Consider the following 545,993-nt stretch of genomic DNA (forward strand, 5'->3'; position numbering starts at 1 on the left):
AGTCTTCCCTTCTATGTGTTTCTTTCCTATGTGTCTCCCTTACTATTCATAAAACACTTCGGGTCATCAAACACGTGGAGGTCTTTCCCCGCACGAAGCAATTGTCTGCCACACCAGTTGGGGCTCCTACAATTTAATTCAATTCTGAACCATCTACCTGGAGGTAGTATAGATCTCACTGGTTAAGGGCTCAGCCTGACAACACTACACCCCCACCCCCCACCCACACACACTTCAGATAATGCCTGTGCTTTTGGCCAACTGGGTATGGACCAGAGGTTCCAATGACTCACTCTTGGAACTGGAAAATTAAGACCTATGCATTTCACTGTGTGGTAAATTATACCGCAATTAAAGAAAAAGAAAAAATCTTTAGATCACATAGTAGGTCAGATATCCCCCCTCACCTCTATTATCTTGAGTTTTGCTCAACTGCACCGACCAACAGAGTCCGGATGGAATCGAGCATTGTGGGGTGGATTTGGACCCTGTCCCTAAACTAAAAGAACAACAATCTAAGTTGCTTACATTTTTCATCATCTGATACGTTTTTAGGCAGAGTGAATCAACTCATCCTTTGACTCCCTCTGATTACTTTGGAGAAATGAAAGTTACAAGACGTGTACAAAGCTTTTCCTCTCTCATATTTTCCTTTTGCTCAGCCCTGGCCAATGGACCCCATTCTAAGTTCTGGTGCTACCTGGGGTCTCTGGCTCAGTGGCTGAAGTTTGGGTCAGCTTCTGCTCAAATCTATCCGGTTCCTTTCAGGCCTTCAGAGATAGAATAAGCCAATGATAACAGAATTACATGTCCATGGTTCCGGTTTCGGGAGCTCAGTGGACACTGCTGTGGATGGAAGCCACCATCCACTATATCTGTCTACAAGATGTCAGAAGCTCCGAATCCCAGAGCCTGATGGGACCTCCTCTATAGCCGCCGTTCAACGTGCTTGAAAGAACCTTATATAGTAGTGCCTCCCCAGAAAAGGGCTATTCCTGGAAGCCAAACGATGCTGCCTTCTAGAGCTCTGTGGCGTGGTTAGCTGTAGAGGAGAACGGAGGCAGTGTTACTAGGAGGAGGTGCATAGCGAAAAAGCAGAGAGAAAAAGAGAAAGGCTTTTTCCTTTCTGTTTATGTCAGTTATCAAGACTCTCTCACCAGCGAATTTAAAATGCATTTGGGGGAAGTGTCCCATAAATAGGTTAACTGCAAAAATATTCCCACAACTGTGCCGACTGCCTCATCTGAGGAGAGTGTCTTCAGAAACACTGTGTTTCTGACAAACTTTAGAAATTTTCAACGCAGGCAACACTGGCCCTCAGGTCTTCCCCAAGGCCTTCTTATTCTCCTTAGCATCCTTAATAAATATTGAAATAAGACTTTTTTTCACCTCTGTCTTTAGCTTCGGCATTCCTGATACCTTAATCCTGCCTTGGAAAAGACCTCTGGTCTAGGACATTCTTCCTTTCTGTGAGCGTTGGTGACAAAAAGCTCTCCAAAACACACCAGGCATGGCTTTGCATTTCCTGGGAAAGGAGACAGAAAGGAAAAGCAAATGCGATTTCATTCACCAGTGTCCAAAAGGCCCAGTTGGAGCCTCTCCTCAGGATCTCCTATTCTTTTTTTTTTTAATGTTTATTTATTTTTGAGAGAGAAAGAGCGTGAGTGAGCAGGGGAGGGGCAGAGAGAGAGAGAGAGAGAGAGAGAGAGAGGGAGAGATTGAATCCCAAGCAGGCTCCCAGCTGTCAGCTCAGAGCCCGATGTGGGGCTCGAACCCAGGAACAGTGAAATTAGGACCTGAGCGGAAATCAAGAGCCTGGCGTTTAACGGGCTGAGCCACCCAGGTGGCCCAGGATCTCCTATTCTGAGGCAAGCCTGCCTGGCCCGGACAGACCCCTCTCTCTCCCGCAACTAGATGGGATGTGCGGATCACGTGGTCCACCAGGCTGCAACTTGCGGTACCTAGAGTGAGGCCGGCTTAGCCGACCTGTGAACAAGCCTCTCCCCCAAGGCTTTCCTCTCCTGAATAAAACTGTGCCAATTAGTCGTGCAGCTGCCTTTGCAGCTTGGGGCTCCCAAGGGACCCGCCCTCCGTTGAACACGCTGAACTTCGATTTGCTGAATGATGCCAGATTTGTCATTCTAAAGGAAAGGGATTTGGGAAGAAGGCGGCATCCCAAATCCTGGCTGGGCCAACGTCGCCCCAGCGCAACGCGTTCGTAGGGAAAATTAACACATTAGGGCGGTGAAGGCAGAAGGGTATGCTCTATTATTAAACTACAGCTTTGGCCTCAAATTTCTACCTGGACGCTTACCCTGGTGAGCCTGGTGGTATCTAACTAGATCAGGGAGGGCAAATTCATGGTCGGTATGCTCTGCTGCCCCACGAGACACCCACTGCCAAGATCATGGCCTCAGAATCCTTCTCTGTGCAACACTGTGCACAGTGGAAAAGGCGAGGAAAGCTGTTCACACTCTCGCACTGGATTAAAAGTACATCTAAGAAGCCTGTTCCCTAGGCTCTTTTTCCCAGTTCCTTCTTGTCCTAAAAATGGGCAAGGAGTGGTAATGAAAGAGATCTCTTCTCTCCAAATGAGAGGCATGCCAAACCCCTTTATAATCCTAGAAGAGAATTATTAAATTTTTTTTTTTTAATTAGAGACACCAAAGGCTTGGGACCCACCAAACAGGTTTTCAAGTAGAAACGAGACTTTCTCTTGTTTTATCTCAAACTGTGGCCTCGTAGGTCCTGACCCTTATCAGACCTCTGACAATGGATGGTGGTGGGAGAGGGGCGGGGATTAGAACTTCCACTCCTGTGAGAATGTGTAACTAATATATTTGCACTGTCATCGCTATGTTAAAAACGATTGTTGTTATCTTCAACTTACAGATTAGGAAACTGAGGCTGGGGAGACAAACTTACCATCTTGAGGTCAAAGAGCCAATGACAGTTGGAGCTTAATTGGAAAGTGCCCATTACAGCAGTCCCTTGCGTCACCCCATTCCTAGATAATTCCCCTCACAAGAGGCTAGGAGTCAACAATGTCTGTGGATCCCAGTGGGGCTGGGCTTCATAGCAGACCAAGATGGTATGATTTATGGACTAATGGAGAACCCTACCTCCTCGCCACCCCCTGAACCCTAAGAACCAGGTGCTTGAAGCTCTACGATAAAAGACTCATTGTTTTGGAACAATCATTACTCACAATAGACATTTTTGTTTTAATCAAAACACGCCTGAAAAGAATAAACATCCTCTATCATTCGTGTCTGAGCACTGTACCTGTCTGACGGGTGGCTCTTCTCTGGCACAAGTGACCCAGCTTTAAGAGAGCACAAGCAGGGCGCCTGGGTGGCTCAGTCGGTTGGGTGTCTGACTTCGGCTCAGGTCATGATCTCACAGTTCATGGGTTCGAGCCCCTCATGGGGCTCTGTGCTGACAGCTGGGAGCCTGGAGCCTGCTTTGGCTTCTGTGTCTCTCTCTCTCTGTGCCCCTCCCCTGCTCCTGCTCATGCTCTGTCTCTCTCTGTCTCTCAAAAAAAAATTTAATAAAAAAGAGGGAGAGAGAGAGCACAAGCTACCAAGGGAGCTGGCTTTACAGTTAGGCAGGAAAAGCTTCCCCCTCACAACCATGTACAGAGAGCCTGCCTTCTGCTTAGGTGAACATGAATCAGCATAGGGCAAAGGTGACTCATGGGTTCTACTAAGTCAAGAAGACCAAGTTTAAGCTCTCTTCCCCATGGTAGGGGAGTGGTTAGTCCTAGAAAGACAGGGGGCTTTCAGTAGGCACATTTTCTAGCATATTACCTGAGCTTAACCTGTTTTTCTGATGCTTCCTAGCTAAAGTGCTAACAAATCTTATGTTTACATTGATTTACTTGTCAGAAAGTTCATTATGAACACTGAAATGCCTGAAATTCAAGAAAAAAAAAATCTCAGTTTCCTCCATTATTGATAAAAATGCGGAGCTGGCTCTGGTACTGAAATCGTCCTTAACTCCCAGGAGGCAAAAGACCTGGACGCAGTGTGACTGAGTATGAAATTGAAGTATATTAGTATATTAGTATATTAGTATACTAATAATTAGTATATTAGTGGTGCTAAAGGTACAGGAAGCGGCGACTATCTGGGAAAGGAGCGTATTTGAACCTCCGCGTGTCCCTGGTCTCAGGACCATTCAGACCCCGTGAAAGACCAAAGATGAATGTTGGTTAAGTTCGTCATATTACATAAATTAGCCTTATGCGCACAGACACCATCATTCTCTTCGTTTTTGGATTTAAAGGAAATCTTTGTAATGCTTGGTATTTATGTCAGCTACTTTTTTTTTCCTTTTTTAAGAAACCGGGTATTGACTACTGAAGCAGCTACCTGAGTCTAGGGAAAAGAGCAGGCCGGGTAAAAGGACAAAGTTTGGACTGGCAAGTTAGGTATTGTGGTGGTGGAGAGAGTTAACACTGGTCCTTTTGAGTTAATCGTTCGGATCTTTTAACATCTGCTCTAGTGACACCAGTCCCGTTCGGTCCTTAATTCCCATGCTATTGCTGTGATAGTCACACAGGTCTGTGAGAAGTTCCTGGGGCTTTCTTCTTGGTTTCTCTCCCAATCATCTTGCTAATCCGTTCCCCAAGCCTTCAAGATTTTACTCCCTGTCAAGCAATGTTGACTGTGACAACCACATTTGAAGCCTCTATCTTCCAAAATAGATTGTGAAGGAAGGCTAGTGCAGGGCTTTCCACCCCGCTAAAGATACGTTTAAATGTCAAAACTCCAGTGGACAAACCATTGGAAGGCTGGGAAGGAACATAAGGAACATGGCAGGTGGTAGATGGAGGCCAGGGAAGAGCCAGAGAGTTGACCCTTTGCCCTACTGCGTTGTATTAATACGATCCATTGTATTAATTATTATTATTAGGACAGCCTATGGAATCCTGCTTCCTTTTTCTTGTCGGTATGTTTATAGTACTCTAGAAGAAAGATTTTAATTTGAAATTCATTGCCATCCTTTTATTATCCAACTGTGAGAAGCCATCTCACACTTTCAGACTGAAAAGGGGGAGGAGTTTGAGCAACCTGACAAAATGCAAAGCACTTATTCTATTTTATCCTTTCTGGTCACCTGTCTTTCTGTGTTCCCAGGGCAACACTAATAAAAAGTAAACTGTCTGAGTATGTTGGATATTTTCTTAAACTGTGGTTCCAACTGTGTCCCTTTCTGGCTCAAAACCCTTCAAACTCAAATCCAGATCCCTTTATATAGGGTTCTGTCTTCCCTTTTCGCTTTTTCTTTTATATCCAAACTAGACGATTCTATGGCTTCCCAAGTTGATTCCAACCCCATGCTATCCCTGACGTTCCTCTGTCAAAATCCTGCTAATTCTTTAAGGTCTTCCTCCAAGACACTTGGTGATTCCTTCTCCCGGGTGTAAACTCTTCCTCTTTTTGTCCCCTTAGAACACGTGCAGGTGTGTGTGTGTGTGTGTGTGTGTGTGTGTGTGCGCCCTTAATCTACTCTGCCTTCCTGCCTTCTATTATACATTATTTGTGTAGCAGTTATGCCCATGTCTGAGTGTAAATACATTCCGGTGGGAAAGGTGTGTGTCTTTATTACCCGGTACCCTCTGCAGGCCCTAACACTGCAGGCTGTACAACTTTGGTGGCCCAAAGCCTGTTTGTTGACCTCCTTTGTCAAACCATGACTGGGTGGGGGGACCACATCCCTCTATAGACCCCATTTCGAAGTTAAGATGTGCCAGTTGACAAGTTGGAAAGTGGACTCCTCATGTTTAAAGAAGAGAATATTAATTCTGAAAGAAGACACGAAACATCCTGGCATCCATTTATTTGGTGCAGTCACAAACCTGAACCAGCCGAGACCTCAACTTTTAATGCTCTGACTTTTATTTAAAAAAAAAATCTAAGTTTATTTCTTTATTTCAAGAGATACAGAGACAGCATGAGTGGGGGAAGGGCAGAGAGAGAAGGAGACAGAGAATCCCAAGCAGTGTCAGCACAGAGCTGGATATGGGGCTCGAACTCATGAAACCGTGAGATCGTGACCTGAGCTGAAACCAAGAGTCGGGCGCTTAACCGACTGAGCCACCCAGGGGCCCCTGACTTCTCTGTCTTTTAATACCCCCACCTCTTTGTCTTTTGAAGGCTGAGATAGTCCACATTAAAACAAAAACAAAACAAAACAAGAAAACTGGGACAACTCCAGAGTACTGAGTTTGGGCATAACAGAAAAGGACTTGGTAAGTTCTCCTTAAGGAAAATGTAACTGAACTGGAGCTATCCCAGATATCTACCAGTGTCTTTTCTAGTCAAAGATACTGCCGCTGACTATGTTGCTATATATGTGCACGAGGAAGGCTGAAAAGACCAATGTGAGCAGCTGTCCTCTCTACAGTGCATTTGAATTAAGGCTGTTCTTTCCTTAGCAGCTGTAGATGCTGTTTGCTGAGCGTGTTGCTAATTTTGGTCCTGCCTTCCTCAAAAGAGAAGACAAAGAAAAGAAAGAGAGGAAAAGTCACACCATCCCTGGTCGGTCTCATGTTCAGCCGCTCTTCGTCCATCTTCCTGAGGCTCAGGACTATAAAGCAGCATATATTCTTATGGTTTCTGTGCCCCATTTTCAATTCATCTTACTGTGAGTCCTATGTACTGAATCCGCAGCCGAACATGAGCCTCACATCTGGAACATCAGAGAACTTGCAAATAATGTTTCAGCAGAGCCAGCTCACTGGCTGCATTCCAGGATTCCAGGTTTTTGTTTGCATCTAGCGATTGATGAATGGGTATTGGCTCCCTAGTAACACCGGTTAAACCACCAAGAGTGAGGCATGTGAGATTTGAGGGGAATCCGAGCCCCCACACCACATGGCTTTAAATCCCCTTGTCCCATCAGCATTTAAACCTCCCGTACTTTGACACCTCACTTTACCCGTCAACCCCTCCACCGGCATGGCCATCACCTTGATCGGTGCCCTGAGATTTGCTTATTGGACATGTTGCCCCATCTGTCCCCTAGAGCAGAGTGTGCTGACTGCTTCCGGATCTTAATTGGTGAAGAAAAAAAATCTCTCGGTTTATGCGGATGAATATGTAACATCTATTTCCCACGGGCTTTCTCTCCCTCATTATGACTGACCAACAGAACACAATTTCTTGCATAATCTCTAGGCTCTAGACATGGATGCCTCCAGCTTATATTCACTGACATTAAAAACCCCACACTCCTACCACCAGGGTTCTCCTGTGTCACTAGAATACTTTGTTCATTTGAGCCCACGGCCCCGTAGCCAGGCAGCTCAAATCTTTCCTGCTGCGACCTCCTCTGAACACAGCTTCAATGTTCTTTCCATCCACCAGGGACGTCCTCGGGGAAAACAAAGATTCTCTGATATTTCCGTCTATCCAGCACTCAGTGGAAACCATTCTAAAATATTCATATACAACTTACACACTGTGGTCCTCCAAAGTCAATCCTAATTCTCCTCCTCGTGGCGAGAGGCACTGTGGCCTCCAGGTCACCAGCGTGGTGCTAAAACTTTGCGACCTGGGTTCATCATCACACTCTGTACCTTGGAGCTTGTGACTTTTGAAAGCTGTTTTCTCCTTCAGTTATCTGTACAATAAGAACAATAATAGCATTTACATCATGTGGTTCCTATGAGAAATAACTATATACGCAATTTATACAAATAAATATAAATTAACGAAGCTGTGGAAAATTCTCATTCCCATACACGGTGTTGTGTACAATTTGTAAAACTCTATAGAATCTACAGAAATCCATTGTTTGCAGGGTGGTTTAACTGGTCAGGATTTTGCCAGAACTGAAGTGTTGACAGATGATTTGCTTTATTTAGCTTTTTATTACCCACCCTCCCCTTTCTGGTTGCGATCTCAAAGAAATCCTCATCTTTCTTCAGCAGCTTAAAGGTCACGGGAGAAAAATATGTAGACTATGTAGACATCGTCTTCTCCTCGTGATTTCAAAATATTAGAGCAGACTGTCTTAACTTTGAAAACCAGTATCTGTATATATAATAGTGTTTACTAAAATCTTAGCATGCAGAAAGCCATACATTTCAATCAAATTTCACTGAACGTTTATAAATGCACTTAAATATGCTTGAGTCTACTGTTTTCCTCATGTGTTTTGTCATAAGTCAAATCAATGAATTACATGTCAGCATTTCTCCTTGGAATGGTGGTAGAATATATTTCTTACATTTCATGAACACAAATCAACCAGCCTGTCATGATCACTTAGGCCAAGAAAACAACCACTCATGTTTATGAAATGCCAGAACCATGCTGAAATGTTAATGAAGAATGAGCTGGCCCTGTACAAGTGAGAGGAATAAAAAGTATCGTTCTTTGGGATTACGATTAGGACTTGTATTCCCAGAAAGCGAGTTTAGTAAAACTGTGCAGGTGACCTAACAACAATCGTATAATTTTGTCACTGAAATAAGTGAAGACCAACGAGGGGACCAAATTCATTGACCTCCCTAGACACCTGCCTAAGTCAGCAAAGAAGCCCCTGAGGATAGAAAATACAGTCAGTGCTAAGGATTCAAAATGGAAATCTGGAACTGTCACATGCCTCCCAAAATCTCAAATACGTTTGAGGAGTAAATGCAGCGCAAAGCCCAAAGGTGATGGAGTGAGTGTTCTTCTTTAAATCTGATCTACTCCAAAATCTCTGGTTTTCTCAGAAAAAGTCAAATCTCTCATGACTTGCTGTCTTACCTGGCCAGAGCATCAAGAGCTGCATCATTAGGCTCTAACAGCATTCTTTAACAGCATTTCACAGTGGGAGAAGAAGACAAAATTAAAACGTACAAATTGGTGTTGTGTTGCCTCGTGCGGCTAATTTGACGTGATTCACTAAGCTGCTGTTTGGACTATACTTTAAATGAGATCAAAACTCACCTTCAGAGTTTTGAGACTTGCCCTCATAACCCCCACGATCACCGCTAAATAACTTTCTAAAATGGTCTGTAAGCTTTATGTTAGGACTTCTGGTATGGGGTGTGGGGATAATGATAACTACCCCTTAAGCAGGATTTCTCTACAAGCCTCAGGCTGCTGGTAAGAATATCTTTATCTGTATCTGAATGTTCAGCATATTAAAATATTTTATCACTTGAGTATTTTTCCCTTATAGCTTACGGCTGTTTTTTTTTTCTTTGTTTTTTGTTTTTTAAATAGCAATTGCAGAAGTCCAGGGAGAAAATACAGTCCCTTCTTCACAATAGGTCTGTACACAAATTTGTGTTTTGTCTTGGAGTGGAAATATCTTATAATTGTACATTCTTTTTTTATTAAGTTTTTAATTTTAATTCCAGGACAGTTAGCATCATATTAGTTATATCAGTTTCAGGTGTACAATATAGTGATTCAACAATTCCATACATCACAACAAGTGCACTCCTTAATCCCAATCAACCCCTTCCCTGACCTCCCCTCTGGTAACCCTCAGTTTGTTCTCTGTAGCTAAGAGTCTGGATTTTTTTTTTTTTTTTTTTGGTTTCTCTCTCTCTCTCTTTCTCTCTCTCTCTCTCTCTTGCTTCTTTGTTTCTTAAATTCCACATATGAGTGACATCGTATGATATTTGTCTTTCTCTGACTTGTTTTGCTTAGCATTATACTCTCTAGCTCAATCCATGCCCTTGCAAATGGCAATATTCCATTCTTTTTATGGCTGAATAATATTCCATCTTCTTTATCCATTCTTCATGGTCTGCTTTGATAATTTGTATATTCTTAATCTATTGATATATTCCTTGTTTTCCTCTAGACCTTCTAACTTTCTTCACTCTGTTAAGCTATCTAGGTCAAGATTCTTCTGATTGCAAGAGATAGACCCTCAACTCAAATTAACACAACCCTAAAAAAAGAAATTTGTTGGTTTGGGTTCCTCAGAAGCCGAGAGGTAGATTTGGCCTCAGGCAAGACTGACTCTAGAAACTCAAATGATACTGTCAGCTTTTCTCTCTTTCTGTCTCTTTCCTCTTTCCCATAATTTCTTCTGATTCTCCCTTACCAAAGATGCGCTTGCTCTATTTTGGCAAGGAGAAAGGCAAGTCAACCTCAGATTTACAACTTTTCAACATCACTCGGTATCTTTCGTGTAAAGAGACTTCATCTGTCCTCAGCCCAAATGTGGTTCCAGGAAATGGACTCTGATTGGTCAGGTCCCCAGTCATGGATTAGTAACTGCGTCCAAAAGGAGAGGTTCCTGTTACAGAGCCAGCCTGGGTCACGTGGGCACACTGCAGGTGGAGGTTGAGATCAGGACGCTGTGCTTGATAGCTCCGTTAGAACCTTGAGAAATGGGAAGGAGCTCTGCAAACAGAAAGAGATGCTTTCAGAAGAAAAGGTATTGGAAAATGTGATAAGGGGACCAAAAAAGGCAGCTACCCTAGTTTGGCACACTTGCCTTCGCTTTCTCAGCAGGGATAGCTTAAAGACAAGACACATGGTTCCAAAAGACACGATGAGCTAGTACCAGTGATTACCCCCATCCCTGTCTGTGCAGACACCCCCACTTCTTCAGAACAGGGGTGTTCTTTAGTCATTGTCCTTTATAGGAGACTCCCACTCTCCTCTCTGCATGAAGAAGGGTGGGTGCAGCTTTCCTGCCAAAGGACAGAAGTAGATCTCAGAAGTGCAGCCGGGAGAAAGGGAACCAGGTTACATACACGGTTATGAGAACATAGGCTTTGGTGTCAGAGAGGATGCAGGGCCAAATCTCAGGTTGACAATACACTGGCTTTGTGACCCTAACGTTTCTGAGACTCAGCTTCACCTCACTGGATTCTGGTGAAGATTTACTGAAATAATACAAGTAAAATATAGGGCATACATGTGGTGACAAGTAAGCTCTTCAAAAGCAGTATCCACCATCATTATCAAGGATATTATTATTATTATTATCATTACTTCCTCTGCTTCTCAAACTGGAAATGAAGAGTAATAATTAGGGATGGGGGGACCCGTTAAGGGCCTGATGTTATAATGAAATACACATTGTTACGTAGGTGTGCAAATGCTCTCACACAAGAACTCTGTATTCTCTCCTTTAGTCGTCAAAGCCCCCACTGAGTTAGATGTCATTAGTATCCAGTTTTCAGAGGAGGAAGATGAAACTTAGTGGGATTGTGATTTTATCAGGTCTCGTAACTGGTAAAGTCACAGGGACAGGATTGAAACATAGGTGTTCTCTTCTCTCTTAATTAGACCACACTGTAGAGACCTACTTTTCTGAGAGCCCAGCATGTGCCAGAGTATGGTCCGGCTAATCAGATGGCACAATGGGTATGGGCAGAGGCCTGAGAACGCCCAGAGAATTCTCGTTAAGTTACCAAGGATCGGACTGTTTTTGCCAGAGACCGTCTCAGAAGGTGATAATAGCTGGCAAGCTGTGACTTGCTTGAGAGAAAGGAGGTAAGAAAAGTTCAGAAGAAGGAGGAGAAGCAGAGTGAAAGAAAGAACAGGCTGGAGACTGGGATGAGAAAAATCAAAATCTACCTGATTAGGACTTGTAGGAAATAAATGTTATTTTTTATTTAAAATTTTTGCGCCTTTCGGTGAAAGAAAACAACTTGTCCTTGCCCAAAGGCAACACTTATTAGAAAGTTTAAGAAAGGGGGAAAAGAAATAATAATATCGATTTTAAGAATAAATTGGATTAACTTTTATCTTTGATCTTTAAGATTTTTAACCTTTGAGAAGTGATGCCCTAAGGGATTTCTGTAAATGCTGACTCATTTTTGCTCATTTAGTTTATTGTTATTAAGTTTATTCCCCTTCCCTTTCAAAACCCCTACATTTTAACTTACACATCCTATTGCTCAAAATATCACCCTGTAAAACACTTTATCCAATACTGACACAGGGATTTAATTTTTAATTATTATTATAAATCTAATTTTCATCTTCCTCCAGTTTTCTTAGATATTCTCACATTCTTTTAGAGATGAGTTTTGGAAGTATCTGGAAGAGAGCAGCATATATATATATAAAGAATACAGTATACACTTGAGCTTTGAAAAATATCAAAGAGGGCAGCCATGAGATAAAATCACAGACCTGTCCTCTGGGCTCTTTATTTGTATTTATTTAATTTTTACCTTTTGGGTCTCTGACATTTTCTTTCCTACATACACAGACAAAAGCCAGAATATAAATGTATGACCAAGAAAAATATTCTTTAGATTTCAGTTATTCATTGCACCCCAAAATATTGTGCTCCGAAGAAGCAAACGAGGTTGAGTATATGGTCTCCAAGGTGAGATAATTTCAGTCTGATATGGACAGGAGAGCTTGCATACATAGTTTTAAAACATATATAAACATAAAAATGAATGTCTGATTTTGTTATCAGGGTAATACTGACCACAAGAATGAGTTAGAGATTGTTCTTTCTATTTTTTAGAAGAGTTTGAGAAATATTAGTATTAACTCTTCTTTAAGTGTTTGATAGAATTCACCTGTAAAGCCATTAGTCTGGGGTTTTTTTTTTGTATGTTTGTTTGTTTTGTTTTTTAACATTTTTTGATTACTGACTCAATCTGTTGATTTTTTATGACTTTATTTTAGATATTCTATTTCTTTTTGAGTCAGTTTTGGTGGCTTGTATCTTTCTAGAAATTTGTCCATTTCATTTCTTTCCCATCCACAGAAGAAAAAGAGCTGAAGAAACTGGAAATCAACTACTTTTCTTAGATCTGCCAGAGAACTGAGGTTACAGGGCAAACCGATACCCTGTGCCCCTAGAGACAGACTAGAAATACAGAGAATCACAACTTAGTGGACCAGGATCATGGGAGCAGAAACCTCCAGGACCAACCAGTGCCAGGGTAGGAAATCTAAGCTATAAGTAAGAGATTACCAACGGCTCCGAGTGAGAGTTAAGAATTCTGGGAGGACCTAGTCATAAGGGAACCCCCCACACACACTTTTTTGAGTTTTATCTCCAGGAGCCCTACCAGCTTGTCACAGTAGAGATTGGAGAAAAACTCCCCCATGCTTCTGGCAAGGAGAGGAATAAAGGAAATGTTTTGAAATACGCCAGAGCCTTCTATTTTTGAAAACACCTGCCCTCAGGAGAAACCTTCTCTAGAGCCTAAACAGTTGGGGTTTTATCAGAGCCTAACTCTCCATAGAATGGGAAACACCCAACTCCAGCCCCATCTAGACTTCCTGTTTTATGGCGGGGAGGGGGGGGGCGGGGAACCAAACAAAGCTGAGAAACACTGGTGAAGATCATACCTGAGGGACACAAGGTCACGAAAAGACTGAGACCAAATCTTAGGACAATAGAAACTGAAAAATGCCTCAAGAGATATCAAGGGATAATCTCTTTTCTTTCGAGGATCCAAACTCCATTCAAGTCTGTTCAATTAAAACAAGAAAATCTCCTTTTGAAAGCAGCAGACAGGTCTTACAAGATCCCGGGGTCACAGGGAGAAACCAAAGCAGACTCTGAGGGCGCAGGAAGACTCCATCTGACCCCACACGGACCATGATTTCTCTCTCCTCTCTGACTCCAGCCCTCCCTCCGTCTGACCCTCGTCATCCTCCTGGCCGTAATGCCAAAATGCTAGGAGCCCTCTTGCCTCAAAGCATTGAAGTAAGGGAATGTTCCTTCCCAGATATCACAGCTCAGTGCTTCCCCATTTGGGCTTTTGTTCAGTGTCACTTGTCATGTCCGTGTCAGACGCCTTCCTTGAAACCTGCTGGAAAATAACACTTACCTGTTCCTTGTTTCTATCTGCCTCGCCCTGCTTGATCTTTGCTGGTAGCACTTATCAGCACCTCAACTTCTATATGCCTTCATATTTGTTTATTTTCTCTTTCCCTCTAGACTTGCCCATGGTGGGCTCTTAGTAAATATTTGTAGAGTAATTGGATAAATAAACGGATGAGTGAAGAACAGACACCAAGTTGGCTTTAGGGACCAGCCTCTCTGCCTTGCCTATCTCTTGGTTTCTCAGCTTCTCTTTCTGCATTTGCTTCATTCTCCTTGTTTTGCCAATCAGCTTCTGACTCTCTGCTCCCTTATTACCTTGGGGACACATGACCCCGTCATAGACACCCTGCCCTGTTCGGCTGGTACTTCTACTCAGCTGTTTATCTCCACCCTTTATTTTCTTCCCTTTCTGTCTCTTAGTTCAGGGACAATATTTGTCCAGCAGATCTCCTTGATTTGTCTTGTTTTTCTGGTTTTGTTTTGTTTTGTTTGGGTTTGGTTTGGGTTTTTTGGCAGGTGGTGGTGAGAATGGAGTTAAGTATCACAGATGCTGCTATCTACTCTTTGTACATCGGCATTCTTCTAAGGAGGAGTTTAGGAAGTGGGAAGTAAGCACTCAAACTATGTTTTTTTCAAGGCAAGACTTCAGGGGGAAAAAAAACAAAGAAAAGCATTATATTTATTCTGAGCCCCTGCTAATTGCCAAATGCTGTGTTCAACCCAAGGCATGAGCATCACTCAACCTTTTTCAAGCTACATACACCTTTTTTTTCACTGAAAGATTAACCTATCATCATGGAACATTAGACTAGAAAAGGTAGACTGGAGATGCCAACCCCAAATGGTTGACTCCAAAATCAGTGTTCATTCCCTTCTGACATTTTACCTTCGGGTGGGGGCTACTTTCTCATGGAAAAGGATATAAGGAAGGGCTTTATGAAGGAAAGAGCTTTTGCAAGGAGGTAGGCGTGGCATTGCCAGATATGAGAGAAAGGCACTACTGATGGAGAACAGAAGAAGCAAGGGGACACGGGACATGCCACAGGAAAGGGAGGAGGAGCAGCCTGGTTTGCCTGGAACACAGTGGGGAGGGAGGGAGAAATGGGGCTAGAAAGTCATTCGGGATGGGATCAGGTCAGGCTAAAGACTTTGGCTATCATTGACCTTGAACAACTGGTGGTTTTGCATTTCTACGAGACAGAACAGTTCAAATTTTATAGCATATATTTTAGAAAGTGAGATTTTCTGTTAGCGTAGCTCTCCAAGTAAGTAGGCCATATTAGTTTTCCTGAGTTGCTATAACAAAATACCACAGACTGATGGCTTAGACAAGAGAAAATTCTTTTTCACGGTGCTGGAGGCTGGGAAGTCCAAGATCAAAGTGCCAGCTGATTCAAGTTTTGGTGAGGGCTCTCTTTGGGCTTGTAGACAGCTGCCTTCTTGTTGTGCCCTTTCATGGCTTTTCCTCAGTGCACATGCACGGAGAAAGAAAGAGAGGGATGGGGGTGGGGTGAAGAGAAGGGGCAGTTAGGTGGGGGGTGGAGAGGGAATGAACACTCTCTGGAGTCTCTTCTTATGAGGGCACTAATCCCATCAAATCAGGTCGCTACTCTTGTGACCACCCCTCACTACCTCCCAAGACTCTGTCTCCAAATATCATCACATTGGGGGCTTGGCGTTCAAGAGAATGAATTTTGAGGGAACACATTTAGTCTGTAGCCTAGGCCAATCCAAATAATATATGCAATTAATATATAAGATAGTTTTAGACTTCCTGACGAATATCTGTTTCTGCATGAATCAAAATGCCCTTTGGAGGGACCTGGCACCAGACGAGGCAGATTCAGGAATTTTTACTAAGAATCCAACACTGAAGGGGCCTTCTTTATAGTGATGATCAGTTTTAACTTTTCTAGGAGTGCTCTCTGCCTTACAAAGTATGAACCACTGCTCAAACCTGAAATGTTCCTCTTTAGCTGTCCTCCTTGCCTCGATGTGGCCCTCAAATCCTCGCTGATCGCCTCTTCTGACTGTCATCCACGAGGTTTATGATCCAGGAAGAAAGCCTATAGCTCAAGAACTCTCTCATTTATAGGAGACATAAAGCAGGGATTTTCTCTTGTCTTCAAATATCCAAATAATCCATCCCCCCCCCAAAATGAAATAATAAATCTCTCCCCTAGGCTCTTTGCTTTGCTTTATCTTCAGCTTTACTTCTCAATCATCTCGTCCCAGCACAAGTGGCTCAAAAATCAGAAAATAATCTGTGTTTGAATGAAATACAGGAGGAAAGGGAAGAGCATGAGCATTTTCCAAACAACCCTGCACTAGATATCCCATCAGATACTTTATATGCATTTCATTTAAAAGCTCGAAAACCCTGCAGACAGTGTACTGACATCCTTACCGTACAGACAGAAAACCTGAGGCTCAGAAAGGTTTCATTGTGGAACTCACTGGCCAGTCCAGGAGCCAGCTGAGAAGCCAGGGTCTCCTGTGCTGGCACTGATGTTACCTGTGCTGTTGCCCATAAGACTGTAACATTGAAATCTGCACCCACTTGAAATAGGGTGAAGTCTCTTAGGAAGCCTTAACAAAGCTTTAAATCCCTCCTGGGTCGGAAGGCCAAAACCCTGCTTAATAGCTATCCCTCATCTAGAGGAGGAACAGGATTGTTGTGGGGCTTAGCCAGGTCTACTCCTCGTCACTCATTATCACCGACGTGTACCCAACGCTCATGAGCACACGTGAGCTCCTCCAGGGACCCTAAGCTTCTCCCTTTCTCTGGCATAATGCTTCCGTGTGTTCTTTTGGCATTCTGCCACCATGCAGTTCAAGCCTTTCTCAGTTTCCTGAACCACGTGTTCAAAGGAAGGTATACATTGTCCCTGGAATTTAAACACGATTCCCATAGCCCTCAGTCAGTACCTGCCATTCTCCTCCATAATGAGACCGACTAATACCTTCAAGGAGCCAGGTATTTATTTCCGCTGTAGAATTTTATGCCAGACATATAATATTTGTAAAAAAAATAAAATAAAGCTCTTCGCACGTTTAGCTCTTTCTCTTAGACTGTCTCATGACACCTAATAAAACTGGGAGCAAAAGACAGGTTTTCAGCAGGCATCTATTGCTTGCGTGGTCTGGATGAAGTCTTAGCAACTGGTTATTTTTTTCCCGTGTGACTAAAAGTAGCAATTGAGTTCATCTTCAGGGCACGAGCAGGCTGATTGGGCTTCGGATAAAGTGGGGATTAGTCCTTACAATTAGGGTGCGTTTTTGCTAGCTGCCTCTTGGATTGACGTTGGGCTCTACCTGAGGCAGCCATGTTTTCTCTCTCCCCCAACCGGGTGATGGACGGAGTGTGTGGGTAATGAGCTTCTTGTTAGGAAGCTCTGCCAGTGAGTCCACTGTTGTGTTTCCCCAGCATTTATTCCCCATGTACTTCTCTCTTTTTTTCCAAGTAAATGCTAATTTTATTCCCCGGATTTCTTCACATGGAATTATGAAGGTCCTCTAATTAATTATTTATGAAGCATTAACAAAACCATGCATTGGTTTCAAACATTGTAAGTTGAAACCTCTTTAAGGTGTAACCCATCCGCGTGCAATACTAAGTACTTTGCTAGGATGATGTGTAAATAAAGACTTGTGCTGTGAGTTTGCGCTCTGTGTGCATTTTTGATACAAGTTAGCTCCTATTCAGTTCTTTGAACTGAGATCCTGTCCTTGCACTCAATAGCTCACGGCCCGTGTGGCTTTGAATCAGATGACGTGAAGGAGTAATGATCGATCATCTGTCTATTTTTTTCTCCAAAAAATCTTTCACTTGATCTGTATGGAGAAACATAGCAATGCATGAAATTAATAGTGTCAATCGCTGACTGGACTTTGGTCGGAAGGCCTTTTTTTCTTCTCTTTCTGTAAATTCCTAGCTGTGTCCTTTGGGTGGGATTGCCCTCATGCCCCCGCTGAAGGAGTGAGACTTGCCTTAGCTCCGTGGCTGTGTTCCATCCCCCGGGGATTTGTTATGGATGAACCGCGTGTTACAGTTTGGGTCAAGAAGACCGAGATGCTTCTTGAGGGGCCTCTGGAAGATGCCTCTTTCTTCCTTGGAGGCTACCAGAGGAGAGGTAGTTTCCTTCCCTGCATAGCGTGCTCTAGATTTAAGGTCCGAACTGTAGCTACGATACTACCAGGAAGAGAGCTGGTCCAGAGATAGTGAGCTCACACACAGAAAGCCAATGCTGAGGAACTGCAGAGAGAGAAAGCCCGAGATTAATAACCTGGAGACCCCTGGATGAAGAGCTCTCTTGAAGCTGGCTCTGCAACAGTTTAGTTACATTAACCAATATATCACTCAGTTTGCTCACATCAGTTGGCATCATGCTTCTGTTTCTGGCAACCGAAGCATGGCAATGGATGAAAACTTCTAGTTATCTAAGAAAGATCATACAGCTACTTCACTTTAGTGGTAATTTCCCCAAGTTTCCCTTCTCTTCGTTGATGTTTCTAGATCAGAAAGGCCTTAACTCCTGATTCAAATTTTCAAAAATAATTGAGCCGCGATACTCTGTGGACTTCCTCACTTTTGCCTCCTAAAGGAGTTTGAGGGCCAATCATTCAAGCAGTACCTATGGAACACGTACTATGTGACAACTGTCCTCTCTTCAAAGAGTGCTTCCATTTTGATGGAAGTTTTTCCTCTTTGATGTCCACATAATATTCATTGTGAATAAAGTAGGCATCATACGCAGTCGAGTATATGAACTACTGGTTACTCCTCATCTTAAAGATCACAAAAGGGAACCAGAAAGAAGTTAAATGGTTTGTCCAAGATCTCATGGCAAATTTCAGTCTTAGAAGGAAACCCCAGTTTCTTAATCCACGGTCCAGTGGTGTTTCATTACACTTCCCTGCCTCCTCACGTTGATTAGCGCTACCTTTGCTAATAATTATGATGTTATTGTTTTATTCCAGGCCGTAATTACCCAAATCACTTTGGCCTGCACAAATTGAATCAGAGAGCTAACAAGAACTGACTTCCTTATGAAATTTCTAGCACTTCCTATTTTCAGACAGGCTAGAAATACCCTGCGAACAGCCTTTCTTATAAGATTTGGCATCTGCCTCTTGCTATGATCAGAAATAAGAAGTATAGAGGTTGGAGAAAATTAACTAAAAAAATGAACCTGAAAAGTCTCAGTTCTACATACCCACGGGAGCTTTTCAAATGTCAGATCTGGACCCTGATATTGCCGAGGTCTCTTGTTGTTTCCTTATACAGCAAATGTTTGTCCTGACTTGTCTTGTCTTCACAGCAGTTATTTGCTTAATACAAAGTCTGTGTGCTGTAAGACACTAATTTCAGAATTGAAACAAAAACTTTTTGTTTGTAAAAATCAGATTCAGTACTGATTATTGACTGACCGCGTTCCCGAGGCTCTCCCATATTTCCCCACAGAAAACCATACGGTCCTCTCAGCAGTTTATCTTTGTTCCCTGAAAAGTAATAATTCCAGTGATTCCTGAGAGAATCCAAGTAGCCAAATCACGACATCATATTAGCTCTTCAGAAATATAATTTCCTCGCTTACTGTTACAGTAGCACCTGGAATGGATTTTAACTCCAGTCCTGGGAGTGTAGTCTGGCTATTTGGTACCAATATTCATCATCCTAAACCACTTCGTTGTGACTAGCTATGTGCTCTGTTTCATTACCATGCCTTTCCATTAATTGTACAGACCATTAATTCTCTTCAATACCGTATTTGATTTTCATGTGTAAATATGGCCAAGCAAATCTTCTTGTTTTCTACTGGGGGTAAAGAATGCTTTCCTTTTGTGGCTCAATTACTTCTGGAGGCAGAGGAGCCAGCCTTCCCACACCTGTCTGTCTCATCAGGGTGCTCATCCCCTGTGGGTCAACAACATGGGGAGTGTATTTTGACCTCTAAACTTCATTCAAGCACCTTGTTTCGATTGTGACCAAGGAGTGACGGAGGCAACTGCCCTCTCTAATTTTAGAGATTGTGCTTGGGAATTACAGTTCTAGGCTTCTCAAGGGGAGAGTAATTCCCGAGTTGCCTGTGTAAGTGGAGCACTGGGAAGAACAATTGAATGAATAACTAGAAAGGATTTATTTGAAAAGGGAACAGAAGGCACACATTGAAGAATGGGGTATCCAATTTTAACAAAGGAAAAGGACGTTTTTCTTTCTGCTTTCTAAAATGTCTGACACTTCAGGAGCGTCCAGGGGGCTCAGTCAGTTAAGCATCCAACTCTCGATTTCGGCTCAGGTCATGATCTCATGGTTCGTGGGTTGGAGTCCCACCCACATTGGGCTCTGGGCTGGGCAGGGAGCCTGCTTGGGATTCTCTCTCTCTCCCTCTCTCTCTGCCCCTCCTCTGCTTGTTATTTCTCTCTCTCTCTCTCTCAAAATAAGTAAAATAAACATTAAAAAATGTCTAGCACTTGGGGCGCCTGGGTGGCTCCATCATTAAGTGTCTGACTTCGGCTCAGGTCATGATCTCACTGTTGGTGGGTTCGAGCCCCGTGTCAGGCTCTATGCTGATGGCTCAGAGCCTGAAGCCTGCTTCTGATTCTGTGTCTCCCTCTCTCTCTGCCCCTCCCCTGCTCACGCTCTCTCAAAAATAAATAAATGTAAAAAAAATGTCTAACACTTCATACGGGTATTTAATCCAGGAGATTCTAGATAGGTAGGTAGATAGATACATAGTCACGTATGTGTATACATATTTAACTGAGGTATTTTTAGTAAATAAATCACTCCAAAAAATCCATAAACGTCAGGAAACAACTAGGATATTTTAAAATTCATTGGGGTAAAAAGATCTACAGAGGAATAAAAAAGTATTTTTATACTGACCAGTATTCATCGAGTTAACTCTGATGACTTTTATCCTGTCTCCTTTGGCCATCGTAACTCTAGAAGAAAGTTGTTACCTCAGTTGCCTGTAACATTCAGATGATGGGTAGGATGCTGCAAGGTATTGAGTTTTGTTCAACTGAGCCTTTTCTAACAATACACACTTGAATACCTCCACTTTGAATATATTACAGCTGTTACTGGCATAATAAAAAATGAACACTACTCAAGGTTTCTTAACGGTGAAATTTTGTCAATAATTTGTTGTATGGTATGGGCACCTTCAATGATTTTTACAGTGTGCTTTCAGCACAAGCTAAGTAGTGAGTGTACTTGAGTTTGTTGTTCTTAAACATTTCAAAATACAAGTCCATTTCACTCGTGGTTTCATTTGACTTATTTACTTGTTTGGAAAACACAACCACAGCCGAATCCTATTTTAAGAGTTAACACGCCCTTTCGTTGGTGGCCAAGAGCAAGAAATTCTGCCCTGATTCCCCAGAGGACTCTGATCTGTGGCTGGCTTCCTGGTACTCGATACTGTATTCCCGAGTGAAGATTGTTGTCCTCTTTTTCACATTCCTAGTCTCTTACAGGCCTTTATACCTATGTTTCTGACACGCTAGAAATATGACATCCCCAAAGAACACTTTGGCGTGAGCAGGTAGCTCCAGAGCGTTAGCTACTCGATTATTAACGCGGTTGTTTTCAGGGTTCAAGTGCAGCACAAGATTCAGGAGTCTAGAGCTTATCTTCTGTTCCCTCTGTTGATTTTAGAACCATGGCAGTAACAATTCTTGACTTCCTTCACTCCCACCCTGGCCAGGTCCCCTTCCTCCCCATGAAGAATTTCTGGTACCTGTCCCTCTCATCTATGAAAAAAAGCTGTAGGCGACCTATTTTCTTGATTCAGAGTAGTCATTTGACTCCCCCCCCCCACTCCCAACCCAAGCAGGAAACCTAATCCTATCTTGTGAAAAACAAAGTCCAACTGACCTCTGTGCCCTCAGACTCAATGACATCTGGGTCTCAACCAGAACCCGAACCCGTGTGAATAAAGCACATGCCAATTTTGTTTAGAACTTGCCTTTTCAAAAACATACTCTGTGTCAAATTCATGAGGTGACACTCGATCAGTAATTAAGTCCAGGAACTTTTAGAGGTCTTGGGGAGGCTTCAATATTCATTGTGTGTCACTTGCATGGTTAAGTGAAGCAAGTGTCCCATCGGAGTCTGCCTTCTGTGAAGGGAGACTACAATTCTCTTTGTTCTTGTTCCTACGTGAAGCAGACAGTTAGATCTCACCTTTCTAAGTTTAGAAAATAAAAACTGCATTGGAATAGAGAACTTACTTTGCTAGGCTTTTTGTGCTTGTTAGTTTAGTTATTCACACCAATCTTCTGTACGTTTTGAACATATTTCTGCAACTCCTAAAGATCTGTCCATTGTCCAAAATAATATCTGTATGTTGTGGATGTTTTACTAACTAAGGTCTGTTTATCATCACCTTAAAAAAAAAATTTGTCGTGCTTCAATTTAAGCCAATTCAATTCAAATTCTTCTAAGTTTATGTAAACAATTGTCACATCTTTATTTTTCCTGACAAGTGGTTTATTATGCTTCCAGAATTTATCTATAACATACACTAGAGCATTTTGGAAGCAGCAGAACCATGAAAACATTAAATACCTATTATAATTCTAGAAGAGTGTTGGGTGTTTTTGTTTACTTGGGGGTTTGGGTATTCTTTTTTTTTTTTTTTTTTTTAATTTTTTTTTCAATGTTTATTTATTTTTGGGACAGAGAGAGACAGAGCATGAACGGGGGAGGGGCAGAGAGAGAGGGAGACACAGAATCGGAAACAGGCTCCAGGCTCTGAGCCATCAGCCCAGAGCCCGACGCGGGGCTCGAACTCACGGACCGCGAGATCGTGACCTGGCTGAAGTCGGACGCTTAACCGACTGCGCCACCCAGGCGCCCCTGGGTATTCTTTTTTAATGTAGTATAACTTGAGTATGAGAGAAAGGAGAACTATCCCAGCATTACCCATTTTAATTTTTGTATGTAGTCATACCTTTTTATCAGACTAATTGAGAACATTTTAAGTCTACATACGATTTATCAAGAAGTGACGTTGAAGTGTAAAGCCAGTGGGTTTTCCAATTACTTCCAGTTCTATCAGACAAACAATAGAGAGTTCCCATTTCCACTGCCTTCCACCCCTTCATATTTTCTGAGGCATGCACGAATCACCTCGGTTTGCTATCATACTCTTTTTCAATGAGCTTGGAAACTTAATTAGGAAAAAGGAAATCAGCAGCCGCTGGAACAGGGCCCAGTTACCCTCTCAGACTTCAAAGGGAGCTCCCGACGCCAGAGTGATTCAGGAGAGGAGACAAGAGGTGAGCATGGGGTCTCTGGGCGCTTCAGGATATCTGCTTTCTATGTTCTCTTTGAATGGCAGAAGCCCAGGGATCCAATCCAGAGGACGATTAAGGGTAGCGGGGAGCAAGTGCTATGGAACAGAATTTTTCTTGCATATCAATCCCAGAAACATGTGTATTACAATGATTAAGATCTTAGTGGACCCATTTTGCATTGGCCATCTTGACTTTATTCCGTTCAGTTGCATGGTTTTGAAAATTCTCTTATATATCCCTATCTACTTATCTTCTTGTGAAATTTAATTGCACGTAGTTAAGTAAACATGGCATACGATTCATGCCTCTTTACTCTTAGAAATTCTACGTGCTCTGCGTGGCATGCACTTCCCCGCTCTGCGGGCCTGATGAATTCCTAGTGATTCTTTAGGAACCCTCCTCAAACATCACCTCTGCAAAGCCATCCCTGACTCCAGAGGGCTAATTATATACTGCTATGAATCCTTATTCTATCTTATATGTATCACGTAATAAACTTTTCATCCTATGTTACTGGTATTTATGTGTTTGCCCTGCTGGATTTAAAGCTTTTTGAAGGAATGATTCATATATCCTCCACTTTTTATCCTCATCTACTAAAGTCCAGGTTAATGTGTGTGTGTGTGTGTGTGTGTGTGTATCAAGTTAGTGTCCATTACTGGCTCCAATTTTTATAACAATTTCATAGCCATCACACAGTGAAGCTGTAATATTTCCAATTCGTTTTCAGGTGAGGAAACTGAGCTCAGAGAATGTTGCTCACAGAAGCAACATTCCCAAGGGAAAGCACCCAGAATTCCCGCCCAGAATGAAATCGTGGTCAGCTGGACCCTAAACTCTGGGCTCACTTAAGGTACCACTATGCACACTTCCGGCAGACTTCTATACAGTTCACATTTGCAGACAATCAGAAAGTATGCGTTCAGTGTTTGTTGAATTCATGACGTCACTGACCACTCTTGGTGGTGATTTGTACTACACGCGTGATGATCAGCTCCTGATCAACAGGATAGATGCCTGCTTCTAGAAAGAATAGATCCCACAAGACAGAGCTACTGCATCATTTCTGATTCCCCAGAAAACTCCCCTCAAGTAGGTGCTGCATGAATACGAGGCACGGATATGCAAAATACAGCGAGGGCACCTCCTTCATGGTTACATAAATGGAGAAAAACCGACAAGGTTGGAGGACATGGCTCAAGTTAACCGGATAATAAGTGGCAGAAAAGGGGCTAGTAAGGAAGGAGCTCTGGCCAGCGTTGGTGGTGATCTGGACTTTATGATGTGGAGCCAGCATGTGCCTGGTTAGTACTTACTCCTCTGTTCTTTAACACCAGGCTTGCTTTAGCATTTAATTTAATTTTAAATTTAATTAATTTAAATTTAACTTAATTAATTTAATTTAATTTTTCTGTAGTTCCTCCTTTATTAAATACCTGTACCTTGCTTTGCTGTACATCATTGTGACTTCACCTTTTTTATGTTTGGGCTTTGTATGACTCCTAGATTCTGAGTACGGGGGAATCCAGGGCTAAGATAACTAGGGTTAACCTCCCTTGGTTCCAAAGCATGAGATAAACCCTGAGCCACTGTAAACATTTCTGCTCTGGGCACTGATGACAAGAACTCATGAGAAGAATATGGGATGAGATATCCAAAGCGGAGTCAGAAGGATAAGCTACACTGCGGTTTCTCGAGTTGCTGGTTATTGGGTGTGGGCTGTCGTGGCAATGAGAGGCCACTGCGGGGAAGGCAAAGAAAGAGTCAGTCTAGACCAGGAAAGGATGAGGAAGTATGGTGGGTGAATGTGTCTCTGGCATATAAGCCTTGGCCAAACTATTCACTTGGCTGAGGGCGGAGACCCTTAAAATCTCTTCCCCATGATGCTGGCTAGAATAAGTCACATCACAGAAATCTCCTGTATTTCTGTAATCCAGACCTCTTTCTCCATTAGCCAAGATCCTCTAATGCTACAGAGACACAAAGGGGCATCCTGGTCTAAACAGTGTTTAGAACCCATCTTTCCTGGCTCCCAGGGCAGGCACTCTTTGGTCTCATTAGACTATCTTTTGATCGTTAGCCCTATTTAAACTTCTGTGTGTTCAGAACCGTGCAGAACAGTGGCTCAAAAAGCAGAAAGCATTTTCAGGAGATTGATTTTGTTGAATTTGAATTCAATTGATCTCTATTTTGGCTTAATCATGAATCAAGAGTTAGATTCAGCCTAGTGACTTATTTCAAAGTCAGAATTCTTTTTAAAGGCCATCGATGTTACTTCCTCATTAAAATTCCAGTTTTGTATTTATATTAAAAAGACTCTCTTGGCGAACCAAGAAGCAGACTCTTAGCTTTAGAGAACAAACCGCTGAGTACCAGGGGGGAGGACAGTGGAGGGGACGAGGGATGGGGATTAAGGAGGGCACTCATTGTGATGAGCACCAGGTGATGTACGGAATCGTTGAATCACTAAACTGTACACTTGAAATCACTGTTACACTGTATGTCAACTAACTGGAATCTAAACGAAGACTTTAAAAAATGCTCTCAATACATACAAAGGACGTCTGTATGTTCAAGGACCACCCTACCCCCTTTTCAGTTGACCAGCAAAGTCTATCTTGCACGTTACTTTTTTATACAAAATGACTGCCAATACAGGTAAGATTTCTCACCATTCTGTAAAACATAGATCGGGATTACTTCACGTAAAACCATTTTTCCCAACCTTAAAGGACCTGCAAAATAGATCTGAGAAAGGTTGTTACTATAAAACAAGGATACCGCGTCTCATAATACGGTTGGCTCTGAAAGCGTATGTTGCGTGTAGAAATTTACGCAACCAGGAAGTCGCTTTATTTCCAGTTTGTTTCATGGCTCTGCTTTGAGCACAATGACGTGCACTGCGTCCATTTACATTCATGAGCCGGCACACAGCCACTTGGCGCTCCTCCTTCCGTTAAAATGATAGTTTTCTTTTCATCTTTAATGTGCTCTCTCCTTTCCTTTTTTTTTTTTTTTTCAACTTCCTTTTCTTTTCCTTTGCAAACACGCAAAACCCTATTTGGCCAAATGTGCATCACACTGTGTGGACCAGTAAGTGCAAGAGGCTAAAAGGAAATGAATTCCGGGTTTTGACGCCTGGAATGAGGGAAACAAAAACAAATGCACGATGAATCCGAAAAGGCAGGTGGTAATATAATTCTGTTATTATGACCTCAACCCTGCATCTTTTTGATAGATATGTGTGTTACTTCCATAGCAATAACAATGTATCACAGAGTGGCTGGCTTAAAATAACAGAAATGGATCCTCATGGCTGTGGAGGACAGAAGTCTGAAATCAAAGGGTCAGCAGGGCTATGTCCCCTCAGATGTCTCCACAGGAGGTGAAGCTTCTTCCAGCTTCTGGTGGCTCCTGACGATCTTTGGCTTGTGGCCCCATCACTCCAACATCTGTCTTCCCATGTTGCCTTTCCCTTTGTGTTTCTGTGTGTCCCTTCTGTCTCATGTAAGGAAGGGCACGCTCACTGGGGAAAAAAAAATTATATACATATGTTAACGCTTTAATACAAAGTATGAAAATTGATGTTCATTTAAAATTATGCTTTTCTGGGAGTGTTTGGGTGGCTCTGTGGGTTAAGCCTCTGACTCTTGACTTTGGCTCAGATCAGGATCTCACCGTTCATGAGATAGAACCCAGTGTTGGGCTCTACGCCGACGGCATGGAGTCTGCTTGGGATTCTCTCTCTCCTTCTCTTTCTGCCCCTCCCCTGTGCTCTCTTTCTCTAAAAATTAAAAAAAAAAATCTTATGTTTTTCTATATCATTTACTTTTGGTTACATTCATGCTATTATGTAAACAAAGCAATAGGACTAGGTAACAGTATTTTAAAAAAAATTTTTAATGTTTACTTATTTTTGAGAGAGAAAGAGAGAGAGACAGAGTGCAGATGGGGGAGGGGCAGAGAGAAGGGGAGATACAGAACCCGAAGCAGGCTCCAGGCTCTGAGCTGTCAGCATAGAGCCTGATGCAGCCTCCAACTCATGAATCACAAGATCATGACCTGAGCCGAAATCGGATGCTTAATCAACTGAGCCACCCAGGTGCCCCAAGTAGTAGTATTTAACAGTAGGATTAATTAAATGACATATGTGAGGAAATATAAAAATATTTTCATATTTCTGTTCTTATTCACAGAAATTTATTTTAGACCTTGGGCATTTAAATTTTCATACCTCATATCATATGTTCTTAATATAAATAAATGTAAGACTTTTAAGCAAGGAAAAAGTAAAGACAATAAGACGATTAAGCAATTATTGTTTATCACCTATATTTCGTAGAAATAAAAATGAAATGTTTCTTTGGGCTCCATAGTTACACCAGGATAGTTGTACTCTATTTCTTTTGTAATAATACTTTTCTGAACTGCCTGCAGCTTTTAAGACCTCCTTCTTTTCTTTTGTGCAATGATAAAACTAAAGGTGGTCAGACGTAATATTCACTTTGATATGTATCTGTGCTCTTATCAAGCCCACATTAGACTGACTCCTGGTGTCAGTCCAGCGTGATGACACCAAGCTAAAAAAGTGTTCGTGTATGGAACACTGTTAAATACTACATTCTAGAAACAACGGTTTTTTGACTTGCAGGAATTTGTTCTCAGCTCCCCAAGAATGCCTATTCACTTAGTATTGGAGACTTGTCTTGGTAGAACAGCTATTTGTCGCTCAATAAGGCCCTCTACATCTATACATGCACCGTATAGGCTCCTCATGACTCACATGACCGCCGATTTTTTAACTTTCCGAAGCACATTAGATACCATCATAAACTAAATCTTTCATTCTCAAGGAGCCAGTGTGGCTCAGTGTGTTAAGCATCTGACTCTTGATTTTGGCTCAGGTCATGATCTCACAGCTCTGGAGTTCGAGCCCCACATCGGGCTCTATGCTGATAACGTGGAGCTTGCTCGGGATCGGGTCTCCCTGTCTCTCTGCCCCTCTCTGCCCCCCAGGTAAATAGACATTAAAAAAAGAAATGAAAAAAAAAACCTTTCTCAGGGAAAAAGACTTCAAAGTGAAGAGGTAAGCTGAACTCATGCAATGGAAGTAGGATTCCAAATATGTTAAAATTTTAGTAAAGAAATGAGAGAGTCCTGTTTAATTCAGGTGGTTTTCTGGTGACATTTTTTGTTTGCTTGTTTTGTTTTGTTTTGTTTGTTTGTTTGTTTGTTTATTATTTATTTATTTATTTTGAGTTCTGAGGTAGCCTTGTTTTCAAAATCTGAGGGTCTTTTTTTTCCTGTATGAGGTTTTGTCACAGCCCACGAATGGTATTGAACGTGGCACAGTTAGTAAATCCTTTGGCCTCTTTATGGCCTCTTCAAAGACCATCAAGAAATTTTATTATTTTCTTATTTTTACTCTTTTATTGAGACGTAATTGAAATACATCATATGGTTTTAGATGTACAACATAGTTATTTGACATGATCGTCACAATGATTGTAGTTACCATCTGTCACCATACAAAGTTAGTACAATATTATTGACTACGTTCTCCATGCAATACATTACATTCCCATTCCTTATTTATTTTATAAGTGGAAGTTTGTACTTCTTGATTCACTTCACCCATTCCCCACCCTCAAACCCCAACACCTGTGGTAACCACCAATCTAGTCTTTGTATCTGTGAGTCTAGGTTTTGTTTGTTTGTTTTGTTTTTTAGGTTCCACATATAAGTGAGATCTTACAGTATTTGTCATTGTCTGACTTATTTTACTTACCATAATTCCTTCAAGGTCCATCCATGCTGTTACAAATGTCTAGATTTGTTTCATTATTTTATGGTTGATTTGGGTGTGTGTGTGTGAGTGTGTGTGTGTGTGTGTGTGTGTGTGTTTCATCTATTGATGGAAACTTAAGTTGCTTCCATGTCCCCTACTATTGTCATCAATTAATATTTGCTTTACATATTTTGGTTATTCTATGTTAGGTGCATGTATATTTATAAATGTTACTTGTTTTTGTAGGACTGGACCCTTTATCATTATATAGTGCCCCCTCCTTATCTTTTATTACAGTCTTTTAAGTCTATTTTGTCTGGTATGAATATAACTACTCCAGATCTCTTTTTGTTTCCATTCACATGAAATATTTTTTTTTCATCCCTTCACTTCCAATCTGTGTGTGTCCTTACCTCCAAGAGAGTCCCTTATAGGCAGTATGTGGATGTGCCTTGTTTTTTAAAAAAAAATTTTTTTCCATTCAGCCAATCTATGTGTTTTGATTGGAGAATTTAGTCCATTTACATTTAAAGTGATGACTGATAGGTATGTACTTATTGCCATTTTATGAATTGTCTTCTTGATGTTTTTGTAGTTCCTCTTTTTTCCTTTATTCTTTTTCTCTCTTTCCTTGTGGTTTGATGACTTTCCCTAGTGTTATGTTTAGATTCCTTTCTCATTTTCATTTGTGTATTTTATAAGTCTGTTTTGTGCTTCCCATGAGGTTCACATATATCATCCTATGTATACAGCAGTCTATTTTAAGTTGATAGCAATTTAAATTTTAACACATTCCAAGACTTTACTTTTTTACTCCCTTCACCATGTTTTATTTTTTTGATGTCAGATTTTACATTTTTTTAATTTCGGGTAATCCTTTACCATTGCAGTTTTTGTTGATTTTACTACTTTGTCTTTTAACCATATTTATACTTTATGCTTTTTAAGTGATTAATCCATTTCCTTTAGTATATATTTACCTTTACCAGAGAGGTTTTTACTTTCATATGTTTTCTTTTATTAATTAGTGCTGTTTCTATTCAGCTTTAAAAAAATCTCTTTAACATTTCTTGTAAGGCAAATTTAGTAGTAATGAACTCCTTTAGCTTTTGCTTATCTGGAAAACTCTATATCTCTCTTTCAATGTTGAATGATAATTTTTCCAGATAGCGTGTTCTTGGTTGGAAGGGTTTTTTTTTTTTTTCCCTTCACTTTGCCTATGTAATGCCACTCCCTTCTGGTCTGCAAATTTTCTGGTGAGAAATCTGTTGATGACTTTATGGGGTTTCCCTTATATGTTACAATTTGTTTTTCTCTTACTGATTTTAAAATTCTCTTACTATCTTTGACTTTTGAGATTTTAACTATAATGTCTTGTCTTGATGTGGATATCTTGGTGTTCATCTTACTTGGAAAGCTCTGGGCCTCCTGCACTTGGATGTCTGTTTCCTTTCTCAGGTTAGGGAAATTTTCAACCATTATTTCTTCAAATAAATTGTCTGCCCCTTTCTTTCTCTCTTCTCCTTGTGGGAGCCCCATAATTCAAATATTATTCCACTTGATGTTATCCTATAGGTCCCTTCAATTATCTTCATTTTTAAAAATTCTTTTTTTCTTTTTGCTGCTCTAGCTGGGTGAGTTCCATTGCTTTGGCTTCCAGTTTGCTGATTCACTATTCTGTTTCATCTAGTCTGCTGTTGAGCCCCTGTCGTGTATTTTCAGTTTGGCTATTTATTCTTCAGCTCTGTGATCTCTGTTTGGTTCTTTCTTATGTTTTCTATCTCTTTGTTGAAATTCTTGCCGTGTTTACCCATTCTTCTCCCAAGCCTGGTAAGCATCTTTATGACCATTACTTTGAATCTATATGAGGTAGATTACTTATCTCCACATCATTAAAGCCTTTCTTCGGCTTTGTTCTTATTCTTTCATTTGGAACATTGTTCTCTGTTCCCTCATTTTGCTTGATTCTCTGTGTTTGTTTCTATGTGTGAGGTGAAATGGCTACGTCCCTCAGGCTTGAAGGAGTCACCTTGTGCAGATGATGATCCTTCTCATTCAATCTTGCCCTCACCCTCATTTGTCTCTCAAACCTTTGTGCTTGTCTCAGCCACCTGATTTATTCTTGATATGTCCCTGTTGTTGAAGCTGGGCCAAGACCCGCCAGGGCTCCAAGGGGGGAGGAGGAGGATCTCATTTAGTGCTGAGTTTCAGGCTGATGGCAAGCCAGCCCCTCAGGTTGTGGCTTTTAAAGTATGCAAATATATATAGTTTTGTGGAGCTATGATCATCATTTCTGCTGGCCTACAGACCAGGAGGTCAGGAGATGTCCCTTGGGTGACAGTTGTAAAAAATTGGGGGTCTAAGCAAGTGTATAAGTGCCTTTCTTGGAGGTCTCATTGAGCTGTAGCGAGGTCAAAGGGGTGTTCAGGGAGAGGGCCTCCCTGCCTATGCTCCCCGGGGAGAGGCTTTTTAGCCTCTAGATGTGTGGGAAACCTGAAGCCTGTCCCTCAGGCTGAAACTTCAGGCTAATATGCCTTTTTCACAAGAATATTGGGGTTGCGTTTTAGTTTGCTGTCCGCATGGTGCCCTGGGGGTGGCAGCCTCTTAAGAATGGTCTTTCTCATTGTTACATTCCCACGGAACTCAGGGATGCCAGCCCCTTGGCCACCAGGGCCAGGCAATCAAGGGGCACCCCCTGTGTGGGTTGTGCACACCCACTGGCTTTGGAGCTGGAGAGTATAGGCAGCAGGGCAAGCTCACTGGTTTGAGAAAGGTAGGGTGATTGTGCCGTGACTGCTCACCCTGCCTGTCTCAGTAAGGCACCAGGAGGACAGCTTGCTCACCTGTGCTAGCTGGCCAGGTGAAAAGTGCAAAAGTAGCGTCCACCAGTGCCTCTGTCTCCAATAAGTCAACTATCCCCTGCCCCTCCCGCAATGCTTTTAGAGTAGCTAATAAATCTCATAGTCTAGGTCCTTTGCAAACTTCTGGTTTTGGGGGGTCCCCCCCACCCCCCGCCTAGGTCTCAGGGTGAGCGGGACTCCACGTGAATTTTTAAAAGCAGAATCTCACTTTCCTCTATCACTTGGGAGCCCAAGTGACTGGGTCCCACTCTGCACTCAAGGTAGTCCCGGTCTGGCTGTCCCACACTATGGTGACTCCACTGTTTGGCCCCGTCTTGTTCAGCCTTGCAATTGCATCTGTTTGTTGTAACATTCTTGTTCTTTTCGTGTCTCTTAGCTCTCTTCCAAATCCCAACCGAGCCCTCACAGAAATCTTGTCCCTCTCCTTTCTCATGTACTCCCCTGGTCTTACATGAGTTTTGTTTTTATCCTCTATATCCCTAAAGTCCTATATTAAGAAAAATGCTAGTGATGTATCTGCATCACAGAAGCGGATAGTAGAATAAAGAATCCTTGCTGACATCTTCTAACGCTCTTGAGAGTGGGAGGGTCTGCTTCAACATTTTTATAACTCTCTTTTTATACCTTGTATGGGAGACTATGTACTTTTTCGGGTCTAGTGTTAGATTTACAGAAAAGTTACAAAGATGTCATCGAGACTTCCTTTATATACCTCTCACTCGGTTACCCCGTTAACACCTTACTTACATTGGTGCGTTACCTTCGTTCACAACTAAGACACCAACACTGATACATTCCTACTAGCCAAACTTTGAACTTTATTTGAATTGCACTGATTTATCCACTTATGCCTCTTCCAGGATCCTACCCAGGACACCCTTACTCCTCATTTCCTTAGCTTCCTCTCGGCTGTGACAGTTTCTCAAACTTTGCTTATTTTTGATATGTACTCGTTGGGCATGTTGTAGAATGTCCCTCTACTAGGATCTGTCTGATGATTTCCTCATGATTACATTCGAGTTGTAGCTTTGGGGGAAGACCACAGAGGAGAAGTGCCCTCATCCCCTGTTTTAGGGGTACCTGCTATTAACATGACTTATCACTGTGGATTTTGATCTAGATCACCTGGCCAAGAGAATGTCTACCAGATTTCTCCACTGGAAAATGGCTCCCCAACCTTCCCAGGGTAGAAGGTAGGGCAGGAGCGGGGTTGGATTAAGCCCTTTCTTCTCAAGGGGTTCATGTGCTTTTTGATTCTGCTACTTTCCTCTCAAGCACCAGAATCCAATATAAATAAAACTCTTTCTTAGTCAAGACTATAATACTTCTAAAATTTGTCTAAGTGCTAGAGTGGAAACTACATGTTTTCTGCTTTTTTATTGCAAATGTGCATTTTAACTATGTCAGAGTTAAACAGAATCTTATTGGCTAGCTTGGGGACTTAATCACCTAAGCACCATTTTTGTTTTTGTTTTTGTTTTTTTTTTTTTCTTATGGGAAAATGCACTTTAAGACTTAAATGACTCACTAAGATACTTCAGAAACAAAACTCACTTGGCCAGTCAGAGGCTATTATGAAGTATAGAAAGAAAGCCAGGGCTCCCTCTTTCTTTCTGCATCAAATCTAACCCTTTGCCCCCAGCAATTAAGATATTTCATTTTAGGAGTGCCTGGGTGGCTCAGTCGGTTGAGTGTCCAACTCTTGATTTCAGCTCAGGACATGACCCCAGGGTGTAAGGCTGGGCTCCCAGTGCTGAACGCAGAGCCTGTTTAAGATTCTCTCTCTCTCTCTCTCTCTCTCTCTCTCTCTCTCTCTCTCTTTCTTTCTCTCTCTCTCTGCCTGTCTCAAAATAAATAAACAAACAAAAAAAGGACACTTCATTTTAGACCCTAAATTGCATCCCATTGTATTTGCTTTTCATCAGCTTGTGTTGCTCTGCCCATTTGGAAATTAGAATATTGGGGCAATTCAACCCTCCAGATTCCTCTAATGATCATTTTTGGTGCTTGTATCCCTTAACACTAACCTGTTCCTTCCCCAGCTTCCTTCTAAACTTTAAATTCCATGGTACTGCTCTAATTTTTTTTTGGATTTTGAGCATTTTAGATGACTTTATGCTTTTGGAGTTTTAGTTTTTGGAAAGTCATGGGCATAGTTCTCCTGGACTTCAGAAGAGGTGCAGATTATTTGTCTAGGAAACCTTTTCCAGAATATTTACCAAATGCCTGTTAATATGGCAGACACTGTGTTAGGCTCTGGGCACAGAGTCTATACATGGAAGATTAGTGGTATCTCATAAATCATAAAGGGTCTTATATAAGATCTCTCTTTAATTCTCAACTCTGCTACTAGATGGTTCATTCTAAAATGCAAAATTAGCCATGCTACTCTTTTACTTTAAATGGTTCAAGAGTCCCTATAGTTTTGAGGGGCAAATACATCTTATTAACTTATCCCATAAGAACTGTGATATCGAGTAGTCTTTCCAACTCTCAAGGTCTCATTTTTCTCAAATAGTAGTAAAATGCCTGTCTGCATTCTTTTTAAAATGTGTCATGAGGTCTTAATAAGGCAATAGTGTTTGAAAAGCGTAGGGTATGAGGTAATTTTATTTCCTCTTGGTTGTAAACTTTTTATTTCTTTTCTTTTCTTTTCTTTTTTACATTAACTATGTGTTATTCTATTCATTTAAATGGAAGCCTGAAGAATGGACAAGAGTTAGGAAAATGGGTCTTGTGGTGGCACAAGGGTGTGGCCCAGATGTCTGGAGAAGAGAGGAGATCTCTCCACATCTGGGATGGTACAGTGAAGGGTGTGCCGGAACATAAGACGGGGGTCTCTGGCTGGCCAACAAGGAAGAGCAAAATAGCTCCATTATGATGGGTTCCACCAACTCTTAGAATACCCCCAGAGGGTATTTCTTCACTCATTTGAAATGACTGGATGTGAAGCCCTACAGTCTTCTCAGAATTACGGTTGATAGTGTAAGTGAAGAATCTTCAATTTGGTAGTTTCCCGGATGGACTCCAGAGAGGGGTTCTAGGACATATGCCACTGGTTTATTCATCAAGACACCTGTCTCAGTAGCATTCAGTTGCTTCGGTAATACAAGATTAGCTTTTTGTTTTTCCCAAATGAAGCTCTTATTGGTAAACAAAAACACAAGGGAGGAATATAAGTATGGATAGTCACCCTGTCTTAGTTTACTCAGGCTGTGCTAACAAAACACCATAGACTAGTGGTGACATATATTCAGTCCATACCACACCCCAAGTGGAATCCTTAATTTGGTTGGGGTTGAACGACTGACTTTTCTGGCTGACCACAGGGGACGGCTGGGTCTTCTTTAATTCACCTCTATCTTTTCAAGGTCAAACACGTTGAATCAAAATATTTAATACTGACTATGTTTTACTAACTATCTTTCTCCCGAGTCCGAATATTCCCTCTCTGAAGTTGGATTATATATTAAAAAAATAGGGGTGCCTGGGTGGCTCAGTTGGTTAAACGTCTGACTCGCTCTCCACTCAGGTCATGACCTCACAATTTGTGAGACAGATCTCCATGTCAGGCTCTGCAGACAGTGCGGAACTTGCTTGGGATTCTCTCTCTTTCTCTCTCTCTCTGAAAATAAATAAAGAGACCTTTAAAAAAATAGAAACATACTAACAAAGACCCAAACAAAATATGCTTTCCACCCTCACCTAATATGAATCTTTGGGGCAAATGTTAACATTAATGCCTATTCTGGTAGAGCTTCTACACTGGAACCTATAGGATAAGCTCAGTACCTACTGGTAAGTGTGTGGGCTCTCTGCAGAATGGGAGATCATCCCGTGCCCCACGCTACCTCCCATAGAACAAGGTAGAACCTTAAGTACACAGGCAAAGAGTCAGGCCTCTTTCTCTTGGCCTAGATGAAGGGACTAAGCACGTAAGTACAATGAAGAGAGGACTTGTATAAAAAATGGGGTTGCCCGAACTGGTGGTGAAGGGTCTCATCAATGAGGATTTGAAGTGCAGATTTAAAGAAAATGAAACAAACCTTATGGATACTTGGAGAAAAGCATCCCGGAAAGAACGGACAGCATATGCAAAGAATCTGGGAAGTGGCCTTACAAGTGTATCTGAGGTATCATCATAAGGAGAACTGTGTAGATGGAGTGGAGGGAGGGAATGGATGAGTAGGGTCAGAAGGAAACTGGCCGCCCGGGAGTCAGATTATGTAGGGCTTTGCATGCCAATATGAAAATGTTTCTTTTTATATGGTGAAAGACGGGAAGATGTTGGACAAATACGACTCAGGGCTGACTTCGTGAGTGTGTGACCAGTGCAGGTGTACAGGGCTCCATGCTTAGAAGGACACTTTAATGCGTCACATTTGCCACCTTTTGTTCTTTGAATCTGTGTTTTGTAAGTGAATTCTGATCCGATAATGAAGCATGTGCCAAAGACTTGGAACCTCAGCTCACAAGTGGCCTCCCTGCTTCCCTAGGATGGACTCTCTGCCACCCACTCACCACCTCCTGGTGCTCTGGCCCTGCCTGACCTCCCAGTCCACACTTTCACCTGTGTCCCAGTACCATTGCTATCCTCCACCTTTAGTGGAACCCCGGGTATGAAGTGGGGGGTGTTGCAGTCAGGTGTATGCTCCATGGCATTTCAGGGTGAGGCAAGGTGGTAGCCCTCCCCTTCTCGGGCTGGCAGCTTTAGGAGCCTTCAGCAGGGGTCTCTTGCCCACCGAGGATCCAGGTATTCAGCATGTCCCAGTGTGAAGGCTGCAATCTCTTAAGGATTGTTTAGCCATTATGGGTTGAAGCAGAGGTTCACGGGGAAGGAGACTGGCTTCCTTGCCCCTGACCAGGGTCCTGCATTATCATTTTGTACTGGGCCCCACAAGTTATGTAGCCGACACTGATGTGAATCAATGAATAGCATGACCCAGCTTGCTCATCCGAAGGATCCCTCTGACTGCCATGTTGACCGTAGGGGAAGCAAGGGAGGACACAGAAAGACCAGGAGGGAGACAGGAATCCAGGAGGGAGATAACTGTGAATCTAATCAAAGTGGCGTCAGGGAAGATGGCAAGGAATGGTCAAATAAAAATAGATTTTGAATGTGGAGCCAACAGTATTTTCTGGTGGATTAGATACAGGGTCTAAGAGAAGGAAGTGGCCAAGAATGACTCTACAATTCTTTGGTTTGAGAAACAAAAGGAAAGAGTTTCCATTAACTGAAATAAGGAAGGAGGAACAGATTTTGAGGGGTGTGGGAGGACTCGAAGTGCAATTTCAGACTATTTAAATTTGAGACGTCCATTAGGCATCCAAGTACAGACGTTGAGAAAGCTGTTTGATGTATTCTGGGGTCCAGGGCATATCCAGCCTGGAGAAATAAATAGGGGAGTCATCACCATATAGATGGTATTTTAAAACATAAGATTTCGTGAAATTATCGAGGGAGCAAGAGTACACAGAGAAAGATTTGAGGACTGAGCCTATTTAAAGATAGAGGAAATGAGAAAGAATTAGCAAAGGACCCAGAATTAGCAGAGAGGCAGGCTTTGAGAAAGAAAAAACCAAGAGTGTGTGGTACAGTGAAAGCCTAGTGAATAATATATTTCAGTGAGCAGGGAGGGAGTGGTCAACTAGGTCAAGGCTGCCGAAAGGTCCGAGTGAGATAAGAAGTGGGATGTTTAATAAAGTAGAGAGAGATGGGGTGCACTTGGTGAGAACAGTTTCTCTGGAGCTGTCCTGGGTTCATCTGAGAGTGTGCCAGAGGTTAGGAGAAGAGGAACTGAAGAGTGCCAGGTTAGGTAACTCTAGAGGAACTCTGTGTGAAAGGTTTTGGGGAGATTTAGTGGTACCTAAAAGGGTACTGGAATTAAAAAATTGGGGGTGTATGTTTTGCGTTTTTTTGGGGGGGGGTTGCTTTGTTTTCTAACTCGTGGATACATGAGAGCATGCTTGTGTGCCAACTGGAATGACCCAGCAGAGGGAGAACCAATGATTGTTGAAATTATCCTTGAGCTGTGCTCGTGAGCATTGAGAAGGGTGAGAAAGCGGGGTCTCCTTGTGCAGGCAGGAGGCTGAGTATGTTGGTACCAATGCCGGTAGGTAGGCTGGGAGGTACTGAGAGTTTTGTGCGTTCTGTTCTGATTGCTTCGTTTTTCTCAATTAAATGGGAAGCATCAGCTGAGATTAAGGATGAGGAAGGAGGTAAAGTTGGAGAAGGGAAAATTAAAAAAAAAGAAAATGCTTTAGAAGAGTAGAAAAGAAAAGGGACAAGTAAGGCACAGTGTGAGGCTGAGCAGGACTGGGGGGGTCCCTGCAGGCTTTTTGTGACCCAAAAGGAGCTCAGTCAGCCTGGCTGCACCCTTCCTCTGACTGCAGCTGGTTGGAGGGACCTAGGCTTCCAGTTGGTGGAGAGCGGGGTTTGGACAGGCTCGGTGTTTTGTCGAGTGGGAGGGACAACAGGGATGAGGACGTGTTTGAGAAAGAGCTGATGATGGCTGACCATGGAAGTTCTGCTACGTAAGGAGAAAAGTGAGGGCGAGATCAGGTTAAAGGGCATGAGAATGAAGCAGAAAGGAATCCAAGGGTACTTGAGGGAATGGGTGAACCATTTGGGAGGGAGTAGCCGCAGTGGGATGCCTGCCGTTGAGTAATGTCACGGTTTAGATTACAGTGGAGGTGAACTTCTGAGATACAGTAGAAGATCAGATCATTGAAGGAGAGATTATAGTACAGACAGGCCAGGAACCTGCATCAAAAACCAATGAATTCTGATGCAGTTGGTCCAAGGACAGTATTTTGAGGAAACCTGATTTTAGGGAGAGTTGACAAGCTGAACATTAAATTTTAGAGTTAAGCCAGGAAACACGAGGGAGTGGAAGGGGCGCCTGGGTGGCTCAGTCAGTTGAGTGTCTGACTTATGCTCAGGTCATGATTTCATGGTTTTGTGAGTTCGAGCCCCGCGTCGGGCTCTGTGCTGACAGCTCAGAGCCTGGAGCCTGCTTCGGATTCTGTGTCTCCTTTTCTCTCTGCCCCTTCCCTGCTCATGCTCATGCTCATGCTCTGTCTCTCTTTCAAAAATAAATAAACATTAAAAGAAAAAAAAAAAGGAAAACATGAGGGGGTGGAAGAAACATGAAGAATATTAACAGAGTGTTGTGTATTTAGTGTTTGAATGTTCCGGACACTGGATGTGGTGTTAGTTTACACGTATCATTTAATTTATTCCTGGCGACAACATTGGATACTAGAGACTATTATCATCCCTATTTTACGAGTGATAAACATGAGAGCCAGAGAGGTTAAATAACATGCCCAAGGGCGCCTCTGTCTGAGTCTAAACCCTGAGCGCTTAACCATTATGTCCGTCAGTCTTGACAAGTGCCATGATTATGATAGAGCAGGTGATATTAAAATCCGCGTCCTGAGATGTGAATAATAGACTTATGGGATTAGAGACTCTCGGGAACAATATGGTATACAAAGCCCAGTAATATGCATTATCTCATCTAATCCTCCTCTTATTCCTGTGTATTAAGCAATTTGCCCAGATCCTGGGGCCAGTAAGCAGCAGAACCAGGATGGGCCGGAATGTTCATCTTCTGATCACCTACTTGTACACTCCCTCCACCAACTTCCACTAACATTTCCAGAGATGGTCCAGACAGAAACTTTCAAAAGGGTCTAGACAGTTTCGAGCAAATGTATTATTAAGGAAACCATCACTAGTTATTTCTTTCTTAGAACCTAACAGGGTAAGTCTCATAATTCCTATGTTGCCATGGGAACATAGTGAGTACAGAATGTAGTTATGGAATGTTCTTTCTATAAACTCATGCATTCATTCAACTGTAATTTTCTGAGCAAATAGTCTGTGCAGGTGCTGTGCTAGGTGCACAGGATACAACTGAGTAAGAAACATCCCTGCTCTAAAGGAACCTTCAGTCAGCTCCAGGCCTTTAGAAGCTCAGATGCTCTGCAGGCTCTTTTCCCTGGAACAATTTTAAGGCACTGCATTTGACCTAGAATACACTCCATCCCTTAGGACCCGGTCACCTAAGAGATCATACCTCTCCCCAGTGGTTTGGCACACAGTAAGATGAGCTGTAGTGCCCTGGAGATGGAATCTTAGATTTGGACCTTGGGGAAATAGTACCAGAGTGTTATTCTAGAAAGGATTTTCTCACTCCAGGAGGATCCGAGTTGAAAGTTAGATTTAAAAATACGCCCTTTGCCTGGCGTTCTGTCTGGCTCCGTGATACTGCATTGACCTTTATTCACCACTTGGCCATGACTTTTGCTAGACATAATGGATTTGTACATGCCATGTAAGGGGCAGGGGCTCTGTGGCCCTACAGGCTCCTGCCACACAGTCAGGAAAGGCCAAGTAAGGCGGCGCCCAGGGCGGCCACCTGTAAGAATAAAGGAGGCCGCATCCAGGGCTGGGGCGAATTCCACTTTGTCCAGGTTGGTGCTAAAACAGCTGATGAGCCCTAGCACCACCAGATGTCCGGCGTGGCTATTTCTACCGCAGAGAATTTTTTCCCCTGCATTTCTACTTCATGATGCTACTAACTAAGAATGGCGCACAGGGGCGCCTGGGTGGCGCAGTCGGTTAAGCGTCCGACTTCAGCCAGGTCACGATCTCGCGCTCTGTGAGTTCGAGCCCCGCGTCGGGCTCTGGGCTGATGGCTCAGAGCCTGGAGCCTGTTTCCGATTCTGTGTCTCCCTCTCTCTCTCTGCCCCTCCCCCGTTCATGCTCTGTCTCTCTCTATCCCAAAAATAAATAAACGTTGAAAAAAAAATTAAAAAAAAAAAAAAAAAAGAATGGCGCACACACTAGTTCAAATGGAGCCTGGTGTCTACAACGGGGAAGGAGAGGAGGGTGCTGTGTTTTGCCTCCAGACTTAGAAGACCACAAGTGGCGCTCTTAATGGCAGTGTAACACGTGTTGCCTCACTTCCCTCTGGTCTTAAAACATGTGAGTCACAGTGTAATTAAAGAATTACACTCTCTGTCACTTACACTGCAAAAGTTAAGCGAGACAAATCAGACTAAGTTTTCTGGCTTTAAAAACAAAATGAGGATCCTACGTGCGTTGGGTTTTTAAGGATTTTTTTTTTTTTTTCAAGCCCCCAAATATCCTATATTCTCGTCGTTTCTCATTTGGCGAACCACTCCCATGACAGATTTGATTCACTCGAGTCATTTCTGGAGTTGGGGGACCACACCTCAAGTCCGTAACTCCTACAGCTTTAAGAGAAGGTAATTCTCCTTTTGGAGTAGGGGAGGTGGCGCCCGCTCGCGGCTCCGCCGCTGCCTACCTGCCGGCGGGGCCACAGTTTCCCGGGGTTGCCGACCCCGCCCCGCTTCCCCGCGGCGCCGGGAGCCGCCGCCAGGGGTGCTGCGCTTCCCTCCCGAGGGAGGAGTGGGTGGAGGGCAGCCGCCAGGCCCGCCGCTCCCCCTGGCTCGGCTGCTGCCCGGCGGCGGAGAGCGCGTGGGGCGTGCTGGCCGGGCGACGTGGGCTTGGGTCGCAGAGGGGGCCTGGGCCACCTCCCCACCTCCCGGCTCCTGGCGCCGGGGCCCACCGGAGAAGCCCGGCCCGCACCCTCCCCCGAGGGCGCCGGCTGGGGCTCCCCGCGGACCCGCCCCCTCGCCGCGGCACTCCAGGCCGGCGGTTCTGCGCTGCGCTCCGCGCCTCTGCGGGCCCCGCACGCCCTCTCCCTTCTCAGCTCTCCCGAGGCCGGGCACACCCACCGCCGCTGCCAGCATTCGGGGCCCTCGTGTCCGAGTTAAACCCCGTCTCCCAAACCGTCGCCAGCCCCAGCTGCACACCCAGCCCTGGTCCAGGTACCCGCAGATCAGAGCGGCACACAAAGAGGCCTGCGCCCCCGGAGCCCCCGCCGCCGCCCCGCCCGCCCCTGCCCGCTCTTCCTCGACCTCCGCGAGGGCTGGACGCCGAGACCCCTCCTCTCGGCGCCCTCCTGCCCCTCCCCCTGTGTCTTTCAAATCCACCCAGCGTTCCCCCGAAATCCTGTGAGCTGGGGGCCCTCGACCGTCCCTCGTCGACCTCTCGGCCGCTGCCCCCGGCCCCCGGGACCGGCCGGCCGCCCACCCCCACCGCAGCCGCGAGTCTCGGGCCCGGCCCCTCCTCCGGGGCCCTCCTCCTCCCTCGCCCCTCCCGAGCCGGGGTGGGAGCGGCGGCAGCTGGAAGAGAAGGGATGAGGTCATCCTCTCCCTCGGAGTCAGCTGGTGGAGGAGAGGAAGCGGGAGGAGGGAGCGCGCGCGAGGGGAGGAGAGGAATGTGCAGGTCCGAGGAGCGCCGCGGCGGCCGCTGCTGCTCCTGCTGCTGGCGGCGGCGGCGGCTCGGGCGGCAGCCGCGGGGCCGGGACGGCGAGGAGCGCGGGCGGCTGGCAGGGGCGCGCGCGGGGCGCCGCGAGCAGCTTGGCTCCGCGCAGGCAGCCAGGCGGCGCTCCTGCCGGCCCCAGGCGCGCCGCTAGCCCGGCCCAGCGCCCAGCCCGGCGGGCGGCGGGCGGCGGCGGGCGAGCCGGCGCAGGAGCAGGAGGAGGGGGAGCCGCGCCGCCAGGGAGGGAAGCCGGGGCGAGGCGAGGAGGTGGCGGGAGGAGGAGACAGCGGGGAAAGGTGTCAGATAAAGGAGGGCTCTCCTCCGGTTTGGAGGCATCATGGCCGCTAAGTCAGACGGGAGGCTGAAAATGAAGAAGAGCAGCGACGTGGCGTTCACCCCGCTGCAGAACTCGGACCACTCGGGCTCGGTGCAGGGATTGGCTCCGGGCTTGCCGTCGGGGTCGGGAGCCGAGGACGAGGAGGCGGCCGGGGGCGGCTGCTGCCCGGACGGCGGCGGCTGCTCGCGCTGCTGCTGCTGCTGTGCCGGGAGCGGCGGCTCGGGCGGCGGCTCCGGGGGCTTGGGCGGCCCGGGCGGCGGCGTTGGCGGCCCGGGCGGCAGCGGGGCGGGCTCGGCGGCGCTGTGCCTGCGCCTGGGCAGGGAGCAGCGGCGCTACTCGCTGTGGGACTGCCTCTGGATCCTGGCCGCCGTGGCCGTGTACTTCGCGGACGTGGGCACGGACATCTGGCTCGCCGTGGACTACTACTTGCGCGGCCAGCGCTGGTGGTTCGGGCTCACGCTCTTCTTCGTGGTGCTCGGCTCGCTCTCGGTGCAAGTGTTCAGCTTCCGCTGGTTCGTGCACGATTTCAGCACCGAGGACAGCGCCACGACCGCAGCCGCCTCCAGCTGCCCGCAGCCTGGAGCCGATTGCAAGACTGTGGCCAGCAGTGGGTCTGCAGCCGCGGAAGGCGAGGCTCGTCCTTCCACGCCGCAAAGGCAAGCGTCCAACGCCAGCAAGAGCAACATCGCCGCCGCCAACAGCGGCAGCAACAGTAGCGGGGCCACCCGGGCCAGCGGCAAACACAGGTCTGCGTCCTGCTCCTTCTGCATCTGGCTCCTGCAGTCACTGATCCACATCTTGCAGCTCGGGCAGATCTGGAGGTACCGTATCAGGGGTGGGGACGGGGGAGAACTGCTATTGCTGACCACATAACATCCTCACTGCTTTGCTTTTGCACGAAAATCCTTTAGGGTTGCTGTGGTAGTAACCCTAGTCACACTCTTTCAGTTTGTGGGTTTTTTTTTTTTTCTTTTTCTTATACCGGGTTTTGCATTTTTAAGATTTGTGATCACAACCTAAGGTGGGAGGGAAGTGAGAAGCAAGAGACAGGCAGCAAAGTGGTTTTGATCAACCCATCCCTCCCCTCTGTGTCCCCACGCTGCTTCACCAGCTTCTCTCTGTTTATATGCTACCCCCTCCCCATTTTTAGTGATAACTGTTTCAGTGGCCGGGAGAGGATTCCTGTCACATCTTCTAAAAATCCTTTTTTATTATGTTGAATTTGCGGGGTATATTGCCATTTGGATGGCTTCTTTTGTTCCCTGTTGCTAATTCTAGTTATATGGGAATTCTTACTGCTCAGAAGTACCCACATTGGAATGCTCACTGGTAGGAGAAGTACTGTGCTCCAAGTAAAAAGCTTAGTGGGCAGACGGCTTGTCCCTTTTTGGAGAATACCGACACCTATATCTATAATCTATATTTATATCTATCTCCAACCACGAGTAGGTTCACTTTTATGATGTCTTTTCTGCTTAGCTTGCAATAACCCCACATTCTGATTTCTCACATAAGTAAGAAACCTTAGAAAAGGGGCGGCGCGTCTTGTAAACTTTAATCGGACTTGGCATCTTCATTGGTCGCTCTGCTACTTGTCATCTGATGTACCAAGTCTTTTTACACAGATATCACTTCCACTTAGACACTGGAATACAAAGCTAAACTCTCTGGGCAGAGGGAGGCGTCATTTGAGCGGTCACTGCCTAGATTTAGGAATATCATGAAACAGAGTGCTCAGAAGTATGCAGTGTAAGTGTAATGAGGAAACTTCCTAGCAAGTGCACCAATGTGGGGCTTACGTGCTGGTATGCCAGTGTCCTTTTCCGTTTCATTTGTAGTTATCTTTGTGATAAAGGCTTTATAAATCATTAAGTGTGCCGAGGACATGTTTCCCATGTGGAAACAACTCAGAGGATGTGTCGAATGGGACGAAAAACTTGTTTTCTTTGCGGCGAACGATAGTGTTTTCGTGGAGAAGAGCAAGGGTGCTTTGTGAAGCAGGACGAACATTGCCATAGACGGCAAACTTTCAAGTTGCGAAACTTTTTTTTTTTTTCCCAAACGGATACTTTCTGGAAAAGTGGTATATGAGAGGCAGTCAGACCCGTCGGTGTTGGAAAGCTCCATAGTTTGGACCCAAAGGACTTTGAAATGTCAGTTAAATGTGATAGCTGTATGTTCCATGAATGACCATTATGAAGCCTTATATGCAGCCATTATTATATGAAGCCATTCAGATTTGATGAAGAACTCAAATGTTCACATTGATCGCTGAAATTGTTTAGTGGTGAGGTGCCTATGATTAGTAGTTTCCATCTGATAATGTGGAAAATGAAGCTTACACGCTTACCATTCCATTTGGTGACTTTTGCAAACTTTGTGCCGGATTTGGAAATCACTTACTTTTCGATCACCTTTGAAATGTCTAGATGTATGTAAATAATGCAGCCACTTCTCTTATTAGCTGCAGAACTGCCCGTGCTTCCTCCAGATTGATAGTTTATGAAAAATATATTATCAAATTCTGTGACTTGAAAGATAATTTTCATTATCATTATGTTTACTAGACTGCCGAAACCAAACATTTTCCCGGTTGAAAATTGACATTTAGTTATCTCAGGAGATAAAATGCAGAAAGTGAGAAATAATTAGGAAAAGAAAAGGACCCACATACATCTCAGTGAGACCACAGCCACTGGGTCAACTGGCCATACAGAAAAGCTGATCTAGGAGGCGGAGGGAAAGAAGGGTAAGGTCAAATGCACAAGGAAAGTCACAGGCTGTCTGAAAAATGCAGTGACCCGCCCAACTCTTAGAGAAACTGGTTACACAAGACTCCTTTTGTTAAGTATTTCTACAGGGTTTTGAGGTTTTTTCTGCTACTGCATGGTTCCCTGGGAGGAAGTATTGTTGAAAATGTTTTCAGATATTTGCCCACATTTTCAGAATATTGTGTTTAACATGTAAGTCTGAATGATCTAATCCACCTGTTCTTGGATTCTAGTTACGATATTCGGGGGGTAGTGGGGTAACTTGATGGAAGTATGGTCTAAGACTCAACCTCGTTTTCTCCTTATAAAGTATGTTTAGGGGCGCCTGGGTGGCGCAGTCGGTTAAGCGTCCGACTTCAGCCAGGTCACGATCTCGCGGTCCGTGAGTTCGAGCCCCGCGTCGGGCTCTGGGCTGATGGCTCAGAGCCTGGAGCCTGTTTCCGATTCTGTGTCTCCCTCTCTCTCTGCCCCTCCCCCGTTCATGCTCTGTCTCTCTCTGTCCCAAAAATAAATAAACATTAAAAAAAATTTAAAAAAAAAAAAATAAAAATAAAAAAATAAAGTATGTTTAAACAAACTTTAGCCTAATGTAGGAAACTGGAAAGGGATCGGAAAATTCATGGAGTTTAACACTCAGATGCATTCTAAATTGTTTCAGCTTCTCCGAGTGTAGAGTATTGGAATGCAACTTCGGGCAGTAGGTCCATCTTTGAAAATAAGCTGGTGAAAGGCAGTTCATCACAGATTGTTGTATTAGATCATTATCTTAGACCATTAGGATTCTTTAAATTAGGAACACCCCTCTGCTTCTTCTAGCTTTTCTTTTCAATGCATTATGCACAAATGTTGCAGAAACACCGAGGTACTGAATGGTTCAAAGCTCAGGGGCCATCATTCATGTTTTAACATGCTACTTTCTGAGATCAATAAAATAGATTTTAGCTAGGTTGGTAACTGTCCCTTGTATTTCCATGAAATTTTAGTTATTTTAGGTAAGGGCAAGGTTCTAAAAGCTTTCTGTAGATACAGTCCTTTGAAATAACATCAAAGTGTTTGCTTGTTCAGAAATAGCTATCTGAAACATTTTGGGCAAGATTTGAATGTATTTATACATTTATTACAAATGCAACTGCTGAAAGCAATGATACATATTCATTTTAATTAAAGTTTACTAATGGGAAATTAATGGCGGCTTTTAAAGTCACAAGAGTTGATTCTGAGAAAGAGCCATTTGAAATAACAAAGTGAGCTTTTGCTACCATGTGAAAAGAGCAATCATGACTTTCAAGGAAATGTGTGTGCAAATGAACAAGTATTTTTTTTCCTGTTCATTTCATACGAGTACAGAAGTTACTAAGAGTGCAGTCTAGCCAGTGGGAATCACAAATGCCCAGCTGGAACAGTTTTTAAGTCTTCGCACCCATAATCAATTGTATCTGGATGCCTTCTTCCTTCAGAATTCATGACTTCCTCTCAAAATTCTAACTCGGTTTTTCCCGTGTATGCGTGTATATACTTTTTTGGTTGTCTTCTAGCAAGGAGGCATATTGCATACAATAAGTGAGTAGATGGTAGAATGGGGAGTGTTTTTAGTCTTTGACTATTTTGGTTTTTGTTTCCGAATGTCTATCATGAGAGTCATGTGGTGACGACCTGGTGAAAGAACATTTCTACTCTTCTCATGCTTGCTGTTCCACCAGGTATGACATGTGTTCCATATTCAAATACATTGGAAAAGGGCAATTGGAAAAGGGCAGCTTAAATGGGATTAAACAGATCTCTCTACAGTAGGACTTCTCAGAGCCTTTAATAAGCTGATATGCAAAAAAAAAAAAAAAAAAAAAAAAAAAGAAAGCTAATGTGTAGTTACCCATAACTTTGCAAAGGTATACTTATTAAACACTCTTGTGGCACACAGGGAACTTTGAGTAATGCTGTTCTAAGTCATTCTTAAACCTGGCCAACCATGAATAATAATAATTTCATATAGCACTTGAAAAATTTACAAATGTCTTTATATTCTTTATCTCAACTACGCTTTACAAGAACCTAAGAGAAAAATCATTAGTATCTCTATAATATGAGAAAGGTGGCTCAGAGAATTACCCAGCTGTTATGTGACATAGCTAGGAGTCAAAGCCTGGCCCACCTACCCAAAGTCTGTGCTCTTTCTGGATCAGTTCGCTGCCTCCAAATGCCAGCTTGGATAATAATGACAACATTGTGTAACAATGACACTTGACCTTCACTAAGGATGGCAGAGTGGGAGAGGGAGCTGCGGTTTAGATGGGGTAAGAGATGTGTCCAATAACACACCAGTAGTCAACCCGCCGAATAGGGCCTGGGGCTCAGCTTGTCTGACTCTAAGTCCAGTGCTCCTCATGCTGAGCTTGCCGCATTAAATCCCAGTTGGGTAACAGGGTCTTGCAGTGGCATTAATGATTAAATGGCGCGATGCAGGTGAATGTGTGGAAAATGCCTTGCAAATGATAAAAGAGGTTCTAGCAATCAAGAATGGGTAGGGAAATAGCATACAGGTTACACCTCCGACCACTGAAAAAGTACTTTATCAATTTGGAGTTAGTTCTGAATTCTGATATAGGTCAGGCAAGATTGATGCCCTTTCCTCAGTTCATTGAATGGTTACTTTTCTGTATATTTGTGTTTCCCTCTACTGCATATTAATTAACTGATTCATTCTGCATATAGTGAGGACTTACTCTATGCAAGGCACTGTTCTAGTTACTAATTACCCCCAAATGAATAAAATACACATCATCTTTTAAGGATTCCATCGTCTGGCGAGGAAGACAGAAAAACAAACAAACAATTTCAAGACAAGGAAATAAGTACTAGGAAAGAAACAGGAACCTCAAACCATCTTAGTGATTCAGATGAGACTCCGGAGGAGGGGATGTTTGAGCAAAGGTTTGAATGAGGAGAAAATCTGCTGTCTGAATAAAGCTGGGCAATGGCTGCAGAGCCTTGGCTATGACTTTGTGTAAAGGCATGGGGTAGGGGTGGGGCGGGGAAGAGAGAACAAGGAAGGTAAAGTGTGTCCTTTGAATAGAGAGTGAATGAGCGATAGTAGCTAGAGAGGAGGAAGGAGAATTCCTTGGGTAGACAATGAAGGGGATTTAGATTTTATTCTGAAAGCATGGAGGAATCCTGGATTATAAGAGCCAGGGAGGGGAGGGATTGTTACAAAAGCGTTAAAACATTGTTTTAGCCGAAGGAATGGCGCGTAGTTCAGTTTCAGAGGATACGTCATCAGTTCCTTTCGGATTCAGTCATGTCTTTTTCATTTGTTAAAATTCGTTGATTTTAAAAGGCTCAAGTTTGGATGTAATTGGAGTGCCTAAATAGGCTCAACAAGTTGGGGAGTGCTTTTTCAGAAAAACAGATCGGTTGAAATTGTTCCTGGATTTATGCCAAAGTAAACTCTTTTTTTAAAAAAAATTTTAAATGTTTATTAAGTTTTGAGAGAGAGACCGAGAAAGAGAGTGGGAGCAGGGGAGAGGCAGAGAGAGAGAGAGAGGGAGACACAGAATCCAAAGCAGGCTCCAGGCTCCAAGCTGTCAGCACAGAGCCCGATGCGGGGCTTGAACTCACAAACCGTGAGATCATGACCAGAGCTGAAGTCCACCACTTAACTGACTGAGCCACCCAGGTGCCCCTATGCTAAAGTAAACCCTTGACAAAAGTTTATTTCTGGCTACCTTTGGAAGAGATTTTCCTTAGGATACGGTGGTCTTTGTGTTATTCAAATTTACGTTTCCTTGTCCTTGGAAACTTGTTCTTTTTGTTTTTGTTACACTTTTTCAATTTTCTGAAGGCTTTGATCCTCAGAGTAATCTCTGAGGTAGCCCTTTCATTTTGCAAATGTGGAAATTGAGACAGAGTGTGTTAAGTGTGTTTTCTGTCCAGGTCATATAGTTCTGCACCGATTCTAGGTTAGAATTCGGTACCGATGTGGGAGGGGAAAAAAGGCCACGTGAGAAAATTGTTGATGAGATTGAGGGTCCTTAGGTAGAAGAGAAGGCTGAGAAGTTAAGAGCTCCCTGGTAAGTACTGAAGGGTTGTAATGAGGGCCAGGCACTGGACTTGGGTGTGGGCCCTCTGGGGTAAGATGGACAGATTTTGAGTCAATGTAAGGAAGCAGTTTTTAGCTAGTCAAAGGCATCCAGAGATCAAGTATGATTCCTTATCAGCAGCGAGTTCCCCACCATTGGAGTGTCTAAGCATCATTTAGAAAACTGGTAGCAGAGTTGTAACAGAAAAAACTTTTAAGTATCATGCAGAGGGTTGAACTAAAAGATCATCCTCCAGCCCTGAGATTTCATGACAGTTTCCATCGTTAATTACATGCTGCTCCAAACATAGTAGACTGATCTTTGCTTTCTCGTGGACGGAAGAAGCAGGAGTTTGCTTGGAACACTGCAGTTATGTTACTTTGAGATCTGTTCATTGGTTTATGGACCCGCTATCTTCCCTAGAGCACCACAAGTCTCTGTAACATCCTTGAGTGCTGGCCTTGCTATTTAAATCTCTGAGTTACCTAACAGGTATAAATCCACACACAACCAGACAGTCCTCTGTGCACGTACTGTGGCTTCTCTATGTGTTGGAATAATTTATGCATAAATCTATGTGATAGATATACTTATTTCAGTATCTTTGCAATAACTAGTGCAAAAATTGTATTTTTTTCCCCACTCACTTGAACCATATACTGTTTACTTATAAGGGTGAAAACGGATTTCATGGTTATTACATTCTGATGGAATCTGCCGACTTCCTGCATAGCGTAGTTAAAAGTATCTATACAAATGGATGCTATCATTTTTGAACAGTATCCACAACTCCTTGGCTCAGTAGCTTTGAGGGTCTTTGCTCAGTCACTTGCAAAAAATTCTTTAATGTTTGCGTATCCAAGTACACATCTGGCTGTTAAACGTGTTCTATACTTTACAGCTTGAGCGAAATCATTTACCTGTGATATTAAATAACACCAACCACTGGGTAACCGGTACAGAAAGATTCCCCTTTGTATGAACTCACTGGCTAATCAAATTAGCACATTGCTTGACTTGCTATAGAATTTGAATGACACCCTAACTAGGCCCATGGAAGCAAGATCAGGAATTAGAAGTTTTAGTCTTAGGTGTTATCAGACACAAGGTGCAGTGTGGTGCCAGTCATGAGAAAGTGCTTGTCAGGTGTAATCTTATAAAATAGTCGTAATGTGTTGAAGGATGTCAGGGAAGAACAAATTCTGTTGAATGGCGTTGCACAATTCTGACCACCACCGAGTGACTTCCTTCCGGCTATATGCCGGTGTCGTTGGTAATTGGTGGCATGGCCGGTCAGGAAGGAAGACCACGGGTCCGTCCTTGGGAAGTTACTCCAATGGTTGTGGAGGTTCCATGCTCAGTGAATATTTACTGACCTGTGAATGAAGCCCAGGCATTATTCTTTCTTCTCTGTGAGAAGGGGGCTGTTTGCTTCTTGAGTTTCTAAGGGTGCAGCGAATCAGAAGGGGTGTTGTTATCTAGAAACGATATCCCTCCTTGCCCCAGCTCTTTTTTTTTTTTTTTTCCAGATCGCCAGCATTAAGGAAGTGGGGATAAATTCCATAAAGTGCTAGTTCTGCTCAGAGAAAGATGCATCCAGAAGCCCAGCTTGGCATTTCTGTGCTTGCTGATGGAAAAGGCAGCCTGGGAAAGCTTTGGGATAAAACTTTTTCACTTTCTTCTTCCCTACACCTGACTGCCTGAGGGTATATTTGTGTATGGAATGATTTTGCTCTTTCTGGTGCTTCTATTTGTCTATGCAAAGAAGGTTTGTAGCTTCTGCTATTACTCGTGCCACTCCCGTGTCTGCCATACTTCTTACCGCCGTAAACCAGTAATTTCACGTCTAGTATATCCACAGAACTAATATAGATTACCGGTTGCCAAGGAAACTAAAGAAGGGTTCAAGTGGAAATAAATCAGTCCAGAGGTGTTCTAGAGGCAGTGATCTGAAGGACAGCATTACTTCCTTTCCAACCCTAAGATGATGGGTCCCAGTAGAATATCGGTGACGGATCTTCTTTCCAGAGGCAGCTCCTTTGGGGGCAGTGGACTAGGTGAGGAGTCAGAAGAGATGAACTGGCTGCTTGATAGCCCAGACCCCAGGCAGGTCGCCTCAGTGCTCTGGGCTACGTGTGTCAGCACGATGGCAGAGTGCATCTCCCTGGGTCCCCGCAAAGTTTAAATCTTCATTTGGTTTCCTCCTCCCGAGCCTTAATTTTCTATCTATATGATGTGATCCGTCAAAAGATAATATTCAAGGTTCCTTTCCAGGTCCAAAATTCTGGTCTTGCTTTTACTATAAATTCTTCCTGCTTACCCAGTCCCCAGAGTAGCAGCACCACAAAGTCTGTATGTGTTCTTCCAAGGACATCATCGTTAATGGCGTTTCTCTGGTTACCTACAAGGGACTTTCCAGAGTTGACAACATTAGCGTCTAACATCTAGGAACTGGTATGATCCATACACGTAGACAGAATCTTAAGCGTGTTTGTGTAATGTAACTTACTTTGTGTCATTTCTGAATTTTACTTACAATCAAATAACACCGTATTCATAAAAACCCGTATCTAAGTATTTGACGCTGATGTGGGAAGTGTTCCCATATCACTAAACCTAAGGTATCTATCATATAGACCTGGGAAGCCAAAATTACCGTTTCCATTTCATGTAGCGAGGTAGGCACAGTTGGGGTGCTATGATTAGCAAATAAAAACAATGCTTCACTGGCTTATAAAGAACTATACGTTATGTCAACGAAAAGGCTGTTGTCAGAGCTAGGTGGGCTTTTAAATTAAAAGCCTGTCCTGGGTTACACTGTCCCTGATTTAATATAGTAGAAATTGAATTTAAACTCTAAACAAAGACACTATATCCAGGCCTGTCCTCATTAAAGAATAGGGGTCTGTCACTCAGAGAGCAATGCATTAACCTTTCTTGGATAGGAATTGCCTGAATCTCTAGGATGTTAGCTCTCTGTCATGAAGCTGAACAATTTTCAACCCCATGACAACATTTCAGATATTTAATTTTTAAAAAAAAATTTTAAGCATCTATTTTAAAATGATCCGAAGTGTGTCAAACTATTTTTTCTTCTTCATGATTCATAAGTAGGCTGTTTGAATCAGTTCTACTTCTTTTGTTTAATTTATGCACATGCCCTGTTTTCCTGCCAGGGGAATCCTTTTATATAAACAGAGCAGTGGGCAGTGTGTGGGGCGGGTGAGGATTAGTCAAACAGAAAATCATGCATATATAGAAAAAATAGGATCTACAGTGAATACGGGTCTAAAAAGACTTGGGATGACTTTGATTTGGCTTCTTACCAAGTACACTCGGACAAAGTCACCTTTCTGAACCACCAGTCTGAGAGATTTCATCCATATAAAGAGCAGTAGGACTTCGGATGACAGTTGTGAATAAAGATATGGGGATTCTTTACAGTTCAGGTCTTTTTTCAGTAACAGAGAGCCAATAATCAAAACAAAGGTAGCCCCTCTAGCTGTAACAGTAACAAAGTGATCCTCCATTATTTCTACCGTTGGTTTATGGCCCGGCCACTGGATCGATGAAATGGTAACACTGAAGAAATAAATGATTCTTTAGCAAAGCGGGGGAAAGGATTTGCAGAGGTTTCTTTATTTTGGTACCTTTTCAGCTCATTAATTAATTTCCTGCTTTACAAAAGTAAAATTAATACCAATTATTTTTGTAAATGTAGGTCAGTTTCAGAAGACTCTCCAAAGAGATTTACAGCACTTGGATCCATTATTCTACTCTAAATTAGGAAGTACGTCCCATAGGGTTTCATATTTCCAGGGGACATATTACTATTAAGAGTAGCAGTCACAGATATATCCTATAGGATTTTTCTTGATTTGGTGATGGCTGGGTTGGAAAAATTGAGTTCTATACAGCAGCAGGTAATGTAACACTATTCTAATGAAAGCATAAATATTATCTGTGTTCATATTTCTGAAAAGTAGTCAATAGTTATTAGTTACTTAAGGGCATAATATCTACCTACTTTATTTTTTTAATGTTTATTTATTTATTTTGAGAGAGAGAAAGAGGGGGAGAAGGAGAGAGAGAGAGAGGGGGGGGGGGAGAATCCCAGGCAGGCTCCATGCTGTCAGCACAGAGCCTGATGCGAGGCTCGAACCCATGAACTGCAAGATCATGACCTGTGCCAAAATCAGGAGTGGGACACTTAACCGACTGAGCCACACAGATGCCTCTCTATCTACTTTAAAATAAGGCTGGAATCAAATGAGTAAGAGGGAGGAGACCTGAAGTTTCTGTCAAGGAAGCATGACCAAATACCCTGGACTCTATCATTGAGATCCACTCTCTCATCTGCTCATAGGAGATGAGGGTATTGTAGATCAGGCATGCATTTATGAGCCCTGAGAGAAATTTGGCCACGAGAGAAATGAACAAAAATGGAAAATTTTGTTCCAAAACCAGAGGCTGAAATTTCGATCCCTGGTAGTGTGAGTGGGAAAATTGTACTGACAACCATTTTAAAACTCATCACAGCAAAGCTTAAAGCAACACTTCACTAGGCAGACCAGACAAGATCCATTAGAGGAGTTTGTTCTAGGAACAAAGGGGCAAAACTCCAGTTGTGAAAATAGTCAGGTTTAGGTTAACTGGATATTGAGGGCACCAGTGGGATCTGTAGTCTGAAGGTGTTTGACCCGAGAGTCCTGGCTTAAAACACAAATCAGAAGTAGGTATGAAATCAGTGGACAAGGCACATCACCACTCATGGTAACATAAGAGAAACCTGGGAATCCAAGTGAGGTGCGGAAACAAACTTGTTAATAGTAAAGGTAGGTGAGAATCTGAAATCAAGGGCATCACAAAGGCAAACTATAACTGCTTCAAAAAACTAAAGGGAAATTTGCTTCATTTATGTTCTCATTATACAATTTCTGCCTGGTCAGATGTTGAGAGTAAGGGTACAGACTGGACGTCTAGTTCTTTTTTTTTTTTTTTAATGTTTATTTATTTGTTTTGAGAGAGGGATGGGGAGAGGCAGAGAGAGAGGGAGGAGAGAGAGAATCCCAAGCCGGCTCCGTGCTGACATGGGGCTTGACCTCAAGAACTTGGGCTCCCATGAGATCAGGACCTGAGCTGAAATCAAGAGTCTGATGCTCAACTGACTGAGCCACCCAGGCATCCCATGGAGGTCTAGTTCTGATGGCAATGAGGGGAGGTCGCAGAGCTGGGATGACAGGTTCTCACTCAACTGCTGTTGATATGTGCAAATTCATTAGCAGTCTATCAACTAAATCACGACTTGGTCACTGTAATCAGTTGCTGAGAATAGGACGATAAAAATAAGTGACCACAGTGATAGCCTCTCGATCGTGGATTCCACAAACATCTGTTTGAAATCATCGCAAGGAAGACATTTTAAAAAAGAAGATGCTCTCCTAGGGAAGGAGGCAAGTCATGTTCGTAGCACCAAATCTGTCTGTGATGCTGTGCTAAGAGCGGAGCTATCACCTTACAATACAAGGTAGGATCTGCAGCCAGTGCAGCCACATCACTTGGAAGTGTGTCAGCAATGCAGAATCTCAGGCTCACCTAGACCCACCTAGTGAATCACGACCCATAGCTGAACAGGATCCCCCGGGGATTAGTATGCACATTGAAGTTTGAGAAGCAGACAGGGGAGGAATCCCCTTCAACTGAAGTGGTGAAGGAAGATTAATCTGTGCTGGATATCAACGGAAAATATGGTCGATCCAGATGTGTTAACGGGCTTTCTCGCCAAAGTCAGCTCACCCACTAGGAAAGCAAGGGCTGGTACTTGGAAATGGTAACAGTGGGATCTCCTTATAAGCAATACTATAAACAAAGATGTGAAATCTCCCATTGGCAAAGAAAGTGAAAGGTTTTAATAAAATCTTTATGAAAAATCCATTACTTTATAGTTTTATTGTTCACAACCAAACTCTAGGAAATTAAGTCAGCACATTGGCCACCCATCTCTCACAGTTCTGTAAGTCCTCATGCCCTTGGGATGGAATGGACAAGGCGTGGTGAGAGGGGGAAATAGGTAGACACTAAGGAAGGCAGTGCCATCCGAGTAAGCAGACAGAGGGGAGGGATGCAGGGTGGCTCTTCCTGCCAAGGTGTAATGATTGCTGTCTGTGCTCAGACAGGTGGAGCTGAGCTGTTTGTGCTGTTCCTTCCTGTTCCGAAGTTTCTGAAAAAGCAGCAGCCCCGAGGGTGAGCAAAGGACATCACCCTCCCTGGCTGTCCGGACAGTGGGGAGGGAGTTCAGGTTGTGGGCATCTCTCACCCCCAGCTTTTAGTCTGATAGACCAAGGAGCCTCTGCCTCTGCAAAGGGAAGGAAGAACGAAGGGAGGAAGAGAAGAAAATGGAACTAGGCCTCCAGGCCCGCAAGGCTAAGCCCTGGCCAGGAGTTAGCAGGATATTTTTATAAAATAATACGAGAGATGTCTGATGGCCAATCTGCTTCGTGCAGTTCAGTCCCTCCCAGTGACCCCAAGACCGACAAGGCCAGCGAGATCATGGGAGGATTTCATGCTTTGCTGTTTGTCATTCTAAGTGAGAAATAGGACGTTCAACTTGAGGACAAAATACGTCCGTGTCTGTGGTGTAGAATGAAAAGAGAACGAGAGCTGCGCCTTATCAAATGCATGGTTGTGTAAAGGTATTGCCAGTTGCTTTAGTTCATACCACACAAAATAGAGAAAGGCGGACCTTCCCAGAAATGCTTCTCTTCAGAGTAGTAGTTTTCTAATTTCCCTTTCGTACAACAGCTGGTGTTGCTATGCTGTCGCTTATGTTGCTAGGGCTCCTTCCCCCATCTATGTGCTAGAATGTGATTGTTTCCATCAGTGTTCTTTAAGGGTTTCCATGGAGAGTGACTAAGTTAATTTTTCTAGGTTTGTGCCATCAGTAGGTGTGGTCACCTGCCAGGCTCGAGACCTGCATAGCTTTTCAATATGGTGGCCCTGAGCTGCACGTCGCACGTTGAGCATGTGAAATGTGTGTTGCAAGGGCCAAATTCCCTGGGGACTTTGAGGACTTGGTGGGGGTGGGGGCAAAAAAGGGGATCTCACTAATAATTTTCATATTGATTACGTGTTGAGCCGATAACATTTTGGGTATATTGGGTTCAATAAAATATGTTGTTTAAATTAATTTCACCTGTTGCTTTTTATACTTTATAAATGTGACCACCAGAAAACTAAAAGTACGTGTGTGGCTCGCATGATATTTCTGTTGGGCAGGGCTGCTCTAGGTAATGTCAGGACTCAGTTGTTGAGAAGTGGGAAGAGGAAAATCCTAAGTGAAATGGCTCAAAATACTAACTAAGAATTTACTAGAAGTTACCATAGAAAGGGCAGTGAGTTGTGTCACCGCAGAAGCGGGCTGACTTAATGGATTTTGCAAATAAGATTACCTGCTGGTAAAAACTTGACTCTTTGGGAGATAAAACCCCTAATGTGAATAAAGCCCATTGTCTTCCCTGCTTCCTGCTTTGCTTAAGGCCTAGTGACATGCTGTGCTTATTTGGTGGTTTAATAAATAGTATTTGATCATGACAATAAGGACTAAATCTTTGTTAAGTGCTTTTCCAGCTTGCAAAGCACATTTACTCATATTAAATCATCCAGTCTTCTCGCCAGCCTCTCAAGGTAGGTGTTACCCTTGTTCTCATTTGAAGATGAACTCACTGAGGTTCAGGGAGGTAGCAGACTTGCCCAAGTGCACGCAGCTGCTAAATAGCAAGTATCAGCAGTCTAGAATCATGACTTTGGCTTCCCTATCTTGTACTTTTGCCGCTACGTCTTACTACTCTTCGTGGGGCATATCAGCTCCTTTCATAGACCTGACTGAATATACACGTGGGAAACAATATTCATGCTTTATTGACCTGGGCTAGGTTTCTGATAAACTACTCCCGAGATTGATATTTCACACCAAACTTCAAACACAGAGACCGTGGATCAATTTTATCCATAATATGTCACTTTGATTTGATAACCTCCTAGTAAAATACATATTCTTTCCATTGGGAAATGCATGACACTAAAGAATACTAAGTAGGCTCCAGCCCCGTGTGAATAGTATGTAATTAACCTGTATTTATATCCTCATTTTGTACGCAGTCATGCTTTGCGTATACTAGAGTTCTCCTCCACATATGTTCACGAATTATGAATTCAGCTACAAGTATGCAAGGCAGAACCTCTCTGTCAGTCACATCACTTTCTCTGAGACCAGCAAGATTTACGCCTATGTGACACAACTTCAAATTCAAGTCCTAAACCTTGTCTCAGAGGACCAACTCTATACAAGTCTAGCATGTGCAAGTGCTAGAAAATTCATTCTCAAGTGCACACAATTCAAAATTTTCAGAATCAGACCCAACTAGCTTTTATAAAGGCGTTTCCAAATGTTTATTTCTAAAAAAAAAAAAAAAAAATTCCCCTCTGCCTATTTAAAAAATGCACCCCCCCTTCCCCCCTTCCCCACCAAGTAGATACAATTTGCTTTGGAACGGCTTGCCAACTTCCGTCTGTTTTTTTTTTAAATAGTTTTTTTTTGGGGGGAGTGGTGGTGAGGGTAGGCATTCAATGAAAAATATGCACTATGGTTTTTCTTTTTAGTTCAGTGGTATCTCTACAAAACGTAGTTTTTCCAGAGAGACCGAGTGATTTCCAAATGTGTTTTTAAGGCTCATGACATTCAATGGGTTCTGATCTACTGGGTTTTTTTTATCCCAAGTATTAAGTTCTAAGAATCATGTATATCTATAGCATGGTTATTTTTCTCATGATTTGCTTCTATGTGTGCCCCTGATCATGTGATTATATAGCTTAGGACATGCTGGAAAGCGCAGAAATAGTTTAATGAAACCAAGATGGTCTGGAGTAAAAATGCTTTCGTTCATTTAATATATGTTTGTGAAATACTCACTGAGTGCAGGCTCTGGGCGCACCAAGAGTCGCGAAAGGCACTCCCTGACTTAAGGGAGTTCACCGCCCTGCAAGGGTTATATTTGTTTATACCTCGAAGGGTGATACATCATCAACAATGGCGGGAGGAGAAATGTTTAGGGATTGAAGACAGAGGATTTCTTTCCCGGAAGCTTTCACGTGGGAGTAACCTTTGAGTAAAGACGTCAGAGGATTCCAAGCAGAAAGAAAAGAAGGGACAAAGGTGGTTCATGATGGGTTCTGTAAAGGACTGACGTGGAAGGTGTCAGGGAAAGAATATCAACAGATGAATTTCGAGTTTAGGACCAAACTGACCAGGACTGCGGTGCTTCCCTGGGGAATCTGGACTTGATTCCGTCGGTAAGTGTCAGCTCAGGGAGCAGGTTCAAGGCTGTATTTCCAAATGGTCGTCTTTTGTAAAATAGTATAAATATGGGGACTATTGGAGAAGGAAGTCTCCACTCTTCAGAGGCAGGGAAAAGATATGAATGAGGGTAGACTTGAAATATATTTGGAACTTGCAAATATTCTATAATGAGGAAATGCACGGAAAGCACTTAAGTAGACTTGGACGGTTCTCACTGAGGATTCTGATAGTACTGGTAAGAACTCTATTTAATGAGCTATTGGAAAAGGCATAAACATAAACAGAGTTGGAAGCGTGTTAAATAAAGATGCTCTGTAAATACGGACTGGGCAATTAAAAAAGATTTACCAGAGGAAAGCTAAATACAGTATAGGGGATAATTAATGGGCCTTTGACAGCTCAGTAATAAGTACCCTGAACTTTTAAAATAGCGCATTAACATGTGTGCGTGTTGGAAGGAGGGTTGGCTTTTACAGTCAACGCCAGCTAGCTGGGAAGTTCCCCCACAGAAGTTAATTAGGGATTCCCAGTGAAGGAGCCTGCTGGTTAACCTCCTGAGCCAAGGGTGACCCCACTGCTATTCATTCATGGGTTTCTCACTGAGCCTAAGAGGGCTTTGGTTATAAATTCCCTAGGCCCTAGATGCTATTTTAGCTTTTAGTAGGATTTACCTTTCTTAGTTTAGGAAATGAGCTTCGCTTTGTAGGTGGGAGAACTCCGACCTGGAAAGACCTCTGTAGGTGAGCATTCCCTGAATGGACCGGGCCATTCGCCATTAGGACATGGTGAACCTTTGGTACTTGGCTCAGTAAAGATTACTCGGAGGAAGGTGCTTTTGAGATGCAGCCAACTTCTTTTATTTCTTTGTATCTTCATTTAACAAATTTAAGCAATGTTTTTTTTAATTTTGTTTAGTTAGTAGATTTTTTTCAAGCAGTTTTAGGTTTACAGAAAAATTAGATGGGAAGTACAGAGTTCTCAGATGCTTCTCACCTCCGGTTTTCCTGACATTGACATTGGATATTACTATGGTACATTTTTCTTTTTCTTTTTTTTTTTTTAAAGTTTATTTTTGAGAGAGTGAGAGACAGAGCCTGAGTGGGGGAGGGGCAGAGAGAGAGGGAGACACAGAATTTAAAGCAGGCTCCAGGCTCTGAGCTGTCAGCACAGAGCCCCAGGCGGGGCTGGAACTCACAGACTGCGAGATCATGACCTGAGCCGAAGTCAGACGCTCAACCTACTGAGCCACCCAGGTGCCCCATACTATGGTACATTTGATATAATTTGTGGACCAATAGTAATACATTATCATTAGTGAAAGTCCATACTTTACATTAGAGTTTACTCTTTATCTAGTAAATTCTACGGATTTTGGCAAATGTATAATGATAGCTAACCGCCATTACAGTATGTTACAAAATAGTTTCACTGCCCTGAAAATCCCCTGTGGTCCGCCTCTTCATCCCTGCCTACACCCAACCCCTGGCAACCACTGCTCTTTTTTCTTTATCCTTAGTTTTGTCTTTTCCAGAATGTCATGTATTTGAAATCATGCAGTATGTAGCCTTTTCAGACTGGCTTCTTTCACTTACAGTATGCATTTAGGGTTCCTCCCTATGTTTCTATGACTTGATGGCTCATTTTTTTTCAATACTGAGTAATAATTGTGCTACGGATTCACCACGATTATTCATTCACTTACTAAAGGCCATCTCAGTTGCTTCCAAGGTTTGACAGTTATGAATAAAGCTGCTACAAACATTTGTGTGCAGGTTTAGTGTAGATATGTTTGCAACTCATTTGGATAAATACCAAGGAGGACAATTTCTGGGTGTTTTGGAAAGAGTATGTTTAATTTTATAAGAAACTGCCAAACTGTTTTCTAAGTGGTTGTATCACTTTACATTCCCACACTTAACAACTTTTGAGTACCTACCAGGTGCCCAAATCCCCTCAGCTGAGAAACAAAGTTAGTGAACCAGGACACAAAATATTATTCTATTTTTTTTAATGTTTATTTATTTTTGAGACAGAGAGAGACAGAGCATGAACAGGGGAGGGTCAGAGAGAGAGGGAGACACAGAATCTGAAACAGGCTCCAGGCTCTGAGCTGTCCGCACAGAGCCCCACGCGGGGCTCAAACTCACGGACTGCGAGATCATGATCTGAGCCGAAGTCGGACGCCCAACCGACTGAGCCACCCAGGCGCCCCTCAAATGTTATTCTAGATGGAGTGAAGGTACCATGCACTTGTCCAGGTGACAGATCAACTAAAATTTTGGAGTGGTTTCCTGATTAAGATCTATGCTGTCTAGACCTTTATAGATTAAGATCTATACACACTACATGATAATTCTTAAATGAGAAATGGATACAATAATAGAAGATTTGTTACAGTAAAATACTACAATTAATCCAAGGATGCGCTTAAGTAGTTTTATAAAATTAGTCTGCTCTACATCTAGATGCTGAGTTTGGTTTCATATGGATGAAAAAAAAAACTATTGGAACAATATTTGTCTTTAAAATTTTTTTTTAATGTTTATTTTTGAGAGAGAGAGAGAGAGAGAGAGAGAGAGAGAGAGCAGGGGAGGGGCAGAGAGAGAGGAAGACACAGAATCCAAAGCAGGCTCCAGGCTCTGAGCTGTCAGCACAGAGCCCAAAGCAGGGCCCCAACTCAGGAACCGTGAGATCGTGACCTGAGCTGAAATGATACACTTAACCTACAGAGCCACCCAGGCACCCCTATACTAGTCTTTTTTTAAATGTACCTTTGGGATTAGTGATTTTCATGAATTTATAAGCTTGCTCAATAATTAATTATTTCTTGAAAACAGAAAAAAAATGCACAGCTTGTGTGCATACACACACACACACACACACACACACACACACACACAAGCCTTCTGAAATACTTTGGAGTCCTGCCAGAGACTTGAACAATTACCCTGGGGTAGTAGCATCCTGATTTACTTACTCCTGCTCAGTTTGGCTTTTGCCTCCAATGGACTTGAATGAAAATTGTATACAACAAGTGGTGAAAAATTGATTTCTCTACCTTTTAAAAGGCCTTGTCAAAATATTTATTTGAACTGTGATACTGTTAACTAAGATTGAGCGGAATTATTTTTGTAATTTTTCTTTATTTTTATTTTTGTACTCTTTTAAAGTTTACTTATTTATTTTGAGAGAGAGGGAGAGTGTGAGCAGGGGAGAGGCAGAGAGGGAGAGAGAGGGAATCCCAAGCAGGCTGCACACTGTCAGCGCAGAGCTCAATATGGGGCTCGAACCCACAAACCGAGATCATGACCTGAGTCTAAATCAAGAGTCTGGAGGCTTAACTGACTGAGTCACTCACCCCTATTTTTGTAATTCTTAAAAGCAGATAATGAATTGAAATTTTTGTTCTCATCGGTTCATCAGTTCAACTAGAGCAACAAAGAAGATGAATGTGTTAATTTTAGCCTAAATTATATAATCAGATATTTTTCTTTATTCCTTTGTCTAATATATACTATATAAAAGTACGTGGATGTCAGTATCAAATGTCTTTGCATTATGTATAAACGTTCATTTCAGTACAGGTTCCCAAATTTGTCTCCATATCTCCACCTTTCTGGGTTTTAAAATTGTATACAAACATTTGAGAAACGGAACATTTTACATGCTATGTAAAGACAGTTCTAGTAAGACTGGCTGAGGACACTAAAACTTCACGAAGTTCATCAAACAGCATCAGTCATTCTCTCTGTTGAGACCTCTTAGCTTGGAAAAGCATTGAGGTGTTTGCTTCTCTGTCCTGAGCATAAATGCATGTCTGTTGTTTAAAATGGGATAATTAGTGAGCGGGCAGGGTGTGCCCCCTTCCCCCACCCCCCGCCTGGTTTTTTTTTTGTAATTAACAGAGAAATGCTGAAGAATCACTTTTCCCTGTGCTTGAAAGGAAGAACAAAGTTTTAATCCGATACAGATATGAAGGCTCTGAAATCTACCAAATTAAAAATAAGGATAAGATACAAAAACAATAGAAAAAGGAATGTGGTTCACCTGAACTCGACTCTAAATTCCCTGACTTGCAGGAAAGTGCTGTCTCCCTTTCCTTCTGTGTAAGAAATAATTAAACCTGCAGTCCTCTGAGGCTTTTCCTGTGGTCACCTGAGGGCCTCCTGGAGAAGGGAGAGGAAGAGGAACTGTCAGGATGGCAGAGGACCGGAAAGGCAGGGTGTGGGGCAGGCCTGTGTAAAAACCCCTGGCTCCATTTAGGGGATCTCCCTGGATGTTACTTTGCAAGCTTCTGGAGCTTCCCAGATGAAATTCACCATTGGCCCCTGGAAAATGGAGGGCAGGGAGGAATGGGAAAGAAAGAGGCAGACCCCACTGGTTGTTTTCATAAGCAAAGGGAACTGACATATGCAAGGCTTGTCTTGGGCCGTAGCAAAATAACTGGGTCTCTGCACCCGCCGCGGAAGAGGCCTTCACTGGGTTCAGTTAAGTACACACTGTGAAGGCATTCCAAACACCACACCATTATCTCAAGGCTGTGTCCTTGGAACAGCCTCTGGGAGCCGGAAAGGCAAGCAGAACCCATGTTCCCAGGAGAGGGGTCGGGTGGGGTGAGGGGTCTCCAGAGCCCCGGTTGGGCTCACGGGTCAATGGGTCAATCGGTGGTCATGTCTTTTCCATGACCTTCCCCAACACTTGTGTATTTCAGAGGGTAGTTATTCAGATTGCTTGGTTTTATCAGCCTCAGTTAGCTTCGTTTGTAAGTTCTGCCCTTTCTGGAATGTGCACTTTGCGGGAGCAGAAACTGATGTGTTCTCTGCAGTGTCCCCAGTATATAATATGGGTGTCGGGCACATTGTCATTTAATACATATTTGTTGATTAGATGCATACAATGGAAGTCAGCAGATTATTAGAGGATTTTATGTTCATTCCAATGAAAGGTATAGTCCTTATTTCTCTATGTTCTGTTTTACTTGTGAATGTAATCCGTGGATTAAAAAAGCATTTGATGCCCAAGGTACCCCTTTTAGCATGCCTGACGCCCTCTCTATTGAATTTGGCAGCTGACATCAGGCTTGTGGAAGGACGGATGGACGGGACGGGATTTCTGCAGAGTCAGGGCTGACTTTGACCCCAGAAGGTCGGCACCAGAACACAAGAGCCTACCAGTCTGCAAAGACACTGTGGAGTTAAGTTTGCCTGTAGGTTCCCTTTGGGAACATCTAGGAATGACTGCCCATGGAGAAAACTGTGCTGTCTCCCACTGCAGACCCAGGATGAGCCTGGCCCTTTAAGAAAGTAGAAGCTTTGGTCCTGCTGGTTGCTACGCCGCCCCTTTCCACAAACCCCCTGAGAAACCTTGGTCTCTGCATAATTGGCTCCTGCAGTGCCCCTCCCACAGGGGAGATCCCCTGGGGCTTCCTAGTGACAGCCCAGGTTTCCTACTCCAGGTGGTCCCCTTCTTATTTTGTCTTGTGGAGCCGGAGTGAGCAAGAGATACAATTGGCACCATTTTCTTAGACCCTAACCTGCATTTTACATTTAACAGCTCTGATTGAACAAAAACAAACGGCAAGAGTAATCATGGCACCGCGTCTTTTGTACCTGCTTGTGTTTATTTATAGCAATCCCTCAAAGCCCCCCCCCCCCCTTTTTGCCACTATCAGATGAATTCTCATGTTTTAATGGGGCCCCATCTTCCCTCCCCCCTCCCTCCGCAGGGCTACTATCCTCTGTTGGGCATGGTTCCCAAATGCTTCCCCTGACTTACTCCGAGTGGCTTGGGAGGCCGGGTCCACTTCCCCACACCGGCCACCGCGCTTTCTCTGGATGTGAACCCTTCTCCTGTCTCCTTGGTTACTTGCTTGCTGTTACTGCCTGTCCCACCGCTGTCCCTTCTCCTTATCTCTTAAGACTCGAGCACAGGCTGCACCTCTGTTCTTTCTCCCCAGCCTCTGGTTCCTGCAGAGCAGAAGGCATCCCTCCCAAGGCAGGACCAAGAGGCTCCCTCCTCCAGGTGGCTCTCAGTTGGGTTCTCAACCCCAGGGCTGCAACCTGACTTAAAAACCCACCGCTGCTAATGACATTGGTGATGTGGTGGTATCCGTGATACGAGATACGATGTTGTAGGTTGGTTTAGCTTTTATCCTTTTCGAAGCATTCCCACAAACTTTCAAAGCTAAATGCGTTTTCGTGACCGTTTCTTCTAGCACATCCTAGTGTTGAAACTCTTGAGAAGAGTTTTCAGCATCTGGAGAACAAGGAAATTTGTGGTTTTACTGTGTTCTTCTCAGAGACAAACACTACCCAACCTATTTTCCTTATCCTTATTTTTAACTGGAAAGCTAAGTGACGTTTCTAAATGTAATGCAAGACCACCATCATTTTCTTCAGTAATAATGAATCTACCCATGCTTGAAATATTACAGTCATTAGAAGTATTTACTAAGGTCCCACCTCATGTTAGCGGCCATTCATGGCCGCACTGGCCTTCTCTGCTAATCCCGTGAAGATACTTTTCCTTCACAAATTATACATTTTAGCATGAAGCCATTTCCCTGGAAAGTGGTGTTGCTGGGAGAAATAAGTATACCTGACGTCACCCAATAAAGAAATCCAGTTCAAGTGTTTTTCAAAGGGCCAGAGATGGTGTGTGGAAACTGAGAAATACTATTTGCTTACCGATATTAATTTGCTGGTTTTCATTTCTTTACAATGTATTGATATGCCCGATAATATGGTAAAATATCCTTACACACACATACACACACACCCTAATGTGGTAAAACATCCTTTTACACACACACACACACACACACACACACACACACACACACGCACCCTAATGTGGTAAAATATTCTTTCACATACAGACACACACAGCGTAATGTGGTATGAGATCCTTAACACACACATACACACACACCCTAATGTGGTAAAACATCCTTTCACACACACACACACACACACACACACACACACACACACACCCTAATGTGGTAAAACATCCTTTTACACACACACACACACACACACACACACACACACCTTAATGTGGTAAAATGTCCTTTCACACACACATGCACACACATGCCACAAACTGTCAAAAGACATATGACAAACTGTATAAATACCTTTGCAACATACAGTACATATTTTGGACAGAGTTTTGTTTCTCCTAACAAAAGTTGTCATCAATCAATAAGAAAAAGTGGCCAGTAACCACTCAAAAATGGACAAAGGACACGTGTAGATGGGTCACAGGAAAGAAATGTTTTTAGCACACAGAAAGATGAACAGCTTCACTTACAATTAAAGACATTCATCTTTATTTTCGAGCTCTGTTTGCATTTGTTCAATATATAAAATCTGCTGTGTGTCTCTTGAATGCAAGTGCAGGGCCTTGTATTTATAGCACAGGTTCCATATCCATGAAGCAGACCCTGAGGTTGAGATTCCTTTTTTTTTCTCAAAGTTTATTTATTTATTTTGAGAGAGAGGAAAAGGGATAGCATGAGCTGGAGAGGGGCGGAGGGAGAGAGAATCTCAAGCAGGCTCCGTGCTATCAGCACAGAGCCCAAGACGGAGCTTGATCTCAGGAACTGAGAGATTACGACCTGACCCGAGATCAAGACTCAGAGGCTCAACCCACTGAGCCACCCAGGGGCCCTGGGGTTGAGACTCTTTTTATCCCTTTGTTTACATAGCAGGTAATTATAGATTGGGTCACCAGACACCCATTCCAGCTCCCTTCCTACAGTGTCGTATGTGATAGAAACTGGAAAGCTTTGAAAAAAAAATTAAAAAGAAGGAAAGAAAGGAGGGAGGGAGGAGGAAAAATGTTCAGCCTTTCCTGCAGCTAAAGAACCCAGGTATTTGTAGTACTTTGGAATGGTGAAGCCCAACCACAGGTCAGGCGCAGGCTGTGTGCGGGGACGTGGTTTGTTCTTCTGGGGAGTGACAGAGATCCGGAGGTTCTGTTCCTTTCGTCCTAAATGCTGAGCAGCAGGTGGCCGCCAGGGCAAGGTTGCTGGAAGAAAGGTCTCAGGATGTGGTAAGGTCTCCAGCTGCCCTGCTCCTGGCCCCCAGACCATCGGGGTTCCTTGACGGCCCGACACCCTTCAGGTGATCTAATACCTTGTAACAGATCTTTCTCCACTTAAACCGTCTGGCATCCTTTCAACAGATGCATTTCAAAAGTCAAATTGTGTTTTGCTAAGGAGAGAGGGGAGGCGGAAGACGGAAGGGAGAACAGGTACATAAATAAACAAGCCAAATATTTTCAAAACCAAGAAAATCCCGTGGTAAGTTTCCATTAGATTTTCACTTCCACCTACTTCACTGCTGAAAAACACTGTAAATTAAAGCTAAACTTGCTTCTGGTTCTCCCCCTTGAAATCTCATAAAATGTTATTCTCTAGACATTTACTCATTCACTTAGTCAGATAACATACATCCATCAATTAGCCACAATTACAGAATTCAGGCATACTTTGATTTATACGATCTATTTTCTCCTTGAAACGTATAAACCCAAGCAGTAACTTGCTGTTTTCAAAAAATCTTGACAGGAATCCTTTAAAAAAAAGAGAGAGGATTCAAAGATGACCGGGACTTGGTTTCTCTGCCTCAGGAAAATGTCATCCAGTTGGGTAAACCGGTTAGAAAACCAGTCACAACAGTGCAACATGGGAAGTCCTCTATTAGTAGGTTGTGGAGAATGCTGTGGGAACACAGAAGAATGTCAGAAACCAGTTGAGAAACCCAGGATTTCTCCACTTTTATTTTTTTTTTTTAATTTTTAAAAAACGCTGACTTACTTATTTTTGAGGGAATGGGGAGGGGCAGAGAGAGAGAGAGAGAGAGAGAGAGAGAGAGAGAGGGAGAGAGAATCCCAAGCAGCCTCCATACTGCCAGTACAGAGCCTGATGCAGGGGGCTAGTGGGCTCAAACTCACAAACCCTGAGATCATGACCTGAGCTGAAATCAAGAGTTGGACCCTTAACTGACTGAGCCACCCAGGTGCCCCGGGATTTGTCCACTTTTAAACCATTCGAGGGGTGCCTGGGTGGCTCAGTCCGTTAAGCATCCAACTTCGGCTCAGGTCATGATCTCGCATATGTGGGTTCGAGCCCCGTGTCAGGCTCCGTGCTGACCGCTGGGAGCCTGGGGCCTGCTTCTTGTCACCAAGGAAGAGCAAAAGTGATTGAGCTTGTCTTGGATGACTGTGTATACTTTCGGCTCACTTAAAACTTATCAAATTAAAAGTTGATGTGGCCCGGGGAGGTTTTCTCTGGTTGACAGTTGAACCAAAGGTACAGTTCGTGGCATTTCAACTCTTGATGTTCGAACGGCACAACCAGTAGATTCCCGATTTCTCTTTTGGGGGAAATATTATGGAAAAGAATCTGTCCAAAAAATGAGTAACACAGGTAATCAGAGTGCAAAAGGCATCACATGTTATTCACGCAGAAACACCTTTATTTTCAGGATATGGGAACACCGGTGCTTGGTCACGAGGGTGGATTAAGGACTGGAATTAGGGAGATATGTACGCTAAGCTTTTATTTCGGGGATCATCTCAGCAACGGTGATGGGCTCTGAAGCCTTCATCAACCACACTGAATCAACTGAAAGCTTCTACAAACCTTCTTATATTCCAGCTGAGCTCAGGAGATTTTTTAATTTGAGTGGGGAAATCTCGACTTTGTGACAAAACAGTTTTTTTTTTTTTCCTGAAAAATCCCAAGAAGGAATGAATATCTGTTGGGTTTTGAAAATGGAGAGAGTACCCAAAAATCTCAGAAAAAAATGTTTTTCTTTCCAGTTCCAAGGCTGGCTACTCACGTTATATTCTGAGAGCCTATATTCTAAATCAAGAAAAGAATTTTCCAAGATAAAAGAGGGATGCCCTCGAGGGACCTACCCCCTCTGGGCAAATTCCAATAGAAGAATTTTTGTATCCTCTCAAACACTGTAGTAGGTCTGGTGCCAGGGGGGCAGAACCGCCATATTCCCAGAACTGCACCTCCTTTTGAAGTGAGGCGAAGTTAAAGGAAGATTTCAGTTTTCACTAACTACAATAGTTTGACTTCAATTACTTGGATCTTAACTCATTGCTTCCCTGCAGAATGTTCCCTGGATTTAGCAACAGTTTGATTGATCATTGCTGGCTGGGTAAGAGCGGTTTTGCCCCAGCCTGGTGGGCAGAAACGGGTTGTCTGTGGATGTGGGTCTGAATCCGCAGGGTGAGTGTGGGCAACTCTGGACAGAATTGACCCTGAGGCCCGGAAGAGGGGCTGGACCCAGGGCCTAGGAAGGGAGAAACTTTAAGGTTTTTTCTCCTGTTCCTGTTCTTTCCTTTTCTTTTTTTTTTGCCTCTTTGATGTCACATTTTAAATAGGAGAATCTGAAACATATTTGCATATGGTTGAGAAAGATCTGAGAGAGGATGTGGGGGGGGGGCGGCGGTATTGGAAGGAAGAGGAGAGGAAAAGTGAGATGGTCCTGCACTGCCACACCTCGTGACCTTGAGGGACGTTTTCCTGGATGGTATTTGAGGAAGTCACCTGGAAAACCAGGCAGTGCAGGGATGGACTGCGTTCTTGTGGCATACTGTAGTACTGTGGGCCAGGACCCAGCGAGGCGGGCAGTCGGTGGTGAAGGAGGCCAATGAACTCCAGGACGTGAGAGGGACACCCCCTCCCCAGGCTGAGCCACCTGGAGTGGCAGGAACGGGACGGGGCAGCCCGGCCCAGGGGTCCCGCACATTCTCTGGAACCGTCTTTCATGAGCCTGTTTGGAACTGAGCCTTGGTTTACGATGTCTATGCACCCTGCTTCCGCCTTTACCCTGGAGAGTGTTTCTAGACTCCGGTCCCACGGTATGGATCGCCTGATGACCGGACCCCAAATCGGCTGTGAGGGAGTTCACGGAACTCCTCCTGCGTGCTTGTGTGCAAGTGTGAGTACACAGGTCCCCTTGGTAAAGGGAGGTTGGAGTCAGCCCCTGACGGTGTGCATCTGAGTTGACTTTGCGGTGCCCCTGGTGCACTGCAGGTTCCATACCCAGGTTGTTTTTTTTTAACATTATTTATTTTTGAGAGACAGAGAGAGACAGAGCATGAGCAGGGGAGGGGGCAGAGAGAGAGGGAGACACAGATTCCGAAACAGGCTCCAGGCTCCAAGCTGTCAGCACAGGGCCCGATGCGGGGCTGGAACCCACAGACCTGTGAGATCATGACCTGAGCCGAAGTCGGACACTTAACCCACTGAGCCACCCAGGCGCCCCTATAGCCAGGTTTTGATCCTCACTTGCTTGTCAGAAATGCAGACCTTTGGGCCACACCTGAAATCTAGCGGATTAGAACCGAATTTGTGTATGAACAAGATCTCCGGGTGTTTTGTATGTGTACGAAACTTGAGAAGTCCTGCTTTAGAGAGCCTTGAAAAAAGTAAGCAAACAAAAAAGCTGGAAGGTTTTCATTTTCTCTACTTCAGATCATTTTTCTGCGATCCTTCTAAGCACAGTCTAACAGGCCTTCTCTACTGTCTTGGAGCACAGTAGAAACATTTGTGTCATTACTTTGTTACAAAGCGGAGCCCCCATCATCTAATTACATGTGTAATGGGAAGCCATTCCTTTTTTGCATCTTACCTTTTCTTTTAAGATCCAGATCCTTTTATCTTTCTAGACAAGAGTTCCCTTCCCTTGAAGCTTGGACCACTTCAGCTATGTCCAATGTCTCACTTGCGCTTCCCCTGAATTGAGTTGAGTTGAGTAAGTCACATTGCACGACTGGTATGCTTTTCTTTTTTTTTTTTTTAATTTTTTTTTTTTAACCTTTATTCATTTTTGAGACAGAGAGAGACAGAGCATGAATGGGGGAAGGTCAGAGAGAGAGGGAGACACAGAATCGGAAACAGGCTCCAGGCTCTGAGCTGTCAGCACAGAGCCCGACGTGGGGCTCGAACTCACGGACCGAGAGGTCATGACCTGAGCCGAAGTCAGACGCCCAACTGACTGAGCCACCCAGGCGCCCCACTAGTATGCTTTTCAAAAGCGTATTTGTAAAGGTTTTCCAACATCTTCCTGATGTTAGTTTCGGGACAAAGGCTACTAATGCTTGGCGTTGTGCGTGGCTTCCTGAAAATCATTCTAGGGATGAAACGATCATGTGTCTGTCTCCGCAGAGCAGTTTCAGTGGGTAGAGAAGCAGGGGGCCTGAAGCGTGTGACAACACCGGGTCATCAGTTGAGCCGGGGCGTGTCCAAGCAGCTGGACATCCTCGCAGGTGGGCAGAGCACTGTGGCAGGGACTAGTAACAGGGACTTCAGGGTGTTGAGTTCCTCCTGTCGCCGGGCCCTCTGCTTTGCTCACATGACCCCCTTTGGGTCTCATAACCTGCCCAATCAAAACTGTGATTTGCCTGCTTCACAAAGAGGTTGACAGAGAAGTTCGTGGCTTGTCCAAGATCATATAATTAACAGGCAAAGTCGAACTGCACATCCAGATGTACCTGACTCTAGGAGCGTATTGTTAACCTCTGTGTTAGAACCACTTCTCAGAAATGGAGGTGGCAGATTATTAATGTCAAGGAGGTGTGGCTACTGGGAGTGGAGAGAGCCTACCTGCCTCATGAGGGGCCCCGAGTGGGAAAACTCCGGTGGAAGGTGGGAGTGGTACATCCAGGATGTTATCAAAATAGAATCGTAGTCAGAGGAACCCGGGAGAGGTCGAGGTCTAGGAAGAAGGCAGAAGTTCAGTTACTCTAACTGGCTGCCCCAGCAGCACCCAGCATGTCATGAAGTATAACGACTTTATGTGGAGCCACTGATGGTGGTGAGGGTGGCTGGGAGCCTATGCTGGTCAGTCGGGCTGGGTCCTGGCTGGGGTGGGTTCAGGTCTGTGGGTGGGAAGTGACTAAGTGACCTGGCTGGTCCTGGAAAGGTGAAAAGGTCTCATTGCACGACCAGTATGCTTTTCAAAAGCGTATTTGTAAAGGTTTTCCAAATACATGGAAAGAGAAAAATGTGGGAGGAAAGAGAAAAATGCATGGTTGCCTGAGCGAAAAGGGTTTGTCAGCCCTGCTCCTTCCATTTCTCCAAGTTCATAGTCATAAAGATGGGAACGGTTGTTGGAAAACAGCCACAGATTTATGGGAAAGTTGATGATGGAATAGGGGAGAGAGAAATGTTAGAGATCTACCATGAAGGCTAAGTACAGGGGTGAAAGTAATTTAAAAATATTTTTTAAGCATTTGTTTTTTAATTTTTAAAAATTTTATTTATATCTGAGAGAGAGAGAGAGAGTGCGTGGGGGGAAGGAGGGGCAGAGAGAGAGAGGGAGACACGGAATCTGAAACAGGCTCCAGACTGACTTGTCAGCACAGACTCCAACGTGGGGCTCGAACTCAGGAGCCATGAGATCATGACCTGAGCGGAAGTCGGGCACTCAACCGACTGAGCCACCCAGGCGCCCCTAAAAGTATTTGTTTATTTATTTTGAGGCTGAGAGAGCGAGCGAGCAGGGGAGGGGCAGAGAGAGGGAGAGAGAGAATCTCAAGGAGGCTCCATGCCCGTCAGTGCAGAGCCTGAGGTGGGGCTCGATCTTACGAAGTGTGAGATCGTGACCTGAGCCAAAATCAAGACTCGGATGCTTGACCAATAAACTCAAGAGTGGCAGATTCTTGTAACGGCTGCTCCTGAAGATTACTGAATAATAAGTTAACACTCCGGGGCGCAGGAAAACTGAGAATGTGTTTACGAGTCGAAGTTGTCAAGGTCTTGGATTAGGTATTTTGATACATAGTGGATATAGTTTGCTCCCCTCGGTAACTGTCGTCAATTAAAAAGAAGAGATGGATAGGGAGAATTATGTTGCACTTAGTTTTGTCTGAATATTTAATCACAAATAATGGAGATGAAGATTTATAAGAGATATTTTGACATTCTGGGAGATGCAGCAAAGTTAATATTGTGGGAGCCTTTTCAGTTATGGATGGCCTAGCATGTGAGCAAGTCTGCAATAGCTACAGAGATTTGAGACTCGCAAATTCAACCCTTTAGATGCTTTGGAAAAGTTTTTCTCCTAGAGAGAAGTTTATTTTTTCATAAGTTTCCTCAATTACTGAATTTGAAAGGCAAGTAAAAGACTACTTATAACAACTGATTAGGGAGAGAGAGAAAAAAAAGAAAAACCCTTTTCCCCCAGTACTCAAATACATTGATATCTGTTATGCATTAAGATTGTCTCCAAATGGGAGCTGCCGGATCAGTTCATATGAATTCTAGAAGAGAACGCAGGTGAACAGTAGATTGCTGGATGGTACTTGGTGCTGGATGTTTTCCAAAACAAGTTGGGTTGGTCTAAAAATATTTCTGCTGTTTGGGGAAACCGTTGTGTACGTTTATGGAGATGGCAAGAGCCAGAATCTTCTCTGTGGAGGTAAAGAGAGCAAAATTTAAAAAGAGAAAAGGTCTCCGCTGCCGTCATCTTTCACGTAAAGCCTAGGAAAGGGCAAAAGGAAGGCAGAAAAAAAGGGAGCCCACCAGTGTTATCCACATTTGTTCCTTCCTTCCCTCATCCATTCTGTGTTCATCCCTCCCGGATGCTGGCATGGGCCATTTGCCTGGGCATCTCTTAGCTCGGTGGCCGCCAGGCAATGAGGTGGAAGAGAATGTCACAGACCTGGCTTCTGGCTTTCCCACCGCTGTTTCCTAGCTGCGTGATTCGGAGGCAGTTACGGTCTCTCAGCTGTAGTTTCTTCATTTGTAAGGGGGTGATAATATCTGTGACCCTGTCTTGGCAGTCTCTTGCAGCAGATGAAGCAAATCTCGTGAAATTAGTTCCTACTTTTTGTTAAAATAGCATATTCATGTGCAGCACGCTGAGTACGTCAGGTCCTTTATCTCATATAATTCTTACACTCTAAGCCCTAATTAGGAGACAAAGAATATGAGGTGCAGAGAACTTAGAAGTCACAGGACTAGTAGGTAGAGAAACTGGTATTTAAACCCTAGCGGCAGGGGTCTAGAACACGTTTTTGTTTTTTTCTTAAATGGCCCGCACAGCAAGAAATACGTTGTACATTATGAATCAGTACAGATAGACATGATAAATACGGACACACACATATATAGGGCCATGTGTCCAACAAATATGTATGTAGGTATGCATACATAATTTGTTCCATGTCTTATGAATAATGAATAGGAATAATGAAGTCTGCAGATCCTCTAAAACTCTTCTCTGAACCAGTAGCTTCAATCTTCAATCCCTTGTAATGTTAGCTCTCGTACATCAGTTGAGAACAAGAAACACAATCGAATGAAACCAGGACTTTCTGCACCACCATAATGTAAGCAAGCTGGGCAGAGGAAGCCCAGGGCAGGTGTATTAGCCAGACAGCTGAGTTTTCAAAGGACACGAAAGTAAGGTCACAACTAAGGTTTTGCCGTTTGTCCCATCATAGTCCATAATACCAGTTTTCAGTTCTTCGGCAACTCCTTTTGACAACCTCATAGTCGAGAAGAAGAAGTGGGATGGTTGAGCCAGAGAAGGGAGCCTAACCTCATACTCTTCTTTGAGTACCTCCTGGACCCCAGACCTACCAGGCAGGTCTGCTCATGTCCCTGCTGTTGGCTGCTTCTTCTCACCTGTCTTAGGAGGTGGGAAGGCTCCTCACAGAAGAGATTGGACATAAATCTTTTATTTTACTATTCTTCCGGATTTTCTTTGAATGTGCTCAATCAAGAGTTGCCATTACTGCAAACAAATCACAATGTAATTACGGACTGTTATTTTATAACTGGGGTATATTATTGGCTGTGCCTGAAGTGAGGAAGGCATTGTTTTGGGAGCAGCAGGCATATGTTACTTTCTTCGGAGCGAGCAGTCTAAAATTTGCGAATATTCACTTGCCTATCCCTTATGGGGATTGAAGCTGAATGAATTACCCTTCAAATATCTCCTTAGTTTAATGCTTTGAGGCTTTCTGTAAATATATACATTTAAAATAAAGATTCTATGGGTTGCCTGGGTGGCTCAGTCGGTAAAGCGTCTGACTTCAGCTCAGGTCATGACCTCACGGTTTGTGGGTTCGAGCCCTACATCGGGCTGTCTGTGCTGACAGCTTGGAGCCTGCAACTTGCTTCAGATTCTGTGTCTCCCTCTCTCTCTGCCCCTCCCACACTCATGTGCACGCATGCGAGTGCTCTCTCTCTCTCTCTCTAACAATAAATGAACATTTAAAAATTTTTAAAAAAATGAAATATTTTATACCTTAATTTTCTTTCTCACACCAGCAAAGTGTTATGCATATGAGAGTTTCTAGTAAGTGGTAGTATGTAGGGTAATAGTGTATTTAATATAAAAGGCACGCTCCCAAGAACAGTGTAAGAGCTTTTGCTGGTTGTATTATCAGAAATATTGGCCAATAATCAAACAACAATAATAATTGGAGTAATTCATATCTATAGGCCTGGATAATTTTTATTCATTGATAATAAATGGATTACAAGTTCTCCTTTACTGTGAATACATCTGATGTGTTTTAATGAACTGATAATATTTCTTTAATTGCTGGTGGGATTTTAAAATAGTAGTTGCACAAAGAAATAAGAAAACCTATTAAATCACTTTAGCTTAGTTTTGAGCAATTTTGACTCCTAGAATAGTTTTTCAAAAATGCCCTTTTGCTTCTCCCATGTATCATAGCTTTAAATTCATAACAACTGGTATTTCCAAGGAAGAATACAAGAAAGAAAACATTGAAAAGACACCAGTCTTTGAGGAATAGAGAGCTAATTACGATATAGCCTGATTAAGTGTCTGTCGTTTCTACTGAGGACAGAACTGGAATCTGCAGCCTTAACCACAGAAGAAAAGATAATGCTAGACAATTGCGAGAACAGGTTTTTAGGTCCTGCAGCTGAACTTACAGTGTGAGCATTTTATGTCGATAATCTTTAAGGCTAGACTCTCATGTCAACATCTGGGAAGATATCCAGAGAATCTTCTAGGAAAAAGGTTGGAAGGATTTATACAAGGTCCAAAGACAGTTGGGGGGTTGGCTAGGGGATGGATAGGTTGGAAGAGAAGGGGGGAGGAGAGGGGAGAAGGAAGAGATAAACAAGAGAACTTCTGAAATTTCTTCCAGGCCTTTGAACTTCTGCCTAGAGATCTTAAAATGTACTTTTTAGGTGATTATCCAGTTGTCCATTATTATCCAATCAACTGGTATTTTGAGCACCTAGTCTGATCAAGGCATTTAGTTAAATTAAAGAGGAATGTGAAGAAAGAAGGTTTCTCAAGCCCTTTAAGGGATGATTATGTAATTGAAGAGAGAAAATATAAAGTACCTGAAATAATCTGAATAGCTAATAATCCAAAGCTAAGAGTAATAAGAGGCAGAGACACTTCAGAGGAAATTATAGAAGATCAAAGAATATTTGGGGGAGGGGGGTGGGGACACAGATTTCTATATTTGCAAAGATGGGAAGAAGGAGGCTGACTCACTGCTTTTAAAACCCAGCCCTTGCTTGTGCCTTAAAATGGGTACAAAGGGGGTGGGGCTGATTCCAAAGCAAGTTTCTGTTTATGGCTTCTCAGTTCAAAAGATGCTTTCTTGTTTGTTTGTATTAGGGTTGTCTCACCAATTATTTCTTTGCTGACATCTAGCTCATTGAGGCAAGTTTGCTAGCTCTCAGTAAGTTAGTTAAAAAGGTACCATGGGTGAGGAGTTTGAAGCCAATGAATTCTTCAACAGGTCTTTTAGATAACCGTTCTATGCTTATCCCCCCCATAAGGGGTATCCCAGAGTGTGTGCTTGGAGGGAGGGTGAGAAAGAGAAGGAATCTGGGCCACGTGGAGAGAAGAGAAAAGTTTTGAATGTTAAATCACAGGAAAGTATTCAGAGAATATTCCAGAGCAAAGTATAAGAAAGAAAAATGAAGTCTTCTTTTTTAGATGCTCTAACTGGTAGAGAGTTCCTAGATATTTCTAAAACACGACGTCTAAGAATCGGGGCCACGTTCCATAATGCAAGGGCGGTGCATCTAATAAAAGATAACTGTCAATTAGTGTTTTCTCTTATGAAATGAGGCTCGCATTCAGCTCATCCATTTATTCAACAAGTGGTGTTGAGAGTCTATAATGTGCTAGGCACTGTGCTGAAGGAAACGATAGGAAAGTTTTCCGGTGGGGATCTAGGGTTGAGGGAGGTGATTCCTTTGTTTAGCTTTTGTACACGCTTGAATAAGAAAGGAGGAAGCTCTTCTGACTGAAGTCTTCAAATTCTATACTTTAAAAAATATGTTCCTTTATTTATTTTTGAGAGAGAGAGAGACAGAGACAGAGACAGAGACAGAGAGTATGAGTGGGGATGGGCAGAGAGAGAGACAGGGAGGCAGAGAATCCCAAGAGTCTCCATGCTGTCAGCACAGAACCCGATGTGGGGCTTGAACTCAGGAACCATGATATCCTGACCTGAGCCAACATCACAAGTTGGAGGCTTAATCTACTGAGCCACCCAGGCACCCCCAAATTCTGTACTTAATCACTGCATTGTAGACAGTGAAAGTGTAAATGGTGCCCATATGTATATTTTTTTGTATTGAGACAGGATTCTGGAAACCCACATTCTAATCCCCACATGGCCGTCTGGTTTTACACTGCGTTCCATCTTCTGTGAGAAGACAACAGTAATGTTGACCGCATGTCTGTCTCAGGAGGGTCTACTGTGCCAACGAGAAAGAACTTGGAGAAGAAGGAAATGCTGTTTAAGTATGTTTGAGCCCTAATTCTTATTCCATGTTACTCGGAGGAAAATATACTCAGTACCAGTGCTGTGTTTACAAAATAAAGATCCTAGAACACATAAATCTCATATTAAAGAGAAAATAATCTTTTAGTACAATTATCTTCTTTGAGAAAATACCAAACTAAAACATCCAGTTTCTCAAAAGATTTGTTGGAGCATTTTATGAGCTAATAAATTTAAAGTGTGCCTGGTATAGTAAGAGTACTCAGAAATGGTTAGCTATTATTTCTATCATCCTCATCAATAAAAAACAATAATGAAACCTTTTTACTTAATTGAATATGTACACCATTAAGCCATGGCCTTAATTTACCAAATTATGCATAATTAAAGTTAATGTATTTACAAATCATTGATTCCTTTCCATTTCAGTTAGCTAACAGTTGGTTTTTAAGCTAGCAAAAATTGGGAAAGCCTTGACTGAAGAAGTTCACGTTCTATTTTATTTATTAAATTGAAAAATATTACTTTTTTAGACCATTTTACAAGGTGGGGTCTTTCCTGACAGTGAATGTTCTCTCGGTTATTCTGGGTCGGTACCCTCTTGACAGAGTATCTTTTCCAATGTAATTGTCTCAAAGTCGAGTTCCATCGGCAGACTCTAATAAACATCAGTTGCAGATTCTGGAGTCCATTTCAACTCTTAGGAAGAAAAGGGTGAAAATGTAGGGATGTGGCCTTCGTGGAAGTCCGTAAAAATATTTGCATTTGAGGCCATTCACAGACCGTTATGAAAACTTCAGATTATGATGCCTCCTGTCACAGAGAAATGTGTTCACTTATTAAGGGATGTCCTCGTTGCTGGGGCCCCATGTGCCCGCACCTGAAGATCTCAGTTCAACAAGGGGCTTCATCTCAAGGATGAGGGCAGAGGTTCCCAATCTCCCCACCCAACGCTCTGTGCTGGTGGCTGTCCTCTGCCCGTGCTCATCAGGGCGCTCATCAGGGCGCTGAGGGTTACCTCTATTTTGGCAACATAGGTGCACTAGAAAATACATCCATCCGGGTGTTTTCAGCTCTTCAGTTTCCTCTCGTTTTTTCTCTCTTTCTCTCTTCTTTCCATGAAGTGGGCGTGAAAGTGTGTAGCAGGGGACAGATCTATCACATATCCGTTTGAGTGTTGCTGCAATGGCTCTCTGGTGGCACAGGGTGCTTGTCCTTTGGCCCCAGGTCGAGTGCCATCCTGCGTGACGCTTGAGGTGGGACCTTGGCCACCTTGGCCGGCGGACTTCGGCCCGTTCCTGAGAGAATAATCTCCATCAGGTGGAGAAATAAAGTTAAAACCATAAGGCCATCTTGAGAGAACTTTCAGATGAACTACAGATATTCATTTGTGAATTTTCATGCTGTGCTATGGTGAGTATTGCATTTTGACTCAGCAGTACGGACCGCCCTGCCAGGCAGCCCAGCTGTTCCTGGATTTGTCCCTCCCTCCTCCCTTCTGCCTCCACTCCCCTTTCTCTGCCTTCCGGCGGGGTCTCCCCCCACCCCCCCGCCCGGAATCCCTTCCTCCCTGTTGTCAGGAAGGATAACGCTTTGGCCTGAGGTCCCTGCTCAAGAGTGGAGATGTCTGATTTCTCCCTTGCTCCCCTTCTCCTGACCCTCCCATCCTCAGTGGGGCCCAAAACGCATGTGCCCGAAGGAATGTTGGGACTCACCAATCTGCACCCTACTGAAACGCACAGAATGGAAGGAGAGGGATGCTGGGGAAGGACTGGGGGACCCCGGGCTTGGGGACCCGGGCAGCTGAGGGCGATGGTTCTGATTATTCTCTGTGTCTGGATAGACTGGGGCTCTCTTTCCGCCCCTCTCACTGCTGCTTTTGCTTCATTCTCTTCTTTCCGCGGGGGGACGGCCACCTCTGGGCCCTTTCCTCCTGATCGATCAGGAACAGTCCCCAAAACAACTTGCCAGAGATTCGAATCCCCGAGTCTCAATTACGGGCTCCCAGAAAGGAAAATAGGTTGGACTCAATTCGGTTGTTGGTCAATCAGCTATGAGGAGAGCATGTGGGGTGGGGGTCTCAAGCCTTTACACACTCAGCAGGGGCTGGCCTCGGAGGAGGGGAGCCAGCAAGGCTAGGAGAACAGGCAGGCTGGCCCAGCACCCCTTTCTTAGCTCAACGCTCCTCAAAGATGCTTCCCTGGCTCCACCCTTCCATCAGAGATGGTAGGCGGGAGCCTGAGCCCGGCTGTCTGGAAAGGCGTGTTTCCTTTCTCTTCCTCTGGCATCCCCCTGCTGACTCTTCCTGCTTCCGGGGAGCTGTTACCCAGTTATCCTCTCCTCCCTGTGGCCATTCTGCCATCCCAGGGGACCCAGGGCAGGGACTCACGGTTGCTCACCCGAGCACTTGTTCTCATCCTGCCCGTTTGCTGCTCTACTTAGAGAATTTCACGGTATTAAAACTGACTCTCTGCCCTCTCCTTTCTTTCTCCATCTTTCTCAAAAGCAGAAGTTGTCACCATTCTCCTAAAAACGGAAGGGGTGGAGTGCACAACGCCCTCTTCACACTGGGGACTGATTGCACCTTTCCTACTAAGGGCTCGTTCCCCCTGCTCCCAACCCTCCCTGCCCTGGGCCCCACTTACACTCCTGAGGTTGTCAGACGGCTAGCTGATCCTCCTGGGTCCTCGTAGAAGGCCAAGAGCTTATTCGAAATGGGAAGTTTTCTGTATTTTAAAATATCAATTAAAAAGTTTATGCTCAAGTATATTCTAAAAGTTCTTGTTTCAAGTGCATCACAGGTGGATTTTTTTTTTCACAACTTAGATTTGGAGAGTTGGTGGGGCACCTGGGTGGCTCATCCGGTTGAGCGTCTAACTTTGGCTCAGGTCATGATCTCACGGCTTGTGAGTCCGAGCCCCGAGTCAGGCTCTGTGCTGACAGCTCAGAGCCTGGAGCTGCTTTGGATTCTGTGTCTCCCTCTCTCTCTGCCCCTCCCCCCGCTCATGGGCTTGCTCTCTCTCTCTCCCCTTCAAAAATAAATAAACATTAAACAAACAAACAAACAAACAAAAAGTTTTGGAGAGTTGACCTCCAGAGATTTAAATAAAGAGAACTTTTTAAAACGTGGTGGGACCTCTAAGTATATTAATTCTTGGTATTCAGTAAACTTCTTTTTTGTCTCATAGTTCCCAATTTGAGTGAGTAAACCTACCAACCCTCTGAACTTGGAAGCTAGTGACTTTGGGTTGACGCCTTGTGTTATTTTTTTAGCAAGCATTCCCTGCGTGGATGTATGAAGTCTAACATGCGTGCACACACATGTGCCGTGACATGCAGCTCAGAGAGTGCTCACCGCACGAGCCCACGCATGTAACCAGCACCCCAGTGGAGAAGCAGAGCATCACAGCCCCGTTCACACCTCCTCTTGGCCAGCAGCCCTTCAGGGGCGACCACTAGCATTCCTTCTAACACTCCTCATTAGTTTTGCCTGTTTTGGTTTTGGTTTTGGTTTTCGTTTTGGAGAGCGGGGCGAGCCGAGAGGGAGGGGGACAGAGGATCTCAAGCGGGGTCTTGCGCTGACTGCAGACAGCCCCATGCGGGGCTTGAACTCACGAACCGTGAGATCATGACCTGAGCTGGAGTTGGACACTTAACCGCCAGAGCCCCCCAGGCGCCCCCGTTTCGCCTGTCTTTTAAAGTCACACAGATGCATGCTCCTTTTTGTCTGACTTCTTTCACTCAACCTTAAACTCGGAACACTCACCCCTGCCATTGTGTGGTGCCATGGTTCATTTATTCTCATTGCCATGTGCTATTCTGTCCATGTGCTATTCGGTAGGCACTGCCCAATAGTCTTCCAGGTTGTTTTACCTTTTAACGATGATTTAAAATGTAAAAAAAAAAAAAAAAAAAAAAAAAAAATCTGATAAAATTTTGATTTTTTTTCTCAAAAGACCTAGTATATTTTGGATCTTTCTCAAAAGAGTTAATATCTTTATAATGTAGAAACCCCCTTTTGTTCACTTTCGGGAAGAGTAGGAATCATTATTCATAGAAGGGCACAGCACAGAAGAGGTTAGAATTTTCCACTAAAAGAGACTGTCGGGGTCGTCGGGGGCATTTTGAAATATAAAACACATTCCCTAGAATTTGGTGATACCGTAGTCAAACTGTGAAGGAGTGACAAGGAAGAATGTGCTTGGGGTCCCTTCCTTATAGGACTCATGTGCTTTTCATTGTCATTCATTTCTACAAACAAGTTTGACCTCCTTCTGCAAGCAGGTCAGTACACTAAGCGGTATGGGAATTTCGAGCAAAGGCAGAAAAGAGCATCATAGTGTAGGAGCTTAACCTTCAGTGGAAAAGCAAATCCCTATAGTATTTTTCTACAGCGATTTTGACTCTGTTCTGACTTTGGTCTTCAATAGCCAACCTGTCATTTATACCAAATTGACCCTTTTCCTTTGGCTTTTTATTACTTTCCCCCTAATTCAGACCCTCATCATTCCAGGACTGAATTATCGCGAAGACCTCTTGGCTGGTTTCCGCAACTGCACCTTCTGTCGTCTCTAATATTTCTGATCATGTTACCGATCGGATTAGTCTTTGTAAAACAACACATTAATTTTGTGTCTCTTCCGGTCAGTGTTCTTCAAGACGAGTTACACACCCAAACACCTATGGGGCCAGGTAATGCGTGTGTATAAACAAGACCAAATAATAGCCTTTGCATATTATGCGTCTAGTAATACTCTTTAAGCCCCCTGGGAATTATGCTTTGTTCCATATCCCTTGGAATCCAGAGACCTCTTGGTCTCTCATTTTCATGATTTGATAGAAACGCATCAAATAAAAAAAATCACTTCCCTGTTAACCCTATGATGAGAAAACGAACAGCACAAGCCCAACTAAAAAGAATGCTGGGATCCCCAATTATAGATGGCCGTCTGCTACTACTCAGCTCTAGGCAGCTGTCGCCATGATGGATTTTAGCCTAGTGTTTCTACATCTTCCAGTTTTTCAAAAGAATGGGGAAACCCAGATTTTTCTGTGAAACCTCCTTAAGTTTAGATGTTGACGTGTGACATGTGACAACACATGTGCTTAACTTCAGCCCCTCCCCTGCCTTCTTCAGAGAATATACCCACTCATTCCTGTGGCTGTCCCTTTGGCATTTTTGAATTTTAAGTCTACTCATATGCTGCCCGCCATCATCCATTCTACTTCCTTCTTCCTTTAAAGCTCCCTTGAAAGTTAGAGAGGGAGGGAGGAAAACCATAAGAGACTCTTAAAAACTGAGAATAAACTGAGGGTTAATGGGGGGTGGGTGATGGGTATTGAGGAGGGCACCTTTTGGGATGAGCACTGGGTGTTGTCTGGAAACCAATTTGACAAAAAATTTCATATTTAAAAAAATAAATAAACTTGATAGGAAAAAAAAAAAGAAGCAACAGCTCCCTTGACATCTGACTTTGTCCAGGAAGCCATTCTTGTAACTTCAGGATACATTGATTGCTCCTTTTTCTGAAAAAATTTTAAATCTGTGCCTTTGAAATCACTGACACCATAATTGCCATAAACAGTTTTTTAAATTTAATTTTCCTAACGAGACTATTTGTTCTCAGGTTTTAGTTTCGTGTTGTAGTACCCCTCCCCCCAGGAATATCTGGTATTATTTGAGGGCACATAGAGAGTATTTAATAGCTGTTTTGTGTGGCTGATTGATTACATAAAATGTAAGCTGCCACCTCCAGCCCTTTAAAATGATCATAATATTTTAGCAACTATTCAGTTGGTGGTGATGCATACACACTTTAACTCAAGATATTTTGTTTGCTATCTAAAAACGTGAAATAGGGGTGCCTGGGTGGCTCAGTGGATTAAGCCTCCGACTTTTGGCTCAGGTCATGATCTCATGGTTCGTGGGTTCGAGCCCCGCATCGGGCTCTGTCCTGACAGCTCAGACCCAGGAACCTGCTTTGGATTCTGTGTCCCCCCTTCTCTCTGCACCTTCCCCACGCACACACTGTCTCTGTCTCTGTCTCTCTCAAAAATAAATAAACATTAAAAAAATATATAAACAGGGGCACCTGGGTGGCTCAGTTGGTTAAGTGCCTGACTTCGGCTCAAGTCATGATCTCATGGTCTATGAGTTTGAGCCTCGCGTCAGGCTCTGTGCTGACAGCTCAGAGCCTGGAGCCTGCTTCCGATTCTGTGTCTCCTTCTTGCTCTGTCCCTTCCCCGCTTGTGCTCTGTCTCTCTCTGTCAAAAATAAATAACCATTAAGATGTGTGTGTGTGTGTGTGTGTGTGTGTGTGTGTGAAATAGATTTAAATAGTCTGGATTTTGAAATAAACTCACTTAATTATGTGTATGCTCATGAAGGTGCATTTCCCTTGTGAAGTCCTGAAGAATAAGGCCATCTATTTGTGTTTGCATCACATAAACTTCTTTTTTTTTCTTTTCAGCTATTTTTTTGTTTCAATTTTTTTAATATGAAATTTTTTGTCAAATCGGTTTCCATACAACACCCAGTGCTCATCCCAACGGATGCCCTCCTCGATGCCCATCACCCACTTCCCCCTCCCTCCCTCCCACCCCCCCCATCAACCCTCAGTTTAGTCTCAGTTTGTAAGTTTGTGCAGAATGAATACATGTTGGCTGGATAGTTCGTTCCTGCAGCCTGATGAAGAGATTTGAAGAGAGTCTCATTATCACAAGCAGATGATTTGTGAAACAAAGACATTATCACTCATTTAGGTTTGGAAAAAAATATTTTCAGCTTAGTTGGCAATGTAGATATTATCTTGGATTTATTTTTATGAGTTGGCTAAGCTGTGAAGTAATGTCATGCTTTGCAAAGGTGAACAATGAAACGACACTGTAACCCAAGTCACCGCAGGGCATGAAATGCGATGTAAGGCTATGCTGGTTTTTGCTCTGCCTTTTGCGTTCTACAAAGCGACTTGACCACTAGTGTTCTAGGAGGTCTGGAAGATGCATTCCTTAGCTACTCTGAAAACAAGGTTGCCAGGTTTTTCCCTGGGTGCCCTCCGAAACAACCACCGTGAGCTGAGCAGAGACAACTGCCAGGGAGAATAGCTGGGAGCTGGGGATGAGAAGTAGGAGCCTCTGGTTTCCAAGAGGATTATGAAGGAGACTTTCTGAAACAGTGTTAATAACATGCAGTAATTATAATGAGGTGCAAATGAGTTTCCAATATGATAAATACCATTCTGTTACAAAGTATCGTATTTTCTAGAGTAGCACTTCCCAATCGCAGATAGAAATGTTTCTTTCTTTTTTTATTTATTTATTTATTTTGAGAGAAAGAGAGAGAGCAGGAGAAGGGCAGAGAGAGAGAGAGGGTGGGAGAGAACCCCAAGCAGGCTCCACACTCAGCGCAGAGCCCGATGCAGGGCTCGAACCCATGAACCTTGAGATCATGACCTGAGCGGAAATCAGGAGTCGGACGCTTAGCCAACTGAGCCCCCCAGGCACCCCTCTATCTGTGCTTTCTAACATGTGGCCGTTGAGCCCTTGGAATGTGGCAAAGGTGGCAATTGTGACTGAGAAATGGAATTTTTAATTTTGACTAAGTATATATAGCTACTCGTGGCTACTGTATTCGACACAATAGTTCTGGGGAGAAATATGTCTTTTTTATGTCTTTTAGAAAGGGCTTAAAATAATTTTCGGTCTTCTATCCAGGTCAGGAACCCTGAATATCTTCAACGCAGGTCTTTGCTTTTTAATTTCTCAAGGTGAAGTCTTCAGGCAGAGATAGGATGTGGGCAGTGTGAATGGCAGCCACGGCCGACACTTGGCAGGGGACAAAAGCCACCACTTCCACTGTTGCTTTGAAACAGCTGCCCTCTGGGTGAGGGGACGTCCACGCCAGCCTCCCTTCTACGGCGGCAGAGGTTGGGGTTGAGCGATAGATAGCCATTCCAGAGAAGGATCGGCTACGCGTGATCCAATACACTGAAATGCGGGTTTTGAAAATAAGTTGGGCATCTTATTAAAGTCGAGGGCAATCTAATTTGATGGGTCTCAGAATTAAGCGTGGTCATGCTTATCGTTAAGGTAGGTTCGAGGAATCTTTCAAGTCACACGTCGACTTTTCAGCATATGTGCCCCGGTGAGTGGGAGGAGCAGGTACATAAGAAAGCCAGTTCGTATCTGCCTCGTTTCCCGTCTTTACGGCTTCAATTAACATCTGTGCTCGTTTAAAAAGAGACTGAAGCTTCATTTGGAAAAATTACTGATCATAAAATAACCAAACAAAACAGCTTATCAAATGGTACAATATCATAAGTAAGAGACTGGGAAAGCCCTAGCGTGGTTGGTGACATCAGCTTCAAGAGCAGGCAGGGAACTGAAAGGGAGGAATATCTCTCCTGTTTTTAGCGACCGTTGGAGAGGAGATCTAATAACCTCTTTCGTCTTTTAATTATGAGGAACATCCTATTTTCTGTTGATCCTCACGATCCAGAGTCTAACGTATGGACTTTGCAGATTCCCCAAACTCTTGAACGACAAACTAAATTGTTTCCAATACATCAGGAGCAGAATATGTGGCTTCTTCAAGTCCTGGACGTCGTGATTCAAAATGGAGGGGCTTTGCCTGTTGCTGAGAGACTCCTGTTGAGACGAGGTGGGAGGCGCATTGATCGCCCGCCCCTTTCCCCTTTGACCTGTGCATTTGGTCTTGAAGTGTCGTGTTTAGTAGAGCATTGACGTCTAGGCCCTGAAAGAATCTCTGTCAACACGGGATGACGCCGGACAAATTATCAGCCTTTGGTACTTCGGTTGTATTTTGTGTTTTTTATAGTTTCCTGTCGTAAATAAGAAATTGTGCCCAAAGGGGGAAATATAGCCTAATGAACGACCTGAATCAAGAAAACTAAAGCCACTACATTTTTTAAATGTTTCTTTCTTTTTGAGAGAGAGAGAGAGAGAGAGAGAGAGAGAGAGAGCAAGCAGGGGAGAGGCACAGGCAGGGAGACCCAGAATCCGAAGCAGGCTCCAGGCTCCGAGCTGTCAGCGCAGAGCCCGGCGCGAGGCTCAGACTCATAGACCACGAGATCATGACCTGAGCCGAAGTCGGACGCTTAACCGACTGAGCCACCCAGGAGCCCCATGCCACTACATTTCTGAGTCAAGACTTTTGCCCTTTGTAGAGTCATAGCTCTCGTTGACTCTAGAGGACAGGGCTGTAGATGTTCTGTAGGGAAGGTGCTGGGGCTGGAACTTCTAGTGGCCTTGGGATCTCATTTCTCATTTCTCTAACCTGCTAAAAAAAAGGAGGGGGGGTGGAGTAGGCCGCTTTTCAAGCACCCTGGTTCGCGTTATAGCATTAAGACATGAACACTGAACATTCCGCATAGGAGAGTTCTGATATATGAATTTTAAGAGGTTTGGATTTCAGAAGGAAATCTGTCACAGAGGCATAGCTTCCTTTTCCTAAGAATTATCATAGCTTTGGTTGACCCAGGAACCGATGACTCCTATCTCCTTTATCAGAAGTGTCTCTCATATCCGGACCTAGGATGCAGTGTGGACCTTTCTCTTCTACGTCAGTGTGATTTAAAAAATAAAACAAAAAAACACCATGTCTATTTATTTTGAGAGAGAGAGTGTGAGTGTGAATGGGGGAGGAGTAAAGAGACAGGGAGAGTGAGAATCCCAAGCACACTTTGCACTGTCAGCACAGAGCCCAACGTGGGGCTCGATCTCACAGAAATCAAGAGTCGGACGCTTCGCCGACCGAGCCACCCAGGCGCTCTTTTTTATGCCACTGTTCAATAATCAGGTCAGATAATGTAAATTACATAAAATACTTATCTTCTGGCCTCTCCTGCCCCCACCAAACCATGTCAAATTTTATCCAGTGTAATTATCGAGAAGATTATAATTTACGATTTGCCCTTGAAACAATTAAATGTTTTTCTTTTCTTCTTTCTTCCTTTCACAATTAAAACCCAAAGCTAGACCCTTGAAGTGGCCAATTAACTTAAGGACAAATTAAAATGATGTGCAGCTACATTAAAATTGGTGATTTATGTTGCACAGCTGGGTTCTAGACTTGCTTGACTCACAGAAGGAGTTCTTCGTAGAGAATGGACTTTGCTTCTTAATGATTTGCTTTCCTCCTATTAACCCCTTAATTCTTGGAAAGGAAGGTAATATCGAAGCCACACGTACAGATAAGACAAAGGCTCGCATGGCTTAATTAGATGGCACTCAAAAAATCCTGCTCTGGAAACATATGAGCTTTTTTTTTTTTTTTTTTTTTTTTTTTGACTTCTAAGACATAGCCCTATTTAGATTTTGTCCAGGAGCAGTGGTTAATTTATTTGGCTAACGGGCATGTACTTCACCCTGGGTCTCAGGTTTGCTGGCTATCTATGTCTTTCGAATTTCTGAGACTTCTTTATAACACGCTTGACCCATTCAAGAATTCTAATTGCCACCGAACCATCTGATAGTTTCTTTCACGTACCTCAGTCAACGAGTTCTCTTTTCCAATTGAACTTCCTTTGTCCAAGTGCTAGCGAGGGGGAAAGGCTATAATATCGTCAGAGAGAGCCGCCCCAAAGCTATGTGGAGTCGGAGAAAACGCAGGGAGGTGGGAGCTGGGGGCAGGTGCACAGAGACGATGCGTCTGAAAAAGTAGGAGAATGGGAGAAAGGAAGAGAAGACGTAGGCCTGGATGGGGCGGTGGGGAGCCTTTGGGATTGGAAGTTTAAATTTAGGCATTACATCCTGTTCCTCAAGGTTTCTTGGCAACATGGGGGTCGTTTTTTGGTAACTAACAGCATGACGAGAGAACATGGTGGTCAACAGGCAAGAGCATTTCAGCAGAGGCCACAAGGTCTGCCCTTTGGAATATTTACAGCTCGGTTGGGGCCATAGCTCGGCAGCAGCCGGCAGACTGGGATCGGGAAGGATGTGAGCCTGGTTCCGTGTGACCTACTGCAGACACACGCACTGCCTGCAGCACAACAAACGAGCACCTGTCATAGCATGCGGGGCTCGCTCTGGGGACGCTTGCCTATCAAAACTCTTACTGGGAACCTTGGCTATTTATTGGTAACAATCTCATACAAGGGGAAACCGAATTGACCTGTTATTTATCTTGGAAGTGCCTGCCTTCCAGCGGTGCACCGTGGTGGGCAGTAGGAAGAACCCGCATCGTGAACCTGGGGACTCAGGTCCGGTATCGGCCGTTCTGCCACTGGCCATGTATTCTTGGATGAGTCAGCATATAAAGCCTCAGCTTTTTCATCTGTGAAATGCGGATTGATTGCACTTCACCTCGATGGTGCTTTACAACTCGAAGATGATAGGGGCACCATTTCGTGGGTTGCTTGGTGAAATTGTCATTGGTTTATGTAACCGAGTCGTGAAATTAATCAGAGCAATAGTTGCATCATCAAACACTTTTTGTGACTGTACCCAAACACTCTGGGTAACTGTAGCTGAGACTGCATTTTTCTGCCATTTCTTTCTCTTCTTGTTTTGGTTCAGTTTATATTCAAATCTGTGCTTATAAGTTAAACACAGCAGATTTATTGCAGACTGATGCTGGTATGTTTTCGTATACTGTATGAGTTGCTGAAGAAGGAAGTAGGAGGGAGAAAGTTGCTAATAGAGGGTTAGATTTAGCTATTCCAGACTATGTAGATGAAACATAATTTTAGCATCCAACAATTATGGAATAATCTTAGTAAGGATATCACTCATACTGAGCAAGTCATGTATGATCCTTCATAACTCCCCCACTCCTCAGGCCAACTCATGCTCCCTCTACCCTATCCCACGTCCTACCCTGACAGCCACAGGTCAGCAGTAGGCCACGCGTCTTCACATCACCTAACCCTGCCCTTGACGTGCTCTCTGCGCTCTCTTCCCTTTCCTTTGTCCTGCTCAGGAAGCGCCTCCTCAGAAAACATTTCATCCTGGAAATCCCAGTCTAGACGTTACCAGACGATGAAATGTTGTCGGTGGTTGTTTTTTTTTTTTTTTTTTTCCTTCACGACTTGCACAGCCCATTGTAACTATCTCTCATATGATATTTATCACGTGTCCCAACTACCTGAGTGTTTTTGTACTCCAGTAGACGGTGGGTTCCCCATTGCATTTCAGCTCTTGAAGGAACAGAAGCTTTGCCAACTTATACCTGGTTGAAAATAACAGTGTTTGATTTAGTGATTACTAAACTTGCCTTCGGTATTTAAAGGAAGTTAATAATAGTAACACCTTAGTACTTTTTGTCTGTGCGAGGATGTCTTTGATTGATTTGTTTGTTTTTTGCTTATCACCTCTCAAGCTATAATGTACCCAAACCCAGCTCGGATGGCCTATTGACAGCCCATCTCACAAAGCAGCATATGAATCGTTAACGAACAAAACTAGGCACTGTCTTATTAAATCTCAGATTTATACCTAAATTTCTGGTTTGCAAAATGAAATTCACAAGTCCTTTCAAAAGACAGTGTCCGACCTTAAAAACTTATCTGGACGAATACCAGATCTGACAGTGAGAGAAGAAGCAGAGAATGAGGGATGAGCCACAGGAATGAATGCAAGGTGAATTTCGATCACCCCCTTCATCTGCAAAAGACATGCTGGCCATTGTGCGGCAAGCTGGTGTCCCTCCTTGTCGTCTAGTTCATGACATGACCGCAAAGCAATCAGTGAATGCCACACTGATAAAAGTTCAGGTGTTATCCTCTTTCCTAAGTGTACATATTGCTACATGATAAAAAAAAATAGGTAATTATCATGGGAATACACTCAACAAACATTTAGATGTTGCTTTTCATAAGTATAAGAATAATAACGTGCTTCCTGGAAAGACTTAGAAAGGTGTAAAAAAAGAAAATTTAAGTCACTCTCTGCCCTCTACTCACTTTCGATATTTTTGTTGAGCTGCGAAGAGAGAGCGATCGATACATAGATAGAATTGGAACCAAGATGTAAATGGTTTTTTTGTATCCTGTTTTCCCCTAACATTTCATTATGAGCATTTCCTCATATCATTAGATGGCTCTCAAAAACATGATTTTAATGCCTTATTAATATTCAGTGAATGCATTTATCATAATTTATTTAACCATTTCCCTAATGTCTCAACTATTGCTATTGTCAAAATACAATGAAGAGTCTTGTGAGTAATTTTATGGGGAAATCTATGTTTCTTTAAATTAAATTCCTGGAAGTGTAATTGCTGGGTCAAAATACGAAGGATTTCAAGGCTCCTGCCATGATGGCAAATTGCCCATCTTATCGTATAGGTCTTCTAACAACAGCAAAGCCTACTTAAGTGAAAATAATTCCCACCCTTACGATGGGGGGGGAAAAGGTAGTTTTGCATTAACCTTAGCTAGAAAACTTCCCAAGAAAAGGGAATATTAATAGAATAAGGTGATTTTAACATCAACTATCTTTATGAAAGAGGGCCCTAGATCTCAGATTCACCAGAGGCTAATGGGGTAGTAGCTCTGACAGTTTTGTTCTCTTTTACATCTCCGTATTCTGTTCAAAGCTAGGTAATAAATATTATGTACTTTTAGAAGACTCTCCAGAAGGTTTTAGGGCCTGATTTGAAATCCAGTAAGATCTCTCTGTTAGGTACAATTTATCTCTCCTCACAGAAAAAATGGCAGGTTTTGTACAGAACCTTCAGTGAGACACAAATTGAGAAACTTTACACAGGCTTTGAAAATTCTGTTTTGTCTCCAAGCCATGATAAATGAATGGTCAGTCACCTGGATTCCTAAATCCTTAATACTTAGAAAGTGTAGACCCCTGCTTCATGGAATGTCTCCAACTTTCATGTGACTTACATTATATACTAAATCCAGCCCTGGTCCTCCTCGAAGCAAAGAGTGAAAATAGTTGTTAATATTGGTGAGTTGTAAAGTCGGACACATCTAGATCATTGATGACAGGGTGAAGGGGGAAGTCAACTGATTTATTTTGCAGGAAGCTCAGTGCATTCAGGGATCGAAATGTGGTACGTGCTCTTTGTAAGTATCAACCCAAGGCTTTGGGATTGACCTGCTGAAGAAATAGAGGCTTCTATTCCAGGGGGTGTATTTTGACCGGCATTTTTCTGGTGCACCCTTGGGAGAGTCCAGGGTCACCCGGGGTTGAACTCAGTGTGCTTCCTTGGCTTAGAATGATCAACGCTCAAAGTCCACGCTTGAGTTGACTTTAATGGCGACATAAATTGTAGCATCAGATTGGCCTTTCAAGGGTCTTCGGATTTTAGAATGAGGTGGGTTATCTGTGCTTGCTCAGCTTGCATGTGAATTTTGGTCCAAGTGTGCTACAGAAAAATTTTTTACTGGAACAAACATAGAAAAATGAACACTTTCAGTGCTTTTCAGTGCAACAACCAGAAGGTTGTTGCCCCAAGGGAAGATGTAAGGGAGAAAGACCCAGTTATTTTTGAAAGCATTGGACCCTTAATGGGAGAAAATATTCAAAGACTATTCTATGACCTGTCGACCTTCAAAGAGTGTATGTACCAACACTTTAGCCTTCCAGAGAGAAGACTAAGAGGAAATTATCACTGCTGTTGCTAGGAGAGGAGCCACCTTCACCGCGGAGTATCCACTTTAATGATAAAAATAAAACACCTGAGATGTGGGGCAGGCCGAATCACTGATTTCTTCATACGTTATTGCACATGGTGAATCCCGAGAATGTTCCGCTGAGTTGCGATACAAGGACAACAGGCTCAAATTAATAACGGCTTCTCTCTTCGAAGGGATTGTTTTAATGCCAAATCCCTACTGTTCGGGGCCCAGTTCTGCTCCCCTTCTGAGCTTGGAAACAGAGATCAAGGCCAGGGTGTAGACAGATCAGCTATGTCCTCCGCCACTAACCGTTAGGTTTGGTGCTATCTGGAGTTCGTGCAAATCCACTTGGGAAAGGGGAAACCAGCCTCGTTACTTCATGAAGATATTAGACATATGGACACTTCAGAGGTTTTGGGGAATTGACAAAGTATGTTGGTTTAGAGTATCTTCCAACATGGTTTCTATTGACATTTCTTATAGTCCTGGGCACAGATGAGAGAGTATATGGCCCATTGATTGCACTTAGGGCTGTTAATGACAGGAAAGAACATTGAATTCCTCTCCCTGTGTACACAGGGAAGGACAGCAACATTTCCGTTCAGGTCTCCACACACTTTTGAACGTCTAAATCTATTTTCACGCCCTGTTACTAATTTAGCAACTATTTCCAGAGATGTTTTTTTAATTGTAATTCTTAAAATATTTTAACAATATTCTTCTACATGTGACAGTTCAAGTTGTGGGTTTTGAGTCTCTCCACCAATGAGATTTTGAGAAAATTGTATGAAAAAGGTTTATTCATTCTTGTGTTGTGACGCTTTGTATGTATGAGATCTATCACACGGATTGCAATCTTAAAACCGGACAAAAGCTGATATTTCTAAGTACTTGGGAACCTTTTCCTATTTAAAAATATTAAAGATTCCTGAGAAAAACATGCTTAACATCAGTGACATCGGATATCACATTTCACCAAGCCTTGTAAGATGTTGGATAGTAAATGGCTAACCAGTTCCCGTCGCCTTGCCTTAGACCACAGACCTCACGGCATCCTTTGCATATTCGCGGCACGAGGCAAAATGCTCTGAAAATCTTTCCACTGGAGGTACACTGCGGCCAAAGTCTTCTCCATAAGGACACTGCATGTCAATAGAGATAAGAAACTCGTTCCCACCATTAGGTTATTCGCAGCTGCAAACAACCTAAACTCACTTAAAATGTTTTAGTAGAAAGGAGTTATAATTAATTAAAAGCGGCTTATTTACTGAGGAGGAAAATAGGTCAATTAAATGGAGATTTGGGGGTATGTATTGACTGGGAGGGATCACTTGGAAATTTATATTCACACGGTCAGAAAACGTTAGTAGTGTCCCATGTGACGATTAGGCAAAGAAGACTTTTGTTCACACGTGGCAGGTTAAACACGTGGGTGTCCTGAGCTCCCTTCTCTACCCCATAGAGAGGAGTTTCCTTGCTTACTCTGTCTGCAGACCAGAAATTGATTCTCTAGAGAAATCGATCCAGAGAGTCTTTGACTTGGGTCAACAGGTCCAGGAAGAGTAGAGTTGAGATGTAAGAATGAAAGCAGAGATCAAATGTCGTGCTGCCCACTGATCTGCGAGATCCCCACCCCTCCCAGTGTGCTCCCCAAGAGTCTACAACCAGCTGTGCAGTCCTCAGAATTCTTCTCAGAAGAAAGTGAACACTCCCAGAGAAATCAAAATCACAAATGCTCTTTTTTTTTTAACGTTTATTTATTTTTGAGAGAGAGAGAGCGTGCGCGTGCACACGCACAAGTTGGGGAGGGGCAGAGAGAGAGGGAGACACAGAATCCGAAGCAGGATTCAGGCTCTGAGCTGTCGGCACAGAGTTGGAAGCGGGGCTTGAACCCATGAACCTTGAGATCATGACCTGAGCCGAAGTTGGCCTCTTAACCGACTGAGCCACCCAGGTGCCCCCAAATCACAAATGCTCTTCATGTGAGCAGATTGCAAAACCCAGCAGACATTAGAAGAACATTCCCATTGTGAAAAACTGGAACCAAAACAATTAAAAAGGATTCTTTTTTTTTTTTTTCAGTTTTATAGATACGTAATTAACATACACACTGTGTGAGTTTAAGGTGTAGAGCATAATGACTTGACATACATATACTGTGAAATGATTACCACCATAAGTTCAGTTAACAGCCATCACCTCATATAGTTATCAAAAAGGGTTGTTGTTTTTTCTCTTGTGGTGAGAACATTTAGGAATTTTTCTCTTAGCAACCTTCAAATGTAGCATATATAGTTTTAACTGTAGTCATTATGTTGTACATTATGTCCCCGGTACTTAATTTATTTTATAACTAGAGGCTTGTACCTTTTTACCACCTTCACCAAATTTCCCCACCCCCATCCCACACTTCTGGGAACCACAAATCAGGTCTTACTCTATGAGTTTTGTTTTTCTTTTCATTATTTTTCTTTAGTCTCTTTCTCTCTCTCCCCCCCTTCCTTCCTTCCTTCCTTCCTTCCTTCCTTCCTTCCTTCCTTCCCTCCTTCCTCTCTCTCTTCCCTCCTTCCTTCCTTCCTCCCTCCCTCCCTCCCTCCCTTCCTTCCTTCTCTTTTTAAAATTCTGCTTGTAAATGAGATCATTTTTCTCTCTCTGACTTATTTCATTTAGTCAAATGTCTTCAGGGACCATCCATGTTGTGGCAAATAGCAGAATTTCCTTCTTTTTTTATAGTTGAGTAATATTCAACTGTATGTATGTATGTATGTGTGTGTATACGCCGCATTTTCTTTATCCATTCATCCACTGATGGGCTTTTAGGTTGTTTTTATGTCTTGGCTATTTTAAGTAGTGCTGCAATGAACATGGGGGTGCAGGTATCTTTGCAGTTAGTGTTTTCTTTGTCTTTGGATAAATATCCATAGGTGGAATTGCTGGATCTATTGCTGGTAGTTCTATTTTTAATTTTTGGGGCTACTTCTGCGTTGTTTTCCACAGGAGCTATACCAATTTGCATTCCCACCAACAGTAAATCTCATAGAAAGTAAAGGCCTTAAGAGAAAAAAGATAGAAATCTTGAATGATTGCTCCAGGGGCGCCTGGGTGGCGCAGTCGGTTAAGCGTCCAACTTCAGCCAGGTCACGATCTCGCGGTCCGGGAGTTCGAGCCCCGCGTCGGGCTCTGGGCTGATGGCTCGGAGCCTGGAGCCTGTTTCCGATTCTGTGTCTCCCTCTCTCTCTGCCCCTCCCCCATTCGTGCTCTGTCTCTCTCTCCCAAAAAAATAAATAAACGTTGAAAAAAAAATTAAAAAAAAAATGATTGCTCCAAAAAGTTTAACATAACTAACTGCCATTCCAAAAAAAAAAAAAGACAAGCAAACGAAAAAGAACAGATTAAAAACTTAAGTGAAAATATTATGTATTTCTTAAATGATTACAAAGAAAAATTATGTATTTCTTAAATAAAGACAAAATTACAAAGAATAATATAAACTTCTAAATTAAGAGACTATCAAACACCTAGTCTAATTAAAAAGAAACCACGCACACACCCATGCTAACCATTGTAAAATAGTAGAAAAAGAGGGACAACGTGTAAATCCTAAAAGTGTTAAAAATGGGACCACCCACAGGAAAGATCAGTTAACCTTCAAGTCAACATTAGCTTTTAGGGAACAGTGGAGATAGACGCTAAAATCCTGAGAGGAATATGATTTACCGTATAAAATTCTACATTCAGCCATTTATTCATTAAGTGTAAGAGTTAAGATAAAGACACTTTCAGACACACACACAAAAGTACCTCTCAAGCAACCGATCTTGAGAAGCTGCTGGAAAATGTGGTTCAGCAAACAAACTTATTCCAGAATGAGTAAGACCCAAGATATGAGAGACTGGGTGTTGGACATAGGCAGGTGGCCTCCAGGAGCAGCCAGTTTTGGCTGGAGCTGAGAAGCATGATTGTGGGAGGGAATCCTTGTTTTCGTATTGTTTTTGTGCATTTGGAAAAATACCTTGCTACACTTTGGCAAATCTGTTGGAATGCTTAGGAAGCAATTAGCAATAGATATATAAGAAGACAAATAAACTTAAACTCATTGTTGGGTAAATATTTGTAAGGATATGCAGTCAAGTTCACTGAACACCATGGGGCGCCTGGGTGGCTCAGTGGGTTAAGTGTCCAACTTTGGCTCAGATCATGATCTCGTGGTTCATGGGTTCGAGCCCCATGTCAAAAATTAAAAAAAAAAAAAAAAGTTCACTGAACAGCAGACGATGCTTACATCATCACAAAGTGAGATGCTAAGGGGAGACAGACGTAGAGTGGGAGAGAAAGGTTAAATCTTTCCCTTAATGGGTAGTTAATTCTGTAATCATGTCTAAAATTCACAGGGCAACAAATAGAAACAGAAAGAGATGGGAGACAAGCGTTTGAAGAAATACCTAAAAGGATTGAAACTGTTTGTCTCCGGGATATGGGATTAGGCATCCACACTAAAAAAGAAGACAGCACGTGTTACCTTTTCCCCAACGTAAATCTCTTACTATTTGATTTTTTTAAAAGGATACAGGTTTACAATTGAATGAAAGTTTAAAAAGCCTTTAAAAAAAATGAAAAGACAGGAAACGGACTGCACACTAGAAGTGTTCAGCGAGTCGAAATCTTGGTACATCTGCCTTAGACTGGGATGCGGCCCATCCATAAGAGGGCCCGCATCATGGAGTTCAGGGCTACACCAATGGAGTTCACCATGGCTACACCATGGAGTTCAGGGCATGTCTCTGTAAACTTCCCTGGGAAACTGGCCTCTAACAAGAGTGCTACCAATGGAGCTGAACAGAATATCCGGCATTCTGAATGTAGTATCAGACCATAAAATGCCGAGCAGATTTTCACCGGGGAACATCACATCCTCTTCTAAATTGGCGCTCGGCGAATATATGTAATCATTTTTCATTGTGTTTGAAAGTGCATGCTGTTCCTGCAGATAATTCATTGTTCTGTCGTCTTAACTCATACCTCCTGCTAGGGGCCCTGGAAAATTAAATCATCCCTCTACCAGTTAGCCAAGTGACCTGTTGTTGGCTTGTTTATTGCTCTCCGACTGGAAGGTTTTAGGTTTTTTGCTGGCTCAACCTGAACTTGCAGCGTGTTAGAATGTGGCGCAAGATCCATTTTTCAGGCTCTTTGCCTACATTTGGTCTTTTGCTCGGTGGTCTTTCTTCGCAAGCCTTCACGCACACGCCACGTAAAGTACACGTTCTGCCCAATTTGCAGGGAAACAAAGGCAAGTAGAATTAAGGTCACTTACCACCTCATCCATCAAGGATGACTTGGTTCTTACTCTTGCAACTATCCCATTCCATCTGATGCCATACTGGCTTCTTTCTGTTGATAATATCCAGATTTATGCTGACTCACCAGGATCCCAAATTTCCTTTCCTGTTATATGTACCCTGCGGAATCTTTCCCACTCTGGCTTCTTGTTTCCTGTCTGGTCAGAATTGATGCTGTTACCACCACATTCCTATTGAACATTCCATCATTGATCACCCCTCCCAGCCCTACTCTGGATGTTAGTGTCTGTTCTTGTACCTTCTACAGCATGGCCCAGTCATCCTATGGAATTCTAGAGCAAACCACCGTCTACACTTGGTGACTTTGGGCAAGTCATGAGCTTTACTGGCTTTATTTTTAATCCATCAAGCAAACATTGATTCACATCCTACATAATTTATAGAGATATTTATGAATAGGTTTAACAATAGAAGTAGTAAGAAGCAAGTCGAACTTATGCAGTCACGGTGAAGTTGGAATAATACAGAAAACCAGTATGATCCAGACAAAAGGGAAAGGTAATTGGGAAATTCTTAACATTCCTTGCTTTTATTCATCTGAGATTTAGATATATCAGATAGCTCTCGTGCGGGATTTGGGTTTACCAACCCAGGGTTCGTGCCCTTTCTGTTTTCCTTTTTCCTGTTGGTCACCAAGATGCCTACAGCTTTTGAGTTTGACAGCACACCTGGTGCTATGCCAAGGTCTCGGCTAGATGGACCGTGATCATCAGTCTAACAAGGGAGGGGGCTGTGTCAGGATTCCCACAGGCAGAGATCATATATAAGGGACAAAGTTGGAGTTATGTCACCCAGAAATGTCTCCTGGGCATCGCTGTCCTTGTACCCATTGGATAATAGTGAACCAAATTCAGGGCCAGACTGGGGACTGCTGGGACCAGTGAGCTAAGAGTATTAAAGAGGAGAACATAATCTGTAAGACTGGGCAAGAATATCTGCTTTGAGGGCTTTAAGTCTATTTAAGAGCCATTCCTTTCTTTCATGGAGGGGCCAAGATCAGACTTGCAACAGATTTTTGTGGGGAGTAGGCAGGGGAGGAAGAAGCTTTCACGTAACAGAGGGTAGAGACAAACTTGGCCTAATCTGACCTGAAGTTTTCTGTAAATATTTCTTAGCTGACAGAGAGCACTCCAGTCCCAGAATGACCCTTCAGGTTATCCTTTTTGTAAGTGCTTATGTAAGGGACTGCCAAAAATGCTTATCTAGTGCATGCATGAGTAGCAGGGAAATTGTTAATTGCTTTTAAATGGCATAAAAGTCAAACCAAACATAGGGAAGTATAAGAAAATGTAAACTGTATCTCTTCTATTTCAATCTCCCATACACTTATTGTAAGCAAATTTCAACATCAAGAAAAGTGAAAATAAAGTTTAAAAATCATCCATAGCTATACCACCTAAAGCCAACCTCGCTTTTTTTTTTTTTGCATTTATTATATGATTTGGATCCCACTGTGCCTAGAGCTTCGCGTCCTCTTCTTCTTCATTTAGCAAAATAAATGCCATTTTCCCAATTTTGTGAGCTCCTTAGCAAATATTTATGATGTCGGCTCATGGTGCAATTGTATGGCATTATTATAACTTATATAACCATTCGTGTGAGAGATTGGGATTCACCTTTGTTTATGGTTAGTAAACAGAACCTATATGAATTAGAACCTATTGCTTTATATGTTCAAATGAACCCTTATAATTTATTTTCCGGAACGGGCTTACGTAGCTGTGACTTCTTGGGAACGTTTGTCTATAAATAGGCCATGAGTTTACTTAGTTATGGGACGATACCCGTACATAACTTGACTCGTGAAGTTTCTTGCACTGAAGGACTCTTTTTCTCTTAGGATTAAAAGAATAATGATGAGGGGCACCTGGGGGGCTCAGCTGAGCACCTGACTCTTGACGTCAGCTCCAGTTGTGGTCCCGGTGTCGTGGGATCGAGCCCCGTGTCGGGCTCTGTGCTGAGTGTGGAGCCTGCTTGGGATTCTCTCTCGCCCTCTTGCGTTCTCTCTCTCTCTCTCTCTCTCTAAAATAAAATGAAAAAAAATTAATTTAAAAAAGAATAATGATAAAGAAATGCAGTGTCTTCTATAGAGGACGACATGGGATGTGGTCTGTTTTAGTAGCTGAGAACATTATTTTAACTCCTTAATAGCATGCTTATCTTCCTAAAACTAGGAGGAAAACATATGCCTCAGAGTTTTTTTGGAAGTACTCTTTCCACCCATGAATATGTACCAAATGCCTAGTATATGCCATGCATTTCAAAGCACTGAGAAGTGTTAGTGAACCAAGCAACGATCCCGGTCCCTGTAGAGCTGAAATCCTAGTGGGCAAGACGAGAGACAATAAACAAAATAAATGATTTGTGTTTATGTGTATATACACACATGCGCACACATTTCATGCTATGAGGCAATATATGTTAGAAAAACGAATGAAGAGAAGAGTCACGAGGAGGTTTTGGGGGAGCATGCAGTTTTAATACTGTGAGGATGTATCTTTTGAGCAAAGATCGAAGAAGTCATGTCGTCCTTGATATGAGCAGTTTAGCAAGGAGGAAAGCCTGTGACTAAGAGGGGAGGAGAGGAACGAATTAGAAGCATCAAATATATGTGACCCTTCAGAACAATTTTGATGCAAACTTGAGCGTCAAAAGAAGGCAAGATAAGATTCTGTTTGTTTAAGGCATGAGAAATGACAGCTGATGGGGATGATCCAGAAGAGGGGAAACTGATGCCGTTGGAGAGGGGATGAATCTAGGGCACAAGTCGGGAGTTGGCTCGAGCTACGTGAAGGTCATCTGTGGTAGCAGACTGGGTAACATTGCCAATGGATTCCGGTGGCGAGGTGATATGTGCGTAGGTACGTTTCTTTCTCCGATTGCTTCTTTATTTATTTATTTTTTTTAATGTTTATTTATTTTGGGGACAGAGAGAGACAGAGCATGAACGGGGGAGGAGCAGAGAGAGAGGGAGACACAGAATCGGAAACAGGCTCCAGGCTCTGAGCCATCAGCCCAGAGCCCGACGCGGGGCTCGAACTCACGGACCGCGAGATCGTGACCTGGCTGAAGTCGGACGCTTAACAGACTGCGCCACCCAGGCGCCCCAACCCGATTGCTCTTTAAACGACCTAATTGAGTCAGAGTAAGGATGATAAGGAGGTGCTATGGATCTGAGTGAAAAGGAGAAGTTGTAACAGCCATCTAGGAACGCAGAGGGTAGGTGCACAAGGGAGCTACGGTATTGGCTAGAAGCAGCAGGGGTGTGGTCATGGCTGTAAAATGAAGCCAGCTCTGTGGTTATCTTTCCACTCCAGCTACGGGTGCAGACCTGAAGTCGCGGAAAGTTTGATTTCATCAGGATGTGGTGTTTTCTTCAAGTGAGGACGATGCAGCAAACGTGTGCGGTGCAAGGCATGTTTCAATTGGTTGACATGCAGGAGAACTGGGAAAGATGGGGAGAAAGGGGGAGGGACAGTGAGGAAGTGGCAGGTTCCGTGGCTCAAAAGCGCCAGAAGGGTTGGAGCTGGCATTCTCCAGGTGTGAACTGGGAGGAAAAGAGAGAACGGCGAGTTAGCGGGGTGCTCGGGGCTGAGATTTCAGGATGGTTGCTGGCTGCAGCTCTTGGCAATGACAAGGCCTAGGGCCGGTCCCAAGGTGAGAGTGCACAGGGTGTGCTCATCTTGCGACACACAGCTCCTGGCAGAGCCTTCCCTCACCTTCTCATGGAAGTTCTTGTGCCTCACTCTGCGTTTCTCGAATTCCCTGTAAATATGCGTTCTGCATTATCATCACCGTCACCAACGGTATATTAGGTTGAGCCGCATGAAATCACCAGTGTTTGACTGCATTTGCCAACAAAAAGGGCAATTTCATGGGGTCCAACCCAATATTTTTCATGACCCTGCACTTCTTGAGGGAAGGAACCGTGTTCCATTCAGCTCTATATTTCTAGCGCTTATCACAGTAGCTCTCTTATAATTGGATCTATTAAATGTTTCTGAATAAATAAATAAAATTCTGAAAATAAGACCGCACACAACAGCTTGCAGGTACCATATGCTGTATTCCATTGGGTGGATTTTTTTCAACAGCCTATGGGTGATTTAACGGAAAGGCAGGGGTGTTTTCTGGGCCCATGTCAGCAACCAGCAAAGCAGTGGGATGGCTCCGTGGTTCAAGCAGGACTCGTGTCCCATACTTTTCCTTTAGTGGTGACTCTCTTTCATGGGATCTTGCCAGCACCTGGGGCTGGTTACGGCGGTTGCTTCCGTGTTGGTTGGGCCCACACGCTGGACAGAAGATTCGTGAACGCAGAGCAGCGGCGATGCTCTTTCTTATAGTCATAAGTATGTCGCAGACGCCATAAAACTGGATGCACATGTCTCTGCTTTACAGACACATTTGTTTCATCTGCAGACATGGTTTTTTGTTTTTTTTTTTTTTTTTTTTTTTGAGACATAAGACACAGGTTTGGACTCCTTCAAATCCACGAAGTACGTTTTTCAACGCAGCGGATTTGATTGGTTCCCTCCTCACGTCATGGCAGATATTCTGACTCCCAGATTCTCCCTGAGGGCCTGAGGGGACTTGGTGGCCCTGATAACCTGCTGTGGGCTGGGCAGCGATGGGCCTTTCACAGCCACCGTCTTGAGGGGCAGGAAAGGACAGAGAAGCGGCGCTCGACCCTCCCATCACCTGTCTCCATTGGCTAAAGTTGGATGAAGAGCAGTTCCCTTCCCTCAGGATGGAGGGCAGATCAGATGGGTTAACACCTGGGCAGTGTTTGCAAGCACCTGGTTCCTCTCTCCTTGTCACTGAGCAACTACTCTGGGGAGGTGTCACCTGCTGCTTTGTACGTACTCACCCGTGTCATTGCTGCTAAATCCTCTTGTCCGTTTTCCAGGTGACAAAAGGGAGCCTGGCAAAGGTAAATATCCAAGATCTCAAAAGCCAACGTGTTCCTGCCAGCCTCCTTAAAACCCTGCTCACATTTTCAGATAAATTCTTCAATAATCTGTCCTCTGATCTCCCTCCAGTCTCTCCCTCTGCTCTCCCAGCCACCACACACCTTTGATCTGACCGTGCTTTCAAGACTCTAGAAAGATCTCTTCTCACGATCTCCTTACCAATTGGCCATCCTTGTCTAAATCATTTCTACTTGTCTCTTGGAGGTCGTCTTGAGCAACACCCCCTCCAGGAAACCCTCCTTAACCTAATTTGAAGTCTTCCAGCATTCTCCTCAAAGTCCTGGATAACCTTGTTTCTCATCCTCCCATGACATTTATCACAGCCTCCTGTGGTCACAGGAGTGCAGGACCAGGTCCCCATTGAGGCTGGAAGGGCTTTAAGGATACACAGCAAGCCTTATTTGTCTTTGCACTAAGCTGTGCACTGGGCATGGGAGCAAGAAGTACCTTTTGAAGTCAGTGCGTTCACTTACTCACATCCGTCACTTAGTAGCTGAAGGAACTGTGCTTCTTGAGCTCTTAAAATCACAACTTCCTCTGTAAAATGAAGGTAATAATATCTTCTTTCAAAATTTTTTTTTAATGTTTTTATTTATTTTTGAGAGAGAGAGACAGAGAAAATGGGAGAGGGGCAGAGAGAGAGAGAGAGAGGGAGACACAGAATCCGAAGCAGGCTCCAGGCTCTGAGCTGTCAGCACAGAGCCCGATGTGAGGCTCAAACTCACGAACCGTGAGATCATGACTTGAGCTGCAGTCGGATGCCCAACCGACTGAGCCACCCAGATGCCCTGGTAGTAATATTTTCTTAATACAAATGTTGTAAAGAGTAAATAAGACAATGTATTTAAACACTTTACTCCAAGCTTGGTGTACAATAAACACTGAATAAATGACATTACTGTTATGATCATCACTTTTTAAATTATTTATTTTATTCTTTTATTTTAGACAGAGAGAGAGCATGAATGGAGGAGAGGGGCAAAGGGAGAGAGAGAGGATCTTAAGCAGGTTCCACGCTCAGTGCAGAGCCTGGTTCAGGGCTGGACCCCACAACCCTGGAATCATGACCTGAGCCGAAATCAAGAGTCAGATGCTCAACCAACTGAGCCACCCAGGCGCCCCATGATCATCATTTTTAAAGTCAGGATTCAAACCCAAGTCTGATTCCAGAAGCATCATTCTTTCCACCTGCTATCCAAAATCCCTGCCTTGAAAGCAAGCTAGATGCATAGAAAGCACATTCACCAGTCGGGTCTCAAGAGCACCGTGTGGACGTTACCATGTAAAATTAGACTTCTTGTGCCCTTTTAAAATTCTAATTATTCAGTTAGAAATGTCCCAAATCCACATTAGAAGGTTTTTTTTTTTTTCCTGATACAACTGTATTATATCTGTCCATAGAAATGGTTATTCTGAACCAAATTCCAGAATATCTGAACTTAATAGCGTGTAGTAACACGGGCCCAATTTAAAAAATGTAATCACCCAAAGTGTGAAATACATATTATACAAATATATAATGTTGTGTAATGCTTTATCTTTTCCACTCGTCTCACAGTGTACAAAAGGGTTAGAATTCATATGCATTCCTCGGCCCGGCCTTCCCTGTCACCAGGCAAGAGCATCTATGTGGTCATTTGAGCAATACGGGAATGCGCCTTCCTGAACGTAAATCCACTCTCCCCCCAGTACCTATGTAGCTGGTAGAACTTCTAAAACTTAATTCTTTAAACTTAACTCCTGGAAGAGCAGACTTTGCACTAATTGTTAGCTGTTTGTAACTTAAGTGTGAATGACCTTCAGATTCTTCCATTAAAATAGGTTATGTTTAGGTAGGGGCCTCAGGAAGAGACAGTCAAGACCCAATGGCCCCAAGAGAGAAAACAGAGAAACAAAGGAACAAGTAAATGTCCAAAGGGACAGCTCAGGTTTTGTAGATGCCCCACGTGGTTCCAATTAGAACTTCACTTCGATGTAACCTTCCAACTCATCCCTCGTGTGTCCCCGTGGATTCTGTGTCTCGATTCCGTGGCTCAGGTAACCATGTTAAACAATTAGCATTATTATAAATACAGTGGACCCTTGAACCACGTGGGTTTGAACTATGTGGATCCACTTATACACAGCGTTTTGGGTTTTCTTCAATAAATACGGTACAGTACTACGAATGTATTTTCTCTTCCTTATGATTTCCTTAAGAACGTTTTCTTTACTCTAGCTTACTTTACTGCTTCGTTATAAGAATACAGTCTATTACATACAATATATGTGTTGATCAACTATTTATGTTACTTGTAAGGCTTCTGGTTAACAGTAGACTATGAGTAGTTAAGTTACGGCGGGGGTGGGGGGAGCCAAAAGTTAATATGCAGATTTTTGATTGCATGGGGTGGGGGGGGTGGGGAGGGTCAGTGCCCCAAACCCCTGGGTTGTTCAAGGGTCAACTGTAATTACACATACTCTATAAAGGCTCACTATTTATTTATTTATTTATTTATTTTTAACATTTATTTATTGTTGAGAAACAGAGAGAAACAGAGCACGAGCAGGGGAGGGGCAGAGAGAGAGAGGGAGACCCAGAACCCAAAGCAGGCTCCAGACTCTCGGCCGTCAGCACAGAGCCCGATATGGGGCTCGAACTTACCAACCGTGAGATCATGACCTGAGCTAAAGTCAGACGCTTACCCTACTGAGCCACCCAGGCTCCTCCCCTAAATGCCCTTTAAAATAGAATGAGAAAGCCAGCTAAGAAGTGCCCAGACACTGACACCTGCATGAATATTCATACGTGCGTGTGGGCATACGCATGCACACATCTCACACGCTCACAACTGCTTCGGGGGGCTCCTTCGCCCTCTTCTGCGATCTACGCTGAGACCTCTGTCCACTCTTCTATCCAAGCCACAGCTTAGACCAGCCCCACAGGAACCCACCCTGAGGATGGAACACCGATGACCCTCTCTGGCAGAGCACACAAGCATCCTCTCCTGGGGCCCCCACCCCTCAGCACCCTCCTGCCGTCCACAGACATTGGGACCTACCCCGCTTTCTCCAGCTGTCTTCCCCTGACCCTCTTTCACTTTCCTGGTGGGCAGGACACTTTTAGCCCTTGCAGCTTGGTGGGGCAGATGCCCAGGAATAGAGATAACTTCCTTACGTTCAGAGATCCGGCTCTGACAAGCTACTATGCACATTTTACTGGTGGACCCCTAAACCAATAAAGCACCTTGAGGGCAGAGGTTGAACCTTCTTCTCTGCGTCTTTTCCACAGCTGCTAGCACAATACCCTGAACAGAGAAGTTCTCAGAATATGTTCAGGAATTGTTTTTGCCCTGAGGGTAGTGCCAGTGGGCAAAACAGATCCTTCCAGAACCAGCTCCTGTGATGGCCGGACTCTGAGGAAGAGGGAAGGAGACGATGGGTCATGTGCTAACACACGTTTTTATTTAAAGATTACAGAGAGAGGGAGAGGAAGGGAATGAGACTGAGTCCAATCTGATCCATGTATAAGCAGCATGGCCAGTTTTTTTAAGTTACTTTGTGTTTTATTCCAAGTCCTCCTAACACAAGTTAATATATAGTCATTCTTCCACACCAAAAAGTGCTGTGGTCTGCTTTCCAATTCCCCGGAGGTGACTCCCTGACTCACCCCTGCCCCTCCAGTGTCCTTCAGGCCTGGTGTTCAGGATCTGTCCTTTGAATTCTCAGGAAGGCCTGGTGTTCATTTCTTGTCAAAAGACAAAATCTGTGAACTTATGGGCTCGTAGCACAGAGGAAGTAAGATGGCCCTTGGGAGGAAGATGGTCAGCTCCCATAGAAGGTGAGACAATGAGAATTCAACATGCTTGTTTTCCCCAATAGTTCCTTTTTGGATGAAGAGACAAAGTTGCTTAACTGGTCTTTATTTGAAATTAAAGTGCTGATTTGTAAGAACGTCTCAATGTGAGGCTAATGACATGTTAGAGGTGTATTAATGAACCCATGTACAGGAAGACAAAAAAGGAATCAGGGCTAATCAAAATGCCAGCTATTTTAAGATCTTTCCTTGACCGTGTAATGACCTTCATACATATTATGCACCATTAGTATTCATGACAATTATATATTTTTAATTTCCCCAATGTTATAAAACATTAATCATCAGTACCAGCAAATAAGATATTTTTGCCTGAATAGTTCATATAAAATTTTGGCAGTATTAAACTTGCAAATACCGTGAAATATGTCAAGAAAGAGATAAGGAAGGGAAAGAAAGAAAGAAAGAAAGAAAGAAAGAAAGAAAAGAAGAAAGAAAGAAAGAAAGAAAGAAGAAAGGAAGAAGGAAGGGAAAGAAAGAAAGAAAGAAAGAAAGAAAGAAAGAAAGAAAGAAGAAAGAAAGAAAGAGAAAGAAAGAAAGAAAATGAAAATAATCTACAAAACACTCACTAAATTCTAAATGTCTACAATTAATTTTGGCGTCATATTTAATGTCAGGGAAGAGGCGTTTCAAATTCGAAGTGATCTAAATTTTCATCTCTTCATCTGAAAGCTCATAAAATATGGTAGTTGAGAGTCAAACAAATCTGTGGAAAAATAGAATGTCAATGCTTATAATGTCCTGAGAGAAAGTAACTATGCAAGTACAAATAAAATGAGTTGGGATACTTTTTACCTTTGCTCTTTTAAAAAAAATTTTTTTTAACGTTTATTTATTTTTGAGACAGAGACAGAGCATGAATGGGGGAGGGGCAGAGAGAGAGGGAGACAGAATCTGAAACAGGCTCCAGGCTCTGAGCTGTCAGCACAGAGCCCGACGTGGGGCTCGAACTCACGGACCGCGAGATCATGACCTGAGCCAAAGTTGAACGCTTAACCGACTGAGCCACCCAGGCGCCCCTGCCTTTGCTCTTTTTATATCTTTCCCACTCAGAGTCAAGTGTGGTGTATTCAGAAATGACCTCGGGCATTACTTTAAACAAAATTAATGGGGTGTAGGGAAAACATTTACCTGCAGCAAAATGTAGATTTGACTACCTCTATCAAGCAAATGAGTTGGGAAAGGTAGGGAGTAATAGTGCTCGTGTGGTCTAAACCGTGGCCCAATATATGCGGTATTGCAACAATTGATGAATCAGTCCAAATGTTTCTGTTGTGTTTGGCCACAGAAGGTATCTTCCTGTCTTTTGCCGTGGTGCACAGTGCTCTGGTAATGCTTAGGGACAGTTGGACCCTGAATCTGTAGAGAAGTTCCAGCTGTGTTTGATAATGTGATGACAGAGCATGAGGAGGCTGGCCAGTTGGTGGAGGAACAGGCATCTAGCCTGAGTCTTTAAAGATATTTCAAGATATTTCAAGATAGATATTTCATTTATTCGCTTAAAACTGTAAGAATGAGCAGAGTGCGCTAATGTCCCCTTAAACTACAGCTTAAGGGGCTCCTGCATGGCTCAGTCGGTTGAGCGTCCGACTTCGGCTCAGGTCACGATATCACTGTTCACGAGTTCAAGCCCCGCGTCGGGCCCTGTGCTGACAGCTCGGAGCCTGGAGGCTGTTTCGGACTCTATGTCTCCCTCTCTCTCTCTGCTCCTGCCTGGCCCGCTCTCTGTATATCTCTCCTTCTCAAAAATAAATAAACATTAAAATATATATGTGTGTGTGTGTGTGTGTGTGTGTGTGTGTGTCTTAAGCACCTATCATGTGCCAAACACTACCCAGTGTTGTGGCTACAGCAGCAAAAGCTAACAAACGAAAAATACACAGAAGTCTCTGCCTTAAAGCACATAATATGTACGATGATGGTAAGTGCCGTGCAGAAGAAAATAAAGCAGAGAATAGCATGGGGAGTCCTCAATGACGTGGGGGAATGATGTAAATCTGCCCGAGAAGGTGGTGTTTAGCGAACTATATGACATCTGGGGGATATGCGGTTGGAGGGATCAAAGAGAGGTCTCACACAGCTTGTCCAAAGGCAGCAAGAAGGTCTGAATCGGGTGGAAATGGGGAGATGATGAACCTCTCGATCGGTTTCCTTCTCGATTACGTGACGGGAGGATGGGTTATGACTTTATAGTGATTTTTAAATGCATCCATTTTTCGACTTCTCTATGCTCCCTCCTTTTCTGTGCTTTACTTGATAGAGTCAGGAAAGTCACTCTGGCGGTATTGCTCTGAGGTCATTAGAGCCACGGGAAGATGCGACGCCCTGTTGTCTCCTCCCCTGTCCCATGTCATCTATTTGCTTTAAATCACGTGCCTTCACAAACGTTTTTTGATCGACTTTTTCTTCTTTCAAGGCACGAGTTGCATACTAAACCCTGAAGAGGAAGCAGTCGGGTTTTTAACATGTGTTTGTTGAAATAATCGACACGATCCACAGTTTTTACACCTGCTGCCATTTGCTAATGTTTTATCTGTAGTTTAAAATCTCAAACTCATCTTCTTTCCCACGACCTTGGTGCCGGGGAAGGCTCCGTGGCTCTTGGTGCCTTTCTGCTGCTGGTGGATCCTAACAAGCTCGCCTTGACTGGACGCTAGAAGGAGGAAGATGGGAGGGTGGATAAAACGGCCATCAGGCCCATCAGTGGTTTCATCCCCTTGTGAGGATTGAATCTGAACAGGAAATGCCAAAGCGGGTATGAAAGTTATCAGTTCGGGGTTACAGAAGGGCACCAACTCATTAGTTTCTCAAGGTCTTTGGTGTTTCACGTCCCATAATGACTGAATGGGCGCTCGGGATCGGGAATCCTCCCTCCTCTGTGCCCAGGAGCGCTGGTGTGCAAAAACAATTCATTTCTCTCTGTTCCATCCAACTAAACTTTATTGAGTTCAGATCAAGTGATGGCAGGCTGTTTCTCCAATCACATAAAAACTTAAGATTGTAGAACCACAATGGGAATGTCTACTATTCCAGAGTTAAGTATTGGACCTTGAATAGGGATATTTACACGGCCACGAACTCCTGAATAAAAAGGGGCCATTGGATGGAAGGAGTTCTTACGCTCCTCCTAACCGATACGGATTCTTGTAAGAAGTATCAGAGTGAGCCAACATCCCCTTAAACTTAGTCTAACTTTTATTAGTCTGCCATTTAATGATGTCGCATGTATCTTGAGTTCTGAAAGTAACCTATTGTCTCACACTATCACAAAACACACAGTACTTACCTTCCTCCCAATACATCTTCATATTCGCATTCTTCATATTCATGTACAGCAGCCGAAGTTTACAGCATATTCCTAATCATACTGGTTTGGCTTATGCCTGGTGAATAGGAACAGTAAAATACCACAGGCGGCTGAATAATGGCCCCTAAAGATGTCCACATCCTAATCCCTGGAACCTGTGAATACGTCAGGCTACAAAGCAAAGAGGATTTACCGATGAGGGTGGAATTAAGGTTGCCAAGCAGCTGACTTTAAAGTAGGCGGGTATCCTAGATTATCCAGATAGGCACAGTGTCATCACAAGAGTCCAGGCTCCAGGCTCTGAGCTGTCAGCGCAGAGCCCGACGCGGGACTCGAACTCACTGACCGCGAGATCATGACCTGAGTTGAAGTCAGACGCTTAACTGAGTGAGCCACCCAGGCGCCCTTAGGCCGCCCTATTCTTTATTCCCGGACCTGACATGCACCTCTGCACACTTGCCTAATGTGACTGAAATCTTCATCTGAATGTTGCTTTGCTTTCCCTGCCTCTCCTGGGGATCCTACCATCCATTCTGTGTTCAGCCACAGCCCCTGGAATTGCTGTGTACTCTCCCTTCCTGCACCTGTCAATCAGACGGCCAGTTCCTTTTATGTGGCCTTCTCCTGTCCCTAAGCTACTTGCTCCGTTCTCCACCTATACCTCCTGAGTTCAGACCCTCGCCGCCCCTCAGCTGAACTGCTCTTTGCTCCCTGGCTGGCCTCCCGGTGTCCATGTCAGCCCCTCTGTCCCGACAGAGATCTTTGTAACAGGCACATGGCCGTCGTGGAAATGCTTGAAGGGTTCCCTTCACTTGCAGGACAAGGGTCGTGGGTGGTTACTCGTTTTTTCTCTGCCACAGTTACCTCATCTCTAAAATGGAGATGATGATAATAATAGGCAACCTTATAACAGTTTAAAAATTTACTCTAGTTTTAAATAGGCAATACATTTCCGAGGCTCAGAAGTCAGACCAAGGGCGAAAAGTCTTACTTCTATTCTTGGCCTACCTAAAGGGTTGCTCATGTGCTCCGAATGGGCAATGACATTTTCTAGTATTTTCTTTCGTATTTTCTTCATATGAATACAATGCATACATATATGTGTGTGTGTATATATGTGATTTTTAAAAAAATTCCTCTCTTTTTACACTAAAAAAGAGAGTTGGAGCCAAAAGCATATAGAAAAGGAAAGAAACTAACTTGTACAGCATTACAGGTGGGCTAGCCAAATTTAAAACAGCACAGGTAGGGGCGCCTGGGTGACTCAGTCAGTTAAGCATCTGACTGTGGCTCAGGTCACGATCTCACAGTTCGTGAATTCAAGCCCTGTGTCGGGCTCTGTGCTGACAGCTTGGAGCCTGGAGCCTGCTTCGGATTCTGTGTCTCCCTCTCTGCCCCTTCCTCGCTTGTGCTCTGTCTCTCATAAATAAATAAACATTAAAACAATTAAAATAAAATAAAATAGCACAGGTATTTGGGATGCCTGGGTGGCTCACTTGGTTAAGCGTTTGACTCTTGATTTCTGCTCAGGTCATGATCTCACAGTCGTGAGATCGAACCCCACATCAGGCTCCACATTCACAGTGAGAAGCTTGCTTGGGATTCTTTCTCTCTCTCTCCCTTCTGTCCCTCCCCTCCTCATTCTCTCTCTCTCTCTCTCTCTCTCTCTCTCTCTCAAAATAAATAAACTTTTAAAGAAATAAAATAAATTAGCACAGGTATTTAAAACACACACACAGTTATCAAATTTATCAAGATGGCAGTTTTTCTGTTCATAAAAAAAAATAGTTTCATGCATGATTAGCATATCCACAAAGTCTGGAACACATTTCCAGGCATCAGCAATGGAAAAGCCAGAAATAAAATGGCTTCTGTTAGGGCATTGGCAATTTATGGGAATATTCAAGGTTTCATTTATTTGGGAAGCTAGTGCTAGATGAGTTGACCCCGTTTTTGTGTGTTTGTTGGGCGATTTGATTTGGTTTCAACGTGCAGTCTGATTGTTTTTCTCTTCTTCTGATGGCGGAAGATGCTTATTCATCATGGCAGCAGGGAAAGATACCCGTGTTGCCTCTGCGCAGTTTTGCAGCCGGAGCAAATACTTTTGTTGCTTGGGTACTGTGGCTGCTCACTTCATAACTTCTCCTGGACTTCGGGCTTTGGGTTGGTGCAAATTCTGACCCCCGCGGTTGTCCTGCGTTGCTGCCCCTGTGCGCTCAGCTGATAGCTTAACCCCCTACCCCATGTGCCGCAGTGGTGGATTACAAGGGTTAATGCATGCGTGCTGAGGGCCATTCCCGGCATGTCCCATGGGCTCGATAAATGTGTGGGGTTGCTGTTGCTGTTTTCTCAATATGGCCTGGCCCTTCCTGACTTCTCCAGCCTTGTTTCCAAGTATTCCCCTTCTCCATTGTCTCGTACATCATGCCACCCCAATATAAAAATATATACAGCTTTAGAACATGTGATATCGTGTCGTGCTTTAGGCCTTTAACTGTGCGGTCCTCTCTTCCTGGACTGTCTCCACCGTTCTTCGAATGCTTTTTCTGCTTTCCTCGCAGAGGAGGTGACTTCTATGCCCATAGTTTCCCTCATCCCTGCAACGCACTGCGTAGCACAGTTCCAAGCGCATTGTGAAAACAAAATGTTTGTTGCACGAACACGGTCATGGGGCCCGACACAATCGCCTTTCCCGAACGTGCTTGCCTTGTGAGGGAATACGACCGATTACGAATACAGATGTTGAATCCAATGAGAAGTTTCATTGCCCATGTCAGAAAAATGTCTGAAAAAAATGTCTCCTGGATTTCTTGTGTCAACCCATCGTGCTAAGATGTCAAGCTACCTGGCTTTTATAGGTCACTTGCTGTTCACAGTAAAAGCAGCACTGCACGTGGAATTTGTGTCCACCTAAAAAAAGGGGTAAATCCGACTTTTTTTCGCACCCTGCATTGAACTCTTTCCAAAGAACAAAAGAATGTTGCTTGCACAAGAGAAGTAGGATGGAGACCATATCTATATGGCTCTGAGGGCCAGTGCCCTCCATGATGCTTGGAATACAACAGTAATGCTTGTTGAATTGAAGAGCTTCCTCCGAAAAAATAATACAACACTCATCCTGTGATTTTAGGTGAATTCCTACTACCCTCCATCTATGACTGACTGGTTCCCTGTCATATTAGGCAGTACGTAGGGAAAGACTCAAAGACCTAGGGCTTTGATCCAACTCTGTTTTGTCAACTAGTTGGAGTGGAGACTGAGAGTTAGATTTCCTAGTTGACAAGAGAATCGTACACCAGTTAAAGATAATTCAGGGAGGGGCGCCTGGGTGGCTCAGTTGGTTAAGCGTCTGACTTCGTCTCGGGTCATGATCTCATGGCCCTTGGGTTCAAGCCCCGCTTTGGGCTCTGTGCTGACAGCTCAGAGCCTGGAGCCTGCCTCGAGTTCTGTGTCTCCCTCTCTCTCTATGGCCCTCCCCTGCTCGTGCTCTGTCTCTGTCTCTCTCAAAAATAAATAAATGTTAAAAAAAAAAAAAAAAGGTAATTGAGGGATTGTCTATTATTTAAGAGGTTTGAGATGGGAAGTGATTCAGCAGTGCCAGAAACATCTCCCACCGAGTGTCCTGTGACAGGGCCTGCTTGTCTCAGGTTGTTCTCCAGGATCTCATTGAGAGTATTAAGTTCCTCTTCAGATGAGAAGACAGTCAGACAGGTGACCAAGAGAACGTTTCTTTCAGTAGAAGCAGGAAAGAAATTAATTTCATTAATTTCATTTCACTTCAGAATTTTATACTGCATACACACTAATGCTAAAGAATATAATTCAAAGTAACGAGTAATAGATTGGTGTTGCGTTGGCTCAGAATACACCCAAAGATAACACAATGTCTTGAACATTATTACCATCTATATGAGAGTCGTCGGGAAACCCAGGAGATGGTAGTCTGTTGCGAGTAATTAGGAGATTTAAAGCCATAATTTCACCTGATGGTTGAAGAGGCTTTTAAGACCTTTTTTATGAGAAGCTTAGGTTTTGTAACTCAAAGCTATAATAAAAATTGGCTTTGCCAGAAAGCAGTTTTGTATTCAATATTTTTGTTGCTATGGAGTCAATTTGGCAGATTATGAATAATACAAGAATAATGTAAGCTTGAGTTTCCAGAGGCTTGGAACCATGGTTAAGAGATGCCGCTCCTTGACCAGCAATGAATGTTGACTCATGTTTTTCAATCTCCAGTTGTGTAATTGCAAATACTTGCTAAAATAATCACGATTTATGTTTGGCCATTTAATGACTCAAGGAGTCTTTAAGCACTATACTACATGTTCAGAGTTCTGTCAGGATGCTAGGGCCAGGAAGAGAGCATCCTATTCAGAACTTCTTCATGGCTAGGCCTTTGTCGTGGAAATAGCATCAGCAGTGCCTGAATAGAAATAAAGCATTATGCCTGATTAAGCTTTATTTTAGCGTCTGTTTATAAAAAAAAAAAAAATGATCTGCCTTTGAGTCACTTGTACATAGGAAAGAACATAGCAGTGTGTACAAATATTTAAGCCAAATGGTGAGTAAACAGACAATAAAATAAGCAAATATCAATTATGTGAGCCATCCACACGTCTTAGGGGATGCACACACTTAGATGTTTGGGGGTGTAGGACCCCTTCCTCCTAACCAGGGGAGGTAGGTTAAGTGATGTAATAGCCCCTTTCATCTGTAGGATGAAATTCTTAATATCTATACAAATACGAGATATTTTTTCTGTGTGTACTCGACAGAGCAGGAGTTGAGACTCCTTTCCAAAACTTGATAAGCACACATCCTCTTTCTAAGTTACCTAATAAAGTAAATCATAGATGCAGGTGGCCTGTGACAAAACACAGATCTGTATTGTCAGAACCTAAGAACGGATTGTGCACAGCCACTAATATTTATCTCTCCTAGATAAAGCTTGCACTGCATCATTTTTCAAGGAGCTCAGAAGTGTGTTTTCTATAAATTTAGTAGCCTGAGATGGAGATTAACACTGCAACGTGGACAGATGAGGTCCCTTCACGACTGGCAGGGCCTGCAATGCAAAGGGCTCTGCGAGCTCTGCGTTCTGTGCGCCGACCCTTAACCAGTGCCTCAAGAGACACCTGTTTAAATGCAGAGTCCTGTGCTCCACGGAGTGCCTAGGGACTCCTCCTCGTGGGCTGGGGGGCTGGTGCAGGAGATCGGGTATGTGCACATAGGTAGGAAAGCCTCCCAGCTAATTCTGATTGTCAGGTTTTAGAAGCACTGCACAAGGCCATTCTTTCTGAAAGAAAGCTATTCGATTTATGGCGGACCCCAGACATTCACAAGGGTTGTCTCTCTAAACCTTTGTCAATGTCCAGATTCCCAAATATGGGCGGGCTTCTGACGTTGATCCGACTTTCTTGTGATTGGCGATCATGTGTTTCCTCTTCATAAGGCTCACGGCACACCTGGATATACTTTTCACATTTGTGGAAATTTTCTCCCGCTGGATGGCCGTTTTACTTCTTTGTTTTGTCACAAGGAAATAATGGCGAGCCGTGGTTTCATGAGAATCAGGAGCCAAGGATGATGGTAACGGGTTGAGCCCTGGAAGTGTTGATCAGTTATCTCAGTCCCTACTAATTCACTTTTTTTTTAAGTTTATTTATTTATTTGAGAGAGGGAGAGAGTGCACACGCGTGAGAAGGGCAGAGGGAGAAGGAGAGAGAGAATCACAAAGAGGCTCCGTGCTGTCAGCGTGGAGCCAGATGTGAGGCTTGATCTCACAAACTGTGAGATCGTGACCTGAGCAGAATACGAGAGTTGATGCTTAACCGACTGGGCCACCCAGGTGCTCCTGGCTAACTCACTTCTACACACCAACATCCACCTCGGTGTATCCAAGGCATCATTTGTGCTCAGCCAAATTCTAAAATCACAGATGTAATTGCCTAATAGTTTTTCAAATAACCGCGGTAGAAATGTTCAATTCATAAATGTCAATGGTCTACCCTTCTTAACTAGAAGACACCATACTGCTCCTTGATTGACTCTTCCATTGAGGACATCTAGTACGTATTGGGTTCCCACCCAGGGGCCCATCTCAAGCCCATTCCATCTTGCAGGCAGAACCTGAGCACATGCCCGCTTTGGAATATCCTTCCCACTAGGCATGCTCCTCGTACAGCTAACCCATGCCTGGCTCTCCTGTTGGCTTTGAAAGTTATTCTCCCTGACTTGTGTTGGCTCTGTGGATCACAGGGAACTGGCCGTGAGTCCTGGCAAATTCCCTCCTGCTGGGGAGAGATGTGTTCTCTTTGTCATTCCTCGTAGGTACCGTTCACCGACATCAACCGAAGAGATGTCATTGTTCTGAAGTTATAAATGTCACGTTGCTTTTTTTTCCCGGAGGATTTCGCTTTAGAGCATGGCAGTTGTGGACTTTGAGATGGTCCTGATTTGCCTTGCCTATCTCGTTATTGTTCTTTATACCCAGAGAGCCAGTTTTTTAAAAGGATGATTCCACAGCTACCCTGGCCAGAGGTACATAGGCAGCCACGGACCAGTGCCCTGCCAGGATCAGCCTTGGCTCATCTAGGGATACCCACTGCCCCATGAAGGTGCTCTAAAATATGTCCTATCAAGGATTAAAACAAACCCCCTTTAATAGCAGTGATTTCTCAGAAGGAAAAACACCGTTGGCAATTTTTGCATCGCCCCTTGGTTTTACTGAGGTTGTACACATTCTCATGCCTGTGGGCATACAAATGGAGACGGAGGTAAGAGGCATTGGAGCCTCCCAGGAAAAGTGCTACAAGGTGGAGAATGTTATTCTTTACATCCATTTCTGAAACTCTGTGGCCTTAGAGTGCAATCCCTCATTGTCTTCACTAATATTAATAGCTGAGAGATGTTAAATAACCTCGTTGAGTCAGTTTCATGCCAGCAACTATGTGATCTTGGGATAACAGCTTAAATTCGGTGCCTCAGTTTCCTCATCAGTAACATGGAAATGGTGCTATCACCTAATTCACTGAGTTGCTGTGCAGGTTAAAAAAGATATTGAACATCAGGCGGATAGTGCAGTCCCTATCACGTGGCAAACAGTGTTTTCTACAATAATAACTATTAGTATTATTACTGAAACAGATCTCCTCACCCCCAGCCAGCAGAGACTTCTTCTATGACCCTGCCGTGTGTTCTCTCGATAAAATATCCTACTGTGGTAGAGGACAGAGCCCTGCTAACCATCAGAAAACCTGTAGTATAAACGCATCTGGACACTAGTCACGTGACCTTAGTCAACCCATCCAACTCCTTTGACTCCCATTTCTTGATATATAACATAAGGACTAGGAAATACACAAAAACCTTCATGCACCCTGTTATCTCTAACAGTTCTGTGTCTACAAAGATGAAAATAGCCACCCCAATGTACCCTCTCTTGCTTTAGGCTGCTGGCTATTACCATGGCCCCAACTGCCTCAGTTTCCCCCAATGAGTAATCCAATCTTACTCTTCTGAGCAGCAGCTCAGAGTGTTCATTTATTTGCTTCTGTTAGTGGAATGTGGTGCGGTAAAGTGGATTTATCTGAACGCTGGGGAAATATGCGTGATAATGAGAGCCTGTTCTTTATCTTCCCCGAAAGAGTAGACAAGGGAAAGTGAGCTTAAGTGTAGCAGAATGAGCTAGAAATCAAGGAATCAGAGTCTTCTATAATAGAATAGAATATTAGAGTTTGTCAGTAGAAAAAAATCCTGACAATAATAGCCTTAAATGCAATTACCAAGCAATATTTGAAATATCTACCTTAGAAACTTGAAAATATGATAGGTTAATTTTTCTGAGATGATTCAAGAACGACGCTGTCGAATGGCAGGAGCATGAGGACACTCCACCTCCCATTCACTCATTCAGCGTGCATTGAGTGAGTGCCTGCTGTATGCTGGGGCTGATATGCATGACTTCTCAAAGTCCTTTCAGTTCTAAGATTCTTCAGTGTTAGCGAGAGAGGTACTGTTTTGACCCCGAACAGATCATCTCTCACATTTTCAGACTGATATGCCTCTGTGGATTTCTACCAATTAATTACTGTTTTTTTTAAATTTTTTTTTCTTTTTTTCAACGTTTTATTTTTTATTTTTGGGACAGAGAGAGACAGAGCATGAACGGGAGTGGGGCAGAGAGAGAGGGAGACACAGAATCGGAAACAGGCTCCAGGCTCTGAGCCATCAGCCCAGAGCCTGACGTGGGGCTCGAACTCACGGACCGCGAGATCGTGACCTGGCTGAAGCCAGACGCTTAACCAACTGCGCCACCCAGGCGCCCCAATTAATTACTGTTTTTGTGCTGTGCTCTGATCATTAGAAAATAATCTAGAGCCTACAACTTACTGAATTTTAAAATCGCTTTATTAATCAACTTTTCGTAAAGATCGAGGGAGTAAGTTTCAGCTTTGCATTCAGATCTGCAAATGTCAAAGGCACAGCTAGCTTGCGGTAGGGTATTCTCCACATTTTTCACTAGAAAATGTGTGAATCTATTTTCGTTGCCTAGGTAATAACACAGCTTTGCTTCAGCTTCCCGGATGCCCAGCAATAGTACAGAATGGATTGTGATAAACAGCAAAGTGTGGCTGGTGTAATGGAATATTGTAGGAAGTCGCCCGGCTCTACCCTTTTTTAAAATTTGTCTCCTGTGCCATTTCCATTAATATCATATTATAATGAAAACTACTAACACCTTACTTAAATATGATCATGTTTCCTTTTCAGTGAAAATTAGACATTTTTTTCAGAAGCCTTTATGGAAGAGTTTCTTCCTCTTCTAGCACAGAGTAGAACTATACGGTGGTCTCTTAGAAGACCTTGATTATAGTTTTTCTTTTTGTGCAGTGATGTTTAAACACAATATGATTATAATTATATGCAGCATGAGCTATATCTTGATGTCAACACATGGATTATAAACCTGTCTATGTGAATTAAACACTGGTTCTAATGAACCAAATCATCTTAGATTGGGCCGTTGAAAAGGTTCACGAGTCAGAAGGTTCTTTATAAAGACCATCGATGGCATGATGTCTTCAGCGTCTGTTGATCATTAATCCATCAGAGGTTATCTGTGTAGGCAACGGCTGCGTGGAGTGATGGATGTGTGCATACACCTGTATGTGAATGAGCATGAATTGGATGGATATGCGCCTGTCGTATCTAAGTCTTCGGTAGAGAACATGACTATTCAGAGTTCATAGCTCTAATGAGACTACCTGCCTACTCTCTTGAAGAGATCACTCATTCCTTATGCTCAGGAAAGACAATGTGGCCAAAGGAATTTGGGAGTCATTTTTTTTTTTTAAAGATGACTGTGGAAAAATACCCTGTTTCAGTAGAATTATTTCTCCCTCTCCAGACTTCCTTGTCTCCAAAAGAGAGATTCACTGTGTTGTCATGTGATGAGAAGCTACCTGCCACAGACCATGACAAACTTACTAAAGGGTAATATGGATGGATGATGCTGATACTTGATGTTATCAGCGCAAATTCATTGAGGAAACCATGGAATAAAGACCTTAAAGTAAATTTGGACTTAGAGTCCTATTGGCAAGTCTTCTATGAATAGAGTCAAGCACCTACTATGTCTAAAAAAAGAGCAAATTTGCAATTCTGAGGAAATGGACCAAGTCTTACTTACCATCCTTACTCTGCCTTCGGATGTTGTTGTTCTTCTAGGGTTCAGGCTTCGTTGCCAAGTAAGCATCTGTACTCTTCACATCCTTCTTTGTGAGCGTTAATTAGCTGGGTTTAAAGGGATTGTTTCTTTCTCTCCATCCATCTCGTTCTGGCCCTGACCTCTTCCGCAGCGTCATCTCCTGGCCCCTGACGTGTCTCCTGTACATGGGTCACTCCGATGACCATTCCACAAGCCTCTTTCCTCCTTCCCCGCATGTCTGCCTTTTACACTCCTCCTTCGGATCATCTTTTCCGTCACTCCCTTCCCTTCTTCTCTGCCTACCTTCATTTTATCCTTCTAGGAACACTTATTGGGAACTTTTATTGAAATGTTTTAAGCGAGCTGAGGGCCCACTACTGACAGGGGGCAGGCATCAGGTAAAGGTGTGTGCAATGAATAAGGAATCTTCATATTAGGAAGGTCACCTGGGCGCCAGCATGAAGGAATCCAGGGGCCTGCTGGATTCGTGCCAGTGGGAGATGAGGACTTGACTTTGCGGAGGCGGGAGAGGAGACACTTGAAATGAGAGGCAGTTGGGTGGTAGAAAGAAGAGGACTTGGAGACTGATTTGCTAAGGGAGGGGAGGTGTACATGAAAGCAAGGAGGGCAGAGAAGCAACGAGAAATCCCATATTCATTGGGTAGTTTGAGACCCAGCCAGCTTGAAAGTCCCGTCCTCTCCTCCAGGCGTCTTTTTTGATCTCCCGCAGCTTGGATTCCTTCCTTCCTTCTCTTGATTTCCACCACTCTATAGTGAATTGAAATTTTTTTGGTTTTGTTGATTTTAAATATCTACATTTTATTATTTCCTTGGGACTGAGGCTGTACATGGTTCGCTGTTGTATCTTATACCCAGCATGACCGCTGACAGGTCACAAGTCCTCAGCACATGCCTGGGGACCAAAGCCCTATGTGATGCTGCGTGCACTGGTTATTCTTCTTAGGTTTTCTTACAACTAACTAAAAATCCACTTCTGTGAATTTTTCAGTCTACCGTGCAGTATAGATCAGAATTCCTTGAGTAACGTACAAATATATTTAAAATTTTTTGTTAAAAGAGATTTTCGGGGCTCCTGGGTGGCTCAGTCGATTAAGCATCCGGCTTCTGCTCAGGTCTCGTGGTTCATGAGGTCGAGCCCCATGTCAGGCTCTGTGGTGACAGCTCAGAGCCTGGAGCCTGCTTCAGATTCTGTGTCTCCGTCTCTCTGTCCCTTCCCTGCTCACATTCTGTCTCTCTCTCAAAACAAACAAACAAAAAGATTAAAAAGAGACTTTAGACATAACAATTACAAAGACAGTAGAATGAGTTCTGGTATATTCCACCTACCTAGAGTCTCCTAACATCTCATGTAACCATGATACAATTATAAAAATTTAAAAATTGATATTAATATAGTATAATTATGTAATATAGTATAATAAACAGTATAGTAAGTTGACATTAACATAGTATGGTTAATATACTATAGTTAATAGTATAAGTATGGTATAATTCATATTTATATTAATTTATATATAATCTAGTATAATTAATCTAGCATAATAATATAGTATAGTATATAATACTATATATAATATAGTATAATTATAATGTACTGTAATATAGTATAATAATGTAGCAGACATGATTTAATGCAATATAATCAATAATTAATGTGAATGCTATTGAGTCAGCTACAAATTTAATTCAGATTTTCCATGTTTTTCTGTTAATGTCCTTTTTCTATTCCAGGATCCAATGTAGGTATGACAACTTGTTTTCTTTTTTTTTAGTCTTCTCTCACTGCTTAAAGTTCTTCCCTTTATCTTTACTTTGTTTTATGATCTTGAGGCTGCTGAAGGGTGTAGGCCACGTATTTTGTAGAATGCACCTCACTTTGGCTTCATCTGATATTTTCTCATGATTGACCTGACGTGATGGATTTGGGGAGACAATGTCCCCTTCTCGCGACATCATCTCGGGAGTACTTGCTATCAATATGTCCTATTACCAGTGATCCCTTGATCCCTTGATCCCTTGATCCCTTGATTAAGATGGCATCTATCAGGTTTCTTTTTCCATCATAAGTTACCGTTTTCCCCTTTGTGTACTATATTCCTTGTAAGCAAGTTGTTACGTCCAGCCCATTCTCAAGAGAAGGGGATTTAGCTTTTGCCTCCTGGAGGAAGGAATGTCAAAGAGTTTGCAGACATATGTTGAAACCACTGCAGTAACGAATACGTTGGAGGACATATTTTGAGGTTATGCAGATGTCCTGTTTTTCCTTCAGGTCACTGGTTTTAATGTATATCAATGGATTCTTTTTTCTTGCAGCAATTATTGCCATCGTGATAGGTGGCAATTTTCTGGCTTTCTAGTTTTTTCTACATGTACTGATGGGAATTCTTCTGAAAGGAGGACATGTCTCTGCTTCCACATTTGCTTCTCTGTTCCATCACTTACTTATATCTGCATGGACTTGTGGATATTTCTTTTATTCTTTGTGTTAGAATCCAGAACTATCATTATTTGCTTTACTGCTAAAACTGTTCCAGCTTTAGCCACTGGGAACATCTTTCATTTAGCGTCTGGGTTCTTTTCATATGACCCATGGCTTTCTTTTGTTGTTGTTGTTGTTGTTGTTGTTGTTGTTGTTGTTTTGGTGGGGAGCAGTGAGAGTGGTAGGTCTGCCCTCTTTTACTTTTTGGCACAGCAAGATGCTACAGGCCTATCTAGCGTTTCCTCTGCCGCAGTCCTAAAATTAGCATTATCTCTAAGGAGCCCTGATGCCTTTTACTGGAGAATGTTGTTTAGAATCCAGGATTCGGACCAAAAAATGTGCTGGTTGCTACCTGGGAGACTGCTTCTAGTCCCTTTCAGCAGACAGGAAATTCATGGATATGTACTAATGCATGTTTATACACTTTATGTTTCTCTATCCATCTTTGTATATAATCTATCTATATCATTTATCATCTATTTACCTGTCCAAATAAACATGAGTTCATAATGATGATTGGACTCCAATGCAGCCCCACCGGTTCATTCTAGCGTTTCCTTATTTGTGGCTTTATTTGCAAAGTTGAGACCCGGACTGACATTACGTACGATATATTTCCTTATGTGTTCAACCCTTGTGTGCATGTGAAGTTGTCTTAGAGTTGGTAGGAAGTAGAATGTGGTGTCTGTGTATTGTTCGTTTGTCTTTAGCCTCACAATATTGGTCAAAAGTCTGTTTAATTCAGTGTTTGCATATGTGCTATCATTGCATCACACAAGATGCTCTGTATATCCCCAAATTCCTTCATGCTGCCCCTTTGTAGTCAACGACTCACTCCACCCCCAATCCGGTGACAAGGGATTGCTTTTCTGTCCCTATAGTCTTGCCTTTTTCAGGAGAATGGAATCATTTGATATATAGCTGCTTGGGTCTAACTTCTTTCACCTAGAAGAATACATTTCAGATTCATTTCTGTTGGGGCAACCGGGTGGCTCAGTCAGTCAAGTGCGGCACTCTTGATTTCAGGTTCATGAGTTTGAGCCCTGCTTCGGGCTCTGCCCTGACAGCGTGGAGCCTGCTTGGGATTCTCTGTCTCCCACTCTCTCTGCCCCTCTACCCCTCGCATGCTCTCTCTTAAAAAATAAATAACAACAACAACAACAACAAAAAGATTCATTCCTGTTGGTGCACGGATCAATTGTTCATTCTGTTTTATTGCCAAGTGATATTCCATTGTATGTGTGGGTATACCACAGTTTACCCATTCACTTCCTGAAGGACACGGGAGTTGTTTTCCAGTTTGGGGAGATGGTGAATAAAGTTACAATTATTGATAAAGATGCTAATCGGTTTTTGCACAAACATAAGTTGTCAATTAATTTGGGTAAATACCTAGGTTTTGCTGAGTTGTATGATGAATGAATGATTGAGTGTTTAACTTTATAAGAGACTCCAGATGAGTTTCCAGTGTGGCTGGCTGCAACATTCTCATACACTCATCTGCATTTGCCATTGCCAGTTCTTTTGTTCATCTGTTCTAATGGGTGTATAATGGTGTCTCACTGTGGTTTTAACTTGCATTGACTAAATGGCTAACGATGTTGATCTTTTTCGCGTATGCTCACCTGCCATCCTTAATTCTTTTTTGATGAGATGTCTACTCAGATCTTTTGCCAACTTTCTGTCAACTTTCTTGTTGCGTTCTTATTGCTTAAGTTTAAGAGTTCCTTATATATTTTGGAAAGGAGGGTTTGTTTGTTTTTTAAATCAGATATGTGATTGGCAAATATTTTCTTCTAGTCTGTGGCTTGTCTTTTCATTCTCTTTAACACAGACACCACGTAAATTGCCAAATTTATGAGGATACGATTGTTTGTTTGTAGTACCCCATCATTCTCCTCTTAATGTCTCTGGGGTCAATACCGATATTCCCTCTTACATTCACAATATTGGTAATTTGCATTTTCTTTCTTTTTTCTTGTTCAATCCGACTAGAGTTTTATCAATTTTATTAATCTTTTCTAGGAACCAGCTTTTGGTTTCATAGATTTTTTTTTAATTTATTTTTATTTTTGAAAAAAAAGTGAGAGAGAGCATGGGGGAGGCAGACCAGAGAGAGAGAGAGAGAGAGAGAGAGAGAGAGACAGAATCCCAAGCAGGCTCTGTGCTGCCGGTGGTTTCCATGTCACAAACCATTAGATTGTAAATTGAGCCAAAACCAAGAGTCAGATGCTTAACCCATTGAGCCACCCAGGCACCCTGGTTTCATGGATTTTCTTATTATTTTTTTCTATTTTCAGTTTCACTGATTTCCACTGTAATAAAATTTAATAAATAATAAATATTATTGCCTTTCTTTTGCTTGCTTTGGATTTGAACTGATGTTTGTTTGTTTTTTGTTTTTTCTGGTTTCTTTTGGTGGAAGCTTAGGTGAATGATTTGAGAACTTCCTTCTTATTAATATAAGCATTAATGCTACAAACGTACCTGTAAGTGCTGCTTTGGCTGTGCCCCACAAATTTTGTAAGATATATTTTCATTTTTTTATCAATTCAAACTATCTAAAATATTTCCTCAACACTTCTTTTATCATGGATTATTTTACAGGTGTGCTGTTTAATTTTTGAATGCTTGGGGATTTTCCATACATCTTTTTGTTATTGATTTAGAGTTTAATCCCCTTATGATATGAGAACATACTTGGTATGATTTCTATTCTTCTAAAATTGTCAGCCTCTTTTATGCCCCAGAATAGGCACTTGAAAAGACTGTCATCATGCAGTAGTTGGGTGGAATGTTCTATAAATGTCATTTAAGTCAAATTGGAAGATAGTGTTGTTCAGGTCATCTGTGTCCCTGCTTATTTTCTGCCCATTTGTTCTGTCAATCATGAGAGAGGAAAGAAGTCTCAACTACAGTTGTGGATTTGTCTATCTCTCTTTTCAGTTCCATTAATAGTTTTTGCCTCACATAATTTGACTCTTTGTTAGGGATACACACACTCAGGACAGTTATTCTTCTCTCCCCCCATCACCTCTCTCAAGGAAACTTTCTTGGGCTTCTTACCAAATTTGTCTGACTGTCTGCTGGGTTCATGGAGAGACACCACTTATTCTCATTCCTTATTCTGCATCCCTAGGAACCTGACCCCTCTTGATAGTCCATACTTAGCCTTTAGTGATTTGTTACAAACATTTTCAGCTTAAGCTTCTTATCAGCTTCCACGGTGTCCAGAAGTCTGCCCCAGGTTAAGCAAAGGCTTGGGTTCTGTTGCTCCCTGTAAATACCTTTCTTCTTCCAGATCTCATCATGGTCGGTTGCTCTCCAACCTCAGTTTGCCCATAGGTTTGCAGTTTCTTCAATCTTTTCCTGGTTGCAAAGGTAGGAGCAACAGTCTCCAGGTTTCCAAGCTGAAACCAGACGCCTCTCAAATATTTTTGAGAATTGAAAATCTGTTTTTGTTAGTGCTGCCATCTCGCTGATGGAAATTTGTGCTATTTTGCCCTTTGACTTCCCGTGTTGATAGGAATCATGGTCCACTGAAGCTGTCCGCTGGCAGAATATTACTTCTCTCTTTCCGGACATTTCCAAGCATTGATGTTCACAATGGAAATTGTGTACAGTTGACCCTTGAACAAACACACAAGTCCACCTATATGTGGGGTTTTTTTTCCCAAGAAATACAATGCAGTACTTTAAGTGTATTTTCTCTTCCTTATGACTTAATAACATTTTCTCTTCTCTAACTTGTTATGAGAATACAGTGTATAAAACATATAACATATAAACTATGGGTTAATTAACTATGTATGATACTGGGAAAGCATCCAGTCAACAGTAGGCTATTAGTAGTTAAGTTTTGGGGCGTCCAAAGTTGTAAGTGGATTTTCAACTGCGTGGGGTGTCAGCACCCCGCACCTCTGCTTTGTTTGAGGGTCCACTGTATTTTTCTGCTGTGTTTTCCTATAGTTAGGTGTATCTGTTCTGTGTATCTATATAATTACATTGGTGCTTTTTTGGAAACAAACTACATATGAATGTCTGTGGCATGTGGGGTGGGCTCACTGCTGAGTACATGTTAAATAAGGGAAAGATCATCTCAGTGATAATTGTAGTAAACGTCACTCACGTTCATGGTCCCCAAAACCATATTTCTCCAGCGTTAGCCTCAGCTCTTCTGTCTTCTAATCAGCTAATTTGTTCGTGTTTTTCCTAAAGGGCAGAGAAGTAACGGTTTCGATTTCAAAGCTCCGCTCTTCTGATTTGTGCAGATACGTGGACCCCGCTCATGTTAACACAGTGCTTCATGAAGTCAGAGAGATGACAATGTCAGTAAGAATTTGAAAACAAAAGCATGTGTGTTGTGTTGAGGTCATAGAAGTCATTCTTCTCAGGAGTATTTTCTGTTTTCCCTTTTTTTAGGGCTAGATGATCATTAGTCACGGCATAGTAATACGCAACTGAAGAATTACTTAACTCCAGAAAGGTATAGATATCAATATCTAAATATTGAATAATGAATGCCAGTCATGAATTCTCATTCATTAACCTGATACCATTTGAGATTCCATTTAAAATTGTAAAAAAATAAAATAAAAAATAAGAAACACGGCAGTTTGGGTACATAAGCCAATCTGGGACATTGCGTTGTTAAGCAGTGACACAAAGCAAATTTCTTTTCTAATAGCTTGGCTTGATGAAAAGGGGTTAGAGAAACATGGGGATCCGGTTTTTACTGCTTGAGGCAACCTCATTTGCAAAACCATTTCAAAACCAAAGCCCATCTATCACTACGTAACTGGAATCCGGAATAATTTTTTCTTTTCAGTATTGGTATGTTTGGATTCAGAAACCCACTGTTACCTAGTGGCACTGAGACAATAATTCCTATTGAAAGGTCACCTTCTGGGGCACCTGGGTGGCTCAGTCGGTTGAGTGTCCGACTTCGGCTCAGGTTATGATCTCACGGTTCATGGGTTCAAGCCCCGCGTCGGGCTCTGTGCTGACAGCTCGGAGCCTGGAACCTGCTTCGGAATCTGTGTCTCCTTCTCTCCGCCCCTCCCGCACTCATGCTCTGTCCCTCTCTGTCTCTCAAAAAATATAAATAAATGTAAAAAGAAAGAAAGAAAGAAAGAAAGAAAGAAAGAAAGAAAGAAAGAAAGAAATGTCACCTTCCATTGCTTTATCCGTCCTTACACATGCATTGTACACACATCTCCCTTCATGCGGCTGTTTTTCATATCCGCTGGATTTTCTGACAGACACATAGAAAGTCACCACAGTGGAACGACCTTTTAATAACTATTAAGACAATTGAGAAGCTGATGAAAGGCCTTCTTGCTGCCATAGCCATTGGTCTCATATTTAGAGTAATAAGAATGGAACTAGGTGAACTTCTGATGAAAAACAGTTGTATGTATTTAATCATTATTTGGAATTCAAGAACCCTGGCTCTTAAGGGTTTGCTATCACTGTCTGTAGTTAGGGAAAACGTGCCTGCTTAGAATATGTAGTTCTAGTTGGAGAACTATACGCATGAAGGCTGTCGCTGAAATGACAGTCTATTAGTGTATTAGCGGACGGGTAGACATTTTCCAGAAGAAAGTATAAGAGTTTGATTCCACCTAGAAGCTAATCAAATGTTGAGTACCCTGGCATCTTTGCCAAGTTATCGTGAAGTTCTGCAAACTCTTTAGGCACAAGAAAGCCAATGGGGGTGATAAAAGAGCCAAAGCATGAAACTGGTCATCCAAAACGGTTGGCGCTTGCTAAACCATTTATATTTCTTTTGGGGAAGCGCTTCATATTTACATCAGGAAGAGTCTTTCTAAGGTTCCAGACGTTCATTGTACCCCCCGAAGACTGTAATAAAAGAAAATTGCAAACCCAGTAATCTAAGTTCTTCATTCTCACTGGCGCTGGACTATTTCACCTCTGAAAATAATGTAAAATATCAGTATGAGCACAAGCTTGACCCTCGTAACAAAATTGCTGATTCGTGTTTTTCCTAAAGGGCAGAGAAGTAACGGTTTCGATTTCAAAGCTCCGCTCTTCTGATTTGTGCAGATACGTGGACCCCGCTCATGTTAACACAGTGCTTCATGAAGTCAGAGAGATGACAATGTCAGTAAGAATTTGAAAACAAGATTTGGCTTTAAAAATCCAAATAGGGGTGATCTGTCCGAGATAATCAACGGTAATTCTGTCACACAGTATATATACTGTTTTCACCCTCAAATGTGCTTCATAATATATCCTACTTCTCTTGAAGGAAATTACTTATGCTCCCTAGGTTCAGATAATAATAGTAATGAAATAATAGACTGTTATATTTATAATCAGTAATTATGTAGTCACCAAATAAGTGGCCAGTGTCTAGGGAAGAAGCAATTAGATGAGCTATGATTATACTAAAGAAGTAATTATGATGAAAGATAAACCCGTCTTAGTTGTGCTTTTTTTTTTTTCCTTCTCTTAAGACCGGCATTTATATAACACAGTCCCTAATCTGTAGAGAGTGTTTGTTTAGGTCTGAGAGAATGTGCATCTGTCCTGCACAATTTAATTCAGGAAGCCTTGGTGTTCATGGATTTGACATTCTCGATTTCAGCCTAGTGACTGACAGTTTGAAGGACAGTGGCTTACTGTTACTAGTCTACAGCAAGGATCTGAATCATTTACTCAAGGTTTCTGTTAAGGGTTCTAGAGTGCCTGGCATTGCACTCTGGTGTCATGACTGGGGCGGGGGGGGGGGGTCTCTCGTCTAGTGAGAGAAGCTATCTGTCCAGGACCAAAAAAAATAAAAAGAGCTGCTATTGATAGTGATGGAACTAAAGAAACATGGTTGGTATGGTCTGAATATTTGTGTTCCCCCCCCACCCCCCGATTCATACGTTGAAACCCAAACTCCCAAAGGTGATGGTATTAGTAACTAGGGCCCTTGGGAGATGTTTAAGTCACAAGGGTGGAAGCTTCGTAAGTGGGATTAGTGCCTTATTAAAAGGCTCCACAGAGCAAAGGGCAAAGTCTGAAGACACAGGGCAAAGTCTGCATGCGACCCAGAAGGGAGCCCTCAGCCGACCATGCTGGCCCCTGATCTTGGACTTCCGGACCCCAGAGCTGGCAGAGACAACCTTCTGCTGTGTATAAGCTATCCGGCCTGTGATATTTTGTTACAGCAGCCGGAAGGGACTAAGACAGTAATAAACACATGGGAAAACTGAACCGTGGGGGAAATTACATACTGAAGGTGTTTGATCGAATTGGGGAATTCTCAGTTCTCAGAGCACGGGCCTGTGAGTAGTAAGGAACTTTGGTGACCTTGCTAGATGGGGTTAGTGCTGTGTTTGTTTGTTTGTTTGTTTGTTTTTGAGCTATTAAGGTCTTACTTTAACTGGTACAATGGGATGCAAGAATTTTACTTAAGAGATAATGGCATTAAAAAAAGTCTATATTTAGCAAGAACACCTGCATTTCCAATGGACCCCAAGGCTGTCATTTTCTCTCTATCTGTGTTTGGGGGACGTTTTATGTTTTCTCAGATCCTGGATAATTCTGTCTGTTTATCCATTCTGCACATATACAGAGAGAGAGCTACGGTAGGCACAGAGAAACGGAGATAGGTAAGACCAGATCACTAACTGTTGGAAATGATACGATGGGTCAGAATTTGTAGGGAGTTCCCATGAAACATGGTCAGTAGGTTTGTTTCCTTTTACTGGTAAAAGTTCCCTTTCTCTTTAAATCCAAATTAATTATAAGAACTGTCTCTCTGACAAACTTGTAAAGATTGAATTTTCTCTGTTTACTTGGAAACTTGAGAGCTTTCTTCAGCGTGTGTATGTTTTTTACCTTTTCCAATGAAGACAAAATTCAAAACAACTTCTTCCTGGTGCTGATACAATTTTCTTAAAAGTCTGAAAACAATTTGTGAAAGGAATGCTATTAATTTTGTTTCAGCAATACAGATATTGAAGTAGATATGCGAGTGTGGATTCATAGATATGTACAGGACTGTATATTTAAGGTACAACCAGAATTAAATTTGTAGAACATCTCCTGCAACTAACCTTTTGTAATTGTTTAGTGGTGCTTCATGAGACATAGTCACGTGATTGTCTTCTGGCCTTAACCATGAAATCAGTCTGATTTAATTTATTCCTAATTTTACTTGGTAACAGTAGGAATTGAATTTATCAAGAAGTTAATTACTCATTCCCCTTAAAAAAAAAAAAAAGACAAACAACTTCACCAGTCTTCAAAACCTCTTAATAGTTCACAGTTTGTCCAAAGCAATCCTTAGTGATTAAAAGAAGCCAAATAATAAAAAGAAGAAGAGAGCAGATAGTAAGAATAAGGCCCCATGCTAAGTGCACCAGTAGTCCAACAGATCTGGTCATTAATCCTCTAAGTTTAAAAGGGGGAGCGTTTTTTGAAGTTATTATCATTATTATTTTTAATACTGAATTACTCATATTGCCAGGTGAGTTGGTATCTACAAAAGAGTGTTGAGAAATGCTGAAGAATTATAGGTCTAGGGTCAAGTTGCTAGGGTTTAAAGCCTTATTCTGCCATTTCCCAGATAGGTGACAAGCTGAGTGGCAATACTTAGTGATTGTGGGAGGCGGGCATGTTACCTAACTTTGCAAGGCCTCAGTTTCCCCATCTGTGAAATGATAATAATAATAATAATAATAGTACCTCCTTCGCAGTAGGGAGGTTGAATGAAATAATGCAAGTTGAAGTCCTTAAAGTAAGTGTTCAGTTAATGTCAGTTATTATTTATTCAACATACGTATATGGAGTACCAGCTCTATGCTAAGCGATAGGATACACAGATCTCTTCTGGTATGTTTATTGGTAGCTGGAAATCTAAACACACAATTATACTTCAAAGTACAAGTTTAGACACGAAGGACTGGAACCTTGAACTACTCCCTCTGCTCTACTAAGCCTTCGACTCCTACACTGATGAGTTAACTTGTGATTTAATGGAATGGTGACTCCGGGTTAACTTAGGTTATTTCAGCAGTTTTCCCCCAGAATGTGTTTATCTAGATATACACCCTAGTAAAAGAGGTTGGCATAATCTGAAAAAGATGGCATTTTGCCCGTCAGCTAATGATCTTCTTTTGAAAACTTTTTTCAAAGATGCAAATGTTCTGAGGCTTCTTAGGAAATTATCTGCCAAGTCACAGCTGACATATGAGTATTCGTATTTGTCAGGATTTGGGTTTCCTGTTCATTATGAAGTCTCTTTTCTGCCCCCACTTGACTGTGGTGTAGTCAGTCTGTGCTGAGTTTGTATGAGTTTGAATCTCATATTAGGAAAAGGTGAGCAGCCAATGGGTATCCATACAGTCTGAAAATCTACACGGCAGGCGCTTCTGTCCCATTTCAATTCATTAAAACTAGATTTCTCATTTCTTAAAGACCTTGGGTTCTGTTAGTCAGAAGGATATTCCTGAACCAAGATCAAAATTCCAGCTCTGGAGAGAATCGCGGACTCCCTTGTCTCCCTGGACAAGGGAGGTGTATCGCTAGGCTAATACATTCCCAGTCTACCTAAAACAGATCGGCTTTGCCCTGTATCTGTATTGGGAAGCTTTTGAAATCAACTCTTTTCCGGGACCATGTTCATGCATGGAGCCCGGGAAGGTTGGCTGTCTGTGGCTCTCCCGTTCTTGTCACAAGTATTTGTGAAAAGGCTCCGATGAGCTCGTGTGCAAGCAAACCACTGTTGGTGCGGGCATGCCTCGTTCTATCGTGGTTCGGTTTATTGCATGCGCAGATACTGCCACTTTTACGGATTGAAGGTTTGTAGCAACCCTGTACGGGCGAGTGGGCTGGTGCCCTCTTTCCGACAGCAGTCGCTCACTCCGTGCTCCTGTGCCACATTTTGGTAATTCTCACGATACTTTAAACTTACTCATTATTATATTTGTCATCCTGGTCTGTGATCAGTGATTACGCCTCGCTGAAAGCTCAGATGACGGTTGGCTTTTTTTTTTTTTTTTTTTTTTTACCAATAAAGTCTTCTTATTTTTTTTTTAATTTTTTTTTAACGTTTATTTATTTTTGAGACAGAGAGAGACAGAGCGTGAACGGGGGAGGGGCAGAGAGAGAGGGAGACACAGAATCGGAAGCAGGCTCCAGGCTCTGAGCCATCAGCACAGAGCCCAATGCGGGGCTCGAACTCACAGACGGTGAGATCGTGACCTGAGCTGAAGTCGGAGGCTTAACCGACTGAGCCACCCAGGCGTCCCCCAATAAAGTCTTTTAAATTAAGGTAGGTACCTTGGTTTTGGGGGGACCTAATGCTGTTGCACACTTAACAGACTACAGTAGAGTGTCAACGTCGCTTTTACATGCAATGGGAAACCAAACATCTATTTCACTCTATCACGACATGTGCTTCATTGCCACGGTCGGGCTCAAGACTGCAGCGTCCTGGGGACGCCCGGAACTCACTCAACCTGTCCACGAACCACACACTGTGACAGGATTTGGCCATGCTTTCATGTCGTTTCTTTTCTTTTCTTTCTTATTTTTTTTAAATCCGGTTCCTGCAAGGTCCTTGATTTGAGGTCTTAAGACGAAAAGAATCTGAATATATATATTGGACTGGTTTAGAACTGCAACCCCGCCCCACAAGCCATCACACTTGGTTGCCTGAGGCAGGTACCTTGATTTATTTATGTTCCTTTTGCTCCTTTTTAACTCCAACCTTTCTGTAGTGATTAAGCTTACGGATTTTTTTTTTCCACACTTCTTCTTCCCCTTTCACGTCGTCCATCCAGGGTTTCTCTGTTGTTAGCTTCCTCCCATCCCCCTTTCCTCCCCAGGTCTTTCTGTCAACCCCACATTTCCTCCCTTCTTCCTTCTTACAGAGCTCCTAGGTCGCTCGCCACAGATCGCAGACCCGCTGTGCCCTAACCTCTACCCCATCGAGGACTGGGTTCTCCAACCACAGCTGCTGTCTGGGGTGGCCCAGGTCCCATTGTGGGCCCCTGAGCCACATTTTGGGGGGCCATGCTCCTGTACCCCCTTCCTTGCACCCCCCCAGAAGCAAGTTGCAAGAGTTCTCTCCTGTAGTGACTGCCTGTTTGCAGAAAAAAACAGCCCCCAGGCAAGAAAAGACCAGAAGCATTGCAGAGCCCTTCTGTCATTTTTCTTAGAAACCCTGTGGCAGTCCCCTCAGGCCACTGGAGCAGGTGCAGAGCTGTGTCCCCTGCTGGCATCTGGGGACTCTGGGTATGAGCTAGCTGAAGTACAGACACTGTGCTTCTGGTCAGGAACGCTGGCCACCCCACCAGGCACTCTCCCAAGTTTTCAGGTGATATTAAGTATTATATTTCCTGACGGATGGCTGTGATTTGGAACATATAACTTGAAAAGAATACAGAGAATTGAGGAGGCCACTACTAGGAAGCTCTTTCCATCCCTACTCATTAATGTGAACAAAGCTTTTAGTACTTCGTTCTGAAAAAAGGGGAAAAGAGGAACGGAGTTGATACTGACCCTTGTCCATCCCAGCAATAAATAATTTTCACATACAAGTACATGATCTAATTTAAAAAAGTATTATCTGTCTCATTACTAGATGCGTTTACCATCAAGTTTGACTTTTAATTATTCTCTCTCAAAAGTCTCCCCCCTCTATATTTTTGACTAATTATACACTAATAATAATGTAATTAAAACAAACAAGTTTTTCTAACACTTTAGGGATCTACAGTTACACCAAATATTTTTCATTCGCACTTAAAATGTGATATTTGTTTCACAAAAGTCTAACAGCAAGATCCATTAAATTTTCAAAGTGAAAATATATTATGTTAGCCTAAAAGACAATAACATAAGTGAAATGGAAATAAAAATTCAAGGGGAAAAGGGAATTATCAAAAATGTCCAGTGGTTTAAAAAACAATGTTTGCATTTTTTTATTGAGATACAGTTGACATAAAACGTTATATTAGGTGCAGGTATACAATGATTTGACTTTTGTTAGTCTTATGAAATGATCACCACAATAATTCTAGTTAACATCCATCACATACATAGTTATGAATTTCTTTTTCTTGTGAGGACAACTTTTAATATCTCTACATACATAGTTATGAATTTCTTTTTCTTGTGAAGAGAACATTTAAGATCTTTTCGCAACTTTCAAACATGTACTACAGTATTACCAACTAAGTCAACATGTTATGTGTTTTATCTCTATTTATTTTAAAACTGGAAGTTTATACTTTTTGACGCTTTCCCCCCATTTAGCACCACCTCCTGGCCTCTGGCAACCACACATCTCTTCTCTGTATCTGTGAGTTTGCTTTTCTTAAGCCCACGTAGAAGTGACGTCACATAGGATTTGTCTTTCTCTGTCTGACTCATTTCGCTTAGCATAATGCCTTCAAGATCCCTCTCTGTTGTCACAAGTGGCAAGATTTCTTTCCTTTTTATGGTTGAATAGTATTCCAGTGTGTGTGTGTGTGTGTGTGTGTGTGTGTGTGTGTGTCCCATTTTCTTTGTCCATTTGTTTATCAGTGGGATTTGGACTGCCTCCATGTCTTGGCTGTTGTAAATAATGCTGCAATGAACCCGGGGGTGTGTATATTTCTTCAAGGTAGTTTTTTTTTTTTTCATTTTCTCCAGATAAATACTCAGAAGTAGAACTACTGGGTCATATAGTGGTTTTATTTTTAATTTTATGAGTTACCTCCATACTGTTTTCTATAGTGGCTGAACCAATTTACGTTCCCACCAGTGGTGCACAGGCTTTCTTGAGAAAAAGAACATCTTCACCAACACTCCTTGTTTCTTGTCTTTGTGATAAAAGCCATTCTGCAAGTATGAGGTGATATCTCAGTGTGGTTTGATTTGCGTTTCTCTGATGATTAGTGGTGTTGAACACCTTTTCATGTACCTGTTGGCCATCTGTAAGTCTTCTTTGGAAAAATGTTTATTCAGATCCTGTGCCCATTTATTAATCAGATTGTTAGCTTATTTGGTTTTTGCTGTTGATTTGTATGAGTTCTTTATATACTGTGGATACTAACCCCTTATTGGATTTATTATTTGCAAATATTTTCTCCTATTCAGTAGGTCACCTTTTCCTTTTGTTGGTGGTTCCTTTTGCTGTGCAGAAGCTTTTTAGTTTGATGTAGTCTCTCTTGTTTATTTTTGCTTGTATTGCCTTTGCTTTTGGTGTCAAATCCAAAAAGTCATCACCTAGACTGATGCCAAGGAGCTTATTTCCTATGCTTTCTTCTAGAAGTTTTATGGTTTCAGGTATTACATTCAAGTCTTTAATCTATTTTGAGTTACCTTTTGTGTATTGTATAAGATAGGGGTCCAATTTCATTCTTTGGCATGTGTCTGTCCAGTTTTCCTAACACCATTTACTAAAGAAACTGCCCTTTTCCCACGGTATATTTTTGGCTCTTTTGTCATAAGTGAATTTGCCATATATGTGTGGCCTTATTTCTGGGTTCTTTATTCAGTTCCATTCATCTGTGTGTCTGTTTTTATGCCAGTACCACAGTGTTTTGATGATCATAGCTTTGTAATATAGTTTGAAATCAAGAAAGGTGTTGCCTCTGGTTATGTTATTTTTCAAGAGTGCTTTGGCAACTCAGGGCTTTTATGGTTCCACATTTTCCACGTATTTTTCAAGTGGATAATTTTGGCTATCAACTTGCTTGGATATTTAGCTTCTATTGCAAATATTTTTATGACATGGGAGGTAAAATTTTAAATGGCGTCAATTTTGCATCCTTTTCCGCTTTTAAAATTATAAGAAAACATTTTAGATTTTCACTAAATGTCAGGGGACGTGTCTGGTTTTTACAGTTGTTTTGAGTATGCCAACAAATCTGTAAAGACTACTTTGGAAGACACTGACCACTGACCACTAAAGGAGGTTACCCATCAAAACCACTTTGAGGCATGTTCACATCTTATCAATACTGAAGCCGCACCCCCAAACCCGCCAAATCTGTGCCAAATCTGTGGCCGTATGACTTAGGAATCTAAGGTTTTATAAATCTCTCCCAGCTAGTCAGCCGAGGGGGTGGCTTGCTCTCCACTGCTTTATGCACCAAATGACACAACCCCTAATTATCCAGACCTTGTTGCAAAGCTTCTCTTCTCCAGCTCTCGGCGCTGAGGGTGGTGTCCTCATGCTGCCATTTGAGACATCAGGGAAGCAGCAGGTGAAGCCGAAAGGGCAGTCGCTAGTTCTGGAGAGAACTGTGCTTGCCCTGGGCTCTGCCACTTGCTGAGTGTGTGGCCTGAGGCAAAGCATTCCCCATCTCTGGGTCCCAAAAGGCCTTCTTAGGCTGTTCAGAGGACAGTATGGCACCTGATACATGATGATCTTTTAATAAGAGGCAGTTTCCTCCTACTCCTTAAGAGTAAATATGCTAACCCCCACATGAAAATGCGGTGCTTTCACTAAGGATCTGAATCCATTTTTCAAAGCTCATAATTGAGCATCTTAAAAATGCTGCACTGGGGCACCTGACTGGCTCTGTCGGTAGAGCATGTGACTCTCGGTCTTGGGGTTGTGAGTTCAGGCCCCACATTGGACATAGAGCTTACCAAAAAATATATATATATATATATTGTGTTTCTTTTTTTACACTTAAAAAAAACCTCAACCAGGTTAAGGGACTATAAGGGCAAATGTCACATGGGGATAAAGACACGGTTTACTACTTAAGTAGTTACTTAAGTTACTACTACTACTACTACTCATTAGTAGTTAAGTTACTACTACTCCTCATTAATTACTTAAATGTAAGTGCTGGGAAAAAATAAGGAACAGTTGGATTTGTTGGAGAAAAGAATGAATAAGAGAAAAAGTGTTAATATCTAGATTTCTATGAAAAGAATGAGGATGAAGCCGAAAGATGAAAAATGAGTTAGAATGTCTAGGACAGCGTAAAACGGAAGGAGAGAAGGGTGGTCCTCTCTCTCTCTTTGCTGCTTCCCAGGCAGGCACATAATGAAGGCGATGGACTGGACACCACAAGAAGAGTTAGAACGTATCTGACGGGTAGAGCTAATGGAAGGCTTCTAAGCCGCCTCATCCACCGCCATTCCTGGTGTGGTTCGTGGAAGCAAGAGAGGTACCTAGTAACGCAACTCTGAAGAGAGAGATGTATGGGGAGGGGAAATAATCTGCATTTCCTTTTTATCATCTGTTTGTTATGAATGTCACTAGGGAGAGCCCTTGACCGGGTAGTTTACACTGCGGTTTCAGGTGTTCTGTGATGCCACCGAGGCCGCCACAACCCTTGATGATACACGCCAATCACTGTCTCAGTCACCTTTGTATACTTATAATCTGACTTTCTGTGACTCTTTTAATGGGGTGAGCCCTCCATGTTCCCGTTAGTAAGACATCACTATGGTATTAGTAACATTCAGGATGAAGCATCTTCAGCCACAACCACCACTGACGACCTTCTTGCAAAAATTGGATTTTTGTTACTTTACGGGCCAAAGGCGTTCAGTTTGCGATAATTTTAATGTAACTCAATGGGTAGATAGAATAAGCTCCTTATGAGCTTTGTATTTGAAACTTCAAAATGGAATCTGTGTAACACGAAAGCACTGGCTTCCGCTAAATTTTTAAAAATGCAGTTTTAAGACTAAGATCCCTGATTAAAAGTAGGAAGAAGTAAGAAATGGCACTAAAGCTCCGTCTAATTTTATGGTGGTCCTAAGAATCCCGAGACTGTCAGAACAGATGCCCCACCTAAAAGTATCTACACTGGCCAAATAAAGTGTTTTCCTGAAAACCAAAGGTCTTGCCTCATTGACTCTATCAGGCTCTAGTACTCCTTATATGTTTTCCCTGAAATACTTGAACATCTCCGTCATGGCTGCCCTTGATTCTAATACAGGAGCCAAAAATAAAGAGCGAAAATACTCTGCCTGTACATATCACCTAGGCTGATGACTCAAAATATCCGTGTTCCTTGGACACCAGAAATATCTGTGTTATCCATATAGTGATTTTTATCAGAGTAATGACTGGTCACGACAGTGATGGTAATTCTCATCTGCTTTAGCTGGACAATTTGTAGCTTGGTGTCTAATCCAAAACGCAGCTTCCTGAACATCAATCATGTTTCTATGAAGTGTAGCATAAATGATTACAAATCAATAAAAACACTAAAAAGAACACCTCAGAACTAATAAAGAGGATTAAATTATTAATATATATAAATAATATTATATAATTAATATATATTAATATATAATATAGTTAATTAGGAATTGAGGACTCCTAAAATATAATATATAATATTATATATAATATAATAATATATAATATTATATATAATATATTAACATATTATATATAATATAATATTATAATTATATTTATTATATTATATATTAATATATTATATATTATATAAATATATATATTATATATATAAATATATATTTATAATATATAATTATATTATTTATTTATATATATAAATTATATATATTTAATTATATATATTATATAATTATATAATATATATGTAATATTATATAATATATATTTATATATTTAATATATATTTATATATATTTATATATATTTTTTATATTTTATATTTTTTAATTTTATATTTATTTTATATTTATATTTATATTTATATTTTTATATTTACATTTATCTTTATTTTTATTTTATATTATATATATTTTATATTTTTTATATATTTATATATTTATATATATTTATATATGTAATATATATTATATATTATATATTATATATTATATTATATTTTAGGAGTCCTCAATTCCTAATTAACTATATTATATATTGTAATATCATAAATAATATAGATAAAGAGGATTAAATTATATATATATATTAAATTATATAGATACCACCCATGTGGGTGCCTTCACATAAATTAAGAAGTGAGTTTCATTAAAAACAATTTTTTTTTCAACGTTTATTTATTTTGAGAGATAGAGACAGAGCACAAACAGGGGAGGGGCAGGGAGAGAGGGAGACACAGAATCCCAAGCAGGCTCCAGGCTCTGAGCTGTCAGCACAGAGCCGGACCCGGGGCTCAAAACAAGGAAACCGTGAGATCTCGACCTGAGCAGGTGGGACATTGACCCGACTGAGCCACCCAGGCGCCCTGAGTTTCACTTTTGAATACACTTGTCATCAGTTAGAAAATTGAAGTAACATGCTGGTTTTGTATTTTATCGTCCTATTTTTGAAATGTTAGAAATGTTAGAAAAATATACTTATCGTAAATTTGTCATAATAAATAAATAATCCTTACAGAGTGGAGGGCACCCTTATTATATAACACACAAACTCATAAATGTGGGTAGTCCAGTGTCCTTTTATGACATTCGGGTAAATATAACAAAGGGATCTCAACCCTCTCTTTTGCACAGTGGGAGAGATTTCGTACCCTGATGTCAACCAAAAAAAAAAATAAAATTTGCCCTTAAATTTAACAGTTTGATAATCTAGCCTTTGAACCAGCTATACACAGTTGGAAAGAGGATGTAAAGCAATTTTAAAAAGAAAATGAAGAAAGTATTCAGCTCTCATATAAAGAAGCTATTAAAAACGTATCTCAATATAAGAAAGAAGACTAAGGCAATAAATGTGTTTGTAGTACTACTCCTTACATGTTAATGCCACATTATAAGATGGTCCATTGAAGAGCTAGAGGTAATCACATAATGACAGAAGGTCAAAGGCATCTCCCAAAATTACAGTGGGTTGGACTTTGAATTTTGACAATAATAACAAGGTAAAAGAAGAGAAGTTAGCAATTCACCTATTAATAGGTTGCAAAACTACAACATTCCCTTTATATAATTTCACATTACACTTAGGGACAAGAGGTAGTGTGTCTGAAGTGCTCAGCACACTGTCTGCCTCATAGTAAACACAAAATCATCGTCGGGTATCATCTTCAATTCATCATGATTTCCATTTACCTGAAACACCCATTAGTAATAACGTAACATCTCTTAGGTGCTGTACAATTTCCAAAATACTTCCACGTGTGGTTACTTTCTCTTTATCACATACCTTTCTGTGAGTTATGTCCCCATTGCACAGGGAAGGGAACAAAACTCAGAGATGTCAATGACCTGCGTGTAGTTTCAGAGTCAATAATTACAGAATCCATGCGCCAAAGTATTTGGACTCTTACTTTGATGGTCTCTACGATATGTCAACTGCCTTGATCATAGCTATGTATCACTAACATTGGAGAAATAGATAAAGACTCCTCTAATTTGATCGATGGCCAATTTAGTGTTGGATAATATACATAAAATAGTTATGTGATAGTATTAACCGCTAATGTTTATCCGAGGTTCACTATGGGACAAATATCGCACGAAGATCGTTACTTGTGTTGTTCTTTAATTCTCCCAGTATCCTTCCGAGGTAGGTGCTATCATTTCTGTCAGCCTTCAGAAGAAGATACTGAAGCTTGAAATGGTTGTTCTCCTGAGGTTGTGTAGCTGGCCAGTTGTAGAACCTCTCAAACATACTGACTGGTTGCAGAGTCCTCAATTCCTAACGACTTCGCTTCTGTCCATGCACCTCAGTTAGAGAGTGCATGTGGCTAAGCCTGGACCCTTCTTATACATCCAAGAAGACATAGCGAGGATAAAGGTAGCCAGGAGAATTATTACAAATACAATATAATATGCAGAACTTTTGGCAAACCTACCATTTATGGTTGATCTGTGTGCCGAGGAAGTTAAATGTAAAAATGGCATCGTGAAATGTTTTTTGAAATAGAAGTGATCGTAGCTCTTTCAAGCATTTTAGAAATGAGTTAAAAATCGAAACATCTAATTGTTGCATCGTTGTATCCTGCATCTGAAAGTAATACAACTGTATGTTATCTATACCTCAGTTAAAAAAAGGAATTAAAAAATGTCTTTGTAAATTGAATTCAGATTTGCAATGTGTTGACACGGTAGTTGGATTTAGTGTGATTTTTACTATCGAAAAAATGACAGCGTTTTTTTTTCAATGAAAGTTATAAGGGAGAGAAGCCGCTTGCAGCATGATTAGCTCTACACCAGGGTCACCTCCTTGACTTCTGGGGCGTATGTCAGCAGAAACAATGATGTGTTTCATGTTTTAATGATGACTAACCAGGTTAAGCATAAGGTAACAAAGTAAGACAAACTAAATGTTTGTAAACAGTTGCTCCAGACTCTTCCAGTATTGAGTCATAGTTGACAGTGTAGACATTCGAATCTAACTAAAATATCCTTTTAACTTATGTTAACTGATAATGAGGTGTGACTTATTTAACTAGCGTTTCCTTTTAGCAGAAGATCATATGAATCTCTTTAGGGATTGTGTTGCTGCTGTTGGTGTTTACTTTTTTTCTTTATTTTATTTTAGAGAGAGAGAGAGAGAGAGAGAGAGCATGCATACAAGTGGGGGAGAGGGGCCGGGAGAGATAGGACAAGTATCCACAGTGGGTTTCATGCTCAGCATGGAGTCCAGTGCAGGGCTCAATCCCACGACTTTGGGATCATGACCTGAGCGTAAATCAAGAGTCAGACGCTCAACTGACTGAACCACCCCGGCATTCCCCCTCCCTTTTTTTTTTTATAGAATAGGTACTGGCTCCAGCACAGATAATGAAACGTGAATCTAAAAGTAAATCAAGTGAATAAAGTTGACTCTATTATCTCCTAGTTGAAAATCTTAAGGAAATCAAGATTAATCAGTACTTTGTCTTTGCAGCGTATCTCTGCAGAGCCTAGGGTGGTGCAGGCAAATAAAAGGCACTCAAAAATATTTGTGGCTGCAGTTGTATTGAGGAGACGATGCATCTGAAAAATTGTCCTGTCATTGGGACATTTCTGTGCCAATAATTGGTGTGGGGACAGAGCCCATGCTGTTATAATGCAAGCTTAGTTTAACCTGAACAGTTAGGAGAATACTATGCTACATTTCTATATACCTCTCCTGTCTGAACTCCAGAGTAATTTAAAATATTTCTCATGGCACTCCTGGGAAAATTGAGACCCAGAGAATTTTTGTAATCCCCTCGGGGCACACAGATGCTGTGCAGCGGGTGGCCTCCCCGCTTCCCCCAGCTTCACCTGTTACCCTGTCTGTAGGAGAGCTTGCCAGAGAGCTGTTGGGAGCTTTGTGAGCATGAGATTCAAGGAAGGAAGCTTTAGGTCTGATTCTGGAATTTTCCAGTGTTCTGTGAAATGAGGCATCGCAAGCCAATGCTCTGATGGCCCTGGAGACGTACTGAAATTGCCCATTGAGTTTGTACAGCCTCTCGCTGCCTACATAAGTCGAGCTGTTATAGGAAGAGACGGCTTCCAATCAATATCTTGTCCAAATGAGGCCTCTATTTATGTTGTTTGGGAAATGTGTTATTAAATCAGATGACCTCTTAATATTAAAATGGAGCGTCGTTCTTTGGTTGCTAAAACGGAGAGATCATTTTTTTTTTTTTTAGTTACAAAATGGAGGCTTTGATATTAGTTTTGCTCAATATTACCTGCATTAAAGAACGGTCATTGCTCAAGAATTTTTCTCACTTAAGCAGACAGTGTGGAGAGAAAGGGACTAGTGCCAACAGCTCTTCAGATTCTCATAAGGCTGAAATCCTAACAAGGGAATCGGTTCCAAATTTGAAGGGTGCTCAATAGCTTGGACTTGCCTTTTAAAATCTAGTGAATATATAATCAGCCAAGGGCATGTGGGACCCAACGTTCGATATGTCATTACAGCCGATTGGCTCAAGGCCTTACGAGAAGGGAAATGATTTATGGCACCAGAGTAGGGTGGCCCAAGGGGCCCCTTCCCATACTTTGAATGAATCTTCCAAACGATTCCAGACCCACAATGAACATTTCAAGATTTACCAGTGATGCAATCTGCATGCTTCTCATGCATATTCTGTTCACTGCTCAACCTTTGACTTACCAGCAAGGCTCCCTAGGCATCGCTCCCCGCACCCCCCCCCCCCCACCCCGGACATTTAGTTATCACAGCTCACCTGGAAACGACCTCCAGCATTTATGGCTGGAGGCCCTTGGTCTGGGGTCTGCTCGTTCAAGGCCACGCCCAGGGATCTCGGTTTACCCGTACTGGTGTAAGAGTGCCTCCATTTGGGTATGATCTAATTCTGCTTCTAAGCAACGGACAGACTTAAATGTATCGTCGTGATGAGGATTCCAAGAGGGAAGTGAGACCTTCTCTACATTCAGATGCAAAAACTATTTTTTAAAAAGGTCCAACAGAGTGGCCACCAGAGGTGGCAGTTTCCCGAAGTTGCGGGCATTTGAGATGACAGATGAGCCCACCTCACCAGATGCTTGTTCCTTGTGTAGCAAAGTTCAGACAGTTTCAGGCTCTGCAAAATATGGGGCAAGGAGCTTGGCATAGAACAGCTACCAGGGTGTTTGATAGAAGGACAGGCATGCAGCGTGTGTGTGCGTCACAGGTGGCACCAGCGGTGACTCATTGTCTGTAATAATACAGCAGACGTGAACACCTGCCAGCCGCTGCCCCTGCTTCCAAGAGCCGTAACTTGGCTTTGGACTAATACCACGCTGTCCTCCTCCCCCGCCTCCCTTGCCGCCCAGATTGTGTCTCAGCACACCTCGTGTCTGCGTTCACCAGGGAAAGGGGACTTGAAGATGGGCGACAAATAACATAGCGCTAACAATCATAACTTAACGATGGTGCACCTCGTTACTTTCAGGGAAGCCATGTTTTATGTCTCCCCAAATGCCCAGATGACAAACATTTCTCCAGAGGAATGTTTAGGTTGCGTATGGGGAGAATCCATCTCAGACCCACTGAATGAAGTTGATAGGATAGGCATGGCCATCTGTACCGTTAATAAGTTTTCAGGTTATTCTTCTCAGGGAAGTTTGAGTAAGTGTATATCTGGAGAACTGATTCTCGGTCCTGGCTGGAGATAGATCACCCGGGGAACTGGAAGAATCCCAACGTCCAGCCCATACCCAGATTCATTAACTCGTCATCTTTGATGAGGGGACCCAGGCACTGGTAACTCTCCAAGTAACCCGAACGTGTAGCCAAGATCAAGAACCACCGAACTGGATGGAATGTCTCATCGAGGAGTTTCTAGCCGTCGGGAAAATCTGTGTCCCAACAAACATTCATTTGACATTTGCGTACAGAGCACTTCACTGTAAGATATGTGGCCTTATTTTAAGCGACAGAAAGATCCCTGCCTTTCTGGAGCCTTTGATTTGCTGGAAGACATAGGTACACAAAGTGAATTCACAGTTCTTGAGCAACAAATCACAATGGAAATGATAATTTGAAAATGAATACTGTCCATCTGAGGGAACACAAAATAGAGAAAGAGCGGGTGGAGAGGGGATGATTTCTGGAACGTAAATGTCAAACTAGAATTTCAAGTGTACAACTATTCAACCTGGAGAGCACTTTAAAAAAGTGTAAAAGCATATTCTCTGTGCTTTCTTACTTTCTAATAGTCACAGAGGTGACAAAGTGGAAGGTACAAATGATCAATGATACGTGTTAATGTTTTCAGAGGTAAATAAAATCTTCCAAGAGAACTTCCCACAGGACCACCTTAGAGATGGGCTGGAAGGCTGGTTGTGTGGACACTGGGGACCTAGCTAAACATTTCCTGGGGTCACGTGCGTTAAGTGTAATTCTCTTTCTAGTCACCCTAACTGGCTATGGAGGCAGTTCTCTGAAAGGCTTTCCAGAAGTGTTCTGATTAATGTTCACATGGCCAGAACACCCACTGGATTCTATCGTTTCTTGTATTTGACTAAAGCATAAACAGCAAGACAACAGCAACGATCATCGACTTTCTCATCTTGAATAAAAGGAGATGACTTTTAGCCCAGCCTTTCTTTTTTGTTACGTTTTGTTTTTTTAAGGAGCAAAGAGCTCTCCTGCCTGGCTGATCACATTTCAAGTTTCGTGTCATACAACATCCACGTTGCCCTTCAGGTGTTTTATTTGGTTTTGTACTTAGATTGTTGGACACACACTTGTCATACAATTAGATTCAAACTCAAAAGCAGGGAATGTTCCTTCTACCCTATTTTCACGCTGAAAGGGTCAATAAAGACTTGTGGAATAAATGAACAAATGTACTTAGGATGCCAGCAAACTGGAAATAGCAAATTCAGGAAAAAGAAACCCAGGGTTATATTGGGCAAAAGATGTGTGCTCCAACTTCTTTTGAAAGATTAATCAGTGACACATTTGACCAAGAGACATCAACACTGTTCAATTTCCTTTCTATTGCAAAATAGTGTATTCAATAATTTTGATCAAGGGGTAAGCTCACAATACAGTTTATATGTTTGATACAACACCAAATGCAAAAGTTCAAGTAAGTGATTTGTCTCTCGACCATCTCATGATGACAACACCATGTGCAATGTCCTCTTACGGCCCGTGTAACTCGCATACGAAGGATGTGAAATTTTCTTTGTCCTACAACACACAATTAGAATTCGGGGTCTCAGGTGGGGGGCACCTGGGTGGCTCAGTCGGGTGAGCAGCCAACTTCGGCTCAGGTCATGATCTCACAGTTTGTGAGTTTGAGCCCCTGCCAGGCTCTGTGCTGACAGCTCAGAGCCTGGAGGCTGCTTCAGAGTCTGTCTGTCTGTCTCTCTCTCTCTCTCTGCCCCTCCCCTGCTCATGCTCTGTCTCTCTCTCTCAAAAAATGAATAAATATTTAAAAATTAAAAAAAAAGAATTTGGGGTTTTGGGGTCATAGGTATTTACTGAGTGTCTGCTATGAGCCAGAAATGACAGTGGGGACAAACCTTACAATGATGAGAAACAAAATTCCAACCTCTGAAAAAGAGAAACCGCCCCACAAACTGTACATCTGTCACAAAAGAATCTGGATTGTCCACTCAAGGAGGCATTTGATTTTTTTATTTTTTGACATATTTACGATTTTGGAAAAAGGTCACTTTCTGGTTAAAAAAAAAAAATGCCTTTTTTGGAGACCCTTTTTTCCCCTCATGGTCCGGGGTATGGATTTAAATTGGAAGTGGTGAAGGCAATTCCATACAGTTATCACAGAAAGAAGGTAGATTATACTAGAGATACCAAGGATTAGCATGACAGACCATTTCGGCAAGAGGGGGACTGAGCTATTCAACAGAGTCACTGGCACATGTTGGGGAAGGCCGTCCAGCCCCATGGGAGCAAGTCTGCCTAATCAGGTCTGCGTAATGTGAACCTCATGGCATTGAGGCATGATATCTGCATCCTGTGAACCTCATGGCATTGCAACTAGGAGTACAGGCTTGGAAGAAAAATTTCACACTCTCCCAATTCCAAAACCATTTGTCATTCTTCTCTGGAAGTGTGCTCAGCAAGGGAGGGGAGGCCAAGCTCTAAATACATTGGTGCTTGGCTATCCCCCATTCTTGACTCTCCCTGACTCCGTAGTAAGGACAGCATCTTCCTGCAAGCTTCCAAGTGTGCTTGTTATTATTTAACGGGTAGTCACGCAGAGCTCCTAGGGGCCAGGCAGGGAGGTGGGATAGTGGCTGCCCACTTGACCTCAGCCAGGTAATATGCCCAACACCCCCATTGCTCCCACTGGGCCATTTGTGCATGGACCTCGGGACCAATGGGCACTCCCCTCCCCGACTTGAGTCTGCTCTCCTTCAGGATGCTGGTAAAATCTCACATTCTCTGTCCCCAGACTTTCCCCCAGCCATCTTCCCTGCCCTAATTATTCCAAGAACTCTGTTCCCCAGGATGAAATCATATTGTCTTTGTATAGAGGTTTCTTTTTTTTTTAATTTTTTTTTAATGTTTATCCATTATTGAGACAGAGAGAGACAGAGCATGAGGAGGAGCAGAGAGAGAGGGAAACACAGAATCCGAAACAGGCTCCAGGCTCTGAGCTGTCAGCACAGAGCCTGACACGGGGCCCGAACTCACGGACCGTGAGATCATGACCTGAGCCGAAGTCGGATGCTTAACCGACCGAGCCACCCAGGCGCCCCTGGAGGTTTCTTTTATGTGACGTTCTTGTCAACCCCATTACATTTGGAGTTCTGCCATAGCAGGTATCATTCCTCTCCTCTCGTCATCATTATCCCCATCCCTACTCCTCCCTCTGTGGCTCCCTCTATTCTCCTGCAAAACACAGATTTCACCGCCCCCAATACACACACACACACACACACACACACACACACACACACACACACACAGTGACTCTGCCCCTACAGAATGCTAAGTAAATGGGAACTTAATCCCTGCTTCTCTTCTCATCAAGTGGGTCCAGCCGCACAAGTGAAGATACCTAGGTAGAGGAAGAAGAGGAGGAAAAAAAAAGAAATAGATTTCATACCGGCAATGTGATTAGATCTGAATAAACCAGTCCTGGTGTCTACACCTCACCCCATCCCCATCCTGCCCAGGCTCTGAGTTTCACACGGAGTTGTAGAGATGTGAAGATTCCTCACGTAAATTTTTTTTTCGAAAACGCCACTTCACCACTCAAGAAAATACCATGAAGCAAAGGGAGACAATTTTTAATTATGTTATTTCAGGTGCAAGGATTGAGTGAAGCTGCTCATTGCTATGGTTTGTTTGCTTTTGTGAAAGGAACCTTAAAACCCTCCAGTATGGTGTGTGGACCCCTCCTTCCGTTCCCCCACAAGCCTGTGCTGCTATGTGCAAAGAGGCTGCTCTTTTTATCAGTCCCCCTGCTGATAAGCAGCATGAACCTTCCAGTGGACGGACACACATCGCAGATCGGAGAGAGAGGGAGCCAAGACAGTTCTTGCCCATAGCCTGTGACTTGGCACCGTCGTTGGCTTTCTCGTTCTTCCCTTTTCCCTCGCATGTTTTAAATGAACATCTCCTAAACAGGTCCACTCTCAGCTCACAGGCAACCCAGCTTTGTAGTCAGGGCTCTGCAGTAACTGGCTGGGTAACCTCAGGAAGTCAACTCACTCCAATGAGCTCCGGTGCTAAAAGCGAATGTGCCGGATCAGACGGCTGGAGGGCCATCGTCCTGATTATAAATAGTACTTATCAGCTAAATTCGTTTTCGCGGAGAGTATTTTTGGTTCGGAAGAGGGGTTCTCAGAACACCTGCTGGAGAGAGAAGCGTGGCAGGGAAAGAGAGCGGTGTTTGGGTAGGTTATCTGTCTACCCTCTCTCCTAGCGCTTTCTAGGGGCAAGGCACTGAGCTCAAGGCTTTGCCTCTGTTCGCACCCTTGAACCTCAGAGCCTCCTGCCAGGCACTGCCCTCCCCGTTCCCATTCTGCAGATGAGTAGGCTGGCCACAGGGAGGTCAGTCAATCTCCTAGTTATGTAGGGTGCCCTGCCAGCCCGTGGCCGATCTGTGAGCCCACACAGTCTGCTTTCAGAGCCTCCGCTCTTCAAAAATACCCTGTGCAGTTTCCGCCTCGTCCTGGCAGAAACAGCTCTTTTCAGGTAGGTTTGCAAGGAGGGCAGGGTGAGGAGCGGTCATCCTAACTGCAGACTTTGCAAAGTTCTCTCACGTGCCTGCCATGGGGTGCTCAGCAGGTGTGCTCCCGGGGAAAGCCAGGTTCATTGCAGAAGTGCCCAGTGCGGCCTGAAGTCCCACATGTGGGTGACCTGTGCCACCTGGGACCTGTTGCTGGACGTAGCTGCCTCTTCCACTCTGCGGACCAGGGGGCACCGCTTCACCACGCAACTCGTGGCTCCCCGGGGCCGTGCCCACCAGCCAGAGGGGCCCCTTCCTGGAGAGGGCCTGCGAGTGGCCTGGCTTCTTGCCAACCCTTCCCAGTAAGGCTTAAAGGGCAAGGTCAGTACTAAACCCCGTGTCTTTTTCTGACTTTAAGCCCACGTTTCTTTTTCTAGACACGGGCCCAAATGTTTTGGACCCAAGGGTACCGAATCTTTGGTAGCACTTGTTTTTGCCCAGCTAGTGATGGAAAGATCCACTGATTTGCCCAAAGGTTGAACAATGAACTCATCGCATTGGACACCAGGTCAAGAAACACAGATTTCACCTATTCTAGAGTCTCGTGTCTTCACTCCCTCCCTTCCAGGGTTCTGGTCTTGTCGTTGGCAGTTTCTTTGATAAATCTGCCACACGTACGGGTGATCCAGATTAACTAATGTGGTTAATTTAAGTCATTCTCTATGACAATCATCAGAGCTTTGGGATATTTTTCATCTCTCTCCCATGAATAAAATGGCAGTTTGTCAGTAATTATAAGGAAGAAAAACTGGAAATGTTTGAGAATTCAAATTGGGTTCTTAAATTATTAATTCATGAGAGACATCGTTAGAAGGCCCTAAAACATCCAAACATCAGTCACAGTGTGTCTGCATTTACTTACTCTGAAGCTTTAAATATTAACCATTTTGCTATTTATATATCTACTTTGAAGAAGATGAAAATTTGATTGTCCCTCCCCAAACTTGATTTGGGCTTGGAGGTTTGTTAATCAGCTTCTAAGCCAAGTACTTTGTCAAAATGAACGTTTCCCAGATCAAGATTTGGGATACGACCCCTTTGACAGGTACCCGCCAGGAAGGTCCCAAGAGGGAGAGTGCTAACGGTTCTGACTCAAGTTGGCCCTTTACTGTTGTATGTTACTATGTTGATTTCATTTTTTTTTTATTGTTAATTTATTTTTGAGAGAGAAAGAGACAGAGCACAAGCAGGGGAGGGGCAGAGAGAGAGGGAGACAGAATCCGAAGCAGGCTCCAGGCTCCAAGCTGTCAGCACAGAGCCTGACACGGGGCTCAAAATCACGAGCTGTGAGATCATCACCCAAGCCAAGTCAGATGCTTAACCGACTGAGCCACCCAGGCACCCCTGATTTCAGTTTTTGAAGTAACTCTGTTTCTCTCTTTTAATAATTATCAGTTATACAGTTTTATGGGATAATTCTACGTGAAAGAATTTGGACATTAGTTCTCTATCTTTAAATATGTTTGTGCTTATATGTCAATTGTATCTCAATAAAGCTGGAGAAAAATTTGTGCACCCTCTTCCCCTGAGGTCAACTAATGCCATTTATCGTTGTGTCTGGCGCCTATCATGCTCGATCAAATATTAACCTATTGGTTTCCGTTACAGACGACGGAAAACAGTTCCCCACAACCATTCCTCAATGCCATGTTGTTTTGGCCTGAAAAATCCAGAGGCTAATGTAGACACTCCTCATTCAATTCAAACAGAACTAAATCCCATTGAAGCAACATTCCGGAAGGGGCCATGCATTTCTGTTTTTGCTTTGTTTGTTTGTTTGTTTGTTTTTCCTTCTCAGCAACAGACTTTGGGTCAAATTGTTGGATGGCGCTCACCCAGTTTCTGTATCAGCTTATGGCAATAGCTGAAGCTGGCCGTTTAGTAAAAGATTAGCAAAACACCAAAATGTAATTTGCTGAAAATGACTGCACGCTGTAGGATAAGGATAATCTACTGTTTATTATACATTAAGTAAGTAGAAATGTACACGGAACACCGAGGACCATGCGGTAGAGTCACGATAGAAAATCTCTAGTTCTTTCTCAGTAGAAATTGATGAAAACTTTTTCAGGATCTGCTGATTCCTTTCTGGGTGTCTTACCCAACTCCTCGTCCTAAACTCTGACGGGTGATTTCTCATTTTCTTCTTCCAGACTCTATGTTGCTACTAGGAAAGATGCTTTATCTTTGCGTCCCTCTGGTAGTCATTGCCAAGCGATTCCTGGTGAAATTTGCTCTTTTCATCTTACTCTGCATCAGGCTGACTGCCTGCTTCGCCATCACCCCGGAATGTCTTCTGCCTGCTTGGTGGGTCTTGCAGCCTGTCGAGTGTCTGTCAGTCTTGTGCATCCTCTGATGTACTCTCTTCTCTCGTGACATTGTGTGTGCCACGTGGTGTGGCAACGATGGGGCAGTTTAAACGCACTTTGGCAGAGTCCCGTCCTGATAGAGGTCCAAACTGATTAAAGGTTATCTGTCTCTTTCAAACTTCTACCTTTCACTTAACAGTGAGCTCAAGCCACCGGAAGACTTCCCATGCAATAATGTCAAACATTTCCCCCGGCCGCAGGCTCGTTTTTATGCATGCTGCCATTACGTATGTATTCGCTGCGTTGGTAAGCAGAGCTGAATCAATGAAAGCTCATTATCAATACAGGATCAGCTCAGAAAAATAAAGTAGAAAAATCAAGTAATTAAAAATAATTCAGCCAGGTTTTAAAAAGCTTTTGTAGCATATTATGGATACAAATATTATGAATCTATCGAGGGTAATGTTTTTCCCTAAGGTCAGCCAAGACAATGACGCTGCCTTAACTTCATAATTTTTGCAGTGCTTAACACAGTGCCTTGTACTTAAAGGTACTTAATATATGCTTACTTAATGGAATATTTTATTCATGTTTCCTATGTAGTACTTCGCTCTGTACCTTGACTACAGTAAGTATTTGATACATGCTGATGGAGAGTAAATAAATGAATGAAAAAACTTAATTTGTCACAAATGCCTAGCTGTCAATGATTGGAGTCATGCCAGCACCTAGACGTTACCAAAATATATTGAGGCGTGACAGTTTTTCATTTTAAAATGCCGTGGTGTCATTCAGGCAGGTCCCTCCATTTCATTGAACTTGAGGTTTTGCATCCCTGTAATGTCTATGGTAATCTGTTGTAGACGTCTCAGGTTCAGGGAGTTAGGGGACAGGGTTTCATTGACCCTGAAGTTCCCTATTTATCGGTAGGGAGTTGGGGGAGGTCTTAGTAAGGGAAGGAGAAACTACCTTTCCATTTCACTTCATAAAGGAGGTCCATGCATGCATCTGGGACTGGTAGGAAAACAATGCATCATTTATTAAACCAGTTATCTCACTTGATGTCGAAGAGAGTTTTGATTTATCAGATGCGTGTTTTAGAGCTGTACACAGAAGAAGAAAATACACCACAAATTATTTCTCCAGGCTATGTTTCTTTAGCCAAAAAGGGATTGTAAATTGTGATTCTACTGTCAGTTAATGTTTTCTGTACTGTAAATTCTAACATCTGTATCATTGACCTCTTAAACTGGTTCAGGTTTAGAGTATACTATAAAAAGAACTCCTGAAGCCCAGGCCAAGTTTATTTGTTTTTCTCTTAACCTGCATTCAACTCCTGAGAAGTATTCCATCAACAGGGATGTGTCAGAGTTCCTCCTACATATCTTACGACATTGGAGGGAACCCTTTATGGCTTACTATTGAAGTTATAACTTGCCCAAACACTTACAGACTGTATAATTTAACCTGGTCCAATGAAGATCCTCGTATAGCATAATAAGGCTTTTTGGGGATTAAGCAGAAGGTAAGGATTATTTGAATCTTCAATTTTGTTCCCAAAGGATAAAAAAAAAAAATGGAACACCCACTAATTTATTATATGATATTAAAACTAGGCAATATCCGTGGAAAAAAGAAAAATTACTGACCAATCTCATTCATGGATACAGATGTAAAATTACTACACAAAATACTAGCAAAGTGAACCCAACCATGATCAGATTGGCTTAATCTTAAGAATGCAAGAACAATTTACCCTTAAGAAATCTACAAATGGGGGCGCCTGGGTGGCGCAGTCGGTTAAGCGTCCGACTTCAGCCAGGTCACGGTCTCGCGGTCTGCGAGTTCGAGCCCCGCGTCAGGCTCTGGGCTGATGGCTCGGAGCCTGGAGCCTGTTTCCGATTCTGTGTCTCCCTCTCTCTCTGCCCCTCCCCCGCTCATGCTCTGTCTCTCTCTGTCCCAAAAATAAATAAACGTTGAAAAAAAAAAATTAAAAAAAAAAAAAAAGAAATCTACAAATGTAATTCACCATCATAAACAAAGAGACTAAAAACTACATAATCTCTTATTAGATGCAGAAAAAATATGGATAAAATTCAATACCTAAGCATAACTTAAAAAAATGAACTCTTGGAAGCTAGGACAAGAAAATACTTCCTTAAACTGATAAAGACTGTCTACCAACAACCTACAACAAACATTATTCTTTGTGGTGAGACAGAAGTATTTCCTTTAAAACGAAGAGATGAAAATGTCCACTAACGCTCATTTTATTCAAGATTGCTTTTGAGGTATTGATTAGTGAAATCAAATAAGAAAAATAATGATTAGGAATGAAAAGGCAGAAACAAAACTGTTTTCTTGTAAATGGCATGATTGTCTGCATTGGAAATTATCTTCCTCCTCCCAAAAATATTTAGAGAAGAATGAATATATATATATACATATATATATATACGTATATATATGTATATACATACATATATATACGTATATATGTATATATATATAAATACGTATATATATGTATATATATATACATATATATACATATATATATGTATATATATATATATATATACACACACACCAAAAATAAGCAGGACCTTCGTGGAAAAATTTTATAAGTTGTTGGAACTCTTTATGGGGGAACTAATTAAGTGAAGATATATACCATGTTCATGACTAGCAAGATTAAAAAATCATGCATCATCAATTCCTCACATGTTAATCTCCATAGATTGATCAAAGAAAATCAAGTCAAAATCCATAAAGTACGTTCACGGGAACGTGACAAAGTGATTCTAAAACGTGTATGGAAGGGCACAGGAGCCAAAATTCTCCTGGAGAACTAATTATAATTAAGAGGGCATATGCTCTACCTGATATCAAGACTTACAATAATGCTATAGTAATTGAGGAAGTTTATGGTGTTGGTGCAGGGACAGATAAATAGACTATGGAAAACAGAATTGAGAGCCCAGAACCAGACCTACATATCTGTGGTCGCTTGATTATGCTACAGGTAGCATTGTAAGTACCTGTGGAGAACTAACTATTCAATAAATGGGGCTAAATCAATTGTTTATTAAGGTAGAAAAGTTGGAATTGGGTCCTACCTAGTACCATACAATAAAAAATAATTCCACAAGGATTAAAGACTTAAATATTAAAGGTGAAGCTTTTATAAGTCCATCTAAGGGAATAGCTTTAGGAACCCAGGGTAGGGAAGTATTTTTTTAAATGAGGCAATAAAAAGTGTTAGCCGTAAAAGGTTGTTGAGTTTGACAACATGAAAATGACTCCTTTCTGTTAATAAAATTACCATAAAGATAAAGGAGAACAAGACTTGATCTGGAATAACGTATTTCCCATACAAAGAAACAGGAAAGCATTAGAATTGCAAATAAATAAGTGTCTTTGACCAAAAAATATTCAAAAGAACTACGCACAAAAGACATGGATAGTCTGTGCACAGAAAAGATGAATTAATGGCTAATAAACAGATGAAACAAATAATCTAAATTAAAACTATAAAGTGATGCCATTTTATAACGTCTAGATTGGCAAAAATTAAGAAGTCCGGTGAAGCACTGGGGGAGATTTTAAGTCCAGAGACCTAAAGTTTGATGAGTTTGATGAGAGCTGCTACATACTGCCAGTGGGAGTGTACATTGGTATCACAATATTAGAAAAGAATTTGGCATTATCTCATAAGATTGAACTTGACCTAGACATTCCTTTCCTGAGTCTATAATTTAGACAGTTTTTTTAAAATGGTTATTTATTTATTTATTTATTTTTATTTTTGAGAGAAAGACAGAGAGACAGAGTCCAAGCGGGGGAGGTGCAGAGAGAGAGGGACTCACAGAATCCGAAGCAGGCTGCAGGCTCTGAGTTGTCAGCACAGAGCCCTACGCCGGTCACGAGATCATGACCTGAGCCAAAGTTGGACACTCAACTCACTGAGCCACCCGGGTGCCCCAGTCTATAATTTAGAAATATCCAGGCGCCTGGGTGGCTCGGTCGGTTAAGCGTCCGACTTCGGCTCAGGTCATGATCTCACGGTTCGTGAGTTCGAGCCCTGCGTCGGGCTCTGTGCTGACAGCTCGGAGCCTGGAGCCTGTTTCAGATTCTGTGTCTCCCTCTCTCTCTGCCCCTCCCCTGTTCATGCTCTGTCTCTCTCTGTCTCAAAAACAAATAAAACGTTAAAAAAAATTTTAGAAATATCCCTATATTTTTGTGGCACATTTAAATGATGGAATGTTACTCAGAAATAGAAATAAATCATCCACAACTGTGAACGAATGAGTTGTAGATACAAGCTAGTTGTAGAAATCTAAAGGAGCATGATAACTTTTTTAAAAATAGAGATCAGAAGAACATAGGGCAAAACGAGGTAATATGGATGGATGGATGGACGGACGGACAAATGAGAGATACATAGATATAAATACAAGTATTAGAGTCTCAGAAGACTGTTTTGCAACAACAACAAAACACAAATCTTAGGATAGTAGTTACGTTTGGTGGGGGTGGGGGAATTAATGAGAGCAGAGATAAATACACAAGACAGCTCGACTCAAAACTTGAATGACGAAAACAACATAATAGATGATATTTTGTAACGGCTCCCCATTCATTTTTCACCAGATCTTTTCAAAACATTCTCTCTCAAAAGGTAATAGGAACTGGCGAGGAGGCCCTGTGGGTCAGCCCTCAGCAAACGTTTGCATTTACTCCTCACAAGAACCAATGAGCTACATATTACATTACTTATTCTAGAGATGAGAAAACTAAAACCAAGAAAGTATACAGTTGACCCTGGAATAACATGGGGGTTAAGGGCACCAAATCTCTATACAGTCAAAAATCCCTGTAGAACTTTTGACTCCCCCCAAACATAACGACTAATAGCCTACTGTTGAGCGGGAAGCCTTACCGATAACCGTCCCTTCACACATATTTTTGTGTTAAATATATTATATGCTGTATGCTTACAATAAGTAAGCCAGAGAAAAAGAAAATGTTATGAGAAAACCATCAGGAAGAGAAAATATATTTACAGGATTGTAGTGTATTTATATGAAAAAAAAAAAAAAGAACATATGAGGGGACCGTGTTGATCGACTGTAATTATCTGCACGACGTCACCTGGCTCTAAACTTCTAGAGCTCACTTTGGAATTCACATCTGCATTTTGAAAGCCCATGTTTGTAGCAAGAGGTCCGATTATATCATGTGATGTGTGATTATTATCTTTTCAAACCGAAGGACGTTTTCCCTAGGAAGAGGAAGGCTTTCTGTCTGCTTTCATCAAGAAACTAAACTTTTTCATAAAACATAGCATGAAGTAGAATGACTTAAAGGTGGAGTGTACCTGATATTCTGAAACATATCAGAATAGACTGACATGCCATCTCGTACACACTTGTGCTGCGTAGATTCTTGAGTAATGAAAACTAACACAAATCGCCACCAGAATTCACTGTAAAGGGTAAAACCTGGTACCCAAATCATTGCACCCAGTGCCTTTTAAGTTATAAGAGACAGAAAGATTTCACATCGCTTTTGAGAACTGATGTTGAAATGGTCTCAACGTTTGTAGGTTCGCAGATCTCACTTTTCTCCATGATGCAAACCTTTACGTAGAACGTTTCAGTTTTTCGTGACGAGGGACCTTTACAACAAGTCAGCGTGGTCTTTGAAGTCAGTATAAATCTGAACAGACAACAGAGCATGATTCCGCAGCTTTTGAGAGGTTGTCACAGGTCTGCAAAAAAGAAGCATCGCTCTCATTTTTGCTTGGAATCATTCCGTGGTTTATTGAAGAGCCCTCTGTGTCCGGCAGGAATCGTTCTCACCTCTGAGACCCGAAGGCAGGCATTCCAAACACCTCCAGGTTCAGAGAGATATTCAATAGTGTTAGAGGCAGTAAGAGCCATCACACCCCAAATTCTAGAAGCGATGCCTTTTTATTTATTTTTTGTTTTGTTTTTATTTTTAGTTTTTTCTCTAGAGGCCTTTATTCCAGCACGAACCCTGCTGCGAAGGAGTGTCCTGTGTCCCTCTCAGAGCTTGGGCTTCTGGAATCCAGTCCCCAAGCGTTCAGGTGCTCGGTTCCCATTATCGTTAAGTAATTACGGGAAAAGGCAGTAATATCTGAGATCCCTGTCAAAAGCATTGCTGTTTACTGGGTAGTATCGCCCACGGAGTACATGGTAGCTGGTTCATTCGTGGTCTTGCCGTGGGTCTTTGTTCTTTTCCCATGCAGAATGGGCTCTCCTCACTTCACTCTGGAGGTTTGCAGTTCCTGGTGACAGCAGCAATTTGTCTTGGCCAGGCTCCCCCGTGGGCTTGGATTTCATAGCTCCTGCAGAGCCGTGCCCAGCACAGGAGGGTGGACTGGCGCGGAGGGGTGGAGGCCGGGCCTCAGTGGTCTGTTCAAGCTGCCTCACAACTGATCTGCTTACCCAGAGGCTCTGGAAACTAGAATATTGTGGCTGTTTTGGATGGACTCGGAAAACGGGGCTGGGTGTCTCTGCACAATGAGGGATGCTCTCCTCTGAGTCCATTTCTGGCAAATCCGGAAAATGCCCAGACCCTAGGCCTTGCAAACCAACAGCCTCTCCCCACCCCTTCTCCAAGCCAACCAGCTGAGTATTGATTCCCACTGGAATAAATGCTTCTTAGAAGGCCAAACTTGAGACCCTTCCAGAACTTTTAGATAACTTTGTAAGCTCTTCCAGAAACTTTTACCTTCTTGTAACCTTCACTAATTCTTTTGCTTCGGTGACAAGGGCATAGAAATAGGCTTGAACTTTATGTATGTATTCTGTTCTATGGGAGCTTTAAGGAAAGGGAAGAATTGAAAGTTCCTTTTTTGTTTCTCTTAAGCATTTTTTTTTTTTTGCATGTGTTTACCTTGGATCCCTACAACACCATGAACTCCCAAAGTCTGGGAGTATATTTTCTCCATTCTGTTCTCACATTGCCCCGTGGCTAGCACATGACTGGCACTTAATACATGTGTTACGAGAGGCGCCTGAGCGGCTTAGTAGGTTGAGTGTCTGACTCTTGATTTCGGCTCAGGAAATGATCTCTCAGTGGTAAGATGGAACCCCACTTTGGGCTTTGCACCAACAGCGTGGAACCTGCTTGGGATTCTCTCTCTCTCTCTCTCTCTCTCTCTCTCTCTCTCTCTCTTCTCTCTCTCTCTCTCTCTTTCACTCCCTCAAGATAAGTAAATAAACTTAGAAAAAAATACATGTGTTATGAAAGAAAAGCTTAACGATTTGATTTTTTTACCTCATTGCAGAGCAACTCTTTAAAGTAGGTCCCTATAAGTGTCCTGATAATTATAGAAACTAGAATCTTAAAGTTAACTTGCAAGCAACAAAGGGTTTTTGCTGAAATTAAGAAATCTCAGAAAAATGACTGGGAGTGCGTCCTCTTAAAAAAGGCTGGAGCACGTGCCTGTAGCAAATCCACTGATTGCTTAAAAAGGAAGTCCTAGAAAATTGTCTGAGTGTATGCATCTAATGTGACATCTATCACTCCCTCCGGATGACTGAGTTCTTAATTTGCTAGGTCAAACATTCATTATAGGCTTGAAAACTACAGATCTCAAATCTTGGCTTGTAGACACAAACGAATAGAATAAACTAGAGATTAAGCGTAGCAAAGCCAAATACTCTGGAGACGTTCAGCTACATGCCACAAGCGAAAGGAAACAACACACGAGGCTTCCTGGACATTAAACATCCCATACAAATACTACAAGGCCAGTGAAAGTGATCACGGATGTTTAATTTTCTTGAGATAGAACACCAAATTTTAAAATATGCTTAAAAGATATAGCAGTACCCATGTTCTTAGCACCAACTAGCTTCATGTACTGAAACCTATAGCCCCTGAGCCAATGCCCATCAAGATTAGCTCTTGGGGAAGTGGTGAAGGTCCTGGTGTGTCTAGAAAGAGCTCGATGGACCCACATGGCTTCCCCACTGGAATCGTCTACTGAATTCTACACACTTTTACTCCTAAACTCTAGACAGTTTGGCTTGGGCTCTGACTGCCTCCTGGGTTTCCCATCTCTTTCCCCAGGAGCTGAGACCCTTGTCCTCTATTCCCGGTATCTGGTTCTAGCCTTACCACTTACTAACTAGTTGATCTTGACCTAGTTACTTAATCTCAATGTTCATCTTTTTCAAAAATGTTTGTTTATTTATTTATTATTTTTTATTTAATTTATTTTTTAAATTTACATCCAAGTTCATTAGCATTCAGGAGTAGATTCCTTAATGCTCCTTACCCATTTAGCCCATCCCCCCCCACAATCCCTCCAGTAACCCTCTGTTTGTTCTCCATATTTAAGAGTCTCATGTTGTTGTCCCCCTCCCTGTTTGCATATTATTTTTGCTTCCCTTCCCTTATGTTCATCTGTCTTGTCTCTTAAAGTCCTCCTATGAGTGAAGTCATATCATATTTGTCTTTCTCTGACTGACTAATTTCGCTTAGCATAATACCCTCCAGTTCCATCCACATAGTAGCGTATTTATTGAGAGATAGAGACAGAGCGCAAGCAGGGGAGGGGCAGGGAGAAGAGGGAGACACCGAATCCAAAGCAGGCTCCAGGCTCTGACCTGTCAGCACAGAGCCCGACACAGGGCTCAAACCCATGAACCATGAGATCATGACCTGAGCCGAAGCTGGTTGCTTAACCAACTGAGCCACCCAGACGCCCCTCAATTTTAATCTTTAATCATGACCTTAAAATGAGGATATTAATTTAGAGGACAGTTATGAAGATTAAATGTAAAGTATTTAATACAGTGCCTTGCATATAGTACATCAATCGTAGCTATTATTGCTACTAATAATCCAATATGGACAGATCTCTCTTTATCTGTAGCCTATCTTCAATTATCACCCCTGCCAAGACATACCTGTTGTTGTTCCTTCTGTCTGGCTCATTTGGTTATCATTGCCAACCAAGATTAGATTAGATGAGCTGGCCTTTGAGCACCAGGATTTGCAAAGCTGTCCAACCAACATGAAGCCCAGCCCTGTTGTTTGGAATCTTTTAGGTTTTTTTCTTACTTTCCTTGCCTGTCGAGCCATGGATGAAATACCACACAATGACAGCAGATAAGCAGACGATGTATTTGATGAACCCGGGTTGCAGGTGAATTTTGTCAACCTAACATCTGTACAAGCGTGGTAAATTACAAAGGCATAAAATGACAATAATGACCATCTCTGGCTCTGAGAGAGCCAATGAAATAAACTCCTCTATCCTACAAAGGCCCACGGGTTCATTCCTTCCCCTTAGCACCCCCTCCCAGTCTCTTGGCAAATAATGTGTGGTAGTTTCTCTGCCTCACCCCGTGGAGGCCCTGGTTTGCTGCCTGAAGGCCAAGGTGGGCATCACTGCAGGTTTATATCTCCTTAGAGAAATTGCTTTTTTAAAATTGGTGGTGCTCACACTACTTCTCAGTGACCCTCCTTCCGTTGTCATTCACATTCTCTGACTGAGCTCAGGAAGATCCTTCTCCCACCAGCCGTAACTTTCCTCACTGGCCGCCCCCGCAATGGCACTGGTAGGCAGTGGGGAGAAGATACTCTCCTTGAGTGTGCTCATGTCCCAGTTCCTTTGTAGACATGGGACAGCCCCTTCTCCTGAGGACCTCCCAGTGACAGGTTATTCTCTGTCTGCTGGGATTTGGGGTAACACCAATGGTCATAAACTGGCCAACTGTGGCCATCACCACCAGCCTTCAGCTTCATGAAGAATATGTCAGACCACCTCTGGCTTGCCAAACACAGATGACTGGACATAGAGCAGGTTTTTCATTCTGTAATTGTTGACTGTGCGGTGAGGAGATTCTTCTCACCAACAATTAACTTGTGCCAGAAGGTTGAGTCTGTGGACCCTGCTTTTTTCCTCTCCCAGAGAGAATTCCTTGAGTACGCTAGGAACTCTGAGATGCCGGGGGCATCCTCTATCCCAGCTGCCCATCCTTGCTTAAGATTTTTGTGTTAGTACTTACAGTTGTAGTCTATGTAATCCTTGCTTTCTCAGAACGTTTCTTTCGGTCTTGTTTTTCAAACTCCTGTGAGCCCATAGAAACAAAATTTTCATTAAACACTCTTCTTTACTATGGGCAATGCTCTTTGATGTCTTCTGTTCCACTCTACTGTATTCTACCTTTAAAAAATAATGGCCATAGGGGAACCTGGGTGGCTCAGTCGGTTAACTGTCCCAACTCTTGATTTCAGCTCAGGTCATGATGTCACAGTTCGTGAGTTCGAGCCCTGCATCAGGCTCTGCATTGACTGCACAGAGCCTGCTTGGGTTGCTCTGTTTCTCCCCGTCTCTCCGCCTCTCCCCTGCTCACGTGTGCTCACTCTCTTGCTCTCTCTCCAAATAAATAAATAAATACATACATAGATGCCACAATCCACTACATTGATTTTTTTAACCCATGAATACATCAGAACCCACAGTTTGAAAATACCGTATTAAGAACTTATTCATGCCAAGCTCTTGGCATTTTGCCATGGTCTCTTTAGTGAGGACACTTTTGTCTCACAGAGGCTTCCCTGATCACTGAATCCAAAGTGGGTCATTGATATTACTTTTTTGACATAGAACTTTGTTGTTTCCCTTTGTAACATTTACAGCAATCTATGCGTATGTTATCCATTTGTTTATGTCCTGATTTTTGTTTCCTTAAAATGAAAATCCATAAAGGCTGAACTTGTCCTTGGCACCACTCGGTTCCCCACACAATGTCTGTGGCACAGCTTAGCTGAATTAATGAATGGAACCTTCACTATATACGTAGGTATAAGGAAGTCTGGTTCTTGAGGGCATTTTGATTCTCTGTCCATTTCATTTACCTCATTCTGGCTAATTATGTTTTTAAGGAAGGGGCTCCTTTTTATTTGAGGACTATAAGCTCATTTGTGCCATTGAAACAGCAGAAGCCAAAGGGCTTCAGGGATCAAGGTAGTGGATATGGGGGACTGTCATTTTAGGGCAACATTATGAGGTCAGATCATCTTTATTCAATGTTCAGATCCCTGGAAAAGAGCATCTGATTGGCTGAACTTGTATCTCATGTCCCTCTCTTGTGCAGGAGAGGACAGAGCGCCTTCCTGGGGGCGGCACTGCATACAGTGGGGTGACACTGTATACTTAGTTGCTCAAAAAAAAACGATGATTTTACCACAGATAAGATTCAACGGGCCAAACCAATGAGGTTCACTATGCACATGTCTTTATGAGTGCTATCCTTTTCAGAATTATCAATGGCAGCCCGGGTGTGATGCTGACCAAGTAACTCAGATAATATTTCTTTCTTAGTCTCCTAAACCCTTTACTTCTTCAAATCTCCATGTAACTACACAGGTCTCCACGGAGGACTCCTGTTGTACTCTGATTTTGTGTTTGTAGTATTATTAATCCACTTCTTGAGAAAGGACTTAAGATGCCATTTTGTGTTCAGTAATAAATGAGGCGCTCTGGAAATTTACAAGGCAAAATGAGGCCTCGTACTCCCCGCTAGCACTTTATAGTCCAAATGGGAGTCTCTTCTCTGAAGAGCACCCACGTAAGCGAATTAAAATATAAGCTAAATTCAGCTTCGTTCAAGTATGCCTCCACCTAGAGTCTCTACTCTGCTTCCCATCTTCCGTCCCACCCACACCCCCAGGAAGAAAGAAAGACAATTCATGCCTAAAGTTGTTTCGATTCTGTAAGTATCTGGAGTTGGTCAATATTGACCCCTGGCAAAGGCAGTATAAATAAAGGAAATTAGCTAAACATTGAAACAACAACAACAATCCATTTTGAAGGGAGGAGGTTAGGGGCTGAGTTTTCTAAGTGTGATTTAAACAGGATAAAGATCGGAACAGCAATGCTCTAGGTTCATAAAAGGTTTGCACCTCATGAACAGGAGTTCTGGAACCAAATTCTCTATCCTGGAAAACCTCTGACAAAATCCTCACCAGTCTGGATATAATTTGAGCAAATAAAATTCATCAGTGTTTTTAAAAGGAAATTTGACACTTTAAGTAATATAATACAGGACGGTAAAGCAAATGATGGCATTTATTCCATTATTTCTAGAAAGCAAATGATGGCATTTCTAGAAAGGATCTGAAATTCCTCTCCGTTCTTTGACGTAGTTGGAATGAAAAATATAGTTGTTTTCCTTCGCTCTAAACCTCCTTGGACAGTTGTGTGAGTTGTTAGTTTCCTTAATATAGTGATAAGGGAGACAAAGACATTTAGGATGAAGGCTAGATTCGTGTTGTGGGCACTTGGACAGGGACTGTGACCTTCTATTGGAACGTAATAGATTTTGCAGTGTGAGGAGAGACCAGGGGACGTGGAGTGGGACGTGGTAAGGTTAGCTACTTGACCTCCCGTCAACTTGTCTTCACTTCTTGTGCAAGGTTGCCTGTGTGCCAGGGGAAAAAGAAAGAAAGCAAAGGACCGAGGGATGCTACTAAAAGAAGTGATTGAACGAGCAGAAAGAAATTATTGAAGCTTATTTGTATTTATTTAGCGGAATCGAAAGACTGTCTCCCTTATTGCTATATTAAGTAAACTAACAACTCAAACAACTTTGTCCAAGGAGGTTTCGGGTCTAATTTAGCAAGCCTTAGAAGAATATGGATAATGTCCAAATAAACAATCATCGTACATGTGTCCTGAAAGCACGTTTATCTTTCTATGTGAAAATGTAGAAACATTTCATAGTGTCAGTTCAAGAATTTCCAAACCACTTTATTGGGCTGGAAAATTACAAGGGAAGATATTTGGCCCTTATGTAGACTATGGAACAGGCTCCATGATTTTGTCCTATGACTTCATTCACGCTCAACTGTGTGCTTGACTTTTAACTATTCTCAATGCCTCACAATTGATTTGGGCTGCAAAATCTTTTCAGGACAGCACTTCCCAAAGTGTGCTATATGGAACTGTAGCTTTTGGAAAATGCTAGATTTGAGTATTTAAATATCGCTTTGCGGTATTTTCTCATTCTCCAGAAGCATCATTTTCAAGGAATGGCATTTACTGTGTATGATTTCAGAAGCTCTGCAGGGGCTCCACACTCGCTTTTAAAAAATAAGAATTAGGGGCCTTCTGATATCGATGAGCTATCATTTATGCTATTAAGATCAATACCCATCCTGATTATGGTATAAAATATTGCCTTAATGAATTAAATGTGATAACTTAAAACCTATTAGTAGATATTAATATATAATATTAGTGTATTATAAATACTTAGACCACACATGGTGTAAAACTTACTACACCCTTCACCCTTGTTCTTGCTCTTTCCCTGTGCTGCCTTAACCTGTACAAGTGAGTGCATCTGTCTCATTTCGGACATATGCAATAGGTCATGCCGTGTGACTGTGCGTGTTCCAGATTTCATAAGCTTGATTGGCTCGCATTTCCTCATTCGGCTCTTTTTCATTTTGATATGGTATAGTGTTTCAAAACTTACATTTTTTTAAAAGACAATGACGGAGTCTACAAGTCAAACCGTTTTAATTTACAGAGAAGCCTATGAATTGAATGGCACGAGGTCATATTTAGACATTGCGCTTTAGGTGGTATAGATTCCGTAATGAACTGTATGGTGTTCTTTGCCTCTTAGCCTTGTCTGCATTTGTAGCCTAACTAGGATCATTGCTATCGTTGACCCCATTATGGTAGATTGCAACAAACGACTGTCCTGATACTCTATGCCTAGAAAGGTCTATGCGACCATTCTCTTCCTGTGGAGACAGATGTTGGGTTTAGCAGGGACCCACGACGCTAGGTCCTAGATCCATGTTTTCCTTTTGGTCATATTCTGCGAGAGCCAAAGGCTGAACTCTGCGTGAAACCATCACCTTCTTAGCAAATTCCCACATGAATATATTCACATCAAACTTGGTCTGGCACAGTGACTCATTGTTTTGAATAAATGACATCGCACTGTGTAGTGTTGACAAGTGTTGTTATTCTCTAGAGAGCATTAGAAAAAGGCACAACCAGCAGGTGAAACTAGGCACTCCAGGTGGAATATATTGTTATAATGTCTCCAGTGTTTTGGTCTATTTGCTTTTTTTGGTTTTTTGTTTGTTTGTTTTTCTTCTCTTTTTTTATTTTTTTTTTTATTTTATTTTTTAAAATTTACATCCAAGTGAGTTAGCATATAGTGCCACAATGATTTCAGGAGTAGATTCCTTAATGCCCCTTCCCCATTGAGCCCATCCCCCCTCCCACACCCCCTCCCGTAACCCTCTGTTTGTTCTCCATATTTAAGAGTCTCTTCTGTTTTGTCCCCCTTCCCTGTTGGTATATTACTTTTGCTTCCCTTCCCTCATGTTCATCTGTTTTGTCTCTTAAAGTCCTCATATGAGCGAAGTCATAATGATATTTGTCTCTCTCTGACTAATTTCGCTTAGCGTAGTCTTTTTGCTTTTTTAAAGTACGGAAGTTTGTTTTGTTTTGTCAGAAGGGAAATAAAACAGGAGGCCCATAGTAACCAGAGTTGGCAAGAGTGGAGAAGGTCAAAGTCCTAGTCCTGTGTCTCCACATAAACCAGGTAACTCTGCCCTCTGCTGTGGTTACCCACTCTGCATCTGTCAGTGACCATGGTCCACATGGATGCCGAAGTCAAAACAATCAATAAAGCAACATTAAAAAAAAAGTTCTTCGAAATACCGCCAATAACTTCAACATACCCTGATGAGTAACCCATCAGAGTGGTAACCCATCAGAGTTACCCATCAGGGTCGGTTAGCAAAATATAATTTTTTCAAGGATTCATGAAGTGAGATAGGAAAGGCAGGAAATATGGCTTAAGGAACTTCAAAATTAAGGCAAGAGTGTAAATCTTTCCCCAGACTCTATAGGAATGCTGCCTTAATTCATGGAAGAGAGAAAATGCACACCCAGTAGGGTGACCGGGTGTATAAAGGAGGCTGAAGAAGGAATTTTGTTAAGTGTGAAATTAAAAGACAAAGGGGGGGGAGGTGCGCCTGGGTGGCTCAGTTGGTTAAGCTTCGGACTTCAGCTTAGGTCATGATCTCACGGTCTGTGAGTTCGAGCCCTGCGTCGGGCTCTGTGCTGACAGCTCAGAGCCTGGAGCCTGCTTCCGATTCTGTGTCCCCCTCATCTCTCTCTGCCCCTCCCCCACTCATGCTCTGTCTCTCTCTGTCTCAGAAATAAATAAACATTAAAAAGATTAAAAAAAAAAAACAAAGGAGGGCTTTTACACAGCCCATGACCTATGAAATGATCGTCCACTCACAGAATGAAACTTTTTTACTCTGCAAGTCAGGAAGAATTGGCAGCTGTGTGGGGGATAGGGAACGAGGGATGCCTCCCGCTTGGTTGCAAACTATGTCTTCCCAACCCACGTTTGAGAGATTCCTCCTAGATTCCTTCTTCTTCCTTAGGACTCCCGATGTTCAATCAATCATCCAGGGTGACCAGTCCCACTTCCCAAATAGCTCCCAGCTCTACCTTCCTCACTGCCCCATCATTCTTGCCTGGGCGACCAAAGTCACCATTGAACGGACCTCCCCCTCTCGCCTTCTTTTCCGTGCATCTTGCTAGAAGACCCCTACTGCTGACAGTGTGAGCTCTCTAAAACACAAACGTGACTTTCGTCATGCGACTCGGCATCTTTTATTGGTGGCCCCTCACCTCCAAGATGAAAATGAAGAACGTGAGCAAGACGTGTGAGGATTTTTATCACCTTGCCCCTTCAATCCGGCTGCTTTGGAAAATGCCCCCTATACACCTGGCTCACTCTTACCCCTGCATACTCTTGGGAATCAGCTCATTATTATTATACGTTAATGATGTAATGGTCCCGCTACCCCGTGCACAGAGAGAATTTTTACTTATTCGGCACATGTTGAGATGATGTGATTTACATGTATCGTGAAATGGTTACAACACTGGGTTCAGCTAACATCCATCTTATCATATAGATACAAGAAAAGGAAACGCAAGAAGAAAAAATGTTTTTTTTTTTTAAATTTTTTTTAATGTTTATTTATTTTTGAGAGACAGAGAGAGAGAGAGAGAGAGCGTGAGTGAGGGAGGGGCAGAGAGAGAGAGAGGGAGACACAGAATCCGAAGCGGGCTCCAGGCTCTGAGCTGTCGGCACAGAGCCCAACACGGGGCTCGAACTCACAAGCCACGTGATCATGATTTGGGGGGAAGTTGAATGCTTAACCCACTGAGCCACCCAGGCGCCCCCCGAAATGTTTCTTCTTATGATAAACTCTTAGTATTTACTCTGCTAACAACTTTTCTATATATCATACGATGCTGTTAACTGTACTCATCATGTTGTATATTATATCTCAGGTATTTATCTTATAACTGAAAGGTTTGTGACTTCTAAGTACCTTCTTCCAATTCCCCTTCCTCCCGCTCCCTTCCCCCTACCTCTGGTAACCACACATCTGAGCTCTTTGTTATGCATTTAGTTGTTGTTGATGTTTTAAGATTCCATTTAGTTGTTGTTTTAAGTGAGATCATTCATATATGTGTCTTTGTCTGACTTATTTCACATAGCGTAATGCCTTCCAGATTCCAACATATTGTCAAACTGTATCACTTAGCATGATGTCTTCAAAGTTGATCCATGTTGTCAAAATGGTAGGGTTTCTTCACGTTTTAAGGCTGAATAATATTCCATTGTATATATACAAAATATATCTATACATATATATAATATTATATATATATATACACACACACACATACACACATATACATATATATACATACATACACACCATGACTTCTTTATCCATTCATCCATTGAAGGACACTTAGGTTGCTTCCAATGTCTTTGCTATTGTAAATAATGCTGTAACGAAGAAGGGGGCATGTATTTTTTTTTTTCAGATTGTGTCCTCATTTCCTTTAGATAAATACCCCAAAGTAGAATTACAGGATTATGTGGTTGCTCTATTTCTAATTTTTTGAGGATCCTCCATACTGCTTTTCACAGTGGCTGCACCAATTTGCACAACAGTGCACAAAGGGTTCCCTTCTCGCCACATCCACAGCAACATTTGTTATCTCTTGTCTTTGTGATGATGGCTATTCTAATAGGCATGAGGTGCTATCTCCCTATAGTTTTGACTTGCGTTTCCCTAATGACCAGTGATGTTCAGCTCCTTTTCTTATACCTGTTGGCCTTTCATATACCATACCTCAGAGATACTGTGGGTTGGGTTCCAGACCAATGGAATAAATTGAATATTGCAATAAGTGAGTCTTTTCCCAGTGTACGTAAAACTATATGTTTATGCTATACTGCAGTCTGTTAAATGTTCAAAACATTATGTCTAAAAATGCAATGTACATACCTTAAGTAAAAAATACTCTGTTGCTAAAAATGCTAACAATCATCTGAGCTTTCAGTGAGTGGTGATTTTTTGCTGGTGGAAGATCTTGTGTCATTGATGACTGCTGACTTGATCAGGTGATTTCTGAAGGTGGAGGTGGCTGGGACAATTTCTTTAAAGAAGACAACGTTGAAGTTTGACACGTCAATTGACTCTTCCTTTCACGAACGGTTTCTCTGTAGCGCATGACACTGTTTGACAGCATTCTAACCTCAGTAGAACTCCTTTCAAAATTGGAGTCAATCCTCTCCAACCCTACTGATGCTTTGTCAACTATGTCCATGTAATATTCTAAATCCTTGATTGTCACTTCAACCCTCCTCACAGCATCTTCACCAGGAGTAGATTCCATCTCAGGAAATAAGTTTCTTTGCCCATCCATAAGCAGCAACTCTTCATCTTTAAAGTTTTACTATGAGATTGCAACAATCCAATCACATCTTCTGGCTCCACTTCTAAGTCTAGTTCTCTTGCTATTTTAAACACATCTGCAGTTGCTTCCTCTACTGATCTTGAACCCCTCACAGTCATCAGTGACAGTTGCCATCAACTTCTTCCAAACTCCTATCAATGTTGATAGTTTGATGTCTTCCCCTGAATCAGGAATGTTCTTCATGGCATCTAGTATGGTGAATCCTTCAGAAGATTCTCAATTTATTCTGCCCAGATCCATCAGAAGAATCACTGTTCATGGCAGGTATAGCCTTACAAAATGTATTTCTTAAATCCTAAGACTTGAAAGTCAAAATTACTCCTTGATCCACGGGCTGCAGAATGTACATGAATCTCATTGCCCATGTCCATCAGAACTCTTGGGGGACCATGTGTATTGTCCACAAGCAGTAATATTTCGAAAGTAATCTTTTGGTTACCGTTGCTTGAAATGTCTTTTTCTATCCCTTCTCCTTTAGTCTATGTGTGTAAAAGGCTAAAGTGAGTCTCTAGTAGGCAGAATATCATTGGATATTATTGTTGTATCCATTCAGCTTTACAGTCTTTTGATAGGAGAATTTAATGCATTTACGTTTAAAGTAATTGTTGATAGGTAAGGCTTATTGTCATTTATTAATTATATTCTGGTTGTTTTGTAGATCCTTTGCTCCCTTTTTAAAATCCTGCTGTCTTTTTTTTGTGTTATGATGCTTTTTTGTATTAGTATGCTTTGACTTCTTTATCGTGTTCTTTTGTTTAATTGCTACAGGCTTGTCTTTTATGGTTACCACGAGGCTTTCATAAATATCTTAAAATTATAACACCCTATTTTAAGCTGATAGCAACTTCAATAGAATTTGCAAATTTGTACATTTTTGCTTGTTCTCCCCCTCACAATTTAGGTTATTGCTGTTATAATTTACACATTTTTATATATTGTGTAGTTAATAAGAGATTAGTGTAGTTGTGGGGGTTTTTTTTTCCACTATGTTCATTTTTTTTTAAGTTTCACGCTAGAGTTGCAAGTGAATTATGTAACACTATCATCAATTACAGAACCTAGCTTTGACTGTATATTCACTATTACTAATAGTTTTATGCTACCTGTTTATGTTTTTATTATGTTAATTAGAATCCTGTTACTTACACTCAAAGAACTCCCTTTAGCATTTCTTGTCAGCTCTGTCTGGTGGTAATGAACACTTTTAGGTTTTCGTTTGTTCATCTGAGAAAGTCTTCATCTATACATTTGAATAATGGGGCTCCTCTTCCAGACTCTACGGGTTTGATTTGGAACAGACACATCTTCACCAGTCAGCTTAGTTTGTGTTTCTGGGTGAGTCTGCTGGCAATGTCCTTGGGCAGGTGTTACCTGCTACTGTGGTCGATTTTGGGGTGAGGCAATTGTTTGAGCTCTGATGTTGGGGATTTGGTAATGCGCCACTGGCTGAAAACAGTTGGATAGGTTGGACTGCTTGCTTGGTTCCTACCCAAGTGAAACTGTGGGATGAGCTCTGTGGTTGCCTGGATTCCCTGTCCAGGTTTACTAAAGGGTTGGGACTGGGTACGATATTCCGTAGTAGCTGGGGCTATGAATTAATTTCCCTTTCTTGCAAGAGCAGCAGGATGGGATAGACGGCATGTACAACTTGCATGGGAACCTGGATCAGGCAAGAGTTTGCAGTGAATTCCCTGACCAGGCGAGGCTCCCGGTTTTGCTCCACAGGTCGGGGAAGCTCCAGGCTGTGCTTTTTGTTCAAGTGCCACTGTATGTAAGGGGCTGTTGAATGGGCTATGATACTTCCTTTGAGCTCTGGTTAGGTTCCCTGGTCAGTCAGGCTGGAGGCAACATTCAGCAACGAGGGGGGCCATGAATTCATTTCCCGGTGCGGGCACAGTGGGAGAAGCATCTCTAAAGAAGGTAGAGCTTTTTGTTCTTGTTGTCTTAACTGGGGCCAAGCCACACCCCAGCTTTCAGGTGTTTTCATCGGCCCTTCTGGTCAGATGGGGCCTTGGAGCCACAGCAGCTGGGCCTACGTCTTAGCCTCCTTGCCTGGGTGGGGAGGGGAAGGACTGCCTCAGGTAGATTTTCAGTTTCCTAGACAGGTGCTCCAGTTGGGAGGGACAGGGAGCTGTCCTCAGCCTTGGCTATGAGTTAACCCACCTGCCGGGGCATAGCCTTGGCACATTCCATGCTAGGTACTGGCTTTGCCCTGAGGGCAGTTGGCTCTGCTCACACGCCTCTCTGCTTCAGTGTCACTGGGCTGCACAGTTTCTGGTCAGGGGGGGATGGGAGACACTGATGGGGCTGTGACTCAGCACCTTGCCTGAGTTTGGGCAAACGAGGCTCTAGGGCTGGCCAACCTGGCTTGAGGATCCAAATCAGGTAGAACTGCACCCCACCGAGTTCCCTGGTCAGAGTGCACGACTGAATTAGCTCTGCAGAGGAGGAGAGCTTCTGGCTGGGATTATTCCTTGTGCACTGCAGGTATGAGATTGGTCTGCCCAAATTTGTATGCTTGTTGCAAACCCCCTCCCCACCTCTCTGTCACAGACACAGCCCTGGCGCTGGGCTACATAGGTTCCCCCACGATCCCTGTGGGGCAAGATCCCAGTAGGGGCTCCCACAAAGCAACCCGCAATGCTGGGGGGGGGATGCTGGTTGTTCCCCCCGGGTTCTCTTTTCCCACTGGAGGAACTAGAGGCTCTGGAGAGTCTCTCTGGCTGGTGCTGCACTGGCCTGGGCGAGGGGCAATGTGGTCAGCATGTAGCCACTTCCCTTACCTTCTGGTGTGGTCTATCTTGGTCTCTGGTACAGGGGCTGCCTCGGTCTCCACCCCTTCCCCTTCCCATGTGTTAAGATCCTCTCAGTGGTTTCTCCTTCACGATTGAATGTTAGTTGTTCCTGTGAAGGGGGGGCAAAGTCACCATGATGATGCCGCCATCTTGTCGACCTTTCTCCACTTTTGATCGAGAATATTAATGTCTCTTCCTTAAGATGGGGAAACAAAATGAGTTGCCTGAACCAATGGGCCTTGAACGGGCTCTGGCTGAGCTGCCTCACCGTTGCTGTGGGACTTCTGCACAAACAGAACCTTGAGGAGACAAGCAGTTGGAAGAGAGGGCGGAAGGACCAGGCGAGGGCCGGAGGCACAGCACCTGCCCACAGTCGGTGCTGCCCAGGCACCCTCGTGCTGTGTGGCACAATCAGAATGTGCACCCCTCTGCTGCAGACTGATGCTCCTATGCACGGCTGTCACTGGTTCCACATCCACCACCTGATACCATTACTGGTTTTAGCACACCTGTCATGTGGGAGCAGAGAGTCACCGATAGAAGGGCGAAGCCATACGTAGCTCTGAATACAGCAAATCTCACACCCTATTCAGTACAATTTGCTATAAATAGTCGATATCAAAAAGAACCGCTTAAAAAAAAACAACTACTCTTTGTTGTAAGAGGCTGGACCAACGGGAAATGGTAACCTTCAAGGAAAGGCAAATTTTAATGTAAAGTTGTGTGAGAGTGTACTTTATTTATTATGCGTTTTTCGTTTGACTTATTACCAGTAGTCTCATTTCTCAGAAGCCTTGGGCACATGTGTGAAATATAAATGGAATCATTAGACCCAACAGTTGAAATCTCCACAAAGGAAAAGAAAATCAATGTAGTGTTATTGTTTATAACTTAATTGAAGGAATCGCTTAAAACATACAGCCAATTAAAGAATTTAATAAGGCTTTCACACCCGTCTATGAAATGAGGAGTTTGAATCCACCTTATTGTAAGCTCCCTCCTGTTATATCTTGTATAGTAGCACCATATCTCTATTTCTCATAACTTAGCATAGTTGCACAGTTGTAATGATTTTATTTCTTTTCCTTCTGTGTGTCTCATTAATATTTGTTGAAATGTCTCTATGCATGCATGTGTACATATATGTATATATAATATGTGTACATGTATATGTATATGTGTGTGTTTGTATTTCCATACACACCCACTTTTCTATTTCTGTCTCTAAAATGTGATTCTGGATCCAGAAATTTATTTAAAAGAGAACACCCTGATCTTGGGGCTCCCTTCCATTTGGCTGATGTGTGGTTAAAGAGGCATCACTTCACTTCAGTCAGCAATTTCTACATCTTGCCACTGAAAGCATTTTTCTTCCCGGAGAATTGAATAAAATCTTCACAAAGGCGCAGAGCACCAGCTGCTGTCCCCAACAGGAAGCATGCTATCGGATGTCTGTGGCCAGGTTCCCAAACTGAGCCTCCCCATCCTGGATAAGGATCCTAATGGTCCTTGCTTAAATCTGTCCTGCCTGTAATGTAAGCAGCAGTGGAAGCCCGCCGTATACTCTGGACGGGTTGACCCTTGGCGTTCACTGTCCACATTTTGTTGATTTCAGCTCAGCAGTCTGACCGCGGCTTCTGGGCAGCCCAGAGGTTGTAAGCAAAAGAGCAAAGGAAAGAGAGAGCTGGGAGACACGGACATGATAGAAGTGAGGTGTATCCTTTCCTTGTGTCCTCCTCTTCCTTGGGATCTGATGGATTCTGCATACCTACACTGCAGCTGTGGCTTATTTGGAGTGTGGTTTAGGACCAGGAACAGAGTAAGTGCTCAGTAAATGAATGGATGGATGGATGGATGAATGGATGGATGGTTGAAAAGAAGGGAAAGAAAGAGGGAGGAAGGAAGGAACTGAACACTATTTCTTTCATATTGAAACTCACCTTTCTTCCTGGTTTCCTCTCTTTCTGTCTCTGTCTGTCATCATCGGCATATCTTGGTCCTCTCTGTGTCTCTATTCTCCGTTCTTGTGACTACTATATTTTTGTGGGTTTCCCATAGGAATCCCTTGACCTCTCTATAGAATCTGGGCCCTGCATTGCCAAATTCCAGTCAAACACTCTCCATATTGCATCTACTGTATCTTCATACCAAATACAGCTGTTGCCAAATTAATCTGTTTGTGTGTTTGTACCCCTAACTTCTCCAGATTTGGCTAGCCCCTGTGTAAATCATTATCCTTTTTTGTACCTGGGCTTGAAACCTCGTAGTCATCTTTGTTCTCTCTGTTTCGTCCTTTGCTGCACACCGCACCCCCCCCCCCCCCACCTCCAGGCTCCAGCTTGCTTTTTCCTCTTACTCTGTGCTGATTGTGTAGCAATTGTTTCCTAAGCAGGCTTCCCGACTCCATTTTCTTCCCACTAAAGTTGACACTATCCACTGAAGGACAATTAATTTTCCCAAATTACTTCTCCGATCATGTTACTCTCTGATTTAAAAATCTCCAGTGACTCGTTATGGCTTAAGGCAGTGGTTTCCCAGAATTTTAGATATGATAGAGCAGTAAATAAAGTAATTAGAAAAAAAAATCCAAAGTACCAAAAATTTCAGGGAGGGAAATCTCTTATTTCTCCTGGTAAAGACATTTTAAAAATCACTGCTTTTATGGTAGACATTGTTACATGTAAGGAAATATATTTTAATCCTAAAAAGTAGGAGTGACCATCCTGGAATGGAAGACAATCTTTTAAAAAGGAAACAGTGCTTTTTTGGAAAGCTCACACCATTGGTCACCTTTATCTCCTTGTTTCTTGGGCTGGTGGCAACTATCCCGCCCTGTGGGACCTTCTGTGTTCATCCCTCCTCCTGCTGGCAGCTGCCCAGTCTGATCACAGCTGAGCCTTAGCAATTTTACCCGAGAGGAACATGGCATGTTGCCTGACCTCTCGACGGCCTCAGTTTCCTCCTCTTTAAAATGAAGAAACGGGAACCCTCTTGCACTGTTGGTGGGAATGCAAACTGGTGGAGCCACTCTGGAAAACAGTGTGGAGGTTCCTCAAAAAATTAAAATAGAGCTACCCTTTGACCCAGCAAGAGCACTGCTAGGAATTTACCCAAGGGATCCAGGAGGGCTGATGCATAGGGGCACTTGTACCCCAATGTTTATAGCAGCACTCTCAACAATAGCCAAATTATGGAAAGGGCCTAAATGTCCACCAACTGATGAATGGATAAAGAAATTATGGTTTATATACACAATGGAGTACTACGTGGCAATGAGAAAGAATGAAATCTGGCCTTTTGTAGCAACGTGGATGGAACTGGAGAGTGTTATGCTAAGTGAAATAAGTCAGACAGAGAAAGATAGATAGCATATGTTTTCACTTTTATGTGGATCCTGAGAAACTTATCAGAAGACCATGGGGGAGGGGAAGGAAAAAAAAAAGTTAGAGAGGGAGGGAGCCAAACCATAAGAGACTCTTAAAAACTGAGACTAAACTGAGGGTTGATGGGGGGTGGGAGGGAGGGGAAAGTGGGTGATGGGCATTGAGGAGGGCACCTGTTGGGATGAGCACTGGGTGTTGTATGGAAACCAATTTGCCAATAAATTTCATATTAAAAAAAAATGAAGGCTTTGAAATGGAAGATAATGAGGTTTCTTCCAGTCCTAAAGTCTATATTGTTGATTGATGGATTTACCTAATCAAAGGTAATAGCTGTCTTCATTAACGCTGGCTTTCGATGTACGTAAACTTAAGATGTTGAGGATTACAGGCAAGGATTTTCTCATCAGAGATGAGGGATGAATCAGACTCTTCCTTATTCACACCTGGTTAGCTTGACATCCGTACATTGGGAAAGCAGGGGGACATGATGAGTAAAATGGGACAGGATGATGAAAATACCCATTTAATACACATGAGTTCAGTGTGTGGGGGGAACAAACAAGATGAAGACGCCGTTAGAGAATTTCTGCTCTCCCATTTCATTTAGCTGTGAAAGAACCATTGATTTAACGTACGCTGTTTTTAATCCCTTTGATTTGGCTTTGTTTACTTTCCCCGTCTGACCAAGGCAGGGTTGAAACGGAGGTAGCCATGACCAGAAAAAGGGGGGGGGGCGGGTGGTGACCGATCAATCATACCAATTCATATTTTTAGGCAGAGGAAGCACGAAGCTTGTGATTCCTACTCTTGGCAGAAGGGTGCGATCTCATGAGTCTATTTTGTGTCCTTCCAGCGCTGCCCAGGAAGACCCGAGTGAAAAATGAGTGCAGAAGAACATGGAGACAGGGCTGCACCTGCAGAACACAAATACTTAAAAACCCTGTAAATTCCGACCCAACTTATCCAATTTGGAAGATTCCCTACCACTCTACATATGTAACGAGCGGATTGCTGAGAGAGCTGGAGATACTTAACTACAGCATATTCATGTGTGGATCCCCAACCTTGAGGGCCAATTATCATTTCAGGTCCATTTAGTGTGACTGAGGGTTTCACGAACGCTTCTTTGATACTGACATCAGAATCAAACTGATGGACGGGTTCATAAAAGAAAGATGTTGTGTCCTTTCCGGTTTGCTGTCTCCCTGACAAAGGCATTGTTGGTTCACAATTGAATCCCATTTCAGACCCGTCTTTCCCAACCACAGATCGTATCTCACCTCTCAAAAGTCATTTCCTATTAGGCTGTGCATCCAAGTCCCCTGGCTTTTGTGGCTGAAAGGAGGGCCCCCTGGATGGCTCTCTTCAAATATGGAAGTGGAATTCTCACTTGTGGTGTGGACAGGCAATGTGCTGGTCATTAGCGATGCTTGACCGAGAGTCAGGAAGAGACCATTAGCTGGGTGCACTGCTGGGAAGAGGCCATTAGCACCCGGCTGCCAGCAATGGTTTGGAATGTGGAGCATGCTGTATGTTCACAGCCTGGAAACCGTGCATCTCTCAATATCCTGCAGATGGCTTGGAAAGCGGCAAAGATGAGTCATATTCCACAGTCACTTTGATACTTTATCCCTTAAATGTCAAAAAGACAGAAGATACGTGAAAACTGTGGTCAGCCCCCTAATACATTAGATATACACGGAGCTTATTTAGAAACGTCAGATGAGTGACCAAATGTTATCTTTAGGAACATACAGAGGATCCTCTGGAAGCCTGACTTTTCCCCATAAGAGGATTCTGTTAAATGCAAACCTATATTTTAAAACATTAGTCATGAGTTAAGTAAAAAAAATAACCATAATAACAACGGACCAAAATCTTCGGGTAGAGTCGCTTTCCAGAGTCTTAAGAGAGCATCTGTTTTGTCCTCTGCACCTCCCATCTCATTTTTAGGCATCTCCAGTGAGGAGCTAAGAGATTGTAGTAGTCAGGGTTCTCTTGAAAAACAGATCCAATAGGAACCTATACATATATATATATATATATATATATATATATATATATACATATATATATATTTGAAGAGATTTAGCGTGCAGAGTTGACTCACGTAATTATGGAGGTTGAGAAGTCCCACAGTCTGCGGTCTGCAAGCTGGACACTCAGGAAAGCCAGGGGTACAGTTCCATCCTGAGTCTGCGGACCTCCCAGGATTCCAGGGAGCCAAAGGTATAAATCCCCGTCCAAGAGCTGAAGACCAATCTTCCAGCTCACACAGATAAGCAGGAAGTACAAAGGAGCCAGTGTTTACTTCCTCCAACTTTGTGTTCCGTTTGGGCCCACAGCAGCTTAGGGGACGCTTACCCAAGTTGGAGAGGGCACACCACTTTATGGGTTTACTGATTCAAGTGCTAATCTCATGCAAAACACCCTCAGGCCCCCCCAGAAATCATGTTTAACCTGGGTCTCTGTTGGCCCAGTCAACTTGACACATAAAATTCCTGTCACCGGGATCCTCCAGGGTGTGTCTGTGAGCTCGCAGCCACCTGTCATGGGCCTGGTGGTCTCCACGTTGTGCATTCTGATCTCCCCCCCTTCTCTGCGTTCTGGCTCTGTGTGATCTTCGTCTCCCGCAGCCGTCTCTGTGCCTGCATCTTTTTAAACCGTGTTTGGCTGCGTCTTTGCTGCCTACGGGGAGTGGAACATGGACAGGAAGGAGGGAAAGTGCATCTGTGGGAGAGGAAGTGGGTATAGGAGGGCTGGGCAGACTGGTTTGGAGAAAGTTCTGTTCACGGGTTGCTTGTCACTCCATGTTTGGATCCAGGCAATTAATTGTAAATTAAAGTCACTCAATTGGAAAGGGAAATTCATTATAAGGGCTCAGACACTCAGAGAAAGCCACGACACCGGCCCCAGAAAGGGCAGGACATAAAATGTGTTCACTGACCTCAGCAGCCGTAGCACGTAGAGTTTTCCTCGTGGTCCGCCTCGAGTGAAATTTATCTAGATCCCTTCCCGTCTCCTGGTCTCCGTCTTGCTGCTCACTTAGTCTCTTGTTCCATTCCAATTTTCCCCCAGGAGAATCTGATCCATCCCACCATTTGTTTTCATTCGGCCAAGGTTGCTGGCCAGGCTATGGATGGCTCCTTTCTGATCAGGGGACAGTACTTGGTCTAGTCAGCTGGGCTGGGACAGAGGCGTGGCCTCGTGCTTGCTCCCCCTGGGCAGGCAGCCAGGGAAGGAAGTAGATTCTTTGAGAAGGGCTGGGCATACAAAGCACATGTGATAACATAGCCAAGAGCCACGATACCTGCCACAGTGAGGTGGGCCAGATTTCCCACTCATAGAGCTTGTGTGTGTGTGTGGGGGGGTGAGAATCGCCCCCAAAGTGTGCAATTGCCGAAACCGTGACTTTAAGAGAAACCTGCAAAAAGTCTCACACATTTTCATGGGCTTTTTTCCACAGTTGCGTTAGCCCCTTGTTTCCTGAACCCCATTGAAACACCCTCCTTTAATGTTGAACTAAAAAAATGCAATAAACTTACACCTGTTGCAAACACACTGAACAAACCATGAAAAAAGAAATTGAGGTGCAGAAGACAGTCTTTCAGAGGTTGTGATTATTACATTTCTGGACTTAGGAAAGACAAACGTGAGATAGGAAAAACGGTCCTAACTGGGAAACGCAGCAAACATGTGTCACAGCCAGAAGGAGCTTATGGGTGTGTACCAGAGCCAATGCCATTATCAACCCCCTGGAGTCGGAGTTAATACAGCACAGGATTTGGGAAACTGTGGTCAAGGATGATATTAGCAAAATGTAATTTGCACGGACCAGGAATGGAGAAGTCTTCATTACCCATATAGATGCAGCCTTCAATTTCACACTGGTGTAATTTTAATGGCTCCCGAGAACTGAAAATGCTTTCAGACTTGTGCCCATCCCCTAGGTTTGGATATTGTGCTTATTGAATGTAAAGCAGGGCAAAGTCAGATTTGTGGAACAACACTGTTTTCCATCCTTGTCCATTTACAGCTGTCTTGAAAATACTTTCCTTAAAAACAAACGTGAATTTCGAGCTAAAATGGTTCATGAAGACAGAAGAGGCATAGATTTGTTAGGTTACCTGAAGTTCTGTACCTTCAAGGCTAAGTCTGAAGGCTGCCTGTGAACTTAAATGTTTGCGGTCTGAACCAGACGTTTCTAAATGTCTTCTGCTGGAATCACCCCACATTACACATATCACAAAACCTTATTACTTCCAAATTCAAACTCTTGTTAAAATTTGTATCACTCCAGTAGTTTTATATCAGTAGGAACGCTGGTGATGTTGAGTGATTTTAAGGTAATTGAAGCATATTTATTTTAACAGGCATTGTAATCGGGCAGCCGGTGAAGCAAATACAGAGTATTGTAGCAAATGGGGATATTGAATGGCTTATCACCACGGCGGTAATAATCAAATGCATTAAAGACATACAGTGGAAAGCAGGTATGATGGCTCTGAGGAACCTCTCAGGACGCCCACACACCCCTTTGGCTCTGGAGTCTGGAGTCGGCACAGCAGAGTGATTGGAAACACCCAGACTGCTTGGCTCTGCCCTTACCACCTGAGTGTCCTTGGGCAAGGGCAAGGGCTTTCGTGGCTGTATTGGTGTCCTATGACTTCCGCGACAAACGTTGTAAACTGGGTGGCTTCCAACAACAGAAATTTATTTTCTCACGGTTCAAGGTTGGGTTGGTTCCTTCTGGGGGCTCTGAGGGAGAACCCGCTGCTGGCCTCCCTCCCAGCTTCTGGCGGTGGATGGTGTTCCTTGGCCTGTCCTTGTATCTCAACCCATCTCCGCCTCCACCTTGGCACGGTCCCACCCTAATCCAGGGTGCTGTCTTTTCCATCCTTCCTTTAGTTTATGTCCGCAAAGACCCCATTTCCAAACAGGGTGACCTTCTGAGGTTCCTGGCAGACCTGAATTCTGGGGAGAGGGGCATCACGATTCAACTCAGTACAGTTGCCTCTACTGTAAAGTGTGGCTGCTAAGAACATTTGCCTCATAGGTTGTTGTAATCGATCAGGGAATGGAGATAGAGTGCTTAGGACAGTACTTTCTACCTGGCAAACAGTGCGTGTGTGTTCAGCTTTTCATCGGAGCGCTTCACTGAATAAATGTACGTTCATTTTTATTTGTCATAGAATCCTTTGCAGGCGCTTTTATAAGAGTGCAGCCCCAAGTATCCCCCTACCTCCTTTTCCCTTTCTTTATAAACTGTCCATGTTTGAAAAAAAAAAAAAAACGCCTGGGGCACCTGGGTGGCTCAGTTGGTTAAGCGTCCCACTCTTGGTTTCAGCTCCGGTCATGATCTCCCGGTTGTGAGTTCAAGCCGTGCGTTGGGCTCTGCACTCGCAGTGTGGAGCCTGCCTGGGATTCTCTCTCTCTCCTCTCTCTGTGCCCCTCCCCCACCACTCGCCCTGTCTCTGTCTCTCTAAAAATAAATAAACTTCAAAAAGAAGAAAAAGAAAAAAAAGAACCCAAAGGCAAACTTTGGCATGAAAACACCGCCACGGCAATAGGAAGGGGAAAGGAAGTCAAACCAATCCACGGCCTGATCCTGGGTGACAGAGGACAAAGAATCCATCGAAAAAGCGCACGGCTGCTGGTTGCCAAGTGACAAATTGGCAAGCCTTGCTGGGCCTAGATCACCAACTCACTTTAATTAAATTGCCTCCGATTGAGCTTCTGGCTATGACTTTTCATATGGAGTCTGGCTCAGCGGCGAGCCAGGCTCAGGCCTTTTGGCATAAAATCGTGGTTGTCTAGTTTTCAAACCCCAAAGCTTGTCTCACGGCAGGCCGCTTGGGTAGTGTAGGCATCACACCTGGATCATAAAACACAGGTGCTGTCAGTCTGGAGGCCCAGGGTGGTCTTTGAAGGACAAGATGAGTCGGGGTGTGTACAAGATGTGGAGGGACATAGACGTCAGCTTGTACCTCCCCACGTGCAGGCCGGAGCAGAAGGGGAGCCCAAGCGAGCTACATAGAAAAGACAGGAACGCGGCGCTTTGTTATCTTTCCCTTTCTCCTTCCTTTTGCATGGGGAATATTGTTAAAGCGGGGCCCCGCAAGACTGCATGCCTTCCACCACTGGCCCCGATTTCCAGTGGTTTCTGGCCTCGTGTCTCCCGGTCTACTTGATGAGCACTTCATGTTAACCCGCACGATCATTTATGCAGCCTGCCTCCGGTGCGGTCCAGGCGAGGCTGAAGACCCTTGCAAAAGCAGGTGTGAAGGGAATCCCCTGAGCCACTGGGCCAGAGGCAAGGTGACGAAGTGGCTGGCACAGGGAGCCCGCTTTGGGTGGACCCCCCGTGAACACAAGCCGTGTGACTCACCAATCTTGTCCTCACCCTGTGGGTGACCAGCACTGATTGACTAGCATCCGGGCACTGCCCTGGATGGACCGATGGTTCACACCTGCCCTCCATCCATCCACCCATCCCGCCGTCCTTCCCCGTCTCTGGCTCCTGCTCCTCCCCACCACAGCTGCTCATCAGGTCTTTTCTCCTTCTCGATCTTTGTATCTGTCCTTCCCCGCCTCCCATTGGGCCAATTCCTATTTACCTCGAAAGCGCGAGGGCAGGTTTTCATGGAGGAGAGTAAGGGTTGTGGGGAAACCAAGCCCCCCGCTAACCATCTCTCCGCCCATCTCTCTCTCGTTCCATGCTGTTTTCAGTCACGGTGTTCCCACTGCCCCTCTGGTGATGCTGGCCTCCAGAACCTCGTGGCCACCTGTCACCTATGTATTATTGAACACTGTGTCCTCAGGGCGGAGAATGCATCCTCTCCTTCTGTCCCCTCTGTTTACCCTTCGGCTTCGAGGTCTGGTTCATATGTCACTCTGATTTGAAGCGTTCAACTCTCCAAGGCAGAGGTGTTTTTGCTTTCTTCTCTGAGTCCCTGGTGCTTTATAGAAAACTTTGTACCCTTTTCCCTCTCCTTCACTGATCTGAGTTCCTTGGATGAAGGAACAGAGGATGGATCCCAAACGCTTTCATACTTTGCTCATTAGCATAAAGCAGGTGCTCAATGATAAGGCCCAGAGGGAATGAACAGGGTACAACGCATATTATATGTATTAATTCATTTTATCCAGGTTTAGTATGTCAAAATCTGGTCAAAATTAAATGTGAAAGAAATAATCACTTTCTTTTCGATAGCTCCATACGATTTATGTCACTGACCCTGTCAGGCTTCTGGGCTGGTAGAAAATTAACTTGTCGCACTCTGTGTGGCTTTCTCAATCCCCATGGTAGTACCCTGTTCCAGTTCTAAGGCATCACCAAAGTGCTGGAGTAGGGGGATAGGGCCTCTGGTCCTGGGTAACTGTTTGACATAGAGTCAGCTTAATCTTTCCTTTCCATGGTCTGAAATATCCTTCCAGGTCCAATAGACTGTGCTGCTCATGACCATTCCTCTGGACATCGACTCTTACAGTGGTATGGGTTCTGTCTGTCTCATCTACTATGGGGTCCTATTTTCTCCCTCGAAGGCTATGAAAAACCAGGCTCTAATGTCATGATCTTGGCTGCCCGAAGTCTCCTTTTCTTCCCCCAATCCCAGGAGAAATATTTTTTAGTCTTGGCTGAGGGTGGGAAGAGGGAGTTGACAACCTTACTTTCTTGCTGCTTTCGCAAGACACCTTTTTTTTTCCTACCAAAGAATCCTTTTTATGTTATTTTTGCTTCCTCCCCAAATCCTCCAAATTCTAAGGAATTAAGCTTTGGGGGAAAAAGAAAAGACTTGGTCACAAATCTCCTCTGAGGCAATGATACGAACTGGCATGACTTGGGGGAAGAAGGATGAAAATCAGAGTTAATCAGTAGGCAAAGCACCCCCCACCCCCAAATCTAGTAGCTTAAATAAATAGAGCTTTATCTCTCTCTTTCATAAAGCAATTCAAAAATAGGTAGGTTACCCAGCCAGATATACCGCTGTGGACCAAGAGGTTAATGGTACCATCCAAAACATGTGGTTTCTGGGGCACCTGGATGGCTCAGTTGGTTAAGCGTCCAACTTCGGCTCAGGTCACGATCTCACAGTTTGTGGGTTCGAGCCCCGCGTCGGGCTCTGTGCTAACAGCTCAGAGCCTGGAGCCTGCTTTGGATTCCGAGTCTCCCTCTCTCTCTGCCCCTCCCCTGCTCATGCTCTGTCTCTCTCTGTCTTAAAAATAAATAAAACATTTAAAAAAATTGTTTTAAATGTATGGTTTCTATCTCTGGGTCCAATGCTGGTTCAGCTACGCGAAGTTCAGCGTTCAGGCCAGGAACTGCTGTTCCCTAGCAGGAAGCAGAGTTCAGGGTAAGCATGGCTAAGGTAATAACCTGGAGTTATACACACCATCTCTGCTCATTCCCTTTGCCCCGAACGGGATACGGCCACCTCTAGCTGCAAGCCAGGGATGACAGGGCTGGGAGCCAACTGCCACGAGCCTAGCTAAAACTCCTGTGGAAGGAGTTGTTCCGTTATTAAAAGGAGAAGTAGAGAATTAATTCCGGAGCCCAGTCAGCAGTCTGCCATGATACAAGAAAAAATAAAAACAACATGAATTAAAACCTCAAATATCGCCCAATTATGTTGGCAACAAAGCTATTCTGATTGCATTTTAAGGGTGAATAAATGAGATTCAGAGAACATGAATAATTTATCTAGGTTCATACGAATAGCAAATAAGTAAATGGTGGAGTTAAGACTCAATCCTAAATCTGTCCGCCTTCAAAATCTGTACATTTCCTTATACTCTACTAGTTATCGACGCATTGGTGAATAAAATGTAAGCTGATCTTTTCAATTTCCATGGTCAGCTGGCACGCTTTATTTTTTAATATTGCGCTATATGAAAAATGTAATAACTTGACCTCTGTTTTGGTGGTCTTGGTTCTTTACAATTATGTAATTTATTGTGACGGCGATGTGTGAAATGTCGACAGACTCTTAGGACGCTGAAGCCTTCAAAGCGCTGTTTGCTCCACTGCTCCGTGTTAGGTAGAGATGTCATGAATTCGTGTCACTTTATACACGAAGTATCTTGTTGTTTGGTCATGGGTGAGAGCTCAAATTGTGTTCGGATAGAAAAGGAAGGCAACAGATCAATATCAATAAACCCCAAGCTCTATACCATGTGATGCTTTTTTATATGCAAAAGACGTACTGCCTGCAGCCCAGAGCAGTTGAGAAATGCCTCTGACTCTTTGAAAACCAAGCTGCCTCTTCATGCTGACTTCCAACCCCCGCAAATTGGAGCACGTCGCTTCCTGCACTGTCCTTCCCCTGACCCTCCTCCCTGCCTTCCTGGGCCTCTGTGTGTGGATGCTCTGCTAACCTTCCTCCCTGAAACTCTTCTCTCTCTGGGTGTTCTCCTTTAGAAACTCATCCTTTCCCGTTGCTTCAATAATTTGAAAAATTGCCAAACTTATATATCCAGCCGTGACTCCTCCTGGCATATTATAATAATGACACCATATGTCATTGGGGAGATGCAAATGAAAACAATAATGAGGTGCCGCTATACATCGTTCGGAATGGCCGAAATCTAGAACACAAACACCAAATGCTGTGGGGGGAGGGATGAGTGGGAGGACTTTCAGGGCAGTGAAACTACTCTGCGTGATACAACGGTGGACACATGTCATTATACATACATCCTAGAATGTCGAACACCAAGAGTGAACCCTAAGTAACCATGGACATTTGGTAATTATAAGGTGTCAGAGTAGAGTCATTGGCTGTCACAAATGTTGATAATAGGAGAAGCTATACATACGGGGGCCCACGCGGCATATGGGAAATCTCCATACCTTCCCCTCAGCATTGCTGTGAACCCAGAACGACTGTAGACAAATAGAGTCTTAAAACGAAAAGTGGAAGGGAAGATATTGGATTGGACATCAACGCTAACATTCAAATGCTAAGTAATCTTTATGTTCCCCGATGCACAAACAATGTATTTAAAGACTTGGATGGGGCGCCTGGGTGGCTCAGTCGGTTAAGCAGCCGACTTCGGCTCAGGTCATGATCTCACGATCCGTGAGTTCGAGCCCCGCGTCGGGCTCAGTGCTGACAGCTCGGAGCCTGGAGCCTGTTTCAGATTCTGTGTCTCCCTCTCCCTGACCCTCCCCTGTTCATGCTCTGTCTCTCCCTGTCTCAAAAATAAAAAAAAAATAAGAAAAAAAAACGTTAAAGACTTGGAGCGGAAGGGCTTTTTCACTTATACTGATGAATCTTGGGCCAGTTAGTAGCATCCCAAGGGAGACGCGTACCTGGCACAGCAGAGAGATAAGGAGGACCCACCCTTGGGAGGCTGTTTGCTCTGGGGGGTTTGGAGGCTGAAAAGGGTAAGCCTGGGGCGAGGGAAAATCAAAACCAGGCGTTAAACAGCAAGAGTAAACATGATCAGGTGGAACTGGTAAAATAAACTAAAACTTTAGGTGGCTGGGACGGATGGAGTCTCATCACACTACAGAGGATGATAACAAGAAAATAAGCCCTTATTTTCCCCGTGGGGACACTGAACCCAGGAGGCAGGATTGGAGAGTTCAGGGCACACAGGCAAGGGACTAGCTTTGAGACTCTGGAAGCTGATGGCAAGAGAGAAAGAAAGAAAGAAAGAAAGAAAGAAAGAAAGAAAGAAAGAAAGAAAGAAAGAAAGAAAAGAAAGGAAGGAAGGAAGGAAGGAAGGAAGGAAGGAAGGAAGGGAGAGAGAGAGAGAAAGAAAGAAAGAAAGAAAGAAACCTTTTTATTAAATGGTCATTTCACAAGACAACACACTGACTTTCGTTTCTGACCACGACGTTTCCCAAGACTCAGACAGCTTAAAAAAGGAAGCAATAACTGAGAAAAGGAATTTATTCCAAAGTGGTGCTTTGGTTTAACCTCAGACGATGAGTATCCAGAAGATTGGAGTTTCCAATGGATTCGGGCTCGTCGTGTTTTTGCTCCTAGAACCCCCAACCTGTCCACTTATTTACGCATTCTTTCTTTCAGCAAGGATTTACTGAGTACCTTGTCATGCCCGTTTAGATTTCCTTGTATATTCCCCTATCTGTCCTCCGTGTGTGCCCTGTGCGTCCCTGCCCACGTGGTGCTTACACACCTTTCCTGGGTGTCTCTGACCCGAGCGCTGAGATTCCCACCTAGGGGCTGGTTTTCCTGCCCTGCGTCTGCCTCGTGTCCTTGTACTGCTACTGCTCTCCCTTCTCTGCAAGCAGCATGAGCACTTTAACCAGAAGTGAATAGACTTCTTTCTCTTAAGCCGTCGAACGCTAGCCTTTATGTTCACTGCAGTCCCTTCCGCCCAGGAACCCAGTTCCTTCGGGGACTGGCCCGGAGACTCCCAGGACAGCCAGTGTCCCTGAGTGTGGATTCTGTGTCATGCCTAAAGGGAATTTCTGGCCTTTTCGGAGGTTCCGTTGCCTTTATACTCTCTTCTTTTCAAAATCTTAATAACAGAATTTGGGAGTTGTGATCATTCAGCCAAGGGCTCCCTTATTTCTCATAGTTCGCTTAAGGAACTTGATGCAAATATGTCTCCATGCTGCCTACTCTGGTATTTCAGAGTTCCAGAGCTAGATTTTAATCATATGAGATGGTGTTTATAAAGTCGTTACCGTCTGACACGTAGGAGATGCTCAATAAATGATAGCCATTATAGCCGTGTATAATTATGACAACTAGGATGTAGATTAAACCCTAAAGTTGATCTCAACTTCCTAGCTTTGTATGATAACAAGAGTAGTGCTGGCATTAATAATAAATTATGGCTGTCATGCATTTGCAAATCCGTTACGTCGTAAACTTTTAGCCCTTTTCTTAAAACATTACTAATTAAATAAATAACCTCTTTTATATTCCCAACTCGTTAGTGCCAGCTTTAAGCGCCAAAAGATGAAGGCAACTTACGCGCGTTCAGTTATTCACTTATTAAACACTTGCGTTGTTCTTAGTTTCTTTCAACTTAATCCCATTTGAATCTCTTCTAAGGCCCCCACAGGCTTCTGGAGCTTTGTTCCTGTCCGGGTTGGTATGCATCCCTTCAGAGCCTCCACCTGGGAGTAGAAGTCCATATCGGCACCTCCTGGTGTCTTCTACTGTGTATGAGGTTATGAATACAAAGGGTCTGGTGGGGACCAGCCTGCAGGAGCTTTGCCTCGGTTCCATCCCAACTGTGTCCGCACTGATTGTCTTCTGAGTCTTAGAGGGAGACAGGCTGACCTCAGGACTTGGTGGATCCCCCGTGAGAGAGGAAATGAGACGAGACATTTAACAACACGGTGGAAGAAGTGAGAAGTGTGGTCTAGACTCTTAGTCACTTGGACGGTGATTCCAAAACGGAAGGGGGTTTTTGAGTAGATGAAAATGTTTTAACTGTTGATCCAAGAAATACAAATAGAATATTTGGCGAGATGCCACTATCACTTTCAAAATGGTAATAATTAAAAAAATAATAACTCAAAACGTTGGCGAGCATGCAGGAGAAGGAACATGTGCCTGCACGGCGTGAAGATTCTGAAACGGTCCCAGGGTTCTAGAGGATGGTTGGCAGAGAGCAAGCACGGGAAGCCTGCATTCAGGTTTTAGTTCTAGGAACTTATTCTGTGGACAGTACCGGAAGTTTTATCAAAACATTTCTATATAAAGGTCTCCGTTACTCGAGGAAAACTGGAATGAATGCCATAGGCCTCCCCGCCGCCATGACATGATACCACAGACTGGGCGGTCTGAACAACAAACATTTTCTTTCTCATAGTTCTAGAGGCTGGAAAGTCCAAGATCAGCGTTCCAGCAAGGTAGACTTCATTCTGAGGCCTCTTCTCTTGGCACATTCGTGGCAGCCATCTTGCTGTGTGATCACATGATCTCTTCTTTGTATGTTCACAGAGAGAGAGAGAGAGAGAGAGAGAGCAAGCTCTCTGGCATCTCTTCCCATGAGGACACTAATCCCATCACAGAGCCTCCACCCTCATGACCTCATCTAACCTTGATGACCCCCCAAAGGCCCCATCTCCAAATGCCACCACATATATGTTAAAAATAAACATAAAAGCACAGTTCAAACAGCCTAGAAGCTGAATGAAAGATATTGGACACTGCATGAGTCCACCCGTGGCCGCCTTAACAAAACACCACAGACTACACACGGCTCAAACAGCAGAAATTTCTGTCTCACAGTTATGGAAGCTGAGAAATCCAAGATCAAGGTGCAGATGACTTGATCCTTGGTGAGGACTTTTTTCCTGGCTCTCAGATCGCCACCTGCTCTCACCTTACACGGTCTTTCTTCCACACATGTGTGCACGTGTGTGCGTGTGTGCACACACACACACACACACACACACAAACACACACACACACCTCTCTGTTGTCTCTTTTAAGGACATGAGTCCTATCAGACCCTATCAGAGGCCCCACTCTAATGACCTCATTTAACCATAATTACTTCCTAGAGACCTCATCTCTCAAAACAGCCACATTGGGAATTAGCACTTCAACATACAAATTTTGAGGGAACACAAACATTGAGTCCAAAACACTCCACCCCTGACCCTCCACAATCCACATCTTTCTCACATGCACAATGCATTCATCCCGTCACGACAGCTCCCCCACCAAGTCTTTACACATTTCAACATAAAGGCTCAAGTCCAGAGTCTCATCTAAATATCATTTAAATCAGATATGGGTGAGGCTGGAGGTACGATTCATTCTGAGGGTAAATTCTTCTCCAGCTGTGAACCTGTGAAAACAGATAGCTGTGTGCTTCCAAAATACGATGGATCAAGCATAGGATGGACATTCCTATTCCAGAAGGGAGAAGTAGGAAAGAAGGAAGGGGGTTAAACCATAGTCCAGGGGCGCCTGGGTGGCTCAGTCAGTTAAGCATCTGACTTCGGCTCAGGTCATGATCTCGCGGTTCATGGGTTCAAGCCCCACATCGGGCTCTGTGCTGACAGCTCAGAGCCGGGAGCCTGCTTCGGATTCTGTATCTCCCTCTCTCTCTGCCCCTTTCCTGCTCGTGCTCTGTTTCTCTCTCTCTCCCTCCCTCTCAAAAATACACACTAAAGAAAAAATAATAATAACAATAAAAATAAAGAGCAAAAACGTAGTCCAAAACTGAGCAAGGCGAATTCCATGGATCTTGGAACTGGAAAATAATCCTCTTTGGTTCCATCCTCTCTGCCCTCCAGGCCCCCAGAGAGCTGTCTGTGAAGGCCCTGCCCATGCAGCCTTCTCACTTTTATAATCTCCGAACCCACACTGACACATCATTATCGCCCAAATCCCAGCACTTATATTAAGATTCACACTTAGCGTTCTACATTCTATAGGTTTAACAAACGTTACGGTATCATCCACAATAATTAGTATCATACAAAACCATTATAGTATCATCCAAAATAATTTCACTGCCCTAAATATTCCCTACCTTCCACCTGTTCACCCCTCCCTCTCCACAAACCGCTGGCAACCACTGTTCTCTGTACGGTCGCTAGTTTTGCCTCTCAGAACATATATTGTTGGAATCATACAATATGTAGCTTTTACAGATTGGCTCTTTTCACCTAGTAATACACATTTACACGTCTTCCTTGTCTTTTCGTTGGTCGCTTCCAAGTTTGGGCTATTATGAATAAAGCTCCTATAAACATCCACGTGCACGGACAAACGTTTTAAATTCATGTGGGTAAATGTCGAGGAAGCCGATTCCGGGATTGTATGGTAAGAGTATGTTTAGCTTTGTAAGAAACCACCCAACTGTCTTCCAGCGTGGGTGCGCCGTTTTGCATTCCCACCAGCAGTGCATGGGGGCTCCTGCTGCTTAATATGCGCCTTCTAATGGCAATTCTGTGTAGGTTGAGAATGTAGTAGGCAAAAGCCAGGCTCTGGAATCCAAAACCCCGAGTCCCAGGCACACGCACCTCTGTCACAAGAACAACTCTAGGAGGGGGGTGCTTACAGGATCTGTCGGCCACGCAGAGGTGAGAAGGAAGGGAGACAGTGCACACCAATGCACGCCCGGTGCCTGCCTGCCTGCACACGTGAGAGTCACTCAAGAAACATTCTAACAATAATTATTACATGCGCATGTGCATGCATGAACATTTAGGACAAAATAGGCGGTGGCTGGAAACTGAATATTAAATATTCTGATTCTTATCTTACCTTTTTGGGTGTTATAATTTTTAAAACCCTCATATTCTCTTTGGAGTAAGGAAAAAAAACTCTTCTCTATTAAAAAAAAATCCTACAGTGTGTACAGCAACTTAAAATAAACGGTCCACATGTCTCCCAGCTAATTAATCCCGGCTCTTCCTTGTTCTTGAGCTCACTAATTGCACCTCTCAGCTCTTTTCGCGGGCCCCGTTTCTCCTGCTCTTGATACCTAAATGGCATCTCGACTTGGGTATTGAGCAGGCACAGCAAACTTACCAAGTCCCAAAGAGAACTCTTGAATTTTCATGGAGACCTGTTGCCCCAGGAGTGCCCCCCTTTCGAGGTGGGACTGAGGATCCCTGTTGGATCAGGCCCAGAGTTACCATGCCCTCCTTAGCTCCTCCCTTCCTCTCACACTATGCACCCAACCTGTCATCAGCTCTGGTTAGCTCGATCTTAACAATGCCTCACCCAGCCTCTTCTCATGGTCTTGACCTCAAACACCCAAGTCCAAGCCCTCATCCTTTGTCTCCTGGACCACGGGACCATGACTTGTCTCCCTGGCCAGCTACCTCTTCTCCACCCAGTAGCCACAGTATTCAAGCCAGATCATTTTAATTTGTGCTTAAAACCAACGACTTGCGGGGCGGAGTAGGGGGGGGTACTTAAAACCACCTCCCAGTGGCTTTCCATTTGAAATTTGAATTTCCCAAATGGCATTCAAAATCCTCAAAGCCCTATACAAACTTCTCAGACTTCCACGCAACCAGCCTCTGACAGTTCTCTTCACCCTGCCCTCCCTCATGGTTCTCCAGCCTCGGTGTCCACCTGTTCTCTGTACCAGTGTGCTTAGAATGCACGAGTTTTCCTAGAATGTTCTTAGTACAGTTATCCACGTGGCTTACTCCCTTACTTTCTCTGGCGTCCACTCAGCTCTCATCTTTGCTGACCACATAGAGTGAGCTTGCATGTGTGCATACGTGCGTGGGCACACGCACACACACACACAGATCAGACCTTTCCACATACACACACACATGCACACACACACACACACACACACAGATCAGACCCTCACACACACACACACACACACACACACACACACACAGATCACACCTTTCCACACACACACACAGATCAGACCCTCACACACACACACACACACATACAGATCAGACCTTTCCACACACACACACGCACACACACACACACACACACAGATCTTTCCACACACACACACAGATCAGATCCTCACACACACACACACGCACACACACACAGATCAGACCTTTCCACATACACACATGCACACACACACACACAGATCAGACCCTCACACACACACACACACACACAGATCAGACCTTTCCACACACACACACGCACACACACACACAGATCAGACCTTTCCACACACACACACACACACACACACATGCACACACACACACAGATCAGACCCTCACACACACACACACACACACACACACACACACACACAGATCAGACCTTTCCACACACACACACGCACACACACACACACAGATCAGACCTTTCCACACACACACACACATGCACACACAGATCAGACCCTCACACACACACACAGATCAGACCCTCACACACACACACACACACACACACACACACACACACAGATCAGACCTTTCCACACACACACATGCACACATGCACACACACAGATCAGACCCCCCCCCACACACAGATCAGACACACACACACACACACACACACAGATCAGACCTTTCCACACACACACACACGCACACACGCACACGCACACACACACACAGATCAGACCTTTCCACACACACACACACACGCACACACACAGATCAGACCCTTCCATCCCTATCCTTTTTCCCCCTTTGACGGTCTCTACCTTTTATATTTTCATTTGGGGATTGTATATACTTTGTTCATTGTGGTGTCCTGGGCACCTGATAGCATCTGGCATATACCGTTGAAGTGAAGACACAGAGTAGGGCCTGCGGGAGGACTCAGAGCCAGGTTGGTGTGGATGAGAATCTTCTGTTGCCTGGTGCTCGGTAGCAGGGGACAAAATCTGAGGCAGGTCATTAGGGAAGCACAGAGAGCAAGGGTGAGTGTGAGAAAGAAATATGGTGGGGTTTCCCCAGTATGTCACGGCAAGAGCGTAATTTTGAAAAGGGATGAAAGAATGTGCTGGTCCCATCTATTTGTGGCCAGTTGTACCTGCAGACAGTCCAAATGGACTGATGAGCTCTCGACTTTGTGACTTCTAAAACAGAAGGCTTCCTTATCCTCATCCCTTGAAACGGTTTCTCCTACCCGCCAATCCTGGACATGTAAATTTTCCTCTATTCCTCAAACCAGGATGTACAAAGCAAATTCCTCTGAAAACCATTGAGACTGATGAAGGTTCTGGGGGGTATCTGGACCTCAAGAAGACATCGTTGAATTTTGAGTCCAGATTGAGGAGATTTGGATTCCATTTTCAGCTTCAACAATGACTCAGAGGGTGGTTCTTTGAATCGGCCACTCAATCTTTTAGCTCCAACCTTCTTCATTTGCAACATAAGAATAATGAGAGCTGCCATACCCAGTGCCCAGAGCACCATTGAGGTCCTGCTTTATTCGCTGTGTTCCAGATTTCTGGGAAGAGATTCCCTAGGGTGAGGTGAGTAGAGACCTGTAGAGGGAGAGATAAGACATCTTTGTGTCTGGAGAGGATTGCCTAAAATCCAAGCCAGGAGGGTAAGGGAAAGGCAAGGGCGTGCTGTAGAGACCAGGCCAAGAAAATTGCCCCAAGTATTGCTATTGTCTTTTTCCTCCTTCCCTGTACCCCCTCACCAATATTTTTAAGCCAAAAGGAGAAATTGGGTTAATAAGAATAACAAGGGGAGTTCTGAAAATGAAAATGTGCCTCCAAGTGGCAAATGAAGCCTGAGGTTTATTGAGTGGTCAGTGTAGGTGGCAAGATGGAGGGGCTGTGAGATAGAAGCTTCTGGAATCATCTGGGAGTGTGACCCCTTTTCCTGCCACTTAAACTACTTCCCAAATTGCTTCACCCCAAACTTGCCTTGGGACTCCTCAACGGATTTTTTACTTAATGATGGGTTTTCTGACACCCATTTTGAAAGTACTCCATTTTGAAAGTACTTTTACAAACATGGTTAGCTCTTTAGAGTTTCGGAATTCCTAACTTAGGGCAAAAGCAATTATTATTATCAGTTTTCTGATGAAGAAACCAAGCCGAGAAATTAAATGTCTTTCTTGGGCTCATACAGCCCACAAGTGATACAGTTGAGGGGAAGCCTGGGCCCTCCAACTCCAAGTCCCATATTCTCTTAACACAAAATGTTACTAACCACTCAAGGTTATGGTGCTGGAACCTCTCAGTCTCCTTTATGCCTCCATTCACCTTGCCTTTTCTGCCAGATGAAAGATCTGGTCTCCTCCGTAGTTCACAGCTACAAGCACAGTGTTTTATCCCTTCTCTTAAGGGCCACAGAGCTCTACTGGGCTACTTTGAGTAATCAGAATGGGACTACCTAACATTGGGTTGTTGTTTTTTTTTCCTTCTTATTTACCCCTACCAAAGATCCAATGGAGAGATCCTGGAAGTCTCTTCCTGGGACACTTATCATCCTTCATATGAGGGCCAGTTTCCAATAATGTTTGTAATCTTTCCTTTTCCTTGGCATGCAATACAAAATATGCTTTCTAAAAAGCTGATTCATCCCCACCAAAAAGCATCCGTCCTCTGTTCTGTAACTTAATTTCTGTTGTTTGACATCCACACATATGTGTGATTTCCACCACTAGCATCGTAGCTCAGAATAAGCAGACCTGTCAGCCAGGTTTGAAAATCAAATTGCATTGCACACAGCTTTCCCCTCCATGCCTCGCATTCAGTGATGAATATTTTATTGTGTATCAAAATAATACATAACAATAAAAGTGCCTTGTGTTTATACAGAGCCTTTTTACTTCTCAAAGTACTCATATATTTACTCTGCTTCATTTATCTTCAGGGTTTTTTTTTTTTATATATATATGTTTCACAGGGGCACCTGCATGTAAATAATTCGGATGTTCTCATACAGGTGGATATATGTATCAGCATGTTTTTAAACTTCATATTCCTTCACATAAGTTACACTTGTATTTCTTTTTTTCTCTAATTTTTCCAGACTCACTTCTGTCCATGTTAATTTGAAATATATATAAAGGGCTACAATGACCAAGACAGGCAGGCTGTAATTTCTTTTTTTTTTTTTAATTTTTTTTTCAACGTTTATTTATTTATTTTTTTGGGACAGAGAGAGACAGAGCATGAACGGGGGAGGGGCAGAGAGAGAGGGAGACACAGAATCGGAAACAGGCTCCAGGCTCCGAGCCATCAGCCCAGAGCCTGACGCAGGGCTCGAACTCACGGACCGCGAGATCGTGACCTGGCTGAAGTCGGACGCTTAACCGACTGCGCCACCCAGGCGCCCCGGCTGTAATTTCACAGTAGGTGGCCGTGAGCAAAATTATTCTATACTGATGTGTGAGCCATTCCTTCCCAGACGCCACTTTACTCTCATGTCTCAGTGGAGACATAGAGGCAGACCCTCTGGGACCCTAGAATGGCAAAGGAAGGTAAGATTTTCAAGGTGTGGTTAAGGAACGGAGGGATGAGAGCAAAGTGATCCCCTCTGTTAATTATGTCTGAAATCACTTAGCATCATTGCTGGATCATAGGTACACACTAAACGTTGGTTAAACACAAATCTGAAAAACACTTTGCTGGTGCCTCCGCATGCCTAAAAGCTTCTCTTGTCGTGTAAGTCCTACTCAATGTTGAAGGCCTTTCTCCAATTCTATCTTCACTATCTTATCCTTCACAGAATCCTTCGGCACAATTTATGTTTCTCTCCTTGTAGTCATTTCATTCAACGTCTTTGTTGGTTGCTAAGTGTGGTTCTTAAGTCATGGCCAAAACAGGCAATGCCCCCACTTTTGGGAAGCCCGTATTCTGGTCAGGAATTGTTTGGCTGTAATAAAATGATACCAACTCAAGCTAATGAAAAGGGCAAGTTATACAGTTCAAGGATGTGAATATAGTCAATACCATGAGAGAGCTAAATCTGAAATTGGGAAGTCATGGGAGATAAAGCAACAATCCTTTCCCCCTTTACAGGGGGCTTGTGCCAGAATCTCGTGGGCTTTTGTGTCTTTGGTTGTGGTTGTTCACGGCAACATCATTGTTCTTTCTGTGAACTAGCTTGGCCCACTCCAGTTACACATAGTCAAAATGGCTGCCTAGGCCTGACTTCGTGTGACCTCAACTTCAGTTGAGTCTCTCAATTCCTGGTTCTTATGATTGGCTGTCCACCCAGTGGACCATCCATTTGTGGACCAAGTGCATGATGCTACTCATGTGGCTTATAAATTGACAACTTCAAATTGCCATTTTGAGTTTTAAGCTTTGGGACTTCTCTCATGATAAGTCGTGTTCTTCCCAACCGCCTGGCATCTCTAGAAATACTCAGCATCAGTTGAAGATGCACCAGAAAATGTCCACGGAGACTTATTCAAAGTGAAATAGACTTAGTTTACAGCTAGCCAATGATGTAGCCCCATCAAACTTAGTGTTCTATTTAGATTTGGGATTCTATAGAATTGACGTGTCAACTCTTGTAATACTTGCTTTATATCCATATTGGCTGCTTTCATTTGTCCATGGAATTGCACATCGTTAAATAGCACCATTTGACTTGAGGTATTCTAATGCGTAAGAACGTGAGTGGGGAACTACGCACTCAGTAGCTAAGGAACAATTAATTACTTATTAATTTTTTCTTTACATCTTCTGGATCAGGGAAACTATCTGAAAAGTTAACTCTGACTTTTCTCTAGCATAGGCAAGTTGCATGATGCGTTTCGTATCCACTAAAATCTGAATCACATTGAAGTTCATATGAATTTTCAAGGTCATTTTAAAATTCCACAATTCTTTCAGAGAAAGTGTCTTAGGTTTCTGATGGTTTGACTAGAAAGTTCTGGATATTTTAAAAGTGTGAACTTTGGAGACAGCTTAAGGATAACTGCATGTGAATCAAAGAACCTCCTTTTTTTTTCTCCCCCAGAAAGAATGCAGCACGTTGGTTTCCACACGTAAAACCAAAATTATCTCCCTTCCAACAATAACATGACAGAATGACTCACATTTATTGTAGAGAAATCCATAGATCCTGAGGAATGTCTCCTTTTTTTATTTGCTTTTTCACACTCTGGCTCTGGATGCCCTGATTCTGTATCTTTGGATGTCTAATTTAGAACCTCATAAGAGATTTTTCTCTAAGAGCATTGGATGAGCGCCCTAACTCCTGTAAAGATACCTAGACCTGTATCTTTGCATGGACCTGACCCAGAATCATCATCTCAACTCATCTAGTACATTCTACTTGACCCAGCTGTCTATGGATTCTCCTAAATTAAAAAGATGTTTCATAGGTGTAATGGCACTATTTTTACTTTCTAATTCTAAATACATCCTTTGGTTTCTGATCGTGTTGTTTGAAATGGAAAAAAATGTAATATCAACTATGAATGTCAATTTTAGAATGCTCAATTAAAATAGAAATGAAGGCAGGACTTAGTACATACTAGGTGATCCATTATGATAAAGGATCCTTTCCCTTAAAACAATGCAAACCATGTTTTGGGCACGGTGACAGCAAATTGGTATTATGCCACTTTCCGCGGTCATCATAATTCATTCTTAATTCCGGGAGAACTGTATATTCATAGATTCCGCAATATTTATGGAGCAGACTGTGGCTGTGTTAAGGATCCTACAGATAACCAGATATATCCTCAAGAAGCTATAGGAATAAGAATAAGAATAGGTACAGGTATTAACGTAGGTATAGGTATAGGTGTGGGAATAGATATGGTCTTTTTCTGTTACTGGCTCCCACCAATGTTATCATTTTCTGGTGTCATCCAGACCTCTGGAAACGATCCACATTCATTTAAGGTCAAGATTAAGTGGAGTCAGAGACAGCTTTCAGCTGCTGAATATTAAAGAGGATTTTGAATTTCAAATTGTGTTTAAGTAGCAAGGGCTCTTCTGCAAGGTTTTCTATGGACTGTTGTCTTCGTTCCCACTGTCAACCTATTACCTCTCTTTAGACGTTAAATACCATTGAATGACATCAGTAATTATGGAGCTAGGAAAGAAAGGGTCCTATAGACGCTTACAGCTTTGGGAGAAAGTAAGTGGCTGTTTCTTATTAATGATTTGGAAGCTTGATGAGTTAAAAAAAATCCATAAAATGAGTTTAAAAAAAAATCAAGACCTAAATCTCTAAACCATGAAGGAAGTCCATTATCCTTGATTTGATTTTAATACAGTAGCCTACGAGGACCAGAATGAGCATGAATTCATTATTCTAACACTTTTGTCCCATATACTTCTTCTCAAATAAAGAGGGCAACATTTCTTTTTTTCCTTTAGAGACTTCATAGATGTTTGGCTTGGGCCACCAGTTAGAAAATATGCCATCATAGGGGGTGCCTGGGTGACTCAGTCGGTTAAGTGTTCGACTTTGGCTCGGGTCGTGATCTCATGGTTTGTGGGTTCGAGCCCTGCATTGGTCTCTGTGCTGACAGCTCGGAGCCTGGAGCCTGCTTCGGATTCTGTGTCTCCCTCTCTCTCTCTCTGCCCCTCCCCCACTCACACTCTGTCTCTCTCTCTCTCTCAAAAATAAATAAACATTAAAAAAAGTTTTTTTTTAAAAAGTGCAGATATAAAACTGTATAAACTATTTGCCTTTCATGTTCCTGGTTTCCCCAAACTGAAGGATCTCAGCCATGCATCCTGGATAGCAGGGACTATTATTGTTTTATCATTGTATTTTGACTGCCTAAGCTTGGAACAAGGTAGACATTTAAGCGCCTGCTGAATACATGAGTAGTGGGCCTGGGAGAAGGGCTATAGCATGAGAGACTGTACAAGGTGGACCAGTTTGCCACGGATGGAAAATCAGGAGTTTCTGCAAATAATCTGAAATATGTCAGATTTTTCAGTCCCCAGTCCCCAGTCTCTTGCATAAACTGCTCACCAAACTGGGCCATTCCCAGAGGGAGCTGCCTTGAGAGCCATATGTAAGTAAAGGCACGTGTTGTTTATGCCAGAAGGCGTGTTGGTTACTGATCACCGATCGTTTGGTCTATGGGAAAGCCTTCTCAGAAGGAAGAGACCCCTCTCAAAGTCTCTGAGGTGATATGAAAGCTGAGGACCCGAGACTTAGTTTGCTTATGCGTCCAGCTGCTGGATCTGAGGCAGAAGATACAGTAGAGAATGAATGTGAGTCAGAATCTGAGAGAGCAGACACCAAATGAGGTAATGTGCAAGGTATTTCTGGAGCTCATGCCTCCAGCTCGCCTTGTCTTGTACTATATTCGGGCAGGGGATTTTCAAAGACCAGAGCGAGCAGAGTCTGGTACAGAAAAGCATAGACAGTGGCAAAAACACAAGTCAAGTGAATCCACCCGATGTTAGTGACTTTCTTAAGGTTTTCGGTACAAAAATGATTGGCAAAAAATGGAGTGTTGGGGTGATCTGAAAGTTTTAGCTGTTCTTCTACATTTTTCCCTCCCTTTACAAATATTCTATTCCTTTCTCAGCTCAAAACGTTGCCATTCAACTTGTCTCCACCATGAAAGCCAAATGCAAAACCATGGCAACATGCCGCCTTGTTATTTTCCTGGGATGCTTCTTCGCAAAGACAATGGATTTATTCCATTTAATCCTATAGACGGTAGAAATACACACCTTTTTGGTAGCTGCCATGTTAGTTTTTACTGGGTTTATTTTTATAACAGCAATTAAAGTACCAATAAAATTCTATTCAACACCTTATATTTTTTTCAGACTGACCACTAAGGGAAAAAAAGGCCGGCATGGCTCTGTCATGTTTGTTCTCAGGCACTGGCTAGATTGCGTCATGTTCCGCGTGTCTTCTCTCAAAGATCTATGATGAACTTTAATGCAGGCAAAAGTCACTTTTTATTCGGAGAAGATGAAAGCCAGGAGCGGAGGGGCTACTGTCTCGGTGACACAACATCGTATTTGGCTGGGATCTCTCCAAGGTCATCTTACGTTCTTGTACAGACCTTGTCTTTCCTCTACTGCTTTCACTTGGTCGTATCTTTCTCTTCAACAAGTCAAAGTGTTTCCTGCAGTGAAGTTGTTAAGTCGATATAGATTGAAATTTTCAGTTGAGTCTTCCTTCTGTGTTGAAAGGCGGGGTGGAGTGGGGGGTGAGGGAGATAAGGTGTGATCTCTCTGCTCTCACAGCCTCTCTTCCTTTCCAAATACGAAAAATTATTTTTCTCTTGCATGGCGCCCGTAAGAATGGATCTGAACGAATTTTAAACACACTGGAACGGCTCGTTCCACCCAAATAATCAGTGTGTGTAATCCCATCACCTTTGGTAGACTGCCCTCCGTTACACACAGTTGTCACAGATCGGTTGTACGTGAGTACAGGACAAAGTACAAACTTGAAGTGCTTCTTTTCTTTTCCCAGGCAAGATCTCTAAATGGCCCCTTTTCAGGGCCTTGCAAATAATCTCATGGAACAAGTGATTCTTTCTGGAGTAGAAAAGAATGCTCACGCTTTGATAAAGACATCGGTAGCAGAAATGCTCCCGGACAGCCTTTCTCTGGTGCTGGGGCTCAGATTTTACTGGAAGCTGAGGAAGAGGTGTGCCAAACTTGTCCCCATGAGTCTGAGAACCCCATGCTACCTGAAATCAGGTGCTCCTTCCTCCTCCCAGCCCCCTGCCCTCCATCGGTCCCCATGCTGTTGTCCCTGCCCCAGGAAGTGGAGTCCAGGCTCCAAGTGACTTCCCACCACTTCCAATTGCCTTATTCAATGGTTATAAGCTTCCTGATTACCAAGGGCTCCTCCTACTGCATGTTCCCATGGGTCCTCAATATTGAAAGATTTTCTCTACCAGCAAATTGTATTTCTGAAGCACTGATACACATTCTCTAGTAGCCAGTGTCATACGCGACAGCCAAGTTGAGCTTCTGGATGCCATGAAAGAACCAGCATTGCCGTGCAGTTTGCAGAGTTTAAGCTAAAACCAAGCACATCTACTAGGTTTTTAATTATTCTGCACAACTTGCTTGAGCATAAACGTGACATTTCCATCAGGTGCCTGCACATCTCCACTGTTGCATTGATGAGCTCTTTAGAGAAAACTTTGACCCGTGCAGGTGTTTTGTAGTGTATTGTTTTGGTTTTTTTTGTTTCTCTTCTGGTTCTGGTTTTGAAATCTGATAAGACCTGGGTTTTTTTGTTTTTTTTTTTTTGTTTTTTTTTTTTTTAATTTTTTTTTTCAACGTTTATTTACCCTTGAGACAGAGTGATAAGACCTGGTTTTAAACTTTGCTAACTTAGGCAAGTTATTTTTCTTCCCAGAGCCTATAGTAAGAACTGAAGAGAAAATACATCAAGTACCTAAAACAGAGCCGGCTGCATAATGAGCATTTAATGAATGTAGCCTTTTTCAGATGATTTGCCTATCATTCATTAGCTACCACTATCATTTCCTCCACATTTCCTAGCACATGCCCCAATGATTTTTATTTTTACCAAGTTACCAAATTAATAATTAAATACTTGATTGTCATGAGGGCAGACACTGAGTCTTTCGCTTTTGGATTCTCGGCAGTCACAGTGTTGTTTAAGCATAAAGAAAACAATCAGTACATGCTTAGCGATAAACGAATGGCCCAATTTTAAGAGTGGTGTATAATAATAAACAATAATAATCACGTTAATGATAATAGTAATATTCTTACTATAGAGTAAGATTCACAATTAAACAGTAAAGTAAACCACTAAACGAAGTCTACGTGAATAGGAGATTTTAACCTTAAGAGATGAAGGAGTGGCTCTGATTTTGTGAAGCTGTGATAGTCTTATTACCTGTAGTGGGAGCCAGAGAGATAAAAATGAGTTTTATTACATGCCAGGTAAAGCCTAGGTGCTAGAGATAGAACATGCAAGATGGATGTTTTCTGCCCTTCATGAGCTTACAGGTGAATGGTAAGAGAGACATATAGGCAGATAATTGTAATAGAGAGAGAAATGCAATGATGGAGATGTGCCCAGGATGCCAAGGGTGCATGGAACAGTGGGTGGGGAAGGGGCATGGTTTCCTGGAGGTGTTGTGCCCAGGCAGAGTGTGAAAAGGTCAGTAAGTCAGGGAAGTTGGAGGGTGAAGTGGGGTTTGGGGGTAGGGAGATGGGGGGGGGGGTGTTGGGTAGGACAAGGGCAGGGTAAAGACATTTCAGGAAAAAGACAGCAAAATTAGATGGAGACTTCACAGAGTCTTACATTGCTAAAGGCATGGCCGCTCTGGATCTTATTAATGAGCTTAACTTTATTCCATAGATAGTTGGTGCACTGAAAAATTTTAAGCCAAGGAGTGTCATGGCCGGACTGCATGTTGAATGAATCCCCCTGGTGGCTGTGTAGGGAATGGATTTGAGGAAGACTGGACTGGGCCTGAGCAACCACTGGGGGACTGTGTTGACAATTACAGTTGCCCCTTGAATAATGTGGGGGTTAGGGACATGGACCCTCCATGGAGCTGAAAATCCACATATAATTTTGACTCCCCCAAAACTTAACTACTAATCGCCTGCTGTTGACCAGAAGCTTACTGATAATATAAACAGTTGATGAACACATATTTTATTCATATGTATTATATACTGCATTCTTGCAATAAAATAAGCTAGAGAAAAGAAATTATTATGAGAAAATCTTAAAGGAGAGAAAATACATTTACAGTATGTATTGTGTTTACCGACAAAAATTCACATGTAAGGGGACCAGTGCAGTTCAAACCCATGTTGTTCAATGGTCAACTGTGGTCTGAGAAACCAGAAACAAGTGCCATGGAGGTTGGGATGGACAGGAGGTAGTAATTCAGGAAATACTTAGGAAATAGTATCAGCAGAAATTGGTGATTCATGGGACGTTGGACTTTAGTTGAAGGAGGAGTTTAAGACAATTTGAGATTTGGGGCCACCTGGGTGGCTCAGTCGGTTGGGCATCCGACTTTGGCCCAGGTCATGATCTTGTAGTTCATGGGTTCAAGCCCTGCATCAGGTTCTGTGCTGACAGCTCAGAGCCTGGAGCCTGCTTCGGATTCTGTGTCTCCCTCTTTCTCTCTGCCCCTCCCCTGCTCATGCTCTGTCTCTCTCTCTGTCTCTCAAAAGTAAATAAACATTAAAAAAATTTTAAAGAAAAAGAAAATTTGAGATTTTTAGTTTGCATGGCTAGTTGCGAGATGATTTTAACCATTGGAAGAAAGAACGCCAAAGGAAGAATGGTTTTTAGTGGTAGAGGTGATGAAATGAGTCTGAGATGCCCACCAGATGCTGGCAGTGTTTGAGCCTAAGTCTCAGAGAAGACATTGGGCCAGAGAGATGGGGTCACCTGAACCAAGGAGGACAGGGATTTCACTTCGGAGATAGCCCTGTGGCATAAACAATGACTGGTTGACATGGTTACATAACATAAGTAGGACACTGACCCAATGTGGGTAGAATCAGGGCCTATATATAACTGCTTTGAGTTTCCTGGGGCTTCTTTAGAGGAGGCAGTCAACTCACAAATTTTAAAATAAAGAACGGCATCAAAAGAGTTCATTCAATAAATGTATATCCACCGTGTAATATATAAAAAAGCAGATATTTCTAAAGAGAGAGAAGAATAGGGATTTATAAAAGGAAAGAAAGAGGGAAGTAGAAGGAAAAGAAGGGGGTAGAGAGAAAGAGGTCAGAAATCTCATGGGAGAAGAAAGAATTTCTGTTCATGGGAATCTGAAGATGATCCCAGCCACTTGTCTGCAGAATGGACACTCCCTTACTTTTCTTCGTCGAGTGGGAAAACTTAAGCTTTTATGCAAATACATACAAAATCAATATTCTATGTGTATACCAAATATGCATGGGTTTCCATTTGGAACTTTTAAGGGTGTGTTCAGGTATTTATTAATATTGAATTCATACAGGGACAAGTCACTTTCACATGGAGGGCTTAGAAAGAAGGAACTACTGACTTTTGTATTCTGGTGTGGGGTGTTTTTTTTTTTGAGCCCTTTTGACTTTTAAAAAATATTTCTTAGGTCAAAAAATAAAATAAAATAAAATTAAATAAAATTAAATTAAATTAAATTAAAAAAATAAAATAAATAAAATAAAATAAAATAAAATAAAATAAAATAAAATAAAATAAAATACAAATGCAAATATTTCTTAGGTCATACTTGTCCTACGATTTCTGTTCTCTCCTCTGAGGTGCCCCTTCCATTGGCCACCAGCCTTCCCCGCCACCAGTGGGGAGGGGAGCCCTACAAGATGAAGAGTGGCCAGTACAACGAATGGTTCAGGCCACAGCCTCTGAACAGGCGTAGACCAGTCTGGTTCAAATTCCAACCCCGAGTCCTGAGCTGATGACCCTGGGCAAGGCACCTGTGCCTTGTTTGTGTCAAATCCAAAGCCAGGATATGTCATGCACTTACCTCTCTGAGCTGGGGTAGGTAAAATGAGACAGACATGGGCAAAACACTTAGCCCAATGTCTAGCCATGAGTAAACACTCCATAGTGGGCAATTATTACTATTATTTAATTAATGATCATTTGTGTTTCACCGTTGCTTGAATGATCAAACCCACCATCCTATGGGGAATGGTCCTCCAGCGTGCGTGCCACTCCCTTGCTGTCCGCTAAGAACCCCAAACTCCAAAGCTCAGGGACTGGGCAGGCTGGTGAATAAATGTGCAGCCACCAGGGAGTGGGGCAAGCTATGGTGGAATGTGTTGGTTTAGAATTGCCCGGATGGAAGACCACCACCTTCTCTTGGGCCAGACAGCGAATGAAACGCCTTCATCACCACGAGACTGAAATCTCAGTATACAGAAGAACAACGCAGTCACAACACACCAGGTGTTACCTGCCCTGCTTGACGCTCTTGCTAGAGACCTTGAGCCCCCCAGGCCTTCCCGGTGCTGGTACAGCCCCTGGGGAGCCGACCACAGGAGGGCCGCCTCACCGCAGTGTCCCCGGACAGCAGGCTCCACTGGAGCAGGACAGTTCTGCTCCCATCCCTGTTATTACTACTTGTTCTGGGGCAAGATTCAATTGTGATTTTTGCCCCCGAAGAAATCTCCTTGCAACATTCTTTGGCCTTATCTGGGAGAGAGAGAGAGAGAGAGAAGTTTCTCCCTATTCTACTTAAGGAGACATACATGCCTAACGTTTTTAAAAGGACCGTCACCCAGGGTGGGTACAGTGCACATCAGTCAGTCCCCTCCATGTAGCTGTGCCCACATCTTATGGGAAAGGCATTTGGACTGTGGTTGACAGACCCTTGCCTCAAAGCACTGATATCCTTTACATGGATTCCTGGGCACAGAAAGTGATTTGCCCGAGGGACCCATGGTTTCAGACTCTGACCGAAGACCTTCCTTGGACTGCCCCGTAACTGGAGTTACGCCCTGGGCAGAAGAAGGGTGGGCTGCTTATGTGAACTAAATACCCCAGTCCTTTCCTCCTGCAGTGTCTCTCTCCATCAACCTCTCTGTCCACCTCCTTTTTCCGTCCCCCTTCTCCACCTTATTTGATGGGAGCACATTCCCCTCATCAGACTGCCCACTTTTAGCTGAAGTTTAGAGTGATTTCAGGAAACTCAATACCTCCCCTGACCCTCTGCACAAAGGATTTAGCAGGAAGTTTTGGGTCACTCCAGACCTTTCCAGTCTTTACCTACATTATTTTTCTAGATCGTGGAGCAAAGTGTCATGCACATTGAACAAATAGAGCATTGAGTAGCTCACTGAAACCCAATTTTTTTTTAATTGGCACCTATGCCAATGAAGAGGGCTCCTCTCAGCTCCCTGGCTTGGCTATTCTGTTCCTTTTGAGTGGCAAATACTCGCCCGCCTCTGGGAATGTAAGTTCAGCAAGTGCATTATGTCTGTTCACAGGGACACTGTCACACTTGGAAATGGCTTCAGTCACCACATCCTACAGCACAGTGAATGTGGTGGGAGAAGATGATGTTAACATTGACCAAGCGCCTTCTGAGCTCCACGCCCTTTGATGGCACCCACGAGACAACACCCGGGCAGGGGATGGGCCTGGTGGTGACCCTCGGCTTCAGTTCCGGGATTCTGGGTTCGGGCCACCCTTCAGAAAAATTGTTAGCTCTTCTAACCCTTGGCTTCTGCATTCGTGAAATGGTGACAATGACACGATTTAATCACGAGCGTTGAAGTAGATCACGTATCTAAAGGGCTTAGCATTGTGTCAGGCATTTAATAAACACTACATGCATGGTAGCTACTAATATTATGCTAATTGATTTAATCCCTACTCCTCTGCTGTGGGTGGGGACGCTGGGCTTCAGTGAATTAGTGGAGTCCATCCAAGGTAATGGAGGTATTAGAGAAGTGGTGAGGTGGGGACGTTTTCAGGTTGACTCTGACACCATCCTCCTCGCTGGCCCGGAGCTCCGTAGCCACACCTGGGCACTTGAGTCGGTGAGGACCCCCTGATGTGCGTGAGGGCGAAACACATCCAGAGTTGAAGGTGGCGATTTCTTTCTTCAAGGCTCTTGGACTGTAATGGTGTAAATCATGAGCCCTGTCGATCCACCTCCGTGGTCATTCGTATGGCACATCTTAGGGTAGAATTTGGAGGCTTATACTAATTAATAGTTCTCAATTCTGACACACTATATTATTTAGAAAAGAGAAATTCTTATTAAACTTAATTGAACCTTATCCTTTTCAGATCTTTTTCAAACAGCATCCCAGGGAGGCCTGCCCGAACCATCCTGTGAACAATTTCACACGACACCCACACACACGTCCTCAACAGATGTATGAAACATCCTGAAGCATGAGTCCTTAGCACTTACCAGTGTCTGGGATTCTCTCTATTTCCTTCTTTATCTTGTTTGCTGTCTATCTCTCCTGCCAGAGTATAAGCCTCAAAAGTTGGTGCTCAGGGAATGCTTGCTGAAAAGTGGGGAAAAGCATTCATATAATTTGCCTCATGCCTGTTTCCTCTTGAGCCTGACAATTCCACAGACCCAAAATTCTCCACCTCATCGGGCATCTCCCTGCTTTTACAGTTTTCTCCCAAAATTCTTCATGAAGTTTCATTTTCTTAAAAAGCTTATTTATTTGAGAGAGAGAGAGAGCATGAGTAGGAGAGCAGCAGGGAGAGAGGGAGAGAGAGAAGCCCAAGCAGGGTCCGCACTGTCAGCACAGAGCCCGACTCGGGGCTCGATCTCATGAAGCGCGAGATCATGACCTGAGCCAAAATCAAGAGCTACTTAACCAACTGAGCCACCCAGGCGCCCCTGGAGTTTCATTTCTATTCCGCCACCTGTTATGACCTCAATTAAAATAGTCAATAAATAATACAGGTCTGTTTTGCTGTGGAAGTGTTGAATTTCTTTCTCCAAAAGGTATAGAAATATGAAAGTATTTCTCACATTATACTTAGGGAGTTGAGGCTTTAGGAAAACCAGATTATTTTTAAGGGGAAAAAGGAGAGGGAAGGGAAGAGACAGGGGAGAGGGTAGTAGACCAGGCATCAGAGTACTTAGGTTCTCATACTGACCGTTACTGGATGTGTGACTTTGGGAAAGCTTGTTTGAAATTAAGTTTCCTTCCCTTGGAAGTTCACTAAGTCTCACAGTTCTCTAAAGGTCTAACTTTCTAGGTTTTACCACATGTAGATCTAACCAGGTCTGACATTCTGTGACTCAAGATAACTCAAAGTGTGTTTTCTAATGTCAGGGACACTTCTCAGGTCTTACTTCTTTCTGTTATGGTAAAAGAATGGTCTTCCTGTACAGGTGTAAGCCTTGATCCAACAAGGTTTGGCCTAAGGATCTTCTATTTTTGAATTCCTTTGCACCTAGGGCAACCCTTTGTTTTCCAAAGAGTAATATAAACAAAACTGTCAGGATTTTCAAAATGGATGGAAGCTGGCCCTTGGCACCCTTTCAAATTTGCTCCCGAGGCTCATGCAAAACATGCAAAATAAAGACTCCCGCTTTCTTTGAAAATAAAATTGGTTGGAAACTAGGGGATTTGGAAACAGGCAGCCGAGCAGATTTCCTTCTGTAAATACTACATTGACTCTCCATGGGGGGACAGGAAATGCAAGGAATTTAAATATAGGTTTTGGTTATTAATAGGCTAAAGGGTCACTGCCGTGGAATACGAGATATTACTGGTAATATTAAGTTCTCTCTACTGCAAAAGGGAAGACTTGGTTTAGAAGTAAAACAATATATTCATACAGAGTATCTCCTTTTAGATCGTAATCAGTCCTTATCCATGTCCTGGAAGAGAGAGAGTTATTAGTTTTATTAAAATGAGAGATCGCGAGAGCACTAGTTTGGGCAACTTTGATAAACAAGGTCAAAACCAACATTTCCCAGATATCTTCTGAAAACTGCCTCAGATAAGGTTTAAAATGAGTATGATTTTGTGTAGTATTAATGGAGAACACACATGTAAATATTTTGTGAGCATTAATAAATAGGCAGGCTGTTGATAGGTAAATTAATTCATTAAGGAAGCAAACATGTTTAACAAAAGAGAATGCCACTGACATCGACTAAGCCTCTTGTCTGGGTAATTCCTTCATACAAGTTTCCAGAATTAATCCACTCAACAAGTGCATGAAGGAGATATTATTTTCCCATTAAACTAATGGCAAAAGTTTGGTAAGTTGCCTGCTACCAAGTAGTTAATGATGGTTGTTACAGACTGAAGGTTTGTGGATTTCCCCCGACTCCCACCAAATTCTTATGTGGAAGCCCTAACCCCCAGGGTGATGGTATTGGCAGGTGGGGCCTTTGGGAGGTGACTAGGTTCAGATGAGGTCACAAAGGTACACCCCCTACAATGGGATTAGTGTCCTTATAAGAAGAGGAAGACAGGGGCCCTGGGTGCCTCAGTCGGTTAAACGTCAGACTCTTGAGTTCTGCTCTGGTCATGATCTCATGATTTCATGAGATCGAGCTCCTCCTTGGGCTCTGTGTTGACAGTGTGGAGCCTGCTTGGGATTCTCTCTCTCCCCCTCTATCTGCCCCTCCCCTGTTTGCACATTCTCTCTCCCTCTCAAAATAACCAAACGTTTTTATAAAAAAAAAAAAAGAGGAGGAAGAGAGATCAGAGCTTTGTCTCTCCATGAGCACGCACAGCAAGAAGTCCGCTGTCTGTGAGCCTGGAAGAGAATCCGACCAAGAACCAAATCTGCCAACACCTTGGTCTTGGATTCCGCAGCCTCTAGAACCGTGAGAAAGAAATGCCTACTGTTGAAGTCCCCCAGACTGTGGTCTGTGGCGTGGCAGCTTGAGCTAAGACAGCGGTAGAGCTGGCATTGTAACCCAACTCTGTTAGATTTCAAAGCCCACGCAGGCAAGGACATGGGGTCAGGAAGCTGTCATGGGCAAGGGGGCACTGATGGGATAGATGGGATGCACCGAAGGACCAACCTTAGATGACTGTGGTCCAAGCAGCTGGCATCTAATGGACCCTAACTCCTTTCTTCCCAAAGTAGGAACCGTGAACGTGGGAGACACCTTCCACAGTTTCCCCTTTCCCCCGTCTGCCTGCAGAGATTCAGGCTCTGTGCCCTGCAGCATCCACATTTTATCTTACCTCGAATCTGTCCCTTCTGCTGACCCTGACCTTCCTGCCTTAGTCCAGCAACTTCTCTCCCCACTGGTCTCCCTGCCTTTCGTCCATCTTCACCCTGGAGTGCTCTCCTTAAAACTCAACATTATTTGTGTTACACTCCCGCTTTAAATGCTTCAGTGGTGCAACGTCCACTGAGGGAGTGTCAGCGTCCCACTGTAGGTGGACGACAGTGGCGATGTGGGAAATACAGCCCATCACAAGGCGACACCGTGGGCTGCGCCCTGTGCCCCGTGCCCCGTGTGTTGTGTCTCCCTTGTTTGACTGATGCCATTCTTCTCCCTCGCCCTTGTCCTTAGGATCAGCCAGATCGGGCAGGCGGGGACACTTTTCTAGCTTAAAAAAGCAGAAATAAATACAAAAATAGATCCTTAAGGTTTTGAAACTGAAATTGTATGCAAATGTAAACAATGCATATGTAAAGTAATCACTGTGATGCTATTTATATAACACCCTTTCACCCAAAGATGGGAAAGCCGTTTACAGATGGATATTGTCTTCCTAATCTTTACCATCTTCCGTTGAATCGTGTGACACATGCTGGTTCGAATCATGAATTTCGTTCCCCCTTTTACCTTCCAGACCATCACTGGGTACTTTGTTGAGTGACTTAACACAGGCAGCTCGTTGTTTGACGTAAGTTACTTAGCGGAGGAGCCACACTCAAGAATCGATGTCTTTTCTTTTTTTTTTTTTATTTTTTTTTAATGTTTATTTATTTTTGAGACAGAGAGAGACAGAGCATGAACGGGGGAGGGTCAGGGAGAGGGAGACACAGAATCTGAAATAGGCTCCAGGCTCTGAGCTGTCAGCACAGAGCCCGACGCGGGGCTCGAACTCACGGACTGCGAGATCATGACCTGAGCCGAAGTCGGACGCTTAACCGACTGAACCACCCAGGGGCCCCAAGAATCGATGTCTTTTCTATTACAGACTGAAATGCAGTGTTCAGCTGTAACAAACACCTGAGCAAGTGACGTCATTAAGCCACTCTCAGGTGTGCAGAAATGTACCAAAGGCCCATTAGGGCCGCTGGACATTTTCTCGATTGACATTGGAAGGGTAATAATTATCAGTGTGCTGAAGACCAGAGAATCCTCCATACATGAGCTGTTTTTAAAAGCATGCTACTTTTATTTTTTTTTGCCGTCCAGAACACGCACTATGGCTGAGGCATGGGACTTCTAGACTTCACATAATCGGTCTTCTGACCTTGCTTGCTATCTTTTATCTCTCTCTCTCCCTTTTTTATCTCAGTCCTATTCCTCTGGCCTCCTTCTATTTCAAGAACATACAAGGCATGATCTGACCTCAGGACCTTTGCTCTCATTATTCTGCCGGTTGGAGGCTCTTCCCCCCTATGTCATCCCAGCTCACTCCCTCACTTTATTTGGGTCGAACTCAGCGTCCCTATACCATTGATTCGCCTTACCCTATTTTATATTTCTTCTTTGCCTTTATCAGTACCTGGCAGGCTTTATGTTCAGTGGTTTATTATTCTTTTTTTTTTCCTTTCCATGATACAATCTCCATGAGAGCAGGGACTTTGTCTACTTTTTACCGTTGCATTCCCTAGTATCTAGAATGGGCCCAAAATGTAGAGGCCCTCAATAAATATTTGATGAATGAATAAATATGCGGATAAACAAATGGCCCTAACCTCTGTGGCATAATTAGAACAATCAGTACATATATGTACAGGGGTGCTTCTCTGTCTGTACTTAAGGTAAATTGTTAAAGTCAAGGTTTCAGCCTCCATTAGTACCTTAGTATAGGAAACTATGTTAGAATGCCCATGCGATTTGTAATTTTAACTAGAAACCGCATAAAGGAAAGATATTCTCATGGTCTACAAGTTGTTATCAGGGCAGAAACTTTTATACAAGCAATTAACTGGCGTGCAAATTGCAACGCACAAAAGTGATCCTTAGTTATCCCTCCTGTGTATGACGGCTTCTGTCTCTACCGAATATAGTCAGAATATAGGTATATATACACACAATATATAACATGCATGGTTTGCATTTGTTTCTGAAGGTATAATTTTGAGACCTGGTGATATACAGCCTTTCTCCCCTCCTCCCCAAAAAGTCGCTTCTGGTAGCTGCCAGATGGTTCCGGCTGTTTCCCAGAATTCCATACACCGTCTGTATTGTCTTAAATTATGTCTTTTGACCACTATGTGCTCACCACAGGACATTTGCTCATATAGTGCACTGTCAGCCAATTTCTACCCTTGGTCCATCAGGCAGTGGGTATTATACCAAGCAGGGCTTCAGTACTGACAGATGGATGATATTCCAGGACCTTAATCCTGATGGTCCTCTCCGTTCCATGAAAAAAAAAAATTTCTAGAAAAAACATTCTGAATGTAGAGATCTGTCATCATAGGGACCACTGGCACATTGTCATCTCTGCTGTTTTCCAACATGTCGGGGAATAAGGATTAGCAAATATGTGTCACAGGAGTTCTACATTTGCTTCAAAACATGCATTAGATGTGTGCCGATTTCAGGGCCAAAGGCAGTTTTGTCCCTATGCTATTTGGAGGCAGCGACGAGTTACTCCAGAGGTATAGTTCCCCACATGGCCCCAAGGCTGACCTCAAAGTGTGCCCATCCCAGCAGGACCTGCCAAAGGCCAGAGCTGGGTTTGAAGGATGGAGGGAGTTATGCAGGAAAGGAAAGAGCGAATATAATTAGAGAGGGCATAAAAAGCCTGTTCAAGCTAAGAGTAAGACATGGAAAATTACAAGTGGGATGGTCTAGTCTGATGAGGCAACTCTGGGAGCAGTTATGAGGCCAAGGTGTCAGGAGTGAAGGCAGAAGAGAGGGACGGAGCAAGCCCAGTGTTTCCAGGAGCCTGCGTTCATGAGCTGCCTCTCTACTCAGGTAGCATCACCTACTGTACTCACCACTGCATCACACAGCACCAGACAGGCCTGCCTTAAAGGTCCACAGCGAGGGTGGTCACAGATTTCGCTCACAAATAGGATAATGGAGCAGAAAGGATGCCCGTGACATTTACTAATGACAAGACATCGAGAAAGGGGGAGTGTTCAGCTCTTTCAAAAGAAGATAGAAATTCAATACACCCTTGAAAAAGTTGAAGACCAGGGTCAGTTCCAACCAGTGTCAAATACAGGGTGTCCCTGGGCGGGGGGGAAATTTGCTCAAATACAAGGTCTGAAATGAAAGGTTTTGTGACTTTTCTGGATGGTGTGGCCATATATTGCTATTAAAGGATCGGGAAACTTGAGAGTCTCTATCACCAGAACCACCCTCTACCCTGACCCCCTCTCCACTTCACCTCATCCCTCCCCACCCCGGGCCATTGGATCCTCTTAAAGAGACATGCCTTTTTCTCTGAGTTTCTCTTATTCAATCCAGGTCGGAAGCACAGAGTAAGAAGTTAATACCGTGTCTAAATATCATCAACATCCCATGCCTGTGAGATAAGTTGCATGTTCTGTGTGTGGTAGTGTCCCAGCGAGAGGAGTGAAGGGACTTACATGCGCAAACAATGATTTTCCAAATGACTTCGCTACATCTTCTCCCACCGTGCGGAGAACATATCAAAGAGGAGGTGATACGCCAGTCAGAGTGGCTAAAATGAACAAATCAGGAGACTATAGATGCTGGCGAGGATGTGGAGACACGGGAACCCTCTTGCACTGTTGGTGGGAAAGCAAACTGGTGCAGCCGTTCTGGAAAGCAGCGTGGAAGTTCCTCAAAAAATTAAAAATAGAACTACCCTTCGACCCAGCAGTAGCACTACTAGGAATTTGCCCAAGGGATACAGGAGTGCTGATGCATAAGGGCACTTGTAACCCAATGTTTATAGCAGCACTTTCAACAATAGCCAAATTAGGGAAAGAGCCTAAATAAATGCCCATCAACTGACGAATGGTTTATATATACAATGGAATACTACTTGGCAATGAGAAAGAATGAAATCTGGCCATTTGTAGCAACGTGGATGGAACTGGAGAGTGTTACGCTAAGTGAAACAAGTCATACAGAGAAAGACAGATACCACATGTTTTCACTCATATGTGGGTCCTGAGAAACTTAGCAGAAGACCAGGGCAGGAGGGGAAGGGAGAAAAAAAAAGTTACAGAGAGGGAGGTAGGCAAACCATAAGAGACTCTAAAAAATCTGAGAATAAACTGAGGGTTGATGGGGGGTGAGGGAGGGGGGAAAGTGGGTGATGGGCATCGAGGAGGGAACCTGTTGGGATGAGCACTGGGGGTTGTATGGAAACCAATTTGGCAATAAATTACATTTAAAAAAGAGGAGGTGATATTTTAATAACAGCTGGAATAGAGAAGATGAAGAACTTTGAAGGGGATGGGGAGGGAGGCCTTGTGCAGGTTTTAGCACAACCAGAGCACAAGGATGTGAGGATATGAAGTGGGCACAGGAGGGTAAGGAAGAGAAGCTGAGAACCACTGGGGCCAAATGAGTGGCTGTGACAAAAATAAATAGAATTGGGATTATTCAAACCAGAGTGTAAAAATGTGTGGGTTACTGGATAGCAGGAATCCAGTGTCGATCAGGTATTACAAATAAATACACTTTGAGCACACAGGGAGAATAATGTTAGTAACTAATATTTACATGACACGTACAGGTTACAAAGCACGTCTCTATGGAATGGCTACTTTCTTTTCCCAACAGCCCCGGTAGAAATATCCTCACTTTCCGGTTGAAATAGTGGCACCCAGAAAAAATTAAGTGACTGTCTCTAGGACACAGAACCTGTATTAGTTAGGGTCACGCACACTAGCTGTTGAAACAAACAAGTCCCAAGGTGAAGTGGCTTAATAAACAGAAACATATTCCTTGCAATAGATGATGATGATGAATGATTGATAGCTAGCTAGCTAGATAGATGATACATAGATAGATGATAGATAGATAGATAGATAGATAGATAGATAGATAGGTAGATAGATAATACATAGATAGATGATAGATAGATAGATAGATAGATAATAGATAGATGATACATAGATAGGTCATAGATAGATAGATAGATAGATAGATAGATAGATAGATAATACATAGATAGATGATAGATAGATAATAGATGATAGATAGATAGATAGATAGATAGATGATAGAGAGATACAATTAGCTGCAGTATTAACTAAGAGATTTCAGGCATTAAATTATAATTAACCCATTAACGACGTTTTTGATAGTATGATTAACTCATGAATTTTATTCTTTTTATTCACTTTTTCCTGTCTTTGTGAAATAGTTTCATCATTTTTATAATGACTATAATTTATAATTGACAAAAGGCGATCCTTTTATTGCTTTCTGAACTTGGCATGAGAGACTCATCTAAGAGTCATTTGCGTAAGACACGTTTGCATTGTCTCTTCTACCAGAACATACCTGTTGTACGGGAAGAAGAGTGGTCTCGTAAAACGTGTGTTGACCCACTGAATAGTTTGTAGTTACGTATGAACTGAGACAGCCTTATTTCTCTTGTAATGTTTATTTAATTGAGAGAGAGAGAGAGAGAGAGAGAGAAAGCACGAGTGGGGGAGGGGCAAAGAGAGAGGGAAGGAGAGTCCCAAGTCTGCACTGTCATCACAGAGCCTGCCGTGGGGCTCGAACCCACAAACCATGACACCGTGACCAGAGCTGAAATCAAGAGTCGACCGCTCAACCGACTGAGCCACCCAGGTGCCCCTCTTTTAAATGATGTTAATTTAGGAAAAAAATCCTCCCTGAGAAATAGAAGCAGAGGCAAGGCAATGAATGGAAATGAGACGGAGAGATTAATTGGAGAAAGAAAACATCGCGTTGGCTCTGCCCTATATTGGACGTTCGCTACGTCAGCGAATGGATGATATATAATTATGAAAAGACATTGTCGAAACAGTACACGAGTCTGTTGATTCTGCCATCATGGGTACATAATTCTCTTACCTTCGTGAGATTAAAATGAGTGAAGAGAGTACAAAGATGCTCCGTAAATTAGAGTCATTCGTTTTCATTTTGAGAAAAAGAAAGTATGTCATATTTTCTGCATTTTAATTGAGATCTGGCAGATAAGAACTTTGTAAAGTAATACTTTTAAAGGGAATTTACCTCTGTCATAACAGTAAATAAGCATGATGATAACCGTGGTAGCCTCAAGGTAAAGTATTGAAGAGCTTTCGCACCGTAAAGGACAGGCAGTTTGCAAGTGATGTTGATACTTTTAATTGTGCTGTCACAGATACTGTAATGTGTGCTATGTAACTTCACTGTATTATATAATTAGGGTTTTAATTCAGCAGGTATTTACTGCATACCTATAAAAAGTACGTTCCCATGGGGCACCTGGGTGGCTCAGTGGGTTAAGCGGCCCACTTCGGCTCAGGTCATGATCTCACGGTCCGTGAGTTCGAGCCCCGCGTCGGGCTCTGTGCTGACAGCTCAGAGCCTGGAGCCTGTTTCATATTCTGTGTCTCCCTCTCTCTGACCCTCCCCTGTTCATGCTCTGTCTCTCTCTATCTCAAAAATAAATAAACGTTAAAAAAAAAAGTTTAAAAAGTACATTCCTGTCCTAAGCGGTACAGAAAATAAAAAGAATGTTAGTATATGATTCTTGCCTTCAAAAAAGGAGATGACCTAATTAGGAAGGCAATACTCACACACGCAACAATCAATAACAACAACAACAACAACAGCAACAATAGTAACGGCAGCATCAACATTTGTTGAGCTCTTATTATGCACCTAACGCTGCATGACTCGTTCTTACTGGCAGAAAATCGTGAATCACAAGTCCCCACCACAACCCTGTAAGCAGGCCATTATTCTATTCCCATTTTATAGATGAAGACACGGAAGGTCAGGGAGTTTATCCAGCCCCGTCAGAGAATAAGCTGGTCTACATAAATTTCCAGATACATGAAGAAACATTCAAGGTCCCTTGCTTCATCATTTGGGATGCACTTGTGCTAACGCATGTGGTCCAACTTGTACAAGAGCAGAGGGATCTGGAACTCTTTCCTTGATGACTCAGGATTCTCACGATGCACTTCGGCAGTTTCATCTTGTTTGAATTTGGTGATTCAGGGCTACAGCCCCCGTTCTGACTGGTGTCGGACGGCCAGGAGCCACAATTGTTGCAGTTATGTGTGAAATAATGGTCAGTTCCCTCTGAATGAACCCCAGGGTGAACTTGCTCGAAACGAAGTCATACACGTTTGAAATAAATTTCCTATGTTCCGGCGGCTCTAGGGCTTTTTTAGTCATGTGTATGCGTGGTGGTCTTTCTTCTGGCTCCAGGCTGTGAACCAAATGACGGGACTGTGTAATCAACGAGATACGATTACAGGTGTTGCAAGAAGAAAAACATTAGCAATACTTCCCTTTCTGCAATTTGAAATCACTGCAGTAAACAGTAAAGAGAGAGGTGGAGAAGGGAAAGATCATAGAGATAAATGAAGACCAACGAATGAGCGAAGCACAGACTGGTTTTTGAGCTTTGCTGCGGGGAGGGGATCAGCCATGTCACCTGCGTTTTGGCAGACTCAAAGGCAGACGGGGGAGTGGGAGCTGTGCTGTGCAAACTGCAGTCTGCTGGTGTGGGAAAGCTACATCCGGGCTAGCTAGAAGTGGGGTATTCTTTCAGTGGTTGGCAGGGGAGCGTATGTGGCTTTCTTTGGTCGGTCTTAAATTCGATGCAGGGACAAAAATTAGGGAAGCCGTCAGTTTTTGATCAAGTCCTAGCCATTTCCGGCTGACTGTTACAGACATTACTGCTTCGCTTCCTGGATTGTCACTAGAGATAGCAATCTGGCTTCCTGGGAGTCTGATAGCATACTGGTATCCTGGGTGGTTTGTCGCCAGGAAAAGGTTGGTTTCCTGGGGGGGGGGGGGGGGGGGCAGTTTGCTGTGTGAGTCAAAATTCTGTTTTCGTATATGGTGTCAGGACATTGTCCAGGCGTACGTTTAGTTTCTCAAAACAGAGATGTGAACTCAGTGTGTGGTCTCATGTGAAGGCATGGACGTGGCAGGGAATGGGCAAGAGAGTTGGTTACAGAGGTGTTTCCGTAGGGACAGACCCTAAGAGAAGCAAATAACAGAGCGAGGAATAAGAAATGACGCCATTCTCTATCATACAAGCGGCCACTAAAGTGGCAGGGCCATCTTCTTACAAGAAGACATCAAGGGCTTCCACTATTAAAGCAAGTCGACAATTGATGCCTTTTGCTGTTAAAAAAAAAATATTCGGAGTGAGTTAGTAACCCAAGATTAACAAGCAACTGGATAGTGAATAAAGTTTAGAACGGTGTAAGTGGTACCTTCCAGAGGCTGCTGGGTAAAGCCGCTGAGGCATGGGACAGCCCAATCAGCCCAGCGGTGGCAAAGGGGCAGACCGTCGGCAGAATTTATGGGGCCCTCCGTTTGCCACAGAGCTCATAACAACTCTCAGTCGTAGATCAAAGCCTGCTTCCTAGATTACAGCTTTGGAACACGTTTGACAGGGTCTTAGCACTTCATTCCAGATTTCTGTTAATTGTCCATCTGTCAGCCTCCTCGCTGCCTCCAGGATCTCTCACCAAATCTGTCTTCCATGCCTGCGTGTCAAGCTGCCTCTTCCTTAGCTTCTGTCTCTACTACCCCCCGAGCTGCGCTAGATCAGCAAACCCAACAAGTACTATGTTACGCTTAAATGTCCTCCTTCTCTTCAAGTTTCCAACCGCTGACATCCCTATGCTTAGGCACCGTGATGGTGAACACTTACTCTATCCTGTCCTTTACAGAAGAATTCCAAGAATTCTGTTTCCAGGTAAATTGTACTTAGGCGTAGAATGACTTCCTTTTTTCTCCATTAATGAATCATGTCTGGAGATAGCCGAACTATGGGACATAAGCTTCTCTGATGAATAATACCGCTGCCCACGTCGGGCCAGTTAAGCGAATTGCAGCGAGGATGCCTTCGAATGCCTGACCCTGTCTCTAAGGAGGGTGCTGAGGTGATAGAATCACATTCAATGGAGGGAAGATTACATATCGGTTAGCTTAATTTTTCCCCCAAGTGTAATCGGAATAGAATAGAATGAAAGCAATAGAGGAACAGAAAAAGAGGGTTGTGTGTGTATGTGTGTGTGTGTGTGTGTGTGTGTGTGTGTGTGTGTGTGTGTTGTCACGCCTGCACTGACTAATCATGGCTTTGTTAGCAAATTTGTTGTGAGTCAGTGTCATCTAGCGAAACTCAAAGGAGAGGGTATATGCAACACTCCCTAATTCTGAATTCTTGCCCCTGAGGATGAGCCATACAGGAACAAAGTGGGTTCGCCCAGAGTCGTTTCTTTCGCTATGTTCACGCATAAGAATTTCAGACTGACACGGGGCCATTGACAAGTGCAGGTTCCTAGAAACCAGATGAAGACAAAGATGATGGTCACGGGCCTCATGAATCCAGAAACATGAAAAACAAGATAACGTCAGTGCCGCGGTCACTAATAATATGGCCAGTGCTGTGTTCGTTTCCTACCGCTGCTGTAACAACATACAGCAGACGGGTGGCTTAAACAGAAATGTGTGTTCTCAAGAGTTCTGGAGGATAAGGATCAAGACATCGGGAGGGTTGGTTTCTCCTGAGGCTTCTCTTTGGCTTGCAGATGGCTGGCTTTGCCCTGTGTCCTCCCATGGTCTTCCCTCTGTGAATGTCTGTGTCCTCATTTCCTTGCCTGATAAGGACACCAGTCATGTTGGCGTCAGCCCATCCTAATGACCTCCTTTTACCTTAATCACCTCTTTAAGGTGCTGTGTCCAAGTATGGTCACATTCTGCGATGCTGGGGGTTTCGAACTTCAACCTAAGACTTTGGGGGAGATGCAAATTTGCCTATAACAAGTGCCTGTTTGCAGGAAAAGTAGGCTCCTCCAGGGGCGCCTGGGTGGCTCAGTCGGTTGAGCGTCTGACTTCGGCTCAGGTCATGATCTCGTGGTGTGTGAGTTCGAGCCCCGCGTCGGGCTCTGTGCTGACGACTCGAAGCCTGCTTTGGATTCTGTGTCTCCTCCTCTCTCTGCCCCTCCCCTGTTCATGCTTTGTCTCTCTGTCTCTCTCTCAAAAATAAATAAACATTAAAAAATTAAACAAAAAAATAGGCTCCTCCATTGTGTGCTAGGGGTAAAAATAGGGCTCCCATATTGAAACTGATCCAGAGTTACATCTTGTTTCCCGGGGAAATATTAGAATATTGGAATCCTAAAATCTTATTTTAACTTTTATAAGTTCACATATTTTGCAGAAAATCTTATAAAGTGAAATATCTTTACAACATATTTGGAAGACTCCCATGATGTTTCAGGTTTAAAGAAAATCATTTTAATTTTGAATGTAAAAGTACTCATCATTCCATATTGCTATTTTTATAGATACTTAGAATAAAATACCTAAAAAATAGTTTTTTCAAGCATGCAATTTGAAAATAGAGCATCACATGGCTGTCTTCTATGCCACTATTTCAGAGGACAAAGTGAATAGATTTTATAGTAATCAATCTGAAAAAAAACTGTAAATGAGTAAAAACTGAATAGAGAGGAATTCAGTTTAAAGATGGGAAGATAAGAATATGATAATGAGATTCGATTTTTAATTATACAGGGAAAGAAAATTGAAATCACCCGGGTATCTTTGACTCCTCCAAAATATTGTATAATAAATATATTCATTTATATGAGTAGCATAAATAGCATTTTGGCGTGGGTGTAACCAAGCTAGAGAATGTCAGGGAAGGCTCCTTAGCAATGTTAGACCCAACGATCCTCCTGCAGAACCAGGTCAACTTAAGAAGGAATGCATCCCCCTTGACACAGAGTGAGAGCTGCAGCATTGATATTCTGTCGTGTCTTTTGGTATTTCAACAGGGTACTGCTCCAACTCCTCAGATTTGCTCAGCCCAGAAAATTCCACATGTCCATCAGTTCACGGGGTTCATCCCAAGGTGATCTAGTTTAAACTGATTCATCTAAATCACACCTGAGTGTCTGTGTCCTCGTGTCCTCTTCCGATAAGGACGCCAGTCACAGTGGGCCAGGCTGTACAGAGGCTGTAGGGTGTTCAGGGTAATCCTCAGTAAAATTGTGAAGTGCTTTCCCTTTGACAAACTCCCCTCAAAGTACGCCCTCCTCACTGGAGAGCCACCGGCTCTAACGTCCCACCCAGGCCGGCATTTCTGAGATGTCCTCCTCCTCCAGCCTCTAGGTCATCCTGTTAGAATGTCAAGGGTTGTTCGTGCTAACATTTCGATAGCTCATTTACATATTAATTCTCCCAAGCGTCCTTTAACAGTGTGGTTAATAGTAAGATTTTTAAAAATATTTTTTAATGTTTATTTCTGAGACAGGGAGAGACAGCGCATCAGTGGGGAAGGGGCAGAGAGAGAGGGAGACACAGAATCTGAAGCAGGCTCCAGGCTCTGAGCTGTCAGTCCAGAGCCCAACGTGGGGCTCGAACTCACAAGCAGTGAGATCAGGACTTGAGCTGAAGTCGGTCGCTCAACTGACTCAGCCACCTGGGCTGTTACCCTGTTAATAGTAAGATTTTTAAGGCCTCTGGCAAATTGGCAAAAGCAGTTTCCTGTAGGGGTGCCCGAGGCTCAGTCGGTTAAGTGTCTGACTGTTGGTTTTGGCACAAGTCATGATCTCACAGTTCATGAGTTTGAGCCCTGTGAGAGGCTCTGTGCTGACAGCTCAGCCTGCTTGGGAGTCTGTCTCCTGCTTTCTCTTCCCCTCCCACACTCATTCTCTCTCAAAAATAAACATTAAAACAAACAAACCAATTTCCTGTACTAGAAAGTTCAAAGTCACTCCACACCGTGCACCCCTAGTAACTGAATCATACTTCACACGGTGTTTAAAATACTTTCCTGGATTAGCTTCTTTGAAGACATCGGTTTGGTGATGAATATCAGAAAGCTGAAGGTACTTTTTACCTGGAGAAATCAGGCTTCTCAGCAATAAACTTTAGTCCCTCTAACAGAGCAGATTCGGGACAAAATTATTCCAGCGGTCTGACAAATGCACAAGAAGGTTGCTTGTCTTTCTAAGTCCTTTGCTCAAGTCGTCATAGCATAGACAGCAAGTGTAAGACTAGTAATAACCAAAACAATAGTAATAACCAGTGACTAGCTTCACATAGAAATCGAGAATCACTCCTCGTTTTCTACCTTTTTCCACTGCCTTTCTGAATGCCAGGAAACCATAGTGCAACTCTTCACATCGATTTATAAATGGAGATGTAAAGATACAGTCTCACACAATTGCTATTTCCTCTTCATTCCTGAGGACGCCACAATTTCTGTGAGTCCCACTGTGAAATAGTCAACCCTTTTTCTGAGCTGTTTTCTAAATAAGCGATTATAGACAAATTCGGTTTATACTCCTTCGGTAAATACGGGACGCATTAATTGCTGTTTTTGAAATGTCCAGGCAGAAACAAATCATTGACTCTTCTTCCATTTTGCAATAACTATTTTTAAAAAGGCAATTTTATTTTTCTCACAAATCCCAGAGAGGCATCCACAGCTAGTGTCTGAATCGGGAAAGGAAAGAACAAAAGAAATCCAGTCAGACAATAGACAAAATAAATTCTATTTTAGGCAAAGCTCTGTAAACTGCAGTATGACCATGGAACATTTGTTTTTTGTAATTATTTATGGAGGATTTAAACCCAAGGACCAGGTTTCATCTGCTGCCTCTGTGCATAGCTGAGCCTGGCAACTCTTGGAGAAGCCAATAAAAGCCAGGTTGGATTATTGAGCAATGCTCCATAGAATGACTGCGTCCCAGGATTTATGTCCAGATCCTGCCCTTGGGAACACTCACTCAGCTTCCGTGGAGGTCAATATCAGCTGTGGACAGATCATGTTCCACATGATGGTTGTTCAGTTATATACATTTCTCAGATACCATCACTTGTTTACGTCATTTATAAAGCCACGATCCTAAGGTTTGACTAATGAAATGATGCTCATGATGCGCCATTAGATAACTGTTTTGTAAGTATATATACATACTTACACACACATATCGCCTGAAACATTTCCAGGGGCTGGGGAGCAAGAATACTCATTGTATTGTATTGTCATTGTATTGTAAAGTCATTGTATTGTCATTGTATTGTAAAGTCATTAATTAATCTTACAGACTATTAAATGAAATACGTTCTGATGTGTTCATCCTCCTACCTTGGTAAATATACCCTCAGATAGCGAAACAAAAAAATTGTAAATACCGTTTCTCCTGCTTATCTATGACTGAAAGTCATCAAAACAATCAATGGTGACTCGGTTTATTTATTAATGCACACATCTGAGTATTAGGCTATGGATCAGAAGCATTTGAATAATCACATAAAGCATATGTAACTCACAGATCATTGTATATTGTTCTAAAAATACTGTTTTTCTTGACTTTTTTCAAAAAAACCACCAAATTTGTTGTGACAAGTAATATCTTGGCACAGTTTTTGTTCTAAAGGCAAGACTGTCAGATTAACAACTTTTCTTAGGTTATTGTAGTTTTTAGATTTTTTTTCACTCATTTCAGTTTGTAGAAACTTGGTTCTAGTAAAGAAGTACCAACCAGGAGTGACAATGAAATTTTTAAAGCAATGCTTAGATTCAGAAGTCATTTTCATACCAAAATATTATAATGGGTCACCTATGAGACCATTATCTTATTTGTAATAGAATATTACAAAATATTGTATTAATTGTTTTAATGTTTATTTATTTTGAAAGAAGGAAAGCACAAGTGGGGGAGGGGCAGAGAGAGGGAGAGAGAATCCCAAGCAGGCTTCCCACTGTCTTCACAGACCCCCATGCGGGGCTCGACCCCATGAACCGTGAGATCATGACCTGAGTCGAAATCAAGAGTCAGGTGCTTCACCAACTGGGCCACCCAAACATCCCTACAAAATATTTTAATTTCGCTCTATAAATTACTATCAGAAAGTATGATTTTCATCACCTCTCTAACAATAGCCGGATCTTCTCTCTATAGCTACACCTACATGCATGCATACAAATTTAATTATATAATGGCCTGTTTAATATTTCCGAATGTTCTTCAGCCTTTACGGACAATTCTTGAGATATTAGGCCACTCCATGAGTACATCAGGAACCACAAATTAGAACATGAAGAGAAGAAGGAAGAAGGGAGGAAGGAGGAAAGAAAGAAAGAAAGAAAGAAAGAAAGAAAGAAAGAAAGAAAGAAAGAAAAGGGAGAGATAGAAGGGAGGGAAGGAGGAAGGAAGGAAGGAAGGAAGGAAGGAAGGAAGGAAGGAAGGAAGGAAAGGAAGGGAGGGAGGGAGGGAGGGAGTGAGGGAGGGAGGGAGGGAGGAAGGAAGGAAGGAAGGAAGGGAGGAAGGAAGGAAGAGAAAGAAGCGAGGAAGGAAAGGGGAACAAAAGAAATTGACTTTCAGTGGTTAGTGGGAAATAATTCTCTATTATTCAAGAGCCTATTTTGTCCACGCCTTCTAAGATAAAGGACTCAACGATTATTTCATTTTTCTTTTCTCTTACCTTAGCCATTCCACTGTATCAATCCTTTCCATACACCAAAGAACATCAACTCTGGCAGCAAAATAACACAAAACGTCAAGGCATTCAGCCGTGGTCTCCTTTTGCCTAGAGAACACAGGCAAGCCACGTAGAGGAGTACCTCCCAGAAGTTTGAAAAACGTTCACCACAAATGTGTGTGTGAAATGCAGGGCCTGAACACAGTTCTCTTCCCCACTTCTAGAACGTTCTCAGGTACTGACCCTCCACCATTCATCTCCACCATTGCATGTGTGTCAATTTGGAAACGATGCTGAGGTGACGACACTTTCAGTGGCTCTGCTCCCCAGTTGGCAGAAATCACTTCAGTTGTTTCAATTGCGATGTGCCCTTTTGCTCACTGTTTAAGTGGGCCTGCTGTGTTGAGGTCAATTTTTTATCCTCTCTCCTGTGTTTTGATATATCATAAGTGATAAGGGCAACAAATTCTATAGGTTGGTTGGCCAGGTTATCATTTCAACCCAAGTGTCATGTTTCACGGGTTCGAAAGCTGCCACCGTCTGAGAGCCTTTATTTTCTGATCTGGCCATCTCTTGAAATGCTAGGAGAGGAAGCCGGGGTGCTGTGCGGGGGACCACTCTTCCTCTCAACGTCATTGCCCAGTAGCAGCCAGCCTTCGTCATGACGTCACATTCGTTTCCTCCAGAGTGGTGTCACTTTTTGAGATATTTTCCCCTGAGATACTTATCATTGGGAAGGGTACAGAGAAATGGTTTGATGCGGATGCAAATAGATGTAAGTATTTGTAAATTTTTGCAGAATAAAGCCATGCATTTGGTCTTCTCTCAAATGTGAGCCAATAGTAGAGGCCCCTGGGTGGCTCAGTCAGTTAAGTATCCAACTTCGGCTCAGGTCATGATCTCATGGCTTGTGAGTTCGAGCCCCGCATCAGGCTCTGTGCTGACAGCTCAGAGCCTGGAGCCTGCTTCGGATTCTGTGTCTCCCTCTCTGTCTGCCACTTCTCTGCTCTCTCTCTCTCTCTTTCTCAAACAAATAAACACTAAAAAAGTTTTTTTTTTTTAATGTGAGCCAATAGTAATGAAAGCATAAGTTGACAAAGCTCTCTTAACTAGTTTTGGAGAGATGCATCACATTTCTAAAAGTAACAGTATCATTAACGATGGTCCAATCATTTCCCTTTAGCTTTGTAATGTATTTTTGTTTCATTCAAATACAAACTACCTGATTAGAAGACTGACTACTTTTGAAATTAAAAAAAAAAAGGTGATTTTATTAAGGTCTGTGTCAGGAGAGTGTAGAAAAGTTTTCAATATCCCTGACCCACTGATGTATTTTGAACCTAAGAATTACCTTAAGTGTTTTTATGTTTGTTGTGGTCATTGTTTCTGTTTCCACCTGGCACAAAATAGCGTTTGCTGTGTATGGACTGAGTCACCACCCACGGAACTGGGAGTATGGTTGGCTTTTAGTAATTGTGCACATTGGCAAATCTAGTAGGTAAGCTTCTGTTAAGTCAGGGTGTCCTGTTACTTAAACACAAACAGTTGGTTGTGAGTTCCTGGCCATTAATCAGCTTGTAAATAACCACATTATTACAACAGGAGAAAATTTTCTTCCTGTAGGTCTCCTGTCGTATGTACTACGTATCCCTATTTCTCCATGACGTTGAAAATGACACCATGTTGAGGTGCCTGGGTCGCTCCATCGATTGAGCGTCCGACTTCAGTTCAGGTCATGATCTCGCAGTCTGTGAGATCAAGCCCAGCATCAGGCTCTGTGCTGACAGCTCAGAGCCTGGAGCCTGCTTCGGATTCTGTGTCTCCCTCTCCCTCTATCCTTCCCCTGCTCATGCTCTGTCTCTCTCTCTCTCTGTCAAAAATAAATAAACCTTTAAAAAATTTTTAAAAAAGAAAATAACACTCTCCTTTAGAGAGGCACAGCTTAAGGTTATACATCACTCAATTATTCTTTTTTTTAATGAGCATATGTATAAGTATCAATTCTTTACTTTAGCACGACCATTCATAATCATTTTTAAGGGCACTTGACTTAGTGAGACATTTGGGATTTTTAGGAAATATTTTATTTTAGATATGAAAATAAAAATTATTCAGAGACCATTTCACAATAATATTTCGTATCAATGGCTTTAATACGATTAATAGAAGTTTGGAAAACAGGACTCAATAATGACCATTGTATATATTAAAATATTATAATTACATATAGGTTTGAAGGCTAAAAATTCACCTGCTCTCTGTTGAACATCAAAGTAAAATCTATCTCCTAAGTTCTAGATTGGTCTAAGAAGATTTTATGCCGAGTTTTGACTAATTGTTTTGTTAAAATGTGCTATATGAAGAATTGCATTACCTGCTGCTTTGGATCTGGGAGAAATGACCAGTGTTTCATGGTGTTTCATGTTTCCACTGATAATAGATCCCAGTGGAAAAATAAAATCCTGATACTTCTCTACGATAATTATAGAAATTGGGGGGGGGGAGGTTGTTTTTCTCTCTTTATGAGTTGGGCAATGACTTTTCTAAGAGCATTTCATTATTAGCTCTTCTTAATTTGGGGGAAAAGTTATTGGGTTCATTATAAATAATCATCCTCCGATCTTAGCTGAGTTGGGTGATCAAAATGAAGTAGTACATCCAATAGGTGTGCAATACCCATTTGGTGAAGTTGATTATTTTGTTCTAGAAAAGTATTAGCTGCTCAGAGATGTGATGTCTTGTATCTTCACACAAAGGAAGGTACTGAGTAGAAGAGGGCTGAGGAGGGACTCTTGAAGTCCAGGATGGGAAGTGGGAAATCTCTAAAGTGAAAACTTGAATGAGAAAAATATTTATTTTGGATAAAAATTTAGAAACTGTACATGGCACTCCCATCAAATAGTGAGCCTCACAGCCGATGTCAAGTTTTGCTAACTAGACATCAGGTGGGAAACCCATTATGACCCATTCTGGATTTTAGGGGAGTGAGGGGTTGACGAAGAGGGAGTTTTAAAAAATCACTTCCCTTGTTTATATCCTTGGCATGCTCCATCAAAAAAAATCCTCAAATGAGCTTCCTAGTATGATTTTCTTCAAGAAAAGACTTTCAAAACTTTACATCCCGAACATCAAACACAGCTATCAGACTGCATGGTGGCAAGCAGATGTGAATCTGCTTGTTCCTGGATAACCCTGCATGATTCCCCGGAAGTAACTGTGGAACTCACTAGATACCTTCTGTGGCCAAGTACTTCTCCCCAGGGCTTGGGCAATAGACGCTACATCCCAATGTCAACTCTGCGAAGTGACCAGGCACCCAAGGGGTTCTTCTGCGAGGAAGGAGTCAGGGAGATCTATATCCCAAACTAATTCCAGTGAAAGAGTTCTAGCCACAGTTCTTTCTTAGAGCAGTGTATCATTTTGGTTCCTTGAACGATAGTCATCATTTGCTGTGCCACTGCTATATCCCTAAAATGGGGCCAAGTGCCTTGTTTTTAATGACAACTGGGTGACTTGGAGAAGTAGCTATGGAGAAGTGGGCCTGAAGTTAGATGACCCACTTCTGACTACCAGCTCTGCCACCAACCACTCCGTGGACCGAAGTGATTCCAAACTTCCCTGAGAATCAGGATCCCATCTGTCAACTTTGTACATCCACACTTCACGAGCTGTGATGTAGATGACAAATCTCTTCGTACCTCTGAAAGTGCTTTATAAACTGTAAAGTGCTATCCAAATGTCAGCTGTGACTTAGATTAAAATTATCCAGCGAACGAATGCTGGAATGGAAGCTTCCATTCCTGGCTGTATCCGCGGAAGAGAGTGCTGGTGAACTTTTCCTCAAGTTGAAAAACGCATTCCAAAACCTTCTCTTTATAAATAATCTCCCCCCAAATGATAATGAACAAAGTCCTTCTTTTTCCACACCCAAAAGCACATATTGTTCTCTAATAACAATGAAGGGAACTGTAGTTTCATCTCGTGCTTTCCCTGAAGTCCTGTGTGGAACTCCCATCCATTCTCCTCAGGTCTGATGTGAGGCCAGCCTGTTTCACAGCTGATGTGGTTGGAAAATCATCAGGAAAGAGAAAGAGGACATAGCAGGGAATTTGCCATTTGGTAATATTTTAAACAAGATACCCACATGGTAATTCTACAGAGCCCTCCCTCGATCCTACCAACTCTACCACAATTTCTCATTGAAGGCTACGTCACAGTAGATGTTGAATATGATAAACTCATGGATATAAAAGTATATATGCCTTCTCTTCTCCTTTTTCTTACTGATGACTGGAGACCTATTGAGCATTAAAAAAAAATAATACAGATATGGAGGCTTGAGTTATGCTGAGGCGATGGCCAAGGTAGCAGATTTCTTTATAGTTTCTTTTCTCATTTATTACATGAGAAAATTCAGGAATTACATCAATAAGCTTACTAAGTTATGTAACTTGAAGCCTTATTGATATTTGTGACTGTGGTTTTATTAAATTATAATGACTCATTGGTTTGTTTTTTAAACAACAAATGGTTATTTTTCTCATAATTCCACGGGTCAGAAATTCAGGAGCCATGTAGTTCTGGCTCTGAATCTCTCATGAGGTTGCTGATATCGGGTGAGCATGCTACATCATCTGAAGGCTTGACTGGGGCTGGAAGACACACTTCCAAGATGACTGAACTCATATGGCCGTTGGCAAGAAGCCTCAGTTCCTAACACATGGGTCTCTCCATAAGGCCGCTTGAGTGTCCTCATGATATAATAGCTGGCTTCCCCCAGGACGAGTGTCTGAAGGAGAGAGCAAAGAAGGAAACAACAGGACATTTTATGTCCTAGCCTTGTGAATCACGCATCCGCACTTCCATCAGTTTCCATCCATTTGAAGCACGTCACTAAGTCCAGCGGGCCCTAAAGGGGAAGATTATTCATCTACACCTTCTCAGGGGAGGATTGTTAAGGATTTGTGGCAATACTTTTAAACTATTGCATCAGCCTTAACTTTTTTTTTTTTTTTTCACTTACAGTCCACACCCAGTCCATCAGGGAGTCTTGCGGGCTGTATCTTTGTTAAAAAAAAAAAAAATTCCAGAATTCAACCCTCTGCTACTAACTCAAATGCTATTCCTATCTAACTGGCTGTAGTTTCTTGTTTTGCACCCCCTGTCCCCCCAGCCTTTATCCTATTTTCAAGGTAGCAGTCAGATGGATCCTTTTAAAACACAAGTCAGATCACAACCCATCTCCCACAGAGTGGAAGGCCAGTCCCTCACAATGGTTGGTAAGGCTGTGGTCCTCCTGCATCTTTGAACATAGCTCCCACTTTCTCTTCCTGATCCTGGCTGAGTTGGGTGGCCAAAATTAATCAGTACGTCAAATAGGCACACATGCCCATGTGTCATAGACTCTGGGTCTAAAGTTCTCTCTTGTCTAGCAAAAGAGCAGGATGCAGGATGAAAAACGAGAGATGGCTAAGGTCCAAGAAAAGACAAGAGCCCCGAATAAGGGTCCTTGCCCTGTATATTCAGGTCAGAAAGCTTACAAACATCATGGGTGTGTACAAAGAGAGAAAGAAACTGGGAACATTAACTTGGGGATGTGAGAGAAGAGGGGGTTTTGAAGATATACAGTGTTTGGGGTTTTGGTCAGTATAAAACAAAATCTGGGCGCCAGGCAGTCGGGAAGAAGGTTGTTTACAGCAGACGTGAGGCAGCACCTCTGTTTATCTTTGCTAGCCTTGGGGATGAGACAGATAGGGGGAATAACCTCAGGGTTAATAAGGCACCTTTTCTTTTGTTAACCATCTTCACTCTGGGCTGCTTTGCCTGCAGCGCAGGGGTCAATAGTCCAATTCACCAATTTACCTAACCTGGACCTATTCTCCTGTGAAAGCAGCTTTCTGCTATAGTACTAAATTGGGGGTGCTTTCACCCTGAACATCTAATCTTGTTTATTTCATATACCTGTGTATTGGGCACCTTTGCACCGTTTCTATTTTAGGCCTTTGCCTCTCCCTCTCTATTCCAGGGGCTCTGCACCCCCTTTCTATTTTGGGGTGCCTTTGCACCTCCCTATTCATGGCGCCTTCGCACCTCCCTATTCTTAGGGTGCCTTTGCCACCCCCTTATTTTTGGGGTGCAAATCTGGTTTACCCAAACTCAGTGTGAGCATTTTATGGCTCTGTATTTCTTTATGCCTTGTTAACCGATTGGTGTAAGCCCGGGGGATTCCTAAGCTTATCCCCCACACTCATGAAGTAAAGTTGAGTATCTTATTCTACAAAATTATTGGCTGCTCAGTAACATGGACATCATTCATCTTTCCAGTAAGGAAGGAGAAGGGAGAGGCTCCTGAGGTCTAAATTGGGAAGTGGAAAATCCCTAAAGTTAAAACTTATGGAGAGAAAAATTGATTTCATAAAAAAAAAAAAAGTAGTAACATACAGTTTTGAGTGAATGAATAAAGAATTGAATCAGTCTAGTAGAGAGAGGAAGAAAAGAAGGAACAGAGAGATAAATGGTATATTTAGAGCAAGACTTGCAGACTCCTTTTAGACAGGAAGGGAACCCACTCAAAGAGTTTTTCTGTCCTTTTATTCTTCATTTCTGTAGTACACTCACTGCTTCTATCTCTCCATCAGACGTGGTTCAGATCTACGCACTGACATAGTTCACTTGGCTTTGGGGAGTGTGCAGATGGCTTTGCGTAGCTCTGCCAAACCATAGCCAGGATTTATGAGCACATGGGGGCAATTGCTCTGAATCTTTTTCTCCCTTCCTCCCACTCCAACAGCTGTCCTTGATGTCGGGCTATCACCTCTCTTACCCTGTTCAAGACAGTTGACATCACGTCAGGACACTGAGAAGCAAGCATGTATTTATTTTCTAATAGAAACAAGAGGGGGCTCACAGAAATTCTACAAACATTGTTGATACTTCACCCGTTGTGTGTATGAATCTATCTTCTGGGGGGGCTGCATGGAGCCCTGCCATACCTGGCTTGGGACTAATAGTCACATTTACGTCCCATAAGAAGAAAGAATTGTCATAGGTATTGTCCAAGTGCCCCAAAGCAAATGAAAAATGATTTTTCACGGGACCTCCTGTCTCTGGATGACAATTGAAAAATGAATGATTCTAGTTCTGAGAATAGAAGCGACAGAGAAAGAGAAAGGAGGCACACCACACCACAGTGGAAGTGCCTGGAAAAGTCAGATGTTGGGGAGGCTGGAGGTGGGCTGCGAAAGGAGACATGGGAGTTATGAAACCAGGAAGAGAGAGAAGACTCCCAGGGGAAGTATTCAGTCTTCCTGGTCACCAAGGCCACTGGTGGACAGTAGGTGGCATTTATTCCTTCACATTCCTACTGTGAATGCATAGGATAGATGTCTTTCAAAGGCACCATGCCAAGTGGCAGGCTCTTTGTTTTCGTAGTCCTGGGTAGGAGGCCCTGTGTTCTGACTTCACAGGGATATGGGATTGTGAGGATGTGCTTTGAGTGGTGAGCCATGGGGAGGCAGGCGTGAGTGCCCTTGAAGAGGGAAGTCCTCCAACCACAGGGCGACACAGGTCCCTGGGCATGAGGCCAGCCGCCAGTGCCATCTAGGAAACAGATTGCTCGCCTCTCTGGCAACATGCCTTCAGTCGAAAGCTGATGACATCTGGGACGTTGTTCTCTTTTCCTCTTTTCATGGGATCACGGAGCTTTTGAGTTTATTCCTTCAGTGGATGTACATGATAGAGAACTTCCTCAGATGTGGTTAGTATCCACCTCCCTTCAAATAGGAGAGCCTTTCTTGAAAGCACCAAGGTATAAAAAGAATTAGATTCAAATTAGGTATTTATTTAGAATATTTATGTTTAGAATATCTAAATAGAAAAATATTTAGATTCTGTGTTCTAAGGAAAGCTACGTGAAATGACCTGACAGGTCATTTTTGCTTGGGACCAAATTAATGCCCTCCAGAAAAATTGTCCTTTAAACTATAGTTTAGCCAACAAAGTTGTTTAGTCTAGGGGGGGTTGATTCACTTGCAAAAATACAGCATAGTTTTGTGATACTTCTTGACTTACATTGTTTTTCACTTTTAGCATTCTTGTTTCTCCCCCCATGCTTTACATATTCTTTGTAAAGTAAGTTAGTTCTAGTTCATCCCCTTTCCATTCAATGTGAAACTAGTAGACAAAATCTGGTTGGTTATTTTTGCTTTTCTGTAGATCATTGAAGTACAGAAGAGAAAGTTATACTGGGAAACTTAAGTTTCAAAACAAGGTATTTCAAAATGTTTATTGAACAAATCTCCAATAACCCAGGAAAGATTTTAAATTAAAAAAAATATATATATTATATATATTTAATATATATATACACACACACACATATGTGTGTATGTATACACACACACACACACACACACACACACATATATATATATATATATATATATATATATATATATATACAGATCACCAAACATTTGCAGCCAATTTATATTTCCAAAAAATCAAAATATAGATAGGCACATTAAAAGTGCCAAAAGTTTGGATACCCTCCGTATACCTAGTGATCAGATACTGGTCACTGGAGATTTCAAAAGGACAATCTTGTGTTGGGCTATTAAGTTCAAGGCCATATTTAGAAAATCAGTTTAGATCCAAGCATATTTACATTTTAGAGATTTTAGGTAAATCTGTGAGGTCTGTAGGGCTCATGGGAATAGGCACCAGGAATCCCCAAATACCAGTTCTCAGCATCCAAGATGCTTCAACTTGTAAGGATTCCGGTCAGGGAACCCAGAGCTAAAGAAAATCTTTTACGTAATGGGTTGGAGAAAGGATCTTGGAAATGGATGCTAAAGGTGCTGTGGGCTCACCAGACCCTGCTATACTGACACAGCCAGATACAGTGTGCTCACCAGAAGGCTTTTCTTTGCACACTAAAAGTTGTCGACTTGCTCCAGGAGGGGAACAGACACCCCCCCCCTCCTCTCCCGCCCCTGCTCTCCGTCAGGGCCTTACACAGAATGCCATTCGTGGGGACTTTGTGGGAATTACAAGCCCTGTAGAAGCATGGTTGCTACAAGCCTGCCAAGCTAAAAGGTTCAAAGAGCCTTTCCGTGAGCGCTGCTAACCCAAATCAGTAGGAAAAAGAGTACCTGACTTACTGTTGTTAGAACCTGACCAAGTTTCCATTGCACAAGACATATTCCCCCTTCCTGTCTTCCGCTCAAGGCTCTAAGGTTTGAGGGATTCTGTCAGTATCAGGGGCAATGTGTCCCCCCCCCCCGGGGGACATGCAGGATTCAGTCACACACAAAGACTGCAACTGAGGTTTTAAGGACTCGGGGAAAGAGCCCTGTTGTTTGTGAAGGCTACTACGCACAGTGACTTAATTTCAGGCTTTGCCGTTTTCCAATAGTTAAAAAAATAATAGCTAAGGTTGTTGCCAAGAAAATTAAAGGATGCAAAACTCATTTAATTCACTGAAGAATCTTGGGCTTAAAATAAAAAGCAAACTTAAAAATAGAGGCTTCCACAATAGATCCTGAAGGTACATTCTGGCATGAAACTAGACATTATAATTCACTTGTAAAAGAACTTTCAGCCTCTTGTTCCTAGTGAACCAAATAATAATGAATTTTATACTCAGAGAATATTGAAACTCAGGACAGAGCAAAATTTTTTTCAAAGCAAATGCTCACTGTTTCCTCCAACTGCTGTTTTTCCTATTGTATTTTTAATTCAGTGTTTGTGGGTTTTTTTTTTTTTTTGGAGAAAAATCACCTACTGACATGCGGTTGTAATAAATAATATGGAAAGATAGATCCTTGTACTCTTTACCCAGTTTCCCCTAATGGGGCATCTTGCAAAACTTGAGTCCAATATCACAAGCAGGATATTAACATGGATACAATCAAGAACGTTTCCACTGCCCAGGATTCTCATATTACCCTTTATAAACTTGCTCACTTCTTTTCACTCCCACCCCCTAAGTGAAACCTGACAGCCTCGAATCTGTTCTCTTTTCAAGAAAGTAATATAAATGGAGTAAGCTTTTTGCAATGAAGTAGAGATGCAGCCAAGTTGCTCCGTGTGTCGATGGTTTGTCCTTTTTCATTGCTGAGTAGTATTTCATGGTGTGGATGTACCTACCTCACAGCTTTTTACACTTGTTTCATTCCTAGTCATGGAAATTTGTTTTTTTTTCAATATATGAAATTTATTGTCAAATTGGTTTCCATACAACGGCCAGTGCTCATCCCAAAAGGTGCCCTCCTCAATACCCATCACCCACCCTCCCCTCCCTCCCACCCCCCATCAACCCTCAGTTTGTTCTGTTTTTAAGAGTCTCTTACACTTTGGCTCTCTCCCACTCTAACCTCTTTTTTTTCCTTCCCCTCCCCCATGGGTTTCTGTTAAGTTTCTCAGGATCCACATAAGAGTGAAAACATATGGTTATCTGTCTTTCTCTGTATGGCTTATTTCACTTAGCATCACACTTTCCAGTTCCATCCACGTTGCTACAAAGGGCCATATTTCATTCTTTCTCATTGCCACGTAGTACTCCATTGTGTATATAAACCACAATTTCTTTATCCATTCATCAGTTGATGGACATTTGGGCTCTTTCCATAATTTGGCTATTGTTGAGAGTGCTGCTATAAACATTGGAGTACAAGTGCCCCTATGCATCAGCATTCCTGTATCCCTTGGGTAAATTCCTAGCAGTGCTATTGCTGGGTCATAGGGTAGATCTATTTTTAATTTTTTGAGGAACCTCCACATTGTTTTCCAGAGTGGCTGCACCAATTTGCATTCCCACCAACAGTGCAAGAGGGTTCCCGTTTCTCCACATCCTCACCAGCATCTATAGTCTCCTGATTTGTTCATTTTGGCCACTCTGACTGACGTGAGGTGATATCTGAGTGTGGTTTTGATTTGTATTTCCCTGATGAGGAGCGACGTTGAGCATCTTTTCATGTGCCTGTTGGCCATCCGATGTCTTCTTTAGAGAAGTGTCTATTCATGTTTTCTGCCCATTTCTTCACTGGGTTATTTGTTTTTCGGGTATAGAGTTTGGTGAGCACTTTATAGATTTGGATACTAGCCCTTTGTCCGATATGTCATTGGCAAATATCTTTTCCCATTCTGTTGGTTGCCTTTTAGTTTTGTTGGTTGTTTCCTTTGCTGTGCAGAAGCTTTTTATCTTCATAAAGTCCCAGTAGTTCATTTTTGCTTTTAATTCCCTTGCCTTTGGGGATGTGTCAAGAAAGAAATTGCTACGGCTGAGGTCAGAGAGGAGAACTCTAGGGTTTTGATGGTTTCCTGTCTCACATTCAGGTCCTTTATCCATTTTGAGTTTATTTTTGTGAATGGTGTGAGAAAGTGGTCTAGTTTCAACCTTCTACATGTTGCTGTCCAGTTCTCCCAGCCATCATTTGTTAAAGAGACTGTCTTTTTTCCATTGGATGTTCTTTCCTGCTTTGTCAAAGATTAGTTGGCCATACGTTTGTGGGTCTAGTTCTGGGGTTTCTATTCTATTCCATTGGTCTATGTGTCTGTTTTTGTGCCAATACCATGCTGTCTTGATGATTACAGCTTTGTAGTAGAGGCTAAAATCTGGGATTGTGATGCCTCCTGCTTTGGTCTTCTTCAAAATTACTTTGGCTATTCAGGGCCTTTTGTGGTTCCATATGAATTTTAGGATTGCTTGTTCTAGTTTCGAGAAGAATGCTGGTGCAATTTTGATTGGGATTGCATTGAATGGCTAGATAGCTTTGGGTATTATTGACCTTTTGACAATATTTATTCTTCCAATCCATGAGCACGGAATGTTTTTCCATTTCTTTATATCTTCTTCAATTTCCTTCATAAGCCTTCTATAGTTTTCAGCATACAGATCTTTTACATCTTTGGTTAGATTTATCCCTAGGTATTTTATGCTTCTTGGTGCAACTGTGAATGGGATCAGTTTCTTTATTTGTCTTTCTGTTGTTTCATTGTTAGTGTATAAGAATGCAACTGATTTCTGTACATTGATTTTGTATCCTGCAACGTTGTTGAATTCATGTATCAGTTCTAGCAGACTTTTGGTGGAGTCTATCGGATTTTCCATGTATAATGTCATGTCATCTGCAAAAAGTGAAAGCTTGACTTCATCTTTGCCAATTTTGATGCCTTTGATTTCCTTTTGTTGTCTGATTGCTGATGCTAGAACTTCCAACACTATGTTAAACAACAGCGGTGAGAGTGGACATCCCTGTCGTGTTCCTGATCTCAGGGAAAGAGCTCTCATTTTTTTTCCTGTCTGGACAGCAGCTGGTCAATGCTACGAATCTTTAAAAAAGAAAAAAACAACAACACCTTTGTTTCATTGATTTTCTTTGTTGTTTCTCTGTTTTCAATTTCACTGATTTCTTCTCTAATCTTTTTTTTTTCCTTCCTTCTGCTTGCTTTGGGCTCATTTTGCTCTTCTTTTTCTATGTTCTTGAGATGGGACATAAATTGTTGCTTCAAGACTTTTTCTTGCCTCATATGAGGATTTTAGTGCTATAAATTTCCCTCTTGGTGCTGCTTTAACTAAGCCCCACAATATTGAATTTTCATTTTTTCATTTTTTTAACATTTATTCATTTATGAGAGACAGAGAGCATGAGCAGGGTAGGGGCAGAAAGAGAGGGACACACAGAATTGAAGCAGGCTCCAGGCTCTAAGCTGTCAGCATAGAACCCACCACAAGGCTCCAACTCATGAGCTGTGAGGTCATGACCTGAGCCAAAGTTGTATGTTCAACCGACTGAGCCACCCAGGTGCCCCATCATTTTTAATCATATATATGCATATATATATATAATCATATTTATATGTATAATATATATTATCACATATATGTAATCATATTCATATACATATTATATATATGTAATCAAAAAGTATTTAATTTAATTTTTTTTCAGCATAGTTGACATACAATGTTATATTAGTTTCAGGGGTACCACATAGTGATTGGACAAGTCTATGTGCTCATGACCATCTGGCACTATACAGGGCTATAACAGTACCACTGAGTATGTTCCCTGTGCTGTGCCTTTCATCCCCATGACTTGTGCATTCTATAATGAGAAGTCTATATCTTCCACTTCCCTTCGCCCATTTTGCCCATCCTCCCACCCTCTCCCCTCTGGCAATGATCAGTTTGTTCTCTGTATTTATAGATCTTATTTATGCTTTAAAAAAATTCATTTGTTTTGGTTTTTAGATTCCACTTATGAGTTACCCTCTGAGTTCTACAATTTTTTAAAAATTTTCCTTGAAACTTCCTTTGACCCATGGATTATTCAATAGTGTGTCTGTTTTTAGTATCTATTTATTTAGAGATTTTCCTGTCTTTCTGTTGTGGGCTTCTAGTCCATTCCATTGTGATCAGAAAGTATGCCCATTAGTGTCACCAAATGCCATTTTTTTCTGTCATATTTTAAAATCCAAATGATTTAATATATATTCTTTTAGAAGAAGAAAGAACAAATGTGAAATTATAAATGTTCAGTTGTAATAGTTTTTTCAATAGTTCTTGTAAGATAAAATTACTACAAGTTCTCCTTTTTTGGACATGATGAACTGGCTACATTCTGGGAAAGAAAATGTAAAATAAATCGTAAGTTTTATCCTATTATACCTGCCTAAAATATGAGAGATGGTTTATTGGTTATTAAAACACTTTTTCTGTTTTGTTTATTAAAAATTATAGTATTTTAGTAATGCTACGGATTTTTATTTTTATCTTAGAAAGAAATTGGAAAAAATTTATCCATTTTTTAAGAGAATACCATATTTTAAGCTTTTTGTAAAGATTCTTTACATACTAAACGTGAGCTATTTTTATTTGTTTCTTTGTATAAATGGGCACTTTGCAGTGTTGCATAAGAAATCTGAGCTCAGGATATTCATTGATTCTATCATAATCAACCTGATATGGCAAATCTGGACTACTATTTGGGAAATAAAATATTCAGGGAAAAATATCAATCCGTTCTGAATTTAAGCTCTCCATTACAGTTATCATTGGGTTAACATCTTGAATGTCCCATCAACCTCTAAGCTTGATTTCTTGAAACTTTAACTCATTAAAATCTCCCAAACTCAGAACACTGGGACACAAGAATGTGAACATTTGGACCCGTACAGAATCTTCAAAGCCTTCTATCAACTTACTTCACTGCACCTTCAATTTTATTTCTTCCCATTCATCATCATGACTATTTCACACCACCAATCAGGAGTCTCCCACCTCATGATTTGCTCATTCCTGCTAGTTTACTTCCCACTTTAGGATTCCTTTCCAGGCCTTCTTTACCATCTTCATAAAGATTTAATTTAAAATTCATCTTCTCTAAGAAACTCTTGATCAGAAAAATGCATTCCCTTCTTGGCAGTAAATTTCAAACTAACTATTTTTGTGTTGGCCAAGTGCATGTTTTTGCTTTGTGCCATCGTCACTCCAAGACAACCATGCTCGCCATCCCCCCTAACACACACTAATCTCTCCATCTTGGCTCATGAGTGGTGGTCTTCCTTGGACTAGCTGGATGATGTGGGGTGGGGGGCCCTGGGAAGATCTTTGGACACAAATGAGCATCTCTCCAGCTAGAATATTGATGGGCAACATCTGGATAATTGGTAATCCTCAAAGATGGCATCGAGAGGGGCAATTTGCTGCTGACACTTGACCCCCATGACTTCCTGGTATGGTTTATGTTTGTTCCCTCGCTTCCTATTTGTTTCCAGGCCTGTTCAATCTGTTTAGCTGTAACTCAGGGATGGGCAAATGTATTCTTCTGGCATTCCTTAACATTCTCTGTCACTTGGAGTACCTGCTTTGGTGACTTAATAGCTGCGTTTTTACAGCCTTTGTTTCTGGTTCTGTCATAATGCTATAAGGGAAAGATGAAGCCCTCAGGATACCAGTGAGGATATTGATATAAAACCACTTGAAAATGTTACCCAACCACATTTCCATAATTAACGTCATTTAATCCAGTATCCCTTTGCTGCTTAAGAAGTCAAAGATTATTAAATTAATAGATCTCTCTCATCTTCTTTTGGTTCATTGCTCTCTCTCCATGCCTAGTCAACAAAACCACTTGAGATAATTCACAATAAAAATATATCTACAAAATTGGGACACCTGGGTGGCTCAGTCAGTTGAGCATCCGACTTCGGCTCAGGTCATGATCTCATGGCTGGTGGGTTTGAGCCCGGGATCAGGCTTTGTGCTGACAGCTCAGAGCCTGGAGCCTGCTTTGAATTCTGTGTCTCCCTCTCTCTCTCTATCCCTTTCCCTATCCACACTCTGTCTCTCCATCTCTCAAAAATAAATAAACATAAAAAAATACATATATCTACAAAATATATACATTTCATATTAGGTATTAATATGTGTATCACTACTCCCAATGCTAAATATAAGACACCATGGTAGCCATACAAAAAATGGAGAAGGACTGGCATGAGTTCTGTCCTTTCTCTGCCTTCAAGCTCTACACAGGAGGGGAGAGGAGATAAATATGAATTTCTGTGATAGAAAGTAGTGATACAAGACTTTCGAGAGACACAGAAAAGGTATTACGAAAATTCAGAGAAAGAGATCTTCTCCAGCTGAAGGCATTGGGGGAAATTTCTTGGAGGGGATGAGTTTTGAGGCTCCCATGTTAGGTTTGATGAGACAGAGATTTGGAAACGGGGAGGGTACTCCACAGTGGAAAACATGTTTATCCATTCTTTCTGTACACCGAAATTGAGCACCTACTATGTGCTAGTAGTGTTGACAAAGAAGTACCAGAGCGTGATGACACAGTGATTCTTGCATCGAATTGTAAGTAATTCAGTTTCGCTGGAGCAGTGACTTGCCTGAAGGCGTGGTGCGAAATAAGACGCAATAGTTGTGCATGTGTAATACAGGATCGTTCAGGTAAGAAGAGGCACTTACTGATTTAAAGCATATATTTGTTTGACCCTCACCGGGTTTCAGGCTTCTTCTTGTTAGAATTGTGTCTTCTAAGCTTATTGCCAGAAAAAAGATAATTAAAATGCTCAACAGAGTATAAATACTAATTATCTGCCTCTTCCGGAGAGCTTTTAAATGGGTAGATTTATTGGTCATATGTACTCACTTTATGTTCAATTGGTTTTGGTTAATGTTTTATTCCATTTTTATTATTTCATACTCCACAAATCTATTAAGACTTTGATAGAATAGCATTAAATGAAAATTGTATATTTCATAGGCCATCAGTTTGCCTGAGGTAATAGAGAAATTCAAAATAATGGTGACATAGGTAAGACAGAAGTTTATTTCTATCTCATGCAAGAGGAAGATAAATGGTCCAAGGCTGGAACCATCATCAGGGATCCCGGCTCCTTACATCTTCTTGCTCTGCCATTCCTGAACCTCAAGTTCAAGAGGCCAGCTCTGTCTACCACTGATGTGCCAGGATTCCAGCGGGCACACAGGGGAAGAGAGAAAGGTGGTGTAGATCCTTTCCTTTTAAGGACCTGAACCAGATAGTGCACATATCACTTCCATTTTCATTCCACTCTTTAGAAGTTAGTCATATAGGCCACCCTCAGCTGCTGTTGCTAGGGAAACTGCAAAATGGAGTCATTGGCTGAATGTCCACATGACCAGCTAAAACGTGGCATCCTATTATTAAAAGTTGGGCCGCAGTTAAAGATCTGTGTGATAATTATTTATTAAAGCTATAAGCAAGCTGTTCCGTTGATGGAGGTCTTTTACTTCTTTATCCGTCCGCCTAATTGGCCACTACTTTTCTTTTTCTCCTCCTTATGGAGAAAACAGATGCAGATACCACACAGAAACTCATCACTGGAATCCCATTCCAGAGAACATTTAGAGAGTTCATGAACAGTAATGAACCACTTATGCATACGTAAAAGGTCATAGTTGAGCTCCTAGTGAGATCAAAAGACGAAAGTAACAGTTTTAGACATAAAGAAATGGCCTACGACCAGGCAGGATCAGAGGGGACCTTAGGATGGGGGCAGTCAAACAAGAAGGCTGACATAAAATTAGCAATTTCACACTCACTACAGCTTTTCTTTTGGAGAAAAACATTTACGTGTTTATGAATATATGCAGAAGTTCAAAAGCAAAAACAGAGCTATATTGCAAAAGAAAGAGCAAAGGCTAGTCGTGAAGAAGTCCAGGTCCTTATTGTTTATAGATATTTAGCTGTGTGGTCCTGAACAAGATGCTTAAACCCCCAAGGTCTGTATTTCTTCAGCTTAAAATAAAGATGTCAAATTAGATTTATCAACAACACAAAATACTCTTTGAAAACCTATTCTGTGCCGCACAACATTCAAGACATGTGAGTAAAGCGCTTCAAGGAGCTTATGTTCTCCTGGGTTGGGCCTGGGGGCTGGTACAGACTAGTAAACAGGCCACTGCAATGCAGTCCTTCTAAATGCAGTGACAGAAAGAGGTACCAGGTGCTTGGGGGCCACACTCACAAGGGCCTCTGAATTCAGACTGGAACCATCAGATCTGATGAATGAGTAACACTGAATTATAATTTTATTAACTAAAACCAAGTGGCGGTACTAAATTAAAATTGACAATCAGATGAGAAGAAGCAGAAAATGTGCAATTAAAGCAAGCTGGTGTGATGTCCGCATAAAATATTTGTTAAAAATTAATATGTGCTGGGTTGTCAACAGAGGTTAAAACAAGTAGGGTCCCTGTCCTTACAAAGCCTACAATATACGACCTCCAATGGTAAGATCTAGAATTTAGGAGTTTAGAGATTTGGCATGAGGTATCTGTGTATAATCTGGTCATGATCTATTGTGATACAGGAGTGTGTCTGAAGGGCAAGGTTGCCATTTTGTCAGGAGAGGGACGGAAACAAGGAAAAGAGACTTGAAAATTGGTCACACATTTTAAGCCTATAAAATTTTGGTGAATAACTTTTTCTCTAAGAATGACATACTTAGACTCCTTGGGTATATACATAATTCAGTAACCCGAGATGCTCTTAAAGACAGCTCTGTCTAAATGTGCTTTGCTCCCAGAGCCTATCAGCCAAGGCCATGGGGAGAAGGCGCTTTTTCTCTTTCTTTTCTATTTTTCTGTTAAAGCACCTTAGATGTATGTTCAATTTTATTAACCAATTTACACATACTTACTGCATTCAAGTTTTACAAAAAAACAAACAATAAGAAAGAAGAAAAGAAAATCACATACAATTCCACCATTTCCATCACCCGTTGATAACGTCGTTTTGTATATTCTCACAATTTTTCCAAACGTTGCATATGATTAATTATACTTACAGTATAGTCTTCTGGCTTGTACCCAGCATTTTTTTAAATGAAATATTTTATGCTGTAAGAATTTCCATAACATCTTTTAATTTTAGCTCTCATAGGCCCAAAATAATGAGGAGAACGGAAGCTCTCACATTTGCTTGACAACAATTCAAAACTGGAAATCAAAAGTCCTGGAACTTCCTTTTTCACTTTCCTTTTCTTTTTTTTTGGTAAAATAATTTCAAGCCTACAGAAAAGTTACCAGAACAATACATGGATCTCCTAGACCCTTTGCCTAAAGTCACCAAGTTTAATATATTGCCACATTTGTTTCATCACTTTCTCTTCCCTCCGTGTATGCCTCTGTGTATCTATCTATCTATCTATCTATCTGTCTATGTATCTATCACCATGCATACACCATCATATACATATATATACACATGAATATGCGAGTATGAAATTTATTTTTCCTGAGTGATTTGAAAATAAGTTGGGTTGGGACGTCTGGATGGCCCAATGGACTAAGCATCCAACTCTGGCTCAGGTCATGACTTCAGTTCGTGAGTTCAAGCCCCTCACTGGGCTCTCTTACTGTCTCCCTCGCTCTCTGAGCCTCCCCTGCTTGCTGCATGCACGCACGCCTGCTCTCTCTCCATCTCTCTCGAAAATACATGAACGTCGAAAAACAAACAAACAAAAGAAGTTGAGTATATCGTGCTCTTTTGCCCTTTAATAGCAGTAACAATGTCACAGCGTCACATAACAATAGACGTTATAGCCAGTGTCCAGTTTTGGATTCAGAAAATGAACACTGATAGAAAACTTGAATCTAATCTACAGTCTGTGTTCCACTGTTTCCAGTTGCCCAGCCCTTATGTATGTCTTTTTCCCTCTAATTCGGGATCCAGCCCAGGACCACACGTGGCCTCCAGTTGTCTCTTTAGTTTTCTTCAGCCTTGAATAGCTTTATTTGATCTCTCACTACATTGACATCTTGGAGAACAAACAGTCGGTTATTTTCTGGGATGGCTCTCAAAATGAGTTCATCTGGCCCTGCTAACTTTAATAAGTAGGTGCTAATAAGTACCCACTAGGATAAAATGGTGAGTAAAGATATTCTTGGCAGCATGAGGTGCCGAATGCAAAGAGAGCAAGAGGGAGCCTGCATCACAGATGAGGAAATTAAAAGAGGCCCGGCGTGACCGGCTTATCATCTGTGGAATTAAAGTATAAATGGGAGAAGCAGACAGTGAGACTAGAGAGATAACCCAGAGTCAGGTGCTCGAGAAGGGCTTCGAATGTGAACTTGATTCTGAAGGCAGTGGAGATGGTCAGACAATTTCAGTCAAGGACATAATAATTTTTATTTCTTAGAAGGAGGGTGTTTTCGAGATAATTCAGTGACTCGGTCTGATTGAGAGCCCAGAAGAGGGGCTGAGATTTCTGCTGAAATGACCACGGTCTGGACTGCAGCAAAAGTGGGGAGGAAAACACACATTGGGAGCAACGGAGTAGAAAATCCCGAGAATGTGGTGATTTGAGGGCAAAGAGTGAAGACCGGGAAGGTCAACATGGCAACTCAAATTCTGTTGTGTGTGCCAAATGGTGGGTGGTATAATCTGTTAAGATGGGGAACGTAGGGGGAAACAGCTCGGTGGATGGAGGGGAGTCTGGATCCTGTTTTGGACACAGTCCGTTTGATGTGTCGGGGGGCCGTTCAAGGGGACCTGTCCTCCAGGACCCTTGGAGACAGATCGGTGCGAGAGACCCAGACTTAGGTACCATCCACTCAAAGGCACTGACACCATGGGGAGATCTCCCTGGAGAGTGAGGCCTGCCTGGAGAAGGGGGCGGAGAGGGGTTAGGGAGGACCCAGGGGAGTCTGGCAGTACAGATGACCCCACCGAGGTGGGAGAAACGGCATGTTGAATTCGCAGACAGCAATATGCTGGCAGGCTGCCTCTTCCAGCAACGCATCAGAGGTCACATGTATGAAAGGTGAGGCAAACAATTCAAACGAGCCAGGTGCGTGTGCGGCACAGAGCACTGAAGGAAGGGAGTGGGGATTATTGGCAAATGAGCAGTTGAAAAGGTAGACGACAGACCCCAAGCTGCACAGCGAGAGAAGTAAGGCTAGCTGGAGGCTGAAAGATGAGTATCAGGCTTAGAAGACGCTACAGGCCAGACGGTGGAGACCGTAGCTTTATCTGAGTGGAAACAAGAGAGCTCTCTGCATAGGAGGCAGAAATCCAGCTTACTGTTTTTAACGTGTATTTATTTATTTTGAGAGAAAGAATGAGAGCGAGGCAGGAAGGGGCCGAGGGAGAGAGAGAGGGAGAGAGAGGTGCCCAAGCAGGCTCCAAGCCATCAGCTCAGAGCCAGACACAGGGCTCAATCTGATGATCCGGGAGATCGTGACCTGAGTCAACGCCTGGCCAGCTGAGCCACCCACCCAGGCGCCCCTTAGGTATCCTATTGAATGATGAGCAGGTCAGGGATAGTTGGCAGACAGTAGCTAAGGTGAAGTGACCGTGGAAACCCTTGAGGTTAAGGGGATCGAGCAGGTAAGGCAATGGAATCTCGTGTGTTGTCCTCACAGGCGATTAAAACATCTGAACGGTGATGGATCTTGTGACAACGAGAAAGTCTGTGGACAAAGCCTTCAGTCAATAATGGGCATGGTAGAGGAGGTAAGGAGTGGCATTGTAAAGATGGTTGACGCCATTGGAGAAGGGTTTCCCGGGGAATAGGGATCAAGAAGGCGACACTTTGGTGTGGGAAGGAGGGGGCAACAGAAGGCCGAGCATCACGAGGCTAAGAGTAAAGAGCGATTCTATTTTAAGAATGTTAAATTTTAAGAATAATAGGGATCAAGTGAGGTCCAGAAGGATGTTTTTCACTTTTCTTATAAGACACTTTATTACAAGAGGCAGAAATAATAAGTTTCATAATGTCAGGAAAGATAATAAAAATGGGATATTCAACACTTCCATAAGATAATAAATATTTAAAATACTTACTTGTGTTTTTGGAAGGCTAGGGAATAGGTCAAGGTCAGAGATGGTGGGAAAAGAGGCACCCAAATTGCGCTCAGCCAATGAAGGTGGGAAGAGAGAGAGAAGCTTAGGACAGCCTAGGCAACAGCCACTAGCCATATATAGCTATTCGGGTTTCAATTCAAATTAATTAACATTAAAATTCTAGTTCCTCCTAGCATTAATCACGTTTCAATCATTCAAAAGCCACATGTGGTTTGTGGCTGCCGTGTTGGGCAGAACAGATACAGGACACTTTCTGTCATTGCAGAAAGTGGTGTTGAACAGTGTTGTTCTAGAAGGGGCATCCTGTCTTGAGGTGAGGATTCCTGGTCACTTCGTTGTTCTAAGGAATCCAGAGGAGGGGAGAAAGGAAGGCTATGGCATTTCTCGTCTCTTACTTTTAAAGTAAGAGATGCTTGTTAGACTAAAGTGAATACTGGACTTGAAGTCATAGGACTTCAATCAAGTTTATATGTACTGTGAGTATGTCCCTTACAGACTTTACCAGTCTAAACTGGGTATAATGATACCTTGCAATGACCATGGGGACTAAATTTTACATACTGTATACAATTGCTTATTAACAAACACAGCACTACGTAAACATTAGGAGTAGTACTAGAAATGTCAGAAATAAACCTGGTAAGACTCCAGGTAAGACTGCCTTTCCAATCCACCAAATTGAGTACCCCTCTCAAATCACTGAAGGGAAAAAAATCTGATTTGCTTGTTGATTCATGAAATGTCTTTAAACCTCTCCTCCCAATAAAAATAACACTACGTGAATTAGATAGCAAAAACTTGGAAGTATAGAAGAACGGCAGATATAAACATTTAAGCAAAAATGGATCTCAATGTATTTAATCCAGAAAATGCAGATAAGTAGTTTAGTTCTTTTCCGACTGCGGGAGGGGCTGATTTGGGTGAAGAGAGGACGAGAAAGACGAGATGTGGATGATGTTTGGAGAAGACAAACTTCCGATGCCACAGCTTTGTTTCAAGTAGGGCATATTTACCTACTCCTAAACAGAGACAAATAAAAGCTGTGTGCATTTTTGTCAGAAAGCTGTGCGTGTGGGCAGATAAACTTCCCATGGTTTATAAACATTGAAAAAAAATGGGAGGCTGATTTCGTCTAAAGAAATGCTTATTGAGGTAATATTGTACTCTGCTACTCAGCATCTCCTGTAGGTAGCCGTTCAACTTGCAAGCAGAAAGACACAGTGAAGAAGATCAAATATAATGGGCACTAAGAAAATCAGCTCCTTAAACAGGGCGAAAGGACATATAAGGAAACATGACATGGTATGAAGGGCAGGATTGACTCAAATGTGCTCAACCTCTTTTCAACAAAGGGTGAAAAGGCAATTCAGTGGAGGAATGATAACCTTGGAGAAGAGACAGCTGGTGCTGGTGTAACTGGGCTTCCATATGCAAGAAAGAAAAAAAGAGAAAGAGAGAAAGAAAGAGAGAAAGAAGGGCAGGAAGAAAGGAAGGAAGGAAGGAAGGAAGGAAGGAAGGAAGGAAGGAAGGAAGGGAGGAAGAGAGCAGAAGGAGGAAGGTAAAAGAAAAGGAAAAGAAACCATGAACTTCAACCTAAACCTCATACTATATACACAGATTAACTCAACATGGATCATAAACTTAAACGTAAAAACCTAAAGCTATAAAGTTTTTAGGGAAAAAAAAAGACAAAGTCTTTGGGATCTAAAACTAGATGATGAGTTCAATGAGTTTTTAGATTTGATACCAAAAACATCCAAAAAACAAAAATTGATAAACTGGGCAACATCAAATGTAAAGCTTTTGCTCTGCAGGAGACCCTATTAAAAGGGGATGAAAAGAAAAGCTACAGACTGGGAGAAGATATTTGCAAACCACATACCCAACCAAGGACTAGAATCTAGAAGAGACAACTCTCAAAACTCAAAGGTTGAAAAATCCAATTAGATATTAGACAAAAGGTATCAATCTTGAGCAATTATACCAGAGAAATGAAAACTTATAATAGCAGAAAATCCTCTGTGTGAATGTTCATGAGAGCTTTATTTGAAATAACGAAAAACTGGAATCAGCCCAAATATTCCTCAACAATTGAACAGATGACCAAACTGTGTCCACACTGCAGTCCCCAGAACCTGTGAATATATTGTTATGTGGCAAAGGTGAATGAAGGAATTAAGATTGCTAATCAACCGACCTCAAGATGGGGAGATTATCGTGGATCTTCTGGGTGGGTCCTTTTTTTTTTTTAATGTTTATTTCTGAGAGGGAGAGAGAGAGAAAGAATGCAAGCAGGGGAGGGGCAGAGAGAGAGGGAGACACAGAATCAGAAGCAGGCTGCAGGTTCTGAGCTGTCCGCACAGAGCCCAACATTGGGCCCAAACCCAGGAACTGCGAGATCATGACCAAGCCGAAGTCGGCGCTTAACCAACTGAGCCACCCAGGCACCCCTGGGTGGGTCTAATTTAATCTGAAGTGTCCTTAGCACTGGAAGAGGGAGACAAAGAGGAGGTCTGAGGCATACAATGTGAGAAGGAGTTGACAAACTCTTGCTGGCCTTGCCACTGGATGTAGGGGATCATGAACCAAGGAGAGTAGGCACACTTGAGAAGCTGGAAAAGACAACAAAATGGATTCTTCCTTAGAACGACCAGAAACAGAAAGAAGGAAAGAAAGAAAGAAAGAAAGAAAGAAAGAAAGAAAGAAAGAAAGAAACTAAGGAAGGAAGGAAGGAAGGAAGGAAGGAAGGAAGGAAGGAAGGAAAGAGAAAAGATGAAAAAGAAAAGGAGAAGAGAAGAGAAGAGAAGAGAAGAAAAGAAAAGAAAAGAAAAGAAAAGAAAAGAAAAGAAAAGGAGTTCCAGAAACTAGCACAGTGCTACCAACACCTTAACTTTCATCCAGTGGGACTCTGACCTACAGGGCCATAAGATAACATATTTGTTTCGGGTTAAGCCATGAAGTTTGTGCTAATGTGTCACAGCACCGATAGGATACTGACGCGCAGACTATGAATGCTATTCAGCAATGGAAGAATGAGCTATGGATACACCAACAACCTGGATGCGTCTCCAGAGGATGAAACCGAGTGACGAGAGCCGGCCACAAAATGTTCCATACCGTTTGATTCCATTTAGATGACATTTTTGATGTGACAACATTTTAGAAGAGGAGGACGGATTTAGTGGTTGCCAAGAGTTCAGAACGGAAAGGGGAAGGGCATATGGGAGGAAAGTGGAAGCTGTTACAAAAGAGCGGCATCGTGAGTATCTGTAGTGACGGACTCAGGAACCATCTTGACTGTCGTTGAGATATACACGAAACTACACGGATGATAAAATTAGATCGCACTTGGTACACGCACAGAAGTACGTCCAAGTGAAACTGGGGAAGTATGAATTAGATTGGGGGACTGGTCGATGTCAGTATCCTGGTTGAGATCCTATGCTTTTGCGAAAGGTTACCATTGGGGAAAAGTGGGGGAGGCCTACGAAGAATTCTCGGTGTTATTTCTGACAACTTACAATATACAGTTGTCTCGATAAACTTGCAATGAAAAAACTGTCAGAAATTGTTACCTTTGCTGCTTAGGGTGGCCCTGACTATGAACTGTCCCGTTAAAACCTAGAAGGTAGGAGCCAGGCTCTCCAATGACGTTTGTATGCTAGCTCCTTCAGCAGCATATGCCATTAATCATTTAGATGCTTTTAATTACTGATGCTATGTTCTGAATGTACCTTATATCAGGGATTGTTAACTTATTTCTGTGAATTCGGGGGGGTTCTAATTCACCTGGAAATCGTATTTAATACTCTATGTGTATGTGTGACATCTTTCAAAATAGTCTGAGTTTCAAAGGGTTCGGTTATCCCCTTAAAAAAAAAAAAAGATCAAGAATCATTGCCTCCAAACTTTGTAATCCTATAATTTCAAAATAAAGCCCTTAGAAACACAACAAGTGTGAACTTTAAAGTTATATTTCTTTGGAGCTAAAGTGATGCTATGAACAATGGCATCTTTTTTTTTTTTTTTTTTTTTTGATGTTAGAAAGCATGCACGATTTTTGGTAGAATGGGCTCTTGGGTCAGACTTCCACGTTTCAAGCCCCAGATGTGCCATTAGCAGGTGTATGACCTTAGGCAAGGTCATTATTCTTTCTAAGCCTGTAAGTTTTCTCATCTGTAAGATGGGGAAAATAATAACTCCTATTTCAAATGAAATAATGTGCATGAGTCACTTAGTGTACTTTCTAACATATGATAAGAACTCCATAAATATTAAGGGTGCCTGGGTGGCTCAGTTGCTTAAGTGGCCTGACTCTTGATTTCGGCTCAGGTCATGGTCTCACAGTTGGGAGTTCGAGCCCCGCCTCCCTGATTGGAATTCTCTGTTGCCCTCTCTCTCTGCCCCTCCCCCCCACACATAGTTTCTCAAAAAATAGATAAATAGACACTAAAAAAAAGAACTCAGTAAATATAAGCTCTTCTTAGTGTTGTTATTATTATGGTTAACATTGAAAGAACTAAAAGTGACTAGTCTTTTCAAAGGACCTTTTCCAAAGAACAGAATAAAGGGTGAATCATTTAGTGGGGAGAATGCCCATGTTGGTAGACCTGCTCTGCATCGGCTGACTGAGAAGGTTTGGACAAGTCACACTCTCTGAGCCTCAATCCATAAGATAAGAGGGTCAAAATTGTGACTTGGAGCGATTCCGGGTGGGCACCGGTTATTAAGATGCATTTATTCACTCAACAAGCATTTATGGGGAGCCCCTAGGCTCTTAGGTTGAGTTCCCCAGAAGCAGACCTTGGACTCATGGGAAGGGGTTTATTCTGGAGTGCCCAGGAAAAAAATGGAGCGGGACAGCAGCAGAGGTGGGGAGGGAAGGATGGGGTAATGTGACAGAGAAGAGAAAAAGGTCAAGCAAAGACCTACAAAGGGTAGCTTAGGGGCAATCCTGCAGAAAGTGCTAGAGGCAATGTAAATAACCCCAGCAGCTCTCCGCCAGGGGCCAAGGAAGTGGGGTATTTATACCCAACACAGTTGCTTATTATTTAAGGCAGTTCATATTTCTACAACTTCCCAGGTACTACTTGCTCTGTGTGAAAGCCAGCAAAGCAAGTTCTGACTGCTTCAGGGCAGCCCTTTGGCAAATATATATATATATATATATATATATATATATATATATATATATATAGGCAAATAAATATATATATTGGCAAATATATATATATAGGCAAATAAATATATATATATTGGCAAATATATATATATATATATATATATATATATATATATATAATTTCAAAGTAATTGGCTTTGAAAACCCACAGGCGGCTGATGTGTCTGAAATTGTGAAAGGGATGCAGGGGACCCTGAGCCCTGTATTGACAGCATCTGCAAGGTAGAGCTTTTTTCCCCTCTGCCTGGCACTTACGACGTAGTGGGGGAAAGTGACAAGTGACCACACAATCAGAAGGGGGTAGACACACCCAGGGTGTTGAAGAACACAAAGTGGATGGTCTTAATTGAGCCTCAGGTGGTGGGGAGGAGCTTGGGGAGGACTTTTAGGAGCAAGGGAAGGAGAAGAAATTAACCAAGCACAATAGGGAGGCAGTGAGAGGTGAGTGTGGGTCAACCAGCTCAAGAGAATGTGACGTTCCCAGAATTAAAATCAGCCCCGTATAACCAGATGGAAGGGGACAGGAAGGGCTGAAGGTGAGGTTGGACGGGGAGGAGAAGCTGGAGCTTGGGGTGAATCACGTGAGTTCATTTGTAGGGTCTTAAACGGTGATACACAGTTTGAGTAGAGACAAGTAGCAGCTGAAAAGAAGATTTAAATTCCTCCATTTACCATGAGAAGATAACCTGAAGTCTGGATCCTATTTCAGCATTAATATCCACGGGTTGTAGAGAAAGGATCCCTGGGGACATATAATCGTTCTTAAAGAATTGAAGCGAGGTAGGTTTAAAATTCTTCTGATATCTTTTGCATGCTGAAAGGTAACAGAAAATTTATGTAGAGGTTAAACCAACTAAAAACGTCTCTGTAATTTGGCTTAAAAAAAAAATAACCAAACACAGGGAAAGCTTCCATGGTTGATTATGTTAATAATGTCCTGGATTTTCCTCATTTTGTGGTCCAGAGTGGTCTACCGTCTACTGAATTAAATCTGTAGATTCTCGTTTAGATTTTCTCTGAAACAGCCTGTTCTAGCACAATTTAATTTCATGGTCAAATGAGGATAATTATTCCAAAAGGCTTTTAGCCGTGAGCCTCTTGTGATTTTTGGTTGCAAATACAGCCACCTCTCAACCTCTTCTTTGGTTTTTAGATGCGGATACGATAAAGTTTTTGCCCGGGTCCACTCTATGTTTTGTTGCTGTTGTTGAGAGGACAAATTATAGAGATTTTCTAGTGACAATGAGAGACCACCTCTGTATATTTCTGTTGTTACAGATTACTGAACTACTTCCTCAAGTTAGTTAAAGATAACAGCAAATCACTCATACCTGGCCAATCTACAATAAAACCTTTGTCTTTTTCAAGCTTCATTACATGAGACTTTTAAGTCGCAAATTTACATTTGTTTCATTTATTTATACGATCAATTACAACAGCGTTACAATTGCTCTGCGTATATAACAAGCTGATACACACCCCCAAACTGTGATTAAACCTGCTACCTCAGAGATCTCCATCCTAAAATCACAGTTTAGCACTTTGGGTGGGATTGGAAGAGTAAGTCTTTAAATTGTCTAAACTGCAGGCAATTTACAGGATGATGATTGGAATGTAAAGTGGATCTAAGATTACTGCTATTATATCACCAATGTAATTAATGCCCATCAGCATCTTCCTTGGAAGTATTCTCTTTTCACGAATAGCTTGAATATCTTTTTTTTATATATATAATGAAGGCAAAAAATTTTTTTTTGCTTTACTCTTCTGGAATTAATTTAAATCTTTCTGATAAAGTTTAGATCACTAGGATCGAAACCCAGCTGCAGCCCGAGATCCCTCCTATCATCTTCGGTTTGTAGATGGGGTCAAGACAAAAAGAAAGACACAAGACCTGGTTTGTCGTGGTTGTTAGATGGCAGTCTCTCAGTCTTGTCCCTTAGGATAGTTTTGCATTTAGATTCTTTAAACAAGACAGAGCGTTTGATTAGTTTTTCTTAAAGAACTTCACATGACACAGTTGTTTGGTTACATTATTCTCCTTCCTTTCTCTGGGTTTATAGCATTTTAATTGCTGTTTTAATCTTGTGCTTTATATAAAGCATACATAATTCCCTTGGTGGATAGAACCCATGGAAGTAAAAAGTGTTATTATTATGCATTTCCCAGTCTGTTAGTGCTTTGATAGATTTCCTAATTCACTCTTCGAAATAAAATTGCTATATACATTGTGTTCTTTTTACAACATTACTATCATGAGTAGGAGGAATATTTTAGGGTAGGATAAACAGTAATTGGCAAGGAGCTGTAACATTGATTTGTACAAGCTTAGTGTCCAACCCGTCCTGAGGATGCTATTAGAGTAATGGGTGAAATGAAGGGAGGGCTAATTTGCTAAAATTTACTTCGGAAAAAGATCAAAGTGGCATCAGGGCTTTGGAGGCGGAACCCTTGGCCGTTTCCTGAACACTCCGTGGCTTCAGTAGAAATAACTGCACAAGCTACAGAGCAGCAGCGTAATGTTTGGGCAGAAAATTGGCCCAAGAGGCTGAGAGAAAACATCATGCTATCGAAGCCACTAGATGGGGGTGTCTACTTAGTCGATCTGGTCAAATGCCCCATAAGCCGGCCTTCATCAAAGAAAGAAAGGTTAATACGAGGTTAAATTCCACACTTCTCAATGCCACTGCTCTACAGAAAAGCAAATGTGCTGCGTACCCCCTGCCTCCAATGATTCCAGGAAGAATCCCCGGTTGGAGCTTCTGATCCTTGGGGCACCCGACTGAGGATGCCATTCCTCTGAGGAACCAGTCAATGCGGAATGACTAATTGGAATAGAAGGCCAGCATTTTGCTCAGTTTTTCTGCACAGTTCTGAGTCATTCTGGCCTGGTCATGTCAACCCTGGATCCCCAGGGCTTTCTCTCTTTCTGGCGAACAGACTAATCCTTGTCAGCGACGGTCACCAATCATGACGTTAACTTAAGATTTGTAGGTGAGCTCCAAAGGTGGGCAGTCCTCAGATAAATGAATTGGAAAAGTAGGAGCAAGAACAGTAGTGCAGTAATTTCGGGATTCAGCCAGCACCAGATGGAAGTCCCATCCTTTGGTTAAAATCTTCCAAGGCCTTGGCCGACTGGTGAACTTGGCAGACCCAATTATTACAGCAATTAAGATTTAAAATGTGAGTCAAATTAGGAGCCAACCTTATGCCAGCAGCTTGCAGATTGAGACCCTGAATTTAGGTCAGGGATGTTATTCCCTAAACCAGAGGTCATTCAATGACATCCCAACCCCAGGCCTGCGGGTGCTGACCCCGGGAGACCTGGTGATCAGAATAGGTCCTCTTTGGGTGGAAAATACTCCGGGATGCCCTTTTGGCCTCAAGCCCACATCTCTGGGGCGCTGACCTTGAAGAAGGCCAGGTGGGCACCATTTGTTCGACATTCAGCCTCTTGGAAACCTGCCACGCTGACACAAGCACCTTCCGTGGCCAGATCTGCCTTTGCTGCGTTTATTACAAAAAGGTTAGTGGAGCATTGGTTAGTATTTCCGACAAGATCTTGAAGTGAAACTGTTTGTCTTTAAGGAGGTGCATTTGTAACCATTCTATCTACCTGTTAGCGTTGAGTATTCTGCCTTTAAAGTGCTACTATTACTACTAATTATTATTGTTGTTTAGATCCGGGGAGCATGGTAAAAATCCACATAGGGCCAAATCTCGCCACATCGATACATTAAAGGAAGGCATTTTTATATGTCAGTAAGCATGAAGCCAGGATGGTATTTAGAAACAAGCCTCCATTGTTTAATATTAAGAGTTTCTCAGCCAATTTTCCCCTGTTAGGAAAATACGCACTTTTGCAAAGTTGGCCTTTTCTATTAATCTGTGTGTTCCTATTCATTCCCTAAAAAACAGTAACGATAAAAAGGGACTTGGGAGGGAAAACACAATGGGTAACAACCTGCCGAGGTCTGGGGGCTAATCCCCTCTCCCCCCGAGCTAACTGCTGGAAGAGTCCTCTAGTATTCTGGACGTCTGTTCTCCCATCCATAGAAGGGAGGGGATAAACTACATGAAGAGGAGAAGGCAGGTTCGTCTGCGGTGCCGGCTCAGTGTGGAGAAGGCTCGGAGGTCCAAGAGGCCCACGTGGAAGAAACATTCTGGGGGACCAGCAGTAGGGATGGGAAAGACAGGAGAGGAGAGAAAGAGAACAAAATGCCGGCATTAGCCATTCCTGAACCGAGTGATTTTATGGCACAGTCTTCATTACATAATCTTTAAGACTAAAAATGCACTTCTCAAGTGTTCTCGTGACAGCCATTCCAGGTTAGAGCAATGTGCCAACATTATACCTGAGTGGAAGGGACAGGGAGACCTATTTTAAGTGACAGGTACTAATTTCATTAGCAATTAGCTTTAGCACTCATTCATGGACCAGCTGTTACGTACCCAGCTCTACGCTGGGCTCCAAGGACGCAGAGATGAGTAAGCCAGGTGCTAAATGTCAGGAGTTTACAGTCCAATGGCTCCAGTGGAATTTTTGGAGATGCCGTAAATGGTTGAGTTTCCTGTGCAGCGTTGGTCAGTGTCAGCAAGGAGCATTTTCTGGGCAATGTTGCAGAATAGACCGACGGAGCTTTGCAAGGACAAGAGACCTGCTCTCTGAGGGAGATTTGCTGCTGGGGACCCCACTCTTGGGCCGTGCCATTCCGAGGAAGAGCCTAGAACCCCTTCAAAGGGGAAGAACCACTTATTCTACAAAACCACCTCATTACGCCCTTGCAGCCCAGAAAAGCCCCAGATGAATCCTGTGTACATGAACACCCTCCCAAGGAACACTGAGATCTCATGCTAATACTTCACAATTTCTAAAGCATGTTCACGGGCATTTCTTCTTATTTTTGGAAATCTGTGGAGGGAGCTTCCCCACCCAAGCACTGAATCTTTCCTGCCCTTGCTCCTACGGCCAGCAGCCCTGAATCTCATGCTGTGAAGGAGCCGACAGTCACAGACAAGCCCCAGCCTCACCGAGTCCGCACCACACTCGTAGGCCCACGATTTCTGACACGTGGTAGGACCTAGGACACGACACCCGCCTTTGAGTCAGGATTTAAGTCGTGGCTTGTCTAGATAAACTCCCTTTTGCAAAGTTGGTTGTAGCAGAAATCTATTTAAAACTGAAACTGTCCCTAGGAGATTGATCATGTATAGACGGCCTTAAAAGAAAATCACACTGGGGGAGCCTTAGTGGCTCAATGGGTTAAGCATCCAGCTCCTGATTCCAGCTCAGGTTGGGATCTCGTGGGCATGAGATCGAGCCCCACATTGGGCCCTGTGCCTAGCATGGAGCGTGCTTAAGATTCTCTCTCCCCCTTTCTCTGCCTTTTCCCTGCTTGTGCTCTCTCTCTCTCTCTCTCTCTCTCTCCCTCTCTCTCAAAATAAATAAATAAACATTTTTTTCAAAAACTCACACTAATTTTGATTTAGAAGGATGGTTTCCAAAACTCAGCTGCCCTGTGTTGCAGCTACCCCTTTCTCTCTCTTGTGTTTTGCCCCTTCCTCTGGTCCTACTCTCCCTTCTGTCTGAACAGCAGCTAGGGTTAGCTGAAGTCCCAGGTCCTCTCTCTTCGCTTTGTTCTCCCCTCCAGTCCTGCCTCACCACGCCCATTCTCTCTCTCTCTCTCTCTCTCTCTCTCTCTCTCTCTCAACCCCCAAGCGTATCTGACGTGGCTTGGAGGCACAGTAGCTAGGACTGAATTAAAAGAATTCTCATACTCTTTGTATCTAATGAATGTCTCTGGTGCAAATTCAATATTAAGTGCAGATTGCAGCTAAAATCGTTCTTAAGGGAATAGCAGAAGGATGTAGGATCTTAAGGGGACTGCTAATTGAAAGGCGTCGCTGGCTGGAAGGCTTTTAATAAACATTTACTTTCTCTGGCTTAAAAAAATACGGCTTCTGGAAGGAGGCAGGGGAGTGGAGATGACTGTAGTCTTTGTTAAAAATACCCCGATACTGATTAGATTCGCTTGTAATAGTTAAGGCCTTAACTTTCTTCCCTGCCATGTGAGAGGTACTTGGCCAATCGAATGTGGAACCCGCACCTCCCATGAAACGATGGTTTCAGGAAGACGAGCATCAATGGTGGCTGATGCTCTGTGCACGCAGCGCATCGGAGTTCTCTGGAATCGTGTTTGTTCAAAGCATCTGCTTATTGCGTTTAAAATTTGTCCGTGTTAAGCATCGCTCACCTTCTGTCCTTCGTCACACCACTTAACATTTTTCTTCTGCTTGAACGTCCTTTCTTTTGGGGGCCGTGTTCCATAAGACAAACTGTCCTTGAAACTTCATTCACTGAGCCAGTCCTGCATAGAATGTAGGACCGGAAACATTTGATCTCCCGGAAGTACGGTGTTTTGCCAACAAACCTTGACACGATTCCCCAAAGGCACGGGGATCCAGATGCACATCTGGGTCACTAATAACATGGCGCGCAGAGAGTCCTCATAAAGCTCCGGAGACCTGAATTCCAGTGTTGGGGTGCCTTGCTCTCACTTAGCTTCTTGGTCCCCAGTTTCCCGTGTGCAGACTTGAGGAGATTGCCTGTACAGACTTCCTAAGGTTGTCCTTGGAAAAGTATCTGTGGCCTTGTTCTGTCAGCTTCTTCCACCCTAAGGTGGTTATTGTTCCCATAATATGCAGGACAGAATGGTGCAGTACCCGAAGAGAATAAACACAGTTTATTGTGCTTAAAACATTACATTAGAGTTTATTTTCTCTCCCTCTCTTCCCCTCTTCCCATCCACGTGGTCTATCGCTCCTGGCACTTTCGTGACCCCCTGAGATGACAAAAATCTCTTATGCCAGAGCATATGATGATGTCTGTTCTGGGAAGTTACAAACCAAGAAACAAAAGTGAGGTTGTCTTTATCTGGCTCATTGCTGCGAGATTTTATAGTCACTCATTTCAAATATTTATCTGAACTACTTGGCATACTATGGTAGCAACGAGTGGCCAAAACACTTACTTACATCTCAGGTAGCCTGGAATGTGTCCGTTTGTGTCTAGATGCCTTTCAAAGATTCGGTTCACAGATAAATTAAAAAAAAAACCCAAAAAACAAAAAACCCGTCCCTGCAATTGCTCTTCATTTTTCTAACCTCGAATTGTGTCTTTTTTGAGTCTGGGAATTTAAGTCTAAGTTCTCTGAGCAAGGCTTTGATCAATTAAAATACCCCCATCATTGCATTTCTCTTAGGAAAACTATTTCATACCACATCTACGGAAGCAGGCTTCCTATTACACGCAGCATTTCCATGTTGCTTGGCGGTCCCATCTTTACGGATAAGGAATAGGATGAGGTAGAACTCAGCTCAGAGTTAGTTGGGAGTCAGCCCTAGCCTTCCAGCCAGTGATCATGACAAACCTTGATCACGTCCAAGCTGGGCCCATGCAATGATGAAAGGTTCAGGGTCTGGAGGTCACTCCACGACTGTGGGTGACAGAAACTGCCGGGGACAACCTGAGCAGCAGATGGTGAGGAAAAGCATGACGTCAGGAAAGCATGGAAGTCACTTGGCACGACAGACCCGACAGGTGGCAAAGAGGGTCATTAAGAAGTAGCAGGATCCTGGCCCCGGAGACCAACAAGGCCCTGAGCCGGAAGACAATGGCTACAATCTAGAGACAGCTGAAGAATCTGGAAAAGTATCAAAACGAAACAAAACAGATAGGAAACCATTTCCTGAAAACGTAGTACCAGAATGGAATTTATTCACAAGGACCAAGTAGTAATCCCATTTAGTAGAACTAATATTAGGGTCAGACAAAAACGTGTACCAAGTTGATTTGATAGAAGTTGTTTTGATTGTTGGCTGGGGTTTATGTCTCTGCTGACAGGAGGGTTGACATTTAGGTTTGGAGTTAAAAGACAGACAGGATGATCTTCTGTTTTGTAAACATCTTCTTAAAGAATTAACCTAACTAGCCTGAATCATTGGCCCATCTCTTCCCACCTTACCTGAATCATGACAAATAGGTCCACAAAGAATAGATAATCCTGAGGCTGGTAAAGCCAAACGCACTATTATAAATATCTGATCGTCACTAAATAGTTGTTCTCACATAAACTAAAAATCCAAAGCAGTTCTTCTATTCATGTCAACAAGTGTTTACTGAGCACCTACTATCACCTGGGAAAAGTACAGAAGGCTGTGACGGCATAAACAACTCTGACTTCAGTGCCTCTCCTCTGTTCTCTTTAGCAGTTTGTTGCAAAGTCAGACAGAAACTCTCCGTTGCCTGGCCCGAAACCAGAGAGGAGGCAAAGTGCAATTTTGCCTCCTTGTGAACTGAGAAATGGCAGAATTGGGAAATGGGATTTATGCTTACCCTCTGGAAAAGGTGTTGAGAAGCTACTATGTGCCGAGCCTTGTGCGGGCCTCTCGGGATGAAAAGATGAACGTACAAAGCTTGACATAGCTTGTAGTCCAAAAAGGAGACCACACACAGTGCGCGTTTCCCTGGGAATGAACAGCTCAGCTCCCGTGTCAGACGCCTAACCTCACCACCAGCGTTGCATACCAGATCGTGCTTCCCACTTTGCAGGAAAAGAGTTGTTAGAAGTTTCTCTGATATCAGATGTGACAAATTAACAAGTAGGGCAGTATAGATGAAAGAGCATTTGGGGAAAAGAAAATTTTGTTTCACTATGAAAGTTGTAGGATAAGGGTGTTCTAGCACAGTACGTATTATCAAAACAGAACAGGAGTGTCTACCAAGAAATTGTAAATTGCCTGACTTTTGTTCATTTTCTCTTTTCGTGGCAGCTTGTTCTCTCTGCATCTGATTTTTTTTCCCACGGAAAACTCTTAAGGTCATTGTGACATCCCATGTTACAGAGGGACAGCGAAAAGACAGAAATACACTGGGAAAAAAATATCATAATCAAGTCAGATCAAAGGAACTCGCCTAGTTTTTCTGGGATTTTTTTTTCTAGGAAAAATTCAAAAGAAAAGTAAAACCTACATGCATAAAGTTTTACTTGATGCTCTGAAGTAAAGGACATTTCGCGATTTGTGATTCTTTGTTGCCTTGTAGTTTTACTACAGAAAAGCAAAAGCATTATTCCTTAGCCACTGATGTAACATATCATGAGATAGAAGTATCTAAGTTCATTTTGCATATCAAATAAACCACTCTTCTGGTGCACAGCTGGACACCAAAAGCTTAGTACCCTCAGGTCATGTACCCTGCTCCGAAAGCCTATTCTGTTGTAAGAACAAAAATGTGAAAATAATCATTCTCCAATCCACATTAATTTGTGGGCAAGAAACTGCCATGTGTACAACTGGTCTACAAAGATGAATAAGTCATGATCTTTCTCTTCAGGAGCCTACGGTCTACTGGAAGAGATAACATAAGCATAGCTAACTGAAATTCAAGGCGTATCATGGTAAATGCTATGAAACGCACATAATGCAACGTAACAAAGTATTAAGGACCTACATTGGCTAAAGTTCTTTTCATCTCTTAATCTTTTACAGTCCTAGGAAGCATGTTATTTTTATTTTAGAGATGAAGAAGAGTCCCTTGAAAAGATGGGATAATTTCCTCTAGCTTGTCCCAGTTAGGCAGTGGCAGAAATGAAATTCATGTCTATATGATGGTGGGACCCATAACCAATACCTCTCAGCAAAGCATTGTGATTAAAAGGAGGCAGCATTAATTGAGGAAGCAAACTAAAGCGAGGCTTAACACCAGATTTTGTGATTTTTTTTCCTCCAATTTCTTGCTGGGAAAGTGAAACTGACTTCTCCCTCTGCCCTGTCTCATTTCTGCACTTAATTTCCTTGTGCCATTTCTCACAGAACACACAGCCTTAAGAACCCAGGGGCCCCTGCACTGCCATGGGCTCTATCGAGCTAGGCAGGCTGGAAAATGTAATCTATTGACCCAAAAAACAGCCATCGAAAAGCAGTGAAAAGCAATAGAACTAACAGTAGGTTCAAACAATGAATATCTTTAGTGAAAAAGAAAAGCCAAACCACTTGCTTGATGTCTATCCAACCTCAGTGTCTCACCCTTTGGGCTCAGAGGTTGCCCCGATAATAGGCAGGAGTTGATGTCCTTACCTAGCCCTAAATGAACTATCCAGAATGGTTGAAGAAATATGAGGTCAGTTTAAATCAAGTCACTTACCTAATATCAAAAAATAGCCAACTGCAAAATGTGCAAATGCAGGGTCAGCAGCTCTGCATAGTAGAGGTTGGTTGTTTGGGGAAAGGACAGGAGAAGGAGGAGCACTCTGGGTTTTGTACAAGCGCTATGAAAACTTGCACTGGCTGGGGAGCACCTGGGTCAGACTTCGGCTCAGGTCCTGATCTCACGGTTCATGGGTTCGAGCCCCGCATCGGGCTCTGGGCAGACAGCTCAGAGCCTGGAGCCTGCTTCGGATTCTGTGTCTCCCTCTCTCCCTGCCCCTCTTCTACTCACACTCTCTGTCTCTCTCTCTCTCTCTCTCAAAATCAATAAATTAAAAAAAAACAACAACCTTGCACTGGTTGGGCTTCATTTCACAAAAGTAGTAATGGTTTATTTGGATTTTATTTCATTTTTAATTTTTTTATGTATTATACACTGTATTAAATTTTTTTTTCTTTAAGTAGAGTTAACACAATGTTACATTAGTTTCGGACGGACGACATAGCGATTTGACAAATGTATATGTCATGCTATGCTCACAAGTTGAGCTACCACCTGTCACCGGACGATGCTATTACAATCGTTGTGTATTGCCTATATCATTGACCATATTCCCCGTGCTGTGTCTTTTATGCCCATGACGTATTCATTCCATAACTGGAAGACTGTATCTTCCACTCCCCTTCACTCATTTTATCCACCTCCTACTTGTCTCTCCTGTGGCAGCCATCAATTTCTTCTCCATATTTATAGGTCTGATTCTGCTTTTTGTTTGTGTTTTTTACTCATTTGTTTTGTTTCTTTCAAGCCCACGTATGAATGAAATCATATGGTGTTTGTCTTTCTCTGTCTGAATTATTTAATTTAGCATAATACCCTCCATCCAGGTCCATCCATGTTCCCAAATGGCACTGTCATCCTTTATATGGCTACATAATATTCCAGTGTGTGTATGTATATATGTATACACACACACACACACACACACACACACACACACACACATACATACCACATCTTCCTTATCCATTCATTTAGTGATGGACACCTAGGTTGCTTCCATATCTTGGCTATTGTAAATAATGCTGCAATAAACATAGGGGTGCACATATTTTCAAATTAGTGGTTTTATTTTCTTTGGCTAAATACCCAGTAGTGGAATTATTAGATCCTATGGTATTTCTCTTTTTAATTTTTTGAGGAACTTTCCTACTGTTTTCCACAGTGTACTCAACGGAAACTTTTTTGTCCTCATTTTCTTGGCTTTTCAGCTGCGTTTGAGACTGTTGACAGTGACCTTGGCTTCCACAACCTCACCCTCTGTTTTTTCTCCTTTAGCTATTCTCTGAGTTCCTCGTAAACTTGTCCTTCCTTACCTAGATTTTTTACCTTGCTTGTTATTACGTGTTGAGAGGGTCACAAGAATATTTATAAAATAGATGAATGGTATAAAACATGATTCGGCTTACATTTGTGAGCCCACCACCTACTAAAAATATGTCTGTTGTCCATAATCTGAAATCCTCTCTTGACTTTCCCCATTCTCATTCTTTCTGCTCCGTTCTACTCAGTGATAATCACTATTCTAAATGTTCCGTGTTTTATTCTTTCATTCCCTATAGTTTTGCTACCTACTTTTCTCTCTGAGCAATTGATTGCCTCGTTCAGTATGTTTTTGAATTTTGTAGACATGGAACCCTATTGTAAATATTCTTTCTTAAATTGCTTTTTTCACGTAATAGGATGTTTCTAAGTCTCTTCTCTGTTCTTGCATATTGCTGTGCCCCTACATCTCCACCTCTACATAGGGGTACAATGTACATATATGCATGGATATCATCATCATCCTTTATTTATATTCTGCTGTTGCTGAAAATTTTGTCATTTCAAGTTATTTGCAACTCAAAACAACATGACCGATCGTTCACATGTATGTCATCTTTTACAGATTTGCAAAGGTTCTCTAGGACATACTTTTGCTTGAAATTGCCAGACCATAAGACATGAACATTTCCAAATTTGCCTGATATCATCAGTGTATTTTCCTAAGGTTTTTCTTAAATCAATTTGTACTCCTGCCATTAGAGAATAAGAGTTCCTTTTACTCCATAATCTTGCCAAATATGATATAGTCAGACTTTTAAAGTTTTGCCGATCAGATAAATGTAGCATAGTATCTCATTTACGTCTTAATTTGCACTTCCTTGCTACAGGACATGTTATCTTTTTATTATTATTATTTTTTAATTTTTAATGTTTATTTATTTTGAGGGAGAGAGAGACAGAGTGCGAGCAGGGGTGGGGCAGAGAGAGAGGGAGACACAGAATCCAAAGCAGGCTCCAGGCTCTGAGCTGTCAGCACAGAACCCAACACGGGCTCAAACCCAGGAACTGCGAGATCATGACCTGAGCTGAAGTTGGACGCTTAACCGCCTGAGCCACCCAGGCGCTCCTGGACATGTTATCTTTTAAAATTATGTTTACAATTGACTTTTGCACACTGATTTTATACAATGCGTGCTTACTAATACTCGAATCATTTATCTTCTATTTTTTCCTGGTAGAACGCAGGAACAATCATACCATTTATCAAAACAGCAGCTTTGTTCTTCGTTGCCGGTCTTCATATCTGATATTTTGTCTCTTCCTTCTTTCTTGTTACAACCTCCAGAGTAATATTGAAAATGAAACCATGAAAACAGTTCTCCTCTCACACTTTTCTTTCTCTTAATGTTTCAGTGTCTCACCATTCAGTATGATGTTTTCTGTAAGGGTTTTGTGCATACCATGGGAGATTAAGAACTCTCTTCCTTTTTTCTTAGAAATAATATTTTTTAAATTTTGTTTTTTCTTTAAATTCCAGTATAATTCACATGCAAAGTTTTATTAGTTTCAGGTGTACAACGTAGAGATTCAACAATTCTATACATTATTCAGTGCTCATCTTGATAAGTGTACTCTTAATCCCCATCATCTCTTTTAGCCACCTGCCACTTACCTCTCCTCTGGCAACCACCACTTTGTTCTCTAGATGCAAGAATCTTTTTTTCTGTTTGTCTTTTTTTTGTTCATTTGTTCCTTAAATTCCACATATGAGTGAAATCATATGGTATTTTTCTCTGAGTTATTTCACTTAGCATCACACCCTCTAGATGGATCCATGTTATTGCAAATGGCAAGGTTTCATTCTTCTTTATGGCTGAGTAATATTCCATGGTATATATATACCACATCTTTATTCATTCATCTATCAATGGACAGTTGGGTTGCTTTCCATATCTTGGCTATTGTAAATAATGCTGCAATAAACATAGGGCTGCATGTATCTTTTTGAATTAGTATTTTTTTTTCCTTTGGGTGACTACCTAGTAGTGGAATTGTTGGATCATATGAGAATTCCATTTCTAGTCTTTTGAGGAAACTCTATAGTGGTTTTCACAGTGGCTGCACCAGTTTGCATTCCAACCAACAGTGCACAATGGTTCCTTTTTCTCCACATCCTTACCAACACTTGTTTCTTGTGTTTTTGATGTTAGCCATTTGGACGCGTCTGAGGGGGTACCTCGTTGTGGTTTTATCTGCATTTTTCTGATGATGAGTGAAGCTAAGCATCTTTTCATGTGTCTGTTGGCCACAGGTATGTCTTCTTGAGGAAAATGCCTATTCATGTCTTCTACCCATTTTTAATTGGATTATTTGTTTTTTCATGGACTTGTATAAGTTCTTTATATATTTTGGATACTAAACCCTTTATGTATTTTGGACATGTCATTTGCAAATATCTTCTCCCGTTCAGTGAGTTGTTTTTTAAGTTTTGTTGATGATTTCCTTCACTGTGCAGAAGCTTTATATTTTGCTATGGTTCCAATAGTTTAATTTGCTTTTTTTCCCTTTGACAATGGAGACATATCTAGAAAAATGTTTCTATGGCCAGTGTCAGAGAGATTATTGCCTATGTTTTCTTCTAGGAATTTCATGGTATCAGGTATTACATTTCATCTTTTATCCATTTTGAGTTTATTTTTGTGTATGCTGTAAGAAAGTGGTCCCATTTCATTCTTTTGTATGTAGTGTCAAGGTTTCCCAACACAATTTGTTGAAGAGATTGTCTTTCCCATTGCACATTCTTGCCTCTTTGATGTAGATTAATTATGGAGTTCTGGACTCTCTATTCTATTCCACTAGTCTACATGTCCTTTTTCTGTGCCACTACCATACTGTTTTGATTACTACAGCTTTGTAGTATATCTTAAAATCTGAGATTGTGATACCTCCAAAATAGGTTTAGGGGGAATATAACTCAACATAATGAAGGCTGTATATGAAAAATTCATAGCTAACATCATGCCCAGTGGTGAAAAACAGAGATTTTCTTCCAAAATCGGGAACAAGACAAGGATGTCCATTGCCACCACTTTTGTTCAACATAGTGCTGGAATCCTAGCCACAGCAATTGGACAAGAAAAGAAAAAAAAGTCATCCCAATTAGTAAGGAAAAAATAAAACTCACTATTTACAGATGGCATGATACTATATAGAGAAAACCCTAAAGACTTTACCAAAAAGCTACTAGAACTGATAAATGAATTCAGTAAACTTGCAGGACACAATATCAATATACAAAAATCTGTTACACTTCAATACACTAATAATAAACTAGCAGAAACAGAAATTTAGAAAATAATATCACTTATAATTACACCTAAAATAATAAAATGCCAAGGAATAAACTTAACCAAGGAAATGAAAGACCTGTACTCTGAAAACTGTATGAAACATTGGTGAAAGAAATTGAAGAAAACACCAACAAATAGATACTCTATGCTCATGAATTGGGAGACTAAATGTTAAAATGTCCATACTGCCCACCAAAGTCTATAGATTTAATGCAATCCCTATCAAAATACCAACAGCATTTTTTCACAGTTAACTAGAACAAATAACCCTAAAATTTGCACAGAACCACAAAAGACCCCAAAGCAATCTTGAAAAAGAACCAAATTGAAAGAACTTTCTCTTATCATCCTAGTTTGTTAAAGTATTGTACATTAAATCATAAATGGATGTTGTGTTATAAGAAGTTATTTTTTTTTGCATTTATTGAGATAATCAGATGATCTTGCTTCTTTAATGTATTAATGTGGTGAATGCTTATTATATTATTATTCTTTTATTGCATATGGTAAAATTCATTTCTTTTGCATCCAGTTCTGTGAGTTTTGACAAATGCATACAGTCCTATACCCACCATTGCAATCAAGATATAGACCAGTTTCATCATCCCAATATTCACGAATTCGACTTCTCTGTAGTCAATGCCAATCCCAACTCCATTTGCCTATGCTTTCACCAGTTGAAGAACATTTGGGTTGTTTCCAGGTTTGGGCAATTTTGAGCCAAACCACTCTAAATGTTTACACATAGGTATTTTTCTAGGCCTAAATTTTTATTTCTCCTAATAGGATTGCCAGGTCACAGTGTTAGGCTGCTAGACATAATTTCACCCATTTCTGATACTTTGCTCATTTTTTTTTAATTTTCTTTTAACTTTGTTCTTCAAATTAAATAATCTCTGTCAATCTGGCTTCAAGTTCACTGACTCTTTCCTCTGTCACCACGGTTCCACTATTATATCTAGGAAATTATTTTTTTATTTCGGAAATTCTATTTTTCATTTCTAATATTTCCATTTAATTCATTTTTATAATTTATTTCACTGATAAAAAACCTACCTTTCCATTTATTTAAGCATACTTACCATTATCTTATAGAGCATGGTTAAAACAGCTGCTTTCATGTTTTTGTTTTAGAGTTAAAACAAAACAGTTGTCTTTGGCCTTAAGAATTGTCTTTTTTTTTTTTTTGGTTCTCAGGCGTCACGTAATTTGGGTGGGTCCTTGATCCTGTCATTATCCCCTGTAATACGTTAATGTTTGCTTCATTGTTCTTCTGAGACAGATCCAGTTTGATTCAGACCACAATTGATATATCTCAGCTTCTTAGGTTGGCAGTTCAGCTTTCAAAACCTTTGGTTTTCATCTGTCCTGCGCAGGCACCACTCAGAGATTAGTCTGATTTTGGAAGGTGGTTTAAATATTGGTTCAGTCCTCAAAACCTTCACCGTAGGCTTGGCATTTGTTCCTTTGGGTACACAGCTCAGGAGGCAACCTGGCACTTTGAGTTCATACGTAGAATTAGGGGATTTCTTCTTCAGTTTTTCTATCTTTCAAAGAACCACCAACCTTAACATTGTTGACGTTTGAGGCCAATTCTTTAGTTAGCAGTGGGGGGTGGGGGGGGCTGGGGGCTGTTTTGTGTATTGTAAGATGTGTAGCGACCTTCCCGGCCGCCGTCCTAGTAGACATTGGTAGCCCTCGTTTCCCAATTATGAAAATAAAAATGCCTCGAGACACGGACACTTCCTCCCCCTGAGGAAGGAGGGCAGCAAAATTACCCCCTGGTTAAGAACCCCTGCTCTAAGTTCAAGTCCAAGTACTAAACTGCCTACCTGACTTCTCCATTTGGATGGCTCAAACACTTCTCAGTCTCCGCGTGTAAAACTCAACCCTTGGCCTGCCGTGCCACAAGAGCTAACTTATTTCTCGTCTAGAATTCTCTCTGTCACTGAAAGACAACAACACCCCCTCCAGTTGTGTAGACACCTGGGAGTCATTCTGGATACCTCCCCCCCCCCCATCTTCCTTTATAACCAAACTATCATTTAAACATGACAGTATTTAGGGGCGCCTGGGTGGCTCAGTCGGTTGAGCGTCCAACTTCGACTCAGGTCACGATCTCACGTCTGTGGCTTCGAGCCCCGTGTCGGGCTCTGTGCTGACAGCTTAGAGCCTGGAGCCTGCTTCCGATCCTGTGTCTCCCTCTCTCTCTGCCCCTCCCCCACTCTCACTTTGCCTCACTCTCTCAAAAATAAATACATGGTAAAAAAAATTAAATAAATAAATATGACAGTATTTAAATATCTCTTGAATCTGTCTTCTTCTCTCATCAGCTTATCAGTCTATTCCATCTCCTCCTAAGGCTACAAAAGTATTTTCTTATCTTCTCTCTTTCATATTCACCCATGAATTTGCTCGGACAAATGTGTTTTCCGTTTTTGCGGCAACTCCACTCTTCCTCCGCACAAAATATAGAAGAATCTGGGAAGAACAAGCTAATCTCAAACTGAGACCAAAAACAGGAGTCAATCCCATGAGCTTTCAATTATATCTTAATGTAGAAATGTTACGGACCCTACCCAATAACCTGATACCTCCTCTGCTATTTACAAATCCAAATCCCCCAAGGTTTCCACACCACTGCTCCTATCCACCCGTCATTCTTGCCCAGGGCTCTGTAGCTCAAGTAAATATGTACTCATTGTTATAAAACAACGCCATTTTCCTCTGACCTTGAAGTTTTTTGCTCAGTGATTTACTAAACTTTAATACTTTCGCCTTCATTGCTTTATAGTCCCATTACACCTTGGCTTAACTCAATGTAGAAGGAACCTGTCATTTTTTGAATTCCTGGTATGTGTTAGATCTTGTATTACAAAGCAATGCCCCGGAGTGGATACTTTTATGCCTGATTTGCAGGAAGAGGCGGAGAGTAGGGGACAGGAGATAACTTTTCTAAGATCACATAATTGAGAAGAGTCAGCACCAGGATTCAAAGTCAACAAGGCTTCACACGAAAAGCTGTTCCTTTACCTTTCACAACCTCAAGAAGGCTTCTCGTGCGATATCAAACTTTATAAGCCTTGAATTTGGTCTCCTGTATCAATATTTTACCACCTGTCTCAGCACATGATGCCGTGGGGTCATTGACCAATGTACATCTTATTTCTGCAATGAGAATGATTCTTGGAAGTTAAAACAGAGTCTTCTATTCTTTTTATGTATCTCTCAGAATATATACCACATCTCTCATGTACCACAAGATTTATATACCACAAAATAAATGCTAAGTAAGTGCAGATTAGAGATTTGAGGGAAAATAACAACTGAATATTACCCTAGTTATAAAGAAAACATGGGGCATAATTTCAGCCATAGTTTGGTTAGCAGCCACAAAGACTAATCCATTTGCAAGATGTTAGTACTGTGCTATAATCAGAGAACAACAATAAGGGAAAACATGTTTAAAGAACATGTTTCCTATACATCTTCTTATATATCTATTTAGAGTTTGATGCATTGGGTTTGATTACATAGACTCCACTAACATTTGAATCTGGTTCTAGGGAATTCCTGACCCAAGAACTTCCTTCCATCAATCTCTGTGTTGAGTATCCAGACAGGGAGGTAGATAAATCTGATTCCGATCCCACATCTCCCACTGATTTACTGTGTAGGCGTGAGTAAAAGATTTACTCTGCGGGGCCTTCTGTTTGTTTTAAGATGAAAAATTTTCTCCTTGAATGCGAATATGAATAAAATGTGTTCAAACAAAGAATTTTGAAGGTTTTATAAGAAAAGCTTTCTATAAACCCTCTTTTATTTCAATCTTAAGTCTTATTTTTTCTTTCCTAATTAATTTCAGAAGGACTCAAGAAGAGGTGACAGGGTACAAAAGCAGCAGTTACTAAAATATTGTTCGCTTTCCTCATCGTGGTTACACATAATCACCTGTCTTCCTGGCCTGGAACCTGCTTTGGGTTCTGTGTCTCCCTCTCTCTCTCTCTGCCCCTCCCCCGCTTGCACTCTGTCTCTCCCTGTCTCTCGACAATCTTATCACTGTCAGGAACAACTTCGAGAAACTTTCCATGTAAGAGACACCCTACAAATAGCTTCTATGGGGAAATTTTTACAAAAGAGTAAGACATGGCAATTCCTCTCTAAGAAATTCACGTATAGCTGAGGAGCTAAGGCTTTTTCACAAGGAAAAAAAATATTAGGGAAGGTAGAACATGATAAATTTCAAATCGGTGGCATAAACGTGCCAAGGTTTAGAGAAGAGAAGAGGATGAAGTGTGGATTGAGTCCAATTGTGTAGCGTACGATTTTGAACACCAGACCGACCATCTGGGGCTTCGTCCTGCAGTCAACAGAAACCACCGTCTGAGTTCCAGAATGACCTGATGTGAGTGATATTTAGGAAGCTGAATACGGAAGTCAGAAAACTGGAGGCAGGCATCCCTGTCAGGGGTAGACTGCAATTGTCCAGGCAGGAAACTGATAGGCACCGGGAAGGGGATATTGGTGGTGATAGTGAGGACCACTGTTTAATAGTTACTATTCCAGGCCCTGTGATGGAAGCTTAACATACATTACTTCCAATCTCACACGAACCAAGCAAGGTCGGCCTTGTTGTCTTCTTCCTGCAGATGAAAAGAGTTTCCCAGTGATGTGATTCGTTTAATGAGAATCTAAGCCAAGTCTCTCTGGATCCTGAGATATCCGACGCGATGCTACCCTCAGCGGGTGTGGAAGTCGTGAAAATTAGGTAGATTGGGGTTACGGATGTAAGCTGCAAAATTCTGAGTTTCTGAGCTCAATCGGTTTGAATTTTCGAGGACGAGGAGGCCTAGAGAGGCCAGAAAATGAATGTGAACAACAGCCAAATGCAGGACTATTTTTTTTTAACGAAATTTATTGTCAAATTGGTTTCCAGACAACAGCCAGTGCTCATCCCAACAGGTGCCCTCCTCAATGCCCATCACCCACTTTCCCCTCCCTCCCACCCCCCATCAACCCTCAGTTTAGTTTCAGTTTTTAAGAGTCTCTTATGGTTTGGCTCCCTCCCTCTCTAACTTTTGTTTTTTCCTTCCCCTCCCCTATGGTCTTCTGTTAAGTTTCTCAGGATCCACATAGGAGTGAAAAACATATGGTATCTGTCTTTCTCTGTATGGCTTATTTCACTTAGCATCACACTCTCCCATTCCATCCACGTTGCTACAAAGGGCCATATTTCATCCTTTCTCATTGCCACGTAGTATTCCATTGTGTATATAAACCACAATTTCTTTATCCACGTGCTTTCAGAGCAAGGAGGAAGCTCATGTCACTTGCTTCTGCACACTTGAGGCCACTGTGCAAAAGGCAAGACCTACCATGGCAGCAGCCCCAGGAGAAGAAACTCACTCGGCTGAGTTCACTCCAAAGCATATATGAGACATGTCAGATCGTTTCGGGCAAGAGGGTTTTGACTGGCTTGTCCACAGGCCTAGGCCTGAGGTCAGTAGGCCCCAAGCCGAGCAATGATAGGAACCCTGACTGACTTCGCAGTTTGGCTAAAAGTGGCCTTTATATCAGGGCCCTTTTATTGATTTTGCTAGATTCCCACCCCCACCCCCCCCATTTAGAAAAATAAAATGTTTGCACAATATATGCTCAAAATCCACTCCTGGCTTTGAAGGCCTCTTTGTGCTGGAGGAAAGGGAAATCAGTACCTATAAAATACACAAACTGCCCAAGCCCTACTTGGGAAGCAGTTTCCCCTTTAATTTCTAACAATATATGATGAATGCCCTGCTAGAGACGGGCACAGAGGTCAGCCGGAGTTAAAATAGGCCTCCCCACTGCATGGTAATTAAGATCATTATAGGTTTCAATTGCTTCAAGGCTGCACGCTGCCGAAGCCATCTTTGAATGAGACCTTGCAATCAAATAGTATTTACGTCCTTTAACAAACCAATTTGACAATAAATTTCATATCAAAAAATATATATATAAATGAAGGGTATAGTATCTTTCCCATGATTGCCACAGACTTCACTAACATTCTGTAGTCATAAAGAACCATATTTGACAGGGGCGCCTGGGTGGCTCAGTCAGTTGAGCGTCCGACTTCGGCTCAGGTCATGATCTTGGTTTGTGAGTTTTCGGGCTGGAACCTGCTTTGGATTCTGTGTCTCCCTCCCTCTCTCTGCCCCTCCCCCACTTGGACTCTATCTCTCTCTGTCTCTCGACAACAAACATAAGAAAAAAAATTTTTAAAAAAAGAACCATATTTGATAGGGAGCTCAGCAAAATAACGGAGTAAATACAAAGGTTCCCTGTAATAACTTTGACTTTTGTGACATTTGAAATGGAGAAAAGTAAGTGCACCTCCCCTTAACAGCCCTAATGAATAAGACGCCAGTCGCCAAATTCACATGCTTAACTCAAGCAAGAGAAAATAAGAGTTTCGCAATCAAAATGTCGGCACAGTGTGGTGATGGTGTCCACCAAATCTTAGAAAGGTTCACATTCCAATTTTTGTGGATTGAATTTTTCACATGCAGACTTCAAGAGAGAGGCACACGGCATTAGCAGACCAGTCCACAGTAAATAAGGAAGGGACAGCCCTGGCTTTGGGCGGCCTATTTTTTCCAGAACGTGACATCAGTGTCCCAGAGAGTGCCACCAGCAATGACATAACATTTGAATAGCATCTCAAATTTTCTAAATAGCCTTACTTCTCACATCCAGCCCTAGGGAAAGTCCCACCAGCATGGCTTCCAGAATACATGTCAACCCACTTACTGCCTTCTGAGCTCACCTTCTGAGCTCTGTTCCCCGATAAGCACGGCAGTCTCCACCTGATCCGGTTTCACATGGTAGCACGGAAGTGGGTTCACGCCACCTGCTGGGACGCCTGGGTGGCCCAGTCAGTCAAGCATCCGACTTTGGCTCAGGTCATGATCTCACGGTCCATGAGTTCGAGCCCCGCATCGGGCTCTGTGCTGACAGCTCGGAGCCTGGAGCCTGCTTCGGATTCTGTGTCTCCCTCTCTCTCTCTCTCTCTCTCTGCTCCTCCCCTGCTCACATGCTGTCTCTCTCTCAAAAATAAATAAAGATTAAAAAATTAAAAAAAAAAAAAAAAGAAAAGCCACCTGCTAAGCCTGCTCAGTCTTGCCCGGCCTGACCCTCTCTAACACCATCACCTTTCACTCATGGCAGTCCCACTGCATGGCCTTCTTTCTACTCTTTGAACATGCCAAGCCCATGCTTAACTTGGGTCTCTGCACTCATGGCCCTCCTGCCTGGAGTCCCCTCCCCAGATCTTCTGGGAGCCAACATGGCCATCTCATTCAGATTTTAGCTGCAGTGACTCCCCCGAAGAGAACCCTTCGTTAACTGCTCAATCGGTTTCAGCCACCACACGTATACTCTCTTTGTTTTCTTTTCTTAGTAGAAACTGTTACCCCTGGAATTACCTCGTTCACGTATTAGTTCAAGGCCTCTCCTCTACAACAACCTTGTAGAAAAGGGTCCCAGACCCTCTCGTTCACAGCTCTGTCTCCAGTGGCCAGATCTGTGCCTATAACAAAGTCGACCCTCAATGAACATGTGCGGAATCTTTATAATAATCCTGATTTAATAGTATGCTATTTTCTCTTCCACCAGGAAAGTTGGGTTCCTAAACCCTTCTCATAGCCCTGCTCCTGCCCCAGGATGGTAGCATTCGTAGTCGATATATTTAAAAATCCACAGATTCTAAAGATTTAATTTCCATTGATTAGCCTGTGCTTCCTAGACTTTCTACCGGATCTCCTTCCCTTGCTCTTTCTCTAAGATGCAATAAGGTTTCCCAACGTTCCGTACAAAAGGTGACTATAAGATGATAAGACTTTTGTCAATCCTCTCACAAAGACAAATATTCTTATTTTGTTATCAGGAATATTGCTTTGAATTTCCACGTCTGGGCCCATTTACAACTAAAAGTGCACTCACCCCAACACACGAGGCAACATGATCTAATGGAATATACTAGAAGCACAGGACAGAGGTTTGATTTAAATATGAGCTCAACCAGTTTCTGGTTTTCATTTAACCTTACCTAGCCTCAGGCTCCATCTGGAAAATGGGAAAAATCATTCAATCACAGAGCCAGTTCCAGGAACAAGTGGCAGAACGTATATAAAAGGTTTTATATGAATTGAGTGTGGTTATAAGTGAAGGTTATACTATCATCATCATCATCATCATCATTTTTTTGAGCCAGATCAGACATTACTGGTGATTTTTTTTAATTGTCATATAATATTTTTCTTCCTGAGGAGCCTGTCACAAAGTACATGAGGCAACACAGCTGGGCGGTGGAGAGTACAAACACTGTGGTCAAACAGACTTGACTGTTACCCGATCTCACTAAGATCCGGTTTCCTGACCTGAAAAATGAGGGAAATAATTGTCTTTACCACAGAGGCAGGAGACAAGAATTAAATGAGAAAATAAGGGTTTGATAGGCATCTGTTACATGATAAGCAGTCAACTATCATTTGTGTTGGTACTGAATTCTGTCAGAGTAAACAGTGGGGAAAGACATGCTGTTCTGTGAGTATATATACCATGGTCCACAGTAAATTAAGTGCCATTTAAATCCTCTTAGTGTAATGCCCTTGAAAGGTGGCTTTTCTTCTACCCAAAGTGACTGAGTTCAGCAGTCATCATGTTATGCTTGTTCTAAGCTTTCTACTGAGATCCTAAACTTCATGAAACTTCGCCTCCATATCCCTCCGTCATCCATATCCAGGCATATTCCATTAGTCTCCATGGTCGGGTTCATCATCTTCCTCCCGGGGGGGGGGGGGGGAGGGAGGTCATGAGCAACCTCATCATGAAGTGCTTCTTCCTTCAAGCACTCGCCACTCTTGCCAACTGGAACAAGATGGCAGGGTGGGCAAAGGACGACAGTGCTAGCTCAGACACAAATGCTCAGGGACATAGGCATATTGAATAGATTTGGAGTCCATGGGAGCAACTTGCACGTTTTATAATCTTTGTTATTTCAGTAAAACATACACATCTAAAATGTACTATGTTAGCCATTTTTAAGTCTGCAGTTCTGTGGCATCGAGTATATTCATATTGTTGTGCAATCGTCACCATCATCTATCTCCAGAACAGTTTCAGCACCGCAAACCAAAACCCCATATCCATTAAATACTAACTCCCCATTCTCCCCGTCTCCCCGGTCCCTGGATGCTGGGAGACAAGTGGCCACCGTCCCACTTCTGTCTCTGTGAATTTAACTACTCCAGGTACCTTGTACAAGTAGAAAAATACAGGGGCGCCTGGGTGGCTCAGTCAGTTGGGCGTCTGACTTTGGCTCAGGTCATGATCTCACGGTTTGTGGGTTCCAGCCCCGCATCGGGCTCTGTGCTGACAGCTCGGAGCCTGGAGCCTGTCTCTGATTCTGTGTCTCCCCCTCTCGCTGCCCCTCCCCAACTCATGCTGTGTCTCTGTCTCTCAAAAGTGAATAAATGTAAAAAAGAAAAATACAGTGTCCTTTTGTGACTGGTTTATTTCACTTAGCGTAATTCGCCCATGTTGTAACACATGTCAATATTTCCCTACTTTTTTTAGTGTTTATTTATTTTGAGGGGGTAGGAGGGGCAGAGAGAGAGGGGGACAGGGATCTGGCTGAAGCTGACAGCACAGAGCCCGAGGTGGGGCTCAAACTCACAAACCGCGACATCATGACCTGAGCCAAAGTCAGATGCTTAACCCGCCGAACCACCCAGGCGCCCTAATATTTCCCTACTTTTTAATGGTTGAATACTATTCCATTGTATGCATATACTACATTTTGTTTATCTGTTCCTCCATTGATGGACACTTGGGTTACTTACAAGTTTTACTATTGTAAATAATGTTGCTATGAACATGCGTGAAAAAATATCTGTTTGAGTCTCTGCTTTCAATTATTTTGGAGATGCACCCAGAAATAGAACAAGTGGGTCATATGGTAATTATATATTTAATTTCTTGAGAAACTGCCATACTATTTTCCACACAGCACCATTTTAAATCCCCAATGGAATTTCGCAAAGATTCCAATTTTTCTATATCCTTACCAAAGTTATTTTTCAGGTTTTTTTTCCAATACTAGCCATACCAATGAGTATAGAGTGGTATCACATTGTGATTCTGACTGCATTTCCCTTATGATTAGTGATGTTGCGCATCTTTTTGTGTGTTTATTGCCCATTTGTATACTTTCTTTAGAGAAATATCTATCTGAGTCATTTGTGCATTTTTAAGTGAAATTTGTTTGTTTGTTTTTGCTGCTGAGTTTAAAAGTTCTCTATAGACTGTGGATGTTAATCTCTTATCAGATATATGATTTGCAAACATTCATTCTCATTCTGTAGGTGGCCTTTTCACTCTCTTAATAGTATCCTCTGATGTACAAAAGTTTTTATTTTTTTTATTTTTTTTTTTAATTTTTTTTTTTTCTTTTTTTAAAATTTTTTTTTCTCAACGTTTATTTATTTTGGGGACAGAGAGAGACAGAGCATGAACGGGGGAGGGGCAGAGAGAGAGGGAGACACAGAATCGGAAACAGGCTCCAGGCTCTGAGCCATCAGCCCAGAGCCCGACGTGCGGCTCGCACTCACGGACCGCGAGATCGTGACCTGGCTGAAGTCGGACGCTTAACCGACTGCGCCACCCAGGCGCCCCGTACAAAAGTTTTTAAATTGGATGAAGTCCAATTTATCTTTTTGTTGTTACCTGTGTTTTTTATAACATATCTGAGAAATCATTGCTAAATTCGATGTCCTGCAACCTTGCCTCATTGTTTTCTTCTAAGAGTATTTGAGTTTTACTTTCTTACATTTAGGTCTTTGGTCCATTTTTACTTAATTTTGCATATGGTGTAAGGTAGGAGTCTACATTCATTCTTTTTCGTACGTGGTTATTCCATTTTCCCAACACCGTTTGTTGAAAATACTCTCCTCTCACCATCAAATGGCCCTGCCACTCTTGTTGAAAATCATTTGACCGTAAATGCAAGGGTTCATTCTGGGCTCTCTGTTCTATGACATTGGTCTATATATCTGTCATATACTACGAATACATACTATACTGTTTTCATTACTGTAGCTTTGTAGCAAGCTTTAAAATTAAGACGTGCAAGACCTCTAACTTTGTTTTTCATTTGCAAGATTGTTTTGCCTATTTAGGGTCCCTTGGGATTCCATATAAATTTTAGGATGGATTTTCCTATTTCTGCAAAAAAAAAAAATCATTGGGATTTTGATAGAGATAAAATTAAATCTTTAAATTGCTCTGAGTGGTTCTGACATTTTAACAATGCTGAATCTAATAATCCATAAACACGAGATGGCTTGGCACTTGTGTCTTCTTTATTTCGCAATATTTTAGAGTTTACAGTGCACAAGTCCTTCATCTTTTTGGACAGATTCATCGCTAAGTGTTTTGTGGTTTGTGATTCTGTTATAAATGGAATTGTTTCTTAATTTCTGTATCAGGCTGTTCATTTTCAGTATATAAAAAGTCAACGAATTGTTGCATGCTGATTTTGTATCCTGTACGTATGCTGAATTTGTTTATTAGTTCTAATTTTTTTTTTTTTTGTAGAATCCTTAGGGGTTCCATCTAAAGATTTCATGCCACCTGCGAACAGAGATAATTTTATCTCTTTCTTCCTGATTTAAATGCTTGTATTTCTTTTTCTTGACTCGTTGCTCTGATGAGGACCTTCAGTACTATTTTGAATAGATATGGCACAGGCAAGCTTCCTTGTTTTGCTTCTGGTCTTAGAAGGAAACTTTCAGTCTTTCACCATTGACTATGATGTTAGCTGTGGCCTTTGTATTATGTGATTTTTATTATGTTGAGGTACTTTCCTTCTATTGCTATTTTGTTGAATGTTTGTTTATCATAAAAGGGTGTTGCCTTTTTTCAAATGATATTTATGCATCAGTTGAGATGTTCATATGATTTCTATCCTTTATTTTATTAATGCGGCATATTTCATTGACTAATTTTCGTATACTGAACGATTCATGCACGAGAGGATTAAATTCCACTTGGTCATGCCATGTAATCTTTTTCACATACTGTTGAATTCAGTTTGCTGTTATTGGGTTAGGGTTTTTTACATCAATATTCATCGGAGAAATTGATATGGTTTCCTTTTCTTATAGTGTCTCTGGCTGATTTTGATAGGAGGGTAAGGGTGGCCTCGTACAATGAATTTGAAAGTATTCCCTTCTCTTCACGTTTTTGAAAGAGATTGAGAAAGAGTGGCATAAATTCTGGAAACATTTGGTAGGATTCACCAGTGAAGCCATCTGGTCTTGGATGTTTCCTTGTTTGTGAGGTTTTTCTTTACTGACTCAATATCATTACTATTAACTGGCATGTGCAGATTTTCTGTTTTCTCATGATTTGGTCTTAGTAGGTTCTGTGACTGTAATAATTTATCCATTTCGTTTATGTTTCCCAACTGTTGGTGTGCAGTTGTTCATAGAATGGCCTTGCAATCGTTTTTATTTTTGTGAAATCAAATGTTCCTTCTTTTATTTATGATCTTAGTAATTTGAGTCTCCTCTCTTTCCTTAACTCAGTCTATCTCTGGGTTTGTCAATTTTGTCAATCTTTCCAAAACCAACTCTTGGTTTCATTGATTTTCTCTATTAGTGGTCTATTTTTTTTTAACTTATCTCTGCTCTAATCTTTATTGTGCCTCTCCTTTTGCCAACTTTGGCTTTAGTTTGTCCTTCTTTTCCTAGTTCCTTATGATGTAAATTTGGATCATTGATTTGAGATCTTCTTTTCTTAATGTAAGCATGTATAGCTACAGATTGCCTACTTAGGACCACTTTTGCTGGTTCCAATAAGCTTTGGTATGTTGTGTTTTCATTTTATTTGTCTGAAGAGATTTTCTAATTTCCCACATATCTGTGGATTTCCAAGTTTTCCTTCTGGTGATTTCGCACTTTATTCCATGATGATCAGAAAATATGCTTTATATGACTTTAATCTTTTTATCTTTATTGAGACTTGTTTTGCGGCCTAACATATGGTCTATTCTGGAGAATATGCACTTAGGAAGAATGTGTATTCTGGCTCTTTGGTGGAGTTCTGTATCTGTTAATGTAATTGAGTTATAATGTTGTTCAAGTTCTCTATTTCCTTATTAATCTTTTCTCTTATACTCTATTGTTTAAGATGGAATATTGAAGTCTCCCACTGTTGTGGGAATGTCTCTTTTTCTCTTCTGTTCTGTCAATGTTTGCTGCATGTATTTAGGAACTCTCATGTTTGGTGCATACATATCTATAATTATATATTCTTGGTGAGTTCACCCTCTTATCACTGTATAATGTGCTTCTTTGACTCTTGTAATAGTTTTTTACTTAAAGTTTGAATGTCATTAGTTTAGTTACCCCTGCTTTCTTTGGGTTACTCTTTTCAAGGGATATCTTTTCCTGTTCTTTCACTTTTAGTCTGTGTGTGTCTTTAGCTGTAAAGTGAGTCTCTTATAGACAGGATGTAGTTGGATCCGGGTGGTTTTTTTTAATTAATTAATTTTTACTTATTCACTCTGCCACTCTATGCCTTTGGCTCAGAGGATTTTAATCCACCTGCACTGAAAATAATGACTGATACGGAAGGATTCCTTTCTGCTCTTTTTGTTTTCTCCATGTCTAACCACTTTTTGTCCTTCATTAACCTCATTTCTGTCTTCTTTTGTATTTAGTTAACTTTTTGTAGGGACATGTTTTGATTCCTTTCCTATTTCCTTTTGTATATGTTCTATAGGCATTTTCTTTGTGTTTACCATGAGGGTTCCACGTAATACTGCAAAGTTATAATAATCTATTTTAAACTGATACCAACTTAACTTTGCATACAAAAACTACTCAACCGAACCTCCCACTTTATGTTATTGATATCATAAATTACATTATATATTGTGTACCCATTAACAAAGGTTATATTTATTTTTATGCTTTGGTTTTTAAATCCTGTAGAAGAATAAAAAGTAGAGTTAAAAACTAAATTACTATAATACTGGCCTTTACGTATGTCCATGTATTTTCTTTTACCAGAGGATTTTGTCTTTCTATATGGCTTCAAGTTACTGCCTAATGTTTTTTCATTTGGGTCTAGAGGCAATGAACTCCCTTATCTTTTGTTTACCTGGGGATATTGTAATTTCTCCTTGATTTTTGAAGGACAGTGTGGCTGGATACAGCTTTCCCAGATGATAGGTTATTTTCTTTCAGTACTTTAAATACACCATTCCACTGCCTGTGGCCTGCAAGGGATCTCCTGAAAACTATGCTGAAAATCTTACGAGTCAGTTTTTTGTTTGTTTGTTTCTGCTTGAGTATTCTCTTTGTCTTTGAATTTGACAGTTTTATTATATGTCAGTGTAGGTTTCTTTGTGTTTATTTAGTCGGAGGTACTTGAACCTGTCTGTGTATATACATATCCTTTCCAAAATTTTGATAGTCCCTGGCCATTATTTCTTCAAGTGTTCTCTCTGTTCCTTTCTCCTTCTGTTTCTTCGTCAATTCTCACAATGCATATGTGGGTCCACTTAGTGCCTTATAAGTGCCTCAGGCTCTGTTACTTTTCTTCAGTCTTTTTTGGTTTTGCCCTTAGACTTAATAGTTTCAAATGACCTGATTTCAAGTTTGCTCATCCTTTCTTCTACCAATATGAGTCTGTTGTCTGAATCTCTCTAGTGATTTTTTCGGTTCAGTTCTTCTACTTTTCAGCTCCAGAATTTCGGTTTCATTTTTTGGTAATTTCTGTTTCCTTGTTGACACTTTCATTTTGTTCATGTATCGTTTTTATGATTTTCTTTCCTTCATCATTTGAGCATATAGAAGACAGTTGTTTTAAAGTCTTTATCTAGCAAGCCCAATGCCTGTATGTCATCACAGATGGTCTCTGGAAATTTATTTTGTTCTCTTGAATGGGCTGTGTTTTTCTGTTTCTTTGTATGCCTTGTATTTTTGTTGGAAACTTGGCACTTGAAAAAAAACAAACCACTTCTCCCAGTCGTTGATGACAGGCTCCATGCAGGAGCCACTAATCAGAGGCCTTCACTAACCAGCCAATGTGAAGACTTAAGGTCTCAAATCTTTTCTAAGGCTGTATTTTCCTCAGACCAGAGAAAGAGACGGGGGGGGGGGTGCGGGGGGGAGAGAACTTTTGTCTGATTCTGTACGCATGACTGCTTTTACATGTCCTAATTTCCCTAGGACCCCTGCTTCTTCTCAGAGTCTTAACTCTTCTACTGTATTCCTTAATCAGTAATCTCTTGCTGCAGCATCTGTGGGTCTGTAGTCTCCTTGCAATTTTCTTGAGCCATAACCACTGCCTCCTATGGCTTCCACTGGCATGAAATTGGAGCTACCCCACTTTTAGCCATCTGTGCTCCGGGTTAGGCAACACAGACACCAAGCCTTCAGGCTTCCTGGACAGGTGAAAACATTGCAGATCTTGTCTGCTTCTGCTCTTCCTGATTCCTGGGGAAGGGACCTGGGAAGATCGGGCCACTGCTTCCCTCAAAACTTACTGTGTGGTGCTAGGCAGGGGGGTGGGGCAAGGGTAAGTAAAGACGCCATGAAATTTCCTACCATTTTTAGTATGACTTTTTCTTGACTGAGAGTTCACTTGGTTGCTGTAGATTTCCATAGCTCCTATAAAGTTGTTTTAGTCAGTCTTTATTGTTTATTTAATGTTTCCCTCAGGGAGCCAGGGCCTGGAGCTTCCTACTTGGCTGTCTTGATTACACCACTCACTGTAATATTTTAATAAAGAAAAAAAGAAAGAGACAAAAAAGAATAATATCTCCTCCTTAACCCTGAGGTGTGAGCACAGTCAGCACCACCTGAGCAGAGATGACTGGCTGAAAGGGAAGGGCCTGGAATGTTGAAACTCAAGTGTTCGATCATCGCTATGAAGTGGCCATGTAAGGGAGCAGCGGTGGCCGCACCAGAGGCTAACTATGGGGTAGATTACCTCACAGATACTTTTATGGACTCTTGGTGAGCCAGAGGATACAAATTGAATGACAAAGATGGGCACAAGCATACATATAATCAGACATAACCGCAGATCAACCCTGGATCCTTATCCCATTCCATCTACAGCAGAGATTCCCAACGTGTGGTCCCCAGACCAGCAGCATCAGCAGATTCTAGTTTCCAATCTCTGATCTACTGTGTATCAGAAACTCTGGGGTAAGTTCTCAGCACGTGCTGATTCTGATGCACATTCAAGTTTGAGCTGATCATACTTGTAGCAACCTCCCAGGCCCTTTCTCCAATCCCAACTCCCCGTAAGCACCAAAAACACTAGCTCCCTATACCTGTGTCTTCCAGAATTTTAAGTTTTTTTTTGTAATAAAGCGAGTAATGGCCTGATTACTTGAGAATGCATATGTATATATGCATATATATATATATATATACATATATATATATATATATATATGGGTGTGGATAACCCGTAGGTCCTTCCTAGAATTACCCCTTTTATAAGAAAGCTACACCAAAAAATGAACTTTTGTGTGTGTGTGCAGGACTAAGGATGTGTGACCTCTGGCCTGTGTGAAAATCATGTACTTGTGTTCCATAGTTAATTTGGGGGGCCCTTTGTTAATGATGATACCAATCCTGGATTACTTCCTATCATTTTCATGGTCCTTCAGCCATAGGCTTGGGATGAATAGATCCTGAGATCAGCTGTTTTGATCTTGATAGTAGCCTACAGAAGGAACATGGGTCTATGATGCTACTCCCTGCGTGGGTGGTTAGCTCTGTTGCTATGAACTCTGGAAAGTTCTTAGATGACATAGAGACTCTACTATATGCATAACCGGAACCCAACCTTAGACAGCTGCTATTAATACCTGATAATGTTTTCATCAATATGCAAAACCATGAAGCAAGCCCAGAGGCAATAAAGAGACACAATAAGAAAACCCAATAAGTAGAAACTTAAATTCACTGAACAAATTATTTATGGGGCATATTTGTTTCCAAAGAACCATTCGCTTTACAAAATGACGAATTATAGTATTCTTTGAGGTAGGGATCTTCCTCGCAATACCAGGCAATAATTAAAGGAAATAATCTTTATGTGAATTAGATAATCACATAGCAATACCTATGGATTTTAAAAACATGGTACTGGGTGAAAAAGAGAAGTAAACTATCTTTAGCACAATGGCACTTAATACACAGATGCATGCCAACAGAACAATTGCAAGAATAGAGGCCAGTGTCTTAGAATGTTACACATAGATTTACTATATGACTCAGCAATCCCACTTCTAGTCATTCAAGAAGGAAACTCACATTCACAATAAACCCTGTATTTTAACATTTACAGCAGGTATATTCATAATCACCAAAACCTAAAGATAATCCAAAAGTCCTTCAAAGGTTAAGTGCCCAAACAGACCATGGTACATTTATAAAATGGAGTACTACTCATCAATAAAAAGAAATGAATCGCTGACACACATAACAATTTAGATGGACGAGAAGGAATCAAAAAATGATTTCGTTTCTGTAAAGTACAGTTATGGAGGACAGATCAGTGGTTGCCAGAGTTAGGTTTGGTGTTGAGTGTAACTATAAATGGCTAACGCAAGGGAGTTTATTTAGGACGATGGTGATGGTAGTTAGATGAATCTACGCATACCATAAAATTTTATAAAATTATACGCCAAAAAAGGAAAAACAGGATGCTTGCAAAAGCTGGTAAAACCCAAAACAAGGTCTGTGGCTTAGCTAAGAGTATTACACCAATGTCAATATCAACATCCTAGTTTGATAACTATACTAACGTTATGTAAGATGTTGCCTTTTGGGGGAAACGAGGGGAAGGTCACATGGGAATTCTTTTCAACTTCTATGTGAGTCTAAAATTATTTCTGCATGAAAAGTTTTTTAAGAACAAATACCAATTAAGAGAATGAACATGAACTCGTTTTAATGATTGACTATGGGAAGAAGGGAATGGAGACCAGAGAAGAAGAGAGAGAGAGTTTCCAGAGTATATGTAAATACTTGATTTATAATTTTCAGGAGTACATTTCAGTGCTCTATTACTAAATTATAAACAGCATGAGGTCAAGAACCATTTACTAGTCATTTTCAGATCTCTCCGTGACTAGCATAGTGGTGTGTATACATCAGATTCACAATGAATATTCATTCTGTCATTAAACAAATGAACTAGTGAACATATCGATTTCATAGCTAAGCTCTATAAAGCAGCCAATCCTATATTTGCAAGTGACCACTGATGGAAATGTTGACACTTTTTTGCATACATACCAAGTATCATGCTTTATATTTAGGTCTCGAACATTCCTGTGTGATGCAGTTGCCTCACGCCCAGCTCTTACCCAAAAGCGAATGGGACCACAATCAATAAATTTGGGATTTCAGTGGGAAATAGCAGATGCAGAGTCAATGTGATCTCATCACTGAGAAGGGTCTTAGTGTCTCCTACCACCAAGGTTTGCCTTTCAACAGAAAAGAAATTATAGTTCCTAGAAATGTCAACATGGAAGTTTCTGGAACCCGAGTTGGACTCTTGAATTAGAATACCCCACTGATCAAATCATGCTTTTTGTTTCACTAGTTTTCTCATTTTCCTCATACTCCTCTTTTACCTTAAGAGGCCTGTATATAATTTGATATTTCTTTATGATATTTTATGAACCAAGGCCATGTCTCTCAATCAGTAATTGAGGTCCTTAAATGTATAATGAAGGCTGCTTAGGAATATACCATGCTGTGTTTCCTTATTCTTCTTTTTCAGTTTATTCCGGAAAGAGTGAAAACATCTAGGAAGGGCATAACCTATTTTCAATACTGACGTGAAGAAAAGACCAAAGGTAGTAAAAGGAAGAGAGGAAAGAAGGGAGGGGATAAGAAAGGGAATTTGTATGTGGTAGAAGGGATAATAGTAAAATAAATGGGTATTTCTGTAAATCAGCAGGTACAAAGGGAGTGACTGTGAAAGGGTCACATGACCTGAGACATCAATGCAATGCGTTGGATGAAGGTTTTCTAAAGGAAAACCTTTGCTAGCTTTTCTCATCTCTGAATCCAGTGATCCTTCTGAGAATTGGATAAGTTTTTCTTATTCTTGATAGAAAAATCAGGGCATTTTTGTCCCTGTGTTCTAAGAAAATCAAACAAGTGACATTCGATTACCGCCATATGCTGCCATATTCAATATGAAGTATCTTCCTTTCATAATGAACAGTATGTCTCCAGTATTGTCTCTTGCTTGAGCTGCCTAGAAAAAAAAAAAACTTGATTACAGAAATAGGCTGGTTTGGCATGGCCTTTACAATGAACTTAATGGAACAATAAGTGAAAATGCGCGACTCTCGTCAGGTGTTGTAAAAATGGAAAGTCACATGGATTTAGAAGAGATCTGGTCTTAAAAATGAAAAAAAAAAAGATGGTTTTAAAAATGCTAATTTCTTTCCCAAATTTTGTTACAAAGTTTGCATCTTTAGTCTGGACAACTGTCACTTACCTAGTCCCCAACTCCCACACAGTCCCTGATGAGAAAAATAAAGCTGTAGATTCACTTATAGTAAATATCTTCGCCTGGACCCCCAGAGAGCAGAGTCTGAGACAAGAACGAATATGCATGGGGTTTATTCGGGGAGGTGGTCCCAGAGAGCCTGAGTGGGAGACAAAAAAGCAGGGACTGCCAGCCCAGGGCACTTTGTCAAGTTGACCGCCATTGTGGGCAAGTGCACCTGGGTGCATCCAGGTGAGGGAAAAGGAGAGCTTTTATCCAGCGACTCCCCCGGTCCTCCCTCATCGAGGGTGATCCCAAGGGTGACCAAAGACTGTGGCCCCGACAAGGTGCTATTCGGTTATCCTGTGTGACACCAAGAACTCAGCCGTGGCTACAGTGCACACAGTGCATGGCCTGGAGCCATGGAAGCATGCAGAGGGTAGTGAGCGGAGGCAAACGGAATCCTCAACACTTGAAGTCTGGGAACACCTCAGCCAGGCCAAGCCCTATGGTTGGATTTTTGGATAGTTTGGATTTATACAGGCGGTTTTGAAAACAGGCTCAAGAAAACCATGCTTGTTTGTGACAAAGTCAATCAATCAATCAATCAATCAATTGAACTGTCTCATGTAGCTGTTGACAAGCAGATTGCTTAGTGTCAGGACCCATGGGAGGAATCCCAGTGCTGCCTTCTGGAAACTCACAGGCTGCTTTGAACCACACAGTATATCGGGTTCAACTCTATATTTAAAACACTAGTGAGTTTTGACCCCAATACATTTTAATATAAGAAAACCAAGTTGCAATTTAGGCATGGGTAGCTGACACATTTTTCTGGACTGGAAGCCTGAGGTTGTCTGGTGATTGTAGGATTCTATGGAAGTTGGTCTTGTTATGGCTCCATAGCATTGGGTCTTGGAGAAATAGCATCTACGGTCCGCTCAACTGCCCACCAGCTTTATGACGTTCCTAAATGACCCAAGCGTCTTATGGCAAGGATCCTTTCTGGATCAAAGGGAGTAAACAACACCGCTTCATAAAGCATCTGAGAAGACTAAGAAAACATATAAAGCATCTAACCTAATGCCTGTGTATTTTAGGCAGAAAGTTAATTCCCTTTGCTTGAGCACGTGCATTCTTTCCAGAAAATTGAGTAACAGAAGGGAACCTCGAAACTGCTCACATACACCATCGTACCTCTCTCGGACGGGTTCCATGTCCTGCCCCTCAGCTGCCAGTCAAAACCCAAGTTGCAAATTCAAGTCTGGGTGGCATGGCACCTTCCTTTTTTTTTTTTTTTTTTTTTAGGTCAGCAAGTTTAATTTTAATGCTGGGCTATGGTAAAACAACAGAAGGATGTAGGCAGTCCTTTGTTATTTATGCAGCATGCCAAAAATTATGTGATAGACAGTAAATTAAGTAAAGCTGTCCTATAAATTTCAGTTAAGCCTTACATGTGCTTTAATAGTTAATACATCATCATGAATCACGTTTCCATAAACCACAATAAAGGTCCAGGCAAGGCCTCTAAGAATGTGTTGGATTTTTGCTAACATTATTTTTTCCTCGGCTCAAGCCATCCTCTAAATAAAGTGTGACATCAGTGGGATTTTTCCCTTTGATATAAAACACAAAATTAAGTCTCACTGACCACTGATCCTGCCGAATGGAGTCCAAAGCACAATGTACAACTTCAGTTCATAAATTACCAGAACAGCTCAAATTATATTCTGAAAGAATGAGCATACACACCCATTCCCTCTGGATTTATTCTGTGATTCTAAGGAAAATTGGCTAGGAAGCATTAGTTGATAACCAAATGTGATATGGCACAGGAGGTAGGTCTGTGTCGCAGAATGCTCAAAGATGAGAAAACTGGTTTTATTTTATTATTTAAAAAAATTTTTTTAGGTTTATTTCTTTTGAGAGAGAGAGAGACACAAAGCACATGAACTGGGGAGGGGCAGAGAGCGAGGGAGACAGAGAGAATTCTAAGGAGGCTCTGTGCTATCAGCACAGAGCTCGATGTGGGGCTTGAACTCTCAGACTGTGAGATCATGACCTGAGCCGAAGTCAAGGGCATGCATATGTATGCATGTATGTATATGTATATGAATTTGAACTCCATAATTCATGTAGATTAATGAATCTACATTTAGACTGATAAGTTGGATAGGCTCAAAGGAAGAAGAATATAAATATCACAGAATAACCAGCTGGAGGGGCTTATAATTTAATGGGTCAAAACTAAACACCACAAGAAGGAATTTGAGCAAATATCGGTTGCATTAGCTATTGCTTATCGCATGGCAGATTCCACTAATTAATGCCAAGGACCTCAAAGACCAGCTCAGAATCCTTCTCAACACAGTGACCTCCAGTGGATCAGAGTTAGCACGCAAAACAAAACTTGGGCTTTCAGGCATGGATTAGGGATCATTGGGGATCGAGACTTTTGGTGCTGAGAGAATTCAGTAGAATTTCAAATCACTGTGCTAGGAACAGCAGTTGGAGAGAGCTTGGGCTAAGCCTGGGGGAGTCGCCCTCAGATTTGATTGGGCACTTCGTTCAGGGAGAACTAACGTGGGTAGACACCAAGGGAGGAAGGAAGGAGGCATGCAGGGCTGTGAAGGAAGTCCACGTGGGTCGCATGGACACTGCCATACAATGAGATGAGCTGAGAAGTTGGACCTGATCAGAGACCACGTGGAGTGTTTGGCAGAATAATTGAGACACAACAGGAAACTCGGGAGCCACTGTGGGGTTAGTGGGCATGTCACTGATATGATGCCACTAGTATATTTGGAGGACTGATGTCCAGAGGAGGTGTCTCATTGGGGGTGCCGCTCTGACGAGGTGTTGTAATTAAGAGGGGGGCTTAAGTGTGAATGGTTTATTTGAAGGCAACTTTGGGAAGTACCAATAGGAGTGGGGAAGCAGACAGGAAGGGAAGGGAAAGCAGTCATCAGAGTGTACGTGAATGAGTAGGTAACCACTGTGGGCAGCTGGGACACGAGCCACGAGGGTCTCTTTGAGGCGGTAGAGAACACACCCTTCAGAATTACATTCCACGAAGCAGCTGGGGTATTTATCCAACCAACCACTCTGCTTTGTCATTGGCAGAGAGCCGACCGTGGGCACTAACTCCTCAGTCCCTCCATGCTGCCTTGTGTATGGGTTGAGAGAAAACCCTCAGCATGTACCAGGGCAGGGGTGACAAGGGACCGTGGGCAGGACATCAACATGCCAGCGCACACTTGCCATGATGGTGCCTTGGATTCTCTGTGTTTTCTCTCTTCCCTTTCCAGTTAAGGGGAAGCCCAGCCATTTCTGGCTACTCCATAAGGAAGAACTTTCTGAATATAACTGTGTCATTTTCACCAGCATATCAATTGAAAAAAGATGACCAAAATTGCATCTAGGTTTAGACATCGTGGACAATTTATCATCACATTAATTTCAAAGCCACACTATCCAGCTTTCTTCTAGGAGTTTGAAATAACACTGTGGTCTGTTGGGTAGACAACCCTTGTGTCCCCCAAACCCTGGCTTAGGTAGACTTCTTTCCCACTCCAGGACTTGAGAAAGGAGTGACTTCCTGGGCATTCACACTTCCCTGAGAGAATCCCCTGCCCCTAGGATCACCTGAGGTATTTAGGCATGGTGCCTTTTGAAGTAAAACTCTCTCATGAGGGGCATGAAACCCATGCCTAGTGAGGAGGCATGCAGATGATTAAGGTTGGCACAACTTTACTCCAAGGGAGGACGATCTCATCTTGTAGCTTTAAATACTATAATGCCTCCCAAATCATCCTCAGACTGGGCTTGAATTCCCGACACACCCAGTGGCCTACTCAAGATCTCTGCTTGAAGGTTTAAGAAGCATTTCAGAATTAACATGTCTGAAGCTCATCATCATCTAGCAAGTCGCTTACCTCAGTTTCCTCAGCTCGGTAAATGTCAACTCCATTTGGCAGGAGCTCAGGGCAGACATCTTGGAACCAACATTGTTTCCTCTTTCTTTCACACCCATGTTTGATCAGAGCAACTCCCACTGGCCCCAACTTCTAAATGAACACCAGAGGCCACATCGTTCTCCACGGCTATTATCTAGGTCCCCACAACTATCATCACCTGCCAAGGTTGTTACAGTAACCTCCCTGATTCTACCTACTTCCCTTCATCCTGGTCTCAGCACAGCTGTCCGTAAATCCTTGTGAAATGTTGGCCAGACCACGTCTGTCACCTGTTCAGACCCTCAGATTGTTTCTCCTCTCACTTAGATGGTCTGTACAGACCCCAGCAGGCCCTTTGTGATCAGGCTGTTTCATTTCCTCTCTGATCCCATCTCCTACTACTCCCCCCTTGCTCGTTTTTATCTACCTGGTGCTCCTGGAATGGCCTAGGTATATGCCCACCGTAGCTTCTTGTACCTCCTGTCCTTTCTGCCTGGAACCTTCTTCTTCAGGTTTTAAGTGAAGAGGGCTTACCTCTCTTCCATCCTTTGAATTTTGACTCAGATTCATCTCTCTAGTAAATTTCCCTGGCTGTATTGACATTGACAAGCACCCCAACACTCCTTACCCTCCTTCCTGGCTTATTTTTTCCTCGGCACTTGGCGTGAATTGTATATTTTATCTTCTACTTGTTTATTTTGCTTATTGTCTGTCTTCCCCCACTAGAATACAAGTACATATTTCATTCCCTGCTATATTCCCAGAGCTAAAACAAGTGCCTATCTCTGAACTAGTGCTCAATAAATACTTGCTGAACGAATGAATGAATGAATGGGCCACTGAATTCATTACTATAAGCAAAGGGGACTTTGCTTTTGGAAACACCGAACTTTTTGTTTGTAGGCACAATCCCCAAGGAGCAATTTCCATAGTTACTGGCTTGTAGGTGGTCCTGGAAGCTTTGACTGCAGTATTCCTGAATGGGACTCTACGTGCCGTTAGATTATTTGGATAAAGGATCACCCCCCGCCACGTTTACCATATTGTTTCCTCATATCTTACTTGCCAAATTCTTACTGCCAATTGTCCTATGACAATTATCCCTGGGGTATTAAAAACAGTTGAGCACACAGATTGCCAAACAAATGGGATAAGGAAAGAATTATGTCCATCGTTTTAGAGAAAGGTGTTCCCCCTTTCCTGACTCATCCCCACGAGCCACTCTGTACTGTCACCACCTCTGTGATGTCAGCACCTCCATTAAGGGAACTCTCCAGTCTTAGGAAGGTCCTCTGCTTTCTTCCTGCTGAATTGACATCACAGTCTCCAAAAGTCTGGCCTCTGGAGCCTTTTAGCAATCCCGTCTCGGGAATTAGGTGCTTGGGGTGAGGCTGTGATGAACTCTAGACTAAACCAGCCACTGTAGGCGTGGAGTCAGCAAACATCTTATGTTCTCATCTCAGCATCTTGCCACACAGGGCACAACCGATGGCCTCAGTGGAAAGTGAAACCTGACGGCTCACGACACAAAGATCTCCTATGCACAACACTGAAATATTTCAGACCCACTCCATCCAGACCCACAGTTCTTTTGTTCCCCTCTCTTTCCACAGCACTATATTTTATGTTATCGAATTCTGCCAAGATTCTGCATAAATGAATAAGTAAATAATAAAGTTATAATAACAACAACGTAAACAGTAATGAAGTATGTTAACGAGATTGCGACATGATTGCATTTGGACCCAAACAGCTATAAGAATTCAATGGTGATGGTAAAATCGATCCCTATAATGTATGTCTGCTTGAGGACACTCCAGACAGGACCCCAGAGCCACCCAGGATCACAGCACACCCTGAACTATAACAAGGTGTCCGCGGTTGGCCCCTTCATTCTCTTTTCTTCCCACTTGGCCACTCAATGGATGTGACTCATCAGATGCCCCAGGCCTATGGATTTTTCAGTTAACTTCTAAAACCATACATGTCCATAAGTCTGCTAAAGTCAAGGATATAAAAACTGCAAAGCATTATATTTTAAAAAGAATAAAACACACACACACACACACACTTGGAACTTTCTTCGTTTGTCATAAAATTAGTCCAGCAGAACTTAACATGAAGGTTCTGATTCCATCACAATCGCTATTTCCTGAAGAGTAAGAACCAATGTTCTGTTACCCTGTGTCTTCTAAATATCGTTAATAATTTCCGCCAGTAGTCTCTTAATCATCGGAAGGCTTGAATTGAAGCTATACCACGTAGGGTGTTGTATGGAAACCAATTTGACAATAAATTTCATACTTTTAAAAAAAAGTTATACCATGTCAATAGCATGCTATATTTTCTCCAAGCCACTCTTCTCCATTTTAACACATATTTTACTATGAAAATATTAGTATATTAGAACTCTAAGAATCGTTTGGGGAGAAACGCATCGTTCTGAGGGCCTAACACCTGGTAGGAGGTGTTAAGAATGAGTAAAGGAACTTCCTTTCAAGTTCAACAGCTTTCTTTCCTGTTTCAGCTGAATGTATCATGTGTCCCAAGAGGCCCTGGCTGGGATGCCCGTTCTAGGGGAAACTATTTTGTAGAGAAAACAACTCTGTTCTCTCCTACTCTAGATTTGAGGAAATACGTGAAGAGTGACTATTTGTACATTAACTACCTGAGAGGTACGTGTGAAAATTAAACAACACAAGGGCGCCCGGGTGGCTCAGTCTGTTGAGCCTCCGACTTGGGCTCAGGTCATGATCTGGCGGTCCGTGAGTTCGAGCCCTGCGTCGGGCTCTGTGCCGACAGCTCAGAGTCTGGAACCTGCTTCGATTCTGTGTCTCCCTTTCTCTCTCTGCCCCTAACCCACTCGCATTCTGTCTCTGTCTCTCTCAAAAATCAATGAACATTAAAAAACAATTGTTTTTAAACAACACAAAAATAACCCTGTCTCACACGTAAGGTTTACTTTCACAGAACAATACAAATAATTAAGAAGTTTTTTGAGATGCCAAGTAAGTGCAATTTTACTGGGTATAAGATGATGCCCTGCGAGGGTGTTCTGTACCAAAACACACAGTAGTACCTGCGTGCTGTTCTGTGAGGACCCACATTAATTCTCCTTTTCTGAGCAGGAGATAGAGGTGACAGGAACACAGCTCGGGGGCCAAATATATGCAGAGAAATGCAAACCCTCTTTAGTTGGAGAGGCAAGTGTTGCCCTTGGGGGAAAAAAGTAAGTGTAGGAAATGAAGAAAAGGTTCTGGAATTCTTGTCCCTGTCAAGGGTTTCCTGGGAGATCCTGAGCGCACTCCCGTCTTTCTTACCGCGGATATTCTTCTCAGGCATCTGAGAGGCTGGCTGCAAACACGCCCCTTGGTTTGGGAGAGATGATGCACCCAGGGCTGGGTGACAGCACAGAGCAGGGTGGGTGTTGAGGAGGTGTCTCCGCAGTGTGAGGTGACACCTCACCCTGGTCCCCTGGAAGGGGGGGGGGGGTAGGAGGAGCAGCCCAGACTGTCCTCTGATAGCTGTGACCCCTAGTGTTTGTCAAGTGCAAGGTCATCCAATTCATTCTTTCACCTATCACACACACCGCCCCCCCTACGCCCCCGCCCCTTTGGGTGATGGATGGGAAATAGAACCTGATTTTAAAACAGTCGCCACTAGGAAAATCTTCCACCATGGGCATATAGGCCAGGACTTTTAGTCATCTTGACTGTTGTTCAGCATAAATTGAGATCTGGTATTCTGGTGTTTTAAAAAAAAAAAAAGTGCTGTGGTGTGCCCTTATTGCTTAATATATCCACCAAAGAGCTTCTTCTTTTAAAAAAAATGTTAATGTTTATTTATTTTTGAGAGAGAAACAGAGTGCAAGAGGGGGAGGGGCAGAGAGAGAGGGAGACCCAGAATCCGAAGCAGGCTCCAGGCTCCGAGCTGGCAGCACAGAACCCGACGTGGGACTCAAACTCGCACACCATGAGATCATGACCTGAGCCGAAGTCGGATGCTTAACCGACTGAGCCACCCAGGCACCCCTCCAAGAAATAGCTTCTTAAGACAAGAAACCATGCTATTTTGTTACTTCTCAGCGTCTAGTGTTGAGATGTGCGTACATGTGTGTATATGTACACCTGTATGTGTGTGTGTGTGTGTGTGTGTGTGTCTGCGTGTGCCGTAAATGTATATACATTCCTAGTGTAAAGCTTTGTAGCCAAGCCACAGGAAACTACCACTTGCTGGAATTACGGTTTATTCATGTTGTTTCTTTAAAACTCTTCTGCACAGATTTTGCTCTGCATTTTTCAGGTGGTAGAAATAACAGCGCTTAGCAGCGAAACCGTTTAATGTGCTGGGAGATACAAAAAAAATTCCGTATTAGAATATGTAGGCACAGTACCCTCATAGCTAGTCATGACTTCTGATTCCGCTCGCGACATACCGGTAGTGAGCACTCGATCAAACATTATTTAAGGACTGAAGTATTCATTCGGATATGAACTGTCTGAAACAACAGTTACACACAGCTCCTTTCCGCACAGATGACTGAAAGATCTCAGTCACGCTACGAGTCAGATTGAACGCATTTATAATGCTTGACATGACGAATGTGTGGACTTTCCCCTCTCCCCACCCCCACGTCGATTGCTTTTTGCCACGTTATGTTTAGGTCTGAGTTGGCCATGTGGGAGGCTGAGACGCTAGCCCAGGTTGCTCTTGGCACTTGGAAACTGACGAGAAGGAGCCGAGCATTTCAGCTCAGTGGGAATCCCCCGAAAACCACTGGACGTGAATTGGTGTCCATGTGTGTTGTAGAGGGGCTGGGGTATACGTGGGTGCCTGGGGGTGCAGCATGGTGGGAGTCAGGTGGATGCGTTGCTGTGCACAGCCTCAAGAAAGCTGAGGAAATTACAAAATCCAGCTATTGGTAGACCGACATTATGTTGATAAAGCCGGTGCAGAATTCCTGGTGACCTTTTGTGATGTTAAGGAAAACTGTGTCTTCTCTTAGCACACTTCCCCAGGCAACAAATAAGAAGAATGAGCCTCCCAGAAGATGAATCAGTCCTACAGTAAGAGCGGCAAATGTCATCCGAGCGTATTTACCTTGAGGAGCAGGCAGAACACGTTGATATTTCAGAGTGGGCTTTTATTGGGAACATCTCCCATCAGCACTAATGAGAGCTGTGGAGTTAAAGCCACTGCTCTCTCATGCGTAGGGCGTGTTTCATCCTCAAGGCTAAAGCTTTGAAACTTTTTTTTACCTCTTACATGAAACGCTTTGGTAATTAGGCTAAATTTTTAACTATAAACATGGCTTTCTATGAATCCTCCCTGCCGTGTGTATGAATATCTAAGAAGTATTGAGGCTTTCATTACTATGCACTTCCCTGGTCACCATTGCCCCTTTCAGAGATACCTTTCTTTTATCAACACAGCAAAGCCAAATCCTAAGAAGAAAAAGCTTAGTGAGTCCCTCCACTCCCCTTGTGGACCCCCACCGGGATTCCTTTGATACTCAGAAGGTCTAGGAATTGTCTCGTTTTGCAGTAGAGTGGCACTCTTTTTCATCTGCCCCTCTGGAAAACCAGACAAAGGCCAAATCCAATGTGGTGGAAATACTCCCAAGAATAAAATGCCTAAGGAAAATGAGGAGAGCTGAAGACAAAAAACTACCTTCAGTTACTAGGGTTAAAAAGATGAGCATTCTGGAAGAATTCAGAGCATCAAAAAGATGAACATTCTAGAAGAATCCAGAGCATCAATGACCTTGGAGAGCAGCAACCTTCCTATCGTGAACCAGGCACGTGTGTAAGACACATCCTCCATTCAACCCTCACAGCAGCCTGTCAGGAGGTTCAAGCCCCACGTCAGGCTCTGCGCTGACAGATCAGAGTCTGGAGCCTGCTTCGGATTTTGCATTTCTGTCTCTCTTTGCCCCTCCCGCATTCATGCTCGCTCTCTCTCTTTTTCTCTCAAAAATAAACACTAAAAAAAATTTTAAAGCAAACAAAAAACACCACCATGGAAGAGCAAACTTGACAATTTTGCTTCTTTCTCAAGGAATACAACTGCTTTTCCTTGGAACACAAGCCCTTAGTCACATTGTTCTAAACTTCTGTAGAAAAGGGACTCCTGGGTCTACTTCTCTGTGTGTACTTCTCATGTAGTTTACTAGATAGAAAACATAATGAAGGCTAGCCTGGCTTCTTTAAACAACTCAACATCTTTATCCGTTTGTTAGAATTGAATGATAAATGTCACCAGACTTCCTTTGCTTTCTGCACTGATGGTTTGTCTCTAGAACAGGTGACATTAGCAGTTAGTAGAGGGCTATCTGGGGCTTTTGGTCAACACGGAGGGAATTTCCTGTCCGGAGAAGTAAATTATCATAGAAGCAGATCTCCCTGAAGTCAAAGCTCCTGCCATATGTGCTGCGGGTGTACAATGTGGAATTCCATGATGGTGGTCAAATGTTGAGCAAAAGCTGAAAAGCTGAAGACTTCTCTTGGGGGCTTATTTTACAGCTGGAAGGCAGGAGTCAACAGAGCCCATATCGGAGGTAGCAATGGCAGAGAGGAAAGAATATGACATTGAAACACAAATTTACGTTTTCATCCCCCACTCACCTGGGGCAAATTTTTCTTACCGTGTTGTGAGGAATAAATGGGAAGATGTGTGACTCATAGTACATGTTTCTCTTCTATTTCAACCTCTCCTTCTGGTAGCAGATGAAAAAATAAGTCACAAAAAATCATATGACCAAAGTATGTTATACAATTAACACATTGGCAAGATGGAAGAAATCCGATTGTGGTTGCAAAGCCTTTTTATTCTCGCCATTTTTCAGAGCACAGACTTGAGAAAAACCCGAGCTGACATTTCCTCATGACCAAGTTATGGGCATGACACTCCTGATGGCTATCACAGCTGATTTAGAGAAAGTAGAAAACTATCCCGATACTACATAATATTCATAACAGGGGGACTATTAGTTAAATATCATAAACTGTTGTGTCCTTCCAACCAGAAGCAAAAATTGATGTGGCATAGGCTATTTACCAATCTCATCGAAGTAACTAATTATAAAGAAATACAATTTGAGGTTTTCTCCCCCCCAATTCAATTGAGCACACATTTGTGAATGCTTGCATGAACAAAATTAGTGCTGAATGGAATCCAACATAGAAGCAAATAATCTTAATACAGTGAGATACCCGCAGTATTAAAGGTAGGCACGAAGTCAGGTGCAGGGAAGGATTCTTGGTTGTGGGTCACCGAGGAAGGTATTCTGAGGGGAGATGTATTACCAGAGTTTTAAACCACAAACATTGTTTCCTTAGTGGAGAAAAGAGGGAAGGCCATTCCAAGAAAACGTAACATGAATGTGCAAAATACTTCCAGGTGAAGGGAACTACATATGCAAAAGCATTTATTATCGCGACATAGGGCTTTCCCCACCCCCATCTTTCTGCCTTTACATATACAGCTCATTTGGCCTTAAAATTGTTTTGTTTTGTTTTTACTATTCTGGGTTTGTAGGTATTTCAACTCTGTATGTGCATTATCGGAAGATTAGATTTTTGTGTCCTATTATATGAAACTCCCGAAGGCCAGATTACCTGTTCGTTGTGTTCCTTAGGAACAAACCTACCACGGCCATCAGGGTAACTGAGAGCTCCCGGTGCTACCAAACAAAGCAAAGCAAAACAAAACAAATGTTTCATTGCGCCAGAAGAGTTCAGCCCCCATGGGCCACGGACCAGGGAGATCCATTTGTGGCTTTTTAGCCTGTGGCTGGAGAGCTTAGAGGATGCATAATCTCCTCCGCAGGTGAAAACTGGCATTGAAAGAACTCCGGGAGGCATTTGTGGGAGCTTTACTGCCTTTGTCAATGCCATGGGGGTCCTGGATTTTAACCTCCTGTGATAATCGCAAGAAGGTTGAGCATTGAAATCATTCATTTGTTCACTCAACATGCAGAGGGTGTCGGTGCCCTCTTCACCGTTATCCAGTTCTGACGCCTTTTTACCACCAATGCCATTGGCAGTCTAGTGAAAATCCGAGTCTTCTCTCGCCCGGATGATCGCAATAGTCTTCCCGCTGATGTCCCTCTCTACCCCCTTGCCCCCCTGCCCTCTCCTTTTCACACAATAAGCAATTTTGTTAAAATGTAAGTCAGATTTCTCACTCTTTTGCTCAAAACTGGACAGTGGCTGCCACCCCCCCCCTTACAGAAAAATACAAAATTGCAAACATTGCACGTGTTTAATACATATTCAACTGAAGGAATAAAATGCCGTGAAGTAAATTGAGTGCCTGTTAATCATGAGAAACTGAGCTAGACGTAGGGACACAAAAACAGTGACATTCTTTTCTCTCCAGGGGTTTATATTTGGGATGTGAGATGAACTCACAAATGAACAAATACAAAATAATGGTATTTACTCTGGTCAAAAGTCTGCATAAATATAGTTGGGGTACAAACAGTGGAACGGCTTCCTGGGTGGTCACAGAGGGTGAGGGAATTATGATATTCGACTCATAAAACGATAGAAATTCCAGGGTGTTAAAGGGTGTGGAGAGACTTTCCAGGCAAGAGAAACATAGGAACAAAGGTATTGAGGCGTGAATTTATAGCCAAGGGGCAGCAAGTGATTGAATATGGCAGGACACAGGATATAGGAAGGGGGTGGGGGTGAAGGGTACAGAAGCCAAAAGTTAGGTTAGAAGGGATAAACTAAAAGCCTTAACTGTCTTTCACTGCTTGAGTTCACTGTATATCTTCTAGGCAATGGGGAATCACTGAGGTTTTTAAGATGCCAAAAATTTGGGGGTGCCTGGGTGGCTCAGTTGGTCAAGATTCCGACTCTTGATTTCGCCTCAGGTCATGATCTCACCATTCGTGTGATTGAGCCCCGTGTCGGGCTCTGTGCTGACAGCACGCAGCCTGCTTTGGATTCTCTCTTCCTCTCTCTCTGCCCCTCCCCGACTCACACATGCACTCTCTCTCAAAATAAATAAATAAACATGAAACAAGATTTTTTAAAAGACGGCAGAATTAGATTCGGTTTATACATCTAGAAGCACAGTGACAGGTCCATTAGAGAATCCAAAGTTGATTAAAAGTAAGAACTAACATTTACTGAATGCCTACTATTTACCAGGCTCTGTGCTAAGACCTTCGTGTTTACTTCATTTACTTCTCAGATCAGCCTATGCAATTGGTGCTGTTCTCTTCCGCCTTTAGAGATGGAAGGGCTAAGGCAGAAAGATGTCAAATCTAAGGTCATACTGTGGTAGGTTACAGAACCAAAACAGAAACCCAGAGACTCAGACTTTAGGAGACAGAGGGGAACATACATTAAGGAGATAGCATTCCAGAACATAGTCTATTATCATATATAAGGGGTAAGGGAGGAGTAGTAGGCTCATATGACCCTTAGGCTTGTAGCTTGGATGACTGAATATATGGCAGTGTAGATTATTATGTATGAGATGGCACAAATTTAGAAGAAAAGCTGATCAAGCATTTTGAATATATTTGTTTTTATATGCCTATTGGAAACCTGGAAAGCAGATGGACATACAGGTTGGATTTCAGGGGAGGGCTGGAATGGGAGATGCAGATTTGGAACAGAGGAGGAGAAGTCATAGGGTAAACAAGATCAAATTCAAGAGAAGAGTGCTATTGGTTGAATTGTGTCCCCCTAGAAGATGTTGAAGTCCTAACATCCTCTACGTGAGCGTGTGATCTTATTTGAAAACACTACGAGGTTTTGCAGATGATCAAGTTAAGATGAGGTCATTAGGGTGGGTCCTAATCCAACACGACTGCGCGTTTATAAAAAGGAGAAATTCCGACTGAGACATGGAGGAGACCATGTGAGGAGACCATCACCATGTGATGAAAGCAGAGAGTGGGGTGATGCATCCACAATCCAAGGAACACCACAGAGTTCCAGCAGACCACCAGAAACTAAGGGAGAGGCAGGCAACAGAGACTTCTTCACAGTCTCAGCAGGAACCAACCCTACCAACAGCTTGATCTTGGCTTTCTAGCCTCCAGAACTGGGAGACAATACATTTCTGTGGTTTAAGCTACCAGTTTGTGGGACTTTGTTAAAACCCTAAGGAAGTAATACACACAGGGAGAGCACGGGAGAGTGAGTGATTATTGGTGATCGCTGGACAGATCTGGTCAGGTCAAAAATGAGTTTGCCGGTCCATGAAGCAAGAAAGGCACTCCAAGAAAAGGATGAGCTTGTGCAAAGCACATGGAAATCTGAGAAAGGGGGTGCCAGCGCATTGCACCAGGCTAATCACAAGCAGCAGCTGTGGAGTGGTAAGAACACAGGGATCTGTTCCTGAAAGTCCCTGTAAGCAGTGCTCTACAGACTTCATCTTATACTTGATAGAGAGCAATCCGAGGCCCCAGGGAATGATTAAATCTGCTTTTGTGTTTTAAAATGCTCTTGCTCTGTAAATGCAGTGGCAGTGGCAGCATAGTTTTTGAATCTACCAAAACGATCCCATTAAAATAAGCAGAGCAAAACTGAAGTTTTATTGCAATACCCGCAATAAAGCTCAGTGCTGAGATACCCCCGTCATTACCAAGGGACAAATTCGGGACAGTTCGTAAGAGCCATGTGGTATCGGCAACTATGTAGGAAGAGGCAGAGGGAAGATCTTAAGAACGGGAGAACCTCCAAATCCCCAACAGCCACTCACTGGAATATCCAATCTTACAGGAGAGGAAGAAAGGCCTGGAAGTGTGTTCTCAATGATCCAGTGCAAGGATGAGCCCAAGGGGACCATAATGCAATTAAATGTGATGCTACTGGAACAGTCTCATTACCCACAGACTGCAGACCCTTCCAAGACAAGGCTCCACACTAAGGAGAATCTGCTGGGAATAGATTCCAACTGAGCAGGACAAGGACAGCCACCAGAAATGAACGAGACGGCCTAGATGGAAAGGAAGGGTCACAGAAACAAAGGCAGCTGATGTCAGAAAGTTGACAAGTTCTTCCTTCGTGAGAACAGGAGAGGAATGAGCTCTGGAGCTATGAAACCAGCCAAACTATCCTGGCCCATTGACCCCTCCTAAAACTACATAAAAACTAAAGTAACTCATTAAACTTAGCAATGAGAAAAAGATCAAAATTATTATAAGGAAATGAAAATAGGAAATATGATGATGTTCCTGCAGATAATGAAAGCATACCAGGAAAAAAACACATGTGGAAAACAGATAAAAACCCTAAGCAAATATTTCAAATGAGTTGAAATAAATTAACAGAATTATAAAAACTATGAAAGATGTAAATCCGAATTAGAAAAGCATCAGAAATAAATAGAAAGAAGTTAAGATTTGACAAGAAAGATGATATAACCCAATATAGAATTCTCATTTTTTTAAAAAGCAGCTGAAAAATGAAAACTCAACTACAAGGAGTAAGACACTATCCAAACACCATAGTTAGCAGATAAATCGAAGGTCGAAATGAGGAAAAAATGAAATCATTAAGTAATTTGAGATTAAAAGAGTTCAGGGAAGTTGGTTGATACAGAAGATAAAGAAGATACAATATAACTAAATAGGAGTCCTCAAAGAAGGAAACCAAAGTAATGGAGAATAAATAAATAAATCTCAATACTATAAATCAAGAAGACTTGAAACTACATAATGAAGAGTGTATGTACCACATTCCAGAGAAACTTGTGCAGAATATTCAGTATCAAGATACATTTTAATAAAACTATAGGTTTTCAAAGGGAAACAAAATATTCTTTGGACATCCAAACAACAAGCTCAGGTAGTTTATAAGAGAAAGAGTATCAGATTTTTATCAGACTTCCATTACAACACTTTATGCTAGTAAACAGGAAATTAACAGATTTGATGGATTTAAATAAATAAATTGCAGATCTTGGGTCTTGTATGGAATAGGCATAGGTTTTACAGCCAAGCAAACTGACCCTCCAGTGAAAAGGTTGTCCCAGCTGTTCTGCTTTTGTACTTCACTGCTGTATCCCTCCCATCCTCCCTTCTTGGTATCGGAGAATCTTTGCATTGGGTAGGCTCTTTCACCGACTCTAAAAATGGGCACCAATTTTCATTTCAAATTGTGAGATTTTAGGAAACTTATTCCCACACAAGGCAAGATTCATAGGCACATGCTGTTGTAAATATGCAAGAACTCAAACACTATTGTCCCTATGCACCCTTCTTAAGTGATCTACTAGAGAATAAGCTTCAGTCAACCAAACATACTGCAAAGACATTGATCTAAGAGCTGGAGAAGTATTCTAGCCAACAACAACAACAACAAACAACAACAAAATTACAGTGATATGAATAGCCAAGGCAACCTTGAAAATGAAAACCAAAACTGAAGGCATCATGATTCTGGACTTCAAGTTATATTACAAAGGTGTAGTCAAGACAGTACGGTACTGGCACAAAAATAGACACATAGATCTATGGAACAAAATAGAAAACCCAGAAATAAACCCACAGCTATATGGTCAATTAATCTTCCACAAATCAGGAAAGAATGTGCAATGGGATAAAAGACAGTCTCTTCAACAATTGGTGTTGGGAAAATTGGACAGAAAAATCCAAAAGAATGACACTGGACCACTTTCTTACACCATACACAAAGACAGATTCAAAATGGATTAAAGACCTAAATGTGAGGCGTGAAACAATAAAAATCCTACAGGAGAAGACAGGCAGTAATTAATGTCTTTGCCATTGGCCATATCAACTTCTTTCTACCTATGTCTCTTGAGGCAAAGGAAACAAAAGCAAAAATAAACTATTGTGACTTCATCAAAATAAAAACCTTCTGTACAGTGAGGAAAACCATCAGCAAAACTAAAGGCAATCTACAGAATGGGAGAAGATATTTGCAAATGACGTATCTGATAAAGGGTTAGTATCCAAAATATATAAAGAACTTATAAAAGTCAATACCCAAAAAACACATAATCCAATTTAAAAAAATGGGCAGAAGACACAAATAGCCACTTCTCCAAAGAAGACATGGAGATGGCCAATAGACACATGAAAAGATGCTCAACACCACTCATCATCAGCGAAATAAAAATCAAAACCACAATGAGATATCACCTCACACCTGTCAGAATAGCTAAAGTCAGCAACACAAGAAACAACAGGTGTTGGCAAGGATGCGGAGAAAGAGGACTTCTCTTGCACTGTCGGTGGGACTGCAAACTGGTACAGCTACTCTGGAAAATAATATGGAGGTTCCTCAAAAAGCTAAAAACAGAACTACCTTGTGATGCAGCAATTGCATTACTAGGTATTTACCCAAAGAATACGAAACTACTGATTCAAAGGGATACTTACACCCCAATGTTCATAGCAGCATTATCTACAATGGCCAAGTTATGGAAACAGCCCAAGTGTCCATTGACTGATGAATGAATAAGGAAATGGTGGTATGTTTATACAATGGAATATTAGCCATTAAAAAGCATGAGATCTTCCCATGTGCAACCATGTGGCTGGAACCAGAGAATATTATGCTAAGTGAAATAAGTCAGTCAGAGAAAGACAGACTATATGATTTCACTCGTATGTGAAACTTAAGAAACAACCCGCAAAAAATGAGCAAAGGGGAAACAAAAGAGAGAAAGAGGCAAACCAAGAAACGGACTCTTACCTATAGAGAGCAGACTAATGGTTACTAGAGGGGATGGGTTAATTAGGTGATGGGGAGTAAGAAGGGCACTGGCTGTGATGAGCCCCAGCTATGTATGGAAGTGTTGAATTACTATAGTGTAAACCTGAAACTAAGATTACACTGTATGTTCATTAACTGGAATTTCAATAAAAACTTAAAAAATTTTTAAGGGTGATAGACTCAGATATCACCGTTTCGCAACCCTAATGAATGAAGAGTTCTTGGAAACGATCAACAGTGGATGATGGTGTCATAAAGGAGAACAGTAGGGTCGCCTCAAGAAAGTACTCAACCTCACCTGCTAAAAACGATCAAACTTGAATCTAATCAACACTAACTACCTCACTGAAGAAAACAAAAAGAACAGCTATGTTAACCACACCTCATGAATGCAATCATCAAGATCAAGACAGTGAAAAATGTGCAGGAAATGAAAAAACAATGGAAGAGGAATCCGTGGCATAAAAGAGACTTACGATACATGTCAAATAATCATCACACAGGGGTCTCATTCGGATTGTATTTCAAACAAACTGTAAAGAAATTATGATAATCAGCAAAACGTGAAAACCAAGTATTTAACAATACTAAATTATCCTTATTTGTAATGTAATAGCGGTATTGCGTTTATGCATGTAAATTATCTTTAATAAAATATTTACAGATGAAATAACATGATGCCTGGGATTTGCCTCCAGATAATCTGGTGGCAGGGAGTCAGTGGAGGTATAAATGACAAATGACGTGTGTGTTGTGCATACACGTATCGACAATGGCTTGATCCGGGTGGCTCAATACACGATTTTTTTTCTCCTTTTGTACATGTTTGAAATTTTCAATAATAAAACTTTCTTTAAATTTTTTTTAGACATTTATTTATTTTTGAAAGACAGAGAGAGACAGAGCACGAACAGAGGAGGGGCAGAGAGAGAGGGAGACACCGGATCCGAACAGAATCCGAAGCAGGCTCCAGGCTCTGAGCTGTCAGCCCAGAGCCCGACGTGGGGCTCGAACTCACGAACCGTGAGATCGTGACCTGACCTTTGCGAGGTCAGATGCTTAACCGACCGAGCCACCCAGGCGCCCCAATAAAACGTTTTTTAAAAAGACATCAGGAGGGTTTACAAGCACATACACTTTAATACTTCAGGCTTGCGTGGAGCCCTAGGAAAAATCCGTCTCCTGAATACCATTGAGCCCATAGGGAAACTGACCGGAAAGAATGTGTGTAGATTGTCAAAGTAGCAAACCTCTTCTACACCCGCGTTTCCAACACATTTCACCCCCCCTCTTCATTTTGCAAGTCAGTGGAATACCTTGCACGAGCACAAAGATTGCAGTGACTTCTCCAAGTGAACTTTGAAGAAAGAATAAGGGTACTTGTTCAATGGTCAACTTTGGACGTTAAATTAACAAGCCACTAAAGTCATTGTTTCACGTGTCCTTGCACATTGTGATTTGCAGAAAAGAAAAACAGCCCGGGTGTTTGAATTATAAATTGCCACTCATTTCTTTCTTATTCTCCATGTTTTCTTTCTAGATATTTCCACACCATATACTTAGGTATTCGAAGCCGGCAGAGTGGGGAGAATGACAGATGGAGGTTTTACTGGCAAATGGTGTATGAGTATGCAGATGTGAGTATGCTGCATTTGCTAGCCACCTTTCTGGAAAGTGCTCCACAGCTGGTCCTGCAGCTCTGCATTATCGTACAGACTCATAGCTTACAGGCCCTCCAAGGTAAGGGCTTGCAATTTGGTTTCTGAATTTGGGGAAAGATTGGCTACTTTTGTCACAATCCGAGGAACTGTTCTAATATGCTGTGTTGACAGAGGCCACGGCCCTCCCTGTTAGAAGTCTGCTACTTGACACGAGAATCTGTGAATGATGCACATTTTCTGCTTCACAATTACTTGTTACGGCGAATTTACAGAAAGACAGTTCCGGTTTGCCTTCCAGCTGCCCTCTGAGTAGGGAAAGAGCTTGTATGATTTGACATGTGGTCAGTATGAAAATAGTCAGCGGGGTTTTTCTGTCTTGTGTGGTAGAATGATTTCCAAAAATTTGGGGGGAAGACGGCCTAGCTCTCTCTCTCTCTCTTTCTGATGATATTTATAACATATTTGAATATTAGGGTAGTCTCCATAATTTCCTTTTGACATTAAGAAAAAAAAAAGAAAAGAAACAGAGAGACAGAGAGATTAAAAGGAAATGGTAAAGGTGGCCATAATATTGTTTTCAAATCATTGGGAAAAACCTGTTGTCAATATTTAACAATACATTGTGTATACACTAAGTTTTATGAAACGAATATCAGACTAATATTTTTGTCTTGCTGTCTTGTTTGATGATCTCATCAGTAAGACTAACACTTATAACAGATCTGCCCTGACGTTTCCTTAGGATCTGATACTCAAATCTTTTCTAGCAGCAAGAAGATTCAGACAGACCAGTGAGCACATAAGCAACTAAATGGCTGGATGGAGGTTGGCTAGGTAGCCCCTTTCTAAACGAGGGGTGTCCTGGTAATTTGTCAATTCTGTAACTAAACAGATGCCGTGGAACCGTGAACGTGTTATAATGTGCTTGTTTTGTTCCAATCTCATTAGCGCCTTTGCTGTGACTTCCTCCACGTCTATACATGTTGCCGTCCTGTTCTGGGCCACGCTCTAACTTCAGATTTGATCTGGCTGGTGTGGGGAATCTCTGTAATGTCCTGATAACTTCTGATAGCAATTCGCACGTTAGTTTGGACTGAGCGCTTTAATTGGCAAGGGGTGGGGGGGGGCGCATATTAGAGGAAAAGAAAAATGGAGAGGGTATTGGTAGATGGGGGCCCATTTCTTTGTGAATGTCTGGCCCACTCTGGCTCCGCATTAGAAGAGCTTCGGTCCAAGAAGCTTGAGAAAAAGGTCAAAGAGATCCATAGGGTGTGATTCTCAAATGCTAGAAAGCACATTGGAGGAAAGAGAACGTGGTGTGTTAGTGTGCAAACAGATGAGAAAGCAAGACGCGTAAGTTAGCTGCAGACGACTCTCTTTAGTGGTGAAAGGCCACAAGCTACAGAAAGATGATCTGGCTTGGGTTAACTCACTTTTTTGGGAGACCGCGTGCAAGTCACTTAATGTCTCGGGGCCCCCGCTTCTCAAATGTAAAGGTCCCAAATGAAACTAGATGATCTCCAAACTCCTCGGAGCTCTATTCCGTCTCCATATCAGTGAATGTCCAGGAACCTCACAGGGCCAGGTTTATATGCATTAGGAAATGGTGTGTAAATGAGGACATCAGTATAAAGGGCAACATCAAACTAAATCTCTATCCAGGAATCTGGTACTTATCTCCAGAACAACTCGACAATCTCTTAGTGTCGTTACGCAAGAGGGAAACCCAGGCATGAAGGTGGAGGGTTGCAAGCTGCCTTGCACTGGCCCTAGATTACTGGATGTCCCTATAATTTTCTAAAAGATTTGGAAAATCATAGAGGAGCTTTGATCCTAAAGATGATGAACTAGGGCAAGAAGGAGGTGAGAGAGGGCCTAAGAAAATGAGATCACTTCAGCTCGAGAGTTTTACAGGGAAAAAAAAAAAGTAGAGAAAAGGCAATCCTTAGTTTTTCTCCCATTATTCATTCTCAACATAGGAATCGAAATTTCTGTTTCTCAGAGTTGTGGCTCTTCACTGACACCTGGTGTCCCCAGCTCATCTGCTAAGCTCACATTTGCATGAGGCTTGCTTTGAGAGCCAGACCTCATCCTTGGCCAAGGCGAGCCATGCTGTGAAACTTGGAAAGCTCTAGGGGACATATGTTCTGTAGCGCTCTCAAGGTGGTCAAAAGACTTGGCTGAGTCAAAGATCACCAGGATCAACGCAAGTCATGGAGCACAAGATAAGGCATTAGCCTTCGAGGGGGATCCTAGTGTTGCATTTTTTTAAACAAGGGAGGTGGGCAGAAAGTTATGTTAAAAGACCAAACAGTGGAAATACCTGACACCCAAGAACAAGCACAAAACCTCCAGCAAATGAAGTTGAGCGCAGGCCCCACTATCTAAATCATTTTGCATTTTATTTATTTTTTTTTTTTAATTTTTTTTTTCAACATTTATTTATTTTTGGGACAGAGAGAGACAGAGCATGAACGGGGGAGGGGCAGAGAGAGAGGGAGACACAGAATCGGAAACAGGCTCCAGGCTCTGAGCCATCAGCCCAGAGCCTGACGCGGGGCTCGAACTCACGGACCGCGAGATCATGACCTGGCTGAAGTCGGACGCTTAACCGACTGCGCCACCCAGGCGCCCCTCATTTTGCATTTTAAAGAGAAATCTGCCTTCAGAGAGAGCTCCCAAATTCACCCCTCTGCTGATAGATGATCCCGCTTGAAATGAACCAGCTTGTAAATTAAATGATGCGAATACATTACAGGAACAGAGCTTTTTTCCCCTCTAGGAAAAGAAACACAAATGTGATAGAAGCCAGTCTGACATATGCTTTCATATGTATTTATGGTGGAAGATTCTTGGGATTTTATAGGTAAAAACAATATTCTGTAGTGAATGCAAATAATCAGTGGCACGAGCCCTCTGAAGTATTTGCAAAGAGCTCGGAATTAAAATCTTTAAAATATTCTTATTTAGTGGGTAGAGAGCGGTCCTACATCTGCGAGTCCTTTTGTACGTGACTGTCTAGAATTATTATTTTTTTAGGATAGAAATCTCAATTTCAACCATCTACTACTCTCCGAAGGTCTCTCTTTTAAAAACCAATAAGAAAGGCAAGCAAAAAATACGACATGTTAAAACTGATACTTAAAGGTTGTGTTCTCCTTATGTAAGTTGGCATAGCCCTGAAACACTGTGAGCTGTCGAAATTCCTTTCTCAGCATTCCTTACTTATTGAATAATTAAGTCAGAGATACCTCATCATACTGGAGGCTGACAGGCTCAGTGGTGAGCCATGCAAGTACAGTATAATTATTTCTCCGTTTGCACTGTCCCGGGAAGGCCACTTTGGCTCCTGTCCTGAGACCAGGAATCAGAGTAGAGCAGAAGTTTGAACATGAACATCCGGTCTTTTCGCTCCGCACTGTCACCTTAAATGGAACTGCTGCTCTTCATAGAAACTGGAATTTCCCTCGGAATATCTATCTCTGAAGTATAAGAAATACTCAAGAAGGTCCACTTGTACATGCATAGCTTAGATGGCGTATAGTGCCTGGGGCCACTTAGGACAGCATCCTGTGCTTGGAGTTTCCAGCATGCATCTTGTTATGATTTTCCAGTCCAATTCCATATCACCTGCCAGGAGAGGAAGAGACAGAGAGATTAGAGAGATTAGAGGAAGGGAGAGAGGGAGGGAGAGAGGGAGGGAGAGAGGGAGGGAGGAAGGAAGGGAGGGAGGGAGGAAGGAAGGAAGGAAGGAAGGAAGGAAGGAAGGAAGGTGGGAAGGTGGGAAGGAGGGAATGAAGGAGGGAGGGAAAGGAGGAATGACAGGGATGGAAAAAGAGAGAGAGGTAGAAAGACTGCCTGGAAAGCCGAGATGGGCAATGGTGTACCGATTAGTCCCCATTTGAGGACACTGCTCTTGGTGTTAAAGATGTGAGATGTGGCCCAACGCCTGCCTGTCCTCTTTTTAAGCAACGTCTCAAACCCATCCAGGGCCGTTGATTGTGTCTAGGTGGTACAAACAGGGATAGAAAGTTGACTGTCTACCTTCTATAGAAAGAAGCTGCCCTACCTGACCTTTTGGCAAGCTAGGATAGAGGGTCTCTAAGTCACTTTTAGTGTTGTGAGCGCAATTCTCCGAACGCTCGGTTTTGGTTGCGTGTGGACCCAGCCTCCCATAGTTGGCAGAGAAGCTATTGATTCAAGTACAAACAAGCGTCCCCAGGTCTTTGCTAGCTCGATGCCATGCTCCGTGGGGTCCAAGGGTGTGCTCCGTGGAGCAGCCCGGGGAATGCTGTGCAGGGTCACGGCACACGATGTTTTCTTGACAGGGAGTGTGTGTGTGTAAGCCACAGCTCAGGCTGGTGCGGCCCGGTCGCCTAGCCCTGGCGGCCAGGTGCGCATGGCCACCAGTGAAGGCGTCGTGCAAAAAAGTGATTCCTTGAAAGGAACCATCTAGGCAAACCAAGAGAAATCAGGCCTTCACTAGATGCAAGTGGGTGCCAATCCGCGAACCCAAACGTTTCCCCTTTTTCCAGCTGGCTGAGGCTCTTCGTTTCCAGTTTCCACCTTTACTTGTCATTATGAGAAGGTCCCATTTTAAACTCTACGTGCACTTGGCTGCGATGTGCGGAGTGAGTGACAAATAAATGCCCTCCCACAGGCCATGTGTCCAGGACAGCTTTGTCGAGCAAGAAGGACACCGACGCCTACTTCGATCCTGGTTTCTTCATATCCAAAACCCCACGTGTTGCCCCCTTTTTCCAACAGTTTATCCCGAAGGCTTCATGAACAGGAGGGAGGAAAGGGGGGCTGGGAGAAGGGCTTACTGATTCATTTCCTCTCTTGCCTCCCTGGAGATCACGGGGGAAGTCACAAGTTAAGGGGCTGTCCTCAAACATCCAGCACTGCCCCCAGAAAACTGAGGCAACTGAGACATCCCTGAAGTGTGAAAAACACCTCATTTGCCATGTCCTGATGAGGACCTTCAAGACCGAAATCGTGGGATGCCCAGTCGTTCAACTTCGCGGTAAAGGTAGAGCCACACCCGGCTCCCTTCGCATGGTGCAGGTCAGAGGAGAAACCCAGCTACCTCAACCCTCCTCCTCTGCCAGATGACTGTCTCCACATGTGCCTGGCTCTACCTCTGCCTTCGGGGGAGGGGAAGCACAGGCAAGAGTGCCAGCCTGTGAGTGGGACTGTGTCCCACATCCCTTTAGATCTGTCTGCTCTGCAGTTGCTATTTTCATTAGTTAATTAACACATTTATCGAATGTCTCTTATGTGCATGATGGTGTGTGAAGCCCCACAAAACTTGTCCTAAAAAAAGTTCATGTTTTATTAAAAGTGTATACTGTGACATTATAAACAGCGTGACAAAATATATTTAGAAGCACCTAATTTATCTGGGTGTGTGCTAGAATGTTCTATTCTCTCGATGGGATACTTAAAAAATTTTTTTTCAACGTTTTTTATTTATTTTTGGGACAGAGAGAGACAGAGCATGAATGGGGGAGGGGCAGAGAGAGAGGGAGACACAGAATCGGAAACAGGCTTCAGGCTCCGAGCCATCAGCCCAGAGCCCGATGCGGGGCTGGAATCACGGACCGCGAGATCGTGACCTGGCTGAAGTCGGACGCTTAACCGACTGCGCCACCCAGGCGCCCCACGATGGGATACTTTACATGAGGGGAGCGCTTGACCGTGTCTAGCTCACCCGCCCCCACTGAGGGCCCACTGAGCCTCTGCTTGAGTCGTTGTTCATCATAGGACAGTTCTGATGGCATCACAGAAACTGTCGGAAAAGGGCCTTCTCGGGCCTCTAGCCCATCGCTCTACCTGACACATGAATATCTGATCAATTCCACCTTCGCTCCCTACGTTCAATCTCAGGGTCCTCTCACCAGGAGGGCTACTCTCACCAATCTCAGCACCTCCTCTCACCAGGAGGGCTACTCGTTATGATAAGTCTGAGAAGCAGAAGCTCTCCTCTCCACCTCTGAACAAGCAGTACCCCATCCCCTCTGTGGAATGTTCTTCCCAGTGCCCTTAGTGCATTGGATGTCCACGCCAAGCAGGTTACTTTCAGTCCATGGGCACAGTTGTCTCCCGGAGTTGAGCTGAACACGTCACAGGAGTCATTGTGGGTTTCTGAAGCTGTTCGTTGAACTTCGTCCCCGTTCTTGTGACCCCTTAGCCTAATTAGATAGCATAGAAACTAGATGAAATGTGCATGTGCAAAAGAGAGGTGTTTCTGTGCAAGCTATGCTGACAGTTTCAGGAAAAGCAGAGCAGCCCAGAGCAGGGGAGTGCTTTCCCAACCACGGAGTCTCAAAGCATCGGGACGCCGCTCCTGTCACCTGTTGTCTGGCCCCCCAGAGGTGGTGGGTGCCGCGCTGAGTGTGGCGGGTCCCGAGGGCCGCGCCCTGGCCACTGCCCCCACCCCCTGCAGCGTGGTGTGCGTGCCCATAGCCGTCCGCCCTCCTTTGCACAATGCTTGCCAAGAGCCGCGTGCACATGCTTCAAACGTCCCCCCAGACACTCTGTGCGTTTTAGTATTGTATCTCTGAACGTTGGCTGCCGGTTTTTTGGTGTGGTTTTGGTTTTTTGGGTTTTTGGGTTTTTCTTTTTCTTTTTTGTTTTTTGAGATGATCTGTCAGTTACAGTAATCAGGAATGCAGACCACGTTAGATATCCCGGAAGAAGAGATTGAAATCAGGCTGTCTACTCCATGGAGGCTGAGAAGCTGAGAGGACAAAAAGGCAGATGTCATAAAAGTAAGAGATTCCTAACGAAGGGGTGAAGCTCCCAACCCTAGAGCTAGAGGAATGAAGGAAAAGGCGCTCAGATCTCTGGGGAGGGCACAACCTGATGGGTGTGGCTGACAAAGGGACGGGGCACAGCCACTGCCTTCATTGACATTGACCAGCCTGGAAGGCGGCCGGGCAGGGATGCAGCAAGCCCTCCCACCCCCCACCCCCGACCTGGTGAGGCTGTGCGGGGCGACAGCAAACGAAGCCGAGGACAGGAGGTAGGGGCTTTAGAAGCCAGTAAGGATAGGATGCCGATCTGAGCTGGAATCCAGAAAAAAGTCTCCTCTCTTCCTACCTTCCACCCTCCTGCCAGTGCTACCTCTCAGCAGAGCTTCATGGGAAACCAGCTGGTCGGGGGGTCCTGGAAATCTCTGCAGGCCCAGCCCCCCCACCCTCAGGTGAGGAGTAATACATTCCCCATTCTGTGGTGTTACTTTTGCCGGCTTCCATCTGAGAAAGGGTAACCAAACTTGTTAAAGCCCGAACGGGGACCGTATGAGACCGATGCACGGGTTTTAGATCATGGAGATTGCTCATGTAAAAGATCTGGCAACTGACACGTCCTCCTTCAGTGTGTGGCCACAGACCTCGAGTGGCCCCCCAGCAGTGTCCAGCAATCCTACCTTATCTCTCCCAGAAATTCCCTGTCCTGCCCCCACACTCGCCGTACTCCCAATACTCCGCATCTGTTACTCTGAACTACTAGCCTCACTTCTTATTTCAGTGAGAAAACAGAAGCAGTCAACCAGGAGCTGTTTCCTTTTCCATTCTAACTGTACCGTTCTACCAGCTTCTATGCCCGTCTACCCCGGGCCCCTCCATTTACAAGGATAAACTGAGCGGGCACCTATCCATGCCCCCCCTCTTCAGTGCTGGATTCCGTCCCCGCTCACCCACTCAAGCATCTTCTTCATGAAATTAGCCTCTCTCTCCCTCTCCTGCATATCACTTTAACTTTCACTGGATTTTTGCCAGCATCCTGCAATAACCCTCATCTTTATTAGAGGAAAACCTTGGCCCTTATCTACCATAGTACCTTCTCGCTCTTCACAGACTCCTTGAAAGATATGTCTACCCTCTCTCCTCTTCTTCGCTTCCTATGCTGTATATCTGGTTTTGTTTTATAATTTTTAAACATTATTTTTGAAGTATAACACATGCACAGGAAAGGACACAACCATCATAAGAAACTGCTACGAAGAGAGGAACATTAGCAGCATCACAGAAGCTCTGTTCTTTCTTTCTTTTTTTTTAATGTTTATTTATTTATTTATTTATTTTTCAACGTTTATTTATTTTTGGGACAGAGAGAGACAGAGCATGAACGGGGGAGGGGCAGAGAGAGAGGGAGACACAGAATCGGAAACAGGCTCCAGGCTCTGAGCCGTCAGCCCAGAGCCTGACGCGGGGCTCGAACTCCCGGACCGCGAGATCGTGACCCGGCTGAATTCAGATGCTTAACCGACTGTGCCACCCAGGCACCCCAATGTTTATTTATTTTTGAGAGCGAGAGACAGAGCACAAGTCCGGGAGGGGCAGAGAGAGACACACACAGAATCTGAAGCGGGCTCCAGGCTCTGGGCCATGAGCCCAGAGCCCGACGCGGGGCTCGAACTCACCAACTGTGAGATCATGACCTGAGCCGAAGTCAGATGCTCAACCGACTGAGCCACCCAGGCGCCCCTTATTTTAAAATGTTTTTTTTAATGTTTATTTATTTTTGAGAGAGAGAGAGAGACAGACAGAGCATGAACAGAAACTCACTCTCGTGCTCTAAAATAATCCATCGTAAGAATGAACCTCAGTTTATTTATCCACTCTACTGTCGTTGATGGACGCATGGTTTGTTCTCAGTTTGAAAGCGTTATAAATAATGTTACTGTGGATGGTTTTTGTATGCCTTTACACACGTACGCATATTTCTCTTGGGCTAATACCCAAGAGTGAATTTGCCGAGTCCTGGAGTACGGGCACAGTGAGCTTTTGTAGATGATGCCGAAGTATTTTCCAAAGTGGTCGCACCAAATTACAGTCGTGGCTACCGCAGTGCAGTTGTGGAGATTCCTCCGAACCCTCTCCAAAATTTGGCAGGGTTGGTCTCAATTCTAGCTCTGAGTAGGATCTCAGTGTGATTTGTATTTGCATTTCCTGATAACGATCAAGCTAAAAAGTGTCCTTGATCCTTCTGTTTCCTCCCCCCTTTATCCAACCGGTCAGCAAATTCTATCTGATCCACCTTCAAAATACGCCCCCAAGCTGATCCCATACACCACCTCTATCTCTACCACACCCCCCTCCAAGCCACAGTCTAGCGAGACTTCTCCCAGGAGCTGCTCTCCCGGCCTCCTCCCTACCTCCACATGGTCTATGTGCCATATAGCAGCCATCGTGATCTTTCTATCTCTTTGTCATTTTACTTGGCTCTTTAAAACTCTGGTGATTCTTCGTTGTAGTTAAAACAAGCTCAACTTTTTTTTTGTTTTTAACGTGTGTGTGACAAGGTGCCCTGGTTTGGCACCTCCACACCTTCTAGTGTTCACTACTCACCCAAGCCCGGTGACACTAGCCTGCTCTTTCTCAGACACACCACGTTGGCATTTGCGGGGCCTTCGCCTTGCCATTCCTTCTCATCCTCACGTGACTCGTCCTCTGCACGCGGGACCACATTCAAGCGTCGCTGCTAAGACTCACATCGCATCACACTCTCCAGTTCCGTCCACGTTGCTACAAAGGGCCATATTTCATCCTTTCTCATTGCCACGTAGTACTCCATTGTGTATATTGACCACGATTTCTTTGACAATAAATTTCATATAGTACAAATAAATAAATAAATAAAACTCACATCGCCTTCCCCACCAATAGCCTCTCCCTCTCTCCTCACTCCGTGTTATTTTCGCCACAGCCAGTTGAAATTGTTTTTCATTCACATGGATTATTGTTATTCCGTCACCCCTGGTGGAGGGCAAGCTGTGTGACAGCAAGGAACGGAGAGATGACAGCGAAAAATAGAAAAGCACTCAAAAAGTATTTGACTAAAGAATTTAGCTGGGGCGCCTGGGTGGCGCAGTCGGTTAAGCGTCCGACTTCAGCCAGGTCACGATCTCGCAGTCCGTGAGTTCGAGCCCCGCGTCAGGCTCTGGGCTGATGGCTCGGAGCCTGGAGCCTGTTTCCAATTCTGTGTCTCCCTCTCTCACTCTGCCCCTCCCCCGTTCATGCTCTGTCTCTCTCTGTCCCAAAAATAAATAAAAACGTTGAAAAAAAATTAAAAAAAAAAAAAGAATTTAGCGTGTAACTACCGTGCTCAGGAGCTACCTTATTTTTTTACTGGTTTCTCAACTGGACTAGGCAAGTTTAAGTTTAACTGGACTGCGGTTTAAGTTTCCATGGAAAATCATAGTCTTATTTTACATAGATGAAAGACATAATATAAGCTCCCCCATATATTGCATTAAAAAAATTTTTTTTTATCTATTTGTGAGAGAGAAAGAGAGCACTAGCGGGGAAGGGGCAGAGAGAAGGGGCAGAGGAATCGAAGCGGGCTCTGTGCTGACCGCGGAGAGCCTGATGTGGGGCTCAAACCCATGAGCCATGAGATCATGACTTGAGCCATAGTCACTCAACCAACTGAGCCACCCAGGCACCCCCCCCATACTGTATTTTTACATATTTGGAAATTTTAAAATGTTAACTTTGATTCTCTATTATACCTGCCATTCAAGATAAAATAGAAAACACAAATACACACAAAGGAGAAAATAAAAGCTGTCTTCCGGACAGAAGTAATAAAAATCCTGCAACTGAGAAATAACTCGTGATTATATTTTATTGCTTTCCCTTATAGACTTCTTTCACATTTTAGTATATGTTACATTACAATAGAATTAAAATATGGATACTGTTTTATAACCTCTTTTTTTTGACAACACATCATGAACATATGTCCATAACTATGTGTATATTGTTCCTACACCATTTCTTTTTTAAAAAAATTTTCTAACATTTATTTGTTATTGAGAGACAGAGGGAAACAGAGCATGAGCAGGGGAGGGACAGAGAGAGAGGGAGACACAGAATCCGAAGGAGGCTCCAGGCTCCGAGCTGTCAGCACAGAGCCCGACGCGGGGCTTGAACCCACAGACCCCGAGATTGTGACCTGAGCCAACGTTGGTCGCCTAACTGACTGAGCCACTCAGGCGCCCCGTTCCTACACCATTTCTAACAACTACATAATTTACCAACATGGGTTATCTTCTTCTTTTCCACTAATTCCCTGTTTTTAAAATCATAAGTTATCAAATGATAGTGAGAACTAAATCTTTGCAGATAGCCTCAATTACTTCTCAAAGATAAATGCCTAAAAGTGGAAATTCTGGATTTAAGGGCAGGCAAGATTTGAAGGCTTTTGACACATACTGTCACATTGGCAATTTTAAGGTACGCTCCTTCGGAAGAATTCCGCAGTGTCTCAAGTTTCTGATCCATAAGCACAGGAAGTCAGTGAGCCCGACAGTTAACAGGGACCGAAAAATGGGCAAATCTCTTGATATCTAGGGAAGAGCGCTTAACCGTGCCCATTGGAATAGGAAGGTCTTAATTCCAAGAAGTGTCCTCATTTCTTTCCTTGTTACTTCGTTGCATCCGCCTTCATAAAGTTTATAAAAGTTCTATGAAGCAGCAGCAGTTCATTGTTGATGAAACAAAAATTTAAGAACAGCACCATCCGAAACTTTTGATTGGAATCAAAATTGTAAGGAAAAGCGGGCATTAAGTTCCTCAAAACACATGACAAAAATCTGACCAAGGAACACTTGTAAAGGGTTAAACGATACAAAAATTACAACACAGCAGCCTCTACGCTGGACAGTTGTGATCTCTTCTGGCTTTATAAATATACTCAATGTACCCAATAGCATTTAGTGCACAACCCTGCTGGGTATTGAAAAAATAAATAAAAGACGGCAGGCCCTGCCTTCCAGGTGCTGACAAACTCAGTCGAGGCTGCCAAAAAACAAGGGCAACCTTAGCAATGATGCCTGCACTCAAAGGCTATTACACATTCCTTCCTGGCCCGCGCTTGGCTCATACAAAGCAATCGATGGATATTTGTTGAATAAAATGAAAAATGAATACCTGCTATGTGGCAGAGCCTTCTGCTAGATGTGATTGATACAAAAACAAATGGCACAGCCCCTGGTCTCAAAGACTTCAACGTACTGGAAAAGGAAGACCAAGAAGCCATTTTAACTCCATTACACTCCGTGTTCTATTTGCGGCCACGTTCAGACCCTTGGGTGACCCAGAATGATCCCTTATGGACAATGATGCAGGGGAAGCAGAAATGCCACGCCTGCTGACTGTGTTCAAAAAAAGATGTCAAGGCACGTAGGAAGAATCATGGAAGGTGTCATGAAAAGAATGGCCTCCAAGCTGGGTCACAAACGATGCCTAACATTTTTTCACATTCTTTTTTAGGAAAAAAAAAAAAAAGCAAGAAAGAAATGTGAACAAAACCAGAAGGGGGAGGCTGGTGATTTTGTCTATGCCTGTCTGTTCAGCAACGCTGGTGATAATGGTCTCCTCAAAGCCATGGGATCGTTGATACCATTTATAGCACACGATTAAGAGTTATTTCTCACACTCGAAAGAGCGTTCTAGTGGCAGGGTAAATCCTTGCATATATGCTTTTAAAGAAATACAACCTATTTTCCTCTATCTCTGACTTTTCAGCCTGTGTTTTTGCATTGTTCGGTACTTGGGATTCTCCGCAGATAAATCAGTAAAATAGTAAACTGCCAGTCTGCTTAATCAATACATATTACAGAGTTGAATTTGAAACGCTATCAACAACTTTGTGGGGAGAGACTTACAAGGCTGACATGACGTGTTGGCCATCCTGCTCCATTCTCTTGAAGCGTATTGGCGGGATAAATGGTGGGTGTCGTGGGGGTAATGATATTATTGATCTCTTTGTTTCGCACTCAATAGCCTCTGAGTCATGGTACCTCCCCAAGTTATACTTAGAAGGAAAGAGAGAAGCTTCATTTGCTTATCGTTGATTCGAGTGCTTGAAATCAACTCTGTATGGTAGATCAGCGCCGGGCACAGCTGCGAATGGTTTTGAATTTGAATCATTTTGAACATAATATGAAATAAGGGCCTGACTATTTTTAGGTTCTACTTAATTATCTCCAATAAGCAAGCACCAATCTTGGTGTTTTTCCACTCAGTCTTCCTCCTCTCGCCCTGTCTCCTTCCCTGTGAGATGGGAGTCGGTTTTGCATGTTCAGGCACAGGGTCACAGACTGGGGTCCGAGTGGGGGTCAATGGATAATAACAATTGCACATACGTGCCTATGGAGAGAAGAGACCTGGAGAAGAGGTGCAAAGGCCAAACCCTGGTGGATCAGAGAGGCACACTTAAACACAGGGCTGTCTGCAGTGAATAGGGTCCCCAAACACCGGCTCTTCCTTTGCCTTTCTCATGGCTTTGGTTGCCAACCTCCAACGTCCCCAAATACCAGGAGCATTTCAACACCTCACACCTTCAGGAACACAGAAGCCCACGGTTATTTTCCATTTGCCTGACCCTTGCCCTGAACTCAGACCAGGTGTTTACTTTGACTGAATATCGACATACCGTAATTATTATTTCTAAACACTACAAAACTCACTACTGTGGAGAGTCAAAGTACTCACTGAGCAGGGACAAAGCGAGGTCAACTTAGTACAGAATTCACGAGTGGCCTACTAGGGCATTTCCCCAGATCGCTTTATTTTCTGGGAAGCCACAGACAATCTGAGGATCAGGATTTTCTGGCGCGATTCTGATTCGGCGGGTAGATGGGGGAAGCCCCCACAACCACTTAGATAGTTTTAATTCCGAAGCCCGTTCTTTGCCGACAAACTTTTGCCATCCAAAAGCGTACATTCCAGCCCAGAAACATATTTTGCATTTATTTGGTGGATTGGAATTAGACCGAGTCTTACAGCGTTCCTTAGACGTATAAGTTAAGATTGTCCTGATGAGTCAGCGGGGTAAAGAACTATGCTCATTTCCTGTCGAATGATTCAAGAAAGACTTTTTTAAAAAAACCGTCCCACTCGTGCAGAGGACTGTCTATGTGTGAGAGATCCAGAGCCCCGCACGCTGTCAGAGCCAGATGCAAAAGCAGGAGGAGAAAGAAGCAACTGATTCAATTGGTATGTAAACGTTCCTCCTCCGTATAAAACCACAAAACCGTGTGGAAACTCACTCCTCAGCTCACAATGAGCCGCTGATTGCAGAAGGACAGGGCCTGCTGAGCGCTGCCTGCCTGAGGTTTGGTCAGCACTTTCATTGTGAGCCTAAATTTCCACAGCTTTCCATCAGCTGTAGAAAAAGTCTCAGAGTCTCCGAGACGAACAAGGCTCCAGAACTCTAAAACTTTTTAACCGTCCATGATATTACCAGTTCAACCCCTTGGACGATTCTACTGGGGCTCCAGTTCTCTGGCGGGGGGTCAAACTGTAGGACTTTCCAGTGGGTAGGCTTCAACAGAGGCGACCACTTCCCGAGTTTTGTTAGCCGGAACACTAAGGTCAAAGGCAAATGGAAAAAAAAAAAAAAATCTAAAACGTAGCTCCCGTGATGGAAGTGGATATTTTGGATCTGGACTTTAGGAATAAATGACTGAGTCAATAAATGCACAGATTGTAAAGTTTGCAGACGTAAAAAAAAAAAAAAAAATCAACCCAGAAAAGTAAAAAGTCAAGCAGCTGCAAAAACCATTTGAAGCAAAACGCGTTTTTTGACATGTTTTGTGAACACAGAAGGAGACATTTGTTTCAAAATCAGGGATGCCACTTCATGAAAGAGGGAGTGTTAGATCTTAAAGAATGAGTGGAGTGTCAGTCTTTCAGGAGGCAGGTCTGCCGGGCCCTGAAGCAGAAGTCAGAGCACGAGGCACGTGCATCGTCACATGGCCAACTCCAGGAAACAGTAGGGGAACAACATGAACTTGATCCTGAAGCTCGAGGGTCCTGAAAACCACTCTGTGCTCTTGAGGTCCAGCAACACATCTCTCAACCATAGATAGGTTGCAGTGTCTTGAGTGGGACCTAAGTGAATCTTCATTAATTATTACATTCATTTACTCAACAAATATTTGTTGAGCACCTCTCCATGATGGGCACTGATCTGAATCCTAGGAAATGAAGATGACTTAAAACCATTTACCCGTGAAGAGCTTCCAAGCTAGTAATGGTAAGCAACATACGAACCACTAAGTGCAAATGTTGACATGGGTACCATGATAGAAGTAGACCCAGAAGACGGGAGACACCCAAAGAAGGGAGTGGCCCGCTCCACCTGGACAGGATGGGAAAGGTTTTATAAACACATCAGCCTGAGCTAAGTTGATAGTTGAGGCAGTAAAAACAGAAGAGATCACCTAGGGAGAGATCAGTGGAGAAGGAAAAGGCCAAGAACAGAACCCTAGGGGTACCACCTTTTAAGAGTCTAGAATGGAAGAAAAGACAGTGAAGCAGGAGGACATAAGAGAAATGGAAAGGTCAGATGAGCCCAGGGACATGGTGGCCAAGGCAGGTGTCTCCGAAGAAATGCCTGTGAGGGACCAGTCAAGGTGAGAACTGAACAGAGCATCAATTTGACAATTGTGACATCTCTGTGACACAGCCCAAAACATAACAGTGAAAAGCTTAAGAAAGAAAAACGTGAATTAGAAGAGAAGAAAGAGGAGTGATAGCAAGGAGGGAATCTCTAGACTCCAGGGAAGACTAAAATGAGTACAGTGGCTAAGAGCACGAGTTTCAGGGTAGAGGAATAAGCATAAGACTGTGTTGAAGGAGCTGTTAGAAAATAGACTTGAGAAGCAGAACCAAAGCAAGATTATTCTCGAATCCTGTTCCTGCCTCTCTGTCCTGGTACTTAACACAGGTACCAAGGGTGATACTCAAAAGGTAGAGCTAAACCCGAGCGCAGGGTTCCGGGCTCTTCCCCATCGATGAAGGACCTCAACATGGAGAAATTCCATCATGAATGATCTTTTGTGGGTTCACCCACCTTGTAGCCCTGCATGGGTTACTTAACCACAACGAGCATTAGCTTCTCTGACTGGAAAAGAATTTAACGATCTAAATTGCAGTGTTGTGTTAGAATCAAACACACAACCTGAAGAACCACCATCTCCTGTCTGGCACAAGGAGGGCGTGGCACAAGCTGTCCACCTGGACCGTCTTCTCGCTTCCTTCTTTCCTGCCTCAAAAGGAGAAGGGGAAGAACACCCTTAGCAATTTTCTAAATTTGCTATGAAATGAGGTTTCGTAACTCACATTTTCTTTCTCGTTTAAATAGATGTAGACCAGTGTGAACTCATTTCACCTAACCTTGAAGTTAAATATTGGCTTTCTCTCCCCCTGAGAGTTCTCCCGCCGGCCTTAGGTTACACATGCCCTCCAGAGCCAATGCTGACTACTTTTGTTGTGCTCTGGTCTCTTGAACTCAGAGTTGTCCCAGAGGGGTTGAGACCTCAGAAATCTTCCAGCAAATGCCACTTAGACTCTGATCTGTCCGCTGACCTATATTTTTAGCACAAAGTGCTTTTAGCCTTGATTTTTTGAAAGAATAGATATTTATTGGGGGGGGGGGACATGTTGTGCCGTGTCTTTACATTTTCTAAGCACATCATCTTCACTCCATTAGACATCGAAACTAATCTTTTTCCTACAAGCTCATTAGCATTCAAATGCTAAGTGTCGATTTGAATATTTTCAGATATTTTCTCCAGTCCTAGGAAAGCATAGGCTTTCTAAAATTGGTGGCCATGTTTTCTTCCTTTTTAAATAGATTTTATTTTTTAGAACAGTTTGAGGTTCACAGTAAAAATAGGGAGAAGGCATGGATTTTCCCACGTGTCCTCAGACCCCAAAGTATAGGCTCCTCCGTTATCAACATCCCCCACCAGGATGATACATCTATTAAAAAGGACAAACCTACATTGACACATCCTTATGACCCAAAGTGCCGGGCATGCACTAGGGTTCACTGTTGCTGCTGCACATTCTATGGGTTTGGACAAATGAACACTGACATGTATCTGTCATCACAAAATTATACCGAGTGTTTCCATTGCCTCAAAAACCTTCTGTACTCCCTGTATTCATCTTCCCGCCCCCCCCCCACCCCCCCAGCCCCTGGCAACCACTGATTTTATACTCTCCCCATGGTTTTGTCTTTTCCAGAATGTCATGGATTTGGAATCATACAGTGTATATCCTTTCAGACTGGTTTATTCCACTTAGTAATGTGAACTTAAGGTTTCTCAATATCTTTTCATGGCTTGATGGCTCATTTCTTTTTGCACTGAATAATATACCACTGTCCAAGTATGCTCTAGTTTTTGTTTGTTTGTTTGCTTGCTTGCTTGTTTTATCCCATCGCCTACTGAAGGACATCTTAGTTGCTTTCAAGTTTAGGAGATTATGAATAAAGCTGCTATACACATCTGTGTGCGGGTTTTTACGTGGACGTATGTTTTCAACACCAAGGAGTGCAGTTACTAGATTATATGATGAGAGTATGTTTAGTTTTGTAAGTTTTGTAAGCCTGTTCTTCCAAGGTCATTTTACCATTCTGCATTCCCAGCAGCAATGAATGAGAATTCTTGTTGTTCCGCATCCTCCCCAGCATTTGATGTTGTCAGTGTTCTGGATTTTGGCCATACTAATAGTCTGTGGTGGAATCTCATTGCTGTTTTGATTTGCATTTTCCTGATGACATATAGTGTGTAGCATCTTTTCATATGCTTACTGCTATCTGTATTTCTTCTTCGGTGAGGTTTTTTTTTTTTTTCACTTAGGTTGCCGTATTATTGTTGAGTTTTAAGAATTCTTTGTATATTTTCCTTTATCCGATCTATCATTTGCAAATATTTTATTTCAGTTTGTGGTTTGTCATTTTGTTCACTTGATGGGGGTTTTTTTGCAGAAGTTTTCATTTTGACGAAGTCCCACTTACCCTTCCTTTCGTGAACCACGCCTTTGGTGTTGCATCTAAAGAGTCATCACCATACCCAAGGTCATCTAGATTTTCTCCGATGTTATCTTCCAGGAGTTTTTACACTTTTTCATTTTAATTTAGGTCTGTGATGGATTTCGAGTTAATTTTTCTGAAGGTTATAAAGGGTGTGTCTACATTCATTACTTTGCATGTGGATGTCTGGTTTGTCCAGGACCTTCTGTTGGAAAGGCTATATTTTCCCTATTGCTTTTGCTTTCTTGTCAAAGATCAGCCGATTATATTTATATGGGTATATTTCTGGACTCTTTATTCTGTTCTCTTAATCTGTTTGTCCATCTCTTACCAATATCGCACTGTTCTGATTACTGCAGCTTTATAGTAAGTCTTGAAGTTGGGGGATGTCAGTCCTCCAACTTTGTTCTTCTCCTTCAGCATCGTGTTGGATATTCTGGGTCTTTTGCCTGACACATAAGCTTTAGAATTCGTTTATGAATAGTCACAAAATTACTTACTAGAACTTTGACTGGGATTGCATTGAATTTACAGATCAAGTTGTGAAGAACTGACATCTTGACGATATTGAGGCTTCCCATCCATGAATATGGACCATCTCTCTCCATTTTTATAAAGTTCTTTGATTTCTTTCATCAGAGTTTTATAGTTTTGCTCATATAGATCTTGTACATATTTTATCAGACTTATACCTAAGTATTTCATTTTGGAGAATGCTAATGTAAATGGTATTGTGTTTTTAATTTCAAATTTCACTTACTCATTAATAAATAGGAAAACACAAGGGCACCTGGGTGGCTCAGTCGGTTAAGCATCCAACTTCGGCTCAGGTCATGATCTCACAGTTCGTGGGTTCGAGCCCCGTGTCGGTGTCTGTGCTGACAGCTCAGAGCCTGGAGCCTGCTTCAGATTCTGTGTCTCCCTCTCTCTCTGACCCTCCCTGGCTCACTCTCTCTCTCTCTCTCGCATAAATAAACATAAATAAATAAATAAATAAATAAATAAATAAATAAATAAATAGGAAAACACAATAGAAAAACAATCTATTGTTAAGCTGGTATTTTGCATCCTTTCTCTAATCTCATATTAGTTCTAGGAGTAAGTATTTCTCATTGATTCTTTCCGATTTTCTATAATCATGTCATATGTGAACAAAGATAGTTTTATTTCCTCTTTTCCAATTTGTACACTTTTTACTTTCTTTCCTGCCATGTTAGAGGCATCCATGTTCAATGAAAAGCATTAGTCCAATAAGTGAATCATCATATGTGATCATATTTCTTTTGATTTCCTCATTTCTCACCCTTCTCTCTCTCTCCCTCCCCTCCTCACATACATGCTCATGCATATGCACACGCACACACATGCCTGGTGAGAGAAAAACAAATGTACTTGGGATTACAGGCACAGACTGCTTGTCACACTATAACACAATATTTGAAAGTCACGATGCCTAATGACAATGACACTTGTTCCTCTACCACCACCCAGGGAATGAGAGAGAAATGCATACTGCCTGCTCAAGCAGCATAATGGAGAGGAACTTCAGATTCAAAGGACTGTTGTGCATCTTGAATCATGACCTAATAACTTTGAGCTGTGGCTCATTTCTTTCCCTCTCTGCATCTGTGTCTTCGTCAGAGGAGTGGGGAAAGTACACCCTACCTCATAGCGCAGGCGTCAGTGAGACTCTGCTAAGACAACGTGAAGGACAAACGCCCTGCATCATACCTGGTGTATGGCAGGCACTCAAGAAGTGAGGAATTCCATGGGGAATATTTAACTCCAGTGTGCCAGTACAGACAGCAAAGAGCAGACCACATTCAACCAAAGTATCAACATAACCAGCAAGGCTGCACTACCAAATAACTCAGGGGATTAGTTAGGAATGCATCACTGTTTTGGAAGGAGAGAGAGGAAGGAAGGAAGGAAGGAAGGAAGGAAGGAAGGAAGGAAGGAAGGAAGGAAGAAAGAAAGAAAACTCAGCGTAAAATATCAGAAGTCCAAAGAAAACCACCAGAATTTCCTGAGTCTATTGTGCCTGCATGCCCTGGAGTTGCCTTGATTCTCCACTTCCCTGTTGCTTGCCAGGACATCTACATGCTGCACCTGTACTTCATGGACACAGGGGGGAAAATGGGAAACAGTAATCTGACATTATCAGACCCCAGAAAGGCACTTCTGGAAGCACTAATTAGATTTTCTTCGGCCTTTTTTAATTTAGTGAGTTCCAGGAGAAGATCACACCTCTCCTAACACTTATAAAGAGAATTTGTGAGCGAGACTGTATGCGAGTAATACCTATTTGACACTCGAGGCAACATGTTGCCATGGTACCAATCAGATTTTTGTCTTCATCTGGGAATAGGAATTAAAACTGCCAACGTTTGAGTATAACTGTTTTTATTTGTCCCGATAAGCAGTGTTAGTGCCTGGGTAGAAAAGGGGGTCTAGTTTTGTTGTTGCTGTTGTTGTTTTCTGGTTTTGAAACAATAGTGCATTAAAACGAATAGGATATGAAATAGTGCAATGAGTTTAGGGAAACAAAGAATCCCCCAAAGGAGCTCATTATCCTCATACATTTACATTATCAAAGGATGTGGAAATGCCAAAAAGCGAGTTCTTGATGGTCAGAAGCAGCGATATCATTTCCAAGCCAAAGAGAGTGAATCGGTGACTAATGGGGTACAAGTGCGAGATTGATCTGGAAGCCTAATTGGCTATTTTTATGGCTTTAAAATTCTGATCTTATATTAGAGCTATAAAACATCCATTGTGCTTCAGGGAACATCTGTGCATTTGGCTCTCATAATAAAAGAAATATTGCGAATCAAGAGAGGTAGCCTGCTATGGAGAAAAACAAGAGAATGATGAACTTGGAATTCGGGAAAGTGGTTGCCCGTGGGAATGAGGTGGAGGGGGGAAGGGGCCCCGTAGACATCGATAATGTTCGATTTGTTAAGTTGAAGGGTATTTTACTATTTCTCTTAGAACTCCACGTAGACATTGCATGTACTCACAACAAAAATTTGCTTATAGAGGTAGAGAGAATAGAATACGGCAAGTCAACGGACTGGGGTCAGTGGATTCAAGTCTCGACTCCACCGCTAAGTAGCTAAGTGATTGGCATGTCACCATGGCTGAGACTCAGTTTTCGCATCTATAAAATAAGGCATGGTTATTGGTCACTATCCTCCTTTCCAGCTTGAAAACTGTCCAACTCAATGTTTGTCACATGGAATGCAATATTGCTGCATTAATCTTGGTGGGGAATACTCTTTCTGTCACATAAAACCAACAAAATCCGACAGTTACCATTCAATCACCCACCTCAGCTTGATTAGCAAAGCAAGATATTCTCTTAACCCCGGTGAGCCCCTGTAGTTAATCACGCTAATCGTTGAGCAGAATTTTGGAGATTCTTTACAAGGCACAAAATTATGAAGTCAGTGAAGGAGCGTACAGCGTGGGAGTCAGGGGTCCTATCTGACACTGACACTCCATGCTTCTCGGTCAATTCAATTTGTCAGCTTCTCTGCACGTAAGATAGCAATATACTGAACTCAAGTGGTATCTAATTATTTTAATCATCAAATGCTGTCAGGTACTTCATATCTTCCCCCAAATTACCAAACATATATATATATATGCACACACGCGCGCGCACACACGCACACACACACGTGTGTGTGTGCGTGTGTGCGCGTGTGTGCGCGCGTGTGCGCGCGTGTGTATAATATGCTTTTCAGGACAGGGCTAATCACCATCCCAGGAGGATTTCAAGGAAACGCTCCCTTTTGGTTTGCAGAATCAGGAACGCAAACATCTGCCTTCCTCATTCTTTCCACAAGTATTTATTTATGGAGTGCCTACTGTGGGCCAAGTCCTGTGCTGGCTGCTGATTCCTGCTTAATTTCAAAGCCCAGAGAGGAGACGTGATCATTCCAAATGTTCCCCCAGGCATCGTAGCAAATTTCCCAGGCGCTGGTACTCACTCACCCTCATGTGGGCGTGTGTGTCAAATGAGAATACACTTGGGCTGCCGCCTTCCACTTCCGGTTTGGTTTCTGGCCCCAGTGTCAACCGAGGCAGAATACCCTCTTGTGGGCCCTGCCCCGCCCCTTAGCCTCCATCCTGAGAAAGTGCTACGCAGACATCCTGTGGTGGTTCCCCAGCAGAGCCCCATGGGAGGCCATAGGGGAACCCACCCCCTGGGTTCCGAGCTTGAATGCCAACTTCTGAAAACGGGGGCCAATGTCTTAACCTCCCAGAGACTCCATTTACTCACTCTGAAATGGAGACATCGCTCAAGTGTTAACAGTGAGCATTGTGAGCACGTACCGTGGCGTAACACATGTAAAAGCACCGGGCTTGAGGCCTGGCACTTAATATCGGCTCAAAAAAATTTCGTATGCCTCCTCTTACTGTTCTAACATAACTAAATACGCAATCATGCTTCAAAGGGACAGCGTCTGTCCTCAGGAGAACCACCTGTTGCCTTCTTGCTCGGCTGGTGATGATGAGAGTCTCGCTGAGGGAACCTGCCAGCATCCTGTTCCTTGAGGAATGATCAGATTTAGGCACACACTTAAATTAAGGGGACAGTGCTTGGCACTGTGTTGTGGCATCTTGGGAAGCAACATCAGAATCCAAAGGCCGATGTTATCAAGGGACTACTGGAAGGGGATTTGGCTACTTTCCTAACCCCAGCCCCCTTCAATGCGAGTTTAGCATGAGATTAATTAAGAAAAGTTTGCACAGTGTCTGTGATGGCACGTGAAAGGGTACAAACCATCCCTCTGATGGTCAAAATTATTGAGAAAAGTCAAGTTCCTTCTAAATGTTGGAAGAAAAAGAAAACCGTCAGGAAATTAAATCTGAGTTCTGGGGCCTTCTCCCTCGCGCCAACATCCAGACAGGAGCAAAAACATACAGTTTATGTGAACTTTCAGGGGCTGTGTTTTTCTCATTTCATTCGCTCCCAGTTGCTTTTAATGTTTCCAATTCATTCAGGCAACTACTAAGTCATTTCTTGTGGGTCATTAGGTGGGGGGTAAACCCGTATATCCACAGGGGCGCCTGGGTGGCTCAGTCTGTTAAGCGGCCCACTTCGGGTCAGGCCATGATCTCCAGGTTCGTGAATTCAAGCCCTGCATCGGGGTTCTCAGCTGTCAGCAGCCCAGCACGGACCCTGCTTTGGATCTTCTGTCTCCCTCTCTCTCTGCCCCTCCCCACAGGCTTGTGCTCTCTCTCAAAAATAAATAAGCATGTAAAAAATAATAAACCCATAAACACACAGAGAAACTGAACGTGGTCCACTGAATCACCAGAAGGAAGAGCCCAGGTCTCTCACCACCACCCGTGAGCTTTGAAGACTTCCCGCTATTGATTTTCCAGATGTATCTCTGGTATCGCTAGCAGTGGTCTGTGCTAAGTACCAGCTAGTTATTCACAGAGTACATACTCCACAAACTACTACAGACAAAGGTGATTCATGAAAGACTCAAACTAGGCCACCTCTAAGTCCGAGATTCGGAATAAGTACAAATCGTGTTAATTTCCATCAGAAACCATTTTATGACTACTCTGTTCATCTTTTTTGGTATATCTAATATTAAGGTAGCAGTTATCCTTTAAGAGCGTTTCATATCTAAAAACAAATGCGTACGGATCGAGCATCAGCTACATAGGGCACATACAGGTAACCATAAAGCCAGATATGAGAAAATCCAAATTTATTAGACACGTTGATAAGAAGGTGATTAGTTTCTTTTCAAGAAGAAAAAAAATTAAAATTATTCCGAATATGATGTATTTGGGATCTCAGCTCTCATATTTTATGGTTTATGACTGATTCCAAGCTGTTTTCCTTTGCATTTTCCTCTTAAATGAGATAGACTTTATTTTTACTGCCAAGGCAAAAGAAAATAATTTAGAATCAATAATACGGTGTCTTAATTACTTAAATTTCTTTTTAACGTTTATTTAGTTTTGAGACAGAGAGAGACAGAGCATGAGTGGGGGAGGGGCAGAGAGAGAGGGAGACATAGAATCGGAAGCAGGCTTCAGGCTCTGAGCTGTCAGGACAAAGCCCAACGCAGGGCTCCAACTCACAGAGCGCAAGATCATGACCTGAGCTGAAGTCGGATGCTTAACCGATTGAGCCACCCAGGCACCCCTGACGGTGTCTTAATTTCTAAATATGATTTCCTCCCGGATGTTTAATAGAGATCCACATTAAGTAGACGTTCAGTGATAAACACTTATATGACACCTTTTCGTCAAAGCCTTTCTACCTCTATCATGCCTCTTCGCTCTTTACACAGCTAATGTCTGTATTTTTATTCCCATCGTCCAAGTGGGAAGCTGAGATCCAGAAGGTGAAGCACCAGGAAAAGTCCAATCAGGGTCCGAAAGAGACCTGTATCTTGTCTTCCAATTGTGCCACGATTCTATGATAAAGCTCCTCAAACAATAACTTAAATATCAGGCAAATTCTGAAGACTAGTATTAAAGAAAAGAGTCATTCTTTGCACTTTGATAACGTTTTACTTGGAGATGACTTTGCCCACTCGCTCATCCCGACTGGCCAAGAAAGGCAATAATTACTTGCCTGATGCTGAGGTGTGATATTTTAGCAGAAGAACTCAAAGAATGCCGTGTATTTCACTCTACAACAAGAGTACGCCGTGATGAATGGAGGCGGTCATTGACCTGGAACAGGATCGCTTTGAACATGACATTATTACACGAAGTGGCAGCGTTTATTTTCAGATAACCACTTTTTAAAAGCAATTGTGAATATATTCCAAAGAATAAAAATGCCAGCTACTAGGTTTTGAGAAGCGGAATAAAATATGATATTGAGTTATGGAGGGGTGATATATTTGGGCTGATATGGCTGAGGTGGTTTGTTTTAGAGTTTTTAGCAATAAAGGTAATCAGGTGATTCTTAATGTTGCCAAGAGTACTGCTGAGGGGCCATTAAAGGAAGGAGACAGGGAGGGCATTTGGAAGGTCAGAACTTTGATTCTGGAAGATTTCAATTAGGTATCGATTCCATTGACACAGCATCCTAAAGGTGGAACATTCATTTGGAGAAAATTGTTTTGTTACAGAAGGTTGGCTGAGCGCCCAACTCGTGCCAAGCTTTACGAGCTTGTATTCTGGAGGGAAGTTTCATTGGTGAAACACGTGCAATTTTTTTTGGTTAGCGTCTCTTTCTTTATCACTCAGGATTTTAGGCGCACAGTCTCATTAATTCACAAACTGTTCCAGTGGGGAGTCGGAGTGGTGGGGAGAGAGACAGGTAGATGTACCCAGCACCGATCAGGGCTCAAGGTGGAGTAAACGAATGTGCCAATACTCACTCTACCTCCCCAGACTCTCACCCACAGAGCTTCTGTCCATACTCCAAGTCTCGGGCACCTGTTTTGATCCTCGGGGCACACAGCAAAGAGCCACGGGACCTGCCTAAGTACCAGAAGAGGGACAGGGAGAAGGAGAGTAAGTCACTTTAATCCAAGTAAAGGCAGCCGCTGAGACATTCAGCTTAGGCTTTGAAAGAGCAGACGTGTTTGGTTTCGGTATTTTATATTTTTGGTACAAGTAACTTATTATATTTTGGGTGAATTGGTAACTTGACACCTGCTAAGATGATAAGTATGAAATAGTTAACATTTCTGAAATGCTTCCTGTCTTCCTAATAATTAGAACATTGTTCTCACTGTTAACGTATTAATTTCATTTAATCCTCCCAGTGGCCTTTCAAATTCTCACATTATCCCAATTTTACACCTGAGTGTGATGAGACAATCGAGAAGGTAACTTTATTATCCCAATGTCCCTTGAAAGGCAACAGAGGTGTGGAAAAATAACCCACCTAAGGGCACAGGTAGAGAAAAGGACAGAACCAGGATTCACATTAAGGCCATCTGGCTGCAGAGACAGCCCGTGGATGCACTCCCACCCATATTGACCCATAAACTCCCTCACATTGTCTTGCATTTTAATAAATAACTAGTGAGGGGAGGAGTCAAGTGCGAATTCCCAGCCCTGACTCACAAGTACCCCTTGCAAATCGTCTTTGGTATTACCACATCATTTTTGGACGCACAGACTATGCCTGCAGCCAGCGTAATCCTGGAGGGGAGCACTTTTCAAAAGGAGGAAACGGCATGTGCCAGAGACAGGGCCCAAAGACCCATTTCAGGAATAGCAAATTGTTTTATGTGCCTGGAGGGGTGACAAGTGGGTTGACCATCTGGGGTTGTGGGCGAAGGTTGGAAGAGCAGGTTGGGGTCAAGTCTTCCCTACAGGCAGAAAAAGGCATGAGCAAACCCATTCTGGGAAAACACTTCACTTTTCTGGAGGAAAAAGAAGGGTGCACTGGGAAAAATTTGTGAGATATCAAGTGCGTTCGGCCTTTCATACAATTTTGTTGGCCGCGTTTAACTTGTCAGCTCGTGGTTAGAGTAAGAAGGGCTGCGGGGACAGAACAAAAAAGTTCTAGAAATAGTAGCCGTGTAACTTATCATTGAAACTGCTGACATATTTTTATCAAGGCAGAAAATAATAGCCCAAAGACAGGATGAGAAGTGGCAATTCCAGGTGAGGATTCTGTGGTTTTTGTTTTGTTTGTGTAACCAAACCACTGGTTAGAACGAGCAAAGGAGTTGGGTTTATTCTGCCTGAAGGAGAAAGATCCCTGAAAACAGTGAGATGCCACGACACCTTGGAGACATTTACCTTCAAATTAGTAGACAGGGAGTTAGGCATAATGACAATAAATACAGGCTGCCAAGAACACCCACCGAAGCCAACAGTAAGAGAGTGAGCGAGGTGGCTCTGAAAGCACCTATCAGCCCACCTAGAGCATGTTTATAAGGTAAGAAGTCTGATTCTCTAACAAATACACCAACATATAAATTTCAAATGATTTTTCTCACCTCCAGAACAGATTCCATGGGTAAGCTTAGTGAGCTATTGTCACAGCTAAAAGGACACCAGGGACTCCTGTTTGAGAATTGCCATCATGACTGGTGACAATTCTCTTGAGCGTCATAAATACAACAAACAATATGTATCTTTTTTTTTTTTTTTTTTTTTTTGAGAGTAGGTAGGATTTGGGGAATATGTAAAAAAAGTCACATAATTAAGTCTGGTCAATCAGGAGGCTTCAGATTTGCAATAGGGTCAACAAAAATTGTGGTTACAAAGAAAGAGATGGGTGGGGTGCCTGTGTGGCTCAGTTAAGCATCCAACTCTTGATCTTGGCTCAGGTCATGATCTCATGATTCGTGAGTTTGAGCCCCGTGTCAGGCTTGGGATTCTCTGTCCCTCTCTCTCTGCCCCTTTGCTACTCACTCTCTCTCTCTTCTCTCAATCTCTCTCAATAAATAAATAAACTTAAAAAATTATTTAATTGAAAAAACAAACTGAGAGATGGGTTTTATCGACGGAAGGCTATTCTGTTGGAAACTCTTCCTGCTGGCCGGCCAAGTCTTTCTACATTTCCAGTTATACTAGGGCTATTCACTTCCCATTCATGAGGCCTCAACCCTGACCCTTTTCCCTTTTAGTCTGCCAAAATCCTTTCCTTTAAGAGTTTGTTCAGATATTATGTCCTTCGTGTGTAGCTGTGTCTGACCTTCCATAGAACATACCTCCAGTGGCACGTACCTTACTTTTTCCTTTTTTTACTAAACTATATGCTTCTTGAAGGCAAGAATCATGCTTCATCTGTCTCTCTATCTGTGGCTTCTACAGAGTACCTAGCACATGACAAATACTCCATGAATATTTGCTAGAGAAGTCAATGAAATAAGCCAATTCCAGAGAATGTTAAGCAACGTAGCACCACAGAAGAGAGGAGATAGAACAGTGGTCTAAGAAAATTGCTTCAAAAAATCCATAATTCTAGGTTTCATGTGTATATTTTGCTATATATTTGTTTAAAAATTGGGTCATCTTTACTCTCAACTTTTGGAAAGTACATAACGTCATTCATGTGCATACAGTGTTTAACCCAAGAGCCAAGAGGAGAAACATTCTGTAGTTCCCACAAAAAGAATCTGAAAAGAATTGGTAGCGAATGTGATAGAAACAAAAATGTATTTTATGCCTTCACATTCAGGGTGCTGCCCTGATTCTTTCTATTAATTGCTTGGATATTTCATACGTACAGTATTTAAAAATTCTTTTTAAGCCGTTTTGTTCAAAGAGTAGTTAAAGAGACTCTCAATGCAGAGCAGCCACTGTCTGAAATAGAAAACACCTATGCTTAATGACATGTCAGACATCGAAATGCTCATCCTTTTTTAGGACTAGAGAAGAACCAATAATCACCCACATGAGCTGAAACATTCATGATGACAAATTTAGTAACTTCTCGAATCCTTAGGGACCCCCAACAGCGATCAGGGAACATATTGCATCACCACTCCTTGAGAGTCTGCTGGGCCTCCCGGGAGTCTGCCCCCAGAGATCCCCACGCCAGGCATGACCTTCACACATGATGCAGGAAGCCTGACAGTCCCAGCAAAGGGAGTTCTGGCCTTGATCTTTCATCGTGGCCGCTTGTCTCCAGAAGCCAATTAGCACACCTCACAAAGCACTGATTAAAGTCTTTTTATAAAAATCCCATCTAATGGTCTGGATAGTTCTGAACCGAAAAGGCACTCATTCAAATAACGGCCAAGCAGATTGACATCCTTGCAATGTGTGTTCCCTCTTTTCTAATTGCTGATTCAATAAGAAGCTTCCGTGCTGTCCAAGTCCTAGCCATTACTGATGAAGTGAAAGTGAAGGTGACTTCACTCCTGTCGCCTCTATAGCAATTTGGTTTTAATATATCGTGGGATGTAGTAGCAAGGAAGAGCTAGGTCTGCAACTGGATAAATGGGGAAAGCTCTGGACCCCCGTGTTTCACGATAGGAGGTGCAAGTGCGAGCCATGAGAATTACTGCACTTCATTTTTAATCAATAGGGTTCTTTCTTCTAACACATTTTTGTTTCATTTTGCTTTTAGATAAATTTTCAATTCTTCTGTAGGAAGACACTTGAGCATAATAACCTGTATTACATGAACTGCCATATCTTCTGTTCCTGGTAAAGACAGTCCCGTTTAGGCACCGCACTGGCGTTTTCTGCTCTTCAGGCCTGCCCTTCCCCCAGAGCAGAGCCACTGCACCCAAGCAGGGCTGAGGTCAGCGACCCCCTACTCTCAGGACACCCTGGCAGTATTATTGGGGCTCTGGGTAGGGATGGTACCTTGTCTGCTCAGCTCGTCCCTCACCACATGGGTCTTCTGGCCTTTGAGAGAACCTGGGCAGGGGAGCCCAGCATTCTCAACCAGCTCTGTCTGGACGAGAGCTTTGACCCTACAGTTGTGGAATCGGGGGCGGGGGTGGGGGGTGGGGGGAAGGGAGCCTTGTCATCTTGGCTGTACCCACGTGGACTAGAGCTTCTCCAGTCCAAAGCTGGAGGCGGAGGTGAAGAATGGTGCCAGCGACTTGCCCCTTCTGTGGCGAAACTGTAGATGCAGACTGCGAGGCACAAGGAGAGGGACCCCCCTCTTCTGAGCCATACCCAGAATAGAGTCCTGCCACACTGAGCTGAGGGAAGGCAGGAGCTAATGTGAGCATCTCCTGGTTCAAATGACACAGCGTCTTGCCGTTCTGACAGACATTTCGTACATTTTCTTCACTAGATGCTTCTCCATTTGATATAGTCCCTTCCAACAATTTTGAGAGACTTGAAGAGGTTTTTGTTTGTTTGTTTTGTCTTGTTTAATCATTTTCAGCACTTAAAGGGCTGTTTTACAGGGGAAAGGGTCTGTCCAGCTCCACAGCCTGTCATTTAGGAAGCCATTATCTCCTTACTTTTAAATCCTTACAATGGTGGCAATCTAAACATTTATCCTTTTCATTGTTGGGTCAGAAGAGTGTCATTTGCAGTCAAATGCCCTCCCACTGAGCTACACCCCCCACGAGTGTCATTTAACGTCAACCAACCTGCTGCTTTACATTCTAATCATGCGTTCAGGCATCCCAATGAGATCATTTTCTTTAGGCCAAGATACAGCTTTTATTCTTATTGGCACACTCTCGAAAGCCTACTTCTGGAATAAAAAAAACGAATCAAAGCAAAACAATTTGTAACTCTTAACTTTTCCGTATTGACGGGCTTCGTCAGCCATGGCCACCTCATAAGACAATGACAGAGGATAATGTGGTCTGTTAATTCCAGGTTAAGATCTATCAACTATACTAAATGCATGAGACTATACTAAATCAACTATATTAAATGCATGAGACTACACTCATGCATTTAATAGCCATTAATACATTCCCATGAATGATCTCACCACTAAGATCTCTGCTATGAGTTGAGTTGTGACACCCAAAAATACATAGGTTGAGGTTCTAACCACCCCCTTTACCTCAGAGGGTCAACTTGTTTAAAAATAGGATTGCTGCAGATGTTAGTTCAGATAAGATAGTTCAGTAGGGTGGGCCCTATACTGATATGACTGGTCCACCTTTTTTTTTTCTTTTCAGATTCAAGTCAGTTAACATGTAGTATTGGTTTATATTGGTTTCAGGAGTGGAATTTAGTGGCTCATCACTTACATCCAACACCCAGTACTCATCCCAACAAGTGTCCTTCTCAATTCCCATCACCCATTTAGCTCATCCCCCCAGCGAACACCCGCCAGCAGCCTTCAGTTTGTTGTCTGTATTTAAGAGTCTTTTACAGTTTGCCTCCCTCTCTGTTTTTATCTTATTTTTCCTTCCCTTCCCCTATGTTCATCTGTTTTGTTTCCTAAATTTCACATATGAGTGAAACCATATGATATTTGTGTTTCTCTGATTGACTTCACTCAGCATAATACATTCTAGTTCTGGTCACATTGTTGCAAATGGCAAGATTTCATTCTTTTTGATTGCTGAGTAATACTCCATTGTATATATACACCACATCTTTATCCATTCATCAGTCGATGGACATTGGGCTCTTTCCTTAATTTGGCTATTGTCGATACTGCTGCTATAAACATTGGGGTGCCTGTGCCCCTTCGAATCAGCATTTTTGTATCCTTTGGATAAATACCTAGTAGTGCAAAAAAGGGAAAACTCGGACCAGACGCACACAAGGAGAACGCCATATGGAGGTTGAAATTACCCTGCCATAAACCTAGGAACTACCAGAAGCTAGGAGAGAGGACTGGAACAGACCCTTCCCCTGGTACCTTCAGAGAAAGCATGGCCCCGACAACACCTGGATTTCCAATTTGTAAACTCCAAAACTGTGAAGCAATAATTTCTGTTGTTTCAACTACGCAGTTCACGGTACTTAGTTATGGCAGCCCCGACAAACTAACCCTACTATCTTCATACCGATGGAAAATGATTTCTTGCAATGGCGCGTCATTCCAAGTGACCTATAAGCTACTCAGAATGTATATGTATATTATTTATATGTATATATATATATGTATATATATATATATTATAACACTGACTTTTTAAAATAAAGAGAAATGTAAGATAAAGACTACATAGTGACTAATGGATACTGTTTGTCTCATGGACTCCATCAGAAAATGTACTAAAGAAGGGTATTTTAGTACGAAACTTCAAGGGAAAATGAAATATACCAAATGGCAAGTAAGAAATAAGGAACACGAATATGCCATACATGTGAGAAAAACAAAGTCAGTGCTCGATTTCATCTCCTGTAGATTCTACTCTAGGGTTTCACAACCGTTTACTCATTTAGCAATTACTTACTGAATGCCTTTATTTTGCCAGTCTCTTCTAGTCCCAGTGCTTATTAAATATCTGTTGAAACCAGGGGAGGTTGTAAGCCTATTTTTAAGACCCTGGCAACTCACTCTCATCTCTGCTTGGTTCTTGCTATTTCCAGTTACTTGGAAACATGTCCTCGGGTTTCTAGTGCCTGCTAGAACCCATACATCTAATATTTCCCTTTTCCTCTGTCTGACAAGGCTCACAGTCAAAGTCCCCGCCAGGGGCTGGTTTCTGTGTTCTAATTGTTATGTGCACGTTGTACAAGGCCTCTGAAGTGACCCTTGATCCCAGGGAAAAAACGCTAAGGGAAAGAACCAAATTTTGACAAATGGACAGTGCCCTGTGGTTATCTCAATTTCCAGTAAGGTTGCCTGCAGGTCAAGAGATAAATTTAACACCTTATTTGTGAGCATGTGGAGGCTTCTGGTTGAGGTATATTTAAAAACAAAAAAAGAAAATCTCTTTCTTCCTCTGGTTAACTTCTTGGCCTTAGGGTTCCACTGATGGGTTTTTTTTGTTTTTTTGTTTTTTTGTTTTTGTTTTGGAATCACGACTGAATACGTTTAGGTTAATGATCTCATTTATCAATTTCAATCTGAAGTTTATGATTAGCAGTCGAAAGCCTTGATAGTAAATATAATTTTAATATCAGAAAAGAAATTAGTCTTTGCCCTGACTCATTTGCCTTCCTGATAGAGGATCCCAACAAAGACTCTTCACAAAGGAGTCACCACATTTTTGTCTCATCAACATACATGCTAGTTCACACCAAATGAATTTTTTTCTCCTAACGCAGAGATCCTGATGTTGCAAATACCTGTAAAATGGAGTCTTTGGAAACTTCTCCTTCCATTAGAACCCATATGTGAATAAGTTTAGACTGTGGGGGTGGGGACTAGAATCCTCAGAGCTCTGCACCTGGGCTTAGGGTTTGAATCACTTTCTCATGTGTTGACTTGCAAAATGCTGTGTGGTTTTCTCCCTCCAGCTTCTGGCCCTAAGCCACCTGGAGCCCTAGTTGCTTCCCCAGGACATGGTGGTGACCACTGCACCGAGTCTCTTCCTTGAGCATTGCCAGGTACACTGAGAGATTTAATTATCTCAGACCGCTCCCCCCCCCCCATATAATTATAGAAAAAAAAAGGACCTTGGAATTCATTCTCATCTTTTTCTTTTCCTGCTACCAAGTTCTTAGAGCTAAAAATAGATGGGAGTTTTCACATTGGCAGGTTACATGGTAAGTTTGATTAGGTGCTTTAGTCTAAAACACTCAAAAGTTGACCTACCACATTCTTTGTTGGCATAGGTACCTGAAAAAATGGTTTGCCTCCCTTACAGCCAGAGAAACCACACTGAGGTAGCATTTCTTGCCTGTAACACTGACAAAAACCCAAATGTTTGATGGCCTTCTCTGTTGGGGAGACTGTAGAGAAACAGGAGCCCTCAGGCATTGATGGTGAGTGAACTAGGATACAACTCTCTAGGGTGGGACTTAACAACATCCAACAAATTTGTTCTTGCACTCATCCTTGACCCAGAATCTTTCCTAGAATCTACCCTGAAGAGACGCCTCCAAACGATGATACAACTTTAGGAAATTTATTCATTATAGTATTTACTTATAGTAGTAACAAAAATTAGAATCAGCCCAAATGTCCATCAGTAAAGGACTGGTTGAATATATTAGGATATAGCTACACAATGGAGCATAATCAGCTTTAAAAATAGAAGAGGAAAAATAAAACTATGTTCTAATTGGAGCAATTTCCCAGATATATTGTTAGAAACTATAAAATTGTAAGTGTATGGCTTATACATGTACCTTGTTAGACAGATTTGACTTTGAAAATAACATCGCATAAAATAACACGAAAGTACCTAAAAAAAATAAAAATAAGTATATGAATGAATCTATCTGGAAGCCAAGTTAATAACATAACTACAAGGAAAAGATTTATTTCAAATGTCTTTTAAAAGTATTTTTGACTACAGTTACTGGAACATGGTCTCAAGAAAAATAGAGCTAAAAAGAAATCTGAAACATCAGTAGTCAAATTTGTAGTTGTCATATTAGTACCAGTCTTTTTGAAACTAACCTATAGATGGTGCAGAATGATGAAAAAAGAATTACATTAATGCTATTAGGAAGCAAGACTATCAAGTGTAAAAGGAAAGAGTTTCATTGTTTCTAGACAATGAAAGAAGATACGTAAAAGTCATGTTACTTGACACATCAAGATGAGCTGATGATTTTTTTCAAAAGTATATGTTTTGTATGTATGTCCTCTAAAAAGGAATAAGAGAAATGACAACCCAAGTGAAGCCCTGACTGTGGCGTCTAAACATCATTTCCTACTGAAGGGAATTCCCTGGAGGGATGGCCAATCCCCAGTCGAAGGAGGAAATATATAAGATGAGCCTGGAGTATTCTGTTGTCCCAGAAGTCAAAGAAGCTACCTAGGAATCTCAGGTCATATTAAATGGGAACCAAGGCCAATCTGGAGGGACTTCCATTGACAAAAGATAAAATAATTTTAATTTAAATAATAATGAATGCAATTGACTGAATTGCATTAATATATTTTTTTAAATGTTTGAATTGATAATCACAGATAAAAGAGAAGAAGCCCAAAAGAGAGAAAAATATTTTGGGAATAACTAAGATAACTTCTTGCTGTAAATGTTGGCAATTAAAAATAAGGGGGTGGTGGGAGCCTGGGTGGCTCAGTTGGTTAAAGCTTCTGGCTTCAGCTCAGGTCATGATCTCACCGTCCATGAGTTCAAACCCCACATTGGGCTCTGTGCTGACAGCTCAGAGCCTGGAGTCTGCTTTGGATTCTGTGTCTCCCTCTCTCACTGTCATTACCCCACTCATGCTCTTTCTCTCTCTCTCAAAAATAAATAAACATTAAAAAATGTTTTTAATAAAAAAAATAAGGAACTGAGTGTTTATCTTGCCTTTCTTATAAGAACTGCATTTCAGGGTAATCAAGTGGCCCCGTATGATGAAGAGAAGTTTTGTTCAAAAAGAATCTCAGTTAATAAACCTGAAAAGAATGATAGAATTAGAAATATCATTTTGAAACCCAAAAGGAAATAGGTTCCATAAGGGTCATTATGGATGAAGCCATTTGATGAAAGATTGATGGGAAACTTCATAACGTAGAGATCAGACTGTCTTCGCATCATGGAAAGCAGGACACGACATTGTGTGTCTCCTAAAATGATGTAATACAAAGGACACATCACCACTTCCTCTCCAGAAAAGAGCAAAACTGTAATCAAGCTAAATAATATGACAAGGAATCAAGCAGAAGATTCTAAAGCATGGGATTTCTAAAGCATGACTGATCTTGGTTTTTCAGATGTAAGGATGGAGGGGCACCTGGGTGGCTCAGTCAGTGAGGTGTCTGACTCTTCCTTTTGGCTCAGGTCGTGATCTCACGATTTGTGGATTCGAGCCCCATATCGGGCTCTGCACTGACAGTGCGGGGCCTATCTGGGATTCCCTCTCTCCCTCTCTCTGCCCCTCCCCTCCTTGTGAGCCCTCTCTAAATAAATAAATAAATAAATAGCAAAAAAAAAAAGAAAAAAAAGAAAAAGGAAGTAAGGATGGAACGATAAATGAACGGAATATCCTTATTAAGGAAGAAAGGGTAACAGAGGAAGCAAACACAGCAAAATATTCAGAATAGTTGAAGCTACGTGATGAATGTGTGGACGCTTACGCTAGTCTTTCCACTTCGGTTTTGTTTGAATTTTTCCCTAGTAAAATATTAAGAAAACATCTGGGTTTATGACACATGGAGTAGTTTGGCATGCTCTGCCACGCGCAATAATCACCCCAGTGACAGAGGACATGGCACTTGGCAATGGCGTCACGGTCAGAAGTCGGCAAGCTGGCTACTTGTTGCAAGTGAAAATCCGAAACATCGATGTTGGGTTGATAATGATAAACAAGCATTCTTTAAAGAGATTGAACCGTCCTAAACACCAGCCATAACATGTTGCTCTCTCCTTTTTCCTGGCAAATAAATAACTAGAATTTTCTCTCCTTTCTCAACTCTTGAGATTGTAGCCATGAGCTTACCTGGGTAAGCCTTTTCTTGGTTTTGTAGTCAAGGTTATGAGACTAAGCTGCTTTGCTGAAGCCCAAGAGAATCCCGTTCTTAACACCCTTTCAAGCAAAGGAAAACCAACCCAAGTTGTACATTCACTATTCATTTAAACTAGTGTCCCCTTCATTCGGTCTCCCTTGAGTACTGACTGTGTACTATAAATATAAGAATGAAGACAGGGTTCTTGCCAGCAAGATGTTACTGCTCAGTAAGGTATTTGGACATCTGCGTAAGTAGCTATAGGAGGTACTCACTCTCTGAAGACATTTGAGACCAGAAAAGGACAGAGTCAAACGGGTCTCATAAATGAGGGCCAAACTTCATGAAAAAGAGGAAGATCTAAAATATCGACTAGGTCTTCATCTTCCAAAATAAAACTAAACATGATGAAAATAAATCTGTTTCATTGTATTTAATAAGACGGAGTTTACACTTAACACCATGTACTACTTTGTAGAACAAAGTTACACATGGTCATGGAAGGTGGGAGCATAATCTTCCCAAAAAAATCACATAACAGCAGGATATAATACATTTCACTTCCTCTTTGACTCTTTCATAGAAGGATTGTAGAGTCACAAAAAACACACATTTCACCAGCTCTCCCTTAAGCATCTCTTAATCAGTTCTCTTCAAGTTGTTCTCTCTCGAAGCACCTATCACGTCATTAATGATCATTTTTGACTTTCTGTGCCTCAGTGACCTAGTCTTCAATTGCTAACACACATTTATCTTGCCTGTGACTCAGAATTCCCCAGCATCCGCTTCATCACCTTCATGAAATTCCCTCTCACCTTCATTTTATAATCACTTTGCCATTCAAAAATCAAGACTGACTAAGAGATCCCACCAAAGTAGATGTTGCTATTAATCAGGGAGGCATGTGTAAGGGGAGCTAATTGTTTAATTGGTCAATTTATGAGTAATATTTTACTTTCCTATGAAGTGGTATAGTTATGATGTCTTAGATGACAAGCGCTAGGTTGATGAGCCCTCCCGGGGAAATCAAAGCAGAAATGTGCAGCCTCTCCACCTTGGGGAGGTAACACATCACCCGAGGAGCTTTATGAAGCGATCTGAGGGTGAGGGAAGGGCAGTTAGGAATCACTGAGAAAGATTCTCAATTACAACAAGCATCTCCTTCCATGGAGTATGACCAAGGAAGAGTGTGATAGATGTTATGGGAGCTCATGTTGGGCGCATAAGCGCTCCTGATCTATTTCTGTCGAGAAGAGAGCAGTTGAGCTAAATCTGCATAAAGGAATATGGTAGATTGCAAACAGAATGGAGGGAGAGATGGTCCAGGCTGAGGAAGGGCATGACCACCAAGTAGAAAAGTTCAGGTGTTTGAGAAATCAATGGTGAGATGCCATGAGGGCACAGGATTTGTGCTGGGATGCCAACAAGGGGCCAGGAAAGCAGGACAGGCTCAGTCTTCTAGAACGAGGACATCTAGTATGACAGAACAGGAGTTTGGAATTCATTTGGTTGATAATGGAGAACCAGGAAAGGTTTTTGAGGGGAGAGTGACATGGCCCTCAGTGCTCAAAGGTGGTCACTTCTTGCTGAAGAAGAAGGAAGTGAAGTCACAGACCCATGCAGGAGGGTTTTTCAACACTGCAGTCGGGTCCGTCCTGCCTACCAGAGGTCTAGAAAGAAAGCATGCAGCACCATAAGAGTGTGATTTAAGGACAGTGGAGAAAACTGCCCTTCACAAATTATTTTCCCACTGACCCTGATACAGTGCTGACGATTTTTGATATTACTCAATTCTTACAAAATTCAAGGCCTCTTTTGAAATGCACATGCTGTTTGGCTGGAGAAAATCCACAGCAGCAAATCTGTACCTTGTTTGCACTGGTTTATCACTTTGACTAGGCATATACCCTGCAAAAATGTTGTTGGGATAAAGGGGAAGGTCTGTTGCAAGGGATGAAGTCAATGTTGTGGAAAATTCAGGGCAATTGGGGATCAGTCTGAGAGCATCTGCAGGCTGAAGGAAAGAGAGTCATGTCACCAGAGCCCCGGGTGGGGGGTGGAGGGGGGAGAGAACAAGAACAGCACAGAAGATGGGCCTGGAGAAGGGTTTCACCTGGTTTACAGTCATGCGTGAGGCTAGAAGATGCCCCTTCTTTCCTCACTCTTGGATATTGACTTTAAGATGGCAGGCGAAAGCGGGACGGCAACAGTTTTGTTAGTGTCTTTAATGAAGAACATATCCTGAAAGCACATATGTGTGTTCACAGCCCCATTCCAGCCGTGGCTTTTTTGAATAAATCATTGACATTTAACTGTTCTTCAGAACTAAAATTACGCTTTAAAAAATGTGTGTGGATTTACTTTGCATCTTCCAGCTGTTACAGTGGGCTGAGTTGCGTTTGTGTCATTTGTCAGTAAAACATAAAACTACTCAGAACTCTCTTTGAATATATTTTCCACCCTCTGACAATTACTATTGGTACCTTTATTTACAGTAGGGAGTGGTTTGCATCTTACCAGCCATAGAACGGTATCAGATAGAGGAAAGGTAGGTTAATTTTCAAAATCTGTCTTTTTGTTCAGGAACTGGTGTTTCCCCATCATTTCTCCACGATTGGTTCACCTCATCCTGTGTCTGCACATACAAAGTGAGAAGCAAAGACAGATTCTAGCTAACTCAGAACAAAAATTAACTTTGTGCCTCAATCATTCTCTTTGTTCCAATTGAAACATTTTTAAGAGGCGAATTGTGTGGACATCCACTTAAATGCTTTGCCAGACACTGCAGGTGTATAAATAATGCTGGTCCTATTTAAACTTTCTCTGGCCACAGTGATTCTTGCCTCGCCTGTGTAATTTCCATGCAAAAGTTTGTAGGAAACAGTTCAAAGGAAGCCAGAGCCCTTCACATAGTTGTGTTCAAAAGGCTGTCGGCTCCCATCTCTGAGTGTCACACTGGCACTAAAATGAGCATATCTGTCTGTCGAGGGGTGAGCTTGGGTTTGGAAACCTGTGACCTGAAAGTAAGAGGTGTCCGATGGGATGGGCAGGGACAGCGTGATCAATACTGTAGTTAGTGGGCTTTGACTTTGCCATTATCAGAGCTGTGCCATTAATGAAACACAACTTTCGTTTTCATCTCTAGGGACTCCTTCCTGCTGTTCTAGCCTACCACACATGTGCATGCACACGCACGGACACACATGCATATAAATGGAGACGTGTGTACACATAGACACATGCACATATATATAGACACACATGCACACAGAGATCCAAGCATATGCTCATAGAAACACGTGTGCACACATACATGTATGCATATATAGATACACAAGCATACGTGGATGCATGCACACACACAGACCCATGCACATTTAAATATGAACACACATACACACACACACACACACACACACACACACATGCACACACACACACACGCACACCTCTCTCGAGCCGAAGTGTGCATCTTAAGTTCCATGATGATAGTCAGCTAGTTTTCAGATAAGCCCCTGACTCATCAGTGGTCTCCAGGACTCACTGTGCACCTTGCAAAACCCTACCACCTTGGTCCCAGTTCTAGATGTTGCGACGTAGACACCAACGGCATGAACTCCCCAAGAGTGTGAACTCCCCTAAGAGCGAGAACCACCCTGAGGGGCTCCCGTCTAACCATTTAGGGGGTGATTTTCTCCTTGGGGATCCCCCATGTGTGTGCTGCAGCATTATTTGAAATCAAGCCAACCCAAACTATCCTCAAATTTCAGTGAAAACCTATGTAGTCTTTTTCAAGTAACATAACAGACGGAGAATGTAGAGAGCAAGAAGATAGGTACATAGATGATAGATAGATAGATAGATAGATAGATAGATAGATAGATATACAGATAGATAGAGATAGACAGACATAGATAGATATAGATAGATAGATAGATAGATAGATAGATAGACATGATAGATAAATAGATAAATAGATAGATATAGATGATTGATAGATAGATGATAGATAGAGATAATAGATAGATAGATATATAGATGGATGATAGGTAGATAGATAGATAGACATAGATATAGATAGATAGATAGATAGATAGATAGATAGACATGATAGATAAATAGATAAGTAGATAGATATAGATGATAGATAGATAGATAGATAGATGATAGATAGAGATAATAGATAGATATATAGATAGATGATAGGTAGATAGATAGATAGACATAGATATAGATAGATAGATAGATAGATAGATAGACATGTAGATAGATAGAAAAATAGATAGATATAGATGATAGATGATGATGATGATGATAGATAGATAGATAGATGATAGAGATAATAGATAGATAGGTAGATAGATAGGTAGATAGATAGATAGATAGATAGATAGATAGATAGAGACAGATAGAAAAAAAAAAAAAACTCCTCATATCCCGCCAGTTGTTTGTGCCTTTTGAAAGGATGGAAGGAATAGAACTTTGCTTCCCTCCTGAAAACCTTTCACTCTCACTTCAAAATGGGCTGCCTCAAGCCTAAAGGTTTCCCCAGGAGTGATGCTGACCTCCTCCTGCCCACAGACTGGGCCAGCCAACCCACACTAGAGCAGCTGCAGAAAGGAAGGTGACAATGACTTCCACAGGCCACCACAGCCCTCTCCCTGTCCCTACCTCGCCAGATTAGGGAGCAAATGAAATCTGACCAGTCGCTGAACATCCTTTTTTAGATATTGCTTAGGGTTTGGTCCAGCACTGTCTTTCTGCAGATACCATTCTAGGTCTTTCCAAATTTCCCTATCAGTCCAAAATGGCGTGCTGTGGAAAAATACTCCAGAAGACATTTGGTTTTTGTTGTTTGGGTTAAACAAGTTAAGGAGTGTCAGCATTGCAATGAAAGAACACGCAGGGGAAGGGGTGGGGGGCAGGCTGTAGTCTTTGCTTGGACACGAGTAGCCTCTATGGCCGTAGGCAAATCACTTCACCTCTCTGGGCTTCATCTTTCAAATGAAGATGCTGGGGAAAAAATCCAGCGTCAGATTCACAACCATCATGAGGAGACAAAGAATCAGAAATGAGTGACAAGACAAGGTGGTAAGGAAATAGGGCTTGCTGGCAATCCGAAGACATTCATATCTGAAATTTGAAAGCCAAGTAAAATGCGTTGGCAAATTCATTGCAAGGGCTGTCAGGGTGACCCTTTCACAAGAGGGTCTTTAAGTGTCTTCTTGCCCTCATATATTATGATCTGAAAAAAACTAGTGTTTTGGTGTATTTGAGGCCTTATAGAAACAGTAACAGTTTTCTATGAAAGTTCACGCACCTGTTGAAATTCATAATAAATTCAAAATCGTATTATGCCTCATGGCAGTATTTTAGTCCACCAAAGTGCTACATTTCCCCTTCCTTTGTCCACCACCAACAAAGGCTTCCTAGAATTGGTAAGTTACTGGGTCGTCGTCTTGGGTTACCTCAAGGAAACAGATTTATTCAGAGTGAGATTGGAGTCAGCCTTCTGCCCCTGACTTTGTAGCAGGGAACTCGGATTTCCCATAGCGGATGTCCTGATAGGACCCTCTGGCAGAAACACATCAAACTTGACCCTGAGATCTTAGAATAAGGCCCCAGACAGGAATCCAAATATGTAATCCCAGTTGTCTTAGAGAAGGAAACTGTTCGCACGGCTGTCTAACACGAGTGCCCTTGCCAGCCAATCCACCAGGGAGGAGAGAGCTTGGCTAGTTGACCGCCGTGGGTCAGACAGAAGGATGGTGACTTCCTCCTGGGCAGAGGGCTGGGGAGGCAGAGGGAAGACGAGAACAGAAGAGAGAGGGAGAAACCTAGAGAGGTTGTAAGGATACAGAGCACAAAACTGCCAAGACAGGAGCAGCCCAGCACACCCAGGGCTCTGGAGGGGGGCATCAAAGAGGTTTGGTGTCTCTAGTTTGTTCCCATCCTGTTGGGTTTTCCCACTGTCCTCAACGTGCCATGCATATGCTAGTCTCTCATAAAAGCTCACACTCAGGGACGGATAAGACTTCATCTGTAGCTTTGTCCTTGGCACAGTTCAGACAGGCTGGAAGTCTCAAACACCTATAAACACTGAAAGAAAATCAAGAGGAAATAAATTTAGAGAATACAGCCAACACATAGGTCAGCTTTCCAAATTACAGGTTTCAGAGCCTGAGGAAACTAATGGGAGTAGCCAAGAACTTTCTTTGACCTTAAATTCTCTAGCCCTTGACGGGCTGCCTCAAATTTGCTTCCTCCTCCTTAGATTCACCTGCCGCCATCTTGCTTCCCATCCCAAAGACGGACCTGCCTGGTATCATGTGTCTCTAAGAAATGGTAAAAAAGAAAAAAAAATCTAGTTCAGACCTAGATTCCCCATGCTTCCCCAATTCCAGTTTCTGATGTCCTAGTCATAACTGAGTTGTAACTCAGTGCAGCCCTGAACCATTAATTTCTTCCTAATCCCAGTTATCAGCTACATACTCCTCTGGAATCTTCTATGAAAACGTTCAAACAAGACCCCTTCTATAGGCTCAGGCAAGTGTGCTCTTAACACTTCCTCTAACTCAAGGTCACAATATGACAATACATAATATAATTGCACGATGATTCTTAAATTTGGGTAATCTAAGAACCACCTTGGGGCCTTGTAAATCCAGCTCCCCTTTCTGTCTCCCCACCGTGATCGTTCTGATACAGCCTGTCTGAGATGGATCCTAAGAGGGCTGGTGATCCTTAAAGCACACTTGGAGAGAGGTCACCTTAATGACTCAGGGACCACAAAGCACACACAGCCCCTATGGGGTCATTTTCTCTTTGAGGTCATGGGACAAGGCCAGAGGAAGCAGCCCTGCTGGATGGTCCTGGGGATCAGAGTTGGGATGAAGCAGAGGGCGGCGGGAAGACGGATGGAAATCCACAGCCACGTCAGATTCCCCCCATGCCTCCAAATCCACGGTCTGTCCAAATCCTGAGAGGTTTCTGTTTTCCACCAATGAAGCAAAAGATCCAGAGTTCTGCAGGTTGGGCGGGTGAGCAATGGTTTCCTGAATGACATAGAACTCGGACATGTTTGCACATTGCCTATCCAACATTGCGTCCCCCAGCTTGCCTGCCTACGCGCTGAGCTGTTTTGTGAGGGTCTTGGGAGACCCTGGCTGCAGGATGACTGGTGGCAGCCTGAGTACCACGTGGGAATGCCCTCAGAAAGACCTTGAGGACACAGTCTTAAAGACAGACAGTGGGGGAAACCAGGGATGATGCGGCAACCCAGCCTCACACACCGAGCTCCCGACCCGCAGGTTCACGGCTGCTGTGCCTTTCCGTGCAGGCAGGCACTTGATTAGGTCAGCGCCTGGTACCTGCCCCGGGAAAGCACGGGATCTGATGCGACCGAGGGCCAGCAGCCGAGCGGAGAGACGCGGGGGACATCACGCACACACTGACTCCCCACCAATCGCAGGTGTCGGTCAGATGCTTTGTTCCACCTGCAGATAAGAGGACGCACCAGCCGAGCTGGCATTTATTGTGGCCATCCCGAGGGCGGATCCCTTTGTGAGTGAAACGGCCCATGTCCTACCATCTGGTATCCCAGAGCTCGGAGTGAGCAGGAGGCATGTTTTAATTATCACACATCTTCAGGAGAGGACAAGACCGAGAAGACAGGGGAAGGAGCCACGTGTGTGGATCAGGTCCTGGGGGTGCACCACAGGCAGCTTCCTCCTTGCTCAAGGCAGAGGGCCAAGTGGCAAACGCCTTCAGTCACCTCTCCGGCCAGTGGCTCAGGGACCTGAGGGGTGGCTGTGGGCACAGCTGTGGCTGCAACCTCATCCACGGCTCCCCCTCCCGGAGGGCCTGCCAGCCACCACTGCTGCCACGCTGCTCGCCAGCTAATCTGCAGGGTCTCCTTCATTCAGGAAGAAGAGGACGCACAAAGAGAGTAGGAAACCGGCCACCAAGTTCTAGACCCTTAGGGACGAGTTTTGATTTACAGCTGGGTCTGCTTGGCTCGAAAGCCCATGTATTTCCCAACAGAGCAAGCGTTCGTCAGCTCTCTCTTATCAGGGCCCCTTGACGCTCTCCAAGATTATTGAGGATCCCCAAAGGCCTTTGTGGTGGTTACATATATCAATCTTTACCATTTAGAAAGTAAACGTGGGAAAAATGTTACTTATACATTTATTAATCATAATGAACAATAAAAAAATTAACATGACGTGTTGACGAGAATAGTCTCCCTGATGAAAAATGACATCAGCATTCAAAACAAAAGACTCATGGAAATGATGTTGTTTTCCATTTTCTTGCAAATCTCCTAGATGTCTGGCTAACAGAGTGTTACATCCTCTGTATTCAATCTGTTGCAATATCATCACATAGGCTCTAGAAAACTCTATTGGATAACTCCCGAGGGAAGTGGGAAATGTCTTAATATTATTTTGGAAATAGCTGTTACCTCAAAGCCCTCCTGGAAGGGTGTCGGGGATCCCGGGGGTCTCCGGACCACACTTTAAGAATCCGTGTTCTCTGGCACACCCTTCTGCATGGGGAGTGGAGGTTGGGTCCGCCCTGTGAACACGCCCTGGAGGTGTCTTCCAGAACCCCCTTCACCAAAGCAAACCCCTCGAACATGAACCATTGTACCTATAAGTGTTAGAAACCTTGCTTCAAGGATCTCAGGCTTGAGGCTTCCTCTAAGGATAAGATGATTTCTCATTTGCCAGTGTGGACCCACCAGAATAACACAGTACCGGCAAAGTTGTGCTTCTTAGAAAGTAGGATCGCCACGCCCTGAGGGACCATGCACAGTCCACCCATACCTTGATCAACCCAGCCATAAGCCCCAGCTCCCGAATATCTGTTTCTGTAGCTCACATCCAAAATGATTAGAGGCATTTACTCCAAAGTGGCTGCTTTTAATTTTCACCATAAAAAATATGAACCTTTATATGTCATGAGGCAAGACACGGGGCACTGCCTGCCTTTTTCCTTCGGTGGGGTTAAGCAGAGTCAGGTAGCATTCAGGATAATGATCATCAAATTGAAGCTTCAAGCAAAGGAAGCAGACGGGGCCGGGGAGTCAGGTTAACAAGCTGGAGCCAGATAAATGGTGGGGAAATGCAGCTGAGGGGAAGCGAGGCCAGCCCCACCGATCAGGGTCAGGCTGCGGAGTCACGGTCAGGAAAACAGACCCCCTGCCTGCTCAGCTCAAGGTTGGGAGCATCACAAATCAGAATCAGAAAGGGCAAGGGCAGGCCACGGCTTGGCTTCCATGCTAAAACACCATGTTGGCAGCAAGAGGCTTCTGGGATATCAAGGTGCTGATTTGCTCTTTGGGGCACCTCGGGCCATATGGTGCCCCTACAGAATATATCGAACATCGTTTTTATAATAGGATTTTTTTTCTTTGTATTCAACTTTTTCAGTAGTTAAATTTTATTCGTGTTTTAAAATGACATTTCAGGGGCACCTGGGTGGCTCGGTTGGGTTAAGCATCGGACTCACTCTTGGCTTCGGCTCAGGTCATGATCTCACGGTTCGTGGGATCGAGCCCCGTGTCTGGCTCTGTGCTGACAGTGCAGAGCCTGCTTGGGATCCTTTCTCTCCCTCTGTCTTTTCCTCTGCCCTTCCCCCCAACTCACTCGAGCTCTCTCTTTCAAAATAAGTGAATAAACATAAAAAAAGAAATCAAATAAAGTAACATTTCATATCAGCTTGGAGCCTCTCAAGATTTCTGTGTACATCTTTTTTGAACTACAGTTTCCATTAACTTTGCCATTAAGATCCAAAATTATCTCCTACCTGTTACTTGGGCTTTTAATAGTTGTGCTAACTTTTTTAACTTTATATTTTCTCATTTTATAGCTAGGCTTGGAGGTGATTTGTCCAAACTGTGCACAACTGCCAGTGAGGGACAAATAAAAACTAAATAGACTTACCTTTGGAAAAATGTCATCCTACTGCAGACAAGCATCAGCCTTTGGGCAGTGAGCCGCCACTTTATGGCCAGCAATTAAGTAATTAAAAGGTTGAGCTCCATTTGCCTCACCACCATGTCTGAATCTGGCAAGCCCGTATTGAGTGTCCGTTATAACAAAACCATGGAGAGTGAGTTGCTTTTTGAGACAGTTAACATCACCCATCTTCTGGGGGCTCAGAAGCAGACTCTATCAGGGTTTTCACCTTGCCTTTCCCCCACCAGCCTTCTTCTCTCTCTTTCTTCTCCTGCAGCTCTCCGTTGCTCATCCAAAAAAACCTACGGTGAGCACCTTTATGTTGTTAGGAACTCTGGCTTTTTCCCCCAGTGAAAAGTTGTCCGGTGTTCACTGCAGAGACCTGGCAAGGATCACATGTCAGAAGTTATAGACCACCCAGAGCACACCTGGCTGGATGCTTCCACTTGGGTGTCAACACCACCCTTTACTGCTCACTCTTCTCGGGCCCCTTTGTGCCCTGGATTGCCTGCTGTAGGCTTGGAGAAAGAGAAGAGCGGAGAATAGTCCTTGGAGTAGTATCTGAAAGAGGGTATACATGAAAGTGTGTGTGTATATACTTGATTACCTTAAACTCTATTTTATAGTATCCTTGTATTGTTTGTAATTTATATTATATGTATTATAATCCTTATATTATTTATTAATTTATATTAGCACTGTTGCCATTGGTATTTATTAACTGTAGGAAGGTTAAATGATGTATGTGTAGAAAAAGATATAGCTGATACATAGATAAGAGAGAGAGAGAGAGAGGGAGATAGACAGACAGACAGGTACATATTTAGAGCACAATCCCTTTGTTCCATGATTAGGGACCAGATAAATTAACCTGAAGTCCTATGTAGCAACGATGATGAACAGCAAATCCCATTGTCTTGTGTCTTGTGTAAAATCATTCCCCAGGAGCTTCCTGTCTGAGGAAAGATCAAGTAAACAAACATTCACTTCCATGCTAACTACAGAAATGCCTCCGCGTCCATTTATCTTCCTAACCCCGTTGTTGTGATTTTCATGTTTGCGATCAATACGTAACAAGATGCACATTTCATTGGCCTGAACTGCTCAGTCCAAGCACAACTGATTTCTCAGCAGTATGGCTTTGACCAAAGCCCTTAATATATACGGCTCTTGATCACTGTCTGTGTTGCTGGCTGTCTCGTAGATGAGGAGGGGTGGGGAGTAGACACCTAGGGCAGAAAGAATGGCAGGAACTCTTGCAAGGCGTTCACCTGCTCATCCTGGCGAAGAATAAACTGTGTTTGGATCCGCTTCACTCAAGGGCTATATTAATGCCTACTTGCCTTCCTGCCTCACAAAGCGACAAGCACAGATTACGGCTCTGATACCGTGTTGGGCTGCGGCTTTATGTGATTTGACATCCGTGCAACATCTCTGTCTCTTCACAACGAAAAAAATGTCTGTTACAATTTGTGCAAGAATGTGATGCCTTAATACGCTGGGTGATTTAGACGTTCCTTTTAAAGGGTTTCTGCTCGGGGAGAATGAAGAGCTGTTTGCCTGAAATACCAGTGATGTTCTGGTTTTCCTAGCACTCTCCGGACCGCTGGAGAAACCCCCTCATCCTCTTTTGAAGTCAAGCTGTCACTGTGGTGTGACGGTCGGATCCTATGTGTATAGCTGTGAATTGGTCCTGACAGCCTGGCTGAGCCAGCCAAGAGAGGGGCAAGAGGAAGGACGGGAAAACCTAACAGCAGTAAAGCCACTGCCGGCACTGGGAATTGCTCCCTGAAAAAGCTTCAATTACCATTATGATGGCAACTGTCATCCGGAAGGCGTGACTAGCTGGCTCCATGATTTGCTTGCTGAAGCTTCAAAAATCCCACCACCCTTTCTCTGGTAAGGAGAGCTGAGAGATGCCAGCACATCTTCGCCTCCATGTGTCCAAGGTTCTATTCGTGATGCAGCAACAAGTTACGAGGGAGGAGCTTTATGACGCGTGACATGTATGGCCCTTGGCTCCAAGAAGGACTCAGCAGGTCTCATCAGTTCACGAGGAATCCACAGAATGTGTTGCCGGAACACACACTCTTCTTGCTCGTGTGTTCCCAAATCCTTTCGTTGCGGATGATGGTTATTCCAGGGTATCTGGACAAGGAGGTGGGTTCAGGGGCACAATCTTGGCGCAAGAACGGTACGGTTTACTCAAAATGGAGTCATTTTGCAGCAACAATGTCGCTGCGTCCACTTTGCTGTGTCCTGGGGGCCTCTGCTACGGGAGAACATGTGCAGTGGAAATAGCCCTCTGCCACGTCATGGCAGGTGTCTTTCTTTTGGAGTGAGCCCTTCCATTCGTATGTGGGACTGACCAGCATAGGGCACGGCCGTGAATACCATCACGGCCCTGTGGTTCTGAACCATCATTAAAACACAAGTGGATTTAATGCTTTTAACCACTTTGCAGTTGATCAACTGGGCCCCAACTCAGCAATGAGATGTTGTTGCATCTTTTCACTCAGCCTCCGGGTATAGGTCATGGCTTAGAGTCATGGCCTTTGGACAGGATTGATTTGATGGTAATAGGATTGATTTGACTTGTAAGATTTACTTAGGTAGGACTGCAATAAAGACAATCAAATGCTTCCCTGATTGAGTCTTTTCTTCCAGCCTCTGGATTCGGTATCTGAAATAATGACAAAAACCCACTTGTGAGCATTGCCTGTATAGACACAGTACTTGGGGCTGCATGTACATCCCTCAGTCCTCTCAGAGCCTCTCTGAGGCAGGTGCTGTTACCATCTCATTGTGCAGATGAGACTGAGACTCAGAAAGTTTAAGTGCCATGCCCATGGTGGCACAGCAGATATATATGTATGTATCCAACTCAGAGAGGGGCCCCAGAACTAGGTCTTACCTCGTTTCTGCTCTCCTGCTAAGGAACGTCTGTCAACATGTCTGCTAACAAGCATTTAATCCCAGCTCTATCTTTCATGAGCATTCTGATTTGGGGCAAATTATTTAATGCTTCTGAAACTGATTTGCCCCTGCTATAAGGTAGAGACCGAACTACCCAGTGTTGCCAGGGTGAAATGGGAAATGTAGTGTTAATATGGTATCTGATTCCTATGCATCACTCAGTGTCTCTTGAAGGAATAAATGGGAGAATGAATGAATGAATGAATGAGCCTCTGTTTATTAATTCCTGTTCCTCTTTCAGAGAGTCAGTAAATATAGAGGGTAGGGAAGACGACAAGGAATCATTATTGACCAAAATATTCAATAAGTACCTTGTTGGAAATATACAAATAGCTTATAGTAGATCTTGGTGGGGGAAAAAAAAAGGACTCACATCTTTTTTGTACTTGTACATCTCCAAAATCCTGGAGCCAGAAAACCAGAAAGATAACAAAAGACAGTTATCCTTCTCTTGGCTTCTCTGGCCTGGAAACACACTTGTTACCACTGACCAAGGATTCCCATGAGGTCCGGCTGTGTCTGCAGAACCCCACCTAGAAAGACTTCAGATCGACTGCAGGGAGCCTGAGGGGCATGGGCACTTTGTGGTCTGAAAGGACCACAGGGGGTCAGTCTCACATGGACAGGACTTGGACTTTTAAAAAGTGTTCAGGTCCTGGTCAGGGGCAGAAGGAGCCCCCAAGGAAGATGGGAAGTTGTCAGGATGCCAGCTGAGTTTTTGATATTCATCCCCTTAAACCATCACCCTGTAGGAGGAAAAAGAACCTCGGGCATCTGATTATGGGGTTATGGTGGTCATTAAAATGATTTTCAGTGTCCCACTTGAGTGTTACTGACCTAGAAGAGCTTCAGTGTCACCAGTAGTCGCATCATCGGCAGCTGTTGGCCTTCGTGTCACGGACCCTGTCTCGTGTTCAGGGATCTGCTGACCTGAAGGGGCGGCGCCGGAGCAGGGCGCAGAGTGGGCCTTCGGGGCAAATGCACCTGGGCTCGAAGTCCAACTCCACCTCCTCCCTACTTCCTGTGTCACCAGGGAAAGTTCTGAGTCTCCTTGAGACTTAGCTTCCCCTTTTTGCAAAATGAGCTTTAAAATGTTCTCTCTCCTGTGGGGACTAAGTAAGATGACATACACAGCGTTGCCAGCAGGTGCCTGAGAAGCTCCTAAGAAATTCCCAAGGAGAGGAAGTGCTGCACAGGCTTCTTCTTCTTGTTAAATATTCCCATCAAAAGGTCTCATTTGATTTTGTTCCATATGGGACTTGTTGCTTTTATTGGTGCCTTTACACTTTCACAAAAGAGTATCATTTTGCCTATTCTTTCGTGAAAGACAAAACACAGGCCGAGAAACGCTTTGGGACTTTGGGACTTTGGAAATAGAGCCAACAGATTCCATTTCACGATGTAGCTTTTCAACGTCCATGTATAGCTAACCTGAAGACAGGATACCAACATTCAAGAGCCTCCCCACTACTTACCTAGATGAGTGGCTTAGTAAGTGAAGGCATGAATGAGTACTTCCTTTGGTAACAAGCCAAGATGGAGCTCAATCAATATGGCCGCTCCAACGCATAATCCACAAATGTAGTACTTAGCCCTGTTGTAAACTCCCTATTACATCATGTAGCACAGGGAGAAAGCAGGTAAGTAGTAGTAAAAAAAAGATGAGTGGTAAAAAACAACAGCCTTCAGTTCAGATGAAACATTTTTTGAGGGCCAGCTATCTACCGCAAGCTCTTTTACCCTCCTAGCGACCCTTGGAAATTAATATGATCGTCCTGATTTTTCATCCAATGAAAATGATGCCCAGAGAGGTGGAACGGTTTGCCCAAATTTACACTGCTAGTAAATGGCAGGTAACCAGATCATGCAGGAAATGAAAGAGAAAGATGGCTTAATGAAAAAACAAAAATGCCGGCTCAGAAGTTAGTGGCCCTAGCTTTGCGATGCACTAATTCTATGTAATGTCTCAGAACATGGCCCAGGGAACTGCAGCAGGATGGGGAAGACCAGGTGTGGGGGGCAGGACTCCAAGGACAGCCCCTCCCAGTGGCGGAAGCAAACAGCCACGAGAGGGACCAGAAGTCCAGGGCATCCAACAGCAGTGTTTCTGGAGGATGTGGACACAAGGGTCCTGAGAGAGCCCTGAGTCCCCCCTGACAGGTGGGCCAAGTTTGGTTGCTAGGAGACAAGCGGTCTAAGCACCTAACCTGTGGGAAGCTGACAGGACCCCAGGCACTGGCTAGAACCAAAGATAGAATTGGGGCAGCCAGAGATGAGGGTAAAGCAGGTTCTGGTGTCCAGAGGGGACTAAGATAGTGGACGTAGGACCAAGATGGAAACTGAGGCACTGAAATCAGGGACCTACTCTCAGGAAGAGGCCCAAGCTATGTGTCATCCCAGACCTGACAGCCAGTGTGTTTGTCAAGGCTCCCCTGCCCAAGTCAAGTTTCCCCATAGGGAGTAAGACTGAGCCTGTGGGTGAAGCGAGAAGAAATTTCGACTCTTGGGAGCTGAGAGCTTTTATAGGTGATGCCCAGAAATTCTCCAACCACGGGACTTGGGGTAAGCCCATCAGCCAGAATGAGCTTCGGTCAGTAAAAAGAAAGGGTGGAACGTGATTCCCACAGTTCTTTCCAGTTTTCAATCTCTAGGTTTATAATGTCATGACTCAAGAAGAATAGATATTGAAACGTGACTTGTCTGAAGCGGTCAGTGGAACACGAAATCACTTGTTCTGGGACTGTGGAGCCTATGGTATTTAATTTCAGGAAACCCTTTACCATTGATTTGCTCGACTCTAACCTGGGAACAGCATGATGTGTTCTCTGGTCATGCTAAAGTAATTTAAACTGAGTAAAGCATCCACACGCTTAGAAGGTATGCAAAATATAAATAAATACTGAAAATAATGGAAATCTATGATCCTAAGATCTCTTAAAAAAAAAAAAAAACTCCTCCAGGAGCAAAAGAAAGAGCTTCCTTCAATCCCAGCAGCCCAAGAGAGCAGAGGGTAAGGAAATTCTGATTGCTAAGAAGTGGCGAAAACACAGCTGCAGAAGAAACTGAAACTTAAATACTTTTGCTGCAGTAGCTTTTCTGCCTTTAATCTCTTTAATTGACTGCTCCCAGCTACACTGACATGGGTCTTCATCTGTTTGAAATAAATGGTGTTGAACAGTCTGACTGGAGTTGGGAGATGATGGAGAATTGCTTTATTTCTGTTTTCCATGCTGGTTGACTCCTCTCTAACACTTGCCTCAAAAAATAATAAGTCTTTTTGCAATGGAAATAGTCAGAGTTCTCTTTCTTGAAGGTGTCTCCTCCTATGTCTTGACTCAGCCTTCTTCTCGGAGCATCTCTCGGACACTGGCACCCCGACGCCAAGGCCTCCTCGGGCACCCGCTGGGGGAAGGTGCTCACCGCTCCTGCTCCACAACCTTCCTTGACCCTCTACCCACTGTGGGGATTTTGCCAAACATCTCTATGCTCATGACTGTAGACACAATCTCTTCCTGGGCTCCAGGATCCCACATTGGGCTCTCCTGGGTATTTCCATATAAGTGCTCTGCAAGATTCACACGTGCCCAAGAACCGAAGTTGTCCCTGTCACGGTCCCCAGCTCCAAAGCACCTCATACAACCTCTCCTCCCTGGGTCACCTTGTCTGGGCCTCTGGCAGGCTGGGTACCAGCCCCCACCTCCACCCCACCTTGCATGTAAGCAGTCACCAAGCCTTCCAGGGCGCCATGACTCTGCCTCTCTTTGCACCCATTTCTACTCAGCTCTGCTCTACTTTGGCCTCTCCCACCCTCACGTGGACCCTGACAGTCCTCCCTGTCTGAGTTCCATCTACTAACACCTAAAACACAGGGTGGCTCATAGCACTCCTCCCTAAAATTTAAAGCTGGGTCCTATTGTGTGCCAGATAAAATCCACCTGGTTGCTTTGGATCCAAACCGACTCGTGACCCTGTTCCAAATTACATTGCAGGCTGTTCTCCCACCCTAGGGCTCCATGGGGCACACACCCTCCCAGGGTGCTGAGCACTCCCATTTCTGAGACACAACACACCCCTCTGGGTCTTTGGGTCTTTGGCCACCCTCCATTCATGCCTCAGCTAACAACACCCTAAGTTAGGAGCAAATTTTTCTCCCCTGTGTTCTGGCGTTGCATTGCCTTTACCACTACGTACCAATTATTTAATTTTATCTCATACTCATGTTAGCTATTTGCATCCCTGATGAGACTAGAAGTTTCTTGAGTGCCATTCTCAAGGAGGCTGCAAGTTTCTTGAGTCCTGGGTGGTGGTTAAGAAGCCAGGCCCTGGAGAAGGACCACTGGGACCTGATACCTGAGTCTACCACTAATGAGATCTGGATTATTGGACAAGTGTCCTAAGCACTTTCACATGACTTTCCAGATGTGAGATGAGGGTCACACCTCATCAGATTCCTGTGAGGACTGAATGTCATAATATATGTAAAGTGTTCAGCACAGAGCCTGGTATGATACCTGTTGCAGAAGTGTGTGCTTTGATTTTTGTATTGTTATGATTCCTCAGTTTTGTACCCGAAACAGCAGAAAAGCATTCAGGAGGTTTTCAAAATTGAATTCTTCCAGGGAAAAAAAAATTGTTAAATCTGGAGACTCAGACCATCTAAGAGTGATGGGGGGTTAGAAAGCCTCTGCTAGCCCTTGGTCAGTGGACCTCTTGCCCATCTAGCATCCAAGATGGATGAGCAAGCTAGAAACGGAAGACCCAAAAGACCCAAGCCCCTTGGCTCTGGGAATGAGGTCAACCTCGTGAAATAGGTCAGCATTCTCTTCTGTCTCCCTGACAGCTGGGGTCTGTCTTCAAGCCAAGTGAAATGAAATGTGATAAAGGCTACTGCCACCCATCCCAGTGTCATGAAATGGCCCAGGTGCAGTAATGATCAATCACAGTGGGTGCCCAAGTCCCCCAGTCCCAGAACTGCCTGATGGCTCTCAGGCTGCACTCATCCATGAAGGACAGTGACAAGACAGGCGGTCAGCTCGCGGACATGGAAGGGGCTTCCCTGAAAAGCTTGCCTCTCTGGAAGATGCTCATCTTAGGAGATTCACATGTAGTCTCCCAAAAACCAGGAAGAGAGACTTCTCAGGTAAACTCTCAAAGCCCTTGGAAAATCTCACAGGGCTTTAGGCTGTAGGAAACTCTCAAGTCTGTGGCTGGCAGTCAGACAGGGGCAACAGGGCAGCGCATGGGAGTTATGCATAAATCCCTGGACCAGCCACTGAGAAGTAGAAAAGAAGCAGAAGCAGGGGGTCGGTGGGCTGAGTTCTGAACCAGCTCCGTAGAAAGTTCTGGCATTCATCAATCAACCACGAAAAAGAGAAGTCACATTCATCAATCAACCTCGAAAAAGAGAAGTCACGTCTCAATACATTTGAGATGGGAGGGGCAGCACATGATTTCCAAAGTCCTTTTTGTCACCAAAAGTGTCTTTCTATACCCTGCGATCCCAGTCCCTAGTTCCCAACCAGGGAAAGATGCAAAAGCCACGAAGTTCTAATGGCAGAAGCTAGACTAATACGCGGGGCCCTGAGCTGGTCCCGTATCCATTGGTTGACAACATTTGTACCAGATGCTCTTTGGTCACTCAACACACCCTGTCCCCTTCCTTCAGTCACAAGATGCAACTGAAACATTTGAAGCTCTCAAAAAATTCACTTGGAGAAAGACATTTGAAACAGTTGAAACAAAGGGCCTTTCCTTTTCCCTAGCCAGCCTGATCTGAATGGGAGCATCTTGGCTCAGGAGGAACCAACCATGTGGAGTTAAGGATGTGAGAAGACTCGGGAGAGCCCTTGCACCTCTGCTCCCCCCACACCCCCATTCCCCCACCCACCCACCCACCCTCCAGCTCCTGAGGAGCCTGACTGAAGCCGGCGGAACCAGTCACTTCCTGCCATTTCTGAAGCAAAACCAGAGGATGAGAATCGTTTGACTTTTAAGGTGGCCTGGGGGGGCAAGGAAGGAATTTCTGAAACTGTCCAACGTGGCTTTGATGAGAAAATAATTAAAGCCACCAGCAGAACTCTCCTCATGTTTGAGTCAGATAACAAAATCATTGACAGTGATGGTCTAAGTGGAAAGGCAAGAATCAGGAAACAAATGAGAGCATATTCATCCTGGATAGTTTTATTGGCATTTCCAGCTCCTTTAGTTAGTAATATTTAGTCCAAAATAATATATAGAGCATATATATTGTATATAGAATATGTATAGATGTATATATAACATAGGTAATATATATAAATAATCATATATATATATATATATACACACATATATATGACATTTTTTACTGATTGCTAGGACAATGATGGTCTTCACTTTCCTCTGACAATCCTCACTTAATTAAAGTGTCTTTCTCTATTTCTTCCTTTTATGATGGAAGAAAAAGAACACCCCTTACATGTCCTTTAACATAAACAGCCTTTAAAAAAAAGCCCTCTGCTTCTGTCCAAGTCCTTCAAAACCCAGCCTGATCTCTATCAATATGCATCATAACCAGCGTGGCACATTCTGTGACACAAGGGACAGCAGTGTGTCTCAGGCTCACACTTTGCCCTTCTCCAAGTCAGTCTCAGGGACCCTCCTCTCCTCCGTGTATCAGTCATGTTTTGTATTTAAAAATAATAGCAAACAACTATATAACAAGAATATACGAGTGCATTTTCAAGTGAAAATACTGCTTTGTTGCTCGTAGGAACAGTTCTGCACGTCGCTGATGAAGACAAGCTTGTTTTCTATGTACTCTCAAATGACTACTCACTTTTACACAAACTATCTTTCCGAGGGTAGAAATAGAAATGATGCTTTGATTTATAGTTGCGTGTTACAAATTCCCAACATCATAAAGAAATAATGAAGCCACAGCATTTACTCAAGCTTTAATTGTGTCTTCTTCAGTAGAAGGAGGAATCTCAGCAGAGATTATGCTAGAAAATCGGTTATTAATATATTAAGATGCATGGAGAATCAAGGAAGTGATTAGCAGGTCAAATTGCTTTGTCTAACCTCAAGTTACCCAGCTGTATCTCGGCCATTAAAGGCAAGATTTATTCATGTATCTGTTAATCAGGTGTTTATTCAGCATTTGCTATGTGTGAGGTTCATTTCTGGGACCTGGACGAATTCAAAAGTCAGGAGCAGTGAGAGTCTGTTCCCCAGAAGTTCATAGCCAAGCTGAAGAAATGACACATATCTATGATACAGGTTAGACCGTGGTGAATGCCACAAAAGAATGCGTTAGTATTTTCTCACAAAGGACAAGGGACAGAAAATGCAAGTGGAGTTTGGCACTTTTGCATCTTGATATGTAAATTTTCTATTGCTGTTCAATAAATTATCCCAAAACTTAGAGGCTTAACACGATGGATATTTACCATCTCATAGTTACCGTTGTGCGGCAATCTGGGCATGGCTGAGTTAAGTTCCCCTGTCTCAGGGTCTCTCATGAGGTGACAGTCAAACTGTCAGCTATGACTTACAGGCTCATCTCAAGTTTCCAATCTCACTCACGTAGTTGTTGTCCAGCCTCGGTCCCTTGCCCTGTGGGCTTCTCTGTCAAGCTGCCACGCCACGTAACAGCTGGCTTTCTCCATGGCCAGTGGTCTAAGAAGGAGCACCGAGAAAGGAAGCCATGGTTGTTTGTGACCTAATCGCAGACGTGCTGTGTGCTGTTCATCAAGTCCAGCCCATGTCCAAGATGAGAGCATTACACGAGAACACAAAGACCAGGAGGTGGGAGTCACGGGCCATCTTAGAGGCTGCCTGCCACGAACACACGATCTCTCCCATTTAAATGCTAGCACAGGACAAGATATACTGTTGTGTCTGGAGTCGTCCATCCAATTTTCCAGATGCATCTTAAGTCAAAAGTCTAATAAGAATCCTTGGGAGGAGACGAACATGCTGTGTGTTTTTTTGCCTCTGCCTTCTATATAATATGAAGGAATCGTAACAGTTATCTTTTTTCCGGCCATCTTAAGCCTCTTATGTGTCAGAGGGTAATGTGGTGTTTAAGCGCCTCCAGGACAAGAGACCAAGGTGTGCAGGATAGCTTTACATGTCTCTTCCCCTTGTTTCTTGTTCAGAATGTTTAGATCTGTCAAAACAGGCAGAGCACATCTCGCATCGCTAACAAGAGTCTGTGATCATGGGGAAGAAAGAACCAAAATCTTAAAGACAGCTTCACAAAGAAATGCCAGACAACAATATGTACCGCCTTGTATCGAAGTCATGATTTTATCCCAGATTATTCAGATCAGGAATAAGGGAAAAGCTTTACCCTTCAGAATTTCCAATTGCTCTGTTAAGTTTTTGGAGGCAAAGAGAACCAGGGAACCATATTGGGACAGGGGAGGGCCAGGCCTAGACATGGGGGTGTGGGGGCGCTAGAAAAAAGAATTTATTAACTGGTCAGAAAAACCACACTTGTAAAAAGCCATGAGTACATTAGAGGCTAATGCATAAGAGCCGAGTTACCTTCACCTAATATAGGAAAAGAAATCAACCCCTTAGGCCTTACCTTGCATTCAGCAAGCATTTATGAAGTTCCTATTATGGGTCAGGTGCTGAATCCATGGATGAAGAAGAAAAAAAAATGAATATAAGTCAACAATTTATTGCTCCAGGAAACCAATATCCTCTTTGGTATTTGGGCAGTGTTAGACTCCTTCAAATGAAGCTGCTATCACCAAAGAATTCCTGGGCCACGATATGTGTATTTCCTAATTTTCAAACAATTAAAACCTCGTTAGAAAATTGTTATAAGGATAGAATGAGTACACAGTGAAAGCTCATAGATTACTGAGTCAGATCTAGCTTGATCGTGGCCTTGCAAGTTCAAAGTTGAGGCCTTGGACGCAAGGCTTAAATTCATTGTTATGGCAACTACATAATATAACTCGTGAAAATCCTCTAGAACAGTACTGGGCACAGAGAAACTGGATAGTAATTATTATTAATAACAATCACATGGATAAAAATCATGATAACCTGGTAGCCTAGAGTAACCAGAACTGCATCTCACGCAATAGAAACAGAGGGGTACTGTCTTTAGGGGCCAGCATAGCACTAACGCTATGTGGTTATTATGGTTCCACTCCTGCCAGAATTTGTAAGTGTGTAATTAAAGACCTGGTCTGGAACCCTGCAAGTTAAGTGAACGTGTGAAAGTGGGGGAGCTCTCTGGAGGAGTGTGCTGAAAGTGATTAAGGTCTGGAAAATGGGGCCAATGAGAAAAACCTGTAAGAAAACCTACAGCCCGTGGCAAAGAAAAGCCATGGAGGGGTCTAACTTAGAGCACGTTGATATTCATTCCATTTAGATTACATTCTCGAAGAAACTTCTGGATTAACACAGGAAGTTTCAGAACCTTCAGCAAAGAAATTTTGGTTGTGCGTTTGAATTACATGCTCACCTCCTTTCTTTGCTAATTTCTTTTTTATTTTTTATTTTGAATGAGAGAGAGAGAGAGGAGCATGAGCAGGAGGGGGGGCAGAGTGAGAGGGAGAGAGAGAACCCCAAGCAGGCTCCACGTTCAGCATGGAGCCTGTCGCGGGGATTGATCCCACGACTGTGAGACCATGACTTGAGCAGAGATCGAGGGTTGGGCGCCTAACCAATTAGCCCCCCGGGTGCCCCTACTTTGCTAATTTCTTAACGTGGGTGAACCATAGCTTCATATAATCATTTGTGGGTTATAGTGACAGCAGAATGCTCGGGGATCTGACCGGAAGTTATTTGGCTGAGATCAATTTTGTTGATAGAAAGTTGGTCAGCATTAACATGCCAACAGTGATCTGGGACAGAGTGTCCTGGCAGCAGGAAGAGCTTGGTTGATTGCAGAAAACCAGCATGGCTCGGGGATCATGAGCAAGGGGGTGACAGGAACGGGACACTGTGCGGGGACAGGGGCCTGACCGCAGGCAACTTGCTTCCACAATTGTTTTCAGCCAGATGTTTTCCATTCCATTGTTTTTAACCCAAAATGTGCTTTACCTGATAGAGCAGGGATTCTCAACCAGGTCTGCATGCTAGAATCATGGTGACCTGGGACACTAAGAAGGAAGACATAAGTTCTATTTGGGGGACCCGCATAAGATGTCTTAAGGTAGGCTCCCTGAAAACAGACTGAGGTTTGGGTGCAGACAGCTTCTTGGAACATGCTGTCAGGGACAACACAGAGGGTCTAGGGGGGGCCGGATTGGGCTGAGGGGGCAGCTGAAGGGTGAATAGAGTTGCCACAGAGGCGTGAGCCAATCCGAGGAGGCTTTGTGTGGACCTTCACTAAGGCAAGGGGGCGAGGCCTCCTACCCCCTCCCTGAGCAGCCGTTGGACAGGATCCAGGCTGCCCTCGTAGAGGAGGCGTGACGTTAGCAAGGCAGCGCCCTTCAGGAGGCAGTGCCCAGTGGCAGCAGCCACCTGACAGGAGTTCCTGAGGGTTGTCCTGCCACCTGTTAATTTCCACACCACAACTCCGTCGACGGGTCCTGTTGAATGGATACACAGGTCACGCCGTTCCTCTGGTCAAAACCCTCTATCGTCTGCCATGTCTTCTCAGGCCCTCCCAGATGCACACAAGCGCTCCAACTTTAGTGAAGGGTATTCTCGGCACTAGCCACCCCTGGCCTCCGTCACTCCCAGCCTCCTGGGGTGGCTGTTCCTTCTCCCTGACACCCTGTGGCAAGCTCCTCCACTTTCTCAAGCCTTTACTCCAAAGTCACCTTCTTAAAAAGGCCTCCCTGCCATACTTCCCTGTGATAGCTCATCCCTCCAGCCCTTACCTTCTTTTTTTCTCATCACCATTTTTGCTATCAAACCTCACGTGGTTTTCTTTTTGAGATGTGTTCATAGACTGTCTTTCCCAATAGCGTATAAGCTCATTAGGACAGGCAGGGGTTTTGTCTCTTATGTTCCCTGGGCGTCTCCAAGCATCTGGAGCAGTGCCTGGCCCAAGGGTCCATCCAACCTCCATTAACCAGAAACCAACAAGGAGTCACTGAATCGCAAAACTCAGAGGGCACCTCCTTGGTGTTCTGATCTATTGGACTCAGTTTCTAAAACTGACCATTCTAGACTCCATGATTCGAGATGTACCTACCACCAAGTGTAACAATTTTCAGTACAGTGCTCTGTTATCACCACTGCTGTGTATTCAAATAGTTTTGATGCAGGACGTAACTGAGAAACTCCCTGAGGCTTCTGGTGGGAATGGTAGATTCTTCAGTAGATAATGAATCAATACAACGATCTCTTGAGACCTAGTTAGGGTCCTCCTACTTAACAAATTAATAATGCATCCATTTCTTCTTCAGGAACGTCCAGCTTCTCATTCTCTTCAAGAGCTCGCCATTCTTTTCATCACACAAAGTCCCAAGGAAGTTTTTTGGTTTGCTTTGCTTTGATTGTTGTCTTCTACTCAGGATACTTAAGAGGACTGGATGGTAAAATGGAGACGTTGGAACTTTTCTTCTCTACTATTTATCAGCTTCTTCCAATTTCTTTCTCCTAAATCCAGCTCTTACAATAACATAGCACAAAATCCTTTAAAAGCTACATGGAATTCTTGTGATTTGATTTCTAAAACAGGAATCATTCCAATAATTTTCATACAAAGCCTTGGTATTTTGGGGGGCACCTGGATTGAGCGTCCGACTTCAGCTCAGGTCATGATCAAGTGGTTCATGAGTTTGAGCCCCTCATCAGGCTCACTGCTGTCAGGGTGGAGCCCACAGACCCTCTATCCCCTCTCTCTCTCTGCCCCTCCCTGCTCATGTTCTCTCTCTCTCTCTCTCTCTCTTTCTCGAAAATAAATAAACTTAAAAAAAAACTACCATAAATATAGAAAGCCCTTTTTGGCTTTGCCGTTGCTCCTCAGACTAAATCTTTCTAGGAGTGCAAAAACAACAGTAAATGGAAACAACCTCTCTCAATTTTAAAAGACTACATAAAAGGAAGCCATGCTACCTTTCTAGTCAAGAGCCAGAAAAGTCCCGAAGAGTGTTTCTCAATTCCTTTTGCTGTTATTGTTCAAACAGTTTATTAAACTACACTCTTCTTCTATATGTGATTACCTTTTTAGATTGTGGAGTTTACTACTCATCCCTTGTGGTTTAGTTATTTTTTTAAGTTTGTTTATTTTGAGAAAGGGAGAGGGCAGGAGAGGGGCAAAGAGAAGGGAGGAGAGAGAATCCCAAGGAGGTTCCATGCTGTCAGTGCAGAGCCTGATATGGGGCTCGATCCAAACCATGAGATCAGGACCTGAGCTGAAACCAAGAGTTGGACACTTAACCAACTGAGCCACTCAGGCGTCTCCTTGCGGTTTAGTTATGAAATCTGATTAGAGAGGTGAAAAATATAAATTATTTATAAGTAATATTTCAGAGTAATTTAGCAAGCTTTCTGCTATCTTGGCTTTATAAAACATTTCCCCCACCCCCTTCAAAAAAACTAGCAGTTAAGTTGGTTAGGGTTTTAGTTCAAACTTTCTAACAAAATTTAATTCAAACTGTTGCTTTATTTCCCTCTTCCAGTAATAATAATAATAACACTTCACTTTAATGAGGTACTTTGAAGTTTGTAAGATGATTTTCCATAAGGTATTTTATCTGATTCCCAGTATAACTTTGTTTTGAAATTAGGTATGCCAATAGCTTAAGCAATTTGCTCGAGGTCACAAAGAAATTAAGGGTAGAGCTACATAAAATATAAAAACTTATTTTTGAAATTTAAATCCAGGGATTTCCCTACCTTACTTTATAGGCTACTTATTGGATACAGGAAAGGAAGGAAGGAAGGGAGGAAGGAAGGAAGGAAGGGAGAGAGGGGGAGGGAAGAAAGAAAGGAAGAAACTAGATCCAACCAGTGGGCATCAGTAAAGGCCTGCAAATATTTAGTGATTCTGATCACCTCTCACTGAAGCCTAATGCAGTAACAGCAAAGAACAGCACCACCAAGAAGGAAAATGCAGACCACCTGCACCCACACGCCTCTCTCTCCCTCTCTCCTCAGGGTCAACAGGCAACATGGTCTGTTTGCAACAACGCTCGCTGAAAATTAGGAAATGGTAGTTATTTAACAAACTTTGGCTGCGAGAATAGACACTGAATAATCCAAGCTAATCCTCTGGGTTTCAGGCTGGCACTTGACTCCATGGCCTAATTGCAATTCCTCAAGTTGCTGCAGGGGCCATGTTCAATCTTAACCGACATCAATGTCGAGTGAGAAAATACTGATGTCAGTTACAGCATGTACATTTAACTGGGGCTTCAGAAGGGAGAAAGAGACACTAGGAAAGCAGTCGCAGGTGGTAAATGGCAGGGCCCAGAACAAAAAGAACTTGGTTCCAGCCCCACCTCTGTTCTTTGCTAGCTCCGTGAGCTCCAGAGAGCCCTTTCACCTTTCTGTGCTTGCGCCAAGAAAGATACCATATCGATACATGTATTAATGTCTCATGAGCCTTAGGGCATAAAATAGAATAATAAACACGGAATCATTTATGAACTCTAAGTGCTATACATATACAAGATAAAAAATTAATGTCTCCACGAATTGAGACCACGCCAAGTACAAGTACATAAAATCAAGTCTTTTTCAACTCAAATAAAATTAGCATAGCTGGTAGGATTGCTAGACTTGAATAAATATTAATTATCTACAGTGTGAAAACCCTATGCTAAAAGATCTAAAAGACGCCAAGTTTCGGAACACAGAGCCCTTACCCCTAGTATATACGCGTATCACACTTGAGAAGGCATAATTTTACAAATGTAATTCAAGAGACAGACACATGGCACTGTGCATGTGGGTAAGGTACTGGGGATTTAAAGGAAGGAGGAAACACAGTGAGGTGGTCCGGGGGAGAACTTCACAATCAAGGCAACATTTGAGCTGGTCCACGAAGTGGTTATTTGAGCACGTACACGCTGGGGAAGGACATGTGAAACTGAAGAATGTTGTGAGCCAAAGCTAAGCAAGCAGGAAAGCGGTACAACAACCTGTCTGAGGCGACTCCCAAGGAGCAAGCTAGTGGGGAGGCAGCCTGGAGTCCCGGGGAAGGCAGTGAGTACCGAACTGAGTGGTTGGTCAACAACATCTCAGGCTGCGGGGAGCCCGTGAGAAACTACAAGCATGGGAGTGACAATCAGAGCTGTATCCCAGGAAATGGAATTTTGCAGCAAAGTGTGAAGGCAGTTGAAGTAAGGAGAGAAAACCTGAGGTAAGGAAATCCGTAAAGACGATATTGCATTAGTTCAGTAACAGGTAACAAGATCTAAGTGTGAGAGGGGGCAATGGGAGGGAGAGGATGATGGGAGATGATCATCTAGCTCTATAATATTGATGCACGTACAAACGTCTCTAATATCTATGAAACTGACAGGTAATGTGCTCATTTTAAAATGGCAGTAAGTCCGAGATGATGCTCCAGATAATTTAATATTACATTTAATAATGTAATCTGTTACATCGACAACACGTGCCTTGAAAATTATCCTAAAACCAAATCTTGACACGTAATTAAGAGATGGTGACCCGCCGGGTCGAAAGCCACTTTATTGGTCTTTGTAACGTAATAAATACTTGCTCCTGCCCATCTTGGAACTTTCATCATCTTTCCTTATCTGGCTTACTTAATTTTAAATGTCAGTTTTCACATCACTTCCCTTGGGAAGCCATTGCTTATCCTCAGACTAAGTGAAGTGGTCCTTCTATGAGCTGTGCCAGGAACCTGAATTTATGCTATGTCTTGCTTAATAGCCCGACTTCTTCATTGGACAATCACCGCCATGAAGGCTGGGATTTGTCCACTTTGTTCTACCCTGCACCTGGCTCAGCACCTGGCACCTCGCAAATGCTTAATTAATATTCCCGGAAGTAATAAATGCTTTATATTGCATGACAGACTCTTCGATATGCACAATCCTTGTCCGACCCAGTCGAACTCACAGGTTCTGTCTCGTGAAGTCGGCTATCCCCTCTGGCCACAGAGGGTCAGGGCAGATTCTCTGTGACTTGGTTCACTTGAAAGACAAGAGGTGTCAGTTGGCGGTAATGGGAGCAAACCTTTCCCTCAGCAACTCCATTGTCAAGAGCAACCCCCAATCCCTACAGGATCCAAATATACATCTGTGTCCTCCCAGGAGCTCACCAGGGGATCTTATTTGTATTAGCATATGAAACTGACTGGCAATTAATTTGATTTTGCACCTGCTTAGGATCACTTCAGGGCATTGCCCTGAACTCCAGGAATCAATTTCTTTAAAACACAGCTTTCAGAAAAGTAGGGTTGCCTCTCAAATGGCTACTCACACTTTCGTGAACAACGTTCACATTTACATCCTTTGTGGGATATAACGCTTACTTACGTGTTCTAAAATCCCTTATTTTAGACACACGGGTAGAGTGCTGGGTCAAACATCATAAGCATTATTAAGGCTAAGCTTTGTCGTAGACACTTCGGACATATGACTCGAGTCTCTCATTGGCTCTCTGAGTTGGTCCTATCATTATACACATTTCACAGGCAAGAAAACAGAAGCACAGAGAGTTCTGAAACTTTTCCAGGGTCTGTCTCTTATAGTTGTAGAGCCAAATAAGTGGCAGAACTAAATATGAACCCATCAGACACCGGAAAATTCTTCCACCAAACCCACCCAGATTTGTTTCACCCACATGTCAGTATCCCAAAGAGAATAACCACAGAGGGCAGAAGTCATATGTGTAGTTCATGTTTCAGGATTTTTGACTCTTACTCACCACTGACTCCCTGAACCTCGGCACATATGGGGCACAGAACAAGTACTCATTGGTGAAATGCGGTCCCTGTGATGTTAGGACGTCAGGACATCACAACTTCCTGACCCTCAACATGACTTCCAGTCATTCCAACCCAAGTTACCTATTGCAGAGAGCACAAAGCTGTAGCCCACAGGCATTATTGTTTCCCCCTTGGCTGCTGCATGGTTTTAAGTTTTAATTAGCTGTCAAGAGTGAAAAAGTGGAGTATTTTATATAAAAATCTGGATTTCTTAATTCTCATGAAAAACTGGAAGATCTGGCAACCTCCACCTGTATTCTGTAATGAAGACAACCAAAGTGACCTGCGGTCGCCCTCTTTCTATGGGCACACATGTCATTCTGCCCTATTCCTCACCATGTCTTTAAATCAGTGCACTGGCCCTCCATAGCTGACCATTGATGACCTTACAACTAAGCAGTTTCACTGATTGATGTTACTTGCCTGACCCTTGGAGGCACACAGTCAGCTTAGATCTACAGTAACTACGATTCCAGCCTACAGTCAGGTCATTCATAATTTCAAGGAGTCCCAGGAAAACCATCAGTGTCGATTCTGGAATTTGCGTGCTCACCTTGAGGTTGATCCCTCAGCCTTCAGGAAATCAATCTGTCTTGTCCTCTGTGCCTGCCCAGTTGCTTCCTTCATCCTGTTCACTCCCTCCCAGGCTTTCTTGCTGTCTTGATTGTAACAACTACTCTGAGGTTGGTGATCATCAGAGGGAGACCTCCAGGGCTGACCCATCTCCTAAGTTCGGGTGATTGTAAGCTGTTTCCTGTAACATCTCCCCCTGCGTGTATCAGAGACCCCTCCACCTCAGCATGTCCAAGCCTGAAAATGCATCTTTCTCTGTAGGGTCCTCCCCTGTGGGAGCTGGGTGTTGGTGGCATCCTCTTAGCTGCTCACAGCGGAAATCTGGGTGTCTCATGCTGTTCCGCCTCTCATCGTTATCACATGCAAATGCTGAAACCTGAGACCACATCACTTAAATGTTTCTCAGGCCCATTGTCTCTTGTTGGAGCTTCTTAGCTCCCAGCTGATCCTCTGTAAGAGCTGTTCTCACGTCCAAGGCTTCTCCAAGGCTATCCTAGACAGAAACATCAGAACGACCAAGCTAAAAATTGAATGTAACTGGGTAATCCTGACTGCTTAAAATCCATCAGTTCAATGACTTTCCTTTTCCCTTGATCTAGCATAAAAGACCTCAATGTTCAGCACCCTCCACTACCACCCCATGTCCAGACTGAATTCCCACCACATTTTTACTTCCCTTTGGTTCCTCAGCAACACCAAACTGCTTTGGGTTCCCTGGGTAAACAATAAATGGATGACTGGAATGATCTCTGGGGTGATATAAACATAAATGGACACTTTTGTAAGGCATTCGTTCATGGACATTCGTTCCAGCAATGGAAGTCTGATATTTAGTCAAAAAGAACTTGACCTTTCAAAGTTAGACATGGACAATTGCAGATTTTTTTTTCCTTCAGTAACGCTCATTTAGTTCCTTTTCTTCCCTCCATTTTTGCCTGGCTAATTCCTATTCAGTATTTAACACTCTGCACAGTTAAGTTCTTCTGGAAGCCTTTGCTGAAACTTGCAGTGTTTCCCACCCCCGTCACTCACACACATGCGCACACCCACACACCTTCCCATACACACACACACACACACACACACACACACACACACACACAGGCTGGGTTTGGTCCCCTTAATATATGTTCCTCCTAGGGTCTGTCCAAACACTCACCATGGAATTTAATACATCATATCTTAGTTATCTTTTTACTTTACTATGTCCATTCCTAAAGACTATGGGGGCGCCTGGGTGGCTCAGTCAGTTAAGTGACATTAAGCAACCGACTTATTTTCGGCTCAGATTATGATCTCAGGGTCATGAGATCGAGCCCCATGTAGGGTTCTGAGCTGAGTGTGGATCCTGCTTGGGATTCTTTCCCTCTCTCTCTCTCTCTGCTCCTCCCCTGCTTATGCTCTCTCTATCTCTCTCTCTCAAAATAAATCAATAAAACTCAGGGCACCTGGGTGGCTCAGTCCAGTAAGCGTCCAACTTCAGCTCAGGTCATGGTCTCACAGTTGGTGAGTTCGGGATGGGTGTTGGGCTCTGTGCTGACAGCTCAGAGCCTGGAGCTGCTTCGGGTTCTGTGTGTGTGTCTCTCTCCGTGCCCCTCCCTGCTCATGCTCTGTCTCTCTCTTTTAAGTAAATAAACATTTAAAATTTTTTAACAAATAAATAAGTAAAACTTAAAAAAAAAGACTATGTATTATGTTTCTTTGATTCCCCAGAACCAAGCAGAGCAGTTCAAAACTACTAAATGAACTAATGGATGAGCAAACGAATGATGACAAGTAAAACATAGATTAGATGCTAAAAAACAGGTTGATATTCAGGATAAATTGAGGTGGAAGCCATTATAGTCCCCAGTTTAAGATCAGGTGATGTTTTTACCACCCTAATTGCAAAACCAATGCAAAATGTGCTAAAAAGTTAAGTAGTTGTGTGCCTTTTCTTTTTGTGCAAATGTGGTAATGTTTGTAGACAAAGAAATAGCATCCCTCTCTCAGAGAGATAAATTGATCTTTTAATATTGACCGACTTTCTGTAAATTCATAGATGATGTAATCACAATTATGGAGTAATGATTTCCTACCACTGCCTCCAGCTGCCATTCACAGCAAATTATTTACCAGAATTTCCAGGTAGTAAAAGCAAATTAGGTCAGCACTACATATAACATATGGTAATTGTTAGGCACAGTCTCCTAGATTATTACTGTAATACCACATTTTGCATCCATATAAACAGAATCTCGATGATAGCAGCATTACGGAATTTGATGTTCAGCAGTGATCTCAAAACAGTAATAAACAATGCTCCCCTGTTTATAGAATAGACATAACCGGAAGAGATGTGTTCAAAGGAAAAAATACATTAGAGGATTATTACCAAAATGGTTAAAAAATAAAAATGTGTTTTAACTCTAAATTCTCTATGGTTGGATATGAGCAAGTATATCAAAGTTGATATATTTTTATGGTATTAAATGTAATATTAGAATCAATTCTTTTTTTTTTTGAGGGAGAGAGAGCGAGAGAGCACAAGTGAGTGGGGGGCAGAGAGAGAGGGACAGAGAGAGAGATTCCCGAAGTAGGGCTCAAGTTCACGAAGCATGAGACCATGACCTCTCATGACCTCAGATACTTAACCGACTGAGCCACCCAGGCAGCCTAGAGTCAATTCCTAACTGTAAGTTAAAAATTTGGTTACCTGCAGGTATGTAACACAAGGAGGAAAAATTGTCTCCATTCCTCTATAAAAGTAGCATGATACAAAGGTCTTCTGATCATACACACTCTGTGTAATGAGCTTTGTGGATGTGTCCCTATGTAATTTTAGAAGAACTGCTTATCCCCAACCAAATAATAGGCTCTCTTAAACAAATGTTGTTGAGCAAATGTCTTACTTCCAAAATTTGCTACCTACTTAATGGTTATACATCCCAGAGATATCACTGGTTTATTCTTCCAGCAAATGCTTATTGAGCCCTTAGAATCTGTTCCAAGTCGGCAGTGGTGAAAAAGAGGCATGGTCCCTTCTCTTGAAGCTTAGAGTCATTATCCCGATTAGTAGATGAGCTCATTGAGAGACAAGTACTCAGATTCTCATGGTGGGGCTGCTATGGGCATTCTCTATGTAGAATATCATTTGTGTGAACTGAATATTAACTAGTGAGACAAATAGAATGTTGTGTAATTTTTTTAGTCTATGGAAGCTGGAGATGGTTTATATAATCTATTCTTACTAAATACAACTAAACACTGGACATTATGTGTAAAACAAGTAAGAAAACTCTAAAAGGTGTAGAGAAATAGCCAGACTAGATAGAGACTTTGCTATCCAATTAACGGCACAGCAGTGAATTCCGCGAGCTTTCTTTTTGCCTCATATATCCCAGGTTTGAAATATAATCCTGGCAACCTAGAAGTGCCAATGGGCACAGACAAAAAAAAAAAAGCCCCAAGAAAAAAGACGAGCTGAGTGGTATCCTAGCAAGACAGAAAGCCTTTAGATAACAACTGGCCTCGTCCAGCCAAATACCGTGAAAAAATACTGCCATCGCACTCCTACTCACCAAGCAAGACTGAGTGGGGACCCTAGGTGTCCCTGCTAGTCAGGCTGTAATAAGTTGCCCCAAAGCCTGTAGGATTGCTGGCAAGTAGGGATGCTGGACTTTCATCCCGACCAGGCACTAATCACTTCCCTCCTCTCAACCCTTCCCCATGTCAGTAGAGCGCTGGACTTCTACCCTCACCCAACAGTAGTGAAGCAGCCCTCCTCCTTCAGGGTAAACCTGACGAAACAGGTACAGAACTTCTCTGCTGAACATTACAAACATTGAGGTAAAGGAAGTAAAGAAGATCTAAACAAAATGGAGCGATTTACTATGTTCATCAGTGTTAACACCCAACATTGTAAAAATGTCGGTTCTTTCCAAATCGATATATGGGCCTTATGCAATTCTTACCAAAGTCTTAACAGGATGGTTTCTAGATATAGATGGGATTGTTCTAAAATGTATATGGAGGGGCACCTGGGTGGCTCAGTCGGTTAAGCGTCCGACTTCAGCTCGGGTCAGAATCTCGTGGTCCATGAGTTCGAGCCCCGAGTCGGGCTCTGGGCTGACGGCTCAGAGCCTGGAGCCTGCTTCCGATTAAGTGTCTCCCTCTCTCTCTGATCCTCCCCCGTTCATGCTCTGTCTCAAAAATAAATTTAAAAAGTTAAAAAAATTAAAAAAAAATAAAATAAAATGTATATGGAATGGCAAAGAGACTAGAATAGTTCAAACAATTTTTGAAAATTAAGAACAAAGTGGGAGGAATTAGTCTATGAAATTTTACGATGTATAATATACTTACAATAATTTTTAAAAATTTTTTAATGTTTATTCAGTTTTGAGAGACAGATAGAGACAAAGCACAAACAGGGGAGGGGCAGAAAGAAGAGAGAGACCCAGAATCCGAAGCAGGCTCCAGGCTGTGAGCTGTCAGCACAGAGCCCGATGCGGGGCTCGAACTCACCAACCATGAGACCGTGAGCTGAGCAGAAGTCTGCTGCTTAACTGACAGGGCCACCCAGGCGCCCCTCCACAATAATTTTTAAATGTTTATTATTTATTTCGAGAGAAACAGAGAGTGGGAGGGGCAGAGAGAGAAGAAGAGAGAGAATCCCAAACAGGTTCCATGCTCAGCATGGAACCCAACATGGGGCTCGAATTCATAACTGTGAGATCATGACCTGAGTGAAAATCAAAAGTCAGATGCTTCACTGACTGAGCCACCCAGGTGCCCCAAGACTGTGTAATATTGATGGAAGGATAGGTCCATAGGTCAATAGAATGGAGAAAAGGCCTGAAAACATGACCAACTAATTTTTGACAAGAAGTAAAAGAACCTCAAAAGACTAAACATAGGCTTTTCAACAAATGGTGCAACTGAATATCCATAGGGGAACAAAATTCAACCTAAATTTCAAATTTTATACAAAAATTAACTCAAAATGAATCACAGGCTTACATGTATAATGCAAAACTACAAATCCTTCTGAAAATGACACAGAGGAAAGAAAATCTTGAGAGCTAGACCCAGGCAGAGAATTCTTCGCCTTAACACCAAAGGCGAATTCATAAAAGGAAAAATTGATAAATTGGACTCCATAAAAATTAAAACCTTTTGCTCTGCAGAACACCCTGTTAAGGAAAGTAAAAGACAAGCTATGGGCTGGGAGAAGATGTTTGCAAAGCACATGTCTGACAAGGACTAGTATTTAGAAAACAGAAAGGTCTCCAAACTCAACAGTAAAAAACAATCCAACTAAGACATGGGTGACGGACGTGAAGAGCGTTTTACCAAAGACCTATTCAGATGGCAAAGTAGCACATGAAGAGATGTCCAGCATCATTAGCCTTTAGGAAACTATAAATTAAAGCCACGATGAGATATTAACTGCACGCCTATCAGAATGGCTGCAATAAACAATAGTGACCTCTCTCTCTCCCTCCCTCTCTGCCCCTTCTGTGCACTCTCACACTATCTCTCTCTCTCTCAAAATAAACAAACCTTAATAATAATAATTATTATTATAAATATATTATAAGTATATTATATATAATTATTATTATGTAATATACAATAATATAATAGAAGTAATAATTATTAGAATTATATTTATATTATAAATATAAACATATTATAATTATTATTATGCAAATCTCAAATGACTCAGCAATTGCAGTCCTGGGCATATCCTAGGGAAAGTAGTTCACATACAGAGTTATATACAGGGGTGCCTGGGTGGCTCAGTCGGTTAACCATCCAACTTCAGCTCAGTTCATGATCTCACAGCTCGTGAGTTCGAGCCCCGGGTAGGGCTCTGTGCTGACAGCCCGGAGCCTGAAGCCTGCTTTGGATTCTGTGTCTCCCTCTCTCTCTGCCCCTCCCTCACTCCTGCTCTCTCGATCTCAAAAATAAAAATAAACATAAAAAATGAGCTATATACAAAGGTTCATAACAGCTTTATTCATAATACTCAAAAACTAGAAACAACCCAGATTTTGTTCAGTAGGTAAATGGCTAAACAAACATATGATTCAATTTATGTAACAGTCTTGAAGGGACAAGATCCTACAAATGAAGAACAGATCCGTAGCGGCCCAGGGTTAAGGAGTGGGTAGAGACAGAGAAGAGGGTGTAGCTGCCAAAGGTCAATGTGAGAGAACCTAATGTTAATGGAACTGTTCTGCATCTTGACTGCGTCAGTGTCAATATCTTGGTTGTGATTTCGTACCATAGTTTTGCAAGATGCCATCATTGGGGATAACCAAGTAAAGGGTATACGGGATCTCTGTATTATTTCTTTTTTAAAAATTTTGACTGAGGGGTTCCTGGACGGCTCAGTCAGTGAAGCCTCCAACTTCGGCTCAGGTCATGATCTCACAGTTCATGGGTTCGAGCCCCATGTTAGACTCTGTGATGACAGATTGGAGCCTGGAGCCTGCTTCAGATTCTGTGTGTGTGTGTGTGTGTGTGTGTGTGTGTGTGTGTCTGCCTCTACCCTGCTCGCACTCTGTCTGTCTCTCTCTCTCTCAAAAATAAATAAACATTAAAATAAAAAATAATTTTAACTGAGATGTAGTTGACACATAATATTATATTCATTTCAGGTGCACAACATAGTGTTACATAGTGGTCACCACAGTAAGTGTAGTAAGTGACCCTCTGTCACCATACAAACATTATAATATTATTGACTATATTTCCTATACCATATTTATTTTGCGACTGAAAATCTGTACCTCTTAATCCCCTTCACCTATTTCTCCCATCCCCTCACCCCCTCCTCTCTGGCAACCACCACTTTTTTTCTCCGTATTTATGAGTCTAACTCTGTTTGCCTGTTGGTTTGTTTTGTTTTTTAGATTTCGCGTAGAAGTGAAATCATATGGTATTTGTCTTTCTTTGTCTGACTAGTTTCACTTTGCATTATACCCTCTGGGTCTATCCATGTTGTCATAAATGGCAAGAGCTCATTCATTTTTATGACTGAGTGATATTCCATTGTATGTACGTGTGTGTGTATCACATCTTCTTTATCCATTCACCTATCAATGGATGCTTGGGTTACTTCCATATCTCGCCTATTGTGAATAAAGCCATAAGAAACATAGGGGTGAATGCATCTTTTTAAATTAGTGTCTTTGTTTTCTAACTGCATGTGAATCTACAATCATCCCAAAATTAAAAGTTTAATTTGAAAAGTATTCATAAAGCTGTTGGATTACATAATAAGTCAAATATGGTAGGAGTGATTGGACCTTGATTCAGTGGAGAAATAATGAGGGTTGTCCCCGATGAAGTTTAGTCTTCTCCCTGGGAGAAAGCAAAATGGTGTTAGAAGAAAGAACATCTAAATGCCTCTCTTTGCTTTATATAGAGAGAAAAGCTTTTAAGTGATTTTAATTGACAGAATTTCTTTCATATCCGAAACATCATTAGACTATGTAACTCCACATATAGATTGAATGCAAATTCTTGTCAAGTCAAAGGAATTCAGGATCAGCGTTCAAAATGCTTTTAAATGATAGTATTAAATCATATCAATAACTACAACTAAAGATCAATTACTTTGGCCTGCTGAGATTTTAGGAATGTAGGTGATTTTAAGCCTGAGCACCCCTTCCATTGTTCCTATTATTTTGAGCATGAAGGGTACATGCCCGTCTATGTTGTCCAAGTGAATGCTTGGTTAGCATTTTTCACTAACATCTGAAAAATAGATTGCGTATGCAACTTCTTAACCCTCTGAATGCTTTATCACCACACAGGTTCATCTGAAATTGTACATTGCAGGTGCTGGCATAACATTTTTTGTATTCATTTTTCCTCATCTTTATATACTTCCTTCTATAGTTTTTCTTCAGTGAATTTTTGGAGAAACTAACAAAATACTCAAGAAAAACTCACTATTTTCTCATAAGGTGCATTTCTTGGGTTGCACCAATGAACTATTCCAGCATCTGACTGAACGGAATGAATTTTCTTCATGAACTGGATAAACAAACTCATTAATGGTTCATCCAGTCATGCCCAGGTGATATTATGGGTTATAGCATTTAGCTCTCCCTATAATTCAAAATGCTATCTGTCTGTAGTTGCAAAGATTAAATTTTACCCAGGAGGAAGGTCACCGCAATCCAATCGTGGTGCTGACAGCTCGGAGCCTGGAGCCTGCTTCTGATTCTGTGTCTCCTTCTCTCTCTCTTCCTCCCCTGCTCGTGCTCTGTCTCTCTTTCTCTCCAAAATAAATAAAGATTAAAAAAAATTTTTTTAAGAACATGAGCTCTGGAACCCAACTGCATGATTTGGAATCTTAGCTCTACCATTATTTGCTGTGTGACTCAAGGCCAACTATTTTAACTCCTCTGTACCCTATCTATAAAGTGAGATCACTTATAGTACCGACCTCCTAGGGATTTTGTGAAGATTAAATATTTTTAAAGCTCTTAAAACAGTACCTAGCGCAAAATAAGCATCGTGTAAGTGCATATTTTTTCACCCCTGAGCTGTCGCAAACCATTTACTCCTTGTATGACCCTGGTAACCAGTCTGGCTTTGTCTCCAATTGGAAAAAGGCAATAGTGGTTGGGGGTCAGGGGCAGACAGGGAGAGGCATCATGGGGAAGGTTCATTGGTATTGGCAGTAACCTTCATTGTATGCTAAGTGATGGGTGGTTCAACATATATACATGCTATCTATTGTCATGTGAATATGGAAACATTGGGAGGGATATGAAGTTCTCAGAAAATTCCATTAATCAGAGAAATTACACTATTTACATCTTTTTTTATTCCCCTTTCTTCCCAAAAGTGTCCTTATCTAACGGCCTCCCTTGACCTTATTTTCATCAGCTTTCCCAAACAAAGGACAGCTCCCTTTCTCCTTGACTTTATCTCCCTCTTAATATCACAGAAGGGCAAAGAAAAGGGAGATCATGACATGTTTCCACATGGGTCTTTCTGTGGTTCACCCAAGGCCCTCTCAGCAAGGTAGCAAATGGATTCTTCATCCACTTCCCTCCTTCCTGATCGACCTTAAATCACTCTTCATTACCTGCCCTCCACATCCAACCTTCATGGAGACAAACCACCTCTTAAGGAAGCACTGCTTTTCAGTTTATTTAAAATAGTTGAAAATGTCCATTTAAACTACAAATTTATTTTTGTAAGTATGCATGGCACTTTCCTTGCAACAGCAAAGTTTTGTTTCCAACCCAAGAATTATTTCTGCCCATTTAAAATATGGAGGCAAAGCTGTAACACAGAGGAACAGAGCTAAATGTTTCTAAGTGTCATTCATTGCCTTACAATTTCTTAAACGTTAGTTAACCAACAAGATTTGCCTTGGAATGCTAACACATAATAGAGGCAATTTTTGTTTTCATTAATGGCATACAGTAATAGTGAATCTGTACAGCATTCACTAGTGATTTCACAGTTATCTGCCTATGGAATCCAGGAGTTCCCTCTATTATAAGTGTTACTGAACAACGGTTGCTGTAGGAACGGACAATAATAACAAATCATGAACTCAAGCTTTATTTACTTTTTTACACTCTTATTTTTAAGACCACCAATTTAAGTGAAATGTATGGTCTTATAGGTCTGCTGATAATCATTTACAGATGAAGAGAAATTTGAATGTCTATACATCTGCGTCTAACCCCCCTGAGTGCCACCCCCCCCACACACACACACACACCCCCCCCCCCGCCACACACACACCCCATGCCAGCCAAGAGAAAAAGACATGGTCATCTCTCCAAAGGGAGAAACATTCCTTGAATGAATGAAATCCTTTGGGCAGCCCCTGGGTGGCTCAGCCAGATAAGTGTCCAACTCTTGATTTCGGCTCAGGTCATGATCCCAGGGTCATGGGACCAAGCTCCGCACTGGGCTCTGCACTGAGCCTCCTTCTCTCTCTCTCTCTTTCTGTCTCTCACTACCCCTCCCCCTGGCTCACTCTCTAGGAAGGAAGTTAGAAAGGAAGGAAGGAAGGAAGGAAGGAAGGAAGGAAGGAAGGGAGGGAAGAAGGAATTTAGGAAGGAAAGAAGGAAGGAGGGAGGGAGAAATCCTTTAGAAAAACAAGCATAATTAAAAGGACTGAGGAGAAGAAAAGGGGCTAATTGTGGGGTAGACACTCAATAAATGCTTGTTAAGTGAAGAATGGAAAGAAGGGATACAACAGATCAAGAGTCCAGTTGGTTAAATAACTATCACCAGAGAAAAATCTGATTCAAGATGTACTTCCTTCTTTATTTAAAATAGTTTACTGACTTCAAAATGTATGTGTGTATCTCATAGAATATGATCAATCGTGACCTAAGCCAAAGTTGGAGGCTTAACTGAGCCACCCAGGCTCAACTTATAGATCAACTTCCAGATCCACTAGATAAATTTAAAAGCGAACCACAATATGAAACTATAGTATATTTTCTCTCTATTCTCTAAAACTTGTAACATAACAAATTTGCCAAGAAGGGAGTGTTGCTAGCTTAACTTTTGGTAAATTTGAATCAATGGAAAATCAACCAGTGGAAAATGATTAAATGCAGCTTTGCAAGCATCTCACGAAACAACTTAATGTGAATTTGAAAACCTTCACTTTGGCTGCTTCTGCTTGATACTAAACATATATATATATATATATATATATATATATATATATATATATATAAGCAAATGGCATTCAAACTGTTCAAATATTAGTTAATTGGATGAAATCCAATCACAGTATACAAGCCAGATTGAAAATGAGATTTCATCCTGGGACTGGTGATATGAAGACAAAAGCTACACCTCAATTAACATGCACAGAATAAACAGTCCTAAGATTTTAGTTTTATCATTATTATTCATCATACGGTGTTTGCAAACGGTCTCCTGTGGATGTGTTGGACTTACGTGTATAAATCTGTTCATGGTAATGGGATTTCCGCCCACTCAGTGTGGTGACGATTAACCCCCCTGTGTTTCTGCTTAACTGCTTCTTTATTTGTTCAGTGGAAGGGCAGTTTAATTCAAAAATTACTTGCGCAGTTTTACCGCGCCTGCTTATTTAAGCCCCAGGGCTATCCTTGCCTAGCTCCCGAGACTCTGTGGGGGGCCCTCATGGCCAGCTGTCCTCTTCCCGGCGCTTAAAGGGGGGCTCGCCCTGCAGCCCATTGTTCGGCTACTCATCTTACAAAAATCAATGAGAGTTCACTACGCATACACCATAAGCATGCTTATGAGCACGTCTAAGTCTAAGGTACGTTGGTGCTCTTGAAACCAGGGCCATTCACACACAGCCAACGGTGCCGGAAATCTTAGTGGGTCAAAACACACCCCCATCAGCCCACCAGAGTATGCACCAATCCCAGCCCGAGTGTCACCTGCTCCGGGCTTTCCCAAGATGCATGCATTTTACCTCGGTTAAAACATTCCATCAGCTTGTAGGGTTAATATATTGGTTTGATGGCACATTAACTAGGATTAGTTTGAATTTTTGACTTGTTAATTAATCCCCTTTGGGCCTGAGACAGAGAAGGGGTCTCTTTCCTTAGAATGGAGTACGATAGAAGAAAGCATCACTGAGGAGAAGAAAGGAGGTCGATGTGAAGCTTGGGGCATTTCTTGGACCCTGTGAGTCCCCTAAGGGTGGTGTGCAAAGCAGCATAAAAACCAGCGTATGGGGGCGACCGGGTGGCTCAGTTAAGCCTCCGACTTCGGCTCGGGTCACTATCTCACGGTCGGTTCATGAGTTTGAGCCCCACATCGGGCTCTCTGCTGTCAGCGCAGAGCCTGCTTTGGATCCTCTGTCTCTCTCTCTCTGCCCCTCCCCCACTACTGCACACTTGCTCTCTCGCTCTCTCTCTCTCAAAAAAAAAAAAAAAAAAAGCCAGCATGACTGCAGCCGAAGGAAAGGAAGTTCCAGACAAATTTTGCTCATTTCATAGTCTGCTCATTCTGCCTACAATCAGACCTAACAGACATCCTAACTTTTTAATCCACTCAAAATATATACTTAGAGATGAGTTAGCTATGCCTGAAACCTTTGGCGGGTCCCCAAAGGGCTGCTAGCGTTCTGTGGAAAACTGGAACGCTGCAAAATTTTCTGCACCTTGAGCCGCTCAAAACAAGTTGCCTTGTTACAAATCATGCTTCAACACAGCGTATTTTTCTCAAATGCTGCATACGTATCAAATGCATATGTATCATATTCCTTACACACTCAAATCTACTATCTCCGTGTTAATCTTTAACGCACAAGCCGTTTTGTGGCTTGGGTTTTGAAACGAACCATGTAATGCATTCAATCACCAACATTTTTCTTCTTAAGACAAATTAGCAGGGTCTTCCTGGAGTTCCCCAGAATGCCTAGGTGCTTTACTTTGGGGCGCTGTTTTTAATAACAATACTTAGCCAACCCAACTTTAACCCTTGAGAGTCCTTCAATGCTACAGTCAATTAAGAAACGTGTGTGTCACTGATATTACAGTTCTGCTAAGAATAGTCCGCAGATGTGCTTTTAAGTGAAGAGGGATTTAAAAATAAATGTATTTGACAAGTTGCTGATCAGAAGCCTATATTTACCACAACCGAATTAGAACAGTATTGCACAGAAGTTGAAGTTTATCCTGGAACATTCATGAGGTGTGTTCGGATTTGACCTCGGAAGTCTTTTTCCATTACTTTAGAAAGACATCTTGGCTTCTTTGGGCCACATTTTTCTCTTATAACTCAAAAAAGGACTTCTTTTCCACACGGTCTTTTGACCTCTGACCCTCCACATTGACTATTTATTGCCCAGCACCTGTCATCAGAAATGCCTGGTCCTTAACATTGTTCATATTCCTACCAATGCAGATGACATAAAGGAAACATTTTTTTTCCTAAAAGCCAAATAGGTAACTTTACATAACCCTAAAATAAATACTTAATTTTTTTTCCAAATAAGATTAAACAATAAACTGTGGCGTTTTTAAAGTTGCACACATGAGAAGGGGTCAAATACTTCCGCTTTAGATCGCAGCAGTGACTCCAGATCTCTGCAGCGGGGACCGTTAGTAAAACTCTGGCATTAAGCAGGAGGCCTCCCTAAGCTGGAGGAAATCTGTGTTTCTGGTCTCCCCTGCGGCCCCTCCCGAGCCTTCAGGACCACAGACAGCGGGGTGTCTATATACACCTTGCAGGGCATTCTTCACTGTCACACGATCAGACAACCAAACTGAGTCTCCATTTTTTGAGCTAAATCCTGCCTTTCTTATAGAAGATTGTGGGAGAAATAGAAAAAAATGAGTAGCAGACTGTATGGGGAAAGTAATAATAATACAGTTTGTTATGCTATCACATTCGGTTGTGGAGCTATTTATAAAAGCAACTAGGTCAAGCAAATGTTCTTTGTTCTAAACACACACACACACACACACACACACACACACCCAAGAAATGGCTGGATCCCATGTTTCTGTGGCACAGTGTTCAAAGGTGACCAGCCTGTAAATTGCTTCTCTTCTCTGAGCCCTCATTTCCTCATCTGCAAAATAAAGGTGTTGGACTTGATTACCATCATGGACTGTCCAAGGTTTAAGAGCTGAGCCATCTAGAGACCACTGATGGTCTAGTACATCTGAGCCCGGGGTCTGTGCACTCTGAGAGGGTTGTCGAACGTGTATGTCTGTGCTCAGCATTTTTCATTAATTGCATGGTTATTTCTGCCATATCTAGTTTTCTAAACAAGGAAGACAAATCTAGAGTACACAAGTTATGGAATTTGTCATTGCTGCTTAGCATTCGACACAGAGATTAAAGATCAAATATGGGTGCTTCGTAGTAAAAAAAAAAGTTTGTAAAGGAAGTTAGTTATGCATAAAGATATTGATAGCAAGATTCTGATATCCAACGTCAATCAAGAGTTGATTTTAGAAAGAAGCTTACCCAATTTGCTATATTAAGGAAGGAGGTCTCTAGCCCAAGTCAGATTTAGAAATTTACATGATTTTTTAATCAGGGTTCAGAAACAATCCAGTCAGTTGTCTAGAGAGTCTGTTCTAATCTCAAGGGTTTATAACATGAGTCCAAAGCTTCCTTTATTGTAATAAGGTTCCCAGTCACCTACATGGTCAACGTTAGAGCCTTGTTGTAAAGAAATCCCACTAGTCCCCCCATATTATATGGATCTGAGAATGTGAATGAGATGAGGAGAGGAACAAACACTTGTTGAGTGCCTGCTGTGTCACATGAACAATGCTAGTTACTATGCATACATTTTTTTAAATGTATTGGAAGGCAGTATTTCATACTGGTAAAGATATGGGCTCTGAAATCAACTGTCTGGGTCAAAGCCATCCATACTATTCAATAGCAATAAAATGTAGGCATGTTAGTTAATCTGTAGATGCTTCAACTTCCTCGACCATAAAATGGGAATTTTCAATGATATCTTAAGGTAATTGGGAGGACTAAATAAGATAACGCTATATACTTGGATTTAGCTATACTTGGATATATACTTGGATATAGCAAGTATATATACTTGCGTTATAGATAACGCTATATACTTGGATATAGCAAGACATAAAAAAACATAGAAACATAGAACATAGAAAATACCCAAGCAAAGTTCACAAATTATAGGTCTGCATGTATTAAATATTCATGGCTAAGAATCGTTTTGCATGTGGCTTACAGATATAGGCCTGATCGGCAATTTTTATGTGCGAGCAACAAGAATAAGAAATTTTTAAAGGAAACGTCAATAAGAATGAGATTTTTTAAAAGAAATGTTAAATGAGTGACAAAGAACAAAGATGCAGACATGTGAAGAACCATGAGACACCCCCCCCCTTTTCCAGAAGCTAGGAAGGGGCAGAAACAAGATGAATGGAGTAAAACTGAAAAGGTCCTGATTGTTATCATAAGAGAAGATGTGATAGCTGAGCAGCTGAAGAGCAAGAGAGGTTGGACCCAGAATGACTCAGTGCTGGGACACTGGGGGCATATTACCAGATGAAAAAGTTAACTTAGGTCTGAACTCAATTCAACGGGGAACACCTAAAGCGATGCACCAAAATAGCTTTGCATGTTCAGTGAGCAGTGACTCAGAACAGCCTTCTTCCTGGCCTGAAGGTGAATAAAATATGGAAATCGGAAGCAAAACACAAAGAGAGGATAAAAAAAGACAGAGGCTTATAAAAGAAGATGCCAAGGAACGAACCCACCCAAATCAACTTAAAGAAGGACTAGTGGTCTTCAATGCCAGGCAACATGGCCTATAATACAGCTAAAGAAAATGTTGGATAAAGTATATTTTAAAATATCAGGGCATAGCTGAGTTGACAGGAATGTAAGAACAAGAGGGGCTACAAACAACAAGAAAGACTGATCCAGAGCAGTGACTATGAAACTGGTTTTCACGCTGAGAGCATCTGTTTATCCCTAGGGGCAAAGAACCTGAATTTTAATGAGTCCATGTAGTGAAAAGGGCCAATCAGAGATTCCCGCATAGAGCCAGAACCCCAAAACGTGGAAAAACCAGAGCAGAAAGGGAGTAGGAAATATAGGAAACAATCTGCAGAGAGGAATTTGAATGGCTCAGTCTAGACTCTGAGAAGAAAAGCAAGTAAGGCTGACATGTTTCCTATGAAAACTTCCAACCACCAGCTCAATCAGACATGGACATGTGTCTTAAATTTACATTAACTGTGGGACATGAAAATCCTCAAGCTAAAAATTTAGTTGAAAGTGCCATGGATTGATTTATTTTCCCCCAAACCCTTGTAAGAAGGAAAACACAAATGTGCTCTGTATCCATGCCTCGAGTAATGCCCACATATAAATTCCCAAGGAACATGAGGTCCCTCCTAGCCAAAATTCCCTGAACACACAAGAAAATAAGCCACCATGAGTGAGAGTCAGAGACTTCAGAACAGATCTGCTAAATCAGCAGATACTGGAATTATTAGGGACAAAATATAAAATAAGGATTTTTAACATTTTCAAAAAATGAAATGGTGCAGAAATAAGAGACAATCAGGCAAAGTGGGACCAAATAGAATGCCTGACATACTGAAAAATTAAAATTAAAAATTCAGTGGGTGGATTGAACAACAGATTACATACACCCAATTGGTAAAGTAGAAGAGAAATCTGAAAAATGCAGCACAAGGAGACAAAGACATAGGAAATATTTTTTAAATGTTAAAATGTATAACAGATGGAGTAAAAATGGGTTACCATATGCCTAATTGTAATTTCAAAAGAATACACTAAAGAAAATCAGGGATAGGCAATACTTGAAGAGAGAATGGCTGAGAATTTTCCAGAGTTGATCAAATATGTCTATCTTCATATTCAAGAAGCCTAACAATAAGTCTTAAGCAGAATGAACATAGAAACAACTAGAAACAGCATAGTGAAGCTCCAGGACACCAAAGAAATAAAGATAAATAGTGGAATATAAGGAGCCAGGAGGTGGGAGGAAGGAGAACAAAGACAGATTATTTACAAAGAAATCAGTTTTAAGACAACTGGGTTCTCAAGAACAGAAATGGAAGCCAGATGATGTTAGAATACTATCTCCAAAGAGTGGAGAGCAAAAAAGCTGTCAGCCTAGAAATGTTTACCTAGTGAAAATATGTTTTAAAACAAGGGCTAAATAAAGACATTTTTACAACAAAAGAGAAATTTTAATATCAACACAACCAAAGGAAGTTATACAATAGATAGAACAAGAATGCTTCCATGAAGAAAATGTAAAGTGCACAAAGGAAGGATGAGAGGGGGTGAAAAAAGAGATGACTAAACAAATAGTGTTGGTATTAAATAGTAAAAAAATAATGCCTAATAATTTAGGGGATTTCAGATTTTGAGATAGAGATAAAATCCTGAAAAAAAATAACAGCATATAAATCTGGACAAGGTGATCAGACTTAAAAGATGTTATGGTTGGGGCGCCTGGGTGGCTCAATCAGTTGAGCATCCGACTTCGGCTCAGGTCATGATCTCACGGTCTGTGGGTTCGAGCCCCGCCACGGGCTCTGTGCTGACAGCTCAGAGCCTGGAACCTGCTTTGGATTCTGTTTCTCCCTCTCTCTCTGCCCCTCCCCCACTCTCACTCTCTCTCACTCTGTCTCTCAAAAATAAATAAATGTAAAAAAAAAAAAGATGTTATGGTCTGGGAATTATCTGAAAGGAAGGCAAACATTTTGATTTAAACTTCAAGTTAAATATGCACGTTAAGATTTCTCAGGCAACCTCTAAAAAGAATATAGAGTATATAACATCCGAAATAGTAGTAAGAAAAATAGAGTGATGGGGAGATATTAATGAAGCAGAATGATATAAGAAAGGCAGAAAATGAAAGAGACAAAGAGTAGAGCAAAAATAAAGCATTAATTATATGGTAGAGAAAAATATAAATATATTGAAAATAAAAATGGTTGTAAATGGACAATTTAATCACCAGTCAAAACACAAGAATTTTCAGACTTTTTTACAAAAACAATACACCTAAAATTCAAGGACTCAAAAAGATTAAAGGGTAAAAATATGATAAAAATATATATACAGAAAGCAGGTGCAATTATTCAATTATCAGGAAAAAATAGAAAATTTAAATAAAACATATAACAATAGGACGTAATTACACTTGAAAAATAAATAAATCACCAGGAAAACTGAATAGTTATAAACTTATAGGCATCTAATAATATACCAACAAAATATAAAAGGCAAAGGTTTTCAGAAATATAAAAATAAATGACAAATCCATCACCAAATCAGACTTTAACACAGCTCTCAGTAAATAATAGATGAAGTAGACAAAAATGAGGAAATGCATAGAATTTTTGAAAAATATTTTAAGCTTGAGCTAATAATGGACATATTTGAAACATTGCACTCAACTAAAGAATACACATCCTTTTAGAGTACACATGAATCATTTATGAAAATTAACCAATTTCTAGACCATAAATCAGATCTCAATATATTTCAGACTTGGTTTTAACAGATAACATTTCTCTAACTACAAAATGATATAAATCAGTAGAAAATATAACGTAATAAGTATCAGTTAAAAGGTATACATCTGAAAAATCAAAATCAAGACCAAAAACAACCATTGGTCAAAGTGTAAGCTATAATGGAAACTGGAAAATACTTTGAGTGCAACAATAATAAAACATTGTATATTACTGTGAGATATAGCTAAAGCAATGTGTAGAAAGAAATAATAAATTTTAGAAGAGTATATTAGAAAAAGAAAAAAGGTTCAAAATTAATGAATTAAGCCTCCAAATTAGGAAGTTAAAAGAAAACAGATAAGCCCAAGGGCAATAGAAAAAGATGAGATTATAAATATAAGAACAGAAATAAATAAAATGGAAAGATACATGACAGAATATTAACAAAGAAAATGTTCTTTCTTTGAAAATAATAATTAATTGACAGATACCTAAATACTCATCACAAATGAAAGAGGAACACACAAAGTTTTAAAAGGAATGAAAAAGGTTATCAATATACATGTTGAAGAGAAGGATATTATCAATAACTTTATGCTTAAAAATTTGATAACTTGGTTAAAATAGACAAAGTTCTAAAAATATCAATTACTGATTCAAAGATGAGTAGATACCACTTTGCCGACACTAGGATGGCTAAAAACAAGAAAACAAACAAACAAAAACCCACAAAAAAACAAAAACAGAGAATACCAAGTATTCACAAGGATGTAGGTAAATTGAAACCCTTGCATATTAATGATGGGAATGTAAAAGGATGTAGTCACTTTGGAAAGCAGTTTCACAATTCCTCAAAAAGTTAAACAAAGAGGCATTCCATGACACAACAATTCCTAGGTATATATCCAAGAGAATTGAAAATATATGTCTACCTAAAAACATGTACATTAATATTCATAGCAACATCTTTCATAATAGACAAAAGAGGGAGGGAACATAAGTGTCCATGAATTAATGAGTAGAAAAACCAAATGTGGTATATTTTTACAATACAATACAAATATACAAATAAAATTTTTACAATACAATACAAATATACAAATAAAAATATATTTGTATATTTTTACAATAATATTATTCAGCCTTAGAAAGGAATGAAGTGCTGATACATTCTACAACATGGATGAACTTTGAAAACACCTGCTAAGTGAAAGCAACCAAAAAGATTACACAATATACGATTCCATTCATATGAAATGCCCAAAAGAGGTAGAAAGTGGTTGTCATGGGCTGGAGAGAGGGGAGGATACAGAGTAAATGCTAATAGGAACAGTGTTTCTTTGATGGGTGATGAAAATCTTCTGGAATTAGATGGCAGGGATGGTTGTACAAGATTGAACTATACACTTTAAGAGGTGAATTTTATGACATGTGAACTATATCTCCATGAATAAGGGGGCTTGAAAGTCTGAATGTTCCCATAACCACTAAATGGATTAATTTGTAGAGTCAAATTTTTCTACAAAGTCAACAAACATCAAGCTCATTTGGTTTTGTAGCCAAATTCTACATCTTTAACAAACTCTTTAAAGGTGAGGAAGTGAATGCCACACAACTTATTTTATTGTACTGGTATATCATAACTAGTATATGTATACTAGTATATACTAGTATATCATAACTAGCATAACATTATCCTACTAGTATAACATACTATAAAACAGCAAAGAAATTGTGAGAAAGAAAATTATAGGACTTTCTTTTTCTTGAACATAGACACAGAAATCGTAAGCAAATATTAGCAAGCTGAATCCAACAACGTATAATAAGACAACTCTCTATGGCCAAAGACTAGTATCAAGTTAACACATTAGAAAATATGTTATTATAGTATATCACATTAACAGATTAGCAAAAGACAAATATCCCAACAGATGCAGAAAACCTGCTGATAAAGTTCACAATTAGTAGTGATGAGAAGAACAAATTCCCACAGCAAAGATCACACTCAATGATTGAATGTTATTTTTAATTCCCTAAGAACAATAGACAGAGGATTGAGAAATAAAAACAAACACAGTGTATAGATTTATGATTTGTTCATTCAATAAAAGCACAAAAAATATATGGGCAAATTATTAGTTATTCATAGTCCAATAAAATTGATGAATATGAAAGCAACATGCAAAATTCAATTATATTTCCCTCCAGCAACAATAGTTAGAAAATGAAGTTTTCAAAAAGAAATGATATATTTAAATATATATATATGTATATATAAATCACAACTAACAATAGAGTTATAATATGTGTAAGAATTAAGAATCTGACTTCAGAAACATTGAAAGACTTAGAAATCCATGTGGAAAGATTTGATAACGTAAAGATGTTATCCCCATACAATGTATAGATATAATGTAATTCCAATAACACTTCCTGCTTGGTTTTGTCTATATACAAGGTAACTCTAGAATTTATACAGAAAAACAAAGACTAGACAATAGTCAAAATATGACCAGACATGACAGCTGAAAGAAAACTCTAAGAACTAAAATTGCAAAGCAATACTGCAGGTATCAGTAAAAAGATTAATGAAACAAACAAATAGCCCAGAAATCGACATATGCATATATGCATACCTGATATATGTCAGACTGGTCTTCATAACACTGATAAAGGAAGGACCCTTTCTGATTTAGGGATTAAATATACATATAAAAAAATTAAAATGAACTTGTGCCTCATAACATAAAATAAAAGCAATTCAGGATGAATAAAAATATGAAAGGCAAAATTTCAAAACTTTAGAAGAAAATATAGGAAGAAAACGTTTATGGACTAAAGGCATGGATGAATTTTTCATAAGGATACAGAAAATGAAAACCATAAAGAAAACAATGCATAAATTCAACTACATTAAAATGAATGACTTCTGTTCCATGAAAAGACCTCACAAAAAAGAATAAGACAAGTAGAGAAGTGGTAAATGTTTGCAAGATATATAATTGACAAGGGATTAGTAACCCAAATATATAAAGAATTTCTATAAATCAATAAAATAGATGAAATGTTTGATCATTTCACGGACGAAAAAATACAAATTACTAATAAACTTTGCCAAAGATGCTCAAATATTTTATTTTTATTTTTTTTTTTTTAATTTTTTTAATGTTTATTTATTTTTGAGACAGAGAGAGACAGAGCATGAATGGGGGAAGATCAGAGAGAGAGGGAGACACAGAATCTGAAATGGGCTCCAGGCTCTGAGCCATCAGCACAGAGCCCGACGCGGGGCTCGAACTCACGGACCGTGAGATCATGACCTGAGCCGAAGTCGGACGCTTAACCGACCAAGCCACCCAGGCGCCCCTCAAATATTTTAGAAATCATTAAAATACACATTAAAACCATATTCATCAAATTGACAAAAATTTTAAATTTACACAGTATCAAAGAGTCGGTGAATATGTAGAGTTATGGGAATTTTCCTACACTGCAAATGGGAATGTACATCATACTTTGGAAAACAAAAGTTTGGCATTACTTAATTAAAGTTTAACAGGGGCACCTGTGTGGCTCAGTGGGCTCTTGATTTTGGCTCAGGTCATGATCTCACAGTTCATGGGATCAAGCCCCCATTGGAGCCTGCTTGGGATTCTCTCTCTCCCTCTCTCTCTTTCTCTTTCTGTCCCTCCCCTGCTCGCACGTGTGCACCCTCTCACTCTGTCTCTCTCTCTCTCTCAAAATAAACATTTAAATAAAATAAAGTTTAATATACACCTAGTCCAAAGACTCGGCAATTCCACTACTATTCATTTACATTAGAGAAATCCTTGAACACGTGGCAGGAGATAAGTACAAGATTATTCATAGCAGCGGCGTCTATAATTATGACAGAGCAACCTAAATGCCCCTTAATTGTAAAGTGGAAAACTAAAAGTTGCAATATATAATTATATCATTTTCATTATCTAATTGCCATGAAAACGAATTAATGAACCACAGCTATATTCATATAGTTTTTAAAAACATAGCATCAAGTGGAATGGGAGAAGCAAGTCACAGAAGGGCACTATACCCTGATTATTTTACATGCATTTAATTTTATATAAAGTGACTATATATAAAAGTACCCCCATTAATATGAGACTCCTACTGAACTAAAGAAGCCTTGCTAAATATTTCCTCCCTCAAAGGAAAAGTCCTAGAAATCATGGATTCAACTTTCCGGCCCAAAATGACATCTTCTAGAGTATATTTTTGGACCATGAACAGAAAGGGCAGGTGCCAGCTAAGGAGGAAGACTTGAATGGGATGCCTTCTCACTTAGCCTGATGATGAAGCACGATTACGCCCAGTCAAATCAGGAAAAAAACGGTCTGTCCCGCTCCCAACGCACCAAAAGTCTTTGACGGATGGCAAAAACAATTTAAAAAGTAATTGTTAATCCCAGTGAGAGTAGCAAAAACATTATTCATGGTATTTTGATTCACGTAGGCTGCTCTTCTGTATCTGCTATGCCAACCGCATAAGCCCAAGTGCCCGAACAGAAAAGGCCCCAACTGCATGCCTGCGAAAATCTTTCAAAGAGAAGTCTCCTTGTGCTGTCTGGGGCTCTGAACCATTTCTGTGTGAAGAGCTGAGGGATCCCAGTGAGCCAGGGGCAGATTATTGTCCTCAACTTGCAGCCTTTCTGTTTCTGTACTTTGCTCTACTGTCTGTCTTCACCCCCCATGCCTGGTTCAGCCTTCACCCCAAAATCTACAGCTTTACCCTTAGGAATGTACAGGATAGGTGGCCTGAAGGTCCAACTCACCATGACCTGGAGATGCCTGGCTGAGGACAGACTAATCTTGGGGCTCATGTCTACATGCTACAGGGGTTTGTGGGGCTCAACATTGGCAGGCTCGGCAGTTCCTCCAGAATTTTGGCACTGGGAGAATCATCCAAGAGCTAGACTGAAATGAATCTGCTTTACCTCACCAATTCCAGCAGGAGATCAGCAGTAATTCCACTGTGATAAGCTTGCCCAGTAAAGTTGTGGGATACTGGCTTCATATATTCGCCATCAAATACCTATTTGGTGACAACCAAGCCCTTTGCCAGTCAGTTCCTTCTGGAAGAGGATTCCTCTCCCTTCTGGATTCCTTTAATTGTCTAAGGAAACGGCCACCTGCTTGGATCAATCAACACCTACAAAGTGAGTGACAGAGAGCCTCTAGAAAGCAGCCCCTTACAGAAAAGTATACTTTGTTCCCCATTTCTGTTTTTGTTGTCAAAAACCTCAATCCCTCTTTTGTGAAAAATGGGATAGGAAAAAAATCCAATTTCCATTAACCTCAGAGAAGACACTTAGTCTTTCTTTCACCCAATTTTTTGAGATGATGGTATCCTATCTGGTTGGGGGGGGGGGGGAAGGAAGTCATGCTTGAAGTGAAGAATAAAGCCCCTAATGAGAAAAATGCACAGGTGGAGACCTATGAGGACCATCTATCTGGACAAGAGTTGCACGATCGGCCAGTTATGGGACAGTCAAAGCTAAATCTGGGAATGTGCTAATAGTTGAGGCCAGAGAGCAAAGAAAAATATTAGAAACCACTTTATGTGGCAAGAATGGAAAGAGGATCTGACTTAAATCACATAGTCAAATCTGTGCATCATTCCAAGATTGAAATCAAAGAGTACAGATTGTGCACTCTTACCCCCAGTGCTCTTGTTATGGGCTGAGAGGGGAGGAAGTGAAAACAGAAAATGAAGTCTAATTTTCTAAGAAGGTTGGCCAAGAAAGAAAGGAAAGAGCAAGACTCCCCTTGACAAGTGTTTTGACAGTACATGGGATCCCTATCTACCATTATTATCATTCTTTCCTTGAGAGTTCGTTGGGTGCCATGAAATGGCCCCTGTCCTCTGCGATCCAAAAGACAACCTCACAGGTCTCCCTTCACAGAAAAGAGACTGCTGATCATCGGCACTTTTCAGCTCGCAATAAAATTCAGGCAAGGTACATTTTTTGTTTCTTGAGATTTCTTCCAACCTGTAGACTTTTGAGGGACAGCCTTGTCTCATCCCAAGTCTATTCTACTTGTAAGGGACTCCTTACATTTCCATGTGTGTTGTCTCTTTAGCCAAAGAATTGGGAGTTGGAGACTGGGGAATTTAAGACTTCCTTAATTCCATTCTGATGCTTGGTTTATTAAACTATCCATTTTGAAGGAGAATCACATTAACCCCTCAGAGTGAATGGCTCCTGTCTGTCAGACACTCTTGGTAGGATATCAGTCAGCAAGTGGATTACACTAAGCTGCCGCTCTCACTCTTGAGATTGAGTCAGCCCTGGGTACCAAGCTCCCTGGCAGGATGCCTGTCAAAAAGAACAGTAAAAGTAGGAACAGCCAAGCTTGTACAATTTTGCAGTTCCTTTCTTCTTTCAGTGTATTTTTAGGCTGGCAGACATCAGTTTTCTTTTGTATGCTTTATACATTTCTATTCATAACCCTGGCATTACCAGACAATTTATTAAACTTCATTTTATTCATATAAATAGTCACTGCTCTGGAAACGAGTAACTCAATAAAGTACTCATCTTCCCATACACCTGGACTTCTTGCCAGAGAACAAGACGCACTGTGTACAATGAAATGAAAACCATTTTGTGCAAAATAAAACTTAGTCTTGAAAGTGGAAACATTTCTTTTACAAGTCATTGATTAAGGGGATCGTGGCAATCGAAATGAATCCAGGCAAACCCATGCTACTGAAATGTGGTTCATTAAATCAAAATCTGCTCATCTGTGTAATGTCTAGCTCAGAAGTTAGATGCTTTTGATCAATAGAAAGATTGTGGTTTGGAGAGTAGATTCCAGGTGGGGTTTGGTAGCTAGGGCATTTTATTTATTTCTCTTTTATTGGGACTCTGCTCTTTAATAAAATGATTGTAATTCCTGGTTTTCTGGTTTCTTACCCAGCATTTATTTTCATCACCATAAAGAAGATCTTCCATATGGCCTACCCAACAGTAATCAACTGAAATGCAATGTTGGCCAACCGAGTTTGCTGGAGTTTTGCTTCGTGTATTAGGGATGATGCTTGAGACCAAATATGCATGCTATGTCTTGCTCATAACGTTATAAAGAACCATGGTGAGCCAGCCATGTATACAGATCAGGAAATCCAAGAGGGACAGTGTAAGGATATGGAACCACCTCTGGTCTGTGATCAAGAGCTTTACAGACCTGAAACAGTGCTCTACACTGGGCTCTTCTAGTGACTCTAAAATCCAACTTAATGATTTAACATATGAGTCATAAATAACTTGAACTTCCAGCCATGGTAGTGCTAAGAGCTCAGCAAATCCTCTCAGGGGAAAAGCATGTATAAAACTAGAAAAATTATGAAAACAATATTTTAGGACTCTGCAAATTAACAAACAGCAGACAACGAGCTGATATTTATTTATTCTTGAAAATTTTGTAGCGTTCCAGGTAAGGGCAGCGAGAGTCTGCAACCTTCTTCACAGAGACCATTCTCATCTTTCATTCCAAATCAAACAGGGAGCTCAGCAGTTTTACCAGCCTGAAGTTGGCCATGGAAACCATCATTTTTGGTGCCGGATTTGGGTGGGGGTAGGTGGGTCAAAATCCCTTAGTTTGGTCCACTAAAAGTGGCAAACCCCGCAGGGAACCAAAGAGGAAACCTGTTTAGCTTTTGCAGGCAGAGGATGCAATCCTAGTTGGGGCAAGCGACAAACCAATGAGAAATTAAACAGGGAAAACTTGGATGTGAGAGATCCATGGAAGGATTAGATCCACACGTTCCTGGCCTACTGGGAACCAATACACATGTGCAGTGGAGAATTGAAGGACCCTGGTGGGAACTTATAGTTAAGGCAGAGCTAGGAATAGTAGAATTCTGAATGTGCTTCCTGACCCACACAAAGATTGGTTAGCAGAGCGTAAAGCCTGATGAGCTCAAAGTGTTTTTTCCAGTTTTACTAAAAAATGATTGACATGTAGTGCTGTATGAGTTTAGGGGGCGCAGCATGATAGTTTGATTTACATATATTGTGAAGTGATTATCACAATAGGTTCAGCTAACATCCATCATCTCATAAAAGATACAACATAAAGAAAAGAATAAAAGAAAAAAAATATTCTACTTGTGATGAGAACATTTAGGATTTACTCTCTAACAAGTTTCTTATATATCACACCGTAGTGTTAGCTGTAGTCATCATGTTGTACATTACACCCCTAGGACTCATTATCTTATAACAGGAAATTGATTTAAGTTTATTTATGTATTTTGAAAGAGAGAGAGAGGGAGCAGGGGACGGGCAGAGAGAGAGGGAGAGAGAGAATCCCAAGCAGGCTCTGCACTGTCAGCACAGAGCCTCACGTAGGACTCAATCTCACAACCCTGAGATCATGACATTGGCTGAAATCAAGAGTCGGAGGCTTAACCAACTGAATCACCCAGGTACCCCTCAGAAATTTTTACCTTTTGACCACCTTCCTCTAAGTAGCCTTGCTCTCAGCCCCAACCTGTGGTAGCCACATGTCTGATCTCCTTTCCTATGAGTTAGAGGGAGAGTTGTTTGTTTGTTTGTTTGTTAGATTCCACATATAAGTGAAATCATACAGCATTTGTCTTTCTCTATATGACTTGTTTCACTCAGCATAATGCCCTCCAGTTCCATTCATGGTGTCTCAAAATGGTAGAATTTACTCATTTTGATGGCTGAATAATATTCCAGTGTGTGCTGTATCTCAACTTCTTTTTTTTAATTTTTTTAATGTTTATTTATTTTTGAGAGAGAGACAGACAGAGTGCAAGCAGGAGAGAGTCAGAGAGAAAGGGAGACACAGAATCTGAAGCAGGTTCCAGGTTCTGAGCTATCGGCACAGAGCCCAAGGTGGGGCTTGAACTCACGAACCGCAAGATCGTGAACTGAACCGAAGTCGGAGGCTCAACCGACTGAGCCACCAGGTGCCGCTATCTCAACTCCTTTATCTATTCATCCATTGATGGACACCAAAGTTATTTCCATGTCTTGGCTATGGTAAATAATGCTGCAATGAACATGAGGGTGTAGCTATCTGAGTTTGTGTTTTTGTTTTCTTTGGACATATTCCCAGAAGCAGAATTGCTAGATCATATATATAATAGTTCTCATTTTAATGTTTTCAGGATCCTGAATACTATTGCCCATAGAAATTTACAATCTCATCAATAGTGCACAAAGGTTTCCTTTTCTCCACATCCTCACCAGCATTGCTCTCTCTTGTCTTTTAGGTGGTGGCCATTCTAACAGACATGAAGTGATATCTTATATGGTTTAGATCTGCATTTCCCTAATGACTAGTGATGTTGAGCATCTTTTAATATACCTATTGGCTTTTTGCATTTTTTTTTCTTGGAAAAACGTCTTTTCAGGTCCTTTGCCTGTTTTCTAATTGGTTATTTGATTTTTCTTTTCTTTTTTTTTTCTTTTTGCTATTGACTTGGACAAATTCTTTATCTATTTTGAATGTTAACCCCTTATCAGATATACAGTTTGCAAACACCTTTTCTCACTCTGTAGGTTGCCTTTTCACTTTGGCAGTGATTTCCTTTGCTGTGCAGAAGCTCTTTAGTTTGATGTCATCCCACCGGTTTATTTTTATTTGGTTGCTTGTGTCTTAGGGGTCAGATCCAAAAAAATCACTCTCAAGACCCATGTCAAGTGGCCTTATTCCTGTTTTCTTCTCACAGTTCCCTGGTTTCACATTTTACATTCCAGTCTTTAATCCATCTGAAGTTTATTTTTGTGAACGGTAATGAGATAGAGGTCCTGTTTCATTCTTTCACATGTGCATATTTAATTACCCAACATCATTTACTAAAAGAGTATTATTCTTCCATGGAGAATTCTTGGCCCTTTTGTCAAATATTAGTTGACTTTATGTGCTCGGGCTTATTCCTCTCTGCCTAAATCTTGACCGACCACTATGTTATGCAGACACAGAGTCAACCTCAGTAGCTATATGTCATGGGGAATAAATAATATAAGTTCAAGTCTACGGACGTTACTTAAACAACAACAACAAATCCTCAGAAAAATAAATCAGGATTAAGAGTTGCTACAATATATTATCTAAAATTTTAATATTTAAGCAATCAGTAAAGTGTGACTAGTACTGGGGGAAAAAGTACTGATACTGGGTGTCTCAGTCAGTTGAGCATCTGACTTCGGCTCAGGTCATGATGTCACAGTTAGTGAGTTTGAACCTCGCGTCAGGCTCTCTGCTGTCAGCACAGAGCCCACTTCAGACCTTCTGTTCCCCTCTCCCTCTCTCCCCTCCCCCATGCACACGTGTTCTGTCTCTCAAAAATAAATAAGCACTAAAAAAAAAAGTACTCAATAGAAACTGACTCTGAGTAGCCCCAAGTGATATATTTAGCAAACTTAGACTGTAAGGCAGCTACGATAAATATCTCCAAAGAATTTGTCTTAAAAACTATATTCAAAGAATTAAAGAAAAATATATATAATAACAACTCAACAAACAGGGACACTCTCAGTAGAGAAACAGAAACTATGAAAAAGAACCAAATGGAAATTCTAGAATTAAAAAGTATAATAATCGATATGAAAAATTTATATTATGGTCAATAGCAGATTTGAGAGGAAAGAAGAAAGTATCAATGAATTGAAAGAAAGATCAATAGAAATTATCTCAGCCTAATTAAAATAAAATAAGATTTTTATAAAATTAACAGGGCCCCAGAGATATGTGGGACAATGTTAAGCATCCCAACATATATGAAATGAGAGTGCCAGAAGGAAATGAGGGAAAGGAAAAGGAAAAACACATATGTGGGGAAACAGTCACTAAAATATTCCCAAATTTGATAAAAAATAATCTACAAATCTTAAATTTTTTTTTTCAACGTTTATTTATTTTGGGGACAGAGAGAGACAGAGCATGAACGGGGGAGGGGCAGAGAGAGAGGGAGACACAGAATCGGAAACAGGCTCCAGGCTCCGAGCCATCAGCCCAGAGCCCGACGCGGGGCTCGAACTCCCGGACCGCGAGATCGTGACCTGGCTGAAGTCGGACGCTTAACCGACTGCGCCACCCAGGCGCCCCCAAATCTTAGAAGCTCCATGTATCCCACATAGCAGAAACAACAGAATTCACACCTAAACATATCATAGTCAAGCCTCTGAAACACACACAGAGAAAAAAATCTTAAAAGCAGCAAGAGAAAAATCACTTACTATTTAGAGTGAAACAATATGATTGATGACTGACTTAGCACTAGAAACAACGGAGGCCAGAAGGCAGTACAATGACATAGTCAAGTGCTGATTTCAAAAACAAAAACAAAAAACAAAAATAAAAGCCCATCAACCAAGAATTCTGTAACCAGAAAAACAATTTCCCAAAAAATGAAGGCAAAATAACATATTCCAAAGCAACAGAAACTGAAGGAATCCATTACTACCAGGCCTAACCTACAAGTAGTATTTTTTATTTATTTTATTTATTTTTTAATTTTTTTAATGTTGATTCATTTTTTGAGAGGGAGAAAGAGAAAGAACACGAGCTGGGGAGGGGCAGAGAGAGAGGAAGACACAGAATCCGAAGCAGGGTCCAGTCTCTGAGCTGTCAGCACAGAGCCCGACACGGGGCTCAAACCCATGAACCGTGTGATCATGACCTAAGCCTAAGTCAGACCCTTAACCGACTGAGCCAGCCAGGCACCCAACCTACAGGTAGTGTTAAAGGAGCCCCTCAGGCCTAATAAAATGTTCCCAGACAGAAACTTAAATCAATAGGGAGAAATGAAAAGCATCAGAAATGGCAGATATATAAGTGCATTAAAAGACATTTCTCTTAGTTTCCTTTCAAAATAAACTTTAATAATAATTGTAAAACTTTTTGTTGACTATGTAATGTATACATGAAATATAAATGTGTGAATGTACATATATAAATGAAATATGTGTGTGTAGGTAATAGCACAAAGGAGGAAGAGAGAAATGGAGCAATATATTGTTAGCGGAGTTACTGTATCTTACTAGAATTAAATCAGCATTAACCTGAAGTAAACCATAATTAGTTAAATATACATATTCCCTTAGTGTAACTAGTAAGAAAATAACAAAAAATATTCAACAAGTTAACAAAGGAATAAATATGATACACTAAAAAGTATTTAACACACAAAAAAAGGGTAGAGTAGAAGGGACAGAAAAACAAAAAGTACACGAGACAGAAAACAGATACCACAATGGCAGGTGTAAAGCCAATCTCATCAATAAACACATAAAATATTAAGGAACTGGATGCTTTATTCATAGGCAAGAAATTGTTAGACTGGATAAAGCAGCAATATCCAACCACAATCGGTCTACAGGAGACACTTTTCAGATTCAAAACCACAACTAAGTTGGAAATTAAAAGATGAAAAAAATAGACCACACAAACAGTAACCATTAGAAAGCTAGAGTGGCTATGTCAACATCAGACAAAATAGTCTTTAAGGCAAAGAGACTTTACCAAATGCCAAGGGGGATATTTCATAACGATAAAAGAATCAATTAATCAAGAAGATACAACAATTATAAATGTATTTGTACCTAACAGCAGAACCAGAAAAACATAAGCAAAATCAACATAATTGAAAAAAGAAATAAAAGTCAATAATTATGATTGGAGATTGCAATATTCTTGTCTCAGTAACTGAAAGAGAAACTAGATAGCAAATTTCTAATGATATAAAGACTTGAACTGATTTAATCTAGCTTAATATATAAAATACTGCACCCAACAACAGCATAATACACATTCTTTTCAAGTACATGTGGAATATTCTCTAGGATAGACCATATTCTGGATCATAAAACAAGTCTCAATAAATTTAAAAGGTTGACATCAAAGTATGTCCAACCACATTTTAATTAAATTAGAAATTAACAGAAAGTGGGGCGCCTGGGTGGCGCAGTCGGTTGAGCGTCCGACTTCAGCCAGGTCACGATCTCGCGGTCCGGGAGTTCGAGCCCCGCGTCGGGCTCTGGGCTGATGGCTCAGAGCCTGGAGCCTGTTTCCGATTCTGTGTCTCCCTCTCTCTCTGCCCCTCCCCTGTTCATGCTTTGTCTCTCTCTGTCCCAAAAATAAATTTAAAAAAAAAAAAAAAAAAAAAAAAAAAAAAAAAAAAGAAATTAACAGAAAGAAATGTGGGTAATCCCGAAGTATTTGGAAATTCAGTAACACACTACCACGTAACCTCATAGGTCAAAGAAAAAAAACGCATGGGAGCTTGGGAAAACACCTTGAATGAAAGTCAAACACAACATATCAAAATTTATGTGGTGCATCTAAAGCATTGGCTAGAGGGAAATTTCCAGCTGTAAATATTTTATATTAGAAAAAAATATCTAAATTCAGTAATTTAAGCCTCTACTTTAAGAAGATAACAAAAATGAAATGGAATCAAAACCAAATTAAGCAAAAAGGAAATAATAAAGAGCAGAGAAGGGGCACCTGGGTGGCTCAGTCAGTCAAGCATCCAACTCTTGATTTTGGCTCAGATCATGATCTCACGGTTAGCGAGTTGGAGCTCCATGCCGGGCTCTGTGCTGTCAGCACAGAGCCTGCTTAGATTCTCTCTCTGCCCCTACCCAGCTTGTGCGCTCTCTCTCTCTCTCTCAAAATAAACAGTAAAAAAAAAAGATAAATAAAGAGCAGAGAAGAAAGCAATGAAATATAAAGCAGTAATACAATAGAAAAAAAAATCAACTAATCTAAATATTGGTTCTTTGAAATATCAACAAAATTGATAAGCCAAGACTGACAAAGAAAAATGAAGACAGAAATTACCAAAATCAGGAGGAATAAAGGTACAGATCGTAGCACAGATTATAAGGAAATATAATGAACAACTTTATGATAAAAAATTAGACAACTTAGATGAAATGGCAAAATTTCTTAAAAGGCACAATTTAACCAATCTCTGTCATGAAGAAATAGAAAATCTGAATAGATCAAGTATATTAGTTTTCTATTGCTGTGTACAAAATTACTACAAAATTGGCATCTTAAAGTAGTATCCATTTATTATCTCAGTTCTGTGGGTCGAGAGTCTGGGTACAGTTAACTGTGTTCCCTGCTCTGTCTCACAAGGCTACAGTCAACATGGCAAAGGGCTGGTTTTCATCTGGAGGCTTGACTGGGGAAAGATGGCATCTAAGCTCATTAAAGTTGTTGGCAGAATTCATTTCCTTGCTGTAGTATGACTGATGGCTCATTTCTTGCTGGCAGTCAGCCGGAAGTTGCCCTTAAGTCTGGAGACAGTGTGAAGTCTCCTGCCATGTGGTCCTCTCCCACTATCTCTCACAACATGCCAACTTCATTCTTTTTTTAATGTTTATTTATTTTTGAGACAGGCGATGGGCAGAGAGAGAGGGGGACGAGGGATCTGAAGCAGGCTCCGTGCTGACAGCAGGGAGCCTGATGTGCGGCTCAAACTCACTAACAGCAAGATCATGACCTGAGCATAAGTTGGGAACTTAACTGACTGAGCCACCCAGGCACCCCACCAGCTTACTTCTTTAAGGCCAGCAACAGAATCTCTCCTCAGTAAGGACCCGCTTCCTCTTTTAAGGATTTTTACCTGATTATTTCATGTTTAAAACCGTAAATCAACTGGTTTGAGACCTTAATTATGTCTCCAAAACCCCTTCTCCCTTGCTTTTGTTATAACATAACCAAGCCACAGGAATACATCCTGTCAGATTCACAAACTCCCCCTCACCCAAGGGCATGTATATCATGAAGTAGAAATCTTTGAAACATTTTCTAATTCTTTCTACTGCTTCAAATAAAGACACCGAGTTAGTATTTTAAAGTCTTCCCACATGTAAAGGGACAAGTCCTGACAGATTCTCTGGTGATGTTTGAGAAAGAAATAATACCAATGCTATACAAAATCATTCAAAAAACTCCAGGCAGAGGTAATACTCAGAACCCATTTTTATCAAGTCAGTATTATTCTAATATTAAAACCAGACAAAAATATCACAAGAAAACTACAGAATATGTCACATGAACATATACACAAACTCCTTAACAAAATATTAACAAAATTAGGGACAGTGATTAAGTAAGGATTGTTTCAGGAAAGGAAGGCTGGTCACATGATCATTTCAATTTATGCAGAAATAGTCTTGTTAATGTCCAATACTCAATCCAAATAAAGTTTCTGTGCCTAGGTTAGTAGTATTGTACCTGCACTGATTTTCTGTTTTTGACAATGCACTATGGGTGTGTAAAATACTATAACTGAATGAAATTTGATGTAGGGTGAACAAGAACTCTCTGGACTGTTTTTGGAACTTAGTATGAGTCTTAACCTTTCCCAAAATAAGAAGTTATTTTTAAAAATCCAGCACCATTCACAATAAAAACTGTTAAGGAACTAGGAATAGTTCTCAATCTGATAAGTGCATGTATAAAAAAAAACCATAGCTGACATCATACTTAATGGTGAAAATTTGAATACTTTTCATCTAACATCAGGAACAAGGCAAAGATGTCTACTCTGGGATGTCCACTTCTGTTCAACATTGTACTAGCCAGGACAATCAGGCAAGAAAAATAAATTAAAGGTATACAGATTGGAAAGAAAAATTAAAACTATTCATTCACAGATTACAAGATCTATATGTAGAAAATCCTTTAAAATCTACCAAAAATATCTATTTAAACTTGTAAATGAATTTAGCAATGTCACAGGATACAAGATCCATATATAAAAGTAAGTTGTATGGGAAATCTCTGTACCTTCCACTCAGATCTTTCCATGAGCCTAAAACCACTCTAAAAAATAAAGTTGCTTAAAAAAATCAATTGTATTTCTAGTTACTAGTGGCCAACAATTTCAAAATGATATTAAGAAAACAATTCTATCTATAATTAGATTGAAAAATAAAATATTTAGGATTAAATTTAATAAAAGAGAGGCAAGCTACATACACCAAAAACTACAAGACATTGCTGAGAGAAATTTAAAGAAGGTCTAAATGAAAAAAGACATACTACATTATTGGATTAGAAGACATTACTGCTAATATAACAGTTCTCTCCCAGATTCTATATATATAGCTTCAACTCAATTCCTATCAAAATTCCAGCAGGCATCTTTCAGAGATATTGACAATAGGATTCTAAAATCTATGTGGAAATATAAGACTTAGAATAGCCAAAGCAATTTTTAATAAAGAAATACAAATTTGTCAAATGTGCGTTAAGTTATTTTAAAAGTAATCATAAAGGTATACTAATCTAGAGAGTGTAATAATACTGAAGTGAGGACAGACATATGGATCAACGTAACACTGGAACAAATATACAGTCCAGAAATAAACTCTCATCCTTATGGTCAACTGAGTCATGACAAAGAGGCCAGACAATCTAATGGAGAAAGGAGAGTTATTTCTGCAAACAATGCTAAAACCATTGGATATTCATTAGGGAAAAAAAACAAACAAACATAGATCCTTGGCTGACATTAGACACAAAAACTAATTCAAAGTAGAACATAGACTTAATTATAAGCGCTAAAACTATAAAACTTCTAGAAGAAAATCTTCCCGACCTTGGTTTAGGCAAGCATTTATTCAGTGTGGGAGACATCAGAAGCCTGACCCATAAGAGAAAAAAATTGGAAAGTGCGTTTCATAAAAAAAATTAAAAATGTTTGCTCTTCAGAAATAACCTTAGGAAAATGAAAAGAGAAGTATAGGCTGAAATAAAGCACTTGTAAATGATGTATCTGATAAAGAACTTGTATCTGGAATACACAAATAACTTACAACTTAGTAAGATAAACAACCCAATTTTTTTTAATGCGCAAATGATTTGGACAGACATTTCATCCAAGAAAGGTGTATGAATGGCTAATGGACACCTGAAAATATCCTCAACAACCTTAATAGTTAGGGAAACGCAAATTAAAACCACACACCAATAGAACGGCAATAAAAAAGACCAGCAATTCCAGGTGTTGGCATGAATGTGAAGAAACGTTGCTAATGGTGATGTAAAATGGTAGTCGCTTTGGAAAACAGTTTGGTGGTTTCTTGAAAAGTTGACTATATACCTAACATATGACCCAACAATTCCATTCCCAGGTATCTTCTCAAGAGAAATGAAAATATACATCCACACAAAGACTTGTCCACGAATGCATTATTTATAATAGCTGAACACCAGGAAAACGCAAATGTCTATCAATCAATGAATGCATAAACAAGGTGTAGCATATTAGTGAATACTAGTTAGCAATGCAAAAGGAATAACTCCTGAGAGATACCAATGAACAATATGGATGAACCTCAAAAATATTGCAAATAAAAGAAGCCGCACACAAAAACTAAATCCTACACCTGAAACCAATATTACACTGTATGTTAACAAACTGGAATTCAAATAAAAACTTGGAACAGAAAAGAATGAGAAAGTTGTCCCTAGAGGAAAACAAATAAATGGATAATGTTTTACAAAGGAGAAGTAAAAATTGCCAAAGACCGTAATAATCTTAACATTAATGAAGAAAGGCAAGACTTACTCTCTTTTTGCCAAACCTCTGTCCAATGGCCCCAGGCCATCATTACTTGTCTGTCTTTGGCAAAGACCAGAAGTAATGATAAAATGTAGTTCCAATGATATGAAAATTCTAGAGAACACAAAACCATAGAAACAGAGAGCAGATCAGTGGTCGCCTGAGGCTGAGAGCAGAAACAAGGACCAGCCGCAAATAAGCACAAGGAAATATTTTGGGGTGATAGAGTGTTCTTAAACTGGATTATGGTAACAACTTCACAAGTGTATCAACTCACTCAAAGTCATTGAACTGGACATTTAAAGTGAATGGAGATGAATGATATTAAATTATACATTCATTAGGCTGTTTTAAAAACCAACAGATATTTGTCAAAGAACAGGAAAATGGAAAATGAATTTCTTGACCCACCATCTTACCACTCATATAATCAGTTACCACTGTGGTTTATATTCTTGCATATAATTATGATACAGCAGAACGTGTTTCATCAATCCGCTACCGTTGGGACTTTTGGCTTATTTCTAGTCTTCCACCAATAAATAATGCTAAAATAAACATCCTTATATATTTTTTGTTTGTTTGAGCATCGGATGATTACCTCCAGATAATTTCCCAAGGTTAGACTTAGTTACTCAAAGTATGTGGTTACTTTTCTACTGCCTTGGAACAAATTACCACGAACTTCCCAGCTTCAAACAACACACATTTATTACCTCACAGATTCTAAGGGTCAGGAATCTGGCGGGGCTTAGCTGGATTTTCTTCTCAGCATCTCACCTGTCAGCCAAGACTGCAATCTCATCTGGGGCTCAAGGTTCTTTCCAAGCTCAATGCTGTTGGCAGAATTCAGCTTCTGGTGTTTGAAGGTCTGTTCCTCAGCTCCGAGAGACCACCTGCCATTCTCTGCCACGTGGCCAGCTTCACAGCACGATAGTTTGCTTCCGCAAGTCCATCCAACAGAATAGCATCTGCTGACGCTTCCTGTCATGCACCTCTAGACTCTTCCTTAAAAGGCTTACCTGATTAGGCCAGGCCCACTGAGGATAATCTGTCATTTGGTTAACTCAGAGTCAAGTGATTGGCAACCTTCATCGTATCTACAAAATCTCTTTGCTTTTGTCATATACTGTAACCCAATTACAGGAGGGCTATCCCATTATGTTCACAGTCCCACCCTCACTCCAGGGGAGGGGATTGTACAAATCCATAGAACAGGAAGCAGGAAAAGTGGAGTCTCTTAGAAGTCTGCCCTGCACAAAGAGTTTGAACATTTGTTAAGATTATGGTTCAAATTACCAAATCTTTTGAAGAACATTTATTCCCCTACTAACTGAATGCTGGTTTCCCTAGCACTGGATATTATCATCACTTTTGATCTTTGCCAAAGACAGACAAGTAACGATGGTCTCGGGCCACTGGACAGAGCTTTGGCAAAAAGAGAATAAGTCTTGCCTTTTTTCATTAATATTAAGATTATTACGGTCTTTGGCGATTTTTACTTTTCTTTTGTAAAACATTATCCGTTTATTTGTTTTCTTCTAGGGGCAACTTTCTTATTCTTTTCTGTTCCAAGTTTTTATTTGAATTCCAGTTTGTTAACATACAGTGTAATATTGGTTTCAGGTGTAGGATTTAGTGATTCAGCACTTATATATAAGACTCAGTGCTCATCACAACAAGTGCCCTCCTTAATACCCATCACCCATTTAACCCACCCTCCCCCCCCTCCCCCCCAGCAACCCTTAGTGTGTCCTGTATAGTTAAGAGTCTGCTTAATGGTTTGCCTCTCTCTCTCTCTTTGTTTTTATCCCTAGGTTCATCTGTTTTGCTTCTTAAATCCCCCATATTAATGAAATCATATGGTATTCGTCTTTCTCTGACTGACTTATCTCACTTACTATGCATACTCTCTAGCTCCATCCACATCTTTGCAAATGGCAAGATTTCATTATTTTTTATGGCTGCATAATATTCCATATGGTATGTGGGGGAGGGGTTACTTTCTGATACTTGCTGCTCTGAAAACTCATTTTGAATATTAAGGATATTAATTATTAGTGGTCCATGTAGCAAGTATTTTCTCTTGATATATTTTCTTTTCAACTGGATTATAGTGCCTTGCACCACTGGAAAAAAAAATAACCCCCATAATCAGACCTAACCTTTATAGTTTATTTTCTTTGTTTTTTTATGCTATGACGTGTTTTCCTGAGTGTTTGATTTCTAAAAAGAAAGGAGTCAGATGGGATTTTCAGTTTCTATCTCAGATGACAGCTAGGGACTGTGGACAAGGGAAGTATATACAAAGAGAAATTTCTAGTAATGCAGCACCCATCGGTCCTCTAATTGTTACGAAAACCAATTCTTAACCTCAGGTGTCTAGCCAGACTGATGAATGCATCATTCCCTCCATAGGCTTGGCCTGGGAAATCTACATATTGGTCTGTTGTCACTTTAGGACACCAGGGGTTGGCTCCATTGGGTTTTTTTTTTTTCCATTTCTTGTCTTTGGGCTATCAAATTATAGCCTCGAGTATTTGAAAACAAACAGGGATGAGTTCAGCTTTTTTTTTTTTAATTTTTTTTTTCAACGTTTATTTATTTTTGGGACAGAGAGAGACAGAGCATGAACGGGGGAGGGGCAGAGAGAGAGGGAGACACAGAGTCGGAAACAGGCTCCAGGCTCTGAGCCGTCAGCCCAGAGCCTGATGCGGGGCTCGAACTCCTGGACCACGAGATCGTGACCTGGCTGAAGTCGGACGCTTAACCGACTGCGCCACCCAGGTGCCCCTAGTTCAGCTTTTTTAAAAAGCATTTAACTTGGGTCTTGAGTTTTATCTCTATCCCTAAGCATTCATTCTGTATTATATTTAATATCTCCATTTTAATCTGGGATCTAAAACTAATCTCATTTTTTAAAAACATGAAACATTTTGGATAACTAAGAGAGCATGCCTTTCAGGCAAGATCATTTCTCCCTATTGAATTAAAAGAATAATGATGAAATGTTTGCTTGGCAGAAACACAGTCACTTTATGATTTTCCTGTTAAAAACTAGCCTCAAATCCCTCCTTCATTTATAGATGAGTAAATCATAATGGAAGGATATAAGTAAGCTCCTTAAGCCTTCTTTGAAGTCTCAGGCATTAAATTTCCTCCTCTACTAAATAAGAAAGTTAAACTAGCTGATCTCTGAGGTCCTGCTCAAATCGAACATTCGGATTTTACGTGACATTTGACTCAAGGTTTTCTGCTTACATTCTTTCTTTGGCCCTTTCAAACTCCCAGCCCTAAGTCCTGCCTTCAGGTTATTCCACTTTTAATTTTTCAGATTCCTACTAAACATTCTTGTAAAATACCCCATTATCATCTCTAAGTCAATATTACCTAAAACCAAACTCTTGCCATCCCTCTCAAACTTCTTGACTTCCCTCTTCCTGGGATTTGTTCCCCTCTCCTTGCAGACATGAAATAAGGGGTCACGTTTCATTTTCTTTCTCTCTCTCTCTGCATTTAATCCGTACCCAAGGCCAGAATATTTGTCCACTGCAATGTTTGTCTTCTTAACTTTTCAATTTTTACCAACATATTAGTTCAGGCTCCTAGAATGTCATTCTATAACTCAAGGTTGAAAATCCTTTATCTTCTTTATCTCTTTGGATGTCATTAATCCAAAACACTGGAGCCATATTGACATTCCCATTGCTCCTTTTTTTTTAAGAACAAACTATAGAGCCTGATACCAAAACCCCTCTGCGATACATGCAGCCTTGCTTTCCAAACACTTTGTCTTCCCACCGCCATATGCCCAGTGTCCTAGCCACTCAGAGGACTTGCTATTTCCTAAATACACCCTATATTTTGCCATTTTCTTGCCTTTTTTTTTTTTTTTTTTTTTGGAGAGAGAGAAAGGGAGAGGGCACGAGTGAGCAAGGGGCAGAGAGAGAGAAAGAGAGAATCCCAGAAAGGGCAGAGAGAGAGAAAGAGAGAAACAGGGCTCACCTGAAACAGGGCTTCAGTTTACCCCAAGCTGGGCTTGTGCTCACCCAAAGCAAGGCTCGAGCTCACCCGATGTGGGACTCCAACTCACGAACCGTGAGATCATGACCTGAGCCGAAGTCAGATGCTTGAAGGCTGAGCCACCCAGGCACCCTTCCTTGCCTTTTTAGTTTGATTTTGAATTCTACTTTCGGTGTTTAAAGTTTCAGCCACTGTTTGGGGTATCTACTTTAGGATATCTACTTTAGAAAAAATAATAAGTAGCAACTTCAAATCTTTATTTCCATTCAAACCCTCAACATTTTTTTTTCCCTTGGGGCCAAAAAATATGTTACATGTCAGTAAAATACAACAGAACCAAATAGGGGTAGGGGGCCTGAGCTGTTTGGTTGATGAAGCATCCCGCTCTTGATTTCAGCTCAGGTCATGATCTCATGGTGGTGAGAAACAGCCCCACAGAGTGGGCCTGCTTGGAATTTTCTCTCTCTCTCTCTCTCTCTCTCTCTCTCTCTCTGCCCCTCCCCTGCTTGTTCTAAATAAATAAATAAATAAATAACTTCAAAAAATAAATAAAAGCAGACACTGAGGGTTGAATGTGTCAGAGTTATATGAACCCTCAAGAAACTCTACTCTCCAGCCCCTCCACTGGGAAAGATCAGAGGAAAGGGGCAGATTACCGAGGCCACATAACAACTACTTGGGAATCAATCGTGTACCAAAACTTAAATGGTTTTCTATAGCTATAGCTCAAGGAACCATCAAAAACTCACTTTTCCATAGGACCTGGCCCATGATTCTCTCAACAAGTTGGTCTGTAGTGCCTGCAGTGTGTGATGTATGGTCCTGGGAACACATAAGCGAAAAATGGTCCTGCTTTCCAGGAACACAGTCTAGGAGGAGCAGATCCATGTGGACAGATAAATGTAATAAAAGGTGATAGGTGCTGTGATAGAAATTGTGTATTGTCCCAACAGAAAAGGACGAGGTAGTCAGCCCTACTTGCTATGACAGAGGAAAGCAGAAAGATTTCATAGGTAAGGTGTCCGCTTGGGCTGAAAATAAAAAGATGTGTTTACCAGGGCAGGCCAGCAAGGAACCAATACAACTGAAGACACAAAAAAACATGAGTTAGGTGAGACTATTTGGGTAAAACACAAACAATTCAGGGAGTCTAGAAGTTAAGGCCCAAGACACGGTATATCAAAATTGAAATGGGAAAGCAAGGGGCAAGCTCCAAATTGTAAAGGGAATTGTGTGCCTTACAACAGAGTTTGGAATGATAATTACTATTGTTACTACATTATTATTCATGGCTATCAGTTTCTTATTAAAATTAATGGGTTCTAGTCACTGATCACGTGCTATGATTAATATAATGTGTTATTACATTAACAGACAAAGACACTGAGAATCAAAGATGAACTCACTCGCCCAAAGCAATATAGCTATGAAGTATTGGGGCCAATATTTGAACAAGTCCACCTGATTTCAAAATTGAAAAGGAATTACATTATGATGCATCTTTAGTCTATGGCCCATATAGAGCCATTAGAATATTTTAAATGAAGAAGAAATATAAACAGATTCTTGTCTTGGAACAGAGTTGCACCATTCAATACAGTAGACACTCGCCACATTGAAAATTAAATAATAACTTAATAATTAAAACCTCAGTTCCTCAGTTGTAGTAGCTGCATTTCAGATGTTCAGTAGCCTCATGTGACTAAAGGTGACTGTGCTGGACAGCACATCACAGAAAGTTCTCTCGGAGTCTTGTGAGATGGGGAAAGGAGGGATTACCTAAGGTAAGTGAGAAAGTGTTAGAGAAAAACATAAGTCTAAATGCCCCTTCCTACCCCCTCAACCAGCAGCATCAGATTACCCACAATCACTGAAGCGTGAAGACCATTGATTTGGAGGAAGGGATAGATTTGTAAAATGTGCTACAGAAATACAAGCAACTTCAGCCAAATGTGGAGTAGACAGGGGTAAAATAAATCTAGGAAAACTCCAGATGGGCTGGTGAGTCTAGAAGGAGAAACGTGTCCAAGGGAAAGATAACAAGGTTGAGTTTGAGTTCGGGAGAAAGACTCAAGTATCGTGACCTTGTTAGAAGCATCAGTCTAGAAATCAAGAGAAAATTCTGGAATAGAGATCCAGATTTAGGGGTCATAGGAATTCAGAGGGTGGATTAGCTGGGAATGGATTGAATGGGTAGCTCTCAATTCTCTTCTCTACACAAATGATATTTCTACAGGTGTCTATAAATGTTGAGAGGTGTGCCTAGATCTAGAAGCAATCCTCCACACGTAGGCTCCTTTTTTCCCCTATTCAGGGAGGCATCTCCAATGCAAATTTGGTCAGATAGATGTGGCCATATTCTATCCTTAGAAATAGCGAATTAACCTACCTTGTTGTTCTGTTTTGACAACAGTTGTTATTATACAACTCGTCAGACAGGCTACCTGTGGTCCTGAAGTGTGTATCGTGAAAATAAGACAGTTGGAGGGGCTGACTTCCAACCCTCCAATCCTAGAGAGTGAGCTGCAGCAGAGGAAGCAGTCGGAGGGGAGGAGCAGTGGTCAGAGAGGTAACAGGATTGTGTCCCACTGTCCAGACAAGAGCATCGCCAAGAGAAAGTGATGGACTCTGTCATAGTCCGGAGAGACCGGTAAGATGAGACCTTGGACTTAGCTCCTAGGCAATCATCGTTGAACGTTTTCGTGGTCATTTCAGTAGAGCAGCTGGTGACTATTGGGCCAATCAACTAAGAAGATCAAAGTGACTCACGACAAAATAGCAAGTGAGGAAGTGGAGGTTACAAGGGTAGATTTCTGCTTTGCACTGATCCTTCCTTCCAAAAGAGTCACTTTACTTTCCTGGCAGAGATTTTAGTGGAACAACGCTTCTAATTTTTATCCTTTCTCTCCCAGGGCCCTGGCATAAATATGGCATGAAGGGGCGAGCATACTATAAATGAAAGCATTCCACCTGTTGACATCGAGCCGCTCATCCTAGACAGTGATTGAGTTCATCTTAATCCTCCCTTCCCCTAGGATGCGTTCTAGGATTCGTCTTATCCTTCCCAGTCTTGCTTGGTCTGCCCCACATATTCTAAAAACACCGAATCCTGAGTCCTTAAAGTAAATATAGCTTAAACTTCAAAGCTGGGGCCTTCTGTACAAAAATCCCGTTTGTCTCTTCCTTACAACGGACCTGGCCTAAATGAATCCTCACGGCCATCTTGTAAAGGAGGTGGGAGAGTATTACTATGTTCGTTTTTGCAGATGAACACTGAGGTTCTGTTACTTACCTAACAAATCTCATAAATCCCCCCCTAATAACTCACAAAGCAACAATCCTGTTTCATTTTATGAATGTGCTCATTCCACGTTTTTCCATGAAGGATTCCAGGTGGGGGTGCCTGAAATATAATAAAAGGAGAACGCCAAGGCAAGATGATAAAAGAACATAGATACTCAGTTGTTAAATCTCTGCAAAACTGGCAGAGCTGAGCTTTAAATTTAGCTCTGAGATTTTTGGCAACCGCACAAAAGCCAGACACTGTCAATTATGCAGCTCCTATTTTCATAAAGGAGGAAGTGTGCCAGTTTCCCGGAGGAACCAAAATGCCTCCCTGCCTAAGTTCTAGAAGAAACCTCAGGTCCACATCCTCACAGAGAGGGCATTTCTGTAAACACAGGTAGTGAAATATTCATATGGAGACTTCTAATGATTTCCTTCAGTACAACTTCATTTAAACCATTGAGTTAAAAACGGGCTTTTCAACACAAGCACACATACGAATTTCCTGACCGCCGAGGGAGAGTTACCACAAGGATACAAAACCTTACATCGTGGGCTGGATTTCAATTTTCATAGTTGTGGCTAAATGCTGTGTACTAACTAGCATGTATTCGTGGAGCGTGTTCTCTCCTCATTAGAGCTAAAACTCAGGTAGCCTCCCTCAGTGTCCACACGCTTATATACACACTGCACGTATACTCACGCGCTCTGCCATTTAATAAGAAAAGTGCTTTTTAGAAGAAGAAATGGAAGCATGCTCAGGTTTTTAGGAAATGCTAATTGGCTTCAGTGACATGTCATCTATTATTCTAAGATGTTCCTGGAATGACTATACATTGAAGGGACTAGAATACAGGCAAAAAAAATTTTTTTTTTTGGCATTTAAGTTCTAATTAGAGCAGATGCTGAGTAACCGTGTCCCCTGACTCTCAGGCACTAATGATCACTAACATTTTTAATTAATCACAAATCCCTCCCGGATGCTAATAAGGCTACCCTAAAATGGCCCCTTCCCTCTCATGAGGTGCCAGATGAGGCGGGTATCTAATGCTGTATTCGTATATCTCATTAGGTAATCTATGCATGGATATCCTGTCACTGCATTACCATGGAGCTCCCAGGCCAGACTTGTTCTTCTCAAGCTGAAGACGTGTATGCAAAACACCAGTCTGTTAAAATGCATTTCATGAACACCTGCTGGCCTCAGAGTTCTGAGCAGGGCACTGGTCCAGAATACGAAAGAAAGGAGCCTTTCTCTCTGTCTTCAAGCAGTTTAAAACCTGGTTGGGGAAGCTAAACATACACCCCAGTGTGGGGAGACTAGACATAACACAAGTTATGCAACTAAAAATAATAACCTGAGAACCTAGAAACACATATGTAAAATAATATAGTACCTAATCAATGATACTAAGCAGCACACAGAGAATCAAAACAGCAGGAAAGGAAGGCAAACACTGATAGATGAAGGCTACACTAGTGACCTTCGTCCCCACGGGTTGGTACAAAAGTAAGGTAAAATGGCACCCAGAAGCGGAGAGCAATTTTAAATTGGATACTAGCCGTGCCTTAGGGATGTGGGCAGGTGAGCCCAATTATGGTATGTGCGGAGAAATTCCAAGCCTGAAAATACGGATTGTCTTGTATCACATCAGTGATGCATACATTTTAATGAGCTCTGACTTGAATTAGAGTGATTTTTTTTTTGAAAAGAAAAAAAAAAAAAAAAGGCAGAGTCCAGGATCAGTTTTGGATATTCCGATTCTGTGGTTGTGGGGCCTGGGAAACTGTATTTTCACAAGTCGCTCCAGGACAGAGTGAATTCAGACTGCAGTGGAAGGCCCACTGCCAAAGATGTTTACCCAAAACCAGCCCATGTGTAGACATAGGGGGTGTCAGTAACAGGGCTCCCAGTGTTCCTGACCACCACTAATGAGCCTTACAAAGGAAGGGGTAGGAATGCTAGAATGATCCCGCCAAATGTCAAAGTGCCACTCAGAGCAGGAAACTGATAGCATTTTAACTGATGAAATTTCACGCTAGAAATTGTAAACACATGGGCAAACAGACATAGGAAAGTATTGTTCTATGATTCATTTACTAACCAGTAGACTTGGTTGGATGATTATATGTTGGGTTTTGTAAAAAATCATTTAATTAAATTCTTTGAACTTAGAAAGGAGTATAATATAAATTCAAAGGGTTACAATGAAGTGGAATTGTTTGAGTTACGTTTGCTACCTGGCAATTTTCATTGAATGCATTTTGGGTTTCCAAAAAAATAATTTTGTGTTCTCCGTTATTTAACAAGCCTCAATTAGATGTATTTGTTCTCTCAAATTAAATACTGTAATAATATTCTGTGAAACCTCACAGATGTTGTTATTAGTTATATATTAAAAAAAAAAAAAAAACCTTTGCACATATGAGATCTTCTTACCCAAGGCATTTTGCAAATGAATCATTATTAGCCCCGTTCAAAAGAAACTTGAAAAACATGAGGAATTTACTCAAATTCTCAGAGCAAATGAATAAGAGTGGGAATTGACTACGGAGCCATCCATTTAGATGGCGGTAGACATTCACCACACATTTTCAAGGCATGGCATTCTGTATTGTTTGGGAACAAATCAGGTATACGGTCAGAAACCCAAACTCTGGACAGTAATCTGATGACTCTTTAATCTGATTTCCCCCAGAATGATTACTGTTTATTATATTTCCATAATTTCAACCTACAATTGTTTCCTAAGCTAAGAAATAGAATGACCTTTGGGCGCCTGGGTGGCTCAGGCGGTTAAGTGGCCGACTCTTGGTTTTGGCTCAGGTCATGATCTCACAGTTAGGGTGGGTTCAAGCCCCACATCAGGCTCTGAGCTAATGACGCAGAGCCTACTTGGGATTCTCTGTCCCCCTCTCACTCTCTGCCCCTCCCCCACTCGCATTGTCTCTGTCTCTCAAAATAAATCAATAAACTTAAAAAAAAAAAAAAAAGTAGGAGCACCTTGGTGGCTCAGTCGGTTAAGCGTCAGACTTTGGCTCAGGTCATGATCTCACGGTTCATGGGTTCGAGCCCTGCTTCGGGCTCTGTACTGATGGCTCGGAGCCTGGAGCCTGCTTTGGATTCTGTGTCTCCCTCTCTCGCTACCCCTCCCCTGCTTGTGCTCTGTCTCTTTCTCTCTCCCTCAAAAGTAAATAAACATTAAACAAAAATTTTTTAAGATAGAATAGCCTTCAAATGACTTTGCAACCAGTGCCTGGGAAGCTAAAAAAACAAAACAAAAACAAAACACAACAAAACAAAATGAAGCAAAACACCTGAGAATTCTAAATATAAACAGAAGTACAAATCCAGGAAGATCCAAGGTAATGTTGAGAGAGTGGATGGTATGGTACATTGAGTTGGGCTGGAGGTAGGATTTCTGCTACAAGCAGCAAGGGGAAGTACGACTGAAACATTGATTGAGAGCACAGAGGAGGATTTAAAATCTAAGCTGACCCCCTCACTCTGGCATGGTCAGTGGAGGCCAAATGGAAACACCTGGAAGCAAAACAGCACACTTCAAAAATGGGTCAAAGACGAAGTCTCATGGGAGATTTTAAAGAATGCATTAACTGAATTTCTGAGCAAGGGCCAGCCTTTCAGAGCACGTTAGAAATGCCTAAGAAGAGGAGAGCCCCAGCATGAAGCAGGGGTGTGGCGAGGCTCTCAGACGGAGAAGCAGCCTGGGTGCATTTGGAGTGCATCACCTGAGCAATGGGGAAATGAAACAACCAGTTGGCATCCAAGAAGTGGAAAATCTAGAAAATATAAAAAAGTGTGATGGGGCTTCTGAGTGATTGTGGGGCCTGGAGCTGATGGCCAAGAAAGAATTCTTGAAGACTTGAAGATGTCTTTGGTGCAAAAAGGTGATTTTATTAAAACCTGGGGATAGGACTCCCGGGCAGGAAGAGCTGCTCCAGAAGAGTGACTGCTTATATACTATGGAGTTGGGGGAGTAAAGCAAAAGGGAGGCCTCTGGAAGGACTTTGATATGCTAAAGAAGACTCAGAAGATACCTGAGGCCTTGCTATTGTGGAGTTAAGGTTGTTTTCCCTCTAGTAAGGCATTAACATTAGGACAGTAGGGTTCCTGGAGGAATGTTCTACTCTGTATGTGCCTCACCGATTTGTCAATGGGCTGCAGGTTATAAAGGAACTTAATTTTACTTGCCATTTCCTTCCTGCCTTTGTTCCCCACATCACGATGGAGGACAAGGTGATGTTGGGTCTCCAGGAAACTGAGTCTCTAGGTTGCTGAAGATCAGGCTATCAATAAGATTGCTTTTTCTTGTAATTTACCAAGACGTATGTAAACTGATGGAGACTCAGGTCCTCCAGGGCCGTGGTCTCTATCATTTAACCATTGTTTTTACCTTTCCTTTGTCCTTGGGCAGCTGGGAGTGCCTGAGGAATGTCACACACATCCCAACTGGGGGTTGGGAGGGTATCATTAGCTTTTGCCCTCAGCTTGTCTTATGCTCCCTCATCAAATGTACTTAGGGGAACGCACAAGGTGGAAAACACTCTAGGAAGGAGTGTGAGTGTTGATCACTGCAGGGTGGGGTGGGAGGTAAAATATTGAGAGCAATTAGACATAGTGGAATTGAATATGCAATTCTAGAAATGTGGCCGCAGAGAGAATGGAAGCACATTGATTGACAAGGCAGAAAAGTCCAGTGAAGAGGGCTTTTTTTGTTGCTTTTTTGTTTTTTGTTTTTAAATTAAAAGTGTTTTTAAAAGCACACAAACCGGAGAGACTGGGCAAGTTTGTTGGCAGAAGGAAAAACATCTGGAAAGAAAGAAATCGTGAGAGACGGGATGCAATTAAAACCATGAGAAAAAAAAAAAACAGCATCTGTGGAAAGGAATCCATGAACCTTAAAAGCAAGGATACATCTTCCAAGGGGGTGGAAGGAAGAGGACATGGGGGCAGGGGGGTGAGATCACTTCCAGGAGCAAGGATGGAAAACGAAGGAAGGTCTCGAAGGAAGGTCTCGAAAGTCTCCGTGGACCTGTGTCCTCACTGCCTGGGGACTGGGGGCTCAAGGAGAGGAAAGTTCAGAACAACTGGTCTTCAAAGTGGGATCCCAGGAGCCCCAGGGGAGCACGGGGCACCGAGTGGGTACATCTTGCTGTTTCCCCTTCATCCACCACCACCCCCCCCCCCAAGCCCTTCCTTCCTCCACTTTCTCAAGAACAAGCGAATTTCTCATCCATCCCATGCACTGCCTGGGTGTAAAACTCTCAGGTGCACAACACAAAGAAAAAACTCAATAGCTCCTTTCATTAAGTAACCAGATACTCGTTCCTATCTGCCTAATTAGCGTGCCTTTCCAATAAAACGTGTGCTCTAATACCTGTTTTTCAAACTGCCATATACGTGTGATGTTTGGAGCAGCTCTGTACTTGTAATGGTTTTCATGATAGCCCAATCAAAAAGAAATGTTTTAACACATAAATCTTGTAGTCACAGTAAATAAAAATAAATTAAATACTGCCTGCGTTTCATTGTAGAGAAATCTGACAGAGTGATGACATTAAGCATAAAAGTACACTGAGATACAATGTGGGGGAAGCAGAACAGAATATGAGCTCAAGAAATAAAAGGAATAATGAAAAATGTGTTAAAAAAAAAAAACCTTCGTGTATTTTTTAAATGGATAAAGCCAGGTGTCAAATTACCACGGTATTTCTATTACACTGGATTCATTTAAAGGGACAATGCAACACTTTTATTTTAAAGTGTCAATCTGAAAATAAACCAGCAAGTACATACTTGTGAACTATTTAAATCTTTGCTGAAAACGTTGGTATGTCCATTTTTAAATGTCTGAGGAGATAGGTAGATTTTCAAAATCCCTTTAGGATGTACTCCAGTTTAGAAGATCATCACGGTTTTCTGGGGGAAATGAAAAGACATGAAATGATGAGCCTGATAAGCAGAAATGTATCCCAGCTGAAGTTAACACGAATACATTGTCGATCGGGTTGGCAGAGTTCCAGCATATTCTTTGGCAGTGATCCGCGGCCCAGAAGCAGAAATGAGAAATGAAAACAGCAATGACAGAAAATTGGATATGGCAGGATGCTTAATAAGGCCTCGAGGATTAACAAAGAGAGTTAAAATAGCTGACCACAGTATCGAAATCGGACACAGAAGTAAATGAGACCGGAAGCAGGTTACTGAATAGTGTAGGTGATTGTGTGCCATTAGCTAAAGGCTGCATCGGGGTGGTAGAAAGGGAACGAGTGAGGGATACATCAATTCCAAGCTTTTGCAAGCAGAGGAGTAGAGTGTAACAATCAGCCATTGCTTAGTGGTTGCAAGACAAGGAGGTGAAGGAACCATAAGGCCAAAGGCAGTAACAGAAGGTCACCTGGGATGACCTTTACTGGGGTATGTTGAAATATATTAAAATAACTCGGATACTGAAACGTGCTAAAATAGCTAGAGATGCTGTCAGGATACAAGGTAAAGAGAAGGGACATAAACAGATGTTAACAGGTGGGCTGGTATGGAACGGGATGTCATAGCAGCAGAGTCAGGGAAAGGATGCTGTAATTGGACGGCACGGACTCTCAGATCCAAAGAAAGAGTTTCATGTTCCAGAAGTGACACGGGGGCTTGCTTAGAAGATGCAAAATCTCACACTCTACGTCAGTTGTGCAGAAATGAAACTTTATTTTCTACATCTTAACTTGCTCAAGAGCATGGATGTCCATTGAGGGAACCAGAAAAAAAGAAACATCAAATCTTCACCCCACTCCCGCATGGCAACTCAGGTCCTCCTGTTTTACCACTTGGCCTACTTGGGATAAATATTAGGTCAAATTCAGGATTCTTCCAGGAGGTGATGGAAGTTTCAAGGGTTAATGCCTAGTACCGTCCAGGTGTCCAAAAAGAGGCATCCATTTGGGTGGTTCATTACAGCATCTCCTTCTGTTTCGTCGTGATGAATTTGCTGTTAATTGATCCACAACAGAAGCCTGAGTGATTCTCCCTGCCTGCAGCTTTGGAGGCTCAGGTGCACCCCCATCCAGAGGCCAGAGAACTGATGACACAAATAGGTCTAGCCACCACACGTGTGGTCCACTGTGGCTGACTTGGGACATGACCCTTCCCTTAGTTTTAGGCAGAAGGCAAAACACTAAACCCCTTTGGATGTCCTGGGGTCTTTCTTCATATATGCTGCCTTATCACATGCTGTATTTCCCTCCTTGTGGTCTAAAATCTATGATCAGTCCAACAGGTTTTGGCTTAGGATCGTCTGAGGCACGGCTCCTTCAGAATCCAAATTAAACCACTTCTCTCTCACATACCATCTCGAAACTGAAAACCAGATTTCCCGAACCCTGTCTGGGAATCCCCAGCCAAGAATCTCTTAGTGTAAAGCCCAACTTTTCCCCTGAGAACAGTGCATGCACGTAGAAAGCTTTTGCTTCCCCAATGGCAGAGAGCAGAAAAATTGTCCCAGAATGCCGAAGAAACAGGAGCTGTTTCCTGTCTCTCAATGCTGTCTTGCTACTTTTGAGGAGGGGGCCTCCAAGGGAGACGGCGACAGGGATCCCAGTGTCTTGAGTGCGGACTAAGCTGCCATCCAGGCAACGAGTGCTGGGGAAGGAGACAAGGAGACAAGGGGATCCCAATGAACAGACCGAATCTGTTCTTCTAGGCTGAGGGTCCTGTAACCAAATGGACGTCCAAAGGGGACTCAAATCCAACAGGTACAGAATGGAACTCAATTCACTTTCAAAACTGTGTCTTCAACACCAAAGGCATGACCTGCGAAAGAAAGAATTGATGAGGTGAACCTCATTAAAATTGAAAACTTCTGTTCTGTGAAAGGCAGTGTCAAAAAATGAGAAAACAAGCCACAGACTGGGAGAAAATGTTTCCAGAAGACGCATCTAATCGTGGACTGTTACCTAAAATGTACAACGAACTCTCAAAACTCAATAATAAGAAAACAAACATTCTGATTTAAAAATGGGCAAAAGACGTTAACAGACACCTCGCCAAGGAAGAGGGCCCGGATCTAGATTCCTGATAGCACCAAATGCTGGCGCGATAGGAATTGTCATTCGTGGCTGATGGGAGTGCAAAACGGGGCAGCCGTTTCTAAAGACGCTTTGGCAATTTCCTACGCGGCTAAGCCCCTTGCCATACCAGCCAAGCAATCACACTCCTTGATATTTACCCAAATGAGTTGAAACCTTATGTTCGCACAGAAACCTGTACGCGAATGTTTACAGCAGCTTTATTCAAAATCGTCAAGGAATTGGGAGCAACCGAGATGTCTTTTAGTAGGTGAGGTGGTGGAATATTATTCAGTTCTAAAGAGAAATTAGCTATCGAGCCATGAGAAGATATGGAAGAACTTTAAATGTGTATGACTAAGTGGAAAAAGCCAAAAAGCCAGGCTGAGAAGGCTGCAGACTGTATGATTCCAACTGTATGACCTTCCGGAAAAGGCAAAACTATGGAGACAGTGAAAAGATCAGTGGTTGGGGGCGAGGGGGGTGTAGAGAAGTGAATGGGAAGGGCACAGAGGAGTTTCAAAGACGCAATGAAACTGCTGTGTCTGATACTACAATGAGAGCTACAAGTCTTCATACATTTGTCCGAACTCAGAATATGCAACACCAAGAGTGAACCCTAATGTAACCTACAGACTTCCGGTGACGAATGGTCAGTGCGGGCTCACTGATCGTCACAAGTGTACCACTGTGGTGTAGGCCATCGATGGGGCGGTGGGGGGGGGGGGGGGGTGTGGGAGGTCGTGCATTGGTGGGGACAGGGGGTGTAATGGGAAATCTCTGAAACTTTCCATTTTCCTGTGACACTAAAACCGCTCTGAAAAAATACAGTGTTAATTAAAAAAAAAAAAAAAAGATCTGCCTACTTCCGTTATTACCTACCTGGGTGAATGCACCATTTGTCTAATCAGTTTCCCAAGCCGAACATATAGGCAATATACTCGATTCCTCTCTCCTGACAGCAAATTAATCACCAAAGGCACCGGCTCATTCTCAGTCTCTGGTATCTTCACCTTCTCTCCATCCTTCCCCCTTTATTCTCGTTGGTACTTGTTCACTTCCGTGAATTACTGAACCAGTTTCTTGAGTGTTGTGGTTCCATGTTCACCCACTCTCCATAGTCTTTCCAGAACACGAACCCAGTCATGTCACAGCCCTTTAATGCTTCCCTGTTATTCTCTAGGTAGAGCCCAAGCAGCGTGCTTTACACCCTCCATCGTCGTCCCCACACGCTGGGGCCTCAGGACCGTCTCCTGCAATCTCTGCTCTGGCCACACTGAATGAATCTCTTTCGGGTCCTTAACACCCTCTTTTCCAGGTTTTCCCACAAGCATTCCCTATGTCCGGTACATTCTCCCAGGACTCCCCTTATCACCTGTCTACCCTTTTTAATCTTCGGGGTATCAGTCCATCACGTTTCTCTCCAAGAAGCCTTCCCTGGATCGTCCAGTTCCTGTTAGGAAATGGAGACACTACTCTTCGTGCAGAAGGTTAAAGTAATGTTGTAGGCATTACTTCTGCCTGCAGGGGTAATGAACGCTTGCCCTTATCATCACCTGCCCCCTATGTCTTCCCCACAAGCTCTCAAGCCCTGGGGTGGGGGGGGGTAAGAATTGACATCAAGACTTAACACATTGCCTTGCAGCTGTCGGCACAGAGCCCGACGCGGGGCTCGAACTCACAAGCCGGAAGATGATGACCTGAGCCAAAGTCGGACGCTCAACCAACTGAGCCACCCAGGCGCCCTTCTCCTGGTTTAATTTTTAAACATAACACTCCATGGTTTTTTACTTTGCAAAAATATCTCCATGTCTCTACTATAAACATAATAAGTTTACATTAATGTTACATTAATCAAGTTACATTAAAACAGATAATAAGTACTTAACACCTTCTTTGTGGGAAAGCCAATCAATACTTTTTTAGAGGGTGGCACTGTTACTGTTAACGTATATCTTTTAAAAAATGAATAGATTTGATGGTTTTTTTGTGCAGTTTTAAGTTGATAGAAAAATGAAGCGGAAAATACAGGGAGTTTCCACAAACACCCCCCACCCCAAGTTTCCCTTGCTGTTAACATCTTGTCCTGCTATGGACATTTGTTACAACTCCCATTGCTCCAAAAATCCTGTGCCCCACCTATTCACCCCTGCGCCCTGCCCCTGGGCAACCACTGATCTTTTCACTGTGGCCACAGTCTTGCCTTTTCCATACGTCAGATGGTTGGAATGATATGGCATGCAGCATTTTCAGATTGGCTTCTTTCACTTAAGAGCGTATTTAAGGTTCCTCCGCATTTTGTTTTCAATGTTTCCTGGCTCATTTCTTTTTAGCCCTAAATAATAGTCCATAGTCTAGACGCACCACAGTCTACCCATTCACCTACTGAAGGACATCTTGATTGCTTCTGAGTTTGGGCAATTATGAACAAACCTCCGATAAACACTGGTGTGCAGGCTTTCGTGTGGACATAGGTTTTCAGTCTATTTGGGTAAACACCTAGGAGCGTGATCGCTGGATCATTTGGTAAGACTACGTTTCGCTTTGCAGTAAGCTGCCAAACCGCGGTCCACACCAGCCGCACTATTTTGCATTCCCTCGGCAACGAATGAGAGTTCCCGCTGTTCCACATCTTTGCCAGCCTTGGGTGTTGTCAGCCTTCTGGATTTTGGCCACTCTCAGAGGTGTGTCACAGCAGCTCGTGGTTTCACATGACCTTTTAAATGTTATTTATGTACGTGTCACGAACCATGGGATGGGATCCTATTTCTGAGCCGTGAACTCAGGTTTGTCACTTCGGCTCTAGCTCCCAGAGGCGGGACTGTTGTAGAAGAACAGAAGACGAAAGGAAAGGGCCAAGGATTCTGAGCTGGCAGGGCTGGGATTAGGCAGAGCTGCGGGGTCACTTGTCTTGGAGAAGTAAGGTGGGACGGGGCAGTCTGATGGTCACCTGAAATGCCTCTTCTCTGCATTCAGGCCAGCTTGGCACAGATCTGCCCAGCCAGCTGGGTTTGCGTGCAGTTGCCTAACAGGCCGTTTCCCTCTCTCCTCTGTGCAGCTTCTCACAAGCTCTGACCTGTTTTCTCAGCTTGACTGCTCTAAGGTGAGATGGCATCCAACCCAGCCCAGGACAGCGGTTTGTTTTTCATCCCCGGGTGCCTCCTTCCGCCCGGCGTCTGGGGCCACAGCAGCCTCCCCCCGACCCCCGCCCTGTGCCATCGGACCGGAGAGAAAGCACAGGGAACACAGCAGTCAGTTCTGTAACCAACGAGAGAAGAAATATGTTTCGCAGCTTTAACGAATAAATGATAAACATCCTGGCTGTCGGTTTCACCACATAGAGAGGCAATCGTCCATAGGTTCTATGGGTGCAGATATACTCTTGAGTTCTCTTATTCTGTGAAAGTGTCTCCGCTTGGCCCAGATCGTCTCATTGGCAATGAGTGCCCGTGTGCCCACACACCTGGAAAGATGCGACAAGGGCTTCACAGAGTGGAGAAGAGCCTTCAGGCTGATGGGGGGGGGGGGGGGGGAGGGTGTCAAGTCCTCCCCTTGGCTCAAAGGACTCCAAAGACTTTCCTCTCCTCTCCTCCTGACCACCCTTTCAGCTCCGTCTGGCGATCCCTCTGAACCCATTTTCTTAATGCTAAGTAAACCACTTATTTGCTTATGCCAATCCTTGTGTGGGCATGCCAAGACTTCTTTCCTCAGCATCCAGTTCTGTAGCAAATCTTCTCTTCGCCTCCCATCCTCTCTCCCCTGGGGGTGGGGGCCAGGGGGTCTCTTTGTTCATCACCTTCTTTCCACGCGTCCCTCCATTGGTTGATTGATTCTCTTATTTAATAAGTTACCTGAAATGCATAGTACATTTCTCAGCATCCCTTGACAATCATAGATGTGGTTATCTTTTCTTTTTTAATGTTTATTTATTTTGGGGAGACAGAGAGACAGAGTGCAAGCAGGGGAGGGGCAGAGACAGAGGGGGAGACACAGAATCCAAAGCAGGCCGCGGGCTCCGAGCCATCAGTACAGAGCCGGACACGGGGCTCGAACCCACGAAGCTCTGGATCCCGACCTGGGGATGAGCCACCCAGGCTTTGGCCCATAAGATATATTTAGAGGTGGTGCATGTCCTTAACGGGAAAGGGAATGCTCTTCCTTTCCTCTTCTTCCTTTCTGGGACTGCTGCGCATTCTAGATAGCTGAGGTAGAGCAGCCCTCTTGAACTGTAACAAGGAAAGGGGACAGGAAATCACAGTAGAAGCTGCTTTGGGGTCTGATGCTCTGGGAGCCGCCCTGCTGGCCAGCGACTGCCCCTATTCACTTGAGCAAGAAATAGATCCTTGAGCCACTATTTTTGCTTTTATGTTGCCGTTTGCAGCTCACTCTATCTTGATTAAACCTTTATTAGGTTAAAGAAATTCCCTTTTTATTCTTCGTTTGCTCAGAGGTGTGTTTCAAATATGACTGAGTAATGATAGAGGGCACAGTGCTCTTTCCGCGATGATCGGGATGACCATAATTCCGTCTCCTTTACGAGGTTCTTGCCACCTCACCTGCATTTATTTTTCTCTGGTTTGTTTGTAACCAAGACAGGAAGATTGACTCTTCTAAAACATAGATTAGAATGATATGTTTTCTGCTTAATTAGAAATACTTTGAAAGCTGGATGAGAATGAACTAATTAAGGGACACAGAACCCTAAGGACTCTCAACTCGGGGTGAGTTTCTTTAAACTGATTGGCCCATGTAATTATAAACTTTAAAGAAATTTAAAAAAATAAATAGAAACAAAATCAAAGCCAGGAGTGAACAGATGAAATCTTGGACCTTCGTATTGTGTCACTGAAGTATTTCATCTGACATATTTACAATTTTTCAAACAATTCCTAGAAATATATCGCTTGTGAATACAATAACAGAATGCGTGGGTGGCTCAGCCATTTGGGCATCTGACTCTTGATTTCAGCTCTGGTCATGATCTCCCGGTTATGAGATCAACCAGCATGGAGCCTGCTTGGGATTCTCTCTCTCCCTCTGCCCTTCTGGCTGGCTCACGCCGTTCGTCTTTCAAAATAAATAAATGAACATTAAATAAATCAATAGATAGATAAACAAACAAACAAGCAATGTTATGGAAATTGCATAAACCTGGGAAATTTTCAACATGAAAGTCAAGCCAAAGTCAGTTGCACATTAAATTGGTTACATAAGCATCTTTAACTTCTCTCTACCTTCAGATCATTTTCTACCACTGTGAGCATAGAATCTTCCAGAAGTTCTTCCGTTTACCCACTCTCAGTCTTTGCCCTACCATCACCACTGATTTCTACATGTGTTCTAAACCCCACAGTATATTGTAATCATTTTTGTCTAAAGAGTCGGTTATTTTTAAACCAGTTTAAAGTAAGAAGTATTTTATATTTACCAAAGATTTACCATTTCTGGCACTCCTTGCTGCTTTGTGCAGACCCAAGTTTGCCTCTGATATTATGCCCCTACAATCCAAACTTTGTTTAACGTTTCTTAGAGTGCCACTCTGCTGGTGACAAATTCTCTCAGCTTGTATTTATTTGAAATGTCTTTATTTTGCCTACATTTTGATTTTTTTTGAATTTTTTTTAACATTTATTTATTTATTTTGAGAGACAGATCATGAGTGGGAGAGGGGCAGAGAGAGAGAGGGAGACACAGAATCCAAAGCAGGCTCCAGGCTCCGAGCGGTCAGCACAGAGCCCGATGCGGGGCTTGAACTCACAAGCGGTGAGATCATGACCTGAGCTGAAGTCGGCCGTTTAACCAACTGAGACACTCAGGCGCCCCTCTAATTAATTTTTTTTTTTTTAATTTTGTAATGTTTATTTTTGAGAGACAGAGAGAGAGAGACAGAGCATGAGCAGGCAAGGGGCAGAGACAGAACCTGAAGCAGGCTCCAGGCTCTGAGCCATCAGCACAGAGCCCGACATGGGGCTCGAACTCACAAACCGTGAGATCATGACCTGAGCCAAAGTCAGACGCTTAGCTGACCAAGCCACCCAGGCTCTGACTGTTTTTAAGACTTTTTCCTATATCACAGCTTTTTAGCAATTTGACTATGAAGTGCTTTGGGGAACATTTATGGTGTGTGTGTGTGTGTGTGTGTGTGTGCGCGCACGACATGTGCATGTGTTCTGCCTGTGGTATGTTGAGATTTGTAACTTACCGTTTCATCAAATTTGGAATTTTTCAGCCACTATGCTCGCTGACATTTCCCCCCAACCCCCACTTTTTTGACCCTCCAGTTACACATACGGTAGGTAGCTTTCTATTGTTTCATAGGTCATGGGGGTTCAGATTTTTCCCTAGACTTCTTCCTCTCTGTGCTTCAGTTTAGACGGTTTCTCCTGCTATGTATTCACAGTCACTAATTTTTATCTTCTTGAGGCCTAATATTGTGTTAATCTTATCACTGTTCTTTTTTATTTCTGCTGTTGTGTTTTTCATCTCTAAAGTTGCATTTGGGTCTTTTTTAGGTCTTCCATGTTTCCTCCATTATGCTCATATTGTCTTCTACATTCCTAAGCAAATTTATAATGGCATTTAAAAAAAAATTTTTGATGCTTGTTTATTTTTGAGAGAAAGAAAGAGAGAGCAGGGGAGGGTCAAAGAGAGAGAGAAGACACAGAATGCGAAGCAGGCTCCAGGCTCTGAGCTGTCAGCACAGACCCCAAAGTGGGGCTCGAACTCAGGAGCCGCAACATCATGACTGAGCAGAAGTCCAGCGTTTAACTGACTGAGCCACCAGGGACCCCTATAATGGCATTTTAAAAATTTTTGCCTGTCGGTGCAAATATCTTTGTCATTTTGGGTTCTGCTTTTATTGATTGGGTTTTATCCTTGTTGTGGATCATGTTCTTTTGCATCTTTACATGGCCAGTGATTTTTGATGGGATGCTAGATACTGTGAATCTGAACTTTGTTGTCTCCTTTTGAAGAACATTGAATTTTGACCTGACAGGCAACTAAGTTACTTGTGGATGAGACTGATACTTTCAGGGATCGTTTTTAAGCATTATTAAAGAAAGTCTGGAAGATCCATTATCCTAGGACTAGTTGAGCCCTGTTTTTTTTAAGGTGAGACTTTTTTTTTTTTCAACGTTTATTTATTTTTGGGACAGAGAGAGACAGAGCATGAACGGGGGAGGGGCAGAGAGAGAGGGAGACACAGAATCGGAAACAGGCTCCAGGCTCTGAGCCATCAGCCCAGAGCCCGACGCGGGGCTCGAACTCCCGGACCGCGAGATGGTGACCTGGCTGAAGTCGGACGCTTAACCGACTGTGCCACCCAGGCGCCCCGAGCCCTGTTTTTTTTAAGGAGTCATTCGAGGGTCTTTTCTGTATGCTCGAGGCACTTATGCAGGTCTTTTCTTTCTGGCTGGCCAGAATTTACTGTCTCCTAGCCCCATATAACCTCTGGGAATAATTCCGCTTACAACTTCTCTGTGGTTTATTTTTTGCCTGGCGCATACACGTGTGGCTTAGTATTCAGCAAAAAACTCACGGGGATGCCTACACAGATTTCTGGAGCTCTTTCTCTGCGTCGTTCCCTTTTCCCCAGTATTCTTCCCCACAGATTCCAGCCATGTCAGCTTTCCTGAACACTCATATGTCTTTCAGAGCGGCCCTGAACTTGAGTTCCCCTTCCCGTGCCATAGTTCTAGAAAAAGCCTCCAAGCAAAAAGCCAGGACAGTTGTTGGTCTCACCTTATTTCTTTCCTTTCTACCTAGGAGGTACACCTGTGTTACCTACTGTCTAATATGTTTTGCTTTGATTTTTAGTCATTTGCAGCAAGAAGGAAAACCCAATTCTGGGTAGTCCGTCAAAGCTTTATAAACTTACTTAAGTTGTAAGACTGCCATATTTCTTAAAATTGTGAGCACATTAAACATTAAGCATGATCATCAAGATCAGTGAAACAAAGTGTGGATTCTTTGAGGAGAAAAACAAAATTGACAAACTTTCAGCTAGACTCACCAAGAACAAAAGAGGGCTCAAAGAAATAAATCAGAAATGAGAGAGAAGTTACAACAGAAACCACAGAAATACAAAGGATCACGGGAGACTATGAACAATTATACATCAACAAATTGGACAGCCTAGAAGAAATGAACAAATTCCTATAAACACACACTCTTTCAAGACTGAATCGTGAAGAAATAGAAAATGTGAATAGACTGATTGCTAGTAAAGAGATTGAATCAGTAATCAAAAATCTCCCAACAAACAAAAATTCAGGACCAGATGGCTTCACTGTTGAAATCTACCAAACATTGAAAGAAGATTTAATACCTATCTTTCCCAAACTTTCCCAAAAAACTGAAGAAGAGAAAACTCTCCCAAACTCATTTCATGAGGCCAGCATTACCCTGATAGCAAAACCAGACAAGAACGCCACACACACACACACACACACACACACACACACCTGCCAGTATCCTTGATGCGCATAGAGGCAAAAATTCTCAGCAAAATATTAGCAAAATGATTTCAATGATACATTAAAAAGAACATACACCGTGATCAAGTGGGATTTATTCCATGGGTGCAAGGATCATTCAATATCAACAAATCAATCAACACGATACACAATATTAACAAAATGAAGGATAAAAACCATATGATCATCTCAACAAATGCAGAAAAAGCATCGGAGTAAATTTAACATCAACCTGATATCCATTTGATTTTATTAAAACTCACAACAAAGTGGGTGTAACGGGAATGTACTTCAACATGATAGATGCCAAGCCACACGTAACATCGTAATCCATAGTAAACGCTGAAAGCTTTTCCTCTAAGATCAGAAACAATACAAGAATGTCATTTTTATTCAACATGGTACTGAAGTCCTAGCCAGAACAGTTAGGCAAGAAGAAGAAATAAAAGGCATCCAAATTACAAAGGAAGAAATAAAACTGTCACCATTTGTAGATGATACGATTTTACATATAGAAAAACCCTAAAGACACCACCCTGTTAAAACTAATAAATTCAGTACGTAGTATAGTATAAGTTCAGTGTAGTCAACATACAAAGGGGTTTTTTTTGCATTTATATACACTAACAACAAACTCCCAAAAAGAGGAATTAAGAAAGCCATCCTAGTATGTTACTTGTCAATTATACCTCAATGAAAAAAATTCAATCCTTACCACTGATTTGAAACCAATTAACAATATTTGTTTATGTTTATTTTTGTGTGTGAGAGAGAGAGAGCACGAGCAGGGGAGGAACACAGAGAGAGAGAGGGAGACACAGAATCCGAAGCAGGCTCCAGGCTCTGAGCTGTCGGCACAGAGCCCGATGCGGGGCTCGAACTCACAAACTGTGAGATCATGACCTGAGCCAAAGTCAGACATTTAACCGACTGAGCCACCCAGGCTCCCCTGAAACCAATTAACAAAATTAGTGATAGTTGTAGCAATAATAACAGAGTAATAACAGCTAATATTTACCAAGTTAAAAACAAAAAAAAAAAAGGTAAGCGTGCCTGAAATAGTAATACCACCGTTTTACTTCTCTTAGCCATTGTTATGCTCAACCCTGTTTGAAAGGTTCTCACCCATTAAGGAAGACAATTGCCATTCCATGGAATGGAACAGACCTTAAACACAACACTAGGTTCTTACCTGCAGTGCTGAGGAGACTCACTGAGTTCCGTTTATAATTTCTATGTTGATGAAGCCATAACTTAAAAGAAGGGTCACTTGGCCCACGTCCCTAGATTCAAAATAGATGCATTACTTAATTCTTCAGTCTACTTACAGAAGTCCACAGCTCCCACTCAGGTGGATCAGTTAATCATATTCTGCATTTTTTGTTCCTAAGTTATATACATATATATATATATATATTTTTTTTTAAGTTCTCAGCCTCAAGACTTACGAAGGATATATTGATATTCAGTTGGATTTTAGGTATTTCACATGGCTTTGTCAAAATGGCAGCCATAACATCTGAAGTCGTTCTGCTGACATAGCGGCTCATGAATTTTGTGAGCACTTTGCCTGCACGGCCTTCAAGAGTTGTGTTACAGACCGAGCAGATGGGATCCTCAGTAGCAGGGCAAAATGGTGAATATGCTGACCACAGCTTTTCAGGACTGGGCAAGGCACACTTGGATTGTGAGGAGGCACAGGAAGATAATACAGGCCAAACGGAGATGCTCTTGGTTCATTCAGGGAAATACAAACCACTGCAGGTATCTCAAATGGAAAGTTATTTAAATTGGGAAACTAAGAGACAAAATCTGGGGGCCGAAGGAGCAAAAAATGGGAAAGCTGGTGGTTTCCAGAAACCAGAAACTCTGCAAAGCCATCGCATCCTGGAAGGAGGTCATACTCCCCTGAGCCCACACTCCTCTGCCCAGACACAGCATGTAGGCTCCAGAAGGTCTGAGTTTGTGCTAACTGTTGTCTCTGCGGGAGTTCATGCTTATTGTCCGGGGGTATAGAATCACTGGCAACTACTACCTTAGTGTGCGGTCACCTGCGACGGCCAGAAATAGGGTAGTTTCTATTTTCTTTCCACTTTTAATTAGTGATGATTACCTCCTACCGCCTCCCGTGGACACCAGCTAAGCAGGGAGTCCGGAAAATGAAGTTTTCAGGTTTCCATCCATAGTGGTTTCGGGGAGATTATAAAAGGCAAGTAGGGAGGCACCTGGTTGGCGCAGTCAGTTAAGCTCCTGACTCTTGATCTCAGCATTGGTCGTGATCTCATGGTTTGTGAGTTCGAGCCCCGCGTTGGGCTCCGGACTGACCACACGGAGCCTGCTTGGGATTCTGTCTCTCCCTCTGTCTCTTCTGCCCCTTCCCTGCTCACTCGCTCTCTGTCTCTCAAAATCAATAAACTTAAAAAAATAAATAAATAAAGGGGAAGTATGGGGTTGTGTCCGCAGGCAATACTTGCCACAGTTTATTGGGCCACCTACGCCCAATCCATAAAATAACAGTGATGATAGTACCATCTCATCGTGTTACTGCAAGAATTAAAGAATCTATAGTTCATAAAATTCATAGAGCTCTTAATAGCAAACCCACCAAAAATCACTGTCAATAAACAATAGAATGAAAGGCCAACCTGTGTCTGGGCTGATCGTGCAAACACAGACGGTGAAGGTAAAGTGCCCTTTACCCAACAGAGCTACCCATGCACACAGTTCTCATTTTCCCGTTCAGGGAGGGAGAAAACAAAGACGGTATTGATTTCCTGCTCACCATGATATTAATTACTTAACGGCCCCCAAACGCTGTGTAAGTTAATGAGCTTGGTATCCGGCCATTCGCTGCAAAACAAGTTCTTTATCAAATGCATGTGTTCCCACACCTCAAAATCGCCATATGAGAAATATTTAAGAAAAATTGCCTCAGGCAGAACATCGAGGTCAAATTAACCTGAGACTATGAACTCAAAAATCTTCGCTTATAAATTAGTTCAGTCACTCAATCGGCACTGCCCTGCTGGCCGTCTGGAAGCTTGGCCAGCAGTGGGAAGCTTGGGTAATGCGTTCTGTAAGGAACCCAGGACAAGGGTACGCATTTGATACGCATTAAGGAATAGTAAGGAGGGTATTGGATGGAGCTGTTCCGGTTAAGGAGAACCCTTCTAAGCTCTAATGCTTAATGGATACAGATGAAGACTCTAGAAACCTTTCCACATCCACCAGAATCACTCTCTCTTATTTAGCATCTCAGCCAGTTCCTGGACCAGGGACTGACAACATGAGTATCTATTTAAACTAAACAAGCAGCCAGCAAGAGAGGGAGAGAATGGGAAGGGGGAGAGGGTGGGGAGGGCAGTGGGGAGGGAGGGAGGGAAGGAAGGGGGGAAGGAAAGGAAAGGAAAGGAAAGGAAAGGAAAGGAAAGGAAAGGAAAGGAAGGTTATATGGAAAAAGAAAACTTCATATTGTAGTTTTTTTAAAAAAAATATATCAGCCTTTGGAACACCCGGGTGGCTCAGTCAGTTAATTGTCCGACACCAGCTCAGGTCATGATCTTACGGTTGATGGGTTCTGGGCCCACATCAGGCTCTCTGGTGTCAGTACAGAGCCTGCTTCAGATCCTCTGTCTCCCTCTCTCTGTCCCTCTCCCGTTCACTGTCTCTGTCTCTGTCTCTCTCTCAAATAAATAAACAAAAACTTAAAAAAAAAAGTATCAGCCTTTGAGCCAGCCAGAGACCTGGGTTCAAATTCTGACTGCCCCTTTCAAAGCGTGGGATCTTACGACAGCCAGCCTCCGGAGCCACAGATTATTCATCTAAAAATTAGGGGCATTGATAATAACGCTTCAAGGTTGCAGAGTGCTTCTCACATAAGTAATGCATTTTTTATTCTAAAACCAACCTGCAATGACAAGCAACTCTGTATCATTTATCCTCTTTAAAAACCGAAACCAGAAAGCTAGACTCAAGTAAAAAGCGATCTATAGGACTTTTGAATGTGATTTTGTATTCAAATATCTATGTGTCATGCATACTTCGAACAAAATTATAATCCCATGATGATAAAGTAGCAGTTGACATAACAGGATTTATTCAGTAGATCTGAATAGCCGTAGAGGGAAAAAATTGAGGCAACTCTTCATGCCGGTCTACCCAACTCTGTTCTTCCTTCAGGGGTGATCTCTGTCTGAAAACGAAACCTGCAAGGGCTTGTCCAGAAACTTCCCCAAACCCTTACCTAAAAGTTAAGTAGCTGCTTTCATTCTATACCCATCAGAAGAAGGAGACTGATTTCTGAATCCATTTCCTCCTTGAAACTGTCTTCTTTGTCTTCAATGATCAGTGAAAAATATGTTGAAGCTCTAAAATCAAGATTCTGACTAGTAGTTCCCAGATGCCCATTTATCAAATCGCTATTTCCCTATTATTTTTAGTACTTAACACGAAAGTTAAATGAGAAATTGACTATAAAGTTGTATGTGCTAATCAAAACATAATTATGAAAAAGCTCTCATAAGAACTCTACAAAACTGCTGAAGGGGAATTTTTTTCCGTTATTTTAATATGTTTTTAAGTGGACCACAGTAATAACAGATATGCCGCTTATTTTTTATTTTTATTTTTTAATTAATGTGCTATAGCTTTGGGGGAAAATGGTGTTTATTGAACGTTTATTATATGTCACTTCTAAACTTTTGCTGTATTGAATCTTTTACCCTCCAAACAATCCAGCGAAGCGGGTCCCATTATTATCTTCATTTTCATCCCTATAGGGATCAAGATCCCATCTTGGAATATGCGCACTCCATTCTTCCAGCTGTTCAGGCCAAAAACCTTGGCATCATGTGTGATTCTTCTCTTCACTCCCACGCCTTGTCCAATCCACCAGAAAACTGCGAGTTTCAAAGCGTTACACTTCGTTGCTTTCTATTCCACACCATCTGGATTACTCTAGCGGCTCCCTCTTCCCTGGCCTCCCTGCTTCCTTCCTCGTCGCCCCACGTCTAGTGACCACAACAGCAAGGGGATCCCGAAGTCCCACGCTGTCCCTTGTCAGACCCAGAGCCCGCTGCACCTCCCACCTGAGCTCTGGCTGTGTGTTAGCCACGCTAAGGCCTGTACAGCTGGCGGGGCTCTTGGCCTCCGCTCGGCCCCTGGCCCCTGGTGGGGGGGGGAGGGCAGCGGCACCCTCCACACCCCGGGTCGCCAAGCGCCCCCAGCATCGCTCAGGCTCTGACACCAGCCCACCTTCAGAGTCTCTCCCGTCTGCTGTGCTGGGTGTTGGAGGCCGGTGGGAAGGCAAGACGGATGCCCCGCCCGGTCCAGGACCCCACCTTCCCCACGCTGGCCCCAACTCGGACTTTGCAGTGACCACTTGCACTCCCGAGACCCGCAGGGCTTCACCTCCACTTCCCTAAGGGCTCTGTCAAACGCCATCCTGTGGGGGCTTCCCGGCAGCCCCTCAGTCTGTGTCCGCCTTGCCCTGGTTAATTACCTTCAGAACAGGGGCACCCTTCTGGGCCTTTGGTTAGCGCTTCCTCCCTCCAAAAAACCACGAAGTTCTAGGACAGCAAGGACATTTGGGGTTTTGTGCACTGTTGCATCCCTAGCTTTGAATGCTTGCAAGTGGGAGTTCATGAAAATTTGCCGAATAACTGAATCCCCTTTTTGTAGATGGGGACACTGAGAATCAGAGATGGGAAGTGACAGGCTTACTGTCACGGCACAAGGACTCACATCCAGACAGTGTGACCGGGAGGCCCTGCTTTGGACAAACACCGGATTAATCAAGCACCGTCCTAGGTGGCAAAGCTTGGAATAAACACCGGTGGTAAATCAAGCCTCCACAAATTTACCTGCTGGTATTTGAGTCACACTCAAGATAAAATGCCATCTGTTTTTTTTTTTTAATTTTTTTTTTGATGTTTATTATTTTTGAGAGACAGAGAGACAGAGAGCAAGCAGGGAAGGGGCAGAGAGAGAGGGAGGCACAGAATCGGAAGCAGGCTCCAGGCTCCGAGCTGTCCGCACGGAGTCCGATGGGGGACTCGAACTCACGGACCGTGAGATCCTGACCTGAGCTGTAGTCGGCCGCCCAACCGACTGAGCCACCCGGGCGCCCCAAAATGCCATCTTTTTTAGATGAGGAAATGTAACAAATATCTTCAAAACCCAGGAGGGTTGACTGGCTTCTAGGTCATAGTCTTATGGTAACTATAGGCACCAACGTTAAATGTGAAATGTGAAAAATATCAAACCACAGCCTGTATGGAGAAAATGTATGAAAAAAAAAAACCACTTTGAAAATACTGTTACATTACTTGACATCAAGGAGTCGTCATTACTTTTAATGTCTAGCGTATAGAGTCCCATTAAACAAATGGGATATTGACATGTTCCTTAAAGTAAAGCAACTTTCTTCCAAGCTCATTCTTCCTGCCATTTGCAAAGTATTTCCTGCCTACGAAGTGACACGCATTGGTTACTCCTGGGGACCTTGGGAACAGAGGTTTTTCAGCTCCAGAGGGCTCCATCTTTGGAAAAATAATGACTACTAAAATATCTTTTCTCCTATTATTTTTTTTTTTTTTTTTTTTTTGCAAATTTACAAGTTACGACCGTGAGAAGTATGCCAGCAGCGCGGTCAGTTAGCAAGCAGAGAAAATTTGCAGCTTGCTCCCCACATAGGCAGTCACCTATTGCGAGCTGGCCCCTGGGACCCAGCTGGAACTTTCAAAGATGGCGGGGAGCATTCAAAGCAACTGATGGCATCCGTGTGACAGGGAAAGCCACCATGCACTACTACTAATATTAATTTGGTCTCTATTTATTAATTTACACAGCGGGTGGCTAAATACCCAGCTGTTGCTCGGACTTCAGCTCGAAGTTCTCCTTTCTGATTTCATTTTGTTTTGTTTGGGCTGCAGCTGGAATGCAGGTTGGAGCCCAGAGATTTTCCTGAAGTTTATGAAGTTATCAATCCCTAGGTGTGCCTACCTTGTTTCTATATGAAATAGAACATGCATGTCTCTTGAAAATAAGAGGGAAGTGACCTGATAGTGAAAAAAAAATGATAATATTCATTTTCTTCTTTCATATCTTCTATCCTTCTTCTCTACAGTTTGAGAGGAGAGGCGACAGAAAACACCATTCCCACCCCAAATACATCCCCTGGATGCTCTGTGCTGCTGGGAGAAAGGGCAGGTGCAGTCGGCAAGTTGGTCAGAAGTTTTGGGGAAAGCAAATTGGGCCAAAAAACAAAGAAATGAGAACGTTGCAGCGAGAAGGAAAAAAAGAAATAATAAGCCGGTAACCGATGCGTTCCCTTGCTTTTCCCAGCTTTAATTTTCCTCTAGATTTCTGCAAGCCTAAGGTATTATCTTGGCCAGTGCCGAAAGCCATGTTCTATCCCCAAAGGTCTAGAGACCTATTTTTGTTTGTTTGTTTCTGAGATTGTCATCAAAGCTAGGTGAATGCCATTTTGATGCTTATGTTCCCAAGTTGACAAAATTTAATCGTTATCCTCTACGTTTATTAAGCAGCATTTATCGGTCTTCTAGACGAAAGACAAAGACGGCCACTCCTTGTCTCTAGGATCTTACAGTCTGGCTCACTACAGGAGACCCTTCTGCAAACTGCCGAAAGCACTCTCTGAAACCACAGTGAATCTCTGAAAATTACATGGCACTATCACCATTTCAGGAACATGCTATGTGCTTTCGTACGTACAATCTCACCTATCCCTCCCAAAACCCTACGAAATTAATGTTGTTAATGCTATTTTACGAATAAGGAAACTGAAGCTCCGTGTGCCATAGAACTGAGGAGGGCAGGGCCAGGCTTCAATTCTAAATCTACACTGAAGCCCAAAAATCCGGCCTCTTGCCATTCTACCTCACATTCCTACAACTAAGAACAGCTATTCGCCTAACAGAGGTGTGCAGGCAAGCTGATAGAAATAGAAGAGAGGCAAGGTGAAGTCACATGGGTTTCCAACCCGTGGGGCAAACTGGGACGAAACTCGCTAAGTGAAACCGACGAGGCGTAACACAGTAGGGAATCTGGGGACTTATGGCTGGTTGGAAGGACTTGTCAGTCTAAAGCAACAAACTCAAATGTACTTCTTAACAAATGTGTGGAGACCTAAATATATTTGGAGCCAAAGTTGATGCCCAGGGTTAATGTGCCGACTTCCACTTTAGCTATTCAGTTTAACTAGGAGCAGCAACTGATTGTTTTTATTGTGGTAACATACACAAATCATAAAATGTACTATCTTAACCATTGTTAAATGTGTGGTCCAACCATACTGAGCGCATTCTCGTTCTGTGCAACCAGCGCGCCATCCGTCCCCAAAATGTTTTCATCATCCCAAACCGCAACTCTGTATCCGTTAGGTAACAACTCCCCATCCCCCCTCCTGCAGCCCCTGGAAACACCCCCACTTCTGCTTTCTGTTTCTATGCATTTAACTAATCTAGGTACCTAATAACAATGGGACCACACAGTATTTATCCTTTTGTGACTCGACATCCTCAGGGTTCATCCACATTGTGGCATGTGTCAGAATTTCTTTTCTTTTTAAGGGTGAATAATATCCCGCTGTGTGCACCCGACACATTTTATTTATCCATTCATCCGTCGACGCACCTTTGCTTTGTTCCCACCTTGTGACTGTTGCAAATAATATTGCGATGAGCATGGGTATCCAAACGTCTGTCCAAGAGCCTGCTTTCAATGCTGTTAAATATAAGCCCAGAAGCCGAATTGTTGGATCATATGGTAATTCATTGTATTCCACTGGCCAGAAGTAGTGTGTCACTGGTTTTGATTTGTATTTCTCTAATCCTTAGTGATATCGAGTAACTTTTCATGTACTCGTTGGCCATCGGCACATCTTCAGAAAATAAGAGAAATGTTCATTCGAGTCCTTTGCACGTGTTTTAAATGGATTTTTGAGGATTTTGTTGTTGAGTTGTAGGGATTCTTCATTTATTCTGAATAGTGATCCTCTATCAGATAGACGATCAAATGTTGTCCCTTTCTGTGGATTGCCTTTTCACTCTGTATATGTTATCCTCTGAGGTACAAGAGTTTCAAATTTTGACCAAGCCCAATTTTTATCTCATGTTTTCTTTTTTTGGCCTGCATTTTTAGTGCTCTTATCAAAGAAACCATCACTAAATCCAACATCATAAAGATTTCTCCTATGTTTTCTCTTAAGAGTTCTATATTTTTAATCATTTCTATGTGTTTTTTTTTTTAGCTCTTCCATTTAGGTCTAATAATAATTTTTGTACATGGTGTAAGATAAAGTCAAATATCATTATTTTGCTTGTAGATATCGAATTTCCCCAGCACCATTCGTTGGAAAGATTTATCTTTTCCTCATGGAATGGTCATGACATCCTTGTCAAAAATCATCTGATCACATATTTGAGAGTTTAATTCTGGGCTCTTTTTTTCTATTCCATTGGTCTGCCTGTCTGTCTTTATGCCAACACCCGACTTTTGATTACTATAACTTTGTATTAACTTTTGAGAGAGGAAAGGGTGAGTCCTATAACTTTATAGGTTTTGAAGATTGTTTTGGTTTTTCAGGGTCCTTTAAGATTCCATAGGAATTTTAGGATGAGGATTTTTTCCATTTCTATAAAAACATCGCTGGGACTGTGATAGGATTACAATGAATCCATAGATCAGTTGGGGGAATATTGCCACTTTAACGATATTAAGTCCTCAATCCACAAACCCAAGATGTGTTTCCATTTATTTCTTTCAGCAACATTGTGTAGTTTTCAGTGTACAAGTCTTTCACCTTCTTGGTTAGTTTATTCCTAACTCATTTACTTTCTTTTTTCCAAACTATTATACGTGGAACTATTACCTTAATGTCATTTTCAGATTGTTCATTATTAGTGTATAGAAAGGCCTCTGATTTTTGCGTGTTGATTTTGTATCTTGCAACACTGCTGAATTCGTTTTCTAGTTGCAACAGTTTGTGTGTGTGTGTGTGTGTGTGTGTGTGTGTGTGATCTTTAGTGTTTTATACATGTGTCATCTGTGAACAGGAATAATTTTACTTCTTCCTTTCCAATTTGGTTGTCTTTTGTTTCTTTCTTTCTTTTCTTTCCTTTTTTTTTCTTTTTTCTTTTTTTCTTTTTTTTAGTTTAATCATTCTGTTTGGAACTTCCAGTCCTATGTTGAGCAGAAGTGGTGAAAGTAGTCACTCTTGTCTTGTTCTGAACTTAGAAGCAAAGTTTTCAGTCTTAGGAAAAGTTTTCAGATGTATGATGTTAGCTGTGGGCTTTTCATCATGTAGCCTTTATTATATTGAGATAGTTGCCCTCTATTCCCAGTTGGTTGAGTGTTTTTATCATGAAAGGATGTTAAATTTCATCAAATGCTTTTCCGGAATCAATTGAGATGATTGTGTTGTTTGTTTTCCATCGTTCTGTTAATGTGATGTATTACATTGATTGATTTTCATATATTAAATCTTCCATGCATTCCAGCAATAAATACCACTTGATCATGGTGTATAATCCTTTTAATATGCTGCTGAGTTCAGTTTGCTAGTATTTTGTTGAGGATTTTTGCATCAATATTCATCTAGCGTATCGGCCTGTAGTTTTCTCGTCGAGTGTTTGTCTGTCTTTGGTAGCAGAGTAAGGCTGCCCTCATAGAATGAATCAGAAAGTGATGTCTTCAATTCTTTGGAAGCTTCCAAGAAGGACTGGTGTTAATTTTTCTTTCTGCACTGGAAACCGTCCAGTGCAGAACTTCTTTGTTGGCAGGTTTTTGATCACGGATCCTATCTTCTTGCTAGTTGTAAATGTCTGCTCAGATTCTTTATTCCTTCAGGATTCAGTGCTGGCAGGTTGCGTGTTTCTAGAGTTCTGTCTGTTTTATCTACGTTACCCACTCTGTTGGCATATGATTGTCCCTAGTAGTTGCTTATGATCCTTTTTATTTCCATAAATCAGGAATAGCGTCCCCACTTTCATCTCTAATTTTAATTATTTGCGTTTTCTTTTTTTTTCTTAGCCATTCTAGTTAAAGGTGTGTCAATTTTGTTGATCTCCTCGAAAAACCAACTTTTGGTTTCATTGATTTTCTTTATGGTTTTTCCACTTTCTACCTTATTTATCTCTATTCTTAATTCTTTATTTCTTGTTGCTCGATTTGGGTTTGGTTTGTTCTTAGTTTTCTCATCTCTTAAGGGTAAAGTCAGATCTTTTTCATTTGATATTTTTCTCTTTTTTTTTTTTTTTTCAACGTTTATTTATTTCTGGGACAGAGAGAGACAGAGCATGAATGGGGGAGGCGCAGAGAGAGAGGGAGACACAGAATCGGAAACAGGCTCCAGGCTCTGAACCATCAGCCCAGAGCCTGACGCGGGGCCCGAACCCACGGACCGCGAGATCGTGACCTGGCTGAAGTCGGACGCTTAACCGACTGCGCCACCCAGGCGCCCCAATATTTGTCTCTTTTTTAATGTAAGCGTTTAAAGCTATAAATTTCCCTCTTCGCATTTCTTCGCTGCCTTCCATCATTTTTGGTATGTCATGTTTTTGTTTTCAGTTGTCTCAAGGTGTTTTCTAATTTCCCCCGTGATGGCTTTTAAGAGTGTACTATTTCATTTCCACCTATTTGTGAATTTGCCAGTTTCCCTTCCACTATCGATTTCGACTTTTCTTCCACTGTGAGCAAGAAAGATACCTTGTATAATTTTAATCACTTTAAGTTTATTAATACTTGTTTCGTGGCCTAACATGTGGTCTACACCCAGGAAATGCCCCATGTGCCCTTGACAAAAATGGATATTCTGGTATTACTGGGCAGAATCCTCTGTATATGTCCTTTAGGTCAATGTGGCACATATTGTTGCCCCAAGTCATCTGTTTCCTTACTGGTCTTCTTTCTGATTGCTCAGTATGTGATTTAAAAAAAAATGTTAGGAAGCTGAAGAAAACACCAAAATACTTTAAGCAATGTGCACACCAGTCCATCGTCTCTCTCTGATTGACACCCCTTTCCCTGCCAATAGCTGGTAAAAGTTGGGTTCATGCACCATTTGATCCAGATTTTAGGTCCCTCCTGCCTTCATCTTGTCTCATTCCTGAGAGGAAAAGCACACACAGAACAGACCTTCTGTGTATCAGAGCTGGCTAAGATTGTTAGCAAATTTACCACGGAAACAGGAGTCTGTGAGCCCAGTCAGCACTCATCCCATGAAAACGAGGGGCTCTGTTGGTTCATTCCTTTTACAATATCCTACCAGGACAAGTCTGACTTGTTTTCATCCTACAGTGAAAATGATTTAACCCATTAGTTTTTCTTCTTTTTTAATTCGCATCTTGGAAGCTCAGTCATACATTTCCATGCTCCAGCAGAACAGTAACATTTGCCTAGGGTTGTGCTGTCGCTCTGTTTTATTATTATTCTCTGCTAATCAGTGGCTTAGATGTGTTGACTTTACAACTACCTGCCTCAAGTCCTCTTTGTCTATCAGTAGCCCCAAATTGCACAGTTCCTTGTATAATCCCAGAGTTTTTGTTGAGCCCCCAGACTTACATGTCTCTTAACACAATCAAAATCGCCCCCATCTGTATTTTTAGAAAGCCTAAAATAATTTATTCTGGTCAGTTTTAGAAGATGTGAAGAGAGGGCTTTTTGAATCTGGAGTTGGTCATTTCCATTTAAAAGCGGCTGTCTTGGGAAATCACTGCCTTTTCACTGCTCGCTAGCATACAAAATCCTAATTGAAAACCCTTTACACCTGGAGGTGGCATGCATTTAATTTACTTCTGTCCTGTTAGGAACAGGTCTTGGTCAAGGAGGGAATGCACGTGGGAATCTTGATGATTTGTGTTTTATAGAGTCTGTCCCCGAGGCCCGAGGCCCCAGGACACTGATAAATAGTCCCAGATCCCGGTCATTTATATCTCTTTTATTATAGCCAAGAAGGGCATCCAAGCAATACCTCGATTTAGAACATCTCCAAATTCAGTTCGGTTCAATTCAGTGCAATTTATCAAGTAATTATCAAGTGCACTAGGCATCTTCTGAGTCTCTGGGAGACTGAATGAATAGAACTCAGTCCCTACCCTCATGGATGCCACAAAAAGAGAAAGGCTAACAAATAGCCTGCGGATTAAAATCGAGGTGCACATAAGGTGGTAAGGGATCAAGAAAAGGGGCTCCCAGCCGCCAGTGGAGAGGGGGCAGGTTCACCTTCTAAAGAGAATGGCTCGGACATCGCAGGGCTATCAGGGAAACACGATGCAGAGCCGGGCCCAGATACCGGTCAAAAAACCCAAAAGGTTCAACAGAGATGATTAGGGTCACCCTTCGTGTTCCCAACACTAATCAGTGGCAGACCCCACGTAGGCGAGGAAGATGCCCGGTAAATGTTTGTGGAACTGAACGAGGGAACACGAAGGAATTTGAAAAGAAGCACGTGGCACGTATGGTCAGACGCTGATCGTTATTTACTTATCTGAGTCCCTGAAGGGGTGCCGCGTTCAAGCTGCAGACTGGTTTGAACTGGGGCTGAGTGCATTGACCTGATTTTGAAGTGATTCTTAATGGAAGCAACCCTCCTTTTTCTTTTCAACGAAAGGAGGCGACAGAAAATAGCTTTAAAGTCGACTTCCATGTAGACGCTTTGGGGGATAGACACCAAATAGCCGAATGTCTTTCACACCACTTAATTTAGTCACGCGTGCCTATCGAACAACATAGAGAGTGAGAAATGTTACCTTGTCCTTTGTCACTATTTCTTCACCATCCGGGACAGCTTTGGGAGGACCGCCTCTCCCCTCTTCCCGTGTTGTTGAAGACACTGCAGGTTCCAGACAGGTCTAGGGGGCGGTCAGTAGGCCCCGTGTCACATGATACGTGTCCTCCTCTGTTCCCGAAGATCTTCATGACCACTTGCCATGTTGCTTTGAAAAACCGTCGGGGAGGAAAATATCTCTTCTTCCCGCCCTCCCGAACTCGTGGCTAGAGCCCCTGTAACAACAGATGAACAAGGGGAAAACGTGCGAATTTATTTAATACAAGTTTTACGTGGGACACGAGTCTTCCTGAGGAAATGAAGACCCCCAAGAAGCAGTAAACCTGAACATGTTTTTTAATTGTATTTTTTAGTTTTTAAAATTTACCCCCAAATGGGTCAGCCTATATAGTGCCACGAGGATTTCAGGAGCAGAGTCCTTCGTGCCCCTTCCCCAGTTCGCCCCATCCCCCTCCCACAACCTCTCCCGTAAGCCTCAGTTTGGTCTCCGTAGTTATGAGTCTTTTCTGTTTTGTCCCCCTCCCTGTTTTTAGATTGTTTTTGTTTCCTTTCCCTTATGGTCATCTGTTTTTTCTCTTAAAGTCCTCCTATGAGTGAAGTCATATGATTGTTGTCTTTCTCTGACTAATTTCACTTAGCATCACACCCTCCAGTTCCATCCACGTCGTTGCAAATGGCCAGATTTCATTCTTTTTGATGGCCGAGTAATACTCCATTGTATATATACACCACATCTTCTTTATCCATCATCCATCGATGGCCATTTGGGGTCCTTACCATCTTCAGTGGTAAGGAGGCTCCTTTTTTCCGGGTACAGGGAGGACGCCTCTCACATGAAAGTCTTATGACCAGCTTCAGGGCAAAGCCAGAAAAATCTTTTCCGTATCTGCTACTTCTCAGAGTCCTTCAGCTTGAAATGCATACTACATCAAGGTGCCGTATTTTGGGGTCGCGTGTCCTAAACCTGTCCGAGCGAAACTTACATGTGAGCTCATACTTCCAGGAATAACCCTTAAATTGAGTTAAATGTCTTCACCTCTTTTTTTTCTCTTTTTTCTTTTCATTTTTTTTTGTTTCTTTTTACTGATTCCGTTAGTCTCTACGATGCAGCAGTGACGTAGGTAATTTCAAGCAAACGCGTCTTCCCAAACGGAACTTTGTGCTTCAAACACACAGTAACTGGGAGATCACCTCAGACTCTGACAGTTCAGCTAAGAGGCGACTCCCTCTATTCTTAGGAGCGGGTGTTGTGAGGAACCTTGCCATCATCAATGACACAGGCTACATATAAAACTAGCGTGTCTGAGCTGTTGAGGGGCTTATGTATTTCTAAAATAAGATGATACTAGAAAAGATGTTTCAGCTGGTCTCAGTACCCCTGCACAGGGGACCTGGAAGCTGGTCGTCACTCACAAGTTTCTGTGGACTCACAAAGCACAAGAGATTTTGTCATCTAGGACGCTTAGATCACAAGGATCTAGCCTGTCAGGTCTGGTAGTCTCTCCAGAGATGTATTAAAGTGTTCACAATGTTCCTCAGTAATCTTTACAGATTACAAAGCACTTTTTTTTTTAATTTTTTAAAATGTTCATTACTTTTGAAAGACAGAGACAGACAGAGCATGAGTCGGGCAGGGGCAGAGAGAGAGGGAGAAGGAGACGTAGAATCTGAAGCAGGCTCCAGGCTCCGAGCTGTCAGCCCAGAGCCCAACACGGGGCTCGAACCCATGAACCATGGGATCATGACCTGAGCGGAAGTCGGATGCTTAACCGACTGAGCCACCCAGGCGCCCCTACAAAGCACTTTTAAAGCCACTGGCCCCTACTGCTAACCACAGTCCTGGGAGTTAAGAGTTGAGTCTATTTGCAAGTCATTAAAAAGCACGCATATGCTGCGGGCAGAATGGCACCGCTTTGTGTGTCTTACATGTGAGGGGTGTGGATGGGGGCCTTGGGACATTGGCAGGTCCCCTGGCGGTGACAGATGCAGGGGGAAGGCAGTGATCAGGCGAAGGGAGCAACCAGGCAGGCTTTCCTTCCAGGTACCCTTGAGCTGGGGTCTGGGATGTGGGTGTTCTCCAGGGGGCGCTGGGGGAGGGGACTGAGAGGCCCAGGCAAGAGAGAGGAAGGGTCTGGGCCAGTGAGGCAGGAAGTGAGGGAGGACCAACCAGAGAGGGTTGGAAATTTTGCTTGGAAGGATGTTCAGCGGGGAAAAGACTCAATCAGAGGTGGCTGTGGCCAGTTCACTGGACTCACAAGGTGAAAAAGCCCCGGGAGCGGGGAGCTGCAGACCAGGCCGGCTGGGAGGCCAGGCGGGCAGGGGCCTAAACTCGGGGAGCGGCAGGTAGGAGTTTAGGAGTCCAGGAGCCCACAGCCCCTCAGGCCCCCCTGGCCTCCTGGGCATGTCCCCTGGCACCTGCTGGAAATCCTCTCCAGGGCAATCTTCATCGTCCTATTACAAGCTCTCCAGCCTTTCTTCTCATCTTTCCTCTCCCAAAAGTGTCTCACGGAGGCGTTTATACCAAATGACACCCCCCCGCCCCTCCAGAGGAGAGGAGAAAGGAGGGGCTGGGGGAGGGTGGCTGGGAAGGCTGAACCCCCGGCTCCCTGGCATGAGCCATTTGTGAACCCTTGGGGATCCTGGCGGGGAGAGCTTTCTCTGAGCCAGCCCAACCGTAAGAACAGATAGTGCTACAAATCCGTGTCCTCGGGGTATTGAGTCATTTTTTGTAAATCACCTAGAAAAGCATTTCGGGGCTCGAAAGCACAGTTTATTGCTGCATTATTAAATGGTCCCAGCCGCAAGCCACGTCCTTTTTACTGACGGAGTAAAAATGAGGCGACCCAAAGGGCAAGTCACTGGAAAGCAGGGCAGAAGCTGGGCCGTTCCCGCCCCCCGCCCCTCCACGCCCCCCCAAAATGGCCTCTTCTGCTCTCTGTGAACCCTGCAGGCCAGGGAAGCAATTAGACACTGGAAAGCCTTAGAGAGAGCTACATCCTGTTAAAAAAAAATTAAATAAGAAAAAAAGCAAGGTATTTTTAAAGTACATCCGTTTCTGCCGAAATGGAGTCGTGAAAGCAAGAAAAATAAATGATCAAAAGCAGATAAACGAAGTGTGTGTTGCCCTCCCCCAAGGGCCTCAACATGGTTTGGGGGCAACCATCTCCTGTTCGTCCCTTTCTTTCTGCAATTGATGGCCCCCTTTCCCTGCCCCCTCCCTTGTCTCCACCGTCTCCCCTCCAGCCTAGGAGCAACCCACCCGGTGCCCAGAGGTCCTGGGGTTCCCGGAGGCCTGTGCCCTGGGCCAAGCCATCCCATCCATCTGGGAACCATCCTTTCTTGCATACAATTCAAGCAAATCCTTCGGGCCAGCACCGTCCCCGTCCCGTGACCTAGGCTTTCCCAAGACTGAGCCAATAACACTTGTCCCTGCCTCAGACTTTCCTGCAAACCCTGAAACCATTTCTTCTGCGTCCCCTCCTTCCTTCCTAGAGAGTGGCCTTTACTTCGGCAGCCTTGAATCCAAATAAAATGAACCCCATATTTCACCTAGGTAAATAATACCAATTATTTTTTTCTTCCGGTTTCAAAGTGATTTTTAGTCAGTCGTAGCCTCCCGCCAAAAAATTATTTAATATGTGCAAAGAGAAAAAACCTTTTTCCCTAGGCTGTAGATTGTACCTCTTATCCTGTTCTTTCTCTGTCCTGTGATTCTGGTAAAGCCAACCTCCTCCAGTAAAACTTCCTCTACATCCAGACATAGAAGGGCTCCCGGGCACAGGGAGGGGGGATGGGAAGAAGGGAGTAAAATTAGGAGAAAAGCTAGAATCTGGAATGGCTAATCATATCTGTATAGTAAGTTTTCTGCTCGCAAAATGCTCTAGCGGCCGCGATTTCGTTGATCCTTGCTCAACCATGGGAAGAATACATAAAACCAAGGGACTCGCCCAAAGTCACAAGGCTACCAGATATCATTTCCCCCATCCTCACCGCTGTCTTCCTCAGTGCCTGGCACTTTGTGTCACCAGTTCCCATCTTCTGGGCCCCTTCCAAGCCCTCTGAGCACGAATAACTATAAATGTGGGGGACCAGCCCGTAGTTCTCGTTAGAGTTAACACGTGATTATAAACCCCCGAGGGGACCCGGACTGTCACTCTCCCACGGACAGTAGGGAAAAGGGAAAAGGATTTAAAGTCAGATAAATGTGGGCGTAAATCTTAATTCCGCTACTTGTTAAAAATGTGCCCATGGTTAGCGGGGCCGCCAGGAAGCTAAGGCCAGCGGGCCAAATTCAGTCTACTGCCCAGTTTCCCATGTGTTGAAGTATTGTCTGTGGCGGCTGTCTCGCCACAACGGCAAAGCTGAATGCTAGTGACGGGGACCCTTGTGGCCCGCAAGGCCCAAAATACAGACGATCTGGCCTTCCACCGGAAAAGTTTGCCACTCCCCCAGGGATATTATTTCACCCCCAAGCCTCCGTTTCCCCCTCTGTACAATGGGCAGGATCGCTTACATCAAAGAAGTGATGCTGTGACAAATAAATAAGAAAATAAATGTGAAAGGGCCACACAGCAGTGGCTGATACGTGTTGGGATTTTTTAAATCATTATTTTAGTCTTGCTGTTGACAGCCATGTCCCTCTGTGGTGGGTGAGGGGAGGACGCAGCCTCTGTCTGCCTCCAACCCTGTTTCCCTCTTTGTTTCTCTTCATTTTGCCCCACTTCACCCCCTAGCCTCCAGAGGAGAAAAACTTTAAGAAAAAATAGCGTGAGGGTTAAGAACATTTTCAAGGTGGGGGGCGCCTGGGTGGCTCAGTCGGTTGAGTGTCCGACTTCGGCTCAGGTCATGATCTCACATTTCGTGAGTTCGAGCCCCGCGTCGGGCTCTGTGCTGACAACCCGAAGCCTGGAGGCTGCTTCAGATTCTGCGTCTCCCTCTCTCTCTGCCCCTTCTCCGCTCATGCTCTTTCTCTCTCTGTCTCTCAAAAATGAATAAATGTTAAAAAAAATTAAAAAAAAAAAAAGAACATTTTAAACGGATAGAAAGTAAACTAACTCTAAAAAAAAGTTCAAAGGCCCCTGGGTGGCTCAGTCGGTTGAGCGTCCAACTTAGGCTCAGGTCATGATCTCGCGGGTCGTGGGCTCGAGCCCCACGTCGGGCTTTTCAGTGGCAGCTCAGAGCCCTCTTTGGATTCTCGTCTCCCTTGCTCCCTGCCCCTCTCCCACTCACACACATGCTCTCTCTCTCTCTCAAAAATAACCATTAAATATTAAAAAAAAAAAAAAAAAAAGAAAAATTCAATCTTCTTGAACAGCTCAGGTTACTTATTTTATGTCTTTTGAGTAGTAATTTCTATCATCATTTTTTCAATATAAATTTCATCACGCAATTTGTAACATTGTACTGAGAACGGTGACTTCTTGCCTTCCCTATTTACAGGGTTTTTTCCCTACATATAAGCATGATATGTTTTCACATTCCCCCATTCAAAATGTTTGTCTCCTTGGGAAATTCTAATAAAAATCTGAAGATAATAAACTTCAAAATTATAAGATAGATGGATCTATGTGAGATCATCTACAATCTTCTCCAATCAGAAGGAAATAACTTTCCACGTTTGTGAAGACACTTTGTTTCTCTCAACAACCTTCTTTGACTCCTTTCATATTAAAACGCTTTCTAAAAATTTCAGTTCAGCGTTTCCCTTATCAACGCCTTCACAGCCTTACAATTTGCCTTGCAAAGAAGTTGAAATCCTCAGAATGGATTACGAGAAGTGTGCGTATCCCTACCAAAACTAAACATATTAAGCACTTAAATATTTTTAATCAGAGCTATTACAAGGTTTAAGACAGAGATAAATCGTTTCAGTGCAGGAAGATTTAGAACATCCGAGACCCACTGGAGCTAGTGTTACTTTCTTTACCTTCACTGCTCTCACCAAAGATCACAGCACAGAGGGCCTTACGTTTTTTTCAATTATTACATTCTTTCAACCAGGTCAATCCAATATGCATCCAGCCAAGATCTACTGCTTTTATATCTGGAACTAAGAGACCAGTTCTAATCATGCGAAAGAAATGAAAAACCATTCTGGCTCTGCATAGTCATCTTGTGACCTCCTCCTCTTCGATCATATACTCCACTGAAATTGGTCAACATTTTTCCTTAGGGGAAAATCCAGGAAAACCAGGAGGGCGGTGTTTGGTTCAGAAAATGTGAAGGAGAGAAAAGCATGGTTTTCCTCCTCGGGGCTCATGCTTCAGGTCTGTTTTGTGAAAAGAATCCAAAATGGGAGCCTTTGGCCTGACAACAGATACGGTCGCTGGGAGAGGGAAGGTGTGGGTGCGACGGGAAGACTTTGGGAGCCAGATGCCTGAAGAGGCGGCATGTTCCAGAGTCGTCTACATTTCTCCGTGTTATTGTCCCATGAGCTTGGACTGTGAGGGGCCTGAGATCTCCCTGCACGTGCCCATGCCTCGTGATCCTGTTGCCGACAGCCATACCAGTCTATGGTCATGGTGGACGGAGTTTGGAATCTGTGAATTCTGACACCTGCCCTTCTCGCTAATTACATGAGCTCGGGCTCATTACTTAACCTTTCTTTGTGTCTCTGTTAAACAGTGCTTGCCTCAGAGTGTCATCACGAACTTCAGATTGGACAAAGGACATGGGTGCCCAGCACATCACGGTGCATATAGCACGGACCCATATACCTCCTCTTTTATTTGTCTGTGATTATGAGCTTCAAATGCACTAAAGAAACCTTAAGTCTCTTATAGTGTCAACATTATATTGTCATCTAAAATTCAATGTCTTGTCTGTTGAGGGACTATACTTTTAGGAGAAAAAGCTATCTTGTCTGTGATGATAAGACAGAAAACAATATGAAGGGTTGAAAGATAATCTCACCTTCACAGCTGGGAAAGGCTGTGATGTAAATCATCTGTTCCCAAACTATCGGTCAGGGAATACTTTAAATTTCCAACAAAAATGTTTAAATTGACAGGATGAAGGAATGGGGTGTAAGGAAGGGAAGTCAAGATGTGTGCAATCGAGGGGTGCCTGGGTGGCTCGGTCGGTTAAGCGTCTGACTCTTGAATTCGGCTCAGGTCATGATCTTATGGTCCGAGAGATCGAGTTCTGCACTGATGCCTCAGAGCCTGCTTGGGATTCTCTCTCTCTCTCCTTCTCTCTCTCTGCTCCTCCCCTGCTCATGCTCCCTCTAAATAAATAAATAAACAAACACTTTTTAAAAAAAGATGTGTGCCATCAAGATAGTGGGCAGAGAGAGACAATATGAGAGCAGCGACTGGGTGACAAATGTACTGCTTTCAGAAATCAATACACAAGAGAGTGACCGATGTCAGGGACCCAGCAGTCAGCCACAGGATACAGATCGGCCCTTTGGGGAGACATGTACCTCATCACCCACACGGATGTGTAACAACAGCAAGGGTGCCAAGGTGTGGCGTTAAGAACCAACGCAAGGTGCCGTGGGCACTTACAACAAGGGGTGGGATTTGGGACGGAGGCTAGGAAAGACTTCCCTAAGGAAAGATGCTTACAAAGAGGATCAGGGATGCACTGGAAAGAAGTGGCTTTTCAAGGGTGAGCCCAGCATTTCCCATCTGCAGGAAGAAAATGCAGTCTTAGCAGCTGAGGAAGGCAGACGGGGCAGGCAGTGTGTCCGAAGTGCAGAGAGGCAGGAGCAAGATGAGGTCAAGGGGCTGTGAGAGCTCCCGGGTCAGGCTTTCGCAAAATGTGTTGTTGGTAAAACCTCAGTGATCAGTGAGTTCGCTGCCGGCACAGCCCTGCTGTCTGGGTCAGGAGAGGGAAATGCGAATTCAGGAAAGGGCAAATGCAGGAAGTTTCCGATTCGGCAAGGAGTGGGCCCAAGGAGACATCCAGAGGCGGGCGTCTTTGCTGGCCCAAGTCGTCTTCCCTCGTGATGGATTCCAGAATCACTGAGCGCCCGTTCACTGACGCTGCAGGAAGGGGACACCCGTTGTATTATTTCTTCTGTTTTTGCAAATGCTTGAAATTTCACATAATAATGAATGTGTTAAGTTAAAAATGCAGTTTGGATGTAAACACGGGCCACTGGCCAGGTGTTTCCCTGAGACAGTAAGCTTCGGCTGGCCTGTTGCGGGGGAAGGGCTGTGGTTGCCCTCCCTAAGAAGGAGGAAAGAGACAGGCTCATTATGATTGTCGAAGAAGCAAAGAATTAGAGCCCTTGGTTCAATTCCCTGAACCTCCTACATCTGGGGAATTAGGCTATAAATCCTACGAAGCGTTCTCTGGGGATTTCCAAGAAGTGTTCACACCCAGGCCACAAACGACACGACAGGAGCACAGACTTTATTTCACACTGTTTTGGCATTCGCAGCTCAGACTGAAATTGCAAAGCAGCAGAATAGGAGAGCAGTGAAGAATTGTGCACATGTTTTGAATATTTCAGTCTCTCTGTGGTTCCAACTTTATATTTGAAATACTCCTTCTTCCTCTCTATTTCTTCCTCTCTCTTGCTCTCTCCTTCCTTTCTACGTTTTCTTCTGCCTTTCTTTCCGTCTAACTGCCAATTCTTTTTTTAATTTTATTTGTGTGTGTGTTTTTTTCCAATTGAGAGAGAGCACAAGCAGGGGAGAGGGGTAGGGGGAGAGTGAGAGAATCTCTTCTGGAGCCCAACGTGGGGCTCGATCCCATGACCCTGGGATCATGACCTGAGTCGAAATCAAGAGTCAGTTGCTCAACTGACTGAGCCACCCAGGCGCCTTTCCAAGTGCCAATTCTCAACATATGCCACAACCCATCCAAGGCCCATAGAAGACAGGAAGGTAAAGACAGACCCTTACCTAAAAGTCCACTCTAGTGTTAATAATAACACTAAACAATTGGGGGCCTGGGTGGCTCAGTCGGTTAAGCATCCGACTTCAGCTCAGGTCATGATCTCACAGTCTGTGAGTTCGAGCCCCGCGTCGGGCTCTGTGCTGACAGCTCGGGGCCTGGAGCCTGCTTCGGATTCTGTGTCTCCCTCTCTCTCTGTCCCTCCCCTGCTCATGCTCGGTCTCTCTCTGTCTCAAAAATAAATAAAAACATTAAAAAAATAATTTTTAAAAAAATAACACTAAATTAAATTAAATCAAAATTAAACAATTGACATTAAAATTAAATAAATTAAAACACAAAATCAAACATAATTTTAGACCAGGATACATGCTCTGAAGGAAGAGGACGGGACACTTGATATGAAAACATGTTTGTAGAGAGAACGAATTTACAGCTGGGGGCCAGAAGTAGCCCCTTCCTAGTCTAGAGGTCCCCAAATCAAAATGGCTTTTTGCATTATAATATTCCCAAGGGTCTTATATTCCATGCCAGCCCCATTCTTTCCATTCTTTCTGAAAGGAAATGTTTAAATTGAGATGATAGAGCTTTTTTTTTTTTTTAATTTTTTTTTCAACGTTTATTTATTTTTGGGACAGAGAGAGACAGAGCATGAACGGGGGAGGGGCAGAGAGAGAGGGAGACACAGAATCGGAAACAGGCTCCAGGCTCTGAGCCATCAGCACAGAGCCTGACGCGGGGCTCGAACTCCCGGACCGCGAGATCGTGACCTGGCTGAAGTCGGACGCTTAACCGACTGCGCCACCCAGGCACCCCGAGATGATAGAGCTTTTGCCCACAACCACCGCCCCTCCCTACCCCCCACCAACCAAACTCCAACCTGTTATTTTATCCTAAATAAAATATACAGATTTTCTACTTCTGTCATTAAGATTGCATTTAGGTCCTACTTAGAGGAAGATTATAGGAAAGCAAGTTAGTTACTTGTAATAAAAACAAACAAACAAAAAACAAAAACAGAGGTTAGCAGTGACGAATCCTTTCAGTGGGAACTCCTTGCAAGCAAATCTGGATTTGGAGCCAAGCCACAGGATTCAGAGCGGTCCTTTCTTATTCTGAATTTATTTTGAGTTTTCAGAACAGTTGGGAGGCTACATTTGGGCAACCCCAAACATTATTGCATGAATACAATTACATTTTAAAAAATAATTCAGCTCCATATCATGTCAATGGGAGCAGGAAATGGGCAAAAAGACGGAAGAAGGACAGAACGGACGCAAAGCGGGGGTGAAGGACAGACTGACAGAAGGAGAAGAAAAAGAAGGAAGACAAAGACACAAAAGAGACACGGAAACACCATCAGGGGAAAGGACATCCGTAAAAAGCAAAGAGAAAAGAAAGAAGAAAGTCAAAACTGTTGTTCACTTGGATAGCCCAGTATCGATTCCTATCCATTCCCTTTGAAATGCTAATTAGCCGCCGAGACAGTATCAGACTCAAAACCCTTATTCTGAGAAAAATCTTTATTCAAAATGGGGAAGCATCTAAGACTTCCTCTGAAACACTAGTCTGAGTGGCTAAGCAATGTATGTGACAATTCAAGTGCACGGATCTCAGAAGCTAGAATGTTAACTAACTTGGATTTAAAGAAAAGAAAGAAAAAGAAAGAAGAAAGAAAGAAAGAAAGAAAGAGAAAAAAAGAAAGAAGGAAAGAAAGAAAGAAAGAAGAAAGAAAGAATGAAAAAGAAAGAAAAGGAAAGAAGCAGCTAGAACCCCCACCCCATTTAGAGGTTTTAAAATAAAAATTCTCGGGTTACAGTTCCAAAGGTGTTACGTCCCCCTCGCCACATCTTATCCAAATATACACATTCAGCTCAAAATGATGGAATAAACTGTCACACTGACTTTATGATCATTAAACGCTTTTAGTCAAAGTCAGATCAGTTGTTTGGGCTGCAGTGAGAAAACAAAAACACGTGGGGTCAACCAGAATCAATCCGGCGGGCAGAGGTTTTCTGGAAGGCGAACTTCTCCTCTACCCTCTTAGGTCTTTGTTTGAGGGCCTGCAAATTACATTGGCAGATTAGCAAGACAAAATGCATTTAATTACATGTGTAATCACGTGTGTAAAGATGTAAGACATGTATGTCATCCTGTGTGCGCACACAGGTTTTCACAAGGAAACGTGACTTGAGGAGGTCATTAGAATTTGGAGTTTATGTATCTTTTTTTTTTAAGTTTATTTTTGAGAGAGAGAGAGAGAGAGAACAAGCAGGGGAAGGGACAGAGAGAGAGGGAGAGAAAGGATCCCAAGCGGGCTCCGCAGTCAGTGCAGAGCCCCATGTGACGCTCAAACTCCTGAACCATGAGATCACGAACTGAGCAAAAATCAAGAGCTGGACACGTAACCGACTGGGCCACCCACCCAGGCACCCTGGAGTTTATATACCTTAGTAGGGAATGGGGAGGGGCAGAGGGATACTTCGGGGAGAACAAATGCCTTCTCAAAAGTGGGGGAGATTCCAGGAACTCAAATGCCTTCAGCTTAAATAATTGTTATGCCACGGTGGTTTATCCTGGATCCCTTCAGATGCAACACACCCAAAGGGCACAGGTTGTGAACTCTTGGATTCCGATGGCTTGGCAATATGGTATTTCTCAGGCAAGCTGCATACAAAATCACCTTCTTCGAACTGTGGCTGCCTCTCTGGAAATTTACGTCCTCTCGCATTCTGAGAAGGGCGCTATACCAACCACAGGGAGCATAGACGAAGAAGAATTGTCTTCTTTCCACGAGAAAGCAAACACTGTCATCTACAGCCAGATTCCTTCCAGGTGTCCGATCCTGTGGACCTGGAACACGGAGACTGTAGGCCTGGGGGTGCTCGGGTAGATAATGAGACACACGGCTCTGGGGCTGGAGACGTCTGGTTCAGGGATGGGTTTGCTGAGAACTGGGAAACTCAGGAGGTGTGGAGTCTCTCAGGGAGGGGCTGAGAAGGAGGAGGCCCAGGGCCAGCATCCCAGCCCGTGCCAGTAATCTCAAGGAGGAGCCGATAAAAATGGAGAAACAAGAAACGAGGAATAGAAGGGAAAATGGGAAAGGGTGTGGAATAAAAAAAAAGAAGAGATTCAATCAAGTGAAGAGCGATTCTTGAGGTTAAAGGGGGCCTGTCATTTGTTTGTGATCCCTGGGGATCGTGTGCTCCTGCAGACGCAGGGCTGGAATACAGAGACAGGGCATAACTGAGATGGTCCTTTCTCCAGGACGCAGGGGGTTCTCTTTGGGGCAGAAGGATAATTTTCATCAGAAACCAGCGTGGGGAAGGAACGAGGGAAGACAAATCGTGTAACCTCACCGAGGGAAACGGTTTCGCTTCTATAAGATAGATCATTGCAGTAGACAAGCTCTGAGGTCTCATCACCTATTTTAACATTTTAATAAATAATATAATCCCACTGAGTCCTCTGTTTTTGAGAGTTTGATTTCAGAGTGAAGTTTTATAACTGATACGCTATTCATTACTTTCAAAGAAAATGCTGACGGACACATTACATGCTTCCTGGGACTACTGAAGGAATCCTTATATTTTAATATCTTAATGGTGTCAGGGGAGAATTATTGTTCAGTGTCACTTATGTAATATTCTGGCTCGGGAGGCCTAACCTGAAAGTAACTGTGAGGAAACAGACAAACCCAAAACAAGAAACGCTCTTCTCTTTTAGGTACTGTGCCTCCAAAAAAATGCCAATGTCAAAAAGGCAAAGAAAGTCGGTGGAAATATGCCTGATTAAAGAAAACTAAGTTGATGACACAACTAAACGCAATCTCCGATTCCAGACTCAATTCTGTACCACAGGGAAAAATCCTACGATGGGCGTTGTTCAAGTCAACTGATGAAATCAGAATACTGATAGTGGATTAGAAAAAAAAAGTATGGTATCAATGTTAAATTCACTAACGTTGACAAATGTACTTGGTTATCTAAAAGAAAACCCCTATTCATAGGAAATAGGGTAAAGGACCATTGTCTGAGTCCTTTGGGGCCACTGTAACAAAATACTACAGGCTGGGTAGTTTATAAACAGCAGAAATGTATTGCCCACAGTTCCGGAAGCTAGAAGTGCAAGATCATGGCCAGCATGGTCTGGTGAGAGCTGTCTTCTGAGTTGAAGACTTCTCATTGTATTCTTCGGTGGCAGAAGGGATTTAGGGAGCATTCTGGGGCCTCTTTTATAAGGCACAAATCCCATCCATGACAGCCCCACCCTCATAATTTATGCACCTCCCAAAGGCCCCTCCTACTAATACCATCATCTTTAAGGGTTAGGGGTTCAACGCATGAATGGGGAGGGGGACGTGGGAGCACACAAACATTCAGACCACAGCAGCCTAGATGCACGCAATTTACTCTCACATGGTTCAGAGAGAAAAAGAGGGGTGGGGGTGGGCAGTGATAAAGCAAAGGAAGCCATATGACAATCCTGGCAAAGAGTATATAGGTGTTCAACGTACTATTTTTATTTTTGCAATTCTTCCGTTAAGCACTTCATGGGGGTGTGAATTTGTAATAAGGAATAACTCTGAGGTTGCCCCATATCTTCTGTTCAGGCTTATTATTTGTCTTATAGAAATTCACTGCTAAGCAGAAGGGAAAAAAATAACTCAAATGAACCAGGGAAATTCTAATTGTTGCTAAAGCAGAGAATTCACGAAGGGAGCGGTCATAAATGGACACGAAATTGGCCTCCGCTATAGGCAAAAAGTTTACGTCTTAAATCGTAAGATACGCTGAGAGCAAAGCTGAGAGGAACTTACTTTTCTACTGCCAGAATATTGCCTTAACAAGTTCCTGGAGTGTCCTGAAGCAGGCTGGATTGCTTTCTTGGGACATGGAATAAAAGGGGTGAAGATTCCCGGGGAATTTGGACTGAGTCCGTCTTCCAATTGGTTTACATCCGCCAACGGATGATTTTACGATGCGGCGTACGTAAGGTGTGGTTTTTAGTTTGTTTTTTTTTTTTTTTTTTTTTTTTTTTTTTACTATTTATCACTTCTTTGTAACACAGCCTTTAAGAACGCCTGTGAAAAGTGGTAACCCAGATGGTTCTGACTCCCCGAGTCGCCTCGCGCTTTATCCACCTGCCCGACAATGTGGCCGTCTTCCTGAAGGTGGCGCTGTGCGCGAGCGCGGGGTGTGAAAAAGAAAGGACCTTTCCGGTGTTGCACCTGCCCTGGGGCGCGGCGTACACGCACAAGGAATACACTCCAGAACAATCCGTACCATGGCAAATGGTGCAGATAAGGAGCGAGGTCATGAGCCGCTTCTATGCCCCTCAAAGGGGTTGGCGTTAAAATGGCACAACCTTTTGGTCTTCAGTCCTCAAATGAAAGTAAGGGTGTCCTTCCCAGAGTCGTCATTCCACGACCTTTTACTTCCCGTTGTCGCACCTTCTTCTGCCTCTCACTTTTCTTCCTACCCTCTCTTTTCACTTCCAAATTTGCTTTACAATTGGTGCAGGTGTTTTCTACCTCATAGAAATTATATTATCATTTAAAAAACCGAACAACCAAGAAAAAAAGAAAGCAGCAAAAAAAATTTTTTTTTTGAACACAAGAAAAAGAAAAGAAATTGTATTATTAAAACCTCCTTTGCGTACTGGCCTTGAACTGACCTAAAGTGTTGCCATCCCTGCCCAAGAGTTATGGTAATGGAAGGTGTTTTGTGCTGGCCAGAACCAGAAAACCAAAACTCAGGATTGGGAGGCACATCTGGGCATTCTGCTAACTTGATTGGGGCTGGATATGAGAAGCGGCCGCTGGAAGTCTTGTGACAGTTCGTTGAGTAGTCTGCAGACTGACTAACATTTCAGTGGCCAAGTGAATTCCCCCAAAGGGCTCTCTCCTGAAGGAGGCCAGTGCCTTTCCCGGTGAGCTCTGTCCATGTCTGGACCATTCGGGTGACGCTTCAGACACAGGAGAAGCAGCAAAAGTGCAAGGAAATAATACAAGTCATTTTAGAAACTTGCAGACACACTTTTGGAGAGCGTACTAACCAAAGGGGGTCCATAAAATGATAGGAGAAGGAGTTGAGGTGATTTCTGTCCCATCTTTAAGAATAAGCCATCTTTCTTCTAAGGGAAACGTCTTCTTCTAAGGGAAGGGCAGTAAGGAACAGACAGAAGCTACGGGGAGAATTACATTTGGGTTCTGTTAGGACAAACTGCATACCAGGGGCCACAGGAAACATTGCCAAGGAGGTGTTATGGACTCCTATTTGTAAGAAAGAGTGAACTTTCTTTTGTGAGTGAAGTGCCTTCATTCTTGTTCAGAAGCAGGAAGGGAAACCGGCTGTCTCCCCCCCCGTCCCCGCCCCCCAGTTTCTGGTGATTATTTATCCCTTTCATCCACAGAATCTCAAAGCCGCCTGGAGCCTTGGAGATCACCCACTTTGCAGATGAGGACGCCAGTTGAAGTGATTGTCCAGAGTCATACAGAGTTGAAACAGCAGCCCAGTTCTGTCAGCCTCCCCAGTCCGTGTTTATTTTCCCACTGCACAAAACTACCTCCTTAGTTTATTTCCAGCACACGGAAAGTTACCCCCACCCCGCCACCCCATTTCCAGATCCCACACCCCTCTCTGGTTTTGAGTAGCATTCCCTTTGTAACTGCATGACTTCTCCATATGACTGGGGCCCACCGAAGACACACAGTAGGACCCCCATGAGCGTTTAGCCCAACCGAACCTCAGAGAAACGGACAGCTTTGCTGATGTCACGGTTAGCCTGTCCCGAGCTCCCAGCTCCACGTGACATCTTCAGGGGACAGCACTGCATCTCACTTTTGACAGAATGTCTTCCCTTTTGCCTTCGTAGGTTTCACTGCGGCGGCCTCCCTCGTGTCTTTGGCTTGGGCCCTGGCCTCTTACCAGAAGGCCCTCCGGGACTCTCGAGACGACAAGAAGCCCATCAGCTACATGGCCGTCGTCATCCAGTTCTGCTGGCACTTCTTCACCATTGCCGCCAGAGTCATCACTTTCGCCCTCTTCGCCTCGGTTTTCCAGCTCTACTTCGGGATCTTCATCGTCCTCCACTGGTGCATCATGACCTTCTGGATCGTACACTGTGAGACAGAATTCTGTATCACCAAATGGGAAGAGATTGTGTTCGACATGGTGGTGGGGATCATCTACATTTTCAGCTGGTTCAACGTCAAGGAAGGCAGGACTCGCTGTAGGCTCTTCATTTACTACTTTGTGATTCTTTTGGAAAATACAGCCTTGAGTGCCCTCTGGTACCTCTACAAGGCTCCCCAGATCGCAGACGCGTTTGCCATCCCGGCGCTGTGTGTGGTGTTCAGCAGCTTTTTAACTGGCGTCGTTTTTATGCTGATGTATTATGCCTTCTTTCACCCCAACGGACCCAGGTTCGGGCAGTCACCAAGCTGTGCTTGTGAGGACCCAGTCGCCGCCTTCACTCTGCCTCCAGAGGTGGCCACGAGCACGCTCCGGTCCATCTCCAACAACCGCAGTGTCGCCAGCGACCGCGACCAGAAATTTGCAGAGCGGGACGGGTGCGTCCCTGTCTTTCAGGTGAGGCCCACGGCCCCGTCCACCCCATCGTCTCGCCCACCACGGATTGAAGAATCTGTCATTAAAATTGACCTGTTCAGGAATAGGTACCCAGCGTGGGAGAGACACGTTTTGGACCGAAGCCTCCGGAAGGCCATCTTAGCCTTTGAATGTTCCCCGTCTCCTCCAAGGCTGCAGTACAAAGATGATGCCCTTATTCAGGAGCGGCTGGAGTATGAAACCACCTTATAAAATAGAAGGCTTTGGAGGGGCCACAACCTCCAGGTGAAGGGGTGACAGCGGGGCCGTGGCAATAATGAAACTCCGTCCTAGACCAGGGCAGAGAGCTGTAATGCGCTTAGTGTGGCCGCCCATCAGCTGGCTGCCCTGCTGTGGTCTCCTTTCCAAACAGCAGCTGAAGGGAACATGGCGGCTTAGGAGGACTTCTCGTTGCTACCAGCCCTCCTGTCCACTCTCAGCGTGTCCACCAGAGGGTACAATTATCACGGAAAATGTTGCCTCCAATCAATAGGGTGTTTTGATGGAGTCAACTGATCTTTGCAGAAAAATCTATTCAGTCACACACACACACACACACACACACACACACGCACACACCTGCTAATACACACACGGCACCAGTCCTCTGTCAAAACAGCTTAGGTGATTTTTCTTGATGCAAAGCTCTGATTCTGAATATAAAAACAAAGAAAGAGAGAGAGAGAGAGAGAGAACATACCCCTCAAGACTCCAGGAAAAAAACACAAATAGTACCACTTAGAAAAGAATTCATAGACCATTCTCATTCGGAAACTGACACCATGTGTGAAAATCCTACCCAGTGGACAGCAAACTCAACTGTTGTTTACATGTGTATTAGAATCAATGGAATGGTTCGTTTTCCACACATTTCAGGATTTGTCTTTTCGTTTCAAGTTTCCGTTGAGAACATCCTTTCTGCCAGAAATCCTATGCAGCGCATCTGTGGCTTTTGACAAGGCCAAGGAGCTCGAGAAGTTCGGGAGGTACACGAAACGGTGATCGCGAGTCAGTATTCAGTTGCAGACGTGTAATAAATCCCTGAAGAGGAGGCACGGGAAACACAAGGCAAAAACGAGCGTCAGACTTCCCGGCCTGGGCGGCTCACGCTGGCATGTAAGCGCAGGGGCAGAAGAGGGACAGGCTGACCCGGATGTTACAAGACGCGGAAAAGCGTGGCTCCGTGTGAGCACGTGCCGGGCCACACCCACCTAGTGCCAAACACCGTCCAACCACAGGACTGACGTGCAAGTCCCAAACACCTGAGAACGAGTGGCCTGAGCCCCCCCCCCCCCCCACCAAACGCGGACGTGAGAGTGCACCATCAAGTTCCCCACTGTGTACAGACTTTCCCCACCCCCACCCCCCCAATCCAAGGTCAAAGTGATGTGTCTTTTAGAGGCTTTGGGACCCTTTTTAGGAAGTATGAGCAGACAATGAATGCAGTGACCGTGCTACGAGAAAACCCTTCCCAACTGATTGAGGGCTTATCACTCGATCCAGCTAAGATTTGTATTTGAATCGTTTGTAAAGTCACACTCTTACAACAAACTTCTGGGTTTTAAATACCTCCGTACAGCAAGTAAACGTTCCCTGCTTTCTGTTCCCAGTGTCCTCGGTCATGGTGCTTTTTGTTGCATTAAAAGTGCCGGTCAAACTTTGATAGTATTTTTTTATAGTTGGTGCAGAGTGGAATAACTCATGGATTATTTCAATATTTTTGTAATAAAAAAATATAGGGTATACATGTAGGCATCATCACTTTTTTTATAGACCTGGAATCGTTTAAAATACTTTAAGCGTCATCATTCCTTGGGATGTCCGAAACTGGTCCACAAATTCCATCAGCCTGCCTCAGCGGATTGAGAACACCTGTCTCTTGGAAGATCACCCTACTTTGCAATGTTGGTGCCCCCAGGAACCTGGCCAGGGGTGCTATCAGAATATCAGGTGACGAGAGAATCAGCTTACCTAGAAAGGGCTTGTCAAGACTGGCCAATGTTTCCCAGGATGTGAAAGCTGTAAATGATTACTTTCATCCATCCATTATCACGAACCTGACCACAGTGGAAGATGTCTTAAACTTCCTTCCCTGGTTTTATATTAACCCAAGTGATATATTAAATATTAGTCCAAGTCACTAAAAAGAGAGAGAGACAGAGAGAGAGAGAGAGAGACAGAGAGAGAGGGGAAAAGTCCATTTAACTTCATTGCTCGGTTATCTGGACTGTCCAATCCACTTAAAATAGTCAAGTTCTAGAGCCACCACCTGTAATGGGTGGGTCCTACAGAGACTGCTGTCCCCGTGACATCCACAGGAAATGGCAGAGCGCTCAACCTAGGACTTCTTTTGGTACAAAGCCCCAGAGCAATGTTTTCAAAATAGATGACTTTTTATCGCTTGACGTGCTTCCCTAGTACTCCATGATTTCATCCTCCAAGCAAGATTGCCACTAAAAAACAATGATCTTTTGTCGGGATGTGAAAAGTTTACCCGGTCGCCAGCAAAGGCCCAGGAAGACGCTCTTCTTGTCAGTGACTGGTGAAAACATTGCGCCCCCCCCCCCCCCCCATCGTGGAAGGAAAACGTGATTACATTGGCAAAAACTCTTCATCTTTGCGCAGGACCATGAGTTATTAGCTTTGTTATTTCCAAGAAGACTTGTAAGTGATGATCTTTGGAAACTGAATGGCTCAGCTGAACTGTACCTTTGATTTCACGAGTAAATAACAGATCACAATTATAGCGTCAATCGACACAAACTCAGCAGGCCCCACCACTCCTCAGTCATGTAAGTCCTGAGTTATTTCTCAATTTGATCCCTCCTTTACCACGTTAAGAGTCGAAATGAGTGCTTTGTGAATCAACAGTGATGTACTGTGCTTCGTCCTGGAGGTCAGAAAGCAGTTTTAGGAGGGCATAAGAAATCTGCATCTTTCCGTGATTTCCCAAATACTGGAAATACTCTGTTGTCCAACATACTTGAAGAGTGTGATGTTTTAGTTAGTCAAAAATTCTTGCTAAGTAAATGACATCTCCACCACAAATTCCAAACCTTCTTCAGATTACAAGAACCAAAACCCTCAACCTCCCAGGAAAATCATGACTTAATCTTGTTTCCATGATCGAGAAGAGCACGGCAGGGCCCTCAGACTGTGCGGTGACAGGAACTGTTATTAGATGCTAGATACACAGATAACAGAGAGTTTAAAGTATTAGGATTTAAAGAGACATTGTCAATGTACAAAGGAACAAAGTTGGATTCTTGTGCTTGTGTTTTAGTTCTTCCTAAGATTTCATTTTCAATCTGCCGTGAAACCCTCCACGGACAGTAACTGGAGAATCCAAAAAAGAACAATACTCTGGTTAGCGTACAGATTGGAAGTGCTGGGTTCTTTCTCTGTGGGATCAGACTTCCTGTGCCTGAGTCTACTCGGATTCTTGGCCGGGGAAGGGGTCCTGCGCTTAGCATTCCCTTTTTGCACTGGACCATAAAATTTTCTAAAAGAAAATGTTAGACCTTTCTTTCACTTTCAAGTTAGCATTTCGACATGAAACCTCATGTAAGATTAAAGAAATATGTAGCTTCACATACTGAGACTTTTAAGTATTCGCGTGGAAGAAAACAAATTTTTTCCATGTAAGTCACAGTTTGGTCCCCCATAATGACTCTTGTCTCTTCAATTCCCTTAGCCGTTGACGCTGTCCTACTTAACTATGTACCGGCTAGTTCAGTGACACTGACTTTGCAGACGCTCAGTTACTACTCACAACGAATGAAAGAAATTCTCTTACTGACTTGGCAAGCACATGCAATTCGAGTATTAGCACAATATAAAATACAAAGATAACCTGAAGAGTAAAGTATAATGAAGTATATATGCTTAATTCCTAAATGCCCGATTTATTTTTGCTCTATGAATAAGTGACGTGATAGCACTGACCAAATATTTTCCTTCTCCTTTTTGGCCCGAGCTGACAGTCCCTGTCTATAAGACGTCAACATCCTTGTGATGTTGTGGGAAATACCCAGGTGCAATTTAATGCTTTCAGCTTGAATAAGCTGTCTCACTCCGGAAAGATTTCATCTTTTAAGCAGCTGAATAGAATAGTTTTGAATCATCTCAAAGTTCCTTTCTCCAAACCGATTGAATTGAGCGAAGAAAAACTCTTGTGTCCTCACCAGGAATTGTGCAAGATTGCACGCTTGCCTTTAAATGCGCCAAATGCCATTGAGTGGAGCGAGTTCTCCCCCAATGTGTAGACGAGGATTCATTTTTTTTTTCCTAATGAACCATTTTCTAGACTACATATGTGCTTCTCTGCAGTCCCCTACATCTTTGCCATTAGCCATTACTGTTCCTATATAAAGCTTGGATGATATGCCTGCATTTTTATGTTTCTAAGGAGAGTTCCTTAAAGCTTGTTTACAAACAGCTCAGACTGTCTTTCAGAAGTATAGCTTGAAGGATGGTTGAAATGCACAGCAGAACTGAGGTGGTTGTTTCTATACATCCAGTGATGGAAGCACATCAGCTCACGTCCCTTTAGCTTCAGCAATCCGGTGTCACTCCTGAAAACAAGCAAAACGGTTGCTTCTGCCAGCTTGTGACTCAAAACGCCCCTCTTCCCCATCTGAAGCTGGGGCATTCCAACATGGCTTCTAGCGTCCACCCCCCCACCAGCACCTTACCTCCATTTCTGAGTCTCCGGCCCTGACCTGTATCAGGCTATGAAGTGAGCTCAGCCGTTGGGTTGCGTCTCCTCTGCTCACTCAGAGGGGCTGCACTGTCCACGGTAGAGCTTTCTCTGGGCACGCATGTCCTGTCCAGTCGCCCTCCTAGAAATGGGCACACAGGAAGACTAGCGTGTGCCTGTGATCAACAGTCTCAACAGGATTACTCATTCGACAGCGAAACTCCGCAGAATGTGGGCGGAATTGTATAAAAACACAATGAGCCATTTAATTTTGTTAATTGTAGCAATTAGGCTAGCTCGAACACAGGCTGCGCTCACAGCGGAAAGCCAAAATGGAAGAAATGGCAAACAGCCATTTGCCCACAGAAATGAGGGGTTCAGAAGCTCTCCCTTGAGTGTTTAAGGCATCACGTTGTTTGATCATCCATCTGTAGCTCTTTCTCTAGACTCCATAAGAAAAGAAATCAGACTTCTGTTATATCGCATGCCATGGTCGAATCCAGAAATGGAAAACTTTAGTCAACCTGTTGTGGCCTATGTTCTGCTCCGTGAGGGATGGTTGGATGTCCCTGAAATGTCCAATTGTTTTTGCTAAAATATTTTACTCACACAAATAGTATCCTGACCATAGGTCAGGACAGAATAGTATCCTGACAATACGTCAGAAACACTTGGCAAACTCCAATTTTTGCATCGGTGATTTTTGTTACCCTTAGATTTTCTTGCAGCTCAGTTCCCCATATTGACGGTAACTTACCACGACGGGGAGCTTACCATGTACCCAGTGCTGTGCTAAAGAGCTTTACCTGTGCGATTTCACTTAATCCACCCAACTATCTATGAATTAAGTACCATTTACAGATGACAAAGCTTAAGCTTGGCGATACTAAAATTGCCAAAGGTCCCACTCTAGGAAGCCGTGGAGCTGAGAATTGAACGCGACTCGTAACACTTTTTAACTACTGCAGATTTTTGAGAGGACCAAGGAACATTTTCCCACCCAAATCTACTTCTGATTTGGTAAGCCTTCAGGTGAAACAAAACCATGGTCTGATGATGAAATTTCCCAGAGCAAGTTTCATTTGGAAGTCAAAGAGGTCTTCCGAAATGAAAAGTTAAAAATAAAAATGGTAGATAGATAAGTGCTATTCTTCCATTCTAGACAACTGTCCTCTTCCATGGCCCTACTGTACATTTAAAGAGGAGATAAATAGACGCTAACCTGATAGTTCTTCTCTTGTATTCTATACATGTCATTCTATGCTGTCATCTGAGAAATAACTAAACCCCAGTACTTACTCTGACACTCAGAGAGAGAAAGAAAGAGAGCAAGAAGGAAGGGAGGGAAAGAAGAAGAGAGGGAGGAAGGAAGGAAAGACAGATCAACAAACCTTTGAAGTGACATGATTCTATCCCATTGCCATAATTTTCCTCTACATTGTATGCCTTGCAGTTCCCAAAATTTGACACTATTATGCCATTGACTTGACCCATCATATAAATTGAGAAATCTTTCCCTGGAGTGAAAGGTTAGATGTAAAGAATAAAGCAAATGTTCACCCACTATTTGTTGAACTTATTGTAAAATACTTGATGTGCCCTTTCCTTCCTCACTTTTGATGTAACCTGTCTGAGTTCTACAGGAGGACAGTCAAAAGCCATTCAATGACATTGTATTTTAAGTCGTAAGCGATGTTGTTGGAATCGATGCTAAAAAAGTAGCCAGTAATAAACCCCAAATTTTCTCAATCTTGGTGTTTATTTTAGAAAATGATGCAGTGATCAATCTGACTTTAATGTATGAAAAATACAATCTTCTCTCTTCCTACTTTGGTAAGATTTAAGCAGATCTTTCTGACAATATGTTAAATTAGAAGTCACTAATTTTTGTAAAAAATAGTGTCTAAAAGAGATCTAAGAGCTGTGTCAATACATTTCTTTTATAGATGAGACAATCAAGGTCCAAAGAGATCAGGTGATTTTTGTAATCAGGATTCCTTCAATTATCTGTCCCATAAGCACGCTCCACAGGACGAGCATCGCTAGGCCAAGTACAGAAGGAGTCTCACATTCCAGCAGCTTACGCTCTGGTTGTTAGTAGCAGAATAGGAGTCTTCTGACTTTAACTCTTTTTTTGCTCTACTGCACAGATTCTTTGGGTAATATCTACATTTCATTCTATACCAGAGCAATAAAGACACATAGATTCCTCCATATTATATGATGTTAAGCCTCACAACAAACAACTGCCACATACAGTGACAAACAGAAGGTAACGATATCAACATAAAGATAAATCAACAATGGCTGACTATCTATAAAGATAAAAGTAATTTTATAATTGGTTTTTGTGCCTCTCCAACACTGGATGTCTTTAAATCAAGGTCACAGCACAGCAAAGAGAAGTTGAAACACTTTTTTGGCACATGGCACTTGACTCAAAACAATCATATCCGAATTCCTTTAAAGGAGAGGCATGACGGGGGCACCGACCTGGCTCAGTCTGTGGAGCATCTGACTCTTGATCTCGGGGTCATGAGTTCGAGCCTCATGTTGGGTGTAGAGAACACTCAAATCAATAAAATTTAAAGAAAAGATGCATGACATTCAGATGCCTCTCACATGTCTGAAGACTTTTCTAATAACCTTCAGGAAACACCCTTCATTAGTGCATACGACATGTTTCCAGCAAAGTAGTTTTTTAAGAATAACAAATTTCCAGGCCTAAAACTCGGCTATTGCAACCTGAGAGGTTGGTCGAAAGCCATACTTCCTGCGCCCCGAAGAGCAACATTACATTCACGGGTCAGGACGGCCAGACTCACCTCATTTGGATACTCAGTGCTGGCATAGCACCCAAACTGAGTCTCTCCCCGCAATATGGCCAAGTGGTTGGCTTTCCACAGATGTAAGGGGTGTATCGTTTAAAGATAACTATTAACTTGCATAACTAATTTTCTGTAAGTGAAATAACTCCAGTCAGGGAATGCCTAAACCCATTTGTTCTTTAAGGAAAGGGAAAACACATATTAATTTGTATGAGCACAGAATAATTCGAAGAATTCTTTGGTGAGTCCCATCAAGCATCAATAAAACAGTTGACCTCATAATGGTGGGAGGTCTAAGGTAGGATTTCTAGGTTCATGACACCAAGAGTAGTCCATTACCGCGATTGCTATGTCAGCCGTTGCACCAGCCAAGAAGAGTATAGTTACTGATACGATGTTTGCAGAGCAAAGATCCTGGTAATAAAACAGATCAACATCAAAACTAATTAATCAACTTGATGTGCAAATATTACCAGTCCAGTACCAACACAAAATGTTCTCTTGTGTTGTTATTAAAGCCTGTCACCTAACGCTGTTATTAGAATTTCAGAAAATGTAAGGTTTCGAGTTTTTATTATACTCCCTTCTATCAAATTAAGCTGGTGACCCTCTCCTCTCTCTATGGCTTGATTTGCATTAAAATGGAACTAATCAAATTCTTATTTCAGTTAAGTGCTACAAATATTAACAAATGGAGATGCTGGGCGTTCGAGCTAATTTAATTTAACTGTTCTAGTGGCATTCTGGTATGGAGTTGTATCAGATCAACACTCTTCATTATTTCAAATTAATTCATTTATCAGTGAGTTCTACAACACCCTTAAGTGAGTTGGAAATATAGCTCAGGTTTCTCTCATTGTGAGAAATTCCTATTTTGGTTCCAAACCAGTAGGACACGTCTCACTCAACGTCAGCATTTCAATCCATCGCGATTCTGGAAAAGGAGCACTGGAGTTTGGGCGTGTGGGGTACTGCTGTTAACTTAGCAATTAACCTTTGACCCGGGCTTTCTATCCCCCTCCCCCCCCACACACCACTGTAGGTTCTTATTCTATTCAAATTAGGAGCAGTAGCACTCGTCAGGTAACCGGAGGAGATCTGTCAGCTGGTCAAAGAATTGTCATTTCATATCCTTCTTTCAAAGAAGTAAAATATTCAACTTTCCTTATTAAGCTCGCTAATGTATTGTACATAGAAAAGGAAGTGGATCGCTGGAATACGTTTTGAAGTCTGGGGTGAAACGTTTCCCTTGGTGTGAATCAGAGGCTCTCGGTGCCCCGTGAAGACGACTAAATCTCTCGCGCTACGAGAAAAGGGAAGGGGGACGAGCCAGTCACTCAGAAAAGTGAGCCTCGACTGTCACAAAGGTGTATATTGCTGATGGTATCGATTCCCTTCTTTTTTTTACAGAAACATCTTGGAACTTGTCAAGCTTTACCGAAGGTGATTTGCGTTAAGTAATGCAACAGACCCTTTAATCTTGCAAACTCTTGACGTGTAATGTTGTAGCCAAGCAAGGGGAAATTAATCAGTTAGTCGGAGAGAGCACTTCCTGCCGTGCTGTGCCCAGGCCTGAAGAGAAAGACCTCTGTGAAAGCAGGAGCCCTAAGGAATTCGTGCTACCTGCTTCCTCATCATTCATGCTATGAATATTCATCCGCTTCATTTGTTTTTTCCGGGAAGCGCTGCTTTGAAAGAAAGAAATTAAGAAAGGTGGTAAAGGAAAAAAGTCAATGGATTCCTGGGGCTTGTGTAGCTCGGAGAATAGGTACTGGGTCACAGAGACTCGTGTTCAATGGATACAAATCTACATGTGTTTGGAAATGAAAAAAAAAATGTCATTGTCACCTCTTTAATGATTGATCTGAGTACAGTGGCCGCCCTTCATTTGTTGAGGCTACTGTTGTCAGCAGTGTGAAAACCAATTTCTAAAAATTGAACCTGTAATTCAGTTTCGGAGGTAAAAATCTGCACGGATGGAACTATTCAGTAATTTGGTTCCTGCCTGACCTGGCAAGTTTCAGACCGAGGCGACTGTGGGGAATTGTCTCTCCTGCTCCTTCTGAGACCCTGCAATGTCTCGGTTACAAGCTAGAAGATCGTCAATTTGAGATTCTTGATTGCCTAAGTGTTTGCTTCAAAGTAAACAGGTAATCTCGCAATTAAAAAATCACGGTTCTTTCCCACTTGCTTCTCTGTTTTCCAAGAATGGTTTGAGCTGTAACGGAAGAATGAATGTACCTCAGATGGTAGTTCCAGGGTCTGCAAGAGTCGGGCATCCGTCTGTTCTTATAAAGTTTCTGTCTGACCTTTTGGTAGAGCAATTTTAGGAATGAACCCCAGATGAATGAGTGAAAGCCATCAGATTTATCTGATAAGCACCCTAACGGAAACATTTTTAAAAAAAGAAGCAAGGATCCTTTTTCTTGTGTTTCAAGGATGTTTCTCCTTCCTGAGCGATCATCTTGGTGACTATCTCCAAGATGTACCAAGAGCTACTGAACGATAGTTTCAGTTATGGGCTCCAGTATCGTGCTGAACACGATGACAAAAGTCATTTTTCAGAACTAGCTCTTGGCTCAAGCACTGACATTTAATGGCAAAAACTGGCCTACCACCGTGTGACTTATTTTCAATTGCAAGGCAGTGGAAACTAGTACGTGAAAGAAAATGGTAATTTCCTGAACTCCAAAGCCAAAATGGGCAACAAAGCAACTCTGAAGCCTACAATGAGTTGGTTGACCGTGGGGAACCCGGGAGCAATAAACATTCCTCTTAAGCAAGGCTCATGAGTGAGACTGGCTATAAGCTGTGTTGGGACAGAAGGTGATTGAAGAGGACGCCTACCAGTGGCTCATGGGGAATATTTGCCTTTTTAGAGAGCAGAGGTTCAAGGTAGCCCCCTGCTATTCCATAACTATGACGATAGATACATCCATATATGAAGGGCCAAGGCAGAAGACAGAGAAGATGCCAGGGGTTTCATGTCTGAGACTAACTCTGTCTCTAAGGGAACAGCTCTCCTTGGTCATTGGCCCCTATGCTGCTAACTAGCTCTGCATGCCAAGAGCTTCTGATGGATTACAAGATGAGATATTCAAAGGTATTGTAAGTACTCTTGCTCGTAGAACACGAACCATTGAATTATCCCTCATTTCAACAGCAACGAGATTCAGGGTTACTATGGCCTTACTCATCATCCCATTGTAAATACGTCATGACGTCACGAGAGCCTCCGTGTTCAAATTCACTAAAACAGGTTTCCACGTTCCAAGTCTGTGTCTCTATCCGCAAATTGGAAACATAACTTTGGGAGAATGATTTTCAGAATAACGGAAGTGAAAAGAGAGTGGACAGTGAAGCAATTTCTCACCATACACGAAACCACTTAGAGTACTGATAGCCCTAAAGCTCTGATTTTTTTTTTCTCATGACTAAGTTTCCTTTAACTTAGGGGCTTTCGACATCTGAATTTTCCGGATGATTACTGACACATCTTCACCAAACTGAAGCAGACACAATGGCATTGTTAAAAAATAAAGACTGCCCACATGAATGCCAATATCCCAATGAAAAGTGAAGAAGGAGGTCACTCAAGGAGTAAATTTGGTCTTGGTGAGGTCAAACATTTGGCTGCTTGGGAAAATCCAGATGTGTGAATGATACGGTTTTTCATCTGGTAGTCTGGTGTTGTCTCGAGAGACAGAAAATGCTCAGGTGTTGTAGGTAATGAAATTTAACTTTCTTGTTGCAGTAATCTGTTGCTGGTGATATTCTGCTGCTAACAATCTCTTTGTTGTGCAAAGAGGAATAAATAACGCAGAGCAAATGCTATTTGATTTTTTAATTTACTTTTGGCACACCCAAGAGTGGAAGAGGTTTGGGAGGCTGTCCTGGGGCGGGGGAGTGGGGGGGGGTATTCCGATGGGATTGAGGCACAGACCTCCCTCACCGAGCCGGTTCTGGAGGCCTGCCACTCGGCTCCTTCCTGCCGAGGAAACTTTTTATCCAGCTCTTTTCCATCCTTTTATACTTGCCCCTCTGCTCGTCATGTAGGTCTTACTCGCTCACAGAGTCTACTTGACAGAAGAGTTTAAGGGAAATGCAGAGTCGTTAACTTTTTATTCTTCAAGTAGGAAGTTTCCATTGCAAGGACTTCTTAGATCTTTGAAGGAGAAAAATCATTTAAACTACTCAATGCAGTTATTTCGTGGTGCATGTTGCGGTGTGGACAGAAGTAAAAGCTATTTTTCCCAAATTATACAAAATGCATACTTGGTTTGGTTTATTGATGTCGTCCTGATTGCCAAGGACTGACTGGTTATACACAGTGGAAGAGTAGTGTTGTCTTTGTCGTCCCAGAAAACGGAAAAAAAGAGAAAATGTCAAAGGAAAGTTCACTCTCCAGAAAGAAAGTTTGAGATAGTCGTATGACTCTTGTGTTTGTGACTAATTAGGGGCGTTTCCTTCCTTGTTTCCTCTGACTTGGCTCTGGACTAGTGAGTGTGTGTATTTCATCAAATTGGGTGCTTACCTCATTTTCTATTCTGAGGCTGGACAGGAAAACAGGCAAGTTATTCCGACCGATTTTCTCTTCTGTGAGTTTAAGTTGCGGAACTCGTTCCGAGGCACTGACCGTAAGCAGGCACACAGAGCGCGATCGAAATGTCACGAGAGCATTTCCAGAGAAAAATCTAAATGGTTTGTACATTCTTAGCGTTTTGATTGCGTCAAATGCTACCTTTCAGCGCCAATTTAGAACGACTTCGTGGGGTAGGCATTGCCCATGTCCTTGTTGGGTCCCTCCTCCCATCACATGCAGACGTTTCCGAAAGCAATCGGATGCTCCACCTTGTGTAGCAAGGGCCTCTGGCCACTGGGTGTCGCTGCTCTGTGCTGACTGTGTTTTGAAAACGCTCCTTCGGATGGCTGACCCGGTTTGCTAGCCCCCCACCTGTGAAAGCCCTCGGGACCACCGCGCCGCCACTTCCTGTCGCAGGTGTACAAACCAACCCGGTTTGGCTTGGCTTTTCTTTTTCCTTGAGATTTTTGACTTCACCAGATCTTTTCGCAAATCGTTTTACTTTCATGTTATCGACAGGATATTTAGTTCAGTGTTTCAGTCAACTGGCAACCAAGAGGCGACAATCCGTTGGCAACTACAGAAATTTTAGGTGTTTTGGTTTGATTTGTTTTCAGTTATCTTTTATTATGTAATAATTGAATGGAATTTGTGGTTTGGTAGAAAACTAAAAGTCCCTGAGTTGAATATAACGGCTGTTGTAATTATACTTAAATATATTCTACGAAACAGTATCCTTTCACACTATGAAGTATACTCCTTTCTGGAGACAAGAAGATGGAAGGGCCGTGGTCCAGCGGTGGAAACACACACAGGGGCCTAGCATCTGCGCCCCTTGAGTCCTCATTCCTGGTCGGTCCCTTCAGCCTCAGAAACTCGCCCTCAGCCTCCTTTTTCCCATATGTAAACGAGAGATAATCTTTATCTACCTACCTCATAGTGATTTTGTGAAGATGCGTTAAGTTGGTAAAGTGCGTCGGCACTTGAGTAGCGGTGTTAGCGCAAAGGAGGCCTGTGCGCAGCCCTGAAATAGGCTACAGGAGGGGGAAGTGGAGGCAGCTTAGTAACACGACAGCAATAAATCACCAAGCAGAGAGTACGAGTATTTGTGATCACTTAGCAGAAGTGAAACTTTTTCTTCAAAGGTTTATGTAGAACTTTTTTTTTTTAATTATCAGCTTTTAATGACAAAAAGTAATTCCTTTCATACAAACATTGAGAAGCTTCGTACGGAAGGACGATTTCCCTCGTAGCCAAGCTGAATTTTATGAAATAGTTATTAAATATATCCGGAAGACTGGGCTCCTTCTGATGCCTAAAGAGTTTGCATGCCTGATCCCCAAACTACATTTTCCAGAATGCCTGCCTGATACCTGAGTTCAGGACTCACGATTGCCAAGTGGTGTTCTGGAACCCACTACCAGGAGGGAAAATTTTTAATCGATATTGAGATTAGATTTTGTGTTGTTTCCGGTGAAGTTCTTTTTTGACTCTTAGATGACACATCCCTCCCTTTACTACCCAATAAAAGAATGTAAAGCCTTATTTATGCCTGGAACTTCTGAATTGGTTTCTTTTCAGATTATAAATACATTTTAAGATTTTCTAAGAAGTGTTTACACAAGGGCTTCAGCTATATATTGATATACATGTATCCTCATACATGCATAGATCTGAGTATTCAACTATAGGACACAGGAGATGGTGGGAAAACAACCATAGAGAACATCCTGTACAACTTCCCCCAAAAGTCACATGCTTTTTCTTACTTAAATATTTAGTCCGGATAGGAACTAGTGCTAAATCACATAATTTGGGGTTATAAATATTTATCATTTTTCAGTCGTGGAGGTAATATTGTAACGTAGGAATATACCCATTAAACTATACTAACAATTCAGATAATGTCTTAATGCTGTGACTTCACAAGGAAGAGTTATGTACATAAATACTGTCATTGTGCCCTTAGTTAATAATTATATTCCTTTGCAAAAAAAAAAAATGCATGCTCTTAAAAACACGAAATAAGGTTTCAGAAAGTTTATCTTGATAAATGGGTTTAAAATCATGTTGTGCCTAGAACTACATAAAGGACACATTCAACATAATCTCTTCTGGATTCTACAATCTAGTTGCCAGTGGTATAGCTTAAAATTTCACATTGGTTATACATTTCTAATGCATGGTATTAAGCTTTCCAGAGCATGAATTTAACCTAGGCAATTGCCTGATCCATTAAAAAAAAAATGTTTATGTTGCCATGCCAGACTTAAGACAAATACTTTTTTTTAGACTCAAAATATGAGTATAGTAAGTGAGTCAAAATGATTTGGATTCCTCTGACTTTTTTCCCCCAAGTTCCACGCATCAATATTTTTCAAACCCAAAGTGCATCAGAATATCCTTGTTTCTGAAGGGAAATATCCATATCATTTGTTTTTGTGCAAGAAAACTGAAGTTAACGGGACTGGATTCAGGGACATGCAAATAAGATACGGTGTGGCACGTTCTAGGGGGGCTGGCCAGGATGAGGGGGGTGCTGGGAGAGAAGGCATCACTGGCAGGCTTACCACCAAGGTACAAAACAGAATCTAAACGTAGTAGCTGGACAACTCTTTGAAGTGATGGAAATGGAATTCCTCACCAAAGAGATGAACACACAGGTGGAGACAACATGTTATTAGACAGAAGCTATGCATCTAATTGCGGGGAAAACGAAGTTTGAACCTCCCCTACTTCACTCTTAAGGCTTTCCAGCCCACATGGAAGGCTCTAGAGTCTTCCCCAAAATAGAAGACTTTTTTAGAGAACTACTTTTTAGCAAAGATGCATGTGATTGTACTGCCGTGGACCAGCCATTATGTAATTATCACATATGTGATGCTTTACAAATGTAGTTGTCAACTCTTAGGGTCACTTCCAGTAAATTCTGTCCCATAAACATGTGGCAGAAAATTCTCTTGCTCCAAAGGAATGCCTACCAACTTGCTTACAGCCAGTCTTACCCCTCGCATCTTACTCTCGCAAAAGTTTCATATCCAGATGGTATGGGACGGTTGAAAAATGAAGCTTTCGGTAAATTGCTTATTGAAGGTCTCACCTGAAGCTTCTCTTCAGTGAAGGGGGCAGGAGGAGCGGGGAACCTGGGTGAGACTCTTGTCTCTATTAAATTGTCTCTGCTTTTCTTCTCAGTTACCAGACAGCTTGGTAGCCTGGAGAGCAAGATGATAGGGAAACGTGCACATTAGGTTTTTCCCATTCCCAGAGCAAGGAGGGCAACCAGGAAGCCAGAGGTTCCCACGCCTTTGAAACCAAATAGTACATTGAATTTAGGGCTAAGACAAAAAAGAAAAAAAAATGTTGTAGAGTATGAGCGACGTCATCCTTCCTACCAGTTCTTTTCTCAGTTTCTACTGAATTCTTTTTACGGTCTAGACCAGAGGTTTCTAATAATGATCACTGATGCCATTTTATGTTATAGCTTCCACGCAGAAATGGTGAAAGCATGAGTTACCCCCAAAATTACCGGGAATACTGACTTTGTCTGAAACTGACACCCTCTCTAGCAAACTAGAAACAAATACAACTTAGTATTCTGGTGTCACTACGAACATCTAGTAAAAAAACAAAAAGTAAACAAAAGGAGCGTTTTGCTCAGCATTAAACCATCGCACAACATAAACCCGTTTCCAAATGGCAAGGATTTTTACTACTGACATTCGTCCTTCCTTCTGCGTTATTTTCAGTAACTAATTTTCACATCTAACTACCTCAGCTACCGTCCTTTCATTTAGAAACATGAAACCATGCACTTTGTAACCAACAGGTTTTTCATTTCAAATTTCAAAAGGATACTTGGTGCAAAGCAATTTTCCAAAATTTATATATGACGGAAGAAACCCACCCTCAGCAGCTTGTCCTTAACTCTGTTTGTTTGTTTCTGAGTTGGATTGGGGTTAAAAAAAAAAAAAAGAAAGAAAGAAAGAAAGAAAAAAAATTCGTTTCCACTTAACACCAAGAAAAGCTGCTCTATATTTGCTTGATTTGCCTTAAGTATTTTGTGCTCCTTTCCCTGTTCAATTTTTTTTGTTTGTGTTAAAGCGATCTCTGAAAAGAAAATGTAACAGGTGGCAGTGAGCATCAACTAAGAGAAGGGACCAATCATTTCTCAGTTCCCTGTCGTCAACTCTGCATGACATTCTGATTGTGCGAAATTGCCATTCCTGTGTTTCTCTCTCCCATGACCACTAGAGAAATAAGGTCCGAGAGACCCCACGTGTGTGTTTAGGGAACGGTGTAGACATTTCCCCCAGGACAAGCACAGTGCCTGGACCCGAATGATAACCTTGGCGGTTCTTGGGCTTTTACTTTGTAAACATTGTACAAATGTATTTGGAATCTTATTTGAAATGAAGAGTTAAACTAGTTACGAAATTCTTTTCCTTCCTGTAAATATATATATTCAAACTCCATGTATCCAAACATTCCTTTAGCGTTCGGATTGTAAGAGTGTCTTTATTGGCTGGAGGCCGCCGTCTCGGGCCGCGGTCCCACGTGCTCTAGTGGAAAGCACAGTGTGTGGTGTATTTGATGTACTATAATACCATAGTTATTTTGGTCTGTTAAGTAAGTTGCAATTTGTGATGAAATGAAGTGGAAAGTAGTGCTTCATAACGAGCAAATTTCCTCAGTTACATGATTTTTTCTTGTAAAACTTAAAAAAAAAAGAAAACTTGAAATTTTATATATTTGGATTTTGTAGATTTTTTTTTTTTTATTTTATTGCAACACAAGGTACCAAAATCATTAAATAAAGTACACTGTGGTCATTTTAACAGAAGTCTGAGTTCCTGATTCTTTCTAAGTGCACGAAGACAGCAGTCGTTGTGGGTCTGAGAAGGGAAGGTGGCGGAAGGCCATATTCTCAGGCATAGTCTTGAGACAAAGTGATTGAAACCTGAAAGTAAACGAAGCTGAGTTCTGTCAAATCTGAAATAAGTTTAAAATGAAATTATATCCATTTCTAAGTGTATTTCATTTGTTTATTTCTGAAACATGCTACAGAATGTTTCTCCAGAACCACTATAAAGAGATGTTTCAGATCACAAAGAGGGTAAACATCTAAATAATAAACATTAATAAAAGGAAAAACTGTCAGCGAACAAAAGTGCTTTAAAAAAGATGAAGTGGGGGCATCTGGGTGGCTCAGTCGGTTAAGCGTCCGACTTCAGTTCAGGCCATGATGTCACAGTTCGTGGGTTCGAGCCCTGCATGGGACTCTGTGCTGACAGCTCAGAGCCTGGAGCCTGCTTCACATTCTGTATCTGCCTCTCTCTCTACCTCTCTCTCACTCACAGTCTGTCTCTCTCTCTCTCTCTCTCAAAAATAAACAAACATAGGGGCGCCTGGGTGGCCCAGTCGGTTAAGCGTCCGACTTCAGCCAGGTCACGATCTCGCGGTCCGTGAGTTCGAGCCCCGCGTCAGGCTCTGGGCTGATGGCTCGGAGCCTGGAGACTGTTTCCGATTCTGTGTCTCCCTCTCTCTCTGCCCCTCCCCCGTTCATGCTCTGTCTCTCTCTGTCCCAAAAAATAAATAAACGTTGAAAAAAAAAATTAAAAAAAAAATAAACAAACATTAAAAAAATTGTTTTAAAGATGAAGTGTCTAAATGCCTGATTCTTCTACAAAATTAGGGCTTATGCTTTATATGATTGTTTTCCTTAAAATATTCTTTTGTCTGTTTGTTTTAAGGAAATTTTCTTTTTCTGTACAGTTTGGCCAGAGGTCTAGCGGTTTATAAAAGCCTTCCTTTATCAAAGGGAACTACAGCATACGCTGTGACGATATGTGTAGAAAGTATTACCAATGTCAAATAGAAACAGATACTACTATTAGAAAGACCAATGATATAAATTTCAAGAATTCATTTCTTTTCAGAGTAATTTATTAGAGTGCTCCTTATGACTATAATAGTAACATGTGCTGAATGTAAAAATACATGGTTGGTATTGGGGTTGGGAAGGAAGTCACAGCAGGGAAGGAGGTGGGGTCCCTGGATGAGCAGAGTCCTTACCTCACTTTGCCTGACTCAAAACGGAAGCAAGCAAAATTTAAACTTCTACTGGGTTGAGCTACTGACAGTTGGGGTTGTCTGTGACAGCAGTTAGCTTCCTCTGACTTCTAAAGGAGCATTCCATGGACCAGGGATCTACAATTAGCTCAGCCATGAGGATGATTAGCTCAACTTCCTACCTGAGTTTCAAAAACAAAGAGGAAAAGAAAGGGCGATTCGTGTCTTTTCTATATTCTCTACAATGAGTGGGTATTGTTATAATCTGAAAACAAGTAACATGTATATTTAAGGGTAATTTTTTTAAAAAGAAAACATACCAGGAGCATCTGGATGGCTCAGTCGGTCAAGTGTCCAACTTCAGCTCAGGTCATGATCTCGTGGTTTGTGGGTTCGAGCCCCATGCTGGGCTCTGTGCTGACAGCTCGGAGCCTGGAGCCTCTTTCAGATTCTGTGTCTCCCTCTCTCGCTGCCCCTCCCCTGCTCACGCTCTGTCTCTGTCTCAAAAATAAATAACACACACAAAAAAAAAAAAGAAAAGAAAGAAAGAAAAATATACCATATTCCTGAATTAGAAAACTTAATTTGATGAAGAATGCAATTTGCCTCTGATTAATCTAGAAACAAAATACAACTCAAAATAGAGCCGCAAACATATTTTATAAAGCTTGACAAAATGATTATAAAGTTGATCTGGAAGAATAAAAGCATTATAGTAATCAAGTATTTGGTTTTTAAATAAGAGTATTGATGGAACTTGCCCTCCCAACCTGTTATAAGTAACAATAACAGTGTTACCAGCACAAGGATATATTTAAAAGTTCAGAAACAGAATCTTATATTTTATATAAATGAACTTAATATATGATCATTTTAAATCAGTAGAAAAAGGATGCCCTCTTCGATAGATGGTCTTAGAATAACCAGCTCACCAACAGGGTCACCTCTTACCTCCAAATCAGATCATACAGATTAAAGATCTAGCCCTGAGAAAAGTTCAACTACAAAAATAGTATGCTCCTGTCACCTGAGATGGGAAATATTTTCTTTTCTTTTCTTTTCTTTTTAGATTTATTTATTTATTTATTTATTTATTTATTTTTGAGAGACAGGGAGAGACAGAGCACAAGCAGGGGATGGGCAGAGAGAGAAGGAGACACAGAATGTGAAGCAGGCTCCAGGCTCTGAGCTGTCAGCACAGAGCCTGACGCGAGCCTTGAACTCACAACCGCGAGATCATGACCTGAGCTGGAGTCAGACGCTTAACCAACTGAGTCATCCAGGCGCCCCGATGGGAAATACTTTCTAAGTTTCATGAAAGAGACAGAGAAAAAGAGAGATAATTGATAAGGAAGTGAACCAAGGAAGGATACATATATCTATATCTATATCCATATCTATATCGATATACACACACATACATAGATACACATATATCCATTACTTCTCTTAAAGATACACATATATCCAATACAATTGTCCAAAAATCAACTAAAAAAAATTATTGAACGTACCAAACTGGACAAATATCCTAAAATGTATATACAAAGATGTTTAGAACAGGAAAAATTGGAAAAAGCTACGGTATATCCTTACAATGAAATATCCTATAACAACGAAAAATAATAACTTTTAAAAAGTCTTTTTTGCACTAAATGAAAATATTAATTATTGAAACTTCATTTTGAAAGCAAAGAACAAAGAAACAAGCATCTCGGTAAACCATAAACAAAAATGCACTAGTACATTAGAATATCCAGCAAATAGCGGCATAATGGGCGAAGAATATTGAAAGGAAAACTGACTAGTTAAATACTCAGCTGCCTGAGAATAGTCCTGTCCGACATGCCGTTTGATCAGTGAGTATGAGATTGGCAACTACTCCAGGTGCGCATTGAATTTCTTTGACAGATTTTCAAAAGAAAGACGCACCCTCGTAGGGCAGCACCTGAAAGCTTCTCAGAAGGGTCTGTGCCTAGAGCAGGTCTACAAACAGTAACCGGGTCTTGAAAGACTTTAGGACAAGTCTGCATTCTTCAGACAATCGGAGTAAGCGTGAAAAAAGACAAGAGACAAGCAATGGTCACCTTGAGAACGAACGTGCATGCAGGAAACCAGGACTGCTGGAGAAGTCTTGCAAAGGAATTACTGTGGTTATTCAGTAGAGCCAAAACATGGTGGCACCTACTACATATTGAGTACGAGGCTCAAAACACAGGGTGCCTGGGTGGCTCAGTCGGTTAAGCGCCTGGCTTCAGCTTGGGTCATGATCTCACAGTCTGTGAGTTCAAGCCCTTCCCTGGGCTCTGTGCTGACATCTCAGAGCCTGGAGCCTGCTTCAGATTCTGTCTCCTTCTCTCTCCGCCCCTCCCCTGCTCATGCTCTGTCTCTTTCTCTCTTGCTCTCAAAAATAAATAAACATTAAAAAATTAAAAAAAAAAGAGGATCAAAAGCCAAGAACCACCCAAACAATTAAGTTGAATTATTCCTGTCTTTAAAATCTTCATTTCTAGTTCCAATTCTCTATATATGACCAGCCCTGCCGAAAACCGGTTGGCATTGACCCTTTACATAATGAAAACCCTCACTGCCTTTCCATCTCACAGACAAACAAGAGACATAAACTCTGACCCTTCTCCTGAAAATCAGAATCTATCTGTATTTGCAACCATCCTTGCCACTGTCCCCAAAAGACATCCCTACATCTTTTCCCAGGGCTTAAATGTCCACTGTGCTTTATAAACCCATTCCTTTTTTTTTTTTTAACATTTATTTATTATTGAAAGAGTCAGAGTGTGAGCAGGGGAGGGGCAGAGGGAGAGGGAGACACAGAATCCAAAGCATGCTCCAGGCTCCGAGCTGCCAGCACAGAGCCCGACGCGGGGCTCGAACTCACAGACCGTGAGATCATGACCTGAGCTGAAGTCAGATGCTTAACCCACTGAGCCACCCAGGCGCCCCCAAATCCATTACTTTTTACTTCATTTATGGGACATCACTCCATCTCCTCTCCCTGTCTTTCATATCTTTTCTGAGACCATTTTCATTCTGTCTGCCATCATGCCAAAATTGTGCGAGACAAAAATCAAAACTTCGATTTTTCCCCCTTTCCCTCTCTCTCTCTCTTCCTCTTTTTTTTTAAGTTTATTTATTTTGAGAGAAAGAAAGAGAGAGAGAATGAGAGCGTGAACAGGGGAAGAACACACAGAGAGAGAAAGGGAGAGAGAGAATCCCAAGCAGGCTGTCAGCACAGAGCCCCATGTGGGGCTCAAGCTCACAAACCATGAGCTCATGACCTGTGCCGAGATCAAGAGTCGAATGCTTAACCAACAGAGCCACCCAGGTTGCCCCTCTTCCTCGTCTTCTCGTCTTTCCCTTTTCCTTATTCATTCAAAAGCAGAAAAATTGAAGTGTCAGTTCCTTCAGAGTAGAGATCACATCATGGTTTTGGTTTGCTTTTTATTGAATGAATAAATGAATATTATCATAGACAGATTCATTAAGTTCTTTGCAACCTAACTTTCCTCATCTAAAGGTGGTTGTAGTGAGGGCTGTACAGAAATCACCTGCTCAGTGGCGGCACCTTAGTAACAAATAAGATAACCACTGCTGCTGAATTAACTCCTGGCAATGTAAAGAAGTTGCTCCTTCCCAAGTTCAATGGCCTCTGCACTATTCTCCCACTTGATTTTTCTGGCTGCAAGTAGGGGTGTGAGGTCTCTTTCTGCCTTTCTGTATTCTCCCTTTTCTCTCTCTGGGTGGGACCTCTTCCTCTTCTCATGCTGAAATGTTGGTGATTCTCGATGTTCCTTCCTCAGCCCTCTTCTCATCTTCCTTAAGGTCTAGCAAAGCCACTCCTGAGGCTTTAACTACTGTTACGCACAGAAGATTGCTAAAAATATCCCATCTGGGGAGGCTCAGACATATAAAGCCCCTATTTAAAGAAAAATAAAAGAGCGTCCATTCCCCCCAATTTTTCGAACTATTGGTCATCAGATATGCCATTGGAAATATGTTCCCATTTTCTTTTTTGATGACTCAAGAATGGATTGCCCAGAATAAATTGCCACGCAGAGCAGAACGTTTTGGTATAGTTATTTCACTACTGATTTTGGTCCACTCTTTATTGCCTTCGGGAGAAGCGTGTCAGGAATTGCTTAAGATTGTTAGTATTGTTGACCTTGGCTTACCTTTTGGCTTCGTAACCCTGTGTAAACTCGATACGTCCATCTCTGTTGAGACGTATGCAAAACTACTGTGAACATCAAGACCATCAAGTATTGTTTGGTGAATCTTTCCAGTGGGTGAAATAGGGACGTGTTTTGCCCCACTTCTCATTAACTTGCACCTTAACGACTTGATATTTATTTTTGGTGAACTGAATACCTCCCGTTTCTTCTTACTCAACTCATACATTGGAAAGAAACATTCTATGTGCTGATAAAATTATCTTACTGGCATGAACTAGGTCAAGCCTTTATAGAAAACCTACCCTCTGGCTAATTAGTCTTTGAGTAGATTGAGATTTCTACATCCAGATCATTAATGTTGTAAACATTCCTCTAAATTTAACCAATGTTTAAATATATGTAGCAAGCAATGTATTCAGTTATCTAGGATACAATTTGGTTAATTGGAGGGTTCATTAAGAAGTTCCATTAAACAAAATTATGATTCTTTGGGTACAGCACCAACTTTAACGCATTTACATTTTTAATGTATTTAAGCTACATGATCAGACCTAGACATTTGAGACTCCCATCAATAATTCTTCCTATGTCAGTGGGTATCCAAAACAATTTTCCAAGGAAAACCTTTACCTTGCATGCCAGGCTTCCTTCCTCCAGCCTCTGGGGAAGACAAAGTGACAATATATTCAGACACAAGTTTTTTAATTCATGACAAGATATCAGTATTAACTCAAATGCAATTAGCTGTTGACCTATGGTTCTTCTTTAAAAATGTTGATACAAGGGAACCTGGGTGGCTCAGTGAGTTAAGTGTCCGACTTCGGCTCAGGTCATGATCTCGCGGTCTGTGAGTTTGAGCCCCACATTGCCTCCGTGCTGACAGCTCAGAGCCTGGAGCCTGCTTCAGATTCTATGTCTCCCTCTCTCTCTGCCCCTCCCCCACTTGCACTCTGTCTCTCTCAAAAATAAATACATATATTTTCAAAAAAAGAATATTGTTCTCTATAATCACATGGTGCCCTCTTTATGAGAACCCACAGAAGAATTGTCTTTCAGATCTCAGTACCAAGGATAGTTATAACCCCAAATAGCACTTCTGTCCTAGGAATACTGTGAATCAAATGTTTCCCACTTTGCGGTGGGTCATAGAAAACTCGGAGACGCCTACCTCTAGCAATAGGTAAAGGCACCTGTGTGTGTGTGTGTGTCTACACCTCGGACCTTAAGTTTTTCAAAACTTCTATTTCTGTTCTCCACTGACTGTTCTCCACTTGTGTTCACCACTCTGAAAATTCCCCACTTAAAAAATTTTTTTTTAACTTTATGGTGTGCCGTATCTTTGAAAACTGCCTCAGACTGGTTAGTTTTCATATCTGAGAGCATAAAAATAAGCAAAAAAAAAAAAACTAAACTAAATAGATTATGAGTGTCAATCCTTAGCCTTGAACTGTCTCCCTGCCTCCACACTTTGATTGTTTACCAGACTTCCCTCCTCAATCTTTCCAGAAGCACCTCAAATTCAACATGGAAAGAGACTCGCGGTCGTTTAGTTTCTCTTCATTCATTCAGCACCATCGCAAATGGCACATCGTCAGTGGCTAAAGACCTCAGTGTTGTCTTTGACCATCCGCACCCTCCTCCCCACAAGTCTGCCACTCATCCTGCTGATTATAGCTTCGAAATGTCTCCAATCTGTCCCAGCTGTCCTGCTTCACATCTGTGTCATTTCTCACCTTAAACTATTAAATTGGCTCTTATTTCTTACTCCAGCTACTAAATTGACTTTTATTTGAGTTTCCCCAGGCTAACTATCCCTCTTCCAAGCCCTCGTCTCTAAGTAGTTTTAAAATATCTTGTGGAGAACTTTCAAACACACATCTAACTGATATGTCGGCCTCACCAATCTACAATTATGAAATGAATAAATAATAGGTAAATAAAAAACTAAGGGGCGGTTTGGACCGCTTTCGTTTTTTTCCCCCAAACTTAAATGACCATAAACTTTATTTTCTTGGGTTTTTTAAAAATGTGTCAAGGTTTTATTTAACTTCTAGTTAGCTGGTTTAGACTACTTTCCATCTTCTTATATGATCAGACTTGAATCATGCCAGTCATAAAACTCTCCAGAAAGTCCACAGGCTACACAGCAGTATACAGACTGGCCATGGAGAACCAAGGTATGGGCAAAGGGAGGGGGTATTCATGACAACCTCAGGGGAACAGAATCAAAACTGAGTCAGAGGGACACGTGCAACACTCGATCGAGAGCAAAGGCCAAGACCACGGTGAACACGGTGGACTGGGTCACACCAATTAGTGAGTAGGGGACTTGAATGGAGGGTCCTCCTGACAGGCGGGAGGAGAAACCCATGTGCCATAAAGGAACCTGATCAGGACTGGTGAGTTAGAGGAAGGGGTGGGATTGACCAATCCCAATCTCTGGACTCAGTAGGCAGAGAAAGTGGGCGGGGCAAAAAAGGAGCCATGTTGGAAGCTATAACTTGACTCCTTCCCAATAAAGTTACCCAGGATTTCTTCCCTTGGGAGCTTCCCACTGAGATACCAATTCCAGTATTTTTTTCTTTTTTTTTTTTTTATTGAAGTTTATTTATTTTGAGGGAGGGAGGGGCAGAGAGAGAGAGAGAGAGAGAAAGAGAATCCCAAGCAGGCTCCAGGCTATCAGTGCAGAGCCCAATGCGGAGCTCAATCCCACCAACTGTGAGATCATGACCTGAGCTGAAATCAAGTCAGACGCTTAACTGACTGAACCGCCCAGACACTCCAATGAGACACCAATTCAAATTTGAAAAGAACTGAAACAATAAGATGCAGAAATGGCTCTTCATCAATTAAGGGCTTTTTCAAATTTCTCTGAGCAGATAGTGTTATTTCTTTGGGAATCCAGAGGAAAGCATGCTGCTTCCCAATCCTCCCTAGTATCAGGCCAAGAATTAGTTGACCAGATATTCAACCAAGACATATATTTATTTCCAATTCAACTCAAGGCAATAAGCAGTGATTTGGGGCCTCTGGTATGTAGGCAGTTGTTAAATTGGGCCACCCCAATCCAACACAGTGGTGCTGGAATGCCAGGAGTGAAGAGCTGTCAAAGATCTTCTCTGTCCCAACCTCACCAGAACCTAGAAGGATATTATGAGAAATATCATCAATCCACAGAATCCCCATTTTGGATGTCCATCTGGCCTGCAGCCCGGAAGCTATTTTGGTATTGCCCCACAATACCAAAATATTGGTATTGTGATATCAATAATATCAATATTATGATATTTTGGTATTGCCCACATCATCCTCCCCCAGGCATACACTATGTGGCAAATGGACAGTGGTGGGCTTCAGGGAACAGTACCGTAATGAACAATGGCCCTCCCAACCTAACCCTGTTTCGTCATCTCCCACTAACTCCTCAGGTCACTTCAGTCTGGCTCTCATAAGGTCCCCACAGACCTTCTAAAAAGGTCCAGTGAGTAATGTTTTTCCTTTATTTGATCCAAATGTAATCATCAGAAATCCAGATGTCTCCCTTGACTTCTCACTCTTCCTCACCTCGTCCAGCATCTGCTCAATTACCAAAGTGAGTCTACCCTCTAAGTATCTCTACATTCTGCCCAGTTCTATCATCTGCCCTAGACCATTATTCCAGGGACCGGGTATCATTGGTTGTCTTCTTGTTCCGATCCAATCCATTTCACAGAGAAACCAGAGCCATCTTTCTAAAATGCAAGTATGATCAAATCTTTGTCATAAAACTTCAGTGGTTCATCAGTGCCCTTAAAATAACTTCAAACCACCGTGGCTTAGAAGGCCCTGCAGAGTCTAGATGAGGGTAACTCTTTCAGGTTCATCTCTCGTGTTCTAGCCACAAATAAATTATTTCAGTTTCTCGAACAGTTCTTTGCCTGGAACTCTTCCTGTCCTGTAACCTTTCCTGCTCCTGACCACCTTTAATGTCAGCTTCTCTGTACAGTCCTAGGAGCTCCTGGACAACCCACTGCATCCAGTTCCTCTGCCTTCAGAACACTTGTTCTCATATTGTCTATTTTCTTGTTATCTCCCCCAAAAGCCTGTAAGTGCAACATCAGGGACCATATGGGTCTTGCCGACCATTGCGTGTCTAGTGCCTCACAGAGGGCTAGACACATAGAACACAAAGGAACTCCAACGCCAAGTTGGGATTCACGTTTTTACTTTGGTCTTGTTTGGGGGATGCTGATGGGCTCATGACAGCACAAGGAGACTGGTCGGCATGTAGGTCTGAGCTAATAAGGAACAAAGTGTTTACGTGGACTGAAAGCTTTCCCTACCCCAAAGTTCAGAAAGCTTGGCATTGCAGAGTGCTGTCCGATATGATCATTGTTTAGGAATACTTGTGTCCTCATTAGCTCAGGCTGCTAGACCAAAGTAGACTAGGGGGACTTAAACAATAGACACTTATTTCTTACAGTTCTGGGAGCTGGAAAGTCCAAGATCAAGGGGTTGGCAGATTCTGTTCCTGGTAAGAAGCCACTTCCTGGCGCATAGACTGCTGCCTTCTCACTGTGTGTTCACCATGGCTCTTTCTGAGTCCTAGACAGTGAGAAAGAGAAAGCAAGCTCAGGTCTCTTCTTTAAGGGCACTAATCCCATCTTGAGGACCCCACCCTCATGACCTATCTAAACCTACTTACCCCCCGCAAAGCCCCACCTCCAAAGACCATCATATCGGGGATTAGGGCTTCAACATACGAATTTTGGGGGTGACACAATTCAGTTCTAGCAATTTACAACAGCCCTCCATTCTCAAGTCTGAAATTTCACTTTCTTTTCACTGAACCTAATTAGATACATAACATTTTTACAGATTTCTTTGGATTCATACTTCCTTGGGAGCACTGCAATGATGGGCAGTTGCTAAAAAATGAAAGTCTAGTTAATTTCTAACCTAACGAATTCAATTGTTAAATATGTCTTCAATAAGAAAAGAAATTTAGGGCAATTAGAAAGCGAGGAAGTCTGTGCCAAAAGCAGCAATTGATTAAAAAATAAAAAATCAGCAGATAAAATAATGTCCTGGAAATGTTGTAACAGGTAAAGGTATTATATTTTGGAGCTGCTGATCCCAAAATGTTTGGAATGAGATTCACCACCGCATATGTACTTCAGTATCAAGTCAATTTAATGCAGTCACATTTGGCAAACAGCAGCGCCTTTATTTACAGATCGACTCTCTTGATAATTTTAAACAGAATCAGATACTCAGGGGCGCCTGGGTGGCTCAGTCAAGCGTCTGACTCTTGATCTCAGCTCAGGTCATCTCACCGTTGGTGCCATTGAGCCCCCAAACTGGGCTCTGCACTGACAGCACGAAGCCTGCTTGGGCTTCTCTCTCTCCCTCTCTCTCTGTCTGCCCCTCCCTGGCTCATGCACTCTCTCTCTCTCTCCCTCCCTCTCTCTCTCTCTGTAAAAAAATGAAAATTAAAAAAAAAAATGACATTCAATGATATTTTGGAAAATATATTCAAGTGGGCTTACAGAGAATAAATGCAGATTCTTGCCATTTTCCATGCAACGCCACTCTGGAAGAAGGACCAGTGAGATGGGAGAACAGGTGCAGGGACTAGATACCCAATGGGATCCTCTGGTTTGCTGTGGCCTTCATGTGTATGGCTGATTTCTAATGAGAAAATAGGTAGGGAGGACTTTTGGAAAGAAACCTGCACGTGACCTCTATCAAAATAAAGCACCTGCCAGCTTCTTCCCCGCTAACAAATTTCCTCATTTTGAGCATGGCCACACCTGGCTTACTGATGCCTAAACTCAACCTAGAATTCTGGGCTTCCTAGCACCTTTCACACCTGAGTTTCTCCAGGGACTACACTTGGTAAGATGAAGGGTAGTCTAGGCAAGTTGAAGGTACGGATGGGGCAGGGCGAGGACCGTGCATGGAAGGCACAAAATAATCAATGTCTGGTTCGACCTTCTCTCTTCTTTCCTCCCTCATCGTCAAGCCCCCATCACCAACTCTGTTTCATTGATATGGATTATAGGCTGAGTTGGGTCTCTCCAAGGTTCATCTATTGAAGCCCTAATCCCTAATCCCTCGAGTTTTGACTATATTGGAAGATAATCATCTTTCAAGAAGTGATTAAGTTAAAATGAGGTCTTTAGGGTGGACCTTAATCCAATGTAAGAAGAAGAAATTTGGACACAGCAAGGATGCATGCACACATAGGAAAGACTGTGTGAGGACACAGAGAGAAGACGGCCATCTCAAGCCAAGAGAGACCTCAGAAGAAACCAACCCTGCTGACACCTGGATCTTGGATTTACAGCTTCCAAAACTACGAGAAAATGAATTTCTGTTGCTTGAGCCACCCAACTGTGTTTTGTTATGGAAGTCCTAGCAAACTAACACAGTATGTTTGATCCAATCTTAGCATGAAACTTAATGTTTTCTTCTATTTGTTTTTTAATATTAAACAGCTTTCAAGCAGTTTGTTTCCAACCAGTTCTCACGGACGCACTCCATCACAGAGATGACAACACGTGCGAAGTCCCTGAGGCAGAAGAGGCGGCAGGTTTAGGAAACTGCATGTAGCTCAGTCAGAGGCAGCCCTGTGATAAGGTGAACCAGGGCGACTCCACAACCCTGAAGTGTGCAAGAGTCTCTAAAGACCCCAGAGAATCAGCAGCATTCAGTTATCGGCTATCAGGTTCCCACTGCATTCACATAACTGCAGTTTGTGTCAATTACATACGTACATATGTTGGCAGTTATTGTTTTAAAATTTTTTTTTTTTTTCAACGTTTATTTATTTTTGGGACAGAGAGAGACAGAGCATGAACGGGGGAGGGGCAGAGAGAGAGAGGGAGACACAGAATCGGAAACAGGCTCCAGGCTCTGAGCCATCAGCCCCAGAGCCTGACGCGGGGCTCGAACTCACGGACCGCGAGATCGTGACCTGGCTGAAGTCGGCAGTTATTGTTTTAAAAGAGAGTATGATCTGAGGCATTTCACCAGCACAGTTCACTGAATTGAATATCCTTATATCTTTACTTAGAACGAATGCACATCAAAACTGCATGTGACTTCAGTAGAAGAGCAGATACCAAAACAGAGGCGCCTGGTGGCTCAGTTGGTAAAGCATCCAACTTCAGCTCAGGTCATGATCTCGCGGTTTGTGAGTTCGAGCCCCGTGTCAGGCTCTGTGCCGACAGCTCAGGGCCTGGAGCCTGCTTCGGATTCTGTGTCTCCCCCTCCCATGTTCATGCTCTGTCTCTCTCTGTCTCTCAATAATATAAAAGTTAAAAAAAAATTTTTTTAAGAGCAGTTACCAAAACATGCACTCTTATGAATGCACATCTCTGATTTATAATCAGACTGACTGACTCAAAAACAAATTTCAATAATCAGAAGCCTGGGATGGCCTAATCGCGAATGAGACACAAAGAGAGAGTGGAATATCTAAATTAAAAAAGAGTCAATAGGTCTTTTGAATACAGGCAATCAGTAAAATAAAAGCTAAAGCTTGCTGAGGGTCTCATCTTCATCAGATGATTGAACCAAATGGGAAGGGGGGTCAAATATAATGATTAATCCTTTACATTCATAGACAAATATATTAGACTTAAATATCTTCATGGAGAGCTTGGGTGGCTCAGTCAGTTAAGTGTCTGACTCTTGATTTCAGCTCAGGTCATGATCTCGTGGTTTGTGAAATTGAGTCCCACATCAGACTCTGAACTGACAGCAAAGAGGTTCTACCTCTCTCTCTGAGCCTCCCAAGCTCACACATGTATGTGCACTCTCTCTCTCTCTCTCTCAAAATAAACAAACATGTTTTAAAAAAATAAATAAAATAAATGTCTTCTTAAAATTTAATGGGTAGCCACTTAGGAGAAAAAAATGGACAACAAAGTTCATAGTGAAACAGAATCAGCGAAACATATAACAAACGAAGAACACAAAACAAAAGGCAAGAGTAGGACCAACTACACGATATATCCACAAAATAATTATTAAATTTAACTTGATCACTAAACAAAATGAGAACGACAACAACAACACCACCACCGACAAAACAAGTGAAACAGAATTTGCAGGACACAGAACAGTTAAAAGCATTGACAGATCAATACGGCACCAATGATAAGAAAGCAGAAGTGAAAGACTTCTATTAGTATCAGGTAAAATAAACATATGGGACAAGGAGAGATATTTTACATCGATAAAAAATGTTCAATTTAACAATAACTTATGTACATGACAACAAAATTTCAAAATAGTTAGAAACACTACAAGAAAATGTAAAATTCACAGATCAACCTCCCTCACAAATCAACTAATTTACATAAATTAAAATAAGGAAGGACGTGAGGTATTTGAATAACCTTGCAACACAACAAAATTTGACCTTGCATATTGAAGTATACCAGAATACACCATCCCCAAATACACCTCTTTGGCATATGGATTATTTTGAGCCCAAGACCACTGAGAATCAGCAAAAGGAAAGTTCCCTACCGTGTTTCACCCATCTATAGGTCTGTCTTCATGCCAGTGCCATACTCTTCGTGACTCTAGCTTTGTAGTTAAGCTTTGAAAGCAGAAAATGTGAGTCTTCTAACTTTGCTCTTTTTCAAGATTGTTTTGGCTATTTGGAGTCTCTTGAGAGTCCATATAAATTTTAGAGCGGATTTATCTATTTCTGCAAAAAATACCATTGAAATTTTGATTGGGATTTCATCAAATCTGTAAATCTCTTTGGATTGTATTGACATCTTAATAATATTAAATCTTCCAATCCTTGAATGCGGGACGTCTTTCCATTTATTCGTCTTTAATTCCTTTCAACAACGTTTTGTAGTTTTCAGTGTACAAGCATCCCTTGGTTAAGTGTATTCCTAAGCATTTCGTTCTCTTTAATACTCTTGTAAGTAGAACTGCTCTCTTAATATTTTTTTTAATATTGTTCTTGGTGCCTAGAAAAAGGACTCGTTTTTGTGTGTTGACTCTGTTTCCTACAACTTCACTGAATTCATTTATTAGTTCTTTCTTTTTTGTGGTCTCGTTAGGACTTTCTACATATATAAGATCGTGTCATCTGCTAATAGAGATAAGTTTACCTCTCTCTTTCCAACCTGGCTGTCTATCTTTTTATTGCTCTGGCTAGGACTTCCAGTACTATGTTGAAATGGGGTCCATCAAATTTTATATTCTACTCCATAATATAGCTGCTGTGGTCTGAATGGTTGTGTCCCCCCAAAGTTCATGTTAAAATCCTACCCTTCAAGATGGGGCCTTTGGGGGATGAGCAGGTCACAAAGATGGATTAGTACCATTCTAAAAGAGCCCTGAGAAAGACATCTTGCCCCCTTCACCATATGAGGCCACAACAAAAAATGGCTTCCCCGGGAACAAAGAAGAGAGTTCTCACCAGACTCCAAATCTGCTAGTAGTGGGATCTTGGGCTTCCTATTCTAAATTGTGAGAACTAAATGTTTATTGTTTATAAGCCACTCACTTTATGGTACTTGTGTTATAGCAGCCCAAGAGGACTAAGACTACACCCGTGTTTGTTTTACATGAAAAGAACACGTTCTCTGCCAAATCTTCCAATAAAATCGACACACTAGAATGAAGTACTATGTTTATGCTGTGCCTTAATATATCCCTCCGGCGATATGCTGGAGGTAGCAACTTCTGTCGACTAAAGAATTTTGATTAATAAATCTCTAGCATGCTATAGACATTGTATACGAAACATGTATGCAAAACACCGGTATCCTGAAATTGACCCTGGGGTGGGGTGGGGTGGGGGGAGCATTACTGCCACAGAAACCAATATCACACTGCAGTGAGGGCACTTTTTCCCAGACAGCCCATTGGAAGACATTTATAAGCACAGGCCTGCCCGGGCACCCCTCATCTGCCTCGACAGCTGTCAGAAACCCCAGTAGCAGATGAACAATCATGTGTCAAATTTCTCGCTGCTTCTCTCCACTCCAACAAAAAAATCTCTGCATTTATTCACCCACCCATTCTTGGGATTCTACCCTAACTTTAATCTTCGCCTCTTTCTTGCTCTTTCTCCCCTATATGTATAAATATATATATACATATATATATTTAAATAAATAAATATATATATTTAACTATATATAATATATACTATATATATACTATATATAATATATATACTATATATAGTTAAATATGTATATATTTTAAAAATATTTTAAAAATTTTAAAATATTTTAAAAATACATACATATTTAACTATATATAGTTAAATCTCCCTCATTTAAAAAAAAGAGAGAAAATCCTTCAATATTTCAACCCCCTCAAGAAAAAAAAATGAGAAAATAGATGAAACATATGCCTGCAGAGCCTAAAAACAAAACAAACAAAGCCAATGGATATTCTGAGGCTGCAATAATGTTTTAATATATATTACTGAGGCACCAAAAAAATCCTTTCTAAGCACTGATGAGGGAATATAAGATTTCAAAATAAACAAAGAGAATTTTTTGTTACTTTTAAATGGCCAGGGGCAAATCAGTAGAGAAAGAATATTTTGTGAGTAATTTATAAGGCTTCAAATGTTTTGTAGATGCTTACAGTGTTTAAATTACAAGATTTTTCTTCCCCCAGTCCTAAATATTTTACATGGTTTCGATTAACATACAAAAAACATAAAATGAATAGAAATAGTCCTCTCTCTTTTCCAGTGATCTACTCATTCTCGATCAGAGGTAACTAATGGTAACAATCTCTCATGAATTCTACTAAATGTTGTCTGTGCTTATATTAGCATATTTACAAATATCCCATACTATATATTCTGTTCTGAAACTTGCATTTTAACACAATAATGTATTTTACTGGCACCTTCCCAATGTCAATACATAGTTGAGATCTAGTATTCTTTTTAACAGCTGAATAGTATATTACACTATGTGAATACATCATCATTTATTTGATCCATTGTTATTATGGATAAATGGATTGTTTCTGAATGTTTGCTGCCATAAACAATATTGCAATACTTGTTCTTAAATATTTGTGCTTATGTGAGCATTTCCTAGACATTTAATGGTGAAATCTTAAATGTGGGTAGACAGTCCAGAGCAGAATTCTTCTGAAAATGTACCAGTTTGTAATCTTACAATAAGGGTAATAGAGTACTTTTAGCCAGACATTCTCACCAATTCTGGGTGTTATTGCTTCATCCTTGTCAATATGGAAAACATAGTAAGTTTTTTTTTTTTTAATCAAGCTAAATGATGACCTCTGAAATGGTACTTTAAAAAAATTTTTTAATGTTTATTTATTTTTGAGAGTGAGAGAGACAGAGCATGAGCAGGGGAGGGGCAGAGAGAGAGGGAGACACAGAATTCGAAGCAGCTCCAGGCTCTGAGCTGTCAGCACAGAGCCCGACAAGGGGCTCGAACTCATGGACCGTGAGATCATGACCTGAGCCGAAGTCGGACGCTTAACCAACTGAGTCACCCAGGTGCCCCTGGAATAGTACTTTAAACACTCACTGTGTGTCACAAACAAGACAAAGATGTCTCCTTCCACCACTTCTTTCAACATCACATTGGAAGTCCTAACTAATGCAATAAGACAAGAAAAGGAAATAAAAGGTATTCTGACTGGGAAGTGTCTTAGTTTGGGCTGCTATAACAGACTGGGTATTCTGGCTTACAAACAATAAAAATTTATTTCTTGTAGTTCTGAAGACCAGAAGTCTAAGATCAGGGTCCCCAAGAATCAGGTTCTGGTGAGGACCGTCTTCCCAGTTGCAGACTGCTATCTCTGTATTCTCATATGGCTGCCAAAGAGCTAGAGTGCTCTTTGGGGTCCCTTAAGGACCCTGATCCCATTCAAGAGGACTCTACCTGCATGAGTTAATTACCTCCCCAAAGTTTCACATCCTAATACCACTATCTGGTGGGGGTGGGGGGTTGTTATGATTTCAACATATGAATCTGGAGGGACACAAACATTCAGTCCATGACAGGAAGGGAGAATGTAAAACTCTTTGGTCACAGGTGACATAATCGTCAATGTAGAAAATCTGAAAGAATTGATCAAAAAAACCTCCTAGAACTGATGAGTAATTATATCAAGGAGGCAGGATACAAGGTTCATAAAGAAAATCGTTTTCCTACATAACTGGCAATGAACAAGGGAAATTTGAGGTGGAAAACACAATATCATTTATAATTAGACAAAATTATTAGACAAGTATAATTAGACAAAAAATACTGTTTGTCGCACCATGCCCTGAGATGAACTTTGCCACTAATGTTTTATTCTTTATAAGTTGATTTAGTTACTGTTACTGGGAAGTTTCAAGTTAAATTGAGGTCAAAGTACTTTTTTTTCCTTTACAATCAAAAATCATTAAGAGACTGACCTTAGTATCTGTCAACCAAAATCCATTCAACACCTCTCTCACCTGAAAGTAATTTTTTTTTTTGCAAAGGACTGGCAAAAATAACGAGCCATTATATGTGTATAAGAGAAAGCAAGAAACATGTGCCCTTAGACACAGAAAAAGAAAAGTATCTCTGACTCCCTCTGCAGTTGGGACACGCCTTTAAAATAATTTCCTAGGAAACTGGCTTATGTTCTTCAGGCTATGCCTACATTTGGAGCCAACGCAGAACAATCTTCCCGGCCACAAGCCACCACAATGACTGCACAAGGACACTACTCAGCCCCTCAAAGCTCCTCCTCTTTTTCCCCCAGACACTTCCTAGAAAATGCCAATAATTTAATAACAGCCCCAGACTGAGCTCTCACTCCACGATCCAAAACCTAGTCTAGTTCTTTCCATTTTAACCTGAAAGAAAGAAGAAAAGAAGAAAGAAAGAAACAAAGAAACAAAGAAAGAAAGAAAAAGAAAGAAACAAAGAAAGAGAGAAAAAGAAGAAAGAAAGAAAGAAAGAAAGAAGAAGAAAGAAAGAAAGAAAGGCACTCCACGTGTCTTTGGTGCCTCTGCTGTGGATATACTAGACAGTTAATACTTTTAATACAAGTTACTAGTTTACAGAATTTTTCTCCTCCCGGGAACTTTCAGTCCCCAAGACTTGTTCTTAGCCTAAACTACATATTCGTTGAATCAACAAATGAAAGAATAGATGGAAGGATGAATGAATAGCCGTCTGGACATCTGCCAGGTCCCCCAAACATAATCTGAGAGGAACTCTAAACGTAAGAATGGTTACAGTTTTTAAGAGAGAGTTTGAAGTGCCCTCCTAGCTGGGCTGCAGAGGACATTTGCACATTGTTAAGTCATCGCAGGGGGGCGCCCTGCTGTAAACTCTGTACTTTCGAACAGTGAATTGCATGAATTAGTTCAGAGGTAAAAGAGCTCTAGGAAAGACATTCATACTAAGTGTAGAGAAATGACCTTAGAGCAAAACATGAAATCATCTCACAGTGACCTTTTCCCACCATAACTGGGTTGGTTCTACCCCTTTCTCCAGCGCTCTCCTGCCAACAGGGAGGGCTGTGCCACTGCCACTTCACTCGCCAAGAACGGTCCTAGGGGACACAGGGGACCCAAGCAGGAGCAATCGGACTGCGTTCCAACGTTATTCAAACCGGAACTGTCTCCTTGGGTCCTGCCTGTTAAGCGGGGAGTCAAGAGAGGTCCCGGCAGCTGTTGCCCTAAGAAGGAACTGGAAGTTCCTGAAGAAGCAGAAACGTGAGCTGGAGAGAACTCGGCCAGTGTCGTCTCCACCTGCAGCAAACTGCAAAACTACCACGGCTCTTCCCTGTGAGATGAGCCCCGGACCCGCTATGATGCAAAATAAAATCACGGGGCCTCTCGTTCAAAGGCAGGGGAAGGGTGTCGTGGAAGGTACTAAACTGTAACGCATTTGCCTTTTCTTCCGCGGTCTTTTTCAGGCTCCGTCGCGATGTTTTTTATTTGGCGACTATCGCACTCCCTGGGGCGCGGGGATCCGGGCGAGGCAGCCCCGACCGTCCGGGCTCTCGAGCCGGAGCTCGGGTGCGGGGTCCCACCCCCAGGTGGCCCTAAACCAGCTCCGATCTCCCAGGCCCAGCGCTGGCTTCCGCGCCAGGATGCTCCGCGTGGCCGAAAGGCGGCGAGCGACAGGTTCACCTCCGCCTAGAGCGCACAGCGCCGCCAGCCGGGAGAGGACGGACAGCGACCGCCCCGCGCCACGGCCACGTGCGCCCAACCCCGCGGCTCCCGCTCCCGCTTCCGCACCCGGGGACCCGCCTGTGGCCGAGGCCCCGGAGGTGACTAAGCTCGGAGGGAGATAGGAGATCAAGTACTGTATACCCAGTGAAATTTGGATGTCAGATCGTTGTGCGGTCTATCTCGTGCAAAATCAGAGAGAGAGGGACACTTTAAAATGATTCATTGGTATCTGAAATTCAGACGTAACTGGGCATCCTGTTTCGGTTTGGTTTTGCTTCATTTTTGCTAAATGTGGCCATCCCAGACCTGGGCACCAGGGACCGGGGAAGTGGGCGGTGGAGAGCGCATCCTGGGGAGGGGGGGAGGGGGAGGGGGAGGGGGGGAGGGGGGCGCTATGAGCCAAAGCTCCAAGCCTCTGGGCCAGTCTCCATTGTCCTATCAGATTTCACTTACGAAGACAAATTCAAAGGTAAAATTATTAAGAATATCAATGGCAACCACAGAGCGTTAAACCCAAGGGCAGCGCCCTCCTGAGCGTGGGACCCTGCACCGTGCCTGGGTCACAAAGTGCGTGAAGCTCCCGGAACGAACCCGTCTGAACTCTTTCCACCTAAGCTAGTCTGAGTTGAGTTCTGCCACTTGCTCACAAGAGGATTCTGATGAATATACCAAGAATCATATTGGAAACCCAAAGGCCGAAATTATGCATTTACAGCGGCAGTGGCACTGGTAAGATATATAGTTTCGGAATAAATTTTGATTCTCTGCTCTAGGGAAAATATTTCTTCCTAAGTCTTCCTGGAGCTGTACTGTACTCAAGAAATATTGAAGAATTCTTCCTGGTCCTTATTTCTTTTCCAATCTCCATGCAGAGTATCACCCTCCTGTCTCAACAATAATAAATGTCATCATTAATTAGACCAAGTTTATTAAATTATATTCATATTACCTCCTGGAGAATTTTTTCATGTGATTTAAAAGGCTTTCTTCCTCGTCTCATCAGCAACAAATTATCTCTGAAGGTGATTTTCCTATTTTCATTTCTCCAGCAAATCCTGAGGGTACACCCTCCTTGTGGCTTACATCACTCTTGCACAAACTATAGATTCTGCTAAAACTTCATCTGTAAGGAATTTTGAACCGGAAAGCCTGCCTCTCTTGTGGTTCCCCCCCTTCAGGGAAAACTGCGTGACTCAAAAAGGAAAATATTGAGCCGAAGTCGTTTGTCAACACAAACGTGTAATGTTAAGGGGCACATTCTACGAGAAGCCAAGGGGATTTTAACCGGCGCACAATCCAAGGGAATGGCGTTATTGACTATTTAATAATTGTCCTTTCATTGCTTATCTCCATTCTTAAGATGGATTTCCAGACGGTTGAAATCAATATGTCTCCTTCAGATTTATAAGAGAATTCAGTACTGCTGACCCTGGGCCTTACTGGTCACATAGCAATAACGATGGAAGAGCGAGACTGGCAAGTGGAGAGGAGGGAAGAGCCTTCCAGTCTTTTGATTTAATTCTCTGGGGCCTCCCGATGGATATCAGAGTAATAAGAAAATAATGCCACGGGTTCATAAAATTAATAAACCGTCTCCAACAAATTTGATGGCCCTGTTTTTAAGATTAACAGAATTTGTGAATAACAGGGAAACAACAGATGTTCTCGTTTGGAAGTTCATGAGCGTATCAAATATAACCGATTTTTAAGAATTTCCTTGCAAAATGATGAGGAAGCCATCAATCATAGAAGGATACTAAAATGGCCATGACTGTGACGCCAAACAACTAGACGACTCATTAATTTGGAGGGAGAAAAATATTGTGTTTTCTGATAGGCTCTTTCTGGAACAGTCCTTGGGTCTTTATCCGAGAATGTTCACGTCACCCACATCATCGCCTTTTGCCAATGTTCACTGGTGTGTATTAACCTCCTGGTCCCCTTCGCGCCTGGCTGCGCAGTTTCATCAACCAGCGTTTTCCTTTGTTTTTCAGCTGCATTCCGCTTAGGAATGGTTGACAAGGAGCTGCGCAAATCCCGCGTTCCTTTAAAAGGAGAGAAAAATCCATGTTTTCCTCAACTCTGGCTGCTGTAACAAAATACCATAGGCTGTGTGTTGTAAACAACAGACGTTTGTTTGTCAGTTTCAGAGGCTGGAAACTCCAAAATGGAGGCGCCAACTTGTTGGTTTCCTAGTGAGAGCCCGCTTCTGGTTTGCAACGGTGGCCTTCTGGAGGCTTCACAGGAGAGAGAGAGAAAGCTAGCTGTCGTCCTCTTCCCATAAGGATACCAATTCCATCGCGAAGCTCCACCTTCATGACCTCATCTAATGCTAATTACTCTCCAAAGACCCCCCCACCTCCTAAACCATCGCATTGGGAGTTAAGGTTTTCACATATGAATTTTGAGAGGCCCGGGACATTCAGTCCACCAGGACCAGTAACAATTTGCTGGAACAGGACAGCAAATAAAATGTTCAGGCATACCTCACAATGTAGGGGAAATAAATAATCTTTAAGGAAAACATTTAAAAATTGATCAATCTATATTTAGGTCATTAAGATAAATACATTACATTAGAAAATACCAAGAATTGGGGTGCCTGGGTGGCTCAGTCGGTTAAGCGTCAGGCTTCTGCTCAGGTCATGAGCTCACGGTTCGTGAGTTCGAACCCCGCGTCAGGCTCTGTGCTGACGGCTCAGAGCCCCGGAGCCTGCTTCAGATTCTGTGTGTTCCACCCCCCCCCCACCCGTCCCTCCCCCACTCACACTCTGTCTCTGTCTCAGAAATAAATCAACATTAAAAATAAAGAAAAGAAAAGAAAAAGAAAACACTAAGAATTATCCAGAATTGGGAAGGTTGTCTAATAGGAAACCAACAATATGCGTAAGAAACAAAGAGGGTCCAGGCACATTATAAATCCTTTCTTCCAAAAACATTTCTAGAATATTTCTTATGTTTATTTTTATTTCTTTTGAGAGAGTGTGTGTATGCAAGCAGGGGAGGGGCAGAGAACGAAGGAGACAGAGAATCGCAAGCAGGCTCCACGCCCAACACGGCCAGGCTCGATCTCAACAACCTCGAGATCATGCCCCGAGTGAAATGCTCGACCCCCTGAGCCACCCAGGCGCCCCTGAAACATCTTTGATTAGATCTTCTACTTCCATTTTGAGTGTCAGTGATTTGACAAAATAATGCTATCTTGTTTAGTGATGGCTTACTTAGGAATGACTCCAGTTTGAAGAAAATAATACCAAAAGGAATCCATGGCAATGCAAGTCTAAACCTGAGCAAGAAACTGTTGAAATAATAGAGAGAGTTCTTAACGCTATATGAGCAGTGATATGGGGGGAGTAAGTGCAGGATACAGGGTTTCCCTGATGATACAGACTTTGAGGCATCCGGACAAAGCGCTGGTAAAAATAACTTCCCCAAAATTATTCAGTGAATTTCAGCCATCATTCTAATGCATGTCTACTCTGCCATTTGGATCTTGAACATCCTATGCATTATCCAAGCCATCAGCTTCAAAAGATGATTAAGCATAAAATCTTCCCATTTTGTTCTTCAATAAAAAAGGAAATGAGATCTAAAAGTTGTCATTGTGTTGTTTTCTATACCAAAATAACAGTCTTTTCCTTCATATGAGTGGTACTTGGGTCTCTTTCCACTTTTCTCTATTTTACAAGCATTTACAAGAAAGGCACAGAGTACTTATGTAGACAAGTCCTTAATCATCCCAGGTCACTATATACAAGCTTTTAAGATACATTATCCTCATTTCGTGTTTAATCTTCTTGCACTTAATAAGTAGGGAGCCCTGTTCTTGGCATGGGAACTTCACTAAGATTCTAAAAAATAAGCTATTTTTAAATTTGTTTCTTACCAAGATTAAAACCGTTTGAATCTAGTGTTTCATGCTCAGTCCCCGTAGTTTAATACCACAATATTTCTTCGCAAGGCCTGGATTGTCGTTCTAAGAACCCTTAATACGAGTGTATGACAAACTGAGAGAGAAGGGAAGGCAGGGGAGTGTGGGGGGAAAAGGTAGCTCTATTTATGTCATTTAACTTCATCTTCATTAAAACCCTAAAGGGAAGATATTATTGTAAACATTTGCAAATGGTGAAATACAGACCCATAGAGGGTTAGCAACTTGGCCAAGACCTGACAGGTAAGAAGAAGCAGAACCCAAGTTCACATCCAGGGTTGTCTTATTATAAACCTATCTTCAGTCTACTCCACCTTGCTTCTTCCAAAGCACAAATCATTGGTCAAAAATTTGGAGAGTTGCTTGCATCAACTAATCCATGTGACGCTGATTTGTGTGGGAGTGGGGGAGGAGGGACATAACCTTGATGAAGAGGGAAATCTCTCTTTTTAGTTGGGAGCCCAGTGGGGGAACCAAATGAGCATCCAAGAACTGCTTGATAAATAGGATGGCTCTTGATGGGGGCAATGGGAAAGGTGCTAGGGGACTTGGTCTACCCCAGAACTTGGTGCTCCTGTAACCTGATCGGAGCTCCCTCAATTAATGCTGCAAGCTTATCGCCCCAAACTTCTTTCTAAGCTGTCTGTACCAGGAGTGACCAACTCAGAGACCGCTGGGTCTAAGGGCAGCCTAGTGGGACATGCTTGTGTGTCACATAACAGTCCACGTAGTCACATTCTACTGGGGCCAGAGGACCTTCTCCTGTAATGTTCCATGCACTGTGCCTTTTGGTGGCGACATGGCATTGAACCCGACCCATGTGGTTTCTACCTGAGGTACTCACAGTGTAATAGCACGTAGAACAATAAGTACCAAATGCTAAAACATGCATGACCAAGAAATTTAACTTGCAGTGACCCAGGGTAAGTAGATGAGATAGGTCAGTCTGGGCTGAATGTTTACAGTGTGACCCCCCCCCAAGGAACCCCACCTCTCAGTGTTTATGGAGTTGTGTAATCGCCCCTATTCACTTTACTCTGGGCTCAGCCACGACTACTCTGGCCAATGGGACGCCAGTGTGACACAGGCAGAGACAGTTGTGCACATTGGAGCTTGTGTTCTTGGGACTCTTTCCCAGATTCTTAGATCACAGGGGAAGAGACAAGAGCTCAACCATGACTAGTTGTAAATTTCCTACCAACCCTGGCAAGTGGGGGCCAAGCCAGATTTATGTGACTTAGAAAAACTAAAAAATAGTAATTTCCTTCATCCCAGCACGGTGAAACAAATTTGACACACTTAACACACGCTTAACACAGACTTAACAATCAACTTCCACTTACAAAAAAAAATGTCTCCTTCTGTAATCTATGTTCTTTGCAACCAAAAGAGTTTAAATAAAACACTCCTTTGTGAAAATGTCAAAATGCCCCCAGTCTACCAAAAGTTTTATATGATTTCAAGAATAAAGTTTCTAATTACCACCAATTTTCCATCAGCAGTGGAAACATTCCTGTCAAAGATGCAGGAAGCCTGGAGCACCTGGGTAGCTCAGTCCATTGAGCGTCTGACTCTTGATTTCAGCTCAGGTCATGATTCCAGGGTCAGGTGATCAAGCCCTGCATCGGACTCCATACTCAGCTTAAGATCGTCTCTTTCTCTCCCTCTGCCCCTCTCCCCACTCATGTGCATGCTCTTTCTCTCTCTCTCTCTAAAATAAAAAAAAAAAAAGCAAATAAAAAGATATATAGGAAGCCTAATGGATGGAAGGGGTATAGACAAGAATATATACAAAGGTTTTTTTCTATTCTTACCAGCCTGTCTCATTCCCAGTGTTTTTCTGGTCCTTAAAGAAGAGCTAAACTTAACCGTATTCATATGTTTCCATTTTTCTAGGCTTTCGCCTATGAGCTTACTTGAAGGAAAAGTGACAGAGAATGTCATTATATACATATGTATGTATATCATATATATATGGTACAACAGCATAACAGGCTTTCAAATGAATTACGGATAGATATATTTCCTATAGCTACCATAACGAGTTACCTCAAGCTTGGTAGCTTCAAACAATACAGATTTAATCTCTTACAGTTCTGGAGGTCAGAAGCCTAAAATGAGTCTCACAGACTCAAGGTATGGGCAGTGCTGGTTCATTCGGGAGGCTCCCACACAGAATCTATGCCTTGTCTCTTCTGGCTTCTGGAGGCTGCCTGCCTTTCTTGGCTCCTGGCCTCATTGCCTCAGCCCAGCCTCTGGTCCCATCATCCTATCTCCTCCTACCCGCTCTGGGGTCCTGCCTTCCTCTTAAAAGGACCCTGGTGATTACATGGGGTCCATCTGTATAATCCCGAATGACCTCTCTGTCCCCAAATCCTAACCTTAATCACATCTGCAAAGTCCCCATTGCCATATTAGGTAACATATTCACAGATTCCAGGCATTCGAATGTGGCCATCCTTGAGTGGTGATTATCCTGTACACCAGCGTTTCCAAGAGTCTTTACCTACCCAATCTAGTAGACATAACTGAAAAAAGTAAGTCACTGTTATGTGTTACCCAGCTCCATGAGCATCGAAAATGAAGCCAGCCTGAGGATTTCGCATCACTGATAATCTGTCTGACGTGTATCTACGTAATGAAGATTTTATGCAAATACATTACCCTTTATCCCCAAACTCAGCTATTCAAACAATTCTAAGACTTTCTTCTTAAATCAAAGTGAGGGTGCCTGGCTGGCTCAGGGGCAGAGCATGCAACTCTGGATCTCAGGGTTGTGAGTTCGAGCCTCATGTTGGGTGTAGAGATTACTTAAAAATAAATTCTTAAAAAAAAAAAAAGAAAGAAAGAAAGAAAGAAAGAAAGAAAGAAAGAAAGATGTGGGAAGTAGAGAATGGAGATACCCATAGAACCTATAATTAGAAGGGACCTCAAAGAACATCTGAGTGACGCAGACACGAAAATCGGCACCTGATCAATAAGGACTCAAGATGATGAAGATATTTCAAAGCCCTTGAGTCCCTTGAATAAGTCAGCTGTACCCGAGGAATCCTGGTAGCTGTCATCCTGGACACTTCTGCAGTTTCTAGAAACAGAATTGTCACGAGAGGTCAGGCCTAAATAGGATTTTGTCCTGTTCATTTACCACTGTGATTTTTGTCATCCATGACTTCTCCAAATGGGTGAAAACATTAAATAGTTTTCATTATTATGGGAAGCTATTTCATTTTCATCATGATGAATATTTGCTCAGTTCCCTTATCTTGTTGGAAAAGAAAAACTATGAGTGCTGAGAATTCAGGAAAACAAACATTTATTTCGGGTTTCTCCTCTACAAGTCTCCACGCCTAGGCAGGTGCAATGGGGAATATGAAAATGGATGAGAACCCTCCAGAGGCTCAGAGTCTTGCAGAAAAGACAAGCTCACACACAAGCAAATCTAAGGCAAGGTGTGCTGTGATCTGTAGTATAATATAGATGCTCACAAAAGCAACAGAAAGACAGGAAGGAAGGAAGGAATTCATTATGATGGGGGGTGGGGGCTGGATCTGAGATGAGCCATCAGAAGTGATGTGTTTGGGCCAGGCCTTAGGGGTAAGAAATATCTTTAAAAGACAAGTACAATGTTAGCAGCTGGAAAAGATACAGCTTTGGGGAGGTTCGCTAAGGTTTTAAACTGCAAAAAGCAGTTCACTGTTAATGGCATTGACATCCTTAACTTCTCATCCAATATGGTTCTTATTTAAAGACCAAGATAATAGCTTCCCTTAAAAAAATTCTGCTTGCCTAATTGCTAATAATATACTCGGTAATAGGCTTTGGCTGATTTAAAATAGTGGTTTTCTTTTTTTTTCCTTAGTACCTTTGTTTAAATAAAATTCTATTCAGATGTCAAAACCCTCCATATGAAACAGCAGCGCCCCCTTTTCCTGCTCCTTCCTCACCCCCTCCCCACCGTAGCTTCCAAAGCAGCTCCTCCCAATAGTTCGGAAACCATGATTATAAATAAAAACTTACTGCACGGCTAGGTGCTCAGTCACAAACATTAACATCGCCTTAGATGTAGATAGAAACATCCCCCAGAGCTCACACCTTAATGTGTTTCTAAAAACAGCATGTGTCACAGAAGGTGGCACGCGGATGGTGTCACTTGTCTCAGCAAAAAGGAGCTCTTCGTTCAATGTGCATCTTGCAGCATGAGGAGTTCTTCCTTTGCTCGTGGAACTGGATTTTGAGACAGTTGGGGTCACAGCGGCCTCTCCCCCCACCCACATTGATCTGTTAGTGGCCTGCATTCACCGATAGAGACAGCATTTCCTTTTTGTCCTATCAGAACGAAGGACCTGATTAGTTCTGACGGTGTAATGATTGAAAGTGCCAGTGAATATGGAAGCGAAATGCAGCCACTGGCCGCCATTTTTTTAAATTTTTTTTTTAAACGTTTATTTATTTTTGAGACAGAGAGAGACAGAGCATGAACAGGGGAGGGGCAGAGAGAGAGGGAGACACAGAATCTGAAACAGGCTCCAGGCTCTGAGCTGTCAGCACAGAGCCCAATGCGAGGCTTGAACTCACAGACCATGAGATCATAACCTGCGCTGAAGTCGGACGCCCAACCGACTGAGCCACCCAGGCGCCCTTTGCCCTTATCAATTTAAAATTTGTTTTATAATTATTGATTCCTAGTCCATGTTTTCCATTATAGACTAATTTGAAGGCAAGGGTCTTATTTAACTTTTCATTTTTCATGCACTTGCAATAAAATGCTGTACATATTATGTAATAAAGAGTTAACCGGTTGGACTTTCACTCCAATTAGTTCAGACCTACTGCTCCAGTTTAGACAACCTGAGGAAATTTTCATATTCTCAACAGCAACAGAAAAGTAAACAACAGCCAGAAATACATCATATTTCAGACTTTGATTGAAATCAGCCCACCTCTCCATAAGATAGAGAACTACAGAGTTTGAGTAAAATGTAACTGGCAGAAGTTCCACAAAGGAAGGCAGGGGTCCTGTTGTTGACTATGGAGGAAAAAGACGCAACTTTGGAAGGTGACCACCCCTTTCCACCAACCTCCTTTCAAGGCATCCCTGTGTCATGGGGGTGCTCCTCCCAGCCAGGTCTCCTGCTCACTCACTGGGACCTCCATTAGTCTGGTAGGACTGCCATAATAAAGAGCCACAAACCAAGTGGTTTAAACAGCAGAACTGTGCTGCCTCACAGTCTGGAGGTTAGAAGTCCAAAGTCAATGCGTCAGCAGAGCACATCCTTCCAAGGGCTGTGAGGGAGAGATTCCGCTCCCCGTGTCTTCCCAGCCTGTCTTTGCTGGCAATCTCTGGCATTCCACGGTGTGCAAAGGATCACTCTCACCTCCGTCTTCATCTTCGCATGGCTTTCTCCCCGCGTGCGCATGTCTGTCTCCAAATTTCCCCTTCGTATCAGGACACCAGTCATATTGGATTAGGGCCCATCTCATCTTAACCAGTGACATCTGCAACCACCCTATTTCCAGGAAGGGTCACATTCTGAGGTACTGAAGTCGTATCAGTCCAGATGCTTCAAAACCAATAAGATATATAGAGGTACACATATAAGAGGAAATGGGTATATAGAGATATATATGAGATTTATTATAGGGATTGGTGCGTGTGGTTATGGAGCCCAAGGAGTCTTCGCGTCTGCCATCTGCAAGCTGGAAAACCAGGAAGCTGGTGGCATAATTCAGTCCAGGTCAGAAGGCCTGAGAGACATAGGGGCCAACTGTGTAACTCCTGGCCCAAAGCTGAGGGTCTGAGAACCAGGAGCTCTGATGTCTGAGGGCAGGAAAAAATGGATGTCCCAGTTTAAGAAAAGAGAGGGAATTCTACCACTTTTTGTGGTGATCCAAATGGATCAGATGATGCCCACCTGTACTGGTGAGTGCGGATCTCTTTACTCAGTCTACTGAATCAAATAGTAATCCCTTTTAGAAATACCCTCACAGGGCATCCCTTGGCCCCACCAAGTTGACACATAAAACGAACCACCACGGGGGATTAGAACTTCAACACCTGCTTTTGGGGAGGGAGCGTGTGTAATAATTCAATCTATAACAATGCCCTAGAAAGTCTAGAAAGGATTTTTGAGTCTATCTCAAGCATGGAACTTGAAACCTCTTTTCTCACTACAGGACATTTAAACCCAGTAGTGTCTGGGGCTCAGAGATGGCTTTAATATGTTTTGCCTGGAGGTCAAAGCCCAGCGAACACATATGTAAGGATGATGCCCACAGTTCCCAGACCTACAGGCCCCTTACGCCCACGGCGCACTGCAAGAACCTTCAGGGGAACACTCCCACTCCTCCACGAGACTGAGAACCGCATCTTTGCTTTTTGCAGCAGAAAAAAATTAGGCTTCAGTCTGGTTGCATCCTATCAAAACTCAATACACCGCTGTAGAGACCACCCAACTCTTCTAGTGAGCCAGGCTGTTCAGCGTGGGCCACAAAGGGCCTGTCACAGGGTTCTCTGCAATGACCCAGTCCTGGACTCCTGGCCCAAATGCAGGAGGAACCCAAAGTCTAGAAGACAACGATTTCACCTCCTGAACTCACATCTAACTGGAAAGGAGAGTCTTCTGCAGAAGACTGACCACTGTGTCCCATCACACGGGAAATCAATCGGTAATGCATTTTCTGCATTGGGTGTAGCTTTAGGCTCAAAATGTGTGCTTCAAGGGCAAGATGAAGGCCTCCAGACCCACACGACAGAAAGAAAGGGCAGATGCTTAACCAGAAGGCCATGATGCCTTCTGGCCGCCATGTTGGCCCAATTTCCAATCCCTCCCCACTGGGTGCACCATGAAAATTTCAGAGCTCTAACCATCCCCAAGCAGGCCCTGCACTGTGACGCATCCATGCCTTTGCTCAGGCGGTTCACGCCCTGGAAGCCCATCCCCCACTCTTCTCCAGACGTCTCCACTCCACCTGACTCAACTCTCCAGACATATCTTGAAGGACGATTTTTCAAACTCCACCCAGGTAGATGCTTCCCCAGGCCTCTCATGCAGAATCCGTTCTTCCTGCAAATTCTAAATAACATAAGTGCACCTGCATGGCCCCATCTCAACAGGTGGCCTGTGAACACGTCTCACTCTGCACCGGCTTCGGGGGTCGGAGGAGGGGAGGGGATTCCATGCACTAGTTCTGGTCTCTGAAACCCTAAGTGGCTTTGCGGCCCAATCGCAGGGCCATACATCAAGTCAGGTTACTAGTGTGCTTCCGTGTTTTAAGCCAGGAGCGTGGCCACTCTTGTAAACCTATCTTGTCTTCTGCAGGGATCCCATCAACCTATGATTATTTTATCACTGAAGGCGCCGTTTTAATAATGTGATAAATGTCTCTTATTTTCTGTAGAAGTTTCTGCACAGGCAGGTATTCGTTTGCTCTTCAAATCCTTTTTAGAAAGAAGTGTGCTGGCATTTGTCACTAATCAGCTGCAATTGTTTTTTAAGTATTCACCCACTATCTTTCCAAGTTTGCAGCTGCGGTAAAACCTGCATGCTTTGGGATTTTTCGGATTGCTTCCCATACTTAATTACGGTGCAAGACATAAAAGTTGCACCTGGTTTCGGAATTGTAAATATCTTAGTGAATGTGATGTTAGGAACAAGGGAAAAATATATTTGGGCTCCATGGAAGGACCTAGATGATATCATTACCTTAGATAAAACTGTCCTTACGAGAAGGAGCATAATTTCTCTGAGGTTAAAAGACTATAAAGTTCTCTGTGCTGGGGAACGTGTTTCTGTACCACTTGCCATTACCATCTTCCTGTAAAGACGGGTGTGGACAGAAGGCTGACGAGGGAGGTCAGATTCCCAGACTTGAGTTCTTCCACCAGCATATGGCAGGAGTGCATATGGCTTAGACACTCATCTGGGTCAGAAGGTTTTTCGAAACAAATCAGAAATGATCCAAATGGATCCGATGATGCCCACCCATACTGGTGAGTGCGGATCTCTTTACTCAGTCTACTGAATCACATAGTAATCCCTTTTAGAAATACCCTCACAGGGCATCCCTTGGCCCCACCAAGTTGACACATAAGATGAACCATCATGGGGGATTAGAACTTCACCACATGCTTTGTGGTTCGGTATAGGGTCTGTTAGGAGGCATGAGATTTTGTTCAGAGAACTGGAACTCAACCACTGAAAGCGATGAGAGAGACACAACTAATGTTTCTAGACTTAAATCATTAAGATGGAGACATTGTTACAGGTACCTATATTCTGCTTTATCTTACAAATTTTGTTATCAGTGAGGAAATTAAGCATCCGTTCCTGTCATTGACAGCTCTCCCATAACACAGGCTTACGTTTTCTTTTGTAATATTGCAGTTGGCCTTTAAAGTTGAGAAGTGGAAGGCTTAAAAGTGTAATACATTTACAAAGGCATTGGCTTATTTATTCCCTGAAAGATTTCGAAATTTAGGGCTGAAAAAGACCTTACTTTTATTTTTTTTAATGTTTGTTTATTTTTGAGAGAGAGAGAGAGCGTGAGTGGTGGAGGGGCAGAGAGAGAGGGGGTGGGGGAGACACAGAATCCGAAGCAGACTCCAGGCTCTGAGCTGTCAGCACAGAGCCCGACGCGGGGCTCGAACTCACAAACCGCGAGATCATGAGCTGAGCTGAAGTCCGACGCCCAACCGACTGAGCCGCCCAGGCGCCCCAGTTTTATTTTAATATTACAAAATTTTCTGTTGCTGCATACATTTGTGTGCATTTTTTCATCCTGTTTCAATTACAAGTGTTACGTGCGGCTAAAATTCTGGACCTCACTTTAGCTGGAGCAAAGGCCTTGACTCCGTCAGCACTTTCACTGACATTCTGTTGTAGGGCCTCATCCAACCGACAGCGACCATGAAAATTTTACAATAGCAGAGCCCGGACAGGTCATTTTTCCTGTGGAAGATCTAAAGAAGCGAGGACAACTATTTTTGTCACTGACGTGTCAAAGTTACAGTTAAGTAGGGTTTTGACAGGATGACCAGGAATGAGAACGAATCCCCTGCGTTCCCATACAGAAAATCATCCCTTAATAGACTGTCAACTGTCCTTTGGTTGTGTCGTTGAATTTCCTTGGGAGATTTTCTCCAGATTATAGGACTATTATAGGACCATCTCAATTTCTTATGATAATAGACTATAGGAAACTTCCACAGAATGAAGGTATAGTCAGGTATCCTTAGTGATAATTTTGGAATTAAAATGACTTATTCATACACCCTTGTTCTCAAATGTAATTAGTTATGGATGATCCAAGATTCGGTAGTTGGAGAAAATTTCTTATCTGCCTTGAAGATTTCCTGTACATTTCCATCCCTCCTCAAAAACTCATACATTGAAGTCCTCATCCCCAATACCTGAGAATGTGACTGTATTTAGAGGTAGAGCCTTTTAAAAAGTGGCCAATTTAAAATGAGGTCATTAGGGTGGGCCCTAATCCAATCTAACTGGTCTTCTGATATAAGAAGAGGAAATTTAGACACACCGAGGGACACGAACGCACAGAGAAAAAGCTGTGTGAGGACACGGCAAGACGGCTGAAGTCTGTAAGTCAAGGAGGGACTCCTCGGGAAAAACCCAACCTGCCAGCATCTTGACCTTGAACCTACTCTCTAGGACTATGAGAAAAGAGATCTGTTAAGTCCCCTGATCCACAGTGTTTTAGGACAGCCCTAGCAAACAAGTATACAAAGTTATGATGAGAGTGAATAAAGGTTCACGAGTTGTGCTATTATTATTTGGTTTGTAGGATTTGGTATCTTACTTTCCACTTCTAGGTTCTAAATCTGCCATGAACATGGAATAAAAATCTACTGATTAGCTTATTTACTCTATCAGTACTCAGGGATCCTTCTGCAAGCATTTACTATCGCCTGGGTCTCAGTTTCCACATCCGTAAGATGGGGGACTGCATTTTGTGATCTCTAAGAGAATCGTGTCCATCTGAAACCAGTTATTTCAAAACAGATTCAGGTTTGATGAAAGAAGCTCCTCGAAGGAGTCCTTGTTTAACAAGCATTTAGGCCTGGGCTGGGAAGAGAAGCAGAAAGAACGATTGTCCTCATGGCTCGCCAGCTCAGGCAGAGGCCTGCAGCACCCCTCTGGAGCCCCCAGCTCACCCCTGGTCTGAGGTAAGCAAAGGAAAGAGGTTGTACGATGTTCCACTAGCTGAGGGAAGGATGAAAACAAAATATAAAGCTAAAGGTTGGGTCGAGTGGGTGACATTTCATTTACAAATCTCCGAATGGGCGCGCCTGGGTGGCTCAGTCGGTTGAGCGTCCGACTTCGGCTCAGGTCCTGATCTCGCGGTTTGTGAGTTCGAGCCCCGCGTTGGGCTCTGTGCTGACCGCTCGGAGCCTGGAGCCTGCTTCGGATTCTGTGTCTCCCTCTGTCTCTGCCCCTCCCCTGCTCATGCTGTCTCTCTCTCTCTCTGTCAAAAATAAATAAACATGAAAAAAGAATTTTTTAAATAAAAATCCCTGAAAGATATCAAAGATCAAAAGAAGCCAAAAAAAAAAAAAGAAAAAAAGGGCTTGAAAATTAATTTAGGAGCCCTTAGCTAACATTTTAGGAAAAGAAGGGCATTGAATAAGACAAGAGAATGTGAAAACAGATGGCAAAAAATAGAACATTTTATAAATAGCCACATGCACCCCACACAGTTAATATCCAATATACTTAACTCTGGCCACATCTCTCGACTTCTTCCCAAAATAAGATGTATTATTGGAAAATGGGGCATAAAAAAAAAAATCGGCTCAAATGAAGAAACGCTGTTTGCCTTTGGTTTACATTTTAGCACAGTTTAAACCTCCTTCCACATAAATAGAAAATAATGAACACAGAGACATATCACCCAAGCCATAAGCATGAAATGCAGAGATTAAATTTTTTTTGCCTTCAAATTTAACCCTGGAAGATAAACACAAGTTCTGAGCTGTGCACTCAGCTATTCTTTGTCAATTTTAATTTAGAGTGTCTGTCTGCTCTTAGCCGTTTGAAAATATCATTCCATTTTTTTTTTCTGTAAAGTGACTGTGCATCTGGGAGATCTTGTTTGCCCCCGCCAGCTCTCAGAGGGGTCCACTTGGAAACTTCTGCTGCGTCACTGTAGGCGAAAATACGAAGTTATCTCTAGACTTAGCCGTCATTGGCTAGGGAAACGGTTACTCCAGAGACATTTCATTCTCTTCCCTCCACAGCCCAAAGCGTCATTTCTGCTCAACAGAAGTGAAGCCAAGCTCCAGCGCTCTCCAGATGGTTTAGGCTCTTTCATCAATGGGAAAAAATAAAAAGCAGAGGTAGAGATGGGTGTAGTTCGTATAAAGTCCATGAGTTACTAATTTGGGGAAAGGAAAAAAAGAAAATTCCAGAATCCCGTTTTCATGCTCAGCTATTGCTAACTCACAAAGTTGGCTTTCAATGAAGAAGAAATCGAACGGTTTTCGGGCCCTGTACATTTTCTTTAACACGTACCTTTCGTTGAAAATTCAAAAGGGAGGGACTAGACAGAACCGAAGTCTCGCACGCTTTTATTTCAAAACCAAAAAGCCCCAGCTAAGCAAAAATGGTGAGGAAAATTCTTCTAGAAGCAAGAATAGGGCAAGCTAGCCCTCCAAAGAGTTACACATGTTACAAAGCTACGGTACCTAGCAGAAGAGCCCTGGCGCATGGATAGATAGGAAGACTGGAATGGAAGAGAGAGTCCAGAAATAAATCCATTTAAAGATGAGCGTTTAGTTAGCAACGAGGGTGGCTTTGCATATCAGTGGGGACAAGAACTGATTGGGTGGGGACTTACTGACATCAATTTCAATAAGTAGCTATAGGGGGAAAATAAGTTAGATCTCCAACTCCCTCTTTGTACCAAAAAAAAATCCAGGTGTCTGAAGGATTTCAACATTAAAAAAAAAAAAAAATGAAACGCTTCTAAGAGAATTTCATTATTCTGACAGACTATTATCCCCAAATGGGAAAGGCCTCTGTAATAAAGACTAAAAATCCAGGATCCCTTTAAAAGGGGGAGAAGAGGGGGCGCCTGGGTGGTTCAGTCAGTTAAGCATCCAACTCTTGCCTTCTGCTCAGGTCATGATCTCATGGTTCCTGAGTTGGAGCCCCACATGTGGACAGTGCAGAACCTGTTTGGGATTCTCTGTCTGTCTCCACTCCTCCTCTCTAAATAGATAAACAAACAAACAAACTTGAAAAATAAAAATAAATAACTAATTTTTAAAAGGGAGGGGGAAGGGATTCGACTACATTAAATTATTTTCAACTATGTTGAAAAAAAAGCACGTAACAGTAAAAAAAATAAAATAAAAAAATCTATGTCTACTACCCCCAAATAAGAGAAAATCGACCTTGTCTTAAATACTCCAAATCTCACTTCCACTCATATCGTTTTATATCAGGAGTTCGGTGCCCACAGATGGTCTTTGCTGCACCTGCCCATATCAAAACGCAGCGCGAGGAGAGGTGTTCTGCGTTTTGAGAAGACAACAAAATCACACTCGGCTGGGAAATGAAGAAAGGCTCCACGGGGTTGACAATTAGAGAAGAAAACCACCGGGCACAGGCAGGAGCAGGTGGACCAGAGAGCACATCGCGTCTCCAAACAGGTGCCACGGGGCACAGTGTGAGCCCCAGCGGGTTAGCTGTCGAGACAGTCCCCCACCCATTGGGCGCCATTGGCATGCCTCCCAAGTGTAAGTGGGGGCTTTTGCCCTGCTGGTCTACATTTGCTTTTCAAACCGTGCAGATCTGTAGGCTCATCTCAGCAAGATCGGTGCTAACCAGATGCCAGCTGTGCAGGTGGTCAGGTTTCTCTGATCGCAGGCTACTAGAGCTGGGGCAATAAAGAATGATCGCTTCGTGGAGTTAGCACTACTCTCCGCCAGGCACTGTACCTGGCGATTCGTATCTATATATATTCAGCCAAATATTTATGAAGTACCATTCTGGCCTCCTGGTGCGACAGGTGCCGGGGATGACTGTCCCTGACACCACCCCTGACTTTGTAATGCTCACAGCTCAGGAGGGTACATGAACCCGTAACCAGGTGGCTCTGATATGGGTGACGTGTGTCGCCAAGGACACTCTACCCATCACTGGGGCTCAGCGAACACGTCCAAGGGGAGGTGCTCCAGGCACGGGGAGGTGCCAAAGGGGGAAGAGGACAAGAAGGGAAAGAAGGTGACCTCCACAGGGGAGACTGGGGCTGAAAGGGAGCGCAGGAGGTCCGAGAAGCCAAAGGTCCCCAGAGCGTTCCGGTGGGGCTGGGAGAGATGGGGCTGTAGAGGGCACGAGGGCCTGTGAGGTCGCGGGCTCCACCTCGAGAGAAGTGGGAAGCCACTAGAACGTCGTAAAAAGGCTTACTCAAAATTGTGTTTCTGAAAGATCACTCTGGCTGCCGAGGAGACGATGGACGGGGGCAGGGGGGCAAGAGTAGTCCTGGGGTTGGAGAGAAGCGAGTGTCACGGAGGCAGGGAAGGGACGGGATCAGGGACAGGGTTTGTGCGGAAGAGGAAAGAGTTAAGGGTAAGGCCCCGGCCTCTGGTTTGAGCAAGTGAGTGCCTGTCAGGGTAGAAAATGTGAGACAGTCCGTCCTCACAGTGACATTGTGAGGTAGAAATTGTTATTCCCATTCACCTGATGACAAAACAGAGGCTCGGTGGAGTTAGGCTGAAAGTTCAAGATGGCACTGCGGTCAAGCCCGTGACGGCAGAGTTAACCTCCTTACTGTGCTCGGCTGAAGAGGCGGTTCCAGGTCCCCTGACTCAACCTCTTCCTCCTACTGGGGGGCTCTGGGAAGGCGTACCGCTCATCCAGGGTCACGCTGAGTTACTAGAAGGCAGACCGTCCCTGGAGGCCGGGTGTCCCGGCTCCCACCGGCATCACGACATCCCTTTGACACCATTTAGCACTGGGGTTTACCTCCGTGACCAAAGAGATGGACGGGGCAGCAGTGGGCAGCCTGGAGCATCATGGCGCTGGCTGGAAGGGGTGCTGGGCCCTGCCCAAGCTCGGGCGCTGCCGGGACTCCCCAGGCACACCCGATCTCCGGGGTCCCCCACCTGCAGACATTCAAAGCTTCCACAAGACGCCCTGAGAATCTCTGTCTTAAATGCCTGGTGCTGATTCTAATCTCCTTCCAGGCTCTCTCTGGCCTTGCTTCTTCGCCTCAACACGTTCACAGCAGGTCCGAGACAGGGTCCCTCCCGGGCTGGGGGTGGGGGGGGGTGGACTGACGCTCATCCCTCCACTTGCTCCTGACCCTAAGGAAGAGTGGGATTGAAGGACTATAAGCTTGGGGGGCACCTGCGTGGCTCAGTCGGTTAAGCGGCCAGCTCTTGGCTGCAGGCCATGACCTCACGGTCATGGGTTCATGACCCATGGGGTCATGGGGTCATGGGGTCATGGGTCATGGGTTCAAGCCCCGTGGTCAGGCTCTGTGCTGATAGCTCGGAGCTTGCTTCAGATTCTCTCTCTCTCTCCCTCTCTCTCTGCCCCTCCCCCCGCTCACACTCTCTCTCTCTCTCTCTCTCTCTCTCTCTCTCTCTCTCAAAATAAACACAATTTTTTTACAAAAGAACTATAAGCTTGCGGTTTGCACAGACTAGGTTCAAACCCTGGCTTGTCATGCCTGACCCCATGGCCTTAGGCAAGTTCTGAAGATGGAGTGCTATTTTATATGGATTTTTAATATATTTCATAGCAGCTTCCACCCGGCAAGCATTCAAGAAATGCTGGCTATTATATTTATTAATCTATACTATGTGTATTATATATTAATATACATTTAAATACTCCAAATATTTCGACTCATAGCATGTTATGTTAGTACATATATTACGACTTGTACTAATTATGCCAGAATTGGCAGCTTTGAACAGGAAAAGGCAGTCACAAAGGGCCCCAGGGCTGGGGGTAGGGAGGCAGGCGGCAGGTGGGATCGTGGCCCAGCAGCAGTGGGCGGGGAGGCGGAGTTTTGGTGTCAGCGTGTCTGGGGCCCTTCGGGTCATCCCCTGCCTGCCCTGACCTCTTCAGCGTCCGTGACCACCTCCCAACCCCTCGCTACTCAGTCTTCTTCCCAGTTCCACTCTTCGGCCAATCCCTCCACGGGCAAACCATCACTCCCTGCTGAAACTCTGTTCTGGAGTTCTAGAAACCCGGCTCTGGACCTCCACACCTCTCTGGCCTCCAGCGGTTAACACGGTGGGCAACGTGGACACGCTCAGGGCATGGTCCCTTGACCCCAACAGGTTCCTTCACTCTCGGAGCCTCTGTCTTCTCGCCCGTAAACAGGGCTGGTACCCAGCGCCCAAGACGGTGCTGAGCATGGAACGCAGAACTGACACCGATCTCCACACAGGATGTGTGATCAGCAAACCTTGACCACTTTTATGAAAGTGTCCAATTGCCTTTAACAGGCTTGTAGTTTAGACCAATGGAAGGCAGTGAGGTTTGATTATGCATCTTTTTTTCTTTTAAGTGTATTTATTTATTGACTTTCAGAGAAAGAGAGAGAGAAAGTGTGCATGTGCCAGCGGGAGAGGAGCAGAGAGAGAGGGGGAGAGAGAGAATCCTACACAGGGTCTGCACCGTCAGCACAGAGCCCGACGCAGGGCTCGAACCTATGAACCGTGAGATCGTGACCTGAGCCGAGGTCGGGAGCTTAACTGACGGAGCCACCCAGGGGCCCTTATTATGCATCCTAAAACTGGAAATAACTCGTTGATGCTATTATTTTTCTACCACATGAAGCACGGGAACTTGCCCTCCGTCTGCATTAACTTCATGTTGTTACCCGGAACCTTCCACTTGTCATGAAGAGGGGTCGATGCAGCCTCCACCCTCCAGCCTGCAGCAGGAGACCAGGGTTCTCATGCAGCTCTGCTCCTAGCCAACATATCTTAACCAGCTTCTTTAACTTTCCTGGGTCTCAGTTTATGCTATCTTTCAAGTGAGGGATGTGAACTAAAAATGGTCTCTCCTACCAGAATATCTTTCACTGAAGACACAACTTTCAGGATATGCAAGACCATGGAGCCCTAGCATGCACTGGGGGCTCCATAACTGCTTACTGAATAAGCACGTAACTCAGTGTTTAGACGTAAAAGAGGGAGACACGGAGAGTTGAAATGATTTAGCCAAGATCAAGGACCTCTTCGGCAACAAGGCCAGGACTAAAATTCCTGATCCGGTATCTAGTTCCATATTTAGCCCCGTCTCTAACTAACTCACCAATCCTTGGCTCTAAAACCCCCAGTCAGAAGAAAATGGAAACAGGACAATGCATTTCTTTTAGCATCAATTGCTTTGTTATCTCCAAGCTCTGTTTGGTTCTGTTTCCATAGCGCCTAGAGAACATTGACTTTTTGATCTGAAGTAAATCTTAATTCTCTCTATCCCCTTTCTAAAACAAATGCAAAGTAACCATCTCATTGCACTAGTATTTCTTTATAATCTGAAGTGAGCCCTTGAAAACTAATTTGGTGAAGACACGCTATCTTTTATCTGTATTGTGTTCAGTGATTTGAAAACTCCTCACTGAGATAGTTTTTGCAATATTCATTTTTTTATTTCTTTGAGCTCTGCACCCGATCGTTTTCGTTAACTGTCTGAGGCTTCCTTTTTCCCAGTTCTTCTGTATTTTGTAAGCATCCCATGTATGTCCTGAGTTGTTCTTCGATTCCCTTCTCGACCAGATGGGTTTCAACAGCTCCTTTATACCGTCATTATAAACACTAGTCATTTCATTTCTATAGTTGCCGTCTCTCTGACTCCTTTTATGTTTAGGCAGATGTGGTTTCGCTTTGTTGCCTTGAAGTGACAAACGGACTGGGACGAGATGATATTTCCCTAACAAGGCAACTCGCTTTTTTCCTGAGGTTAGTTTGGAAATGCATGAACCACGTCCATGAGCGATAAGAGGGAGGTTGAATTATTTGGGCAATTTTTTCCCCTTCTTCATCTTTATTCTCATCTCCAAAGAGCTCAAGATGAGCTCTTTTATGGAAACTACATTATTTTCCTGATTATGCCAGATTCTTTTTCATCTAATTATTTAGTGGTGAATTTTCGGGGTCTCTCCTGAAATAAACAGGTGGTGAGGTCCAGAGTCGGCAGCTGTCACCGTGTAACCCAGCGGACCAAGAGCTGCCACCCACCCCCCTTCTGCCACCTAGACACTCCACCAGGACCAAATGCTACAAGAACTGGGCCACAACCAGTTTTCAGGGAATTCTGCTGGAGACCTCCCTGGGAGACCAGGGGCAGGGGAGGGGCAGAGAGAGAGGGAGACGCAGAATCCGAAGCAGGCTCCAGGCTCTGAGAGGTCAGCATAGAGCCCAATGCGGGGATCGAACTCACGGACCGTGAGATCATGACCTGAGCCGAAGTCGGATGCTTAACCGACTGAGCCACCCAGGCGCCTCTGGAATCCCTGGTTTTTTAAGAGAATTAACAGGAGGATAGACAAGTTTGGTTTGAAGCAAAGGCATATAAATTGTTTGGCATATATTGAGATTGGTAGCCTGTGACATCAATCGCCAAGTAGGGGATGTCAGACATCTAGTATGCAGCTCAGGACAGAGATGAGGGTGAGACATGACGATCTACTCATCAATGATGATGCAGAGGATACTTGTAACCGGAGGAGAAGCGCTCAGAGAGAGAGAGTCCCTGAGGATTGAGACCACCAGGATTTCTTTAAGGAGTGAGTAACCCAGTGGAAAGCCCAAAGGAACAATCTGAGAAACAGAAGTAAAGTCGGACGAATATAATATCAAGAGGAAAACAAAAGTGAATTAAGAAAGAAAGCATTGCTAAGAATTGCTCCAGAGAGGTAGAGTAAGATAAGGATTGAGAAGTATGCGTTGGATGCGTGTTGAGATGTAATCCATCTATCATCGAATGCATCGTCTCAAAGCTTGCAATTCGGTGATTTTTTACTACATTCACCATGTTATGCAATCATCCCCACAGTCTAACTTTCAGAACATCTTCAACACCCGCAAAAGAAATCCCGTGTCTCCTAGCCGTCAGTTCCCATAGCCTCCTCCTCCCCACAATCCTTGGCAACCATTTTCTGTCTCTATGGCTCTGCCTTTTGGGATGTCTCTGCACTCTGAAGTCCACAAGGCGGTGTTTATCACCAATCACATCAGAAGTGAGCAGAGACAGGAGGCCACAAGGGGATGCAGACGCTTCTGAAGACATACGCAGTGTGTATCCTTATATCGTTGATGGTTTGTATTCATTGTTTCGACGTTATCTTGCTTACAGAACTTTAGGTTCCTTTTGATTTGGGGTCGTTATGAATAAACCCACTATGAAAATTCAAATACATGCCTTTTTGTGGACCTCTGTTTTCATTTGCCTTGAGTGCCTATCTAGCAGTGTAATTGTGGGATCGTAGAGAGTGGTACATCTCATCTTGTAAGAAATCGGCACAAGGCTTTCCAAAGGAGCTGCTTGATTGTATCCTCCCATAGGACACTATGCAAGTTCTAATGGCTCTAACCTCTTTATCAACACTTGGGATTGTCAGGTTTTTCATTTTAGCAAAGTGGTACCTTGTTGGGGCTTTAATTTGCATTTCCCCAATCACCAGTGATGTTGAGCATCCTGTTGTCGCTTCTTGGGCTTTGTAGTCTTTATTTTTTTTTTTTTTAACGTATCTGTTCGAGACTTTCACCCACTTTTTAAAAGAAGTATTTTATTATTGAGCTCTGGATATAAGACATTTGTCAGATAACACAGATTGTGGATATTTTCCCCCAGTCTGTGGCTTGCCTTTTCATGGTCTTCCCAGGGTCCTTGAGGAGCAGAAATTTTTAATTTCCATAGACTCCAGTTTGATTTCCTTTCTATTATGGCTAGTCATTTGTGTCTAAGAAATATTTATCTACTCCAAGGTCATGAAGATTTTCTCCTATTTTTTTTTCTCCTTGTTAGCTTCTACTTTTAGGGTGAATATGTCCAATTAAATTTTATATAGAGTGTGAGGTATGGGTTGCAGTTCATTTTCTTTACCCAGTTAGACCAGCTCCAGTTACCAAAAAGATTATCTTTTTTCCACATTGAATTACGTTGACGCCATTTTGAAAATCATTTGGCCACATATATGGGGATCAATTTCTAGACTCTATTCTATACATGTATCCAATACCTCACTGTCTTGAGGTAAGTTTTAAAATCAGGTAGTTTAGGTCCTACAACTTTGTTTTCCTTCTTCAAATTATTTTGCCCTTCCATATAGATTTTCTCATCAGACCATGGATTTCTACCCACCTTCCCCCCTCCAAAGAAAGCTACTAGAATTTGTTTTATTGGGATTGTTGAATCAGTGAACCAATTTGGGGAGATTTGACACCTTATCAATATGTTTTCCTTCTTCAAAATTATTTTGCATTTCCATATAGATTTTATAATCAGACTGTGGATTTCTCCCCACCCCCCTCTCCAAAGAAAGCTATTGGAATTCGTTTTATTGGGATTATTGAATCCATGAACCAATTGGGGGAGATTTGATATCTTATCAATACTGAGTTTTCCAAATTATGAACATGGTATATCTCCCCATTTATGTAGGCCTGTTTAAATCCCTCCCAGCAATATTTTATAATTTCAACATAGTGCTCTTACACATGCAAGATACGTTATTAAATTTTTAAAATGTTCAATTCCATTATAAAAGATGAAAGTGTTTATAATTTGTAAAACACGGCCAAAACTTGTAAAGTGTTTCAAGTATAGGTAACTTAGTAAGTAAAATCTTTGTTAGAACAGACAATTCACAAAATGTTAAAATTCATAAAACGTGTTAGGTAAAGATAAGTACTTACAAAGTAAAGCATGTACATGCTAAAGATAGGCAAAAACGATGGCGAAAACAAAAAGATACCTAATATTCATGCAGCACCTGACTACTAAATATTCATAGTACACTAAATACACTAGAGGTACTAAATATTCATCATATATTAAACATGTATGAGGCATATACAGTGGTAAATATACAAGAAGCTCAAAATAGTCTGGATACACTAAATATTCATGAGCACTTAATATTCGAGTGGCCTTAATTCACCACCCAGCAGTGACATCCATGATGGCCTTAAGAAAAACAAAACTTATGGCTGTTCGACAAGCTAATAGCCAGCTACACCTATAGCCAGGTTTTACTGTGCAAGCAAGAGTGTGTCACTGGCCCAGGATACCTTTTGCCTGAGTTCTCTTGCTCGAGCCTAATTTCCTGCCCGTATAATCACGCCATCAGTGGGAAAGGCTGATGAGGCAGAGGGACGGCACAAGTGAACATAGCATGGCCCGGGATTCAGATAGCGTGGCTTTTCCACCTGCCTGCATACACCCCAAAGTATGTTAAAACACCCCTTGTCCTTTTTCTCATTTTTTTTTAGTTTGTGTTGTGAATCGATTATATAAACCATGTGATTTGTGGGGGGTTTTCTTCTTTGTTTAATTGAGAACAAATTTTAGAGCAGTTTTAGGTTTCTAGCAAAATTGAGGGGAAGGTACAAAGATTTCCTATATCCCCCTTCCCCCAACAGCGTGGTACCTTCGTTACAATTGATGAACCTACACTGACACATCATAATCACCCAAAGTCCAGAAACACTACGATTCTCTTCTGGTGGTGTACATTTTATGAGTCTGGACAAAGGCGTGATGACGTGTATCCATCATTTATAGTAATTTCGTTACCCTAGAAATCGTCTGTGCCCCACCCACCTAATCATTCCTTCCCCCGAACCAGCCGCTGACAATCACTGAATGTTTTACTGTCTCCATAGTTTTGCCTTTGCCAGAATGTCATATACTTGGAATCATACAGTTGGTAACCTTTTCAGATTGCTAACTTTTCAGGCTTTTTACTTCTCATTAGGACTGAGGGGCGCCTCCTATCTCTCTCCACGCAGAACTGGAAACCAGAAGTCCCAAGTTTTGTGATTTGGGTTTTAATTTAATATTTTTAACATAGCCTGTGAGCCCTTCTGTTCTGTTACCGTTGGGGTAGGCTGAAGATAATTTCCCAAATGGAAGTACATTTTTTGCTCATTGATTCCTAAGTATTTAATGATTTTCAATGCTAGTGTAAACGCAGTTGGTTATTTCATTTTCCGATTATTTGGTGCTGGTGTACAGAAATCCAACTAATTTTTGTGTATTGATTTGTATATTGATAATTTTGTATATATCCTGTGACCTTGTTGAATTCACTTGTCAATTTTGAAAGGATTTTCTTATTGTGGTAGATTCCTTAATGATATTATATATATATATGCAATCATGTCATCTGTAAATAAAGATAATTTTGCTTTTTGCTTTCCAATTTATTTGTCTTTTTTTTTCTTGCCTTATTTCATTGGCTAGAAAACAGTGTTGAGATGATGAGAGTAGGTATCCTTGCCTTTTTCCTTGTCTTAGAGGGAAGTGTTCAGTATATTACCATTAAGATGTTAGCCATATCAAGTTGAGAAACATCTATTCTGATCCCACATGGCTGAGAATTTTTATCATGAATGTGTGCTGAATTTTATGGAGAATTTTTTCTACATCTATTGAGATGGTCATATGGTGTTTCTCCTTCATTCTATTAGTATGATGAATTAAAGTGATTGATATTTTTGAATTTTGAAACACCTTTTTATTCCTGGTATAAACCTCATTTCATGATATATTGTCACTTTTATATATTGTTACAATACACTTGTTAAAATTTTGTCAAGGATTTTTGTATCCAAGTTCATGGAGAATATTGGTCTCTAATTTTCTTTGCATTAATATGTCAGGCTTTTGAAGTCTCATGAAATGAATTAGGATGTACTTCTTCCTCTATTTTCTAAAAGAGCTTTGTATATTTGCATTATTTTATTTTTTCTTCTTTATTAACTGATAGATTTCATCAGCTAAAGCACAGGGCCTGAAATTTTCTTTGCAGGAAGGTATGTGGTTTTGAATTCAACTTACTTAATAACTACAGAGCTAAAGTTTCTATTTCTTCTTGAGTGAGCTTTGGTAGTTTGTGCTTTTCAAGGAATTTGTTCATTTTATATAATTACTAAATTTATTGGCATAAAGTTTTGTTAATATTATTATTTAATTCAAAGGTCTGTAGGATCTGTAGTGATTTTTCCTCACTCATTCTTAACATCGTTGATTTATGTTACTTCTCTCTTTTCCTTATAAGTCTTGATTAGAGCTTATCCATTTTATTAATATTATCAAAGAACTGATTTTGGCTTGTCAATTTTCTCTATTTCTGTTTTGTTTTGTTTTGTTTTCTGGAAATATTTGACTTTAGGTATTTCTTCTTTTTTATACAAGCCTTTAAAGCTACAAATTTCACTCTAATTGCTGCTTTCGATGCACCCATAAATTTTGCTGTGTGTGTTTTCATTATTATTTAACTGAGAATATTTTTCTAATTTCCACTGTGACTTCTTTACCCATGAATTATTTTAAAATGTGGTGTTTAATTTCCAAACCATTTTCAAATTGGGGGTTTTCTAGATATCCTATTGCTATTGCCTTCTAATTTAATTCTGTTGTAGTCAGAAAATATACTGTATAATATTTCATTATTTTAAGACATTTAATACTCTGCATAAGATATCTTGGTGAATACACCATGTTCACCTGGGGGAAAAAATATGCATTTTCTCATTGTTGCTTATAGTATTCTGTAAATGAAAATTGGGTCATTTGATATTCCTTTCAAAGCTTTTAATTTCCTACTGATTTTTTTCTACTTCCAGAAGGTCATATAAACCCTCCAGTTATGACTATGGATATATCTATATCTTCCTTTATTTACATCAGTTTTCTTCATATATTTTGAAATTTTATTATTAGGTACCTACACATTTAGGATTTTTGCGATTTCCTATTGAATTTATACTGTAATCATTTAAAACAGCTCTCTTTTGGGGCGCCTGGGTGGCGCAGTCGGTTAAGCGTCCGACTTCAGCCAGGTCACGATCTCGTGTCCGTGAGTTCAAGCCCCGCGTCGGGCTCTGGGCTGATGGCTCAGAGCCTGGAGCCTGTTTCCGATTCTGTGTCTCCCTCTCTCTCTGCCCCTCCCCCGTTCATGCTCTGTCTCTCTCTGTCCCAAAAATAAATAAACGTTGAAAAAAAAAATAAAAAAATAAAACAGCTCTCTTTTTCTTTAGTAACATCAGTTTTCTTAAGTCTACTGTTTGCACAGTATATATTTTTTCTTATTCTTTTATTCAGTCTGTCTTTACATTGAAAATCTCTATGTATGGCATATAATTGGGCCTTTGTCATAGGTTGGGTTCTCCAAAAGCGATGCAGAGCCGGAGGTTTCTGTGCAGAGTATATATTGGAATCAGCAACTGTGGAAAGGAGGGGAAGTAGGCAGGATGGAACAGACGGAAAAGTCAAACGGCACTGAAGTCTTGACAGAGCCTCAGCCCACTTGACCTGGAACACTGGTGTGTATATGGCTTGTCCGAGTTGTCCCACATTGGGCTGAAAGGGCCAGGTCTTTATGTCTCTGCCTCAATAGTAGTCAGGTGTGAACCACATTAAGAAGGTCATGCTCTGAGTGAGGCAGTTCTCTGCATATGTGGCAAACTTGAAGGACTTAGCAGATAAAGGCTCACTTCTGACAGCCTGGGCAAGTTCTTCTTTGAAGAGGGTCTGGTAGAGCAACTTCATATCTACCACAATTTTGACTTTCATCCATTCTCGTTAAGTGGAATGTTTGGTCCATTTACATTTAATGTAATTATTGATGTAGTCGGGTTTTAACCTATCATCTTGTTATTTGTTTTCTAACAGTCCATATGATTTTGTTGTTTCTATTCCTCCTTTTCTGCTTTCCTTTGTGCTAATCAAATAATTTTTAATATTCCATTTTGTTTCTTATACGGGCTTTTCAGCTATGCCTCTTCTTATTTTCTTACTAGGTATATCTTCAGTTCATTACAGACCACTGTCAGGCCTCCACTTCTAGCCATAATGGGACAACATGGACTGGATTTATCACCCCATCTGGAACAACTGAAAACCAAACAAAATACATGAAACAAGTTTTCAGACATTGGACACCAGGCAGTGCTGCCCATTGTCCAATGCCTGAGTAGATTTGCTTCATGTGTCTTAGAAATTCAGAGTGGGAGATTTACAATTTTAGAGATTTTACAGTGGGAGAGTCAGTCTCTTGATCATTAAATTTTGTCATTAATAACTAATATTGACACAGTACTTTCACAACAGTTTTTATTACTCAATATCCATCGGGCCGAGCAATTGGATTTGGGTCATTTGATCCGAGGCTTGTATGAAGAACAATTTCTTCAGGCTTATAAGGAGAATGTAAAGAGACTTTACAGCCCAGGAGCACCTACTGTATTCCAACCATCCTCCTTGCAATATCTTCGGCTAATTCCTCATAACAATCTGTGAGGAGTATATTGTTATCCACATCCATTAAATGAGGAAACGGGACTCAGAGAAGTTTGGCAGTTTATCCAATGGTACTTGGTCAATAAGTGACACTGGGGGGTCAGACTCCAAGGCCTGTGTTCTCCTCCTGTCACACCTTTCCTCTCCAGCTTTATTATCCCCAAATCCCTTAAGGCAGGTTTCAAGGTATTAGGAGGGTTAACAACCTGACCAAAGTACCCAGGCAGTAAGTGCTTGATTCAGGTCCTTTTGTCTTCAGATTTGGATGATAGCAAAAAGAATGCTTATCGAGTGAAGCCCACTTCCACTATCTACCCTTCAGTCAAGACAATTATTTTGTTATAATTCAACTCATAAAAACATGTCCACATCTATGACTGTGATTCCAGAAATTCTTTGCAGCTACTGCCACTCATACATTATTAAGGCAAAATGTATTCCAGGAGTGGTTTTGCTAAACCGCACTGTTAACACTGTAGATGGATAAAACAATGCCTCTAATGCCGTTTCAATTTCTTCTTGGATTGTTTGTGATTATTTTGATGGTTTAGTAATAGACTACAGACAGCAGCTGCAACAGACACACACACACACACACACACACACACACACGCACACACACACTCCAGAACACAGGGCTTGATTGAGGAAGTAGTCGATACTCATCAGCATTCGTCATCCACTTATCACTGTGACATATTCTAGGAAGGCAGGAATTATATAGCCTGTTCTCTCCATATCCATTTTTCCAGAGTCTTCTCGCCAAGCACGCCAAGTGAAGAAATATTACAGTAGTACAGGAGGTCATGCCCTATCTACTAATAGCATCAGGCTAGAGGATTCCCTGATGGGGGTAAGGGAAAAATAAATAAAGATGAGAGGTTTATGAATTGTCTCCCTTCTGGAATTTGAGTGCAACTGTCACTTGATGATGGATTTGACTTCTCGGCTGCTGGGATGCTCCAAACAAAGAATGATTACCGGATGTCACTTGGCACCAAGTTTAAGGCAGACAGTAAACCTTGATTAAGCAGAAACATAAACCCAGCCGAATTTTTTATAGCTTATGACTTTGGGGCGGAAAGCATGGGTCATAAGGAAACCAGATTATTTTAAGATTTATTCAAAAAATTACCGTGCCATCATGCCCTGGGGTTAGCGAAGACTTGCTTGTATTTCTTATGCAGTTTCCAGAAGAAACCAGGGCAGGGGTCTGGATATTATGATGGCTGCAAGGCATTACAATAGTCTCAACCTTCAAACAAACAAACAAAAAAAGAGATTCCATTTTGCTCAGGATATTGCACTTACTAAGTTGCTAAGACAGAGAGGCCAAAACACACACTTCAGACAGACTTTACAGCAACAAAAAGAGTGTGCAGGCTAACCCATTAAGTAATGTTATACTTTCATCAAAACATCTCAGTCTCCCTACCTTCTGTCTATTGTTTTCTAAGGCAGAGAAAAAAGAAATGTCTAGGTGGATGGGAGATGAGCGGTCCTAAGTGGTGGTGGTCCTTATGCGGATGGGGCCTCTGCTGAGGAAGGCTCTTCTCTGTTCCCCCCCTCCCCCATTATCCCAGAGTGCTGGGTTCTGCCACCATTCCTGGTTTGCAGCCACCACTTATGATATGGCTTTGGAGGAGCTGTATTCACTACGTACCCTGCATGTATCTATTCATATACAGCAAACATCTTTGGGGCAGGCACTGTGACAGAGCTAAATGAGCAAAGCACAGGGTTGCTCACAGCGCCAGTAGGGATCTAGGCTTAGAGTCAGATGCACTTCAATTCACTGAGGCGGGCAAGGACACGTATCTGTGGGCGAGCAGAGACTCTCCGTGCCCTGGGGCTGGGAATAAGGTGTGATCAGGCAACATTGCATAGAAAGTCACCGGGGCTGGGTCTTGAACAACAGTGGGAATTTTTCAGGCATTTGGAAGAACAGTACTAGCCTTTACCCAGCGCCACTCCCCCAGGCAGATGGCAACGTGTTGTCTTTGCGCCCTTTTGTTTCTTACCCCAGGCAGATGGCAACGTGTTGTCCACACGCATTGTCACCGTGGGTACTCATTGTACCTCCTCTTGATGGGAATATCCCCTTGGAGTAGGAAGAATGAAGGATGTGACGAGTGCAGGTGACGGCTACAATGACAGGCCTGTGGGTCTCCACAGCCTCAGGGATCCCTTGCAGGCCACAGGCTAAGAACACAGCCATTATGCTATGTCTGCTTTGTATCCAGGCGCCCGCACCTAGAAAGAACGCAAGAGGCTAGCAACATCTCAGAGACGAAGCAGGCAAAATAGCAACTCTCCATCTTTGTACAGAACTTATTGTTATTTAAGTAGACCTCACAGAATGTTAGACCAGGGCGTGTCTTAGAGGTCTGTACGTTTCACTGAGTTCATTGCGAAAATGCAAATCCCGCTCCCGTGATGTTAGCTTCTAGAAAAGCTTCATACCTTTACTTTTCATGGATCCAAAAATTAGCGTATGCAATTGATTAAGACCCCTGCCATCTAGGTATGGCTCTTAGGAACACCCAGATCCTTTTGGCCCGTGGTTGGGGTGCGGGGAGGTGGGGGGAGGCGGGGAGAGGGGGAGGGGGAGCAGCAGGGGGGAGGCGAGGCGTGTTGACCAGATGGAATCTCTGGTCACTTTACATATAGGAAGGATGAATGGGACACAGAGCACAGGGTGGCTGGTGAAAGGCAGGATGGAGGGGAGGGACACTTTCATGTTTCAGTCCCTAGGGTCCTTGCACTTACTGTTCCCCCTACCTGTGGCGCTCTTCCCCTGGGTCCCTCCAAGGTGCACTCCTTCTTACCCTTGGTTTTGTCTTCAATGGTGCCTCCTCAAAAAGCCTTCCCTGACTACAACCACTACCCCTATATTCTTTCCCCATCACCCTGTTTTAAATAGCATTGCTTAATAATGATCTTGATTTAAAAATTTTTTTGCAATGTTTATTCATTTTTGAGAGAGAGAGAGAGAGAAAGAGAGAGAGACAGAGTGCAAGCAGGGGAGGGCAGAGAGAAAGGGAGACACAGAATCCGAAGCAGGCTTCAAGCTCTGAGCTGTCCGCACAGAACCCAGCATGGGGCCCAAAGTCACGAACCGAACCGCGAGAGAGGGTGACCTGAGCTGAAGTCGGACGCTCGACCGACCGAGCCACCCAGGCGCCCCCAACAATGATCTTGATTTTTATTGGTTACGTTGCGTTTGCTCTGTGTCTCCCATGAGATCATCTGTCTTCCTCACTGCTGAGCAGGCAGAAAGTGTCCGGCTCAAGGAGGGGTCCGGACCAGTTGGAGGAAAGTTGGAGGTAACAGGCAGGGGCGTTCAGTCTCCTTGCCAAGCAGTGTGGTGGAGCTGGTGCTGTGGGCTGAAGACTTATCCCATAAAGGAATCTCCGTCTCAGTAGTATACTGCTCCTTATGCTCTGAAATACACGCTCCATAAATATCCACCAAGAGGAGCAAAGCGGGACATTTTGTCAAGTGATGTGCTAAAGAGGAAGGAGAAGCCCTTTCTTTCTAAGGCATCTCATCTCCACGGTCACTTCTCTGTGGACGGATAGTTTTATTTTTGCAGGACATTCAAAGATAGCCCCAGTCTGCCGAGTACCATGTAAAGATGACATTGCTTTGTGCTGAACCTAAGGGTTGGAGGATGACTGTAATTTGAGGAACCATGATGCAATAAAATGCACATGACATTAAAGTACCGTGCCCGGTGATTTTTAGAGAGAACACCCCTGAGATTAACCAAGGTTGGACTTGAATTCTGTGAGAAGCGAGACTTTTGAGACAAATACTTATCTATTCATGCACACATTGTCCCAATATGAGCGGGAGGGGCCTTCCTTTCAGAAAATACAAGTATCACCCTCGTCTTGAAAATAAGAGCTTCTAAAGAGTGTCTCTGTATCAGCCTCGGCTTTGGTGTGAGCGCTGGGACCTGAGCTAGATAAACGAGCGTAATATGTGTTCATCCACAGGATGCAGGCGTCTCCGTGCATCGTCCTTCCAGACAGCCTGCTTTCAAGCTGCCTTTTGTGAATGTTCACTTGTGGGTGTAATTTAGCAGGTCGAGGGGAGGGGGGGGAGCACCGTAATCCGTGCAGCTGATTCGTCAGCTTGGAAGGGAGGCAGTGAACTGAAACTAATTCAGGGCTCGACTTTACATTTTTGGCAAATGAGCAAATAGGCAGATTCCCACCAAACAGATGTGCCTGCCAGTGACCCCAGAAGCAGCTCCGGAAGCTGAGGTCCACTGAGCTGGTGCTCGGGTGTTAGTGAGAACACCGTAACAAGTATACAATGATTCTGGAACCTGTCGAGCTTTCATCTGCCATCAATTTCGTTTCATTTAAGCCCAATTCAGGCTGACCTTGCAAGGAACCCTATCCTTTAAATTGGAGCTCTTCGATTGGCACAACTTTTGTGTCTGACGTGTGCTTTGAGTTGGCGGTCAGGAAATTGCCTTTGAAATGGTCACGGTTTGTTATTCGCATGGTCCCTTGGACTGATGATCAGGCTTTATTGGGACTGCAATCATGATTACTTACAGCACTCTCCAGGACTACCATAGTAGGTTGCTTCCCATGGAGAAAAAAAAAAAAAAAAACGTGAATTCCGAAGGAGAAAGGGTAAGTAGCTTGATAGATATCTTGTGTTAGCATTCGGTCCATTCATGCAGTTAACCAGTCACAGTGCATTCAGTGCTGTGCTGGGGATACAGGCTGCTAACAGGTGGTTTCTGTGGTTGTGGAACTCAGAATGAGAAAGAAAGTCCAGTGATCTAGACAACGTTTAGCACCGTGAGGGGTGGAGACGCACGAAGCGGAAGAATAAACCAGCGATCCTGGGAGCACTGAAAATTCAGCAAATGAGCACACCTGGAGAATTCCAGGAAAGCTTCCCGGAGGAGGGGCTTGAAGGGTCTGCAAAGAGTCTTGAAGGGTTAAAAAAGTTTTCCAGGGAGAAGGAGAATGGACACAAGGGGTGAACTCCAAGGCAAAGAGACACGTGCAACGACCTCGACCATGAAGGAGCAGGCTATGTTCTGCTGAGAGTTCAATGGAGCAAAGATGAGAAACTAGGGGGAAAGACTGGAACAAAGGTTCCCAAACATCTCGGTTCATTGCAACCCATGTATCTCAGTAAGTTTTTCGTGGCAACCCAAGACCAAAAGAAACATCTAAAGGTTTATTACACAGTTAGGTTCAAATAACATTGAAGTTGAAACAAAGGAAAAAAACATCGTTTTTTCCATTCTTAAAGCACCACAATTACTTATTTGGAGAATGTGTGTGTCAGTTGGCCACTAGAAAGCCTCTGACACACACATTTCTGCTTCCTGTTCCACACTGATTTCATGCGGTCCTGGCATTTTATCAGAGCTCCCGCCAAAACCCCCACTTCTCACACAGATATTTCTTCAACAGAATCACTACCTACTGTTCAAACTAGTAGCCTATCCCCCTAGTTTTGAGTACCTTGAACTCAACACTTTACAATATTCCCACACCACCCCTGTGATTTTCTTGCAGGACCCAAAGGCCCTCAATACTCAGTTTGGGAACCACCGGGCTGGTGAATCAGTCGAAATCAAACCAAAGAAGGTTTTGTGTGTCAGAGACATCTCTGAAATACGAATGTGACATGTCCGTGACACGGAAGATATAATCAGCCAGCAACACTTTTGAACTGAATTGGTAAACATGCTTTAAAAATATGGCGACGAAAAAAAAATATATGGAGACGAGACAAGCAAATAAACATTTTCTCTTCACGTCCTTGATGCATGAAAAAGTAAACAGAGATTCTAACTTACTCCCAACGCACAATGGTTTTTGGACTAGCCGTACCAATGTAAGTTCTAGCATCAACGAATCTTGACTAGCCTATCCGCATTGTTCGACTAAAATGAGCTCTCAAGTACGTGCACTTTAAAAAAATATTAACTTTTCCACCAGTGTTCGTAGCTGCATTATTTGTGGTAGCCAAAACATGGAAATGATCCACATGTCCATCAACTGATGAATGGATGAACAAACTGTAGCATATGCACACAGTGGAATATTATTTCGCCATTAAAAGAAGAAAGTATTAATACACACTCCAACATGGAAGAACCTTGGGGACATAGTTTTGCTGAGGGAAAGATGCCAGTCACAAAAAGTCATATGGCGCATGATTTCATTTATTTGGAATGCCCGTAAGAGAGTAGACAAATCTGTAGAGACAGAAATGGTGGCCAGGGCCTGGAGGGAGGACTGGGGAATGACTGCTAATGGGCGTGAGGTTTCTTTCCAAGGTGATGGAAATGTTCTGGAATTAGACCATGGTGATGGTCGCGCAACTCAGAATACAGTAAAACCCACTGAGTTGTATACTTCAAAAGAGTGAATTGTATGGTATGTGGATTCCATTCCAAGGGGAAAAACCAGAGATGGCATTGGTTGCCCAGACCCTCATTCCAGCCTTCTCAAAGTCAAGGATTCCTTCCTGTCTCAAAGGGGCCACCATGGATGGAGGTTAACTATCCCTCTTGGAGCTAACAGGTGCCGGCCCCCAAATTTACAAGCGTTTGTATCCTGGAGGTATTGTGAGGGTCCTAGACAAAGTCCAGGGTGTTATCTGAGTCAGCAAAACATGTCCCCATGGTGGTGCCTTCCCTGACGGGGGGCCGCCATTGCTCTCCTCACCTCTCCTGCCACAGCCCGCGGTTCTCCTCTGGCTTCCTCCGTGGCGCTGACATGCTCACCTCACATGAGTTCCAGGAGATGAAGGAAGGAGCCAACACAATCGATGAAAATCCCCTCTATTTTTGACATATTTGACACGTACGGGGGCACTAGGTGAAGGGTACAGGAGGCCTGGCGGGGACAGACTTCAGCAGGCCTGTTTCAAAAGGCAATTCTGGAAAATGTCAAAAGAAAGAGCTTGTTACTCGGCAGTCTGTGTTAACAAGTCACGATAAGCTCCCACGGTGCTAAAATCCTCAAGATATGTACCTCACCTCACACCGCAGCCACAAATGGCAGTCTACTAATCCTAGAATGAGGACCCAAGGACCCTCTTCCTCTTTCTTCCACTGCTCGTAATATTTCAGAAACCTTCCTTGATATTTTTAGGTCTTTATTGCACCATCTGGGAAGAAGAGATAAGATTGGTTTTATGGGTTCGTATTTGTAAAGCATTTTTGTTTTTCAGTGAAAAGTAACTACACTGAAAAAAGAACAAACTAATAACTCTAAGGTCAGTGTCCACGGAGGACCTAACCCATGGCAATGACTCGTGCAGGAGTATAATCATTAATCATCCTCCCCCTGCCTCCCATCCTCTTGCACACAGGAGAAGCGCCCTGCCCCCTGAATTACAGAGGGACCCTCCAAAGTGGTCTGGGCACATTTGCACTGGGGCCTGTGCAAAAGGATCTACTGAGTTACAGGAAGAACATACTAGAATTATTTCTTCCTACACTTCTGCTTATCTTATCCTTTGCTTTTGTTTATGTTTTATCCTTCAGCTTGGATTGCTATTCTGCTTCTGCCGTAGCATTTTATTCATATTTCATGTTTGAAAGCCTTATGGATCACCCTATTAAAATCTGAAGTCGGTTTGCTTATTCCCTATGAATCTAAAGTTCTAAATTGTTAAAAATGTGCGGGTTGAATTATCACGACAGTTATTAGTAGGACACCATTGAAGAAAAAGATCTCAAACACTGGAGACACCGCAGGTTTGATCATAACACCACAATAAAATACATACCATGTGGCTCAGTCGGTTAAGCGTCTGACTCTTGATTTCAGCTCAGGTCATGATTCCGGGGTTGTGGGATTGATCCCTCATCAGGCTCCACACTAAGTGTGGAGCATGCTTAAGATTCTCTCTCTCTCTCTCTCTCTCTGCTTTCCCTCTCTCTCCCTCTGCCCCTCTCCTCTGCTTACACTCTCTCTATATATATTTAACAAAAAAACAAACACATATAGCAATAAAGTGAGCCAAGTAAATTTTGCGGTGTCCCAGTGTATATAAAAATTATGTTTATAGCAAACTGTAACCTATTAAGTGTGCAGTAAAGTTACATCTTTAAAAAATGTACATATATTCATTTAAAAAATACTTTATTGCTGGGGTGCAATATTTGACAAGGTGGCCATCAGTTAAATGCCCAACTCTTGACTTCGGCTCAGGTCGCGATCTCACGGTTTGGGAGATCAAGCCCTGAGTAAAGCTGTAGGCTGACAGCACACAGCCTGCTTGCGATTCTCTCTCTCCCCCTCCCCGTGCCCTTCCCCCATTGACCTGCACGCTTTCTCTCTCAAAAGAAATAAAAACTTAAAAAAAAATTTTTTTAATAAAAATACTTTATTGCTAAAAAAGGCTAACCATGCTCTGAGCTTTCAGCTCGTCGTAATCACTAATCATCATCAAACATCTAATAATCCTGAAAAGTTTGAAACACCGCGAGAATTACCCAAAAGCGACACAGAGACATGGTGTGAGCAAATGCAGTTGGAAAAATGGTGCCAACAGACCTGCTTAATGCATGGTTGCCACAAACCTTTAATTTGCAAAGACCACAATATCTGCAAAGAGCAATAAAGCAAAATGCAGTAATACGGGGTATGCCTGTATGTTACATGAAAAGTAAGAGAAAACTTGGAAATGTTTCTCTTAATAGATTTTGCACAGTTCTTTTTCTGAGTTCCTATATCCTTAGTGCCAAAATGACACAGGACACAGCATTAATGCCACCCTGACTTGTCTTTTTTATAGATGAAAATGCTGAAAACGCCTGACTCACCTAAATAAGTAGGTGGTAATGAAGGCATTTTAGTTCAGCAACATCACTCAACTGTTGGATTCTCCCTGAGTTATATTTCCCCAAATTAGCATAGTTATGTATCTGCAAAATGTATTTTTAAATGATCTATCAGCTGACAACTCAATCAAGTTCTCCTTCAATTTCGTCGTAAGCCAACAGACCTAAAAAGGAATAGCTACCCACTCGCTCGAGTCTATCACGTTCTTAGACACACATCAATATTTCAAATGATTCTTTCATGAAGAGGTTTTAACACTCCAAAGCAATGTGCTATAGTGAAATTTGGGATAGGTGAGAGGTATGCTATTCCTCTGTAAAGCAGGAAAGGGGGTCACAAGGGAAGGGGAGAAGGGAGAGAAGAGGAAAAATATCTAGACCGCAGGGGTCTTTTCAGGCCGATCAATTGGTCTGCAAGTTGATGGTCTAGAAACGGGCCACCTCAAAGCTCTCCTTGCTCACACACCATAGAACACTTTCTGCCCCCCCATACCTCAAGCCCCCCTAACTGTCAGGGCTGGGTAGCCACTGAGTAGGGAGAAGGGAGAGGCACTGAGTCACGAGCCTGGCACCTGTTGGAGAAATTGGCCAACGAGCAATTCCCCAGAGCAAGATAGCCAAAGAACATTAAAGGAGGGAGTGTCCAATGATCAGCATTAAATGCTTTAGGATTCTGGAATCTGTAAGTAGTATTGGTCTCCCCCAACCCCAAGTCTCTAAATAGTATATTTGTCTCCCCAAACCTTCCTAAAATCTGCTACACACAAGTATATCAGAAGAGTGGGCTTAGGAAAACCAGCCAAAGGAACCGAATTCCACGTTGGGTCAGCACAGAGCAGACAGAAGAGAATAGCTGAAGGGGAGAGATGGGGGGAAGTTCAAGTACTCCATCAAAGCAGGAACTTTGAGCCAGAAATTGACTGTGGGACTAAAAGCCTCCCGGAAGCTACAGAGATTTGGGGGGAGACACTGGATTTCATCCAGGATATGAAGCAAGAGTTTATATCAATCTTGTCTTGATCTCAGAGAACAGGACAACCTCAGCTAAAATTTAAGTTACTTGGGACAAATTAACACCAGCAACAAAGAGGACAGAAGCCAGCCAAAGTCCTGTAGTCACTAAATCGAAGGCTGCCTTAAAACTTCCTGCTCTGGTGACCTGGGGAAGTCATTGCCCTGTCTACGGCTCATTGTCCTTACCTGTGTTAGTTATACGTAGCTCATTTATTTCTTGTGAAGATTAAGTAAGGTCAGGTCCACAGCACATAGCTCACAATTGCCATTGGCTATTCTTCCTATTATTCATTGATTTTATTCTTACATCTTCTGCTAAAATAGTCTAAGCCCAGATTTTCTTTACACACCTAATAGAATTCACCACTCATTCTGCTAGCAGATTTTTATTAAACGCATTTTATGTGTAGAAAAACAAAAACAAAAATTTAATGTCTTGTATGCCATATTAGTTCCTCTTTATCTACAGTTTCAGGTACTTGTGGCCAGTCGTGGTCTAGGAGCAGATGATCCTTCTGACATATCATCAGAAGGTCAAGAGTAGCCTAACACTCTATCACGATGCCAGATCATTCACCTCACTTCATCTACTCATGTAGGCATGTTAGCATCTCACATCCTCCCAAGAAGGGTGAATATGGTACAAGATATTCTGAGACAGAGAGAGACTGTTCATCTCTGACTGTGCCTCACTTATAAATTAAGCTTTATCATAGATATGTATGCATAGGAAAAAAAAACATAGTATAGAGTTCAGTACTATTTGCAGTTTCCGGAATCTGCTAGGGGGTCTTGGAATTTATCCCCTGTGGATAAGGTGGGACTACTAAATGGTCTTCCTTTATTATTGAATTGATATCTTCATTCCTAAAGGATTTAAGGAATCAACACATGTATATTGAACAACTGAAAGAGTTTACCCCAAAGGTTAAAAAATCACGGCAAAGGGAGAAGTAGGGGGACATCATGAGACAAAAACAAGGAAAGCCAGCATACGGAAACATATGCCATAATGGCCTACACGGTTATTAAAGTGAACCATGTGTTTAATGCTATATTGTCCAGTTGCCAAAGCAAAGCCGAAAACACGAGCAGTTGCAACGTTCACGTTGCCCAGAAGATAAAACAAGTATTAATTACCTGAGAGGTTACAGTTCTCGGTGGCAACCAGACCTAAGGATAAGTATCCCAGGGGACACTAGGCCTTGAGCGACAGTGGACAGCATCCTGAAGAATATTCCTACAGTAACTACAGCAATACTGCATTTCTATTTAATGATTAACACAAAAGAGAGACTGCAGACTTCTGGGATCCAATGAGGGATCTCGGCCAAAGAGGGAAGCTAAGAGTTCCCAGCGCTCCCACTCCCGCGAGGGGCCCGTCACTAATGGTGGAGGACAGAGCGCTTGGACGATAGCGGTACATGACTTGAGCCATGACTTGAAAGCTGGATGCTTTCTCTACACGACTGCTTCTTCCAAGGTCTCTGAGGCCCTCATAGCAGTCCACGATTTGGTAAAAATGCTCCTGTGATCTGGCTCGGGCCCAGGCAGATTTAGCCACGGAGGGCGTAGGGTCTCAATGCAGGGTGCCATGCTGCTGGTTTACAGCAGGCTTTTCCAGCCCATACTGGCGATTCAGATTTCAGAGATGCACAGTGGGCCAGGACCTTACCACTTTTAAGGGGCTCTTCAGTGATTCCCTTGCACTTTGTGAAATGCAAATCTAAGAAGGATGGATGAACCATATACCCTTTAGAGAATCACTCTTTCTGCCTGAAACAGAGCTATAGATGGAAACAGCTTACGTTTGAGGTTACATTTGCAAATGAGAGCCCAGAGTACATGTTCTCGCTGCAGGCTTTAAGAAGAGTTAGGTGTAGGGGCACCTGGGTGGCTCAGTTAGTTAAGCGGCCAGCTTCAGTCAGGTCATGACCTCCCGGTTTGTGAGTTCGAGCCCCGTGTCGGGTTCTGGGCTGACAGCTCAGAGCCTAGAGGCTGCTTCAGATTCTTTGTCTCCCTCTCTCTCTGCCCCTTCCCCTGCTCGTGCTCTCTCTCTCAAAAATAACTAAACATTTTTAAAAATTAAAAAAAGAAGAGCCATGTACATATATATATTTCAAAAATCTTTTTAATGTTTATTTTTAAGAGAGACAGAGACAGAGCGTGAGCAGGGGAGGGGCAGAGAGAGAGGGAGACACAGAATCCGAAGCAGGCTCCAGGCTCTGAGCTGTCAGCACAGAGCCCGATGCGGGGCTCAAACTCGTGAACTGAGAGATCATGACCTGAGCCCAAGTCAGATGCTTAACCGACTGAGCCACCCAGGTGCCCCTATATATATATATATATATATATATATATATATATATATGTATGTATTTTTTTAATGTTTATTTATTTTGAGAGAGCTCATGTGCCTGTGTGTGAGCAGGGGAGGGGCAGAGAGAGAGAGAGAGAGAGAATCTCAAGCAGGTTCCACACTGTCAGTGCAGAGCCCCACTCAGGCTCAAACCCACAAACCTCGAGATCATGAGATTATGACCTGAGCCAAAATCGAGTCAGTTGCTTAACAGACAGTGCAACCCAGGTGCCCCAAAAGCTATATATTTTTAAGAGATGAGAATCATCTTGTAAAAGTTAAGAACATCAGACATAGGTCATACTAGAAGATGGACAAGTAGGAACACTCCCAAGTTAGGGCCAACATTTCTTCAAAACAGAGTTCTGTGCCTGTTTCAAGGCTGGGTCCCCAAATTCCATTTTGGCCTGGAAAAAATACAAAGCACTTATAAACTTCTCGACTTCGCTATTCAAGTTGTCTTAATGAGTCACCCGTGACACAATTCATTTTAAGCAGAGTCCTGGTAAAGCCTCAGGGCAAAAGTCGTTGAAAAAAATGTACTCGGGAGTATCTACACGAGGTTTCCAACTACGAACGATTGTTGACGATAAGCCAATTAAATTTTGAACAGCCACGTCCTGTATTGATGGTTGATCTTAAACCATTCTTTCTGACAGTATTTATAGAGCAGGACCACTCTTGAGACTATTTCTACTTGTGACTATAAGCCCGTTTCCCTGACACACAGGACCTTAGGGGTATGATCCTAATGCGTCCAAAAGTGGTGGAAATCATGAACGTACATTTGTCATAAGGGATGTAAAAGGAAAGCAAAATATATTCCTCTTCTGAACTACTTATACTGATCTAGCTCCTCAGTGGACTCGCCTTCCTCCCAGTTCTGAATCTCACAATAGTGTTAATTTTCCAGTTTATGTGGACACGTCAGCCACTGAAATGTATAGGCAGTTTGTGTGACTTAATTCTGACGAGTTCCTGTCCAAAATCAAAGGCGACAAAGATTATGAACCTAGTCCTTTACCTATTTCTCTACAACAAGAATCACAAACGGAATAAGTTCTCAAAGCCTGCTGATTAACCTGAGAAATGAAGCGGGCACGGGTCAAGGAAAAAGTGCTATCTCTGGATGGAAGGTCCTGAAGGTGTCAGTAATTTAGGGCAGTAAAGAATTTTCCACGGGGCACCTGGGTGGCTCAGTCGGTTAAGTGTCCGGCTTCGGCTCAGGTCATGATCTCATGGTCCGTGAGTTCGAGCCCCACGTCGGGCTCTGTGCTGACAGCTCGGAGCCTGGAGCCTCCTTCCGATTCTGTGTCTCCCTCTCTTTCTGCTCCTCCCCCACTTATACTCTGTCCCTCTTTCTCTCTCTCTCTCTCTCTGAAAACCAGATGAACATTAAATTAAAAAAAAAAAAAGAATTTTCCTGCTTAGATATGGGAGAGACCAGTGCGCTCCTAAGTGGAATCATATGAAAGAGAAAGGCCGGAAAGTTGGGGTCTAGTCAGCACAACACTTGTTTCATCTGCTTTCTTTGGCCATCCTTCCACGTGAGATTCACCCAGGAAAGAAAGTTGTCCTGTAAAACATTTAAATATAACCTGGAAAAATTACCCTAAGCCCAACCGGAGAGGACACTCCAACAGTTATTATGAACAAACAAAACAACCATCAATTAAAAAAGACCATAAGGAACTCAGGCGGCAGGAAGTACTCATCGGGTATTTTAATTAACTTTAGTGCCTAATTAGTTATCTTAATGAGGATGCACTGTCAGACCAAATGAAGGAGGTGTGCACAAAGTTCAGGGCACTTTGTTCCCCGGGTTATGAAACCAGGGAGAGGAAGATTCTAGACCGTCAGTAAAAAGTTCTATGCTTCTCTAGTCCCATCCACAAAATTTATACACAGGTAACTTTGCCCACCGTTCTGCCATCAATCCATTTCAGATGCCCAAACTTAGAGCCTCTCAGACAGAATTTATTGTACTTGGTTTGGGAGAAGTGATAGATTTAAATAAAACCGGTGATGACTCCTTCCAAATTCTATTTCATATGACGACTCAAAACCTGGTCAGTTTAGGGCTTTGTTCTGTCTGTCTCTTGTTTCTTTATGTTCAAGCTAACAGACTCGATGTCAAGCCAAAAATTCGGAGGGGCAAGCTTTACAGTTTTCTGCGGCTATAAAATTCATAAAGCCAGTTTAATTTGTCCACAATTTGTTGAAAAGAGGAAGAGAAGCTTATCAAAGAAATTGAGGTTCAGTGTCCAGATCTTCAAAACAGCAAGAGTCAGCAATAAAGCTGAAAAGCCTCGTGTCCCTCCCTCTGCACAACCCCTAATCTCACTGGTCATGTTTACAGGACAGAGAGCTAGCTGATGGGATGATATTGACCATTCAGGCCAAGTTACCTGTCTGAAGACTGGGAAAAAGTAGGAAGAGGCTAACCATTTTGTACTTTAATATTAGCTTCAGGGTGGACACCAGATATACCCTGTGCCCTCACACAGATTTATGCTTTTTTCCCAAAGGAATGTTATCAGTGGGATTTAAGAAAAATAATCTAGTCCTTTATACTTTTGTCATAGAAGGAATAACGATATACTAATAAAATCCTATGGGGTATATACGATCTTATATATGAGAAAACTTAGGACCAAAAAAATCGAAAATTTGTTTTGCATTTTAAATGAGAAGGTATCTTTGAAGTGGGCAAGTCTAACTGTCCACTTAATGCAGAAATTTCATTGACAACATGTCCAACTAGGGATTATTTATTCTCTGAATACTTTCTGTGCTCGAAGAAACTTTATTCCACCTTTGAACCATACCAATTAATAGAAAGTTCTTTCTCATATAAAGGTAAAATCCATTTCTCTGGTTAATCTCTCTATGGGTCTCCGCTCTATGTCTTGGGTCTACAGAGAATAAATCCAAACCTTTTATATATATAACCCTTAACATTATTTCAGTTGATGGCATTCCCCCTATTATAATTCCATTCATCCTTTTATGGAGACATTCCAGTTTACGAAATACTCTTTCAAAAAGTAATGGTCGCCCTGGATATAAACTTTTTCGCGTGATACATAGCGTATGGTATAGAACTATCAGATCCTTTGACTCGGACACTATTGTAGTTTTTATAGCCACCGTGTTACATCCTACAACCCCTAAGATGTTTTCACATGAACTGTATTTAAACTATCATTAAGCAACTGATTTCTTCATTGCGCTCTGTTCAACTTTCCTTGATTTGCACTAGTGACATATTTATCGTGTCAAGATATTTTTAAAACTCAAGATTGCCATCTAACCTACCAGCTACTCCAATCTTCTTCCTCCAAACTTTTGGTAGGCTTTCTACATTTTTTTAGCCAATTGGTAGTAAAAATATCGACATGATCGGGGTGAATTATAGATTCTTCCTAATACGGTTATCGTTAACAAATAGTTTTGGGGGGGGGGCAAGTTATGACTCCATTTAAAGGGAGATAAGCCCGCCCACATTTCTATTTTAACAGGTAGGTTTTATTCTTATTCAAGCCACCAGATCTTTGAAAAATCTGTTTGCTACACACAGTTCCAAAGAGGATGGGCTATGCCATACCACGTAGGGCCACATGGTGAAGGACCAGGGTCAGTCAGGTGGCAGAGACATGGGGGGGGGGGGGAAGTGTGGGCAAAGGCGTTTATTGTGGTTTTTGCTTGAAGGAATGAGTACGGAGAGATAAACAGCTCAGCAGGTTTAGAATCGCACATCTTGAATACTTTCAGCAGGCTCCGGGCTATAGGGGTAGTCCCTCGTTGCCTGGAACCTGACCCTCAAATGATTTAGGGCAGGAGGATAGTGTCCAGAATGGTAGGAACTTGATAAAAGGAAGTTAGTAGGTGCATGGATTCAGGATTAGTTGGTTTGCACACCAAGTGCTTTGCTGGCCCTAGGAATTAGCTTGCCCCGGGAGGGGCAGTCTCTCTGCGTGGTCAGTGAGACCCAGATGCCAGAACAGCCAGAATATAGAAAACCTGATATACAATTAATACAGTTGTCCCCAGCCAAATGTAAAGACAGCGCCCCATACCTGTGGCAGTCGCTTAGCCATCCATCTGCGCGTTTTCTGCCTGTTGAAAACACATCCTAGACCTTCCAGGGCTAAGAACTTACAGGGAAGCAGGGAGGGTATGGGCAGGGGGCAAGCCAACCTCATGGAGGAACCCTTGGCAAGAAGAACAGCCAGGGAAGCACAGGCATTGTGAGGGACACGCACACGCACACACACACACACACACACACACAACCGCAGCAGAGGCAGCCTGCAGAAAGCCTCCTCCTGGACCTGATTTTCTAGTCCCTCGGGAGAGGGGATTTGACTTTTCAACTGCTTCGCTTTTCTTATTAAAATCTTTCCTGACAAGTTAGAATATCACGCTTTCAAGCACTGACATAGCACTGACATCAGGTTTCCGGAGTTCCAGGCAGCAGCAGCAAAGAGAAGTGTGGAAGCTCTGAATATTCATCTGTGCTCTCCGAGCACAGAGCTGCTGACACAGCGTTACAACTGGGATCACGTCTCGCCTTAAGAATAAGCCTGATGGGGCCTGAAAGAAATAGACCTGTTTGGGACCCCTGCCGAGACGCTCTAATTTCTTTCTCTTGGCACTGACCCTCTCAACTACGCCCAGGTCTCCGTAAAAACAGCCACGGCAATAAAGGAGGAGGTTTAATCACCTCTTTTCCCATCTCTTCCGAGTGACTTCCCTAAAACCTGGAAAAGCAGAAAGCGACAGCTGGAACAGACACCGTGATCATCCTCACTTACGGCTTACTTTAGACCCGACCTCTTGATTTACCGGTCAGCATCAGAAAGAAAGGCCGGGCTGAACCACCCGAAGGTTGGCACCACAGGGCTCCCTTCTGGGGCAGCTGCTGTTTCCTGCCTGACTTAATCCCCTCCCACCTAAAGTCACGGTGGTGTTGAGGCCCTAGGGAATATGATGCCACTGTTTCCTTTTCTTCCTAAGTTCATAAACAGAGATCTGGGGTGACGAATGCTCGTTGGAAAGCCTTCATGAGATTTCCCTTCACTCTCTGCTATCCCACCATAAGCCATACCGGCAGCAGGATGCTTCAAACCGAGAAAGATCCCGAAATGCTATCCAATGGGTTCACAGAGGGGCGGGGTGGAGAAGATCAGAAGGCGTCAAGCCATTTAGGAAGTCGAAGTCTTTGCTTTTTCGGAGCTCAGGCAGGCGTCACACCCAGAAATGACATTGCATCTTTTGCCCACGGCTTGGCATTCACACAAGTTGGATTCAGAGTCCACCTGCCCCGCGAGTTGTGCGAGCCCGGGCATGCTGTTCCTCTCCCGGTGCCCGCATTTCCACGTCTGAGGAGCTGGCACAAATATGGTGCCCCCTCCGGGGGCGATGTGAGGGCTCCGTGACCTCAGGTGTGTTAAAGCACGTAGCAACGTGCCTGGCACACACATGGTCCCCTCGCATCAGATGGCGCAAAGACCCCCGTGGCCCGCCCTGTGGGGGAGCCCAGGGCACAGGGTGTCCTCTGCATAGGCACATGGGGGCTGGAAGTCACGAGGAAATGATCCCTGGCCACCTCTCTGTCATGCACTGATCCCCAAAAGCCTCTGCTGAAAATAGTAGCGATTTCGAGATCTGTAGTAAGGGAAACACAAACGACTCAGGTGCTCTGTCAGCTCCACTTTCCAAGAACCTGTGTCCTGCTTGCCTCTTCTCAGCACCGTGGCCACAGGAGGCGCCCCCAGTGCCATGAGTGGGCGTAACATCGTGCTGCCTTTCATCGTCTGTGTTCTGATCCTCTGGGGCCTTGCTGACCCTGGAGGGGCTGTCCCTCCCTGGGTTAGCCAGCTCCTAGAGATTCCTTGCCTTCCGATGTACATTTCAAATGCAAACCAACCAACTCAGAGCCTCCTTTATGGGGCTCTCACACTCTGAGCCATTCTTCACATGCCCCAATCCATCCCCCTCCCCACCCCGGCCTGGGGCTGATGAGGGAGAAGCAGGGGCAGCCCCTAGGCCCCAGAACCCACTGGAATGATTCAAATTAACCCATCCTAAACCTGCATGCCCTGCCTGCCCCGTTCGTCCCCACAGAAACCACAATAAAGGCTCTTGCCCACAGTTTCCCTCCTGCCCCTGCTGACCAGCCCTGGTGCTTCCCCGTATGGCCCTGCATGAAACGAGGTATCCTCGTCTCTTCGGACTTGGAGTCACACACCATCTTTCCAATGGCAATCATCTGGTCTGTTGGCCTCACCACACCTGAATAGCAAAGCCCATGTTAAAACAGCCGGGCACTGGGGATTAAAATGAGAAAAAGATCGCTCCTCAGGACATTTTTAGTCACGGCCACATTAAGCAGCCAGCCAGTCGGCTACCATGAGCTCATTTCTAGAGGGCACGATGGCATCGCTAGGCTAAGCCGCCAGTGTAGTCTGGGCCACCTCAGGGACCCCAGGTGGCAGAATATGAACCTTCCTCACGTCCTCCAAAGTAGACAGAACCCTGGAGTAGAGCCGAGACCTGGTTCATCCCCACTGAGGCTCCCCAGGCAGGGCGGCCACGGTCGTGGGGAGACCCTGAGGCTGACCAGCTAAGAGAGGCCAAAAGTCAGCAAAGACCTCAGGAAAGCCGGGAGCCTGGGTGGCTCAGTCGGTTAAGTGTCTGACTTTGGCTCAGGTCATGATCTCACGGCCTGCATCTGGCTCTGTGCTGACAGCTCGGAGCCTGGAGCCTGCTTCGGATCCTGTGTCTCCCTCTCTCTCTCTGACCCTACCCCACTTGCACTCTGTCTCTCTCTCTTTCTTGAAAATGAAAATAAAACATTAAAAACATCTATTAAAAAAAAAAAAGTCCTCAGGAATGCTGTCAATCAATCATGCATCATCTAGTGCTGCCAATCAGGAGCACTGATTTCTTTTTCCATATATGTTTAAGGCCTCTCACATGATGATTAAGAAGGGACTGGAAAAAGAGACAGGGATGGGAAAAGGAGGAGGAGGAGGAGAAGAAAAATAAGGAAGAAGAGAAAAAGGAAGTAGAGAGGAAGCGAGAGAAAGGAAGGAGGGAGGGAAGGACAAAAAAAAAAAAGGAAGAACAAGTAGTAGATGAAAGGAGGGGGAAAGAACTTGAAAACTTACCTTGAACAAGATTAATGTGTTAGCTTGGCGGGTCCTTGCCGTAACAAAATACCATGGATTTGGTGGTTTAAACAATAGAATGTATTTTCTCTCCATTCGAGAGGCTCCAGATCCTAGATGATGATGTCGACAGAGGCAGAGGTGGTTTCTTCCTAGGCCTCCCTCTTCCGGGTACAGAAGACACCCCCCGCCTCGCCATATCTCACCCGGTCTTCTCGCTGTGTGTGCATCCCTGTGTGTGTTCCTCTTCTAGGGACCCAGTCAGATTGGGGGAGGGCCCACTTTAATGGCCTCATTTTAACTGACTTACTCTTTCAAGGCCCAGATCTCCAAACACGGTCACTTTCTGAGGTCCTGGAGGTTAGAGTTCAACGCATGAATTTCAAGGAGACACAGTTCAGCCTGTAAGGCTTAGTATAGTAATTTTAACCAACAGGCCATTCCGTAGATTGCCAAAAGGCCTGGGTTTGATTCCAGCTTCCGCCATTTACAAGCTGTGTGACCTGGGGCAGATTTCTTACCCTCTCAGTGCCTCATTTTCCTTATCTGTAAAAATGAAGACAATAGTATGCACTTGGTTTGTGAGAATAAAAAAGGCACAGAGAGCAGTGACAGGCATTGGTGGAGCTCAGAAAATGTTGCCATCACCATAAGGACCGTTACTGCAATGAAATTTACTTCGACTCTCAGTGAGTTGGGTCATTTTCACTGTGGAGTGATGAGCGAAAGCAACACAGTGAAATAAAAGATAACTCCAAATAAGCTAAAATGTCAGTTGACATCGGAAATTCATTATCTTATTTTGAACATAAAAAAGACATAGTTTTTGTTGTTTTTTTTCTTGTTTTTTTTTTTAACGTTTATTTATTTTTGGGACAGAGAGAGACAGAGCATGAACAGGGGAGGGGCAGAGAGAGAGGGAGACACAGAATCGGAACCAGGCTCCAGGCTCTGAGCCATCAGCCCAGAGCCCGACGCGGGGCTCGAACTCACGGACTGCGAGATCGTGACCTGGCTGAAGTCGGACGCTTAACCGACTGCGCCACCCAGGCGCCCCAAAAAAGACATAGTTTTAAGTAATAGAAAAAGTTTTCTCCTGCACTTGGTTAATAAAGGTTGGATAAGACAGAAAGAATATCAGATTGAGGGGAGAAACAGCATCGCCCTTTGCGGGTCTCATGTTCTCAGCCCAGTGAATGCATGTGACCGTTTTACCCAAGAGTCCTGGGGACATTCACTAATCCAACCGAGCAAAGTGTTTGGACATAATATCGAGTCCAAAGGCTGGACTAGAATGTTGGAGTAACTAACAGACTAATCGTACTGGTCGTGATCAGGAAAGCAACAGGATATAAAAGAGGGACAGTGAGCATGGAATCTAGGTAATAATTTGATAAAGGAATTCGCTGGTCTTTACCTGTTACCATCAACTGTCTGGACATTCAACGTGTGGCAATAAATGTCCCTATCACTAGAGAGCTTTGTTTTTTTCTTATAGGGCCCAGATGGTTCATCTGATCTCACCCCAGCCAGAAAAAGGGCACCAACACCTCCAGGATTTGACCTTACAAACGTTTAAATTCTCTGAGTTTTGGTGTCTTCAAAACTGAAAACATAGAAACTATAATATCTTATTTGCAAGGTTGAAGAAATAATAAAAATATGCATAAAGCACTCAGCAACTGACAGGTATTTCCATTGTTACTATAGTTAGTACTCAGTCTTTTTGTCCTGTCCCTATATCAAGAAACAACCTGTGGGTTAGTAATTCAGCTTACGGAAACACCAGCACTGGAATGCAGCATACCCAGTACATCAGACACAAGTACTCTGGTCTCTGTAGCCAATTAGTAAGTTAGCTTTCTGTTGTGCACCCCAGACTTCTGTGAATTTGGTTAGATAAATCAGTCTGATGAGTTCTGGGACACCAGTAATACTAAACTTAAATATATGTAAGATCGAGCGGGTCCCTGGGTGGCTCAGTTGGTTAAGCACCCAACTTTGATTCAGGTCATGATCTCACGGTGTGTGAGTCCGAGCCCCGCGTGGGGCTCTGTGCTGATGGCTCAGAGCCTGGAGCCTGCTTCGGACTCTGCGTCTCCCGCTCTGTCTGTCCCTTCCCTGCTCATGCTCTGTCTCTCTCTGAAAAAATAAATAAATGTTAAAAAAATAATAAAAAATGTCAAACATATATATATGTAAGATCGAGGGTCAGACTCTGGAACACCATTGTATGACCCTGCCATGTGGTGAGGCCTTGCCTAACTTCTCTGGTAGGACGACCCTCTCCCAGTCTGCTAATTGCAACACATGAAGGATGGGAATTGAAGGGTTTGAGCCAAAGCCATTATGTTCTCATTTCCCATCTTAACACTCAGAATATTTGGTGACACTAGGTAAAGAAAATGATAATTGCTTTCATTCTAAAATACTTTTAAGCGTAGCATATCACTTAATTCCAATATCGGCTTTGAGGATATAGAGAGGACAGTGAATCGCAGTGTTCATTTTATTAAATAAAAAAAAAACAAACTGAGACATTCAAAGTCTTGCTCCTACCATACAGTTGACATCAGGTGGAATCAGAATCTACATAGATCATTCCATCATAAACTCATACAGGATTGCATTTATACAGGACTTAGCCAACCGTTTCAGTCCTCCCTGTTTAGAGGAAACCTTTCCCTTGTAATCATTTCTGTGATGCAGTAAAGCAGTCCATCGCTGATGAGACTTCATATTGTAAAACAAAAAAAGAAAACAAAGGAGTGAGGAGAGCAACATATATTATGGTAAATTGGAAAATTTAGGCTGAACCCTCGACCTTAAAAAGATGTTCTCACAATGGCTGGGTAGTGCCGGTTGGACAAATCTTCCCACAAGTAACAATTATAAACTCTGGATGAAGGGGCGCCTGGGTGGCGCAGTCGGTTAAGCGTCCGACTTCAGCCAGGTCACGATCTCGCGGTCCGTGAGTTCGAGCCCCGCGTCGGGCTCTGGGCTGATGGCTCAGAGCCTGGAGCCTGTTTCCGATTCTGTGTCTCCCTCTCTCTGCCCCTCCCCCGTTCATGCTCTGTCTCTCTCTGTCCCAAAAATAAATAAACGTTGAAAAAAAAAAAATTTAAAAAAAAAAAAAATAAATAAACTCTGGATGAAGTGTTAAAACAAGTACCTAAAGATACTAAGAAACAAACAAAAGCAGGAAGATCCTAGAAGGAGACGGGCATGAGGAAGAAGGGAAGGCACTGGGTGAGTTGCCCTTTTTTTTGGTTTTTAATGTGAGGGGAGGTCCCAGTC

At 42.6% G+C, this 545,993-nt stretch overlaps 1 protein-coding gene across 1 annotated transcript; it reads left to right on the forward strand.

The window, feature by feature from the left end:
- Positions 1-42,425: 42,425 nt before the first annotated feature.
- XKR4 (XK related 4) lies at positions 42,426-458,535 on the forward strand. The gene is made up of 3 exons (XM_047842844.1): positions 42,426-43,246; positions 303,349-303,548; positions 457,589-458,535. The coding sequence occupies exons 1-3, from the start codon at positions 42,426-42,428 to the stop codon at positions 458,533-458,535; spliced, it is 1,968 nt and encodes a 655-aa protein (XP_047698800.1).
- Positions 458,536-545,993: the final 87,458 nt, after the last annotated feature.

Source organism: Prionailurus viverrinus, chromosome F2, assembly GCF_022837055.1.
Source record: "Prionailurus viverrinus isolate Anna chromosome F2, UM_Priviv_1.0, whole genome shotgun sequence".
Lineage (NCBI taxonomy): Eukaryota > Metazoa > Chordata > Mammalia > Carnivora > Felidae > Prionailurus > Prionailurus viverrinus.

Coding starts and splice junctions, on each gene's coding strand:
- XKR4 (XM_047842844.1), top strand. CDS start 42,426: ATGGCCGCTAAGTCAGACGGGAGGCTGAAAATGAAGAAGAGCAGCGAC. Junction 43,247..303,348: donor CAGCTCGGGCAGATCTGGAG/GTACCGTATCAG, acceptor TTTTCTTTCTAG/ATATTTCCACACCATATACT. Junction 303,549..457,588: donor TAGCTTACAGGCCCTCCAAG/GTAAGGGCTTGC, acceptor TTGCCTTCGTAG/GTTTCACTGCGGCGGCCTCC.